Here is a 576,716-nt window from a genome sequence, read left to right as displayed (position 1 = left end):
GGGACTGGAACCTAGGTCTGTCTACACTGAAGTTTGTCTCTTTCCTTTTGTAACTTTGTCTTGGTTGCCCTCTCCCTGATCTACAGTGTATGTTTTTCCTATTTCCATCTCTTTACATCTGAAAAAAGGCGAAGTAAAGGAGAGTTGATAGCAGTAAAAAGAATCACTTACCAAGGTAAAGAACTTGTTCAACTAATGGGAACAGAAGGAATCAGAAGGACCTAGGCTGACCTCAGCCTGTCTTCTCCTTAAGGACCCCAGGGTGAATGAATGGTGTCCTGGAACAAAGACACTGACTCCCACTTCCCACAGTGCTCCATGCTATGCTCTTAAAGATAGCGTACCAGCAAATGGGGCTGCAAACTGGCCCAGCCTCCCTCAGATTAGCCTCAGATCTTACAGCAAATGGAACTCAAAGGCCCCAAGAGAGATATTAGGTACTCAGCTGCACACTGAATCTACACCACTCACACTCAGGTGTTCTGGTGAGGATGGGCACCTTGACAGACCTGTGAGTCACTCATTGACTGCTTGCTGGGGATCTATTAAGGAGGAAACACTGTACTATGAAGGGAAATCCAATAGAAAGCTTATCATTGACCATTTTATAAAATAGTGAGGCAGATGGATCATGTGCATAATGAATTGTATTAAAGATAGAAAATAAGTTCCTAAGAGAAATACAGGTAAAGTACAACTTGTGGCCAAAGAAGGGAAATATTACTTCCAAACCACGGCAGGAAAAAAAGCTTTCTTAAAAACATAGAATTTAAACTGGAATAGAGAGAATTTGGAACTGTAGAGAAAGTTATAAAGGACAGGTCATGGGACCATACCAATAGAAGCTACCAGCTAGGAATGTGATGCAGTGTGTGTGTGTGTGTGTGCGCGTGTGTGCGTGTGTGTGTGTGTGTGTGTGTGTGTGATCTGAAGAGAAACCTAAACATGAAGTAGTTATGGTAAAGAGCTAAAAGTCTGAGCTATCTAAAACATTGCAAATGGGATGGCTAGGAGAAGAAGATGTTTTTGGAAAAGCCCTCCAATCTCTTTCTCTCTTTCTAAGACCACTCCTGTCTCCTCATCTTTCCTTATTCAGAGTAGATTGGGTTCAACCCTTGATGGCTCTTACATGCCAGGCTAAAAACTGTGGGCCATAGGCACTGGAATTGGGGAGATTATGAAATATACTGTTTGTGTTTGCTTTTTGACCAGGCATGAGAAACCCAGAGCTATTCTTTAAGAAGAATAATCTAATAGCAGTATTTGAAGAAATTAGAACACTAGAGAGACAGCAAATCAAGGCAAAGTTGTCATGATCATGAATACTATTAGGTTTTTTTTTGAAATTGTGAAGTTTTTCCACTCACCAGAATATCTATTAAAACCTATTTATGATACCATTCTCTGTCTCATTTACACAATTGACATTTCAAAGACACAAATTTTATCATCAGCTTTTGTAAACCTCATGGCCTTATTTCTTTAAAAAAAAGATACAAAAGGACAAATGACACTATGAACTGAAAAAATATGTAAGTAATAAAATATAGACTTCAGTAGTACAGAGAAAGAAATATACTTTGGCAAAGTTTTTAACTACCTAGGCACTTGTTAAAATACAGATTATCAGGCTCATGAGAGCTAGGTCAGCAAGCTTTTCTGTAAAGGGACAGAAAGTAAATAATTTAGGCTTTGTAGGACACTTGGTCTCTGTCAAAAATACTAAACTCTGCTCTTGTAGCAAAGAAGCAGCCACATAAAAGTCATAAAAGAAAAGGTATGGTTATGTTATGAGAAAACTTTATTTATATAAACGGGACACGGGCATTCAATAGCAGCAAAAATTAGGGGCTGAAAATTTGATGAGTGATGGGATGTTTACCTAATCTTAAAGTATATTCCCATAAATATATATTAAATGCTTACTAATTAATACGTACTTAATAGGTATTAATTAACGTCACCAATAGAGAAACCTAGAAGACACAATGTTAGCCATGTGGTAAAAATGAACATCACCAGAAATAGTATGCTACTTGAAATAATATACTAAAGAGAGCACAGCATCATTTCTGTGATATCCCTGCAAAAGATACAGAACCTGAATCTATTCAGGAGAAAATGTCTGTCAAACACGAACTGAAGGATGTTCTACAGAGTAACTCTTATGGACTCTTCAAACATTTCAATGTCATTAAAAGAGAAGGAAACTGAAGAACTTATCTGATCGAAAGAGACTAAAGTGATATGGCAAGTAAATATAATTCATGATCCTGGACCTTTCAAAGGACATTATTGGGAGAATCAGCAAAATCTGATTAAGATCAGTAGATTAGATAGTAACATGGTATCAGTGTGAATTTTCTGATTTTTATGGTTGTACTATGGTTATATAAGAGAATGTTCTTGTTTTTAGAAAATGCACACTGAAGCATTAAGGTGTAATGGGGCTTAATATCTCTAACTCTCTTGAATGGTTGAGAAAAAAATAAAATGTATAAATGCAGGGAGTGAGAGAACAACACAATATGGTAAAATATTAGTAATTGCAGTATCTGGTTATAGAGTATAAAAGAATTCTTGAAACTATCAGCTTCAGGTTATTCAAAATAAAAAGTTAAAAAATGTTTGGCTATCAGCTTCAGGTTATTCAAAGTAAAAAGTTAAAAAATGTTTGGCTGTAATACATCAACTAAAGACAGAAAAAAAAAAAATGCCCAAATCCCTGGGAACAGATGAAAGAAAGAAATTTTAAAGCAATGAGAGAGTGATATGACCAATTCATACACTGGGCAGATCATCAATTCATCAGAAATTTCCATCTGACTTTGAACAGAAGCTTCCCAATTTCCAACAACATGTGATTCAATTAAGGAAAAAACAAAATTGAACCTTGTCAAACAGAAAATGCTAATGAAACCATGATATACTTCAACATGGCTCAAAATAACTTCATCAATGTTAAAGGAGCTAAACAATCAAAATTACAAGCAAGAGTTATAAAAAGTAGCATATGACTGTGAGGTCATGTGTATTGGAATGTCCTAGAGTTGCCATTATATTTAAATTTAAACTAAAAAGTATTTACCTAAGAAGGGGGCAAATCTAGGTATTATTCAACTCCAAATTTACGCAATTTGTAGATCCCTCTCTAGAAAAAAGAATACAAAATTATGTACAACAATTAATATGTATTAAGAAAGACAAAATAAATTAGCGTAAACTACAAATCTTAAGAAGCTGAGAAGTATAAAAAACAGTTTTATAAATTAGATGCTTGGCCTGGCTTTTTAATACTTTTCCCTATATTTTGTGGCTACATATCTTTACCTTTCCGTATGACAAAATTCTGCATTATCATAATCTATACAGAGAAAGGAACGGGCTGTGCTAGTGAGAAGCCCTAAAATTGAAACTTTATTAACTACAAGTGAATCTGTCACTGCCCCTGGATAAAATGTTTCTCAGAGATGTTACTATGCTTGCAGAGAACATTGAAGGATGACCTCTGAGCTTACGAAAGGCCTAGATAAGTTAGAAATCCAGGAGCTATACTGAACCATCCAAGTATGTTGACCCTTCAAGCATTTTATGAATACATAAAGGTGAATAGCTAAAGAATAAGCTTTTGAAACCTGATGGGACTTGGTTACTATTTACGTACAAGAGTGACACAGATAAAAGTCTATTGCTAACTAAGTTTAGAAAAGTTCCTTCAACAAGAATAAATAAAAATTCTGAGCAATAAGAAGGCCTGGGGTTGGGGGGAGGTACATAAAATATTGATACATCTTACAATCAAGGGCTTCTTGGATTCATTTGGGAGCTTATTTTGTTCCCTTGCTTATTATGAGCAATTCTAGCTCACAATTCAAGGAATTTAGGACAACTAAAACAAAGCATTTATAACAAATGAAAATGTACAGTGATTTAAAACCTCTCTAGGTTAGGGGCTGGGTTGGGACCTATTAGGAGATTTAGGATCTGGTCTAAGTAGGGTCCCAGCAGTGGGATGGCATTCAAAAGCAAGCAGGAGCAGAAGGAGCCAGAGAATGACTTGATCTGAAGCCCTGTGAAAGGTACAAAGTGAGAAAGCTAATTCCAGAGCAGGAGGAAGAAGGTCAAGAGTGAAGTCACGCAGAACTTGGGGGACTGCCAGGAACAGGACTTAGAGCCCCAGTGTTGCCCTGGTTAAAGTCCCACGTAGCTCAGCCTTCCTGTCCTGGTTCCTGAGAGAGCCCAGGAACACAGCTAGAAATCATCTGCCATATCTGAAGCAGTTGAAAGAATTGCACCTGTTTAATCACAAAAGGCAAAGCTAAAGAAGAGCTTGAATTATTCTCAGATTAAAGAGCTGCTGCCATGCAGAAAAAGGAGCAAATTTATCCCATATTTCCATGGAAAAACTAAAATCAGCATGTGAAATTTACCAGGAGACAGATTTTGAGTCCTTAAAGCAGGAACTTGGCTGGAATTATTTGCCTTTGTTCACCTAGAAGAGTGCCTGGAACATCCTAAATTACCAATGCTATTTGTTAAATTGATTAATGCAAATAAGAAATAATTGTTCAACAATTACAGTAATTTGATTATGGAGTAGAATCTGATGATTCTTTCTGAGCTTTGGGTATTTTATCAGGGATTTTACCACAATGACAATCTTCGACATAAAATTGAACATGCACTAGGCACTATTCAAAGTGTCTTACACATATTATAACATTTAATTCTCACAGCCACCCTTGAAGCCAGTTGTACTATTAATCCCATTTTACAGATGAGGCAACTGAGACACAGAGAGATTATAGTACTTGTTCAAAGTCATGCAACAGAGTCAGGATTTGAACTCAGGGGACCTGGTTCTTGCCTCTCTGTCTTATTGCATCCTGTTATCCCATCTGACAGAGAAGAGCTGGAATTGAGTCCAATATCACATGAGAGGTTAACTGAGTGTTCTCTTCCTACATGCTATGATTCTCAGACCATGCTGGATATCAGTTTTTGCTAATGTCAGATCATCCACCTCATTTTTGGCTAGCTTAATCTATATTAGCAAGACTGAATATTTAGACATATTAAACAAAACACCCATAAGATGCCACAACACAGGATGCATGACACTACGTATATAAAACAATAAATCCTTTATGACCATAAAAATATTGAATAAAAACTAAAATATATTTTGATTTTGGGGGGGCTCTCCTCCAGGTCTTCAACTTTATCAAAAAGTAGCATTTACTTGCTTTCTTCAGTTTCCAAGAACTTGGAGAGTTCAGTGGCGCCAGCACAACCCCCATTAAAAATGCTCACTCAGCCTCGTCCAGATGCCTAGCAACCTTCTGTTTATTCCACTACAGTCAATTCAAAGTCACGAGAATGACACAGGTGATAAACTGCAGGAGCACAGGTGATGTGTGCAGTGAGGGAGCCTGACTGAGAATGCATGCCCAATGAAGAAAAATCACTCTGAAGGGTTCAGGGTCAATAATTATGCTGATAGGGAAATCAGCAAAGAGGCAGGTGTTCTGGATTACAGGACACATTTCTTAGCCAGGAAATTATATTTTAAATGAAGGTAAGAAAACATGCTGCTTTGAGGTTGCCAGGTAATCCCAGGAAATATAATGTAGGATGTGTTCCCAAGAAAAGGATTAGGATAATAGCAATTATTGTGCACCTATGAGGTATTGTAGACTGTACCAGACATGTCATCATTATTATCTAATTTAATTTCCCCAAAGCCCAAGATCAGATAGTAAATGGCAGAGTTACAATTTGAACTCAGTTCCTTAGGATTCCAAATCTGCTCTCCTCCTACTATACTAGGCTGCTCAATATATTGAGCAATATCTTGACAAATTTGCTTTAAGAAAGCATTCTGTTTTTTTTCCCAGGGTCTAATGCTACATAAGATATCTGAAGTGGCTCTCTTATGAGATCGTGCAGCCAAATTAGTTTGTGGAAATGTTAAAGAATAAGCATTATGGGTTATAAGCAGCTTCTTGATGGTACCAAAGCTGCAAGTGTCCCTGGACTTTTCAAGAAGAAAGTTGTGGCCAACCAGCATACTTAAGCTAGAAATGTTGGAGATAGTGCTTAGTTCTCATCAGCTCTGCTATAGTATCTACCTCGCAGATTGAGATGTGGGCCTTTATAGACTGAAAACTGCATCTCTCCAGAAATGAATTCCCGATTATGTGATGAAAGAACCCAACCAGGAAACACAACCACAACAGAGAACCTCAGGCAAATATACCCATGAAGACAGAACTGAGGGGAACTAAGACTGCCATAGAAGGCCAACTTTAGCTAATGCAACCTCTGATGGAAGGAGAGTGAAAATTTTGGATATTAGACCATTAGGGAGAAACAAAAGTTACATATTAAGAAAAGAAGATTCCAAAGATACACACTAGCTGTCTTCAGAGTTCTCTGTAGCTATGGAAATAAAGCAGGGAGCAGATATTAGATGTGTTAGAGATTCATCTTTCAGGCCACCAAAGAAATAACTTCCTAATAATCAGAGCCAACTGAAAATGGAATCAGTTGTGTGAAGAAGTTGGAAGATTCCTGTTAATGAAGGTGTCATCTCTCTCTTGGTTAAAATGAGAGAGAGAACAAAAAAGAAATAACTTAGCCAAATTGCCATTGCCATGGGTACTATGATGATGTCACATACTTCTTGTGTTTATGATTCTCTCCAGTGCCTAGCTTTCTCTTTAAAAAAAAAAAAAAAAAAAAAAGACCTACAACAATAGCTCCATGTTCGGAAAATTATCTTTCCTGACTTTTCTGTTAGTAGAATGCAGTAAGGATACTGTTCACAGTAACTGCCCCAACTAAGATCGGACCATGCTTCTTTCCAGTCACCCTATTTGGCTCCCATACTCATCACTCTCCGTGGCATGTTAGTTTTACCAGCATGTCTGTGGCTCACCCAGAAATGCAACCCAATGGATTTTGTTGTTCTATAACAGCAGTGGGAGAATCAAGTGTAGACAGCAAAAGTTAGAACACAGATCATGATAAAATATCCCCCTTACCAATTATACATTGTTCTGTTTGGACCAATATTTCCCCTCATCCCTGAATTTACCCATTGTCAGTTTCCAGATAATACTTTTCTTTGCTTTTCAGATTTACTTTAAGTGCATACGTCAATATTCTTGGGCTAGCTCCTCTGGCATCCATTGCTGACTCTTGTTGCATTACCACTTTTGTATTCAAGGAACCATGGAATTTCAGACCTGGAAGAGAACCTAGAGATCATTTACACCAAATGCCTAATTTTATGGATGGGAAAACTGAAGCTTCTAGAGCTGATATGATTTGCCCAAGGTCATAGGATTAGCAGCATAACTGGAACCACTGTTTTAATGGTGTTGACCTGACTTCCCTGTTATAGGGATGTTGTCCATTTTCAGGTACTGGGCACTAACGACATCTAAGCTACCCTTACACCTGCCATATGATCATTTCCTCTATTGAAGTCCCAAGCAACCAGGATCTGGCTGGTTCATCTCTTAACACAGTAGGAAAAAATATATATATATAGACCTTTCTTCATCAAATACAATTGCTCCTTTTGGTTGTGAGATCATTGTACAGAGGTACCAGTTCAATAAGAAAGCTTGTTTTGCTTTTGCATACTAAGATTAACATGTGTGTATATGTGTGTGTGTTAAAGGAGAGATTTAAACAAAAAGTAATATGAATGAAAAATCATGTAAAATAAAGCAACATTAATCATAAAAGGAAGACATTTTTCTTCCCAGCCACCACCTAAATCAAATATTTTGAGTTTTTATTTATTAAAAATTTCATATAGATTTGAACAAAAGTGATATATTTTCTAAATTCTGAAAAAGAACAAATCTCGGATATCAAAAATCTCAAGCCAAATCTGTGCCATACATTTTTGTCTTTAATTTTGAGTTCCTAATCAGTACTAAATTGCTACAGATGGCACAGATATTGTCATCCTATAAACATCAGTTCATCTAGAGACCAACCAGCCCACAGCCCATCTGGAGGAAGAAAATAAACCAATATCCACTGAGTACCAACTATATGCTAGCCTCTTCCATATACATTATCTCATGGTAATCCCCACAACAGTCCTGCCAGGTAGATATTGTTATTCCATTTGTTTTCAATAGAAAGAGGAAACTGAGCTCATATACTTTGCAAATAGTAGAGCTAGAGTTTGAGTGTAGATCTAAGTGATCTCTTTTTTTCTCTACATCATGCCATGTGTTACCCTCAAAGATCACCAACATACCACAGGAAATTTGCGGAGCAGAAATGTGTCAGTCATTAGAAAGTGAGACAAAACAAGGAAAGGACACTGTGGAAACTGAGAAGACTGTCCTAATGGTTTGTGAGTCTAAGCAGAAGAAGCATCTCCCATGGTATGGAGGAGCTCCATCTTATTACTACATGGACTGCAAAATGTGGCTTTGGTTGTAAGGTGATTGGATATCCTAAGTTCCCTGGCTTAATCATTACACATTGCATAAATATATCAGAATATCACATGTACCCTCAAGTATGTACTAGATAGATAGATACATAGATGATACATAGATTTTAGATAATACAAAAAAATTTTCAAAAGCATGTTCTCAAAATACGGTTTTTAGTGACTAACAGTCCACGTGAATAACTGTACCATAATTTTAACCATTCCTCTTGGCTGGATCTTTGGGTTTTGTTTTAGGTTTTTTTGTGTTTGTTTTTGTTTTTTTGTTGTTTTTGAGACAGAGTCTCACTCTGTCGCCCAGGCTGGAGTGCAGCAGTGCCATCTGATTACAGCCGTGAACCATCAGGCCCAGCCTCTTTGTTTCTATCCCAGTTTCTTCCTACTTTAAATAAATGCTGTTATTAACATCCTTGTATGTAAATCTTCTCTGTAGTACTTTGGGCATTTTTTTTTTACCCCCATCTCAGGTCTACCCTCTTCTCCTAGAGTAAAAAACTGCCTATCTAAGTTTTTTCTGATGGGACAACTTGAACTTATGGGTCACTCAATAGTCCAGGACTGTTAGGAAGAAATATTATGAGGATGGAATAGGAAAAATCTTGAGCAGAGCAGAGATCGGCCTTATAAAAAGTCGCTATGGGAAAAGCATTTGGAGGTCCAGGCACAGAAAGCAAAAAGGGTACAGTAATGTCATTGGTTAAATTCCAGAAACTAAGCACATCAGAGCATTCCAGGTTGTGAGCAAGGCAGAGCCACAGGAAGAGGTTAGGACCGACAGTGGTAATCTTCTAAGTAGAAGATGTGTCCATGCATAGAAGCCAGCCTCAAGCTGGGGCTATGGGAGCTGGCTAACACCAAAGAAGGGACTGGCATGAGCTAGGCTAGATGCAGGGACCTAGCCAGCAGGTTAGTCTGGGAAGGATATATGTATTCTTCCACATATTTCTCTATATATTTGAACAAAAATATGATAACTCTATGCATCATATTCTGTGATTTGATTTTCTCATGTAATGTACTGGAGATGCTTTTCCATGTCAGTATATATAAAGCTAATTTGTTAGTATAACTGATGCACTAATTTTCACAGTATGGCTATAACAATTTACATAACATTTTCCCAACTAATGAGTAATTTGATTTTTTTCATCTTTAAAAAATTCCACTAATACCAGTATTTCTCCTAGTCATCATCTTGCATCAATTTGGCATTGTCGCTCCAAGACAGACATTAAAACATCTGATTTCCCACCCACGTTGGTTGAAAATGATGATGGACCTGATTAATTAACAAAAAATGGAATCTAAGCTGAGGGAAGGAGGAGGAAAGGACACAACGTAAGTGGTCAGGGTGTTTTCATAACCTTCACTGACATATTTATTACACTTAGAAATGGTATGTTTCAGTAGAAAACACAGGTCTGAGGGGACTCAGGAGACCTAGGATTTGGGATTTTGCTATCACTTATTATCTCTTTTGGCCACAATCTCATCTCACTGTCTGTTGAAGGGAACTGGATTAGATGACCTCTAACAGTGGTTATTCTGTGGATTATGTAATGCAGATAGATTAAAATTTAGGTGTTAAAGTGGTGTGTGTGTGTGTGTGTGTGTGTGTGTGTGTATGTATTTGTCTATGAAAAAGAAAGAGAAGAATAATGAGAATATAAAAAGATGAAGAGAAAGAAACAGTAACAAAAAATACTCAGTATCATTTGTATTGAACTTGAGACTACAGTTCTTATGTAATCAATATTTCTAATGCTCAAGGAAATGGGTCTGTAAATAGCCTTTATAGTATATTACATTCAAGCCAGTAACTACTTTCCATCATTTTTTAAATGTTAGCTGGACAACTTAAAGGCACGTAACTTCACACCTATATTTGGATATTGTTAGACTTGCAGATTTTGGCTCCAATTTTATGAGAACTGAGAGATTTAATAATTAGCAATAAAAAACCTACTTTAATCATCATATCCAAAGCTTTCCAATAGAAGAATATGATTAATGAAGAAAATCTAAGTGAAAAGGAGATTGTCACCTAATTCCTTCTTGTTCTGAATAAAGTTTCACTGGTACAAAAACTTGAGACATCAGAAAAAACATTTTTTTTCAAATCCATTGCCTGCAAAATCATTGTTCTTAACCAACACTGCTCCACTGCCCTTTGCTACCATATTGAAGGACTGAGTTTCTCTCTGGTTAATATATTTATAGGTTCAGAGACTTAAGAGCCACCAATGATATGGTTGAAAAACTTGCAAAACTTTTATCATTTATTAAGTTTCCAGAATCAAATGCACACTTCACTGAGGGACTGGCCTGAGCATAAATGCATTTCAGAGCCTTCAGTCTGGCTGTTCACACATCTTATTCTCCCTTATGTACCACTCAAGTCTATACATATTTACCTCCTTTCTTTTTTCCCTTTCTTCTTTCCTCTAGTTGGTGTCTCCTTCCTTCATTCATTCACCATTTCCTCCACCATTTGTTCATTCTGTTTAATTAAATGTCTTTTTAAGGGAGCATCTGCTATAGCCCAGGCCCTGTGTGTATGGTGGGGGGTATGCCAAGATAGATTAAATGATCCTTGCCTTCAGGAGTTCCCAACCCCATCCCCTACCTTTGTTCTACATCGTGTGTGTGTGTGTGTGTGTGTGTGTGTGTGTGTGTGTGTGTGGTGGCTCTTCTTTTTCTTTCCCTCTACTCTGTTGTCTAAGTTTAGTGGGCCCCTAGTCTCTTCCTCAAACCCTTCAAACCCATTTTCAAATCCTCTATAATTTAGTAGCAGACACTAATTTATTTATTGCTTCATGTATTTGTTTCCTATTGCTGTTGTAACAAGTGGCTGAAAACCACACAAATTTATCTTATAGTTCTGCAGGTCAGAAGACTGATGCAGGTCTCACTGGGCTAAAATCAAAGCATGGTAAGGACTTTGATGGGGCCTCTAGAGGAAAATGCGCGTCCTTGCCTTTTCCAGTTCCTAAAAGCTGCCTGCATTCATTGGCTCATGACCCCTTTCTCTGTCTTCATAACCTGCAATGGTACATCAAGTTATCTTTACATTGAATCCTTCACTCGGATACTTCTACCTCCCTCTTTCACCACTTAAGAACCCTCACCATTACCTTGGGCGTATCCAGATAACCCAAGACAATCTCCTTATTTTAAAGGCAGCCATTTAACAAACCTAATTTCATCTGCAGACTTAGCTGCTCTTAGCCATGTAACAGATCATGTTCACAGGGTCTGGGGGTAAAAATTGGGAATTTTAGGGGGCCGTTATTCTGTCTACCACACTTTACCCTAGGAGTTTTTTTTATTATTATACTTTAAGTTTTGGGATACATGTGCAGAACGTGAAGGTTTGTTACATAAGTATACACGTGCCATGGTGGTTTGCTGCACACATCAACTCATCATCTACATTAGGTATTTCTCCTAATGCTATCCCTCCCCTAGCCCCCCACCTGCCAACAGGCCCCATTGTGTGATGTTCCCTCCCTGTGTCCATGTTTTCTCATTGTTCAACTCTCACTTATGAGTGAGAACATGCGGTGTTTGGTTTTGTGTTCCTGTGTTAGTTTGCTGAGAATCATGGCTTCCGATTTCATCCATGTCCCTGCAAAGGACATGAACTCATCCTTTTTTATGGCTGCATAGTATTCCATGGTGCATATATGCCACACTTTCTTTAGCCAGCCTATTATTGATAGGCATTTGGGTTGGTTCCAAGTCTTTGTTATTGTGAATAGTGCTGCAATAAACATACATGTGCAAGTGTCTTTATAGTAGAATGATTTACAATCCTTTGGGTACATACCCAGTAATGGGATGGCTGGGTCAAATGGTATTTCTGGTTCTAGATCCTTGAGGAATTGCCACACTGTCTTCCACAATGGTTGAACTAATAGACACTCCCACCAACAGTGTAAAAGTGATCCTATTTCTCCATGTGCTCTCCAGCATCTATTGTTTCCTGACTTTTTAATGATTACCATTCTAACTGGCATGAGATGGTATCTCACTGTGGTTTTGATTTGCATTTCTTTAATGACCAGTGATGATGGGCTTTTTTTCATATGTTTGTTGGCCACATAAATGTCTTCTTTTGAGAATTGTGTGTTCATATCCTTTGCTCACTTTTTGATGGGTTTTTTTTTTTTGTAAATTTGTTTAAGTTCCTTATAGATTCTGGCTATTAGCCCCTTGTCAGATGGATAGATTGCAAAAATTTTCTCCCATTCTGTAGGTTGCCTGTTCACTCTGAAGAGAGTTTCTTTGGCTGTGCAGAAGCTCTTTAGTTTAATTAGATACCATTTGTCAATTTTGGCTTTTGTTGTCATTGCTTTTGGTGTTTTAGTCACAAAGTTTTTGCCCATGCCTATGTCCTGAAAGGTTTTGCCTAGGTTTTCTTCTAGGGTTTTTATGGTTTTAGGTCTTTACATTTAAGTCTTTAATGCATCTTGAGTTAAATTTTGTATAAGGTGTAAAGAAGGGGTCCACTTTCAGTTTTCTGCATATCCTAGCCAGTTTTCCCAGCACCATTTATTAAATAGGGAATCCTTTCCCCATTTCTTGCTTTTGTCAGGTTTGTCAAAGATCCGATGGTTGTAGATGTTTGGCATTATTTCTGAGGCCTCTGTTCTGTTCCATTGGTCTATATATCTGTTTTGGTACCAGTTTCATGCTGTTTTGGTTACTGTAGCCTTGTAGTATAGTTTGAAGTCAGGTAGCGTGATGCCTCCAGCTTTGTTCTTTTTGCTTAGGATTGTCTTGGCTATATGGGCTCTTTTTTGATTCCATATAAAATTTAAAGTAGTTTTTTCTAATTCTGTGAAGAAAGTCAATGGTATCTTGATGGGGATAGCATTGAATCTATAAATTACTTTGGGCAGTACTTTCATGATATTGATTTTTACTATCAGTGAGCATGGTATGTTTTTCCATTTGTTTGTGTCCTCTCTTATTTCTTTGAGCAGTGGTTTGTAGTTCTCCTTGAAGAGGTCCTTCATATCCATTATAAGTTGTATTCCTAGGTGTTTTATTCTCTTTGTAGCAATTTTGAATGGGAGTTCACTCATGATTTGGCCCTCTGTTTGTCTACTATTGGTGTATAGGAATGCTTGTGATTTTTGCACATTGATTTGGTATCCTGAGACTTTGCTGTAGTTGCTTATCAGCTTAAGGAGATTTAAGGCTGAGATGATGGGGTTTTCTAAATATACAATCATGTCTTCTGCAAACAGAGACAATTTGACTTCCTCTCTTCCCATTTGAATACACTTTATTTCTTTCTCTTGCCTGATTTCCCTGGCCAAAACTTCCAATACTATGTTGAATGTAGTAGTGAGAGAGGGCATCCTTGTCTTGTTCTGGTTTTCAAAGGGAATGCTTCTAGCTTTTGCCCACTCAGTGTGATATTGGCTGTGGGTTTGTCATAAACAGCTCTTATTGAGATACATTCCATCAGTACCTAGTTTATTGAGAGATTTTAGCATGAAAGAGTGTTGAATTTTGTCGAAGGCTTTTTCTGCATCTATTGAGATAATTGTGTGGTTTTATTTCATTGGTTCTGTTTATGTGATGGATTACGTTTATTGATTTGTGTATGTTGAACTAGCCTTGCATCCTAGGGATGAAGCCAACTTGATCATGGTGGATAAGCTTTTTGATGTGCTGCTGGATTTGGTTTGCCAGTATTTTATTGAGGATTTTCACATCAATGTTCATCAGGGATATTGGCCTGAAATTTTCTTTTTTTGTTGTGTCTTTGCCAGGTTTTGGTATCAGGATGATGCTGGCCTCATAAAATTAGTTAGGGAGGAGTCTCTCTTTTTCTATTATTTGGAATAGTTTCAGAAGGAATGGTACCAGCTCCTCTTTTTACCTCTGGTAGAATTCAGCTGTGAATCCGTCTGTTTCTGGGCTTTCTTTGGTTCATAGGCTATTAATTACTGCCTCAATTTCAAAACTTGTTATTGGTCTATTCAGGGATTCGATTTCTTCCTGGTTTAGTCTTGGGAGGGTGTATGTGTCTAGGAATTTATCTATTTCTTCTAGATTTTCTAGTTTATTTGCATAGAGGTGTTTATAGTATTATCTGATGGTAGTTTGTATTTGTGGAATCACTGGTGATATCCCCTTTATCATTTTTTTATTGTGACTATTTGATTCTTCTCTCATTTCTTCTTTATTAGTCTAGCTAGGGGTCTATCTATTTTGTTAATCTTTTCAAAAAAACAGCTCCTGGATTCACTGATTTTTTTGAAGATTTTTTTGCATCTCTGTCTCCTTCAGTTCTGCTCTGATCTTAGTTATTTCTTGTCTTCTGTTAGCTTTTGAATTTGTTTGCTCTTGCTTCTCTAATTTTTTTTTTCTTTTATTGTAATTATTATTATTATTATTATTATTATACTTTAGGTTTTATGGTACATGTGCCCAATGTGCAGGTAAGTTACATATGTATACATGTGCCATGCTGGTGCACTGCACCCACCAACTCGTCATCTAGCATTAGGTATATTTCCCAATGTTATCCCTCCCCCCTCCCCTCAACCCACAACAGTCCCTGAAGTGTGATGTTCCCCTTCCTGTGTCCATGTGTTCTCATTGTTCAATTCCCACCTATGAGTGAGAATATGCGGTGTTTGGTTTTTTGTTCTTGCGATAGTTTACTGAGAATGATGATTTCCAGTTTCATCCATGTCCCTACAAAGGACATGAACTCATCATTTTTTATGGCTGCATAGTATTCCATGGTGTAGATGTGCCACATTTTCTTAATCCAGTCTATCATTGTTGGACATTTGGGTTGGTTCCAAGTCTTTGCTATTGTGAATAATGCGGCAATAAACATACGTGTGCATGTGTCTTTATAGCAGCATGATTTATAGTCCTTTGGGTATATACCCACTCTAATTCTTTTAATTGTGATGTTAAGATGTCGATTTTAGATCTTTTCCGCTTTCTCCTGTGGGTATAAATTTCCTTCTAAACACTGTTTTAGTTGTGTCTGGTATGTTGTGTCTTTGTTCTCATTGGTTTCAAATAACTTATTTCTGCCTTAATTTCATTATTTACCCCGTAGTCATTCAGGAGCAGGTTGATCAGTTTCCATGTAATTGTATGGTTTTTGAGTGAGTTTCTTAATCCTGTGTTCTAATTTGATTGCACTGTGGTCTAAGAGACTGTTTGTTATGATTTCCGTTCTTTTGCATTTGCTGAGGAGTGTTTTATTTCCAATTATGTGGTCAATTTTAGAGTAAGTGTGATGTGGTGCTGAGAAGAATGTATATTCTGTTGATTTGGGGTGGAGAGTTCTGTAGATGTCTATTAGGTCCACTTGGTCCAGAGCTGAGTTCAAGTCCTGAATATCCTTGTTAATTTTCTGTCTCGTTGATCTGTCTAATATTGACAGTGGGGTGTTAAAGTCTCCCACTATTATTGTGTCAGAAACTAAGTCTCTTTGTAGTTCTCTAAGAACTTGCTTTATGAATCTGGGTGCTCCGTAGGAGTGTTTTTAATTCAACAGGTGTCAAAGTCTCAAGCTACTAGGATAAAACTGCCACACTTTGTTATCAGCCAAATGAAAAGGGAGGATATTGGGGGAATTAAAGCTTATCTGAAACTTTGGAATCAGACAAGTCTAAGATTACATTTTAGCTTCTGTCACTTAAGAGTTTTGTGGGCTTGGGAAACCCACTTTTAATTTCCCTGAATCTGTATTTGCTCATCCTTAATTAGGATATCTCTTTCATGGTGTTTTAAATCAGTGATCCCCAACCTTCTTGGCACCAGGACCAGTTTTGTAGAAGACAACTTTTCCACAGATGGGCTCAGGGGATATGGTTTTGGGATGATTCAAGAACATTACATTTATTGTGCACTTTATTTCTATTATTATTACATTGCCATATATAATACAATGATTATACAACTCACCATAATGTAGAATCAATGGAAGCCCTGAACTTGTTTTCTTGCAACTAGAAGGTCCCATCTAAGGGTGATGGGAGACAGTGACAGATCATCAGGCATTAGATTCTCGTAAGGAGCATGTAACCTAGATCCCTTGCATGTGCAGTTCACAATAGGGTTCATGTTCCTATAAGAATCTAATGCTGCCATTGACCTAACAGAAGGTGGAGCTCATGCAGTAATGCGAGTTATGGGGAGCAGCTGTAAATACAGATGAAGCTTGGTTCACTTGCCTGCTGCTCACCTCCTGCTGTGCAGCCCCGTTCCTAGCAGTCCACAGATGTGGGGTTGGGAACCTCTCTTTTAAATAAGTAAATTAAGATCATCTAATCCCAATGAAGGGCCTGGTTCATGGGTGCTTGATGGATGTTAGTTTCCTTCTTCTTTTTAATTCATCAGACGCCCCTCACATAAGTGGACCACTGTAGCTGGTGGCCATTCACATTAATACTGAATCAATTGCAACCAACATGCATTAATTGCAATCAATTGCAATTAATACTGAATCAACTGCAACCAACATGCATTAAGGGCCTACTTTATGTAAGGCCCTGTGTGGGACCCCAGGGTGATATACACGACCATGCCTCCATTCAAGGAGATGTCGACCTTATTAGGGAATCAGTATGTGAACATATGAAAAACTAAATAACAATAAAAGATAGTTTATCAAGACTAAAGTCATAAAACTTACCCTAATTGCCATATGACTCACTGCCCACATTCAAGAGGTAAAGGGTCCTATAAGCTAGATTGAAATGGATGGTTTCATGGAAGCAAAGGATTTGAGAAGGGCTTTGAGAGATGGATTAGATTTAGGCAACCTGTGAGGAGGAAGAGTTGTAGTTTACTCTGAGCAAACTTTTGGATATTTCCCCCCAGTGACCTTCAAACATCTCAGGTACTTTTAAGGGAAGTGTTCTGCTAAAGACAGGCTAAGTCAGCCACGTGAACACACCACTAAACATTGCCATCTCCACCTCCTCCCCTCTGACAGCCTGCCTCCTTGCCAGGCTGCCGCCCTCCTCCTTCCCCTATCTCAACATGAGACAAAACAGCCTTTCTTTCTTTCTGGGATTATTTAGAAGCAGTTTCCCATAATTATAGTAACCTTATCTTCTTTGAATTCACCAAAATTACCCCTTTTCTTTGTATTAGCAGCACTGCTACATGACTGACATTATTTGTAAGCTTTGTGCCATGGTGCAATGTTGTTTTTTTAAAGTGACATCTGCTCAAATAAATTAATGTTCCTATCTAACTGACTCACTTGGTGAGAACATGTCCACATGCCAGTGTGAATGGGTGGGGAGTGGGGGGAAATGCAGGAAGAGGAAAGCATCTGGAAGAATATCTTCTGGTGTTTTAGATTAAGAATAAGACTATTTTATTTCCTACGGAAAAGCAGTGGACATTAGTTGAAGCAACAGCAATGACTAATTGTCTCGTAATGTCTGAAACGTGCCACGTTTCAAGATGAGTGAAGATGGTCATGCTTTTCAAATACATTTTGATGAACTTGGTGATTCTCACCCACATTTCCTTGTTCTCAACAACCTGAAAATTTCTCGGTTCATCTACCCTCCAGCTATGCCCTTCTGAAGTGAACCTCTTTAAGAAAGTGCTGAGATCCCATCTGTGCACGTTCCTGCAATCACAACCTGTGTTTTCACACATCCAGTGGCTTCTGCTCCTGGAAATCCATCCTCAAGTGGCCCTGAGAAGTCAGAGGAGGATGTGGTTCCCTGTCAGGGTCCATTTATTCAACACTTAGTGTATTTACTGAGGTCCTACTATGTGCCAAGCCTTGGGGACACAAAGATGGTCCTACTATGTGCCAAGCCTTGGGGACACAAAGAGTTCTGTCCTCCAAGAGCTCACAGTCTTATATGGCCATGATCAAGAAAAGTACCAGGGCACTATGGGAGACTGACACTCAAAGCAGAGCACAAGGAAGGGGGTAGATAAGGCTTCTCCGAGGAAGTGACACCTGAGTGGGATGTAAAATATTCATTTCTGCTTACAAACTTCAATCATCTCTCAATGGCTGTTTCATAATATCCAAACTCCCTCTTCTGGATCTCCAGGCTCCGTATACGCTGATCCTCTAGACATCCCCACCCCATCTCTCTCCCCACCATCATGAATCATTAGCTCCTGCTGGGAAAGCCTATTCCCTTGCTTCCCCTGCACACCCCTTTATTCTTGACTCGGGGTATTTGCTGTCTTCATTCTTAACTCTGGATCTTTGCTCATGTTTTCTGTCTAAAATGAACCATCCACTACCACCTCCACCGACACCACTAGCAATAAGTATTCAGCTACACATCGGTTTCAGGGACCAGCTTATTTTCTTTACGAAACTTCCTCCGATGACCCCAGTTCTGTACGAAACTTTCTCTATCCACCTCAAACATTTTAGAGCTTCTCTGAATTTCCATAGTACTTAAGCTATAAGTATAACTTAGACAACACATGTAAAATAATAGTTACAAACTCATAAAGCACAATGCGAGCATGAGGTATGGCCATTATCTTAAACTGATAAGGGAAATTTTGATGCCCCTCACCAACACTAAGTGTGTTTTCTTAGGCAAGTAGGTTCTTTAGCTATAAAACCAAGAAAAACATGTTTACATTGCAAAACATATTTACATTACATTATTGTGAAGATTAACCAGATACATTGACATGCATAAAAAATGCCTGGTTTGTCATAGGCAGCTCTTGATGGAATGGTAATAGCAGTAGGAATGTTGTTATTTCTCAAAGAGGATAAAGTATATTTGTTCCTTTTTGTTCAATAGACCAGGTTAGGTGTGTGTATTAAGGCGGTAAGAGGCAGAAAATTTGTCTTATGAAAAAAGTTTATCATGAAGGATAAAAGTAAACATCCTTCAGAGCTCTGCAACTTTTATCTCAAAACTCCAAAGAGAATTATAGTATTGTAATGGTTGATGATTCCCCATTTCCTGTGTCACTGGTTCTTGGCAGGAAGACAATGGCTTGGCCCTGACACTCCCTTCCAGACTATGGGATCATTGTTCTCTAGTAGACAGTGTTTATCAAAAATGGAGGCACTTGCTGGCTGAGGGAAGTAGAGATGAAGGAGAGGGCAGAGTAGCAGCTGCTCTTTTTGGAAGGTAGTGCCATTCTGACCTTAGAATCAAAGGGTTCTCCTGTGTGGAACTTGGATGCTGAGCCATCAGCGAAACTTGAAGAATGGTTGTCAACGTGGGACATTTTACTGCCCCCACAGCCAGGACATTTGACAACGTCTAGAGACATTTCTGGTTGTCATAACTTAGGCAGGATGGGGGGATTCTATTGGCACCTAATGAATAGAGGCCAGGGATGCGCTAAACATCGTACAATGCACAAGACAGCACCTCAACAAAGACGTTTCTGGCCCAAAATATCAATAGTGTTGAGGGTGAGAAATCCTGCGTTAGAAACAGCTGTAACCCACAGTCCTAGGTTCTGCTAATCCTAGCTGAGTGATCAGAGTTCCAAACTGTTTCTCCCCTGTGTCTTCTCAAGACCAGAGTCCAGAATAACCACACTGGAATTAATTAATGGAAATCAGTCAGCAAAACTTGAAGATCTAGTACAAACGTGACTTCCTCTATGAATTCTCCCTAGGTAGACTACCCCTTCCTGTGTCAGCCAGGGTCTGACTGCCTTAACTACTTACAACTGGGGTGTTTTAATATAAAGAACTGATTCCAGGTGATGGAAAAGTTAAACCCAAACAGGATGGTGAAGCAACCTAGAGATTAACAGCCAGCAAGAAGCTATTACCACCCATGGACTGGAAAGAAGGAAGTCAGTGTTATTAGAACCTGTGGCCAGCTGCAGTAGATCCATAAAGTGCAGTCATTACTGCAGCCACTTACGAGACAAGCAGATAGGAAGAAATGCTTCAGCTTCTCCTTTTTCCCATTGGCTGAATCCAAGTAAGGTCACTGACAGGGGATCCTAGGAGATGCAACCTGCAAGATCAGTCCTCAAATGAAACAAGAGGAGCGAAAAAAAAAGAGGAGGAACAGGCCAGGTGCACTGGCTCATGTCTGTAATCCCAGCACTTTAGGAGGCCAAGGCGGGTGGATCACGAGGTCAAGAGATCAAGACCATCCTGGCCAACACGGTGAAACCCCATCTCTAGTAAAAATACAAAAATTAGCTGGGTGTGGTGGCGTGCACCTGTAGTCCCAGCTACTCGGGAGGATGAGGCAGGATAATCACTTGAACCCGGGAGTTGGAGGTTGCAGTGAGCTGAGATCGTGCCACTGCACTCCAGCAAGGAGACTCAAGATCAACACAGTACCCAGTGTACCTTGGATATGCCTCTTCTGCAGCTCTTCTGTGATAATGATGTTGTCTCATCATTATCAGTTAAGTATGATTCCCTTCCCTTTACTCTCCTCCTACTGGTTGAAACACAGATGTGATGGTGGGAGCTGGAACAAACAGCCATGTAGGACCACAAGATAGAAGATGCAGTTTGAGGATGGCAGAGAAGCAGGACTGAAGGGACCTGGGTTCCTGATAATTGCAGAGCTGCAATGCTAGTCATCTAGATTTTTATATGAAAGAGAAATGAACTTTTAATGTGACTAATCGATTTCCATTTTTTTGTTGTTGTTGTTTATTTGAGACAGAATCTCCTTCTGCTGCCCAGACTGGAGTGCAGTGTTGTGATCTCGGCTCACTACAACCTACACCCACCAGGTTCAAGCTATTCTCCTGCCTCAGCCTCCCGAGTAAGTAGGATTACAGGTGTGTGCCACCACACCTGGCTAATTTTTGTGTTTTTTAGTAGAGACAGGGTTTACGCCATGTTGCCCAGGCTGGTCTCAAACTCCTGACCTCAGGTGATCCTTGGTCTCCCAAAGTGTTGGGATTACAGGCATGAGCCACTGCGACCAGCTAATTTCCATTATTACTTTAGTTCCCTCTTTGCATAGCAGCTGAAGCAAAATGCTAAATAACACAAGCCTCTTTCCTCCTGGGTCTTGATGTCTAAAGCATATTAAAGATTCTTTCATCCATTCATTCACAATGTGGAAACTAACAAGAACAGAGACAGTTCCATGGCAACATCACGTTTCAGAGGTGTCTTTTGGGCATGTAAAATGTTGCAGCAACTCTCAAATTACCTTGCTTGAGCAAATATTTAATTTGTACCTTTATATTCAAAAATAAATTTTTAGTAATTAACAGTATCAGTAGGACAAGGGGAAAAAAACGCAAAATGACAAATGAAGTACCTTAGAACAGTGCTTCTTAAACTTTAGGATGGCAACAAAATCACCTGGAAAATTTGTTAAAACACAGACTTCTAGACCCTAAACTCGGAGATTCTGATTCAGTACATTTGGAGTGAGGCCTAAGAATTTGCATTTCTAAGCTCCCAAGTGATGTTGATGTTGCTGATCCCAGGACCACACTTCAAATGCTGTTAGTTTAGAATAGGATGCTGGAAGGATGGAGACAGTCAATGAAAACTGCCCACTGTCTTAGAAACAACCTAGACATTCTGCCTTTTAAAATCATATAAGTGAAACATATAAAAAGCTGAGGTTCCCACATTTCTGGCATGGAAAGGTCATTAAAGAACCAAGAGAAAAACTGACTGCAAGTTAAGGTGGCTTGGATAAACTATCCAGCTGATTTGATAAAAGGGGAATTCACAGATCTACAAGGCCCTTGGGGGTTTCATTGGGTATGGCTGCCTGGCTGCCAGTCTGTGGTCAGTTTAGCCACAGTTTAGCCAGCCACTTCAGCCATGGACACAGACAGTGTTCTCACAATGTGGCAATTGCAGCAGCCTATTCTAGGCAGAGGTGCCAGGGAGGATTTGGGGAGAATTGAGGAGACTTTAGATCCCTTTCAACCCATCACAAATAAGCACACAGTGTAAGTTTTTTAAAAAGCATGCTCACTATTCAAGCATGATTTCAATGCAAGTCTTCTAGCCTGCCACACTCTTCCCACTAAATTACTACCCCTGAGTACTTCCTACACAGAAATGCCGGTGCTGTCAGTGCCAAGGAGCGTGGGTTAAAATCCAGCCTCAGTGATTTTCTGTGAAGTGTGTATGAGATTTCACATAGACAGTAGGGCAGAATAAGTGATTTCACAGGCCTGGAAATAAATTATTGGCTGTCTAAACATAGACACTAAATTTAGATATCGACAGAGCTTAACATAAGACTTCCTTCCTCCTCCTTCCTTTTGCTGTTTCTCCTCCTTCCTCCATTTTCTCTCTTTCTCTGCACATCTCTAACTCCCACCCCCTCGTGCCCACTCCTCTGAACAATCACTGGGCTTTTTGGCACTGCTTGACTTCATCCCGAGCAGTTCCTCGCTCTTCTTTACTAAACTGGCAGAACTACAAAGATGTTGGCAGCATCCTCCTTGCCTGACCAAATCTCTGCTAGGCCTTTCCGTTAATTAACCTAATTGGTCTGTAAGAGCTGTGTCATCTGGGCACCCCAGACCCCTCTCACATTGGCTCTGAGTCTGAATGACCCAATCAGAGGATTCAAACCAGGACGGGCTTCCCTGCCTGCTTTATGTGCGTGCTGGCTACCCGGGCTCTGTTTAGTTCAGAGACTGAGTCTACACAGTGAGGAGTCAACATACAATGCATGAAGATTGATAATTTCTCGTCAACTGCCCCAGAATAAGGCTTTATACATTATCTCAAAAGTTTTCATTCCCTGTCTCTATACCCTCAAAAACAAAACCCATCGTGGAAAACCTGGTCCCTAACTTGGAATTTTGGAATTCTGACATCAGGTTTCTGAAATGACTCTTTTTTTTGGTCCTATGACCTATCTGCCAAACTGTCAAGTTTCTGGGTCTAGAGCTCTCTCAATTCTGCCTTTGGCCTTCCCCTAATCTGCATCATCACTGGTGGGAGTAACACTGTTCTAGGAACACAGAGGTGTCACATGAGTAGGAGATACAATCCTTCCCTGAAAACAGGTATTGAAACTGTCTCAGGTGCTATAAGCAGGGACAAAAGCCAATGTTCTAGCCATCCATCAACCGTGTGGGAGGGTCTAGAACAAACTGAGGAGGAAAGTCCGGGAATGCATTCTAGAATGAACTCTGCCCCTCTGTGTGCATCAGGATTATGAGCCCTTCTGGGGTCAGGGTTACTATTTTAGAAATTTACCTAGATATCTAGTCCTAAATCTCCTGTCATGGGGTGAGAGAGCCAGCATGGGTCTCCCAGCCAAGATCACTTTATTGGGCCTGATTTTGTTCTTTATTTAAAAAAAAAAAAAAAAAAACTAGATTGAAAGCATGCTCGGGCCAGGTGCAGTGCCTCATGCCTGTAATCCCAAAACTTGGGGAAGGTGAGGCAAGAGGATCACTTAAGGCCAGGAGTTCAAGACCACGCTGGGCAACTCCATCTCCACCAAAAAGCAAAACAAAACAAAAATCATAATTGAAGGCATGCTAAAGAGCTATGAAACATTTCACCCAGGTATAGCTAGCTGCTTCTCAAGCCAAGGAGAAGAGGCTATTCCTTAATCTCCTTGCATGGATTCTCACTGAGAAAGTGAGGTACTCACTGAGGTACTCACATAGGTACTTACTGAGAAAAAAAGAAGCAATGAGGGCAAAACATGAAAACTGGAGATTCTGGAAATTTATCAGATCCAAGTCCCTGGGCTTAAAAGCCCTCAACAATATTATCAAAATAATTTTGGTATCCCCGAAAGTAGGCTTTTAGGTAGCACAAAGACACGCACACACACACACACAAACACACACACACACAAGACAATCTGTAATTACTTTGGAGATTTTCATTAATATTTGATTTTCTGAATAATTTTAAAATCTAATACTTCTTTTGTTATTTTCTTAAATATTTTAATTCTTTTCTTTTTTTTCTTTTTTTTTTTTTCAGAGACAGTATCTCACTCTGTCACCCAGGCTGAAGTGCAGTGGTGCGATTATAGCTCACTGCAGCCTCAAATTCTTGGGCTCAAGCAACCCTTCTGTGTCAGCCTCCTGAGTAGCTAAGACTACACTTGCATGTCACCATGCCTGGCTAAGAAATCTAGTATTTCTTAAGCGTTTTACTTCAACTTACAAATTTTGTTATTCTAGTTATGAATCTAGAAAACTTGAGCACCATTTTTAAGAAAGAAATTTGTTGATTAAATACTCATGAACATTAAAATGCATCAATCAATTTAATCTATTTTATTTGCTTTGTAAGTAATTATCTGACTAATAGAATCTTACCAAATATTTAGACAGCTTTTATAAATACAATAAATAAGACTGAAAACAATGGTGAATCTTATATTCTCTTAGCATTACCATGTTGTTTCTAAACATAGTTAATTTCCCTTCTACTTTTCATATTAAAAAAATCACACATCTCAATCAATCATTCAGTTTAAATTTGAATCATAAGTCTTAGCTGCTGGTGTTTCAGCTATCTATTGCTATGAAACAAACTACCCCAGAATTTGGTGGCTTAGAATAACCATCATCTTACTTCCTCTTAGAGTCTGTGGGTTGACTGGGTTTGATTGGGCAGTTCTCATTCAGTTGCAGTCATGCAGGACCTGGGGCTGGCACCACCTGGAGGCTTGACTGGAGTGTGCTGGGACAGCTGGGCCTCTCTCTCACCAAGCAGCCCCAAGTGTCCCTTCTCCAAGTGGCATCTCCACATGGACTCTCCAGCAGGACAGCCAGACTACTTACATGACGCCACATGACTTTCAAAAGTGAGAGTTCCACAGTAGACACTGGGGACTACAAGAGGGGAGAGAGAGGGATGGGGGGAAGGGCTGAAAAATTGCCTGTCAGGTACTATGTTCACTACCTGGGTGACAAGTTCAATCGTACCCCAAGCCTCAGTACCACACAATATAACCTTGTGCAGCAAACCTGCACATGTACCCCCTGAATCTAAAATAAAAGTTGAAGATAAAAGAGAGAGAGCGAGAGACCCAATGGAGAAAAAGGAGAAGCTACCAGTCCTCTTAAAGTTTAGGGCTAGAACTGGCACAGAGCCACTTCCACCCTGTTCTATTGGCTAACATGAGTACAGACCAGCCCGAATTCAATGAGGGGACCGAACAAAAGTGTAAATATTGAGAAGCGTGGTTCATTGGATGACTCTCCTTAGAGACTAGTTACCACAGTTAGATAATCCAGTATGCCAAAATTTCTGAAAGCTTACAAATATCGTAAATACCAAAATATATATATATATACATACATACAGGTATTTGTGATATTTTATTTATATATTATATATAAAGTTCTTGTGACAAGGACTGCTCTTGCTCACCAATATCTGTGTTCTCCTCTTCTTCCCAGGCACACAGCAATACCACATTTTCCAGCCTCCCTTGAAGTTAGGTGTGGCCATGTCAACGAGTTTTGGTCAGTGGAATATGTGTGGAAGTGTCATGCCTCGCTCCCAGGCCTGGTCTATCTGAGTGCCCTGCTATATTTAGTATCCATCTTTGATTGTTGCCTGAAGCAGTATTCACTATGATGGTTACAAAATGATGGATTTTCAACTCTGACATTTCCTCCACACTTACTAGTCAGTACTTGGCTTTACTATAGGCAAGAGCCCTCTCTTCTCACCCATTTATGTGTTTGTTTATCTATTGATTAACAATATGAGCTCATTGCTGTTCTTAATTCTTTTGGTGTTTAAATTGTCTCAGACTTTGGTGAATGAGAGCCCCTTTTTGATGGATATTGTGTCTTTTTTTCTTTCTTTTTAAAGAACTTTCCTACTTTCTAACATAAAAAAATACTCCAGACTTATTCTCTACCTACCCTGTCCCAGATCTAGAATTTTTCCTTTCTCCAAGAAGCTCTGATTCCTTTCATGGGCAAATGCTATTTAGAAACCAAGGTCTAGATGCTAGCCGAGCTCATTGTTATTGGGGTGTTTTTGCTTTTAGGAGACAAAGTTAGGAAATACATGAATGTTTATACACGCACACATGCAAACATATGTACATGAACAAGTGTACATATATACACACACGTACATTTACCCAGACAATATACACAGTTTAGAAATCACAAGTTTGCACAGATAACATTAAATGCAATCCATCCCCACAGGGGATGGATTTCCTACACCATTTCATGTACATCCATTCACCACAGTGAATAACTGGGTCCCAACAAGATATGTGCATTTATTCATTTGCTTAATCCTATAATACATCTAAAGTAGTTTCAGAATTTCCTTGTTCATACAAGCACAAAAAGAAAGCCTACTCAAAAAAGTTCAGGGTTTGTTTGCTGCTCTCCTCCTCCTAAGACTTAGGGTATGTCGTCAAATATCATGTTCTTAAGGTTCTTAAGGTTCTTAAGTTAGCCAGCTTGCTCCCATTTTTCATTCTCTGTGGTTATGCAATTCATTCAAAATATCTTAGGGTTCATATGTTTTCATTGGTTTTCAGCATTAGGTTCTTTTCTCCTCCCATCCTTGTTGATTTAATTATATGTTTTTTAAAGAGGTAGAACATACACATGTGTCTAAAAAACAAAACTGTACAGAAAGATGTTCTTAGAAAACGCCACTCTCTTCCATGTCCCTTCCTCTGCATTTCCCTTCCAACACCCTTTGTAGGTAGCTAACTTCATTGTTTTCTGGTTTATCCTCCCTGTGTTTCTTTTTGTAAAGATAAATATATGCATATGTTTTCAAAATTTATTCTTTCTTACACAAAGGGCAATATATCATATATATATTCTTTTACATATATATATGCTTTATATATATACTTTGCTTTTTTTAACTTCACATATCTTTTGGTAATCACTCCATATCAATTCATAGAGACCTTTCTCATTGTTTTCATGATTATATAGCACTATACTATGTGAATGCACCACAGTTTACTCAACTAACCTCCTATGCTTGTACATTTAGGTAATACACAAAACATTTTCAGTATAAATAACGCTGTAATAAACTTTTGCATTTTTTTAATGTTACAGGCATATCTTTAAAGTAGACTCTCTAGGGTCAAAGGGTAAATGCATCAACAAAGTCACCTCCATAAATGTTGTACCATTTTACATTTTTATCAGCAATGTATAAAAATGCCTGCTTCCACAGCCTGCTAACACAGTGTATTGTCAAGCTTATAAATTTTTGCCAGTCTTAATGGGTAGAAAATAGTATCTCATCCTCCAGTTTCATCCATGTTGTTGTAACTGGCATTATACTCCATGAAATAAGCCAGATACAGAAAGAATAAGACTGCATGATCTCACATGTGAAATCTGAAAAAAAAAAAAAGTCAAATACATAGAAACAGAGTAGAACAGTGGTTACCAGGGATGGGGAGAAGGAAGAAATGGGGAGATGTAGGACAAAGGGCACAAACTTGTCCTTGTGTAAGATAAGTCTAGAGATGTAATGTGTAGCAGGAGGACTACAGTTATTAATATTGTATTATATATTGAAGATGTGCCAAGAGAATGGATTTTAAGTGTGCTTACCACAAAAAAAATCTGTTAAATTGCTTACCTATAATAATCATTTTACCATGGATATTTACATCAAACATTTCATAGTACACCTTAAATTTATGTAATAAAATATATTATATAAATATGTACATATATAAATACATATAATGATAATGCATTAAAAGGAAAATAGTATCACATCTATATATGTAGTATAATTTTTCTCAGAGCAAAAAGACACAACTAACAAAAGAAACGGGAATATGACCTCAGTGACCTGAGGTTCACAAGCAAACTAGAAAACTCTCAACTCAAAAAGAGTGATTATCAACCAGTGATTTCAGCTGAGGAGTGAATTCTAGAACTGCCCATATCCAGAGCAATGCCTCTTTGCAAGCTTTGCTGAGTCCTATTTATAATGCACTCTGCCAACTGAGGCGATCTAATCCATTTGCCTCAAATGGGGTTGTTTACACAACTAGACTCCCAAATTTCTGTCTATGTCTTTATTTAATTATTTAATAATCAATTTCAACCTTATTGCCTGATTAAGGTGGGAAAATATTCCATATGCCAGCCCAGGTAGATTTGCCACTCAATTGACTCAGTTAATATATTGATCACTTGACTCTATTAGAATTATTTGCATATTCCTCTTCTCTAGAAGGACATATTTTGTATAGTTATGTAAATGGCTAACTGTATTTGTATCTATTTCATACCTATATCTGGTTCTACAGTCATATCTTCTAAGGTCATTCTATGTAAGACTCCAGCCTATCTTTCAAGTCTTTTCCCCCACTTCTTCCACAGAGTCAACACTCTAGATCATGGATTTTCAATGGCTTTTATAGTAGAAAATTGTTTCAAATGAAATTCAATATGTATAAAAGATGTATACAAAGAAAGGGTAAATTAGGGTATGGTCACTTGCTGCATAAAAGATTTCAAAACAATATTCTTTTATTCCAAATATCAAAAAATTCTTGAGGAAAGAAACACTTTCATATTCCTACAGAACTTACCATGGTAAGTCTAGTTATTTTGTATCATACTGTAAATTTTTTTCAACTATCTGTGATTTGTATCTACAGATTTCAAGATTCTTGAATGCAGAAACTCTGTGTGTGTGTGTGTGTGTGTGTGTGTGTGTGTGTGATGAAATAGTGACAGAATCCCCAAACAGAAGTCTCCCTAGGCAGGGCTCCTATTACTGCTTACCTTGGCTCCCCTTCCACTGCCAGCATGCTGAACCAATAGGATTACAGTGAGAATCCTATCCTGGAATAAATATCCTCTTAGGCTGACAACTCTATCTCCCCTTCTCATCTTTCTCAGCAAGTTACATAGTTCCAACCTTTCTACAGAAGTTCAACTTCCCCAGTCTGGTGAAGTGCTCAGCTAGTTTTTGCTGAGAGGGGCAGGTCTCATAGGTAACCTGATAATTAATTAATTAAGCAAATAAGATCCACTGAATGAATAGGCAAATGAATGAAGACCAAAGCTGCTTTTTCTAGACCTTCTGTCGCCTTTGTTTCCCACATCACCAATCTGGACAAGGACAGGCCAAGTCTTATTTTTGTTTCTTTTAGTGCATGGTCTTAGAGGCTTTGACCATATAGTCTATGTCACGCCTTCAACATGGTCAAAATTCAGCCGATAATGGTGATGTTTGTTTCATTTCCAATATAGCACCCACATCCTGCAGATGCTATTTACTCTTCTAAGCAGCATCCTGAAACACTGAAGATGCTGTAGCAGATGCTCCATGTGTAGCTTCACCTAACTGTGCCAGAGTTTCAGCTTTCACATTGGAAATAAAAGTATGCACAAGGGTGGTAGGTGGGAGTGAGGCCCAGAGGGGGAAGGAGACAGAGGCAGGGAGAAGGAAGGATGTTGTCCTCGGCCTCGCTTTGAGGAGATACAGGGCTTTACAAGAGCTCACTGACATAAAGAATTGAGCTAAATGTTGCCAAAACTAGGCTGCCTGCAAATGCCAAATAATAAGAATCCTTTATCAGGAACACTAGGAACCTTTTCAGGAGAGAATCATAAAGAATTCCGGGAAGCACATATTCAAAGCCTGTTTCCTAGGCAGCTGAAGCCACCCACCTTCTCTTGCACAAATGGAGCCAAATTCAGTTCTCAAATGTGCCATTTGCCTTGGCTTTCAAAACAATCCTAGGAGTTCAGCTGGTTTCTTTTGCTTGCTGAAAGAAGCTTGTAAGAGAAGGGTTTAATGCTGCTCTCTATCTGGCCATTGGAAATCCTTTCATTCCCAGCCCATCCTGACTCCTAAGCACCCTACCTCAGCCTCAGTCCCATCTTTGCAGTAGCCTTGAGCTGAGTTTTCATTCTAGTCACTGTGGAAATGCAACAGAGCAGTTAATCTTCTTGCAGTCCTTTGAAGTCTTGGGGAGGAACAGAACAAATCATCTATTGCCGTCTCGCTGTCTTCTGGGGCCCTGAAGGTAGCTTTAATATTTGGCTTTAGTTGGAATATGGGACTGGGAGACAGATCTTGGGGAGAAAATGAGAGTTTGTTTAAATAAATTATAGTACAACTATGTGATAAAATAACTACATAGCCATTAAGAAACATGTATAAAAGTACCTAATTATATGGGGGAAAGTTCAGGATAATGTATTAAATGGGGGAAACAAAGCAAGTTTTAAAAGAGAATGGTCTGAGGAAAGTGAAAATGTATGTATCTAGAAGGAAAAAATCACTAAATTTCAATTGTGGCTACATCTGGGTATACAACTGTGGATAGTTTTTAATTCCTTCTTTTTCTTTCCTTTCAAATTTTCTATGAGGAACACATATTCAACTTTAATCATAGAAAGGATATTTATATAGAATGAAACAAAAATAATAAAGGAAATATAATGTACAAATTGGGCAAAAGTCATGCCAGGTTATGACCAGAGAATTTTCCCTCACATCACTAAGTCATTTCTCTTCCTTCCCCTTCTAGCACCTGTAGTCTCATCTTTACAAGTCAACATTGTTTTGTACATCATCCTACATCTCTGATAGCTCACTGAAAGCATGTTCTGTTTCCCCAGGACTGCCTTTTATTTTTCTCTTGCACACAAACCCCCACCTTCAATGACTAAGTGTACAGCTATACACATGGCAGGTATAAGGTTTAATGGTAAATTTAACAAAGCCAGAGTCACTGTGAGAAGGAAAGGAATGTTAAAAGGTACTAGGAAAGTGGTCAGTCAAGTGGCCTAAGATGAAGGTGATAGAGAGATAAAGAGACAGACAGAAAGATATAGACAGATAGATAGACAGATAGATAGATAGATGATAGATAGATAGATAGATAGATAGATAGATAGATAGATAGATAGATAAGCAATTTTTCATCCCGATGCTTTGTATTCCCTAGAAGGAAGGTGAGGGGATCTTCTGAACAATGTTTTAATCTGAAAAAATTATCCCTCTCTCTCAAACACACACACACACACACACACACACACACACACACACACACACAGTCTGTTTCACATTAAGATCTGTAGCACCCAGCATAGAACTTGGTGGTGCTCAATAACTACTCCCTGAATGAACAACAAAAAAATGCCCACTCTCCATTGCATGGTGCCACCCCTTAAATCACAGACCCTCTTTCAGATTAGGGAACACACTAAGCAGGCAGACTAAAGCATCTACAAAATCATGAAATTCAGAGCCTCCACTAGGAGAAAGGAGTTCATCAGAAGTTTATGCAGCCAGGGAGGAGAGGACAGGCTAGTCGATTAAAAAGCATTCCAAGGTCTCATGGCTTCCCAGAAGGCCTGGCAAAGAGCACTGGGTAAGTGTACAACCAAACCCAGTCCTGTCCTGCTAGGACTGGAATGCCTTGCAGGGTGGGGATCCTGAGAAAGGTTAAGAGCAAGCCTTGGCGAATTGACAGTCCACCAGCCAGATGGGTTTTTGCTTTGGCTTTGTTTGACTTGACTTTGAGTGTGTAGTGTTTTATAAACATTTCATTTTAAATATCTGATTTTCAGTGGTGCAGGTGTGCTCCAGTTCACCCTATCCCACATCCTCCCAGTCTTCCTCCTAGCAGTTTCTCCAATTTACATTACCCGACAGATTTTGGGTTTATAACCTGTGCTTGGAATGAAGCCATGGGGAACAATGCCTCTACTACTGGAGAGAAGAAAATAAAAATATTAATTATAGTAGCAAACATCCAGTAAGTGCTTACAGTGTGCCAGGTACCATCCTAAGGGCTTTATATGCAGGTATCATCTAACCTTCAACACAGGCTGACACTGTTGGGATTCTGTTCAGGTCCATTTAGACCCTGCTTATGAGTTCTGTGTATTCCTCTCCAGCAAATGTGTGCTTATGTGTTTAAATAGGGGACTTACAACTCTTTGCAGTGGATTGACTCAGGGCTACTGGGGCCTAGTAATTTACATTTTCCCCATCCCTTCCCAGCAATGATAATTGGCCACAGGATTACTTATACTCAAAGCTCCCCCACAGGATCAGGCTGGGACTTCCTTACAAAACACATGTGCCCGACTACTTCCCTTTTTCTGTCATACCTGATTATTTTCATCCTACATATGAAGCAAGTGAAGCCCAAATTAATTTGCCTCAATGTACAAAATGGCAAGTTGCAGAGCCCAGGGCTATCGTCAGAGGGATTTCTAAAAGTGTGTTAAAACGCAAGATGAAAGAAATTAATGTGAAAAAGAACACAAGGCCTAGACTCTTCCTTTTGACACAGGATACCTAGATCATTCGTACAGTAGTAGTGATAGCTTGTTAACGTTGTGTCTGTCTGCCTCTGTCTTCGTCTCTTTGTCCTTCCCTTCATCCCATCTAAGAGCTCTTCACTTGGAAAAACTGTGGCCATAGAAAAGGGTTTCGTTGAGGAATGAGGTATTTTCCTTGTGTAAAGAGGCTGACGTACACACTGATAGAAGCCACTGATTGTAGATACCTTGGTCTACACAGCCAACAGTTGATCCACCATGTCACCATATTGACAAATAAAGCACTGTACAGCTTAGCTAGCTGTTTTTGTATTGTTGCCATATATTTGAACCAAATTGCATAAATGCTGAGTCATATGTTCATACATTCAAAAAATATTTATTGAGATCTACTCTATACAAAGCACTGTGTTAAGATGGGATACAGTTACAAACCAGACAGAACTTTGCAAAGTTAGTCCACAGAGAGATTATTCCTTGGGGAAACGCCATAAGTACATGTGAAGTAGAGACACTCACCTTTTTCATGCTCTGTGATAACAGCAAGACAAGGTCCTTCTCAGGCTGCACTGCAGGTCTGTCCTCTGAGGACCCTCAGGCTCCATGCTTTTTCTTTATTTAAATTTAAATTTTTTTCTTTTTATATTGAGTCAGGGTCTCACTATGTTGCCCAGGCTGCTCTTCAACTCCTGGCCTCAGGCAATCCTCCTGCCTCAGCCTCCCAAAGTGCTAGGATTACAGGTGTGAGTCACTGCACCTGGCCTCCATGCTGTAATATTCTCAAAAGGCCACACAAAACACAACTGAGGTCAAACCACAACCATGTTCCTTTGCATCTTCCTTAAGTTAGTGACTTATTTTCTTTGTTGACACTGGGACCTTATCATTGTAGTAGGTACAAGTATGATTCAGATGATTAGCTAAATTCCTAAAAGACAAAGACTCCACTAAGAGGTCACCAAAGGCTGAGTGCAGTGGCCCATGCCTGTAATGCCAGCATTCTGGGAGGCTGAGGCAGGAGAATTGCTTGAACCCAGGAGTCTGAGACCAGCCTGGGCAACATAGCGAGACTGTGTCTCTGCAAAAATATTTTTTTAAATTAGCCAGGCACAGTGGCACATGCCTATAGTCCTAGCTACTTGGGAGGCTGAGGTGGGAGTCCTAGCTACTTGCGCCTAGGAGTTTGTGACTGCAGTGAGCTATAATCGCACCTGTGACTCCAGGCTGGGAGAAAGAACAAAACCCTATCTAAAAAAAAAAAAAAAAGAAGAAGATCACCAAAAGAAGTCATGATAAAACTGAAAAAAATAATATGGTTTCTCCTGTGTTTACAGTTTACTGAAGGGATCTTGAGTCCTTTTTTTCCTCTTTCTAAGAACAATGATACATCTTGAATCCTTCATAGTTATCTTTTTCACTGATGTTTTAAACACAAATACAATACAATCTAATAATAATAATATTGAAAATCTGCTGTCTTCAAGATACTTTTTACTGTGACATGCATTCTTATTTAAACAGTAATTACTTACAAATAATAAATCACATAATTTAATTTTTTCAATTTACTCTATATAAATACAGTAAGGAAGATATTATTGTCATGACCTTACAGATGAGAAAATTGGAGTTTAGAGCTTTTAAGTTACATATCCAAAGTCATATGGTCTTATTTGTTTCTGCTATGCAAAGCCAGTGATTGATAACTTTATTTGAATGGAAATTTTAGTTTGCTTTCACTTTTCTTACTTTCATATGTATCCCAGAAGGTATTTCCATCCAATGTCTATGTTTATTTTATTCTGCCTCAATTAAAAGAAAAATCAAAGAAGATCTACTTTGTTTTTTATTTTTGTTCTCTTAGTATATAAGATTATCTTGAAATTTGGTTATAAGGACTATAACATTTTAATACTTTCCACTCTCCTTCTGTAATTAGACAATTATAGAAAATAGCCCTTTGTTCCTGTTTCATTGGTCAGTAAATTATTTTAATAATTAATTGATTTTGCTCTTTAGTTGCATTAGTTACAATATAATGTTGAACAAATTTTATGGCCAAAGTATCTGGTGGGCAATTTAGGTCAATCTGTTTACTACTACATGAGCTGTTTACATGAGCTTGTAAGCTCTATAGTTGCAAAAAGTGCCTCTATTTAGTGTTATGAATTTAAGTGTAGTGCCTGGCACAAAGTAGGTGTGACCTCGAGGGTGTCAAAATCCGGAGTGAAAAAGGTAAACGGTGAAAGAAGTGAAGAAGGCTGGCACAGAAAACCAAAGGAACTATAAGTGAAATTAGCTAAAAAGGCTTAGTTGAGATAAAGGTTAAAATTACTGGCCTTTGAAAGAGAAATTCTACACTTTGACTTCAAAACTTCACAGGCTTTCCCTTTTTTTAATGCCTCTCTGCTGTATCAGATCATCTCCTTGCTTATGACAACTTACGAGTGACAATGATGGAGAAGTCCTAGGTGGTGTGCTAATATCTAGTTGGCTTTATGCCAGCCTTTAAATAACCCCTTTCCTATAGGATTATATTGCTGTTGATAAATGGAATTAAGTTAGGATAGAAGTGGAAATTGTTAATGGATGTAAAGGAGATCTGCAGAGGAGATCTTCCCAGTTCAAGGCTAGGTATCTTTCTTTCACAGCAACAACAAAATCAGTTATTGGTGATGTTTACAGAAACCCAGTCAATGAAACATGGGGCTTGGTGCTTCATAAGTTTTTTGTTTGTTTGTTTGTTTTTGCAGTAGCCCTCTGAGGTTCTTATGAAAACCATGAACACTCTCCAAAAGAAAAAAAAGATATGCTTTTATATATATCCATCCTTGTTTTCAATTTTCTTCTGGCTCTCCTACTCCCTGATGGAACCATGGACATTGGATCTATGGACCTAGAGTAAGAATTTCTGTCTGGATAGTTTATAATGCCTCTTCTAGATCTAATATTCTATTTGTCTATTTGTCTATTTGTCTATGAGTTGTATTCAGATTCCAAGTTTTTTTGTTGTTGGTTTGTTTTTTGTTTTTTGAGACAGGATCTTGCTCTGTCACCCAGGCTGGAGTGCTGTGATACAATCTTAGCTCCCTGCAGCCTCAACCTCCCGGGCTCAAGAGATCCTTCTACCTCAGCCTCCCAAGTACTACAGGCATGTACCAGGGACTACAGGCATGTACCACCATACCCGGCTAATTTTTGTATTTTTTGTAGAGATGAGGTTTTGCCATGAAGCCCAGGTTGGTCTCAAACTCCTAGGCTCAAGCGATCTGCCTGTCTTGGCCTCCCAAAATGCTGGGATTACAGTCATGAGCCACCACGCCTGGCCCAACACTGCCAAATTTTGTCCACATTATCTGGGTTAAGTTTCTCAACCTGTCCAAGCTCCTGGCTTTTCATTGTAATTGTGAGGATTAAATGAAGTCATGTGTATAAAAAGCCTTACCTCCTCCCCTTTGTCTCTGTAGTAGGCCAAATAATGCTCCCCTTCCCAAAGATGTCCACACCAATCCCTGGGTCTTATAAATATGTTAAATTGTGTGGCAAAAGAGACTTTGCAGGTATAATGAAGGTTACAGATCTTACGAAAGGGAGATGATCCTGGATTATCTGGTGGGCCCAGTCTAATTATGTGAGTCCTTGAAAGCAGAGAAATTTTTCCAGCTGGAGTCAGAGAGAAGTGGCGAAAGAAGCAGCGGGAGAAATGAGGCAGAGGAGAGGGCAGGGAGATGTGGAGCGTGAGGATGCAATCAGCATTGCTGACTTTGAGGATGGATAAAAGGAGCCACAATCCCGAGAAGGCAGGTGGCCTCGATGCTGAGAATGACTCAGCCAATAGACAGCAAGGAAACAGAGATTTCAGTCCTACAACTGCAAAAACCTGGATTCTGCCAGCAATCGGAGTGAGCCTGGAAGTGGATTCTCCTAAATAGCCTTCAGTAAGGAAAGCAGCTCTGCTGACATCTCAGTTTTGGTATGGTGAAACCCTGGGCAGGACTCAGCCAAATCACTGAGACTTTTGATTTACAGAACTGTGAGACAATTAATGTGTGTTGTTTTAAACCGTAAGTTTTTGGTCATTTGTTATGCCAGCAATAGAAAAAAAATACCCCTACGTTTCCCTATTCTCATGACAACCTACTCTCCCAAGGATGGATCGGTTAGTTCTCCCATAAAGTGAATTTCAGCTGAGATGTTGCTGTGCCCAGGTTTTTTGTTGTGATTTTTTTTAACCTCAAATTATATTTGCTCTTCTACTTACAAGTGAAAGAAACTTTAGGCAGCAACAATCAGAAGGGAGAGGGTGTTTTGAAAAGATGGTGTATTTTTCCTGGCATTTCTAAAGTTATACCATAGCAGAAGCTGCAAGTCCAGTTGATCTTTTCACAAGTAAGCCTCTGTATGTTGGTCAGCACCCTGTCCTGCCTACCAAAACAAAACCCTTCTTTGTTTAGACCTCCAACTCTCAATTAACTTTTCTCATCAGTCCTACGTAGCCCCCACACCTGGGCTAATTAAAGGATTTCTCTGGGGACATGGACTCAGAATTCTGCTTGGTTTCCATAGATAAAGGATAGCTCTCAGGAAGCCAGGTGGATAACTGGAGGAGGACACACAGAACCTTCAGTAAATATTCTGCTGTGATGGAATCAGAGTTGCCTTGCAATTCCTTCAAACATCGTCATTGCTGAGAGCTGAGAGTTGATGCTGCAGTAGGATTTTATCAAGTTGCTCCTTTGAAGAGAGTGAGCCCGTTTTTCAACCTGCCTGTATGGCCAATAGGCTGTACTGTTCCATCCATTTCCACAGGAAACCGGGTGATATGATTTGGCTCTGTGTCCCCACCCAAATCTCATCTTGAATTGTAATCCCTATAATCCCCACATGTTGAGGGAAGAACCCAATGGGAGGTTATTCGACCATGGGAGTGGTTTCCCCCATGCTGTTCTCATAATAGTGGGTTAGTTCTCACAAGATCTAATGGTTTTATAAAAGGCTCTTCCTGCTTCACTCCTCACTCTTCTCTCACCTGCCGCCTTGTGAAGAAGGTGCCTACTTCCCCTTCCGTAAATTTCCTGAGGCCGCCTCAGCCATGTGGAACTGTGAGTCTATTAAACCTCTTTTCTTTACAAATTACCCAGTCTCAGGTAGTATCTTTACAGCTGTGTGAAAATGAATACATCAGATGACTTGGCTTGGACCCGTGGGGCATCATATCTGGGGAAGCAGATATCTGATGCACTGGTCTGGATGGTCCCACACAGCACAATAGCCAAGATATGAATGAGTAGACACCAAGTGGAATAAGCTCCTGAGTCTGAGCAGAGGCCCTAGGGCTCATCAGAAAATATGATCACAGGGTCATGGGGTGGCATCATGTGACCGACCAACTCTGTACCAGAATTTTGAAGCAACATAGGAAAGAGAAGCTTGAATCTTTCCAGCTTCTGTAGCTGTTGTCAAAGGGACTTGATGCAAAGCACAGGACAGCATTTTTACTATGTGCATTTCAGAAGATTTTCCGAATAACAGAACTGAAACTTCTCTGTCTCACGCTCAGGAGATTGGCCTGGCTTTTCCTGTTGGCTGAATTTCCACTGGCCTCTTTGATCTCCGGTTGTTCAATATGCCCTCGTGCTCTGCATTTCCAGGCTCACCATAGCTTTCTCTCATCTTTCTTCTTCCTGTCACAGCCAAGCTTTAGATGGTCTGGATTATAAATCCCAACTCATTAGATGGCCTACCAAAGATAGGAATTTGCCTTTCATTACAGTGTCCTGTATTATTTTTTATTGTTTACTCTGTAAAAAGGTATATCCAGATATGTGAATGTTGTGGACATAGCTATTCGTCTAAGGTTTTGAATCAGGACCATGGAAGCAGAAGGATCCTCAGGATAGAGAGAGAACAGGAAACAAAGTTTGGAATAAAAAATTATGGATTTAAATCCCTGACCACTCCACAGTAGCCTTGAATAACTATGAAATTTCTCTTTGCTCATCTTTTTGACTATAAAATAGGAGTAATTAGACTGATTTATTGTGAAGACTCATTGGAAATCCATGTTCTTACAACAGCCTCCAAGCCTTCTGGCTCTCTCACCCCACTTCCTCCCTATCTTATCTTCTACCTCTCTCTCCTTGTGCTCCTCCTGCTCCAGTCACACTGTCCTGTTAGATATTCCTCAAATATACCCAGAACTATCTCCCAAGGACATATGCACTCTCTTCTCTCTCCTTGAAAAGCTCTGTCCTCAGATAACCACATGGTTTGCTCTCCCATGTCCTTGGGTGAGCTGCTCAAGTCAGAGACCTACCCTCATCACCTATATTATTTAAAGCAATATCACACTGCCACTTCTACACCTCCCAACCCTGGTACTTCATAGCCCTCTTGAGTACTTTATGTTTGTCCACTGCTCTTATCACCACCTGACATATTACTTATTTATTTTGCATATTGCTCTCCATTAAGAGTTGAGTTTGACTGTTTTGTTCACTGTTGTATCTGTTGCAATTCTATGAAGCATGTTTAAAGCATTTTAGGTGCTCAAAAAATAAATCCAGAAAGAGTGACTGAGAGAACATGTATAAAGTGCTAATAATGCCCATTACAGGAATTGCATTTAAGAAACTGCTAATGACAATATATCTGAGGGGTAGTTGTCTGAAATAAACTCTTTTTTAGAGGATTTTCTTGGTGATTTAAAATTTGAACTTACTTTATTTGATGACTAAAAATGTATACTTCACTTTGAAGCTTTGAAAGGAAGAAATAATTTGCATCTAGGGGACTAGACTTAAATCTCCTTAGAAATAGCTAACTACTGCTCTGGTGGGTGACTCAAGAATGGTTCTGTGATCCAAAATGCTGATTTCTCTCTGAAGAGGTGACAAAACAGGAAGTTAGAAAGGAGGGAGATATTTAGCTCCCTGAAGAAGTGGTGGCAATGGCATGGACTTTGGCATCAAGAGATCTGAATTCAGATCCTGATTCTACCACTTAATAGCTAAGGGACTTTGAATAAAATTTACTCTTGCTGAGTCCGGCCGTCTCTTCTTTTCAAATGATGGTAAGAATAGCTATTGTCTCACAGTGTTTCTGCTTCATATGCAATGTCTCATGTATGAGAAATAAGGCCATGCATATAAAAATGTTTTACAAACTATTAATCACTATGCAAGGATTGGCTATTGTTATTGTTTAGTGGGACTTTCAGGCTCTACAGGTTGTCTTGACCTCAAACAAATGCCACTTAGTCATTTGTACAAGATTTTGACTTTGAAGTGTTAAATTCTGTTTGGTGAATTTCTTCCCAGCCTGTGACTTTCTTTGCTTTGAGCTTTGATAGCTGTCTAGCACATTCACTTTTATATTCCGATGATACTTTTCTTCAAGAAACTCGAGATGCTTTGTAGACGATTATCTCATTCATTCTTGCAATTTGAAAAGAAAGAATAAAATTATTTTGAGTCTAGCAAAATGGAGAAAAGCAGGATCACAAAACCCAAGCTGGCTGGGCACAGTGGCTCACGCCTGTAATCTCAGCACTTTGGCAGGACAAAGCAGGAGAACTGCTTGTGCTCAAGAGTTCAAGACCAGCCTGGGCAACATAGTGAGACTCCACCTCTACAAAAAAATTTTAAGATAGCCAAGTATGGTGGCATGTGTCTATAGTCCTAGCTACTTGGGAGGCTGAAGCAGGAGGATCACTTGAACCTAGAAGTTCAAAATTACAGTGAGCTATGATCATGCCACTGACTCCAGCCTGGGTAACAGAGTAAGAGCATCTCAAAGCAAAAAAAAAAAAAAAAAAAAAGAATCACAGGCTAATTTCTCATCTATGCATTGACTCCCATTTCCATGGAAGGAGGGCTTTGCACCCTCTATCTGGCCTGTGCCCATCTCTACCAGGTATATCAGGGTTTTATCCAAGACATGAGGGAAGGAGAGAAGGGCTTTTACAGAATCTTGTGATAGAACAGGGAACTTTAAACCACAGTAGAGAGGAAATGTGGTGGTTCAACTCTTGCTGATTATGATTGTTAAACAAAAATTATAAAAAGCCACTGTTTTGGGCTAAGGTGATTTTTAAACAAAAATTACAGGAAGCCACTGTTGGCCGGGTGTGATGGCTCACACCTGTAATCCCAGCACTTTGGGAGGCCAAAGTGGGCGGATTATGAGGTCAGGAGATTGAGACCATTCTGGCCAACATGATGAAACCCCGTCTCTACCAAAAACACAAAAATTAGCTGGGCATAGCGGCGCATGCCTGTAATCTCAGCTACTCGGGAGGCTGAGGCAGGAGAATTGCTTGAACCCGGGAGGTGGAGTTTGCAGTGAGCCAAGACTGTGCCACTGTACTCCAGCCTGGCGACAGAGCTAGACTCCGTCTCCGTTTTGGGCTAAACTTCTGTACTAGGCCCTAACAGACCATACTAAAAATCAAAATGGAGTCACCCATGCTAAAGTTCCATGTCACCAAACTGAAACTAAGTTGTTCTCTGAGCTTCTGAGAAATCAGGAGGGAAAGATAACAGCCCATTTTCCAAACAGTCATGATAATGAATTACCTGTTTTAATCCTTTCAACAAAAAGTAACCAGAATAACCTGGCATTAACCAATCAGTTATCTTTCTATTGTTCTGTCTCCCTGTTCCTGCCTTACTAAGAAATGACCAATCTGCTTTTAAATCTTTGTTTCTGCTTTCTTCAGCCCTTTCTGTCTATAAAACCAACCCCTTCTGTTCAACTCACTGGGACACTTACTCTATTTTATGGAATGAAGTGTTACCCAATTCAATTGAGATCTTGAAACAAAATTTGTTTGATTTCTCTTTTGATATGCCTTTTCAATGGGTACTGGGGGACAGGAAGGCACTTTGGAAACGTGAATGCTTTGCACTTTCTAAGTTGCTGTCTGAGACCCAGAAACAGATTGGTGGGGAAGTGGTTCAGCAAAAATTGGCCTAAGCGTGAGTTTCTCTAAAAATGGAACTTCAGGAAAGCCCAAAATTCAGAAAGGGCAGGACTCATGAGGAAGCCATTGCTTCCCGTAAATGCTGGATTGTGTTTTTCCTTAAACATTTACTTGTGTTCTTTTCTGATTTTTTATTTTTTTTTACCTTGGCTCTCATCCACCAAATGGATAGAAGTACAGGCTTCATCAAGGGCCCAGCGGCCAGAGGAACAATAGTGATTCTATCCATGTCAATGTCCATGCCCTTGGATGTCACTTAACCTTTCTCTGGCTATTCTTCCCGGTCTTTGAAATGGACACAACATTACTTGGCCTTCTGTAAATCATGGTATTAATATGAGAACAGAGCAAAATTGTATGTAATCCATATGTAAGCTGGATTCACACTATTCTTAAACTATCAAATGAAATTGCCTCAAAATCCCTATTACATGTGTTGAGAAACTTGGTCTTCCTTAGGATTTTTATATTTCTTAGAGAAATTTTTCCTAGTCAACCTGGCTCTGAATTTCTATCTCTGCCAAACTACTTCATTTTATAGATCACCTGGCCACCCATACATGTCACTTTTCTGTACTAGTTTATAACTTTGTGAGACAGCATCCCAATTACTTCCAGAAAACTGCCAACCCAAGTATATGCTTGTATAAGACTTTCATTGAAGGTTTAAAAAATGGAAGGTTTTAATATGGCAGCTTTGCAGAAAATAAAAAAGAAGAAGTACGCATGAGGGTACTTAAGTCCTCAGGCCAATCCTCCTCCAGAAATTTCTCACTGGTCTCCACAGCCAGGTTTCTCAGCCTCTATCTTATCTTCTCCACAGATTTCTGTTAACTTCTTATGCATAGGTGTTTAGCTATCAGTGTTGACCTCTGGACCTCATCTTCCTCCCCAGTATGGTCTATAAGGTCATTTTGCAAGACAAAAGGCTATGGCCTCCAGAGAAATGTTATACTGCTAAGGCAGGAGGCAAGGGCAGCTATCACCGGTTATCTTTTCTAATAAAACTTTTTATATTCTTTGCACCATATTTGAAAACTCTGTATTCTTAGCAAGAAAGTGTTCTTCATTGAGTTATTGTTAGAGTGAAATCTGACATCCAACACATGCTTTTGTGAAAATGTTATCAGTTGCTATTCTACACATCTAAACTTCATTAATAACTGATTTTTGAAAGAATAATAGCAAAATATTATGAAATTCTGAAGCCCCTCATTTTGACAGGTTCATTGGAGCCCATTGTAGTACATGTCAATGGGAACAAGGTGTGAAATGGACCTTCAGGGAGAGGTAAGGCAATAGTTTTCTAACATTCTTCTTTTTTTTTCTTGCAATCTATTCTCCACAGGACAGATGAAGTAACCTTTGATAAATGCAAATCAGGCCATGTCATTCCTTTGCTTGAAACCCTTTGGTGGTTCCTCATGTATTTATGGGCCAGTCTTCCTTCTTGTTCAGGTAGGATGGATTCTCGGTTCCTCCAACACACCAAGATCTTTCCCACACCAGCACCTTTGCCACCACCCGTCCCCGTCTCCATTGCCTGGAACAAAATTGCCCCTGCTCTGAACATAGCAGAATTTCCCTTGCTCTTGGCATATCTGGATCCTTCTCACCCTTTTGACCTCAGTGTAAGTATAAGCATCGCTTCCAGCTGAAGACGTTCTCTTACAGGCTCTATCCACACACATGCTCCTAGCATTCTTCATCTCCTCCTCCTTTTCCCCCTTTGTATCACTTACCACAATCTGTGATTATTTTATTATTTGCTTGCTTGCCTCTTTTCTGTCTACTCCACTAGATCATGAGTCTGCAAACTTTTTCTTTAAAGAGCCAGATAGTAAATATTTTAGGTTTATGCCATACGGTTTCTGTTGCAACTACTCAACTCTGCCACTGCAGCATAAAATCAACTGTAGACAATACATAAACAAATTAGTGTGGCTGTGTTCCAATAAAACTTTATTAATGGACACTAAAATTTGAGTTTCATACACTTTGCATGTGTCATAAAATATTATTATTCTTTCAATTTTTTATTATGTTTTAAAATTTAAAAACCAATTTTATCTTGCAGGTCGTGCAAAAACAGATGGCAGACTAAATTTGGCCCATGGGCTATAGTTTAATTACCCTTGCAATAGATTGTAAGCTCCAGAAGGACAGGCATGAAATCTTTTGATTAACCACTGAGTCTCTAATATCCAGCACAATATTTGGCACAAAATATTTTTTGGTACTCAAAAAATATGTATTAAAGGAATAGGGCAATGATACCAAATTCAAAACAAAAGACTGATAGGAAGTATGAACTGGTAGAAAGGCCAAAGGAAAAACAAAGATAATAGTAAAAATGTGATCACAGAAAACCTTCTAGGCAAAAATTGAATATAGGCCTCTAAATGTCCTGTCCAAAACCCACGCCCAAATAAATATGTGCTCTCCCTAGGTAGCTTGCCATCCTCTGTAATACTGTGACAGTCCAGTAGACTCAAAGGAGAGGTCAGCATATATTAGTCCCTATGAGGTTTAAACATATATGATGGAATGTGGTGGATTTCATTATTTTTATGCTTTTGAGACTGGAAAATATTTGGTTTGTTAGTGATGGAGGCAGCTGTTGTTATATATAATCCAGTGGGTCCTTTAAGATTTGGGTAGTCCAGGTTATATAAGAAAAAAATTTTAAAGTGTAGCTATTAAATGACAATCATCTAAGTTGGTTTAAGAAGTTAACGATTCAAAATGTGAATAACTTAAGATCTGTTTTCCAAAATAACTGTACAAATTTTAATTTAAGCAGCAGTGAGAATAGTGATATCAGTGTCACCTGCAGAATTTGTGTTTGTGTGGGTGCGTGTTGCATCCTAATAGACCAAAAAAAAAAAAAAAACTTCTGCAACTTTGTTCTGAAGTTGACTTTTTATTCAAATTTTTATCATTTTTTTTGTTCGTCGTGTCCTTGGCCCCTCCATCTCTTGAGGGTTTTTTTTTTCATTAATTTGTATGAGGCTGTAATATTTTTAATATTTAGGAAGAACTTCTACTTTCCTGACCTAATGTTTTGATGAAGGGAATTCTCTTAGAGAAAAGATTCTTCATCTGAAGTCCATTGGGCATTGAGTCTGGGGATAAAAATGGCAGGAGCAAGTGTCTTTGAACTTTAATAGGAAAATTTATACCTTTATTTCTACTAACTGTATTAGTCTATTCTCATGTTGCTATAAAGAACTATCTGAGACTTGGTAATTTATAAGACAAGAGGTTTAACGGACTTAGGTTTAATTCCGTAGGCTCTACAGGAAGCGTGGCTGGAGAGGTCTCAGGAAACTTACAATCATAGCAGAAGGCAAAGAAGGAGGTATGTCTTACATGGCAAGTGCAGGAGGAAGAGAGAGAGAGTAAAGGGGGAAGTGCTACACACTTTCAAACAACAAAATCTCATGAGAACTCACTATCATAAGTACAGCAAGGGGGAAATCTGCCCCCATAATCCAACTACCTCCCACCAGGTCCCTTCCCCAACGTTGAAGATTACAATTCAGTGTTAGATTTGAGTAGGGACACAGAGCCAAACCATATCGCTAACCTTTACCTGAAGTTAGGATTTCTCCAACTCTAATGTAGGTAACTAACCACATCGATTTAGCAGTACCTGTAACTCTGCCATCAAGAGAAACCATAGATATTTTTATATCACATTACATATATTGAAATATGTTATGCTACCCAAAATTTCAAAATTATAGTAATTATTGAATCTGCCACTAGAGAATGATGACCTAATTAATTTAATGGGCTAATTAAGAACGATATATTTTACTAAACCACAAAAAATTTTGAATTTCAGTGCACTTGGCTTCCTTTGCAATTCTATGTATTTTATTGACTGAATTTGCAAATGTAATTTTGAGAAGGGGATCCATAGGCTTCACCAAACTGCCAGTGTGGTCCATGGCACCAAAAAGTTAAGAATTCCTGCCCTGGAATAACACTCATGGCTTCTTTCCACCCCTTCTCTTGATCTTTTTTTTTTTTTTTTTTTTTGTGGGAAAAGAACAAACTCATCTAATTCATAAGGAGTTAGAGAAGAAGAAGCAGAGAGCTTTGTACTCATCAGAATCAGAAACACAGAAGAGGCATAAACGCAGGCTAAGATGTGTAGGCAGGATCTGGCATTGCTCTGAGCATGCCTTTTACCAAGGAGTCTGTACTAGCTTTGGCCTTCCATCACACTGCCACCACAGAACTCATATTAGAGGACACACAGAAGAGGTATCACTGATATCACTTCATGCTGCACTGACTCTACCTGTGAGGAGCTTGGTATAATGGCCAGTTTTTCCCTCATCCATCTGTCCAATATCTGAAAAGAAGCTTCAGCCAGGTCTCCTCTGCCTCCCCAGGAACACAACCCACAATTCCAATGCCCTACCTCTCCCTGAAGGTGCAGGCTTGCTCAGAGTCACACACAGGGCCCCATAATTAAGGTCTCTGCCTTCAAGTGACACACACACTGAGAGACCAAAATTCCTGCTGTCACAGCCTCCATTTGAGTCCCAGCTCAGACTTCCCACTGCCTTCTTCTGCTTGTATCCGCCACCTCCTGGTCTGCTTTTCTCTGGGCAAAGGACCATCGCTTTCATTGTAACTGATTCTGGGTTCTGGGTTCTGGGTTCATCAAATGACCTCCATTCACCACAGTTAGCTCCCTTTCATCTGCTTCTTGTTTTTTATGTTTGCATTTTATTTCCATCACCCGATTTTATTTTTTACAAGTTCTTCATTGTGGATCTTTCTAAGCTGAGAATAACCTGAGTCTTGTCAGCCCCAGCATGTTCCCGAAAATAAATTCAGGACGTTATTCCCTGACCTTTGTAAGAAGGACCCCAGAGGAGTGCAAATGTTACCCTCTTTCGATTTCTCCAGATGCTTAGCAGATGGACCCCACCTGGAGGTTGGAAGTAGGGAAAACCTTTCTAAAAGCTTCTCTTAATTGAACCAGGTCTTGTCTGGAACTTTGAGAGTATTCTTGCATCTGCTGTAAATATTGTGGGCAAAGATACTGAAGCCAAACTCTTTTCCCACTCACTTTTTCCCTAAGTGCTTGACACCTGGCACCTACTCTAGACTGTTTGCATGCCTCTCCCATCCTTGCAAGGGGACACTTACAGATAACAACGTAGACTATGGCCAGTGGTGCATGCAACCGGAGTTATTTGAGAATCCCCTGCCACAGCACTCCCATCAAGTCTCAAAAATGAACACAATGCTGTGCCAACCTCTCGCATCATCTGGGGAATCTCCTGGCTTTGACACCCAGACCCAACCCCTCACACACAGTTTTCCTCAATCTCTGCTAGTGATGGTTGAGCCCCAGATGCTACCATTGATCACTTCCCCATTCATCCACTCTCCAACTCTGGGCAGCCTCATTCGTTCCAGTTCACCTCAGTTAAGAGAGACAACAAACACCACATTGACAGAATGAAGGATAAAAATCATATGATTATCCCAACAGATGCAGAAAAATAATTTGACAAAATTCAACATACTTTCATTATAAACATTCTCAATAAAGTAGGTATAGAAGGAATGTACTTCAACAGAATAAAGGTCATATATCATAAGCCCACAGCCAATATCATACTTAGCAAACAAAAGCTGAAAGCTTTTCTTCTAAGCTCAGGGGACAAGAGCACCTACTTTCACCACTTCTATTTAATAGTACTAGAAGTCCTAGCCAGAGCAATTAGACAAGGGAAGGAAATAAAAGGCCTCCAAATTCTAAAGGAAAATGTAAGATTGTCTGTTTGCAGATGACACAATCTTATACATAGAAAACTCTAAAGACCCCATCAAAAAATTGTTAGAACTAATAAATAAATTCAATATAGTTGCAGGATATAAAACCAACATACAAAAATCAGTTGTGTTTCTATATGCTAAAGACAAACTATCTGAAAAGTAATAAAGAATCCCATCTTAAAATATAGAAAAGTAAAGAACAATCTCATTTAAAAATACAGGAAAATTAAGAAAACAATCCCATTTAAAATAGCATCCAAAACAATAAACTACTTAGGAATAAATTTAACCGAAGAGGTAAAAGACCTGTACGCTAAAAACTATTAATATAAGACATTGATGAAAGAAATTGAAGACACAAATAAATGGAAAGATATCCTATGGAAGAATTAATATTGTTAAAATATCCAAAGTGATCTGCAGATTTGATGCAATTCCTATCAAAATTCCAGTAACTGTTTTTTTTTTTTTTTTTTTAGAGACAGGATCTCACTCTGTCACCCAAGCTGGCGTGCAGTGGTGCAATCTCAGCTCACTGCGACCTCTGCCTCCTGGATTCAAGCAATTCTCCTGCCTGAACCTTCCAAGTAACTGGGACTACAGGCATGCACTACCACACCTGGCTATTTTTTGTATTTCTAGTAGAGACCGGGTTTCACCATGTTGGCCAGGCTGGTCTTGAACTCATGGTCTCAAGTGATCCACCTGCCTCAGCCTCCCAAAGTGCTGGGATTACAGGCATGAGCCACTGCATCTCACCACCAATAACATTTTTAACAAAAATTTTCAAAAATTCTAAAATTTGTATAGAATCACAAAAGACCCTGAATAGCTGAAGCAATCTTGAGAAAAAAAAACACTGAAGGTATACACTTATTTCAAAATATATTACAAAGCTGTAGTACTCAAAACAGCATGATAAGGGCATAAAAACAGACATATAGATCAATGAAACAAAATAGAGAGCCCAGAAATAAATCCTCACATATATGGTCAAGTAATATTTGACAAATGTGCTAAGAATACACAAGCGGGAAAAGACAGTCTCTTCAATAAATCGTGTTTGGAAAATAGGACATCTACATGCAAATGAATAAAATTGGACCCCTATCTTACATCACACACTAAAATTAACTCAAAATCAATTAAAGACTTAAATATAACACCTGAAACCATAAAACACCTAGAAGAAAACAAGGAAAAATCTCCTTGACATTTGTCTTGACAATTTTTTTTAGATATGACACCAAAATCATAAGCCCCAACTGCAAAAATAAACAAGTGGGACTGTATCAAGCAGTCCCAAGTTTAATACAGCAAAGGAAACAATCACCAAAATGAAAGGTAACCTCAAGATTGGGAGAAAATATTTACAAACCATATGCCTGATAAGGGGTTAATATCCAAAATAAATGAGGAACTCATGCAACTCAGCAAAAACAAAACAAAACAAAAACAAACACAAATATTCCAATTAAAAACTAGGCAAAGAAACTGAATAGAAATTTCACTAAAGAAGACATAGAAATGGTGAACAGGTATATGAAAATATGCTTAACATCACCAATCATCAGAGAGAAATGCAAATCAAAACTTCAATGAGATATCACTTCACACCTATTAGAATGGCTGTTATCAAAATGACAAGAGATAACAAGTGTTGGTGAGGAAGTGGAGAAAAGGGAACCCTTGTGTGCCGTTGGTGGGAATGTAAATTGGTACACTGATTATGAAAAAACAGGATTAAGGTTCCTCAAAATATTAGAAATAGAACTATCATATGATCCAACAATCTCACTTCTGGGTGTATATCAGAAGGAAACAAAGTCAGTATCTCAAAGATATATCTGCATTCCATGTTCATTGCAGCATTATTTGCAATAGTCAAGACATGGAAACAACCTAAGTATCTGTCAACAGATGAATGGATGTGTTAATTAACCTGATTGTGGTCATCATTTTGCAATGTATATGTATATCAGATCATCACATTGTACTCCTTAAAAATATACAATTTTTTTTGTCAGTTTACCTCAATAAAGCTGGAGAAAAAAGACCAGCCAAAGGAAACTCCCCTTGATCCAAGCTGCAGCTTGAGAAAGCACCTTGTCCCTGCCGTAGCAGCATGTGCCAGATGAACAGTCTTGGAGCAGAGTTTTGGGGTGTAGCATCTTTTCCTCCAGGAGCCCTTTTCCTCCACAGCACTGCCATCTCTGAATGCTTAGTGCCTAGCACTGCCCTGGAACTCAGAAGACTCAAAAGAAGGAACAGGGAATATACCTAGACTTTAACCTTGTTGATACTATAGTACCTGTCCTGAGTAGTACATTGTAGAGGCCAGCCTGACTAACTGGAAGTCAAAGGAGAAATACCAAGAAGAGGAATGGCCTAGAAAGCCTGTTATTTGAGAAACTGTTGAAGTCTAATTTAGCATGGAATGGCCCAATTTGAGAAAAAAGAATATTAAATGGGACATGACAGTTGTTTTCAAGTACTTCAGGATGGCCATATGGAGGACAATCAGACTTACTTTGGATAATTCCAAGTGTGTGTGCAGCAGAGAGAAATAGGACCAATAAGTAAAAGTTATAGGGAGATAATAATCAGCTTAATATAGAAGAATTTTTCATTGAAGATTGAGCGGTTCGAAATGGACCATGCTGGATTAAGAGGTAGTGAGTATCCCACCACTGGAGATGTTCAAATATACAATAAAACCTGCTCGACAGAGAATTTCTACATTGACTAGTATAATGGAGCAGATAATCTCTGAAGTTCCCATGAACTCTAATATTTTATGATCATCATATCAAGGAGGAGAGGAGAAAATGGAAAGTGACGTTCCATACCATTGTTACTTATTGAACTTCTACTGTGTACTATGATACTGTAGTTTTTAGGCCGGGTGCTGTGCAAAGTTTTGGAGCTGCCAAGAAGGGTATGATAAGATGTCCTGACTCACTGACTCATCCATTCATGTAATAGATGTAATTGTATATGAAAAGCAGATAGCAAAGTAGACAGCATAATTATTTCTACCTGAGTAGGTTGGTGAGGACTTTAAAGTTAACACCAAGGTAGGCTTTCTAGAAAAACAAGTCTTTGCCAGGAAGCCATTCTAGACAGAGGGGTTTCCCAAGCAAGGCACCAGAAGAGACAAGAAAGGTCTTATTTCATGTGCAGGCGTGTCCTCCTACACATACAGAAAATGCCAGTGTGACAAATACACACTCATCACTGGCAAACTAGGTCAAGCAGCAAATGAGACTCAAGCAGCAAAAATACGCAATGGCAGCGTGAGGAGAGATGACACAGTAAATAGTAAAGAGGAGGGTTTCTCACGTGGGGCCCGCCAAAGGGAGCCTAGGACTTCTGGGAACACTCTCACCTCTTGTCTCCTTCAGCAGCCCCTGTTCCAAGTTCTTTCAGGACTGAGTCTTCATTCTTCTCTAATATTACCCCAGCTCTCCTTGATAAGACTTGATGAGAGCAGAAACCTTTAACTTTTTTCATGTGAATCACCATACAGCAGACTAGGGGAGAAGAGGGAAGTAGGGAGGGGACATCTAAACAGGGACTCTATGCTAGAAGCAGCACTTAGAATATTCCACATGCTATCACAGGCCAATACACGGAAGGTCAGGCAGGCTTTCACTGCCTCTCTTTGAATTTGTTCAATGATTTTTTTGTTTTTCTTATTTGGTTTTTACTCTATTTGCTCCTTACTGAGGACTCTAAGTGAACCCTGTCTTTTCTATCCAACCTCACATATAATTATTGAGTACTTATTCTGCACATTTTTCTACAAAACTTTATCTGTACTTCTCCCCTGTCACTTATTTATTCATCCCACAAATAATCATTGAGCACATAAAATGCACCAATCACTGTTTAAGATTTTTTATTATTATTATACTTTAAGCTCTGGGATACATGTGCAGAATATGCAGGTTTGTTACATAGGTATACACGTGCCATGCTGGTTTGCTGCACCCATCAACCCATCATCTACATTAGGTATTTCTCCTAATGCTATCCCTCCCTTAGCCCCCCAGCCCCCAACGGGCCCCAGTGCATGATGTTCCCTTCCCTGTGTCCCTGTGTTCTTATTGTTCAACTCCCACATATGAGTGAGTACATGCGGTGTTTGGTTTTTCTGTTCCTGTGTTAGTTTGCTGAGAATGATGGTTTCCAGCTTCACCCATGTCCCTGCAAAGGACATTAACTCATCCTTTTTATGGCTGCATAATATTCCATGGTGCATATGTGCCACATTTTCTTTATCCAGTCTATCATTGATGGGCAATTGGGTTGGTTCCAAGTCTTTGCTATTATGAATAGTGCTGCTATAAACATACGTGTGTATGTGTCTTTATAGCAGAATGATTTATAATCCTTTGGGTATGTACCCAGTAATGGGATTGCTGGGTCAAATGATATTCCTATTTCTAGATCCTTGAGGAATTGCCACACTGTCTTCCACAATGGTTGAACTAATTACACTCCCACCAACAGTATAAAAGTGTTCCTATTTCTCCACATCCTCTCCAGCATCTGCTGTTTCCTGACTTTTTAATGATTGCCATTCTAACTGGCATGAGATGATATCTCATTGTGGTTTTGATTTGCATTTCTTTCATGACCAGTGATGATGAGCTTTTTTTCATATGTTTGTTGGCTGCGTAAATGCCTTCTTTTGAGAAGTGTCTGTTCATATCCTTCACCCACTTTTTGATGGGGTTGTTTTTTTCTTGTAAATTTGTTTAACTTCCTTGTAGATTCTGGATATTAGCCCTTTGTCAGATGGATAGATTTCAAAAATTTTCTCTCATTCTGTAGGTTGCCCATTCACTCTGATGATAGTTTCTTTTGCTGTGCAGAAGCTCTTTAGCTTAATTAGATCCCATTTGTCCATTTTGGCTTTTGTTGCCATTGCTTTCAGTGTTTTAGTCATGAAGTCTTTGCCCATGCCTGCGTCCTGAATGGTATTGCCTAGGTTTTCTTCTGGAGTTTTTATGGTTTTAGGTCTTCTGTTTAAATCTTTAATCCATCTTGAGTTAATTTTTGTATAAGGTGTAATGAAGGGGTCTAGTTTCAGTTTTCTGCATATGGCTAGCCAGTTTTCCCAACACCGTTTATTAAATAGGGAATCCTTTTGCCATTGCTTGTTTTTGTCAGGTTTGTCAAAGATCAGGTGGTTGTAGATGTGTGGCGTTATTTCTGAGGCCTCTATTCTGTTCCATTGGTCTATATCTCTGTTTTGGTGCCAGTACCATGCTGTTTTGGTTACTGTAGCCTTGTAGTGTAGTTTGAAGTCAGGTAGTGTGATGCCTCCAGCTTTGTTCTTTTTGCTTAGGATTGTCTTGGCTATATGGGCTTTCTTTCTGTTCCATATGAAATTTAAAGTAGTTTTTTTTAATTCTGTGAAGAAGTCAATGGTAGCTTGATGGGGATAGCATTGAATCTATAAATTACTTTGGGTAGTATGGCCATTTTCACACTATTGATTCTTCTTATCCATGACCATGGAATGTTTTTCCATCTGTTTTGTCCTCTCTGATTTCCTTGAGCAGTGGTTTGTAGTTCTCCTTGAAGAGGTCCTTCACTTCCCTTGTAAGTTGTATTCCTAGGTATTTTATTCTCTTTGTAGCAATTGTGAATGGGAGTTCATTCATGATTTGGCTGTCTATTATTGGTGTATAGGAATGCTTTTGATATTTGCACATTGATTTTATATCCTGAGACTGCTGAAGTTGCTTATCAGCTTAAAGAGATTTTGGGCTGAGAAAATGGGGTTTTCTAAATATGCAATCATGTCATCTGCAAACAGAGACAATTTGACTTCCTCTCTTCCTATTTGAATACCCTTTATTTCTTGCTCTTGCCTGATTGCCCTGGCCAGAACTTCCAATACCATGTTGAATAGAAGTGATTAGAGAGGGCATCCTTGTCCTATGCCAGTTTTCAAAGGGAAGGCTTCCAGCTTTTGCCCATTCAGTATGATATTGGCTGTGGGTTTGTAATAAATAGCTTTTATTATTTTGAGATACGTTCCATTAATACCAGTTATTGAGAGTTTTTCACTTGAAGGGTTTGGATTACATTTACTGATTTGCGTATGTTGGACCAGCCTTGCATCCCAGGGATGAAGCCAACTTGATCGAGTTGGATAAGCTTTTTGATATGCTGTTGGATTCGGTTTGCCAGTATTTTATTGAGGATTTTCACATTGACGTTCATCAGGAAAATTGGCCTGAACTTTTCTTTTTTTGTTGTGTCTCTGCCAAGTTTTGGTATCAGGATGATGCTGGTTTCATAAAATAAGTTAGGGAGGAGTCCCTCTTTTTCTGTTGTTTGGAATAGTTTCAGAAGGAATGGTACCAGCTCCTCTTTGTACCACTGGTAGAATTCCACTGTGAATCCATCTGGTCCTGGGCTTTTTCTGGTTGGTAGGCTATTAATTACTGCCTCAATTTCAGAACTTGTTATTGGTCTATTCAGGGATTTGACTTCTTCCTGGTTTAGTTTTGGAACAGTGTATGTGTCCAGGAATTTATCCATTTCTTCTAGATTTTCTAGTTTATTTGCGTAGAGATGTTTATATTATTCTCTGATGGTAGTTTGTATTTCTTTGGGATCAGTGGTGATATCACCTTTATCATTTTTTTATTGTGTCTATTTGATTCTTCTCTCTTTTCTTCTTTATTAGTCTGGATAGCAGTCTATTTTGTTAATCTTTCCAAAAAACCAGATCCTGGATTCATTAATTTTTTGAAGGGTTTTTCATGTCTCTATCTCCTTCACAGTTCTGCTCTGATCTTAGTTTTTTTTTTTTTTTTTTTTTGTCTTCTGCTAGCTTTTGAAGTTGTTTGCTCTTACTTCTCTAGGTCTTGTAATTGTAATGTTAGGGTGTCAATTTTAGATCTTTCCGGCTTTCTCCTGTGGGCATTTAGTGCTATAAATTTTTCTCTAAACACTGCTTTAGCTGTGTCCCAGAGATTCTCATACATTGTGTCTTTGTTCTCACTGGTTTCAAATAACTTATTTATTTCTGCCTTAATTTCATTATTTACCCAGTAGTCATTCAGGAGCAGGTTGTTCAGTTTCCATGTAGTTGTGTGGTTTTAAGTGAGTTTCTTAATCCTGAGTTCTAATTTGATTGCACTGTGGTCTGAGAGACTGTTTGTTATGATTTCTGTTCTTTTGCATTTGCTGAGGAGTGTTTTACTTCCAATTATGTGGTCAATTTTAGAATAAGTGTGATGTGGTGCTACGAAGAATGTATATTCTGTTGATTTGGGGTGGAGAGTTCTGTAGATGTCTATTAGGTCCACTTGGTCCAGAGCTGAGTTCAAGTCCTGAATATCCTTGTTAATTTTCTGTCTCGTTGATCTGTCTAATATTGACAAAAGGGTGTTAAAGTCTACCACTATTATTGTTTGGGAGTCTAAGTCTCTTTGTAGGTCTCTATATTAGGATAGTTAGATCTTCTTGTTGAATTTATCCCTTTGCCATTATGTAGTGTCCTTCTTTGTCTTTTTTGATCTTTGTTGGCTTGAAGTCTGTTTTATCAGACACTAGGATTGCAACCCCTGGCTTTTGCTTTTTTTTTTTTTTTTTTTCTTTCCATTGTTTGGTAAATCTTCCTCCATCTCTTTATTTTGAGCACATGTGCATCTTTGCATGTGACATGGGACTCCTGAATACAGCACACTGATGGGTCTTGACTCTATCCAATTTGCCAGTCTGTGTCTTAATTGGGGCATTTAGCCCGTTTGCATTTAAGGTTAATATTGTTATGTGTGAATTTTATCCTGTCATTATGATGCTAGCTGCTTTTTTTGCTCATTAGTTGATGCAGTTTCTTCACAGTGTCGATTGTCTTGACAATTTGGTATGTTTTTGCAGTGGCTGGTACCAAGTTTTTTATTTCCTTATTTAGTGCTTCCTTCAGGAGCTCTTGTAAGGCAGGCCTGGTGGAGAGAAAATCTCTCCACATTGCTTGTCTGTAAAGAATTTTATTTCTCCTTCGCTTATGAAGCTTAGTTTGGCTGGATATGAAATTCTGGGTTGAAAATACTTTAAGAATGTTGAATATTGGCCCCCACTCTCTTTTAACTTATAGGGTTTCTGCAGAGAGATCCACTCTTAGTCCGATGGGCTTCCCTTTGTGGGTAACTCGACCTTTCTCTCTGGCTGCCCTTAACATTTTTTTCTTCATTTCAGCCTTGGCGAATCTGAAGATTATGTGTCTTGGGGTTGAACTTCTTGAGCAATGTCTTTGTGGTGTTCTCTGTATTTCCTGCATTTGAATGTTGGCCTGTCTTGCTAGGTTGGGGAAGTTCTGGATAATATCCTGAAGAGTGTTTTCCAACTTGGTTCCATTTTCCCCGTCATTTTCAGGTACACCAATCAAACATAGGTTTGGTCTTTTCACATGCTCCCATATTTCTTGGAGGCTTTGTTCATTCCTTTTCATTCTTTTTTCTCTAATCTTGTCTTCACGCTTTATTTCATTAAGTTGATCTCAATCTCTGATATCCTTTCTTCCGCTTGATCGATTTGGCTACTGATAGTTGTGTATGCTTCACAAAGTTCTCGTGCTGTGTTTTTCAGCTCCATCAGGTCATTTATGTTCTTCTCTAAACTGGTTATTCTAGCCAGCAATTCCTCTAACCTTTTTTCAAGGTTCTTAGCTTCCTTGAATTGGGTTAGAACATGCTTCTTTAGCTGTGGAGTTTGTTATTACCCACCTTCTGAAGCCTACTTCTGTCAATTCATCAAACTTATTCTCAGTCCAGTTTTGTTCCCTTGCTGGCGAGGAGTTATGATCCTTTGGAGGAGAAGAGGCATTCTGGTTTTTCGAATTGTCAGCGCTGGCTTTTCCTCATCTTCATGGATTTATCTAGCTTTGGTCATTTATGCTGATGACTTTTGGATGGGGTTTTTGTGTGAACATCCTTTTTGTTGATGTTGATGCTATTCCTTTCTGTTTGTTAGTTTTCCTTCTAACAGGCCCCTCTGCTGCAGGTCTGCTGGAGTTTGCAGGAGGTCCACTCCAGACCCTGTTTGCTTGGGTATCACCAGCAGAGGCTGCAGAACAGCAAATATTGCTGCCTGTTCCTTCCTCTAGAAGCTTCATCTCAGAGGGGCGCCCGCCAGATGCCAGCCAGAGCTCTCCTGTATGAGGTGTCTGTCAACCCCTGCTGGGAGCTGTCTCCCAGTCAGGAGGCATGGGGGTCAGGGACCCACTTGAGGAGGCAGTCTGTGCCTTAGCAGAGCTTGAGCACTGTGCTGGGAGATTTGCTGCTGTGTTCAGAGCCAGCAGGCAGGAACGTTTAATTCTGCTGAAGCTGCACCCACAGCTGCCCCTTCCCCCACGTGCTCTATCCCAGGGAGATGGGAGTTTTATCTATAAGCGCCTAACTGGGGCTGCTGGCTTTCTTTCAGAGATGCACTGCCCAGAGAGGAGGAATATAGAGAGGCAGTCTCGCCACAGTGACTTTAGAGCTGTGGTGGGCTCGGCCCAGTTTGAAATTCCCAGAGGCTTTGTTTACACTGTGAGGGGAAAACTGCCTACTCAAGCCTCAGTAATGGCAAACGCCCCTCCCCGCACCAAGCTCCAGCATCTCAGGTCGACTTCAGACTGCTGTGCTGGCAATGAGAATTTCAAGCCAGTGGATCTTAGCTTGCTGGGCTCCGTGGGGGTGGGATCCACTGAGCTAGACCACTTGGCTGCCTGGCTTCAGCCCGCTTTCCAGGGGAGTGAATGGTTCTATCTCACATTCTAAGCATGACCAGTGTATGAAAAAAAAAAAACTCCTGCAGCTAGCGCAGTGTCTGCCCAAACAGCCGCCCAGTTTTGCGCTTGAAACCCATGGCGCTGGTTGTGTAGGCAACCAAGGGAATCTCCTGGTCTGCGGGTTGCGAAGACCATGGGAAAAGCATAGTATCTGGGCCAGAATGCACTGTTCCTCATGGCACAGTCCCTCACGGCTTCCCTTGGCTAGGGGAGGGAGTTGCCCCACCCCTTGCACTTCCCGGGTGAGGCAACACCCCACCCTGCTTTGGCTTGCCCTCCGTGGGCTTCACCCACTGTCTAACCAGTCCCATTGAGATGAACCAGGTACCTCAGTTGGAAATGCAGAAATCACCCGCCTTCTGCGTTGATCTCATTGGGAGCTGCAGACCAGAGCTGTTCCTATTCAGCCATCTTGCCAGCCACCCCCAAGTCTTCAAGAATTAATGACATAACAATGAGCAAAACACACAAAACTCTCACTTTTCTTGGGAACTTCTCTTCTATGTTCCCTCCCCCACTTTCCCTGGCCCCCAGCCTTGAGTGCAATACCGCACACACACAGAGAGTAAGAATCCTTCTTTAAAACAGCATTCTCTAAGCGGATCTGTTTCCTGATTTACCCACTCTGGATAAAATCTTGACTATAATTCTCAGTTGGAGCCCAACAGACCCAGAAAGCTATTTATAATTACATCTGAAGAGTACTTTCACTGAGGACTTTATGGAAATAGCAACTGAGGGTGGTTGAACTTTTTAGTATCATATTGCAATTTATTGAAAATTAAAAATTTTAGACTGTTTCTGTAATTGCTATAATTTCTGATTTTGAGTGTCTTCATCAATTGATTTCTAAAGATACTTCTCTTCCCTCAACTCAAAGCCAGCCTCCACTTAATGGCCAGACAGAAATGGCTTTGGGTCGACTTTAGTTGGAACGTGACAGCTTCCTGCCTCTCTCTGGGACTCCGACTGCTCTCTTAACCTCTCTGTGTCTCAATTTCTCATCTGTAAAAGAATGTCATAATAGTGACTACATCATAGGATTATAGTGATGGTCAAATAAATTAAACTTGCAAAGTGCCTTCAAGAGAAATAAGTTTAATATTAGTGTTGACTAACGTTCACTGTTGCTATTGCCCTCTTATCTCTTTCCTATTCTATGGTTTTACTTTGTCAAATCAAAGAGACTTAACTATAGTAGATACCCACTAAATAACGTACAGAATGAATTAACAAATTGGTATATGAGACAGGAGCACTGCCATCAAGAAGTTCACAACCTGTAGGAGAGGCAGACAGATGCTCAGCCCATAAGGAGTCAATCTGTAAACCACACCACAATGACAGAAAATGCTTGGGCTGGGATTCATTCTTCTGGGAAAGATTACAGAAGCTACCACAGAGCAGTGACAGCCATTCAAAAATCTGTACTGTCTGACTCCCCGTTGGAGTCTGCCTCCCGGTAGACCATATTTGTTCAATGTCTGTTCAGAAAAGATGATGACTCTTATGAGGGGAAAGGCAGAGATGGATTTATAGAGCCCAAGCCTCAAACCAGAAGATCCCAAACAATACTTTTCTTCTCTAAACTCTGCCACTAACCAAATTCGCCCCATCCCAAGAAGACCATCTGTTGTTACTGAAGCATGATTCACAAGAGTCACCCCTTCCCCAAGCCACATTCCAAAGTAACCCTTCAAACTATACTTTGCACTCTCTCTGCTTAAATGCTGGTAAATACAACCCTCCTAGACTTGTTCCATACCCAGCTGTGTTTAAGGCTCCCTATCAGTTGGTGCCTCCCAGAGATCCCCCTCCCCTATGCATACCACTTAATCTCACTCTTGTGGAGAGGGATGCCCATGTCTAGGGACCATGTTGGGGGATAATTGATGACTATGGGCACTTCCTGGGTAAATACACAGTATATGACTGAGTGATGGAGCTTACAAATAAGATGAGGTTTTAGGAACTAGGAGAAAACACCACCTCTATCTCATGTAGAACAAAGTTATTTGTGATTTGGATTTAGTTCACAATCAACCAGCTATCAGAAGTAGATGGGGGTACAGTTAGAGAGTAAGGAAGAACAGTGGCTCCCAAACACTGGTCCATGCAACAGTCACCAATGGGCTGTAGAAGACTCACCTGGGAGCTTGTTACAAATAAAGATTTCTGGACCCTCCACTCCCAAAGATTCAGATTCAGAACATCTAGAAATCAGTATAATTAACAAGGCTCCAAAGAGATCTTTCCATGTAGTCAGATTTGGTGGCCACCAGGACAGAGACATCTGTACACAGACATCAAGGCAGCCCTGACCAAGGCAAATTCATCAGTCTTCTCTGGGCCTGGCCCTGGGATGGACAGTCTATAATTTTCCCTGGCCTTGGCAGCAAGCAGTGCATCAGTGACCAGGAGCAGGACCCTTTGTGCACTCATTTGAAGGCAAAGTATCACACCATTTGATTGTTTTCAGCAGCATTGCTCCTGAGAGCTAGGAGGCCGTGCCCAACCTTTTTTGATCTGACACTTAGATTTTTCACTGCTGCCTTTCACAGAGCTGAGCAAAAGTTGCAAAGGCATAAGGTAAATATGTCTTATTACAGGAGCAAATGTAGAAATGGTTTCTAGATAGAGTGTGAGGGGTATCCAGAGTTCAAAGAGCATTTGAAGGTCACAGCTTGAAAAAGCCTGTGATTCAAATCCCTCCTCCAAACGTTCTTCTGTGTTAAAACTTTTCATCATCCTCCCTTCTTGTTCACTCTCAGGTGCTAAGATAAGAAAGCAGGCTGGCTAAAGATGAAGGATAGTGTGGGGAAATGCTATATTTGTGGATCCAGCTAGAGGGAAAATGTAGAGTCTCTCTACCTTTCTTTTTGACTTTGCCTTCCCTGCTTCCCTTTGTATGGCATGTTCTCACTAGGGGCCCAAAGTAATGAATGCATGGAAGGGTGCGCGGGCGGGAAAGCAGAGCAGTGTAATGGGAGAAAAAGGATATGAAGGCGAGAGGGACAGGTTGCAATTTTAAATAGAGTAGTCTTACTCATAATGTGACATTTTAGCAAAGACCCCAAACAAATCTTGCAGATCTCCAGAGAAAAAGTGTTCCAGGAAGAAGAAAGCACAAGTGCAGAGGCTCTGAGGAGGCAACTAAGGGGAACAAGGATTCCAGGATGGCTAGATTGTAGTAAGCCAGGGTGCTGATTATGACGAGCCTTGGGCATGCTCTAAGGACTCCAACTTCATTGGGACAGTTTTTGAAACAAATTTTAACATAATCATTCTATGCTTTAGTAGATCACTCTAGCTGCTGTAGTGAGAGAAGAGACTGAAGGGAGGCCTGAGTAGAAGCACGGCAAACAGTTGAGGGCCATTGAGACCATCCTAGTAAGACAGGATGGTAATTACACTGTGTGATGACAGTGGCCATGGTGAGAAATTGCAGAATTTTGGATATATTTTGAAGTTACAGTCAACAAGCGTTACTGACAAATTGGCAGTGAGGTATCAGAAAAAAAAAAAAAAGAGTCAAGGATAAATTGTGGTCTCAGAAATGGCTGGAAGGATTTCCCATTATCTGAGATGGAAAAGACAGAAATAGGCAGATTTGAGGAGAAATATCAGGAATTCAGCTTTATATGTGTTAATCTTGAAATACCTATTAGTCATCCTAGTGGAGATGTTTAATCTGCCAACTGATGTGTAATGCACTCAGACTACTGCCTGAAAGGCAATATTTGCTATTACTATGAAGATTCAAAAATTCAAATTCTTTCATTTTTCTGTTCTGTTTTCCATACCTTGTGGATACCACCCAAGAAACATCACTTGAAAATATTTCCAATCCCCACTTCTTTCCCTTGGGGACTACATTAGTTCAAGTTCATGTCCTCTTAAATACTTGTCTCCTAATAGGTTTCCCTATCTGTCCCTCTTCCACCACCCTCTCACTTCTTTCAAGAACCTCAAAGCACTTCTCTCATCATTTATCCCTTTTGTTCATAAGCCTACAAAGTTACCTCATTTTGCTTAATAAATGCAGGGGACAATGTCTTCAAATAAGTATTCAAAATCCTCCACAACTGAGTGGTAACCTTCCTTGACATCCTAATTAACATTCCTACATACATGTAGAATCCAGTCCAAACCAACCTTCTCTGAGTTCCTTTCAACATGCTTGTATTGTCTACTGTGTGAGGAGAGTGCAATCTCTAGAGACTAGCCAAGCCTGTGGGCCTGTACAAATGGGAAGTTCATTCTCAAAACACAGCTGCCATTCTGTAGATTCTGCACTGTACCATCTCCCAGCACATGCCCTGGTCTTCAGGACCTTCTCCAGTTCACTCTTACTGATGAGACTTCCCTCATTCTCTTTCTTTCCCTCCTATGGCTCCACTTTCACTCCAGGTTCCCTCTCTACCATGCTGTAGACCTGGAAATACAACTTATGTCCCGTCTGTAAAGTTAACCACCAAAGAGTAGTTATGGAAGCCTTTGCCCTGTGCTGCCCATGCTGAGAACAGAGATGTGTATTTGAGTGCAGTTGGGGGTGAGTGAGTGTGGGATGGGGCAAGAAAAAGGGTGAGATATTGATCCTGTTGTTAAGAAACTTACAGTTTAGTTCAGAAAATCAGATTAGCATTGTAGTAAGTTTACACAGTAAAAATTGTATAAATTGAGTCTGATTTTGTGGTACATGTTTTACATGATTTTATTGATTTATTCGTCAATAAATATTTACAGAATACCTCCTGTGTTTCAGAAACAAAAAGCCCTCCCCTCATGGGGCTTACATTCCAGTCAAGGGAGACAATAAGTAGACACAAAACAATATATAGCATGGCAGACTGTGCAAAGTGCTTAGAGAAAAATTAAGCAGGGAAAGGGATAGGGAATATGGTGGTGGCTCAATTTTAAATTGAATGGTCAGGACATGAGATTAATAAAGTCTTCACTGGGAAGAGAAAACTGGAGAAAATGAGCTGTGAAAGATGGAAAAGAAGAAGTGATTGGGACAGACATTACAAACCAAGCTAAGCTGGGTTGTCAGTTGCCTAGAAATGGCAGCACAAAGAAAGGTGAAGTGAAAAATTATTTTCAGACAGAGATAATCACCAGGATATCACTATGGAAGATGGAAAATTGGAAGAAGCCACTCATTTAAGGGGAAAATGACAAATGTAACTGGGAATGATTGAGTTTTCAGGTGTTGGTGAATCTTCTAGAGATCAAATTGCCGAGTAGGAAAAAAGGAGACATGAGCTTGGGGCTCAGAGGAATTGCTCAGAACAACAGATACAGATGTAAGAGCTATCACGTGAAGATGATCAACAAAGCACTGAGATTCTTGAAACCAGGAATAAAAATGACAATATTTTGTAAAATCATCACAGACATTTGTTGGTAGTAGGAGAAAAAGCAACAAATAAAGTAAAACAGAAAAGTTCCCCTTCATGTTGTAGAAAAAGAAATAAGGTGAGGGAATGTGCTACCCACCTGAGGAACTACACTTTTCCCACAGATTTTTGCAACTGCCGATCAGAAGAGTCCTTCATGAGCCCACATCACAGGGCCTTGGGTCCCAAGAACAAAGCTGTGCAGAACCATGGCAGCCACTCAGGTCAGCAGCCACTCAGGCAGGCACTGAGCTGCAGGAGTTTTTGCATACTGTGGAGGCTTCCAGAACTCCAATGAGGCAGGAGATCCATCCATTCCCATGGAAAGGAGGCTGGAGCCAGGAAGCCAAGCGGCCTCATTCAGCAGGTCCCACTCCCACAGAACCTCACAAGCTAAGACCCACTGGCTTGAAATCCCCACTGGCCAGCACAGCAGCTTGGAGTCTGCCTAAGACGACAGAGTTCCCAGGAAGAGGGGTGACCACCATTACTTCAGCTCTAGTTGGCAGTTTTCCCCTGTCAGTGCTAGGGAGACTAGGTGGTCTGAACTGGGCAGAATTCCCCACAGCATAGCACAGCAGCTGTGGCAGATTGTGGCTAGACTGCTTCTTTAGGTGGGACCCAGATCTATCCCTCCTCATCAGGCAGGGTCTCCCTGCAGAAATTTCAGCAACTCCATCCAAGGGTTTACAGACAGAACTCTCATCTGCCTGGGACAGAGCACCCAGGAGGAGGGGCAGCTGTGGTCTCAGGTTCAGGGGACTTAATCTTTCCTGCCTGCTGGCTCTGAAGAGTCTGAGCAATCTGAACAAGGGGGAATTCCCCTAGCACAGTGCACTTGCTCTGCTAAGGGGCAGCTAGACTGCTTCCTTAAGCGGGTCCCTGATCCTGTGCCTCCTGACTGGGTGAGACTTCCCAACAGGAGTTGCCAGACACCTCACACAGGAGAGTTCTGGATGGCATCAGGTCAGTGCCCGTCTGGGATGAAGCTTCCAGAGGAAGGAGCAGGCAGCAATCTCTGCTGTTCTGCAGCCTCCACTGGTGATAGCCAGGCAAAGAGGGTCTGGAGCGGACCCCCAGAAAACTGCAGCAGACCTGGAGAAGAGGGGCCTGACTGTCAGAAGAAAAACAAACAAACAGAAAGCAACAACAACATCAACAAAAAAGGACCCATAAAAACCCCATCCAAAGGTCAACAGCCTCAAAGATCAAAGGCAGATAAATCCAGGAAGTTGAGGAAAAACCAACGCAAAAATGCTGAAAATTCCAAAAGCCAGAATGCTTCTTCTCCTCCATTTGATTGCAACACCTCTCCAGCAAGGGCACAGAACTGGGCTGAAGCTGAGATGGATGAACTGACAGAAGTAGGCTTCAAAAAGTGGGTAATAACAAACTTCACTGAGCTAAAGAATTATGTTCTAACCCAAAGCAAAGAAGCGAAGAACCATTATAAAGACTACAGTACCTGTTAACTAGAATAACCAGTTTAGAGAGATATAAATGACTTGATGGAGCTGAAAAACATAGCACAAGAACTTCGTGATGCAAACACAAGTATCAATAGCTGAATTGAACAAGCAGAAGAAAGAATATCAAAGCTTGAAGACTATCTTGCTGAATTAAGTCAGGCAAACAAGATTACAGAAAAAAGAATGAAAAGGAATGAACAAAACCTCTGAGAACTATGGGACTATGTAAAAAGACCAAACCTATGACTGCTTGGAGTACCTGAAAGAGATGGGAAGAATGGAACCAAGCTGGAAAACACACTTCAGGATATCATCCTGGATAACTTCCCCAACCTAGCAAAATAGGCCAACATTCAAATCCAGGAAATCTAGAGAACCCCAATAAGATACTCCACAAGCAGATCAACCCTAAGACACATAATCATCAGATTTTCCAAGGTTGAAATGATGGAAAAATGTTAAGGGCAGCCAAAGAGAAAGGCCAGGTCACTTACAAAGGGAAGCCCATCACACTAGCAGCAGATGTCTCAGCAGAAACCCTACAAGCCAGAAGAGACTGGGGGCCAATTTTCAACCTTCCTAAAGAAAAGAATTTCCAATCCAGAATTTCATATCTGGCCAAACAAAGCTGAATAAGTGAAGGAGAAATAATTTTTTTTTTCAGACAAGAAAATGCTGAGGGATTTCATTACCACCAGGCCTGTTTTGCAAGAGCTCCTAAAGGAAGCACTAAATATGGAAAGGAAAAATCATTACCAACCACTACAAAAACACTGAAGTATATAGACTAATGATACTATGAGGCAACTATGTTACAGCCTGCAAAATTTTAACAGCCAGCATCATGATGACAAGATCAAGTTTACACATAACAATATTAACCCTAAATGCAAATGTGCTAAATGCCCCAATTAAAAGACACAGAATGGCAAGCTGGATAAAGAACCATTGGTGTGCTATAGTCAAAAGACACATCTCACATGCAAAGACACACATAGGCTCGAAATAAAGGGATGGAGGAAAATTTGCCAAGCAATGGAAAGCAGAGAAAATCAGGGGATACAATCCTAGTTTCTGACAAAATAGACTTTAAACTAACAAAGGTCAAAAAAGACAAAGAAGGGCATTACATAATGGTACAAGGGTTCAATTAAACAAGAAGAGCTAACTATCCTAAATATATATGCACCCAATACAGGATCACCCAGATTCATAAAACAAGTTCTTAAAGACCTACAAACAGACTTAGATCCCCACACAATAATAATGAGAAACTTTAATACCCTACTGTCAATATTAGACAAATCATTGAGACAGATTCGGGACTTGAACTTAGCTCTGGGTCAAGTGGACCTGATAGATATCTACAGAACTCTCTACCCCAAAACAACAGAGTATACATTTTTCTTGGTGTCACATGGCACTTACTCTAAAATTGATCACATAATTGGAAGTAAAACACTCCTCAGCAAATGTAAAAGAACTGAAATCATAACAAATAGTCTTTCAGACCACAGTGCAAACAAATTAGAACTCAAGATTAAGAAACTCACTCAAAACCACACAACTACATGGAAATTGAAAAATCTACTCCTGAATGACTTCTGGGTAAATAACTAAATTAAGGTAGAAATCAAGAAGTTCTTTGAAACTAATGAGAACAAAGAGACAACGTAGCAGAGTCTCTGGGATGCAGCGAAAGCAGTGTTAAGAGAGAGAGTTGTAGCAGTAAATGTCTGCATCAAAAACCTAGAAAGATCTCAAATCAACATCCTAACATCACAACTAAAAGAACTAGAAAACCAAGGGCAAACAAACCCCAGAGCTAGCAGACAAGAAATAACCAAGCTCAGAGCAGAACTGAAAGAGACAGAGACACGAAAAACCCTTCAAAAACTCAATGAATCCATGAGCTGGTTTTTTGAAAAACAAACAAACAAAAAAACAGTAAAATAAATAGACTGCTAGCTAGACTAATAAAGAAGAAAAGAGAGAAGATTCAATAAACCACAATCAGAAATGATAAAGAGAATACTACCACTGACCCCACAGAAATAGAAACAACCATCAGAAAATACAATAACCATATCTATGCAAATAAAATAGAAAATCTAGAAGAAATGAATAAATTCCTGGACACACACACCCTACCAAGACCGAACAAGGAAGAAGTTGAATCCCTGAATAGACCAATAACAAGTTCTGAAATTGAGGTAGTAATAAATAGCCTACCAACCAAAAAAAAAGCCCAGGACCAGATGGATTTACAGCTGAATTCTACCAGAGGTACAAAGAGGAGATGGTGACACTTCTTCTGAAACTATTTCAAACAATTGAAAAAAACAGACTCCTCCCAAACTCATTTTATGAGGCCAGCATCATTCTGATAACAAAACCTGGCAGAAATACAACAAAAAAATAAAACTTTAGGCCAACATGCATGATGAACATTGATGCAAAAATCCTCAATGAAATACTGGTAAACCAAATCTAGCAGGACACCAAAAAGCTTATCTACCATAATCAAGTTGGCTTCATCCCTGGAATGCAAGGCTGGTTCAACATATGCCAATCAATAAATGTAATTTATCACATAAACAAAACTAAAGACAAAAACCACATGATTATCTCAGTAGACACAGAAAAGGCCTTAATATAATTCAATATCCCTTCATGTTAAAAACTCTCAATAAATTAGGTGTTGAAAGAGCATACCTCAAAATAGTCAGAGCCATTTATGACAAACCCACAGCCAATATCATATTAAATTGGCAAAAGCTGGAAGCAGTCTCCTTGAAAACTGGCATAAGACAAGGAAGCCCTGTCTCACCACTCTTATTCAACATAGTATTGCAAGTTCTGGCCAGGGCAATCAGGCAAGAGAAAAAAATAAAGTGTATTCAAATTGGAAAAGAGGAAGTCAAATTGTCTTTGTTTGCAGATGACATGATCCTGTATCTAGAAAACCCCACTGACTCATCCCAAAAGCTTCTTAAGCTAATAAGCAACTTCAGCAAAGTCTCAGGATACAAAATCAATGTGCAGAAATGAATAAAATACCTAGGAGTACAGCTAACAAGGGAAGTGAAGGACCTCTTCAAGGAGAACTACAAACCACTGCTCAAGGAAATCAGAGAGGACACAAACAGATGGAAAAATATTCGGTGCTCATGAATAGGAAAAGTCAATATCTTGAAAATGGCCATAGTGCCCTAAGAAGTTTATAGATTGAATGCTATTCCCATTAAACCGCCATTGGCATTCTTCACAGAATAAGAAAAAAAATTATTTTGAAATTCACATGGAACCAAAAAAAGAGCCTGTATAGCCAGGACAACCCTAAGCAAAAAGAACAAAGCTGGAGGCATCACACTACCTGACTTCAAACTATACTACAAGGCTACAGTAACCAAAACAGCATGGTACTGGTACAAAAACAGACAAACAGACACATAGACCAATGGAACAGGATACAGATCTCAGAAATAAAACTCCTCATCTACAACCATCTGATCTTTGACAAACCTGACAAAAACAAGTGACAGGCAAAGGATTCCCTATTTAATAAATGGTGCTGGGAGAACTGGCTAGCCATATGCAGAAAATTGAAACTGGATCTCTTCCTTATACCTTATACAAAAATTAACTCAAGATGGATTAAAGACTTAAATGTAAAAGCCAAAACTATAAAAATCCTAGAAGAAAATCTAGACAATACCATTCAGGACATAGGCATGGCAAAGATTTTATAATAAAATCACCAAAAGCAATTGTAACAAAAGCAAAAATTGACAAGTGGGATCTAATTAACTAAGGAGCTTCTGCACAGCAAAAGAAACTATCGTCAGAGTGAATAGACAACCTACAGAATGGGAGAGAAATTTTGCAATCTATCCATCTGACAAAGGTCTAATATCTGAATCTAAAAGGAACTTAAGCAAATTTACAAGAAAAAACAAACGACCCCATTAAAAAGTGGGCAAAGGACATGAACAGACATTTCTCAAAAGAAGACATACATGTGGCCAACAAACATGAAAAAAAGCTCAACATCACTGATCATTAGAGAAATGCAAATCAAAACTACAATGAGATACCATCTCATTCCAGTCAGAATGGCAATTATTAAAAAGTCAAGAAACAACAGACGCTGGTGAGGCTGTGGAGAAATAGGAATGTGTTTACACTGTTGGTGGGAATGTACATTAGTTCAACCATTGTGGAAGATAGTGTGGTGATTCCTCAAAGATTGAGAAGCAGAAATACTATTTGACCCAGCAATCCCATTACTGGGTATATATCCAAAGGAATATAAATCATTCTATTACAAAGATACATGCACATGTATGTTCATTGCAGCACTATTCACAATAGCAGAGAAATGGAATCAACCCAATTGCCCATCAATGATTGACTGGATTTTTAAAAATGTGGTACATATATACCGTGGAATACTATGCAGCCATAAAAAGGAATGAGATAATGTTCTTTGCAGGAGCATGGATGAAGCTGGAAGCCATCATCCTCAGCAAACTAACACAGGAACAGAAAACCAAACACCACATGTTCTCACATATAAGTGGGAGCTGAACAATAAAAACACATGAACACAGAAAGGGGAACAACACACACTAGGGCCTGTTGGGGGAGGGGAGTGGGGAGAGCATCAGGAAAAATAGCTAATGCTTGCTGGGCTTAATACCTATGGGATGGGTTGATAGGTGCTGCAAACCACCATGGCACATATTTACCTATGTAACATATTTACCTATGTAACAAACCTGCACATCCTGCACATGTACCCCAGAACTTAAAATAAAAAATAATTTTAAAAAGAAAAAAATAAATAGTGCAAAAACAAAAGTCAAGAAAGAAGGGATGAGGTTGAAAAGGGGGAGGACTAAAAATCTGAATAATATGTGAAAGTATTTTGTAAACTGTTAAAAGGCTGCAAATGGAAGTTGGCACCTGGTGATGATGATCATCATTAATTATAACACTAGGAATAAGGCATTGGATTTGTCGTTAAAGAATTTTTAGTGATCTCTGAAAGACTTATTTTTGTACATGGTAGAAACAGAAGTCTTATATAAGGATTAGAGGAAAAGTGTGTGTGAATAGGTAGAGAAAATTGATGCAGACTATTTGTTGTAAACATGTGGCAATGATGAGGACATTAGAGGACAATAAAAATGAGCAAATACTTTATAATAAATAGTAATGACCCATTTGTGCATGACAGAGGACATAAAACAGAAGGAGAAAAAGGCTAAAGGAGTCCCCAAGCTAGTTAAGCCTTTAGATCTAAGTTCCAAGTTATAGAAAATGCAGGCGAGTGAGCATCTATTAAACCACACCAATAGGAAGCAATCAGAAAAATTCAAATTACTGGACATTTTACAGAACACTGACATGCTTTCTTCAACAAGTCAATAGCATGACAGGAAAAAAAACTGCAGAATTGTATTTGTTTAGATAAGAAAGAATGAATATAGTGACATAACAACCAAATGTATTATTTAAACCATATTTGAATCCTAATTGAATCATAAAAAGACATTTTTGAGATGATGATAGAATTTGCTTTAAAATAAGGTTGAGCATCCTAAACCAAAAATCCAAAATCATAAATGTTCCAAAATCCAAAATGTTTTATGAGATAGTAACACCTTTTCTTTTTGATGGTTCAATGTCACAAACTTTGTTTCGTGCACAAAATCATTTAAAATTTTGTATAAAATTGCCTTCAGGCTATGTGTGTAAGGTAAATATGAAACAAATGAATTTTGTGTTTAGACTTGATGTCTCCTTACATATATGCAAATATTCCAAAATCGAGAAAAATCCAAAATCAGAAACACTTTTGGTCTCAAGCATTTTGGGCAAGGGATACTCAAACTGTCCTAATACAAAAAGAAGAAAGGAGAAGGAAGAAGGAAGAAGAAGAAGAAAGCAGAAGAAGAAATAAAAATGTGATAAAGTGTAGAAAAATGATAATTTGGGAGGATTATTATGCTGTTCTCTCTACTTCCGCATATGTTTGAAAGCTCTTATAATAAACATTTTAAACAAAAGTATAGAGCAAGATTAAGTTACTGAGAAAGCACAATACCAGAGAGGAAGAACAGAGAGTAGCTTTGGGACACGCATGAAAGAACATATGAAAAGACTGTGTGTTCAGGGATGGAGTAAGAAATCTAGAAGAAATAAGGCCTTGTTTGGTGACTATAAAAGTTGCAGCAAAGGAGGGGGTGAAGTTGTCTCCCGACAGTGGAAGAAATAGTAAGTTGGGGCTGGGGTTTGAAGAGAGAAAGAAAATTTGGTATGATCGTGGCAGATAACACCAGAGAATAGATAGTGGAAGAAAATCACGACTCAGAAGCAGCAAGATTGCATGGTTTTACAGAAGCCTTGGTCAGAAATTCTGAGCTCTCACCAACTTCCTAAGACCGGTATTGTTTCTGGCCATAAAGGCCAAACCTCCTTTGGGCAATGGGTGGCTTTTTCTGTTCCTATCTACCAAGGTCCTTCAGATTTTTTCTTCCCAGGCAGACTCTATCTAAAACCCCATTGTAGTCCTCTGCCACAAGCACCCAGAACTCAAAGGAATAGTGCCTCATACACTATGGAAATTTCTCAAGACCCTTGAGTGATTACAGTAGTCCAAGAAGTGCTCACCCTACAGTGATCTTCACTATTCAGAGAAATTTAAAACTCCATCCTCCTTACCCTTGAGGAGGATTTTGAGGCGAGACGACTGGGGAGGGGCACACAGGCTGAGGGGTTTCCCCTGGGGGAAGGAGGAGATGCAGGGCAAGAAGAGAAGAAGTCCTGGCACCCTGCACTTGAGGGCCTGGCACACAGCCATCCAGGGAAACTGCCATTTCCCTGTTTCTGTTCGTTGCTCCATGGCCCCTGGCATCATGGAAATTTCCAGCACTTGTGGAAATTCTCCAGGAATGCGAAACTGCAAAAGTTCTATCTATGCTGAGCCAAGGGACACTTTCTAGCTATCTGAAGAATTTGCTAATTAAATGACTAATGTCAACTAGATTCCCAGGGAATAATTTATATACATATGAGGGGAAAAAGCCACTCTTAACACACCACAGCATCTAAAAGACTTTGCATTGTGCCTAGCACACAGCAAGTGCTCAAAAATATTAGTCCTCTTGTACTCTGAATTTAGTGACTGAAAGGGGTCATGGGTGGAGCTTCTGGAGGTCTGGGAGTATCCTGCCCCTTGACTTGGGTTCTGGTTATATAGGTGTGTTCAGTTTGTAAAAAATCATCAAGCCATATACACATACTCTCCACATTATTCCTTACTTACGTTATGTTTAAATCAAAACTTGCCAAAAACTTTTTTTAATGTTGCTTGTTACAAGTGAATGTTCTAGTCATTAGATTAGGGCCACCTCTACTTTAGTTAACTAAACCATTTACTTGCATGACTTAAATTATAATGTCTTTTCAAATATTGAGTAATTTGAAATTCCTCTCACTGTAGATATGTTCACAGAATTAGAATTGATGAAGGTTCTCCAAGCTTAAAACAATGTATATTTGTTGAAATGTTGAATGAATGACTCTTCTCTTTTCCACATTTCTCTTTGTAGCCAATATTTTTCAGGAACTCCTTTAGCAAGTAAGTGTAGAAAGAAAGGCAAGAAAGAAAAGGCACTACTATATGTTATAACAATACCTTATATTTCTCTTCTTATAATATATCATAAATTTAATCATATAATTATTTGTCAAATTTGTGTAAGTATTTGCTCAACATCTGTCTCTCTTGTTAGATTGTATGTATCATGAAAGCCAGGGACATGCTCTTATATTCATCATTATATTCCCAGCACCTAGCAAGGTGACAAGTGTTGCATGAGTAGATAAATAAATGAATAATTGAGTGGATTAATGAATGAGAAATCTAATGTTAGTTTCAGTTGGGTGAAAACTTAAAGGATACATTGAATAAACCCTGGATAAGACATAAACCTGTACCCCTACTGTCATAAAGAATCAATGAGAATACAGAGGGAAAAAAAGTCTTTCAAGGAGGCACTCAAGTTCTTTATTGTATAAATTGTTCAAATAAATGTCAGGTTGGTTTGTCCTTATTTTTATTGTATAGGACTTTTTAATGTGACTACTTGAAACACTGGTTTCCCTCATTTTAAGTGTATTAGAGAATCTTCACATTTATACAAAAGAAACCTTATGATAAGGTCATAAAGGACCCAAGGGAATAATAAATGAAATATAAAGTCAAAGTTGTCTTACTAATAATAGAAAAAAAAAAAAACAAGAAATAGCCTGTGCCAAGGAGAGAGAAAGTACACTGGTAAGCACAAAAAAAAGAGAGGAGAAAAACATTATGTCAAATGATTCAGGCACCAGGAAAGAAAACATTTTAATAAGAGATGAAAGAGCTGGGAGGAAAAATTATGCCTTTAGCTGCTTGGATATGAGTGTGGGGTTAGAGGGACTAAGGGGTCTAGCTAGAAAGATATTCCCATGGGCAGAGCTGGGCAAAGGCAGATCTTGAAGAAGAAGGAGTCTGCCTTAGACTCTCCCCGGTGTTCCCAGACAAGGCTTCTTTGTCCATTTCAGGACATGCTTACAGCATCCTCACCCACACGAAATGCCTACTGTCCTCTCGCTGCCGGCTCTCTGCCCTGACCTCCCCACAGAGCTGAACAGAGTTGTATTTTAATCAGCCCTCCTCCCTAGGTAATATATGTTACTTCTGGGCTTTTTCTCCTTTCAGTCCTCTGTCAAAACAGTACAACCCTATATCCAAGCTCTGCTCTCCCCTTAAAATTTATTTCATAGTATTCATTCTATTAAATAACAACTTTATTGATATATAATTCACATACAATGCCATTCACCCATGTAAAGTGTACAATTCAATAGTTTTTAGTATATTCACAGAATTATGCAATCATCACCACAATCAATTTAGAACATTTTCATCATCCCGAAAAGAAACTCCATACCCATTAGCAGTCATCCGCAACCCTCAGGCCTAGGCAACCACTACTCTACTTTCTGCCTCTATTGATTTTGCCTCTCATGGACATTTCATAGGACTGGAATCATACAACATGTAGTCTTTTATGGTTGGCCTCTTTCACTTAGTGTAATGTTTTCAAGGTTCATTCATGTTGTACCACATATCTGTATTTCTGAATTATATTCTATTGTATGAAGATACTACATTTTATTTAGCAGTTCATTCGATGGTAGCCATTTGATTTATTTCCACTTTTTGACCATTGGGAATAATGCTGCTATGATCATTCATATAGTGTTCTCTTATAGGATGCTAAAACTGGAATGAAGCTTAGCAGTCGTCAGCTCTACTCCCTTTGCAACTCATGACTTTCTTCTACTACATCCCTAAATGTTTATGTTTAGCCTCATTTGAACAACTCCAAAAACAGAAAATAAACTATTGCCCGAAGAATTCTATTCCAGGATTAGACTTTCATGGTAATCAAAACATTTTTTTCCTTAGGTTCCGTCTGCCTCCAACTTCCTAGCTTAGACTCTAGCTTAGTCTTTGGGGGCCAGAGCAGTTTACTTCCTTTCCCATACAACATCACAGAATATTTTAATCTATTATTTTCCCCTTGACTTTTTACTAGGCTCTCCACTAAGAAGACTAGACTACATGATTTGAGATTGGTTTCCACTTTAAAATTCTGCGAAGGTGACCACCACATATGTTTTGAAATTTATCCACATGATGAATTGGACATGTGTTGGTTGTTACCCCAGCATACCCATATTTTCCTTTGGGAAATACCTATACAGTTTGGCTTACATGGAACCCACTCTCAGCTCTAGGAATGAACCCCAAATGGCTTCTTAATTAAGTCAATCAGTAAATCTTATTTCCCATGGCTCTAATGATGGTTCAGAGGGAGGAGGAGAAACATATGACTTAAGCCAATCCAATATGAGTGAATGTTGCCACTTTTGCTGTAAATAATGGGACACAGACTGTGCTCTTCTGTGCTTGATGGTGTGAGGATATGAAATTTGGGAAAACTGTCAGAGAACCTGTGTGAAACTTGAACCTGAGGATAAGACTCACACAAGTGGAAACAGAGTGGAGAAATGTATCCTGGTGATATCATTTGGGTTCTGAATCAGGACATACCTGCAGCAATAGTTACCTCAGGAACTCTTCAATTTCTCGAGCCAATAATACCTTTTTATAAAACCTGTGTAGCCTGCTTGGGTCAGGTTTTTGTCACTTGTGACTAAAAAAATTCCTGATGCTTATATCTTGGTTGAGGATTTATCCTACTCATTCTACTACATGTTAAAGTGTGATAACCAAAATTGATTGTAGTCCTCCAGGAACTTAATACTGCCCCATAGAGCAAGTTCTCTTCTTCTTTACTTTAGTAACCCACATCACACTGTTGACTGATATTGCACTCTGATCAGTGCCTTACACATAGTAGATGCTAAATAAATGGCAACGGTTGTAATTCTCTACCCCTTTTCCTGAACCGAAAAAGAGAGTTCCAATATGCCTGTTCAGAGACAAGAGCTGAAATATTGGGCTCTGTCTGAGGTATTATATGATAATCAGGAGTACAGTCAAAAGAGATAGTCCAAGGTGAGTAAAGGGTCACATGACACAGCAAGGGGATGATGTAGAAAGAAGGTGTTAGCATAAGACTGAACCCTATTTTCTGCACCATATTATAACCAGTAACTATAATTGATCACTTAGTACACTCAATTTTGTGCCATCACTACTTCAATTCTAGATGTCTGGTATTTAAGTCCCAGGTTGAACCTCACTGAACTGATGGTTTCCTCTGATGTTATTAATGTATCTAGAAGGAGGACACTTCCACAGCTTTTTTCCAACTCCAACTCAAATCCAGCATCTAATGAACATGGCTTTCTACCACTTATTGCAAGTGCCGCTGACACTGCTTTTTTTGTAATCCATCTGCTGCTCTCCTGCATGTTTGTTTCTTGGTATTTTTCTATAATTATTCATTGCCTCATACTACTAAGTGAACTTTTTTCTCCATCTCCTCAAGAAATCCAAGACTTTATTTTTGTCAATTGCACTTTACGTACTGTGTTAATCTGTACCAGGTAAAGGTTTCCCAGTTTTACACTTAGCTATTGGCTGGGGTTAGCCTGGGATTTTTTTCCTACCCTTCTAGGTAAAGACAGGTTCTCAAACCTAAGCTTTCTTTGAGGTCTCTTGCTCCTATAGATGGTTTCAGGCTCCCTGATTCTCCAAGTCAGTAGTCTTCAAACTGGAGAATACATTCACATATTTAAGGAGTTTCCAGGAAGCACATACTAGTGAGTAGTTTACAAAATCAATTTCTAGAAATTCAACTCCTGTCCAAACTCTTCCCTGAATTGCTTTGGATGCTAACATGGCTGCTCATGCTAGCTTTTTCTTTACTAACAATCATCTTTGTCCAATTTAATGAAGGAAAAACTCACCTCCTACTCATTCTAAAACTTTCTTCAATGCATCACCTGAGGGTGTTAAAAAAAAAAAAAAAAAACCCTCTAGGGCACCAAAAGGGACAATTTAAAAATATTGTTTCTGTGACAAGAAAGTGAGTAGCTCTAATGACCTAGAGTAAAAAAATAATGAATCAGGTGATTTCAAATTCTTTGCTCCCTACAAAATTGAAGATGTTAGTTGAGAAATATTTAAAAATCATTTCTGATGAGTAATAACTACTAACTGCCACTGATATAACTCCCTTTCAGTTCCATCTACTTATTTATATGAATGAAGTTTCTCAGTATTTACACCTATAAAAAATAAAAACATTAGCTTACATTATAAGTAATATTCATCCAAGAATATATAAATACATTTAAACAATAAAATAATCTCATCTATCTCATTAAGATATGAATTTACATAAAATTTTACTCTGTTGATATTCATCAAAGTATGTAATACATTTATATTGTTTTAGCCAATTGCATAGTAATACTATAGAGAATGGTTGTTCAATTTAAAATAGATTTTTAACTAAAATCTAAAATAGATTTTTAGTTCAGGAGTCAGTCAGAGATGTGAGTAGATAGTGTTTGGGGATCCCCTCTCTGGTTATTTCCCTTTCAGAATTTTTTCACTATCTTTAGCGTTTATGGTTTCCTGACTTCACTTTTTTACTCCTCAGTCCTGAAAGATTGCATGTTGGTCATATGTGCTGCTGGTACATGGGCACTGGACTTAGTCCCAGTCAAAAGCCCTGAGACAGGAACTTATTTGTTCCTGTCTTATAGAACATATTTGTTCTATAGTCTTCCCTCTCCAAGCACATCTGAACACCAGAGTCTGTATGCTCCTTATGGCCAGGTTTTGCAGTGGTTTTCTGCATGGATAGAAGAAGTGTGGGGTGGTCATTCAGTAGGGTTTTAGTTCATCATACCTGGAAGCAGAGCCCAATTTTGTTTTAGAATGTCAGCATTTATGATAGGCTGGGAATTATGTCTTCTGCCATCATTTAGACTAACGAAGAAAAGGTTTAGATATCAATTTTGTAATGTATATAAAGGTACTTTTTGTTCAGAATTACCTGAGGCGTATTATATCAGAAACCTCTTAAGGGCCATTTCAGATCCTCTCAGCCTCTCTCAACTCTTGGTCCAGCTACCATTACCAGCTCTGCATGTGTTCTGACCAATTTCATACAGGTGAAATCTGACAGTGTTTCATTGTGTGACTGTAACCAAGTGCCTCTTGCATCCCATCTTATTGACAACAAGGCATGGGAATGTCGTAGGACCCAAGATGGAGCCCACATATGCATGATCCAGATTTGGGGGAAGTTAATTCTCTGTAGGATGAAACTTTGACAGATTTGAAATGGAAGCCAGTAAATAAAGTTACTTTCTCCCCTGAGAACAACTGTCCTACAGTGCAGTCATCTGACTTTGCAGAGCCAGTCCAACAGAAGCAAGCAAGCAATTGTCGTTAGTAGAAGCCATCTGAATAATGTGTGTTTCCCCTCTTCCCTGGCTCACACTTTTTTTCCAACACTCTTTTTTCCTCAGGATGACAATTGATATAGTAGCAGTACAGAAGCCCTTTGCCTCAGGTTCTGTTTTCTGGGGCACCCAGGTAAAAAGAGAAGTACAAGAATTCCACTGCTGTCCTATGGACACAGGTTCAATAACCCACTTATCACATCTGATTCCTTGTCTGCTGACCTCTCCTGGGCACTGTGACCCATGGTAATTTAACCAGCCCAGGCTTGCACTTCTGTCGAAACTCACTCAAGTTTCAATGATCCACTTTGTTCATCAGGAGGGATTTGATATCCAGCCTGTGACTTTGCAGGAAACAGAATATATTCCAGGCCCAGAATTGCTAGAAGGACTACTCCCTAAAGAAACAGCAGACCTTGGAACTCTGATGCTTCAGTCTTTCTTTTTTTCTCCTTTTCAAAAATGTTCCACTTCTATCTTACTTGTGGGGAAAAGAATAAAGCAACTCTGGTAAACCAAAAAAGGCAGCTGGCATTCAAACTACACCTTCCATCAGACAAGCTCTTCTTAATACTTCAGCAATTTTCTGTTCTTGATCGTGTGAGTTTAATAGCTATGTTCAGCTATCATGTTGATGGGACAAAGAAAAGGACTAGAACCAGTGAGTGAACACTAAGCAGAAGCAAACTGTACCCCAATATAAAGAAAAACTTCCTAACAATTGGTGGAGTTAAACTAGTAGAGCAGAGAGAATGACTGCCCTACAGGAGAGTAAAAGCCCTGTCTCTGGAGGTCTCAGTGCAGAGGCTATATAACCACCTGTTTGAAACATTGATGTTCAAGTTTGAGCCCCTAGCAATTCTAATTCAATAGTTTGAAATTGCCTGAGAATTTGCATTTCAGCAAGTTTCCAGGTGATGCTAACAATGCTGGTTCAAGGACCACACTTTGAGAACTACTGTTGGGATGTTCTGTAAGGTAACCCCCAAACTGAGAGACAGGAGAGAGTAGCCATTAAGACAAAAAGCTTTAAAGTCAAATTAGACCTGGGTTTGAATCTCAGTTTGGCCATGTACTAGCTGTGGAAATTTAGGCATGCTATTAACCCTCCCTAAGCCTGCTTCCTCATCTGTATAATTTGAATATAGACACAACTTACTTCATATGGGAATGATGTGGGGAACAAATATACCCAAATCAAGGTAGCCATTAATATTATCCTTCATCACCTGCAAGGAGCCATAATGTGCCCTCATACATGGCAATCATTATCTAATTACCATCACCCTAGGAATAAAGGACCTTTCCTTTTCAGGGTAAGAACACCCATATCCAAAGTAGAAACAGGACCACCAATCCACAGCAAGAATCTATACCACATATGCCAGGAAATAATATTGGGCAGCATTACTTTCCCAGAAACATTATATTAGCAAGTACACATCACCACAATTAAACTAACTTTCTGGAGAACCATGGCTTCTTCTTTGCTAGCAAATACCATAATCAAAAATCACCTCTCTACTCAAGAAAGTCAATATTAGCCACTAAAAAGGAATCATTGTAACCAAACGGGGTTTTCTTAAAAAAAAAAAAAAATTAGGTACTATATCAAGATACCGCACAAACCAAAATTTTCCTTTGCAGGGGAATAATTCAATGAAATCATTCTACATTTGACATCACTGGGCATTCCAGGCAGTCCTGGGAGCCTAAACGCATCTCTTTTCACTGTAGAGGAAAACTTCAAAAAATCGAATTTTTCAATCATATTCTTTAAGTGTCTTTGTCTACTGAATTTCCGTGCCAGTCTTTCGAAGAAGGAGAAGTGAATTGGAGATTCATTCCCTACACAAGTGTCTCATCAACAGCGTGAAGGCAATCCCCTGTGGACGCAAAGCAGTCATTTGACTCACATTCTAGGTTTCAATAAACCAGAGCATTTGGAGAGGTAAGTCCTCAAGGGACATAGAAAACAAAAATGAAAAGCCAAAGCTGGCTCCATAAAAAATAAGACCGAGCAATACAGGTCAACTCTTACCTTACAGTTTCTTGCTGAAGCACACAGACTGGAATTCCTCTCTTCCATGGAGCCCTCCCCATTCCTGTGGGGTTCTGGTGGCTGAGAGAAGCCTTCTCCAAGACATTATCTCCATGGAGATGGAGAAGGTCCTGGGAACTACTAATGCCTGAGAGACTGACTCCTACTACTTTCAAGGGCAGTTCGGCCAAGAACAGGGAAATCCGGCATCCATTGATCAAACACTGCTTGTGCACTAACCATTTGTCAGACATGATGGCAGGAACCTGTGATCTGAGGAGGAAACAGTCCCTGGCCCTGCCTTCGGGAGGCCCAACTACGCGTAGAAGCTTCTAAAGCACATTTGGTTCCCAGAGGCATCAGTTAGGGAGATGGAGGGTTCTGTGTGTCTTTTTAGGAGAAGATATTGGGAAGCCTGAGAGGCGACCTCCCAGGCTCCACAGAGCTCTCTCACTGATTTCCAGCACAACAGAGGTAAAAACAGCAGCAATAGCCACTCCAGTTTCTCTCTTAGGGCCTTGAAGAACAACAGCTACCTGGAGATTTCTCTTCAGGTGGCACCTAAGGTGGAGCCGCCCAGCCCTGCACATCCTAGGGAGGTAGTTACCTAGGAGACAGCATGAAAGGGGCCAGGAAATTGGGTCTTTTATAACCTGTGGGTATTTCACTTCACAAAACTTAGAGGCCGGGGGAGCAAGTGAACATAATATCTCACATATATCTAACACTGTATACTTTACCAAAGGCCTCCATGCCCAACTAAAGAAATATTTATGACGCATTTAACAGAAGTCAAGCAATGTGCTGGCACTTTCGGATCTATTACTTTGTTGTAAATTTGATACTCACCCTGTTGGCTAATTATTATCAGAACTGAATCAGAGAAATTATGAGTTTGATACAAGTTCAAATTTCTCAAAAGTGGCAGCAGAATTATTCCGGCTCTATTAAATCTCCTTTGTTCATTGTGTTGCCTCCAAGCCCTTTGCCCACAGGCAGCCTCAGAGGGGAACATCGCTTTAGAGTAAATGCCATTAATAGTTTGAATCTCATACTACAGCCTGAAGAAACAGTGAGGGGAGCGAACACTGACTAAGCACCTGCTGTGTGCTGAGCCCTTTCATATACTACCTGCCATGGGCTGAACTGTGAGCCCTCCATCTGTGTACGTGGACGCTCTGATGCCCAGTAACTGGGAATGTGACTGTATTTGGAGATGGGGCCTTTAAAGAAGTGATTAAGTAAAATGCAGCCATATGGGTGGGCCCTAATCCAATATGACTGGTGTCCTTATAAGATTAGGACATAGACAACACACAGTCCGAGGAGCGGCCATGTGAGGACACAGCGAGAAAGTGGACTTATGCAACCTGAGGAGAGAGGCCTCAGAAGACATCACACCTGCCAACACTTTGTTTCTTGGGCTCCCAGCCCCCAGAACTATGAGAATATAAATTTCTGTTGCTGAAGCCACCCAGTCTGTGGTATTTTGTTATGGTAGCCCTGGCAAATGAATATATTACCTCATTTTATTTTTATAGTATCTCTATAAAAATAGGTATAATGTCCATGTTCAAGATGATTGACCAGAAGCTTAAAAAGGTAAAGTAACTTTACAAAGGTCACACAGCCAGCAAACAGGAAAGCCAAAACCTAATTCTAAATTCTCTTCTTTTTTTACACCCTACCTGGCCTCTCAGACCACACTCCATTCTAGCCCAGAAACTTCCCTTGTGCCTTATTCCAAAACCCCTGGCATAGACATTCCCCTGACAATGTCAACATTCCCAGAGAGCATATCACACAGGAGCCTGTGCCGAGAATTTCAAAGACTCTAGACTGGGCAGGCTGTTTGAGTAAGATGAGGTGCCATGCTAACTGCAATATTTCTAGAAAGGCAAGGAGGAGACAGACTTCTCAGCCCTTCTTTGAACCACAGGCTTTTAAGTTAAGGAATTTCTCACATGTCTTTCTTCTGAGGAGAGTTTACCACATTTTCTGGGTTCATAAGACTCAACTGATAATTGTGATTTTTAGCTGGAAAATCTCCCAGATAACTCTTTGCATATCTGCTTGCTACCTAATCAACATTAGTATGGCTGCTGAAAATACTCAATTTGCAAGCTACATGATCCAAATGTGCAAAATAATAACGATAATAACTTTCTTTACTCTTCTGTAACTCAACTTCTGTTTTATGCACCAATTCTGCCTATTGGCAGAAACTTGATCACGTCCCTTGAGGTAAAAACACTGGTCACTTCAAATTTAAACATGGTCATTTCCATATTCCGCTCCCCCATCTTCCTCACCCTTAGGTGGCATCTACATTCTAGGGGTCTGCATGGCATGATGGCCTGGGACACGTGGGGCCTCTGCTTGTTGGCAGCCATCCATGCTACCCTCATTCCTTCATGGACACCTGTCCCCACCAGCACTTGCTGGAAAATCTGAGACTCTTGGTTTTCAGCCCTGGGTGCATCTGGATCTCTCTGTTTCTGCCTCATCCAGGTTTCAAAGTATACAGCCCATCACTTGTTTAACTTTGAGCCCCTCTTAACCACCCAGGAGATTATTTGGGCCCTTCCTCCTGATGCGCCATGGAAACAGGAGGAGGGACTCAGAAGGGCTGTATCAGCCCAGCTACCAAGAGCCATGCAGCCCTCTCTCTCCCTCTACTCTACCTCCGGAGGCATGGTGGCCATCTCCTACAGCAAAAGGTGGCCTTGGCTCTCAGATTCCTAGCGCTTCACGTTGTTTCATCCCAGAGTGAGAGGCCAGACACAGAGGCCCCTTCCACAGCCACCGAACTTGGCTCTGGGGTCTCCTGTTCCCATCTAACTAACTCTCCTCTCTCCCAACCCAGCCACTCCGAACTAGTCTCTGAGGGAGCAGGGCTTTTGCTGGCTCAGCATTTCTCTAACAATCTGTGGGTTTCAAACAGATTATTAAAAGGGATTTGACTCTTGCAAATCAAAACCTCAGCTCTTAAGATAACTGTTTCTGCTTCAAGTTTAAGAATATCTAAGCCCTGATTCCTACCTCAGAAATGGACATAATTATACCTACTTTACAGGAAAATTATAAGAATAAAGCAATCTATTTTGGAATATGAAACCCAGGAATGTAACTCATTATTATCAATAGTTGGACACCTCAACTGATACAATCTCACTCAACTGTTGAAATCTCACCTGATACAATCAGGTTATTAAATGAATAGAGGGTAAGTTCAAGGATGGCAAGGAATTGCAAAAAGAGAAAAATGCTCAATTATTTTCTCTAAATCGTATCCTCACTCTATTAGATTTCTCTGTCACTTGTGGAATGGGAGATTATTTTCAGCCGTCTTCCTGCTAAACCAGATACCTGCTTAGAGTGCAACACCTTTGTTTAACAGTTGCACACTTTGCCCAGAGACCCACAGGTCTCCCTTGATTCATTCAGGTTTCTGTTCAAATGTTCCTGCTCAAATGTTCCTGTTTCAGTGAGGCCATCCCTGATCCCCTCTCCCAAAAAGCAATGGACTTTGACTGCTTTGCTCAATGTCAAATATTCAGTGACTGGAACAGTGCCCTGCATGCAACAGACGCTCTATAAGCATTAATTAAAGGAAGAAAGTAGGAAGAAGAGGAGGAAGAGAAAAGCCAGGCTGGCTATCACCCTGACTTCCTGGCATCTCAAACCTCAGAATGCACTAGCTAAGGGACCCACAGAGTCTTGAAAGGGTGCTTCCCAAAATTCCTGTGTCCTTCTTCTCCCTTTCTCCTACTCCTGCTGCGAACAGCACAGTTCTGAAAACAGCAGCCATGGCCCGTCCCTAAATGGCTTTCTCAGAGCATTTCAGCCTACAGAGACAGCCTGGTGCTCTCTATACTTCTCAACCCAGAGGTCACTGGGCAGGATTACCCCAAACCTGTCTCTCTTCTGCCTCCCCAGAATAAAGCAAACAGAAACATGTGGAGCCAGGAACTGGGGTCATCGAGGGATGCAACATTTTACTTTCTCGTGGCAGGCTGCTCTCCACCTTGAAGTCTGCATGCTGGCCCAGAGCCACAGGAAGTAAAGCACCGCACTTGACCATGCAGGGACAGCCAACTGCCCTGCCAAGAGGCCAGCTCGTCCCGGGGCTCCCTTGCACACCAGACTCCAGCTACTGCCACACATCCTTTCATCTTCCATTCTCTCTGGGCTTTTGTACACATGGACTCATCTCCCTAGCATGTGCTTGCCAACCTCATTTTCCTGGTCAACTTTTCCTCCCTTTCAGGACTCAACCCAAATATCAAACTTCCTGGACACCCACCTCCTCCTTAGTCTGAACTGGTCCTCTATCCTCTCGTAACCCCTGTGTTCTGCTATATCCTTAGTTATCACTGTGCACTGTAACTGTAACCTGCCTCCCCCACTTGCAAATGAGGCTATTGAAAAATAAAAGCTATGTCTTATTTCTTGTGTATCTCCTGTCCCTAACCCCAAGTCTGACACACAAAGACACAGTGCAATGAATGTCTGGTCATTCATTTATTCATTCCACAAATATTGGACCAGGCACTGTACTTGGTGCTGAGGGTGCAAGAGCAAAAAGGGCTGAGAGTATGAATCTGTCGCCTCAAGGAGTCTGTATCCTAATAGGGGTGAGACAGACAATACCAAGTAGATAATTATAATTATAGATTTATATTATTATAGATTATTGAGTCATTATAGACCATGATCTATTAGTAGTAGATAAATAATTGTAGATTAATATTTGAGAGTGCTCACTCTGTGCCAGAATATCAGGTCCACACCCACACCCACACATGTACACAAAGTACAAGTGCTTACACACCCATTTATTAGATTATATTGGACAAACAAGACAAGCTTTGGCTGATTCTCAACCTTGCCCAGGGCACAGTGTGTTAGACTCTCAGTTGAAGAAAATAAACAGGGTTCTTTCATCGACATCAACAGAAGGATCTTACTTTAGGAAGGGGATCAGGAGAGGCATGAAAGAATGAACAAGTGAGTGAATGAGATTACAAACACAACGTAGCTGGGTCCAGAATGCAGACGGTCGCTAGAAGCCCCTTTATCTTGGGAGAGTTTCTGACACCTCAGGATCCAATTGGCAGTTGGGATTTAAGACTGGCTCTATACGCAGATGACAGGGCAGATTCATTTGCCCAAAGCTCCCCTTTCCAATGCTTATCTTCAGGGTCAGTGAGAGAGAGAGGATTGGGATTCTGGAAACACAGTCAGAATAAAATGCAGCCATTCCTGAGAGCTCACTGTGTTGAAGCCCTGAGGCTGGCCTTGGGGACACCATTAAAAGACCTATGGAGCTCTCATTCAACCCCACCCCTGTCCTACCTGGGGGAGGCACAGGTGTAAACATCTAATGAGGCAATAGGAGAAGCGCCGTCACGGGGGTGTGTGCAACGGGCAGCAGATCACAGAGGACAGGCAGGTTCTTTCTGCTGGGATGGAGAGGGCAGTGAGCAGGGGGAGACAGGGAAAGCTTCTGAAATTTATTCTGAACTGGGCCTTGACTGGAAGATGAACAGAAAAGACAGTGAACAAGAATATTTCAAGCAGAGAAAAGAGCATGAAGAAAAGCAAGCAAGGATGGAAGCACAAGGGGTGATGAGTGATGCTGAGTGGTGGTGGAGGAAGGTAGAAGGAGAGGATGGGTCTCAAGGTTTGCTAAGGCCACATACCCTCTGATTCTAAAATGCAGCTTGCAAAGGGTCAGGAAACTCAGACTCAAATTCAGAGACAGTATCTGCAAGAAATGCCTAGTAAAATTCCCTGCCCTGGAAGGTGGGGCAGGGACAACAGGGCAGCCCCTACTCCCAGGGCAGTCCCAGCCTTAAAGAATACAGCCATCTGGGGTGAGGGGAATACTGGGAATTCAAAGAAAGGAAATAGGGAAATGGAGTTGGTTTCTGCTTTATTCAGACCAACAAGAAAGGAGAGTCACCCCAAGTTCAGGCCTCAGGTGCCATGATGCCCATCCACTGATGCACCTTCTCACAGATAGCACTGTTCAGGGGTGGGAGTACCGGGCAAATGAGAGCTCCCAGGTGAGGACCCTTCAGCAGCTCCCCCAGGTGCCGTCCTGCCCCCTGGAGCTTATGAAATGTGCCACACCTCCTGCAACAGGTGCAGGAAACCGCCAAACAGAGCATTTAGAAGCAACGGCACTTCCCGGGCCTCCTAAGAACCCAGTCCGCACCCAACAGGGTGGCATCTGTGCTTTCCAGGGGAGGGAGAAATTGTCTGCAATCATCCTTCCAGGTGTTCTGCCACAAAGACCTCCTTGTGAGACATCCAAAAGGCCAAATCTATAACCTACCTTAAAGGGAAATCATGATAAATACAGGCAACACAGCAAATACAAGACGATTTCCTAATAATAAAAAATAATACCCAAAATGCACTGAGTGCTTTCTCTGTGCCAGAGTGTAAGTGCACACATGCATATGCTCGGACACCAAGTATAAATGCTGATATGCCAGCTTGTTAGGTTATACTGGACAAAGCTTTGACTGTTTCTCAATCTTGCCCAAGATACATTCCCACTGGGAATTCTGACTTCTGTATCTTTGTGTGAGGGACATCTGGGGAAAGCCTCCCTTCCTGCAGGATTAAGGTTCCTCACCTGTAAGATATGTTAACTGTTTTCTTAAAAAGTCTCAAGTCTGCCAAATGGAGGACACACAGAGTTTCTCAGAGTAAGTGCTCAGGAGAAGGTGTGGAGGAGTGTCTATGCAACAGAGCACACCTGCTTCCCAGTAGCTCATTAGCTCACCCACACCCAGGTCACAGGGAAGGTAGAGGACAGGTGCTCATGGGGCTCCCTGCCCTGCTCTGCCAGTGCCTTGGGCTCCTTGATCTGCTTCCTCGGGGAATTTCCCATGTCATAAATCTGCACCCTTCCCTCTCCCCACCACCCCATCCATCCTCTGAGTTGAGCTCTCCATATCCTTGTAGTCCAGCTTCGGTGTCTCAGATCCCCCCAGGTGTGTTCTGAACTGCATTCTCTGATCAGAACTCAGCTCTCTGAGCACCTAGGCTCAACTCATTGCCTTTGGCTCCTCCTGCATATCCCAGCACCACTTTGGAATGGGCTGGGTGGGACAGATAGCAAGGGAAAGAGGAAATAAAAAACAGAGAAAGAAGAAAAGAGAGACAAATAATGAAAGCACAAAAGAGCAGCAAAGAGAAGGGGAGAGAAGAGGAAGAGGAAGAACGCTCAGGCAGTCAAAAGATGAAGAGCCGGGGACAGAGAGTAAGGCCACAGGAGAGTAAGCTGGGAGACCCAGCAGGGTTAGGGAGAGGACTGATTGTCAGAGGCAACTGCAAAAATCTGCATTTGTCCTAGGCTAGTGGTCATCAAACTTGAGTGTAAATAAAAATCACATACTCATGAAAATACAGATTTCTAGCCCATGTTCCAGGGTTCTGATTCTTTAGGTATGTGTGGGGTCCTATAAATCTGTACTTTTTAAAAATAACCAGCCCAGGAGCTTCTGAGGGAGGTGTTGGGAAACACTGATGTCCATTCTCAGGAGGGCACTTTGTGGCACACGAAACTCTGAGGAAATTCTCCTCAGAATTTGATATTTTAAATGCTCGACTTTGGAACTCAACTGTCTTGGACCATGCAAGCAACAGGTGGGCTCCAGGAGTGGCCCCATTCTGCTCTCCAGGTAACTGCCTGAATCTGGGAGGATGGCAGGTGCTCTCTGATGGACAATTCTCTCCTCTGGGGTGTGGAAAGTTAGAATAGAGGGTCTCCAAGGACCTTTTCATCTTGAAGAAACCCACCAGTCTCCTGAAATGTGATGCCCATCTTGATCTAACTAGATAGACACTTATATTCTGAGGCCAAAACTTGACCAAATGTTCATTCTCCAGCCATAGGTGTTAGACAATACAAGTGCCTTTTTTAAAAAAGAAATATTAAGGCTGGGCATACTGGCTCATGTCATCCCAGCATGTTGGGAGGCCAAGACAAGAGGATCACTTGAAGTCAGGAGTTCCAGACTAACTTGGGCAACATAGTGAGACACCATCTCTTAAAAAAAAATAAAATTAAATAAATAAATAAATAAATAAATAAATAAATAAAAATTAAATTAGCCAGGCATTCTGACACATACCTGAAGTCCCAGCTACTCAGGAGGCTGAAGCAGAAGTATCTCTTGAGCCCAGGAGTTCCAGGCTTCAGTGAGCTATGACTGTGCCACTGCACTCCAGTCCGGGTGACAGAGTGAAACCTTGCCTCTAAAAAAAATTAATAAATACACACAAAAAAGTAAGAACTGATTTTGTTTTTATGACCTCCTTTAAATTTAAGTTAATGCCAACATGCTTAATTATATGTATAGTATTTTACAATTTTCCTCAAGTATTTCTAATTCCTTACAAGGATGACTATTTTGTGTTTTAAAGTATTTTTTTAAGAGAAGGTGACCAAGTGTGTGTTATAGTTTGGTTATCTTAATGGGTTGGTGAGTATAGTGTGTTTGATATAAATAAGTTAACTCTTAGAATGCCAAGGTTTTTTTAAAACTTTTATTTTAAAATAAAAAGAGTACAAATGCTGGTGTGTTACATAGGGAAACTTGTGTCATAGGGGTTTGTTGTGCAGCTTTTTCATCACCCAGGTATTAAGCCTAGTACCCCTTAGATATTTTTCTTAATCCTCTCCCTCCTCCTACCCTTCGCCCTCCAAAAGTCCCCAGTGTCTTTCTTCCCCCTTATGTGTCCGTGTGTTCTCACCATTTCGCTCCTACTTATAAGTGAGGACATGCAGTATTTGGTTTTCTGTTCCTATGTCAGTTTGCTAAGGATAATGGCCTCCAGCTCCATCCGTGTTCCTGCAAAGGACATGATCTCATTCCTTTTCATAAATGCCAAAGCTTTCATTCCATCATCTTCTGATAGATACCTTCTAAATTATGATGCTCACATTTCTGCCTCGGGAAAGGGGACTTACTAGATTAACTCCTCTGCCTTATTTGTAAAGCCCAACATTAATCATATAATAGCTGATTTCTCTTCTGCAGCATCACTTCCAGCTGCCCCATGAATAAATCTTCCACTTCATTTATTCTTCCCTCTGTACCTTTGCCATTGGACCTTCAATCTTCTGGAATGCCTTCCTTGCCATTCAGCCCACCTAAAACTCCCTGTCCATCAAAAGTCCCAAGAGCCAATAACATCTCTCTAATCTCTATGTCCCATATGCAGCCCTTAGTAAGCATTCAGCAAATATTTGTTGAATGAATGAATAATTCTCTGTTCCCCCCCACACAGGTTGGATTTTCCTTCTTATAATTTGAAACCCCTTTTATAGTAATATTAATATTTTATCTCTCATACTACATTTTTCTCAATGAATTATTATACCCATGTCACATTGCAACTTGAAAAAAAACAAAAGGAAACAAAATGGCCAGGCGTGGTAGCTCACACCTGTAATCCAAGCATTTTAGGAGGCCGAGTCAGGCAGATCACTTGAGATCAGGAGTTCGAGACCAGCCTGGCCAACGTGGCGAAACCCTGTCTCTACTAAAAAATACCAAAAAAAAAAAAAAAAATTAGCCAGGTGTGGTGGTGTGCACCTGTAATCCCAGCTATTCAGGAGGCTGAGGCAAGAGAATTGCTTGAACCCAGGGGACAGAGGTTGCAGTGAGCCAAGACCATGCCACTGCACTCCAGCCTGGGCCACAGACTGAGACTCTGTCTCAAAAATAAATAAATAGATATTATTGTTTCTGGTGAATCCTGGGATACTTGAAGGGATAACCTTTGCCTGCAGATCAATCCTAAAATCCATGAGAAGTCCTTGGCCTGATTTCCAAGCTCACCTACAATCTGCATCTACTCTGCATGCCCAATCCTTTCTCCCACTAGTTCCCAACACATTTGGTCTGCCACTTCTACACTGACCCTTCAACCATTCATGTGTCACCCTCAGGGCTACCTCTTTGCTTTGCTCACACCAGTCGCCCATATCCAAAGTACCCTTTCACCTCCCTCACACCTCTTTAAATCCCACTCAGCAAAAAAGGTTGATGATGCATCCCATGATTTCCATAAGGTTCACCCTCACTGCTATAATTCACATTGAGCTCCCCCTTCTCCAAATTCTTACAGCATAATCACTGTGTCACATAATTTTCTGTATCCTATATTGTGGTGCTTAATTTATACCTAATTTTCATATATTGGTTTTTATATCTGTTAGTCTTTTTCCTACGAATGGATTACACAGTTTGAAGGAAACATCTCGGTATAGAACAAGCTGTGTGTCTGCTTCACCCAGAGCCCCCTTTTAAAAGGAATTAGACCAAATAAGCAGCCACATTGTGTTCCTGTATTTATTCACTGGGGCTGCCATAACAAAATGCCACAGACTACAGGGCTTAAACAATATAAATGTATTTCTCACAGCTCTGGAGGCTGGAAGTCCAAGATCAAGGTGTCAGCAGGCCTGGTTTCTCCTGAGGTCTCTGTGCTTGGCTTGCAGGTGGCCATTGCCTTGCTGTGTTTTCACACTGTCTTTCCTCTGTGTGCCCTGCTATCTCTTTTTGCATCCACATTTTCTCTTCTTATAAGGACACCAGGCAGAATGGGATTAGGACCCATGCTCACAACCTCACTTTAACCTTATCACATTTTTCAAGGCCATATCTCCAGATACAGTCACATTCTGAAGTACTGAGATTTAGGGCTCCAGCATATAAATTTTGACAGGATACAATTGAGCCCAAAACAGCTTCAATCACCTCTATCACAGATTAGAATGGAGCAGATGCCTGATCCATAGGCATGAGTTAGCTATTAGCCCAATCCATCGGTTAGCTAGTAGTTCATCAAGTGGCTTAATATGAAAACTCTGTCCAGTGGGGGACCATTGTAAATACATAGGAGAAACATATTCTTTCCTGAGAACTTGAAGTGGAAAATATGCCTGCTGGCCACAGGAGGAAAAGCTGAAATATGAATGCTGTATATTCTTAGTCTCTTCCCTCCCATTTGTACCATACCCTGATATTTAGCACAGTGTTTGATATATACTCTGAGTCTGGCTTTGGAGTAGATTCATTCTACCAGCAGTGTTACATTTTCAAGAACTTTTTTTCCTCAGGCAATATCTGGTATTCGGCCTCATTCCCTCAACACCTAATCCCTCACTTCCAGTTTACTAAAAATGAAGGATTTCGGCTGGGCATGGTGGCTCACACCTGTAATCCCAGTACTTTTGGAGGCCAAGGCAGGCAGATTGCTTGAGCTCAGGAGTTCGAGACCAGCCTGGGCAATATGGCAAAATCCCATTTCTACCAAAAAATACAAAAATTCTGTATGGTGACATGCACCTGTGGTCCCAACTACTTGGAAGGCTGAGGTGTGAGGATCACCTGAGCGTGGGAGGTTGAGGCTACAGTGAGCCAAGATTGCACCACTGCACTCCAGCCTGGGTGACAGGGTAAGACCCTATCTCAAAAAAAGAAAGAAAGACAGAGAGAGAGAGGGGGAAGGAGGGGAAGGAAGGAAGGAGAAGAGGAGGAGGAGGAAGATGGAAGGAAGGAGAGAGAAAGAGGGAAGGAAGGAAGGGAGAAAGAAAAAAGAAAGAAAGGAAGGAAGGAAGAAGAAGAGGAGGAAGAGGAAGGAAGGAGAGAGAGGGAAGGAAGGAAGGAGAGAGAGGGAAGGAAGGAAGGGAGAGAGAGAGAAAGAAAGAAAGAAAGAGAGAGAGAGAGGGAGGGAGGGGAAGGAAGGAGAAGAGGAGGAGGAGGAAGGAAGGAGAGAGAGAGGAGGAAGGAAGGAGAGAGAGAGAAGGAAGGAAGGGAGAAAGAAAAGAAAGGAAGGAAGGAAGGAGAAGAGGAGGAGGAGGAAGGAAGGAGAGAGAGAGAGGGGAGGAAGGAAGGAAGAGAAAGAAAGAAAAGGAGGAGGAGGAAGAAGGATCTCCCACATCTACCTTCAAAAATGCCTTCTATTTGGAGGCAATGGAAATAACAAGAATAACTGTAGAAAAAACATCTATATGTTCCCAGTGAGATGCAAACTGTATTCAATGTTCCAGTCCCTATTGCTGTCATACAAACTACTCAACACTTAAGACAAAAACAAACCAATTTTTTTTTACTATACCCACATAATATGTGGGTCAGGAATTCAGAAAAGGACAGCTTATCTCTGTGGTATAATCTGAGCTGTCAGCTGGGAAGACTTGAAGCCTGGGGGTGACTTGACAACAGGAGATTGGAATCTTCCGAAGAGTCACTCACATGTCTGGTGGTCAATACTGACTGTTGGCTGGGTCTTCAGCTGGGGCAATCAACTGGGACACCAGTTGCAGCTGAGTGGTTTTCTCAACAAGCTCCCTGTCTATAGTAACACAGGGGGAGTCCAAAGGTCTCAGACTTTCATTTGTACTGTTTCTGTTCCTTTCTGTGCAAGCTAATATGATTCTTTTAAAAACTTTGTGAACTCTTGGCATATTAACTTATAATTTATTCCATTAGACAAAGAGTCACAGCAGCAAACCTCTCTGAGCTAAGTCTTTCTCCACCTTGGGCTCCCTGTAAGGCTGTTATGGAACAGTGACCTTAAGATTCCTATAAGCCCTATTGTTAAATAGAGAGGGAGGCAAGCTCCCAATTGCCTCTCTGTAGTGAAAATAGAGTGAATCCTGGAGGAACACTGAGGCAGGGAAGCTGAACCTGGCATTTTCATTCAAAGTCAAAAGCTACAAGGAGGGTTGCAAGTGGTGCCTCTACCGGCAGAAGTCAAAGTCAAGCCCTCTCTGGAGGAAGGGTCACCAAGTCAGACCCGTAGGACTCACATCTCTTTAAGCTCAAGTGATGAACCAGTGAAGATGATCAAGCACACAAGAAGTCAAACCACTAGTGACAACAGATTTAGACACCCAAGAATTGCAAATTATGGAATTGTCAGATTTAAAAAAAAAATTGTTACGAATGAAATCTTTAATGAAATAAAATATTTGCTGCAATAGCAAAAATGAGCATACAAGAAACCACCAACAGTGAACAATCTTAAAATACTACTCCAACTCCTGACCTCAAGTGATCTGCCCACCTCAGGCTCTCAAAGTGCTGAGATTACAGGCATGAGCCACCGTGCCTGGCCAGCCTAGTCAACGTAGTGAAACCCCATCTCCACTAAAAATACAAAAATTAGCTGGGTGTGGTGGTGCGTGCCTGTAGTCCCAGCTACTCGGGAAGCTGAGGCAGGAGAATCGCTTGAACCTGGGAGGAAGAGGTTGCAGTAAGCCGAGATAACGCCATTGCACTCCAGCCTCGGAAACAGAGCAAGACTCCATCTCAAAAAAAAAAACCAAAAAAACCAAAAAAAAAAACTACTCCCCAAGTTGCTTATTAACTTTAAAAAGGAGTGAACAAAAGGTATCTCCAAATGGAGAAATCTGGTGGAACTGACCTCACTTTGTGATCAAAGTGAACATCAGTGTTATAACTCTGTGCTATGTTGTGCCTCCTGTGGTGACGCACGGAGAGGGGCACAGTATCCTATATGGAGTATTCCTGCCCCAAATGTTTAATTGGAATCCAAGCATGAGGAAACACTTAGATTAATCCAAATTGAGGGACATTTTACGAAACAGTTCAAGAGTGGCTTGAACTCTTCAAAAATGTCAAGGTGAGGCTGGGCAGGGTGGCTCACACCTGTAAACCCAGCACTTCAGGAGGCTGAAGCAGGTGGATCACCTGAAGTCAGGAGTTCGAGACCAGCCTGGCCAACATGATGAAATCCTGTCTCTGCTAAAACTATAAAAATTAGCCGGTCATGATGGCGTGCACCTGTAGTCCCATCTAGTCAGGAGGCTGAGGCAGAAGAATCACTTGAACCAAGGAAGTGGAGGTTGCAGTGAGCCAAGATCAGGCCACTGCATTCCAGCCTGGGCGACAGAGCGAGACTCCATTGCAAAAGATTAAAAAAAAAAAATGTTAAGGTGATAAGAAATTTGTTTTTAAAGAGGGGCTCAGGACTATTCCAGATTTTTTTTTTTTTTTTTTTTTTTTTTTGAGACAGAGTCTCGCTCTGTTGCCAGGCTGGAGTGCAGTGGCGCGATCTCCGCTCACTGCGACCTCCGCCTCCCGGATTCAAGCTATTCTCCTGCCTCAGGCTCCCGAATAGCTGGGACTACAGGCGCCCGCCACCACACCTGGCTGATTTTTGTATTTTTAGTAGAGAAGGGGTTTCACCATATTGGCCAGGATGATCTTGATCTCTTGACCTTGTGATCTGCCCGCCTCAGCCTCCCAAAGTACTGGGATTACAAGCATGAGCCACGGCGCCATGCCTTGTTCTAGATTTGTAAAAACTAAACAAATAGAACAGCTAATGGAATGAGTGATTATTGATTCTATCCTGGATTGAAAAAATAAGAAAAAACATTTTTAAAAATATTACTGTTGGGACAATTGGGAGACATCAGAATTTGGCCTATACATCAGATAATATTATGTTTTCAATGTTAGATTTCCTGAATGTGATACTTGTATTGTTGCTATGTTGGAGAATGTCCTTGTTCTTAGAAGACATGTGTTAAGATATTTAGGGTAACAGTAATTGAATTCTCTGTGAAATGAATTCTTAAATGGCTTACCAAAAAAATATTTGTGTGAACACGCAAGTGTGTAGAGAGAAAGAGAAACAGCAAATGTGGCAAAATGTTAACAATTAGTAAATCTAGATAAAGGGTAAATGAACATCGTTGTGCTATGCTTGTAACTTTTCTGTAGGTCTGAATTTTTTTAAAGACACAAAAGGTTGGGGAAATATTAACCACTACAAAGAAAAAGTAGAGTGTATCCAGTTAACTATTAGTATCAACACTCCCACAGATAGGTTCATTCCTTTCTGCAGGCCAAGGCAGAGCTCAGCCACTCCAGACAAGGCACAGAGAGGTGAGGTCACTTTGCCAAGGTCACAAACACCATCACCACATTGCCAGAACTTCCCTGCCCGCATGAAAATATCTCCTTGACCTTGGCTGAATTGGAAAATTTAAATAAAGGATTCTGCTCCCTTTTATATCATTAACTAATCTGTTGTACAGATTAAAAGATTAGAACACATAAAAACATAAAACGAAATAAATTTAGGCATGCTAGAGCAGAGAGATTCAAGTTGATGCTCTCTGGCATTTTTCTTTCATTCCTTTGATGTTGTTTTAAAACTGTTTGGCCAAAGAGAAGGAGACAGGGTAAGAAAAGAAATTAGTGCTGCTATGAATAACTGCAATCAACCACCAATTTAGGGAGTCACTGGAGCAGAACACCTCTCAGATGTCAGTGTTTCTCAGCTACACATTGTCCTTTCCTTCGATTATCACTGGCATGTCACCATATTCTGCAAATCTCAGCACCACCGCACCTCCGGCTCACTGGTCACTCATGCTTAAAAGCATGGGGCTGGGGGAGTAGACTGGGGGGACAGCCTCAGTCAGACCACTATGGAGCCAAAAGAGTGTGTAGGGCTCTGTAGTTCTACTGGCTTAAAAGAATTATATGTACTTGCATGGCCTTGAGGAGAGACAGGACTGTTGGAGACAGATAAGATTATTTTCTTTCTCCCTCTCTCCAGTGAACCAAACACAATTCCCATTCTGGCTTCCCAGACTCAGGGCTCATGTTTGAGCTTTTCTCTTCTCACTTCTCTTGGTCAGAGGTGATCACTTTTACAGCTCATGACATATGTGTGATTTTATGTACAATACCTTAAATAGCACTTTTAGAAAATCTGTTTTCTGGCTGGGGACGGTGGCTCATGCCTGTAATCCCAGCACTTTGGGAGGCTGAGACAGGTGGATCACTTGAAGTCAGGAGTTTGAGACCAGCCTGGCCAACATGGTGAAACCTCGTCTGTACTAAAAATACAAAAATTAGCCAGGCATGGGGGCTCACGTCTGTAATCCCAGCTGCTTGGGAGGCTGAAGCAGGAGAATCACTTGAACCTGGGAGGCGGAGGTTGCAGTAAGCTGAGATTGCGCCACTGCGTTCCAGCCTAGGTGACAGAGCAAGACGAAAGAAAGAAAGAAAGAAGGAAGGAAGGAAGGAAGGAAGGAAGGAAACAAAGAAAGAAACAAAGAAAAGAAAGAAAGAAAGAAAGAAAGAGAAAGAAAAAGAAAGGAACGAAGGAAGGAAGAAAGATCTGTTTTCTGGTTAGCCTAAAATGGCTTGTTCTGGAGGAGATACTGACTGTCCTTAGAAACAAAGCCTGCTACATGCTGAGATTTTGTAACTCCAGGTTCTTCTCAGAAGCAAGTTGTAGACTGCAAAGGGTTGCATGACTATTGTCAGGACCCCCCTTTAAGGAAAACCATACTGCAGGGAGGACTGTGGGACAGTGAGTGTTAATGAAGGGCCTAGAAAGCTGAACTGGTAGAGAGATTCTTGACTGATAAGAGATGATGGGGTTTTGTGTGTTGACACAGAGATACTACGGTACTTCTCTTTCTGCTTCTGTCTCCGGGAGATAAGTTAGTCATAAAAATGACCCAAAAAAGCATTCTACTCATCTCTTCCCACCTCTTCCCTGCACAATCATCCCTCTGGTAGCACAGGAGCTAAAACCAAGTCACAGCTACCACAATAAAAGGGACTTGAGCGCTCAGTGAATGCATAGCCGAACTCTGGCTAAGGTTAACTTGTTTTCATTCACCAAGTCAGATTAAGAGGAAAAATAAATCAAAGTTATCCTTATAATCACATATCAATTCTAAAAATAATTGTATTTTCACCTCCTACAGTGTGCTAGGTAGGTTTGGAGATGCAAAAATAAATAGCCCACAGCCCCTTCTCTCAAGTCGCTTGTAGTAGAATAGAGATGAGCCTCCCTGAAACCAGTGTAGTAGAACCACTAGAACAGGAGAGAAAGACATTCCAGGAAAGACAGGAGAAATCATGAGGCAGCATCCAGCAAACATGGGAAGAGAGAGGGTCTGTACCCAGGGACTGGAAAAGGGACATCTCTTCCACAGAGACACAAGGGAAAGAGGAGACAGTAGATCATTTTCACGGTGCAACAAGGTCACCACCATTATAACTCCTAGTTTGTAATGAAACTAATTTGAGCCATGATGGATTTATCACCAGCTTTGTCCCCAAAAGCTTCTAAAATCGATGGCTTACATTAAAGAAAAAAGGAAGAGAAATAATTTAGAATCATTAGATTAAGGATTTGTAGGGCAAGTACTTAATTATAGCTAAGTGTAATTTCCTTAAGCAAGTCATCCTCTCTTAGTTATACTATTACACTTATATTATTCTCAAGTCTGGTGATTAATACTGAACTTAACATTTTTAATAAAAGTTTCAGTATTATTTATGTTAAGTGAAATAAGCCAGGTACAGAAGACAAATGCTGCATGATGTCACCTACATGTAGAACCTAAAAAAGTTGAACTCAAAGGAGCAGGGGTAAAATGGTGGTTACCAGAGGCAGGGGGCTGTGGAATTGGGGAGATATTGGCCAAAGGATACAGAATTTCAGTTAGATAGAAGAAATAAGTTCAAGAGATCTACTGGACACCGTGGTGACTATAGTTAAAAACAATACAGTATATATGGGAAAGTTGCTAATAGAGTAGATTTTAAGTGTTTTCAACACAAAACAATAAGTATGTGAGGTGATGGATATGTTAAATAGCTTGATTGAACCATTTCACAATGCATACATATATCAAAACATCATGTAGTACCCCAAAAATATATGGACACCATTGTTATTTGTCAATTAAGAAATAAATTAAAATTTCAATTTTTTTAAAAAAATAACTGTTTATATAACAATATAAGGCAACAAGTTAGTTATTCCCAAAATAGAAACATAAAGATAAAATCTGGAGAATAAAGAAACACAATCATCCGGGTCAAATTTCTTCTGTGATGACCTATACTAAGTTTAACCACAATTCAGTGAACCTGATCTTCTCTCAGGCCTAAGTTGTACGTTGATCCTGAGTCCAATCCTAGAGTCAGAAATTCTGCAACCCTCATAAGACATCAAAGTTAGAGATGGCTTTGCCTCAAGCATTACACAGCCTTTCACCAGTCAGCCAGTTACATTACCTATTAGCCGCTTACCCTTGTTATAATTACAATGCCAGTCAATTTCCGGACTATCAGTATTAGAAAAAGCTCCTCCTCGTGGTTCAAGCTGTAGAGAAAATGCAAAGACTGTGGAGTCAGCAGGCAGCACCTCTCCCTGATTGTCTCACCAGTGAGAAAGAGATTACTTGTGGTAACTAAATTTATGTCTTATGTCTTATTCCTGACTTCTCCTTCCTTCCCAGATTGCTATTTCAGTAACTTCTTGTCCTTTTTCAAGTATCTTAAGTGGTCTTTGATCTTTTTAGTCTATTAACATTTAAAAAATTCAATTTAAACATTAGCCAATATTTGACAAAAACTTTTAAAATGAAATTACAGATTCCCCACCAAGATCTCCTTTCTTCCCCATATTCTCTGAGTATCAGGAGATCTTAACAAACAGAATGCTGGGTGTTCCATGGGTGATTCTGGGCAAGCAACTTCTATCTCTGGCATTTCAACAGTGGTGTCTACTCAGGAGCTTCTCCACTACTGAGTAGGTTATGTTTCAAAAAGCTGTAATAGGTCCATTTTTTCAAAAGTCTATAGTGAAGCTAAATAAATAACCAGCATTACAGACAGTATAGCACTCTTACGTGCAGCCTCTGGAGTCCAATTTCCTGGGTTGAAATCCCAGCTCTGCCACTTATCACCTGTGACCTGGGTATGTAATCTCTGTTCCTGTTTTCCCATTTTTAAGATGGGGAAGGAGATAATAATATCTCTCTGTTGTGAAAATAAAATTAGTCCCTATATTTAGAACAGTGCCTGACACATAAAAAGTGTTCAATAATTGTCAACACTATTAGCTAGTGACAAAAACTGAAATTTCCCCAGAGAACTATAGATATTGACGGCATTAGTTTCAACTCTTCTTTTTTATTTCAATTCTCTTAAAAATATGTTCTTATTTTGTCTTTCTTATTTTTACTACATATAAAATTTGTAACAAGCTAGGTCTTACACAATTATAGATATTTTCATAAATCTCTTTTAGTTAGGATCCTGATATCTAGACAATGAGAGTATCTTTTCAGTAAACTGAAATGCCTGTAATATCAAAATATATTAAATATGACAGTTTTTTTAGCTTATTCTTTTTGTCTTACTTTGCTTTTCAAAAAAAGCAAAACTCAGCAAACTTACCTTAGACTATGAATGAGGACAACTCTAAAATGACCTAAGGTGACTACTAATACCACCTGTTGGTGGGGGCAGAGTTAATATGCTTTAGCTTTGGGGCATAGCTTTGTCATCTGAGAAAATTATAAGTTGAAAGGTCATTAAGTAAAGGATATTCTATACTAAAATAAGAAGTTGAAAAATACATATTTCCCTTTAAAAATACATTTATTCTGTGTATCATCAGTTCCCAGAGGAATGCTTGGCAAATAAATAGATGTACAATTAATGGCTATTGTTGAATGAGCAAAGGCCGAGGACTTTGGTAAACACTCCACGTATATTTTCTCTGACACCTACAACAAACAAAAAAAATGGGTAGTGTGATTTTCTACACTCTAGAGATAAGGAAACCAAAATTATGACTGGTTAAACATTGTTCATGTGGCCATCCGATTCCAAAGCCCTCCTTTTCTGTAACTCAAGGTCTGGAATTCACTTGAGGAATCATGCTGAGTATAGGAGATAGGTCAGATAGCAGAGGGCTCCGGGCTGGAACTCCCCTGGAGTGAAACTCCAGGGCTGCTGTGAGTTCACAGAATGAAGCTGAAGCACAAGACGCCACATATTAGTGGAGTGAGAGGAAGAACACAAATCTGCAGGCTAATCTGAGAAGAGATCTGGAAGGACTGCCAGGAGGGAAGGAATCCAGCCAAGATTCGTTTACCTCTGGACCAAGAAGGCACAGCCTCCTTTCTTTGCTTTCCATAGTTTCATTATTTATTTTCTTTTTTCTTTCTTCTTTCTTTCCTTCTTTCCTTCTTTCTTTCTTTCTCTTCTTCTTCTTGTTCCTCCTCCTCCTCCTCCTCCTCCTCCTCCTCCTCCTTCTTCTTCTCCTTCTTCCTCTCTCTCCCTCTCTCTTTCTTCCAACAAGATCTGGCTGTATCACCCATTTCAGTGGCACCATCTCAGCGCACTGTAGCCTGGACCTCCCTGGCTCCTCCCACCTCAAGCTCCCAAGTAGCGGGGACAACAGGAATACAACACCATGCCTGGCTAATATATATATATATTGTAGAGACAGGGTTTCGCCATGTTGCCCAAGCTGGTCTTGAACTTGTGAGCTCAATTGAGCCACCTGCCTCAGCCTCCCAAAGTGCTGGGATTACAGTTGTGAGCCACCCTGCCCAGCCTTTGTATTTCCTCATTAATTTCTCTTAATTTTTCTGATTATAAAAGGAATAAATTCTCAATTAAAACAAAATTCAGGCAACTCAGAAAGGTACTTTTAAAATATAAAATTTTCTAATCCCACCACATAGAGTTAACACTGTGCTGTATATCCTTCCAGATTTTTTTTCTGTGTGTGATTATATCTGATCTTTCTTAAATGCACAGAGTAGAGCCCCTTTTGAAAGCCCAAGGATGCACCTCCACAGACCTGCCTCCATTTGCCCTAACAGCACAACAAAACTTCAAACCTGTTGCCTGATGCTCACAGCCTCAATGTTTATTTGTAAATTGAGAATAAGATCAGCACCATCTATCACCCCTACTTTATTAAAAGTTAGGCATTTGTATTTAAAATAAAATTACCTATATCCTTGGACTTTGGAGGATATTCTCTATTTCAAAATTAAAGTGCACAACTCTTACTACAGTTCTCCCCTTCTGGCATCTGCATAGAAATTATAAAAAGTAAAGCTGCAAAATGAATATTTATACTTATTTTGAAATTCTATTTCAGGCCAGCCATAGTGGCTCATGCCTGTAATTCCAGTACTTTGGGAGGCCAATGTGGGCAGATCTCTTGGGCCCGGGAGTTCAAGACCAGCCTGGGCAACATGGCAAAACCCTGTCTCTACTAAAAATATAAAAATTAGCTGGGTGTGGTGGCAGGCACCTGTAGTCCCAACTACTTGGGAAGCTGAGGTGGGAGAACCGCTTGAACCCAAGAGGTGGAGGTTGCAGTGAGCCAAGATCGTGGCACTGCACTCCAGCCTGGGTGACAGAGCAAGACTCTGTCTCAAAAAAATAATAAAATAAAATAAAAAATACATTTTAAATACTCACCTGAAAACATACAAGCCCATGACTTATTCAAGGCACACTGATAAAGGCCTCATGTAAAATGCTGGCTGTTGGAGATCCATATAGGGCTTTATTTTAATGCGAGGGGCTTTCTACAGTACCCAGTAGATATCAAATCAATCTTCAGACAAATAAAATAAGTAATTGTAATTTTTTTCAACTTTGTTGAAGAAAACATCTTCTTTGTTTTCCTCTGGCTGTTCTCTTTAATTACAGTGTTTTTGTTGAACCACAACAGGTGTTGCTTGTAAATGTAATATCACGCCCAGGGGAGGAATGGTAAAGGCTGGCCTGAGGAAGCTGACCAGCCTTCTCAAGATGGCCGCTCTAGAGGAAGCATGTCAGCCCATGACAGACAAGAGGCAGGCAACTTGTTGTGCAGCTACTCATTTCCAAAAGGTGGAGTATTTATGATCCCAAGTTCTAGATTCCTGGATCAACTGCTAACTAGCTTGTAACTTTATGTTTCTATAAAATAGGGATAATAATAGCACCCACCGCTGTGTGGTGGCAAGCATTAAATCAGCCAATTCTTAAAAACTTAGAATGGTGGCCAGATGTGGTCAATATTCAGCAGATGTTAGGTAGGACAGTCATAAAGTAATTTTCCTCACTTTGTTTTCATTGAATGCTGTATGTACCAAGCACTGCAGGGAACACAAAAAGAAGGTTCCTGCCCTTTATTGGGCATTATCAAACATTGGGATAGGTTCCTTATTTACATTGTGTTATTTAATCCTTACAACAACTTGATGAGGAGGTACTCTTAATCCCATTTTTCAAATAAGGAAACTGAGACTCAGATAGATGACTCTTGTTCAATGTCACCCCACCTAGAAAGTCCTTTCTCTAGAGAAAAAAGGAAAGGGTGCTGTCTTAGTCAGTTTGGGCTGCCGTAATAGAATACCGTAGACTGGGTGGCTTCTAAACAACATCAATTTATTTCTCACAGTTCTGGAGCCTGGGAAGTTCAAAATCAAGACTCCAGCAGTTTGTGTGTCTGGTGAAGGCTTGCTTCTTCATTCATAGATGGCACCTTCTCATTGTGTCCTCACGTGGGAGAAGGGGAAAGGGATCTAGCTGGGGTCTCTTTTTTAAGAGCACTAATCCCATGAGGGTGAGGGCTCTACCCTCATCATCTAATCACCTCTCAAAGGCCCTACCTCTGAATACCATCACATTGGGGATTAAATTTTAGCATATGAATTTTAGGGGGGACACAAGCATTCAGTCTATAGCAGGTACACACACATTTATTAAGTGCCTCACTAACTATATACTTAACCTAACACATGTAAACCAAATAAATTCTACATAAATATTTACGATAGCCAATGTTGGTGAGGGTGTGCAGAAAGTCACTCTCACATAATTAGTAATAGCTATCAAAAACATGTAATGTGTATGCCTTTTAACCCAGCAGCTTTAGTAGTAGGAATTAACCCATCTATTGAGACAAGTGTGCCCAGAGAAAAATATCATGATATTCACTACCACATTGTTTTCAACATCAAAATATAATACAAACATAAAAATCTAGCATGTAACCAGACAAATTATGCTGAGATACAGTATAGCCCATAAGGAATGAAGTAGATAAATAGGAAAAGGTATTCAAGTGTCAGTTCTGACGTCAAAGAACAAAAAAAATCATAGGCAAAGAGGGAACCGAGGGTGGCTTCTAAGAGAAATGAAACTAGATTTGAGTCTGAAATGAAAAATCAAACTGTTTTGGCCAGGCTGAGGAGAAGAGGAAGGCCCTCTATGATGGAGCAGCCATCGACCATTGACCAGGAAATGATGTTGTGCAGTGGAAAGACCACTGGTTGTGGATTCTGAACCTAAACCCCTGGCTCTAGAGTGACCTGAGGCAGAGCCTCCCAGCCCTTTTATGTGGAAGTACCCAGATTAGCAGTGAAGAGAGCTGCATTCCCCACGACAACAAAAAGTGGCCTAATGGGAGTGAGGTTTATTTTAAAGTCTCAAATTTCCCTACCTCTGACTTTGGCTAATGGACAGTATGTTGTTTCATTGAGACTGACAAATTAGGAATGTTGAAATGAATTAAAGAGATGTGGTACAGCATATCAGGTTCAATTTCTTTTTTTGTTTCTCAGAGACCTGGTTTTTCAAGGACCTGGTCTCACATAATAATGTGGGTATAAATAGTGGAAACTAGAAACTAAGAATCCAGAGCTATTTTAGCAGATAGTTTAACCTGTTTGTCAAAGCCAATGATTTTTCTTTATTTTTACTTCTTTACATATTTTTTTGTGAGGTAACTAATTTTTCAAAAAGTAAACTGCGGCCATAGGCCTGTGGGTACTACTCAGGAAGGACCACCGCTTCTCTGATTTATCTGATCTACGTTGGGATTCTGTGTATAATATTATTTGAAAAAAAATCCATGGCTTAATAGAAAAAGATTTAAAATCACAGCTCGAGAAGCTAGCTAGTAAACTACAGGCAAGATTCTACACCTTAAATAGTAGTATCCAGATTCATTTGAACATTTGAGGTTCTAAAGGAGCTTTTCCTCCCAAAATTAACTGCTACTGACAAAAACACAAAATACACATTTGCAACTAATGAATAAATTATGTCACATTTATTAGTAAATAATTTTCTAAGTGAATATTGGCACTGACCTCTGCTTCCAAAAATGGCAGCAAAGAAGCAAGCTGGCTTTACTCATCCCCACAGAAAACCAAAAACAAATACACAGCACTAAGAGTATCACCAGAAATATCCCAGAACTCAAATATGAAGAAGAGACAGTTCCCAGGGCCACAGAGAAGTGGAAAAAACTGAGCAGACAGTAAGAGAATCAGACTTCCACATTCATGATGCCATTCCTCCCATTCTATTCCCAATTCTACCATCAAGCACACAGAAAATTCTCTACTAACTCACTGTTTCTACACTGTAAAAAGTGAGATCAAGGTGAATAACCAGCCTCCTCACCGTCTTGGGTTCCCTGGCAGGAGACCCATAGCTGCCTTAACCCATGGGAAGCATTGTTAGTGCCTGAAGGAATAAATATCCCTGAGGACAATCAGAGGCAGAGACAATGGGGGAAGGTGGAACTATCATCCCCAGTCCCGGAAACTCTACTGTGTAACTCAGCCAAAGGAAAAGCCAAATCAGAGTGACTGTGCAGCAGCACAATGCTGTAGAAGATTCATCTTATAGGTCCCCTGGGCACTAACCCCAAGCCAGTCTTGCCACAATGCTGGGATATCCCCATTTGGATTGTCCCAATTCAGGAAGAATAGTGCTCCAATCATTTACTTGAGCCGAGATAAACTTGGAGTTAAGACATCAACTAGAGCTGAAATCTGACCTAATGGTAAAGATTTGCTAAGCAAAATATGCAATAAAAACCAATACAGCCCAGACAGAGAAAACTGGAATAAGTAACTAAACCTTTCAATGCAAACACAAAGATGTATACCCATAAGGAACAACAACAAACAGGGCACCATGACATCCTCTAAAGGAAAAAACAAAAATTCAATGGCTAACCCTAATGAGATGGCAATTTGTGAGCTCTCTGACCAAGAATTCAAAATAGCAGGTCTAAGGAAACTCAGTGATCTCCAAGAAAATGCAGAAAAGCAATTCAGAAATTTATCAGAGAAATTTAACAAAGAGATTGAAATAATAACAAGTCAAACAGAAATCTTGGAACTGAGAAATACATTTATTGAACTAAAGAACTCATTAGAGGCTCTCAACAGAAAAGCAGACCAAGCAGAGGAAAAAATCAGTAAACTGAAAGACCACCTATTTGAAAATACACAATCAGAGGAGAAAAAAGAAAAAAGAATGAAGACTACCTATAAGATATAGAAAATCTCCTCAAAAAACCAAATCTAAGAATTATTGGTGTTCAAGAAGGAACTAAGCAAGAGCAAGGACTAGAACATTTATTCAAAAAAAGAATAACAAAAAACTTCCCCCAAACTTTGTTTGTATCTTTCTAGATACAAATATCCAGGCACAAGAAGGTCTGAGAATACAGATTCAAACCAAAGAAGACTACCCCAAGGCATGTAATAATTAAACTCTCAAAGGTCAAAGACAAAGAGGATTCTAAAAGCAGCAAGAAAAAAGAAGCAAGTTACATACAAGGAGCTCCAGTTTTTCCAGCAACAGACTTCTCAATAGAAACCATACAGGCTAGTAGGGAGTGAAACAACATTTTCAAAATGCTGAAATAAAAGAACTGCTTTACAATAATACTGTACTCAGCAAAGTTATCCTTCAAATATGAAAGGAGAGAAAGTCTTTCCCAGACAAATAAAAGCTAAGAAAATTCACTACCACCAGACTCAAAGTAAAAGAAATGCTAAAAGGAGTTCTTCACTTTTCAAGGTATAAAACCCACAGGTAAAATTAAGTACATGGACAAACCCATAATACTTTATTACTGTAATTATGGTGTACAATCCACTCATAACTCTAGTGTTAAGCCCAAAAGACAAATCTACCAGAACAATAATTGCTACAACTCGTTAACAAATAAGTAATATAAAAATATGTAAATTGAGACAACCAAAAGTCAAAATATGGGAGGATGGAGTTAAAGTGTAGAATTTTTGTGTGCTTGTCTTGCCTTTGTTTGTTTCTATTCTTGTATTTGTGATCTAATAAGTTGATATGTCTTTAAAATAACTTGTTATATCTATAACATGTTTATGTAAACCTCATGGTAATCACAATGCAAAAACCTATAATAGATTCACTAAAAATAAAAAGCAATGAATTAAAACATGCTACCAGAGAAAATCATTTAACCACAAAGGAAGACAGTAAGAAAGGAAGAGAGGACTTACAAAACAATCAGTAAACAAGAAACAAAATGGCAGTAGTAAGTCCTTACTTATCAATAATGACACTGAATGTAAATGGACTCAATTCTCTGATTAAAAGGCACAGAATGGCTGAATGGATGAAGAAACAAGACATAACTATATGCTGCCCTACAAGAGATCCATTTCACTCATAAAGGCACACATAGACTAAAAGTGAAGGGGTGGAAAATATTATATGCAATTGGAAACCGAAAAAAAAAAAAAGCAGGAGTAGGAATACTTATATCAGATAAAATATACTACAAATCAAAAACTGTAAAAAGAGTCAAAGAAGGTCATTGTATAATGATAAAGGGATCAATTCAGCAAGTGGATGAAACAATTATAAATATCTGTGCACCTAGCACCAGAACTCCCAAGTATATAAAGCAAGCATTGATAAATTTAAAGGGAGAAATAGATTGCAAGACCATAATAGTAGGGGACTTTAACAGCCCACTCTCAGTAATGGCCATATCATCCAGACAGAAAATCAACAAACACTCAATTTAAACTACACACTAGACCTAATAGGCCTAACTGACATTTATAGATCATTTAACTCAACTGTTGAAGAATACACATTCTTTTCATTAGCACATGGAACATTCTCCAGAATAGACCATATCTTAGGCCACAACACAAGTCTGAACAAATGTTTTAAAAAGTAGAAATCATATCAAGTATCTTTTCTGACCACAATGGAATAAAACAAAAAAATCAATAACAAGAAAAACCTCAGAAACTTCATAAACACATGGAAATTTACCAACATGCTCTTGAATGACCAATGAATGGGTCAATGAAGGAATTAAGAAGAATTTTTTTTAATTCTTAAATGAAAACAGAAATATAACATAACAAAATCTATGTGATACAGCAAAAACAGTACTGAGAGAGGAGTTTATGGCAATAAATGCTTTTATCAAAAAGGTACAAAGACTATAAATAAACAACCTCAAGAAACTAGAAAAGCAGGAACAAACCAAATCCAAAATTAGTGGAAGGAAAGAAGTGATCAAGATCACAGCAGAAATAAATGAAATTGAGACCAAAAAAATATAGAAAATAAACAAAACAAAAAATTGGTTTTTTGAAAAGAAAAGCAAAATGGACAAACCTTTGGCTACACACACAAAAAAAGAAGGCTCAGATAAAAAACATCAGAAATTAAAAAGGAGACATAACAACTGAGATCACAGAAATACAAAGAATCATTACAGACTATTATGAACAATGCTGCACCAACAAATTAACAAACATAGAAGAAACAGATAAATTCCTGGACACATACAACCTACCAAGATTGAAATAGGAATAAATAGAAAACCACAACAAATGAATAATAATTAATGAGATCAAAGCCTTAAGGAAAAGGTTCCTATCAAAGAAAAGCCCAGGAACTGATGGCTTTACTGCTGAATTCTGCCAAACATGTAAAGGAGAACTAATATCAATTCTACTCAAACTCTTCAAAAAGGCTGAAGAGGAAAGAATACTTCTGATATCATTCTATGACGTCAGCATTACACTGATACAAAAACCATACAAGGACACAACAACAACAAAAAAAACTACAGGTCAATATTACTGATGAATATACATGCAAAACTTTTCAACAAAATACTAGCAAACCAAATTGAACAACACTAAAAAAACCATTGACCACAATCAAGTGGGATTCTTCCCAGGGATGCAAGAATGGTTCAGCATATACCAACAAATAAACATAATATATCACACTAACAGAACCAAGAACAAAAACTACATGATTATTCCCATAGATGCTAAAAAAGCATTTGATAAAATTTAACATTATTTTATCATAAAGACCCTCATCAAACTGGATATAGAAGGAACAAACCTCAAAATAATAAATGTGGCTTACAACAAACCCATAGCTAACTTACTTACTGAATGGGGAAAAATGAGAGTTTTCCTCTAACTTCTGGAACAAGAAAAAGATGACCACTTTCACCACTTTTATTCAATATAGTACTAAAAGTTATGGCTGGAGCAAACAGCCAAGAGAAGGAAATAAAGGGCAACCAAATTGGAAAGTAAGAAATCAAATTAGCCTCATATAAGATGAGATGATCTTATACTTAGAAAAACCTAAAGACTCCACCAAAAAAAAAAAAAAAAACTTGTTAGAACAGATAAAGAAATTCAGTAAAGTTGCAGAATGAAAAATCAACATACAAAAATCAGTGGCATGTATATACACCAATATTAAACAGTCTGAAAAAGAAATCAAGAAAACAATCCCATTTATAATAGCTTAAAGAATGTAAAATATCCGGGAATCAATTTAACCAAAGAAATGAAAGCTCTATACAAGAAAAACTGTAAAACACTGATGAAACAAATTGAAGAGGACACAAAAAAATGAAATATCTTTCCACGTCCATGTATTAGAAAAATTAATACTGTTAAAATGACAATACTACCCAAAGCAATTTACAGATTCAATGCAATCTCTATCAAAATATCAATGACATTCTTTACAGAAATAGAAAAAAGAAATCTTAACATTTATATGAAACCACCACAGAAGACCCCAAATAACCAAAGCAATTCTGAACAAAAAGAATAAAGCTGGAGGCATCACACTACTTGACTTCAAAATGTACTATAAAGCTATAGTAACCAAATCAGGGTGGTACTGGCATAAAAACAGACAGACCAGTGGAACAGAATAGAGAACCCAGACATAAATCTACACATTTACAGCCAACTCCATTTCAGCAAAAGTGTCAAGAACACGCTATGAGGAAAAGAACAGTCTCTTCAATAAATGGTTCTGGGAAAACTAGATAACTGTATGCAGAAAAATGAAACTAGACCCCCTATCTCTCACCTTAAACAAATAACAAATAAAAATAGATTAGCCTTAAATCCATGACCTGAAATTATAAAACTACTAGAAGAAAACATTGGAAAAGCTTTTTCCAGGACATTGGTCTGGGCAAAGACTTTTTGTGGAAGACCTCAAAAGCTCAAGCAACCAAAGCAAAAATTGACAAATGGGGTTACATCAAGCTAAAATGCTTCTGCACAGCAAAGGAAACAATTAGCAAAGTGAAAAGACAACTCACAGAATGGGTGAAAACATTTACAAACTACCCATCTGACAAAAGTTTAATAATCAGAATATATAAGAAACTCAAACAACTCAACAGCAAAAAAAAAGAGAGTCCAATTTTAAAATGGGCAAAAAGTCTGAATAGACATTTCTCAAAAGAAGACATACAAATGGCCAACAGGTATATGAAAAAAGGATCAACATCACTAATCATCAGAGAAATGCAAATCAAAACTACAATGAGATGTCATCTCACCCCAGCAAAAAATGGCTTCTATCAAGACAGGCAATAACACATGCTGGTGAGGATGCAGAGAAAGGGGAACCTTCCTACACCGTTGGTGGAAACGTAAATTAGTACAGCCACTATGAAGAAGTATGGAGCTTCCTCAAAAAACCAAAAATAGAATTACCATGTGATCCAGCAATTTCACTTCTCAGTATATATCCAAAAGAAAGGAAATCAATATATCAGAACAACCCCTGCACTCTCATGTTTATTGCAACACTATTCAAATAGTCAAAATATGGAATCAATGTAAGTGCCCATCAATGGATGAATGGATAAATAAAATGTGGCATATGTAAGCAATGGAATGTTATTCAGCCATAAAAAAATATCCTGTCATGTTTTTGCAGCAACATGGATGGATATGGAGGTCATCATATTAAGTGAAATATGCCAAGCACAGAAAGACAAAAAATCACGTGTTCTCAGTCACATGTGTGAGCTAAAAACTAGATCTCATGAAGATAGAGAGTAGATTGGTGGTTGCAGAGGCAGGAAAGAGTGGAGTGGGGGAGAGAGGATGAAAAGAAGTTTATTAGTAGGTATAAATATATACAGTTTGATAGAAGAAATAAGACCTAGTGTTAAATAAATCAGTGGGTGACTATAGTTTACAATATGCTATTGTGTATTTGCAAATAGCAAGAAGAGAAGAATTTGAATCATTCTAGCATAAAGAAAAGGCAAACAGATAAGGTGATAGATATTCCAAGGACACTGATTTGATCTTTACAAATTACATGAATGTATTTAATTATCACATGTACCCTGAAACCATGTTCATCTATTAGGCATCAATAAAAATTTAAAATGGAAAATTTTTAAAATTAGCTCTAAAATGCATAAGAAGAAATCTAAGTCAAGGTATCTCCCCTTGTTGAGCCCACATCTGGGAGGCAGCACGAAGAAATGAAATGAACAGGAACAACAATGGAAAGAGAACAGGCTCTGGAATCAAGCAGGCCTTGATGTGACAGGCAATGGGAACTTAGACCATCACATAAGTGTCAAACACTGAGCTTTCTCAACTGCAAGACACAGGAAACAATATCTACTTCATGGGTCTATTGTAAGCATTGGCCATGATATATTTATAGTGTCTGGCACAGAGTAGGTACCAAAATTTGGTAGTTATTAATAGACAATTCACTTAACTCTGAGCTTAGTTTTATTATGCATAACAGGAAGGCAATAATTCCTATGACAGAATAGATACAAAAAGGATTTCTGAGCTTTAAAATTATCTGAAGAGTCAATATTGTTATCAATAATTGGGAAGTCAATATATATAGATACAGAGCATTAGCTAATACATAGATTACATAAAAGTGTATGATTTCTATCTCTGAAAATATCGTAAACCAGGGCTGCAGGGGAGAGGGGAAGGGGCAGGTTGCAGTATTAAAAATAGTGGTCAGACAAGCACATGTATGTTAACGGCAGCACTATTCACAATAGCAAAGAAATGGAATCAATCTAGGTGCCCATCAATGATGGACTGGATTAAAAAAAAAATGTGGTACATATACACCATGGAATACTATGTAGCCATAAAAAAGAATGAAATCATATCCTTGGCAGCAACATGGATGCAGCTAGAGGCCATTACCCTAAGCAAATTAACACAAGAACAGAAAACCAAATACCACATGTTCTCATTTATAAATGGGAGCTACACATTGAGTACATATGGACACAAAGAAGAAAACAATAGACCCTGGGGCCTACTTGTGGGTGGAGGGTAGGAGGAGGGTGAGGATTGAAAAACTACCTATCAGATACTATGCTGATAGCCTGGTTGACAAAATTATCTGTACACAAAACCCCTGTGACATACAATTTGCCCATGTAACAAACATGCACATGTACCCCCTGAACCTAAAATACAAGTTGGAAAGAAAAAAGAATAGTAGTCAGAATGGGTCTCATTAAGAAGGCAAGACTTGAGCACAGACTTGTGGGAGGTGAGAGAATATCTGTGGGAGGGGCCCCCTGAAAGAGGGAGAGGTTAGAGCCAAGGCCCTACAATGGGAGCGGGCCTGAGTGTTGAGGAGTGGCTCCAGGCCAGTGTGGCTAGAGCAGCACAAAGTGTAAGGAAGAGTGGTGGGCAAAAACTCAAAGAGGAAACAGCAGTCAGGAGATGCACGGCCCTAGCGCGCAATGCTAGGGCTTTGACTTTTACTCTCAGTGAAAACTATGACAGGGTTTTAAGCAGAGGAATAACATGACCTGACTTACGTTTTAGAAGAATTACTTTGAGAATAAAATTTCCAGTGGCAAGTAGAGAAGCAGGCTAACCTGAGCAAAAGCTACTACAGGGATCCAGGTGGCAGATAGTGGCTGAAAGCCAAATTAGAAAGAGTTTAAGAGAAAAAAATGGCACAACTAAGAGATTAGCACAACTCTTGACTACAAAGCTGCAAACACAAAATTCAGTGCAGGGCCTGGGAGTGCTCATGGGAGTGAGGGGCCCTGATGCTTAAGCTCTGTCAGCATCCGTGCACACCCACCTCTGTACAAGCCAAGGACCCTGGCCTGGTCAGTTGGGTGGATGGTGAGGTGCTTACCAAGTTGGGTACCCAGGAGGAGATGAGAGTTTTCAAGCAGGAAGAAGACAGATCATGCATTTCATTGTGAGATTTTTGAGATTCAGAGGTCAGTGCAACATCTAAGTGAAAATGGTCAGGCTCTTTCTGCTCCTAATGATACTGCCAAAAGCTACCAGGATGACCTTTCTAAAAGGCATATCTGATCAAGTCACTTTCCTGCTTAAAAACCTCAGTGCTTCCCTTTGCCCATATTCCTTTAAAAAGAAACAGTTTCTCACAGTCTAGCCCTGGCCTGTCTTTCCAACTATGTCTTCCTCCATTCCATCCCTGGCACACTCTTCCCTCTGACTTACAACTTCCTCTGTCTACAGTGTCCTTCTCTAACTACTAAACTCCTCCTCTCCCTACACTGCCCTGATCTAATAACTTCTGTGAAACCATGTCCCCTCCTGCACCTTCTTCAAGGCAGGACTAACCACTTCCTCTCTGCTGACTCAAAGCCCTCTGTACACAGTTCCATGAAATCTGCACCCAGAAATATGAACCCATAAGCCTGAGAGGCAGGGTTGACAGTGGAACAATTATGGGTTTTAGAATTAGATTAACCTGGGTTAAAACACACACATTTGCTTGCTGCATATAACTTTAAGCATGTTATTTAATTTCTCTAAGCTCAACTTCTTATAAAGGTAATGCCTATTTTGTAGAATTGGTGTCAAGATTAAATGAGAAAATTTAAGTAAATCACCCCAGATAGGACCTGGCACACAATAGGTCTCCAAAAATTATCATTTCCCTCCAGACCCTGTTCCTCTTGGGCAGAAAATATGTTTAATTTATATTCTATATGTCCCATTGTCACTGGTCACCCAGCACATAATAGGTGCTTGATAGACGTTAACCTGAAGGAATGGACCCTGTCTTCTCAGAAACATTTACATATACATTTTAGAAGTACATGGGTTCAGAGGTTAGGATAGAAATTCTAAAGTGGACCTTGGCATGTAAATCCCCTTGGGTCTAATATCAAACCAACTGCTTCCCCTTGGCAGCAGCAGCAGAGCCCTTCTGCGTCTCTGGGGAGAATTCAGCCGTCCAATCTGTGAAGATTTCCCTCATTGCTCTTCAGAGCTTCCGTTACATCGTGCTCTTCTCACTTCCTTCTCAGCTGTGCTCCCACTCCTCAGCCTTGTTTGTTCTGTTTTCCTCCGCCATTTTTCACCACACACCATATGGCCTTTCCTTGCCTGCCTTAAGCTTGGAACTTCACAGCCTTCTCCAGGCTTCCCCAGGGCAACCTGGGCCCTCTGGGCCTGCTGACCACCCCCTTTAACTAGCAGCCCTGCCCTGACGCCTACTTTGAAACCCAACACTGTTCCTAAGGAGACGCAGGACACAGAGCCTTTTAGTAAATTCACTTCAGGGGCTGGTTCTGCCAGTTAACTATGAGCCTAGAGTGTTTTGAACAGGTGGTGATCTTCCAAACACAATATGATCATTTGTTTAATCTTAGAATCGTGAGAGGCTAGTAGGGCAGATACAGAAAAACACAATTTTACCTATTTTTTTCAACCTCCTCCAGCATCCAGTGAGGCAGCCTCCTGGTGCAGAGGATTCTGTACAAACTCTGGAGTCTCGTGGACACAAGTTTGTGTCCCAGCTCTGCGTCTCCCTAGTGGTATTGTATGTATGCTTCTCAAGTTCTCTAAATCTTAGTTTCTTCATTTGTGAAACTAAGATAACAATACCTGTCACACAGAGTTATTAGTTGATATCATGCGTTTATTTGTTATCTAGCAATGCATAACAAATCAGCCCAAAACTTAGTGCCTTGCAAGAGCAATGTTGTTTATTAGCTCTTGTGGGTTTTGTAGGCCAGGAATTTGAGAGCAGTGGAGCTCAGCTAGTCTGACTCGGGGTCTCCCAGCAGATTGAGGCAGACTGGTCAGCTGGCTAGAGCTGGGGTCAATTTCAAGGCTTCTTCATTCACAGGTCTTGTTCCCATGCTGGGAAGACAAATAGCTGGAGCAGGGGCTGGAGCAGCTGTGGCTCCCAAGGCACCTCCCTCTATCCCTTTGGGACCCACCACATGGTCCTTCTGCATGGTCCCTTCAAGGTCTCCAGATTTTTTTTATGAGGTAGCTCAGGGCTCCAAAGGCATGTGTCTCACTTGAGAGAGAAACAGGTGAAACCATATCCTCTTTTCTGGCCTGGCTGGAAAGTCACACAGTGGCATCACTTCCATTGCCTTCTATTTATTAGAAGCAAATCACTACCACCAGACTGTATTCTAGGGGAGCAGAATTAGACCACTCCTTTTTTTTGAAAGAGTGCCGAAAATTTGTGAGCATCCTTTAAAACCACCACAGTATGTGTAATGCCCAGTCCTCAATAAGTAGCAGCAATTTTTTTTATGTATCAGGTGAGTTGAAAAATAAGACCAAAAAATGCCTCTGTGCCCTGTCATTCCAATCTTCACTCTCCACAAACACACTCACCATGAAACAAGGTGAAAGCACTTAGCAATGTAGGCAAAAGGTAAAAAGGAAGCATAAAAAGGGGAGGCAAAAATAATGATCATTGACATTTATTGATCACTTTCTCTGTGGCAAGCCCAGTGTTATATGCATTACATACATTATCTATTTTAATCCTCAGAACAATCCCAGGGGTTTATCATTAACCCCCTTTTATGGAGGAGAATTCTAGAGTCTACCAATATTACATGCATTGTCCAGGATTAGACAGTTTAGTAAAGACATAACAAGGAGTGGAACACAGGCGAGCTGACTCCAGAGCCCTTGTGCCCAACCACTGTGCACACTACTGAGATCATTTCAGCTGAGATAAGCAGCTGGGAAACCTTTGGCTTAACTTTTCCCTCCCTTGGAAACTCCAATTTGAGAGGCAGGGTATCTGAGGGAGCAGGTGGAATAGAACCCAATAATTCAAAAATTCTTGAGTCTGGAAAGACAAATGCCAGGTTGTTGTTGATGAGAAGAGAGCACAAGAAGTAAAGGACTTCCAGACAGCCAGGTAGCAGGGAGGCTGGGATGCCTGGCCCCACTCGGCCACTTACTGGGCTCTCCCCACATGCTTAACAGAGAAGGCCTTGAACAGTCTAACAAGGGTCTCTTCCACCACCACTGTGCCAGCTTAGCTATCTCAAGTTTGTGCAGTTTGGCACCGCCTCCTACTTCTCCTCCTACCAGGAATAATTCAGGGGATTCCCCACAGCCTCTCCTTCAGGATGTGGAAACCACCCCACTTTGAGTTGACAGGTGTCCTGAAACTTTGCTGGGTGATTAAACAGGAAGAGATTGTTGAACAGGGACTGAGGAAAATCTTGTCATCAGATTCAGTCTTCCTGGTAAGGCCTTGGGTGAGGCACTAAGGGGATGGAGCACAGTTTTCTCCAGGGCCCATAAGAGCATCATGTGGCCCAGACCCTGGACCCAGGCCCATGGAGGTTCTGGCATAGGTAGGGATGAGCTGTGGTCTCACTCGGGGCTCCTGAGAACTAGAGCAATGCCTCTTGCAGTTGGCCACACTTAGGTCCCCACCACTGCCTCCTCCAGCATTTCATTCCTTGTATGCCTTCTGAGATCCACTCCTGGGTGTCCAGGGCCCTCTCTTCATTTGTTCCTTTCCATCCCTGTTGTCTGAACTTGTTTTAGACTATAGTTGCCCTCAAAGTACTTTCTTCTCTCCTATTCTAGGATAGCCTTCCAAGTATCCTTAATTCAATCTATTCAAAGTCCATCATTCAAAAAATATTTGTGAAGCACATACTATGTGCCAGACATGGTTCTAAGTCCTAGGGATTCTACAAGAAACAGGATAGGCAAAGTCCCTGGCTTCCCTGAGCTTATAGTCCAGAGAGCCTTAACAAAAGGAGAATTCAGATTTCACCAAAAAATAGCCTAGGTGGGTGGGGGCAACACAAGAAAAACATTTGAAATAATGTCAGTAATTTTCCTTTTACATCTAACTGAAACTGCAGCCTGCCAGAGTTTGTGAAGCATGATGGAAGTGAGACGCCATCTCTGGCACTGAACGACAGCCTGCAGTAAGTCACTTGGCCTCTCAGCCATCCTACAAGGGCCACCTGCACAGCCTGGAAATTCACCCATACAGACCTTACCTGTGGCAAGAATGTGGTCTGTGCCTGGCTTCTGTCATCACTCCCTGCCTGGACTTTCCAGACAGAGGATTTGTGGGAGGGGAAAGTTGCTACAATCCACCCAAGATACTTCCTCTTGCCTTGACCTCTCCCTGGTTTGCAACAGTGATCTCATGGCCCTTTGCAAGCTCTGTCCACAGATTGCTTCTAGAAGCAGGTGCTTGGCTGGTTGGTATCATATGGGGCACAAGCCTTGCCAGGGGTTGGCGTAGGCTCACTTTAAATTGAAAATGTACATGGTAGGAAGTGCCAAATAATTGAACTGTTAAGTAGATAAAAGAGGAGTTTTACATTAAGAACAAGATATTTTAAAAACTAGAATGAAAATTTCACATGAATTTCAAAGTTTAAGAACATAAAAAGTCAAATAAATTTCAGCTTTTTGACTGGCAGCTTTAGGCTTTGCCCCCCGCCCCACCCCACCCCACCCCAACCAATTCTACAGGGAATTTACTTTCCCTCTCCTCTGCCCTACATTGTAGATTGGTTTGGAAAGTTCTGGTAAGAGACCTACACTCCGATGGTGCCCTTGCCTTTACGATAACCTCTCCCAAATGCTCTCTAAGAAGGAAGAGGCAGATGGGAGGGAAAGAGGCAGCTTCGCTCAGCTGTTAGCATGCTCTTGTAGCAGCAAACCCAACTAGAAGTGGCCCTGAGCAACAAGGACAAATTATTCTCTCTCACAATAAGAGCTTCCAAAGTAAAGAAGCTCCAAGGTTGCTTAAATGAGAAGCTCAAAAATGTCATCAAGGACCAAGATTCTTTCCATTTTCTCTCTCTGCCATTCTCAGCTTGTTGATATTTGTTTTTGTAGTATCCAGACAGTCAAGCATCAAATACACACACAATGATAAGGGGGGCAGAAAAAGAGGGAGCACTCCTACCTTGAATCCTTTTTAAAAAATGAGAAGAACTTTTCCAGTAGGTTCTGCCACCCTAGCAGATTTCCCTTCGTATCTCACTGGATGGAATCATAGCACAAAATTACATGCAGGAGGAATAGAATTTTTGTAATTGGCTCATCTAATCCAGATTCTTCCACCTCCTAGAAGTGCCTTTCCCTGAAGAGTGTGGCCACTGATACCTGAGCCAAATCAGGGTTCAGTTAGTAAGGCAGAGTGCAGTGAATGGCTGTCGGCAGCCACGCAGCCACCAGAGTGTGACCTCAACACCTCCATCATCCCCCACCCACCATCACAAAGAAATCTATGAGAAAGCAGGGTGATTAATGGGGGAGAAACAAATGTCAAGTGGTTTCTGTTCCTGAGATGAAAGAGCTTTGTTATGCTTTTCTTTTTAATCATCTGGTTTATGCAACACTTCATTAGCCAAATCCATTAAGTTGCTTTCCAAATTTGGAAAAGTTTTGTCAGCTTGGAAGAAAGAAGCAAACCGAGTTCTGCTGAAGCCTGACCTCTTCCACTGAGCAGGTTATGGATATGCCACCCCACTGAGTGGCTGGGCACACACTTGTATGCCAGGGTCACTGGCAAGTGTAATCAGAAGAACGGAACATAAAGGCTGGGTCTTAGTGCTCATCCACTCTCCTGAATGCTATGCATCTCATTACACAGAGAAGCTCCTGGAATTGCTGACAGGAAAGGGCTTGCCCGTGGTCAGGCAGCAGAATGGCAGAGGCAAGAAGGGAAACCCATGTAGTGTTCATCTGTTTTCACAAAGGCTCTTAGCTCCAGCTTGGGCCCACCTGGCCAAAAAGCCTTCTTACAATTCTACAAATACCTTCAAATAACAAGAGTCCCATATAGCATACCACAAGAATAGGAAACGAAGCTGAGAGGCAGATGTGGGGAAGGGAATTGGGGTGACCTTCCTGAAATATAAACATTCCCAAAACCTACAGAAAGTGGGCATATCTAATGTCGGAGTTGAATAGAAGGAGCCAGTTCATCTTCTTTAGCTGAAGTGGATAAGTTGCAAGACACCAAAGGAAGGAAAGAAGTGAAAAGAGCATTTAATGATCCAGTTAAAAATAAATATGATACTAGATCCTAACAGACAAATGTGAGTTTAACTACAAAAAAAAGAAAAGGCCTTTGTTCTTGCTTCACATTCTCCATAGATCTAGACAAAGCTGCCCAAATATCTCACAGGCTCTAAAAACTTCCCTTCAGAAGTCCTACTTTTTATTATATCAAGCATATTAAGATACAGACATATCACACATTTAAAATAATTGATATACAACAGAATAAGAGTTGTGTTCAATTTCTTTTCTAATTGAAAATAAATATTTCATAGACATTAACTTAAACATTCATTTCTTTTTTTATATTGCAGTTTTCTGTACATTTTGTGTTTACATTTTCGCCATGTCTCACATGTCGCAAATATTTTAACAGACCCTTGAAAAGATATAAACCCTAGACCCTATGCTTACTGCATCAAATGGATAAAATGAGAAACCATGGATCTTTAGACCCTGTAACTCCACAGAGGGACTGGTGGGAGTTGAATTGAGCCAGGCACTCTTAACATCTGTCACTTACCTTAGCAGTATGCCTAACTGGACTGATTTGCATCTATGTAATACTTTGTAGCTTACCCAGATCTTTTGTGTATTTGACTTCATTTGATTCTCTTCAACAGCTTAGGATATAGACACTAAATTAGTTGTATTGATAAGAAAATTTTCATTTACAGTGATTAACTTGTTCAGCGTCATGCAACTAGTAAGTGAAGAAACCCAAGTTTAGAGGTCTTACCGCTCTAAATAATCATCTGCCTTGGATCACAACAAACTGCCTTCAACTCTTTGTTGACAAACATCTCCTGAGTTTTCTCCTTTGTGACTGAGAAGGAATGAGCCATCTCAAGGTCTGAACCCTTTGGATAAGTTGCACTGGAGGAGGAAGCTGGAAGGAGAGATGTCACAATGCCTGGGATAACAAGAAGCCCACTAAGGGATAAAGGAGGATTCTGTCTTGGTTCATTTGAGCTGCTGTAACAAAATACTATAGGTTGGGTATAAACAATACAAATTTATTTATCTTGGTTCTGGAAGCTGAGAAGTCCGGAATCAAGACACAGCAGCATTAGTGACTGGTGAGGGCTGCTCTCTGCTCCCATGATGGTGCCTTGTTGCTACAAACTCCAGTAGGGAGGAACACTGTGTCCTCACATGGCCAAAGGGTAAGAGCATGCACCTTTCAAACTTTGGCCCTCTCTTAAGGGTGCTAATTGCATTCATGAGGGCAGAGCCCTTGTGACAATTACTTCCCAAAGGCCATAACTCTTAATATTATTGTATTGGGGATTAAATTTCAAAGTGAATTTTGGAAGGGACACCATGAAATAACAGTAACTCCAAATATAAACCAAAGAAAACACCTTCTTCTGGGTGGTATTTTTAACATGCCACTAGCTGAGTGGTTAGAAATACAACTCAACACTCTGACTCAAGGCTTGAACCCCAGGAAGGATGAAGTCATTTAAGAGGGCTGATCTAAGACAGCACTTGAGGTAATCAACCTGTTTTCTGTAATGGCTATGTTGACTCCAAAAAGCTGTAAGGCCTGTGTCTGTGACAGTGTCTTGTCACATAATAACCACCCCATCCAATGTCTGTGGAACAAAAAACTGAATCATGGGTGAATAAAATAGGGGCCTTCTCCCAGTTCATCAATTCCACTCCCAGATGCTGCCATTACCTACAATACCAACCATTCCAGTGCCCAGTCTAGTGAAAACAAAACCAGAGAAAAATGAAAATCTATTGTGCATGGCAGAGGCTGGGGAAGGATTTTTGGCACAGCTATATCTAGGAACACACCACTAGACTTTTCTTTAACTAAAGACATGACTGTACCCTATATAATCTCTAACAAGATAGTTGCGATCTTTCTGACAGACCTTTCTGACTCCACTAAAAGGAGTTTGAGACCCTTACTTCCAGGAGAATTGGGGTCGACTAGGTGGAATGGGACCTTATTGGCTGGCATTCATCAAGTCCAACCTGTTCATTCCAATAGAATAAAATTGAACGTCCTGCTCTAAGGGAGGAAACCACCCCTCATATTGTCTTATGCCCAATTTCTGCCTCCAAAGAAAGAAAAAGTGAAAACTAAATGGCAGAAATGAAATCCACAAGCAGACAGCCTGGTGCCACACCCTGGGCCTCGTAGTTAAAGATTGACCCCTGACCTAATCAGTTACGTTATCTATAGATTACAGACATTGTATAGAAAAGCACTGTGAAAATCCCTATCCTGTTTTGTTTCGATCTAATTATCGGTGCATGCAGCCCCCAGTCACGTACCCCCTGCTTGCTCAATCAATCATGACCCTCTCACGCGCACCCCCTTAGAGTTGTGAGCCCTTAAAAGGGACAGGAATTGCTCACTCAGGGAGCTCGGCTCTTGAGACACGAGTCTTGCCGATGCCCCCGGCCAAATAAACCCCTTCCTTCTTTAACTTGGTGTCTGAGGAGTTTTGTCTGAGGAGTTTTGTCTGCGGCTGGTCCTGCTACAGCTCAAGATGAAAGGCTCAGACTCTGAATTCTGCCATGCCAGCCTACAATCTCAGAGGCATTTAAGCCTGAGCACCTAGGATTTCTCTACATAAGTTCTGTGGAACCCTGTTTTCCTTCCTATTCCATGCTTTGTATCAAAAAGGGGAAGTATGACATGGGGATAGGCCCCACCCATGGTAATTTCAAAGTCTGGGAAATTACCATGGTATCCAGGGGTCCCAGTGTTTACACAAGTTTACTGCCAATGATAGAAGCATAGGAGAGCAGGAACAAGCCATCCTGGCTGGCTGTTCTATTCAGGTGCCTAGAATAATCCTGTGGGAAGAAATAACACTGTGTAAGCAGAATCTCATCATTCTTGCTCACCTCTTTGCTTGGCCAACCCTCATTAATGACTCCTAAGTTATCCCTCCAATCCTCATCCCTTGATCAGATTGAATTCTGGGTGTGATGTGCCAATTAGAAATCCAAAGCGGAGGTTATATGCACTTCGAGTGATTGTGCTGGTGTACTCTTTCTACCAACCCTACTATATTTTAAAGTCCTTGAGGGCAGAGGCCATCCACATGTCTTTGAAGCCACCACATCTATCACGGTGTTAGGCATGGAATATATACTCAATAAAGATGTACTTATTTTGACCCTGTGTCACTTTGGTTATATCACTGAGGAAGTTGGATGGGAAACTGAGTCAAATCTGAAAGTTTTACAATTACCTCAATCAGAACTTCCTTTTAAAACATTGGTTCATCAAGTTCTCTTTTGAAGGGCAATTTATTATATTAATAGTGCTAATCTTGATATTGTAAATCACGTACTTGACATAGCATTGTTTATAGTCAGGCACACTTCTTTCAAAAGCCTGGTGATATCATAGGAAACCAATTATTCCTCCCTTATCACTCCACATGCAAGCATTCTTTCCTGCACTCTAGAAATGATATTACATAGTTTTTAGTAAATGGTAGCAGAGTGGGGGAGCTGCCATTTCGAGGCTGACTTCCCACCACATTTGGAATAACATCCAAAGTCCAAATCCTTTCCACAGCCCCTGCCAACCTCTCCAACCTCTCCAATCTCATTTTCTTTTCTTTTTTTTTTTCCTTTTTTTTTTGTTACAGGGTCTCACTCTGTCACCCAGGCTGGAGTGCAGCAGCAAGATCATAGCTCACTGCAACCTCAACTTCCCAAGCTCAAGCAGTCCTCCTGCCTCATCTCAACCTCCCAAGCAGCTGAGACTATAGGCATGTGCTACCATGGCCAGCTAATTTTTGTATTTTTTGTAGAAATGGGGTTTCAATATGATGCCCAAGCTGGTCTCGAACTCCTGGACTCAAGGGATCTTTCTGCCTCAGCTTCCCAAAGTGCTGGGATTACAGGTGTGAGCCACCACACCCAGCCCCAATCTCATTTTCTAATTCTCTCCTTCCCCTCAATATTCCAGCCACATGACCTGTCTTTTAATTCTTTGAACACTCAAGTCTCTTCTTACCACAGTGTCTCAAAGTACAGTGTATACCTCTCCTAGAAAGATTTTTCACAACTGATTCCTTGATCCTCAGGTCTTGTTTTAATGTGACCTCCTTCCTTGACCACAAAAGTACAGTAGGTTAGCCCCTCCACCCTTTGCCTCTTATTATCCAGTTTTTATCCTTTGAAGTACTTATTCAAATTTATAATTGAATATTTTGTCACCTTCTCTGTCTTTTTCAGACTCTAAACTCCTGAGAGCAGAGATGTTTATCTTGTTCATGACAGCGTCTCTAGTGTCTATCACAGAGCATAGCACCAAGTAGGACCTCAATAAACATTTTGTGTTTTTTTGACACAGCATCTCATCCATCGTCCATGCTGGAGTCCAGTGGCACAATCTCGGCTCACTGCAACCTCCACCTCCCAGGTTCAAGCAATTCTCATGCCTCAGCCTCCTGAGTAGCAGTTAATAAATATTTTTTTTAATGAATGAACAAATGCTTTAAGAGAGATTTATCTTTTGCTCTCTGACTTTCTTTCCTATTTGCCCATTTTAGATTCTTCCTGGAGACTGAGGAGCATCGTCTTCTATTCAAAAGATTCTTCTAGGAAATATAGATAAATTAGTTTGGTGGGGGTAGTGGGAAGGTTGTTGGGTAGTTAATTGGCTCCTACCTACAGGATAAGGTATGAAATATACCAAGAATGAAGAAAAATGTGTAGAATGCAGATTGGAGGTCATGGTGAATTCAAGAACTCACTTCCAGGGAATAGAAATCTATCCTTACAATGTAAAGGAACTACTCATTTTGGAGCTGTCCATAGCCTTGTAGATGAAAGATTATAACCCCTATCAAATGTAGGTCATATGCCATCCCAGGGTAAGACTTATCATGGGTTGTATCATTTTGAAAAGATTACTTAGGACTTGCCTAGCAGAAGAGAGTTCCTGGGTCCCTCAGGAGGAGAATATGATGCAGACCAGGAACTGCCTTCCCCATACTCCTCAGTCTATCTGAGCCCAAAGCGGGGTACCAAGGAGCCCCCTCTGGCATTCAGTGGGTGTTGCTGATGATGACCTTTCTTAGATAGCATGACTGGGGAGATTGGCCTCCTAGTCTGATTTAACTTTCCATGGAATTCTAACATGGTTGTATTCACTAACTTTCCACGAAATCCTAACACAAGGTGTTCCACTACGAAATGTACCAAAGAAACCTCGGCTCAGCACATGGGACAGAAGAAAGCTGCCACCCTACCACAATTTACTTTCCCTCTAAGATTCCTATTTTCTTTTTCTTTCTTTCTTTCTTTCTTTCTTTCTTTCTTTCTTTCTTTCTTTCTTTCTTTCTTTCTTTCTTTCTTTCTCTTTTTCTCTTTCTTTCTCTTTCTTTCCTTCTCTTTCTTTCTTTCTTTTTTTTTTTTTTTTAAATTTGAGACCGGGTCTGCTCAGTCACCCAGGCTGGAGTTCGGTGATGTCATCAGAGCTCACTGCAGTCTCGAACTCCTGCGCTCAAGTCATCTACCCACCTCAGCCTCCCAAGTAGCTGGGTCTACAGTTGCTCACCACCATACCCGGCTACTTTTTTCTCTTTGAAATGAGGTTCTAGGCATGTTGCCCAGGCTGGCCTCAAGCTCAGATTCCTATTCTCGATGGTTTTAGGCACTGCATAATTGTCTGGCAGTGATATCACTGGGCTCTGTGGTTTCTAGCAGTGCTGAGGGAATATTCACGCAACTTAACCCACTCCCTGCTCCATATCACTGTCCCATAGTAGGCTAGCAATTCATTGTTATCACAGATCTTCTGCCTAAAGATCCTAGCTCTTCCATATCTAGACCTATTACAGGTAAGATTGACGAATAAATTCTTCATTAATCTCTTACCTGTCATACTAACCTGTGATCTTGTGGAAATTACTCCAACTCTAGATGCTTCAGTCTCCTTATCTGTAAAATAGGGATAACATTAGCATCTACCTCACAGGATTAGTTACTAAATGAGCTATTATATAGAAAGCATATAGGTGTGTTTAATAATAATTAGTCCTCAATAAATGTCAGCTAATTACAACTAGTAGTATTGTATCATTTTTTCACAGTGAGCTCCTAGAAGGGAAAGAATTGAATTCATCCATTCCTATGTCTTAGGGGCCTGATTCACACTTGACAGACTGAAGGGCTCAACATATATAAGTTGAATTGAATTAAACTCCTCTGACATTTATTGTCTGCTCCATTCATATGCTGCTTGTCACCTAGTTGCTTTCTCTGACTTTTAGTGTGCAAATCATATAACTCCAACTGAGCTATTGTTTCCTAGAAGTACACGATAGCTCATTCACCTCTGTATGTCTTACACCAACTGGCTCATAGTAGGTGCTTAGTTACTCTTCACAGCCTTAAACTGACTACAATTCTGAATCCTGATAACAAGGATTCTATCATATAGAATATGTGTAAGAGCAGCTGGCATACATGCATTTTTACTCCAATAATACTATAACTTAGCAGTGGGAGGAGATGTCTAAAGCATCAAGGCACCAAATTGGGACTGACATACAGTGGTGGGGTTGGGGAGGGATTGCCTAAAGGCTGGACTGTACAGTAGACTGTATGTTCCTTGTGGGCAAAGACCACGTTTCCTTCTTTCTCAAGCATCTTGCCTGACATACTCTATGCACTCAATGACTGTCAGTCCAATTAATCAATTTATTCGTGTTTGAAATCCCAACACAGGCAGCTCTCATTGCTCCCTAGTATCAGATGTGTGCTTGCCAGCATGCCCCTACACCTGGGTACAGTGCTCATTTCTCACCCTACTCTCAGTATTACACACTCTCCATCCCTGGCTAGTGTCACACGCATCCATGTGAAGAGACCACCAAACAGGCTTTGTGTGAGCAACAAGGCTGTTTATTTCACCTGGGTGCAGTGGGGGCTGAGTCCGAAAAGAGAGTCAGCAAAGGGTGGTGGGATTATCATTAGTTCTTACAGGTTTTGGGATGGGCGGTGGAGTGAGGAGCAATGTTTTGCGGGTAGGGGGGTGGATCTCAAAGTACATTCTCAAGAGTGGGGAGAATTACAAAGAACCTTCTTAAGGGTGGGGGAGATTACAAAGTACATTGATCAGTTAGGGTGGCAGAAACAAATCACAATGGTCATCAGTTAAGGCTATTTCCACTTCTTTTGTGGATCTTCAGTTGCTTCAAGCCATCTGGATGTATACGTGCAGGTCACAGGGGATATGATGCCTTAGCTTGGGCTCAGAGGCCTGACACCTAGATCCTTACCTCAATCTCAAGTTGGCAAGGTGAGTGTCACACTTTGACATCATGTTTGTGCAAAAATTGCTACAATCAACTAATGCCTACCTGGCTTGAATCTCTTCTTGGTATCCAGAAAATCATCAACAATGAATCCTGTCTCCTGTCACATGGGAAGAGATCTTTCTTTGCTACCTATTGATTGTATTCTCTTTTTGAACCAGCTCAATCTTAGGAAATAGTTTTCTCATCAGTAGCAGGTTTTTGAAGAACATTAGCAGAGAAGCTTCTTCAGGAGACAGACCAGCCAGAACTGCTAGTCAAATATGGCTGCCTTCTTTCTTTTTTCATATGTGAGAAAGGAAGTTTTTTGACTTGGTGCTATGGTTTGGATGTTTGTTGCTTCCAAACGTCATATTAAAATTTGAACATCAGTATTAGAAGTGGGGCCTAATGGAAGGTGTTTTGGTCATGGGGGTGGATCCCTCATGAATAGAGCAATGCCCTCCCTAGGAGACGAGTGAGTTCTCACTCTATTAGTTCTCATGAGAGCTGGTTGTTAAAAAGAGCCTGGCACCACCAACCTTTCTTTTGCTTCCTCTCTCACCATGTGATTTCTGCACATGCTGGCTCCCTTTCACTTTCCACCATGAGTGGAAGCCCCCTGGGGCCCTCACTAGATGCAAATGCCCAATCTTGAGCTCTATAGCCATCAGAATTGTGATCCAAATAATTTTTTCTTTATAATTTTCTTTATAATTTCTTTATAATTCTTTATAATTTTCTTTATAATTTCTTTATAATTCTTTATTATAATTCTTTATAATCATTATAATTCTTTATTTATTATAATTCTTTATAATTATTTATAATTTCTTTATAATTTTCTTTATAATTTTTTCTTTATAAACTACCTAGTTTCTGATATTCCTTTACAGCAACACAAAATGGACCAAGACACTCAGCTTCCCAGGCAACATCAACTTTCCAAAGTCTGTGTAAGACAATTTGGGTAGCAAATGATAGAAGATCTAACCAAGAGTAGCTTAAACAATAAGGACATTTATTATTGTGCATAACATGAAGTGTGGAGGTAGAGCAATTTCAAAGTGGATTAATTCACTGACACAGATACAGTATGAATCTAGCTCGGCTATTCTGCAGTTTTCCCCCACAATCTCAAGATCTGCTGTGGGTCAGTTCTCACATGCTATCAACAATCTTCAGAGGCAGAAAAAGAGAATGTCCCAATCTTGTGTCCCTCTACCAGATGTCCCCTTATATTTCCTTGTCAAGAATCAGCATAGTCTATCCCTAATTAAACAATCACCAGACAAGGAAAGGCCACCATAAATTGGCCTAAACCAATGAAGATTCACCTTCTATGGCTGGGTAGAGACTAAATTCTTAAAAAGAACATGACCTCTCAGAGGAGGGTTACTAAAATCAGGGTTTTGATAGCAAGGTAAAAAGGGGGAAACAACTCCCTGATGGGCAACCAACAGTGTCTGCAGCAGAGAAGGTTGGACCTCTAAGTAGTAGGTAATGAGTAAAATTACTCCAATTTTATGCTTAGGAGAATCAAGCCAATGTAAGACAAGGACCCTTCTTACTCAGAGCTACAATCTGGTTTCAGAGATAAAGCCTTTTCAGAAGCATTAGCTCAAGATGATTTTACAATCATTACCCATATAGGCTGCAATAGAAGCAAGGCACTACCAAAATCTTCTAGTATAGCAAATGTTAAAGTAGGCTCACTAATGCAAAGCAAACAAAATCTTCTTGTAATGCTAGGTCACAAGGTTTGTACACATCCTAATCCAGATAAATATCAAGAGTGAAATGGTAATATTTGGCCTCAGTTTCAGTCTCTATTACAAAATTGACCAATGCCTTCCTCTGGAGAGTACAGTATTTTTTTTTATGGACCAAAACACACAATTCACAACTTCCCTGGAGACTCTGCTAAGGTTTTATAAAGATTTAGTTTTTTCTTTCTTTTTTTTTTTTAACTTGAAAACATCTAATTCCTTGTGAAAGAAATAGAAAAATAGGTAGGAGAACTGTTTGACCCTGAAGACATGCCAATAAGTTTCCTTCACCAAGATTTATATTAAACACAAAATTTGATGATCAAATTGTTGCCACACTTGTGACTCATTATTCATTTACTTAACCTTAGGTTGGCCATTCTCTCTCCCATTCATGCTCTCTGAGGTCTGGCAGGACCAGAGGTGCTAAAAGCTCAGGTCTCCACTGCTTAGTAGTCTCAGAATGGCCAAAAGGGAGTCATTTGGGCTGAATTATGTTCCCCCTAAGAGTCACCTGCTAATGATCTAACCACTGGGACCTCAGAATGTGGCTGTATTTGGAGCTAGGGTCCTTTAAAAGGTGATTGAGTTAAAATGAGGTCATTAGGGTGGGCCCTAATCCATTTTGACTATTGTCCTTATAAGAAGAGGAAATTTGGACACAAAAAGAGATACCAGGGGCACACAAAAGAGAGACAATCTGAGGACATAGCAAGAAGGCAATGATCTGCAAGTCAAGAAGAGACGCCTCAGGAGAAACCAAACCTGAAGACACCTTGATCTTGGACTTCCAGCCTGCAATACTGTAAGACAATAAATTCCTGTTGTTTAAGCCAACCAGGCTGTGTATTTTGTTATGGCAGCTCCAGAAAATGAACACAGGGAGCAAAGGGGCATAACCTCAGGGAGCGTCCTTTGATTTCTCTACTCCTCCACCCCAGGCAGTCCTCGCCATTCAGTCCTACCTTTACACTGCAGCTGGCCTTCCGCCAGCTGCGGGGCCCTCCGCCCATGATGAATGCAAACTGACACTCAGATTTCTCAGCGATGAACACTGAACACTGTCCACATTACGAAATCTCTTCCTTCCCTGACTATGCTTCTCTCCAGAGAAGACTAGGGTGTGTCCTGGAGTAAGGCCACAGATGCAAATTTTCCCTAGAAGAGCCTGGAAAAGAAGCAGTAAGTCACGGAGCTGCAGTTAAGTTACAAGAAAACTCACCTGAAAAAACAGCCAGGAGTTTTCACAGGGCAGGCCAATTACGTAAAGCACGTCTCCACTGTGTGTTGTCTTAAGATAATGAGGCTCCTGCCCATCAGCAAGAGCTGGCTGGAAGCAGAGGGATCAGGTAAGTAAATGTTCAGGAGGACTGAGTTTCAAATGTGGGTCCCTGCCAGACAGGGATTGTATGTCCTCAAGTAGATGTCCCTCCCTGTGACCCACAATATCAGCAGCATGTGGCCCTTTTCCAGGGAAGAAAAGTGGAAATACCCACTTATAGTTAGGAACTGGGGATTACTATGAGAGAAGGGAGGAAGAAACACAGTGTCTAAAAATTAGCAGACTACCAAACTTAAAAGTCCTGCTCCATCATTTATTTACTAACTATACAGCTTGAACACATTTTTCAACATCTCTAAACCACCGTCCACTCATTTTAAAAAATGGGAATACTAGTAACTATCTCAAACTGTTGGGTGGAATTAAATAAGAAATTATGGTAAAACTAGCAGATTATAGGGTATATAGGCAAGTGAATAGCAGCAGCAACAACAGCAATAGGGTTGGTAGTTATTAATAAAACGAATGACCAAGCAGGATTTAGCATTTCAAGAGCTCTGACACAGGGCTGAGCTCTGCACTTCTTGGTGATAACAGAAGTAGAAAGGAGGAAGTCGAGATGTGGGTGAGGAAGCTGGGCCAGGTCAGAAGGTCCTTCCGGAGTGGAGGAATGTTGAGTGGAGCCAGGGTTAGATAAGATCTTGAGATAGAGGGAGAGGTTGTAGGGAAACCTTCCTGTGGTATGGAAGTTTCTCTCCTCTTTTAGCTTAGTATGTTAATGAAATGAGTTAATGCTCTGCCCACTAGAAACAGTCAAGTTACTTTATCTCAGAAATAGTCTCCCCCAGGAACTATCACACTTAGAATCATAACAACAAAACTACCTCAGACACATCCCAGGGCAATAGTCCAAGGGACAGAACTCTCAAAAGTACTAGAGCCTGCTATTTTGAGTAGATTGAAAAGAGCCCCTCTAAATGAGGTCAACAATCAGGCCCTGTGTCTCAGAGCTCTTCTAGCCAAGAAAGTCCACCTGGAAAGCAAGCAACCCAGAGAAACCAAGCCACCCAGACACACACTGACCAGCCCAGCATCAGCAGTGTGCTTGGTTGCTTCTCAGACTGAAAGCTGGACTAGGGAGACAAATGCTAGAAAATGAAGCATAAAGCATGAAGGGTATTTTTTTCTCCATTAACAGAATATTCACACGGTCCCTAGTGTCTACAAAAGTTAGCAGCTGTCAGTAAAGAAATGATTATCCAACAAAAAAAAAAATTACAGTGAAACCGTTTACTAGGGAAAAAATTCAAATTTGAACCTCATTATAAATCTGTATAAAATTATCTCCATATGGATTAAGGATTTAATATTTCTATAAAGGAAGAAAAGGAAGAGGAGGAGGAGGAAAAGGAAGAGGAGGGGCAGGAGGAGGGAGGGGGCATAAACAAGCTAGAAGAAAATATAAGTGTACATTTAACCTATCTTGGGGTGCTGTGGCAATTTTAAAATATGGCCACAGATTCCGTGCTATACCTCCCATGACACCCACTTGAATGTGAGTAGGCTTGAGACTGCATTCAAAAACAGAGTAGCTGATGTCCAAGGCTTTGTTATAAAAGGGCTTACAGCTTCCTCTTTGTTTCCTAGAACACTTGCTTTTGGAGCCCTGGGCTGCCATGTAAAGGTGCTAACTACCCCGAGATCACTGGATGAGCTGCATGCAAGCACTCTGTAGGGCATCTCTGCTGAGCCTAGCCTTCCAGCCATTCTCACCAAGTCACCAGACACATGACCTACACCATCTTGGACTCTCCAAATCAGCCCATCCACCAGCTAATTAACATTGAATGACTTCTGTCAACACCATGCATAATGCAGAAAACCCACCAGCTGAGCCCTGCCCAAATCCTTGACCTAAAAAAAATTATAAAATACAATAAAACAGTTGTTGTTTTAAGCTATTAAGTTTTGAGGTCACTCGATATGCAGTGACAGATAAAACTGGACTGGCAGGGAAGGACCTTGTAAGCACAAAAGTTCATTAGGAATCCAAGGAAAGAATAATAGATTTGAAATTGTAAACTGCTCTATTTCAAAAGTAATCATCACATACAAAATTAAAAGACAGTGACAAACTTGAAAAACATCCTTGTAACACATTTAACAAACAAGAAGAAAAGCACAATAGGAAAAAAAAAGTACAAATAACAAAAAGCAGTTATCAGAAAAAAATTAAGATGAAAAGAGAAATGCTATTTAATTTTTAGTGGCAATTACTGGTAAAATAAATATAAGTTAGATAATATGATACCTATTTGGCTTCAAATTTGTGAAGATTTTTTTAAATGATAACACTCAATACCTGCAAGACTGCAGTGTAGCAGGGATTTACATACCACTGATGGGAATGTGAATTGGTAATCTTTCTGGAGAATAATCCAATTATATAAATCAAAAGCCTTAAATGCCTTTTGCTCAAGTAATCCCAGTTCTAAAAATTAATGAGACATGTGGCCAAATATTTCTTACATTCTCATCACAGCACTATGTATGATACTGAGAAGTCATAAACAACAAAACATTTAACAGTAGAACTGTTGCTAAATTTCACATAATGAAATACAACGAAGCTATCAAAAGTCACACTCTCTCCAAAATATGCATTGCCAGGGGAATACATTTATGATATAATTAAAGTCGAATAAAGTAGTTAAAAGTATGCAAAAAGAATAGCCACAGTGTCATTTACATACATGATAGACAGACTTAAAAAATGAATGGAAGGAGCACACTAAAATATTAACAGTAGTCTCTGGAAAAACGGTTTAAGTATTATTTCCTTCTTTCTCTTTGTCTGTGTTTTCCTAATTTTCCAACAGGAAACCATATTAATTTTATAATCAGAAAAGCACTTTTCTTTTAAGTAAATATTTTTTTTTTTTAGTTTCACAGTACTCCAACAAACTTGAACACAGCATTTCAAGCACTAAAGTTTTCCCAGAAGCCAGGAGTGCTCCCTCAAGAGACCTGCTGTGATCTGTTTTAGAAGTGTCTGACTTCTAAGCCATGCCGCATGGATCCCCAAGCTCCAACATTATCTCTATTATCTCTCCCTTTTTCCCACCATACCTCCTGACCACATCACCACACACAAGTAAAGATTCTTATTCCTTCAATGCCCTCCTGTTAGCATAGAAATCACAAAAAGTCACCCTTAGGCCAAATGGGGTCTATAGATCTCTTTTCTTTGATGCCCCTTTCCAAAGTGTGTTGATTTTCTTTTTACTAGCTGTCAGTATTAAAAAATGAAGGGAGATTTTCGCCTCCAAGAAGATGGAATAGACATACTTTTTCCCTATTCCTCTCACTGAGGGCAACAAAAAATCCTAGACATTATTTATAAAATATAAATGGCTCCAAAATGTAAAGAGAAGAAGCCAGATTAGATAGAGACTTAGGACCTGAGAAACAGCAAATTAGTGAGTTCCATGGGTTTTCTTTTTGACTCATACATCCCAGACTTAGAACTGAAGAAGCCCGCAACCCAGAAACACCAACAGGAGCAGACAAAAATAGTGCCAAGAAAAGTGTGCTATCCCTAGCCAGAAAAACAGGGAAAAAGCAACCTAGCAAAACAGAAAACTTTCAGACAATAACTGCTCTACTCCAACCAAACACTAGATGAGTGCTGGGGGGAAATGTGGCCCCACTTCACCCACAACAGCAAAGCCCACTACAGAACTTCAACTTCCACCATCAGGAGGCTATATCACAAGGCACTCCAACCACCTCACCGGGGTGGTGTCAGTGAAAGCCAAGGAACGAGCCAGGACTTTCATCTACTATGACCAGTAGGCAGCTCTAACCTTCCCCAACGTGGGGAGCCTGGAGTCTCACCACTATGCAGCAGTGATGAGGCACATCTCTCATTCTCCAATAGGAAGGTGTGAGAGGAGGCCTCATAGAGTATAAGAACTTTCACTCCTAGCCAGCAGTAATGAAGACGCCCCAACCACTGAAATCCCCATCCCACCAGCAGTAATAAGGAGTTTTTTGAACCCTCACCACCTGTCAACAGAGGCCAAGTGGTAAGCCTGGACTTCTACCACAACCTGAAAGTTATAAGGTGGCAGGCCCCTCTTACCCTGCTGGAATGGTGTCAGAGGAGACTAGCTAAAAGAGTAGATTTACAGAACATTTAGAGCCTAATAACATAAATGTAAAATGTACAGGTTTCAATAAAAAGTCAGTCATCATCCCAAGAACCAGGAAGCTGCTCTCAAACTGAATGAAATAAGTCCTACAATAGGTGCCAACACTGAGATAACAGAGATAGTAAATTTATCTAACAGAGATTTTAAAGCAGCCCATGATGAAAATGCTTCAACAAGCAGTTATAAACCTGCTTGAAACAAATAGAAAAATTGCCTCAGCAAATAAATGTAAAATATCAGCAGGGAAATAGAAGATGTAAAAAAAAAAAAAAAAAAAAAAAAAAAAGAACCAAGTGGAAAATTTAAAACTAAAAGATTGTTTTGTTTTGAGACAGGATCTCACTTTGTTGACCAGGCTGGAGTGCAGAGGTGTGATCACAGCTTACTACAGCCTTGACCTCCTGGGCTCAAATGATCCTCTGCCTCAGCCTCTAGAGTAGCTGGGACTACAGGTATGTGCCACCATGCCTGGCTGATTTTTTTATTTTTTTTCTTTTGCAGAGATGGGGAATCTCACTGTGTTGACCAGGCTGGTTTCCAACTCCTGGCCTCAAGCCATTTCCCACACCTCGGCCTCCCAAAGTGCTTGGATTACAGGTGTGAGCCACTTTGTCCAGCCCAGAACTAAAAGGTATTAGCTTTTAAATCAAAATTTGAAAGCTCAATATATGGACTTCTATTAGTTCCTATTGCCACTGTGACAAATTATCACAAATACAGTCAGTTAAAACAATACAAATTTATTATCTTATAGCTCTGGAGGTCAGAATTCTGAAATGGGTTTTGCTGGGCTAAAATCAAGATGAGTCAGGACTGTGTTACCTTATAGAAGCTCTAGGGAAGAATCTGTTTCCTTGTCTTTTCTAGTTTCCTGAAGCTACTTGCCTTCCTTGGCTTGTGAGTTCCTTCCATCTTCAAAGCCAGTAATGACCTGTCATGTTTTCTCGCATTGTATCACTCTGACAAAGATTGTCCTGCCCCTCACACTCACTTATAAAGAACTTTGTAATTATATTTGGCTCACCAGGATAATCTTTCCATCTCAAGAGTCTTAATTTAATCACACCTATGAAGTCCTTTTTTCCACGAAAGGTCACATATTCATATGTTCCAGGGTAAGGATGTAGACATCTTTGGGAGGCCATTATTCTACCTACAATAGTCTGCTCCCAGAGATTCATGTCTGTTCCACAAGTAAAATACATTTGCCACATCCCAAGGTCCCCAAAAGTCTCAATCCATTACAGCATCAACTCAAAGTTCAAATTCTCATCTAAATCTCACCAGCTTAGAAGCCCCAAATATCTTCTTCTATGTCATTTAAATATATATGGGTAGGACTCTGAGTATGATCAGCTTGGAGTAAAATTCCTCTGCATCTAGGATCTATAAAACTGAAAACAAAAACAGGGCCAGGTGCAGAGGCTCATACCTGTAATCTCAACACTTTGGGAGGCCATGGCAGAAGGATCTCTTGAGCTCAAGAGTTTGAGGCTACAGTGAGATATGATCCCACCACTGTACCCCATCCTAGGTGACACAGTGAGACCCCATCTCTAAAAAACAAAACAAAAAAAATTATCTCTTTTCAAAATACAATAATGGGATGATGGGACTGCCATAATATACCAATTGTAGAGATTTCCATTTGAAAGGAAAAATGAAAGAAAGGAGTCAGAAGTCCCAAATAACTTTTGGGGCTTGTTATTGCTGGGAATTTTGGGAAATGCAGCTAGGCAAATTTTTAGGTTTCAAGGCCTCTGTGACTCAAGGCTCTATACTCTGAGCTCACAGTTCCACTCTTGGAGTCATCCTTTCTTTTCCATGAAAGGCAGTGCTTGTTTGCAGCTGCATAGTTCTATCAGCCTATTTCTTATCTGTAGAATTTTAGGGATTGGACAGCCCTATAGATCTTAAGAAAATTGAATTGGTAACCTTTTTAAAAAGAAAAAAATTTCCAAGCACATATGGTATCACTGGAGAATTGTATCAAACATTTAAAGAACTAAAAACTAATCTGTACAATCTCTCCCAGAAAATAGAAGAGGAGGGAATATTTTCCAATTTATTTTATGTACCTAGTTTTGCCTAGACACAAAAACCAGACAGAGACAGTACAAAAGAAAGAAAGAAAGCTATAGACAAATATCCCTCAGAAATATAGATGCCAAAATCCCTAACGAAATATTAGCAAATAGAATTAACAATATATGAAAAGGAATTATAAACTATGACCAAGTGAAGTTTTTTCCAGAGATGCAAGCCTGCCTAGTTTATTATTTGAATATTAATCAATGAAATCCACCATACTAACAGGCTATGATAAAACCTCAAAAGAAAATAGCAATAGAGGGTAACTTCCCCAACTTGATAAAGAGCATCTACAAAAAAACTGTAGCTAATGTTTTACCTAATGGTGAGAGACTGAGTACTTTCCCCCTAAGATGAAGAACAAGTCAGGAAGTTCACTCTCACAACACTTATTCAGCTTGGTACTAAATATTCTAGCCATCGTAATAAGGCAAGAAAATGAAATAAAAGACATGCAAATCAGAAAGAAAGAAAGAAAGAAAACTATATCTTTTAGAAGAGGACATGATTGTCTATGGCCATACCACCCTGAATGTTTGATCTCAGAAGCTAAAGCGGGTTGTGCCTGGTTAGTACTTGGAAAGGAGTCAAGGACATGATTGTCATAGAAAATCCCAAGAAGTCTAAAAACAAATATGTCAGAACTATGAGTGAGTTTGGCAAGGTCTCAGGATTCAAAATAAACATGCAAAAACCAATTGTATTTCTAGACACTAACAATAAGCATGTGGACTCTAAAATTAAAAGTATAATATCATTTACAATTGCACAAAAAATGAAATAGATAAAACTCTAAGAAAACATCTATAGGAATTGTATTTGGAAAACTACACAATGGTGATAAAAACCTAATAAATGGAAAGAAGACCTAAATAAATGGAATTGGCAAAAGGATAGACTCACATATTAATGAAACAGAATGGAGAACCCAGGAGACCCACTCAAATATGCCCAGTATATTTTTGATAAATGTGCTAAAGCAATTCAGTGGAGGAAAGACTTTCAACAAGTGATTCTGAAGTAAATAAACGTCTGTAAGCAAAAAAGATGACTCTCTGCCTAGGTCTCATACCTTATATAAAAATTTGCTCAAATGGATCATGAACTTAAATGTAAAATGTAAAACTATAAAACTATTAAAAACATAGAAAATCTTCAGAAATTAAGACTTGGTGAAAAGTTTTAGACTTGATAACAAAAGCCAAAAAAAGGAAAAGTTAATAAACTCACTTCATCACAATTTTTTTTTAATTTGCTTTCCTATAAACTCTGTTAAGGGAATAAAAAGACAAGTTACAGAATGGTAGAAAAAATTTACAAATCACACATCTGACCAAAGATGAGCACCTAGAATACATTTTAAAAACTCTCAAAGCTTAAAATAATTCAATTAGAAATGGCTCACACGTGTAATCCCAGTACTTTGGGAGGCCGAGGTGGGTGGATTACTTGAGCCCAGGAGTTTGAGACCAGCCTGAGTAACATGGCAAAACGCTGTCTCTACAAAAAATTCAAAAAACAAAAATCAACCATGCATGGTGGCACATCCCTATAGTCCCAGCTACTCGGGAGGCTGAGGTGGGAGAATCATCTGAGCCCAGGAGATCAAGACTGCAGTGAGCCATGATCATGCCACTGCACTCCAGTCTGAGCACTGGAGTAAGACCCTGCCTCAAAAAACAAACAAACAAACAAACAAACAAACAAAAAAACAAACAAACAGTTTTCTCCTACTATACTCTCAACACTTATCACTTCTGGTTATCAAGATGTGGGGGGTACATTTTCTCCACACACCAAGCAATTCTCCACTCCTATGATTCAATTCAATTCTGACCACGATCTACCTGGACATAACATCAGATTCCACAAGTTAAAGACTAGGTCCTACAGGACTGCCCACATTTCAGATGCCAATTGCTAGTCCAAGGTTGTTTATCTGTGCTTCTGACTGACCGATTATAAATCAGAGGTTCCCACAACCTCCCTGCAGATTCCATCATTTGCTAAAATGGCCCACAAAACTCAGGGAGATCCTTTACTTACATTTACCCAGGGATTATAAAAGGATACAATTGAGGAACAGCCAGATGGAAGAGATGCATAGAGCAGGATATGGGGCAAGGAGCATGGAGCTTCTAAGCCCTCTCTGGGCATGCCACCCTCCTGGTACCCCCACATGTTCAGCAAACTAGAAATTCTGTGAAGTCTGTCCTTTTTGGTATTATGGAATTTCATTATGAAGACATGATTAATTAAATCCTTCACCATTGGTGATAAACTCAACCTTCAGCTCCTTTCCTTTCCTCAGAAGTTGAGAGGATGGGGCTAAAAGTTCCAATCCTCTAATCACAGGGTTAGTTTCCCTGGCACCCAGCTCCCATCCTAAGGCTATCAAGAGCCCCTAGCCATCAGCTATCTTATTAGCATACAACAAGACACATCACTTTGGAGAGTCCAAGCATTTTAGGAGCTGTGTGCCAGGAAAGGAGGAGAAAGATCAAATTCATATTTCTTATTGTAAATCACAATGTCAAACTTACTATTGGGGGAAACTGGGTAAGGGTATAAGGCACCTCTCTGTGTTACTTCTTACAACTGCATGTGAATCTACAATCTTCTCAAAATAAAAAAGTTTAATTTAAAAAAGTTTAATGTGATTTCACATAAAAATCTAGATTTCTACCTTCTCTGAAAAAAATTGCAAGATCTGACCCACTTCCAAATATGGCTAAAACATGCTGGAGAGGAGCAGCAGCTGTACCTCAAGCCTGCGCCAGTTATCCCATTTGCCAGGTAATCCCAGTCCTCACCATCTCCTATTGTCTATCAGCTAGGCCCAGGTTTCTTTGCTATCTATCATGCAGCTTGCCCTGCTATTTCTCTTACATCCACTCAGATTGCCCTCCCTGGACCCCATGGGCATTTGAGTTTTCCACTTTTGTAGAGTCAGATTTCTTATACCAGTAAAGCAGAGCTAAGTCATGCTGAGGTGTTAGCTCATAGAAACATCTTAACACCTTATGTCTAAAAATGCGCACCTGAGACATACTAGAGTGGAAATCCTTACAATTCAGAAAGAACTAAGTTATAATCATGGTTTTCCCACCTAACTTGAGCAAACTACTTGAATTTCCACACTTTAACTTATAAAATGGTAACAATAATACATAACTCAATCCATCCAAAACACCCACCACCATAGACAAGGTGCTCATTAACATGTTTTCCTCACAAGGGCAGGATGCCTCTCTCTTATTGCTGTGATTTCCTCCTTAATAACCAACACCTTATGTTAAAAGAAGTTGGCTCCCACTGGAGTTTTACACATACATTTACCATTGACTGGGAACTAAGGTGCCACTTCGCTAAGCATCTCTCTAGAACTATCTCACAATCCTCACAATAATTCTACAAAGCAGTCACTCAAGTGTATCATGCCCATTTTACAAATGAGAAATTTGAGGCATAGAATTATTTGGTTATTTGAGCTTCAGCCAATAAGTCTGAGTCTAGAACCTGTGCATTTAATTACTTTTCCACCACCTCGCATAGTTTCAGGCTTTGGCCAAGCTCGGTAGAGCAACAGACTTTCCAGACTGTCTCCAGGGACCAAACTTTGCCTTCTGTATCTCTTTGCCTATTACTAAGGTAAGGTCAGGAATGATAACTTCCTAGTCAGCCTCATGTTACTGCCTTGGGAAGACTTTGAGAATGGCCATCTCTGTTTCACCTTCTTCCCCTGGCACATGAAATGTCTTTTGGGATGAGTGTGTGACTCAGGGAACTGCAGGCTGCACTATGTTTGAAGATTTTCAGATACCATGTGCCAATCACAGAGTATTATTATTGAGGATATTTTCCTATACAGTTGTTTTGGCATCTTCTTCACAAGCCAATGATCTTTTATTGGCACTAACTTATGTTGGCAAAAGAAAGAGGACAAAAAACACGAGAAACAGGCTGAGTGAAATACCAGCTCTCCCCTGAGGACTGGTTGCTGGCTGAGCTGCCCAAGCCTGTCACTCACCAGAGATGAAGATACTCAAGAAAAACAAGATACTCCCTGCTTCTTGACAGAGTGTCCAGGACCTTCCCAGGAAATGAAACCAGAGAAATATCTTAGGCTTACTTCTCAGTGGTTAAAAGCTGGGACTCTTCAGGAAGACAAAGCTGGATTTGATTCCTGGCTCCTCTACATCTTGGCTGTGTGAACTTGGGCAAGGTTCATAATCTCTCTTGCTAAGCCTTCCCTTTCATTTTGTAAAATGGAAGTGATAATCATAATAGTGCCTTCATTACAGGGTCTTTGTAGGAAATAAATGAAGTGATGCAGAAAGGTGCTTACTACAGTGCCTCATACACAGTAAGCACTTGATAAATGCTGGTGTATTATATTAGTGGTGGGATTTGAAATAAGCCTGGGGTAAAAAGAGGGTGGTGGTGCTGCTGCTGCTGGTGGCGGTGGTGGTGATGGCAGTGGTGGTGGTGATGGTGGTGGTGATATTTTAGCAATTCTCAACAAAAAGGCAGGAAGAAAAGATTAAACTTCAAAGAATACTCTAGGGAAGCTCACATCCCACAAAAGCTGTATTCCTGAGAGATTATCTGGATTTAAATACTTAAAAATTAAACCTTGTTTTTCTATTAGATTCCTTTATAATTCCAGAAACATTTTCTGTTTGATTTTGATAAATTTAACTCTTTAAACAATGTCCTTTTGTCACCTCTTTCTAGCTTTATGTCCTTAGGCAACATTATTCACTTTCTTTTTTTTTTTTTCTTTGAGATGGATTCTCACTCTGTCACCCAGGCTGGAGTGCAGTGGCTCAACCTTGGCTCACTGAAGCCTCCACCTCCCGGGTTCAAGTGATTCTCCCACTTCGCCTCCTGAGTAGCTGGGACCACAGCTGTGCGCCTCCAGACCCAACTAATTTTTTTTTTTTTTTTTTTTTTTTTTGTATTTTTGAGTAGAGATGGAGTGCGTAGCCTGGTCTTGAATTCCCAGCATCAAGTGATCCGCCCGCCTTGGCCTCCCAAAGTGCTGGGATTATAGCCCGCGCCCAGCCTATACACTAATTAAAATATCAATTTTCTTCATCTGTAACATTAAGCTCTGGAATCACCTGAGATAATGTCCATGCAAGTGCTCTGTAAATGTGTAATAGCCCCCTATAGAAATGGTAAATTACGGCCAGGCGCTGTGGCTCACACCTGTAATCCCAGCACTTTGGGAAGCCAATGTGGCCGGATCACGAGGTCAAGAGATCGAGACCATCCTGGCCAACATGGTGAAACCCTGTCTCTACTAAGAATACAAAACTTAGCTGGGAGTGATGGCACACACCTGTAGTCCCAGCTACTCAGGAGGCTGAGGCAGGAGAATCACTTGAACCCGGGAGGCAGAGGTTGCAGTGAGCCAAGATCTTGCCACTGCACTCCAGCCTGGCACAGAGAGAGACTCCATCTCAAAAAAAAAAAAAAAATAGAAATGGTAAATTACAATGGGTCCAGTGCTACTCTCAGCTGGGCTCCTAACTTAAGACATTCATAAAGTAAAATATACTTTCAAATGGAAAATAACAACAGCTTAGTTTGCCCTATTAAGTTTGACTTTTGTATAATATATTTTCCTAAAGAAGACAAAACTGTGGAGAAAACCGTGCTTAATGAAGTACAAGCAATATGAAGAAAATATTGAAAAACTTGATTAAACTTGATTAATATCTTTTTTTATTTTTTTTGGGAGATGGAGTCTCATTCTCTCACCCAGGAGGGAGTGCAGTGCTGCAATCTCAGCTCACTGCAACCTTTGCCTCCTGGGTCAAGGGGTTCTCCCACCTCAGCTTCCTGAGTAGCTGAACTACAGGCGCACACCACCACACCCAGCTAACTTTTTTTCCTTTTGCATTTTTAGTAGAGACGGGGTTTCCTCATGTTGCCCAGGCTGGTCTCAAACTTCTGACCTCAAGTGATCCGCCCACCTAAGCCTCCCAAAGTGCTGGGATTACAAACATGAGACACTATGTCCAGCCTGAAAAACTTGATTAACATCTTAGGGAGGTGATATAATTCTTTTGTCATAGAATTTTGTCAGAGAAAGGCAGAGCAATGGGTGTAGAACAGAAAAGTTTTCTACCAAGTTATCACAGAATCAATCTCTTCAGTCTCTCCCAGATTCCAGACAGCTGGCCAAATATTACCAAATTAATTGTGCTAACACACTGGTTTTCATCTTATTGCTCCCCTACTCAAGAATTCCCAGGGATCCCTAATTATCCATGTGGAAAGCTCCAGTTCCACAGCCTGGCCTTTAAGTGTCTTACTTTACCATACACCCCCAACTCCCCTTCTCTTCCTGGGCCCTGCCTCTCTCTGTAATGTGCATTATCCACTTCACCCCAGCTTTATTGTCTCCTGATCAGTGTGCACTTCTCTCCTATCACAACATTTGCTCACCTGTTTGTTTTTTCCTCTACTCTTTCACCTATTTTATTCCTACATACCCCCATTAATTTTCTTCCTTTTGCATGTCTACATTGTCTTCGTTTTCTGCAATATTTGTTATTTAAATCCTAGTTGTTCCTAAAGTCCACCTCCCAATATTCCTTCCCCAAAAGCCCTGGCTGGTGTGGATCACTCAGTGCTGGGATTACCCCTGCATCTACTGGAGCTCTTAGCTTTCCTGTGGGAGGATCTGTCTCCACGGCCAGATTGTTCCTGCTCTAGGGCCAGGGCTAGCCCTTTTATTTCTTATGCATTGTGTTTTGTTTGTCCACGGCCAGATCGTTCCTGCTCTAGGGCCAGGGCTAGCCCTTTTATTTCTTGTGCATTGAGTTTTGTTTGTTCTGTGATCCTTTCCAGAAAGGCTTGAGGGCAACTTACAACAAACACACACACACACACACACATGCACACACACAAGCACACAGGCACGAATGGCAAAATATAAATAATAATACATAGAAGAGGAGGACAAAGAAGGTAATTAAGACTCTAACTTCCTCCAGTTTCTGTCAACCACAGGTACTCTATCTAAAGACACTCAAACTACAAAGAGTCAGTGTCCTAATATCCACATGAGCACCTTGTTACTGAAACCTTAGCAAGGAAAGAACAGGAAGAAAACCAAACACAAGTGAAAAGAACAGAAGTTGCAACAGAAAGAATCCCAGGCTTTGAATTTCTCATTCATTCATTTATCCCTTTATGCAATAGAAGTTTTTAAAGCATCTATTGTATACAATGTACTGGCTATATAACTAGTTCTATAACTTAAGTAAGTATCTAAGCCTCATTTGTTAAATAATAACAATTAAAAATTAAAAAGGGGGACAAACTTATGTTCTTTCCCTAATGAATGCACAATAAATTTAGAAGAAAACATTATTTCCATAGATGACACTGAAAGCCAGGACGGGTCCATGTCCTGAAATCTAAAACTAGTTTGGAAATTAAACACTAATTCTAAAAGAGATCTAGTGTTTTCGGACTTTTTAAATATTTCATGTGTGGCTTTTCTTGGACATTTCCATTTATGAAGAGAATGAGATAAATCTGATCATCACTAAATGCATAAAAATTAGTCAACCTCACTGGTAATCAAGTAATCAAAAATTTAGTACCATTTTGAAGATAATGTAAAACCACAATGAAGGCCAGGCACGGTGGCTCACACTTGTAATCTCAGCACTTTGGGAGGCCAAGGCAGGCAAATCACTTGAGGCCAGGAGTTTGAGACCAGCATGATCCACATGGTGAAACCCCGCCTCTACTAAAAATAGAAAAAATGAGCTGGGTATGGTGGCGCACACCTGTAATCCCCGTTACTTGGGAGGTTGAGAGTTTCTTGAATCCAGGAGGAGGAGGTTGCAGTGAGCTGAGATTAAACCACTGCACTCCAGCCTGGGCAACAGAGCAAGACTCTGTCTCAAAAAAAAAAAAAAAAAAAAAAAAAACCCTCACACAATGAAATCCTACTACATACCCACTAGAATGTCTAAAATGAAAAAGATTTACAACGTGTATATTGGAGAGGATGTACAATAAATGGGACTCTGACCAGTGTGGAAATTGGTATAACCACTTTATTTTGCTTTGTTTTATATTTTTTTAGATGGAGTCTCACTCTGTTGCCCAGGCTGGAGTGCAATGGCATGGTCTCAGCTCACTACAACCTCCACCTCCCAGGTTCAAGTAATTCTCCTGCCTCAGCTTCCCAAGTAGTTGGGATTACAGGTGCCCGCCACCATACCTGGCTAATTTTTGTATTTTTAGTAGAGATAGGGTTTCACCAGGTTGGGCAGGCTGGTCTCAAACTCCTGACTTCAAGTGATCCACCCACCTCAGCCTCCCAAAGTGCTGAGATTACAGGCCTGGCCAACATGGTGAAAGCCCGTCTCTGTTAAATAAAAGTACAAAAAAATTAGCCAGGCATGGTGGTACATGCCTGTAATCCCAGCTGCTCAGGAAGCTGAGGCAGGAGAATTGCTTGAATATGGGAGGTTGAGGTTGCAGTGAGGCAAAACCATGCCGCTGTACTCCAGCCTGGGTGACAGAGCAAGACTCCATCTCAAAAAAAAAAAAAAGTTAAAATGCACATCTACCCTGTGACCCAGGAATTCCAGTCCTAGCTATTTATCAAATATATATATATATATATATATATGTCTACAAAAAGCCTTGTTCAAGAATGTTCGTAGCAGCTTTACTCATCATAGCTAAAATTGGAAATAATCCAGATATTCAACAACAGGGTGAACGAACAATTATATAGTCATACAATAGAGTAATAGCAATAAAAATGTAACAAATTCCTGATATCTGGAATAACTTGGGTAAGTCTCAAAAAGATTATATTGAATGAAAACATATATGGTTGCATTCATATGAAATTCTAGAATCTACAGTGATAGAAATAATCAGTGACTGCTTCTGGAGTGGAGAGTGAGAGGCGTTGATTGGGAAGAGCCAAGGAAACTTTCATGGATGACTGAAATGCCCTGTGTCTGGACATGCATTCATCAAAACCCACTTAAAATTTGACCATTTTACTGTATTCAATTACATCGCAGTAAGACAAGCTTTAAGAGATAATGCTGAGGGCAATTTGGAAGATGAGCATGCTTTAAAACTGAATTGTGGTGATGGTTATACAACTGTATGCATTTATTAGAAATTATTGAATTGTTCATTTGCAATGAGTGAATTTTATAATTCGTCAATTGTATCTCAAAAGTAAAAAGATAATGCACATGGCTATTGGAATGTGGAGAAAGATAATCACTCACAGATTCTGGGTACAACTCTTTTTCAGGGAAGTTTGATGATGGGTATCAAGCGTTTTAAAGTAAGTATTGCTTCTGGCCAAGCAATTCCACTTCAGAAATTTACCATAAGAAAATAATCAAGGACATGCACAAAGATTTAGTTTTAAAGATGTACATTGAATTGTAGTGTTGTTTTTAATAGATAAAAACTGAAAGCACCTTAATGTCTACCAATTGCATTAGTGAAATAAATGTGTATGAATGTCTGCATAAATTATAGCTATTAAAATATTATAAGTTAATATTTATCAACATGAAAACTATTCATAACATATTAATAGAAAAAAGCAGGTTGAAGAAAATATGTAGAAAATAATACGTTAGCATTATTATATGTTATGTAGTACTTTTAGTATTACATAATAGTGTTCTCATATATATAGTTCTGTGAGGATATGTAACAAGGTGGTAAATGTAGTTATCTCTGGGTGGTAGAATTGGGGAGTAATTTTTTACTCTTTCACAATAATTACATGTGCCTTTTACAAAACATATATATGTTATTTTTAATCCTCAAAATAATACTTAAAATGACTTAATAATGGGAAAAGACAGAGATCACCAGAACTGTGGTTCATGTGTGGTAAATATGGGATAAAGAGGATCATATACTACATGACCCTAATGAGTTCTAAAAATTTCATACAACAGATGTATGTAAAGTGAATTGCATTTTTCCATCATGCTAATGAAAAAATCTGCAAGAAAGCAAAGAATCATTTGAGAATGGGAATAACTAGTGCCTTGAGTTTCTTCTTGGAAGTTCACAGCATTTCAACTTTTAGATTTCCTGAAACCAGAAAACAACCAACTAATTATTTTTTTGTAATATCCTGATCAAAGCATTAATCTCAATCGTATTAAGAAAGACCTTGGTTTTTGTTGTATTTTTACTTTCCCCATTTGCAGGGTACAGTCACCTTCTCCACGATTTTGGGAAAAGACTGAAAGGGAAGAATTCACATTTTTAAACAATTTGAATTGTTAAATAAAAATTAGAGAAGACCATTGTTTTGGACTAAGCTCCTGCACTAGGCCTCAACAGACCAAACGAAAAATCAAAATGGAGTCACCCATGCTAAAATTCCACATCATAAATCTAAAGGCTGTTACTGCCCTTCCAAGAAATCAGAAGAGTTAACACCAATTTCCCAAACTGGCCAGTTTCAATCTTCAATTGGCATGATAATAAAGTTACCTGTAGTTTAATCCTTACACAAAAAGGTAGCCTGAAGTAACGTTATGTTAACTAATCAGTTATCTTTCTATTTTTCTGTCTTCTTGTCTCTGCCTTATAACGAAACTTTGAAATGACCAATCTATTTTTTGTTCTTTGTTTCTGCTTTCTTCAGTCCTTTCTCTCTCTAAAACCAGGCTCCTCTGCTGCACTCATGAGAATACATTCTATTTTATGGAAAAAAGTCTTGCCTGATTCTAGAATTGCCGTAAAGCCAATTGAGATCTTTAATTTGTTGCAATTTTGTCTTTTAACAGGTAAATTTCTATAACTAATGACACTTGTATAAAGCCGCCTCTAACAAACTCTGATGAAGAAAGAAAGCAATCTCCATGTCCAAAAGAAAAGCAAAGAAAGCAGGCACGTCTGGGTAAAGTTTACCACTGAGAGCATCCTTCCAGGAGACTCACATGAAATAACATCTAGAGTGTACCATTCTCCAGGGAGTTTGAGCTCTAGACAGTAGTCACTTTGGCCCATTTCAGCCCCATCTGAAGAGACTAAAACTCAAGCACGGAGAGGGTGACTTGCCCAAAGTCATACGGAAAATCAGCAGTGAGGCTTTGATTAGAATCCATTGTCTTCCAAAGTGTCAGAGTCTCTAGTAAATAAAGGAGACACTGTATAATAAAAAGACCACTGGACAGGAAGTCAGGAAACCCAGGTCTTGAGGTTGGCTTTGTTACTTAATCAGCCATGTGTCCTTGGGCAGACACCTATCCTTTCAGGAACTATGCCTTCTTACCTGTAACATGAGCAGATTCCAGTTGAAAACAATTAAGGGCTTCTCCAGATCAAACAGCCCATGGTTCTAAGAAGACCACATCCTTCCCTTCCGTTTCCCTTCAGGTGGAGTGCTAGAAGGCATTCTTTAAAAAAATATATATTTAATCTTAACTTCTAATTGATATGGGACAGGTAGACATTCTTGCCACCCTACCCTCCCTCCATCCATGGTTCCCCTGGGCACACCTGTTCTGTGATCTCCAAGCTATGCAAGAATAAAGGAATGTCCCATTAGCCACCCAAGCAAGTGCTGAAATGCTTCCCTTGTTGTTGCTACTGTTTAGCTAGATCCAAGTTAATCTTTTTTTCTTTTTTTCCTGCACAACTGGATTAACTAGGCACACATCTGTCTGTAGATAGAATGATATTGAATACACTTTGCAGAGTAAACAGAAGCCTAAGTTTTCTTAAACAGACAAGTGCCTGTGGATGTGTGAAGCCAACAAGAGTGATTTTCTCAGGCAGCCTGCCTCTTCCTGAAGCTGGGGCTGCCCAGGTCCCAACCAGGAGAGGAGGAAGAGCTTGGGCATAGAGAGAGAAGTCTTGCCACATTCAGCCAGACCAAATTGCAATCCAGTGAAAGGAGAGACAGAGGGAACTAGGTTGTGCTATTAATTCAATTTTCAACTTCAGCTAATTTTATTGGCCTGACAAGGTAGACACATTGCCAAAATCAACAGTAGATCTGTATGCCTAAGGCTGGTTTTGGTGCTAATGGAGGCTTTTATGCCAAACAGTCTGTCCTCTGAATGTTTCCCAATGTCCTTCTTGGTCTCCAGCTGCCACATGTTATAGTTATGATTTTGCTATTGAAGGGCATAGGATTAAATTTTAAGTCCCCAACTGAACTTTTGATAAGGTCTTCTCTCCTGAAAGCCCTTTTCACTGTTTGGAAAAACCTTGTGAACTATTGTATTTTCATTTTATTTAGCATATAATGTACAATGATAAAAATAAACGAATGTTTTCAAATAGGATATTGTTAAAATAGTTCACTTCCTAGGCACGTTTTAAAAGTAAAAAAAAAAGCCACTAAAAAAACTATCTAAAATTTTCTTAACAAAAAATCTTGCTGCAATATTTACACTTCAAGTAAACATCTAGTTAAGCTATTAATACCTAGGATCTTTCCATTAATACAAAGCACTTCCAGCCTTTGGAGAAACAGGGGAATTACTGTTTTATGGTTGGACAAGGTTTTGTTTCATAATCTTAGGGGCACAGAGATGCACCACATTACTATCACCAAGAGCCCAGTCTGAGCTGCTAGACCAAGAAGCACATGTAGACAGTGGATAAAATTAGATCATAGTTGGGTGCCTGTAACTCCAACTACTTGAGGGGCTAAGGTGGAAGGATCACTTGAGCCCAGGAGTTGGAGACCAGCTGCCTGGGCAACATAGGGAGACACTGTCTCAATAATAATAATAATAAGATCTTGAGCAAGTCATGCCTGTGACTAGTAAGCGTGTGATAATGGCTAAGCTTAATGTTTAAACAAATATTGTTTTAAAGGGGGTGAAAGTGGAAATATAACATGTATTTCAGATACACTACAGGTATGGCATTAGTATTGGCATAAGTCTACCACTTTGGGTTTTTTGTTTGTTTGTTTGTTTGGTTGGTCGGTTGGTTGGTTTGGGGGGGTTGGTTTGCTTGTTTGTTTTTGTTTTTGACACAGGGTCACTCTCTGTGGCCCAGCTGGAGTACATGGTGCAATCATAGCTCACTGTAGCCTCAGGCTCCTAGGCCCAAGTGATCCTTCTACCTCAGCTTCCTGAGTAGCTGGGACCACAGATATATGCCACCATCTTCTGCTAGGTTTTTTTTTTATTTTATTTTTTGTAGAGACAAGGTCTTGCTATGTTGCCCCATCTGGTCTCAAACTCCTGGGCTCAAGCATTCCTCCCACCTCAGCCTCCCAGCCTACCATTTTGGAGCACAGAACCTATGGATAAAGTATCACCCACACCTAATGGCAGCATGCACTAATAATAGAGTTATTTTTCTGTGAGATTCCTGTAGTAAATGACTGACTGAATGCATTTGTACCTACAAAATCTACAATATTTAAGCTACCTGGAACATACTAGATTCACAGCTAGTAATTCTATTTTACAAAAACTGAGATCCGGATATTTTTGTTTTCATGTTTTGCTTAAGCTCAAAATGTAACAGTGTAGGCTATACTAGAATTCAGGTCTCTTGATTCTCAGAACAGTTCATGTTCCATCATGCCAGGATCCCACCGCACACTTAGATTCTGTACTTTGCCCTCATCACGTTTATATAAAACTTAAAATGCAAGTCTATAAAGAGGCCAATGTCTACCAACAATAAATCAACCTGTAAATCTTACCTATTTTTCAATTTCTCCACAGCAATTTACTTCTTCATTCTAATAGTCTTTCTGAGGAACAGTGGTGGGTTTTTTTTCTTTTCTTTTTTTTTTTTTTTTTTGGTTAAAGATATTCTGCAATTTAACTTAAAGGCCAAGGAGGAACAAACACCTTCTTTATCTTGTAGGTTTAATAAGCATTCCCAAAGGAAAGTCATTGTTATTACTAACAAACACAACATCAGCTTTTTGAGACAGAAGATATTTATATATCTATCCAATATCAGATAAGATTTTGTTAATATAGTTCACTTCCTAGGCAGGTTTTAGAATTAAAATGTCACTCTATAAACCACCTAAAATTTCTTTATCAAAAAGTCTTGCAATAATGTTTTAGATAGACATAGATGTAGATATTTTCCTTCTTGCCTTACAAAGATTGGAGTCATTCTTCAAAAGTTATACTTTTCAAAGTGACTCTGCATAGCTGGTGAAAATGGAATAGGAGAACAGACTTGCTGGAGAGTAAATGACACAAACAATCAAGCTCTGGGCTTTTTACTCTTTTTTTTTTTTAACTGCCTTTTTTAAAACTTGACATAGTTATTTTGAGATCCATCCATGTTGTTGCATATATCATGGATATTTTCTTTTAAACTCACTTTTTTTCTTTTTTCTTTTTTCTGCAGCCAGTTTGAGAGCAACCAGCCAAGGTCTACACTCAGGGGTGCTGGGGAATTCCAGATGCTCCTCAGCATCTCATTCACAAAGGCTCTGAGCAGCTCTGAGACAGGGCTCCTTTAAAGGACGTTTTCCCTTCCAGTCAAAGGTTTTGCAGAAGTAACAAGTTCCCCGAGTCAACATTTTGAATATGTCTGTACACTTCAGGTGTTTTTACGTTTGGAGTCTTTGCTAGTTTTAACAGTGTCCACATTAAGGAACTGGGATGAAATCGAGGAAGATTAATCAGCTGGGATCTCCATTTCCTAAAACATCGGGAGCTGTTAGCCGGAAGAACAGCACATTGTACTTTGATCAGGAAATTAAAATATTCTCCTAAGAAAATCCAAATGTAAAACATGTTCCAAACTGAATTCCAGTTGCAGAAATATTTTTGGCAAGTAAACAGCAGGGGGCTGAGAGCCTGGTCTGTGCCAGCCTTGCTGACTCCACCAACCGGGGTAGAAATATCTGACCTATGGGTAAGCAAAAGCCCATGCAAGGAAGGGAAATGTTTGCTGGCTGGGCCCTCCAGCCTGCTCCCTAGACTCCAAGGCATAGAGTATTGCGACACTGAAAGGTGAATATTGGAGACAGGCAGCTGGGGGAGAGGGAAAAGAGGTATTAGACACTAAGGCCATATACCAGCTACTTCCTAGGCCCAGTGAATCTGAAGGGGGTACAGTGGGAGAATAAGCCTGGGCCAGCCAGAGCTGTGCTAAGGGCCACTCCGATCCAGCCTTTAGAGGAGCCCTGTCTTAGAGCTGCTCAGAGCCTTTGTGAATGAGATGCTGAGGAGCATCTGGAATTCCCCAGCACCCCTGAGTGTAGGGCTTGGCTGGTTGCTCTCAACCTGGCTACAGTAAAAAAAGAAAAAAAAAATGATTTTAAAAGAAAATACCCATGATATATGCAACAACACAGATGGATCTCAAAAGTAATTATGTCAAGTAAAAAAAAAGGCAGATTTTTTAATGAGTACATACTCATGATTACATTAAGGTAAAACTCTAGACAATGCAAATTAACCTATAGTGACAGAGAGCAGATCACTGGTTGCTGGGGAGTATGAGGTCAGAGGAAAGGATTACAAAGGGACACAAAACTTTGGAAATTTTTGGGTGTGATGGATATGTTTACTATCTTGATTATGGTAATGCTTTCATGGGTGGTTTACATACATCAAACTTACCAAATTGCATACTTTAAATATGTGCAATTTCTTGTATGTCAATTATACCATAATGAAAAAGATCCCTATATAAACCTCACTCCCAGAGATTCTGATTCAGTTGGTCCAGGGTGGGATCTTGGCATCAAAATATTTAAAAATCTCCTGAAATCATAGCCCAGGTGCCAAGGGATGTGCCTGTAGTCTCAGCTACTTGGGAGGCTGATGTGGAAGGATCACTTGAGCCCAGGAGTTCAAGACTAGCCTGGATAACACAGTGAGATCCCATTGCTATGAAAAAAAAAAAAATTCACCAAATAATTAAGAATGTGCAGCCAGGGTTAAGGTATAGAATCTTGCACGCCACAGTAAGGACTTTGTTAATGATCTGCAATAAGATTGAAAGCCAGTTAACATTGCAAGAAATTCAAATCAAAACTTTCCTGCCAGCCCCAGTGCCTTTTGAGAATATGGGCCCCTTATAGGCAAGCAGTTACAAATGAAACTTTTATGAACTCTGATCAAGAGTCTGCAGGACCATTTCTACAATGAAGTATATCATACAGTTCTGAAATAAGTGGAAGTTTACGTTATTCCACATGTTTCAATTATCTTATTATGTTTATTGGTGGCATTTGTGGTGGGTGGTTTCTTTTATGTTCTGGGGAAACCTATCACATTTGGACATGGGTCTGTAGGTTTACTGCCAGGTAGGAAACTGGCTTTCAGTTGTCAACCCAATCAAGATTACTACTTTGCCCACTGTCTTTAGGTTTAAGAAGCTCACAGATTGTGTGTGTAGCAATATCTACCACCCTCACATTCTCCTCAGACTTCTTCATGGACTCCTCAGTCAATCTACTTTCCTCTACAGATCATAACCCTCAGTTCCAGGAACAACTTGAATTACAAGATTCATTCTTTATGGAAGCAGTAAGTGGCTTCTAATCCTAATATACATTCATTAGGAATGAGGCAGCAGACCAGTTTTCAGAACTGTTTTGTGCCAGAATGGTTGTTCATTCATGTGGTGGCCTAGGCTTTGGAGACCAGTGGATCCAAATTAAAATCCCAGCTCTTCTACTAAATAGCTCTGCAACTTTTTGCAAATTACTGAACCTGTCTGAGCTTCAGTTTCTTAATTTATAACATGGAAATACAGCTCCCTTACAGAATTGAAGTAAGAGTTAAATGAGACATCCCTTCATTTATTTGTTTTCAAATATGCATAGTGAGAAAAAGAAAGCAGCCCCTGACATCTGGGAGCTGCCTTGGTACCGCTGCTAGGACCTGGTGTTGCTACCAGCTAGCCCAGCACTCATAGAGAGGTTCTGGTGTTCTGTTAAACAGAAACAACTTCACACGACAGAGGAAACTCTGTGACCATAATGGAGCAAGACAAAAACAAGAACACTCCTCTGATCTTATATAAACAGACAAAAATGTGAACATTATTCAAATCTCAAAAATGACTAAACATTCCCCTAGTCTGATAATATGAGTGACTGCTACTTCTTTGGCAATCATAGCTTTAGCCTCATTCTAGTCTTCACTCCTTATAGTCTTCACTCTTCATACTCAATTATTCCTGCTTTCTGATAGCATCCAATCCAGAGCAGTGCCTGCTTCTTTAAACCCTACTCAAAATAACCTAAGACAAGCCCAATCCTTTACTAAGTCCTTCTGCCCCCTTTTTACTGAGATACCCCGTGGTTGTCCATGGTGTGCATTCTGCCTCGTTGCAATGAGTAATAGGGCCAAGTTGTTCAATGACAGCTGTGCTCCTGGTTATCTTTAACTGGAGGGTCAAGTGACAATAATGTCTGTCCTTTGCCAAGAAAGATGCTGAATTCTGGGCTTACAACTCCAAACAAATCATCTTTGCCCTGCCCTCAGGAAGCTCACAGTCTAATGGAGGAGACCTTGGAGCAGCAAGCAGAATGACCTCAAGAGTCATGACGAGTCAGACAAAACCCAACAGAGTATCATGTGTAATAGCCCTAAGACGTGTATGATCCTAAGAATATAAGAGAATAGGAAACCCCATCAAGGTCAAATGTATTTATTATTAACAAGAAGATAATGTATATAAATCTTACAATTCCATCAAGTTTAAGTTAGAGTTACTTGTAAATATATTGACAAATCTTAAGGGACAAGGAAATACAAAATCCAGTGAAGTGATTAATAAGAATGGGAACTACAGGCTTCCTCTGAGTAAACAAAGAATCAGATGGAATGACAAAGGCTCTGGGAGACCAGCCTCTTTAGTGTGAAAGCCTATGACTCTATAAGCATTAAATAAGGCTAAGTCCCATCATGGTCACCAAGAAGACCATCTTCTGGGCAAAACTAACTTCATTTACCTGTGATGGCAAATGCCTTCCTTAGGTAGGTTATGTGTTTCCTAACACCAGGAAGATTGAGAATTAAGTATGGAAAGATTTCAGAGACACAAACCATAGTATTGATAATTTTGTATTAAAGAATAAAATTGTGTATAGTTGCTATTCTGTGTATTTGCAATTTTTAATAGAATCAGACCTATTAGAATGATAGCCTTGTAAGACCCATTTAAAATACAATTGAGTAATTGATGTGAAATTTTATGGTTTTGAGTTCTTAAGTTTACTGGAACATACAAGAGAACCTTAGGATCCTATATTTATACATTTAAGAGCTTAAATTATATGAGTATTAAAGTACTCCAAAAAGTTTAGTTTGTTAATACAGACAAATGTATACAGGGAAAGAAAAAGATGGCGATTATAACTAATAATCATAGCTTAAATTATTTGAAAGTAATTAACTTTATTCATAGGCCCTTTAGAAATGATTGCTAAACTCTGCTAGACTAAAAAATAAAATAGTAACAAACCTGCGCATGTACCCCTGAACTTAAAAGTTGGGAAAAATATAAAATAAAATAATTACACATATAAGTTGAACCCAAATAAACTATGTTTTTAATCCTAACTTTAAGAATCAGAATATTAATTTTTAATTCAGAAGTAAACCTTTAAATGCTGTTTCCAACAAACCTCCAAAAGCCACTTTCAGTGACATCTGAAAGTGTCACTCCTATCAAAATAAGTAATTTCCATAGTGTGTGATAAGTGCTGTAATGAGGGAAAGATAAAATACTATATAGGAAGAAGTGGGAGAGATGGAATTTCAGAGTGTCTAAGAGGGACCTTAAGGAGGAGGACTGGGAAGGCCAAGAAAAAGGTGTGAAGATTAAGGGAGGGAGGGAACAGCCAAAAGGAGTTCATTCCTTTACAAATTCTGAGTATGTGCCAGGCACAAAACCAGGGGTTGGGTCTCCTTCCTGCTTGGAGCTCAAGGCCAGGAGGTAAGAGGGAGCTTGGCATCTTGGAGGAAGAGAAAGAACTTCAGTCTGAGTGCAGCCTACCCTGGGAGGGTCAGAGGAAGAGCCCACTCACTCCCCCTGGGTGGGTGAGCCTCCAGGCGCTGGTGGATGTAGGTTAACTACTAAGATGGTGCAGAAACCAGAAGGCCCTCCAACAACTGCTCCTCCCCCTTCAGGATGTTCTTTGCTTAATTTATTTTTGCTTTGGAGGTCAGAAGCCTATTTGTAAAGCATTTAAACTTTGCTGGGACTCAGCTACTCAAACTATCAGCCCTTTAGTCCAATATCCCTGAAGCCTAAACAGGCAAGAAGCTCATCTTTGACTTCAGCCTGAGGTCATGGGCTGCAGGAACTGGTGGGATTTGTTTATCAAGACCACTGAAGACCTGCAGGAGGAAGGATCTTATCTCAGTGTTGCCATGGGGACTGCTGGCTGGATTGACTGAATGCTCTGCAGAAAATGACTCTTTTTTAGAAGAGAAAATAGTTGCTATTTTCCAAAGGCTAAATGTGGAGTGAGGTGGCAGTGAGGGGGAAAACAGAAGGCCTGTGAGGGTAAGAAGTGGGGACCAAGGCCAACTCTGGCTAAAGAAGAATGGGGACAGGCTGCTCCAGGACTCAAGAGCTTGAGATTCATGCTAACCCACTCCCAGAGTTCAGGCCTCCATCAGAGGACATGGCTCTATTCATACAAGAATTTTATACAGAAAATAGTAGATCTGAGATTTGCAAAACTCATTTTCAATTTCAAAGCTACAGCCTTCAAATAACTCCAAGTCACATCACATGTCTAATAGTTGTCTCAGAAAGAAGTACCCAAAAGGCATTTCCTCCAAAGGTCCTTCAGAAACTGAAATGGGCTCTATTTGAAGAAAACCATTTCCATCAATGTGCGCAGAGCCTCTGTATGAGTGTGCAGCACAGCTGAGCCTGTCATCCCTTGGAACACAGTCTGGGATTGCCTGGTGGCTATCTGGCTATAAGGACTTTGGACATTATCCCCAACTCACCATGGAAGAATTATCCCTGTGTTTCCCACCAACAATACTGAGCCAAACTGATTTTGATGTCCCCGGAGTTATCGGATCACCTAGATGACACTGAACAGAGCAAGATGACTAGGAGACAGCAGCTCAGCCCTGACATCTGCTCAAGGCCAGCAGCAAAAGTTCCAGGAGTTATATGAGCCACTAGGTCCATCCAATCTACCATCTGTCACTGGCTTACCTTGCCACCTTGGGTCACTGACTTCCCCACTCTGTGCCATCTGTGAAATGTGCATAATAGCACACCAAGTCCTTCTGTACCTCCTCCCTCTTCTCCTGTTCTCCCTCCCTCCCTGCTTCCCTCTCTCACTTCCTCCTCCCTCCCTCCTCCCTCCTTCTCTCCCTTTCTTTCTCTCTCTCTATCTCTCTTCCTCTCCCCCTCTCTCTCCTTCTCTCTCTTTCCTATAGAAGAGAGACGATGTGTTTGTAAAGTGCTTTGAGCTCCTTGGAGATAGAGAGTCTATAAATATAAGCTGTTATCACTGTTACCATGGAAACACACACAGACAACTGTGCTCTGTTTCTGCATTTGCTGAGCATAATTCTGGCTTTCTTGCCCTGCTGGCTGTTAAACAATCAATGGTTTTACAAAGCTCAACAGCCAGGTAATAGGTGGAGCCTCAAGGCTGAACTTGTTTGCTATTCAACTCTTCTTCATGTGAATTTTCAAAAACTGTGTTTCTGTTTGCTAAGGTAGAGGATCGTATAAGATTGGCCAGAGCCAGCTGTTAAACCAGGGATGCAAATAATGACAGGCATAGGTATGCCACCCAACCCAGGACCCTGATCTGTAAAAAGGGAGAATTCCAATGAGCTGCAGAAATAATATTCTACCCATTTCCTAAATTTACTCCAACTCCTAACTCCTCAACTTTACAACCAGAGCTGGCAAAACTTGGAATAAAGAGAGTTATGAGTCTGCACCCTTCTGCCAATTTGTGACCATCTGAAAAGCAGGGGCTATGTCTTTTTCATTATCGTCTCCACAGGGCCTGCACATAGCAGATGCTGTGCAGAGGCCTGTGGGAAAAAAAAAAATGAATAAGCGAGTTATAAATGGCTGTTGTTTTCTATTACACAGGTAAAAGTGTTGTTGAGTGAGATATGCCGTTAAATGTTGGCTTGGGTCTCGGGATCTCAGAGCACCTCAGTTTTGGCATGGCCAATCTGCTTCCTTCACCCTACCATCATAGTGAGAACAACGATATCACTTCACTTTTGTTTTATGGGTGGTCCTGGGAAAGTTGCTGTATAACTGAAAGCCCCATATAGAATGATGTAACCTAGTTGTTAACCAAAAAACTGAAAGATCCAGTGCAAAAAGTGAAGGTGTGAAAACCATAGGAAAAGTCTTATTCCTCTCAGGCAATGCTGCGATTTCAGGGGTAAGTTTTCCAGGCCTCAGTTAGGAATGCAGTGAAATGGGAATGGGTTTTGGACTCAAACACATCAGAACTCAGTGTGTGAGCGCTGCCACTTACTGACCTTCCTGAGCCTCCCTTCTCCCATTTGTAAAATCAGAATAATAGCACTCTCTCACAGGTTTGAGGTGGCAGTTAAACAAAATTAGTATATAAACCCATAGCTCAGTGGCTGGCATCAGTCAATGATTTATGCATGATCATTCCATTCCATTAGTTTGCCAATATGTATGAATATCCATTTATTTTGAATACTTCACTTACTAGTTTATTCTAAAGGCCTGGCAGATGTTTCAGGTCCCACTAAGATGAGGGTATGTGATGTCTCTGTCTTTGGAAAGGTGGATTGGAGGACGTGAAAGGGAGAGAGAAAATGCTCAAACACAGACAAGTAGTCGGTACCTGCAGAGTCCAGTGCAAAATGAAAATGCAGGGCACTTGCTAAAAAATTTATTAAGAATTTCAAGAAGGTGACAATTAAGCATTAATCCAAGCAGGGGGTTCCACTAAGCTAAGGACACCATGTAACTGCATAGATTGCACACCGATGAAGTCAGCCCTAGAGCCAGGGCAGAGGTAAACTGGTTTCCAGACTTGGTACAGAAGATATACTGATGAAGTAAGTACAGTGAGTGATGCAGTTTCATGGTGTTACCCAAATGCTGGTTTTGTCATCAGGTAGCTCTAATACGATCACAGAGGACAGAGGTATTTTTTCTACAAAATACTTGAATACATGGGATTCATATTCTAAGCTAAACCTGACTGATAGTAAAGGTCATTTCAGGAGGAAAACACTTACAAAAACAAGCAAACTCCTATAGGAGTGGTTATTATTGCATAAAACACATAATAATTCTGTTCAGAGATTCAAATTGTTCCTGTATCATTGTTCATAGACAATACAGGGGAGAGGTCAAATTACAAAGCGTACAAAGCATTTATCTACTTACACAATTGCTATTTATTAAACCCCCTACTGTATACAAGGAATGGTGCCAGGTCATGTAAGGGAAACAGAAAAAGATATCTTCAGCCATAATGTGATCTCTAACGTTCCTTTCAGGTCTAGCAATTTAGGATTCCTTGATGAAGACATAAGGCCTACCTTTAAGAAACTTAAGTTTAGTGCAGTAGCAGAAACTGAAATGGGCCAGGCACAGTGGCTCATGCCTGTAATGCCAGCGCTTTGGAAGGCCAAGGTGGGCGGATCACTTGAGGCCAGGAGTTTGAGACCAGCCTGGCCAACATGGCAAAACACCGTCTCTACAAAAAATACAAAAATTGGCGTGGTGTGGTGGCAGACACCTGTAATCCCAGCTACTTGGGAGGCTGTGGAACAAGAATTGCTTGAACCCAGGAGGAGGAGGTCGCAGTGAGCTGAAATAGCACCACTGCACTCCAAAACAAAAAAATTAAAATGAAATTGCTCTGCATGGGGTGCTTATAACTGATTGCATAAATAAGCATATAAATAATTATTATTTGTATTATTATATAATAATATATTAATATAAATATATATTTATATTATTTTAATTATTATTTTATATAAATAATTTATATAAAAATCCTACGATAAAAAGGAAATCTAGGCAAAAGACCATATAAAAATCTAGATTTCTACTAAGCTCTTCAAACACTGAGAACACTGTTTTTTTGTTGTTGTTTTTTTTAATCTGATAGTAAAACTAAGTCACAGAATAGACAATGGGTTCTTCTGGAGGCCAACAATAAAGCTGTGGCAAAACATAGTCCCCTGTTGATAAATTACTGAATTTATTCACAGTGGTTCTCCATCCCCCTCTCCATCCTTGGTCCACTAATAAAGAATGTGCTTTAAATAAGCTATATGCCTCCCCTTTTTTCCAAGGTATAACAATTAATGGCATTAGTAAAAGACTCTACATAAATGTGTTGATGCCAATTTTGGAGCACAGGCTTTAGAAGTCAGACAACCTTGATTAGATTTTGAGTGTACCACTTATTAGGTATTAGTAACTTGGGCAAATTGCATAATCTTCCATTTTCTCATAAATTGCAATATTAATTCCTCTCCAGTTTTGTCTCGTTTTGTTTTGAGGATTAAAAGCATCTAGCTGTGGCTGGCACACAGCGACCATTCACCTGGTAATGTGCTCACTCCCTCCCCCCATCTTCTTACCTTCCTTCTATAAGACCTACTGTAAACAGAATGTCATGGGGCTGTAATGTATTTCACTGAAAATTGTGGAGTACCAAGATACAGTCCATGGAAGAGTAAACCAACCAGAGACAGAGTCAGGAAACCCAGGATGAGTAAGATCAAGACAGAGCTGATTAAGGATAAACGTTGACTTTATTTTCAACTTTGAATGTGCTAAATCCCACCATTGTGGGTTTCTCCTGATTCCCCTTAGTTTATTATAATCCCTCACTGAATGTACCATGAGCAATCCTGGCATTTGATCTGATCCAGGCATTTGAACAGCAGAATCAAAACGGTCAACTTAAAAAGAGGAAGGGAGATAAACAAGGCTGGAGAAAGAAGAGACCTAAGAGTTCTACCTGTTTTTGTTTTTGTTTTTCCAGGAAATTGAATTGGCAATTGTAAATGACAGATTGAACCTAAAGGAAGAAGAGAGATGTTATTTCTCTCACGGTCTATTATACTGGAATGCAGACAGAGAGCTGCTGCTGCAACATGGCCAAAGGACCCTGCCTGGGTGCTATTTGCAGGACACCAAAAGCCCCTAATAAACTAAACGGACCTAAAATTCCCCATTATTAGTTTCACATTAAATAAGGCACTGATCCCCAAGGAGTCCCTAGTGCCTGTGCACACAACAGAACACAGAATTTTGAGGGAATGAGCATGGGACATGGGAGTTCTGATGGCAGGGACCTCACTGGCTGAAAATGCAGAAAGAGGTCGAAAGCTGCCAAAGACAAGTTAACACACTCCAAGGCTTTGTCTGGCCTGGGCTTGGGGCTCCCACGGAGGTTACAGAGTGTCCAAGACAGCTCAGAACTGCCGTGTGGGGGAAATTCTCAGCCAACCTCATCTTATGACCATCCTTGTAGTCAGGACTGCACAATCCTTCTCATCTTGTGCTTGTTTTGAGCCTACCACCCATCAAAATTCTGTTTATTTCAACCTTTACTAAGATAGGAGGGATTTGAGGTACACTGTTCTAATCCGCAGCATTTCGTTACGAAGAACAGGTTCCCATTCAGGCTAATTCTAGAAAAGAGGGTTTTAATGTCGGGATACAGAAATCTCACAGGAATCCAAAGATAGGGCTGCTTGGTACAGTGGGTCCCGTGAGAAGAGGAACTGAGAAGATGTTCAGAACTCTGGCAGAAGCTGCTTAGCAGTCTTCCAGTGTTCATTCTTCTTTTCTTCTTAGTAATAGAACCCTGTGTGCTTTATGTGGGCACGTGGCTGCCGGTTGCACACTACAGTCCCCAGCCTGCCTTGCAGCGAGGTATGACTATGTGAGTAATGAGGTATAAATGGAAGTGAGATGTACAAATTTGGCATCATCTTCTTAAAGACAAAGCCATTTGTCCTGGATTTTCTCCTTGCAGTAAGACAGAATGCAGATGCAATGTTGACTCAGGCTCAGTCAAGCAAAGGAGGACACCACCACTGGGGATGCGAGAGTAACAAGACAGGAGAGCAGGCTCTCTCAATACCCACACAGCAGAGCCACCATTCCAGCCTGGATTATTCACTGCCAGGCTGTTACAAAAGAAAGAAATAACTGCTATTTTCTTTGATTCCCTGTATTTTTGGGTCTCTATTACAGCAGCTTGGCTTACATCTTGCCTGACACAAGAATTGAGGGCTAGCTTATAGATGGAGCTTCCCTTGAGTCAGTGTTCACTCCAGTCCACTCTGCTATAGCTGGGTGGAAGGGGCACCATAGTAAAAACAGCAGTTTAGGTAATGCTTCTGGCACATGTCTATAGATCATATCATGAGGCCAGTTCACTGAAGAAGCATTTGAATCTGTCAGGTTCCTGAAAATCCTCTACCAGGAGTACATTAGCTCTGTAAGCATCATATTCTAAAATCCTCAATGATTATGTTTTCTCAGTGCAAGTCATCAATTCTCCAGCATCCAGTGCTCAGATCATGTCTAATTACAGCCCTGGGGAGTTTTATATATACCTGTAGTTCTGGTTCTCAAATTCTGGTGCACATTGGAATCAACCGACCCCCACCCCTAGAATTTTTCACTCAGTAGTTCTAGAATGGGGCCAGAGAATTTACATTTCTGCTAAGTTCCCAGGTCATGCTGATGCTGCTGGTCTGGGGACCACACTGTAAGACCCACTTATACACTGCATGTACTACTGCCCCATGTGATGTAGGGAACGCACACAGCTGCCACTGGCATAGTATACAACATCTTAAAGCCAGATGCTAATAGGAACACCAGACATTCTACTATTTTAGAATATTCAAAATACAAGTCTGCATCTCCAGTCTGTGACTTGGTAACTAAACAAAAATGTAATTTATTTAACAAATATTGTAAGTACTTATTCTGTGTCAGGCACTGGAAGCCAGCCATGACGAAACAGACAAAAATATCAGACACTATTCCGCTTAAATTCAAAAGGGAAAAGCTATCATGTATTGATTTCTATTAGGTCTTAAGGCCTTAATTCTCTCAAGTTCCCACAATGAAAATAAAATACAGATGGCGTTATTTCCGTTTCCAAGATGAGAACGTGGAGCCTCATATAGTTAGGTAATTTTCACAGTTTCAGATGGCTGTGTCTTGGAAACCCATGCACTTTCTACAGCACCACAATGAAATATATCTGGCTAACTCTACAAAAGGGCTCTTAGATAAAATCCCCTATATTTTGTCATCAAAAAATTTCTTTTTTTACTACCATAACCCAGAAACATCCCTGAAAAGTTGAGGACCTTGAAGTGTAAGGTATCAAGTGCTGTGATGGGAGGATCATAGATTTCAAGAAGGGAACAGTTTATACCTCTTGCCAACAACCCACTTTCTAAACCATCTGGCCAGGTAAGTTACTGCTGGTTTCAATAAACTTTCGGGGTTCAGAAGAAGTTTACTTTGAATATCAACCTTACATTAAACTAGCAAGTCCCCTGGTTAAAACTGGAGATTCCTCCTTCAATGATTTTTTCAACATATATTTCTTGAAACTTTTATGTTCCAGGCACTGTGCTGGAAACTGTGGATAATTCACAGGTAAAATAATACTTCGTCTCTTTTTTTAAGGAATTCACAGTTTGAATATAGACCTTCTTCTTAGTTGTTCTCCAGGTACTGTGCTTGAGTCCTTCTTAGGGATATTTTCTTATGTTTTGAATACTTCATGGTTTGAATTTTTAATCTTTATTCATAACCCCAATTCATACATCAGCTCATCCTGTTTTCTTTTTAGTGGGGCTATTAATATATAAGAGTTGGATATTTGGCAAGATAGCATAATGAATTATTTTTAAAAGAGAAATGACAGTGATTATTCAAAATCTTGTTAAAATACTAAAAAGAGGAGGTAAAACCCGGCGCAATGGGAGAAAGGACAAAATCCTTGGAAGGTAAAGAATCTATGATCCTTAAAGAAAGATAGGAAGCTGCCCTCAAGATGAGACAGAGAAGGAAAGAATCTTAGAAGAGGAAGAAGAGGCCTTTGGTGTTGAGTTTAAAAAGCAACTGGGGTGGGCAGAAAGAAAGAAAGACCAAAATGTTCAGTATAACTCTTGTCTTAAAGGACTTTCACACCATTAGTTGTTAAATTGTATGTTTAGAACTCACTCAGCGTGGTTGGCCACGTGGATTTTTAACTTCAGAACAATTATACTCCAATTATTTTAATTTTAAAGAAACAAGGATTAAAGTGCATCAGCTCACTTTAATAGGTGACCATATGTGTGATTAAATTTGGAGGCTGGAAATCAGACTTAAGGTTGTGGAGGACTTAGGTTTTGCTTCAGAAGCCCCACAACAAGGATTTCCTGTCACTACTTTACCTAAGAGAGGAGGTTGGTTGTGGGGAGGGCAGATAGTGAGCTACCAGGTGATAATCAAGTCTTGGTTTATTTCTTTAAAATTGTCTGTGCACAGGTGCTACCGTGAACACACATTGTTTCATTCCACATAATCTGGACTCCCTAAGCTCAATTAACAGCTGTCTCCAAATTTTCCTTGGCATTTTCAGGTCTCAAAGAGGAAGTTGTTTTATAAGTTTCTTCTCTCTAAATGTAAGCAGACTGAGGTAGCTCTTAAATACAACGGTCTTATCCTGAAGGCTCATTCCTCTGCGCATCATGGGCCTCTTAATATCTATACTGTACTGTCTTCCCAACTGCAATGGTCTTCTCAAATACTGTGGTGTGTGCAAATTACCTGGGAAGCTTATTCATATGAGGATCCCAGGTACCTCCTCAGATACGTTAATTCAATAGGGTTGGGATAAAGTCCAGGAATCTGCATGTTAATGGAGCTAAGCAGGTAAATCTAATATAGACAGTTCACTTCAACATATTGATAAACTCTATAATTGTATTAGGGTTGGAGACAAATGTGCAGGTGCAGTGACTTCATGGATTCACCTAAATTCACTGAGTGCATACTATGTACCCATCACTGTGCTAGACACAGGGGATACCAAGGTGGCAAAAGCTAGTGCTCATAAAATTAAAGTCTCATCAAATAATCACATGAATGAAAAATTATTATCTGTGACAAATGGCACAAGGAAGAGTTATACAATGACAGGAAAACCTGTGGCTAAGGCATTTTTTTTTCTTAGAAGTCAAGGAAGTCTCCCCTAAAGACTCCAAGAAGGGAAAGATAAACATTCCAGATACAGAGGAAATAGCATGCGCAAAGGTCTTGTGGCCATGGAGAGTTTACAGAGTCAGAGAAGCAACCTAGTGTCCTCAATAATGTGTAGTCCAATGCTGGTCAACTCTAATACAAGCTTCCAAGTGTCGCTGTGATATTCCATCCTTCTGGAAGGCTAGTGAAATTGAAGGACTAGTGATCTGCTGAAAGTAGCTATTAATTTACAGCTAAATGGGAACTGCACTAAGCCCTACTGTCAGTTAACATGCTGAAACTGGCACCCAGCTGGCATGCTGGGGCTGAGTAACCACACCCTGCCCAGCTGCAACTTGTACTAAGAATGGACAATAGCTGTCTAAATCCCACAAGCCCCCAAAGAGGCTGACAGATATTGCAGCTATGATTGCAACAGGAAGTAGAGAAGGGTGGTGGGTGGGCAGAATATTAACAGAGCCAGCCCTTGCCAACTGGGCAACATCACAGACTGTGCCATGGCAAGGCATGCATCTGCTTCTGTGCACTCTTTAAAAGATTTTTCTCCAGCTCTATGCCCCTGTCATTTCCACAGCCACGTCTCCTGACCCCAGTGGCCTGAACTCTTCTAATGGTTTGCCCTTCGAATGGCTTATCTTTCTTACCACAAAAGAAAGAGATTTGATCTTCTCATTGGAGAATAAAATATGAGACAATGGGCCCCCTCCCAGGATTCGTCTTTGAAAAAGGCTTTGTCAATACTGACACAAAAAAGCACATCCATATGTGTCAAGTTTCTCTGCATCACTGTGGCAGAGGCAGTGACAGAACCTCTAATTTTTAACAGGGGACAAGTGCCCTGAGTAAAGACTGTATTTCCGAGCATCCCATATGGCTAAGTGTTGTCCTGAGGCCAAATTCTGACCAATGATATAGGAGCAGACGTGTAGGACATCTAGGATGGATGTTTCCTTGAAGGGAGGTTGGCACTTCTGTTTTTGCCCTCCTCCACCCTGGATGTGATGACTGGTGTCCATGAATGCAAGGACCATGTAGAAGGGATGTAAAAAGATGAGCTAGAAGGGGCCTGGCTCCCTGAGGACTTACTGGAATAAAGCCATCATCCCAGTCCTGGACTACCTACCTCTGGATTTGTAAGTCAGAGGGAAATAGAATCCCATGATGTTGAAGCTGCTGTTATTTTGGGTGTCTGTTACAGCCAAACCTAACCCTAACTGATAAAGCTATCATGGGGATTTTTTTTTTTCTCTTTTTCTTTTTTGATGGAGGATCACAGTGAAGTTTTTTCTTGGAGTCCCTCAAATGTAGGCAATGATATTCTCCATCTTCATGTGTGGCTGTGTGGTTTAACCCAAGCAGAATCATGAGATGGAAAATGAACATGGACTGGAAGAATGAGGCCTCAGTCAGAGACCAGCCCTGCCCTAAGCTCACCAGCCATTTTTCCACTCTAAGTTTTCACTTTCTCATATGAAAAATCGCCTCTAAGTTCTCATACAAATCTGATAGTTTCTAAGACTTGGCATGCTCAGTTTCACCCAACCCCTGCACCAATCTGCCAATGAAGGGAAATTATTATTAGGATGAAGTGTTTGCATCTCACCAACAGGTTACATTTTTAAAATCCATATGTTACCTGTTCGGAACTTGCAACACATTTTTCTATAGGTCGATAACATACATGAAGGTTAGCTTTGCAAGCACACTCCCAAAAGATATTTAATTAACTCACAGTTAAACTATAGTGCTGGGAGGTTCACAAAACCAAAAAAAATAATAAATTGTAAAAGGTTGACATTGGGGAGTAAAGTGCTCAATTTCAAATTGGAGGAAGGGGTAGAAGCATCTTTTCTTCCACCCATGGCAGAGAAGGAAGCTGTGTTTGGTACTGAGAACAATACCTGTATTCCGTGTCCTGGAGGCAAGAATAATCATTTCCAAGTAACTGCACTTTTTTCCCATCAGGGGTAGAAAGAGTAGGCCTGTGTGAGGACTGAGGGGAAGGGCATGGCAGGCAGAGGGGAAGCCCTGTGTTTTGGAGGTGAGAACAACATTGTTCTCACCTCTAAGTAACAACACTTCCATTTCATATCTAGATGTGTATGAAAGCTAAGAAAATGGGAGTCTTGATATGTTTCAAATATCCTATGAGACCACTGCCTGGTTTCCTTGAGTCTAATTCTAATTTCATTTGAAATATTGTCCTGTAGGTGAAAGGCCATTTTCTGAGCACGTCCAAGTTTCCTTAAGCAAACATTATGCAGAAGCCATGGGAGAAGCAAAAGGAGGAAGACTGCTGTCTTTTAGGACAATGGTGTTTTACAGTTACGCTTGACTTTTCCCATTGGCCATCGCGGCATAGAGCCGAGCGTCACCCACTTCAACCCAGGAGGGCAGCAGTGGAGAAACAGTGAGGAGGGAACCTGATTTCCTATGCTAGAGGAACTTGTATCTTTCCTTCCTACCCCTTATGAATGGGGGAGTGATAGGCATGAAGTCACAGTTCCCTGATGAACTTAGATCTGTTTCGCTCCAGTTCTTCTTTTAGAAAGGCCCATCTATGGATAAAGACAATGTGGCACATATACACCATGGAATACTATGCAGCCATAAAAAAGAATGAGTTCATGTCCTTTGCAGGGACATGAATGCAGCTGGAAACCATCATTTTCAGCAAACTAACACAGGAACAGAAAACCAAACACTGCATGTTCTCACTCATAAGTGGGAGTTGAACAATAAGAACACATGGACACAGGGAGGGGAACATCACACACTGGGGCCTGTCCTGGCATGGGGGGCTAGGGGAGGGATAGCATTAGGAAAAATACCTAATGAAGATGACAGGTTGGTGGGTGCAGCAAACCACCATGGCACATGTATACCTGTGTAACAAACCTGCACGTTCTGCACATGTATCCCAGAACTTGAGTATAATTTAAAAAAAAAAAAAAAAAAAAAAAAGGTCAGTTTAGGGAGTGTATACTCAGGGCAACTTGAATCTATGCTCCCAGGTAAACATTTAAAAAAGAAAAGAAAGGAAGGAAGAGAAAAAAAAAAGGGCAGTCTTGACCCTGCACTTATAAGTCTTATCTTTTCCCTGTTAAAAAAAAAACTAGGCCTGGTGCAGTGGTTCACACCTATAATCCCACCACTTTGGGAGGCTGAGCTGGGAGCATCAATTGAGCCCATGAATTTGAGACCAACCTGGGGAAAATAGTGAGACCTCATCTCCACAAAAAATAGAAAAATTGGCTGGGTGTGGTGGCGTGTGCCTGTGGTCCCAGCTACTCTAGAGGCTGAGTTGGGAGAGTCACTTGAGCCCAGGAGGTTGAGGCTGCAGTGACCCATGATCACACTACTATACTCCAGCCTGGGCAATAGAGATCCTGTCTCAAAAACAACAAAACAACAGCAAAAACAAACCCCCTTTGTCCCAATCAAAGGAGTTCTCTCATCCTACCCTAATGAAATGTATCCTGTGTTTCTGTGCATTTGCACATGCTTCCCCTCTGCTCATGCCTTTCCTCTCACTTCTTCACACAGGCTAATTCTTCCTTGTCCAAATGTCCCCATCTTTCGGAAGTCATCCCAACTCTCAGGAGGAATAAGTCTTATGTGCTCTCCTAGCACCCTAAGCAAATTTCATGCTGTCCCCACGTCAGAATAAACTGCTTGACCATCTTGACTCTCCAGTGACAAGCACATTGTGAGGTCCATCAATATTCAGTAAATTAGCAAACAAATGTTCCTTCCTGCCTGGTATTATCTCAGGCACCATCAATATTTCTGTACAGGATTTACCTCTTGCACAAAGGGTATCTCTTCTCTAAATTCCCATTGTATCTCTTGTTTGTGGTATTCATTGTGAAACACAATCATTTAGCACTTTGCATTGTTGTTCATTCATTTCTGTGTATTTTGTTCCCCAACCAGAATGTTTGCTGCTAAAATATCCAGACTATATCTCAGATGTCATGTTCTTTGTTATTCCCACAGTTTCTAATATAATACTATACACACAGTAGGCAACTGATGAATGATTGACGGATGAGTGCATGAATCCAAAAAAATGCTTCTTTAAATTGTGACCTCCATGAAGATTTACAAGATCTTGGAGAGATTTTTAACATAAAAAATAAACCAGCCTTTACATGACAGCACCCAGTTGGTGCCATAAGCTATGCTTGCACTTTCTATGGGTATACATTTTCCTCCTGAAGTGGCAGTTATATCTAGTGGATCTGAGCCTGGTCTCTGGAGCTAGACTGCCTGGGTTTGAAGGTGGCCTCCCTTCTTGCTAGCCTTAGTCTATAAAAGACTTGGCTGCTTCATTTGTAAAATGAAGATGATACTAATAGGACCTACCTCATTACGCCGTAAGAAAGATAATATAAAGCAGAAAACAGGGGAGGAGGGAAGGTAATTCACATTAAATACTTGGCGTAGTGTCTGGCTTCCAGTAAGTGTCTGATAAATGCAGTTATCAGTGTGGCTTCTAAGATGATGACAGTAGGTTTAAATGGAACAAGAACTCTTAGAGAAGCCAGGGCTCAATCATACTGGTCTTTTCATTATTCCACTTATTTATGCGGGCAGTGTCCTTGGTGGTATCACTGTAAGGAAAGGTATAGCAATGACTTTTAGAACTAAGAAGTTAAATTCCCCAGTGGGACGCGTCATGCCATGTAACTGGATGGAGGCCCATCAGGTACGCAGGATGCATTTCAGTAACGTCTTAGTAAAAGGAGTGTGCCTTCTGCTGGGATGATTGGGTGCAATGACATGTGCATGATACATATGAAAGACTGAATGTTATCATTTATTCATCAAAAAACATGCTGTTAGCTAGCCAGAATACAGATACTGCAAACAGCCAGTTTGCCTAAAGGATTTGCTCCTTCAGATCATAAAACCTCCTCATTACTCAGTACAGAGATGAGTATAAATTAAGTTGTAAGTTAGTTTATGCAAATTATTTTACATTTTCCTGCCTCCCAGCTCCTCCCAAAAGTAAAATAAATGCAAAACAGTCTTTTTTCATTTCTTCCCTTTGTTTTGATCCCTACAAACTAAGCACAATATTTCTAGAAAGATATGGAAAGGTACAGCGCCCCAGAAATAAGAAAAGTTGGTATATTTTATGGGGTATAAAAGGTTCTTTATTCTGTGTGTTTGTTCGCCTACCTGTCATCCTGCTTATCTGAAAGTGCCTGTCTGCCTTACACCAGGCAACAGCTAAGCAGCCATTTAATCCTGCATGACTCCCTCCTCTGTATCTGGACCACATCGCAGGAAGGAACGTACACCAAGGCAGTCCAGGCTTAGGTTTCCCAGCAACCTGTGACCTGGCTGGAAAATGTGAACTGTGCCAATCCGATTCCCTTTGCCTGGAATCCAGACTAGAAGCAAGGTAAGCCTTGCCAGTTAGCCATGGGAACTGCAGCTGCAGGATCATGAGAAACACAGGACCACAAGAACCTCTGCCAATTGACCTGCATGGAAAACAAAGTTGGGCATTGGGAGAGCTGAAGAAGCAGAGAAAGTCAGGGTTGGTTAGAAGGAAGAAGCAGCATTTAGAGTTCAGTTGAGTCATTTCAGCAGGTAAATGCTAGAACAGCCAGAACCAAGCTCTCTGGACCCTGGCCCAGCACCATCCCAGGACAGTCCTCGTGAGGACAGCATTTACAGTACCTTGTCCTGGAGATCAGGGATGGATGGCCCCCTGCCCTTATTGCTTCATAGGTATCCGTTTCACTTGTGTTAGATTTTGAGGGAGGGGGTATCTCTGTTTTTTGCAAGCACAAGAGATTTTTCTAAAACACTTACTTGGCATCAGTGTTAGAGGGGCGTTGGCTCAAAAAAGCCATGAAGGCATAGCTTTGTGATAACAGTAGTTGGCAAGATGATAATGTCCAGATCATACACAAATATTAGCTCCACTGAACTCTGATCTCCTCAGAACCAGGGTACCTGCTTTAAAGAGGACATGAGCAAATGAGAAATCATGCAGATGAAGGCAGCAAGTATAATGAGAGGGTTGGAAAGTTTCTCACACAAGTACTGAAGAAATAGGAGATTTTTTACTCGAAAAAGTGAAAATTAGGGAGACAAAGGATGTTTCTAATAGATGTAGAGCTGCCACGTGGAAGATACACCAGGGTTGCATTTTGTTCCTCTAAAGGCAAGAACTAGGACTGGACAGAAGTTATAAGGAGCTAGGATTTAGCCCAGAGTTTCCCAACAATGGAATGAGAGCTGCAAGATATGGAGTATACAGCCTCTGGAGGTGTTCAACGAGAGGCCAATTGACCAGCTACCTTGTCCCAGGAGAGGGGAGTTTGTACTAGAGAATATCTGATATTATCTTCAGTGTTAATACACAATGAGTTTATCTACAATGACTATATATTACCTCTAGGCTCTAAACAAACGCTGCTGAAAGAAGCTGAAGATCAAGCAGACCATAAAATAGATATTCCTCCTTATCTCTAGAAGACTCCAAGTGGTCCAGCAAGAGAGGAGTCACGAAATACCTCAGATCCTCTCTCATCTACATTTGTCTCTGGGGCTGTTGAGACCATGCCTCTGCCAGGGGAATGATGTCGTGGGACCTCCTCTTACTGAGATTAGCCTCTCAGAAGGGTGTCTGCTCATTGCCTTTTAAGCAGATGGAAAATTCTGGAAAAGAACTTTATTTTCAAAAGCTTAGAGGAGGTGCTGGTCGGTGCCAATTTTCCAAGGAAAAAAACCAAATTCAACCAATTTACCCCCCCACTGGGGGAGTACAAAAAAGCAGGCAAGCTAAGTCTGAAAGCTCTAACAATGGTTTAGCACCACTTATCCAAGGGCCTTCAGGCCTACCACCTACCAATCATGCAAGTAAGTTCAGATATATTGCAAAGACCAGACACCTCTGTGGTCCTGCTAGAACAAATCAAACAAAAATCATTCTCTGTGTGTCTTCTTTTCTGTGCCTGCCCTGGTCACCTCAACTATCCACATTTAATAATTTGGCAAAGGACATGGCAGGTGGAGAGAAATCCCAGTATTCTCACTATATCAGGGGTGCTTTCTGGACTTCGTCTCAGGAAACAGGAAACAGCATAGCAGAAAACAACTTCTGGGAGTCTGCTAGTCAAGGCCTGGGAGCCAAGGTGATGAGCGGGTAAGCTACCACTCCCACTGATGACAGGAATGGTCCGCTTACCAACATCCCTAGCAAAAAAAGAGTCCTTTTTTGTTATTTCCATACTATGTCCTCACACAAGGATTCGATTCCAGATCCAGTAAAATAGGAAAGTGCCAGAACAGAATGCCTTCAGATGAAAGAAGTGGAGGGATAGGGTCTAAACTGCAGCAGTGCTAAATTATTGTTAGAAACCAGAACCATTTTGGAGAATGATTTGGTTTTCTGTCAAACAGGCCAGGTCCATTGTGCAGCACAGAATGAAGCCCTGGAGCAATCCAGCATCCTTCTGTGATGATAAGGCACTCAGCCCAGCCCCATGTTAGGTGCAACCCAGGTATCTATGCATGTCCTGGCCAATGTGGCAAGTCCAGCAGCATTTCCCAGTGCTCATCCTCTCCCAGCCCTCTTTGTCTTCCTTTGCAGAACTGTGCATTCCACTGCAAACTGAGCCTGCCATTGAGCCATTTTTCTCTGCACTGCACATAGTTTCTGCTGCCAGGATGAGTCACCATGCAACACATACCCTCATCCCCTCCACGCTGTACTTAAAATACTCTAGGGCTGGCCAAACAGAACCCCACTGTGAGTGAGCACGTGTGTGAAGGTGGGATTGGCAGCTCAGCCCTGCGGAGCCCTCTGCAGAGCAGTCTGCATTGTTTGGCAGAGAGATTCAGAGAGCCAATATTTGGGGAGGGGCAGAGAGGGGAAGGTCTGTTTTTCAAATCTGGTTCGACCTCATGCAGCCTGCCAAGTTGCACCCTCTCTTTTGCAGGCACCCTCACTTTAGCTTCTCTGAACAGAAGGATCTTACTGCTAGGGGTTGATTTGTCCTGCCTCTTCTCCCAGCCCAGCTTCTGACTGGCCACCTTGCTACAAACAGGACTGCTCTGTCCTGCTTTTACCTGCCAGCCTGTCTGCCTCCAGCGTAGATTTTTCTTCAATCGCAACAGCACCTATTCATCTCCTGAGTTAGAACTTGTCATCCTCACTGGGACGGAGGTCTCTCACTGCTTTCCTGCCATTCCTGCTCTCCGCTTCCCCTCATCCACCCACACACAGAGCACTAACCTTGGGCAGAACCAATCACAGGACTCCAGAACCATGCCTCTTCCCCAGCCTGCACTGAAAAAAGGGATTAAAAATTGTTGTCTTCCTCCTGAGCCTTTAAACTGAACTGAATAATTTCTTTCTCCTTTCTGCAGAGAAACACTGGATTTCCATAGGCATTGATTGAAAAGTTGTCTTAGTTCCCCATGGTCCACACCCTCTTCCACGCCCAGCCACACACTCCACCTGCCGAGGCACCCCTCTCATTGGAGAACCACACATGTTCCGCTTTCAACCTGCTGCTACAGCACCCTTCACAGAAGGGGCCTTGGAACAAAAGCCCAGCTCAGCACAGCCCAACGGGACATAACGTACTTGAGTTATTCATTACTTGAGTTGGAGGAGGTCACAGAGCAGGAAGCGCACTGGAAAGCAAGGGGAAAGGTGGCAGAGAGGGTGGGGAATGCGTCAGGGTCACCTTCTAGGGGCTGATGGGAACTCAGAGTCCTGGTACGGGGTGGGTATCAGAGTGGGAAGGTGACAAAGTCATAGCAACAGCCCCAAGGTTAGCCAAGGTCAGATGGAAACAGCTGATTATAATTAAGCCAGCTACTTAGTAGCTCTTGCCATGCCTCAGGCACTGTGCTTAACACTTTCCCATATCTCTCCTTTTATCCTTGCAATAATGTATCACTTCAATTTTATGACTGAGGGAACAGCCCTGGAGAGAACAAGTGACTTGCCCAAGGTCACCCAGCTAGCATGCATGTTCTGAAGCTGGGAATGTGAATGTAGGTCTTTACCAGCTTGTTCTGTGTGATGAAGTGGTTAGATGGGTGGTACAATTCCAGATGGTCTAGAGTGGCTGGGCAAGTGGATTCTGAGATGAGCTACTGAGATAAATCTGGATCCTATAGGGCTGAGATCATGTTCTCCAGCAGCAGTCCCAGGTCTGGGTGGAAACCTGGAGGTTTTCAGGAAGCCTGGAGGAGGCTGGCTTAGGATGAGCTGCTGCATTGGCTATGCAGACGTGACCCTCAGGACTTTATCTGAACCTGTGAAGAGTTTCCATGCAGGGAAGGGGGGATGAGTAGAGCTAGGGACCTAAAATTTGAGAGGGGAAGATATTCCCCAGTGGAAGACAGTAAATCAAAGACTAGAGACCAAGAATCAGTCTACTGGGTGTTTGCTACACCTCTGAAGAGCTAAGGTAGGACACTTCTTTTAGGAGAAAAGAAAATCTGTCACTGGAGACTCTCTTTACATATTTTGTCTTACCATATGCTTCTTTTGGAAGGGGGGTTGGGAATCAAGGTACAGGAACGGAGTGGGCACAAGTAAGGGCACCACGACCTCCCAGAACCACCTCATCCCTTCCCATGCTACCCTTCCCCCACTCAACTCTTTTTGCTGATTCTGCCTACAGGTTTTCCCTCCTGCTACAGTAATGGACACTCAACAACACATACCCTTCCCAGCAACCTGTCCTGCTGGAAAACTACTCGATAAGGTAACTTCTGCCTGAAGGGGACCAGGGTCATCATACCCGCAAGTGCAGCCTCTTCCCGCAGCTCTCATACTACCAAGCTGGGGTTTTTCCAACATAAACATTACAGGGGCTAAACGAGAGGTGGCTTCCTTTCTCAATAAGCTGTTCTCTCTCTCGGTTGCCCTTGACAGAGCCCTGCAGCCTCCCCCACTGGGGCTTGGTGGATAGGTGGTCGCTTCTCCCCCGAATTTCAGGAATGTTCTGGTTTGCACAGGTCCTGCAGGCGAGCTTGGAGAATGATTAGAAAAATGCTCATTCTTAATCAGTTCGGGCTTGTCTTTATGCCGGCGAGGTTGACCTTGGGGACAGAAGGGTGGCCAGGACAAGGACAAGCATCCTGGTATTGGGGAATTCTCTGATATGGGGCTGGGACGTCAAGATGGGCCATGACGGCCCCTGGGGATGGGGCTTCTCTGCAGTGGAAGCAGAAGCATCCCGGTGTTTTCTGCTGTGTCACTGCCCTCAGAGGGATGTATAAAGCTGCTTGGGGGCTCATAGGAGGGGGATGAAACCAAGAGTTTGGCTTTCCAGCAACAGCGGACAAAGGGTGGGAAGGGGTACTCTATGCCCCAGGTCTGCAACATCTTGCCCTAGCGCTAGGTTTTCTCAACGGTCCTTTGGCTCCAAGAATTTTACAGCAGAACAAAGGGATCGATACCCCCAAGGGGGCATAAAAGCATGCCAATGAGAATACCCGCCGCCGACCTGGCACCAAGAAAGTCCTCGGTGGATGGGTCACGTGCAGATATTGTTGCCTGGGGTCTAGACTGGCGTGAGTCTCAACCGGTTTCTACGGGACAACTCACTGCGGGCTACCCCTCCCGAGCCCTAGCTCCGGGCTACCGCCCTGGGTGGGTTTGGCAATTGTCCTGCTCGAGGTGGTTCAGGCCGCCCACAAGGGGCACAGCCAGGCAGTCAGGAACAGGGGCTGTCGGCTGGGCTGGCCTGCAAAGAAGAGGGAAGGGCCGGAACTGCAACCGCAGTGGCGGGGACTGCGAGGGGGCGGCAGGTGCAGGAGCGGGAGGCGGGGCGGAGCTGGGCAGAGTCCTCGCCGGTCCGGCGTCCCGGAGTGACCTTCCCCCACTCTGCCAGCGCCCAGGAGGGGTGGACCCACAGCCCAGGGAGGCAGAAAGCGCGGGCGGGCAGGCGTGGGGGCTGGGCCGGGACTGCCGGGCTGGTGTCCTCGAGGCTCCGGGCGACCCAGGTGCGGACCCCACCCCCGCCACGGAAGGGGCGGTTCACGCCCAGCCGGGAGCTGGGAGGGGGCTGCGCGGCGCTGCCTGTGCGTCCCTCACCGCCGCCCCCGCCTCCTCCGCGCCCCGCGCCCCGCGCCCAGCTCTCCAGTCGGCCCCTCTAGCCCTGGCGGCTCCTTTGTGCCGGCCCCGAGCCCGCCCCCTCGGGCCGAGTCCCCGCCCCTCGCGCTGGCGATTGGCCACCCGGGCTGCTAGAGGGCGGGGCGCACGGCCGCCCGGGCGCGGTATATAGTAAAGGTAGGGCGGGCGCAGCCAATTCCTCGGCTCGTGGCGGGCGTGCCGGTGGCGCCCCGCAGTCCGCTTGTCTGTCCTTCCCTCTCTGAGTCTCCTGCCCCGGGCCTGTCTCTGTAGAGGTCAAGGGAGGCGGGGGCCCAGCACACGTCCCCAGCGGCAGCGGGAGGGGCAGCTGCGGGTTTGCGGAGCCCCCGACCCCCCAAGGGCTAGAGGAGCGCTCGGCGGACCAAAGAAAGCCCGCGAGCGGCTGCGCGCCCACCAATAGGTGCGGGGCTCGGAGCCGCGCAGCCTGCGCCGTCCCTCCCTCCGCCCCCGCCCCGCCGCCGCCGCCTCCCCCTCCTCCTGCTCCTGCCTTGGCTCCTCTGCCGCGCGTCTCGCACTCCGAGAGCCGCAGCGGCAGCGGCGCGTCCTGCCTGCGGAGAGCCAGGCCGGAGAAGCCGAGCGGCGCAGAGTACGCCAGGGCGCGCGCCGCAGCCACCCACCCTCCGGACCGCGGCAGCTGCTGACCCGCCATCGCCATGGCCCGCGGGAAAGCCAAGGAGGAGGGCAGTTGGAAGAAATTCATCTGGAACTCAGAGAAGAAGGAGTTTTTGGGCAGGACCGGTGGCAGTTGGTGTAAGTACGGGGTCCGCAGCTCCCGGCCGCCGCGTCTGATCTTTCCCGGGCGGCGCATCCCCTGCGCAGGCTCCGCGGCCGGTTCCGCACCCGCCGCGCTGGCCGGGGTGGCGGGGGCGAGGGTGGTGGACGCTGCTGGGTCGCGCCGGCCTGGGTTTGCAGTCCTGTGTGGAATGCGGAGTCCCCAGAGTGGGGCGCAGAGTCGGGGCTGCAACACGACAGGCGGAAGGTTATGCATATCGTAGCGATCTTGGCTTGGTAATTGGCAGTCTTTCCCACCGTGCATCGGTTGAGCCCTTTTCTTCTGGGAATGGTCAGGCTCTGCGAGACTACATTTGTCTCTCCCGTGTCCTGAGTCCTTAAAAAAAAAAAATGAGATCTAGGGTCTTGAGAGAACCTCGTGAGGTAATGGGATCTAATGCAGACGAGGTTGTGTGTTACAGCATCTTTCTTCTAGTCTAAATACGTACCTCAAAAGAGAGGAAGGAGAAGGATGGAGAGGATACATCCACACTGTAGTATTTCACAGCGATGGCTAAGGGTTTCCCTCCATGACCTCCCCTGGAGTCATCACCACCCAGAAATGGTTCAGTAAGCTCCATTTCAGGACTCCGATTCTTAGCTTTGGCCCGAAACCTGGCAAAGTGGTTGTTTTCAAGGTCTACACGGACAGTTGTGGATCAGTCAGTAGGTTGGGCTGATTATGGTGAAGGGAATATAAACGCAGAGCAGCTGATCTTAAAATATTTTGTGCAGCCTGTTGCTTGGTTGGATAGACTTTTTTCCATCGAAAATTAGATTCCTTGTTTTCAGCCTCTCCGGAAGAGTGACTTTTTTTTTTTTTTTAAAAAAAAGGTCATTTTGAAGGGCAGAGTTGTAGGCGAATCTATAAGAGTCGTGACTGCGTGAGGGAAGGAGGGAGGGAACTCCCCCTGCTGCATCACTGCCCCCTCCTCCTCCAACATCATCATCATCATCATCATCATGACCATCACCACCAGCACCACTAGCACCACCACTGCAGTCATTCAGGGAGTCCTGAACAGAGGCCGATTGGTGTTCCTGGTTGGGAGGATCTGTGGGAATCGGCAGGAGAATGAGTCAGGGAAATAGTGCTTAGCTGACATTTTGAAATGGAAGAAGCTGGAATATATGAATTTTTGTAAAGAAAAAAAAATGCAGCCTGTGAGTCTCTCTTGATTGAAAATTAAAGGGTTAATAATGCATCACACTTCAAGGTTAGTCAAGGTGAAGCCTCTTCCCAAGGTGTTACTGGGAAGCATAGGTATCCCTGAGCCATGGAAAATGTAGTTCTTTAATGGCTTTTAGCTTTTGTTTTATATTTTATTTTTGTGAGACTGTTCTTCATTGAGATTATTGTCATAGTGCCTCAGGCATAAAGGTAGTTTCCTGTGTTTTACTGTGGAAAGGAAAACCTGAAGAACTGTGGGGTGTGTGTAGAATGAACAGCTCCCTGGCAACTCCTTGTAACTTGAGGGAGGCCTGGAAGGTGCACTGCGGTATGGGCACCCTTCTCCCCAGGTTAGCTGGGGCTTCCTTCTCTGGTGGTCTGACCCTGCTGCGTCACAGGGGCAGGGGCTGCATTGACTCTAGGCACATTGTGAAATTTGCCTTCTTGTCTTTTTCCCCTTAGTATAATATGTATCTCTCCTCATTCCAGTTTCATGCTTCTTAGAATAGTACTTGCTTTAGAGGGTAAGGCAGTATGGACTGACTCATTCTTTAAGCCGACATTTAATGGGCAGCACCTCCATGAGAGAGAGAAAGACCGTGTGTGTCAATTTTTATGTCTTGGTTTCCTATCCAGCAAGCTATCAATATGCTGATTTGTGAATGTAGACCGCAGGACTGCTGTACTTGCCTCCTCTTGGCTTCCATGTTCCACGGTACAGGTGCTGGGCTAAAAATCCCCTTTTTGTTTTGTGCTAATATGTCTGCCCCTTTCTGGCAGTGTAAAAACTGTCAGAGCCTCTCTTAGGTAGAAAAGGCGGCAGCAATTACCGTCTCCTACGGAGAAAATGCCCCTTTTTCAGCACTGGGCCCAACATGGATGCCCTTGGGGCGAGGGCAGGATGCCCTTGGCTCGGTTTTGCTTATAGGTAGCTTTTCACCAAGATGGACGCAGGAGACTCGCCTGTCACCTGCTGGAGAAATCACAGCATGCAAATCACTTTGTGCCTTCTACCTTTTTATTAGATTAATACAGACATTGGTAGGTTTTATATTTACAGCTAGGCCTGGATGCCTGCCTGTGACCTTTTGAAGGGTACACACTGTTTGTTTGTTTGTTTGTTTGTTTTTCCAAAAAAATCCCTGTATTACTTTTTTTAAAGGAAGAAAAATTGCGTGAAAGGGAGTTGCCTCTGAAGCCTCTCCGCTCCCCTCACAGTGCCACCCCAGATAGTTGGTGTGACTTGTCTAGCCTTTTTTTTGGCTAGTGGGGAGCCCCTGGTGGCCTGTGTCTGAGTGAGCCACTGCGTAGGCCCCTCTAGTCCTGAGTGCTCCACTCTCTCCCAGTGACCTCACGGCAGTAACTAGGGAGATTTTATCAAGTAACATCTCAGAGCAAAATGGGAAAATTCCTCACTTTTCTTAGGATATCGTGTGGGCAGAATAGAAAGGCTGTCTGTTTCTGAGCTTAATCAGCGTACTTGCAAAATGACTTGTTTTTCCATTGCTCTTATTTGTATTTTAAACTGTAGCCTCAATTATGTACCCTTTTATGTTGTTAGACTTAGGCATCTGGAGTCCAGGGAATGAGTATAGAGATATTTCAGTTGTTCCAAGGGGCACATGTAGGTAAGCTAAGAGCACCAAGATGAGGTGGGGGTGGAGGGCAACAAGAGGAAACTTGAATCAGGGCTACGACAGCTGTCTTGCTGACTGTTACACCAACTCTTGCACCTCTTAGGAGCATTCACTGGAAAAATTTTCCAGATCTCTTGACGTCACAGCGTTGCCATTTGCCTACTGCTGCTTGGATACAGAATGCAGCACTTAACTCTTGTCCTGCGGGGAGGGAGTGATTGAGTTGGGTGCTGTAGTTCTGGATTACACAACCTTTTCTTTCTTCCTTACCTTTGCTTCTGTCTTTGCCTTTTTCCTTGTTATTTGCTTTTGATAGAGGAGAAAAAGGATTATGGTTAAGCATTTTGCTCTGGTTTTGTGTGTTTTGCTTGTTTTAACAGCTCTGTAGCCTGATTTCCCTTAACTATTTAGTGCCTGATAGGAAAGTTGGGCTTTTAAATGTATGGACAGGGCAACAAGGCTAATTCCTGCAGTTGTGTACCCACTCCCTCCCTGGCCCCCTCCTACCACATATACTTCTTTTCAATAATACTGTTTTTCAGTGGCTTTTCCCCAAGTACCCTGGCATTTAATGCATGAGATCTGGACCTTTTTAGCAGTAACCTAAGGCTCCTTTGTGCAGTCATGCTTCTGACTTGATAACCTTACAGTTCACTTGTTCCCTGTTTTGCATTCACATTGAGTTGTTTGGCTGGCACAGGGCTGCCAGGCAATGCCTAGTACAGCCTGTTACTATGCGGCTAATCAGGGAGATAATCCTTGTAAACCAGTAACCGATAGCCACCCTCATTCCCATCTATGTGTTGAGTCTTCTTTTTTTTTTTTGCTTTTGCAGCTATTTCAGCCTCCATCCTGTTATCTTGTTAACTATGAGAAAAAGAAAAAGCAGCCCAGCAAGTCAGTCATTATTCTTGTTCCAGTTCCAGAAGATGGAATTAAAATGTGCTGGTCATTTTCGCTATAGAATTTTCTTTTTTTCCCCTTGTCTTGTCCTCCGAGGGGAAGGAGTGTGCTTTGTTGATAATACAAACCAAAGGGAGAGTGATAGTAAGAAAAACAGGAGGATATCATCACTGGGTTTCTCAGCATTCATTGCTCTGCCATAGCAAAATAACCCTCAGGCATCTGAGCATTTGGAGAAGCAGCAGAGCTTGGATTGTAGTATTTAAATGTCAAGGGATATGCAAGCAAAGAAAATATAGGTCTCTAAGGGAGTATACTGTCATATTTTAAATTCATTGCATAAGCATCCAAACATAGCTCTAGATTTTATAGATTTTATTGGTGATCTTCATGTTTTTTTAATAATTTTGAGAATAAAAAATATGGATACTTTTTTTAAAATTTAGGGAATACAAAATATAAGGATCCTAGTTCTAGCTGAACATTCCTCCTACCCTTAACCACCTCCCATATACACTGCAAGTGGAGGGCTGCCCAGCCTCTCGATTTTTACCCTGTGTCAGTGGGGTGAGGTGCACTCTTGACGTTGGACAAGGAAGAAATCATGGGGCTGGGGGAACCAGGAAGGAAGTTTGTTCATCCGTGGGAAGATTAAACTTTCATTCTGAGCATATGACTGCATCACAGCTTTTTGTTTCTGTTCTTCTTGCAGTTAAGATCCTTCTATTCTACGTAATATTTTATGGCTGCCTGGCTGGCATCTTCATCGGAACCATCCAAGTGATGCTGCTCACCATCAGTGAATTTAAGCCCACATATCAGGACCGAGTGGCCCCGCCAGGTAAAATCCACATGAATAGCTTCATTTCTTTCAGAGATAGCATGGGTGTCACTTTTTCTATTGAGAAAAAATTCTTTGGAAAATTACTCTATAATGTAGTTTTAAAGCAACCATGAAAAGGGAAAAGAGAAACTTCTCTCGGCTGCGGCCAGATGTCCTACCCGCATTGCAGGCAGAGCTCTCACGGGTTGCAGACATCTTATTTGCCCAGTTCTAGAGTGAGGGTGAAGAGTCCCAGTTCTTGGCCCAGGCTGCTACCCACCAGCTATGTGACTGTGAACAGACTGAGTTCTGATGGGGGCCCATGTCTTCTCATTTTTCATATTCTAGGGTTTGGTTAGTGGGATCCTTTCCAGACCTTTTCAACTCTAACAGACATTTTTTTACTTCTTGAGGGGGGCTATGACTCAGATAAATCCTTTTAAAAAAGTCACTTGGGCTCCTGTTTTAAAAGGTGAACTTATTTTTAGAGATGATAAGAAGCTGTGGAATGGGCAGCTACTCACAGGGAGAGGAGCCATGACTTTAGGGGTCTATTGTCCCACCTGCTGTTAATTTGCAGTTTGACCTTGAACAAAGTCACTCTTACTTCTCAATATTTATACCCATTGATTTAATAAGCATCTCATTTGCCAGCTTTCTGGTCCCACTTTGTAGTTTAATTAACTGTCTCCTTTAGCTCTTAAAAACTTGGGTGAACAAAAAGATTATCATAAGAAAATGCAAACTGCCACACGAGTCCCTGCTGTGACTTGGGTGCCATCAGTGTAGAGCTATGCGTGTCCACACCAGTCGTGAAAGGCCCACTGCCATCATGCCTGATGCTGATAGGACAAGGCAGTGGAATAGCCACAAATGTGAATTTACCATCTGGCTGTTGTAAAAATCATTGTCTGGAGGACCTAGAGAGAAAGTGTTGCATAACTTCCGGGTTCTCACTTATGAATGACCTTGAGGCTGCTGCTGAGGGGTGGCAATGACTTGTCCCTTCTCTGCTTTCCCTTGGCAAAGGTTTAGTAACAGCTGTATTTAGGTGACAATCTTCAGATGATCTACGTGGCCCTGAGCAGCCTAGATCAAGGGCCACTGCCTGCCACAGACTTTTCATGCCCACCTCCTTGAATGTGGGAAGGATTCACAGAGGAAGATCTTCAAAATACGGAGGTGACAAGCATTGTTGTGTAGCCCTAAGTCAAATAGTTCTCCACTGTGAGAAAAACTCAAAATATTTCCAGATAAATTTAGATCTGAGGGATTGGGGAAGTGGAAAAAAAAAATCACGTAAGTAAATAACATGACTTAAACCTGCTTAATAATCCAGTTTCCAGCAACTGTTTTCCACAAGAGGTGGGTCTGTGGAAAGGTTGAAGCAAGAATTCTGGAGTATGCAGAGAAGCTGAAACATGTTTTACGTTGGGTTCGGTGATAGGGAAGCATTGTGTCTTTTCATGTCCTCTTCTACTAGAACTCTTGTGGTACCATTAGTCGTAATTTTAATTGGTGCAGATATTTTGTTTTTGTTCTTTGTTTTGCCATTTAAAAGTTATTCTTCCATCATGATGTGATTTTATGATTTTTTTTTTTTTGAGACAGAGTTTTGCTCTGTCACCTAGGCTGGAGTGCAGTGGCGCAATCTCGGCTCATTGCAGTCTCCGCCTCTCAGGTTCAAGCGATTCTCCTGTCTCAGCCTCCCAAATAGCTGGGATTACAGGCATGCACCACCATGCCTGGCTAATTTTTGTATTTTTAGTAGAGACAAGGTTTCACCATGTTGGCCAGGCTGGTCTCGAGCTCGTGACCTCAGGTGATCCACCCACTTCGGCCTCCCAAAGTGCTGGGAGGTGTGAGCATGAGCCACCATGCCTGGCCTGCTGCTGTTTTATAATTCTTATACTCGAAGCCAAATACGACTACAAAGTCAAATATTTTCTTCAGGAAATTTCCTAGATTAAAAAAAAAATGGTCCTTGACTATATAAACTTTGAGGAGTCAGCCTTTAATAAAACTAAAAATTCTCTTTGTGCCCTTTGCAGAAAGGAAAATTTAACTTTGGAAAAGAAATAGCCAAAGTGCCTGACCTTGTAAGGACTTGGAAATGACCTTGCCTGTAAATCAACTGGCTGAAGTGCTCAGTCCTTTCCAACACCCTCTCACTGTGCCTCCCTTCCCTTCCTTCCATCCCCTTCCTAAAAGACATGTTCTTAGTACCTATATTTAGTGTGCTCACAGCAGTTGGACTGACCTGACAAACCCTGACTTCTCCAAAGGAATGCTGGTGGCTCATCTTGGAAAAATGCATTCCTGTCCTGTGGTCTGAGTCACAGGAAAAGTCCTCAGTCCTCCATCTTCCTTGTTCTTTGGCCTGGTAATTTCTGTCTCTTCTTTTCCTCATCCCTTCCCCCATCACCTTTCAAGAGAGTCTAGGCCAGGCCTCTCCTCTTCACCTGCCTTACTCTGTGGGGTTTTTCGGGGGCCTTTACCAAGGGAGATGACATTCATATGAAAATGACAGTAACTTTGATCAGGCCAGGCCAGCAGAGTGCCGAACCTTGATCAAGCCTGGCCAGCAGAGTGCCGGCTGCCGCAAAGTGCAGCCCTTGGGCCACCCCTTATGGCCCTGTGTTGTTGCCTGAGGGATCCTAACTGGACCCTCCTTGGCATTTTTCAGAGTACATATTAGAAGTTTGTATTTTGCATAGGAAGTAACTCCTTAAGTATGCAGACAAACAATGTGTTTAAGAATACCCTGACAATTTTTTGGCTTCACATTAGTATTTTTAAAGCCTCCATTTTCATGTTAGTTAAAGAGGGAAAACTGTAAATTTGAGTTAGATACACCTAGTGGGTGTGAAAGTTTGCATGTGATTTAAAGATAAAAGGACTTACTAATAATATTATCAGCTGAATTTGAGGCATGAATGCAAATCCAGCCTGACTGGGTATTGACTGCCCTTTGTACACCGGAATACCTTGTAGTTGGATCTCTTCTCAATAACGTGTGAATGTGGCCATATCAAGCAGTGGCAATTGTGCAGTGAGTGTATTTGGGCCTGTATGGCGATAATATTGGATAAACTGAGAGGCCAAACATGAAATCTCAGAGGAGAAACTAAACTACAGAATGGAAGTGAAATGTAAGAAAAAATGGTGAACGTGTACAGCTTCTTGGCCCTGAACAATGGTGGCCGTTTAATGCACGTGATATTCCTTACAAAGTCGTGTTGCAGCCGGTGTGATAGCTCATGCCTGTAATCCCAGCACTTTGAGAGACTGAGGCAGGAGGATCCTTTGAAGGCAGGGGTTCAAGACCAGCCTGGGCAACATAGCAAGACCCCATATCCACACACACACAAAATTTTTTTTTAAGTCTCCTATTAAAAAAAAGGGGTGGGGCCAGGTGTGGTGACTCACGTCTGTAATCCCAGCACTTCCGAGGTGGGCGGATCATGAGGTCAGGAGATCGAGACCATTCTGGCTAACACAGTGAAACCCCGTCTCTACTAAAAAATACAAAAAATTAGCCTGTAGTAGTGGCGGGCGCCTGTAGTCCCAGCTACTCAGAAGGCTGAGGCAGGAGAATGGCGTGAACCCGGGAGGCGGAGCTTGCAGTGAGCCGAAATTGTGCCATTGCACTCCAGCCTGGGTGACAGAGCGAAGACTCCATCTCAAAAAAAAAAAAAAGAAAAGAAAAAAAGGGGGATGGGGAATCATATGCTCTGTGAGAACTAAATGAGATGATAAACATATATAAAGCAAATAGTACTTTATGGTGGCAAAACCAATGGTATGAAATGTAGGGTAGCTGTTGAGAGTAACTTCTGTTTTTTTCTTTCTTTTTTTTTTTTTCGAGAGGGAGTGTTGTTCTGTCACCCAGCCTGGAGTGCAGTGGCATGATCTTGGCTCACTGCAACCTCCACCCCCTGGGTTCAAGCGATTCTCCTGCCTCAGCCTGCCGAGTAGCTGGGGCTACAGGTGCGCGCCACCATGCCCAGCTAATTTTTGTATTTTTAGTAGAGACGGGGTTTCACCATGTTGGTCAGGTTGGTGTCAAACTCCTGACCTCTGGTGATCCACCCGCCTCGGCCTCCCAAAGTGCTGGGATTACAGGCGTGAGCCACCACACCTGGTCCAGGGTTTTTATAGCCCTATCTTTCTACTAGAAGCAGCAGTCTCTTCTTTTTGGACACTGAATTTCCAGATATGACAGGGATGCTTTGCACACCTAGATTTTCATGGAGTGAATAAAACCTTAGCTTTCCATGAAAATGTTTAAGAGACATTTGGGAAACATGTTTTTACAAATTTTAAAGTGAATTTAAATGGCATTGTATTTGTTGTGCAGTCTCTCCCTTTAACAAACCCACGCTTGTTGGGTTAGCCCCTGCCAAGCTTTTCTCCAGAGGAGACCCTCTTAGGCAGTCCTGCAGTGCTGCTCTGCAGCATCACTTCTCATCTATTGATGCAGTTGGATCTGGGGAGAGACGCAGCAATTAGCTGTGCTGGAGAGGGCTGAGCAGGCACAGGCACGCACACCCACATGCATGCCCACGGACATGCAAGCGTGCACACACACGCACGCTCATGGATATACACCCACACTCAGGCTTACCAAGCCCTGGCCCTGATTTGACCCTGATTGCCTTGCTGCCTGCCCAGTGGTGTAATGGAAAAGTCTCTTCTTCACATCCGCCGTTGCCCTTCCCCCACTCCAGGCTCACTTAGCAACAGTGGAGTGAAATGAAGGTCACTGTGTGTCAATCGGTGGGTCCGGGAGATTCCCAGCTGGCTTGCTTCCTGGTAGGCAGGTATGAATGTATGCTGCTGTTCTCTCTTTTCAGGTTGTGGGTGGCTGTTTGTTTAGCTCTGAAGTATAGACGGCTCAGTGCTAGCAGACACATTTTCAAAGGGTCATATTCTTGGCTTGTTGGTAGCCAGAATCGGGCAGGAGAAGTGGGGTGGATGCAGACCACACTGGCACCACCAGCAGTTTCAGTTTCATCTTGATTGTAAAGAGGAAATATCTAATCTTAAAACTCATTAGGGGCCTGGCACAGTGGCTCATACCTGTATTCCCAGCACTTTGGGAGGCCGAGGCAGGCGGATCACCTGAGGTCAGGATTTTGAGACCAGCCTGGCCAACATGGTGAAACCCCGTCTCTACTAAAAATACAAAACTTAGCTGGGCGTGATGGCAGGCGCTTCTAATCCCAGTTACTTGGGAGGCTGAGGCAGGAGAATCACTTGAACCCAGAAGGCGGAGGTTGCAGTGAGCCAAGATCGTGCCACTGCACTCCAGCCTGGGCAACGAGAGCAAGACTCCATCTAAAAAAACAAAACAAACAAAAAACCCATTAGGGTTCAAGCCATTATCATTCAATCTCAGCTTGATTAAGTAAAATTCGTGAGAAGTCATTATGTCAGTCTCAGGATACCTAATTTTTTCCCCCCCGCAAACTACCTCATACCTGTATTACTATCTCTCACTCACATTTCAAAGGAGAAATAAGGGGAAATTAGAAACATTTGGCTTCCTTATACTTTGGAGGGATTGTTAGTGCAAAGTGCCAGTAAGGTGTTTCCAGTTAGAATACACTGCTTTGTAATCTCTCAGCTGACAACGATGTATCTGTATACACCCAGCTGTCTCTCACTTTCCCTCTTCTCCTCCCTTCCCACCCTCAAATGGATCGTGCCTACCTGGTCCCAGAATTTGTGGATGAATTAGCATTGGTGGCAATTAGATTTCCAAAAGCTACTGCCCAGCCTTATGACTTGGTAAAGGGTTTGTTGGGGGGAACTCTGTTTGGCTTCAACAACTCAACTACCCAGGTGGTGATTTCTTTATTTCTAAAGACAAGGGTACAACTACTAAGTCATCTTTTGGGTACACAGGAAACCTAATGATTTACTTTAAAATGTTCTTGGAGCCACAGAAAAACAGATCTTACATTGTATGCCCATTGTATGATGAGTAAGCAGAACAGAGACCTGATAAGTAGGAAGGACCAGGTAACAAATCTGTGGGAGTGATGGTGGGGGAAAAAAAAAAAGCCGGATTTGTGAAGCTTCATTTAAGGATTTTTTGCTGCATTCACCCAAGGGTCATAGAAAGTGGTGTGGAAAGAGCAGTAGCCTGACAGGTCCACTTCTACCATAAAATCTGATGGGGTTATTGGACTGGTTGCTCTTAACTGTTGGTCAGTGCTCTCATGCTAGTAATCTGATGACCAGCTGGTCTGTCGGATGTAGTCAAGACTAGTGAGAAGCTGGGGAGATGAAGGGAACAGGGATGTATCATCCAGCTTTTTTCCACATACATGCATGAGTAGATCTTATCAAATGTCATGTAGAATGCAGTGTCTTACTTCAGGATGTTATTTAACAAATGTTATGTTTTATATCTAGATAAGTCAAATATACTATATGTACTTGCTCTTCAGTTTGGCCTTGAGCATAATTAATGTAAAATACTAGGATTTATCTATTTGTTTATATTATTCTTTTATAAAAGTGGCACCTTTCCTTTATTGTATTAAGAATAAGCACAATTATGAGCTATACAAAATACCAAGGATTTGCCCCTGTGGAATATGCATTTTTAAAGATAGGTCATCTGAACTAAATAACTCCCTGCTTGCCTGAAAGTGAATATACAGCCACAGGAAGAAGAGGACGGATCAGAGAAGAGCCTAAATCAGAGTTCATGGCATTTAGCTTAGACAGGAAGAATGATTTCTTTACCCTAAGTGTTGGTAAACATCCAGATTGGCTGTAGAGACAGTCCAGGGATTCATTTTTCTAAGACTTTGTAAAGGGAGCAGATTCTGAGTGTCGGGAGGGTGTGAATGTGACCCTGCCTGCAGGCAGGGAGATTTATTCTTTGCTAATCTCAGAGCCTGAGTCTGGGAGCCGGAGGCAGAAGGTGAGTCAAAGGTGGCTAGTTTCCAGAAAGTGCAAAGGCGCCTTTTTTCCTGTGCCTCTCCCCTTACTTTGCTAGGTAAGTTGATACCAACCCACAGATGTAAAACAAAAATAAACACAAAACAAAATCCAGAAATATCTTAGGTCCTACAGAGTGGCACTTAAAGGAGAAATTTCTATCTCATATATGTGCGTATGCATACATATGTGTGTGTTTATGTGTACATGTGTGAGTATGTATGAATTCATACCTCTATTTTTTTTTAAATTGGAAATTACTTTTCAACTCGGAATGTATAGGAGACGCATGATTTGTGCATGGCTACATTCGAAAGCATTTCTTTGCTTCCTGTGCCGTTCTCAGTCATATGGGTACCTTCCTGGAGGTTTCCATGGGAAATGATTCCTGTTTAGAGGTTTGATCTACTGATTCATCAGATGTATTAAATGACAGGTGCAAGCAGCTGTGCATTTGAATAACTTACAAGGTTGAAATGGCTACATTCTAGTTTAAATACTTTAAACTTACATGTAGATTGAGAAATGATGAACTTGCTACATTATAAACCTAATTAGAAACAAAATCCTTTCCCTCAAGCCTTTTCCCCCTTGTCTCTCCACACTTACTAAAGCTAAACATGGAGGATCTTCCTTATTTCTCAAGAGATGGGGACCAAAGACAGGTAAATATGTCTTTGAAAAGCAAGTGGGAAGCCAAAAGTTTTTAAATCTAAATCTTCTGTAAAGTTGAAATACTCATTGAAAACCAAATATTAAAATTTTACATACCCAGATTATGATTTCTGCCTCTTCAAGTGGCTTTATTAAGTAATGATATATAGCTTAAGGCAAATGATCCTATCAGAACAAAGCTGTCTCTAGAGCTCGGGGTGGTTAATGTAAATTCAAGTTTAGAAGACCGGAGAGGGAAAAGGTTAGATTTGTTTCCTGGAATATAACTTGAAATTGCATGCCAGCGATTGGGTGTTCTGTTGTCTTTGGCCCTCTGGGAATTACCACTGCAAACAGAGCTCATCCTTGTCCAGAGTCATAACTAACAACTTTAAGAAGTGGGCAGTAGAAAGAGGGGCATGATGGGAGAAAGTGTCTGGTCTAGTGTGAAATATGACTCATGAGAACTCCAGTCAGCAAGGTGAGATTTGTGCAGCCCTTGGAGAATGTCATGGTTGGAGAATTTGGGTGTGGCCTCAAAATACAGATGCTCTTCGATTTAGGATGGGGTTATGTTCCAATAACCCATTGTAAGTCGAAAATACCGTGAGTCAAAAATGCATTTACTAACCCTGCTAAACCCACTGTGAAGTTGAAAAATCGTAAGGCAAACATTGTAAGTTGGGAACTGTCTGTAATAATTACCAAATCCAATCCCATTGCTTTCTATCTCTTCTTAACAGTCTGATAATTCTTAAGTAAATGATTTAAAGGATTTGGACATCCTTTCAAAGGTCTTTCATCTTTCTCTTGTGAGTATCTAGTTGCTTTAGATAAATAACTTGAGAAGAGGAATGTTTCTAATGTTTGGAGAAGACCTCATCAAAAACTGTCCTAATTAAGACTACCCAGAACAGAACAGACCCGGGGGCTGATCTGTGGTGATTTCCAGGATAAGTTCTCAGGCCATCAGGCTTCGGATAAAGAAAAGAGAGGAGGCAGAGATAGTGGGTGATGGAGTGAGAGAGAGACCGTGCGGAAATGTGAGGAAAGAGAGCAGAAGAGCTACTAAGGAGGCAGCGGCCACTTGACTGTGGTGTGGCCTTCTGGACATTTGTTTCTGTATGTAGTAAGTATGTGTGAGCTGATTGCATGACCTAAACCCAGACCGTCTGTTTTTTTACTGGAAGTGACGTTTGGATCAAAAGCTCTGTGTCTTAAAAGGATGGTCATTAAGGCTTATGTTAGTTACTACCATCTAAGACCCCTCAGACTCCAGAGGGAAACATGAGCTCACAAAAGAGAGTAAGACATGACTGAGCTTTCTGGGGTTTATCTGTCATTCCTCGGCTCCTTCTACCAAGGTTCTCTGTTACTTAAAATGGAAAGGACAGGGCAGAGTCTTTGGCCTAAGGTCTAATCCAGCTGGGCAAGTCACAGGGTTCTAAGACTCCGTGCTTAGCTATCTATGTTTCACCCCTTGCTTTCTTGGTTTCACTAGTTTCTGATGCTTCTGTAAGAGCAAAGTCAAGATTCTTCAAGCAGCCTGCATCTATGTTTCCCTCACAAAGTAATTATAAACTTGACTGGCTTAGATCATCAGCTATGCTTACTGAAAAATTTGGGCTTTCAGGTTGAAAGGGATGTGATTCCATTACTTGGTTTTCATTATTTCTTATTTGCCCCATCTAGAGAGACATGAGGCCAACTGTGTATATAACTCTCTTCTGGGCCAGTAGTACCACTTCATGTAACAGTAATACCTATTATTTTCACAAATGTGATCTTAGATTTTTTTTTCTTTCTCTTTTTCTTTTCTTTTTTTTTCTTTTTTTTTTTTTGAGACAGAGTCTCACTCTGTCACTCTGTTGCCCAGGCTGGAGTGCAGTGGTGCTATCTCAGCCCACTGCGACCTCTGCCTCTTGGGCTCAAGCGATTCTTGTGCCTCAGCCTCCCAGGTAGCTGGAATTACAGGCATGTGCTACTATGCCTGGCTAATTTTGTGTTTTTAGTAGAGATGGGGTTTCACCATGTTGGCCAGGCTGGTCTCGAACTCCTGGCCTCAAGTGATCCACCCAACTCATCCTCCCAAAGTTCTGGGATTACAGGCATTAGCCACCATTCCCGGCCATATCCTAGATAATTAACAACAGAGGCACTTACAAGAAAGATTTGTCATAGGTCTATGAGTAAACATGAACTTAGTTTTGGTCATAGCACCTAGGCTCCTGGGGAATGCACTAGCCTTATCATTTTGTTAGTAAAGAGCCCAGAGGACTGAGTGAGAGTTGCTGATGTTTTGAGTCTGACACATGTCCCCTGGTCACTTTTAATAGTGGAGAACGTGGACTTGACATCATGAAGGAATGAAAAGCGCTCAGCATAATACCTCCTCCTGTTCTTACTCTCCTTTTTTTGTGTGGGAGAATCTGAGAAATGGCATCACCATTCCTCATACTCATATCAAAGTAATGGAACCTTGAGCAGCCACTGGAAGAGAGAATGCAGGCAGCCAGAAAGTGAGAGGCAAACCACTGGAGAGGCTCACTGAAGCCAGGCGAGGGAGAACAAGGATGTTTGTGACACTCGCTTCGCAATCCAGGTTTTACCATGTTTACTCTCAACATGACCTTCTAGGGTCACTCCTCCTTTCAGCTTATTAGGTGAGACCCTCCAAATCTCAGTATCAGGCTTGTTTATATTTTGGCTTTTGCTGCATCCGGCCCTCTGCTGATGGACTGCAGCTTGCATAATTGTTGTTTATCACACCAATGTCCCTACGGTCCCCTGGCTGTGGTTCTTCCCCCCACCTTCCCTGAAGGTCAGATGAGATCCCTCCTTGGTTTCTGACATTTGATCTCCTTCATTTGTGTAGCCATCCACCACCCTCCTGCCTTGTCTTTCCCAAGCCTGGAAACACTGTTTAACCTTGTGTACATGAGTCCATTTCTGTTCCTGACCCCCAAACACCACACAGAATACTTGGAGGAGGTTCCTGCAGACCTCCTGCCCGAGCGATGCACAGGCATTTGTCTCTCTCTCTGGCTGCCTATGCACTGGCTCTTCGGGTGGCCCCTCAGCATGACCATCCCTCAAGGCTCCATTCCCTCCTGACTCCAGGATTCTCCCATTCTAAATTTTGTTGAGCCTCTGGCTTTGGGTCTGCTGGTGTACTTCCCCCAGGTCCAGGCAAGTCACCTTGACTTAAGTGTCTTATATACAACTCAAACCAGGAGTGACCCTTCCTACCCGACTTCCCCATTTCACTGGGTAACTCTGTTTACCATTGCTGTCTCAAGCATTAACTATCTGTGGAAGCTTCTGCTCACCTTTATTTTTGCAGGTATCTCTTCTCTTTACAATACTGCTGTTTTGCACCATAAATGATCACAATGCCAATTTTAACATAGAAAAAGATTGTTCAGGGTATATTTAAATTGCTTTAGAAATACTAAAAATTATGGCTTGTAGGCATTTTTACAAAATTTTAAACTGTAATCTGTGTTTATTTTAAACTGAAGATTTTTATGAGCAAATTCTACTTCCCGTTTGATTCATTTCTATCACTGTTGAAATTTTTGTCCCCCAAAATTCTTCAGGTTCTACATCATCCTTTTCAGGATGATTTTTTTTTTTTTAATTGCGATAGGGTCTTGCTAGGTTGCCTTGGCTGGTCTTGAACTCCTGGGCTCAAGCGATCCTTCCATCTCGGCCTCCCAAAGTGCTGTGATTACAGGCATGAGCCACTGCACCTGGCCTGAAGATGATTGTTAATGTCCTTAAGTCCTTTGCCCTGGGCACCCCTGTACCTTGCTCCAGTGATTACTTGTCTTCCTCACTATCCCTTCCATTCCTCTAGGGAACTACATGTGTGAAAAAGCATATCTATACAACCCCCTGAGCCCACCTCGTTATGTAACCACTTTTAAAGCATCCTCAATTACTAGAAAGAATAGCATTTAGTCGAACCTTACTGATGCCTGCTTCTCAAGCCCTACAAATGGTGCTGCACTCTAGTTATCACTTCCACATTCGTTAACGTCGTTGTCTTCATATCTGAGTCACTGTTGCCATTCTCAGATTATAATTTCCTAGAGAAGCAGTTCTAAGCCAAGGGTGTTTAAAGATCTTTTCGTACTTATTAAACAGATTCTCAAATCTCTTTCTTAGAGATTAGGATTTTGTAGGTCTGGAGGGGAGTCTCTGAGACTGCATGTTTGACAAGCCCCTAAATGATGGTGACATAGGCGCTATCCTGACCTGCTGGGAGGTGGGGGTGGGAAGCCAGGGTAGAGTCACTTACCAAGGATTGTGATGATGTACCCCCTTATGGGCCCCACACAGAGAGGGGAGATCTGGGAGTGAGGATTAGAATCAGGTTGCCAGATTTAATAAATAAAAATACAGGGTGCCCACTTAAGTTTGAATTTCAGATAAACTATATATCTATCTCTCTCTCCATATATATTTATATCTCTATCTATCTATATATATAGATTTTTTTTTTTTTTTTTTTTTGAGATAGAGTCTCACTCTGTCACCCAGACTGGAGTGCAGTGGCACGATCTTGGCTCACTGCAACCTCCGCCTCCCGGGTTCAAGTGATTGTCCTGCCTCAGCCTCCTGAGTAGCTGGAATTACGGGTGTGTGTCACCACGCCTGGCTAATTTTTGTATTTTTAGTAGAGACGGAGTTTCACCATGTTGGCCAGGCTGGTCTCAAACTCTGGATCTGAGGTGATCCACCCATCTTGGCATCCCAAAGTGTTGGGATTATAGGCGTGAGCCACCATGCCCGGCCTCAGATAAACAATAATTTTTAAATGTAAGTGTGTCCCACATAGCATTTGGGACATACTTATATTAAAAAAAAAAAGTTCTTTGCTTATCTAAAATGCAAATGTAACCGGGCATCTTTTATTTGGCAGTCCTACAATAAAATGCAGTTGTGATGGACTTTTCCAACCATTGCTCCTGAGTAGTGCTGTGTAGTGTGGTTCACATACCCATCTAGGAAGTCTCATGAAGGCAGAGGCTTTTGGATATTAAAGAATGTAACAGATTTTTAGAAATTGCAAACCCAAGGCATATGGATTTTGAATTTTATCTGACCGGCACCGACATGCTGAGACTTTCGGATTGGAAAGCATTTGTGGTTACTGTATGTATGTCCCAAATTCTTCCCGTTTAGGTTAAAAGATCCAAAGAAATATCTTGGTTAGGTAGGCTTGAGTCTAGAGAATTTGGAATGGTTATACATTTACTGACAATAAGGATTATAAAAGAAGACCTGTGTGTCCAAGGCTTACATGCAATTAGGGAGGGCAAAGCCACCTGCACACAATGCTAGCCAGCAGGGTATTTTAAAAAACTGTGCACGTTGGGGTACTAGAAACATAATGAGCTTTGGAGTACAGCACACCTGGGTTGGAATTCTGGTTCTACCACTTTCTGTGCAGCCTTGGCCCAGGTACTTAACCTTTCAGTGCAAGCAGTGTTGTCATTCATAAAATGGAGGTGATGCCTACCATGAAGTGTTGCTATGGAAATTAACTGATCTGTGATATTAAAGCATAGTCATTGGTACCTGGGGTTACCTAATCTAAATGCCAGAGGAGTGATTTCACAAGGGAGGCAAGACCCTTTCTTTTTAGCCAAGTGGAGTTAGCAAAGTATGTTTTGTATGTGGAAAGTCTACTTTTGAATTGTTTTGGTTTCTGCCTTCATACTAATGATTTTCTCTTTGCCTGGTCTAGGATTAACACAGATTCCTCAGATCCAGAAGACTGAAATTTCCTTTCGTCCTAATGATCCCAAGAGCTATGAGGCATATGTGCTAAACATAGTTAGGTTCCTGGAAAAGTACAAAGATTCAGCCCAGAGGGATGACATGATTTTTGAAGATTGTGGCGGTAAGTAGACTGATTGTATATGTTTGTGGCTAGTTTTCTTTCTCTTTAATTCTTATTTCCTACTTCTATTTTTTGTTTAATGATCGAGAGATAATCCTGAAATAATGAAAGATTGAACTCTGGCCATATTTAGAGACTTTTTTAAAAAAAAGCAGGAAGACACAATGAAAAACAGTATAGCCTCAAGTATGACTGCTTTCTGCATTGGAAAGGTGTCTTACTTTAAAACACTCCTAGGCACTATTTTTACTATTCAGACCCAAGACAGCAATTATGGTTTTCTTTCTCTTACATCCATTGAAAAGTACAGCTACTTATTTCCTTATCTTCCCCCAAAAAGTTCTCCCTATAGAAGAGTGCACAGGGCCTTCTCTCATCAGAAAGACCTTTTGGTGTGATTAGCTATCACTGCACTGGCATTCATGAAGGAGGATGTATGGTCAGGGTATACTTTTATTGATCCTGGCTGGGATAGATAATGAAATATGTGTTAGGCAGCTGATCGTTTTGGATAAGGAAATGACTTATGAAGGGTAAAGAGAGGCTGTTAGTTTTGTTAAGTCATTGACATGAATACATGTCCTCCCTCTTACTACCTGGACTGTGAATTTTCCAGTCCACGTTCTCATTCTTTCACAAAAAAAAAAACTCGCTGGGTGCAGTGGCTCATGCCTGTAATCCTTGCACTTTGGGAGGCTGAGGAGGGAGGATTGCTTGAGCCTAGGAGTTCGAGACCAACCTGGGCAACACAGTGAGACCCCATCTCTACAAAAAATAAGACGAGTTAGCTGGGTGTGGTGGTGTATGCCTGTGGTCCCAGCTACTTAGGAGGCTGAAGTGGGAGGATCACTTGAGCCTGGGAGGTCGAGGCTGCAATAAGCCACGATCACGCCACAGCACTCCAGCCTGGGCACCAGTGAGAGACCCTGTCTCAAAAAAGTTAAAATTAAAACAAACAAACAAACATAAAACATCTCTCTGAGTTTTACTAGGTAATATCATCCCTTCTGATTCAATTCAAGCATTTACCAACTCCAGTTCTTTATAAGGCAGGCTGTGGCTTGGTCAGAGTATGGGGCGAATTGCCATTTTAAGTTATTTTGGAAATATTTAGTAATTTAAAAGAACATTTTCAGTGTGAATTTTTCTCATTAGAATTTTAATGAGGTTTTCATCTTACTTTGCAGTAATTAAAAGGCCTGAGGGATAATCACGGTGAATCACTTCAAGGAGATAGCCTAAATTCAGACTCTTCACTATTTGAAGGGAAAATAGTTAATTTGTGAACTTAAAAACTATACATAAATTATGGTATTTGCATTATTTTCCTCCAGCATGCTATACATTAACTTTGAATTCTGTATTCACTTGGTCTTTTTCTGGCTTTTATATGAGGATTGAATTAAAAATGCCAGAATAAAATTTCTCAGTCCAGCAAATGCTTAATGCATAGCTTTAAAAGGCAGAAACTCAAATCAAAAAAGCCTGAGCAATATAGCAAGACCTTGGTCTCTGCAAAATTAAAAAAAACTAGCCACAGGGTGGCACACGCCTGTAGTCCCAGCTACTCAGGATGCTAAGGTGGGAGGATCTTTAGAGCCCAGGAGGTTGAGGTGCAGTGGGCCATGATCATGCTGCCACACTCCAACCTAGACCACGGAGTGAGACGCTGTCTCAAAAAAATCCTTAAGTGGTGGTTGAAAAGGAAAATACCAGTTCCTTCTTAAAAATTCTGACCAAAAAAAAAAACTTAGTTCTGAAAATTATTGACAGTCCTTTTGTATTCTGATTATAATATCCTTGTTACTGAGCTAAGCCAGTGTTGACAGTGTGAATGATGCTGCTCGTGCAGTGTGATCCGTCTCCTTTCAGTCTTCTAAATGGCTGAGTAATCCATTATTTAAAAGAAGGGAAATATTGCCAGAGACTAAATATTATGTGCTGATCAAGTACTATGAAGCTTTGGTGTAGGGCCATATACCAGCTATTCCTTTTGGTAAAATATCTTTTAATATGAGTGAAGAGGTCAGAGATGGTTTTCCTGGAGATCTTACTTAATTCAGATCATGCATTAAATGCAGAATAGCATACTCTCAGAATAGTTAACTATGACAAGGAAGAAAGTTTCTTTTTCTTAGAACTGCTAAGGGAATTGCTGGTACAATATAAAAGTTGTGTTTTTATTTTTAGATGTGCCCAGTGAACCGAAAGAACGAGGAGACTTTAATCATGAACGAGGAGAGCGAAAGGTCTGCAGATTCAAGCTTGAGTGGCTGGGAAATTGCTCTGGATTAAATGATGAAACTTATGGCTACAAAGAGGGCAAACCATGCATTATTATAAAGCTCAACCGAGTTCTAGGCTTCAAACCTAAGGCAAGTAATATTTTAAATGATAGAATTTAGATGAGTCATTTACACTAAGTACTTAATTGATCTGAGAAGACAATGTAAGATAGTTTTAAAGTATACTCAGTGCTGACTTTGAAACCTAGCCGGTAGAATAACACCAAAAACTTCTGTATCCACCCTGCAATTCTTTTAGTTAGGGCATTAATCTCATTTTCTAAAGTTAAAGGAATTCTGAGAGGCAAAGCTGCATTCTGAAGTGAGTCTGTGGCCCTTTTCTTAATACTCCTGCTCAGTATCCAGATAACAGTTTCTATAACATAAACTCTTTAAAAAAGTAAAAATAGAAAAATATATTTTTTCCCTGGTGGTCTAGTGGTTAGAGAAAAAAAAAAAGTTTTTTTATTTTTTTACTTCATAAAGAATGGATTTAAAAAAAAAAAAATTTAAAACCACCTGCATGTATAGTATGGTTTTGGTCCTCCTGAAGCCACAAGAACATTTCAAAAAAATTGATAATCCGAAAAAATATTTTTTCTGAATTTTATTGCGAAAGTAGAAGTTTAACATCATCTAGGCTGAACTTTGCTAGCCATGCTGTTGGCTTTTTGTATTACTGCAACTTATAATGGGTAAACATTACTCTGGATCACTGAAAAATGAGCAAATTGCCATTGCTCACCATTTGGTGAGATTATATTCTCCATAAGAATGGAAAATTTATTGTTGTTGTCTGCTTTTGTAAAACTGGTCATTTCATCCTCTCCTCCAGATCATGAATTAATGCTGTCCTTTCCCCTTAAGCCTGGCTTCTTCTGGCAGGTTTCCCCCTAATCACCCATATATGAGCATTGGCATTATGAGTGTTGTTTCTAATTTTGATAGAAATTGACTGCAGTATATTCAGTTATGTGAACAAACTCATTTCATTTCTGAAATCTGGCTCTTTTGTTCATTAGTTTTCTATTGAATGCTATTAATTTATTTCTACAATGCTTGTTACCCATGAATAATATTTTCAAAAGAAAATCAACATAGAGATAAAAAGTTTTGTTAACTGAAGGATGCATCAAAGTTCCTTTATTGGCATCAGAGGCAAAAATGAGTAGGTGGGGATGGATGGTTGCCTGGCTGGCTAGTTTGATGGATTGCTGGCAGAAATTAATGTACGTCTCAACAGGATTTTAAGCTTCTTTCCACATAGACAGGATATAATGGAAGAAAAACAGTGAGAACCATTATGCCAAAATGTATTTGATATTCATACTGCTAGGGAATACTTCACTGAGATCAATCAGCTATTTAGCAGCAAAAGAAATTGTTGTGGCATGGCCAAGAGAAGACTCATCCCATACTTTCTAAGTACTTTGCATTTGACATTACTCATTGTAGACATTGAGTGACATTTGGACCCCGCAGAGGCAGTCTAGTCTATTGTGATTGATTTCTTCCCACATCTTTAGAGTTACTTGGTTCAGTGATAAATTCAGCTACTCTTTCTTTTCAGTCCTTTTTTTCTTTTTTCTTTGGTCTCTACTTGGTTATCCATTGCCACTGCCTAATTCATCACCTTCACCCAAATCTCCAACTATTTTGGAGTTATTTTTGTCAGAGATCAGAGTATCCCAGCATCTCACTATCCTCACCGTTTGAGGATAGATTCTGGCAACTTCCTTTATCAGTAAGCATTTTCTCTACCTATTTTTAAAGACAAATAAATTGCTGGCAGAAACGTCCAAAAGAGTCAAATCTAGATGATCATTTTCTTGCATCCAAAACAGAGTAGTACCAAAATAGTAGTTCCTTCCTGATGTGGAACTAATATTTCATCTGACTTTGATTAGACTCTGTATGTGTTACATCTCACATCAAGACTCACTTGCTGTGCTGATCTGAGTAAGCAAGTGACTGTCTTCCAGCGATGTATGTTCATCACACTTCTGAGATAGATTTGAGCCATGGGTGTAGAAGAGAGGCTCTGGAGATTTCATGACAGCAGTAATTTTCAGACTGTCCTCTGGGTCCCTTCAGTGGATTCACCCCTTCAAGACAACCCTTCCTCTTAGGGCAGTGACACCTCTACCTTTTTTACATATTGGACTTTCCTAAGAAAATTGCAAAGAAACGCTCCTTAAATGGCAGTCTACCCGACTGGAGATTAAAACAACAAAAAAGGAAAGCCTACTTGAAGTCATGCTTGAGGGAAAAGGATGACATTATTTATTCATGACTCAGGAGGAAAGCCCACGCTTTATAAAAACAGAAATGTCAGTCATCTTTCTCATGTAATCTAATCTTAGCAAATAATGAGCATTATATTTTGGGTTGACTTAGTTTTCAGTGTCTTTAAGCAAAGCTTATAATGGGCTTCTATTAAAAGTTCCATTTAGTACTGGGTTGCATCACAGCTTAATTGTAGTCGTTATAAACTTGGGCACTTATTTTCATTTCAACAAAATCACAAACATGACTTTAAATTGGTTACGGGAGTCATTCATTCTGCTGTCCTGATGTATTTTGTTATTTTGGTTGACTTACTGTGACCGGTGTGTACTTGTTTGGACTACAGAGTAGTTTTATTTTTCAGAAACTTAAGAAATCATTTACAATCTACTGATCATAATGGTTTTTATTTTTAGCCTCCCAAGAATGAGTCCTTGGAGACTTACCCAGTAATGAAGTATAACCCAAATGTCCTTCCCGTTCAGTGCACTGGCAAGGTAAAGACAAATTTAGGGTTACTGGGGTGGTGGAAGGGTAGGCAGGGGAAGAGGGGAGAATGAAGCAGACTGTTTAAGTGACAGGTAAAATTTTAATAGAAAAAATAAGAAACATTGCTTTCAAGTATAAGTCTCAGTGAGATGAATTGTAGCTATACTAGGTAAAACTTTTATTTAAAAGAACAGAAAGATGTAATCAGAGTAAGACTCATGTCAGTTTCTCCATTGGCATAAGAAACTCAAATATCTGAATTTAATACATTGGGATATTTGCTTACAGAACTGAGAGGTGAATTAACTCACAGAAGTACTTCTTTCTGGCCCACAGCATGTATTAAAAATTTGGGGCCAACATTAAAAAAATTAATGTCACATAAAAATTTGTGGTTTGGGCTTCTCTTTGAAAAATATTGAAATATCGCCGGGTGCGGTGGCTCACGCCTGTAATCCCAGCACTTTGGGAGGCCGAGACAGGCAGATAATGAGGTCAAGAGTTTGAGACCAGCCTGGCCAACATGGTGAAACCCTGTCTGTACTACACATACAAAAATTAGCTGGGCATGGCGGCGTGCGCCTGTAGTCCCACCTGTAGTCCCAGCTACTTGAGAGCCTGAGGCAGAAGAATCGCTTGAACCCAGGAGGCGGAGGTTGCCGTGAGCCGAGATCACGCCATTGCACTCCAACCTGGGGACAGAGCGAGACTCTATCTCAAAAAAAAAAAAAAGAAAAATTGAAAGACTAAGGTCACAATTAGTGCATGTTTCCTTTAGATCCAAAAACTAATGGACAGTTTAGAGAGAAAGGCAGAACAAAGAAAGGGAGTTCCCAGACAGTGCTAGCACCAAGAAAGGAAATGGAGATTGATTTCTCAACAAGAAAATGAGAGGCAAGTAGTAAACTTTGGAGATAATATCACTAGAAAGATCATCTGCTGGGCCAACAGCAAGGTGTTTCTGACTTTCAATGTTGGCCTTGTTTCTAGGAGGCTGTGTTGGCTTGAAGAATGCTTATTTGGCATTTGACTCAGCTTCCCCATCCATTTGCACATTGAGAATAGTCTCTTCTTAAGACCATTTCTCAAGGCTGCAATGGAATAGACTGAGTAGATGTTCTTTCCTCTCTCAGTAGTTTGCAAACTACTGTGTAGATTGAGTCTTGTTTTTGAGTACACATAGTGATGCATGATGTGAGCCATTAAAATTTCATTTCATTCTGGATTTCAGCGAGATGAAGATAAGGATAAAATTGGAAATGTGGAGTATTTTGGACTGGGCAACTCCCCTGGTTTTCCTCTGCAGTATTATCCCTACTATGGCAAACTCCTGCAGCCCAAATACCTGCAGCCCCTGCTGGCCGTACAGTTCACCAATCTTACCATGGACACTGAAATTCGCATAGAGTGTAAGGCGTATGGTGAGAACATTGGGTACAGTGAGAAAGACCGTTTTCAGGGACGTTTTGATGTAAAAATTGAAGTTAAGAGCTGATCACAAGCACAAATCTTTCCCACTAGCCATTTAATAAGTTAAAAAAAAGATACAAAAACAAAAACCTACTAGTCTTGAACAAACTGTCATACGTATGGGACCTACACTTAATCTATATGCTTTACACTAGCTTTCTGCATTTAATAGGTTAGAATGTAAATTAAAGTGTAGCAATAGCAACAAAATATTTATTCTACTGTAAATGACAAAAGAAAAAGAAAAATTGAGCCTTGGGACGTGCCCATTTTTACTGTAAATTATGATTCCATAACTGACTTGTAGTAAGCAGTGTTTCTGGCCCCGAAGTATTGCTGCCTTGTGTATTTTATTTAGTGTACAGTACTACAGGTGCATACTCTGGTCATTTTTCAAGCCATGTTTTATCGTATCTGTTTTCTACTTTATGTGAGCAAGGTTTGCTGTCCAAGGTGTAAATATTCAACGGGAATAAAACTGGCATGGTACTTTTTTCTTTTCTTTTTTTTTTTTTTTTTTTTTTTTGGCTCTTTCAAAGATAATGGCCCATCGATGAGCATTTTTAACATACTCCATAGTCTTTTCCTGTGGTGTTAGGTCTTTTATTTTTATTTTTTTCCTGGGGGCTGGGGTGGGGGTTTGTCATGGGGGAACTGCCCTTTAAATTTTAAGTGACACTACAGAAAAACACAAAAAGGTGATGGGTTGTGTTGTGCTTGTATTGAATGCTGTCTTGACATCTCTTCCCTTGTCCTCCGGTATGTTCTAAAGCTGTGTCTGAGATCTGGATCTGCCCATCACTTTGGCTAGTGACAGGGCTAATTAATTTGCTTTATACATTTTCTTTTACTTTCCTTTTTTCCTTTCTGGAGGCATCACATGCTGGTGCTGTGTCTTTATGAATGTTTTAACCATTTTCATGGTGGAAGAATTTTATATTTATGCAGTTGTACAATTTTATTTTTTTCTGCAAGAAAAAGTGTAATGTATGAAATAAACCAAAGTCACTTGTTTGAAAATAAATCTTTATTTTGAACTTTATAAAAAGCAATGCAGTACCCCATAGACTGGTGTTAAATGTTGTCTACAGTGCAAAATCCATGTTCTAACATATGTAATAATTGCCAGGAGTACAGTGCTCTTGTTGATCTTGTATTCAGTCAGGTTAAAACAATGGACAATAAAAGAATGAACACATTCCTCATGTGTGTGATTCACTCTTGTCTAAATGTCCCAGCCTGTGACTTCTTTACTTTCCATACCACTAATTATCCAAGATCTTGAAGAAGTATTGAACCTGAAACGGACAAACACATAATTTCTTAGTTCAGACAAATTTTGGTCTTTTCCACTTAACAGAGTCCAAGAGGTTGGTCAGGACTCCAGACACTGGCATACCCCTTCCCAAAGACATTAAGTTAAGTTAATCAATCAGAGGCAGAGAATCGATGAAGCTCCAGTTTGAAGTTCCATTTAAAAACTATCTTGCAGTGCTACTTCACTCAGTTTAGAAAACATGAAGTGTTGGTTCCTGCTTCACTAGACATCATATGTGTTAAAAAAAAAAAAAAAAAGTTGTTAACACTTCAGTTTTTAAAAAATGAGGTTAGGTTTGAGGTTCAGTAAATTAATTAAGGTTCATACCTTGCTTTTTGGTTCAGGGATTGGCCTAAGACCTTATTTAGCTGTATTTAAAAATTAGCCTTACTGTGAAAGAAGATAAAAATCAGCTTTCCAAAAAACATTTTCCAGCTATAATTAAAGATTTAGTATCACTTAACCAACATGGGAAATGCCCACACTAAAATGAGGGCATTGTATTTCTGAAATGGAAACCTTTCACAAAGCCTGTGCAGGCAGAGGAGCTCACACACATCCTTGACGTGGCACTGTGTCTTCAGGGGTGCTGCCCTCTTACAGAGAGACAGACCCGGAGGCCATGGCCGTTTTGGGGAGAAATGCCAGAAACAGCTTCAGTTCCCACCTATTGCTCCATATTTATAATCACACTAATCTATTTCTCTTGTTTTGCTATTTCTAGAGCAACAAATTGTGTGATGTGAAATTAGTACCAGAGGAACAATGACTCCACTTAACAAAAAAATAGCAAGGGAACAAAGAAAAATGGCACAACTGCTTAACTTTAATTGTTGAAGTCCTTAGGAGACTTCAGTAGTTGAAATGACACAGAAAAATCCTCAAACTAACATACCTACATGAAACTGAGTTTCTCAAAGTAACCCACATTTATGGAAATAGAAGTTTGTCTTGCAGAAATGTCAGCTCATTTTGTAAGGTGTATGTGATATTTAAATTTGTGATGCTTGTGAATAAGGGGAATGGGGCTTTAGGTCTGAGGAAAGGGGAGCATTCATTCAAATTAGAGGGTATTTTGCATTTTTAAGGCTGCTATGAGGTCACGACCTTGGTGAGACATACTTAACCTGTTTTCATATGTATTGTGTACCTTCTGTTCTAAGCCATTGTGTGTGTCTGTAACTTTCTCCAAGATTCTCTCCAAATCTTGCTTCTCTTAATTTCTCCAGATTGTGCCAACCTATTTCCCACTCCTGATCTTTAGCGTTATATCACCACTAGGAGACTGGGGAATGTGGTTTGTGTTCTTAGACTCAACAGATACCTACCATATGCCAAGCACTCTTCTAACAGCTAGTGAGAGATCTATCAGTGAACAAAACAGACAAAACTCCATCTTTTTTCCTCTGCTGCTCATATTCTAGTGTTAACCATTTGCATATTTCTTAGACTCTTCAATACATTATTTCTTTTTAATCAGTTTATTCTGACCCTTAGTAGATGACATATTTCATGGGTGTAGGGACAGTGCCATCTATCTCCCTTGGGGTGTTCTTACATTCAAGAAGTGGGTTTTCACACAAGTCCTGTCAAATACTTAATTCCTTATACAATATAAAGGGATTGAGTTTTTCAAAGATAGGCTGACTGCTTGGAATGAAAAGCATTTAAATATTGAAGAGAGAAAAAGGATTCTCTTTTCAACCCTTCATATTCTCAGAAGGAAAACTGAAATACCGAGTTAGTATGTCCTCAACCCTGGTTAATTTCCCTTGCAAATAAAGAGGGACAGGCCTTGGTCTCAGAAGCCTTGCCATGAGATGTTACCTAGCTAGGATTTTTAAACTGGTTTTCATTGTATTTTATTACCTTCAATTAAGAATAGTTTAAAACAAGTAGTTTTCCATTTATAGCAGTAAAATAAATTTGTTCAAGTATAGCACTGAATGGATTTAAAGAAAAATAGTAAAATTTCAGGTGGTAAATATGATGAAAAGCATGGAAGTGATAAATGGTTGACTAAAATTTAGGACTCTGCTTGAGAGTATAGCATTTTAGGCCAGGCACAGTGGCTCATGCCTGTAATCCTAACACTTTGAGAGTCTGAGGTTGGAGGATCACTTGAGCCCAGGAGTTCAAGATCAGGCTAGACAACATAAGGAGACCCCGTCTCTACAAAAAAAAAAAAAAAACTAGCCGGGAATGGTGGTACACGCCTGTGATCTCAGCTACTTGGAGGTCTGAGGTGGGAGGACAGCTTGAGTCCAGGAGGTTCAAGGCTTCAAGGCCTTTGGTAAGCCTGGGCAACACAGTGAGACCCTGTCTCGAAAAACAAAAACAAAAAACCCAACCAAAAGCAGCATTACACAGAACCTATCTACTTTAGAACAACAGCATGCCCTGTCTGCTCCAGCTACACCTAATACCAGAGGGAACTGCTCCAACTCCAAATTAAAAACATTATCAGTGATCAGAAACAAAAGTTCCGTTATGAGAATCTTTCAAAGCTCAGTAATAGCTTAAACTCCTGGCTTCTTAAAGGATTAGAAACACTTTGATATCTGTGTATATTTGGCTCACAGAGGAGAACCAAATGACATTACCTTGAAAATCTAGGACTAAGGGACCTTATGAATACAGAGGGAAACTATCCAAGGAAGAGTCAATAGCAGTTTTAATTGAGTGAGTAAAGTGGTCTTGGTTTCAAATTCAACTGAGAAAACATGACTTTCTCCTTTTTTCTTTAAGAGGGGGCTACTGTTAACCACACATGTTATCTGTAGTCCCCTGGGCTCTACACCGAGAAAGATGATCAAGAAATAGATAAGCCTGTTATTCTTCCAACTGATGGTTCCAATGAGCACCCATATCCTAGTCATGTGAAACAAAGGGGTGAAACCAAGACAGGTATCTTGGTTCATGCTTTAATTTTCTATTTTTCTCCAAGAGACTTTCAGCATCAGTCCTTTCTGAGGGATTAAGTATCTTACTAAGGTGCTGACTCTTATTGACTACAGAATTCAGCTCTTTCATTTAGTCACAAAGGGATCCTAGACCCTAAGTGAATGCCCATATTGTAATAAAGCTGTAACACACTTATCTGTAGCCAGCTTTATCACAAAGCCTTTAAAAAACTTGGATTTCATAAAATCATAGGCGGCCTCTAGGGCTATCTTTTCCAAGGAGACACATATATTCTCCCTTAGTGTTGACCCTATACAGACCAGGCAGGAGGTGACATGGGTTAATTTAAAACTCAGCCAGCCACAGTGCCTGATATAGTGGCTGATATCATTACTTGGTCTGTCTTTTGGAGTGCTTCAAGGAGTATGGAACAGTCCTGCAGGAATAGGACATAGGATCCTTTCCTTTTGATGAGGAGCAGGGGTTCTGAAATAACCAGCAGGTAAAGATTAGGCCTTGGGGAGGTTCTGATGAGTCTGCTTTGGAGCCTCTAGACAGCAAGAGAATAGTGTAATAGTATACTACTACTCAGGTTATACTGCAGAAAATGAAACATAATAGTTGGAGAAGTCCATGCCTACCATAAACCTTTGAAACCTTTGCCTAGAGCAGGCCTTTCTTTTCTTTCATTTGCAAATTTCTCCTGAGCCACCTACTATGTACTCAGCACTGACTATGAAATGTTGGGGTGGGGTAGAGGTAGGGGGTCACACGGGAGTGTCCAAACACACTAGGTCCTCATGAAATTTTTACTTTTGTACTTCTAAACGTCTTACATGGTCTAAACTATTCTCATCGATACCACTTCCGTCCCCTCCTCCTTCTGCCATTCATTTAACATATTCAACATATCCAATGGATAATGATAGTTGACTACCTATAAGATTAAGTTGAAGGCTCGTTCTGTCTTTATCACTATTAAATTTAAATAAGAACAATAGCTTACATTTATTTACTACATAGTCTAATCTCACATATAAATCTCACATATAAATTAGACTACTGCATAGTCTAATCTCACATATAAATCTCACTTCCTTCCCAATAGCTTTGTGAAGCTTGTTATTCTTTCATTAGCGTATCAGACACTTTAGAGATGGAGATGGAATGCAGGCATCTATTTTCCAATGGTTTTTAATGTTGGTTGACTATCAGAAATGCCTGTGGAGTTATATTTTCTTTTAAATAAGAGTACAGATGTGCTTGAACACTTAGAGAATCTATCACACAGTTGTGGAATTCCAGCACCAAATTAGAATATGTGTGCCTGTGTTATTATACTAGAGTTTTGGATAAAATCTAGTCAGTTTGATTGAAGTGCAATTTTGTTAGTGTTCCAATAATATGATACTGAGTTTTAAATATATCAGTGTATTTAGTAGATGACCAACTTTCAACTCACTTGGGCCCCTTACAGCCAAGGTTGGCTGCATGGGCCTGCAGTCTGTGCATGGGGCCACATGCCTAGAAGAGCCTTGTGTTTGGTTTAATGCTCTGCTGCTGCTGTCTTGAAATTCTTAATAAATTTTGAAAAAAAAGCCCCAACATTTTTATTCTGCACCGGTTCTGCTTAAAGCCAAGGGCCTCTACTGTAGGGTTGCTTTAGCATGGTTGTCCTAATGGCTGAATGAAAAATGTGGTTGAAAAGGCTGCTTTTAAAATAAGCGATGAACAGATCGATGGCTGAGAGGCAGGTTGGGGAAGGTGCAGGGTGAGGCAGATTATGGAAGGTGTGAGCTGGCAGACTCAGCAGGCATGGAACAGTGGCCCTGGTATGGCGCTCTGCAGCCTTGGGCAGGGGTGAGGAGGGGAGGGCTTATGCTGTGGGGATGGCAAGAGGCAACTACCAGTAGGGGATGCGCATGTGAGCCTTGAATGAACCTTTGCTGGGCTCCCTTTCCTTTTTTGTCTTCCCTCTCCAAGGCACTACTTACTTTCAGCTCCCAAAATATGGGGCTCAGAAGTGGACAATAGTGAGGAAAGGAGTGGTAACTGAAAGAAGTCTAGGGTTCTCTGGGTGGAAAGACTCAGAGGAAACATTCAAACCTTGATAGAAAGGAGATGAAAAATCTATCCTGGCCTATTGTTGTAGTTACAGAGCCCCAAAAGCCCTTGGGCTGCAGATGTACCCCCCACAAATCTATTTACAGTCTAATTAAAAAATTAAGTTGAACTTAGTCATAACAGTATCTTCTTCAGATATGCTTATCTTCTCCATAGGTTTAGTTGACATATTTGAAATGTTTTAAGACTAAATGAGCCGGGTGCAGTGGCTCATGCCTGTAATCCCAGCACTTTGGGAGGCCTAGGCGGGTGGATCACCTGAGGTCAGGAGTTTGAGACCAGCCTGGCCAACATGGCAAAACCTCGTTTCTACTAAAAATACAAAAATTAGCTGGGCGTGGTACTGCACGCTTGTAATCCCAGCTACTAGGGAGGCTGAGGCAGGAGAATTGCTTGTACCCTGGGGGTAGAGGTTGCAGTGAGCCGAGATTGCGCTACTGCACTCCAGCCTGGGTGACAGAGCGAGACTCCTTCTCAAAAAAATAAATAAAAATAAAAAAAAAAAGACTAAATGAAAATGTCACATTAAAATGACTATACATTTTTCTAATTCTGGAAACCCAATGTCTTCAGAGTTCTCTTTTAAAAACCTCAAGGCCAGGTGCAGTGGCTCATGCCTGTAATCCCAGCATTTTGGGAGGCCAAGGCAGGAGGATCACTTGAGCCCAGGAGTTCGAAACTAGCCTGGACAACATAGAAAGACTCTGTCTCTACAAAAAAATTAACAACAAAAAAAATTAGCTGGGTGTCGTGGTGCACACCTGTAGTCCCAGCTGCTTGGGAGGCTGAGGTAAGGGGATCACTTGAGCCTGGGAAGTCGAGGATGTAGTGAGCTAAGATCATGCCAGTACACTCCAGCCTAGGTGACAGAGCAAGACCCAGTCTCTAAAATATATATAGATATGTATATATGAAATTAAAAACTCAAAAGATAAAAACCTCTTGATTCCTCTGACTGCCACCCACTAAGAAGAACAATTCCCTTTTAAAAGCTGGAAGGTAATTATATCTCAGCCCAGAGTAGAGTGGTGCTGACTTTTCTCTTTATGGAAAATATTTACCTTCTTTGCTAATATAACTAAAGGCTACAACTTTCCATAAATTCATCGTAAAATTGTGTTTCATGACTCATCATTATCTAGCCCCTTTTGCCTTGAAGATGGTTTTGGTTGTAAGTGGTATCTCCCCAGTCTCTCAAAATATGAACAGATGTTTGTTGCTTCTGTTCCCTTCTCCTCTCTACCTGCAATAATTAAAAAGGTATTCTCTGAGAGTGTTCTCATCTCAGTGTGAACTTAGTCATAACAGTAACTTCTTAGTCATAACAGTATCTTCTTAGTCATAACAGTATCTTCTTCAGATATGCTTATCGGTCAATTTTTCCATATTTATATTTTGAATTTTACTCTTAAAAAATGAAGTTCTTGCTACATACCAAATGCTTTAACAGATTATTGTGTGTAATCCTTACAACCACCTTTATGACGTTGGTATTATTAGTCCCATTTTCAGTTCATGAGACTCAAGTTTTTTGAGCTAATAATTTGCCTAAAGACATATCACTCTGTTAAATGTCTCTGGTTCAGCCTGTGCTGGTTCAGAGCTCACACTAGGGATGTAGCCTGGCTGTCGGAATTTGACTCCTAGCCCTGCCATCTCCTGGCCAGATAACCTTGAGCAAGTTACTTAACTTCTTTGTTCCTCAGATTCCACATCTATAATGTAACAATACCTACTATGTAGGTTTGTTTTGAAGTTTAAATGAGGAGTTATATGGAAGACATTTAAAATAGTGTCCAGCATAAATATTGCATAATAAATATCATTATTATTGGTTTCCAAATACTCTCCTAATGTTATGGCCCATCCTGCTGTATGTCACTGAACCCAAGTATTTCTGAATAACTCCATCAAGTGCTGACAGCCAGAACTGTCAATTCCTGCTTATCAGATGATAGCATACATAATTATTCAAGTCGTGAACAGCAGAGGCAGACTAAGAATACTTTGAAGACTAAGATAGTAAACAGACGTGAGAACCAAATGCAATATGTGATCCCTGATTGGATCCTGAACCAGAAACTATTTTTTTTCTTTTGCCACAGAAGACATTTGTGGGTAAAAAATGAAGGTCCGTACATTGATAATAGTATTGTATTAATGTTAACTTCTTGATTCACAATCACTTTCTGTGGTGACTGCAGATAATATCAGTGTTTTTAGGAAATATACACTGAAGTATTGAGAGATAAAGGGGAATTATATCTATAATATACTGTTAAATATTAATTACAAATAATTAAATTCATATGTACAGAAAGACAGAAGAAAGGATGATTAACATGGTAAAATATTAACATTTGGCAAATATAGGTAAAGGGCTTGTGGAAAGTATTTTTTTTTAAACTTTTCTATAAGTCTGAAATTATTTCAAAATGGAATGATAAAAATATTAATCAGTAGAAAGAACAGAAAGAGTACTAGATTTGGAGTTGGAAGAATTGAGTTTGATTCTAGCCACTATTTCCTGGTGCTCTTAGGCAAATCATTTAGACTCTCTGAGCCTGTTTCCTAATCTAAAAATTGAAGATAATAAAACCTATCTCATTGGATTTAGTGGGCATGTAAGTTTCTGGGTGGATTTATAAAGTTGTAGCACATTATACAAATAATACTTTTTTAAAAAGGACATATGGCCTCATGTTCCCACTCTGAAACTAGTAGCCCAGGATGGGCTCTGCTACAAATCAGCTACAGTAAAGCTTAAGGGATGGGTTTTCTCAGTTATGAATGCCAAGCAAGCAGAGGGGAAAAACTCAGGTGACCTTGACACTTCCTCTTAGAAATTCATTTTTGTGGCTCCCAGAGAAGAAAAGATTTTGACAGGGAATAGTCTATCCTTAAAAAAAAAAAAAAAAGATTTCAAATAAAAGAAATTGTAGATATAATGACCAGTTCTCAAGATTGGTGATTTTCAACTTGGTTGTACATCACAATCACCCTATGGATCTTTAAAGAACCAAAAAGTAGATGCTTACACCCCCACCCTGGGGAGTCTGATTCATTAGTTCTTGGGTAGGTCCTAGATGTCCACATTTTCAAAGAGCTTCACAGACACTTCTGATGTCCACTGGGGTTGAAAGCCACTGCCCTAGTATTGTTTATAACGACTAAATAAGATCCTTTACGCATAGTGCTCAATAAACATTAACCCTAATCTCATATTTTCCTTTCTCTGTGTCTCAGAGGAATGACAAACTGAAATTAGAAATGCAGATCTTGTTGACAAATGATTTACAATAAAGTTTCTGGATGAAAAAAAAAAAAGAAAAGAAAACTACTGTCCTAGATAGTTAGTCAAAGTAGGTGCCTCAGAAATCAGAGCCCAAACCAAGCCCATCTGATATCATTATATGTGATATGGGGAAAGAATAAAACCCCCCACTTAACTTGGCATTTAGTAGTATCCACAGTACCTTGGAGGCACTTAACATGGATAATGTGCCAAGGAGACAGGTAGGCCTCAAAAGATGAAGTGGGGAATATGGGCAGAAAAGCAGAGTAAACTTCAACAGGATTATCTAGGGTATTGATAAGGAAATAAATCAAAGCAGCCTTACAAGATGAGTTTTATAAACAATAAACAGTGATTCAGGAAAGGGATCTTGGAGTATGTCCTCATCATTCCCTGAATACTTGGGCCAAGACGGCTGTCTAGGAGGCCATCAATGCTGAGGTGCTGAGTGTCCTCATAAAGGATGTTGTCAATTAAACCCAAGGAATTACAGTACTCTTTACAAGAAAAACAAACCACAGAATATTTTATTTCTTGGGAAGTTCCTATTGCTATACTTCATACACATTTCAGTTAGAAAAGCTCCAAGACAAAAATAATAGAGTTAGAAAATAGAAACAAAAATTTTTTAGAAGATGGAATGCCTTTTTTTTTTTATAAGGACAGATGAGAAAAGTAAAAAAGCTCTTAGATTGGATAAAAGCTGAGAGAATACATAATCAGAATTCATGAGATAATGAAGGGAATAGCTGGGATGGACTTTGTCTCAAAATTGGAAAGAAATTGTGAAAGCAAATGCTGAGGTAATTTAAGATTTAAGAGAAAATTACTTCATATATTGCTTCATTTAATTTTTACTGTGAAATGTCATTACTTCTACTCTTCAAGTGGATAAAATGAGTCTGAGAAAGGTAATTTTTCCTAAGTCACAAAGGTGGTAGGAGGAGAAGCTGGGGATTTGAACTCAGTCCACCTCTCCAGAGTCTGTGTCCAGAATCACTACACTCCTGGACCTCCCTTATACTTTAGATTTTCGAGAAGGCTAAGGAAAGCCTATATGGCATAGTAAGATTCAAGTTCAACTTTAAACTTTTGATTTACCTTTGAACTCAAGTTCAAATCAAGTAAAAATCATTAAGAGCTCAGCTAACTTATCTTTCTATTCATCACTTCTGTATGCTCACAGCCTTTGGACTGATTTTGAAATAGAAATGCTAGTCTTGCAATATTTTCAGCTAAGCCAGAATAAGATGGATTGTTTTCCTAGGAATTAATTTCTCCATTTCTAGTCTTCAAGTTTTAGTAAAACGATGCTTGATGACTTACAGCAATAAATTCTTAACTGGTAATCAAAAAAGAATAAACTGTACTTCTGTTCATAAATAGAGGAAAGAAAAAGAAGCACCTGCAATTTGATAATTATAATAATTCATTATACTGCTTACAAAGGATATAGAGACAGTATGGCAAACTAGAAAAACCCAGGATTACTAGTTAGGAGAGTAATGTTCTATACACTAAGCCATGCAATTTTAGGTGAGCCACTTTCCTTTTCTGGGCAACACTTTCCTCAATGGTAAAACCAAGGTGTCGGATTAGAATTTGATTTCCTCAAAACCTAGAATCATGGAATGTTAGTGCAGGAAAGGGGTTTAGAGGACGGCCTTTCAATCTTTGTCACCTCATGGTGCACCTAGAAAATGCTCATTCTTGGATGGCATCCTGGAGCCGGCACAGGAAGTGGTTAAGGATTGGAGCTGCTGCCTCCAGGTCTCAGAGTATCAATTATTCAGCTCATTTGTGGGGAAGTCCAAGCTTTGAGAATTACAAGTTCAGCCTCATCATTTTCCACATGGAGAAACTAATGCCTAGACACATTTTATGAATTTATAACAACCCATAAATTAAAGTACATGATATCAATGTATTTTCAGTTGTTACACTATTATTTAAAAAATCTATCCCAACCTGACCCCCTTCATTCCATTTTCCACATGGTAACTGGAGAGACCTCTTAAAAACTGCAAACCTGATTATGTCAATGCCCATTCCCCTCAAGGGTTGCCTCCTGATGTTTTGAGGATAAAGATCCATATTCTTAAAATAGCCCACAAAGCCCTGCATGGCCCAATCTCTATTTCTCTAGTGTCATCTCATGCTATTTTTTATTTTCATTTTATATTTCTTCTTTCCTTTTCTAAAACACACCAACCAATTCCCCGCATAAGGGCTTTAGCAAGTGCTATTTTCTTGGCCTGGAGTCATTTACCTTCTTCCTCAGCTGACACTCATTTCAGGCCTCAGTTCAAATGCCATTTGCTAAAGAAAACCTTTCTTAATCCCCCATCTACACCAGGTTCCCCGATTACCACTCATCCTGTCTTTTACTACACAGCAATAATCAGAGTTTGTACTTGTCCATTTCTTTTTGTGATTATCTGATTAATGTCTGCCTTCCTCATTACACTATGAGCCCTGAATGGAATGTGTGTCTGAATAGGAGTTCTTGTTCATTACTGTCTCCTCAGTGCTTACCAGTTTCTGGTGTACAGGAAAAGTTCAGTGAAATGTTCAATGAATGAATTTATGGTTTAGTTTTGGCTACAGAAGTCTTCCTGGCAACTTCAATTCATTGCACTGACAGCTCTGTACATCACATTTCTTGTAATATGAAACATGGATATGGTAATGCCTTACTTCACTCTAATTAGTGAACAGTATGGGCATTTACTTAAACTTTTCACTGCAAATATTCTTAACAATTTTTTTTATTGTGGACAACTTTGAGATCTAAGAAGCTACGGACCATCTCCCCCCCCAGAATGAATACATCCACAACACTTTGCAAACAATTTCAGCCAGTCAGTCCATGGACTAACCCTATGAATAAATTTCAAACTCCTAAATTTGGCATAAAATAATCATACGACTTGAGACTTAGCTACCTTTCCATGCTCATCTGCAATTCTCTAATGTCTTTTTAAACTCTGCTATATCAAATTCCATGTAGTTTCCCTACATGGAATTAGGGATTGCTCCTGTGAGTAGCTACTACACTCTAGCCTGGGCAACATAGTGACACTCCATCTCGGGAAACAAAGACAAAAACAAAAAAACAAGGTAAAGAGCTAAGAGAATGGATACATAATATCCCTCAAATGAGAAGACAAACTGGAATACCAGCAAATAAAATTGAATACTTGCAATGTGCAATTATCCACAAAGGCCATTACAAGAGAATATATTATACAACATACACACTATTTCTTCAGCCTAGAATACTATTGTATGTTTTGTTTTTTTAACCTATCTTCCAATACTTGGCGCAGATTTCATATCTAACAGGAGGCTCATCTGATTCTTGCGCTGAAACCCAGTAAGGATCAACCTCCTAGCATTTACTTCCTGATAGGGGCTTTCATGAAACCCAGGAAGGATCAATCTCCTAGCATTTACTTTCTGATGTCAATTTTGATAACAATTTTTCCTGGAGAACGTTAAATTCTTTGAGAATGAGGACTGTGTCTTATTTAGCCGCAGTGCCTAGAACAGTAAATGGCACAAACAGGCCTTCAATAAATGTATGTTAACCTGAGAAGGACCAAAATTATCAATGGTAGAAGAAGCCAGGCACTGTGGCCTGCACCTGCCGTCCCAATTACTGGAAGCTAAAGCAGGAGGATTGCTTGAGCAATTTGTTTATTATACAACAAAGTTATTTTTACCCCAGTAAAATGACTAAAAATTGCGTTAGCCTAAGGTATCAATGTCAGTATCGGTTTCTGTTACAGAAAATCATCATGTAAACACTAGAATAATGAATTCTTTATTAAAACAATCTGAAGGCAATACTCAGAAAATGTACCATTATGATGACTTTATGGAAAGATTCAAAGCTATGCTGTGTGCTACTATTGTATAATGTTTTATAATTCTCTCTGCCTTGTGAATAGTAAGCAGCAGATTTTAGCTCTCAGATGGTGATTGTAGAGTAACCAACAAGTTAATGGGTAATGAGAAAAGTGGAGAACTTTGCACGGAAAGATATGTCCACTGATATTCCAAGCAAAGAAATTATTTTTGCTGTTTTAAACTTGCGGTTTTTATTCATTTACTCAACAGATTAAGCTATTTCTAACTCTAAGGTTGGTACCAAAAGGGACCAGTATTTATCATTAGAAGAATTACCATTCATTACACAATGGAATAGAAGCATAATGCATAATGGACTTTCACAGTGTGATTGGGTAGAATCCAACGAGACGGCTAATTCACACAATTCTGTTTCACTTACTCTGGTGCTCTTCTCTCTTATGCCAGATTCATTTGTTGTCATAAGGCCAGTTATAGCAGCACAGTGGGAGGCGGGGTGGAGGTGAGGACAGAAGCATTATCAGAAGCTTCCATGGAGGCACAGTTTTTAAAACTACCCACCGAGAATCCATAGGTAGCCTCATTGTAGCCTCATTCCAGCCCCTACTCTTGCTCAGACCATAGTGGTAATGACAGAATGGGAGATATCACTCACTGATAGAGTAGACTATTCTGTAAGATGACAAGGTCAGTAAAAGCAGTAAATAAGGGTGTGCTTACAACAAAGATGGAATTCACAATGTATGTTGACCCGAATTTAAAGACAAGAAATAGAATTATGGAGGAAAATCGAATTGTTATAACCCCTAGAAACAAAAACAGCATCCAGCACAATTGTGAGTGCACAGTGCATAGCACAAGAGATGTGAGCTAAATGTGGTATGAGAGTATAGTGGGCCTGAAGGAGAAAGTAAAAAGTGGAGAGATACAGCATTTCATATTATTTTTATTGATTCAGAGGGTACATGTGTAGGTCTGTTACATGGATATACTGTGTGATGGTGAGGTTTGGGCTTCTAGCATACCTGTAACCATAATAGTGAAGATTGTACTCAATAGGCAATTTTTCAATCTTCATCCTCTTCTCACTCTCCCCGCTTCTGGAGTCCCCAGTGTCTATTATTTCCCTATGTATGTCCATGTGTAACCATTGTTTGGCTCCCACTTACAAGTGAGAACACAGCATTTAATATTATCGGAGGGGGAAAAGATCCCATACTACACATTTGTCTCAAATAATAAATACATCTGTGGTTTTTCAAAGAATAAGCCCTAATTTCCAAGGCAGACTTCCTAGTCCATAGCTATACCATGAGATGGAAATTTAGATGCTACAGTGATTTGGGGTGATTCACACAGGCATTCTGTATAAATTAAGCAAAAATGAATGTATTTATCAATAATTACAGATAAACTCACCAAAAGTACAGCCAAAGCCCTTTGGAGTATGACATAATTTTGCAATAAAATCAGGTGGTGCACCTAAGGGACACACTATAACATATATACTCTTTAAATCCCAGTGACTTCTTCCCAGGGGTTAAATCAGAGGAGTCGTATCAAATCCAAGAAATATCATCTTCAAATGTATTTCAAAAGTCTCAAATGATTAAACCCAATGACCTTTTAATAAATGTAAAATAAATACACAAGGATATCAGCTCTAGGTCTGCCTTACTCCTTCCCTTCCTTCCACAGCCATTTGTCAATAATCAACTAAGTTACTGATAAACAGAGGCTAGGTTCTTGGGATACAAAGGTAAGACATGGCCCCTGCCCTCAAGGAGTTCACACTAAGGGGAGAACTACACAGAAACAAATAATTATTTTACAATACACCAACTATGTTAACAGAAGTATGTATAAGGACACTGGGGACAAAAAGGAGAAAGTACTTGTGATTTTGTTCCTCATATGACACATTATTATTAAATGGGAGATGAGAATTATGTACTTGGTCATTCAACAAATACTGACTATGCCCCTCTCATGGGTAAGCACAGTGAAATCACAGTGAGATCAGAATAATCCTTTGGAATTCCAGGGGCACGCGACCTTCTCTCATCCCCCTCAAGAACTCAAAGGCCTCTTGCTGCTGACAGTGCAGCAGCCTGACAGTTAAGAATTTTTTAAGGAATAAACAACTTTATATATTTAATCTAAAACTGAGTTGGACAAGTTTGTGAATAAAAATATCAGTTAATAAGGATAAAACATAAGTAAATATCTAATCATTCTAATTACTTTTGAGGGAGGCCAAATATTCTGACTCTATTTCCTATTATATCTTCCTTCATGCTTAGTTTTTCCACTCTCACTCCCCATCCTATCATGAACTCTAGAGAAATAATACTTGTTACATTTAAGATCATACAGAAAGGCAGTGAGGTTAGAGAGTGTAAATTCTGGACCCAGATTGCCTGGGTTCATGTCTGTGCTCTGTTATGTTCTAGCTGTGTGGCTCTGGGGAAGTTGCTTAACTCTTTTATGTTTCAGTTACTCATCTGTAAATGGAGTCATCAATTAATGCATATAAAACACTTAGACCAATGCTTGGCATATGGCCAGGACTCCCTACAAGCTAGTTAATATTCCTACCATATACATAAAAATAAAAAATCAATAAGCAATGATAAGAAAGTTAATGCAAATAAATTTCATAGCAGAGCTATCTTTTAAACTTCATCAAGAGCATGACTGTATCAAATTCCTAACTATATCAAGTAAGCATTTGCCCAATATGAGATTTAAAAGTAACGACTATAGTAGTTTGTATTTCATCTATGCTTAAGAAAAGAAAGTGTGACTTTGCTGTGGATAAGATACTTTCAAGATGTTGTCTTATTGCTATCTTTGTGGCTAAATTAACGTTCAGATTAAAGGTGAGAAGGATATAGCGATTGTTATAACTTTTTTCACAATTATCTCACAGAAAATTGCTCACACAATATTAGCATCTACATGGTAGTGGAGGTATTTGATATTTGAAGACAAAATTTCTTTCAAGTTTCTTTTATTTTATTATTTTTTTGAGACAGAGTCTCGCTCTGTTGCCCAGGCTAGAGTGCAGTGTTTTGATCTCTGCTCACTGCAACCTCCGCCTCCCGGGTTTAAGCAATTCTCCTACCTCAGCCTCCTGAGTAACTGGGACTACAGGTGCACATTACCACACCTGGCTAATTTTTGTATTTTTTGTAGAGCCAAGATTTTGCCACGTTGGCCAGACTGGTCTCGAACTCCTGACCTCAAGTGATCCACCTGCCTTGGCCTCCCCAAGTGCTAGGATTACAGGTGTGAACCACTGCGCCTGGCCTCATTTCTTTAAAAGCTTTCCATAACCTGCAAAACCTTCTCAATACATGTGCTCTTGAAAACAGAGCCTAATATTTTCCTGTTAGACTAGTCTTCTGTTTCCTCTTAAAACAGGAAAGCCCATAACTGTCTAAAGGACAAAGAACAGTAGTAGGTTTAACAATTTTCACCCTAAAGCCAAAGTGGGAGTAGCTGTAATATTTTATGAATGAAAAACAGGATGAATTCGATTAGGGCAACCATGTTTTAGACTCCTTTCTAAGTCACCTCCTAGACTTTTTAATCAGTCACCTAAGAGTTACTTATTAACTCAAAAACTGCTTAGTCACTGACTGAAAAATGAGGCAGGGAGCAGACCAAAGTCAAGAGTTCAGGGTCAAACTGCAGAGAGCAAAGCACAATGAGTGGATTGGTTTCATCTTTCTCCTCAGTTTTCCAGAACCAGGAAAATGAAGGGACTGGACAGTGTTGGTGGTAATGTGAACACAATACCAGCTGTTTTAGGTGAAGAGACACAAAAGTCACAGGTTAAAAAGGGCACTTTGTCTCCCTTACTTGATATGTGGATCAAAGCCATGTACCCATACATGTATTGTCCTTGGCATCTTTTCTCAGTTTTCTCTTTCACAAGATGCCCATGCACACAATATATTCTATACCAATGCTCTTCTGGAAGTTCTTTCAACTTCAAGATTACTAGAAATAAGAGCACTAGTAAGCATATCTATTTGTTAGTTTTAAGTAATATTTAACTGGCAGGGCGCAGTGGCTGACGCCTGTAATCCTACTTTGGGAGGCTGAGGTGGGTGGATGACCTGAGGTCAGGAGTTTGAGACCAGCCTGGCTAACATGGTGAAACCCTGTCTCTACCAAAAACACAAACAATAGCCGGGTGTGGTGGTGCATACCTGTAGTCCCAGCTACTCGGGAGGCCGAGGCAGAAGATTTGCTTGAACCTGGGAGGCGGAGGTTGCAATGAGCCAAGATCCTGCCACTGCACTCCAGCCTGGGTGACAGAGTGAGACTCTGTCTCAAAAATAATAAAAAAATAAAATAAATAATATTTAACTAAGAGAGGTTAATATTTTAGTTACACATTTCTCTCTACTGCTAGAGGATTATATTTGGTTATTACAGTATTTCCCCCTTATCCCTAGGGGATACATCCCAAACCCCCAGGGGATACCTGAAACCACATATAGTACCAAACCCTACATATACTATGTTTTTTCTTATACAAACATACCTATGATAAAGTTGAATTTATAAATTATGCACAGTTAAGGGATCAAAAACGTAACTAATAATACAATAGAACAGTTATAACAATATGCTGTAATTAAAGTTATGTTGTGAATGTGGTCTTTCTCTTAAAACATCTTAAGTATTGTATTCATCCTTCTTGTGATGAAGAAGGGTCAAAGCAGAACAGCATGAGATTGCATCATGCTACTCAGAATGGTGTGCAATTTAAAACTTACGAATTGCTTACTTCTGGAATATTCCATTAAGTATTTTTGAACTACAGTTGATTGAGAGTAACTGGGACCAATGGAAAGCAAAACTGCGGATAAGGGGAGATTACTGTGATACTGACTTATTGAATTCGGGTTATACAGTTCTGATATGAGCCAGTCTTTTAACATCTTTCTAGTTTATGACTTTGGGTCCCTTCATGATTCTTAATCACTTTCATTCAATTATAAAATACTTATTTTATTAGCTGGGCATGGTGGTGCATGCTTGTAGTCCCAGCTACTTGGAGGCTGACAGTGGAGGACTGCCTGAGCACAGGAATTCAAGGCTGCGTTGAGCTATGATTGCACCACTGTACTCTAGCCTGGGTGACAGAATGAGACTCTGTCTCTAGTTTACAATACGTATATATATTGTCTCTAATTTACTCTGTATGTCTATATGTGTGTGTGTGCATATTAAGCCCATAACAAATATTTTTGTGCTCTATAAGACAGCTGAGAAAAATATATTTAAGAGTCTAAGGGCAAGCTAGTCTATCTGTATACTTGTTATAAAAAAGGTAAGGTGTATTGTAAATACGTTGCAATTAATGGACAAATAGTTGCTAGTATCTCTCTGGATTTCAAGGGCCCTTGCTAACCTCTTAATTTCTCCATTATGATAAAAGATCAAGAATTGGCCAAACTCATTTAATATGTTAACATTACTGAAGATCATCATAGTAAAGGCCTACAAAATAGAGACAAGCATTGCTTAGTGGTGATGGAACAAGATTTTGATTTTATTTGTTTTTAATAAACAGTAGGCAAAGGGATATTTTGGTTGTCTAGAAAAAACATGTATTCTCACTTCCTTCCTACTAACCAGCTACCTTTTGCCTCTCAAACTTCAGCTACAAAAGGGAATCATCCATGAGTTTAATTGTACTGCCAGGTGACAGACAAGACGGTTTATATGATGAGAAGAGAGGCTGGAAAAAAAAAAAAAAAAAAAAAAGAGGAGCAAGTTCAGATAGGTACGGTACAGAGGCTAGCACCTGGGTACTGACCTTTGAATTTCTTGCAAGGCAATATAATTTGCTCTTCAAACATAAAAGGCTACACTAAAAGAATAAAAGCCTTTTCTCCGCTATGTTCCTGTAAAACTTTATTTATGGACACTGAAATTTGCATATCACATACTTTCCATGTGTCACAAAATATTATTCTACTTTTGATGTTTTTCAACCATTTAAACATGTGAAAGCCATTCTTAGCTCATGGGCTGCACAAAAACAGGCAGCAAGGGATGGGCCCTTAGACTAACGTTGGCTGACTGCTGGATTGGAGCATTACAGCTTGGGTATGAGTCCCACCCCAGGGTTTCCAGGAGAGAGGGCCCAGGCTGATGCCATCTCCACCCCCATTGCTCTAGGTGGGAAGGCAGAGCTGGTGCTGTATGAGGTGTGGCTGCAGATCCTGGGCCAGCCCTTCACCAAGGCCTTGGAAGATAAAACCAGTCCTGAGTCCCAGGTGCTTCAGGGGCAGCTGATGAAATGAGTGAAGTGGCAGGATGGAGTGGGAGATCAGGGAAGAGGCCTCGAGGGGACGGAGGATGACTGGACAAGGCTTTGGTAGAACTGTGACCCTCTTCACCCTCTGCTGCCTCCCCAGCTGACCACCATCCTCAGACCTCTACAGAACTTGACCTACTGGTGGTGGAGGGATTCCAATGAATCCAGGGTGGCCCTGGGTGACCCAGGGCTCAGAGCTGGACTTGGTTGAGGGCAGGAGGCTGGAAGAGATGACGTCCGCTAGTCCCCCCAGGCTGTCCAGCCCCCTGAAGCCTGTGATGATCCTTCCACCAGGCCAGACCCACTGACTGCCAGAGTGGGTGCCACCTTCTTCAGGGCTGTGCCAGCCCAGGCCCTTGGGTAGGAATGTGTGCACCAGTGTCTGGACACCCTGTGGGAGGCAGAGGGTCTCTTGGTAGAGATGGTCATTCCAGACCTCGGTCAGTATCTCCTTCCCTCTGCAGACCCCCTCCCTCTGCCTGTGTCCTCTGTCCATCTGTCTCCTCCCTCGGGTTCATTGCCCCTACATGACCTGATCTGAAGCCTGCCTCCTCAGCCTACCTTGCGTCCTCATGGGAGCCCTCTCATGATAAATTTTCAATTTATCTTTAAAAATACATTATTTGAAACCAGATTTGTTAAAGCCCATAATCAGTTGAAAAGAAAAAAAAAATCCAGATTTGTGTGGGTTTTGTATTTGGTAAAAAGATAATTAAATAGGTTGTGACAGTGAAATTGGAGTTTTAACTTAGCTGGGATATCATTTATAAAAGAGCCTAACAGGCCTGACACGAAACAGGCCTGCCATAGAAGTTATAGCCTTTCCTTTGACTCTACTATATTTATTTTCTAATGGACAAGTTAAGTATAGAATGGTAAAGATAATAATTTAAAAAGATAATAATAATAACCAATATTTAATTGAATACTTCCTATTCTTATTGATTTACCTATATCACCTAATCTATTTCTTGCTGCTGCTCTCTGAGGTAAGTACTATTATTATCCCCACCATAAAGATGAGGCAATTCAGGCACAAGAGTTTAACCTGCTTGCTTGGACAGCTAGTAAGTGGCAGAGCTAGAATTCAAACCCAAGTAGTCTGATTCCATATGCATTTGCTGTATTGAAAGTACTTAACCCAGTCTGGGCACAAAGTGAGTGCTTTCTATGATCATCATTGCTTTTATTATTACTGGATTTAAGAAAACTATATTGAATGCCTACCCACTGGAGAATTGAGGAATGAACAAAACACACAAGTACACTGTTCTCATGGATCATAGAGGTCAGGGGAGGAGATAGATACTATTCAAAGAATTACACCTTGATAGTAGAAATAGATCACTTGAAGGAGAAGAAAATTTCTGAATGGTCTTATTTTAGACTACCAGGTCCTTAAGACTTGTTACTGGATGATCAGAGTATATGCTTCCATTACTCCTATTATCTACTCATCTTAAACTCTGCTGCTTGGTTAAAGTTTTGGAACCTTTATCAAGTCACTGCCCTGTTCAAAAACCTTTGATGGCTTCCAGTTTTCTAGAGCCTAAGTAGCCACTGTGTGTCATACATACCAAGAAACTCTCATCCCGCATTTACAGCAAACATCAGTAATCCATCATGGTGATTTTTTTTCTATTTGGTTGTAGTTTTATTAATAAATCAAAAACTGGCACTTGAATTGAAACACTTTTGTCATCCTTGACCTAGTTTGCTGTATAGAAACATTGGTTTTGGACTTAGACAAACTTGGGTTCAAATTTCAGCTCTCTGCCACTCATTGGTGGTGTGATCCTGGCCAAGTCATTTCACCTATGGGAGCTTCACTCTCTTAGCATATAAAATGGAGATAATACAAACTATTCAATAGAGTTTTTAGGTAATGCAGGTAAACAATTTGGCATAGTACCTGGTATATATTGCTTAGTAAATTAATTATTTTTATCACCATTATCATAATGTTCATTATTGCCATCAGAAAGCTTTCCAAAGTCTCCACAATCTAGCTCTAATTTACATTTCCAAATTTATCTCCCATACTCTACCAAAGGAACCCTCCACTTCAACCAGAGGAACTCAATGTCTCCTAAAACTAGCCTGCCATGTTCTTTTTCTGTGTGTATAAAAATCTGCCTTATTCTTCAAATGCCATTTCATTAAATTCATGAAATTTATTTCATGAAATTTCCCTGACCCCCTTCGGCCACAGTCATACTGCTCTCCATTGAACTCTCATACTTACTGTTTCTAACACTTCATCATACACTATCTGGCAACATTCTCTTATGCTGGTGTTTAATTTTATCTTACAATTTAATTTTACATGTCTTTTTATCTTTTCCATCTAAACTCTCTACTTTTCTTTTTCTTTGAGACAAAGTTTCATTCTGTCACCCAAGCTGGAGTACAGTGATGTGATCATGGCTCACTGCAATCTCGAACCTCCCAGCCTCAAGAGATCCTCCCACCTCAGCCTCCTGACTAGCTGAGACTTTAAACACCTGCCACCATGCTCAGCTAATTTTTTTTTTTTTTGGTGGAGAATTCTCCCTCTGTTGCCCAGACTGGTCTTGAACTCCTGGGCTCAAGTGATCTTCTTGCCTTGGTCTCTCAAAGTGTTGGAATTACAGGTGTGAGCTATTGTGCCCAGCCAAATAGGGATAATCACGTTTTATTTTTTGAAACAGAATCTCACTCTGTCACCCAGCTGGAGTACAGTGGCATGATCATAACTCATGGCAACTTTGACCTCCCAGGCTCAAGCAATCTTCCTGCCTCAGCCTTTGGAGTAGCTGAGACCACAGGTATATGCCACTACACCTGGCTAATTTTTGTATTTCTTTAGAGACTGGGTCTTGTCATGTTGCCCAGGCTGGTCTCAAACTCCTGGGCTCAAGTGTTCCTCTCACCTCAGCCTCCGAAAGTGTTGGGATTACAGGTATGAGCCACTGTGCTGGGCAGTGTATCTTCAAAACAGCACCTGGTGAAATGACTGCACATTCATATCAATGAATGAATGAAATTAAAATAATACGTGGTAGTTAACTTAAAATTAAGCCATGGATTAAGGAGATAAAATTAATTTTTAATTCGTCATGTTACATTGAAGAACTCAATATTATTAAAAAATCTCTGGCTTTTTATTTTGAATTTGAAAATCAGAGGCCGAGCATGGTGGCTCACGCCTGTAATCCCAGCACTTTGGGAGGCCGAGGTGAGCGAATCAGGAGTTCAAGACCAGCCTGGCCAATATGGTGAAACACCGTCTCTACTAAAAATACGAAAATTAGCTGGGCATGGTGGCGTGCACCTGCAGTCCCAGCTACTCAGGAGGCTGAGGCAGAAGAATTGCTTGAACCTGGGAAGTGGAGGTTGCAGTGAGCTGAGATCAAGCCAGTGCACTCCAGTCTGGGTGACAGAGCAAGACTCTGTCTAAAAAAAAAAAAAAAAAAATCATAATTTTCTACCTTTTTCCATTAGTCCTAGTTAAATAAATATTTTTAAAAATATTTGTGCTTATGTATAAGTGTTAAAGAATACTCTATTTCTCCAAATAATTATAAAGAATTTTTTTCTTTATTTTTAAAATATGTTTTTAAAATTAGTATAATTTCAAAAAAAATTTTTTTTTTAAGATAGAGACAGGGTCTTGCTGTGTCATCCAGGCTGGTCTCGAACTCCTTGGCTCAAGCAATCCTTCTGCCTCAGTCTCCCAAAGTGCTGGGATTACCACAGCACCTGGCCCAATTTTCTTTAACATAGATAAAATCACCACTCGCGGGACTCAACTAGTTTACATTCCTCTTTGACCTATGAAATGTGATATACATTTTCCACATCAAGTTTGAATAAAATTATCAATCAAAGACTCCATAAGCATGTGTAACTTAGCCCAGTTGCTCCCAATCACCAGATGGTGAGGGTCTAGGATGACATTTCACTGCTTTCTGGCAAAACGGGAAAAATGAGGGCAACAAAGCAGTGATGAAGCAAGGGTTGGCAGGAGTAGTCCACCCTGGGAAAAGGGCAGTATTTTCTCACTGACATTGCTTGGAACTGCCTGTTTATGGTGATAATGAAAAGCCGACAAACTATTAGTGGATTCTATTACTGTTTTAAAATGATCTACAGAAGATGCAATGCTGTTTTGCCTGTGCCTGAAGTGGACTGCTTCGACCATCATGCCTTTGGCATGCCATAGCAATAAAGTGAGCTTCAGGTAAAGCTGAATTTATTCAGTTGAAGAGACAGTCCATTATTCTATGATAAAATGCTGTTGGTGATTAAATGTCCTTTTAAAACAAAACGATGATGATGGGAAACAAATTTTTCTAATGTCTTCATTTGTTAAATTTTAAAAACTTTATCATTATGTCTATCCCCAAAGTGGGTTTTGTTACTGTTTAGTTTTTTTTTTTTTTTGAAATGTTCCAGGTCTGTGAAATCCCAGATCTGACAACAGCTTGACAAAAATTAATCAAGAGAACAACTTGACTTAATGGAGAGTGCACAGTGTTTTTTGGCTTAGAACAGTGGCTCTCCAAGTGTGGTACTCTAAACCAATAGCATCCAGCACTAACTGGGAACTTGTTAGAATGCAAATTCTCAGGCTCTATCTCAGGTCTACTGAACTAGACACTGTGGAGTAGAGCCCAGCAATCCGTATTTTTAAAAAGCCAGGCCAGGCATGGTGGCTCACACCTGTAATTTCCAACACTTTGAGAGACCAAGGTGGGACGATTGCTTGAGCCCAGGAGTTCTAGAGCAGCCTGGGCAACACAGGGGAACCCTGTCTCTACCAAAAAAAAAAAAAAAAAAATTAGTGGGGCATGACGGTGCATACCTGTGATCCTAGCTGCTAGGGAGGCTGAGGAGGGATCACTTGAGCCTTGGAGGTCAAGGTTGCAGTGAGCTGTGATCATGCCACTACATTCCAGCCTGGGTGACAGAGTGAGACTCTGTCTCAAAAAAATTTAAAAAAAAAATTAAAAAGCCATCCAGGGAATTGTGCTACTGTTTGAGAACCATTTCCCAGGGAATAGGTAGAGAAGATGCAAAAAAGTGCTGAGACAGAATGCCTGGAGATTCTTAAATGCCCCCTATAAGGTCACTTTTAGTCCAACGATTGTGTCTATTTATTTTATATGGATTTTCCATAGTTATTAATTAACCAATTTATCCAAAATAAATTAATCTAAAATAATCCTAGAGTCTTCGGCAAATGATTTTATAAGTGCCTATATAAAGTGGGATAAATCATATTAAATATAGTCCTTAAGTCATTAAGCTTGTTACTTTTCAGATTCAGAAGGGAGCCTATCCGAAGAAAGGTGGAGCTGGCACTGTACTTGAGAAACAGAAAGACCTATGAACCTGTAACTCCCTTTGAATCTAGCAATGAACATATGCCCCACTATGACGGGATATAGGAGGGAATGTGATATTGCTCCTTATCCAAGATTCTTTTATCTAAGAAAACAACCAACGCTGATGAAATACTAACTGGGCAATAAAGACTTACAATTTGATAGCTTAAGGCCTCTTATATTTTCATGATGTTTTTACGATGAATGTAGAGACTTCTGAAATATCAGGTTTGAGAAGGAAGAAAAGAATCCATGCAAACTATTCGCTTTCCACATGCACATATTTCAGGTTTTACTTGAATAAACAGCAATGAAAGAAGATGCTGGTGGAAGTGGCCTTTTTAATTGATACATAATAATTGTTCACATTTTTGGGATGCTGTAGTGGACTTTTCTGGCAACTGGCAGGTGGAGGGAAGGGTGAGATGTGTACTTGAAAGCAGGGCTCACTCTCATCAGGTCATTGAGACATTTCAGCCATATAAAAAGAGAGAGGGTATGGAGGTCCACTGTCCCCATTCATGATATATTCCCACATGCATTTACTCAACAGACTAAAAGCCTGCAGCTGGAGATACAAAAGTCCCTGATAAGCCCAGGCCCTCAAAGCACTTCCACAACCCACAGGGAGAACGATAAGAGTTGGTCCCCTGCACACCTCTGAGCCACATGACCATGCCAAATGGTGAGTGCAGATTTGATGAACCTGCAGATAACTATTTTAAGCTGCAAGAAACCCAGGGCCTCTGTCCTTGTAACCCTCAGCATCCATGCAATACATGCATACCGCATATCTCAGGTCTCTCCTCCCTGGGAGGGCAAATGGCAGCCTCAACATTGAGACTTCCCCCAAAAAATCTTGGTAATTAATCAGGTCATGGCTGGCTCCTTCCAGAGAAGCCAAAGATTCCCCCATTCAGAGACTGGAACTCCCTTGGAAGTGTAACAACCCTTGGCTACAGTTAAATCCATCTAGAGAAGCTATTGATCCCTTCAAAGTTAAGAGGCTGCTGCTGCTTCCAACTGTCAGTTAAGTCCTGAAAGCAAAACAATCCCTTTGCTGGCCTGCTCACAGGGTCTAGGCTTTCCTCAAAAGCAGAACCAAAGCTGACTTCTAAAAAGTCTGGTGTATGTCTTCTTTTGAGAAGTGTCTGTTCATGTCCTTTGCCCACTTTTTGATGTAGGTTTTTTTTTTTTTGGTAAATTTTTTTAAGTTTTTTATAAATGCTGGATATTAGACCTTTGTCAGATGCATAGTTTGCCCAAATTTTCTCCCATTCTGTAAGTTGTCTGTTTACTATGTTGATAGGTTCTTTTATAAGTTTTTAAAAAGTCTGGTGTGCCCTTACTCACTGGGATAGTGGTTTCTAAATGCTAGTTTAACTATCAGCCATATCAGAATATCAGAATCACCTGCAACATTAAATACAGTAGTGCCCCCTTATAAGTGGGGAATATGTTCCAGTTCCCCCAGTGGATGCCTGAAACTGTGGATAGTACCGAACTCTATCTATACTATGTTTTTCCATATATATGAGAGACAAAGTTTAATTTATAAATTAGGCACAGTAAGAGATTAACAATAAAATAGCATAATTATTACAATATACTGTAATATTTCATCATACTACTCAGAATGGCATACAATTTAAAACTTTTTATTTTTTAATTTTTGCAACCCTGCTCTTTAAGGTACCATACAATTTAAAACTTATAAATTGTTTATTTCTGGAATTTTCCATTTTATATTTTTGGGCCATGGTTGACCACGGGTAACTGAAACTGTGGAAAGTGAAACCATGAATAACGGGGCTCTACTCTATAGATATAAGAAGCTCATACCAGACCTCCTTAACCAGAATCTTCTATAATAGGGCTCTAGGCTTACATAGTTAAAAAAAACTCTATAGGTGACTTTAATGCATGCCATTGATTGGGAACCACTGCACTAGGACGGTAGTTCTCAAATTTCACGGGCATCAGAAGCACCTGGAGGGCTTGTTAAAGCGCAGATTCCTGGGTCAAATCCCCAGAGTTGCTAAGCAGCTGGCCTACGGTGGACCTCGAGAATTTCATATCCCCTAAGTTCTCAGGTGATGCAGCTGTTCTAGAGCAGGGGAGGACACGTAAAAACCGCACTAGGGATCAGCTGGGGCCAGTTCTATTGGAAGCCTGTTTACTAGCTAAATGCCTCTTGACCACCTGGAGAAGACACTGCTTTTTACCTATCCAACATTCATTTTCCCTTTCTTCCTTCTAACAGTATCTTGATTTTTGCTAGTGGGAGCAATGTTCCCAACTAACAGAACTACATTTACTCACTTCCTTTCTAAACAGGGGCGGCCACAGTACTAAATCCCAGCAACAAGAAAAATCATAACCAGAAGCTGTTGGGTGGGGGCTCTGGTTTTTGGAAAAGCTTAAAGGTGGGCAAGGGAGAAGTGTTAGCTCAGCTGGCATTCTTCGCCTTTTGCCCTCACTCTTCTTTCTTTATGCCTGGAAAAAAGAAGTGATAACTCAAGTTCTGACAACCATTCTGTGGCAACAAGGCAAAAAGCACATACTAAAGATGATGACAGTACCAAGGAGGAGGAGACTGGGTGACTGATGGTATTATGGAACTGCCATACCAGTCCCACATGCCTACCTTCAGATCTCAAATTATGGGGCAGAAAAATAAAAGTTCTCATTTTTAAAGATGATTTTAGGGTCTCTATTTACTAGTGACCAGAAAATTAATTATTAATTTGTCACACCCCAACCCACCAACATGGAGGCCATTATATTCACCTCTTTTCTCCCATCCTGCTATTCTCACATGGCTCTGAGATTCTTCTTCCTTTCCCCAATCTCTAACTACTCCTATTGCTTTCTGCAGAACTTCAGTGCCACTGTAAACTCCCTTGAAACCTGAATCTCTTCATAGGCCTCTTAGCCTTAAATGAAACTTGGATATTCCCTAAGGGCATCAATTCCTTGGAGTCCTCAGGAGAAGAATCTCTGGCCAGGAGGGTAGGACTAGTTCTATCCTTTGTCCCAGTGCTACTTTAAGACCTCCTCCCCTTATATATGAACTCCTGACTTTTTGAGGCTTATGCCATCTGGCTAGATCTTTTCTCCTTGTTGCTGTCACACCTTTGGTTCACAAACTTCCCTCGTTTGTGAAAGACTTCAGACTTTAAGGGTCACCATTTTCCTCCCCACCCTACCTCCTAACCATGATCCTAGGTGATTTCAATGCCACTCAACATGAAAGCTTCTCTCAGTTCCTAGACTTACATATCTCTAGTGACTGATACCGATCTCCACTCCACACTGGCTACCTCCTTCCATGGCCACACCCTGAACCATATCATCCATTACCATGGAAAGCTCCACTTCTGAAGTGTACCGTGACACAGCTCTTTCCCTGTTATTCCTGGGGTCTCTGTAGGTACCTTAGAAAAGCATTCGGTCCCTTGGCCCATCTACTTTCTCCCTTTCTTCAAGCACCTCCTGCCATCACATCTTTCCTTGTTTATAACTTCAACTACAGTTGCTAATATCCTCAATTATCTTTCCTCATCGTACCCTCCTGTAAAAACCTCACCCCTGGGCCAAACTGTTCACCAGAAAATAATAACACCGTAATACATGTAATCTCCTAAATCAACTGAATTGTAAATACAACCCATAAATATATATTCTGTCATCAGCACTTTCTCCATGGCCACTTCAAACTTTGTCTACTATCTCTTATTCAAGACTCCTGGTGCCAGATGTTTTGGAATTTGCAATAATAATCTGGAATATACAGTATATATTATATAATACTCTAAGGGGTCTGGGAAGTCACTCATCATCAAATACATTAATATTTTTACAGCAGTGTGAAGAGTCACACTAAATAGGTTAAATAAAAATGATACACATTAAATGTTTTGTCCAGCTACTGAAACAAAACTGTTTAATGATACACAACTTGATATAAGATCAGGTTAGGTTTTACCATTAAACTTACAAAAAAACTTTGGTTTTCAGACATTTTTAGATTTTTAGATTTTGGTATCACAGAAAAAGATGGTACTATCATGTTTGCTTGGAGATAGGCATTAATCTGGATTCATTCCCACAGGCTACCTTTCACATCCAATTAGTCTCTGAGGCTGTCTGTTCTACCCCACTAAATGTCTTTTGAAGCTCACTGCTTCTGGCTATCCCTTCTGCCACAGCAATTCAGGAAACCAGAATTTTCTCCTGAATTACTTAATAGACTTCTACCTAGTCTCTGTCCCCCTAGACTCCATCCACTTGTTTCCCTGCCCGACCCCAGGGCCCTTTCATCTGTTCTCTACACTGCAGCCAGAGTGACCTCTATAACACAGATATGATTGTGCTATTCCCCTGGGTAAAACATTTATTTGGATCCCTAATGGCCTCAAGATGAAGTTCAATTGTCTTAATATGACTTTACAAGGCCCCTGCTGACGTTTCCAGCTTTATCTCTTGCCATTTTCTACCTCCTGGTCAAAGCCCCAGTCTTACTGCACTATTTTTAGATCTCTAAGAGAAAGCTGTTTGCTTTTGTATTTGTACAAGTTGTTCCCTCTTTGACAATGTACTACTAAAAATCACAACTCTTCTTCTTTCAAGATAGAAGCTAAAACTAAAGATAAATTATGAGTGTCAGTATGTGCAGAGGCCTGCGTTAATCATGGCCAAGGAATTGGGGCCTGTCCAATCATCTTAGTCACCCTGCACCTATGTTTATTTCTGATTAATCCTTGATTCACTATTTTTTCCCCCAGAGTGTACCAGAATAAGAATCCATGCAGAAATAATTATGTATCCAAATTCAGATTTGATCAACTACTTATGAAACTGACTTTGCAAAGATTATGACAGTGAGAGGAGTCTAGCATAGCTGACTCCATCTTGCTTCTGGCCTCACAGACTGGCTGTCTTCACTCATTCCTCGGTGTCAGCCAAGCTCACCATGAGAAGAACTTAGTCTATAGTTTAACCTGAAAACAAGAACTAACCCCTTCCTGGCTCAGGAACTGAAAACTGTCTTTGTAAAACTAATGAAAAGCCACAATATTAATATTATGGGAGGGGCCTGAATGCTGCTAAAATGTAGACGTAGGTTCTATAATACTTTACTGCTCAGGGGTCATGTGGTCCAGAGGTCACAAGATTTGTGATCTCCCCAGTTGATCCCGTAGGTAACATCACTGTTATAAAACCTAAGATTGGTCTTTTGAGATGTTTTTTAGATGTGCATTCTGGCAACCGATGGACCTCACCTTGACCCTGACTTATGACTCAACTGATCCTGTGGCCCCACCCAGAGGTAGGCTCAGCACAAGAGGACCATTTTCTACATCTCTATGATTTCATCCCCAGTCAGTCAGCAGTACATACTTCCTAGCCCTTGCCCACCAAATTGTCCATAAAAACCTTAACCTTTGATCCTTTGGGGAGACTGATTTGAGTAATAATTCCATCTCTTATGTGGGCGGCCTCTTGTCAATTAAAATGGTAACTTCAATACCACAGTCTTGGTGAACTGATTTTCTCTGTGCAGGGGACAGGAAGAACCTGTTGGACAATTACACTTATACATACAATTAAATATTTTATATGCTTCTTAAAATCTTATAATCACAAAAGTGGTATCACCAAGTTACAGAACATTTAGACAAAAAAACAGGAAAGACCCATGTTTTCATCATCCTATATTTGCTATACATATACATAACTGTCTCCTGGAAGGTAAGCTCTGTGAAGATAAGAGCCACATGTTTACTGCTGTGTTCTCAGTGAAGTGTTTTAATGTTTAAAAAATATAAATACAGGCCAGGCATGGTGACTCTCACCTATAATCCCAGAACGTTGGGAGGCTGAGGCTGGAGAATTGCTCAAACCCAGGAGTTCAAGACCAGCCTGGGCAACATGATGAGACCGCATCTTTACAAAAAAAAAAATTATCTGGGCATGGTCGCACAGCCTATAGTCCTAGCCTCTCAGGAGGCTGAGGCAGGAGGATTGCTTGAGCCCAGGAGGTGAAAGCTGCAGTGAGCCATGATCATGACATTGCAATCCAGCCCAGGAGACAAGGTGAGACCTTGTCTCAAAATAATAATAATAATAAAGTACCTAAATGAATGATTGACCTATCATTTTGGTATACAAAATTAAAATTCAAACATACTTGAATTTTCTACCATATACCCATTCAGCAACATTGAGATTCTCAATTTTAGTACATGCAAAGTTTTGGGTGTTCCCGTAAGAGAAAATCAGAAAAAGAAGGTCCTTCGAAAAGACCACAGGTTTAGAGGTAAAGTGAAAGGCAAAGAAGTAGATATTATTTTCCCCACATACAATGATTCCCAAAGATGTTTTTCAACGAATCCTGGGGAAAGATAAGGAAGCAAGGAGAATGTAAAACTGCCTCTCAGAAGTATCATTGGTGACACGAGGTGACAACTAACACTGGAGGCGTACACGAGGTTGAGTCATAACATCACAAAGGCATCATTCATTTTCATAGACAAGGGGGAGCCAACAAATGACTTCTCGTATGAGTAATGTATGCCATACAGCAAAATAAATTTGCCAGTATCTTGTTAGAACTGTAGGTGGAAGCCATCTAGAAAAATTTCTGATGAGCAAAGGGATAAATGGATCAATCAAATTAGAATCTCTACTTGTTATCTTTAAAGGTGTTAAGGTCATGAAAGTCAAGGAAAAATTCAGAAACTGATCTAGATTGAAAGAGACTAAGGAGAAAACTAAATGCAATGCATGGTCCTGACCTGGATCCTTTTGCTAGCAAAGAACCTTATGGAGACAACTGGTGAAATCTGAATGGAGTCTAAGGATTAGATGGTAGTAATAAATGAATGTTGATTTCCTTATTTGGATGCTTGTAATGTGATTATGTAAAAAAAAAAAATGCCCTTTTATGTTAAAAATACACACTAAAGGATTCAGAAGTACGCACATAATGTTGATGACTTACTCTCAAATGTTCATAAAAAATTTATTGTACCATACCTGCAACTTTTGTAAAAGTTTAAAGTTGTTTAAAAAAATTAGAATCTTGGCCAGGTGTGGTAGCTTACGTCTGTAATCCCAGCACTTTGGGAGGCCAAGGCAGGCAGATCACAAGGTCAGGCAATCAAGACCATCCTGGCTAACACGGCAAAACCCTGTCTCTACTAAAAACACAAAAAATTAGCTGGGCATGGTGGCATGCACCTGTAGTCCCAGCTACTTGGGAGGCTGAGGCAGGAGAATAGCTTGAACCCGGGAAGCAGAGGTTGCAGTTAGTCGAGATTGCACCACTGCACTCCAGCCTGGGCAACAGAGCGAGACTGTGTCTCAAAAAAAAAAAAAAAAAAAAATTAGCATCTCTGGGGATGAGTCTAGACGTCAGTATTTAAAAAACTGGCTAGGTGATTCTGATGTGCAGCCAAGGCTAGGAAACACTGTTATAGAGTCTTCTCTATAAAGTGTGACATACTTTTTCACTGAGTGCAAAAAATATAATTTATTTAACTAAACTCTTCCTTCCTTTCTTTCAAAAATCACTTATTGAAGAGCTTTTATATGCCAGGCAAGAAAAAATCTCTTCCCTACTATGTGTACTCACAGTCTCACATAAGGAAACAGACACTGCGCTGTAATAGTAATAATAACTACTATCCTTTGTTGAACAATTACTATTTGCTAGGCACAATGATATTTGATACGGCAGGTACTGTTATCTTCATTTTACAGAGTGAGGAAACCTACGCATAGTGAGATGAGTAACTTGCCCAGGAGGAGTACAGAGCTATTTTGACTCTTGGCTACACCACTATAGTATAGGAAGGCAAAGTGCTATGAAAACACACATACGGACTGATGCAGACTATGGGTGCCATGGAAGGTTTCTTAGAGGAGGGAAGGTGGGATGTATCTGTAAACATGCATATTATTTCCATTGTTAATGATCACAAATACTCCTTCCATGAACATCTGTGCAGATAACTTTCCATTTTGTAGTCCTGCTGCCACTCTCTTCCTTTGCTTAGATTCTACGAAGTAGAATTCTGGGACAAAAGTTATAGAAATACTCCAAGGCTTGCCAAAATTGACAAATGGGATCTAATTAAACTCAAGAGCTTCTGCACAGCAAAAGAAACTACCATCAGAGCGAACAGGCAACCTACAAAATAGGAGAAACTTTTCACAACCTACTCATCTGACAAAGGGCTAATATCCAGAATCTACAATGAACTCAGATTTACAAGAAAAAAACAAACAACCCCATCAAAAAGTGGGCGAAGGACATGAACAGACACTTCTCAAAAGAAGACATTTATGTAGCCAAAAAACACATGAAAAAATGCTCACTATCACTGGCCATCAGAGAAATACAAATCAAAACCACAGTGAGATACCATCTCACACCAGTCAGAATGGCAATCATTAAAAAGTCAGGAAACAACAGGTACTGGAGAGGATGTGGAGAAATAGGAACACTTTTACACTGTTGGTGGGACTGTAAACTAGTTCAACCATTGTGGAAGTCAGTGTGGCGATTCCTCAGGGATCTAGAACTAGAAATACCATTTGACCCAGCCATCCCATTACTGGGTATATACCCAAAGGACTATAAATCATGCTGCTATAAAGACACATGCACATGTATGTTTATTGTGGCACTATTCACAATAGCAAAGACTTGGAACCAACCAAAATGTCCAACAATGATAGACTGGATTAAGAAAATGTGGCACATATACACCATGGAATACTATGCAGCCATAAAAAATGATGAGTTCATGTCCTTTGTAGGGACATGGATGAAATTGGAAATCATCATTCTCAGTAAACTATCACAAGGACAAAAAACGAAACACCACATGTTCTCACTCATAGGTGGGAATTGAACATTGAGAACACATGGACACGGGAAGGGGAACATCACACTCTGGGGACTGTTGTGGGGTAGGGGGAGGGGGGAGGGATAGCATTAGGAGATATACCTAATGCTAAATGATGAGTTAATGGGTGCAGCACACCAGCATGGCACATGTATACATACGTAACTAACCTGCACATTGTGCACATGTACCCTAAAACTTAAAGTATAAGAATCATAAAATAAAAAAAAAAGAAATATTCCAAGGCTTTCAATATGTTTTGCTCATAGTTGTCACCAGCTATATGAGGGTATCTACTTTACTGTATCATTGCCAGCAGTGGGCATTATTACTTCAAAAATTCTTTGCTATTAATAGAAAACTAGTATTTGATTACTCAGCTGAAGATTTTACCATCAATGCTATCTTTAACACACAAATTTAAGATCATTGTAGTTACAACCAGCAGAGTATTAGAGAACATTAACAGTGACAGAACATTCTAGAATGTCTCATATTATAAATACCATAATTTATTCCTATAATCACAAAATTCACTGGGTCAGAATTAGCAATATTCAAAGAAAACAAATTTCTGTATTCATGCTAAGATCTTTGACCTCTCAAACTTACTATGAGTTCTAGGAGAACAGTAGAAATGAATTGTTTGATCCTACCACAATCCAGCAAGTAAAACATGTTCTATAATTGTTTGCTATAAAAATAAATAAATAAATAAATACATACATACATACATAAATACATAAATAAAATAATGGATAATGACAAAATATAAACTGAAGCCATACTTTTTGAGCTCTACACCCATGATACATAGCTCAGTAAACATCACATTAGGGAAAGATTAAAGAGAAGTAGCATGTTCCCCTCTTTGTCTTCTTGCCATATAAATAGGATAACAATATATTCCAGTTTGCATGTGACAGTTCTGGTTTATGCCTCTTGTCTGAACATCTTTTCTGATTAGAGCTGCCTTTCAAAGGGTGTTTAATTGGGCAATAAATTTTATGGTCACTCTGCATCTAAAGGATGTCCCCCTAATGAAGAGCTGATCTTAGGAACAAAGTGCTCACTGATCAGACAACTTGTCTTGTGTCACTCGGATTTTCACTTTGAAGACCTATAGCCAGATACCTCATTTGGCCTTTATGTATTTTCATAATATTTTATCATCTGAAGCCAAATAATAATCTGAAAGTAGTTAATTGATAAGGGCATCCTTGACTATATCAGCACTCTTTATTTCATTTTACTGATAAAAGAAGTGAGGCATGGAAAGAAAATGTGACTTATTCAAGTTCATATCAAGTAAAATAATCAGCCATATAAGAGGAAGCTACTGATGCTCTAACTTCTGATTTTTGATTAATTCTCTAAACCACAGTCATTAATGTACAATGAAATCTCCAGTGAAGTTAGATCAGAAAAATTGCAATCATTTAGTAAATGGCTTTGCAAACTACAGGCAGTAATAATCTATTTCAAACGATATGAGCAAAATCATAGGCATACCTTAGATAATACTTTTTCCTTTTTCTTTTTTTTTCCTCAGGCCCTCTTGGATAATATTTTTAATGGGTATAAATTTCATGGTTAATAACATTTCAGTCTCATTAAGTAAAAGTCTCTGTTCAAACCTAGTTGATAGGTCCAAGCTATCAGAAGGTGAGGAAATATTTATTTATAAAAAAGTTAAAATTTAAAATAAACATTTAATCTTTTTGGTTATTAAAAAATAAAGCTAGGTACATTTTTACATTTCACAAGTATGTCTAAATTTCATACAAAGATGCATAATAGATAAGGTTTTACAAATATCTTGGATTATACCAGAAAATCTTAATGGAGCTAACAAAGTCACTTTCTATAACAACAACGAAGAAACTTATGGTGATAAATTGAATAGACTATTGCTAAGAACTATATGAAAAAAAGTGACTCTACTGCTTGCATAAAAGGAGAGGCATACCACATATGAAGTTGGAGAAACTCACTATTACAGATATGACATTTCCATATAATTTATAAACATATTGTAACGTCACTCAAGGTCCCATTTGCATTTTGTAGGGGTGGAGTAAAGACCTCGGTAAAAAGTCATTTGAAGTTCATTCAGAGGTTGGCCAGGCATGGTGGCTCATGCCTGTAATCCCAGGACTTTGCGAGGCTGAGGTGGGTGGATCACCTGAGGTCAGGAGACAGCCTGGCCAACATGGCGAAACTTCATCTCTACTAGAAATACAAAAAATTAGCTGGGCATGGTGGCATGCACCTGTAATCCCAGCTATGCAGGAGGCTGAGGCTGGAGAAATGCTTGAACTCAGGAGGCGGAGGTTGCAGTGAGCCGAGATCGTGCCACTGCACTACAGCCTGGGCGACAGAGTGAGACTCCCTCTCAATAAATAAATAAATAAATAAATAAATAAAAAGTTCATTTGGAGGAATACATTTTAGGGACTAACCAAGAACACTTTTGTAAAGTATAAATAAGCTACAATAATAAAAACAGTATTTTGCTGGTACACATCAATGGAATAAAATAGGAAGTTCAGAAACAGGCAAGGATGTATATAAGTATTCAATAAATGAGAAAGAATAATGAAAGGATGGATGGATTTAGCCACTTAAATAAAATAAATTGTTTATTATTAATAAACAATATTGTGATAGCTGGCTAAATCCATACCTCACACTTTATGTCTAATAAATTCCAGGTGGATTGAACATTTCAATATATGAAAATGAAAACAAAATATTTGGGGAAGGCTTTTCTATGTACAATTTCCAGGACATAATTTTTTTTTTAAAAGACTAATAGATTTGATCACATAAAACATAATACTCATTAAAATAAATGTGTATTAAGGATATCAACCATTTTTCTTCATTTATAGTATAATCACTTAAATTATTTCTTTTTAAATTTCATTTAGCTTATTTTGACACAAAAATTTTAAAATCTATAAGAAGTTAAAAAAATAAAATTTTTATTTACAGTTTCCTTCTTGGATTTTGGCCTAGAAATGACTTTCTTAACCCTAAACCAGACCCATTTTCACTTATATTTCCTCAGAATTTTTTGTTTCATATTTTACGTTAATTTAAAAGATGAGAGATCAAATATGACTCTGTTTCATATTAGCTGTCTGGTTTGGGGATGTTACTTAACCTCTCTGAGTCTCAATTTCAGTTTCCTAAAAAAACAGATATAATGAATACCAGCCTATTGGAGTTGCTATGGCAATGAAAAGAAATCATTTATACAACGCATGTGTCATAGTAGAATCTGGTTAATAAAGGTGATCAAAATGTTAGCTATCACTTTGAGTGCTATTGTTATAATTGGTAGCTAGTCGGGTATGAGCGGGGCAGGAAAGGGCTCCCATACCTCACACCAGCAGTGTCGGGAGACCATCAGGTGATGGTCAGGTGGTTGTTAACTGTCTCGCTGAAGTAATAATTGGTCACAGCTGGCGCCAGGGAAAGGCGGTCTCCTAGTAGATAGAAAACACCTAAAACTGGTGACGAGCGGCTTCTCAATAAGATCTCAGGAGTTGGGCAAGTGGTCAGAAGTAATGCAAGACCCTGGAGGTATGCCATCATATAAAAACCCCAAGTCAAAAGGTCAAGCCATACACTGGTCTTTCAAGTCACCTGCTTGGCCCTCTTCCAAGTGTATTTTCCTTTCTTTTGTTCCTGCTGTAAAGCTTTTAAGTAAACTTTCACTCCTGCTCTAAAACTTGCCTCAGTCTTTCCTTCTGCCTTATGCTTCCTCAGTTGAATTCTTTCTTCTGAAGAGGGAGGTACTGAGGTTGCTGTAGACCCATATGAATTTGCCATGGGTAACACTATCACACTGTATATTAGACCCCTTCCTCACCTTTTTAGAGGCAAAGTCTCGCTATGATGTCCAGGGTGGAGTGCAGGGGCTATTCACAAATGCAATCATAGCACACTGTGGCCTTGAACTCCTGGCCTCAAGCAATCCTCCCACTTAAGCCTCCCAAGTAGCTGGGACTCCAGGTGCATGCCAGTGAGCCTGGCTGGACTTCTTAATTTCATTGGAAAACAGTTGACCCTTAAACCGTGTGGAGGTATGGGGTACCTATCCCCTGCACAGTGGAAAAATCTACATATAACTTTTGATTCCCCAAAAGCTTAACTACTAATGCTGTTGACCGGGAGCTTCATCGATAACAAAAAGCCGATTAACACGTAAATAGACTAGTATCTATATATATGTTATGCATTCATAATATACATTTTTTTCTATTTTTTTGATATTTCTAGGCTACAAAGTTCACCCAAGAGTTTTTTCAAATTGTCACAAATCTCCAAAAAACTTTCTAATATATTTATTGAACAAATGAATACATAAGTGGACCAGCACAGTTCAAACATTTTTCAAGAGTCAACTGTATGTATTTTCATGACTAGCAATTTATGGTGATGGTATAGTCACCTGATATAAAAACAAATTTCACACAATTTAATTATTTTAAAATCATAACGTACGCCAACCAGAAAAAAAAATCTAAATTCTTTGAAAGCTATGCAGCATGCTACAATTTGGTCTTTCAAAGTTGCAGTCCAAAATCATCAGATGGCCAAGTAAGAGAGTCATCCAAGGGGAACATTACATACCAGGACTTGTCAGGGGGTGGGGGAGATAGGGGAGGGATAACATTAGGAGAAATACCTAATGTAGGTGATGGGTTGATGGGTGCAGCAAACCACGAGGGCACGTGTATACCTATGTAACAAAACTGCACTTTCTGGACATGTAACCTAGAACTTAAAGTATAATAATAAAACAAAAAGTTTTCTTACACATCAGAACTCCTGAGATAATTTATGAGCTTGCAATATAAATAGGATGTTTACCTTCTTTATCTTACCTCTAATAGGCCATCCTCTGGCAGATCAGTACAGTGAACAGCATTCTGGATCTTAGTTTTACCAAAGATTGCTCTGAGAGTTCCAGGGCGTAAATGCCGGGCAATTTCCTATTAAATATACATTCACATATAGATTAAAGTTAGCCATATGGTATAAAAAAGAAAAACACTAGCTATATGAAACACTAACTTATTTATGAAATACATGTTATATATAGACAGTGCTTATAAGGGTTTTTCTGTGGCCCAATGTAAAGTCTGCTTTCATCTACATTGGGGAAAAATAATAATTGCATTTCTTTTTATCAATAGATTATGGGAATCACACAAAATGTGAAGCTAGTTCATTACTATGAAAGACTTGTATTTTATAAAGACAGTAGAGATCTTAACAACTTTGATTTAAAATGAACCAATTTGATGCTATTGATTTCAAAAGCTTTTAAAAAAATGTTAGTTGTATCAACTTAGTGGTAGTTCATCTTTAAGAGAAAAAATATGGTCACAAATAGCCCTGAATTTAACGAGGGTTAGACAGAGGCAAGGGAATGATAATGATGTCCAAAAAAATTTTAATTGAGAGAGACAGGAAAAGAGGACCTAGGGGATAGAGGTAATTGACAATGAAAAGGTGGATCAATGAATTTGAGCTCCTAGTGGTATGGGATAATCATTGAGATCAGTATGTTAGAGGAAGAGAGATGGAAAGTTAAAAGATACTCAAGACTGAGATTACTGTGGGTGGGAGGAGAGGGGGCTATAGTGATTGATAATGATCAGTTTTAAGGCATAACCATAGCTAAGGTTAGTCTGAGGGCAAGAATATTAGAAGGAAGAAGAACAACAGATTGAGAGGCCAAGGTCGTAAGTGGATCACCTCTATGAAAGTGGAAATCAGAAAGAATCATGACAGGTGTAGCTTAGGGTGCAAAGATTCTGAGCAGCATTCACGTTTGTGGTTCCGTCACTTAAGGATGTTTTAAAGGCATGCATTTATTTAATTACTTAAGTTTTATTTGCCAGGTTTCCATCAAATGTCAGCTATAAATGTATTATGTTTAGGAAAAACATTTTGATAAAGTAGAAAATAAGGATGTCTTTATATTTTATTTCATATTTATTACTTTCATTCTGTTCTCCATAATTTTTCTAGCAAGTGAGTATCCAATATTAAAAACCTACTCAGCTGGGCATAGTGGCCCACGCCTGTAATCCCGACACTTTGAGGCAGAGGTGAGTGAATCATTTGTGGTCAGGAGTTCGAGACCTGCCTGGCTAACATGGTGAAGCCCTGTCTCAACATGGTGAAACCATGTCTCTACAAAAATTAGCTGGGCATGGTGGTGCATGCCTGTAATCCCAGATATTCAGGAGGCTCAGGCAGGAGAATCACCTGAACCTGGGAGATGGAGGTTGCAGTGAGCCGAGACTATGCATTGCACTCCAGCCTGGGCGACAGATCAGACTCTATCTCAGAAAACAAACAGAAGCCTTACTCTGCTTATATAGTGGGAAGCTGTCATTTTGTGACATAAGATGTAATTTATGAAATTTTGAAAAGTGAGTACTAATGTTCTTTTTCTTATTTCCGGTCAGGGAAAAAAACACTTTTAAATTACTCAGTTTCAGTAAACTGTTTTATTAGAACCTATTTGCTCTCAAATTTTGTTTGATGGCCAGGCACATGCCTATAATCGGCACTTTGGGAGGAGTTTGAGAGCAGCCTCAGCAACACAGAGAGCCCCTGTCGCTACAAAAAATACAAAAATTAGCCGGGTGTAGTGGTGCACGCCTGTAGTCCCAGCTACTTGGGAGGCTGTGTGGGAGGATGGCTTGAGCCTGTGAGGTCGAGGCTACAGTGAGCCAAGATGACACCACTACACTCCAGCCTGGGTTGTCAGACAGAGCAGGACCCTGTCTCAAAAAAAGAAAATTTTATTTAACTTGCGCTACATTCATTAAAAGATTACTTTCATATAAGTGTCGGCTACATGCACAGCACTTGAAATCTGAAGAGGCTCGTGTGTGTTGGCCTAGCGCAGTGGCTCATGCCTGTAATCTCAGCACTTTGGGAGGCCGAGGCGGGTGGATTACCTGAGGTCAGGAGTTAGAGACCAGCCTGATCAACATGGTGAAACCCTGTTTCTACTAAAAATACAAAAATTAGCAGGGCATGGTGGCGCGTGCCTGTAGTCTCAGCTACTTGGGGGGCTGAGGCACAAGAATGGCTTGAACCTGGGGGTGTGGAGGTTGCAGTGAGCCGAGATCGCACCACTGCACTCCAGCCTGGGTGAAAGAGCGAGATTCCGTCTCAAAAACAACAACAACAAAAATGGTTGGTAATTCCTGGCTGTTTTTTTTTATGAGTTCTCTATTTGCTTGTCATAGATGCCAGGGACATGCTGCTAGATGAGGTACTCTGGTTGCCTTCCTTTCAGAAGGGGGTGCTACCATTTTTCCTGAGTGTTATTAGCTGCCTTCCCATTGCTCTGCCTCTTTAGCTCAAGCCCCACATTCAGTGCCTTAGGCTGTGGCTAAAAGTATCAACTGCCTTCTGCTCAACGTAAGCAAGCAAATGTGAAGGCGCTGATTTACTCTGCTGCTCTTCATGCAGCCCTCCAACTAACCACCCTGCTTATGGCCCCAATGCCCTTCCTCAGCCTTGCATCCATATGTCTGATGTGCAGCCCACCCAGTACCCCTACCCCTTCTGGAGAAGTTCTCTCCTGCATGTTTTAGAGTGTTGGTTTTCCTCAACAATACAATCTTATCTGCTTTGAGTCTTTTGAAGTTTATGGCCTGTAACAAAACTAAAAACAAACAAAAAAAAAACAAACCCACAAACACAAAAACATACGTGTGTGTGTGTGTGTGTGTGTGTGTGTGTGTGTACTCTTCCTTGTTTTCCAGCATCACTGGAGATTTACTCTTTAAAACAACACACAGTGAAACAGTATCTCCTGTAAATTCCTGTAAAGACTTGGTAAGCAAGGGGATGATGGGCACATATGGTCTTCTGCCATCTTCATGACACTTCATCTTACTGACATTCTCTATTTCTCCAACACAACAAACCATCTTTAATTCATTTTGCATGCTGCTATAATTTTGTACCTAAATGCCAATATAATCATGTTATTTACTTGCTCAAAAAATCTTTGAAGGCTCATAATTGCCTATGGCCAAATGTCTAAACTCCTCAGTGTGGCATTCAAGGTCCTTCCCACTCTTGCCTAAATCTACTTCACTCACACCTGCCTTGAAAGCTTACACATCCCAGTGAAAACACTGTTTCCTCTATAAAAGCAAATTAAGCCTTCCCAATCAGAGTAATCCTTGCTTCTTCAATGTTCCTACAGTAGTTTACACTTCCAATATAGGCCTTCTTGACTTGCAATTTATATAGTTGTTTTGTGAGCCTATTTTAGTAAGATCCCATTAGATTTCAATCCCTGAACACAATATAAAACTTCCCTTATATTCTGTATCTTACTAATGAACACACAGTAAATGTTTGGTAAATATTTGTTGACTGACATAAAATGACAGTACTTCTAATTCAGTGTCAGGATGGAGTAGCAAATAAGAGTGGGGGCTGTGGAAAAAGGCTCTCTGGATTTGAATTTTGCCTCTGCCACTTAACAGTTGTGTGACCACACCACATTATTTAACCTCTCTGTGCCTGCTTTAATGTTCTTATTTGTAAGACAAGGATAAAACAGAATCTGTCTTAAGGAGATTAAGACAATTCTTAAAGAGACAGAAAGGTATATTTTGACAAATATCAAAGATAATCTAACCAAATATTATATTATCTTTAAATAAATATATAACATCTCAAGAGTTGTAATCATCATAGTTTTAGAATAAAGGTATAAGTTTAGATTAGATCATAAGCTAATTATGACCTATTATTATCCATTAATAAACCTCAGAAAACATGAAGTATTTTTACTGATATAAAATGTTTTATTTAGGCAAATGATAACAATGAAACTTAAAGATATAAAACAATAGGTATTTTCTTCATAGCTGCTCTTAAAATCTAGGCTTTCATGTTAGATCCTCTTTAAAAAAGGTATTGATAAATTAATTTTAGTTTTGATTAGTATAAAATATCACATATGCTTATAAAGTAAAAAATACTGAAATACTAAAAAATACAAAAATATTAAAAAATACTAAAAGTGAGAGTGAAATAATAACAGCCCTTCCCCCCTCCATTTCCTGATGGATTGCCCCTAATTTTTTCTAAGAGATTTACATTCCTCTTGCTGCTTAAAGTCTGGTGAAGACCATACTACCACGCATAGTTCCCCTCCCTTCAAGGAGCAGAAACAATTATGAGATCATAAAAGCAACACAAAGTACCAACATATAATTTCATCTAATACCATAAATAATTCTTAAAAAGTTATTGCAGTATTTATAAATAACAGGTTATGCTGAGAAAATCAGACTCATTAAAGAGCAATACTTATTTGTACTTGGAGGGTCAGCAGTCTTTCAAATTCCACAAAATTCCAGGCATATTCATCCTCCCCTAAAACCTTGCATGCTGAGTCCCATCAAGTCAAATTCTTGGCTATGTTACAGCTCATCATAAGTACTAAAAATTCTGCTCAGGTAATCCTGCTGTGGGAGGAAGAATTTTGACTTATAGAATGACCTCTAAATCTAAGATATCAAAAAAATGCACCAAATATAGAATAGTGATTGGCAAAATACTGAAAATAAAGAAGGGAATATATATTTAATTATTCTATGGCTGTGTTATTGTAAAGAATGTCACTGTTTATTGAATAGGTCTATCAGATTGATAAAATGTGTCTGGACAAAGAATAACTTACTTTCATAATAAAGCCACTCAGTTTCAGTTCTCCACAATACAGAAGAGACATGTAAGAATTGAAAATGCCCTTCTATTTAAGAAAAAAATTAAACTAGAAAAAGATTTATGAAATTTACTAATTGCAGAAAAAGATCAACTATAGAATATATTCAGATACAGTCATGCATTGCTTAACAACAGAGATATATTCTAAGAAATGCATCATTAGGTGATTTCCTCATTGTGTGAACATCATAGAGTGTACTTACACAAACCTAGATGATATAGCCTACTACACATCTAGGCTATATAATTTGCTACTAGGCTATAAACTTGTATAGCATGTTTCTATACTGAAAATTGTAGGCAACTGTAACACAATGATAAATATTTGTGTATCTACACATATCTAAACAGAAAAGGCACAGTAAAAATATGGTAAGAAATAATGTAGACCTATAGAGGGCACTTACCATGAATGGAGCTTGTAGGACTGGCAGTTGCTCTAGGTGAGTCAGTGAGTGAGTGGTGAGTGAGTGTGAGGGCCTAGGACATTACTGTACACTACTGCAGACTTTATAAAACACTGTACACTTGGGCTACACTAAATTTATAAAAAATTTTTTATTTCTTCAATAGTAAATTAACCTTAGCTTACTGTAACTATTTCACTTTATAAACTTCTAAGTATTTTTTAACTTTTTTTGACTCTTTTGCAATAACACAGCTTAAAACACAAACACATTGTACAGCTGTACAAAAATCTTTTCTTTACATCATTATTCTGTAAGCTTTTTCGATTTTTTAAGTTTTTTTCTTTTGAAAACTTTTTGTTAAAAAGGAAGACACAAACACACTCATTAGCCTAGGCTTACGCAGGGTCAGAATCATCAAAATCACCGTCTTCCACCTCCATATCTTGTCCCACTGGAAGGTCTTTAGGGACAATAACACACATAGAGCTGTCATCTCCTCTGATAAAATGCCTTGTTCTGGAATACCTCCTGAAGGACCTGCCTCAGGCTCTTTTATAGTTAACCTTTTTTTTAATAAGTAGAAAAAGTATACTCTAAAACAATGATAAAAAGTATAGTAACCAGTAACATAGTCATTTATTATCATTACCAAGTATTATGTACTATACATAATTGTATACAGTATACTTTAATACAAGTGGCAGCATAGTAGGTTTATTTATGCCAACATCACCACAAACATGTGAGTAATGCATTGTGTGACTATGCCACAACAGGAATTTTTCAGCTCCATTATAATCTTGTGGGATCAGCATCCTATATGCAGTCAGGTGTTGATGGAAATGTCATTATGCAGTGCATGACTGTAATGAGTAGCATATGGTGGTGTATCACGAGGTCACTAGTCTCATTCCAGGAAAATCTAAGTACAAGGAAAAAATATTCTCTAGACTACAGGATAACTATGTTGGCAGTGATATAAATATGTGGATAAACATTAAAAGAGGAGCTAGTATAGCTCAAGTCCTAGTAACCCTAAAACAGCTGTGAAACAATGTTACAATCATTGTCCTCCTTTCACAGGCAATAAGGGTAATAAAACTTAATATCAAATGCCAGTGACGGGACCACCATAACTAAAACAGCAAATATTCTCATTTCTATCCATTACTAGTATTCTTCTGCAACAAGTCTTGTAATACTAAACAGCACATGCTAAGTGCTCTCTTGACTCCTCTGGCACTTCAAAAATATCTTACCAAAACTGACTCATCAAACAGCTTTTCCCAGTAGTATGCAACTTTGTACTAATACAGTTATGCAGTTTTATATTCCTGGGAGATAAGCAATGTCAGATGAATTCAAACTAAAATGAGATAATGAAAGATGCGGAAGGAATTGGAAGTAGAAAAGGAAGCCAGGGAGAGACCCAGAGGCTACTTTCTGCTAAGTCTAAGGATCCTTCTAGAACCTATGCATAGGCTTTAGAAAGAGTAACTGCAAAATTAAACTCAACTACTTATTTATATAATACTAATCTCATTGAATGAGCCACCTGCAGGTTCACGGTAAATACACTTATTGGCACTGGAAAATACATAAATTGTTTGTATATGAGGAATCATTAAAACATCAGGCTTGTGGGCTCTGACAGGCTTCACATCTCACTTTTCATTAGATAAAAAATAGCTGTAATGTAAATTTATAGAACCTGAAGAGGGTCACAATTAAATGTTATTTCAGGTGAAATATTTAGATAATTCAATCCTGTCTTTTTCACTAGGTTTCAATAGACCACATGGCATCGTAACTATTGCCTCTTACTGATCTGTTTGCTGTTTCAGCCAACAATAGGAACCGGCTGAAGTGAAAATGAAGTCTTATTTGACACAGGTGTTACTTTTAAAAGTAAAATTATGATCTCTTGGTTCTCCTTTTTTTGAAAGAATTGGGCATTCTGCAGAAGGATGAGCTCAACTAAAAAAAAGAGTCAGAAAAACCTCTTAACTCACTTTTATATAAATTACTTAGTATTTTAGCAAAAACTATAAAGATTCACATATATAAGTAAAATTTCAGAACATAAACATTAGCATAGAGGGTTAGGGTTTTTTGGTAAATATTTTCCTATTTCTTTTTGTTTTTCTAAATACATTTTAAGACATTTAACCTTTGATGTATACTCACATTACTACTAAAAAATTTAAGAGGCATTCTTTTTTCTTTTTTAACACCATGGACCTGAAGGCAAGAGAGGAATTCTTAATATCTCCCCACAAAAGAATTGCAAGAGAGGCATTCTTATTATCTCCCCGAAAAAGAATCGTTCCACATTCTACTCCATCCCTATAACATAATTACTATCCAGTCTTGCTTTACTATTTTAAAGAATCCTACAATTCAATGCTCAGAAACTTCCCCAAAGGAATAAAATAATGAAATAGCTGCGACCCACTCTTGGCACTTCTAACACCTAATTCTTGCCAAGTCCTGTCAATACAACTACTAATATATAGCCTGTATCAGTCGGCTTCTATATCCAATCTAGCACCATATTCTCCTGCCTAGAATATTGGGCTTTTAGATTTTACACTTGCTGGTCTATCTGGTTTCCTAGATACCTCTACTCCTAGTAAACATATTTTCCAAAAAGCAGTTAGAATAAGCTTTAAAAAAACATAAGCTGAATCATACCACTTTCCTGCCGAAGAATCTCTGATGCTTTCATTAAGAGAAAATGCAAAATTCTTGGGCTGGGTGTGGTGGCTCATCCCTATAACCCCAGCAAATTTGGGAGGCTAAGGTGGAAGGATCATTTGAGGCCAGGTGTTCAAGATCAACCTGGCCAACACAGCAAGACCCTATGTCTTAAAGAAAAAATTCTCAACATAACCTATAGTCCTGCATGCTCTGGCTCCTGCTTACCTCTCCAACCTCACCTGAAATGAACTAGTCACATCAACCCCTTTCAACTTTTCAAACTAGTCACATCAACCCCTTCCAACTTTTCAAAGGCACCAAGCTCTTTCCTACCTCAAGCATGAAAACACAGAGTATTTCCCTTGGCTCAGCAATTCTCCTCTTTTTTTTTTTGAGACGGAGTCTAGCTCTGTCGCCCAGGCTGGAGTGCAGTGGCACGATATCGGCTCACTGCAAGCTCCGCCTCCTGGGTTCACACCATTCTCCTGCCTCAGCCTACAGGCGTCCACCACCATACCCGGCTAATTTTTTTTTTTTGTATTTTTAGTAGAGACGAGGTTTCACTGTGTTAGCCAGGATGGTCTTGATCTCCTAACCTCATGATCTGCCTGCCTCGGCCTCCCAAAGTGCTGGGATTACAGGCGTGAGCCACCGTGCCCGGCCTCTCCTCTTTCTTAATAATTACCTTACAAATGGCTTACAATAAGCAACAGAAATCAGATGTGATCGATTCTACAGAGTGACTCTCTCAACTCTTTATTCTATCCTCCTCCTAGATGGAAATTAGAAATCTAAAAACTACATTCCCCAGACACATTTTTGGCTAGAGTTCTTGTGATGTGGAAGTCCTAAATGAGATTTGGAAGACAGGACAAAGCAGAAGCTATCTTCCTGCTAATGTTGCTACAGGCAGACAAGGTAGGAGATACAAGTGTTTGAGTTGTGGCAGACTCAATGCCTAAGTCACTGCCATGGTAGTAGCAGTGGAGGCAGCAGCAACTTCAGGATTCTAGGTATGGGAAGGTACTCTTGAAATCAATAGCTCCAGTGGCAACTCCTGACTTAAGGCCCTGCAACACTTAAGAAACTTAAGTTCGTAAATAGCTACTTCCTTGAATTGAACTCCTTTAAAAAACATCCCTAAGCTGGTTTCTGTTTCTTGAGCTGAACTCTCAGTGATATTCTGAGGCTCCATCTTTCTTCCTCATCTCTACAGAAAGCTGTTTTCCCTGTTCCCACTTAGTAAGTACCTTTTTGCCATCTGGTTTTCAGCTTTACTGCTCTATTGAAATTGCTCCCTCCAAAGTCACCTATAATCAATTAGACTTCTAGCTGAAACCTCTTCTTTTTTTTTTTGAGACAGAGTCTTGCTCTGTCACCCAGGCTGGAGTGCAGTGGCACAATCTCAGCTCACTGCAACCTCCACCTCGTGAGTTGAAACAATTCTCCTGCCTCAGTCTCCTGAGTAGCTGGGATTACAGGCATGTGCCACCACACCTGGCTAATTTTTGTATTTTTAGTAGAGATGGGGTTTCACCATGTTGGCCAAACTGGTCTCAAACTCCTGACTTCAGATAATCTGCCCACCTCGGCCTCCCAAAGTGCTGGGATTACAGGTGTGAGCCACCGTGCCTGGCCTAAAACCTCTTGTATAGCAGTGAAGTTATAAAAGTACCATCGGAAATAATGGATCTAATACATGTGGCCAACAAACATATGAAATAAGGCTCAGCATCACTGATCATTAGAGAAATGCAAATCAAAACCACAATGTGATACCATCTCACACCAGTATGGCTATTATTAAAAAGTCAAAAAACAACAGATGCTGGTGAGGTTGCAGAGAAATAGGAATGCTTTTACACTGTTGGTGGGAATGTAAATTAGTTCAACCATTGTGGAAGACAGTGTGGTGATTCCTCAAAGACCTAGAGGCAGAAATACCGTTTGACCCAGCAATCCCATTACTGGGTATATACTCAAAGGAATAAAAACTGTTCTATTATAAAGACATATGCACCTGTATGTTCATTGCAACACTATTCACAATAGCAAAGACATGGAATCAACCTAAATGCCCATCAATGATAGACTGGATAAAGAAAATGTGGTGCATATACACCATGGAATACTATGCAGCCATAAAAAGGAACAAGATCATGTCCGTTGCAGAAACATGGATGGAGCTGGAGGCCATTATCCTTAGCAAACTAATGCAGGAACAGAAAACCAAATACCTGCATGTTCTCATTTATAAGTGAGAGCTAAATGATGAAAACACAGGACACATGGAGGGGAGGAGGGGAGCAACACACACTGGGGCCTGTCAGAGGACCAGGGGTGGGAGGAGGGAGAAGATCAGGAAGAATAGCTAGTGGATGTTGGATTTAATACCTGGGTGGTGGGATGATCTGTGCAGCAAACCACCATGGAACACATTTACCCATGTAACATGAACATGTACCCCTGAACTTAAAAGTTGGAAAAAAAAAAAAGCCATGTCAGTCAAAGAAAGAAACAGTGGGACTAACAAACTGATCTTAGTACAGGTATATCCAATTTATAAAATAACACAGAGATTTTATAAAATTTAGGTTTATTTGTCCTAGAGTAGCAACATTAGTCTCAGCAGTTAGTAGAAAGATTTTGGTGCCTTTAAAGGCCTAGCTTCAGCGTTATCTGGCTGAATTAATTAAGATAATGCCCATAAAATGTCTTATGGTGTCTGGCCAAACTGGAGGCATTTAGTAGATATAATCATTGTCTTCATAATATTATAAATAAACTCATAGCTAACAATGAGGCACTTATATAGTACTTGTGTTTTTAAAAGCATGTACTATTTCACAGGAATCCCACAAATCCCCTTGTCAGCATAATTGCTGACAAGGAAGACAGTTTTTGCCTTTTACAGATATGGATAACTTGGTTCTACAGACAGTCTCAGACCTCCTATCCAGCACTGAAGAAAGAGTATATCCAAAGATCCAACCACTTGGGGCAAACTCTCTTTAAAGGTTAATTTCCTAAACTGCCGCATGTCTTCTATGATTCCCTTTAAAGTTGCAGTAAGCAGCTAAGATTCCAGACCAAGGTGAGCATTTTTTGAAACCATCTAATCTTCTCCTATAATTACCAATAGCAATGTTGTCCAAAAGAAATGTAATGTGAGCCACCTATGTAATTTAAAATTGTCTAGTGGCCACATTAATAAGTAAAATTAATTTTAATAAAATAATTTATTTAACCCTATATATTCAAAATACTATTTCAGTAGGTAATTAATAAAAATTATTAGTGAGCTTTTTTACATTCTTAATTTATGCTAAATTTTCAAGTCCTGGGTGTGTATTTTGTGTATAATACATCTCAATTAGAACCAGCCATGTTTCAGGTGCTGGAGAGCTACATGTGGCTAATGGCCATCATATTGGACAGTAGGGACCTACAGAATAGTAGCTCTCTCCCAGGACCGAGGTTTAACTTCTCAGCAACATTCTACGTTAAGGGCTGAGCCAAGACTAATAATATCTGCAATATTAATCTCTCTTATGCTAATGGAAACCTTGAACATAAGCCTGAGGGCAGTCAATCTAACCATGTTTCTCATGCTGCCATCCTATGCTATAATCCTATCTATCTATCTATCTATCTATCTATCATTTATCTACCTACCTATCTATAATTTATCATGTCTGTTGCCCACTTATCCTCCACAGCTGGCATTGCCAATGTTCACCATTATCCTCAAGGCTCCATGCTCAATTACATGTTTTCTCTCAGCAATTTTGTTTCCTGCTTCACAGAAAAAAAATTAAGACTGATATCAAGAGATTCAGCTTCCTCAAATTCCTACACACACACACACACACACACACACACACACACACGTTATCCTTCCCTTCCCTCTTTCCATTCAGTGCCAAAGAAAGTGCCATTTCTTCTTCTTTTGATAATTAACCCTCCCATCTCTTTGCAACTCTAGGTCAGGAAACTTCCTTCATTATAATTACCTTTCGCCTGTGTTTTCAACCTTTCTCTTTTCAATAGTTTATTTTATGCATCCTATCAAAATGCTCATGTCTCTCCCATCACTTAACAAATAGACAACTTTAATTACTGTCCTACCTCTTCCCCTCCTTTTTAGAAGTCTTAATAAGCTCCACTTTCATTTACTCTTCAGCCTTTTGCCTCACAACACTATCTAAACCGCTTTGGCAAAGGACACTGATATTCTTCTAATTGCCCATAGATTCTCTCAATTTGTGACTTGTCTTAAGCATTTACTACTCTGGACCATTCCATTATTCCTGAAGCTCTCCATTTACTCAGCCCACATGATACCATAATCCAGGATCTCCTCCTGACTGTTCCTCTCAGGCTCCTTTATTTCCACCTTCCTACTGCCTAGGGTCCACTCCATATTCTCCTCTTATCTTCTGGCTCTCCCTGGGCAATTTCATTCACTACTGTCATATCTCTTTAGACGACTCTTTAACAACTGCCCAGTTCTCTTTCCTGAGTTGCAGGCTGGACTATACAACTGCCTAATGCTCACTGCAGCCTTGAACTCCTGGGCTCAAGTGATCTTCCTGCCTCAGCTTCCAGAGTAGCTCGGACTACAGGCGCATGCCACCACAACTAGCTAGTTAAAACAAAAACAAAAACAAAAACAAAAAAAACACTTCTCTGTAGAGATAAAGTCTTGCTGTATTAACCAGGCTAGTCTTGAAGTCCTGGCCTCAAGAGATCTCCTGCCTTGGCCTCCCAAAGTGCTGGGATTACAGGCATGAGCTATAATGTGCCTGGCCCCCACAGGGCTCTTATACTCAGCTTGTGCAAAACTAACCTCATTGTCTTCCTCCCAAAACTCCCCCTCTTCCTAAATTCCCTCTCTTCATAAATGGCACCACTCTTATACCAAGTTGCCTAGGTCAACAGCTTGGGAGTCATCCCAAGACTCCTCTCTCTCCCTTTTGGGCCCCCCATCTAATTTGTTACCAAGTCACATAGATTCTATTTCTTTAGCATAGCATTCTTTCCTTACTTTCCAAGTCTACTCCTACTATCACAGTTCACCTTCGCATCTTGTTTAGGTTTTAGTGGTCTGCTAACAGGCTGCATTACCTCTACCATTAAAAATGTACTGTTTGTTTACCCTTCTGTCTTAACTCCTTAAAGACAAGGACTACAACCTTTTTATATCCAACACACAGAATCTTCATGAAAGATTCATTGAATAAAATATTAATGATTTAGTGGATAAGCGAATGGATGAATGGAATGACTAACATGCCCAAATTTATATACCCCATTAACTTTGTTAATGATAGGGTAGAGAAACTAGGCCTCTTGGTTACCAATAGTCTGGGCTCCTTAGGCTATATTAGATCCTTCAGAAGTGCCTATTTTAAGGAACCCCGAAGAACATCCTTTTGAAATCTAAGTAACCACCATTTAATTTATCTATTTTGTGAGGTGGTGGTTTTGTATATCAGATTTTCTCAAACTAGGACACACCTGTCTGAGAATAGAAATGAGAACCCTAAGCTCTAATCCATAGCTCTGAAAGTAACTTGCTCTGTGACCTTGATTGAGAATAATATTACTGTTTCATCACAGATATAAAATGCCATGTGACAAATATGTGGAATTGGACTGATCCACTAGAATAGCATTAAGTTTATAGGTGCATGCTCATAAATGACTTCTCCAGTAGAGATATTAAGACTATTCCCCAAAGAACTACTTAATCTTCTGGTGAATATCCATGGCATAGAAAAGACCAGTTCACTCTAAACATGAGAGATCACATACAATAAATAATCTTTCATCTTATTTGTTAGACTTGTCTATTACTATTATATATTTTAAATATATACACCTCTATAAGCAATAACTCACATCTTTATATATGATCTTGAGGCAAGACTCCCATTTATAAAGAAAAGAATAAACTCTGTTCACTATACTTGCAAATCAAGTATATTTTCTTGGTTATACAAGTATATTATCTTGGTTATATATTTCTTAAGAAAAGCCCTGGCTGGGCACAGTGGCTCATGCCTGTAATCCCGGCACTTTGGGAGGCCGAGGCGGGTGGATCACGAGGTCAGGAGATTGAGACCATCCTGGCTAACATGGTGAGACCCCGTCTCTACTGAAAATACAAAAAAATTAGCCGGGCGTGTTGGCGGGCGCCTGTAGTCCCAGCTACTCGGGAGGCTGAGGCAGGAGAATGGCATGAACCCAGGAGGTGGAGCTTGCAGTGAGCCGAGATCACGCCACTGTGCTCCAGCCTAGACGACAGAGTGAGACTCCATCTCAAAAAAAAAAAAAAAAGCCTTATGTGTACAGATTATACTGTATTATCCTATTAATGAGAACATTTAATAAATCAGAATATGCCATTTCTTAGATAATGTAAAGTTATTGCCTCCTGAAAGTATATTGTTTTACTTCCCTAGTACTTTATTGTAAAAAGATATTTTTTTTCTCATGGTCTAATTATAATAGCTTTTTTGAAAAGAAAAACTTTTTATTAGGAGTTATATTCTAAAAGGTAACGTTAACTTTATCCTCCCCCAAAATTCATTTTTCTCTTCCTAATAGAATTGTAAACTGTGACTATGATCTTGAAACACAATTAACATTGTTTTTTTTAAAAAAATTCCATTTCCTTAGTCATTCTCTTCTAGGCTATCTGATCTCTGCTTTTCCCTGCAAACATAGTGTTCAGAATGTATTATAAAAAGGCAATTTTCTCTTATACTATTGAAATGAAGCAATCTTTTAAAAAATAAATAACTTTGAACTTCAACTAGTCTGTATAGTTGAGTATTTTAGAAAGTCACAGGAAAAGTAATTTCAAATAAAGATGTTCTTTGAAACCAACGAGAACCAAGACACAACATACCAGAATCTCTGGGATGCATTCAAAGCAGTGTGTAGAGGGAAATTGATAGCACTAAATGCCCACAAGAGAAAGCAGGAAAGATCCAAAATTGACACCCTAACATCACAATTAAAAGAACTAGAAAAGCAAGAGCAAACACATTCAAAAGCTAGCAGAAGGCAAGAAATAACTAAAATCAGAGCAGAACTGAAGGAAATAGAGACACAAAAAACCCTTCAAAAAATCAATGAATCCAGGAGCTGGTTTTTTGAAAGGATCAACAAAATTGATAGACCACTAGCAAGATTAATAAAGAAAAAAAGAGAGAAGAATCAAATAGATGCAATAAAAAACGATAAAGGGGATATCACCACCGATCCCACAGAAATACAAACTACCATCAGAGAATATTACAAACACCTCTACGCAAATAAACTAGAAAATCTAGAAGAAATGGATAAATTCCTCCACACATACACCCTCCCAAGACTAAACCAGGAAGAAGTTGAATCTCTGAATAGACCAATAACAGGAGCTGAAATTGTGGCAATAATCAATAGCTTACCAACCAAAAAAAGTCCAGGACCAGATGGGTTCACAGCCGAATTCTACCAGAGGTACAAGGAGGAGCTGGTACCATTCCTTCTGAAACTATTCCAATCAATAGAAAAAGAGGGAATCCTCCCTAACTCATTTTATGAGGCCAGCATCATCCTGATACTAAAGCCTGGCAGAGACACAACAAAAAAAGAGAATTTTAGACCAATATCCTTGATGAACAATGATGCAAAAATCCTCAATAAAATACTGGCAAACAGAATCCAGCAGCACATCAAAAAGCTTATCCACCATGATCAAGTGGGCTTCATCCCTGGGATGCAAGGCTGGTTCAATATACGCAAATCAATAAATGTAATCCAGCATATAAACAGAACCAAAGACAAAAACCACATGATTATCTCAATAGATGCAGAAAAGGCCTTTGACAAAATTCAACAACCCTTCATGCTAAAAACTCTCCATAAATTAGGTATTGATGGGTCGTATCTCAAAATAATAAGAGCTATTTATGACAAACCCACAGCCAATATCATACTGAATGGGCAAAAACTGGAAGCATTCCCTTTGAAAACTGGCACAAGACAGGGATGCCCTCTCTCACCACTTCTATTCAACATAGTGTTGGAAGTTCTGGCCAGGGCAATTAGGCAAGAGAAGGAAATCAAGGGTATTCAATTAGGAAAAGAGGAAGTCAAATTGTCCCTGTTTGCAGATGACATGATAGTATATCTAGAAAACCCCATTGTCTCAGCCCCAAATCTCCTTAAGCTGATAAGCAACTTCAGCAAAGTCTCAGGATACAAAATCAATGTACAAAAATCACAAGCATTCTTATACATCAATAACAGACAAACAGAGAGCCAAATCATGAGTGAACTCCCATTCACAATTGCTTCAAAGAGAATAAAATACCTAGGAATCCAACTTACTAGGGATGTGAAGGACCTCTTCAAGGAGAACTATAAACCACTGCTCAAGGAAATAAAAGAGGATACAAACAAATAGAAGAACATTCCATGCTCATGGGTAGGAAGAATCAATATCATGAAAATGGCCATCCTTCCCAAGGTAATTTACAGATTCAATGCCATCCCCATCAAGTTACCAATGACTTTCTTCACAGAATTGGAAAAAACTACTTTAAAGTTCATATGGAACCAAAAAAGAGCCTGCATCACCAAGTCAATCCTAAGCCAAAAGAACAAAGCTGGAGGCATCACACTACCTGACTTCAAACTATACTACAAGGCTACAGTAACGAAAACAGCATGGTACTGGTACCAAAACAGAGATATAGATCAATGGAACAGAACAGAGCCGTCAGAAATAATGCCACATATCTACAACTATCTGATCTTTGACAAATCTGAGAAAAACAAGAAATGGGGAAAGGATTCCCTATTTAATAAATGGTGCTGGGAAAACTGGCTAGCCATATGTAGAAAGCTGAAACTGGATCCCTTCCTTACACCTTATACAAAAATCAATTCAAGATGGATTAAAGACTTAAATGTTAGACCTAAAACCATAAAAACCCTAGAAGAAAACCTAGGCATTACCATTCAGGACATAGGCATGGGCAAGGACTTCATGTCGAAAACACCAAAAGCAATGGCAACAAAAGCCAAAATTGACAAATGGGATCTAATTAAACTAAAGAGCTTCTGCACAGCAAAGGAAACTACCATCAGAGTGAACAGGCAACCTACAAAATGGGAGAAAATTTTCGCAACCTACTCATCTGACAAAGGGCTAATATCCAGAATCTACAATGAACTCCAACAAATTTACAAGAAAAAAACAAACAACCCCATCAAAAAGTGGGCGAAGGACATGAACAGACACTTCTCAAAAGAAGACATTTATGCAGCCAAAAAACACATGAAAAAATGCTCACCATCACTGGCCATCAGAGAAATGCAAATCAAAACCACAATGAGATACCATCTCACACCAGTTAGAATGGCAATCATTAAAAAGTCAGGAAACAACAGGTGCTGGAGAGGATGTGGAGAAATAGGAACACTTTTACACTGTTGGTGGGACTGTAAACTAGTTCAACCCTTGTGAAAGTCAGTGTGGCGATTCCTCAGGGATCTAGAACTAGAAATTCCATTTGACCCAGCCATCCCGTTACTGGGTATATACCCAAAGGACTATAAATCACGCTGCTATAAAGACACATGCACACGTATGTTTATTGCAGCATTATTCACAATAGCAAAGACTTGGAACCAACCCAAATGTCCAACAATGATAGACTGGATTAAGAAAATGTGGCACATATACACCATGGAATACCATGCAGCCATAAAAAATGATGAGTTCATGTCCTTTGTAGGGACATGGATGAAATTGGAAATCATCATTCTCAGTAAACTATCGCAAGAACAAAAAACCAAACACCACATATTCTCACTCATAGGTGGGAATTGAACAATGAGAACACATGGACACAGGAAGGGGAACATCACACTTCGGGGACTGTTGTGGGGTGGGGGGAGGGGGGAGGGATAGCATTGGGAGATATACCTAATGCTAGATGACGAGTTGGTGGGTGCAGCGCACCAGCATGGCACATGTATACATATGTAACTTACCTGCATGTTGCGCACATGTACCATAGAGCCTAAAGTATAATAATGATAATAATAATAATAATAATAATAAAGAAAAAAAACAAACAAACATAAAAAGAGAAAAAAAAAAAAAAGAAAAGTAATTTCATTTGATAGTAACTGGAATGAATGCTGTGCATCTCTAATCCTGGTCTTTTGATAGTACCTCAAACACAACCTGTCCCAAATCAAAACAATTATTTTCCCCTATGATCCCTCCCTCTGCCTCTCCCTCTCAACTCAGTTTTTCTTCTTCAGTTTCTAGTTGTATCACTATTATCAAATGTTCAGGCTACATAATGTAGGGCTATTTCCAACCATTTCATCCATTCCCAAAACCAATTGGTCATTACCTAATTTGCTGATCTCATTTGTTAATCTGTCCCTCCATGTATTCAATAAATATTTATTGATACCTATAATTTGTGAGGTACTGGGCTAGAAATAAGGAAATAAAAATAAGATGGTATTTTTATTCTAAACGGCCAGTCTTATAAGAAGTCAGACATGTTAATAGTCGGTGATGTGCTAGTAACTGTTCAAGAGTTTTCAAAAAACAAACAACAATAAAAAACGGATTTGTATTGTTTGCTCATTTTCATGGTGTAAATATTCCTACCACGACAGAATATAGAATTGGAAAGTGATACTAACAGCTGGATCTTGCAAGCTGATGCAAGCTGACTCCAACACACCACTCTAAAAGCACTCACAGTGTAACAAGAGCTCTACTAGAGATATATGCAAAGTGCTATAAGGGGAGCACAAAAGAGGGAATTCTAGGGTACCCATGCAACGTTTCACAGGATCCTCTTGGTTCTGTGAACTTCTTTCCATTCTTCATAGCTACTACTTTAGTTCAGCAAAATGCAATGAGAGTCAGCATAATACAATTTCTTCCTGACTCAAACACCTCTGATGGCCCTCCACTGTTTATAAGTCCAACAATTAATAAGTCCAAAATAAGACACGACAATTCAAGGAACTTTTTCATCTTGCCTTGAGCTACTCTTTCAGCCTCATCATTCCTTCATACACTTCTACATGATTTATGCTTTAGAAAATATTTAGAAGTGAAAAAGGCAGATGAAATTTGACCCAGGATAAAAAAGAGAACATACGTATTTGTCATAACAGTAAACCTCTTTACAAAACTTCCATTGAGTCCTGTGTATTTTCTCTGTGATACTCAAAATCCCTGTCAAACAGAATGGGGTGAAGCTTATTAATACTTTTACACCTTGCCATTATGTGTTTGTGCTGTGCTTTCCCTTAGCTTGTTTTTCCTCTTCTTTTCTGGTCAATGAAACTCTAAGCCTCTAGAAAAATTGTCACTTCTATGAAGCATTTCTCAATCCATAGCTAGAGTTAATAAATCTCTGTGCTACAAAGGGTATTTAGCACAGTCATTTATATCATAACTAAAATTTTATGTTGTCTGTCCCTCTGTAAGAGCACAGATCAGAACTGTATTGTTCCCTGCTATACCCAGATGCCAAGAACAGTGCCAAGTATGTAATAGGTGTCGAATTGTTCAATTAATATTTATTTAGCATGCAAAAACTTAATTGCGAATGTCTCTTCCTAGAGTTGATAAATACATTAGAATTAGAGATTGTGTCTTACTCATCTTAGTATCCCTTACAGCATTCAGTACCTCTGACACAAGGAAGTACTTAATATATCATGTTTGCATTGGACTGAATCTTCTCTAGGCCTTTCAATTTTCTGAGTATTCAAAAACTATACACCAGTATTTATAAAATACATGTATTTTAAAAAATATATAAGTAGAAATGCACCAAACAGACTGAATTGCAAAATGGGTAAAGAAGAACTCTAGGCAATACAGGAAGACCAACCAGAATTTACAGTGGGGAATTGTAATAAAATTAGGGTATTTCTACTGCAAAAGGGAAGAGATGTGGCTGCTTCTCTAATTGTTGCTTATAAATGGTATTTCATTAGGTTGAGAATTGAAACCTGAGACTCACACAAATAACAAAACAGCACCACAGACAGGACTGCAGGCTCTACACACTATTTTGCAACTCACTTGGACAGGCTTCATAGGAACACACAGCCTAAGGATCTGAATATTGCTCTGAGGGGTTTGACTATGTACAATACATTTCATACTTAAGATTCATTTAAAAACCTCAATTTCAGAACTTGTTATTGGTCTATTCAGGGATTCAACTTCTTCCTGGTTTAGTCTTGGGAGGGTGTATGTGTCTAGGAATTTATCCATTTCCTCTAGATTTTCTAGTTTATTTGCATAGAGATGTTTACAGTATTCTCTGATGGTAGTTTGTATTTCTGTGGGATCAGTAGGTGATATCCTCTTTATCATTTTTTCTTGTGTCTATTTGATTCTTCTTTTTTTCTTTATTAGTCTGGCTAGTGGTCTATCTATTTTGTTAATCTTCCCAAAAACCAGCTCCTGGATTCATTGATTTTTTGAAGGGTTTTTCGTGTCTCTGTCTCCTTCAGTTCTGCTCTGATCTTAGTTATTTCTTGTCTTCTGCTAGGTTCTGAATTTGTTTGCTCTTGCTTCTCTAGTTTTTTTTTTTTTTTTTTTTTTTTGTGATGAGGGGTTAATATATATATATATATATATATATTTTTTTTTTTTTTAAGACCAGAGAGAATCAATTTTTATGTTAACTTTAAAAAAGCATACATACATATGTATACATGTGCCATGCTGGTGCGCTGCACCCACCAACTCGTCATCTAGCATTAGGTATATCTCCCAATGCTATCCCTCCCCCCTCCCCGCACCCCACAACAGTCCCCAGAGTGTGATGTTCCCCTTCCTGTGTCCATGTGTTCTCATTGTTCAATTCCCACCTATGAGTGAGAATATGCGGTGTTTGGTTTTTTGTTCTTGCGATAGTTTACTGAGAATGATGATTTCCAATTTCATCCATGTCCCTACAAAGGACATGAACTCATCATTTTTTATGGCTGCATAGTATTCCATGGTGTATATGTGCCACATTTTCTTAATCCAGTCTATCATTATTGGACATTTGGGTTGGTTCCAAGTCTTTGCTATTGTGAATAATGCCGCAATAAACATACGTGTGCATGTGTCTTTATAGCAGCATGATTTATAGTCCTTTGGGTATATACCCAGTAATGGGATGGCTGGGTCGAATGGAATTTCTAGTTCTAGATCCCTGAGGAATCGCCACACTGACTTCCACAAGGGTTGAACTAGTTTACACTCCCACCAACAGTGTAAAAGTCTTCCTATTTCTCCACATCCTCTCCAGCACCTGTTGTTTCCTGACTTTTTAATGATTGCCATTCTAACTGGTGTGAGATGGTATCTCATTGTGGTTTTGATTTGCATTTCTCTGATGGCCAGTGATGGTGAGCATTTTTTCATGTGTTTTTTGGCTGCATAAATGTCTTCTTTTGAGAAGTGTCTGTTCATGTCCTTCGCCCACTTTTTGATGGGGTTGTTTGTTTTTTTCTTGTAAATTTGTTGGAGTTCATTGTAGATTCTGGATATTAGCCCTTTGTCAGATGAGTAGGTTGCGAAAATTTTCTCCCATTTTGTAGGTTGCCTGTTCACTCTGATGGTGGTTTCTTTTGCTGTGCAGAAGCTCTTTAGTTTAATTAGATCCCATTTGTCAATTTTGGCTTTTGTTGCCATTGCTTTTGGTGTTTTAGACATGAAGTCCTTGCCCATGCCTATGTCCTGAATGGTAATGCCTAGGTTTTCTTCTAGGGTTTTTATGGTTTTAGGTCTAACATTTAAGTCTTTAATCCATCTTGAATTGATTTTTGTATAAGGTGTAAGGAAGGGATCCAGTTTCAGCTTTCTACATATGGCTAGCCAGTTTTCCCAGCACCATTTATTAAATAGGGAATCCTTTCCCCATTTCTTGTTTTTGTCAGGTTTGTCAAAGATCAGATACTTGTAGATATGTGGCATTATTTCTGACGGCTCTGTTCTGTTCCATTGATCTATATCTCTGTTTTGGTACCAGTACCATGCTGTTTTGGTTACTGTAGCCTTGTAGTATAGTTTGAAGTCAGGTAGTGTGATGCCTCCAGCTTTGTTTTTTTGGCTTAGGATTGACTTGGCGATGCGGGCTCTTTTTTGGTTCCATATGAACTTTAAAGTAGTTTTTTCCAATTCTGAGAAGAAAGTCATTGGTAGCTTGATGGGGATGGCATTGAATCTGTAAATTACCTTGGGAAGGATGGCCATTTTCATGATATTGATTCTTCCTACCCATGAGCATGGAATGTTCTTCCATTTGTTTGTATCCTCTTTTATTTCATTGAGCAGTGGTTTGTAGTTCTCCTTGAAGAGGTCTTTCACATCCCTTGTAAGTTGGATTCCTAGGTATTTTATTCTCTTTGAAGCAATTGTGAATGGGAGTTCACTCATGATTTGGCTCTCTGTTTGTCTGTTATTGATGTATAAGAATGCTTGTGATTTTTGCACGTTGATTTTGTATCCTGAGACTTTGCTGAAGTTGCTTATCAGCTTAAGGAGATTTTGGGCTGAGACAATGGGGTTTTCTAGATATACTATCATGTCATCTGCAAACAGGGACAATTTGATTTCCTCTTTTCCTAATTGAATACCCTTGATTTCCTTCTCCTGCCTAATTGCCCTGGCCAGAACTTCCAACACTATGTTGAATAGAAGTGGTGAGAGAGGGCATCCCTGTCTTGTGCCAGTTTTCAAAGGGAATGCTTCCAGTTTTTGCCCATTCAGTATGATATTGGCTGTGGGTTTGTCATAAATAGCTCTTATTATTTTGAGATACGTCCCATCAATTCCTAATTTATTGAGAGTTTTTAGCATGAAGGGTTGTTGAATTTTGTCAAAGGCCTTTTCTGCATCTATTGAGATAATCATGTGGTTTTTGTCTTTGGTTCTGTTTATATGCTGGATTACATTTATTGATTTGCGTATATTGAACCAGCCTTGCATCCCAGGGATGAAGCCCACTTGATCATGGTGGATAAGCTTTTTGATGTGCTGCTGGATTCTGTTTGCCAGTATTTTATTGAGGATTTTTGCATCAATGTTCATCAAGGATATTGGTCTAAAATTCTCTTTTTTTGTTGTGTCTCTGCCAGGCTTTGGTATCAGGATGATGCTGGCCTCATAAAATGAGTTAGGGAGGATTCCCTCTTTTTCTATTGATTGGAATAGTTTCAGAAGGAATGGTACCAGCTCCTCCTTGTACCTCTGGTAGAATTCGGCTGTGAATCCATCTGGACCTGGACTTTTTTTGGTTGGTAAGCTATTGATTATTGCCACAATTTCAGCTCCTGTTATTGGTCTATTCAGAGATTCAACTTCTTCCTGGTTTAGTCTTGTGAGGGTGTATGTGTCGAGGAATTTATCCATTTCTTCTAGATTTTCTAGTTTATTTGCATAGAGGTGTTTGTAATATTCTCTGATGGTAGTTTGTATTTCTGTGGGATCGGTGATGATATCCCCTTTATCATTTTTTATTGCATCTATTTGATTCTTCTCTCTTTTTTTCTTTATTAATCTTGCTAGCGGTCTATCAATTTTGTTGATCCTTTCAAAAAACCAGCTCCTGGATTCATTGATTTTTTGAAGGGTTTTTCGTGTCTCTGTCTCCTTCAGTTCTGCTCTGATCTTAGTTATTTCTTGTCTTCTGCTAGGTTCTGAATTTGTTTGCTCTTGCTTCTCTAGTTTTTTAAATTGTGATGTTAGGGTGTCAATTTTAGATCTTTGCAGCTTTCTGATGTGGGCATTTAGTGCCATAAATTTCCCTCTAAACACTGCTTTAGCTGTGTCCAAGAGATTCTGGTATGCTGTCTCTTTGTTCTCATTGGTTTCAAAGAACTTATTTATCTTATTTATTTCTACCTTAATTTGTTATTTACCCAGTAATGATTCAGGAGCAGGTTGCTCAGTCTCCATGTAGTTGTGCAGTTTTGAGTGAGTTTCTTAATCCTGAGTTCTAATTTGACGGCACTGTGGTCTGAGAGACTGTTTGTTATGATTTCTGTTCTTTTGCATTTGCTGAGGAGTGTTTTACTTCTAATTATGTGGTCAATTTTAGAATAAGTGTGATGTGGTGCTGAGAAGAATGTATATACTGTTGATTTGGGGTGGAGAGTTCTGTAGATGTCTATTAGGTCTGCTTGGTCCAGAGCTGAGTTCAAGTCCTGAATATCCTTGTTAATTTTCTGTCTCGCTGATCTGTCTAATATTGACAGCAGGGTGTTAAAGTCTCCCATTATTATTGTGTGGGAGTCTAAGTCTCTTTGTAGGTCTCTAAGAGCTTGCTTTATGAATCTTGGTGCTCCTGTATTGGGTGCATATATATTTAGGATAGTTAGCTCTTCTGGTCGCATTGATCCCTTTACCATTATGTAATGCCCTTCTTTGTCTTTTTTGATCTTTGTTGGTTTAAAGTCTGTTTTATCAGAGACTAGGATTGCAACCCCTGCTTTTTTATTTTTTTCTTTCCATTTGCTTGGTAAATATTCCTCCATCCCTTTATTTTGAGCCTATGTGTGTCTTTGCATGTGAGATGGGTCTCCTGAATACAGCACACTGGTGGGTCTTTACCCAATTTGCCAGTCTGTGTCTCTTAATTGGGGCATTTAGCCCATTTACATTTAAGGTTAATATTATTATGTGTGAATTTGATCCCGTCATTATCTAGCTGGTTTTTTTTACCTGTTAGTTGATGCAGCTTTTTCATAGTGTCAATGTTCTTTACAATTTGGTATGTTTTTGCAGTGGGTGGTACTGGTTTTTCCTTTCCATATTTAGTGCTTTCTTCAGGAGCTCTTGTAAGGCAGGCCTGGTGGTGACAAAATCTCTCAGCATTTGCTTGTCTGAAAAGGATTTTACTTCTCCTTCGCTTATGAAGCTTAGTTTGGCTGGATATGAAATCCTGGGTTGAAAACTCTTTTCTTTAAAAATGTTGAATACTGGCCCCCACTCTCTTCTGGCTTGTAGGGTTTCTGCAGAGAGATCTGCTGTTAGCCTGATAGGCTTCCCTTTGTGGGTAACCCGACCTTTCTCTCCAGCTGCCCTTAAGGTATATTTTATATGAAGTTCATCTTGGACAGTACATCAGAAAATAACAAGCTTCAAAGAGAAATGTCTATGAGTATTTTACTGATGGTTTTTGTTTTGCTTCGCTGTGTGGGTGTTTTATTTTATGGCATGCGGCAAGCATCTGATCACACCTGCTTGTTTATTTTATAAATTTCAGGCTAAAGCTGTACAATCATGATCTATACTACAGAGCTTTGGAAACTTGATTGTTCAATCACGTCTATGCAGCACATTATTGGGAATGAATTCAGGTACTGCCCATGGGTACTCCCTCATTACGGGTATCCATCCATTCAACTGAATGTCCATGCTATTCTCAATCTCCACAAGGAGCACACCTGGTTTGGCTAAGAGGTGAAGCACACTGTTCTGCACTTGCATGTGGACATACAATAACCACATTCCAGCTATTCTGCAGAAAGTTTAACTCTGAACCTATTGTCATTCAGTATTAATCAAAACCTTGACTTAAAGAACAGGTATAGAGGATTGCTTAAGGGAACACAACAAACACATCTTTTCCTTTAAAATTCTATTCCTATATTGCACCAGCTGGGGAATCAGATCATTTTGACTTCTCATATAATTGTTACACACTGAGGGGATACCATAAGCATCTTAAAAGGAATATTCTAAGAAACTGGTAGTTATTGAGGACAGTGAATGCTGGATCACATAGTGTCTTCATCTGAGATCCATGAGAGAATTTTCTATTAGGTATCAGGAAAAGTTGGGCTTTTTGTGACCAACTCATTTGCTTATGTCATGGACACTGCCAGTCATATAATTTGATTGGGTGGAAGTCTAAAAGCTGAGTAATAATGTGGCTACCCATAACAAAAGTACAGGATTTCATGGCATGCATTTTATTGTTTAGAGCCTTATTTGCTCTCTGTCCTGATTTCCTCATTCACTTTATCTTATTATATTGCATAAATTTTATAAACGGCCTTACATTTTTACTAAAAAAGGAAGTTTAAAATAAATAAATGAACACAACAGTGACAATGTTGTAAACTTTTACAAAAATGTAGAGTTAACTTATACATCTTAACAGGTATTTTAACTATTATAGTGTTAGGTAACTACAGATACTTTTTGTTACAGGCACTCTTAAACAATGAATGTTTAATAATCACAAAATCACTATTTTTGCATTATTTCAATTTGCTATTTAAACTTATAAAATACTTGTAAAAATTTTTGCTTTATTCAATAAACTGTATCAATGCAAGTCCTACTTTAAAATCAGTGCTGTGGGCTCATGTAATTCATTTATTTTAAAAATATAATCATTTTTCTATTGAATTCAGCTTTTACAACAGGATAAAAAGCAAGTTTTGAAATACAACAAATTAATATACTATCAAGATTTGTTAGCCCTGGTACTCCTTAGACTAATATAGATAGAAAGAGTTAACCAGTTTTTCTTTTCTTATATTATTTTTGATTGGCCTGACTCTGAGTACAGTATGCTTAACAAATAAAATTCTCTGCATAAGAAACAAAGACTTAAAAAGACAAATTACTGTTTTGGCAAATATTCATTCTCAATTAAAATTCATGTGAGTTGCTTTATGTGCTGTTTGTACAACTAATGTCTCAAATGTGATGTGACCATAACAGAACTATGGCAGTGTAAGCTGGTAAGTCAAGTTGATAAATGCTGTTCATTGCAATGCCTACTGTTTATGAGCTCCTCAGGCTAATTCGTGTTCCAAATATTAAGTAGCTCTTTTGTATATTAATGTATGTCAGGAGCCAACAAAAGTTTTGCTATTGAGAGAAAATAATTTTCAAAAGAAACTATGAAATAATGTAAGTCAAAGTTCTATTAAACTACTTCTGTCGTTTTAGAAAGGGCAAGATGAAACAAATTATAAATGAACATCTTTTATCCTCTGACCTAGCAATTTTACCTCTAGAAATTAGTTCCAAGGTAAAAACTTGTACAAACATTTATGTATAAGTCTGGTCTCTGCAATATCCTCTTATATAAAAATTAGAAAAAAATTAACAGTAGGGGAAGGTTAGTTAATCCATATGCTGGAACACCATGCAGCTGTTAACAACCATGTTATGGAAATATATTTAATGATATTAGAGAAGACCACAATATATTTTTTAATTTAAAAAGGATGTTACAAAGTAGTAATGATTATATAATCTTAATTTTATTTTTATAATATATAAAAAAGACAATGGTTTGAGGTCAGGTCAAAATGTTTATTTTACAGTGTTTATTTCTGAGAAGTAGGCAAACAAGAACAGTTTTAAAATTTTTAGTCTATTAGGTCTTGACTCTTTTCCATAATTTTTCTTCTTTTTTTTTTGGAGGTGGAATAGGGGTAATAAACATGGACTACTTTAGTAATTAGGAAGAAAACAATGAAAGTGTTATTTTTATAACTTATATTTAAAAATGTTTTATTTTAATACTCGCAGAACAGAGATGTCTTCTTTAGTTTGCCTAAATTCACTTGTGAGAAATTGGAGATTTGGGGGTCTGGGGAGAGAGGTAATATAAAAAAAGTGTAGGTTGACTCATACTAAAATAAATATGGCACTTATCACAGGAAGGAAGCAAGTGAACTGTTTCTAAGAAAACAACCAGAAAAATGGTGAAGTGCTATTTAGACACTTCAGTGTTTGCAATCAAGGTTTGAAGTCAGCATAATTTCCCAGGATTACCCTTAATGTGTTTTCTATTTGGGGATATAAAGGGAATCAACAATGCACTCTTCCTCTGCAATAAGGAGCATGGGTTTGTTGGTTGCCATTAAAGCTTGAGGACTCAGACTCATTGCTTGTTGATAACTATTATTGCTCTATTTTTGAGTTCCATCAAACAAGAGAAAAAAAGTCTTTACAGAGTTTATACTGGGTATATGCGTAATTCTTGACCCTGAAATGTGATACCTATAGAATCTAAGAGTTTACTGGGAAAACCATCTGCTCCTCAAAGCTAGGTGTCCCAAATAAGAGAACAGTTAGAAAAAGATTGTATTATTTACGTGACTAGAAATGTGTTATAAAGACTTTTGCTTTTCAGCCTGAATCTAGTGAAGACAGAAGTAGAAGTTATTCACATATAATCTCATCCAGTCGGGTATTAATGAAAATGGATAAGCTAAAGTCCATTCCTATTGATCAGATGGAGAAATCAGAGAAAATGACATCTAACATCTTCAATCATTCAGCTTATTTTTTCAATCAATATCTCAGTTCATTTCTTAGTGCTATTTGCATATTACATAAAAATGCAGCATTTAACAAATTTAAATCTCTTATCCTTTTTCTGAAAAAAAAAAAAAAATGGCATCATCAATAAACATTTGCTGAAGGTTTGCCAGACACTGGTCACTCAGAATGTGGTCTGTGGTCCAGCTGCATCACATCACATGGGAGTCTGTCATAAATGTAGAATCTCAGGCCCCACCCCAGACCAGCTGAATCACAATTTTCAATTCAACAAGATCCCTAGGTGTTTTCTATGCACAGTACATGGATGTCTGAGAAGCACTGTTTTAAGAGCATTTTTCAAGTATTGGAGATACCAAAAAGGTGTAATGAGACTCCTCTAGTTAGTTCCTAGACTAGGAAGTAAATATACATAAAAGATAAACTATAGAAGAGGCATATGCCAACTGCCAGGTGAGAGGTGTAGACAATTAACGTCATAGGAGTTTGAAGGAAGGCAAAAGTCACTCAAGATTGGGGCAGTTGGAGACATCTTAAAGGAAAGACAGTATAGTTGCCCCTCTGTATCCACAGATTCTGTATCCGTGAACGCAAACAATCTGGGATCAAAAAATATTTCGAAAAAAAATTGCACCTGTACAGAACATGTACAAACTTTTTACTTATTATTCCCTGAACAATATAGTATAACAAAATTTACATAGCATTTACATTGTATTAGGTATAAGTAAACCAGAGATGATAAAGGAAGATGTGCATAGATTATATGCAATTACTACACTATTTTATATCAGGGACTTGAGCATCTCAGATTTTGGTATCTGAGGGGTCCTGGAACCAATCTCCCTCAAATACCGAGGAGTACTTTACTTGGAAAATAAGAAAAAAGGGAGTATGGTATACTCAACCCTCCTTTGCATAAGTTTACTCTGTAACAGTTCTGTAAATTTTATATACCTAGAGCTCTCGGTATGGTTATTGTGCTGAGAAAAACTATTTGGTCTGAACAACTTAGTTATGGTAACTTGAAAACAGTATGCACGATGTACAAATATACAACCTTCTGTGAATAAGGCCAGGCTGTTTTCCCCAAACTGTGTGTATTTCATTTTTTACAACAAATATATTAAATTTAGGATTTATTTAGAATGCAGGAAAACTCCTTTTTGAAGCACTCCTGAAGGGAATTCTTTTGGAAAATATAGAAATCTTTTATAATATGAATAGTCAATTACTGAAATATATATATCGTGAGTTAATATTTTCATTATATTTCAATTAAGTGCTTTTAAAAAGATCATGCTTGGCCAGATGCAGTAGTTCATACCTGTAATCCCAACATTTTGGAGGCTGAGGCAGGAGGATCACTTAAGGCCAAGAGACCTTAAGAGACCAGCCTGGGCAATACAGTGAGACCCCATCTCCATGAATAATAATAATAATAAAGATCATGCTTGTACATACTTACCATATGGAGGCTAATGGTTATTGTTTTGCTACAGTGTCACTAAACAAAAATCAATATACAAAGGTGAAAGGGTGGCACATGTCTGCTGATTACATTTAAGGGCCCCCAAAGTCTCTCTTTTTGTCCTTCCAAGTGGTAGGATTGTTTCACTGGGATATAAATAAAACGCCTTAGTAACTACATCCTGAGAACACCATGGCTCAGTACTATTCATGCCAACCTAACTGATCCTGAACTGAAACATGGCACTGGTGTCAGTGGCTTTTGCTTATTGATGGATTTGTAAGGTGGCAGGCTCTTTCATGTCCAAAAGCGGTAGTTTCCCAGGGTCTCAAGAAGATTTAAAAATATTTTCCTTCCATCACAACACAAAGCCTACTGACTTTAAGTAATGCTGCTGAGGGTTAACATTTGAAACTGACAAGCAGCACATGTGCATTACGGAGATAAGGCCTGGCACAAGTTGCTGCGGCCTCCTGAGATTTTGAAATGCTAGCAGCTCCAGCTGGTGGCTATGCTCCATTCCTAATGTGCACTTTTTAGGGAAACTTGAGCCCCTCCTTCTGACCGTGATAGGGACATGTCTGATTGGAATAGGATTATTTTTTAACATATTCAGAACAACGAACATATTTATTCTAAGAATAAAAAGAGAGTGGAAAGAAATAAAAGAGGTAAAATGTTAAGCTGAGATCTTAAAGAAAACAGTATCACTTGTTAAAAAAAGAAAAATAGTGAATGCAGCCAAAGAGCAGTTAAAAAAAATCACTAGGGAAGAATAGTTTTAAAAAGAAAAAATGAAGGAACTGAAAGGCACTTTTTATGAGAACCATTCAGATAAACATACTGAAAAATAGGGAGGCAAAAAAGACTGATACAAGGAGTAGGGAAATGAAAATGAGTTAAGGAATGGGGAAACAAAAACCAGTTGAATTCCAAAATGAAATAAAAACATAGAGATTAAAAAAAGAAAAAGTACACTATGGAAGAAGATAGCTATCAAAATTTCTCAATTCCTACATTCACACATGGAATGGAAGGCAAGGGACAAGAAGGTGGGTTTGGAAGTAGACAGGGTGACATAGTTCTGTTTAAATAATATTTATAGGAGGCCACTGGTCTGGACTGAACTCCTTCCTGCAAGAGGCCCAACAGACCAAACCAAAATGGAGTCACAGATGGTAAAGTTCCATGTTACCAAGCCAAAACTCAGTTTATCTGACCTTCTGAGAGATCAGGAGAGTGAGAGGTAATAGCAAAATCTTCAAGTTTTAGCTGGCATGATGAGAAAATCCTCTCTGCTTTAACCTTTACAAGAAAATTAATTTTGAAATAACCAACCCACTTTTTGTTTTCTGTTTCTGCTTTCCTCAGTCCTTTTGTGACTATAAAACCAACTGCTCAGCTTATTGGAGCACTCATTCTGTTTTACGGAATGAGGTGTTGCCCAATTCTAGTATCACAAATAAAAGTCAATTAAGATCTTTAAACCAAATTTGTTGTCATTTTGTCTTTTGACAATTCTTAGCTGTAATAGAAGATGCTAAGGCCAGAGAAGGAGGCAAAGTGAAAACTAAATTCAAAATGTTAGGGGCAGAGTCAGAAAAAGTACCTAATCCAAAAGGACACTTAGGCAAATATCCTCAAAGAGTTAAAATTAAATGGGTGACAGTTTCATGATTGGTTACTGAAGTTAACTGGAATATCATATAACTAATCTTTCGAGGTAGGTTTTTAGAATGTTACCACTCTCATCTACAACATATATATTAGTACTATTATCACAGACAGAAATCATGAAGGACAGACCAGAGACTAACTCAGCAGGAGAATTATATTCTTAAATGCTTTACGGGCATTCAAAACATGTTTCTTGCATTATATGTAATTATAATTTGGAAATATATTCTCGACATTTTAAAACACAAACAATTCAAGATGGAACCAGGTAGAACAGAGTTAAGATTCTGGCTTTACTTTTTAATAAGAATATGTCTTTTGGAAACAATAAAAAGATACTTTTAAAATTCTTTAATTTTATTTTAGAGACAAGAATCTTGCTCTGTCACCCAGGCTTCAGTGCAGTGGCACAATCATAGCTCACTGCAGCCTTGAACTCCTGAGCTCAAGGGATCCTCCCACCTCAGCTTCCTGAGTCGCTGGGACTACAGGCATGTGCCACCACACCTGGATTATTTATTTATTTACTTACTTATTTTTGTATTTATTTTTCCCAGCTGGTTTTGAATTCCTGGCCTCAAGTGATCCTCCCATCTCAGCCTTCCAAAGTACTGGGATTACAGGCATGAGCCACTATGTCTGGTCAAAGGATACTTTTTTAAAAAGGTTTTAAAATTAGGTTCTTTGAACCTCATTTCTCCAACTGTAAGCTGAACATCAGAAAATTTATCTTGAAGGGAATTGAGGATTAGAGCAAATCGTTATCAAGTTTCTGGGTCATTAACTGGATATAGCAGTCATAACAAATAGTTCATGAGATGTGTATTTAAACAATACAGAATGGACATTTAATTCATCTTTTACTAACACTCATTCTTTCCAAAATATATACTGAGTTCTTACTATGTACCAGACACTTTTCTGAATATATCAGTGAAAAACCAAAAATCCTTTCCTTCCAAGAGCTTGCATGCTAGTGAAAGGAAACAAAAAATAAATCGGTTCAACAGTAAATGGTATAGTATGTTTAGAAGCTAATACTTACTTGTTACAGAAGAAGGTAAAACCAAATACAGTAGGATAAGTAATTGAGTGTTAGGCTGTTACAGCTATAAATGTGGGTGGGAAAAGGTAGGCTTTGATCTCTTTGAGAATGAGACATTCAAGCACAAATACTACTAAGCACAAATAACTAAGGTAACTAAGTACCAATTTGGATTTCTGCAAATAAATTGTGGATGATATATGGAAGGTGTTTCATTGTTGTTACTGTTATCCAAAGGCATAAGAAAGCTAAATTTGCTGGAAGAATCTTATCTTGAAATGTTCTTACAACTATATTCTATTTCCATGCTATTCTTAACTTCTCTTTGGCCTATCACAGAACAGTATTTGTTTAAAGCGCAACCATTTCTTTTGACCATGTAGCAGCAGCACTCATTAAGGCCATGTTCAAGGTTATCAGTCTTCAGACAGGCTTCCTTCTCAAAGCACTCCCCATCTCTCATATTGCTTCCTTATTCTCACAGTACTTATTTTACTCATTTGTTGTCTGTCTTCCTATTAGAACAAAAACTTTGTGAGAAAAGGGATTTTTTTTTTGTGCCATTACTGCAGTATCCCCATGCTTGGCATTGTCTGACACATAAAAAGCACTTGATACATGGTTGAATAAATAAAAGCAGTAAGTAAGAATTATTTTTAGAAAAGAACCACAGTGTAGAAAATCATTAGGATACTTTCACAATTAATAAAGGCTTGAAATTTAGAGATTTAATATTTGCAACTTCAACTACTTAACAGAAATTCTAAAGGTATGTGATGTGCACTAATTTGTAATACTGCAGAGGCTGGTGAGTGGGAGCAAATCACTTAGCTAGTGAGTGCATCCTACCAAGTCACTCACATAACATGAGGCTCTGTCATTCTCTACCGATGACTGAGCATATTGCTACGCAGCAAGTTATTTGCTAGAATGGTATGAAAACTGGAGATTCAAGATCCCAGGATGCAGTCCTCTTGTATATAAAAGCCTTTGACATACTTGTTATAATTAGAGAAAATATTTTATATAATAAGATGCTGATTCCTAATCTAACAGTATAGAGGTAGCCTGATAGAGTAGCCAGAGTACAGAAGAGGATTAGGAAATTTGTGCAGATTTGTCTTAAGCTGAGTGAGTGACCTAGACAGATCATTTCATGTTTTCATGCTTCTGTTTTTTCATAGATAAAATGGAGTCACAATAATATAAGTAAATAAGAGTATCTATATTTCACCAAATTAGCCTTAGGACCAAAATGAAATGTTCTGTATTTAACTGTTTTATAAATTGAAAAAGATTTTTGGAAAAATATAATACTTGTCAAAGTAAAAACTATGCTTTTAGATTTTATCGATAAAAATTTCAGGTTTATAAAATTTATTTATGAAATTTCTATTCATATTCATATTTAAGTGTGTAATTCTGGATGATTCATTTCTGATGTCTAGTTAGCTCTATAATCATGACTAAAAACTGTGCATTAATTAAAAACTACTCTGTGTATGTGTGTATTCTTAGATGTCAACATTCTCTAGGAGAAAAATAAGACAAAACAAGAAAATACCTAAAAATCAAATGTACACATGGCACAAAGATAGACATATGGATTAATGAAATAGAATTGAGAGCTCAGAAATAAACATATACATCTACTTTCAACTGATTTTCAACAAAGTTGCCAAGGCCAACCAATGGGGGAAATAATAATCTTTTCAACAAATAATGTTTCAACAGCTGGATAGCAATGTGCAAAAAAATGAAGTTCAATCCTTCCCTCACACCATATACAAAAATTCACTCAAAATGAATAAAAGGCCTAAAAGCAGGACCTACAATTTTAAAACTCTTAGAAGACAACATAGGAGTAAAACCTTTATAATCCTGGATTGGGCAAAGGATTCTCGGATATGACACCAAAAGTATAAGCAACAAAAGCAAAAAATAGATAAATTAGACTTAATCTAAGTTAAAAAAACTTCCTGCTTCAAAGGACACCAACAAGAAAAGTAAAATACAGCCCACAGAATGGGAGAAAATATTTGCAAATTATATCTCTGATAAGGGACTTTTATTTATAACATATAACTCTTACAAGTCAATAATAAAAATGACCTAATTTAAAAATAGGCAAAGAACTGAATAGGTATTTCTCCACGGAAGATATACAAATGGCCAATAAGCACATAAAAAGATACTCGATATCACTAGTCAATAGGGAAATGCAAATTAAAACCACAATGAGACATCACTTCACACCCACTGAGATGGCTAGAATTAAAAAGTCATACTAACATATACTGGTGAGGATATGGAGAAATGAGAACCCTCAAATACTGCTAGTGGTAATGTAAAATGGTAAATGGTGCAGCCATTTTAGAAAACACTCTGCTAGTTTTTTAAATGATTAAACACAGTTACCATATAACCCAGCAATACTACCACTAAGAATATATTCAAGATAATTGAAAACATATATTCCCACAAAAACTTGTACACAGTGTTTACAGCAGCATTAGTCATAATAGCCAAAAGATAGAAACAACCCAAACGTCTATCATTTGATGAAAAAATAAACAAAATTTGGTATATCCATACAATGGATTATGATTTAGCCATAAAAAGTAATAAAGTACTGAATGCATGATACAATGCGGATGAACCTTAAAAATATTATGCTACATGAAAAAGGCCAGTCATGAAAGACCACATATTATATGATCTCATTCACATGAAATGTCCAGAACAGGAAAATCTACAGAGATAGAAAGTAGATTAGTGATTGCCTAGGGCTGAGGATGAGGTGGGAAGTAGGCAAATGATAGCCAAAAGTATGGGGCTTGTTTTTGAAGTGATGAAAATATTCTAAAATTGTGGTGATGGAAACCACTGAGCTATATGTTTTTAAACAAGTGAATCATATTGGTATGTGAATTATACCTCAATAAAGCTGTTAAAAATCACATGTACAGACCTTGCTCAATTTTTACACAAAGATTTTCTTATTTTCCTTTTTAAAAAGACTTCTCTGAAAGAGTTAATTTACCAGACAGGCTACCTAGGTAATTATAAAACAAAAAAGATGTTCTTTCATTGACTTATATTTCGATTTCATAAAATATGACTAATAATAATAATAATACTTGAACTTAAAGCCACATGTGTCTACATCATATTACGTCTATTTTTCATTTATCAAAAATAATACCACTGAACCCTGAAACCTTGGCCAGCATCATACTGTAAGAGTGCAGAGTATCATTTAATAGTGATAATTATAATAACCTCTATTACAAGAGTGACAACAATGTTAGCTAACATATATTAAGCATTCACTGCGTTCTAGAAAGTTTACATAAATTATCTCACTTATTCTTTACAATAATAATTCCATGAGGTAGATATCATTATTATTACAATTTTACAAATAAAGAAATTGAGGTTTTCGAAGGATACCACACTTGCCAAGAGCAAAGCTACTGAGTGGTGGAGGTAGGATTCGAACGTAGATAGATAACAGAACCCAGGGTCTTTATTATTATTATTGTTATTATTATTATTATTATTATTATTATTATTTTAAAATTGAGATGGAGCCTCACTATGTTGCCCAAGCTGGTCTCAAACTCCTGGGCTCAAGTGATCCTCCCACCTCAGCCTCCCAAGTAGCTGAGACTAAAGGTGTATTTCACCATGCCCAAGAGCACCCAGGGTCTTAACCACTTTGCTATACTTCTTGATTCCTATTGTCTATGAAAATAAAAATCATGTACCGCATTTCCCAGAGCTGTAACTTTCAAAACTGCACATTATACCTCTAAGCCATATAAAGGTAAAAGGAAAAGGTATAATTCACCAAAAGTACTAAAAGCTTTAGTCAGCCAAAATTAATAATTTTAGAGTTGGAAGGAGAAGCATAAATCATGTAGTTTGATGACAACTTAGTGCAAATGATAAAACTGAAAGACTTTGGCCTAACTCTTCAGGTTTTAGGAAATAAAGGAAATTCAATGATGATGAGTTTTCCACAGGTATGACTGATATAGAACTTACTAATTCATTATTAATTCATTCACTTATTCATTAGTTATTTTTCATCTCAGTCAATAAACATATACTGAAAGTCAACTACACACCAAGCACCCTGCTAGGCTACAAACTCTGGAAAGTAAAAAATGAGTATGACGGTCCCATTCCCCAAGGGGCTTATAGTCTGGACTTGTGGGGGTGGGGGAAAAGGTATAAAATAAGAATTACTATATAACATGATAAGCAGTACTCAATAAACATGGCAGGGAGTTATTCTGTTGGAAACATCAGGGAGGGCTTTACCAAGAATATCATTAAATTAAGAGATAAGCGATTATTTCCAGGAAGATATCTTCCCTCCAGGAAGAGGGTAGGGGAATTTAGCATTGAGTGGTTGGAAATTCAATTCATTTAGAATTGCTTGGAGCATAGCCAGTGAGGGTAAGAGACTGTGTTAAGCACACCTTTTTATTCTGATGTTTTAACATCTGGGGCCTTATAGACCCTGAGGAGACTGTCCCTCCCAAGGCCAGCCATCTTCTAGAGATAACAAAGGGCTCCCCTGTGAGATTGTCTTTCATATGCAAACCAACCAGGTCAGACCCCATCCACTCCAACCTCCTCTATCAGGCTCTTACAATCTGGATCAATATTCCCCTGCCCTAATTTCCTCAGGGACAGGGTCAGACAACTTAGAACAGCCCTCTACACCCCACATCCACTGAAATTATTCGAACTAGCCAATCCTGAACTTGTTTGCCCTTCCTCACCCATTCCTTCCCAAGGAAATCAAAATAGAAGCTCTTGCCCATATTTCCCCCTATTTTTCTGTTTTCTGACCCACCCTCATGTTTCCCTGTGTGGCCCTGCATGTGCAGTGTGCACTCTCCTCTTGGGGATTGTAACTATCTTTTCAATGGCAATCATCTGATGCATTGGCCTCACCATCCCTGAATGATAATAAAACTGACATTATAAACAAAGATTCAAGCCTGGGTGCCATGGCTCACATCTGTAATCCCAGCACTTCGGAAGGCTGAGACAGGAGGATCCCTTGAACTCAGGAGTTTGAGACCAGCCTGGGCAACACAGGGAGACCCTATCGCTACAAACATTTAAAACATGGGCCAGGTGTGGCGGCACACACTTGTAGTCCCAGATACTTGGCAGGCTGAGGCAGGAGGATCACCTGAGTCTAGGAGGTAAAGGCTGTAGCAAGCTATGATAATATCACGACACTCCAGTCTGGGTGACAGAGCAAGACTGTCTTAATAAATAAATAAATAAATAAATAAATAAATAAAACAAAGATTCAGTAAATTCTGCTACATAGACAGAAAGGGGCAAGTCCATGTAAATAAAGTGTTGTCTGAGGAGTTTTAACTACTCAGTAGACATTGGAAGCCACAGAACAGTGTCAAACAGGGGCATAATATGACTAAATTTACATTTTAAAAAGATTACTCAGGCAGCAGTGTGGTTACAGAATTGCAGTGAAGTAATTCTGAAGGTATGGAGACTAGTTAGGAGGTTACAGTATAAAACAGTCAGGAAGTGATAAAAATCTCAATTAAGGTAGGGGAACTGGAAATGGACAGAAAGGAATATTTGAGATGGTGAGAAGGTATCTTGAAGAACTTGATTGACTATGATGGGTTGGGGAAAGGCAAAAGTAAAGACACACTTCAAGGTTTCTGGCTTAGCTGACTGTGGCTGGTAATGAATTTATGGAGATAAGAAAAGAAGCACAGAAGCAAGTTTGCAAGGAAGGAGAATGGGATCTGCTTGCCTGTAGGATTGTTCTTGTAGAGATACTAATAGCCAGTTAAAAACATGGATCTGGTGCTCAGGAGGTGTTCTTAGACTGGAAACAAGATTTGAGAGTTACCAGCCTACTGGTGGTGGTTAAGGTCATAAAAGTGGATAGAATTACCAAAGGAAGACATGCAGAAAAATATCAAAGTTCAGGTTGAAAACAGAATTCCAAGAAACACCACAACTTAAAAGGCAGGTAGGGAAATGGTGTTTGCAAAAGAAAATGGAGGTGGTAAGATAATCTGGGGAGTCTGGCAGCAGCATCAGCAACAATGGCATAATCATCACCATCATCACAGATGGCTAATATTTCTTCAGCATTACTATGTTTCCCACATTATGCCACGTGTTTTACATGTATAGTTCATTTGCTGCACATAGTAACTGATAGTTTGGATATTTGTTCCTGCCCAAATCTCATGTTGAATTGTAATCTCCAATGCTGGAGGTGAGGTCTGGTAGGAGGTGTTTGAATCATGGGGGCAGATCCCTCATGAATGGCTTGGGCCATCCCTTTGGTGATAAATGAGCTCTCGCTCTGAGTTCAAAGGCGATCTGGTGGTTTAACAGTGTATGGCACCCCCCTCCCTGCCACCAACTCCTTTGCTTGCTCCTGCTTTTGCCATGTGACATGCCTGCTCTTGCTTTGCCTTCTGACATAACAGTAAGCTTCCTGATGCCCCCCTATAAAACCATGAGCCAATTAAATCTCTTATTTATAAATTACCCAGTCTCACGTATTTCTTTATAGCAATGTAAGAACAGCCTAACACAGTAACTCAGTGAGGTTTAAGAGATGATGACATAGGCCTACAGAAGTTAAGTAAGGCCTATAAAATTGTTCTCCTTTGCGATCTCTCTAAAGCTTGGCTTCTTAAACTGCTATAATATGTCCAGTGAAGAATGATGAGGTTCATAACTTTGAAAAGGAGAGCTTATTTCTCATTAAGGGTTGTAGTCTGAAGGGTGGCCATTCCAACAGGCTAGGAAGCATAATCTCTGGCCAGAAGCCAGAAACAGGCAATTGGAGGGAGGGGTAAAGGGAACAGAAATTTATGCTAAGCAGTTTGGCTAAGTATAAATATTCAATGGGTTATGGGAGGAGCTATGAATATTCATGAAGGAAAGGCATGGGTATGCACAGTAGGCCAATGTGTACAAAACATGTGTCTCATTGAGAGAAGAGAAAGGAAGAAGCCGGTCGGTCAGGCAGGCAGGCAGGCAGGCAGGGTAGGTCCTCAGTTGAATCCTTTCAAACAAAAGAACAGCATGCAGGCACAGATAAGGGAACTGCACAGGGTGGCTTGCCTAAGACATGCCCAAAGCCCTACAGATAAGAAAGGCTACACAAGTGATATGCCCAGTCAGGCCTGCAATGGAAAATTCCATCCACTGACACATGTGCAGTAAGGGGAACAAAGAAATATGGAGTAACTCAAGCTAAAGCCTGCATGCACATTAGGAGGATGGGCTGGAGCTACCAGAAATTCATGCTTTATGCAAATGAGATACCCAGCCCTCAGTGTTTTCTTATAAAAGTCTTTGTATTCAACTGTAAAAATGGTAACCCTCTTCCAGGCCCTCTCTCCGTGTCGGAGAGCTTTCTTCTTTTGCTTATTAAACTTTCACTCCAACCTCACTCTTTGTGTCCATGTTCCTTAATTCTCTTGGTGGTGAGACAAAGAATTCTGGGTGATACCTCACAATGACAGACTGCTACATTGTGGTGCACTGGTGAGACTGCAACACCATGTTCACTCTAGGGTGAAAATTTAACATTTAAATGTATTACAATTAGGCCTTATAAATCAAAAGGTAAAGCAGAGGACATAAAAGCCCTCTGTGCTCAGTTTCTGTAGAATGGCCAGAACCACTCTGTGGTTAGTGGTCTCTAATCAGGAAGGAATGCTGGTGGGTTGCCCTGTCAAAACCACAAAAGGGAGGGCAGCAATGGTTGATATGGTTCTTATCAGCAGTGGAGCAAGTTTTTCAAAAGGGCTAGTTTCTCCTTAACCCTTAGGGAAGGCTAATGATGGTTAGCGAAGGAGTGGGTATAATGAGATGTGTCTGATCCCGCATCCCCTCATGGCTGGGAACTCGTTTATTTTTGTGTTTTGTTTCTGAAACAGGGTCTTGCTCTGTCACCCAGGCTGGAGTGCAGTGGTTTGATCAAAGCTCAGTGCAGCCTTGACCTCTTGGACTCAAGTGATCTTCCTGCCTCAGTCTCCCAAGTAGCTGGGACTACAGGTATGCACCACCATGCCTGGTTAATTTTTTATTTTTTGTAAAGACAAGATTTCACAATGTTGCCCAGTTTTGTCTTGAACTCCTGGCTTCAAGCAGTCCTCCCATCTTAGCATCCCAAAGTGCTGGGATTGCAGGAGTGAGTCACCACACCAGGCCAGGGAACTTAGTTTTTAAGGTTTCTTTGGGGTCCCCTTGTCCAAGGGGGGATCTGTTCAGTCGGTAGGGAGCTTGGGATTTTAATTTTATTTCTCAAATGCCTCAGTACTAGCTGTCTCTCCTAAACTTTCACTCAATCCATACTAGATATTGTCACATAACTCTTACTTTGATTATATGACAGTGCTACTTTGTCAGTAACCTTCAATGGTTTTTCATGTTTATTAAATAACAAAATTGCCAGCCTTGGACTCATTATGATGCTAATATCTCTCTAGCTTTATTATCTACTATTATACTATATCCAGTGCTTCAAACTAAATTACTCAGCCTTGCAATCTCTATGCCTATGTGACATAATCTCTCATTTTAAAAGTACAGATTCCCATTTCAGATTATAGAAATTCTAAGTATTCCACAGGGTTCACCTTTCAGATGTCACACTCTCTCTGAAACCTTACACACTTACTCCAGAGATGTAAGCACTTTCCTTGAAAATCTTATTCACAACTTGTACCTCTCTTAAAGCATTTATCTTACTGTCAGATTTATTTTGCCATTGTCTGTAAACTTATCTTTTCTTACAACAGTTTGCAAGCAAAATCTAGTAATGCCTTGACTACCACTATATTTCAATAAATAATTACTGACTCAATTTTATTCAATTTTGAACTCTATCAAAGCTCTCAAATTTGATGTCTGTGTTCTTTGGGCAAGCTTACTATCTTTACAGATGGTGTAATTCCATTGGAAGTTTCTTTTCTTTCTTAAAGGTCATAAAACAAGGATGGCCCAACATCTCATACTGAAAACAGTTTTTCATCTCATTTTTTGATCAACTATAAGATTATTCTATAAGACCGAAGCAGGAAGCCTATAAATATATATTTACTATTGTCACACTAATAATTAGTCTAGCAAAATAGTGTGCTTATGTTATTGTTCTTTAGGATAAACTGACAATGTAATGTTGTAGTTTACTTAAAAAACAATACTATTATAACCACACTTTTAGTTTTTTCATTTACTAATTCACTACTTTCTATCATCAGAGTCAGTGTCCATTGTTTTCCCATGATCTTATGTAATTTGAGCTTTAGCACCATCATCACATATATGTATGAAAAGAATAAGGTTCCAGATCTAAAGGCAACATCTGGTGCTTCCTTTCCTCACTCTCCTAAAATCAAGACATAGGAACAAGATTCCCCAAAACTCATTCAAGTCTTCCCATCTTGCCCATTATGTGTCAAATAGCTGTGTGGTACCCTCACAGCATGTATCCTAGGCTCTGAGAAAAGTAAGAAAAATCCATATTTATGGAATATTCTAATAAGTTTGCCCATATTAGCTGATATAATCCTCACATCAGGCTTATGCTTTTTCCGTTTTATTGGTAAAGAAACAGATTATATTTTACAGATGAAGAATCTCAGGCAGTCTGGCTCTAGAGCCCACTGCAAAGCACCACATGTCAAGTACTGGCATTCAGTATTCATTCTTCCTGCTTCTGCTCCGGCCCCACTTTGTCTATTCACCTCATGGAAGCCAGCAAAATTGTGTTAAAACATGTTAGGTTATGTTGGTCCTCTGCTCAAACTCTGCAATGGTCCCCTTCTTACTCAGAGTAAAAGCTAAAGTATTTTCAGCAGCTTTCCATGCTCTATGTGATCTTCTTTCCCATCCTGTATCTCTTCGCCCTCACCTCACACATTCACTCCACTCTGGCCACACTGGCCTCCTGACTTCTTCCAATATACTAAGCATACTCCAGCTTTGGCACTTGCTGTTCCTCCAGCCTGGATTAATAGGTGACTCTCACCTTCACCTCCTTCAAGTCTGTATCCAATGTTAACTTTTCAGTGCAGCCTTCTCTGTCCATTCTACTTAAAAACTACAAATCCCTCTCTTTTCTGGAAAACCGTATTTCCCTTCCTTGCTTTATTTTCCCCTACACACTTACCATCATACTATATATTTTACTTATTTATTCCGCTCCTGATCTGCTTCCCCCACTAGAACGTCCTCTGTGAAGACAGATTTTATTGTTTGTTCTTTTGCCGCTGTATATCTAGTGTATCTAGAATAGTACTTAGTATGTAGTAAGTCCCCAGAAAATACATGATGAATTAACTAATTAATTAATTCAAATATCTATATGGAAGTTGGAGCTGATGTTGAGAGACTGAAAAAGAATGGATGGCTACAAGTCTTACAAGGAGGAATACCTCAGAGGCCTGGAACACGGAGGGTAGGGAGGATTAATACTAGGACAAGGAATAAAGAGGAAGAAGCTGTCTTGGGTTAATGCTTGGTCTTCAACTCCAGGGATTCTTATTTGACCTGTGTGTGTCTTCCTTTAGGACTAGGGTTCATAATTTTGTTTTATGCAAAGACAAAGTTAAGAACCTCTTTTGGCAGCCTGATGAAGCCTATGAACCCTTCTCAAAGCAATGTTTTTAAATGCATAAAATACATAGGATTGCAGGAAATTAATTATTCTAAAATAAAATTATCAAAATATTTTATATTTTGTGATATAATATAATGTGCATATTTATCAAAATGTAGCAGCTGATTTAATAACTTGTAATTTTAAATAGTAATGACTGTAAATGATGTTTTAAGATACATAAAACTGTAATGCAATGTGAAAATGTCTGCAATTTCTGGTGGTTGCTAAGTTAACTACTATATTAACTTACATAGCTATAACAGTGATTTGTTGTTTATATTTATGAAATTCTAATATTCAGTCAGATATTAGTGAAAATAAATACATGATTATTTTTTTCTCATCCAAGTTCACAAACCCCTTGTCTTAGTCCATTTGCACTGCTATAAAGAAATAGCTCAGGATAAGTAATTTATAAAGAAAAGAGGTTTATTTGGCTCATGGTTCTGCAGGCTATACCAGAAGCATGGTACCAGCATCTGCTTCTGATGAGGGCCTCAGGCTATTTCCACTCATGGTGGAAGGTGAAGGGGAAGTGGCATGCAGAGACCACAGGGTAAGGGTGGAAGCAAGAGGAAGAAGGGAAAGATGCCAGGCTCTTTTTAACAACCAGCTCTCAAGGAAACTAACACAGTGAGAACTCACTCATTACCCTGAGCATGGCACCAAGCCATTCATGAGGGATCTGCCCCCAGGACCCAAACGCCTCCCACTAGGCCCTATCTCCAACGCTGAGAATCACATTTCAATATGAGATTTGGGGGAGTCAAGCAAACCAAACTAGAGCACCCCTGAATTCTATTCCCGAAAGCCATAGGGGTCTGTAGACATCAGGATAAGAGCCTTGCTCTAAGATTAGTCTCAGAGTATACCCAAGGGGGAAGAGGATCAAAATTAACTACACCTTCACTATCACAGAAGCAGAAGGAAAAAAACAGACAGCAAAGAAAAACAAAACAAAATGATTTTTTCCAAATTCCTTTAACTAAAGACAAAGACAATCTTTTTCACCTTATAACTAGAAAATAATCTGAAAAATGCAAGTATTTATGAGTTTTGGTGTATCAGGATGAATAAGTTTTAATAACAGGACAATGTTACTTTCTAACATTGATGAGAAATTCAAAAGCAGGAAAGCATAGAAGCCTCCAAATCAGTGCAAAGATCTGATGCGGTGGGGAAGGCAGGGTGGTGGAGTGAATAGGCTGGAAATAAAGAAAACAAAATAATGAAGGCTAGATTTATGTAGTCCTGTTTATCTTTTTCTCTTCCCTAAAAAGTAAAAGCTATGTTTCAAAGTTCTTTATGTTCTCTTCAAGGTCCCTGAAAGCAGCTTAGCAAGAATTATGGTCAGGAATTTCTCCTTATCCTGGTTGTCATCTGTAACTTTTGGCAACAAAATTGGAAAATACTTCATACCAGATGCCCTCTTTTGGAGATTCACAATGCATGTCAGCATTTGAAATGTGCTAGAGTCCTTTAGTACACAAATCTGCTTAACTTCATTTAAACCAGTATTTCTCAATCTTTTTTGATCATAAATTTTTTTCCATTTAATATATGTCTATTATTGCAATTATAAGACTTTATTGCAATTATTGACAATACAATTCTTTTCTTCAACTAGGACATAAATTCCTCTGGCTCAGCAAAGGTGTCTTGTTCATGTTTTCATTGCTAGTACTAAGAAGTATTAATACTTCATATGCGCTTTGAAAGTTTGTAAATGTTTGGTTGGTTAATGGTTGGTGGGTTGGCTGACTGAATAAATGAATAAATCAGAGACAAAAATACTTCAGGCCAACTTTACTGTGTATATTATCTCTGTAACATGTCAGGAACCTTTAGAAGCCTTTTGAAGTAAGTTTAACAGTGAAAAGGATAACAAAGAAAAAATGGCTGTTATCAGTTAACTCCCCAGTGGAAATCTACATACATACTTATATTTAAACCAAAATAACAGTAAAACTTTACTGAAGAAAAGAAAGGTATATTTCTATTCTAATCATTTCTGTAGCTCTGAAAGTAGAGATTATGGTGTTAATAATTCAAAGAGCCATTTCATTTGCATTCTGGGTAGTAGTAAGTGCAACATCTCAGCAAGTGTCACAATTCCTAGCAGTAAATTATATTAATTAGTAGGAAGGCTTAAAGGCCAAAACTGGAAATAATCCCAAACAGTCTCTAAATGTTACCTTTAATTGCTTAGATCAAGTTTATGGGTGATAATAAAGTAATACAAAGATCCATAGATTTACAGGTTTGGAAAAATACATATATATTGGTTGGATCTCGATCCTGTAAGGTTATAAAGAATGTGTTTCCATAGTCCACCTGTTTTTAGATTTTAGTAAATTAATTCCACCCACACATGAATCTCCACAGCAGAACTAATAAGAAAGCAACATCTGCTGGTTATAGCAGGGTGAAATATAGCATTTTTTATTTTTAAAAAACTTGAGTTTTTAAAAAATCTACAAAATTAAAATTAACACTGAAAGAGCAGCATAAGACCTCATTAGTGCCACACCACTACTTTAAGAACAAAACCAGGCATACTCAAGACCTTTTTCATCAAAGACTAGGGGGTTGCAAATTTACTAAAATCTAATAGATGCCAAAGTTAAAATAGTTTAAATTCAAGATTGCATGCATTTTTGCTATTTCTACCTCCTGCTTTTGAGAGTAAAAGCTATTTATATGTACGTAATATTTAAATCTCTGGAAAAGCTCCAGAGAAACATTGAAACAATGATTAAAGGCTTTGGTGTTTTAATTACTGTTTCTATATATATTCCAAAATAAAACAGACATTTCTATCAAGAATTTCTTCATCTATAGTAAATAAAGTGTCTACTTGCTCGTGCCCATGTCCAAATTACCAAGTTCTTCCAGTTCGCCTTCCAAAATATATTTCAAATCTTCCACTGTTACCATCCAACCCCAAGGTCCCATTATTTCTAGTCCGATTTCCTTTATTTTCCTCCAACAAATTTTCCACATCATAGCCACAGAGCTTTTTAAAAATACAAATTAGATGTCATTAATTCTTTATTTAAATTTTCCATGGAGCTTCCTGTTGCACTTAGAGTAAATATAAACTAGTTAATGTGGCCTTCATACTCTGGCCTAAACGATCTCTTTAGTTACCTTGTAGGCTACTTTCCTCTTTGCATTGTAGGCTAGAGCCAAACTAGACTTCCTTGAATTCCTAGAATATGCTAGGTTCTCCCCAGATTTAGGGCCTCTACAGGTTTCAGAATAAATGAAAACCTTTCAGGAATTCCTCTACTTCAACTAAGCTAGAGCCTCCTGCTATTAATATAATTTCTTGCACAATTATCAGATTCTTCTAAAAGACTTAGCATAGTTGTAATATATACAACTATGTAATCATTTGTTTAATAACAATATTCCTCATTAGACTATAAATTCCATGTGGACAGAGCCAATGTCTATCATGCTCAGTCCTGAATATCCAACACCCACAGTGTATTTAATAATTTTAGTCAAATAAAACAGAGTAAATCCCAATCTAACAAAAATGGAGGTAAAAAGGCAAAAATCCCTTAAAGTGAAATTTATTTCTAGTTTACCCAAGTCTGTATACCATAGGGAATCTCTGAGAGTTTTATTCCTAAGACTTTTCTATATTCTCCACTACACTAGAAGATATGCCTGAATATATGAACGTATTGTTGATATTATTCTAATTATTGCTTGAGACTGAAGCCTCCATTCCAGAAATGTTATGTGTCAACCTAGAACCTAGAGAGTATCCCAATGCTTGGTTCCTAACTGAGGTAATAGTAAACATTATTGTGACAAAATAATTCTGTATCACATGTGTTGGTGCCCCGTGGGGGTTGGAACATTGGTATTCATCTAGAAACTATGTTCTAAGTTTGTTGTTTAGATAGTCTTTCTGTGGTAGTTTCAGATGCTCTAGAACAAATCATTCTAATATTTAAATACACATGCACACACACACACACACACGCACACACAGACACACACACTCTATCAGAATAAAGGAGTACACTGTAAATGCAATGTGCCAAAACAAGGACAATATGTTACTACAAAATGACAGTTACTACAAATTTGCCAGTTACGTCATAATCACAAATAAAATGGGGAGAAAAGAAAGCAGGAGATGGGGAGGAGGTTGTGTAATCAGGGGCAATATAATACCTCTAGAGAATCACACACTGAACAATTATCAGCTACGCTGCCCCAAACATTCTCTCCTGTTTCTGCTTCATTCCCCTGGCCTCGTCGGGGCTTCCTTCCCCTTTGCTTGCAGGCCACATTAAGTAAGACTTTTAGGTATATTCCAGGTCACGGGACTGTCATATTCCTACCCTAGTCTACTGAATCCCTCATATAGATCATAAGTTCTTTTTTTTTTTTTAATTTTTCTTTTGCAAGCTCCAGTTCAGCTCCAGATCATTAGTTCTTTCAAATCAAAGAACATATCTCATGTTTTCCCTTTCTTTTTTAAATTCCAGTTTATCAAAGCATAATGTTTTGCTTGGAAGACTGCATGAGAGGATACAATTACCATATTTGGTGAACTATATGATGGAGTAATGTTTAAAATAAATCTGGAAACATAATAAACATTTTTGTAAAATAATTTACCACAGCACTATTTATCATGTGTCTGTTAAAAATGCTGTTTAAATAGTTTTATAGGGGAAAACATTATTTTGTTCCTATATATACAGTACGTCATACCTAGGAGGCTGAGATAGTATAAAGTTCTTTTTGCCTTTAATCCAATCAGTTAATGTTTCCCTGGGTTTTGACTTTCTATCCATAATACAAGTAATCATGATATAGGTAATATAAGGTAAAAACTGTCATCTATCTTGTTGCTTTTGGATCAGCTTACAGCTAAATCACCTGGAAAAAATACTATGCAATCTCTACTTTTAAAACTTAACAGAGAATACTTTTCTATTTAATTTTCAAAAGTTATTAGATTTGCACATGTTTTATGCCCTGGTAATATTGTGATAGGGTCATGAACATGTAATAAAACAATATGATATAATGGTTAAAGGCATGAAGTTGAGAGCAACAATGTGAAGATTTGAATCCCAGTTATGATACTTAATGGCAGGAACAAGCAGAAAAGAGAAAAATCTTCATTTAAAAAATTTAGTTAAAAAATCCACACATTACAAGAAAAGGATATATAAAATTCCAAACCTCTGACTTGTAAATTTGAATTACATCTTCTGCTTTTTCAGGAAAAGATTGCTGTTGATTCAATACTATTATATTTGAATAAAATTTTAATTTTCATAGAAAAATATGACACAATATTGTTTTATTCAGTAGTTTAATGTCAACTGCTGTTTGTTACTCTCTTATTAGGTTGCAATGTTTCTTCTTTTTATATTCAAAAGAGAGTAATTATTTTCAACAAATTTGGGGATTGAGCATTATTTAACACCAAAGCAAAATAAACCCAAGACACACAGTTATTCTGAAATCTAAGCATTTTCCAGTATGTAATTTTTACTAATTGTATTAAACCCCTTTCAGCCATCTCCTCTTCAAGAGAAATTCTTTTCTTTAGCCAGAATATTTTATTAAATGAAAATATTTATTTTAAAAATTAATTGCTATTTACTTTGCTATTTACTTAATAAATTTGTTTTACTTAATAACTTTACTTAATAAATTATTTAATAAATCACTATTAAATACTTTTTTAAAAGTCATTTAAATTCATTGTTAAAAAACATAGAAAATATAGTCAATCCCCACTGTTCGTGGATTCCATGTTTGTGAATTTACCTAGTCACTGAAATTTATTTGTAACCCCAAAATCAATATTAATAGCACATGTACGGCCGTTGGTAGACATGTGCAGAGCAGCAAAAATCTGAGTCACTCAAATGAGTACAAGTTCCCAAATGAGGGTGAACAAGGTGACACTCTCTGCCTTCTTATTTTAACTCTCACACTTCACACTTTAAATGTCTTTTTTTTTTTTTTTAAAGTCAAGGTCTTGTTCTGTTGCCCTAACTGGAGTGTAGTGGTACCATTATGGCTCACTGCAGCCTTTAAGTCCTGGGCTCAAGCAATTCTTCCATCTTAGCCTCTTGAGTACTGAGTAGCTAGGACTACAGGCACAGGCCATCATGCTCAGCTAAGGTTTTTTTGTTTTTGTTTTCCTTTTAAATATTTTTAGAGACAGGGTCTCACTATGTTACACAAGTTGGTCTCAAACTCCTGGCCTCAAGTGATCCTCCCGCCTCATCCTCCCAAGTTGCTGGGATTATAGGTGTGAGCCACTATACCTGGCTACAGGTGTCCTTTTTGCAGTGTACTTGGTGTTATATTTTTTGCATTTTTGTATTTACTGTTGGTGACTTTACTATTTAACAGTCCCCGACCATAGTGCCAAAGAGCTGTCAAGAGTCCTAAGTATAACAATGCTGTGATGTGCCTTATAAAGAAAATATATATGTAATGTAGGCATCATTCAGGCATGAGTTACAGTGATGCTGGCCATGAGTTCAATGTTACTAGATCAACAATATTTAGTAAGTATAGTGTCTTTAAACAGAAATACACACAAAACAAGGTTATATATTGATCATTAATACATATGTTGTAACCACAGTCTCACAGGACCCTAACCTTGTATTTCTCCTAGGAACAATAGTTCAGTATTCACCAAGTCAGTGTTCATGGTAACTTTACAGAACATAACTACTGTAAATAATGAGAATGAACTGCATAGGAATAAAAAAAAAATTTCACCCATAGTACTACAACCTAGAGTACCTCTTCCACCACATGGTTGCCAATGCTGGATTTTATCTATTTTTTTAAATTTTGCCAACCTTACTGGTTTAAAAAGTTGTATTATTCTCCTTTAATATGCATTTCCCTGATCAATAAGGCTGAACATATATGAAATAGGCATCTTTCCTGTGTATCACTCCCCATTAACTTCTTCTCTTTTTTGTCTTTCTCAAGTACAGAATTATAACCAACTCATCTTTAAACATGGCAAATGCTGAAGGAAGAGAACAAGAACTGAAAAATTTTCCTGGTCTTTAGCTGGTTGATTGTCCAAAGAGATTTGGGTCAGTGTTTAGCTCTGGCCAAAAGAGACCCATCCTGGTCAGACAGCATTTGAGCTGTCTCATAAAAACAATAATCTTGGGAAAAAAATAAAAATAAAATAAATAAATAAATATATATATTATTTTATTTTTATTTTTGTATATATATATATATATATATACACACACATACACATACACACACATACAGGGTGTAAGCTTGTTGAGCTAATTTCCAGTTAATAGATGCTCCAGATTACCCAGTGCTATACATTCATTCTCTTTGTAATACATATTGATTGGTGGTAATGAGCCCACAGATGTCCACAGCAGTAAGCTTTCTAGTATGTACAAGCATATCTTTTGAAGATCTATACAGTTAATTATACTGATCTCGGAATTTCAAAAGTGAATTATGAGAAAGGAAAACCTTAGTCCTCTTCAGGCTTTGTAGTTTAGGGGACAAACCAAGTATAAAGAATGAGAAAGCGCTTTTCAAGGTAAAACGTAGGAAGACATGTTAGAAGCAAGTGGTTTGAAAAGGGAGCTTATATCATGGATTAAAATTACATGAGTAGACATCCTAGAAAAAAGTCTCAATATTGATCTCCATTGTTAGCCCCTTTGAAAAGACTGGTCTTTCCTTTCCTAACCTGCTCTCTGAGCCTGCTGAAGAAAAGAAGGGAACAGCCTACAGAACCTGTGTGGCTCTTCTGAGTCCCCTGGGTTCCTTTATTGATTTCAAAACCATGAAGGCTTTTGTTTGAATTTTTGCCATTTCAAAAAATGATAATAGGTCCAAGTTAAATTCTCATAAGAACATCAAAGATTTTCTAACTAGAAGACACTAAACATCTGGTATAATTTGCTCCTTAGGATAACTTTATTTAAAAAGAGAGGAAAGAGAAAAGAAAAAGGCTTTGTAACTTTCTCCAGGACCATGTCAAGAAACAAAGGTATTGATAATGCAGGATATTTTCTTGGTCCCTTCATGAGACTCATGACAGGGGTGCCCCATTTACTCAGCCTGCCATGCTCAATGCCTTGTGGGAGTGGATGCGTAGGTGAGCAAATACAGGAACCAGCTGGCCACTTTGGCACCAGCAGAAGCAAACTCCATGCAGGCCCTGTGGCAGCATCCAAGTGGGGGTGCCTGCAATGCCAAGACCCCAGAGGGCATGTTACAATGCTCTCTTAGCTCCACCACCTGTGGACAGCAGTGTGTTACCAGCTCAGTGGGTGCTTTGCCTTGTGTGGGGCAGCTGCCCTCTGCCAGTGAGGGCAAAGGGCCAGTGTGACAGCCTTTTTGGGTATTCACACTTGGTGGGCCCCGAATTCTTGTCTGGTGCCCAAGAAGAATGAGGTCACACAAATGAATTGAAGGATGGTGAATGCAGATAATTTCACTGAGCAATGAAAGTGGCTCTCAGTGGAGAGGGGAACTGGAGGGGAAGGGAAGGGCAGATCTCTCCCCTGAAGTCAGGCTGCCTCTCTCCCTCTCTCCTTGAAGTCAAGTTGCCTCTTTCTGACATCCAGCCATCATCTCTGGAGTCAACTCACCTCTTCTAGGCATCCAGCTGCTTCTCCCCTCTACTGGCTGGGTCTGGGGTCTTTATAGGCACAGGATGGGGGGCACGGTAAGCCATAGGTAGTTTTGAAAAAGGCAACATTCAATTTGTAAAAAGACATTATTCAGAAAGAACAAATCAGGAAAGACCAAACAAACAGGGATAGACGTTCTCACTTTGGGCCACGGGTTTCAGGTTTTTTGGCTTGAAGGTGAGGCTTCACCAAGGACTCACCCCTGTCTGCCTAGAGTTTCTCTGCCTCCTACCTCTATTATTATTTATTTTGTTGTAAAGAGAAGTGACAGGTACTAATGTCAAAATGAAACAAACAAAAAAAAAGAGAGGTGACTTATTTTTTCAAGGTTGCTAAATACTAGCTTAGCATCTTATTTGAGCTTTAGAAAGCAAGGCCCACCTGGGAAGCAAGAAAACAGTTAGTTTTAAAGGTAGGCTAAGGCAGATGAATGGATAAGTGATGAATGCTTAAAGAAAATGTGGTATACATATACAAGAGAATATTATTAAATCATAAAAAGAAGGAAATTCTGCCATTTGTGACAATATGAACATGGAGGGCATTATGCTAAGTGAAATAAGTCAGAGAAAGACAAGTACTAAATGATCTCACCTAGTGTGCAATCTAACCAAGTCAAATTCATAGAAATTGAGAGTCGAATAGTAGTTGCCAGGGCTTGGCAGATGGAGGAAATGGAGAGATGATGGTCAAGGGTATAAACTTTCAGGTATAAGATAAAAAAGTTCTAAGTTCTGGGAATCTAAAGTAGAGCATACATACTGTACCTGAAATTTGCTAAAAGAGTTGTGATATTGTGAAATATACATTTGATCTTTGTCCAAACACATTTGGTCTTAGTCCTGGGATACAACTCCTAGAATCTTTGGAATCTTCAAAGTGATAAGTACCTTTTTGTATGCTAATGAGTTGACTGATGGCTGACACCACCCAGGTAGCTTCAGAATGAGAGCTGTTCACCAGAAAGATCAATGTATGCTCAGAAGGGACTTTCAGCTCTACTTCCTAACTTTTGGGGAGGGAAGATAAGCTGAAGGTTAAAGTCAATCATCAGTGGCCAATAATTTAACCAACCATGACTATGTAATGAGACCTTCATAAAAATACAAAAGGACAGGGTTCAGAGAGTTTCCAGATAGCTGAGCACATGAAAGTCCCTAAAGGGTGGTGCACCCAGAGACAGCATGGAAGCTCCACACCTCTTCTTATACATTTCCTTTGCATCTTTCCATCTATATCCTTTGTAATATCCTTTATAATAAAGCAGTAAATGTTAAGTGTTTCCCTCAGTTCTGTGAGTTGCTCTAGCAAATTAATCAAACTCAAAGTGGGGGTTGTGGAAACTCCAATTTATTTATAGCAAGTCAGTAGAAGCACAAGCAAAATAATCTGGGAATTGCAATTAGCACACGAAGTGGGGGCAGTCTTGTGGGATTGAACCCTCAACCTATGGGATCTGACATTATCTCTAGGTAGATAACGTAAGAATTGAATTGAATTGAATTAGAGGGCACCTAGCTAGTGTCTGTTGAAGAGTCCGCTACAGAATTGATTGGTTGTTGGTAGGGAAAAATCCCCACACACTTCTTGGTGACCAAAAGTCACAGAAGTCTTTTCTGTTGATTGTTGTGGTATAAAAGCAGAAGAATAACAGGTTTTTTTTGTTTTTGTTTTTGTAGAGAGTAGCTCTTCAATGTCCTCACCACATACACAAAAGTTGTAACTATGTGAGGTGATGGATGTACTAAATAACTTGACTGTGATAATCCTTTCACAATATTTATGTATATCAAATCATTTGTACACCTTAAATTTTTATAGTTATATTTGTCAATTTTGTCAATAAAGTTGAAAATAATAATAAACCAGAGAGAAATATATGCAAAGAAATCAAAACTAAGCAATATTATACTTTATTGTTTATTCTGACAACAAACCCAAGTATAGCACTCCAATAATAACAAACAATGGAGAAGACTTCTATATTCCTAAGCAATGTCTCTTGAAATGGTCTTGACTTTCACTGTCCAATATGGTAGCCACATGTGGCTATTAAGCATTTGATATTTGGCTAGTTAAAATTGGGATGCACTCCAAGTGTAAAATGCATGACAGATTTAAAAGATTTAGTGCAAAAAAAGGAAAAAGATTATAAAACATTCCATTAATGATTTTTGTATTGATTATATCCTTAAAATATTTTGGATATATTAAACTAACTATATTGTTAAAATTAATGCCATCTGTTTCTCTTTGATGTGGCTACTAGAAAATTTCAAATGTATTACATTATATGTAGCTTGTATTACATTCGTATTGGACAGTGCTGACTGAAAACTATCCAAATTGTAAAATCTGTTCTACTTGCAGCCCCCCTTCCATTGTATTCCTTTAGTCTCAGAACTTAACACAACAGTAGGATAGAAAGTCGCATAAGAAAAAAGTCAAAGAAAGGAAAAGTATTTACCCCATTGCCTTCTCCCCTTTGATATATTTAGGAAAACAAGACTGTTAGGTACATTTGAATCAATTGAATGGTGTAGCCTTTTTGTGCTGGTTGCGGCTTCACTGTTTACTTCCTCACCTGCCACAGCTTAAAGCAGCCCTATAAGCTGCACTATGTTTTTCAATACGATGCCATTCCTTCCTCTAGGCACCAGCAGTAGTGGTATATATGTTACAGGTTTATACTTTCCTTTTCTACCCACACCGCCACCACCCAAAGCTTTAATATGTACTAAATTTCCTAAAGTTTTGGGATATAGAGGATTTATGCCCCAGAAACAGAAATATATCAGACTTAAATTTTAGAAATTATGTTCTGAAAATCCCTTCACCCACCCAGCTGCTAAATTCTCTTTCCCCAGGCTCCAGCCTCTGCTGGTGGCTTAACTGCTCTTTTCCCTTTTATTTCTTAGGTAGAACAGTTTAGCTACACTTTCAGTTTCTTATCTTAGTACAACTTATTCCCCTAGAGACTCACCTACTTCCCTCTGTACTCTAAATGACTTTGTCTACATTTCTCTACACAAAACTTTTCCTGCTTGAAAAGAACTACTAGACCAGGTGCAGTGACTCATGCTTGTAATCCCAGCACTCCGGATATTGAGGCAGGAAGATCACTTGAACTCAGGAGTTTGAGACCAGCCTGGGCAACATGGTGGTACCTCCTCTCTACAAAATATTTTAAAAATTAGCCAGGCATGTAGCACATGCCTATAGTCCCAGCTACTCGGGATGCTGAGGTGGGAGGATTGCTTGAGATGGGGAGATTCAGGCTGCCACTGCACTCCAGCCTGGGTGATAAAGCAAAACCCTGTCTCAAAAAAACAGAAAAACAAACAAACAAAGCAAAGCAAAGAAAAAATAATAGTATTTCCTGTTAAGGCATTTTAAAATTTTTTCCAATTTTGAATTTTTTTTTTTTTTTTTTTTTTTAAGTAATATACCCCAATGCCAATCAATGCAGCCTGCCAAAAGTCTTCATATACAGTAGCCCTGGGAAAGAGGAAAAATCTTTTGCAGAGAATACCCGTTCCCATTAGAAGTAATCTCAGCGTTTATCATTAATTCCACTGGAAGTAGGAAAAAACAATAAAAATAAGAGACTAAGATTTCAGATGACGTGAGATACCACTTTTGAATGCAACTCCATCCTTAAGATAAATGCCCTGGATCTTAAATACAACTTTTTCTCCTATAAGGGTGAAACTTCTTGCCAAAGATCCAGACTTCCCTTAGGGAAACTTGAAGGCACATGGGAGGAGCTTTAATTTCCCATAAGTAGGAGCTCTTCATTTCTCTGGAACTTTCCTTCTTTGCCAAGCCAAATTTAACTCCTTCTTTAAATTATAGCTCCAGGCATCATTTCCTCAGGGTAGCCTTTTCTGAATAGCCTATTCCCTAGGCCTCAGTCCCACCCCACTCAACACGGACTGGGTTGGGTTCTTTCGGAGTAAAGTCAGTCCTCCATATCCATGAGTTCTGCATCTGCAAAGTCAACCAACTATGGATCAAAAATATTTGGAAAAATAAAAGTTGCAAAAAGCAAAACTTGAATTTGCCATGTGCTAAGTACTACATTGAATCCACACAAATTAAGTGATGTGTAGGCATTGTATTAGGTAGTAATAGTAATCTGGATGTGAATAGGTTACATGCAAATACTATACCATTTTATATAAGTGACTTAACTATGCTCAGATTTTGGTGTCTGAGGGGGTACTGGAACCAAGCCCCCAAGATACCAGATGATGGCTGTATTTCCTTAGCATTCTGTACTTCTCACTGGGATAGCCTTCATCATATCTTATTATAATTATTATGACTTGAGATAGGATCTCACTGTGTTGCCCAGGCTAGTCTCGAGCTCCTGAGCTCAAGTGATCCTTACACCTCAGCATCTGAAGTAGCTGGGACTATAGGTATGTGTCACTGTACCCAGCCTACAATACATTATTGCAATTTATTTGTCTGATTCTCCCAGTATACTGAGAGCTTCTTAAGGGTCTCAACTCATCTTTGAATCCCCAATAAATAAACATGATATCAGGTTCACAGCAAGTCTTTAATAAATGCCTGAATTTATGAATAGATAATGACAGTTGAAATAAATAAATATTTACTCTAAATCTCCTATTCTGAAATGCATTCCAATATACCTTACATGATGAAGAAGCTACAGAAACTTGATGGAAGGAAGGCTAAAGAGAACTTCCAGGACAGCTTTTCCTCATTTTTTTTTATCATTTTGGTTTGCCTCCTTCATGAAAGATTTTCACAAATCATGAGTTTGAATATGGACTTACATTTCAGTTACGCATGTTTTCCCCAACCTCTATACTTTAGCTTTCAACCCCATATGTTGTTTTGAGAAATGGGCCTGTACTTAATACCCCTACCTGTAAATAATTCCAATGAAAGGATAACTTAAACTTAATATAACATCTATTTAAAAATTCTAAGTGAATATAAATAAACTTTATTACAGTTCAATTTTAAGAGGTATACAATTAAAAGGTAAATTATTTAGAGTGATTAACCATCCCACTTTTCCTGGGATTGGGAGATTTCTCAGGATGCTGGTCTTTCAGTGTGAAACCTGTGACAGTCCTGGCCAAATTGGGAATGGTGTTGGTCACTCCAACTAACATATGACATTGAGATGAGGGTTTTCTTTCTTCTTCTCGGTTAGACAAATGTTTCTTCATTAAACACATGATCATTTTCTCCAGGATTATTTGGTAATCACTGAATCACTTAATAGGTATTACAAGTTATTGCATGCAAATCACTTCAAAGAAAATAAATTACTAACACATAATATTTTTATATATACTCACTGTACTTGGATTACTTTCAATTTTCTTATGTTAAAATGCATTTAAACCACTTAATACTTTCCTGAAAATGTATTTTAAAATTATTTTTACATTTGCTAAAGTTAACAAAATGCTTATAAAATAAATTAAGTTGATTACCTAAGAAAAATGTTTCTTTTACTATAAACTAGTAATAGAAATGCTTGGCACATGTTAATCTGTGGATATGCCTGTTATCTCTGGTTAGGTATAAATGCCTTCTCTAAGTGTTGTTATGTACTAAATTGACAGGCAGGAATATGAATTCACCTTCCATTTTCTCATCAATAGAGTGAGATAAAATCATAACAGAGTAGAGAGAATTCTGTTTTATTCCATTTCTAACCCGCAGAACTAAGGATTCTTCCATTTTTCTTTTTCTATTTCATCAATTTAACCTTCATCTACTCATCCACTTGAGATAAAGAGAAAAAAAGGTAAACACATGGTAAATAACACCCGACTATTTCTCACCATGTCTAGTACCACCATCCTGGTCCAACTCACCATCATCTTGTACCTGGATTATAACTTCCACTCTTGTCTTTATTCTCAATACACTAGTAACAATGATTCTTTTAAAGTCAAATTATGTCACTCTTCTCTCCAAACTCTTCAATAACTTATGGTCCCAGTTAGAGTAAAAGCTAAAGTCATTATGAGGGCCTATGAGATCTGCCCTGTCCCTCATCTCTCTGACCTTATCTTCTACCTTGCTCATTACATGGTGTTCCCAGATTACCTCAAGCAAGCTCCTCTCCCAAGGCCTTTGCACTGGCTGTTCCTTCTGCCTAGGATGCTCTTCACTGAGAAACCGGCATGGCAGACTTTTTCAAGAGCTTTACATGTATATAAATATATGTATATATGTTTACATATATTTATATGTATTCAAGTCTTTATATGTATACAAATATATGGAAATATATTTGTATACATATATACTGTGTGCCAGGTAGTATATGTGCCAGTAGAATATATAAATATATTTACATATATTTATATACACATAAACTTGAACACACATGCGCATACACCCAAATTTTTTTGAGACAGGGTCTCACTCTGTCGGTCAGGCTGGAGTGCAGTGGTGCGATCATGGCTCACTGCAGCCTTAACCTATTACAGGCATGTGCCACCATGCCTGGCAACTTCTGTATTTTTTGTAGAGATGAGGTTTTACCTCGTTGCCCAGTCTGGTTTGTTGTTGTTGTTTGTTTGTTTTATTTTCTATTTTTTATTTTTTTAAATTGAGATAGGGTCTTGAATATTGACCAGGCTAGTCTTGAACTCCTGGCCTCAAACAATCCTCCCACCTCAACCTTCCAAAGTGCTGGGATTACAAGCATGAGCCACTGTCCCTAGCTAAATCTTTTATTAAATATCACTTTCTTAGTGAGCCCTTCTCTGATGACTCCAACTTATAATCAAATCCTATCTACACTTCCTTAACTCAGGTCGCTTCCTTTCTTCATTTTCCATCATATGAAATACTATGTATTCTATTTTTTATTTGTTTATTATCTGTCTCCAACTAGAATGTAAGCTTGGTGCCCTGTGAGGAGATTTTATCTCTCTGTCTCTCTCACTTTCTCATTTGTTTTGTTCACTGGTGCATCCTTGGTGCCTAGAATACTGCCTGGCACACAGTAGGCACTCAAACATTTATGAATGCATGAATGATTGAAGGGCAACTATGAAGTCCTGTAAGTCAGCTTTTCTTAGCTTCCTGGAAACTAAAATTCCAAAATTGAAATTTTCTTTTAAAAATAATGAAATCTGTTTAAAAAGTAAAGGAAAAGGAAAAAACCCCAAGGGAATGGTAATATATTGATTCTGAATAGTAATTTGTGTCTCAGTGTGACCAAATTGACCAGACCTGCTTAGAGACTTTGTTCTGTTAAGACAGTAGAGGAACCCGGGGCTGAGATCTCAGGACTATGGCAAGGAGAGGAAGGAGCTAAACAATATAATCTATTTCTTTCACATTTTCAGTGGAGCTGGCCTTGACTTCACAGACAATGACATTTTATTTGTTTACTTATTTTTGAGTTGTAAAAACTTGACATTTTAAGTTTTATTTTGAAAGAATTGTAAATTTATAGAAAAGTTACTAATAGACTACATATAATTTGTTTTTGCTATGAATCGTTCAAAAATAAGTTGCTAACCTGATGCTCCATTACCTCCAAATATTTTAGTTTATATTTCTTACCAACAACTACAGCCTCCTATACAACCACAATACAGTCTTCATACTTAGACCCTGGTGAAGTTTCACTAATTATCTCAATAATGTCACTTATGGCCAAAGTATTCTGACTTGGAATCACATGCTGCATTTAGATATCATGTCTCTTCAGTGTTTTTCAGTCCCGAACAGTTCCTCAATCTTTGTTCAACTTTGTGACCTTTATATTTCTAAAGATTAGAGGCCATGGGCATGTCATATTTCTGTATAATTGAATTCAGTTATAAATATTTGGCAGGAATATCACAGAAATAATGTTATATTCTTTTTATTTCATCCTATCTTGTGGTATATGATTTGATTTTCCTCCAATCTATGATATTCACTTTGATCACTATTTTTTTTAATATTTCTTACTGTCTGCCAGCCTATGTTAACATTATTAACTACAATGTTAAGGGTTTTTTTGTAATTAATAAATATTTTGTGGGAAGGGATTTTGAAACTATGTATATCCCATTTTAAACAAAATTTTGATTAATTAATTACTATTTGTCTAAAGTCTTGGTTTCCTATTTTAGTAACAGTGAATAGATTCTAACGTATTGCTATCATTATTTACTTTGATGCTCAAATTGGTTTCGATTCAACTAGTGGAACCCCTTCAAGCTGGCTTCTGTGTCCTATTGACATGTCACCATTACTCTGGCATAATAAGATTTTCCAAGATCATATTGTATTTTCCTTCCCCCAGTTCTGGAATTTGCCATTTCACTTCTCTGAGGATCTTCATTTCCTAGAGTGAAGAATGGTATTTAGAAGTCAAGATCTGGAAACTAGGTATGTTCTTTGCTATGGAATATGTGTACGGGAATACATGCATATATATATATATAGAGAGAGAGATGTATTTTTCTGAGTGTGTACACATACACACATTTATATCTTTTATTTCTACATTTAATCCGTGTATATTGAAAGCCATGCCTTCATATTATATCTCCAATTCCAATTTGAACACAAAGTTCATTGCAGTTTTCTCATTTTCTGTATTTGTATATCTCTCCTCTGAGAGAAATCTGGCTCCTATTGTCTTTAATTCATCTAGTTATTTGATGAATTCTACCACATATAACCAACCTCCCATATCTGTCATCACCTATTCCCCATGAAGATGTTCTTCTCATCTCACACAGCCTTCAATATCCTGACCCAGGTGATGCCTCTCACCTGGATGCCTTGGTCATGCCAATCAGGCTCTGACACACCAGGCCAGATCTCCCTTCTGTATCAATGCCCATCTGGCACTGGGCTGCCTCCAAGTGTGAATGCTCTCTTCACCTCACTCAGGTTCTGACTCCCCATGCCAGGCTGCTCCCCAGGATCACAGGCCTTCCTCTCTGTGCAGAAGATCGGGCACCCTATGCCAGGCCATTCCTTCTACAGGGAAATCATGCTTACCCCACCTGGGCTCTAAAACCCCATACTAGGTTGTCTTTCCAAGTCTGAACCTTCCTCATCTTACGCTAAGCTGTCTTCAGGTGTGGATGCTCTCTTCTTCTGAGATTTCCTGTTTAACAGATTTTGGATATTCATATATGTGTATATGTGTATATATGAATATATACATATATACACACATTTATACATATATATTTAACAGATCTGTAATATTTTACATATCATGTCATACTACAATATGAGTGGTGAAAATAAAGCAAATTCAAAAGTCTGGAGGAAATCCTGGACTTTTTTTTTTTTTAATAGGACCATATTCTATTTTGAAAAATCTATTCATTTGTCCAGTACATGACTCTAGACGTATTCTTCCATTCATTTGTTCCACCATCAACTATTTGTCAAGTGCTTTCCACATTCTAGGTACTCTGCTACATGCTAGAAATACTAAGATGAATAAAACATGATCTTAGGGAACAACTTCAGGAAGTAGACACACAGTAAATAAGTAAGTACAGTAAAATTTAACAGGTGATATAAACATAGTATATATAGGGTAAAATGAGGCCACAAAAGAGGAAGTAGCCATTCTGTCTGAGGGTGGTGGGACCAATATTTAATTCTCAGGTGCTTGGGCAAAGTTTCAATAGCTGAGGAAGTTTCTCTGTCAATAAGACAATAAGAGAAGGATATAGAAACAGAAGAAAGAATGAAGAAAGACACTGGTTTATTAAGGAAGAATAAACAGTTTGATATACATATATAATTTTTTTTTTCTTTAGACAGAGTATCACTTTGTTGCCCAAGCTGGAGTGCAGTGGTGCAATCTCAGCTCACTGCAACCTCCACCTCCTGGGTTCAAGCAATTCTCCTGCCTCTGCCTCCTGAGTAGCTAGGATTACAGGCGCCCGCCACCACGCCCAGCTAATTTTTATACTTTTAGCAGAGATGGGGTTTTGCCGCATTGGCCAAGCTGATCTTGAACTCCTGACCTCAAGTGATCCGCCTACCTCAGCCTTCCAAAGTGCTGGGATTACAGGTGGAACCACCCTGCCCGGCCCAGTTTGACATTAGTGGAGGGTAAAGTGCAAATGCAGAGGACAGAGGAAAGGCACAAAATGCGGCAAGAAATGAGGCTAGAAGTAGGAATGGCTGTTTCATGGACGACTTTGAAAGCCTTCCTATGGAAGGTAATAGGGAGCCACTGCAGGGCTTTAAGCAGATATTTTAAATAAATTATAGAAATGCAGTCTTATCAGTCCACACAATATATTTTATTAAAACTTAATCTCATTATTACTTTGTAGATAGTAAATAGAAATTGCAAGTCTAATATTTCCCCCCTCCCTAATGAATTGTCTTGTGCACCCTCTCCTCTTTGGACACCACTTCTAGAGAGACTGAAAGAAATTTTGTTAATACATAATGAGTATTCCTTCCAGCTATAAGAACTGGAAGGGGAAGAATATGCCAAAAGCACAGACATCAATGATGAAATGATGTCAATCTGCAACATATACAGTTACAAACTGATTTAATGGTCACTGTTAGGCTGAACTTTCTTTTGAATCAATTTATAAAATAGCTGTATATCTTAGAAAATAATTTTTAAGAAGCAGGACCCATTTTGATAGAAAAAATATTTAAATAATAAGTTAGTACCAGATGTTAGGTGTATATATATATACATATAATATATATACATATATTTTATATATATATAAAATATATATATACATATAATATATATACATATATTTTATATATATATAAAATATATATATTTGTATATATATATAAAATATATATATTTGTATATATAATATATGTATATATATTATATATATATATAATATAGCCAGTTTATTCATTAATTCATCAAATATTTATTGCATGGCCATTAGGTACCTGGCCATCTTCCAAGCACTAATTATATTTGCACATCTTGTCACCAAGGGTCTTTCTTTAGATATGGGAATGACTACGCAATGAAGAAATGAATTTCTAAATTATTTTAAGATAATATAATACATGAATAGACTGGCACATCTGCACTTTAAGGTGAGATTACTATTTAATTATCAATTCTATCTCTTCCTAGAGCTAGATCATACATTCTTCAAAAAACAAACCTGTATTGGTTTGATCACTGATATAAACCTAGTAGCACCTAGCAGTTACCGGCATGCAGTAAGCATTCAATATCCATTTCTTGGTGAGGTGGAGAGAAAAGGGAGAAAGAAAAGAATGGAGAAAAGGAATCAAATGGATTTTGAAATTCTGAGACCAAAGGGAAAGAGCCGTTTTACTGTCCTCAAAACATAGTTTGACTGTCACTACTATAGTATTTCTTCTGATTTGAAAACACCCATCAAAGGCATACAGTCCTGCCTGACATCCTGGATCTCCACTTAGAAACAGAATATAACTCAGGAGTCTGAGACACAAGATAATGAGTTCTTATAAGTATATGCCTCCTCATTCGAAAGTTCATTAAGTTTCAGGTTTTAAGATTAAAAGTATTTTTCTTATTATAAAAGTAATATAAGTACTTTAAGAAATTTTGCAAAATATAGGAAAACAGAACTGAAACTTTATCATATTTCCACTTCCTAAAGTTAACCACTGTTAACATTTTACACTTTAAATCAGTTCCAAATTTTAAAATCCCTGTGGTGCAACTTTCTATAATGCTATGAGGAACTTATAAACAACTAAAATGAACCAAAAAACACAGTAGAGTAATGCCATCCATACTTAATGAGACAAGATTCAGGGCCCTGAAAGAGTTTCAAGATTGAGCTATCATGAGGTTACGAGGTCCTTAAGGAAATATAACATATTCTAGTCATCTTTTTTATGCCCCAGCAATAGGACCCAGGAGTGAGCCTTGTACATACTATTCACTCAGTAAATGTTCCTTGAATAAATACCTAGAAAAAATATGGGAATTAGCATTGTTTTCTTTTCCGGACTCTTCCTTCTATGATCGTGAACCTGCTCACTCCCCAGCTCCTCCCCAATGACCCCATCCTTTATCATTCCTTGCGCTGAACATTAGTTCCAGCAGTAATAAAGAGCTTGCTGTAGCCCCAAAGTGTTGTTTTAGGCATTCAAAACTTTAACCACATCATTTGCCACCTTCATCACTAAGCTAAGTTCTAATTCCTTACAATTCAGCTCAGAAGCCATGTCTCCCCTGACATTTATCACATATCTTAGTCCATTTTCTTTTGCTACAATATCTGAGACTAGGCAATTTATGGACAAAATAAATGTATTTCTGCTGGGTGAGAGCATTTGAAAATATTTTTTAAAAGTTATTTCTGTAAGAAATAACTGTAAGTTCTGGAGGCTGGAAGGTCTGAGAGCATGGCACTAGCATTTGGTGAAGGTCTTACTGTGTCATAACATGATGCATGATATCACATGATGATAGGGCAAGAGTGGGCATGTCAGCTCAGGTCTCTTCCTCTTCTCATAAAGCCTCTAGTCTCACCATGGGGGCCTCACCATGATGACCTTATCTAATCCTATTACCTCCCAAAGGCCCCTCTTCCAAATACCATCAACATATACACATGGGGATTAAGTTTCCAACACATGAACTTTTCGGGGACACATTCAAACCATTGTGTCACATATTCTCAGGCTGAGCTAAGTGCTATAATTCTGGGTTCCTGGAGTACCTGCAAATATCTAACAATGCAATTGCCATATTGCATGGAAATTAGCCACTTACAGTTGTTTACTCACAGGCTAAGATCTTTGAGGCTTATATTATATACAACTTTATTACACAATATATACATATTAACAAAAATAAAGAGAGAAAAAATATATAATTATGTGTGTATACACACACACACACACACACACACACACACATATATACGTGTAATTTTATAGCAATAGGGTCTCACTATATTGCCAGGGCAGGTCTCCAACTCCTGGCCTCAAGCAATCCTCCTGCCTTATCCTCCCAAAATGCTGGGATTACAGGTGTGTGCCACCATGCCCAGCCTGGGCTTCTATATATTCACAAATACTGACATGGGCTCAATAAATATTTATTGAATAAATGAGAAAACAAAACAATGAATCATCTTATTTCTTTCCTTTTTTGTTTTAGTTTTTATCTCTTTAATTTATTTCTGCTTTTTAGGTCAAGCTGATCACTCACAGTTTTACTTACCTTAAAAAAAAGTACAAAAACCCCTCTTGCCCATCAAACAGAAATCAGAAATTTAAAATGTCAAAAATGGCAAAAACTGTTACCTTTACTCATCTAGCCAAAAAGCAATCCCTTCCTAATTTATTATCATTAATTTTCAATAAACAGCATCATTACCAATTTCTCTCAATGTCCTTTGCAACAGAGTCACCTTGTAATCATTACTCTATCACAACCACATGTATTATTTAAGTATCTATTCTTTCTCTCTGAAAAGATATAAAGGAGGTCCTGCCGACTTTCTCTATTGACGTCATCAGGTCTGTCTCTTTCTATTTCTAGAGCCTCTGACTTTAATCTCTTCCAATTTAGTTTGATCTAGTTGCATCAAAGTAACAATTCAGTATAGTCAAAATTAAGTTGCATACAAGGAATTCCGATTTCCTATGATATGGGATTCAAATTAAATAGAATTACAATTTTTATCCTGGCTTCTAAGGCTAAAATCACACCCATCTCTACCAGAATTCTCTACCATATTTCCTCTATCTAAGAAAATCTATTTCCTTGTGCTTCCAGCTATGTATTTCCCACTGAAGTCAAGAAAATATTCTTGCTGTATACCACAGTAAATTTGCAAATTCCTTCATTGGTGTTTTTGTACATGCTTTAGATCTTTTCTCATTCTCTTTGTGCCCTAATTTGTCTTTCAAACCCCTGCTTATATCTCTCTTCCTTTAAGTTTTCTTAACTACTTTCAGGTCATATTAACTGCTCTGTTGCTACACAATCCAACATTTGGATTTTACTGAAATAACAATATTCTTATTTGTATGTGGCACTGTAAGTGTTCTAAAAGATCTTTATGTATATACTTTTAGATCACTGACAACAGGAGTATTGTTCTCCCCTACTGGGCTTAATCTAGCAGTACTTTGATACAAGATGATTTCTTAATAGATGCTGTGGATTTATTGTCTTACATCTAAGGATGTTCAATAAATGGCCGGGCACGGCGGCTCACGCCTGTAATCTCAACACTTTGGGAGGCTGAGACAGGCTGATCACCTGAGGTCAGGAGTTCAAGACCAGCCTGGCCAACAGGATAAAACCCCGTCTCTACTAAAAATACAAAAAATTAGCCAGGCGTGGTGGCACACACCTGCAGTCCCAGCTACTCAGATGGCTGAGGCAGGAGAATCACTAGAGCCCGGGAGGTGGAGGTTGCAGTGAGCCGAGATTGCACCGCTGCACTCTAGACTGGGCAACAGAGTGAGACTCCATCTAAAAAAAAAAAAGTTAAAAATAATAAATAATGCCCTGAATAAAATTAAATTGAATTGGGTGCTCATCTTCAATAAACTACTTATAAATAATAGTAAAATACAGGAAACAGTACATTTACATTAAGGTTAGTGTTTAAATCAGTAATACTTCCCATAATCCTATCAAGTTTCTAATATTTGCATAGAGCTTTATCATAGTGTTCTAATGCTACTTCTACTTTTCACCCCCCTATACCTATACACACATACATACATGCACTGTTAAATGTCCAAGAAAAAGTAGTTTGCTTTAGGAAGAAAACCCAAAGCAAATTGAAAGGTATACTAGTGAATACCAAATTTCACATAAGTCCCGTTGCCCATATTTATTTATGTATTGGTATGTTGCCACTGTATTATAAGAGCTTTATTTATGGCCCCCCTATGTCAAAGGATATATAATACCTTAGATAATTTCTATTATGTAGCTTGCAAAACGTATTTACCTGGACAATTTAGCAAGAAGAAAGAAAAAAAGAAAATGCGATAGTAAATGCTTCTGCCTATTCTATATTGTCACTAAGTTAACAAAAAAAATTATCTTTCTTGGAATGTTATGTAAAAATAAATTTTGTGAAGTGCCATTTTGAATGAAAACTTTGTATATTATATTCACTTTTATATTATTTACTTAAAGGAACAAACGAAAAATTTTAAACCTGTTAAAATAGTGAATAGATAACACAAACTAGGCTAATATTTTAAACAATAACTTACAGGATCAGCAGGTCCACAAAATTCTCGAAATGTCTTTGTAGCATTATTCTGTTGAATCTCCATTGCTACACAAGGGCCAGAATACATTTCTGTCACCATGTCCTGTGATATGTAATATAAAAGAATGAAAAGAATTTAACAATTTTTAACCCTCCTCTTTTAATTGTGTCACTGTTCCACTAATGTCCTTAAAGTCATCTGTGACTTCTTCCCCACTTATATCCCACACATCAAGCAGTTGTCCATTTTTCCTTGAAGAATATTTTTTAGATATGCTCTCTCTTCTCCATTTCTATCACATTTTAATGTAATGCTTTATCATCCAACACTTTCATTATTTGGAATGATCTTCTAGTATATCTTCCTTGCAAAGGCCTTCTTGAGATACAATGTTGTTGAAGTCACATTACTAAATATATATATATAAATTTCAAAGGTTTCATCCCAAAAAAACTTTTAAAAATCATAATGCATTCTAGCAACAAGAAATAATAGGACCAGATTTACGCTCCCATATTAAACATCTAGAAACTAGACAAAATATACGAAACAATAGTTTTCATACACTGGGTGATGGGCAGCACAGGTCTATGACCCCTGAAAGTATGGAAACAGATGAGGTGAGCTGTAGAATTGCTCTGTCTTACTGTCTAGAGGCAGTTTCCAGACTGGTAGACCAGGTAGAGGAAACACAACACAGCCCAACGTTCTATGAGTTGAAAAGACAAAGATTGGACTTCGGGGAGGCCCATGCAGCCTTATTTTCAGGGAAGAATACTGGAGAGATGAGGGGAGTATGCAGAAAATAAGCTACAGGATCTGCAGAGGAGCTCCCATGAGTCTTTGGCTACTAATCTGTCACATGTGTAGAGGAAACTACTTGAGGTTTGGGAAAGAATTGCCAGAAAGTAGACCAAACAACTCAGAGACAGCACAAGGCTGAGAAGAGTTTATGTTTCTACCAGCCAAAGTGAAAGGCCTTTTTATATGATACATGGAGCATCAGGGAGAGTCCTCAGAAGGGTACTGCACCATAGTAGTTGGCCTAAATTAGCCCTAGATTACAAGATGCTCTATACCCATCCTACAAAGACTAAAAGCAAGACTCAAAAGTTTCAAATTGATTCCAAGTGATTTAACTAGGTGCCAGACCAAAATTGAGCACTCTTTACAAATCTACCATGTAACAATGTAAATTTTACAATATACAGTATCCAATAAAAAAATTACCAGGCAGGCAAATATGTAGGAAAATACTAACCATTACCAGAAGAAAACTCAATAAATAGACCCAGCAATTAAATAAATGACATAAAAAGGATATTAAAACAGCTATTATAAGCTCCACATTCTCAAATTATACAAGGAAATATAAACTTGATGAGGAGAAAATAAAAAAAAATATTTAAAAGATCCAAATAGAACGTCTAGAGATATAATCTAAGACATCTAAATTTAAAAATACACTGAATGGGGTGAACAGGATAAGACATTGCAGAAGAGCAATAAATTTGAAGACATTCAATAGAAACTATTCAAAAATAAGCATGGAGAGAAAGAAAAATGAAGAAGAAGAAAAAAGCCCTGCTGTGCAACCATGTCAAGCTATTATATGTGTAATTAGAATCTCAGAAGAGAAGAAAAGGTGATAAACATAAAATATATTTTTTAAAATAAGTGCTAAAAACTTTCCAAATTTGCTGAAACCCATAAACCTATAGATCCAACAGAACCCAAGGATAATAAATGTTAAGAGAAGTACACTAGGATGCATAATAATAAAATTAGCTAAAAACAAAAACAAAAAGCTTTATAAGCAGCCAGGGGGTTGGGGGGGTGGGGGGAAGAACATTATATAACAGTGGGAAAAAGATAAGGATGACAACAACGATGACCAAAAAATGTAAATCTGTATTTTATACCCAGGTGAGAAAATATTTTTCAAAAATGAAGAAAAAAGGAAGATGTTTTAAGACGAAAAAGACCTGATACAATTCACCATCAGAATCATCATATCATAAGAAATATTAAAGGAAGTTCTTTAGGCAGAAGGAAAAAAATACCAGACAAAAATATAAATCTATACAAAGCAACAGTAAACATGTCGAGTATAAACATAAAATGCATTTTTATTTTTTAGTTGGTTTCTTTTTCTTTTTTTTCCTTTTTCCTTTCTGTTGTTTTCTTTTCTTTTTTTTTTTTTTTTTTTTTTGAGACAGAGTTTTGCTGTTGCCTAGCTGGAGCACAGTGGCATGATCTTGGCTCACTGCAACCTCAGCCTCCAGGGTTCAAGCTATTTTCATGCCTCAGCCTCCTGAGTAGCTGGGACTACAGGCGCCCACCACCACATCTAGCTAATTTTGGTATTTTTAGTTGCTTTCAAACATAATTGTTCAAAGCAAATGCAGTGTATTGTTGGGTTTATAGCATATATAGATGTAAAATGTATGAGAACAACAGCACACAGAATAATAGGGGAAAAATATAAGTATAGTGTTTTAAGATTCTTAGCTCTCCATATAAAGCAGTATAATGAAAAACATGATCCAAGAAAAATGCCTTTCACAGTGTCTAGAACACTCAAAAAATATTTTTTTCACCCTCTTGAATAGGAAAGAATACTTTAGGCAGAAGTGAAAATGGATATAAAGACTTTGAGGCAGAAGTACAGTAGGGATATAAGAAGATCAGCTTAGAGGCTAGGAGCTGAGTGAGACTATGGGAAAGTAGTAAGAGATGATGAGGCCAGACCATGTAGGGTCATGTAAACCATTTTCATGACTTTGGAGGATTTATGAGACACAACATCAAAGTAAAATAATTTATTACAGAATATATTTGAATATTGATCCAAAAGCAGTCATCTTAGCTAATATAAACTACAGAAGCTAAAAGAGGAGGAAAAGGACTTCATAATTTATACGGTACTCATAACTCTACTCATTAGAGTTCCTGAGTGTATCCCCCAAAGCCATTTTGCTATTTCACAAAAGTCATATGTAATTGATTTTTTATGGATAATTATATTGAGTCTGATTTTCTGCCTCATGATATTGAAGTACTGCCTACACATAAATGTCAAAGCCAAATTTTCAGAAGGAGCAGAAGGCATGAACAAGTTTTCCAAAAACAGAAGAATAAATTTTGTCTGCTCTTCTCCCTCCCTTCCTTGTTTCCTTCCTTTCCCTCTCCCTCCTTTCTTTCCTTTGTTTCTTTCTTTCTTCTTTTTCTCTCTCCCTCCTTCCTTTTTTCTTTCTTTGTCTCTCTCTCTCACTCATTCTCTTTCAGTGTTGATTACAGATACCACTGAAAATAGACACACAAGGCTGTCAAAATGTATAAAATGGAAAGGAAAAAAAATGTTAAACAAAAAACTTCATCAAAAGCATAACATGTTCCTTCAGAAATTGACTCAGAATTTTTAAGTCACCCTAGTTTTTAATTAAGTCACAAATTTTTTAAACAAAAAAAGAACCTTTCTGTTTCCTTTACAGCCTTTTGACTGCTGTCCTTAGGTAGCTATGTGTAGGATCATTTGATTTCATGTCTGTCTCTCCAGAGCATAAGCTCCATAAATGCAGGCAGTATGTTTTTTGTTCATCACTGATTATTTGGCTTATAGAAGATATTCAATACATATAATAAGTGTGGATCATAGTAACAGCATGAGATAGGAATTATCACCTTTTTATGACTGTACATGTTGAAGCAGAAAATATAGGTGTAAATGATCAACATGGAATCTACTACCAAAGAATTATATCAGACTAAATAATAATAAAAACAACAATAATAGCAGGTAATATTTACTGAGTACTTTTAATATGTGAGACAGTTTTACATAATTTATTTCATTTAATTCTCACAACAATCTCATAAGGTAGGTAACAGCATTATTCCCATTTTATAAATGGGTTAATCAAGGTTTAAAGAAAGTAAATAAATTGTCGATGGTCATATAACTAGAAGATTTAAGATCTGAACCTATTGTATCTGACTCTACAGAGGGGGAAGAAAAAAGAAGAGAATTGAGTTTAGGAAGCTGCAGGCTGGTTGCAATGAATTTTGGGAGATATGAAAGGTATATAGTTTGAAGAATGTAATGTGGAAGAAATTGACTGGTTAACATCAGGTTACCTCAGGTTACTTTTTGTTGTATGGATGAAAGGCAGAGAAAACTTCATTATTATACCAAACAAAATTAGCCTGTTTGGGAAATTTGGCTCGCTCTCTCCTGATTTCTCAGAAGGTCAGATAACAACCTAGGTTGTTGACACAGAACTTTAGTATGAATGACTCTGTATTGATTTTCAGTCTGGCCATTTGGGACCTAGTACGGGAGCTTAGTCCAAAACACTGCATCCTATACTTTTTATTTAACAGTACAAATGTTTTACATTTACTTTTATACTTACATGATATTCGGTCACTACTCCTTTATAAACTTCATAGAATTCTTCAACATTAACCCGATCCATATTGAACTATATTAAAAAATAAAACAAAACAAAACCATAAACCAACAAACAAAAGGAAAATAAATAAGCCACACTTAGCACTTAACACTTGTAATCTCTTCTTTACTCTAAAACATAAACTTTACATAGATTACTCTTTGAAGAAAAAGTGTTATTAAAGATCAGCTCATCAAGAATAATAATGGATAACAGCATCATTCTAGGTTCTGTACATGCATCATCTCATTTAGCCCTCACAACCACCTTACTGCATAGGTAGTATTAATAGCTCCAACTTACAGATGAGACTACTAAGACTCAGAGGAGTCATACCACCTCCTCAAACTGGCATCCTATCTCAAGCAGTCTGACCCCATTGATCATACTTTTACCTACTACACTATACCTCTCTCTGAATAAAACCTCATTCTTGATACAAAAGAAGATTTATATGCAATATTAATTATACTATTGATAGATTAGTGGCACAAGAAAGAAATATTACTAAAGAAAAGTAGTTCAGACTTTTAGAGGAGACGGAAAACAAGCTTTCGGAAAAACCCCTAGTTAGCCTGGTTTGTGATAAAGCACTTATACAAGTCATGTGGACTTCCTGCTACTCTTCAAAAAGAACTGTGAGTAAAAGTATGCTTACAAAGTAAGTCTAGAAGGAATTATTCTTATCAAGGCTGAATTTAAATTTAGTTAGGAATAAAATTTCATTAAATTCTAAGGTTCTCAAAAACTAAGACCTTATTTTTTTTAAAAATAGCCTCAGAATTCCCAATTTTATTTTCCCTCCATTTTGCTTGTTTATTATTGCCAGGATTGAAGACCCACTGAGAAATTTCTGCCAATAAGGACAATCATTTAAGTTAGGAAGATTTATTTTTATGGGCAACATTACTACTATAGGGAGGAAATTCTGTTGGATTTCAGTGTTTTATCCAACATTCACATATGTTTTGTTAAATGCAACAAAATACTAACACAAGATACCATTTATTAAATACTTAGAATTTGAGCCAGAAATGATTATTTTATTTAATCTGCTGAGTAACCCATTTAGGCAAATAATAATGCTTTCATTGCCTAGATGAGAAAACTGAGAATAAGAATGCTTGACATTTGGCCAAGGCCACATGCCTAGAAAGCAGCTGACCCAAGATTCAGAAATAGATCTTTCTGACTCCAAAAGTCCATGATTGTGCTTGCTACTACACTACCATGCCTTCCCTATAGGCTCAATTAATCATTTTTAAAATTATTTTTTTCATTGAGTACAAACTATACCCAATCACCAATCACTATGCTAAGCTGCAGATCTAGAATTAGGTCAGTGTTTAAAACTAACATTTCTATATTTTTTAAAATAGGCTTACATGTCATCCTACAATCTTGTTAATATATCACCAAGCTAATACTTTTAGAAAGTTTTGGCTGACAATTACTTTATAATTCTAGATAAGATTCTTCCAATATCAACTTTCTCATTAGTCTTTAAGTTTTTCTCAATGACTTTGTAAACTATTTCCCCTTTTTTTTTTTTTGGCTTATTGGCACAAAATAGAACTCCAGTTTGTGTCCTGGTCCTTGATTTTGGGTAATCTTAAGACTTCGTAGAAAGCTGTTTCTTTTCAGAAAAAGAAAATACAAATAATACCGGTAAGAAAATTCTCAGCTTCAAAATGGCTATTTTGGTATTTCACTATCAAAAAAGCATAAACTTGCTGGGCTTCAAGCAATTTTGGTAAAAACCAAATTGTTTATCTGATTTATATAATAATCTGTTGCCCAATTTCTAGTCGAATGTACTGATGAGTACAGCACAAAGGTATGACCTCTACCAAAGTGGGTGTTGTTTCTCACTGAAAGGTTTCCTAGGAATGTATGAGCAACGCAACTTTGAACAAGCGTGGGCTCTGAAGGTGCAGCGGTACAAGTGCCAACAGAGTTGCTAGAATACACTAACTCCAAAGACGGTCTTGAGAGAAAGTCCAAAAACCAGCAAAAGGCACTGGTTAGGGAACAAAAATCTGAACTGATTCTCTTCTTTCATTATCTGTTTAGTTAAGACTCCAGAAGACAGAAAACTCATCATAATTTCTACTTTTTGTTTATAAGAACAAAATACAGTTTTTGGTCCTTATTTATTTTGCAACTAAAGTTTTCAGAATCATATAAACTTACCTTATAAGCTTAAATTAGGTGTATCATTGAATATTACTTCTCTCAGTAAAATATTATACGGGAAAAATCATTTCAAAAACCATTTTTTGACTATAGGAAGGTTACTGAGTTCAGTAAGTATGTCTTTTATTTTTAATGTGGTTCACGAGTACACAGGGAACATTCAATGTAAAGCATTTTATAACTATTTTTGAAAAAAAATCCTCACAAATATTATGGTTCATTGTAAACTACCTACCATCTGCATAGCTGAGATTTCAAAACCTGCATCTCGGATAGCCATCAGGATCTTTCCCAACAGTCCTGAAAATGAAGGACAATGAGTGCAAAAATACAAAATTTTAAGACATTTTAGTTTCTTAGAAATGCAAATTTTTTACAGCAAAGTACTTTTTGTTTATACTCTATATTAAAAAAACACATATTTTGCAAGAGAAACTAAATTAAATCCCTAATACTGAGCATTAAATCTAATCATTTGATTTCCTTAGTAAGTGCTTCAAGAATATCAACAATGGTTCTGAGGATTATGCAAAAAACTTTTAAGATAATATTTTGCCTTTAAAGCCCCTGAAGTCTAGTGATATAGAGAACATAAAAATCAAACAATTATAAATGGCATTATTTAATACAAAGAAATGAAATGCCAAAGTACCAGATACCGAAGGAATTCAAACAAGAGTTCAAAGAAGGAGAAAAATCAAATTGTAACTGAAGAGATAGGAAGAAGCTTCAAGGGGAAATGAAAAGCATGAATGGTCCTTAAAGGCTGTGGACAGACAGGCTTATACAGGGACAGGAGAAAAGGCACACATCTGGGAAAGTGTGAGCATATTTAAAAGACAGTAAGACGACAGAAAAGAAAAACAAATTAAAAAGGAAAAGAGATTCAATTCAAATCGATAAAGGCCTTGGATACCAACATGAGGAATACAGTCTTTATCCTACAGATGAGTGATTTTTATATTGGAGTCTATAGTCTCTGGGGAAATGGGGCTGACTTTGAGATTCCATTTGTTTCCTATAAAAGTCTAAGTTTCTTTTTTTCAAGTCAACTAAAACTCTGTCTTTTACACATACATGCACAAAGGCACATACACACACACACACACACACACACACACACACACCCCCATATTCTGGATCATCTGGATCTTACCAAGTGACCCTAAATCACCATGTACTATTAGTGTCTGAATGTGCATTTGTATTTACTATCTTACTATAGCCAAGTAGTGCTATTTTAATTGTAGCAGGCTGAGGGGTGAGAAAAAGCTAGAGGTGGATCTGTTTCTCAAATGATACATCTGTACCAAATGAAGGCCAAATGATATCATAGCATGCTGTAGAAACAAAGGTTTCTCAGAAGCTCGAAGACAGAAAAGTGGTGGATTAATTGAGTCATCACAGTAGAACAGGCTCATGCCTAACTCAAAGTCTGTACTATATTCACGCTAAGCTTGTTTTTATGGCAAATAACATCCTCTGTCACATTAATGCTATTAAGTTAAATTTTGTTTTATATTTTCCTTGCTATGAATTTGCAAATTATTTTAGCTATGCAGTTGTATGTGCAAAAGTTTGTATTTAGTTTTATATTTGGACATATTTAAGTTGTATTACTAAAAATTAAAATAATTTATGTCAACACTGAGAGTCCATGAGAATAGTTTTCCTTCAAAAAGAAACACTGCCAAAAGAAATGAGGAGTCACTAAAAATGTTGAGTGAGAAAATACAAAATAAAAGTAGTATTTTAGGAAGGTCACTAATGCAATAGTGATGAGCAAGCTGGTCTGAAGAAAAGAATAAGTAGTGGAAAGCATAGCAAAAGCTTTTGAAATCATTTAGAATGCTGGCTGGAAAAAAATTGGCCATGATATATTTAAATATTTTATCTCTTATTTTGAACTTCAAAGCGTGGATGGCAGCAGTAGAGAAAGGAGGTAATGAATATAAGATATTTTCAAATAAGAAGCAATAGGATTAAACTGGATACAGAGTATGAAGATGAAAGAAGGATAAAAGACGATTTCAAGATTTTGAATCCACGTGAACGGAAGAATGACAGTACTTTTAAGAAGAAAACAAATAATGATGAAACCAAATTAATAAGGGGAAAGACACTGAATTATTTTGGACATAGAAACCCAAAACATACTATATAGCATTTATAGAGCAGGAAACTGATCAGATCTTGAGGATGCGGCATATCCAATGGCTGAATGAGTAAAATAAACTCCCTACACAAAATTAGTGATATGGGATTGCATACCAACAGATAGAGTTATAAAGACAGAATAAGAGGTACAGAGAGGTTAGAACTGAAATGATGCCAAGAGGCATTTGGAGACAGTACTTTATACAAAGAGCTGGAGAAGAATACATATTCAAGGCAAAAGGAACATTAAGCAAAGGTAAAGAGATGTAAAACACCATAGTTCCAGAATAAAAGTATCTTCATCTTACTGAATAATAGAGTGGAAAGGAAATGAGACAGAAGAGAAGGGAGCAGAGGTGGCAGAAGCCATGATAGAAGGACTTATGGACCATATACAGAGGTTTGGATTTTATCCTGTAGGCCAGAAGTTCTCAAACATTTTGGTCACATAGACCCTTTAGCTCTTAGATAGTACTGAAGACCTTTATATAGGTTATCTCTATCAATATTTATTATAATATAAGTTAAAGTGTGTTTATTCTCCTTTACTTGACAAGTGGTAGTTTCTTAGCCTTTATATAGGTTATCTCTATCCATATTTTAATATGAATTAAAACAAAATTTTAAAATATTTAAATATAACAAAAATCCTTTAAATGTTAACATAAGTAACATTTTGTGAGGAAAAAAAATGATAGTTTTTTTTTACTTTGATCTAAGCCAAAAGGCCAGGAAGAGATTATAGTATTTTTTTTAATTAGTGAGACGAGAGATATTATTTTACATTTTTTAAAAATCTCTTTAATGTCTCATTTAATAAAAGGCAGCTGGACTCTCACACTTCAGCTTTCAATCTGTTGCCATATGTTGTTTCGGTTGGAGTATGTTTAGTTGAAAAATAGTGGAATATTTTAATAATCTTTTACAATAACTGTGTATATTCTCCTTTACTTGATAAGTGGTAGTTTCTTAAAAGTTTGTTGCAATGTATAATCTAAAACTTTTATCAATAAACTTTTTTTTACCCTGTTACATTAAAATCCACTGGTCTATCTTGTATGTACTTCGAATGAAACTATATGACTCAGACATGATTTTTAACATCACACATTAATCATTTGGCAAATACCAGCTCACTGAGTTATGCAGATTTTCCAAATGCTGATTCATTTCATTATACATCAAAAATCAATTAAAAATTTGTTAATATCATCACCAATTTCATCAGAATAGTCTTTCTATTCTGTTATACAATGTATTGGGAAGTTGTCAAACTGAAAGTGGTGAATACAGTTTTCCAAGGTTCTAAGTTTAGTTTTCCTTTGTAGTTTATCTTCACTTGGATTTTATCTTTGGCAAAGGCTATTGTCAGTTGTTTTCTTTGATATGATAGGCTTACTTAATTTGAAAGACAATGCCTGCCAAATATCCAAGTCTGAATAAGCACAATTTGTCTGTCAGTCATTCTTTCAAGTAAAAATGGTATTCCATAAAAGAAAAAGCATCTAATTGAGCTGACACTGCAAACAATTGTGAATAGGATTACTCACAAATGCTTTTCCTTAAAACCATTATAGGGAGCTTTATGTGTACTTCACATTACTTTACACAGAGTATTAAAAAGACCTATATTTGAGGATCAAAAAGTAACAAAATTATTTTTACTGCATCTAAGATATTCTTAACTAAGTATGGCTTTTTTTTCCCCCTGCAGATGCATGATGGTTAAAAATACAGTAACTACTAGCACAGTTTGATGCCACTGCCTTGATTCATTCTAAGGCAGTGGCAGTTTTACTCACCATTGCTTTTGTACCATCAGTGCAAATGACAACACATTAAAAAAGGCAATTAAGTATGAAATCAGCTTTGGTCTTGCAGATCTATAAAAGGGTCTCATTAATGATAATAAAAAAATACATGATTACATATTAACCCTAATCTAAATATGAAATTTAATCTAATCTAAATATTAAACACTATGCTTTGATCAATATGAAATTTATAATCTATATCTATTACAAATTCTAAGAATAAATAGGACAAGTTCACACGATATATAGGAAGATGCTCACCACAGAATTATTAGTAATAAAAAAATTTTAAGTTCTAAATAATAAAAAACAGGAAAAAGTTAGATAAAGATGAATAAGTTCCTACAACTAACTTTTTACTCAGACTTTAAAAATCACATTTTCAAATATTATTTAATTGCATAGAAAAAAACTCAAAGTACAATGTTAGTGCAATTCAAAATTGTATACATAGGATAATTCCCAATTCACTTTATAAAACTAGTATTATCCTGATATTGAAATCATATGAAGACAGTACAAAAAACAAAACTACACTCCAATAGCCCTTATAAATATAAATATAAAAATTCTTTTTTAATAATTTTAAAACAATAATTTATTTACTTAATTTGAGAAAGGGTCTTACTATGTTGACCAGACTGGTCTTGAACTCCTAGGCTCAAACAATATTCCTGCCTCAGCCTCCTAAATATCTGGGATTACAGGCACATACCACTGTATCTGGCTAAACATAAAAATTATTTCCAAATATTAAAATTTTAGAAATTTTATAATTTCCAATAAATTTTAAATTTTATAAATTTAGCAACATATACAAAGAATTATACACCATGACCAAGAGAGGTTAATTTCAGGTATGCAAGCCTGGTACATTATTCAAACTATCAACCAATATATTAACAGGCTAAGGAAGAAAAATCACATGAACACATCAATATATGTTGATCTATCTATAGATACATATCTGCATATTTTGATACAGAAAAAAACATTTGAAAAAATACAACACTCATAAATAAACAAAACTGTAAGAAAAAAATAGGAATAGAGGGTAACTTCCCCATCTTCATAAACAGCATCTACAGAAACCTACAACTAACATAATAGTGAAAGACTGAATGCTTTCTATGCAAGACAGTAAACAAGGCAAGAACGTCCATTCTCATTGCTCTGATTCAATATGATGCTGGAAAATTCAAGTCAGTGCAACCAGACAAGAAAAGGAGATAAAAAGTATACAGACAAGAAAGGCAGAAATATAACTGTCTCTATTTGCATATGACATGGCTGTCTATATAGAAAATCCCAAATAGCCTAAAAAAAAATCTAGAACTAATTATTTCAGCAAGGTTGAAAGATACCAGGTAAACATACTAGATCAGTTGTATTTCTACACACTGGCAATAAATACTTGAACACTGAAACTAAAAATATAATAGCATTTATAATCACTCAAAAAGAAAATAAAATTGGGTGTGAATCTAACCAAAAATGTATAGAACTTGTGTATGAAAACTACAAAATGCTGGATGAAAGAGCTAAATAAATGAAGAGCATACAGTGTTCAGGGAATACTTAACACAATAAAGATGTCAATTCTCCCTAAATTGACAAATAAGTTTAACAAAATTGTTATCAAAATACCAGCAAGTTTTTTTTGTAGCAATAGATAAGATTATTCTAAAATTATATGGTAAGATAAAGGAACTAGCATAACTAAAACAATTTCAAAAAAGAAAAATGTGAGGTAATCAGTCTACTCAATTTCATGGTTTATTATTAACCACAATAACCAAAAGATGGTGTAGTATTGTCAGTGATAGAGATCAATGGAACAGAACAAAAAAAACCCAAAATAGAACCACACAAATATGTCCAACTGATTTTTTACAAAAGTGCAAAAGCAATTCAAATTAGAGAGACAACTTTTCAACAAACTCAGTAAAGTTAGGAAATAAAGTCTCCAAGAAAAAAGAGTTACTTCCCAGAAGGAAGTCTACACAATGAAAGGATAACACAAATTTGGGGAAACAGCTAGTTTTTTCTCATCTATACATTGTGAAAGCTAGTCACATATTACACATAATCCTCACAACGCTGCTATGGACTGAATATTTGTGACCCTCTGAAATTAAGACCCTAACTCCCAATGTGATAAAGGTAGGGCCTTTGTGGGGAAGAGGTGATTAGATAGCAAGAACAAAACCCATGTGAATGGGATTAGTGCCCTTATAAAAGAAGCTCCAGAGAGTTCTCTTGCCTCTTTTACCATGTAAAGACACAGTGAGAAGGTGTCATCTATGAAGAAAACCATGGGCCCTGACCTGAAACTGAAACTGCGGGACCTGATCTTGGACTTCTCACTATGGAGAACTGTGGGAACTACATGTTTGTTGTTTAAGACATCCAGTCGATGGTATTTATATTATAGCAGCTCAGATGAACTAAGATAATGCCTATGAGGAAAGTACTATTATAATCTTCATTTTACAGACGTTGAGTATCTATACTCAAGGATTAAACAATATGCCTTAATAGCTAGTAAGTGATAGAACTGAATTTTAAACCCAGTTTTGCTTGCCCCAGAGCCTTATATTATAATAAAATAAATAATCAAAATATTTAGTTGGCATATATATGTATCTCAATTAAATAAATAATTTATGTATACACAAAAATATACATATGTGTATATATGTATATATACAGCTATGAAACATCTTTTTGATCTTCTAAATATATACTACAAAATCTTTAACAGAGATGGATATACAATGTATATCTAGTAAATTCTGAATTGTTCAGAGGATCATCACTTAATTTAACTTACTGATTATTCAGACTAAGATTTCTTTCCTTCTTACCATTCTGATGCTTATCAATTTGGCAGAAAAAGGAGGAAAAAAAAAGATCACTTTATTGTTTATTAATAGAAAACTATTAATTCTATTGTCTATTAATAGAAAACTGCTTAATAGAGAGAACATCATTAAAAATTAAGTTGTTGGCTGGGTGCGGAGGCTCACGCCTGTAATCCCAGCACTTTGGGAGGCCAAGGCGGGAGCATGATAAGATCAGGAGATCGAGACCATCCTGGCTAACACGGTGAAACCTCATCTCTACTAAACAAAATACAAAAAATTAGCTGGGCATGGTGGCGGGCGCCGGTAGTCCCAGCTACTTGGGAGGCTGAGGAAGGAGGATGGCATGAATCTGGGAGGCGGAGCTTTCAGTGAGCCGAGATTGCGCCACTGCACTCCAGCCTGGACCACAGACCGAGACTCCACCTCAAAAAAAAAAAAAAAAAAGTTTAAGTTGTTAAAAGTAGATGCATAGTATTCTTCAAAATTCGAACAAAATTGGTTTTCATAGTTAATAATCTAATAGTTTTATTTTGTCACATGTATCTATATCAAAAATATTTCTTGTGAAAATAACTTAATCTGATGTTAAGGTCTTTCCTGGCATCAATATTTTCCCCTGATATCACAATATCTACCGGCTGGGTATGGTGGCTCATGCCTGTAATCCTAGCACTTTGGGAGGACAAGGTGGGTGGATCACTTGAGGTCCTGAGTTCAAGCCCAGCCTGGCCAACATGGAGAAACCCTATCTCTACTAAAAATACAAAAATTAGCCAGACGTGGTGCCACATGCCTGTAATCCCAGCTACCTGGTAGGCTGAGGTACAAGAATTGCTTGAACCCAGGAGGCAGAGCTTACAGTGAGCCAAGATTATGCCACTGTCCTCCAGTCTGGGTGACAGAACAAGATTCTGTCTCAGAACAACAACAAAAATAAAACAAATAAACAGAAAATCATAGTATCTATCATCTATAGTACACCTCACAGCAATCTTGCAGCCAATGAGCCCCTTACACTGTAGAAACTCTTGAAAAATATCGTTACCATGAATGTTAAACTTACTGGATGTAACAGCAAGATACAGATGACAACAAAACCCTACTCACGAGCATGAGAGTCCATGAAAAGGATACTTTGGTGAGCAAAACAACTTACGAAACTGAAATTTAAGGAAGCGACCAGGCTGTTGTACAAGATAATTCATTATCACCTGTATGCTTTGATTCACAATCCATATAATAAACAGGGGTGGCGGGAAATAAAACGAAAGGATTTTTAAAAATGAAAAAATGTCAACAAGGAAATCTTGCAATTTATTTTGGAAAGAAACTGAAAGAAAAGTTTTAATCGTTATGTAGCCAAGAATACACGAACTAATAAAACTGATGCCTAAAATAGACATGTTTAATATTAATAACCATAACCAATTTAAATCAAATTGGAAGGATATGATTTCCTTTAAAATTTAAATCTAGTGAAATAAAATTCAAAGCCATTTTAACTAAAAAAAGACGTGTATCTTTAAAATATGATTAGTGTAAAGCCAAATCAAAAAACTAGAGATTATGAGAGTTTAATGTTCAATGCTAACGTATAAAAGAAATCACAAGTTTTACTAAAGTCAACAGAAGGAGTTTAATACCAATCTTGGCAAACATGCGTAACAAATAACCTTAGGCATAAAAACCAGTGGAAAAGCTTTCTGTCTCCTAGAAAGCAATATGTTACTAGGCAATACCACTTCACTGATAATCTTCCTGTAATTTTTAATGGAAACACTCAGATTGGTTTCAGCTACAAATGTCTATGGTTTTCTGCCTTGCAATAAGGAAAAATATTGTAAAATTATATTAAATCAATTGCAGACAAGAGTCTGGATTCCAGACCATCCTGGGCAACATGGTAAAACTTCATGTCTACAAAAAATATGAAAAAAAAAATTAGCCAGGTATGATGGTGTGTGCCTGTAGTCCCAGATACTCAGGAGGCTAAGGTGGGAGGATCACTAGGGCTCAGGAGGCCAAGGTTGCAGTGAGCTGAGACGGCACAACTGCAATCCAGCCTGGGTGACAGAGCGAGACCGTGTCTCAAAAAAGTAAAAACAAATCAAAATAAATAAGAGTTTGGATTCCACAGAACTGTTAAATTGGGAACCAGTAAGGCACTTAGGTCTTAATGGATCTCAAATTAATCCATCAGTTGATCATAAAACCCACATTAGTAGAAAGTAGCTTTTAAAAGATAGATTTAATTCACCCAATAGATATCTGATCCTCCACTAACACCACATACCCAAATCTGAAATTCACATTTTTCCTTACCAATTTCCTAACAAGAACAAGCTGTACATTCCTTACAAGGTAGTAAAAAGAGTAACCAATAGAACTTTATTTATTTTATTTGTATTTTTTTTTTAGAGGTGGGGCCTTGCTATGTTACTCAAGCTGGACTTGAACTCCTGGGCTTAAGTGATTCTCCTACCTCAGCCTCCCAAGCAGCTAGGACTACAGGCATGTGCCACCATGCCCAGCTAATTATTAAAAATTATTTGTAGAGACAGGGTCTCACCATGTTGCCCAGACTGGTATCAAATTCCTGGCCTGAAGTGATCTTTCCACCTCAGCCTCCCAAAGTGCTGGGATTACAGGCATGAGCCACTGCAACTGGTCCAGTATAACAACAGCTTTGTAGATATACCTACAATATGGTGACTTTGTGTACTGAAATTCATCAAGATGCAATTAAGTGAGTAGAAAATAATAAAAACAGGCTCCATACCATCATAGGGACAGCAGAGAAGACCTGTGGGAATGAAGACTTCCAGAAAAGAGTAGTCAAGGGTTCCTCCTCACTGTGAAGAAAGACAGGCTCAGCATGCAAAGGAAGCTAAGAACAGCTATACCTTGGTTGAAATAAGATCACAGGTTTAAAACAAGGACAGTCTAAGAAAAACAAAATAAAGTAGGGTACTGAGTAGATAGGCTGGAAACTGAAAACTGTGTAAGATTGGGTAAATAGATCATATGAAGTCTAAAGTCAAAGCCAGGCAAATACAGAAAAGTTAACCACACAATCACAAAGTAAAATTAAGTTTCTACAGCACAGGGTACTGCCAGCTTTGGGTAGAGTGAGCTGCTTCCTAATCTTAAGAGGCCAGTCTCTATGTGGTTGGAGTAAGCAAATGTCCCATTAGAAGCCAACTCCATGTTTCTAGGAGATTTTAATAAATGTTATTATGCAGGGGCTATTCTCATTATATGAAAATCTCAGTTTTAAAAATTTTTTTATTTCAATAGTTTTTGGGGTACAAGTGGTTTTGGTCACACGGATGAATTATATAGTGGTGAAGTCTGAGATTTTAGTGCACCCATCATCCAAGTAGTGTACATTGTACCCAATATGTAGTTTTTTAATCCCTCACCCCCCTCAATCCTCCCTCTTCTGAGTCGCCAAAGTCCATCATATAATTCTGTATGCCTTTGCATACCCATGTCTTGGTTCCCACTTATAAGTGAGAACATACGGTTTTTGGTTTTTCCATTCCTGAGTGCTTCACTTAGAATAATGGCTTCTAGCTCCATCCAAGTTACTGCAAAACACATTATTTCATTATTTTTATGGCTGAGTAGTATTGCATGGTGTATATATATCACATTTTCTTTATCCACTCATTGGTTCATGGACACTTAGGTTGGTTCCACATGTTTGCAACTGTGAATTGTGCTGCAATAAACATATGCGTGCAAGCGTCTTTAATATAATGACTTATTTTCCTTTGGGTAGATACTGAGTAGTGGGATTGCTGAATCAAATGACAGATCTACTTTTAGTTCTTTAAGAAATCTCCATATTGTTTTACATACAGTTTGTACTAATTTACATTCCTACCAGCAGTGTACAGGTGTTCCCTTTTCACCACATCTATGCCAACTTCTATTATTTTTTGACTTTTTAATAATGGCTATTTTTGCAGGAGTAACGCAGTATCTCATTGTATTTTTAATTTGCATATTCCTGATCATCAGTGATGTTTAGCATTTTTCATATGTTCTTTACCATTTTTATATCCTCTTTTGAGAAATGTCTATTCATGTTATTTGCCCACATTTTGATGGGATTTTTTTTTCTTGTTGATGTACTTGAGTACATTGTAGATTCTAGATATTAGTCCTTTGTTAGATGCATAGTTTGCAAATATTTTCTCCCACTCTGTGGGTTGTCCATTTATTCTGATGGTTATTTCTTTTAATGTACAGAAGTTTCTTTTATTTAATTAGGTCCCATTTATTTATTTTTATTTTAGTTGCATTTGCTTTTGGGGTCCTACTCACGAATTATTTGCCTAAGCCAATGTCCGGAATAGTTTTTCCTAGGTTATCTTCTATAATTTTTATAGTTTCATATCTTAGATTTACATCTTTGAACCATCTTGAGATGATTTTGGTATAAGGTAAGGGATAAGCATCCAGTTTCATTCTTCTACATGTGGTTATCCTGTTTTCCCAGCATTATTTATTAAATAAGTTGTCCTTTCCTCAGCCTATGTTTCTCTATGCTTTGTCGAAGATCAGTTGGTTGTAAGTATTTGGCTTTATTTCTGGGTTCTCTATTCTGTTCCACTGGTCTATGTGCCTACTTTTATACTAGCACTATTTTTGTAATTACAGCCTTGTGGCATAATTTAACATCTGGTAATGTGATGCCTCTACATCTGTTTTTTGTTTGTTTGTTTGTTTTTTGCATAGGATTGCTTCGGCTATTCAGGTTCTTTTTCTGGTTTCATATGAATTTTAGAATTGTTTTTTCTAATTCTGTGAAAAATGATGTTGGTATTTTGATAGGAATTGCACTGAATCAGCGGATTGCTTTGAGTAGTATGGTCATTTTCATGATATTGATTCTTCCAATCCATGAGCATGGGATGTGTTTCCATTTGTTTGTGTCATCTATGATTTCTATTAGCAGTGTTTTGTAGTTCTCCTTGTAGAGATCTTTTACCTCCTTGGTTAAATATATTCCTAGGTAATTTAATTTTTTCCAGCTGTTGTGAAAAGGACTGAGTTCTTGATTTGATTCTCAGCATGGTCATTGTTGGTGTACAGCACTGCTACTGACTTGTGTATATTGATTTTGTGACCTGAGACTACAGAATTCATTTATCAAATCCAGGAGTCTTTTGGAGGAGTATTTAGGGTTTTCTAGGTATACAGTCATATTACTCGTGAACAGCAATAGCTTGATGTCCTCTTTTTCAATTTGGATGCCCTTTGTTTCTTATTCTTGCCTGATTGCTCTGGTTAGGACTTCCAGCACTATGCTGAATAGAAGTGGTGGTGAAAGTGGCATCCTTGTCTTGTTCCAGTTCTCAAGGGGAATAGTTTCAACTTTTCCCCATTTATTATGATGTTAGCTGTGGGTCTGTCATATATGGCTTTTATTAGTTTTAGGTAAAGTCCCTTTTATATCTGTTTGTTGAGATTTTTTATACGGGGATGCTGGATTTTATGAAATGCTTTTTCTGCATCTATTCAGATGATCATATAGTCTTTCTTTTTAATTCCTTTTATCGGATGTATCCCATTTATTAACTTGCATATTTTAAACCATCCCTGCATCCCTCGAATGAAACCTGCTTGGTCATGGTGTATTATCTTTTTGATGTGTTGCTTGAATTAGCTAGTATTTTGTTGAGGATTTTTGCATCTATGTTCATCAGGGATATTGGTCTGTAGTTTTCTTTTTTTCTTATGTCTTTTCCTGGTTGTGGTATCAGAGTGATACTGGCTTCATAGAATGAGTTAGGGAGGATCCCTCTTTCTTAATCTTTTGGAATAGTTACAGTAGGATTGGTCCCAGTTCTCTGAATGTCTGGTAGGATTCAGTTGTGAATCCATCTGGCCCTGGGCTATTTTTTTTTCTTGGCAATTGTTTTGATTAGTGATTCAATCTCACTGCTTGTTCTTGGTCTGTTCGGGGTTTCTATTTCTTCCTGGCTTAATCTAGGAGTGTTTATATTTCCTGGAATTTATCCATTTCCTCTAGATTTTTCAGTTTGTGTGCATAGAGGTGTTCACAGTGGTCTCAAATGATCTTTTTTATTTCTGTGGGGTTGGTTGTAAAGTCTCCAGTTTCATTTCTAATTGAACTTACTTTAACCTCTCCTGGTTAATCTAGCTAATGGTCTATCAACTTTGTTTATCTTTTTGAAAAACCAACTTTTTGTGTCATTGATCTTTGGTATTTTTGTTGTTGTTACTGCTGTTTCAAATTCATTTAGATCTGCTCTGATCTTTGTTATTTCTTTTCTTCTGCTAGCTTTGGGTTTAGTTTGTTCTTTCTCTAGCTCCTTGAGGTATGATGTTAGGTTGTCAATTTATCATCTTTCAGATTTTTTAATGTAGGTATTTAGCACTATAAATTTTCCTTTTAGTACTGCTTTTACTATATTCCAGAGATTTTGATAACTTGTGTCAATATTATCATTCATTTCAAAGAATTTTTTAAATTCCATCTTGATTTCATTGTTAACTCAAAAATCATCCAGGAGCAGATTGTTTAATTTCTATGTATTTGTATAGTTTTGAGGGTTACTTTTGGAGTTGATTTGTAGTTTTATTCCACTGTGGTCTGAGAAGATATCTGATATAATTTCAATTTTTAAAAATTTACGGAGACTTGTTTTGTGGCCTATCATATGGTCTATTGTGGAGAATGTTCTATGTGCTGATTAAAAGAATGTATAATCTGCAGTTATTGGGTAGAATGTTCAGCAAATATTTGTCAGGTCCATTTGTTCTAGAGTGCACTTTAGGTCCATTATTTCTTTGTTGACCTTCTGTCTTGATGATCTGTCTAGTGTTGTTGGTGGCCTGTTGCAGTCTCATAATATTATTATGTCATGTCTATCTCATGTCTTAGGTCTAATAGTAATTGTTTTATGAATCTGGGAGCTCCAGTGTTAAGTGTATATAAATTTAGGATTATAATATCTTCTTGTTGGATTGATCCTTTTATCATCATATAATGACCTTCTTTGTCTTTTTTTACTGTTGTTGCTTTAAAATCTGTTTTATCTGATATAAGACTACCTACTCCTGCTCACTTTTGGTTTCCATTTGTATGGAATATCTTTTTCCACTCCTATACCTTGAGTTTATATGAATCTTTATGTATTAGGTGAGTCTCTTGAAGACAGTATATATTTGGTTTGTGATTTTTAAAATCCATTCTGCCAATCTGTATCATTTAAGTGGAGAATTTAAGCAATTTATATTCAACATTAATATTGAGATGTGAGGTAGTGTTCCAGTTATCCTGTTACTTGTTACCTAGATACTCTGGTTTCTTTATTGTTATTGTTTTATAGACCCCATGAGTTTTATGCTTTCAAAAGGTTCTATTCTGGTTCATAATGGCCTTTTTGTTTTAAGGTTTATAACTCCTTTTAGCATTTTCAATAGGGCTGGTCTAGTAGTAACGAATTCTCTCAGCATTTGTTTCTCTGAAAATGACTTTAATTCTCCTTCATTTATGAAACTTAGTTTTGTTCTGGATACAAAATTCTTGACTGACAGTTATTCTCTTTAAGAAGGCTAAAGATAGAACTTCAATCCCTTCTGGCTTAAAAGGTTTCTGCTGAGGAAATCTCTTAGTTTTTTAAGCAAACACAATGAAAAAAGACTGAAATGATAATTCAAAACCATGGATCCATTAACTTTAACATGAACAACACAAAGTAAATAAATGTTGTTCCTTACCGATAATTAGTTCTAGTGTTTGTTTCTATTTTAAAGAGACATATAGTGTTTGTTTCTATTTTAAAGAGACATATAGGCCTGGCACAGTGGTTCATACCTGTAATTCCAACACTTTGAGGGGCCAAGTCAGGAGGACTCCTTGAGTCTAGGAGTTTGTGGCCAGCCTGGGAAACATAGTGAGACCCCGTCTCTACAAAAAATAAGAAATTAGCTAGGTGTTATGGCACGTGTCTGTAGTGCCAGCTGCTCTGCCTGGGAGGCTGAGGTGGAAGGATCACTTGACTGCAGGAGGTTGAGGTTGAGGTTGCAGTGAGCTATGATCAGGTCACTGCACTCAGCCTGGATAACAGAGTAAGACCTAAGACCTTGTCTCAAAAAAAAAAAAAATATATATATATATATATATAGACACACACACACACATATCTTCTCATTCTCGAAGTTAGCCTTTGCACAACATTTTTTTTAGTAAACAGGGACATTGATTTTTACTTATTCTAACTTTCCAAAGTCACAGTTAAGGAAATTCACAAATTTAGGCATCTTATTATAAGAACACTGTTTCTTTTGTTTGTTTTAAATGGCTCTGATTCCCTCAGCACTGGCAAGGCTTATATTGCCATTCACAGATAGGCTTAAAAATAGACTAATGCCACAACATGGGTCACAAAGTATATAATTCTTGCTCCTTTTCTGTTGTAAGCATATACTATATACACTGAATATGGGCCTCCATTTTCTTCTGCTATTCCTCAGCATGGTTCTATAGATAGGTACAGCTTTGCTATCTAGTGGTTCTGAAAGTGTGGTCCATGCATAAATATCTTTAGCATGACCTGGGAACTTGTTACAAATGCAAATTCTTTGGCTCTAAACCAGATATTCCAAATCAGATACTTTGGCATTAGGGCCCAGGAATCTATATTTAATCCAAGTGACCCTGATGCACACTAACGTTTCAGAACCATTACAGCGAGTAAGGTCTCTGAGAACAACAAAGCATCACAACAACTACTCTTTTGGCCATGGAAAAGGTGATATAGTTTGAAAATTTTTATATTTTAAATTGTAAAATATTGAATACATTTTACATTGTAAAATATAAAATATACTTTAATGGCAAAATATATAACAGATATGCTCAGATTAAATAATTTTAAAGTGAACATCTGCGGTTATCATCACCCACATCAAAAGCCCACCCTCGAAGCCCTCTATATATGCCTCCCAATCATGACCCTTTCTCCTCTTAGGGGAGACAACTACCTGACTTTGGAATAACCTTTTCTTTATAGTTGACCACCTACATATGAATTCTTGAAATATATGGTTGATTTTTGCCTATATTTGAACTTTATGTGATTAGAGTAATACAGCACATATGCTTCATGTCTTTCTTATTTTCCTTAAGTTCATTACTATGAAATTCATTCATTTTGTTGTGTTTCCTTCTATTTGACAGGGAAGGAAGAAAATGCAACAATGTAAACAGAATCTCTGGATGGTAGGAGTAAGTGATTTTAAAATAGACATTTGTCTGTATTTCTAAATTTTTCTACTAAGATGAATTCCTGAGTAAAACTTAGCATTTCCCACCTCTGTATCAAATAATTTGAGATGCATGTTTTGAATCACATGAACAGATTAAATAAAAATCTATGATCCAAAGCCAAACCTTGTTTCATTTATGAAACTTTCATTTCATATATGAAACTTCATATTCTGATTGAGCCCAATACTTAAATAAGATTTGGCTTAAAGATTTTCTGACCCCAAATTCAGGATATTCTGAAGAATAGCTTTTAAAAACAGAGAAGAAAGTCTGTGGCACAGACCTGTAACCACAATTTCAAGAGTAATTTTTAAACACACTAGAGTCATGTTAGTTCTTTCCAATCTGCTTAAATTGAAATCCTTAACATTATCCTAAGAGACTACCCTCCCTTTGATAACAAGGCTGTTCTTCAATAACCACCATGAAACTGCTCTGGTGAAATAACGGATGAGTAAACCACTTCCTATTTTGCACACATAGAAGTCACAGCATGAATGCTAAGTGTCAAAAGAGACATGTAGTAGATGTAAGTTGGTGATAGGTTAGAAAAGAACTAATAACTAAAATAAGTTAGAACTTTGAACCATAGGTTTTCTAGAGTAAGTAAGATGTGTGAATATATAGAAAAGCAAAGAAGGGTACCATTTATTAATCCATTCAAAAATCAATTACACTGACCATGTCCCTTCAATATTTTTCATGTCAACTTCTCCCATGTTTTAACTTATTATTTGGAAACCCAAGATTTTCATAGACTTTTCTGAAAGATACTACCTTTTCTTTAGAAATTTTCCCTCTTTCTTCCTCCTAAGAATCAATTATAAATATGTTGCCAGAATTTCAGCATTTATAATCTGCCATGTAACTTGAATCATCTTTTAAAGTCTTATAAAATGAGATTGTGCTACTTTGGGTTTTCATGTTTTAAAACATATCTTGATAAAGTAACATCATGTGTCCTGAATCCTAGATCACAGATTCATAAAGACTGGCCCAGCTCCTGGGTAGAAGAAAAAAAAAAAAAGCCTGAAAAGTAGAACCACAGCATGGTAGGAGGAAACTCTTGTCTTCCTTTTGTCATTGTGCAATTACACAGATGTTTAATCTGCAGAGGAAAGGGTTAGGAGGAGACATAGAAAACCAGTACCAGAGGATCCTCCAAAGCAGAGGAGTGGGCACATTCTATCTTTGCTACAAATTCTTTTTTAAGGTATGTTCTCCTCAGGTCTAGATCATGTGTAGCTATGCTCAGCATTAGTTATCATGAGTTCTAAAATGGCATGGTCCTCTAACAGACAAGTGACTGAAAAACAGGCAAGAGGAGTGGCACTGTCATCAAAATTCTGCGTAAAGCTTACATTAATGTTGTTCCTCCTAGAAGTATCTGTGCATACATAGAACCTACTGGGTCAACAAATGAATATTCCAAAGGCATGTGTGTCAGGTTGCCCCAGTAATATCATTCCCTGAATGGTGACTCTGAATCTTAAAATAGAAAAAAAAAAAAGTGAAAAATAGGAATTATCTAAATTTCTTTTATAAATGTTTACTGAAACAAAACACTGAAATTAAATATTATTCAAAATAAAAAACTGAAAAGGTATAAAGAAATTTAAATAATTAAGCTTATAAGTGATATTTATTGTTTGTGGTATTTATAGTTCTGAAGTTATTAAAGCTTAAAATTGTGCTATGACTTTTGAGAAAACCCCATGTCACATTTTTGCCAGTGCTATTTTTTCCCATGAAACTGGGTTTCATTCCAATCTCACTAGAGAAAGATCAATCTAAGCACTGTCTAGCAACAGATCAAGATTTACTGTTATTTTCATTAAACAACTGCTGTAAAGAAGTAAACGTGCATTAGAGAAGCTACTTGTGTAAAGCAGAGTGTCCCAATTACTCACATTTTCCATTACTCCAAAAAATTCTCACCAACCTAAAATCCGGCACAGGGATCTGAGTTATAAGAACAACTGAAAATCAAAAGGTGACTCTTCCCTAACCATCTCCTTGGTTGCTATTGACCTGCCATAGTGAACAAACTAGGAATCTTCAATCATGTATCAACTTTTATAAGGCTTGACTCTGATGACGGCAGATTACTAGAGGAAATGCAAGATGTTCCCTGTCCAAAATTTCTCATAAGTGGCTCTTGTACTGGGTGTTTATCAGGAAAACCCAGGGATTCTTTTAAAAATGCATATTCTTGGGCTCTACTCCAGATATACTGAAAAAAGATTCTAAAATTAGGGTCCATGAATAAGAATTTTAAACAGTCTCCCCAAGTGGTTCTGTTGCACACTAAAGTTTGAGAAGCACTATCTAGCATCTTAGTGTCACAATACTACTGGTTCAGGTTCTAGTCTCACATCCCAACCACGTGAAAGACTTAAGATGCCTTATACCACTTGAGGTAGAATGATACATTGGTGGTCCAGTGAACCATGATTCCTGGTATTCATGCACTTGTAGAGTCTCCTCCTATACTGACTCTGGACCTGGCCATGTGACTTTCTTTAGCTGTGATGCAAACAGAGACATGCTGAGCACTTATCCATTGAGGATTATCTTGGAATGTTACTCTTAGAAGCCAGAAACCATCCGGTAAAGAAGCTCAGGCTATACTACTGAATGATGAGAGGCCACACAGAAAGAGTCTTTTGAGAATGAGATTCAGTCTTGTACACTCCAGCTCCAGTACAGCTCCCAGATGAATGAAGCCACATGAATGACTTACGGCATAGCACAGAAGAATCATCAATTGATAACCCACAGAATTGTGAAAAATAATACATCATTTTTTTCCCTTTTTCTTTCTAGCCTCTATTTCTTAATGATGAGATAAATCATCGTTTTTAAGAAACTAAGTTTTTGACTGGATATCTGGGGGCAGGGCTAAGATGATAAAGTGGAAGTAGTTCATGTGTGCCACTCCCGTGGGGAGAAAACAAAAGTGCTAGTGAACACAGGTTCTGAAGGCTGATCATCTGAGAAACCATGATGAGATACATCAAGGCAGCAGGGGAACACAGAGAAAAAAGAGGGGCAAAGCTGGGCACCAGTCTGTCTAGGCTCAGTGCAGAGCCAGGAGAACCTCTTCAACACGGGAAAGAGTGAGTGAGTGACAGCTCCCAGGGGGACTCACCCTTACCACAGGGACCCATGCAAGACTGAGAAGGAGAGAATCAACCTGGCCTCCCCACAAGTCCCCAATATACTTCTAGATTGAGGCAGTGAACCACTCAGATGTTCTGCGGAGGCAACTCCCATGTCCCCCCAGGAAGCAGACAGAAAGTAGATTAGGGCAACTTGGCTAGGATAGGGCTTGTCACTCAACTGCAGCCCCAGACTGAGGGAGCCCCTTGGACCAGAATAACCAACAAAAGAAATGCAGACACAAAGGCAGTAATAACTGGGGCCTCCTGCAAGACCCAGGAGCAGACTAGAATTGAAGCCAGACAACCAAACCCACCTTATACCACAATCAAACCCCCAAGGGCATCAAATTAAAAAAAAAAAAGCAAAACAATCCATCCAGAAGACAGAAACTTCAAAAACTGAAGGAATATCAGCCCACACAAATGAGAAAGAACCAGTACAAGAACTCTTACAATGGAAAAAGCTGAAGTGCCTTCTTTCTTCCAAACAACCACACTAGTTCTCCAGTTAAGGGTTCTTAACTGGGCTGAGATGGCTGAAATGACAGAAATAGAATTCAGAATGTGGATAGGAATGAAGATCATCAAGATTCAGAAGAATGTTGAAATCCAATCCAAGGAAGCTAAGAATCACAATAAAACAATGCAGGAGATGAAAGTCAAAATAGCTCATATAGAAAATAATACAACCAATCTGATAGAGCTGAAAAACACACTACAAGAATTTCATAATGCAACCACAAATATTAACAGCAGAATAGACCAAGTGGAGAAAAGAATCTCAGAGACTGAAGACTGGCTTTCTGAAATAATACAGTCAGACAGGAAGAAAACAGAACTTTTAAAAGGAATGAATAAAACCTCTGAGAAATATGAAATTATGTAAAAGACCAAATCTATGACTCTCCGGCATACCTGAAAGAAATGGGAAGAAAGAAAACAAGTTGAAAAACATATTTCAGGATATCATCCATGAGAATTTCCTCAACCTAGCTAGAGAGGCCAACACTGAAATTCAGGAAATGTGGAGAACCACCACAAGATACTTCAAGATCACCCCCAAGAAACATAATCATCAAATTTTCCAAGTTCAAAATGAAAGAAAAAATGTTAAAAGCAGCTAGAGAGAAAGGACAGGTCACCTAAAAAGAGAAGCCCATCAGAATAACAGTGTACCTATCAGGAGAAACCCTACAAGCCAGAAGAGACTGAGGGCCTATATTCAACATTCTTTAAGAAAAGGAATTCCAACCAATAATTTCATATCCAGTCAAACTAAGCTTCAAAAGCAAAGGAAAAATAAGATCCTTTCAGACAAGAAAATGCTGAGGGAATTCATTAATGCTAGACCTGCCTTACAAGAGCTCCTGAGAGGAGCACTAGATATGGAAAGGGAAGACCATTACCAGCCACTACAAAACACACTTAAGTACACAGACAAGTGATACTATGAAGCAACCACACAAAGAAGTCTGCATAATTGCCAGCTAAGAACACAATGACAGGATCAAATTCACACATATCAATACTAACCTTGAATATAAATGGGCTAAATGCCCCAACTATAAGGCACAGAGTAGCAAGCTGGATAAAGATTCAAGATACATGGTATGCCGTCTTCAGGTGACCTGTCTCACATGCAATGGCACCCACAGGCTCGAAACAGAAATAGAGACAAATCTACCAAGCAAACGGAAAACAGAAAAAAGCAGAAGTTGCAAGCCTAATTTCAGACCAAACAATCTTTAAGCCAAATAGATTTTTAAAAGCCAGAGAATGGCATTACATAATGGTAGAGGGTCCAATTCAACAATTCTTAAATCCTAAAAATTTAGGATTCAACTATCCTAAATCTATATGCACCCAATACAGGTGCACCCAGATTCATAAAACAAGTTCTTAGAGACCTATGAAGAGACTTAGATTCATACACAATAATAGTGGGAGACATCAACAGCCTACTGACAGTATTAGATCATTGAGGCAGAAAATTAATAGTTTCAGGATCTGAACTAAACTCTTGACCAAATGGATCTAATAGACATCTACAGAACTCATCACCCTAAGAAGACAGAATATATATTCTTTTCATTACCACATGTATTAGTCCATACTCATGCTGCTAATAAAGACATACCTGAGACCCGGTAATTTATAAAGGAAAGAAGTTTAATTGACTCACAGTTCAGCATGGCTGGGGAGGCCTCAGGAAACTTACAATCATGGCAGAAGGGGAAGCAAACACGTCCTTCTTCACATGGTGGCAACAAAGACAAGTGCAGAGTAAAAGGGGGAAAAGCCCCTTATAAAACCATCAGATCTCGTGAGAACTCACTAATTATCATGAGAACAGCAGTGTGGGGGTAACTGCTACCAAGATTCAAATACCTCCTACCAGGTCCCTCCCATGACACGTCAGAATTATAGGAACCACAATTCAAGATGAGATTTGATTGGGGACACAGCCAAACCATATCACCACATGATACATACTCTAAAATCAACCACGGAATCAGACATAAGACAACCCTCAGCAAACTCAAGAAAACTGAAATCATAACCAACCATACTCTTCTGTGCAATTAAAACAGAAATCAAGGCCATGAAAATTGCTCAAAGCCATACAATTGCATGGAAATTAAACAATCTTCTCCTGAATGACTCTTAGGTAAATAATGAAATTAAGGCAGAAATCAAGAAGTTCTTTGAAATGAATGAGAACAAAGACACAACAAATCGGTATCTCTGGGACACAGCTAAGGCAGTGTTAAGAGGGAAATTATAGCACTAAACAGCCACATCAAAAAGTTGGAAAGATCTCAAGTTAACAATCAAATATCACAACTAGTAGAACTTGAGAACCAAGAACCAACCAACCCCAAAGCTAGCAGAAGACAAGAAATAACCAAAATCAGAGCTAAAATGGAGGAGATAGACAAAAAATCATACAAAAGGTCAATGAATCCAGGAGTTGTTTTTTCAAAAAAAAAATGAGATAAATTGACAGCTAGACTAATAAAGAAAAAAGATACAAATAAACACAATCAGAAATGACAAAGGAGACATTACCACTGACCCCACAGAAATACAAAGAACCATCAGAGACTACTATGAACACCATCATGCACATAAGCTAGAAAATCTAAAATAAATGAATAATTCCTGGACACATACATCCTCCCAACACTGAACCAAGAAGAAATTGAATCCTCAAACAGACCAATAATGACCTCTGAAACTGAATCAGTAAAAGCCTACCAATCAAAAAAAAGGCCCAGGACCAGATGGATTCATAGACATATTCTACCAGATGTACAAAGAAGAGCTAGGATCATTCCCACAGAAGCTATTCCAAAAAATTGAGAAGGAGGGAATCTTCCTCAACTCATTCTATGAGGCCATCATCATCCTGATACCAAAATCTGACAGAGACACAACAAAAAAAGAAAACTTCAGGCCAATGTCCTTGATGTACATCTATATAAAAATTTTCAACAAAATATTAGCAAGCCAAATCCAGCAGCACATCAAAAAGCTAATCCACCATGATCAAGTAGGCTTTATCCCTGGGATACAAGGTTAGTTCAACATACACAAATCAATAAATGTGACTCATCACATAAACAGAACTAAAGACAGAAACCACAGATGCAGAAAAAGCCTTTGATAAAATTCAGCATCCCTTCATGTTAAAAACCCTCAAATAAACTAGGCATTGAAGTAACATACTTCAAAATAATAATAATAATCAATGACAAACCCACAGTCAACATCATGCTGAATGAGCAGAGGCTGAAAGCATTCTCCTTGAAAACCAGAACAAGACAAGGATGCCCTCTATCACCAAATCTATTGAACATAGTATTGCAAGTCCTGGCCAGAGCAATCAGGCAAGAGAAAGATATAAGAGGCATCCAAATGGAGAGAAAGGAAGTCAACCTAGCCCTGTTTGAAGATGACATGATTCTATATCTAAAAAACGCCATTAGTCTCTGCCCAAAAGCTTCTTGAGATGATAAGCAACTTCAGGAAAGTTTCGGGATACAAAATCTATTTATAAAAATCAGGGCCAGGTGCGGTGGCTCACACCTGTAATCCCAGGACTTTGGGAGGCCGAGATGGGTGGATCACTTGAGGTCAGGAGATCGAGACCAGCCTGGCAAACATAGTGAAACTCTGTCTCTACTAATAATATAAAAATTAGCTGAGCGTGGTGGTGCGTGCCTGTAATCCCAGCTACTCGGGAGGCTGAGGCACAAGAATCGCTTGAACGTGGGAGGTGGAGGTTGCCGTGAGCCGAGATCATGCCACTGCACTCCAGCCTGGGCGACAAAGTGAAACTGTCTCAAAAAACAAACAAACAAACAAAAACAATTTATAAAAATCAGTAGCATTCTTATACAGCACCCAAGCTGAGAGCCAAATCAGGAATACAATCCCATTTACAATTGCCAAAAAAAGAGTAAAATATCTAGGAATACAGCTAACCAAGGAGGTTAAAGATCTCTATAATGAAAATTACAAAACACTGCTCAAAGAAATCAGAGATAACACAAACAAATGTAAGAACATTCCATCCTCTTAGATGGGAAGAATCAATATCATTAAAATGGTCATACTGCCTAAAGCAATTTACAGATTCAATGCTATTCCTTTCCATGTACCAGTGACATTCTTCACAAACTGGAAAAAAACTATTTTAATGTTCATATTGAACCAAAAAAGAGCCTGAATTGCCAAGGGAACCCTAAGTAAAAAGATCAAAGCTGGAGGAAGCATATTGTCCAACTTCACACTGTAGTACAAGGCTACAGTAACCAAAAACAACATGGTACTGGTAGAAAAACAGACACACAGACCAATGGAGCAGGATAGAGAGCCCAGATATAAAGCCACACACCTACAACCCTCTGATCTTTGACAAAGCTGACAAAAACAAGCAATGGGGAAAGGACTCCCTATTCAATAAATGATTCTGGGATAACGGGCTAGCTATATGCAGAAGACTAAAACTGGACCCCTTCCTTACACCATATACAAAAATCAACTCAAGATGGATGAAAGACCTAAATGTAAAACCTAAAACTATAAAAACCCTAAAAGATAACCTAGGAAATATCATTTTGGACATAGGAACTGGCAAAGATTTTATGACAAAAATGCCAAAAGCAATTGCAACAAAAGCAAACATTGATAAATCAAAAATAAGCTAAAGAGCTACTGCATAGCAAAAGAAACTATGAACAGAGTAAACAGACAACCTACAGAATGAGAGAAAATATTTGCTAACTATATGTCTGACAGAGATCTAATATCCAGAATCTATGAGGAACTTAAACAAATTTACAAGAGAAAAATAAGAACAACCCCATAACACAGTGGGCAAAGGACATGAACAGACAATTTTCAAAAGAAGACACACATGCAGCCAACAACCATGAAAAAAAGCTCAATATCACTGATAATTAGAGAAATGCAAATCAAAACCACAGTGAGATACCATCTCACACCAGTCAGAATGGCTATTACTAAAAAGTCAAAAAACAACAGATGCTGGCTAGGTGGTGGAGAAAAAGGAACACTTATATACCTGTTGGGGGAAGTGTAAATTAGTTCAGATATTGTGGAAGACAGTGTGGCAAATGCTCAAAGACCTAAAGCCAGAAATACCATTTGACACAGCAATCCCATTACTGGGTACATACCCAGAGGAATATAAATCATTCTACCATAAACGCATGCAAATGTTCATTGAAGCACTATTCACAATAGTAAAGACATAAAAGCAACCTAAATGCCCATCACTGGTAGACTGGATAAAGAAAACATGGTACATATACACCATGGAATACTCTGCAGCCATTAAAAAAAAAAAAATGAGATCATGTCCTTTACAGGAACATGAATGGAACTGGAGGCCATTATCCTTAGCAAACTAATGAAGGAACAGGAAACCAAATACCACATGTTCTCACTTACAAGTGGAAGCTAAATAATGAAAAGACATGGACAGAAGTTGAAAAACAGACACTGGGGCTTTCTTAAGGGTGGAGGATGGGAGAAGGGATAGGTTTGGAAGAAAAAAAATACCTACAGAGTACTATACTTGGTACTGGGGTGACGAAATAATCCGTTAACTAAACCCGAGTCAAGAGTTTACCTACATAACAAAACTGCACACGTACCCCTGAACCTAAAATAAAAGTTTAAATATTTTTAAGAGTTAAATTAAATTTAAAAAATATTTTAGGATAGTTTGTTATACAGCAATAATAACTAAATTTCACTATTTGTAAATGATTTTTCTTAATACATACTTACCTCTTCAGGGTCATTAAATGCAATCCTTCCTCAAAATTAGGATTCTTTTGTAGGGACTAACAGAACTCTTGAGATTCCTTCTAAATCAATAAATCCCCAGTTTTATTTAAAGTCCCTAAAACTTATAGATCCATAGGATATTTTCACTGCCTATAATTTTATGTTTCAAAAATGTATGCTAAGCTTTGTGCATTCAAAGTCAGGGTCCTAACATGTAGTTCAGTGTACTTGGTGCAATTGATAAAATTCCAACTGTTTACTTTTTCAGATAGAGCAGAAAACATTCACAAAACTCCACAATTGTGACATTCTAAGCAAAACTGGGCCCACTTCTGGAATTTTTGTTAAAACTGAGTTAAATATACAATGTTTAGCTCTCTTTATACCAAAAAATGTCATGCCTCTTTCACAGCATCCTAGAGGATGAACTGCATGAAGGAAATCAAATATGAAAAAGCTGAGCACTTAACTGATTCAATCGGCCCAAATTTAGGAGGTTGTATGCATCTACCAGGGTTCTTGGCTTACGCAGCACCAAAGCTACCATTACAGTGGATAGTAAAACTCTGAAAGAGGCTCTGAGTAAGAATAACCCAATTTCTAAAAGTGAGGACATGATAAATAAGACCTAGCGCCTACCAGTCCCATTTTAATTCTTATACCAGAGCCAATTCTGATGTTAAATTTACAAATTGGTCAATATTCTAATAAATAATTTGCTTCCTAGTAAATTAAATGCAGACAACCACAAAATAGTATCTAAACTTTCTTTGAAATATTCTCCATGAAAATACAATTAATTTTTACAACCAAAACACAACATCAAGGTACAGAATACAATTTCCAATTTATTTCTTTTTCTCTCTCTCTCTCTCTTTTTAATATAGACAGGGTCTTGCTATGCTGGCCTGGCTGATTTCAAACCCCTGACCTCAAGCAATCCTCCTACCTCGGCCTCCTAGAGTACTGGGATTACAGGCATGAGCCACCATGCCTGGCCAAAATTTTCTTTTATAAGAATTTTCTACACAGTTTCACAGAATAATAGAATATATGGGTTTAAATGCTCAGATAAAACTTTTAAACAATCTTAACTCATTTTACTGATGAAACTAAACTTCAAAAAGGACTGTGTTATAAACAATGCAGTAAAATTGTTTAATGCATAAATCTGTCATAAGGAAAATTTCTAACAAAATTTCAGGGTTCTACTACTCAATAAAAAGGCTAAATTGTTTCGCCATTACAAGTATAAAAGCCCCTCTCCCAGATTTGGCTACCTCCTCTTGCCCAGTGTCAACCATAATAGGCAATCAAAAAATAGCTACTGAATCAATCAGATGTAAGCAATAAACCTACTTCATGCACTTAAATCGGACCTAGGCTTTAACTGGGGAAAAAAATTAAAGCACTTTATTCCTTTAACAATGACAACATTTTTCTCCCTGTAGATGATGAACGTAAATGTTGGATTTTTGTTAGCATTATAAAACTATTACTTTGTTACAAGACAGTCATTCAACTTTGCTTAAAAATTAAAAGATAATGGTATTAGTGGCAGCAGTAGTAGTAGTAATAGAGTAGTAATCATAATACTAAAAATGTATAACACTTATACAGCACTAAACTACGTGCTGGGAACTGTCTAGAGCACCTTCCATACACTAATGCACTTAATCCTTAGTTACCCCATGAAAAATGTATAGAATTATTCTCATTTTAGAAATAAGGAAACAAGGTAGAAAGAGATGAAGTAATTAAGCCAATATCCATGGCTAGTAAGTGGCAGAGCCAGAATTCAAACCTAAACAGCCTGATTTCAGAGTAAAAGTAATTTATTTTATTGATGGAATTAATAACTACCTATAAATAATACTGAGAACATAATATACATATTGCATAATTTTAAAGTAAAAAGAACACAAGAACATTCACCTTGTTTTTCTTCCCTTTTAAAACCTGAGTCCTAAAATGACAATATATTTTAATCTGCATATCTAAAAAGACCACAAATGCCTCAAATATACCTTATTTTTCCCACTATTTATCTCACAGACCAAGAACTCTTTATGTTCTAGCTCTCTTAGAAACGAAAAGTGAAACCACTGCATCCACATAGATTAACTACAGGTCTATGAACTAAGGCCACCTACATACACATGACTACTACTTGTGCCAAGAAGTTTCTTGCCCACAAATATAAGGCAGTAAATCAGTAAATAACTTCATTGTTGGCTTCAGGAACTTCCCAAAAATCCATTTACCCCAACAATAGAGTACTCAAACAGTCCCCTTTCACAGTATTCCCTCTACTGCTCAAACAACTCATTTATCAAACAACTGTGTATTTACAAGACTTGGTTAAGATCCTTAGCCCGCTGTTGCTACAAACCTTCAACCATTATTATATCATGAATGTTGCCCAGTCTCAATCAGACGACTGCATTGAAAGCTCTTAAACGTCTCAAGGTTTTGCAATATCTACCCCTGAACTCTCCCTTGCAGAGTCTACTAAGCCTTGATCAAGGTTGTGCTTGCCCTTTATCGTATTAAGCAATAAACTTTGCTTTGCTTCATCAACAGGATATTCTGGCCTTTTTTTGGGAAGTCAGCAGTCAACAGAAGGGACAATCCTATTCCATTTCAGCTGCTCTCTTATCAGCAACTCCTTTTTTAAAATAAAAATCTTTAAAAATAAAAATAAAAATCTTCTTTCATGCCTATACTAGATTACAGGTAAAATTAAATATATTAATACCAGGAGATGGGATTATTATAGAAACAGATAAACATAAACCAGCAAATGAAAGGGGGCCATGTGAACCTAATAATAAATTCAATATGCGACTTCAAACTATATTTCATTAAAATGACAGTTTAATCTGAATTGGGTTAATTACCTACTTCAAAATGGTCTTAAATTATTCCAAAAATACAGGTTTAGAAATAAAAGGAAAGAAAAGCCTTGGGTTGCCAAAGTTTATTCTGCCATCTCAGTAGATTTTTACAAAAATTTCTTTGCCTTAATTAAGTTATATGACCTAATGTTATATATCAAATATAAATATATAAAATATAAATAGCTCTAAAAACCATTAAATCCTGTATAAACAGAAAAATAATATATTAAAATTATTAATAGTTATTTTGATATCAACTTTCACTTACATACATTATTTTTTGGTTTTAGTTATATGTGCAATTATTTTTATTCTTCAACTTTTATTTTAACTTCTGGGGTACATGTGCACAACATGCAGGTTTGTTACATAGGTAAATGTGTGCCATGGTGGTTTGCTGCACATATCAACTCATTATCTAGGTATTAACCCCAGCATCCACTAGCTATTCTTTCTGATGCTCTCCCTCCCCCCGCCCCCCATGACAGGCCGCAGTATGTGTTGTTCCCTGACCATGTGTCCATGTATTCCTATCGTTCAGCTGCCACTTGTAAGTGAAAACATGCAGTGTTTGGTTTTCTGTTCCTGAGTTAGTTTGCTGAAGATAATGGCTTCCAGCTCCATCCATGTCCCTGCAAAGGATATGATCTTGTTCCTTTTTATGGCTACATAGTACTCTATCATGTATATGTACCACATTTTCTATATCCAGTCTATCATTGATGGGCATTTGGGTTGACTCCACGTCTTTGCTATTGTGAACCGTGCTGCAATGAACATACACGTGCATGTATTTTTATAATAGAATGATTTATATTCCTTTGCGTATATACACAGTAATGGGATTGCTGGGTCAAGTGGTATTTCTGCCTCTAGATCTTTGAGGAATCACCACACTGTCATCCACAATGAAGGAACTAATTTTCCACTCCCAGTAACAGAGTAAAAGTGTTCCTTTTTCTCCACAGCCTCACCAGTAATGGTTGTTTCTTGACTTTTCAATGATCACCATTCTGACTGGTGTGAGATGGTATCTCATTGTGGTTTTGACTTGCATTTCTTTAATGATCAGTGATGTTGAGCTTTTTTAAAAATTATTATACTTTAAGTTCTAAGTTACATGCGCAGAATGTGCAGTTTTGTTACATAGGTATACACGTGCCCTGCTGGTTTGCTGCACCCATCAACCTATCACCTATATTAGGTATTTCTCCTAATGTCATCCCTCCCCTAGCCTCCCACCCCCGACAGGCCCCAGTGTGTGATGTTCCCTTCCCTGTGTCCATGTGTTTTCATTGTTCAACTCAGACTTATGAGTGAGAACATGCAGTGTTTAGTTTTCTGATCTTGTGATAGTGTGCTGAGAATGACAGTTTCCAGCTTCATCCATGTCCATGCAAAGGACATGAACTCATCATTTTTTATGGCTACATAGTATTCCATGGTGTACATGTGCCACATTTTCTTAATTCAGTCTATCATTGATGGGCATTTGGCTTGGTTCCAAGTCTTTGCTATTGTGAATAGTGCTGCATTAACATACGTGTGAATCTGTCTTTACAGCAGAATGATTTATAACCCTTTGGGTATATGCCTAGTAATGGGATTGCTGGGTCAAATGGTATTTCCAATTCTAGATCCTTGAGGAATCGCCACACTGTCTTCCACGATGGTTGAACTAATTTATACTCCCACCAACAGTGTAAAAGCATTCCCATTTTTCCACAACCTCTCTAGCATCTGTCATGTCCTGATTTTTTAATAATCACCATTCTAACTGGCGTGAGATGGTATCTCATTGTAATTTTGATTTGCATTTCTCTAATGACCAGGGATGAGGAGCATTGTTTCATATGTCTGTTGGCTGCATAAATGTCTTCTTTTGAGAAGTGTCTGTTCATATTCTTTGCCCATTTTTTGATGGGGTTGTTTGTTTTTTTCTTGTAAGTTTGTTTACATTCTTTGTAGATTCTAGATATTAGCCCTTTGTCAGATGGATAGATTGCAAAAATTTTCTCCTATTCTGTAGGTTGCCTGTTCACTCTGATGATAGTTTCTTTTGCTGTGCAGAAACTCTTTAGTTTAATTAGATCCCATTTGTCAATTATGGCTTTTGTTGCCATTGCTTTTGGTGTTTTAGACATGAAGTCTTTGACCATTCCTATGTCCTGAATGGTATTGCCAAGGATTTCTTCTAAGATTTTTATGGTCCTAGGTCTTATTAAAGTCTTTGATCCATCTTGAGTTGATTTTTGTAAAAGGTGTAAGGAAGGGGTCCAGTTTCAGTTTTCTGCATATGGCTAGCCAGTTTTCCCAACACCATTTATTAAATAGCGAATCTTTTCCCCATTGTTTGTGTGTGTCAGGTTTGTCAAAGATCAGATTGTTGTAGCTGTGTGGTGTTATTTCTGAGGCCTACATTCTGTTCCATTGGTCTATATATCTGTTTTGGTGTCAGTACAATGCTGTTTTGGTTACTGTAGCCTTGCAGTATAGTTAGAAGTCAGGTAGCATAACGCCTCCAGCTTTGTTCTTCATGCCCAAGATTGTCTTGGCTACATGGGCTCATTTTTGGTTCCATATGAAGTTTAAAGTAGTTTATTCCAATTCTGTGAAGAAAGTCAATGGTAGCTTGATGGGGATAGCATTGAATCTATAAATTACTTTGAGCAATATGGCCATTTTCATGATACTGATTCTTCCTATCCATGAGCATGGAATGTTTTCCCATTTGTTTGTGTCCTCTCTTATTTCCTTGAGCAGTGGTTTGTAGTTCTCCTTGAAGGGGTCCTTCATGTCCCTTTTAAGTTGTATTCCTAGGTATTTTATTCTCTTAGTAGCAACTGTGAATGGGAGTTGATGCACGATTTGGCTCTCTGTTTGTCTGTTATTGGGGTATAAGAATGCTTGTAATTTTTGCACATTGATTTTGTATCCTGAGACTTTGCTGAAGTTGCTTATCAGCTTAAGGAGGTTTTGGGCTAAGACAATGGGTTTTTCTAAATATACAATAATGTCATCTGTAAACAGACACAATTTGACTTCCTCTCTTCCTATCTGAATACCCTTTATTGCTTTCTCTTGCCTTATTGCCCTGGCCAGAACATCTAATACCATGTTGAACAGGAGTGGTGAGAGAGGGCATCCTTGTCTTGTGCCGGTTTTCAAAGGGAATGCTTCAAGTTTTTGCCCATTCAGTATGATATTGGCTGTGGGTTTGTCATAAACAGCTCTTATTATTTTGAGATATGTTCCATCAATACCTAGTTTATTGAGAGTTTTTAGCATGAAGGGGTGCTGAATTTTATTGAAGGCCTTTTCTGCATCTATTGAGGTAAGCATGTGTTTTTTGTCATTGGTTTTGTTTATGTGATGAATTATGTTTATTGATTTGTGTATGTTGAACCAGCCTTGCATTCCAGCGATGAAGCCTCTTGATTGTGGTGGATAAGCTTTTTGATGTGCTGCTGGATTCAGTCTGCCAGTATTTTATTGCGGATTTTCGCATAGATGTTCATCAGAGATATTGGCCTGAAATTTTCTTTTTTTGTTGTGTCTCTTCCAGGTTTTGGTATCAGGATGATGCTGGCCTCATAAAATGAGTTAGGAAGGATTCCCTCTTTTTCTATTGTTTGGAACAGTTTCAGAAGGAATGGTACCAGCTCCTCTTTGTACCTCTGGTAGAATTTGGCTGTGAATCTGTCTGGTCCTGGACTTTTTTTGTTTGGTAGGTTATTAATTATTGCCTCAATTTCAGAACCTGTTATTGGTCTGTTCAGGGGTTCTACTTCTTCCTGGCTTAGACTTGGGAGGGTGTATGTGTCCAGGAATTTATCCATTTCTTCTAGATTTTCTAGTTTATTTGCGTAGAGGTGTTTAAAATATTCTCTGATGGTAGTTTGTGTTTCTACGGGATCAGTGGTGATATCCTCTATATCATTTTTTATTAAATCTATTTGATTCTTCTCTCTTTTCTTCTTTATTAGTCTGGCTAGCAGTCTATCTATTTTGTCGATGTTTTTCAAAAAACCAGCTCCTGGATTCATTGATTTTTTGAAGCGTTTTTTTGTGTCTCTATCTCCTTCAGTTCTGCTCTGATCTTAGTTATTTCATGTCTTCTGCTAGCTTTTGAATTTGTTTGCTGTTGCTTCTCTAGTTCTTTTAATTTTGATGTTAGGGTGTCAATTTTAGATCTTTCCTGCTTTCTCTTGTGTGCATTTAGTGCTATAATTTTCCCTCTAAACACTACTTTAAATGTGTCCCAGAGATTCTGGTATGATGTATCTTCGTTCTCATTGGTTTCAAAGAACATCTTTATTTCTGCCTTCATTTTGTTATTTATCCAGTAGTCATTCAGGAGCAGGTTGTTCAGTTTCCATGTATTTTGTGCAGTTTTGAGTGAGTTTATTAATCCTGAGTTCTAATTTGATTGCACTGTGGTCTGAGAGACTGTTTGTTATAATTTCCATCTTTTGCACTTGGTCAGGAGTGTTTTACTTCCAATTGTGTGGTCAATTTTAGAATAAGTGTGATAAGGTGCTGAGAAGAATGTATATTCTGTTGATTTGAGGTGGAGAGTTCTGTGGAGGTCTATTAGGTCTGCTTGGTTCAGAGCTGAGTTCAAGTCCTGAATATCCTTGTTATTTTTCTATCTCGTTGATCTGTCTAATATTGACAGTGGGGTGTTAAATTCTCCCACTATTATTGTGTGGGAGTCTAAGTCACTTTGTAGGCCTCTAAGCATGTGCTTAATGAATCTGGGTGCTCTTGTATTGGGTGCATACATATTTAGGATAGTTAGTACTTCTTGCTGCATTGTTCCCTTTACCATTAATGTAATGCCCTTCTTTGTTGCTTTTGATCTTTGTTGGTTTAAAGTCTGTTTTATCAGAGATTCGGATTACAACTCCAGCTTTTTTTGCTTTCCATTTGCTTGGTAAATATTCCTCCATCCCTTTACTTTGAGCCTATGTATGTCTTTGCAAGTGAGATGGGTCTCCTGAATACAGCACACTGATGGGTCTTGACTCTTTATCCAATTTGCCAGTCTGTGTCTTTTAACTGGGGCATTTAGCTTGTTTACATTTAAGGTTAATACTGTTATTTGTGAATCTGATCCTGTCATTATGATGTTAGCTGGTTGTTTTGCCTGTTAGTTAATGCAGTTTCTTCATAGTGTCGATGTTCTTCACAATTTGGTATGTTTTTGCAGTGGCTGATACCGGTTGTTCCTTTTCATGTTTAGTGCTTCTTTCAGGAGCTCTCGTAAGGCAGGTCTGGTGGTGACAAAATCCCTCAGCATTTGCTTGTCTGTAAAGGATTTTATTTCTCCTTCACTTATGAAGCTTAGTTTGGCTGGATATGAAATTCTGGGTTGAAAATTCTTTTCTTTAAGAATGTTGAATATTGGCCCCCACTCTCTTCTGGCTTGTAGGGTTTCTGCAAAGATATCTGCTGTTAGTCTGATGGGCTTCCCTTTGTGGGTAAACCAACCTTTCTCTCTGGCTGCCCTTAACATTTTTTTGTTCATTTCAACCCTGGTGAATCTAACGATTATGTGTCTTGGGGTTGCTCTTCCCGAGGAGTATCTTTGTGGTATTCTCTGTATTTCCTGAATTTGAATGTTGGTCTGTCTTGCTAGTTTGGGGAAGTTCTCCTGGATAATATCCTGAAGAGTGTTTTCCAACTTGGTCCCATTCTCCCCGTCACTTTCAGGTACACCAATCAAACGCAGATTTGTCTTTTCACATAATCCCATATTTCTTGGAGGCTTTGTTCATTTCTTTTTATTCTTTTTTCTCTAATCTGGTCTTCTCTTTGTATTTCATTAAGTTGATCTTCAGTCACTGACATCCTTTCTTCCACTTGATCGATTTGACTATTGATACTTGTGTATTCTTCACAAAGTTTTGTGCTGTGCTTTTCAGCTCCAACAGGTCATTCATGTTCTTCTCTGCATTGGTTATTCTAGTTAGCAATTCGACTTGAGCTTTTTTTCATGTGTTTGTTGGGTGCATGAATGTCTTCTTTTGAGAAGGGTCTGTCCATGTCCTTTGCTCACTTTTTAATGAGGTTGTTTTTTCTTGTAAATTTAAGTCACTTGTAGATTCCAGGTATTAAACCTTTGTGAGATGGATAGATTGCAAAAATTTTCTCTCATTCTGTAGGTTGTCTGTTCACTCTGATGATAGCTCATTTTGCTGTACAGAAGCTCTTTAGTTTAATTAGATCCAATCTGGCAATTTTTGTTTTTGTTGCAATTGCTTTTCACGTTTTGTTCATGAAATTGTTGCCCATGCCTATGTCCTGAATGGTATTGACTAGATTTTCTACTAGGGTTTTTATAGTTTTGGGTTTTACATTTAAGTCTTTAATTCATCTTGAGTTAATTTTTGTATACAGTGTAAGGAAGGGGTCCCGTGTCAATTTTCTCTATGTGGCTATCAGTTCTCCCAGCTATATGTGCAATTATTAAGGTATACAACTAGTATTTATTCTTGTACCACTTTATTTTATTTCACTCTCCTTGCAACATATTTTTCCTTGAAAAGGATTAGATCAGATAAATTGAATAAAACATTTTAGGGTGTAAAGGATAAGCTTTTTAAAAAGTTGATGCCTATAAACAAGAACTTTTTCAAAATGTGAGTGTACTATGTGTGTGCATGTATATATGTATATGTACATAAATATACATGGGTGTATGTATGAGCATGTGTGTGTACAGGTTGAATATTCCTTACAGAAATGCTTGTGACAAGCAGTGTTTTGGATTTCAATTTTTTTTTGGATTTTGAAATATCTGTAGATATGTATTTGTGGAGCATCCCTAATTCAAAAATCCAATAAACATAAACCAGTGGTTGAAAATGCTACAATGACCATTTCCTCTGAGCTTCATGTCTGTGCTCAAAAAATTTTGGAGTTTGGAGTAATTTGGGTTTCAGATTTTTGGATTAGGGATACCACACCTGTGTAGACACTCACATACACACACACAATCTCCCCAGCTAAGAAAAATGAGTGAAACATAAAATCCAAGGTTTTTTCCATAAATTTTCAACACTAGCCATTTCAAATATTACTATCACTTCCTATAGAATTGTTACTAATCCATCTTGAATTGATTTTTGTATAAGGTGTAAGGAAGGGATCCAGTTTCAGCTTTCTACATATGGCTAGCCAGTTTTCCCAGCACCATTTATTAAATAGGGAATCCTTTCCCCATTTCTTGTTTTTGTCAGGTTTGTCAAAGATCAGATACTTGTAGATAGTGGCATTATTTCTGACGGCTCTGTTCTGTTCCATTGATCTATATCTCTGTTTTGGTACCAGTACCATGCTGTTTTGGTTACTGTAGCCTTGTAGTATAGTTTGAAGTCAGGTAGTGTGATGCCTCCAGCTTTGTTCTTTTGGCTTAGGATTGACTTGGCGATGCGGGCTCTTTTTTGGTTCCATATGAACTTTAAAGTAGTTTTTTCCAATTCTGTGAAGAAAGTCATTGGTAGCTTGATGGGGATGGCATTGAATCTGTAAATTACCTTGGGAAGGATGGCCATTTTCATATTGATTCTTCCTACCCATGAGCATGGAATGTTCTTCCATTTGTTTGTATCCTCTTTTATTTCCTTGAGCAGTGGTTTGTAGTTCTCCTTGAAGAGGTCTTTCACATCCCTTGTAAGTTGGATTCCTAGGTATTTTATTCTCTTTGAAGCAATTGTGAATGGGAGTTCACTCATGATTTGGCTCTCTGTTAGTCTGTTATTGATGTATAAGAATGCTTGTGATTTTTGCACATTGATTTTGTATCCTGAGACTTTGCTGAAGTTGCTTATCAGCTTAAGGAGATTTTGGGCTGAGACAATGGGGTTTTCTAGATATACTATCATGTCATCTGCAAACAGGGACAATTTGACTTCCTCTTTTCCTAATTGAATACCCTTGATTTCCTTCTCCTGCCTAATTGCCCTGGCCAGACCTTATACAAAAATCAATTCAAGATGGATTAAAGACTTAAATGTTAGACCTAAAACCATAAAAACCCTAGAAGAAAACCTAGGCATTACCATTCAGGACATAGGCATGGGCAAGGACTTCATGTCTAAAACACCAAAAGCAATGGCAACAAAAGCCAAAATTGACAAATGGGATCTAATTAAACTCAAGAGCTTCTGCACAGCAAAAGAAACTACCATCAGAGTGAACAGGCAACCTACAAAATGGGAGAACATTTTCGCAACCTACTCATCTGACAAAGGGCTAATATCCAGAATCTACAATGAACTCCAACAAATTTACAAGAAAAAAACAAACAACCCCATCAAAAAGTGGGCGAAGGACATGAACAGACACTTCTCAAAAGAAGACATTTATGCAGCCAAAAGACACATGAAAAAATGCTCACCATCACTGGCCATCAGAGAAATGCAAATCAAAACCACAATGAGATACCATCTCACATCAGTTAGAATGGCAATCATTAAAAAGTCAGGAAACAACAGGTGCTGGAGAGGATGTGGAGAAATAGGAACACTTTTACACTGTTGGTGGGACTGTAAACTAGTTCAACCCTTGTGGAAGTCAGTGTGGCGATTTCTCAGGGATCTAGAACTAGAAATTCCATTCGACCCAGCCATCCCATTACTGGGTATATACCCAAAGGACTATAAATCATGCTGCTATAAAGACACATGCACACGTATGTTTATTGCGGCATTATTCACAATAGGAAAGACTTGGAACCAACCCAAATGTCCAACAATGATAGACTGGATTAAGAAAATGTGGCACATATATACCATGGAATACTATGCAGCCATAAAAAATGATGAGTTCATGTCCTTTGTAGGGACATGGATGAAATTGGAAATCATCATTCTCAGTAAACTATCGCAAGAACAAAAAACCAAACACCGCATATTGTCACTCATAGGTGGGAATTGAACAATGAGAACACATGGACACAGGAAGGGGAACATCACACTTCGGGGACTGTTGTGGGGTGGGGGGAGGGGGGAGGGATAGCATTGGGAGATATACCTAATGCTGGATGACGAGTTGGTGGGTGCAGCGCACCAGCATGGCACATGTATACATATGTAACTTACCTGCACATTGCGCACATGTACCATGAAACCTAAAGTATAATAATAATAATAATAAAAGAAAAAAAATAAATAAATAAAATAAATAAATAAATAAAAACAAACAAACAAAAAAAAGAATTGTTACTAATCATATGCCATGTGACGTTTTTGTGGCTATTGCTATTGGGGCAATAGAGTATAGAGGGAACAGAATGGAGATTAAAAACAAACAAACAAACAGGGTTTGCATCCTCAATTTCCATTCCAAATTAGGAGAAACAACTTAATCTCATGGAACCTTAGCTTGCCTATCTGGAAAAGAGCAACAAATTTACCTACTTGACATACTTGTTGTGAAGATTAAAGATAATGTATAAGGAACCAGTCTGCTCCCTGGCACATAGTGGTATATTCTCCATAAGTGTTTGTTACCCATGCTGCATGTTAGTTCCTTATAATCATGGTCCTAAGGATTTACAATATACTAAAATACTTCCTAAATAATTAAAGAAGTATTAATTATGCAGCAAGATCTTTAAGGCTCATATCCTTCCAACAAGTAACTCTATTTCTAGGAAACTAGCCAGAGGAAAAGATTAGAGTTATCATCAAATATTTGTGTATAAAGATATTCTTCAAAGTTTTAATTTTAATATCAAAACACTGAAAACAACCTAAGTATCCAAATACCATACTACATCTATACAATTGCTGTTAAATATTAAAGAATCTATTAAAATATTAATGAGGACTTAACAGCAGCCAGAAATGCTCACAAAAATTATATTTAAACAACAGCCTATAGACCTAAATCTCAACCATTACACTCATGTGTAGCAGTGTACACACATGCACATACAAATGCAGAAAGAAATGATTTAGAGGAAATGCATCAAAACATTAACAATGACTATCTTCAGGTGATGGGAATTCAGTAATTTTTTACTTCATTTTTAATGGTTTTTTATTTCCAATTTTCTACTACATACATGGAATACTTGGATACTTAGGAGACATAAAATTTTAAAATCCATTCACTTCTGTATATTATTTAGTATATTCTAGTTTTTTAAGGGTGATCTTTTTAACCATAGCCCATCTTACTTCCAAAAAGATTTGAGATACCTAACAAAAATATATATACCAGACTAAAATAAATAAAATAAAGAAATTGAGACAAAAATAAGAAAAGAACTTGCAAACTCTTTCTCTCTATATATGTATATATGCAAACATGTATATACATACATATGTCAAAGAACTGTTTCAGATACAGAGAACTGAAGGAAATTTCTCCAGCCTTCTCAGGAAGGGTATACTGGAGGTATGGCAGACATTGTTTTAATTTGTACAACAGGAGTGCTATTGGCTGGGCACAGTGGCTCATGCCTGTAATCCCAGCACTTTGGGAGGCAGAGGTGGGTGGATTATCTGAGGTCAGGAGTTCGAGACCAGCTTGACCAATATGGTCAAGTAGAAACCCTGTCTCTACTAAAAATACAAAAATTAGCCAGGCATGGTGGCATGTGCCTGTACTCCCAGCTACTCAGGAGGCTGAGGTTGCAGTAACTCGAGATCATGCCACTGCACTCCAGCTTGGACAACAGAACTAGACTCTGTCTCAAAAAAAAAAAAAAAAGTGCTATTTAAGTAAATTAACTGAATCACAGTTTGTGATTAGAAAGAGAGGAGTCAGACTAAAAGTCAATTAACCAAGATCTGTAGCAGTATGACTGAGCCTGAGCATGATCAGCAACTCAAAGACCACCTCCTAAAAATGCACAAAGAAAAAGACAAATAGAGATTTAGACAGATTTTCCCTTATATTTTGTCACCTTTATTCAAGTGCCTTCAAAGAAAAAAAATGGAAATACTGAAAGTATACTTTAATTTCTATACATAAAGTACATCAAGAAAATAAACATTGCTCTCCTATTAACAAAATGTATTGAATATAGTGTATTCAACACAGCACTTACCTTCACTGACAGCATGAGGTTTAACAATGCAACAGGTACAATTGGTAAATTTAGCAGTGTTTGCCGGCCCACAACCTCCACTTGAAGGAAAAAACAACTCCATCTCCTAAAGACAGAGAGAAATGATTTTGACAAATGTGATCTCTTATCTTGAACTTACAAGATATTTCTGTTGGGGAGGAGAATCATGCAATTACTTTTAGAGCTTCATCGTATAAATTTTCTGTTTCAGATTTTCTAAAAATGAGTTTTACAAAGACACACTGATTAAATTAACCCTGTTTCAAGACTTAGAACCAGAAGAGCATATAAAGAAGTATCAATCAAAGCAATGAGAATATGTGTCATTTTGTTCCAGGAATATAGTGAACAAAGATTTAATAAATTTTGAATATTGGAAATACCAATATAAAGTTCTTATTCTCCCCAAAGCATTAGTTAATTAGACACAAATTAATTTTAAATTTTTCATTAAAATATGTAAAATAGAATTTAAAACTAGGAAATTTTATAGGAACAGAGATTAATATCAGGAATCTGAGAACTACAGCTACTTAAAACTAACTATAGGCCTAGTATAAAATAAAATCAAATGAACCATGTTTTATAAACAGATTCAGGCTGTGTTATTCGCTTTGCATGTGGTTCACTAAAATGGCAACACAACAATTTGAACTAGCCACAAAGATGGTCACACTAATCAGTTCTTTTAATTACTTAGATGCTTTCCTGTCTCTAAGCTTTCACTGCTATTATTTCTACTATTCCCTATAAAACCCTCTGACTCAAGCTCCAAAGAATCTTTCCAATGTGTAAAGAGCCACCTCAAATACCACTTACCACTAGGAGGCATTTCCTGATGCCTCCTTCCACCAACCTTTGCTCCCCCAAAGTTATGGTTATTTGGGTACTTACCTTCCATCAAATCATAAATTTGAAAAAGAGGGAACTAAGTTGTATAGCTCTGTAGGACCCACAGCACCTAAAACAATGTCTGGCTCAATGCAAATAGCCCTTGGTATACACAAGGGATTGGTACTCAAATCCCTGTGTGTACTCAAATCCATGCATGCTCAAGTCCTGCAGTCAGCCCTGTGGAATCTGTTTATAGGAAAAGTCAAATCTCTGTAGATGTGAGTTTCACATCCTGCAAATACTGTATTTTCAATCCTTCTGTTGAAAAAAATCCACATATAAGTAGACTCGTGCAGTTCAAACGTGTGTTGTTTATGGGTCAACTGTGTTTATTTTTCATTAAATTTAAAATGAAAAGATTATAGAATGTGTTAATATGCCACATTGATGAGCATTTTTTTAAACACAAGGATGATGAGGAATTATTTAAATAGTAGTGTATACACTTGAGCATTTCCAGTGGTAAGACACTAGAATAAAAAGTGTTCTATTCCTAAGATATCAAGTGCCTTTCTATCATATTGCTGCCATTATTTATTATTCTTTTTAATCAATAACAACAGCAACTACCCCTTTTAGTCCTATAACAGATGCTTTGATTGCATGGTCCGAGAGAACCTTTATGGTACAGATGAAAATTCAAATACCTACAGGGACCTGGCAGATGATCAATGAAGGAATGAAGTAGAAGTGGTGTGACAAGAGAATATGATAGAGTAGCAAACTAGAAAGGGCATGTCCTTTCGAGAGTTCCCATTAGTCTGTTCCCTTCACAACAAAATTCAAAAGAAATATCTTTCTTTTCCATTTCCATTTTTACTTCCTCTCCTATAGTCTCTTTTAAACCCATAACCAATTAGGTTTTCATTCCACCAAAGCTGCTCATTAAAATCCCTTACTACCTCCATGTTGCTAAGTCCACTGGTTAATTACTCTCAGCCCTCACCTTACCTGATCAAACAGTATTTGACACAGTTTGTCACATCCTACACTCTGGAATGTTTTCATTACTTGCCTTTCTTCCTACCTCACTGGCTACTCCCTCTCAGTCTCCTTTGATGGTTTTCTCCTATCTAGCTGACCTCTATGTGTTGGAGAGCGCCAGGGCTTAGTCCATCTTCGTTACTTGTTCACTAGCAGTTTCTCAATGAATATTTGGGAATGACTGAAATTCAGCAGCTAATAAATTCTGCATGTGCTAAACAAAATAAATATATCCACAGTGTACAAATGAGAAAAATGAGACTCAGAAAGCTTAAGTAATAAGCCCTTACAAGTTAGCAAGTGGCAAAGCCAGGATTCAAATCCAAGTGACTGTAGCTCCAAAAACCATGTACTTTTTCTATTATCTGTCTTTCCAAAGTAAAAAGCAGTGCTACATTGTTCTATCTCTAGTTTAACAAATTATTTAACAATTAATTCACCAATTATTTTTGTCTCAACTTTCCTTTGATTTCTTTTCTCGCTCAATTTTTAAAAATAAAAATGCCAGCTTTCCAAGTACCCAGATTTTCAAGTACCATATTTACCTATGCTGAATAAATATTTATTTATAAAGCATGAAGATTTTACATAAATGTATCTTCTTAGTGAAACGTGAATAAGAGCGCTTTTAGTAGGTCATTGTTATGGCAATTAATTCAAAGTCTTTATAAAACAAAGTCACAAAAATAATATCCATGCTCCTTTGGGATTTGAGGGGCTAAAATATTTTGTATAAAGATCCTGTTCTTCCAAAGATTCCTGCTATTACTCTTGGTCTTTTACATTTTTCTAAATTCCCTAGTAGGAAAGAATAAATATTTATAGCTTTACAAAAAATTAAAAATTCAGACTGAATTTGAAAGCTTTAGGTATATAATTTTTTAATTTTTTAAACAAATTATAAAGTATATAGTTGTACTACTTCATAAATTTTCACCCTGATAGGATTTCCTGGTAATTTCACTAAAGCATTTGTAATTAATCTATACTAATAATTTTATTATGATAATAAAAGTATGGCTAAATGGTGGTCAGTTAAAAGTTTCTCCAAAACTTTTTACTTGTAATAGTAATTTAAAATGAATATCATTTCTGTAAATGTCCCAAATTAAAACAGTATAGATCAATGGAAGAGAACAGAGGCCTCAGAAGTAACGGCACACATCTCCAACCATCTGATTTTTGACAAACCTGACAACAAGCAATGGTGAAAGGATTCCCTATTTAATAAATGCTATTGGGAAAACTGGCTAGCCATATGCAGAAAACAGAAACTGGACCCCTTCCTTTCATCTTATACCAAAATTAACTCAAGATGGACAAAGACATAAACGTAAGACCTAAAACCATAAAAACTCTAGAAAACTTCAGCAATACCATTCAGGATATAGGCATAGGCAAAGACTTCACGACTAAAAGACCAAAAGCAATGGCAACAAAAGCCAAAATTGACAAATGCGATCTAATTAAACTAAAAAGCTTCTGCACAGCAAAAGAGAAATTATCATCAGAGTGAACAGGCAACCTATAGAATGGGAGAAAATTTTTGCAATCTATTCATCTGACAAAGGGCTACTGTCCAGAATCTACAAGGAACTTAAACACATTTACAAGAAAAAACAAACAGCCCCATCAAAAAGTAGGCAAAGTATATGAACAGACACTTCTTAAAAGAAGACATTTATGCAGCCAACATATGAAAAAAAAGCTCATCCTGGGCATTAGAGAAACGCAAATCAAAACCACAATGAGATACCATCTCATTCCAGTTAGAATGATGATCACTAAAAAATCAGGAAACAACAGATGCTGGAGAGGATGTGGAGAAATAGAAACACTTTTACACTGTTGGTGAGAGTGTAAATTAGTTCAACCTTTGTGGAAGACAGTGTGGTAATTCCTCAAGGATCTAGAACCAGAAATAGCATTTGACCCAGCAATCCCATTTCTGGATATACACCCAAAGGATTATAAACCATTCTATTGTAAAGACACATGCACACGTGTGTCTTTATTGCAGCACTATTCACAATAGCAAAGACTTGGAACCAACCCAAATGCCCATCAGTGATAGACTGGATAAAGAAAATGTGGCACATGTACAGCATAGAATACTATGCAGCCATAAAAATGGATGAGTTCATGTCCTTTGCATGGACATGGATGAAGCTGGAAACCATCATTCTCAGAAACTAACACAGGAAGAGAAAACCAAACACTGCATATTCTCACTCACAAGTGGGAGTTGAACAATGAGAACACAAGGAGGGGAACATCACACACCATGGCATGTTGGGGGGTTGGGGGCTAGGGGAGGGATAGCATTGGGAGAAATACCTAATGTAGATGATGGGTTGATCGGTGCAGCAAACCACCATGGCACGTGTATACCTACACAATAAACCTGCACGTTATGCACATGTATCCCAGAACTTAAAATATAATAATAATAATAATAAAAAGAAATAGACACAGCCACTTCAACCTTTGGCAACCACAACCCTGATCAATCAGCAGACATCAACATCAAAGTAAGATCAGCAAAAAGATTATGACTCGCTGAAGGCTCAGATGATTGTTAGCATGCATTTTTTAGCAATGAAGTATTTTCAATTGATATATTCATAGTTTTTTTTAGACATAATGCTATTGCATTTAGTAGCCTACAGTATAAACATAACTTTTATATACCAGTAAACCAAAAAGTTCATGGGACTCCGTATATAGCCATATTCACTCCACTGTGGTGGTCTGAACCAAATCTACATTATCTCTGAGGTATGCTTGTAGATGAATAGAACAGAACAAATCGCTGAAATTGACCCAGATATATATATTCAATACATTTTCAACAAAGGTACAAAAGCAATTAATTAAAGAAATAAGGTCTTTTCAGCATAATGCTGGAAGAATATATGTCTAAAGAATAACAAATTGTGATCATACCTTGTACCATACATAAAAATTAACTCAAAATGCATCATAAAGTATAAAAACTAAAACTATAACACTTCTAGAAGCAAATAAAGAATGAAATATTGGTGACCTTAGGTGTGGGAACAGTTTGTTAGACTTGACACCTAAAGCACAATACATTAAAGAACAACTGATACTGGACTTCATCAGAAGTAAAAATTGCTCATCCAAAGATATTGTTAAAGAGAATGAAAATGCAAATCACATATCATGAGAAAATACTTGCAAATCATATCTCTGGATAAAGAATTTGTGTGCATAATATAAAGAACTCTGAGCTGAGTGTTAAAAGACAAATAAAAATTACCTGGGCAAAGGCAGAATTGGAATTCCAAGGCAGAGGGGTAGAATGAGTAAAAGCAACAGAGCAAGAATCCCACAGTATACAGAAGGAGAGGCAGGATACAAGGCTGGAGGAGGGGCTGGGAGACAGATCACTGGAACGCCTTGGAAACCATGTCAAGGAGCTTGAACTTGATTCTGGGAATAATGGAGTACTTTAAAATATTTTTAATAGTCATGAGATTGATGGATTAATATTTTTAGATAACTCGTTCTGAAGCCTATGTGGAAGATACATTTGAGGTAGAAAAGTATATTCCAGGACTCTTGCAGCAGCCCAGGTCAGAACTAGAAGAGTGATGGTAGGAATAGAGAGAAAGGGAATAATTCAAGAAAATGTTCAGAAGGAAAAACCTACAAGACCTTTTGCTGATTCTATTAGGGGGATAAACAGGGCAGAAGAAAGAATACTCCCAAATTTATTTCCTAGAGATGTACAAAATACACAAGGAATACTTGGGCAAATTATAATCAGTGCAGGCTGGGCATGGTGGCTTATGCCTGTAATTCTAGCATTTTGGGAGGCCAAGAAGGAAGATCACTTGAGACCAGGAGTTTGAGACCAGACTGGGCAACATAACGAGACCCTGTCTTTAGAAAAAACAAAAAAAATAGCTGGACATGGTGGTACTTGCCTGCAGTCCTAGCTACTTGGGAGGCTGAGGCAAGTGGATGGCTTGAGCCCATGAGTTCAAAGTTATAGAGAACTATTATCACAACAACCACTGTACTCCAGCTTGGGCAGCAGAGTGAGACTCGTCTCCAAAAAAAAAAAAAAAAAAAAAATTTAATTTACATTTTTCCATATAAAATTACCTCACACAATTTATTGACTAATCAATCTATCCCTTGTCCACTGATTTATAATGGCACCAACTTCTCATTATATGTGGGTCATCTCTTGAGCACTCTAGACTGTTATGCTGATATACTTACCTACTCCCATGCTAATACCACAGTTTTTCCTACTAAAGCTTTATAAAAAGTCGTGATATCCCTTAAAATAAGTCCCACCCTATCATCACCACATCTTTTTCTCCCTCTTCAAAACCGTCTTAACTGTTTTGGGCCCTTGGCTGTTTTATAAGTTTGTTAAACTTCAGGAAAATCTGTGCTAAGATTTTGAATGAAATTACACAATTTATAGATCAACTTGGAAAGAACTGATATCTTCAGGATACTGACTCTTCCCATTCATAAACATGGCATATATCTTCATTTATTTATGTCTTTTCTTATTGTCTACAATAAATATTTATAATTTTCTCCATAAAGATCTCCCACATCTTTTGACCAATTTATTCTAGGTGTTATAGACTTTTTTTTAACCACATGAAAGGAAATCTCTTCTAAAATTACATTTTCTAACTGGTTATTTCAAGTATATCAAGATTACTATTGATTTTTGTATATTAATATTACATCCAGTACAAATTACAGATACAGGTTTGGGGAGCACCATGCAAGTAAAATATTAATAATAAAAGATAACATCCATTCATTAAATACTATGTTCTAGGTACTATACTAAGCACTGAAATAATTTCATTTAATCCTCAAAGACCACTATAATTCAGGTTCAATCATTATCTTATTTTACAGACTAGGGAACTGAAAATTAGAGCAAGAAAAGCAGTAAACCAAGAAAATAAGCCTGCACAATACCAGTGTCTGAAAGGACAAGTGAAGGAAGAAAAACCAATTAGTAAGACACAAGTCATGGTCTCCAAAGACAATATTTTCAGGAATGATGAAAATAATGCTAAATTTTAACAATTGCTCACAAATGAGTAGTCAAAGATAGCTGAGGAATGAAAATAATGAGTATAAGTCTAGGTTTTGGTAAAATCTAGAAAGATGGAATGAAAAATTAGACAATAACTAATAGGAACTCAAGGTAAAGAAGAGGCTGTTTGGGGCTGCATAAGTTTCGGGCTGTGATGTTTTTCAATTTTTTAAGACCTATGGTCTTTGCTTCTTCACATAAGCTCTATTTTCCAGCTACAATATTTTTCCTTAATTCCTAGAGCCACCTAACGTAATGTCAACAACACTCACTCTTCCCCAGACAAGGGTAAAAAAAATATATACCCTAAAGCGTTCATACAAATAATAGGATATTTCAGGGACTAACAGCAGAAAGAGGTTAAAAGAATTAAATGCACAAAATATAAACAAATATGTTTAAGACATTTCTTTAGGTGAAATGGCAATGGTAGCTGCTTTGGATTGGATGTTTGTTCCTTCCAAATCTCATGTTGAAATTTGATCCCCAATGTTAGAGATGGGGCCTAATGGGAGGTTTGGATAGTAGGGGTAAATCCCATGAATAGACTAATGCCCTCCCTCCAAGGTGAGTGAATTTTCCCTCTATTAGTTCCCCTGAAAGCTGGTTGTTAAAAATAGCCTGACACCTCTCCCAGTGGCTTGCTTCTTCTTTTACCATGTGATCTGTGCACACGCAGGCTCCCTTTTACCTTCCACCATGAGTGGAAGCTGCCTGACACCCTCACGAGATGCAGATGCCCAATCTTGATGTCCCAGCCATCAGGACTATGAGCCAAATAAACCTTTTTCCTTTATAAATGACCCAGCCTCAGGTATTCCTTCACAGCAACACAAAATGGACTAAGACAGTAGTTAACTTAACAAAAGTTGCTCCACTACAAGATAGACTAAAATCTAACAAGTATATTTATGCTCAAATTTATTAAATGATCTAGTAGAAGTAAAAAAGAAATGGATGGCATAAGGTGGTAATAGGGTGAAACAGGCAGGAAACATCAGTAAACATGGTAGTGACTTTCAGTTCAGCCTCAATTATTTCCTTCATTAATTAGATATGTTTATTATTTTTATAATGCTTTAAAATATGACTGGAAATTTAACTATACAAAATAATACCACATTTACAGTAAATGTCTACTACTAAGATATGGTCAAAGACTATAATTGCTCTCTTGCAGGTATCTTTAACTTCCTTAACACTTTCGTCACATTTGTTTCACAAAACCACAGCCATGGTTAAAGCCAGCTCTCCACCTACTCCTTACCTTCAGCCATGCAGTTGAACAGGCTGGAGTACCACACTCACAATTCATGGCCATGAACACTAGATGGGCCATTAATTCAGTATAGCAATCACACACCACAGTTCCCTGATCTATTCCTTTTCCAGATGACCATTTCACATATTCTTCTCTCCCTTCAGACCAACCAATACCTTATCCCTCATCCTCACTTTCAGCTGTTTTGATCTTGCTTCCTACTTAAGAATCAGCATCTGTGTTCACATATTCTCCCTTCCCATCTGTGGCTATAGACGAGTACCTGAGATGCACACCTGCCTAATCTCTCCACCTGGGTTCTAATTTCCATTTCCTTTTGCCTAATGAAATTGCTCCAACAAGTCTCCCTCTTTTTCCTACATCATCAATTTTTTACCTAATACCTCTCCTCTTAAAAAAAAATTGATCCTGCTTTTCTTGACAGCTACCACCTCATCTCTTTGCAGGAAAACTCCTCAAAAAAACTCCTCAAAAAAAAAAGTTGTCTATATTCACTAACTCCAATTCCTGTCCCACAATTTTCTTTTAAGTCTACTCCACACAGGGTTTTGCCTCCACCTCCCCATCAACATTCACCTTACAAAGTTCACCAATGATATCCACATTGCAAAATTTAACAGTCCATTCTCAGTCCTCTTCTTACTTGCCTTATTTGACACCACTGGTCATTCTCTCATTTTAGAACATTTGATTCACTTGGCCTCTAGGACATAATTATCTCTCAGTTTTTCCTCTTACCTCTCTGGTGGCTCCTCCTCAACCTCCTTTGCTGCCTTCTTCTCCTTGACCTTTTATCAAGATGTAGCTTCATCTTTGGTGCTCTTTACTTCTCTATCTATACCTTCTCCTTGGTAATCTCAACCAGTCTCCTGGCTTTAAATACCATTTATGTGCTGATAACTCTAAGCTGTCATACTAATTTTTTTCATTCGTCAGTCTAATTGGAAAACTAACAAACAGGTTAAGTTTATAAATGTCCAAATGTAACTCCTGATTGTCCGTTCATTCTGACTCTAGCCACAGTTTTCCTCATTTTAGTTTACGTAAATTCTATCCTTCTGTTAATCAGGCTAAGAACTTTGGAGTAATCCTTGGTATCTTTTTCTCATACTCTACATTCAATCTAGCAGAAAATCTTGTTTATTTGACCTTCAATCATTAATATATATTTTAAAATATATTTGTATACTTCTTTCATTATTACCACCTGGGTCCAAGCCATCATCTCGCTGGGTTATTCCAACAGACTCCTGATTAGGCTCCCTGTTGCTGTTTTTGCCCTCTATAGTCATTCATTTTTTTTTTTTTTCCCGGGATGGAGTCTCACTCTGTCACCCAGGCTAGAGCACAGTGGCATGATCTCAGTTCACTGCAACCTCCACCTCCCTGGTTCAAGCAATTCTCCTACCTCAGCCTCTAGAGCAGCTGGGATTACAGGTAGGTGCCACCACACCCAGCTAATTTTTGTATTTTTTTGTAGAAACAGGGTTTTACCATGTTGGCCAGGCTGGTCTCGAACTCCTGGCCTCAAATGATCTGCCCACCTCGGCCTCCCAAAGTGCTGAGATTACAGGCGTGAGCCACCGCTCCCGGCCTCTATAGTCATTCTTAATGCAACAGCCAGAATTATCCTTTTAAATGGCAAGTGGAACATATCAGTCCTTTGCTCAAAACCCTAAAATGGCTCTCTATTTTTTCAGAGAAAAATCTGAAAGTACTACTATGGCCTAAAAGACCATATAATCTTTCCCCTAATTACCTCTGTAACCTCATCCCCCTCTTCCTCCCTCTCTCATTCCTATCCAACCACGCTGTCCTCTTTGCTGTTAGTTGACTATTCCAGACAGAAATATGCTATTCAAGGAATAGCAAGATGGTTAGTGTGCCTGGAACACAATGATTAAGATAGAGATAGATCAAAGATACAGTTAGAGATAGATATGGGCCAGACTAGATAAAGCATTGGAGGCTACAATAAGGACTTTAGATTTTATTCTAGAAGAGACAGAAATTCACCGAAGGGTTTTCAGCAGGTGAATGTTAATCTGATTTGTCCTTAAAAGATCACCGGGCATAGTTGATTTTACTTGGGCAAGGTAAAATTTTCATTAATTGAGTGTAAGAAAAGAGGAAAAAAGAATTTGGAGGCTATTGTAGCAGTTCTGGCAAAATATAATAGTGATTTAGACCACGACGATCAGATTCAGGGTTTATTTTGAAAGAGCTGAAGGGACTTGCTGATGAAATGGTAAGAAAAAGAAAGAAATCAATTATAAAACTGTCTAATATTGTTTCATTGCAAACACGACCAGATTAAAAACTACCTTAAGTGAGACACTTCTCACAATGCTAAAAATAAACTTAACACTTCATTAATTCGACCTCAGCATAAATCCAATATAATGCTTTATTTATATGGATTTAAAAATAAGGAGTAGAGAAACTTTCATAAACACTAGCTATATATAGGAAAATAATAGGATGTTAAGCTTGAAAGCACAGTGTTAGGTCTGAATCAAAAGGTAATATCTCAAATTATATCTTCTTTTTAATATCTACTAGCCATAAACTGGTATTCTTACATGAATTCAATAATTCAAATATTTAGGAACCTCAGTAGTTTAAGTCTTTGGAACAAGAAACAGGATGAGAAGTGTTTTAATTGGAGAAAACTTACGCTGATCATGATCAGGTTACCAGTTCACAAAGGAGATATACTGAAACACTGTTTGATACTAGGAAAAATGTCAAAGGTTTTCTCTACTACTAGATCAGCGGCATAAATCCACCCTAAGTCACCAGTGATAGAAATGCTTTACTTTGATATAAAACATTTAACAGAACTAGAAGAGAATTAAAATATTTTTAAAACACCTTACTCTGGCCGCAGAAGCAAAAGAATCAGGGCCATGCGCTGCATTTCTTATGCCATCTGTTCCAAAGAGGGCTCTAATGCTTTCAGGAGCATCTGTGCGTGCCACTCCAGAGTTTGCAGGTCCCAGCAGTCTTTTCCATTCACATATAGCATCATCTCTTAAAATCTCCATGGCAATAATAGGACCAGTTGTAATAAACTGGATCAGCTCACTACAAAACAGATGGAAGATTAGTTTGCTTCTTTTTTCTGTCAACTAGGTATCTGTCTTAATGACAGGATATATTTAAATTGGATTATTTCAACATAGACATGAATATTATAATCTTAGAACCATTGAGCATAGTTAATTTTACATGGGCAGGAGAAATTTTTCATAAATTGAGTGTCTTGCAGTGGCTCGACTCACTTCAAATCACTAATAATGTCAAATTACTATTACCAGAAAAATCACTGTTCTGTTGAATTAAGACTATTTCATGACTTAAAATGCATATTGTTGACCTATGCTTTTCCCAGTGCTCTAACAGGTACAGAGGATTCTCCTTTTTATTTACATGTGTTTATCACTGCAGTCAAGTACAATTTCACAATATATAAATGGATGACAGGGATAGGTGCCTTGTAATATATTTTTAGTAAGAATTTATTTATTTTTGTGTAAAACTATTAGAATTCAAAGACTGACAAAGAACTCTCTCAATCAATAAACACTGAGTTGGTTTGGTGATAAAAAAAAAAAAAATCCCCAGCAGGCTTCAAGAAATATCCTTTTATTAGTGTAAAAACTACTCTGGGTTATTTCTGTATTAAATTATTAAAGTGTACGCATAGGTTCTTGATTAAAAATCCAGCACTGAGTCACAGTCCCCCAAGGTATAAAAAACAATACTTCATTTTATTTTCTACTTTTATATGTGTACAGGATGCAATGACAAGTTTAACTATGAAATAAGTGACATCCTCCCTCTGACTGTATTAAGCAGGGACATAGTACTTTTTAGAGTAAGCCCATGGTTTTCTCTCATCCAAAGTAGAGAGAAGAGATCCTCCTGGAGAAAGGAGCATGGTGTGACAGGCTCTTTTGTGCCCACTAACTTATGACTATTTTTTACATACTTCCTTCCACCCTGCATGTTATATGTCAACTCCCCTCAGTACTTCCTTTTTAAAACACTCCCATTCATTTTGAAGAATATTTCTAAGAAATACCATGTACAAAAAAGTATTCTTATCTTCTATCCTAAGAGGTCTATAATACCTCTTCATACATTTTCTGCCAGACCTTTGCTGCCAAAACAAACAAAACCCCCAAGACCAACCATTAGATTTAAAAAACCCAAATCAAAGGAACAAACCATGTTTATTCACTCAATAAGCATTTAATAATTGCCTATAACATATCAGCATCTGTGCCACAAAAAAAGATCCCCTCTTCAAGACACTTACAATCTAACGCCCTATTAATACAAAATTCTCAAAACACACAATCGAATAAGCCTATGAATATGGCATGTAACAATATAGGGAATGATGTGCCTGATCATAGATACTGCTTCATGAAAATCTAATTACTTCATCTAGTCTTTTGTTACATCATTCTCATTAACAGGCAACTAGTTAATTCATTCCTTTAATAAAATTTACTGCATGCAAATCACATATAAATCATTAGACTAGGAGTTGTAATTCAATGCTATAAACATATACAAAGTTTATACCAAAAGATAATTTCCACCAATTTTCTAGAAAAGTGTATATAGCTATTCTAACAAGACTTAGGAATATTTTATAATGCTTGATTTGAAATAATCTATAGCATAATAATTTTCTCATATAAAACTTTTTTTAAAAACCCACTACTCAGTGCAGGATATCAAATAACATGTCTACTGTGGCCATTTAGTTTGGCTGATATAACATTCTTTCTTATTAGAAGTGTAAACACTCTTTGGCAACAGTAATAGTAATATGAGCATGCAAAATATTCACTTTAATTACATATCAAATATTTAGAATATATAAAGTGTAACATATATTATCTGTTCTATGTCAAGGAACAAAACATATATCAAACTATTTAGTTAAAATAGAAAGGTTCCATGAACATTGCTTTATGTATACAAACTACCAAAATAGTTTAAAAGTACAACAGACTACAGTAACCAAAATATCATGGTACTGGTACAAAAATAGACACATAGATCACTGGAACATAATGGAGAACCCAGAAATAAAGCCACACATCTACAGCCATCTGAACTTTGACAAAGTCAACAAAAATAAGCAATGGGGAAAGGAATCTCTATTCAATAAATGGTGCTGGGATACCTGTCTAACCATAAGCAGAAGAAAGAAACTGGCCCCTTAACTTTAACCATACACAAAACTTTACTCAAGATGGATTAAAGATTTAAAAGTAAGACCTCAAACTATAAGAATCCTAGAAGAAAACCTAGGAAACACCATTCTGGACATTGGCCTGGGAAAAGAATTTATGACTAAGTCCTCAAAAGTAATGGCAACAAAAACAAAAATTGACGAGTGGGACCAAAGAGCTTCTGCACAGAAAGCTTCTGCACTAGCAACAGAGTAAAAAGACAATCTACAGAATGGGAGAAAATATTCACAAACTATGCATTCAACAAAGGACGAATATGCAGAATCTCTAACGACCTTAAATAATCAAACAAGCATGAAACAACCCCACTAAAAAAAGAGCAAAAGACATAAATACACACTTCTCAAAAGAACATACAAGCAGCCAATAGCATATGAAAAAACACTCAATATCACTAATCATCAGAGAAATGCAAATCAAAACCACAATGAGATACCATTTCACACCAGTCACAATGGCTACTATTAAAAAGTCAAAAAATAACATGCTGGCAAGACTGTAGAGAAAAGAGAATGCTTATACACTGTTGGTGGGAATATTAATTATTCCAGCCATTGTGGAAAGCAGTGTGGATATTTCTCAAAGAACTTAAAACAGAGCTACCATTTAACCTAGCAATTCCATTACTGGGTATATACCCAGAGGAAAAGAAATTCTGCCAAAAAGACACATGCCCTCATACACTCATTGCTGTGCTATTCACAATAGCAAATACATGGAAACAACTCGAGTGCCAATCAGTGGTAGATTGGATAAAGAAAATGTGGTATGTATATATATAACACAGGATTCTACACAGCCATAAAAAAATAAAATCATGTCCTTGGCAATAATATGGACACAGTTGGAGGCCATAATCCTAAGCAAATTAATCCACAAACAGAAAACCAAATGCTGCATGTTCTCACTTACAAGTAGGAGCTAAACATTAAACATACATCAACACAAATATGGGGATAATAGACACTGTGGACTACTAGAGGAGAGAAGGCAGGTGGTTTGAAAAACTACCTGTTGGGTACTATACTCACTACCTGGATGATGGGATCCATACTTCAAACCTCAGCATCACACAATATTCCCATGTAACAAATCTGCATGTGTACCCCCTGTATCTAAAATAGAAGCTGAATTAAAAAAAAAAAAAAGTCAAAAAACAACAGATGCTGGCAAGTCTGTAGAGAAAGGGAACACTTATACACTGTTGATGGAAATACAAATTAGCACCTCAACCACTGTAGACAACAGTTTGGAGTTTTTTCAAAGGACTTAAAACAGAACTACCATTTGAACCTTAAATCCCATTACTGGGATTTTTCCAAAAGAAAACAAATCTTTCTACCAAAAAGATACATACACTTGGCTGTTCATTGCAGCACTATACACAATAGCAAAGACATGGAATCAACCCAGGCGCCCATCAGTGGTGAACTGGATAAAAAAAAATGTGGTACATATACACCATGGAATACCATGCTGCAGTAAAAAAGAATGAAATCATGGCCTCTGCAACAACATGAATGGAGATGGAGGCCATTATCCTAAGCAAATTAACGCAGAACAGAAAACCAAATACCACATGTCCTTACTTATAAGTGGGAACTAAATAATGGCTACTCATGGACAATAATATCTATTGATGGCAACAACAGACACTGGGGACTATTAGAGTGGGAGACAGGGAAGGGAACAAGGGTTGAAAAACTAACTATTGGGTATTATGCTCAGTACCTGGGTAATGGGATCAATTGTACCCCAAACCTCAGCATCACACAATATACCCAGGTAACAAACCTGCACATGTACCCCCTGAATCTAAAGTAAAAGTTGACATAAAAAATAAAAATTAAAAAAATTAAAAGCCCCACAAACACAAAAGCATAATACAAATATTGAACATCAAATATAATTATCACTCCATTTTTAATCAACCAAAAATTTTAAAAGTTATCCTTCTTGTAATGTTAACAAATCTTTCTATTTGCAACTGATTAAACTTTAAGATTTTTAATGATAAAATACAGGAATTCTTACTTAAAAAGACAGAGAATGTAATTCTTAGAATTCTGTGCAGTTGCAAGATGTTGCTATGGCCCTTTTGACAGATTATTCTCATGTAATAAATTTTACAAATGTAACTCCATAGTTTTCTAGGATATCCTCCTTTACATACCACTAATCCCCAAATTAAGAACCTACTTGAAAAAGGGTCTTGATTGGTGATCTACATGAAAATCCAATGCTTCTTTCCTATAAAATAATCAAAATGACAATAGTTAAGAATTATAAATCACTTATTATTTTAGCTTAAATTAATAAAATAAAGATAAAATCCTCTCAATTTATACTAATTTATATTTTAATTAATAATTTTTCACCAAATATTCTGTCAAAGCCTCTCTTTTAAAATATTTTGTAAGTATGAGTAATATCGATGTAAATAAAAATTAATGTAGGAGGCAATATTTACTTTTCTACTTATGTTATATATCATCTATCTTCTTCTTTTTCTTTTTTTTAGATTGAGTCACCCAGGCCAGAGTGCAGTGGCACAATCTTGGTGCTCGCTACAACCTCCACCTCCTGGGTTCAAGAAGTTCTCCTGTTTTAGCCTCCCAAGTCGCTGGAATTACAGGCATGTGCCACAATGCCCAGCTAATTTTTGTACTTTTACTAGAGATGGGGTTTCACCATGCTGGCCAGGCTGGTCTCAAACTCCTGACCTCAGGTGATCCACCCAACTCAGCCTCTCAAAGTTCTGGTATTACAGGCATGAGCCACCGCACCTGGCCTAATCTATCTTTTTACACAGCATCCTGAACATTCTAGAAACAAAGGTTAACATTTGACCAATGAGAATATTTGTTCTTTAAAGTCTAAATAAGTTGCATCAAAAAAATGCAAAGCCATCTTCTAATTAAAAACTTGTCACTTTTTTCCACAGGCTTTAAACTTAAGAGTTTAGGCTAGAATTTTAATTTAATGTTTATAGCTTTTTTTCTTAGCTAGGTCTCTCCAAAGGAAAGACTACAGTCATGTTTTTAAAAGCTGCCTGAGAAATTATGTATCTTAATTTGTTTTTATTTTATTGGTTACTAATGCTTTAACTGACATCACTAAAAAAGGGGAGAATATGGAAATATTCAGAATTCAGAGTTTATTAATTGTAACAGGGATTTACTTTTTACATTTATATTACCATTAAAGAATATCTACAGAGGCAATAAAAGAATGCACTTTAAACTGATTAGCTAAAAACTCTAAAAAACTTTTTTTAAAAGCAAACCAGATGACTCTCCTAACACTGTGTAGTTTTCTTAAAGGCTTTGAACTGGGTTCACAGTATGTGACAAATATATGTAAACATTAACTACTTTTAAAACTGGAAAGTGTTCCCTAGCAAAGAATCAACCTTTCAGGCTTGAGAATTAATTTGATATGCAATGCTTTTAAGATTTTATCAGCATATTACAAAATGAATTTACATAACAAGTTATATCACGCATACTCTCATTCTAACCAAATGTACTTAAACATTCATTTGGCTATGAAGAGATTATGAAATATGTAATGCCAATATAGAGAATAAAATTCATCCCAAGACATGGAAAGGAGAAAAAAATCAAATTTTTCTAGAGCCAATTATAGCCATAATTAAATTATTCTATTTATTCTTTACAACAATATATTGAAATAGGTGTGATCACCTTCATTTTACATTGGAAAAGAATAAAGTTCAGCATGGTTACATAAGTTGTCCAGTTCACAAAGCTAGTAAGGACAAGACAAGAAGATCTGAACCCAAAGCTCTCTGATTACAAATTTCTGACTGCTTATGCTCTTGCTACTACTAACTGCAGAACAACATTCTAGAAGGTAAAGAGAAAAACTCACAAAAAAAGAGATATGTATATATTGCATTACAGCCTAAAATGGGGTAAAACTGAATGACTGAAAAACTCACATGGAGAGTAAATTAGAAGAGTTAGCAGAAGAATACTAAAACAACCAATTCTAAACTTTTCAAACACAAAAAAACTGAACTACAAGAAAAGAAAAAGCAATCATAATCTTTAACATCATTGAAAAGAAAAACTTCAATCCATTACGAAAAATGTTTCATTGTTTTCATCCAACATGTCCCTGATTCCATAGTTATCTCCATTCAAAATCTAAAATTGAAACCACGATGAGATTTCATAAATTTTTTCCCATCATTCTTATCTAATTCTTTGCTTAAAAGGTTTAGGAGATAGGTATTAACAAGTGAATCACTATCTAGAGAAGTTTTTTGTTATTGTTTTGTTATGTTTTGTTGTGTTTTTATAAGGAAACTAACCATTCTTTCACAAGGATCTATCCATTAACCCTTTCAATAAATATTTACTTAATACCTACCTTGATTGAGGCACTGATCCAAGAACTAGAAATACAAAGTCATACAGAACTCAGCAGCTATCTTCTGGATATTGTCATCATTGACATTTGAACAAAAAATTTTAGAAAAGATGCATACATTGTGAGAAATTCCTCCAGGTGAGTTTCTCTCTTCTAACTTGTCTTATTGGGTATGCCAAGAATGCAAGGACCTGACTGATCTTCATCAGTGTCATTTCTCAGGATTGTGTTTGCAACAAGCAACCTTGAGGGATAAGGTAAAGCCTCTCTTCAGTATAAAGAGTAGACTTGTTTATTGCTTGCTAAAGGCACAGTTGGTAACCCAAGCTCACTCCTCCTCAGTTGTGATGCCACCCTCTAGATACACAGTATACACCTGGGCCTAGGTCATTTTATTCCTATAGGATATGGAAGCAAGGAGAACCAATATAAACACAATGCTCATGCTGCTTGCTCTACCATTATAAAGTCTTTTGTCACTGACCCAGAAGTCTCATGTCATCTGCTAACATCCATGGAAGAGTTACAGGTAACTTCCTAGCTTATAAATTGGATGAAATCCCAAGCTCAACATACTAATAAAAATATATGAAGTGATATGAATGATTAGATAAGCAGTTAAGTTTTCTTGGGAATTAGTTTCCATCAGACATTTGAGTTGGTTCTGAACGATGAATAGGAATGGACGAGACAGAAGACAAGGCAGAGCATTCAAGACAGTACAATATTATGTACAAGAAAAATGAGATGCAATAAAGCACAACATGTTCAGGGAACTGAAACCTAAGTATCCTCTTAGAGCTATTATAGTAGGTGAGTACAGATGACTAAGAGTCTTGTATACTCTATCAAAGAGCTTGTCTGCTTGTTCATATTTTCCTGCATATGGGAAACCACTGATGGATTTAAGGAAGGGAATGGTAACATGTTCAAATTTTCATTTTTATAAGGTTCATTCTAATGGCAATAAGAAAATGGCATGGAGCAATCTTGAGGTAGGAAATGAGCCATCAAGGAATAGAAGGTAGTAAGTCAAGAAGTAGACAAATCAGTCAGTAGCCTATGTTGATACTTTGAAAGCCTGAATATGAGCCTATAAAATGCCTAAACTAAGGGGCTGCAATAGGAATTATAAGGAAAGAATTGCTCCCAGATATACAGAAAGCAGAAGTAAAAATATTTATGTATCAGGTAGGTATGAGGAATGGGGGAGCGGCAAGATGAATCTAGGATCACTTTCAGATTGACAGTTGTAGAGAGAAGTCAAGGCTGAAGATGTATTTGGAATTCATCTATAAGTAAGTGGTAGGTGATAATATGGACATGGATGAGACTACTCAAGTAAAGTTGTAAAGAAAATAACATACAACAAGCTGGATGCAGTGGCTCATGCCTGTAATTCTAGCACTTTGGGAGTACAAGGCAGGAGACTCACTTGAGGCCAGTTCGAGACTAGCCTGGGCAACAAAGCGAGACCACATTTCTTAAAAAAACAAAAAGCAAGGATCTGGAGGAATATCTAATTGAAATCACAGTGACTGTCACTGAGATGGGAAAGCAAATAGAGTAGAGCCCTGGATGATCACTCACAGAGATGTTGAAGTCATCCCAACTGTCAGGAGACACTGGAATAGAAGGAGACTATAAACAAAGTGCCCAAGTCTTTAACAAATGTGGAGTTTGTGAACTGTAGAATGGAAATGAGGCTCAGTGGATGGTAAAACAACGAAATAACATGAATTTCCAAGGATGAAGAAGAGTAGAGATTTTTAGGAGAGAGCTAAAACACGCTATATCATGACCCTGTGACACAAGAAACATTTCTGAGTGAGAAGCCTATAGGGCTAAAAGGAAAGGGATGTCCCTGGAGAAGGGTCAGATTTCAACTAAACTAAAAATGTGCGGGCAAAGATACACTCTGTTAAGACACTAGGGACTTAGGGATATTTGTTCACAGTGAAACTTGATTTCCAGAGGGGCCAGTGAAAATGGTTTGGTAAGAGATTTGTGTTCAGAAGACTATGAGAAAAGGAAGTGCATAACTACAAATGAATAGGTGTGTCAACAAGTAATTAGAAGGGCTTGCATCTGTGGTACTCCAAAGAATGAAGTATTTCAAAAGGCATGGGCGGAATTAACAAGACTTAAGGTGTCAAAGAAACTAGCAAATGTACACCCTATGGTGCTCTTGAAGTGTTCACTGGTTTTAGCATCTTTCTTCATGTGCTATAGGGCCATTATGATAAACAAGTAGCATCTTTACCACAGGAAGTTAGATACCAAGTCATCAGACACTAGAAGTATAGAGACACTAAACTCTTGTAACCCGCACAACAACTTTATGAGATAGGTACTATTATAAATCCCATTTTAAGCTGGGCGTGGTGGCTCATGCCTGTAATCCCAGCACTTTGGGAGGCTGAGGCGGGTGGATCATTTGAGGTCAGGAGTTCAAGACTAGCCTGGCCAACATGGTGAAACCCTGTCTCTACTAAAAATACAAAAATTACCCAGGCATGGTGGCATGCGCCTGTAGTCCCAGCTACTTAGGAGGCCAAGGCAGGAGAATTGCTTGAACCTGGGAGGTGGAGGTTGCAGTAAGCCGAAATCATGTCACTACACTCCAACCTGGGCAACAGAGCAAGACTCCATCTCAAAAAAAAAAAAAAAAAAAAATCTCACTTTGCAAACAAAGAAATAAACACAGTGGTCAATTGTTCAGTCACACACCTAGTAAGCAGCACAGTTACAAGCAATCTGGTCTAAATACTGTGCTCTGAAATGTAAGCCTCCTGTCTCTCTAGAAAATATGTAAACTAGGAAATCATACGTAAGGGAAAAATTCCAATTAAACATGTCATTGTCAGGGTAAAATGGAGGGTGTTGTCTTAAAGTTTCTCAGAATCAGATGTACTGAAGCTGACTTGAATGTCTACTGCTCCCCATTGTCCCTGCTCTCACAGAAACAAAAATGCAACTGACCCACGGAATAAATCCAGAAATGAATGATCTATTGAAGCATTAAGAAGAAACCTGACCAAAAACAAACAAAAACTAATGGAGAAACATAAGAACACTATTGGAGCCTGATCTGCCTAACTGCTACATTCCTGTCCCTAGAGACACTCTGTGTTACACTCAGCCAACCAGAGGGTGATCCCAGGAAACAAAGGCCTCTGTCCTATACTCATCTCCCTTCTTCATCTTCCAGAATGTTTCAGTCTTTGCTTTGTCTACTTGGTAGGAAATTTTTTTAAAACAAATGTCCAATATCATGGAAAAATCATTAGTTTTTTTTCTACAGGATCTCTAAAAAAACTGTAAGAGAAGGTTTTCCCTATCCTTTGTTTGTACGTTGTTAATATTCTCCTTGCCATTCTCATGGGGTTAGAGTTACTTACTTCATGATAGAAAGGGATAAGTAGAATGTATAAGTCTTATTTTCACTAAATAACTTAGGAAATATCTGGTCAAACAGGTTGGATTGCTTGTTAGATAGGTATATTTACCTATCTAGGTAAAAAGTAAATAGGTATATTTGCCTATTATTTATAATAAAAAGAGCTAAATGTAAACATTTCCAAATGCATCATCTTTGGAAATCTCAACAGTAAATCCTCTTGTCAAATAAAAATAATCAGACATCATTTCCTCTATTAATTTTATACAGTGTGTTATCCTTATATATTAAGAAAAGATTATAATTATCAAGCATTGGTATTATAAAAGCATATGGGGTTTTGAAAGACAATAATAATTAAATGAGGCATGCATAATTTGACAACTCCTAATTACTTAGACTTCAGTGGTTATTTATGCATCTGATTACTTGGTGTCTTATTGTTCTTTTCTTTCTTCTTTTTCTTTTTGTTGCCTGGTGTAATGCCTACATGACAGCTGAATTTCTACCCTGTCCTAACTTTGCTTATCTTTAAGAAAGAGGACTTCTGCAATAAAAGGTTCCCTTTACAACCAGACCAGTTGAGACTGGTTAGAACCAAGATATGCAACCAAATGACATCAAAAAGACCTCGGACTTCATTATAATCTCATTTTCATACTATATGGCACTCCCACCAGCACCATGACAGCTGAAAATCGCCATGACAATGACCGGAAGAGGCCATAAAAAGACAAAAAGGAAAGCAGCACTGCAATTCACCATCAATTGTGAAACTGGTGGAAGTTCACCACCAATTTCCAGAAAAGACATGCATATTGCTCCTCTTGCTTTTCATGTCCTTTATTAGAGAAATCCTTTATTTTAACCCCCTCACCCCTCACTAGTTGAGAAGTTGATTTGTGAGCCACGCTCCTGTTTCTCAATTCCACAGACACTGAATAAAGCCTGCACTGCTTGATACTCACTTTCGGTTTTGTATATGGGCTTCATGACACTGAATAGGAAAAGATCAAATCTTTTAGGGGGCCAGCTTTGTCAGTAACATTCTAGATGAACTCCTGTCAGTTCCCATTTTGGTAAGGTTACTATTCTATTCTTTGTCATTCAATAGGAGATTTTTAAATTTTAAACAATGATAAGAAAGATAGAAAATGATTTTTTAAAAAGGAATCAGACATTACATAACTGAAAATGATAAAAAAAATTACCTTGAAAGCATCATCATTTTGAGTTTGGTTATAGTAAATCCAGCTTTGTTTATTATTTCAATTATTTCTCCAGCCTTTGATACTGCATCTGGTTTAATTAGGGCTAGCGTTCTATTAGGAAACAAAAAATAAGTTTGCAAATAAAAATAGTTCAACAGTTTTTATTTATAATTCCCAAGCAGCAGTATTCTCAACAATCATCCTAGATCATCAAAATTTGAAATTAATTGTATAGAAAAGTATATTAAAGACATCCCTTAAAAACTTACACAAAGTAAGCTTAGTATTTTTCCCGTGAACATCAAAATTAGATACTAAACTTGGGGGACGGAGGAAGCTTAGGAAAAAAAGCACTAAAATTGTTATTTTTAATATATCCAAATGAGAAAACACAGCCATTTAGAATCTCCATTTCTTAGAATACATTTTATACAAAGGACTAATCTCTAAAACATTGCATTAAATATATTATGAGCTTGGTTTTTGGTCTCTTAGACTTCAACATATGTACGCTATATAGTCAGTTCAACATTGATTTGGAAATAATTATAATTCTTCTACTGACTCTTTATTCATAACATGGGTGACTGCGTGAAGAATCAAATGTCTTCTTATACAACAATGTATGTGAATACGTAACAACATGCTAACTTTTAAAATCATGTTCTTCTCCAGGAGGATACATCAGAACAATGCACTCTCCCCCTCTGAAGATTCAGAATTAAGAGAAATTTGGAGATGAAGATCACCTGAGTGTCCTCATTTTACTAATGAGGAAACTAGGCCTACCAAGGTAACATGACAAAGGTTACACAGCTGGTCAGCAGCATTTTCAGGACAAAACACCCAGCTTACCAGACTCCTAGGTCTGTCCTTCCACATCACAAATAATGTTACTATTAATATTATTAAAAAGGGGCATCATCACCAAATCCTCAAGAATACTATTTGCAAATGCAACATAAAAACTATATTAGCTGGAGTAATTCTGCTTTTGTGATAAAGAATTGCTGCTAATTTCCCCTCTGCATTTCCAATTGTTCTTATAACACTGGCATTAATTCATGGAATCCATAAAAGGAGAAAGGTTGGTCTTTTCATTGTTGGATTTTTTTCACCAATAAGACAAACTTAGCTCAGGGTAAAAGTCAAATATCCTGGCCCGGCGCGGTGGCTCACGCCTGTAATCCCAGCACTTTGGGAGGCCGAGGCGGGCGGATCATGAGGTCAGGAGATCGAGACCATCCTGGCTAAATGGTGAAACCCCGTCTCTACTAAAAATACAAAAAAATTAGCCAGGTGAGGTGGCAGGCACCTATAGTCCCAGCTACTCAGGAGGCTGAGGCAGGAGAATGATGTGAACCCGGGGGGCGGAGCCTGCAGTGAGCCGAGATAGTGCCACTGCACTCCAGCCTGGGCAACAGCGAGACTCCATCTCAAAAAAAAAAAAATTCAAATATCCTTACTTAAATTGGATATAGCTTATGGCTGAGTTTTAAAACTGTAATAACAAAAGAAATTGTTCATCTTAGTGTGTTTATTACAAATTATACCAGATAATGTTTTTGTTTATTTTAAAGCAGATGAGACAGTTATATTACTTTATATTGTCTGGCTTCATTGAAAACACACTTAAAACTCTTCACTTTTTAATTCATATTATTTAAATATTTTAAGCCAGACTAACCTCTGGAAGAACATTTCACTGACCATGGCTCTTAAAGAAAAAATAAAACATGGCAGTAGTCATCAATGTCTATAAAAAAGAAGCAATGTGAAAAGTCTAAAATTGACAAACAGCTTAAAATGTAATCTGATTTTCTCTTAAATGCCTACAAGAGACAAAGGATTGACTATGTGATAAATAACTCTAAATAAATTCCTCTGTCACGTGTTTGCTGCTTAATTTTTTAGTAAGTAATAGTAAATTGTATTTTGGAGGGAAAATAAGAGAGAGATCAGGCATCATATGTGTTAATTTAAAAATAAAGATAGCACATGAAGAAACAATAGGGTGACAAAGATATATCAGTAGTATCTCTGTTATCTGTAACTGCATAACAAACCATCCAAATATGTAGTGGCGCAAAACAACAATTTCTCAAGGTTCTGTAGGTAGGCTGTGCAGTGGTTTCACCTAGGATCATTCACACAGCTGTATTCAGCTAGTGGGCCAGCTGGGGGCTGTGCTCAGCTAAGACAACTAGGCTTTTCTTTCCTGTGGTCCTTAAGGAGGCTAGACCAGGCCTCTTCAAATACCACCACACATCAACCAATGTACAGGCAATTATCAAGTGTCCCCTTGAGTCATGTTTGCTGACATCTCTTTGGCCAATGCAAGTCATGTGGTCAAGCTCAGAGTCATTGTGAGAAGAAACCACAACGTATGATTCACTGAGAGCCACCAGTGTAACAATCTACCACTTAGTAATCCTCTTGCCTGCACTGAGGCAAGCACTGTAAGATGCAGCATGAGATATTCTCAAAAGAAAACAAAAAATTATAAAAACCACTATTTAAGATTAAAACTTCTTAGCAATACATGGTAACTACTTCTTGTGAAAAAACAGTTTGGCCAGCCTTCACGAACCCAGAATATAGATTTCCAGAAAATAACAATGCTCACAGAGCTATGCAATAAAGGTCTTCATATATCATCAGGTTCTGAGCAAAAATTGCAGCAAATATATTTCTGAGAAAGATGACTGATTGCAGTACAATAAATGCCCCAGATAGTACAGTGCTGTTGCTATGTAATAAAGTCTTAGATAGTACAGTGCTATTAAACATCTTAGATAGTGCAGTGCTATGGACTCTTTAAATGCCATTGACCAAAAAGAATAAACATGTAAACTTTAATCTATACGGGATTCACATTTGTCTTAAGTAAATATTCTGTTCTAAACCTATTCTAAAAGTAAACCTATTCTAAACATCAAGGCTAAATTTTTTGTTTTTCTCATACTTCCTTTACAAGCATAAAGTGTGTATCTGCCCCACGGATAAAGGAAAACTGTCTCAAATGAGGCACCTGTAATTTGGTGGAAAATTCAGTGATCAAGACTTTTGCTTGGCAACAACAGCAAAATTATTCAGAACAATTCTTCCACCAAAAACTAAAAAAGATGATATTTTTAAAAATCTTTTAAAAATTAAAGATAAATTGACTAGATCATAAATAATTACTGGGACAAAAGTGAAAAAAAAAACAAAAGAATGAAAAGTAAGAATGAAAGTTGTTTTTGACTTGACAGCATTGCCTATCTGGAAAATCTGAACTTTGATTTGCAATACATCACTGGGAAAGGGTAACAGAACCCAAGAGATGATCCTTCCTAAAACAATTTGGAAGGCAACACCACCCCCACTTAGGGTGAATCAGAAACAACCAGGTCTTGAATGGCAATACAAGTTCACATCGTCTAAGCAGTCTCAAAACTTACAATTTTTGAACTACCAGTCATACAGACTGCTAATGCCTATGGGAAAAAGACAGAAGCAAAGACAACTAATTCCCTCCTAGTAGGAAAGTAATGTCATCCTGTACCTCAAATAATTCATATGAAAATGCGTATCTCACATATATTATTTACATATATGCAATACACCCACACATACACACATGGCAATCATACAGAAAGATAATCACACAGACATATACACACATACAGGGAAAAGGCCAACATGAGGGAAAACCAGGAGAAACAACAGAAAAGAGAGAGACCCACAAATACTTCAGATACCAGGATAATCAGAAAAAAACTGTAAAATATCCCTGCAAACTATGGTTGAAGGACTAAAAGACAAACTACAAAACATTATCAGGTAATAGAAAACTGTAAGCTACAAAACTGAATAAGTAGATCTGAAAAAGAATATATTAGAATATCTTGTGATGAAAATACAATAATGAAAATGAGAACCAAATAAAGCGTTTGACAGAAGAAAGCAAATTCAGAATGAAGCACAGAGAAACAAAAAGATATAACAGAGATAAGAAAATAGTTTCATGAATGTAAGTGAAATAAAGACATTTTCAGATGAGTGCAAACTGAAAGAGTTTTCTATTAGTAAACACACTCAAAAGGAAATTATTTTTTTAAAATGTAATTTAAGCAAAGGTAAAATAATCCCAAACAGAATGTTTGAGATAAAAGAAAGGATAAAAAGCAAAAAGTGAAGAAACCTAAATGAATACTCATTACATAAAACAATAACAGTAAATCATTAGGTTCGTGGAAAAAAAACAAAAAAAATACACAACAAAAACAGCATATAATTCAGCAAAAATCCCAACAAAAATTGAGTTAAAGTCTTCTGAGATTCTTAGATTTTAAAGAAGGAAGGTGAAAATATTAGATTTAAGCTTTACCAAGTTAAGTACATATGTTGTAGTTTATAGTGTAAATACTAACTGTATATAGAAAAAAAATAGATGAAAAAATCCTTAAGCAATCCAAACAATCAAAAATAAGATAATAAAACAGGCAGGAGAAGAAAGCTCAGGATAAGATGTCAGAGTTAAAGCCAAGTATATTAGTAGTTACGTTACAAATAAGTGCTCTACAGTAGATGCAGGTTATAAAATTGTATTTATAAAAAAATTTTTTTAAAAAGATAATCTGATTGGATTTTAAAGTCTAGATGACAGGTTGAAAGGTGCAGCAAACCACCATGGCACATGTATACCTATGTAATAAACCTGTACATTCTGCACACGTATCCCGGAACTTAAAGTAAAGAAAAAAAAAGATATAAAAAACAAACAAACAAAAAAACTAATGAAAGGCACACTTAGAATAGAATACTGAAAATCTAAAGTAAAAAGAAGGGAAAAGGTATACCATGCGAATGTTAACTAAAAGAAAGCCAGTGCAGCTATAGTAATATCAGAGAAAGTACAGTTTAAAGTAAAAGGCATTGCTAGAGATGAAGACGGTCTCTTCATAGTAATAAAAGATTCAATTTACCAAGAAGATATAACAATTTAAATCACCTAGTAACATACCCTTAAAATTATAATATAAAGACTAACATAACTACAAGAAGAAATAGACAAATGATAATTACATTAGAAAATTTTAATAAAACCTCGGCAATTTATAGAATAAGCTGCCCAAAAATTAGTAAATATGTGAAAGATTTGAACATCACAATTCACAGACTTCACCTAATGAATAAATATATAAAACTATACAAAACAACTGCAGACTAAACATTCTTTTCTTTTCTTTCTTTTTTTTTTTTTCTGTTTTTTTGAGATGGAGTCTCGCTGTGTCACCCAGGCTGAAGTGCAGTGGCGCCATCTCAGCTCACTACAACCTCCACCTCCCGGGTTCAAGCATTTCTCCCACTCAGCCTCCCGAGCAGCTGGGACTACAGGCACACGCCTCCACGGCCGGCTAATTTTTGTAATTTTTTAGTAGTGACAAGGTTTCACCACATTGGCCAGGCTGGTCTCCAACTCCTGACCTCAATTGATCCACCTGCCTCAGCCTCCCAAAGTGCTGGGATTACAAGCGTGAGCCACCACACCTGGCCTAAACATTCTTTTCTAACACACATAGATCATTAATAATTGACTATTCTAAGCCAGAGGCAAATCTTAACCAGTTTGAAAGGCAAAAATCATGAAGAATATGTCCTCTAAACACATGCAATTCAGCTAGATTCCAATACAAAAAGAGAATAAACAAATCTCCATATGTTTGGAAATAAACATAATTCTAAATAAATAATAAACCAAAGAAGACAACACAAAGAAAGTAAAAAATGTTTCAAACTGAATAAAAATTACATATCAAAAATAATAGGATATGGTTATAAGCAGTTAGAAGGAAATTTATACCCTTAATTGCATATATTAAAAATATTAAAAATTGATAGAATATATAATTCTGTAACTACTAATAGCAGAAAAGGGGAATAAAGAAAATTGGTCAATAACCATCAACTTAGAATTGTGCGTCTAGCAATAGTATCATTAAAGAAAGAGGGTAAAATAAAAAACATGTGCAGATTAAAAAAAAACAGGTAGTTTACAATGAAGAAATGAAGAATAACAAGAAGAGAAAATATTCTAAAAGGACAGGTTGATATGCAAGAAAAATTGGTGAACAAATGTTTAGGTAAATCTAAGCAAATGTTGTTTCTATCAAAATAAATAAATAAATAAAAGAATGTCTAACATGCAGGCAAAAAAACTGAATGTCCAAATACAACAATAATAACAAAACTATGTAAGATTTAAGAGAGAAGATTAGAGCTAAAGTGTCCTAAACTTGTTGTATGACTTGGGAGACAGCCATATTATTATAGAACTTTAAGTTAAATATATGAAAAAATTTCAAGCCTAACCAATAAAGAACAAGTATAAAAATCACATAACCTCTAAAGCAACAGAGAATATAGTAGGCAGAATAATACTACCCCTCAAAGATGTCCACATTATAATCTCCAGAACTTATAAATATGTGACCTCACCTGCCAAAAAGGACTTTGCAGATGTGATTAAGATTACAGGCCTTGAGATAGTAGAGATTATTCTGGATTATTCCCATGGGCCCAATCTCATCACATGAGTCCCTAAAATCAGAGACTCTTTCCTAGCTTTAGAGAACCAGAGAGATGTCAGTGTGAGGAGGACTCAAGCCTGCTATTGGTGGCTTTGAAGATGGAGAAAGGTGGCTCCAAACCAAGGAATGTGGATGGTTTCAAGATGTTGGAATGTGCAAGGAAACTGATTCTTTCCTAGAGCCTCAAGAGAAATGCAGCCTTATCAACACCTGATCTTTACCTGATGAGATCTGATTGGACTTCTGACAGAACTCTGAGATCATAAATTTGTATTGTTTAAGTGACTAACTTGGTGGTAATTTGTTATAACTTCAACAGAAAACCATATAATAGAAAAAAAAACTGAAGAGAGGAAGAAAAATTTCTTCAACTAATCCAAAGAAAAGGCAAGAAGAAAAAATAGAAAAACAGGAAAACAGTAAAATAGAAATATATACAAAAATACCAATAATCACAGCTTATTTAAATGTACATGTATTAACTTTACCAATGAAAATGTAAGTGTTCCAGATTAAATAAAAAAAAAACTATATGCTATTTACAAGATACGTAAGACATGTCTAAAGCATAACAGGGCAAGTATAAAAGAGATGGCAAAAAGATATTAATTAACCCAAATACACTATCAATCAAACCCTTTCTAAGGAAAGATGGCTCAAGCTGGAGCTGAAAAAGAAATTCAACTCTAATCTGTTAACTGACCAACGACCATATGACTGAGAATTGTAGAATGGAAAGGCAGAATTCTTATTTTACAGAAAAAAATATCAATTTCTCCTTGGGAATTTAATAATGAGAAGGCATTTTTCATTGTATTATTTGGAAGGCAGTTACACTGTTGTTGGGTCTATCGTATAATCAATAGCATGCCATCTTAGACAATGATACTATAGATAAGTAAAGATGAGAAAAAGATTGGGGATGAGTTTTTAGCAAGGCCTCTGTTACTGAACTAAGGTATTCCTCTAACGCATTAGGGTGCCTTTCAGCAGCCAAAACTCAACTGCTCACCACTGGTCCTAGGACAATATACAAACAACAGTAATTGGTATTGAGGGAATGGTTTCCCAAAGGTGACAGCAAGACTAAACTAATATTCGTCTGGTCTGTTCCCCGAGAAGTAGCCATAGTCTACCAGAGCATGGCAGCCAATTGGCTTAAAGGTATAAAACTCAGAAAACAACTAGAAATGTGTCCCTTGCTCCTCAAGAGTAAAGTAACTTCTATCCCTGTTCCCATGAGAAAGTGCTCTCTCTCTCTACTTCTTCCATTCGCTTCTCCATGTCTGGCCATATTTAAGGGTTTCTGGTTATATGTGGCCCTACCTCTTTTTTCTCTGACCTGCAGGCCCTCAAGTAGGGGATAGTGTACAAGTAAGGGATAGCGTATCGTTCTGCTTTCACATGTTAAGCACATTGGAGTCAGAGTCCAGCACCTGCAGTGGAAGCCTGTTTCTCTCTAGTGCTCGCTCTCCTGTGCTCCATGGGCTGGAGGGCAGGATGAGAACCCTGGGCAAGTATGCCCTTAGTTTGTTCTGTAGATCCAACTTTTCCTCAGGCAGGCCTCAAGTTCCAGATCAGTGTAAGGGATAGAGGAAATAGGAATAGAAAGAAAGCCTCAAACATTCTCAAACACAGCTTTCACAAGACAGCCTAAGTAAAATTAATACTTAATATTTTGATCTACATCTGTCTCCTGTGTTAGTTCTTCATCAGTTAGTAATTTGGAGGGAAGAATGGAGACTAATGGAGCTCAAGAGATGAGAAGAAGCTGTTTTAAGGAGGAATGTAAAAGATAAAAAAGAGAAGAGAAATAAGAGAGATTTATGAAGGAGACAAGTAAATTGGTAAGATTAGGTCCTCATGTGGATTTAAGGATAAAATACATATGGAACTCAAGGACAGCCACCAATTTTGTAAGTATGTGATTAGGTGAATGTTGTGTTAGTGCATACAGAAGTAGGTTTTTCAATGAAAGAGAATTAATTTAATTTTGAATTTGTCAATTAATTCAATTTTGGATTTTTAAGTTCCTGTGAAAAAACTACATGGAAACGTTCAGGAAAAAGCTTAAACATATGGTTTTACAGCTGGGGTGATGACATAAATTTGGAAAGCAACACATTGTTGAAGTCATGGAGTACATAGAATCCCCTGGGAGAGTATATAGAATGAGGAAAAAAAGGGCCATGAACAGAACCCTGGGGAATACCAGGAGTCTTTTTTGCCTCTGAGAAGGAATGACTCTGAGAAAAAATAGCCAGAGAGATACAGATGGAAGCAGTGGTGGGGGTGGGGGTGGTCAAGTGCCATAACAACCAGGGGAAGACAGAATAATAATTTTTAAAGTATTCTAAACTTAATTTATTCCAGTTGGGATGGAAGAACAGAAGAGGTACATTTTTTGCATTTATTAAAATTAAATTTTAATTAAAATTAAAATTTTTAATTTAATTTTAATTAAAATTAAAATGTCTTTTATGTCATTCATACATTATGATATCCCAATACTGTAATCCTGCTAAACTATATAATACCTGAACCCTGAAGTTGTTTCAAACTTGATATAGCCAAGATTTTATGACATTTCCTTCCAGTGAAATTTCTTCAAACATATATCTGATGATACTGCCAAATCTTCACATAGAAAAAATGTATAGTTCATATGAGTCAAATTCTAATATTAGAAAATGTATGTTCATCCATAAGAATTGTTAAACTACATAAGTCTAGAAAATATATAAAGTATTATTTCAGTACCTTTTAAAAAATTATCAATTAAGCAAATGCTTGGAATTTTGGGGCTGTATTTAAAAATTCAAAAGGTGATTTAGTTCAAAAGGTTATTTATGTCAATCTCCCTACCTCCAGGGAGAAGTATTCTTAAGCCCCTTCCAAGCACAGGTCTCACCTAAAATATGGCTTGTTTTTTTATCCACATACCATTTCAGTACATCTCCAAGAGGACAGGAAAATGCATATTGTGACTGAGTTCCTGCTGTGATGGAGCCTCAAATAACTTGGGCTTAGACCTTGGGATCAAAGATTATACACACAGTTGACTTTATAATTTTTCTTCTGAAAAACAGCAGGATCTTCCTTTCACTGAAAGTTAATAGATGGGCACAAGAATTTCATGTATTTAACATCTACTATAATGTTGTTCACCCAACCTACTGATGCCTTTCTCCCTTTAATTTGATTAGACGGCTTGCTTTCTGGCTGAGATTCAAAAAGAATGAGGATTGCTGAATGTAAATACGTGTCTCAGTACTTAATGGATTTTTAAATAGGATACTAGCATTATTTTTCATCGATTTTTATAAACTTCTTACTAAAGATATAAGCTATCAAAGTAAACATTTAATACCTCACTTATCACATGGGGAATAGCTGTCTATTCATATAAAATTCCTCTATCATTCGTACACATGCATACGTATACATATTGACTCATCATATGAAAACTTTAATTATTTCTGGTTTGAGGTAATAAATTTTTAGAAAGACACAAATTGTATTGTGTCTCTACATCTAAACAACAGAATCATAAGGCATCAATTAATTACTAGCTAAAATTAAAATCAAAGACTGACTCATTGACAACTTGTAACCTTTATCCATTTGATTAGAGGAGCTTTATAAAGAGAAGATAAAAATGTGAATCAAATGTCAGATTTCTACAGTCAAAAGGAATTGGAAAGCTGAAGCTAGTTGATGAGATAAGCTGAATTATATTAAATTATCTGGATAACTGCTCCCCAATTAGCTGATAGGCTCCATGGGGATCAATTTCACTCATCCTCCTCACTACAGGCTTTACTATAGAAAGAAAAGAGTTGAAAATGTAATTGGCTCATAAATTTTTCTCAACACTATACAAAACTGAGAACTAGACTAAAGCAGTTGTTACACAGAAGGTGTTTCTGTGGAACGCTGATAGACATACACATGTATTTCCATATGCTTACTTTTTGCCATTTAAATAAAACAATACATTTTTGAAACTCTTCAGTTTGGAAGAAGTTTATTTAAATCACCCAAATGGTTGTTGGATTTACTAACCCATATGCAATTAAGAAAGAATAAGAAGACAAAATGGTGAATCAATTTGAGTCAGTAAAATATATACTACATATATTTTCATTAACTATATAAAGCCCATATTTTCATTAACTATATAAAGCCCAAATACTTCAAATTTGTTTTTATATTAAAATAGAATTCTTCTGTTCATCCTGATTTAAAATCAGTCCCATTCAACAGTATTTGCCAGCATATTAATTAGAGGTTTAGTAGAAAGAGAATGAATTTTAGGGAAAAACAAAACACGGTTTTCTGGTTTCCCTTTACTTTCTAGCTGTGTTACTGTGGACAAGTTACTTACTCATTCTATAAAATAGATTTAACAACATTCACTTCAGTCAAATCACAGTTAAAATATATAAATTATAAATTTTATGGTTGTTATTTTATTTTTCTTAGGTCAGACTGTTAACCCTGACTCCCTAACTCACTTATTTTGCTAGTTTAAATAAAAATTTAAAGTAGTCTTCCAGCCTGGGCAAGATGGCCAAACTCCATCTCTAGCAAAATACTAAAAAATTAGCCAGGAATAGTGGTACATGGCTGTAGTTCCAGCTGCCTGGGAGGCTTAGATGGGAGGATCACTTGAGCATGGGAAGTCAAGGGTGCAGTGGGCAATGATCATGCCACTTCACTTCAGCCTGGGTGACAGAGCCAGACCCCGCCTCAAAAATAATTAAATAAAATAAAGTAGTCTTGAACTGAGGTGTATGTAAAGCGCATTTCATAGTGTCTGGTATATAGTATGTGCTCCATAAATGAATGCTACACATATTTATTAGTTTTAAATAAAGGAATTATGGTTGGCATTTCTTTAATCCCATAGACTTTTACATAAGATCTCATAACCTTAAAAGATTCCTATTTATTTATCTAATACCTGAAATTTCTGTCCTATTTCAAAGAGAGTCTTTGGTCTTCCTTTTTAATGAGGCATTCACCACCCCTCTGATCCATCACCATTTGTGTACTAACACCCACACTGAGAATCCAATCACCTCAAGAGCTATAAAGTGCTTATATAGAAAGACTATGGAAGTCACAGAAAGAGATATCATGTTACTATAAGAGTGACTCAGATGTTAGGCAATCAGCTAGTCATTTGAGTTGTAGATCTCAAAAAATAGTTTGATTGATTTGTTTTCCCTATTGAATTAAATCATTTTTGGAGCCTTTTATACATATAGCCTTAACTTCTACAAATAATCCCTATTTTAATTACAGCACCAATCACTCTACAGGAAAAAAAAATCTCCCCAAACCATACAAAATATAAGCTACAGAAATTAGAGTCAAGAAAGATGACAAAGGTATTAAAATTTCATTTCAAATATAATTAATTCTAGTCTCAGAAAGTTGAAATTCATAAATGTAGAGATTGAAAATTAAAATGTCATCTTGCTAATACTGAAAATCAGTATTCAGAAGGAAAACATCAAAAATCCTTGTTTTCTATAAGTCTAATTTTCATCTGTATCTACAAGTTCTTTCTCTTTTCCATTTTTTTTCTTAGCCCCTTTTACAGATGACTGTATATCTTCTAAATCAAAACTGAGAAAAAGAATGATGAATGCAGCTTTGACAAACAATAGAGAGAAGAATAGGGACACATGTGGAGGCACCATGTCACAGTTTCTCTCACAGAAAGAGCCACATGCAGTGGGAGGAAGATAGGGAGGCGGGGATGCCAGCCAGTGGGAAACTCTTCCTTTAGACATACGGTACCTCCAGACATTTCGATGACAGAAATTTATTCATTCATATATTTAACAAACTTTTGTGGGTCACACTCTGTGAATAATTTACTGTTTGAGGTATCACTACAACAGTTTTTAGGGATACAGTTATGAATAAGATAGATCAGTCTCCCTGTATCACAATTTCTTTATATGGTTTCTTTTTTTTTCCTTTTTACAACACTCACATTGTCATTTTTCAATTGATCCGCTGGTCAACATTTATTAGATATAAATAAATAAATATATATATATATATATATCTGTTAACAAAACTTGAGAATAGGCAGCATTAGTTACAAACAATCTAGGCAAAAACTTACTGGTCAACGAGATCAAAGATCATCATTTGAAAACAGGGAGAAAATGAAAAAAGGAAAGAATAGATCATAGATTTTAAATTGTGATTCATTAATTCATTCAGCTAATTCAGAGAAGGTGCTTGCAATGTGGATGGAGATGTGCTAAGTGCCACAGGAGACATAAACATGAATTAAGTCAGATGAGACATGCACAACTATGGTATTATCAATTTTTTTTAAATTGAAAAAAAGAAAAAGACAGAATGAAGACAACCATTTCCCAGGTCCTATCCATCCTCATAAGGTTACATACTCCCAGTCTTGATTCAGATTGACTTTGAACCCAAAGTTAGAGAATGTAAAAAGATTATATAATTGTTTCTTACTTTTCTTTCCTACTGCCCAGCTGGCGAGCTGTATATTGATCCCCATAGTCAATTAATACCAATTGTCGAGAAAAGACATTCACTTTGTTGCCTATAAATAAATCTTCCAAGTGCAGGTTATCATATTTGGTCCGCTTTAAAAAGGTGCGATGATTCTTTACATCATGCTAGAACCAGACACAACAGTATAACAAACAAACAAAAATAGTTATGAATAAGGAAAGTTAATCTTATCATAAGGTAGAAATAATTCTTAGTTCTGTCTTATCAAAGATAGGTTATATTCTGTTTCTTTTTTATTACAAATATAAATCGTAATTTTTAATAACTTCCATATTTCCTAATCCAATCTGGTAATAACATAAAAGCTTCTTATTACAAATTTAATACTCTTAAAAACCTGAATAGAAAGATTTGTTTATTACCAAATCATTTCAGTAAAGTAGTCCTTACAAAATGCTAAAGAAAGAGTCATACACCCAAATTTCTGCTTTCTTGTGCCACAAAATCCCAATACCAAAAAGATCTACTTGTTAAAATTGTGTTGCCAGTGAAGGAACAAAAAGAAACAGAAGCCTCTTAGCTTGAGCCTCTTCAATTTGACTTTTTGTAGCAATAACAGCTTTCAATAATGAGGACGTATTTATGACCATGATAATCCTTATCTATAATCACTTATTGTTTATTTCTTATCCAAAGCATGAATAATCCCATTTCAGTCTTTTTTTTTTTTTTTGAGACAGAGTCTCATGCTGTTGCTCAAGCAGGAGTGCAGTGGTGTGATCTCAGCTCACTGCAACCTCCACCTCCTGAGTTCAAGCTATTCTCCTGCCTCAGCCTCCCGAGTAGCTGGGATTACGGGCATGTGCCACCACGCCTGGCTAATTTTTTGTATCTTTAGTAGAGATGGGTTTTCACCATGTTGGCCAGGCTAATCTTGAACTCCTGACCTCAAGTAATCTGCCCGCCTCGGCCTCCCAAAGTGCTGGGATTACAGGCATAAGCCACTGTGCCCAGCCCCCACTTCAGTCTTCTAACAAAAGAAATTCCTATTTTTGACATTAAAAATAAAGGCACAAGTTAACTTCTTATATTGGAATTATAATGAATACATTTAAAAAGAATTTCCATATATATATATACACACACACATACATATAAATGTGTTTTTAAAAAGCAATTATATAAAAGGCAATGGTTCCCATGTTCACCTCCTTTGCCAACAATCAAGCAAAGAAAGGCTTATTTACCATTTCAACAGATCCATCCCCTGGGTAAAATAAAAGCTCATAACGTCGAAGAAGTGAAGCATTTGGATCATACCACTCTGCAATGAAAACGAATCTTTCACTATGATTCTGCAAAGAAAGACAGAAGAATTTTAACACTAACATATAAAGAACAAGCACTCTTCTATAAGTCACACAAAATGAAAGCAAGAATTACCAATATGCAAGAAACAACCTTACTTCTACCTATTATATTGAATGTTTCTGCTTTTCAATAAAATATCAGTTATCAACACACCCTCAGAAATATTTCCTTTTAATTTCTCACTAAATACCCTTAGATATCTCAAAGATGACTTATGGATTGCTTTTTACTTTACAGCCATCTAATCATCCTGAGTAAATTAACATTTTCTGAGAACGTGAACTCCTGATTTTACTATTGTAACAATTCAGTCCTTCTGAAAGCAAGTTTACATACAGACTATCAATAAACTAACATAAGAATAAATTTCTGAGGATAGCTCTCAATTATATGAAGTTTTGACTTCCCTAAATTTGAGAATCTAGTAGTATCGAATATTACCATTAAAATTATAGAAAACATCTTTTTTTCCTTAGTAATTTTATATGATAGTATCTTTTTATAGAAATAGAGAATGTGTTAGTCTAGGACCTCTGAAAATGAATGTGAAGACAAGATTGAACATACAAGAATTTCATTAAGGAAAATTCCCGTAATACAAAATGATGAGGGAGCCAAGGAAGACTAGAAAAGCCGACAAAAGCAATATAAGTTTGACACAGAGTGGTGGAGAGATGCAAGGAAGGTTAAGTGGAATCATCCCACATTGCTACACCCTCTAAGGAAGGTTCAGCAAGCCCATCGGGAAGTGCTAGAGCCAGGTGACTCCCAAGAACAGGGAGGGGCCAGCTTTAGTATCCCTGCTCCTCTCAATCACTGGCTGGGAGCAGCCTTTGGGAAGCAAGTGCTCAGCACAAAAGCAGCAGCGGATTTCAGAGAACAGCAACCGGGACCCTTGGTCACTTAGGTTGCCTGTAGTTGGAGGTCTGTGAAGTACATTCTTAGGGCTACCACAGAGAGCAAAAAATGAAAAAAAATAAGTCAAAGATGGGTCCTTTTCCCTTGACTATTGAGCAGGATTTCCCATTATATATGTTAGTAAAAATACCCTCGCCCCAAAGATCTTCATAATAATAAACAAATAAAAGCATAGGGAAGAAGGGAATCTAGGAGTTTTATTGCTAATTCTGGATTTGCCATTTGATGTTCTGGTTAGGGAAAATTTGGGGGTTCTTTTTAAGTTAATAATTGACTTATAAATTCTAATGGTAGAAGTTGTATGTCTAATTATGTTTATAATATATTCATAAACTATAATGTAGATAAGTAGTTTTTAAGACACTTTTATTTTTCCCACAATCATCCAAAGACATATTTAAACCATGCTGATTACTCAAGAGAAAATAAATGTAAAATAAGAGACATACTATAACATTTGTAAAAGCCTTCCATCATATATATTTTTCATATTGATTATAACAATACAGCTTTTTTGAGTTTAGGTTTCACTGTGCATTCTAGGATTGTACTCACCTACAAACAAAAATTTAAATATTAGTAGATTATTAAAATTTTTACTATCCATAATAAAATATTTATTTAAATACATAATTGAAATGTTGCCTTCACTAAAATAAATATAAAATAGAAGAAATGACACATCTAACTAAAGCAAATGAAAACTCAACGAAACCTGGTACTTCCATTTATCCATGTAGCCTATCCACAAAACCTGCCAACCACACTCTTTAATTCTGAATTGGGCAGCAGAATTTTGCACTATACTCTATCCAGAAAACGGTTTTAATGCAAAGAAAATAAACTGAGGAACTATTGCTTCTGGCTATGACAAAGTAGCTCATAGCAAACCAATGCTACTTCTAAGAACAACTAGAAAAGTAGGATATCAAAGATTTGGAGAGCTTTTAAGACAGCCAGGATATGAGGATCCAAGATCCAGAAAGACAGGAAGCCCATTGAAATGAAACCAACATTCATTGCATTGTTTTTACTCATAAGACACGTGCTGAGTCTCAAGTCAAGTAGACAAGTGACTGAGAAGCCTAAGAAGCTGGTAGAGGGAGCCCACCAAGGGGCAGAGAAACAGGTACAAAAGTGAGCTGAAACCTGTGCTTGCTCAGTAGAGCTTTTGGAAATGAACTCCTAAGCCAGTGCTGTTTCCTCTGTGGGAAAAGGTTTATTACTCCAAGTACAAATTATATTCAAACTTGATTTAAACTTAACTTTCTGGTTTACCTTTACAGTAAAAACTGTGTTTACTTCCTAGAGTTAAAAGATATATCTAGAGATATAACAGTGGTATATCTGGACTTGGGATAAAACATCACAGTCAGGTTGGCCTTTCAGCTACCTGCCTGACACATGCACACACACACACCATCCAGACCAAAGCCACATTTAAAATTTAAAGAAAATTTACTTTTCAGCTTCGCCGAGCCAAATCTAGAAAAAAAGAGGAACTTGGTTGCCTTCCTCAAATGATATTAAAACTATATATCATTTTGTTTTAACTCTTCACTTTATGGATAAAGAAACTGAGCTCTAGATAATATAAATGACTAGCATAAGGTCACAGAGCTGGTTAATAACTGAGCCAAAACTGGAAACTACATTTCCTATGACTCAGATATTTCCATATCACTAGCCTTCCAGGAGAAAGAAACTTCTTCTTCCAAGAAAGTTTCTTCTTCCAAGAGAGAGAAACTAACACTTTAGTAGCACACAGATACACTTTGAGTTGTTTGTCACAGATGCTCTGATGAGAATGCCACAACCTAATGATTACATAGACAATCATTAGTTCCTTCTTCCTTGAAGATTCCAACTTCTATCAAAAGTACTTTACGAGGAGCATTTAAAGATTACACTGCATCAAAAAGAGACTTTCTTAAAGAAGCCAAATCATTTTTCCTCTTTTGAACATTTTAAACATAAGTTATACATAATAAAAGAGTTGATCTCTCAAACATAATCACACTTTGTTCCAGAAATCTTAAAGTCTTAAAGGAAAATGTGTATTATTATACCCAGAAGTCTTGAAGTGACTTGAACTGGACAATGTGGTATTATTATACCCAGAAGCCTTAGTATCTTAAAGTCTTAAGGTCTCTGTCTATACAAAGAGAACTTTCCTAGAGCACCAGTCTTACTCGATGGCAAGTAACGTAAACAATTTTTACATTGTAACATGCATATATGTGTATATAAATATATGTTACTGAGTGGAATGTAAAATTCATATAAGTTTTGTAACATAAAATAGGTGATTTTATGGAAATTTTGACCAATATTGGAATTGCAAGTGAAATTATATTTGAAGATTAACCAAGTCTTTGGAGAAATAAATGACACCACCACCTCTCTCTGCTACTGTTTAAAGGAAGGTCCAGCTTTACAATGGATCATATGAAATTAACAATCTTTTCCATACAGATATACTTTAAAAAATCCAATCTCTCAGTTCAATAGTGAGTTTAAGCTTATGTTACCAAGCAAAATTGTACCTTGGCCTCACATATTTCAATAATACTGATCAGAAAGCTATTCCATTCCTGATGATACTATGATCATCAATCAACAAATACCAACTGGGCCTGGTACTACTAGCATGCTGAGTGCAACGAGCACACCAATCTGATAAGTCTGCTGCTGCTGGTGCTACTGCTGCTATCATTTGCTGGCAGCCTACAGCAAGAGACATGGCCCTGAAATGTGTTGCTTAAAGAGAAGATCCAGGAAACTATAAAGGGTTTTTTTGGGGGGGAATTATGGAGGAATATTTGTGAGAGTCCAAAAGACCTGGGCAAGACTTAATCTCTCTCTCATTTTCCCCATTTGAAAAATGGAAACAGTACTTTCCTCATAAGGTAGTTTTGGGGATTAAATGACTTAGTTTACATGAAGCACTTAGGATTTCTGTTGCCTATGTCTCCCAAAGCAATGATGGTGGTTTATGGGTCCACCTGTGACTTTAGAGCTGCATTGCACACACTCATCTCCCTCACTGATGACATATAAGAAGAGCAACCCTGGATTTGTGATGATGCAGCCTCAGCTGCAACTAATCCTAGGTAAATAGTTTTTTAAAGGTCTTTGCAGAAAAAATCAGTATGAAGGAAAAAGGCATTTATGATGGACAGAAAAATGACTAAAATTATATTTATAAATGAAAATAAAAATTATTGAACATATAATACTAAGTAAATTTTTTTGTAAAGGATATATAATATTAATAAATCAGAGCCAAAGTACAATTCTTACCTTTTGGGGAGTTCAAACAGTTATAGGTCTGTTTTTGTCAATAAAAATTTTAGTAACAATTTTCTTTTTAAATTTTATAACACTATCTGTTACACATTCATCATTAGTTTTATAATGGACTTAGGGTGCCCCTTAAAGCAGATATAGCTTAGATCATAATACCCAAGTCTTTCCAAATACAGGGAAAGCCTTCCTAAGAAGGATGGGTACAAACATGCCAAGATTGCAGACTACAGTAAATACCTAACTTTTCAATGCCCAGACACAGATGAACATCCACAAGTATCAAGATCATCCAGGAAAATATGAACTTACCAAATAAACCAAATAAGGCACAAGGGACCAATCCTGAAGAAACAGAGATATGTGACCTTTCAGACAGAGTATTCAAAATAGCTCTGCTATAAGTTTCAAAATCAACCCTGGCTAGGGGCCTGAAGCAAACCAGTTTAGTGCTAACAAAAAAAAAAATCTGATCTACTTTCTTTTCACTTTACCTTCTCTCCCACATATTCCTTATTTATCACTCTACCGCTCCAAGCTTCAACTTCTTTGTTCCTAAATATTCTATGAAAAAGTTCAAAACACTTTTTCTTCTGGATAAGTAATATTTGTGTTTTCTTAATGTCATGCTGTGGTTTGAATTTTCAAATTTCATGAAAATTTGTATTTCCTGAAAAAAAAAAAAAAAAAAAAAAAAGCTCTGCTAAGGAAACCCAAGAAATTCAAGATAACACAGAGAAGAAATTCAGAATTCCATCAGATAAATTTAACAATGAGATTGAAATAAATTCTGGAGCTGAAAAATGCAAAAAGCATACTGAAGAAGGTATCAGAGTCCTTTAATAGCAGAATTGATCAAGCAGAAGAAAGAATTAGTGAGCTTGAAGACAGGTTATTTGAAAATACACAGAGGAGACAAAAAAAGAATAAAAAGCAATCAAGCACACCTATAGGATCTAGGAAATAGGCTGGAAAGGGCAAATCTAAGTTATTGGCCTTAAAGAAGAAGTAGAGAAAGAGACAGGGGTAGAAAGTTTATCCAAAGCGCTAATAACAGAGACCTTCCCAAACCTAGAGAAAGATATCAATATCCAAATGCAAGACAGTTATAGAAAACATCAAACAGATTTAATCCAAAGAAGACCACCTCAAGGCATCTAATAATCTAACTCTCAAAGGTCAAGGATAAAGAAAGAATTCTAAAGGCAGCAAGAGTAAAGAAGCAAATAAACAATGGAGCTCCAATACATCTAGCAGCAGATTTTTCAATGGGAACCTTACAGGCCGGGAGAGAGTGGCATTACATATTTAAAGTGGTGAAGGAAAAAAAGACTTTTACCCTATAATAGTATATTTAGTTAAAATATCCTTCAAACATCAAGGAGAAATAAAGACTTTCCCAGACAAACAGAAGCTGAGAAATTTCATCAACACCAGACCTGTTCTACGAGAAATATTAAAGAGAGTACTTCAATCAGAAAGAAAAAGACATTAATGAGCAACAAATAATCACCTGAAGGTACAAAACTCACTGGTAATAGTAAGTACACAGAAAAACACAAGATATTATAACACTGTAACTGTGGCGTATAGAGAAATGCAAATCAAAACCACGATGTAGTACCATCTCGCACCAGTCAGAATGGCTATTAAGAAGTCAAAATGGCTGGGCATGGTGGCTCACACCTGTAATCCCAGCACTTTGGGAGGTTGAGGCAGAAGGATCACGAGGTCAGGAGTTCAAGATCAGCCTGGCCAACATAGTGAAACCCCATCTCTACTAAAAATACAAAAATTAGCCAGGCATGGTGGCAGGTGCCTGTAGTCCCAGCTACTTGAGAGTCTGAAGCAGGAGAATTGTTTGAACCCGGGAGGAGGAGATTGCAGTGAGCCGAGATCAAGCCACTGCACTCCAGCCTGGTGACAGAGCAAGACTCTGTCTCTAAATAAATAAATAAATAAAATCCATTACAAATAATACTGGAGAAATTCAAAAAATCTTTAGTGGCTACTACAAGCAACTATATGCCAATAAACTGAAAACTCTAGAAGAAACAGAAAAATAACTAGATACATACAAGCTACCGAGATTGAACCAGGAAGAAATTCAAAACCTAAAGAGACCAATAACAAGTAATGAGATCAAAGCCATAATAAAGTCTCCCAGTAAAGAAAAGTCCAAAAAATAGAGGAGGAGGGACTACTTCCAAACTCATTCTATGAGGCCAGTATTACCCTGATACCAAAACCAGATAATGACACATCAAAATAAATAAATAAATAAAACTACAGGTCAATATCTCTGATAAATACTGATGCAAAACTTGTCAACAAAATACTAGCAAACTGAATTCAGCAATACATTAGAAAGATCATTCATTATGACCAAGTGGGATATATCCCTGGGATGCAAGGATGGTTCAACATAAGCAAATCAATCAATGTGATATGTCATATTAAAAGAATGAAAGATAAAAACCATACAATCATTTCCATTGATGTTGTAAAAGCATTTGATAAAACTCAACGTACCCTCATGAAGAAAACTCTCAAAAAACTGAATATAGAAGTAACATACCTCAACATAATAAAAGCATATTTGACACATATGACAGACCCACAGCTAGTATCATACTGAATGGGGAAAAACTAAAAGCCTTTCCTCTGAGATCTGAAACATGACGAGGGTGCCCATTATCACTACTGTTGTTCAACATAATAATAGGAGTCCTAGCTAGAACAATCAGACAAGAGAAAGATATAAAGGGCATCCAAATTGGAAAGGAAGAAGTCAAATTATCCTTGTTTACAGATGATATGATTTTATATTTGGAAAAACCTAAAGACTCCACTGAAAGACTCTTAGAACTGATAAATTCAGTAAAGTTGCAGGTATGAAATCATACAAATATCAGTGGTATTTCTATATGCCAACAGTGAACAATCTTAAAAAGAAATTTTAAAAAGTTATCCCATTTACAATAGCCACAAATAAAATAAAATACCTAAGAGTTAACAAAAGAAATGAAGTGAAGATCTCTACAATGAAAACTATGAAACACTGATGAAATAATTTGAAAAAGACACCAAAAAAATGGGAAGCTATTCCATGTTCATGGAATTTGAAGAATTAATATTGTTAAAATGTCCACACTACCTAAAGCAATCTACAGATTCAATGCAATCCCCATCAAAATACCAATGTCGTTCTTCAAAGAATAGAAATAGAAAAAACAATTCTAGAATTTATACGGAACCACAAAAAACTCAGAATAGCCAAAACCATCCTAAGCAAAGAGAACAAAAGTGAAAAAATCACGTTAACTGACTTCAAATTATACTACAGAGCTATAGTAACCCAAACATCATGGTACTGACATAAAAACAGACACATAGACCAATGGAACAGAATAGAGAACCCAGAAAAAATCCACACACCTACAGTGAACCCATTTTCAACAAAAGTGCAAACAAGATAAACTGGGGAAAAGACAGCCTCTTTAATAAATGGTGCTGGGAAAACTAGATAGCTATATGCAGAAGAATGAAACTAGACCCTCTATCTCCAGCCATATACAAAAATAAAATAAAAATAGATTAAAGTCTTAAATCTAAGACTTCAAACTATGAAACTACTACAAGGAAACATGGGAGAAAATCTCTAGGACATTGGTCTGGGCAAAAATTTCTTGAGCAACACCCCACAAACATAGGCAACCAAAGCAAAAACGGACAAACGGGATCACATCAAGTTAAAAACCTTCCGCACAGCAAATAAAACAATCAACAAAGTGAAGAGACAATTTACAGAATGGGAGAAAATATTTGCAAACTACCAATCTGACAATGGATTAATAACCAGAACACCTAAGGAGCTCAAACAACTCTACCGGAAGAAATCTAATAATCTGGCTACAAAATGGGCAAAAGATCTGAATAGATATTTCTTAAGACATACAAATGGAAAACAGGCATATGAAAAGGTGTTCAACATCACTGATCATCAGAGAAATGTCATCAAAACTACAATGAGATATCATCTTATCCCAGTTAAAATGGCTCTTATCCAAAAGACAGGCAATAAAAAATGCTGGTGAGGATGTGGAGCACAGGGGACCCTTGTACACTGTTGTTAGGAATGTAAATTAGCACAACCACTATGGGGAACAGTTTGAAGGATTCTCACAGAACTAAAAATTGGGCAACCATATTATCCAGCAATCCCACTGCAGGGTATATACCCAAATAAAAGGGAATCAGTATATTGAAGAGATATCTGCACGCCTATGTTTGTTGCAGCACTGTTTACAATAGCTAAGATTTGAAAGCAACCTAAATGTCCATCAACAGATGAACAGATAAAGAAAATGTGGTACATATACACAATGAAGTACCATTAAGCCATAAAAAAAATGAGATCCAGTCATTTGCAACAACAGGGATGGAACTGGAGATCATTATGTTAAGTGAAATAAGCTAGGCACAGAAAGACAAACATCACATGTTCTCACTTATCTGTGGGTTCTAAAAAATGAAAAAAAATTGAACTCATCGACATAGAGAGTAGAAAGATGGTTATCAGAAGTTGGGAAGAGTAGTGGGAGGCTGTAGGGAAGGTAGGGGTGAATAACAGGTACAAAAGATAAAAACAAAAAGAATGACTAATACCTAATATTTGATAGCACAGTAGGGTGACTGTAGCCAATAATAACTTAATTGTACATTTTAAAATAAAGAGTGTAACTGCATTGTTTGTAACAAAAAGATATCAAAAGGATAAATGTATCAAAAGGATAAATGCTTGAGGGGACAGAACACATTCACCATGATGTGCTTATTTCACATTGCAGGCCTGTATCAAACTATCTCATGAACCCCATAAATATATATATCTACTATGTACCCATAAACATTTAATTTAAAAAAAAAAAGAAATTTGCCAAGATCACACAGCTTATAAACAGAGGTGAACCCAGGCAGCTCGACTCCAGATCTTCTGCTCTTAGCCACTCTCCTTAACTGTGGCAAGAAGGGATGGAAACTCCCTTCTGAGAGACACTAGACTAAGCAGCCTACATAAACTGCAGTGTTTGCTCGATTTCTAGAAACAGCAACTACATTCTTTCAATTTAACCCCCTACTAAGACAAATCAGGTTTTAAAAACCAACACAACCACAACAATAAAAATCAGGCCATACTTATCAGACTTGTAATTCTAACAATGCACTGAAAAAAATGTACATTGCATTTTTGTAATGCTGTATTTTAGGAAAAATTACTTCACAATAGGCAGCAAAATATTTTTGTTTATACAAAAGTGCTCCCTTCTTTAAATCATACTAAATGGATTACATAATGCATGATGGAGAAATGTCTTAAACTAACTAGAAGTCTTATTTTCATGATTTGCATGTTGAAGGGTCAGTAACTAGTCTCAATCTATTCCAAGCCAAGTATCTGCTTCTGTTTGACTTCAAAGACATTCTGGAGTAAATTATGTAGATGATAAAGGTTACAGTTCAACAAGCTTGTAAAGTTTAGTCTGAGTCTCCATGAACCCACATTCACCTGGAATGACATTATAATAGAAATCAACAGCATCAGTAACCAAAACAGCATGGTATGGGTAGCAAAACAGACACATAGACCAACGGAGCAGAATAGAGACCTCACAAATAATACCACACATCTACAACCATCTCATCTTTGACAAACCTGACAAAAACAAGCAATGGGGAAAGGATCTCCTATTCAGTAAATGGTGCTGGGAAAACCGACTAGCCATATGCAGAAAAATGAAACTGGACCCCTTCCTTACACCTTATAGAAAAATTAACTCAAGATGGATTAAAGACTTAAATGTAAAACCCAAAACCATAAAAACCCTGGAGGAAAACCTAGGCAATAACATTCAGGACATAGGCATGGGCAAAGACTTCATGACAAAAACGACAAATGCAATGGCAACAAAAGCAAAAATTGACAAATAGGATCTAATTAATTAAACTAAAGAGCTTCTGCACAGCAAAACAAACTATCATCAGAGTGAACAAGCAACCTATAGAATGGGAGAAAATTTTTGCAATCTACCCATCTGAAAAGGTCTAATATCCAGAATTTACAAGGAACTTAAACATATTTATAAGAAAAAATAAACAACCCCATCCAAAAGTGTGCAACGGATATGAACAGACACTTCTCAAAAGAAGACACTTATGTGGCCAACAAACATGAAAAAAAGCTCAACATCACTGATCATCAGAGAAATGCAAATCAAAACCACAATGAGATACCATCTCACACCAGTTAGAATGACGATTAAAAAGTAGGAAACAAGGTGCTGGCGAGGCTGTGGAGAAATAGGAACGCTTTTACGTGTTGGTGGGAATGTAAATTAGTTCAGCCATTGTGGAAGACAGTATGGCGATTCCTCAAGGATCTAGAACCAGAAATACCATTTGACCCAGCAATCCCATTACTAGGTATATACCCAAAGGAATATAAATCATTCTACTATAAAGACACATGCACACGTATGTTTTCTGCAGCACTATTTACAATAGCAAAGACATGGAACCAACCCAAATGCCCATCAGTGATAGACTGGATAAAGAAAATGTGGTACATATACACCATGGAGTACTATGCAGCCATAACAAGGAATGAGATCATGTCCTTTGCAGGGACATGGATGAAGCTGGAAGCCATCATCTTCAGCAAACTAGCACAGGAACAGAAAACCAAATACTACATGTTCTCACTCATAAGTGGGAGTTGAACAATGAGAACACATAGACACAAAGAGGGAAACAACACATACCAGGGCCTGCTGCGGGGTGGGGGATGAGGGGAGGGAACTTAGGGGACAAGTCAATAGGTGCAGCAAATCACCATGGCACACGTGTACCTATGTAACAAACCTGCACGTTCTACACATGTATCCTGATTTTTTTAGAAGAAATATATATATATTTTATATATATTAAATATATATAGATATATATAATATATCTATATATATTTTATATATATTAAATATATAGATATATATAATATATCTATATATATTAAATATATATAGAGATATATATCTATATATTAAATATATATAGATATATATAATATATATTATATATTTATATGTATAATATATATTATATGTATTATATTATTCATATATATATTATATTATCCCATTGCCACAGGCTAGATTTTAAGCACTAACTTGTTTTGTACCTATCCTTTATCAAATAGTCTTCCTCCAGGGCTTCCTTCAAAGACCAAGAAATTTTCTTACATTGAATAGCGTCAAATATTAACCTTACTTTAGTGTGACCATAACCAGTTTTGAGCCTGTCCAGGTTGTTCACAGAGACCTATTCCTTCTTCATAAATGTATCTTGTAAAGACAGACAGAAGGCAAATTCAAGTAAAAAGGGTCTTCATGTGTGAAGAATCTAATTTGTCAACTCCAACTTAGCATTTCTCATTAATAAAGGAAAACAAATTACAACAGAAGGAAAAGTTAGGTGAATTATTAAATTTAGTCAGCTATCCTATTTCACTTAAATTCTTTAAACACAAAGTATACCGTTGCAATCACTTTTTGCTTTTAAAAAATTACAGTTTAAAATTTCTTTTGAAAAAATATTTTCAACAGAATTCCACATATTTCCAAGATTGTGTTTTTTAATGTTACTTCAAGACAATATCTCAAAAATAGAATGCATTGTTTTTGTCTTTACAGAAAAAAGTCAATGATGCAATCAACAGAACACAAACGCCTGTATTTCCCCAACTGTGATGTTTAAGACGCACTTTCAACTTAACTCCTGCTAAATTTTGTTAGTGAAAAATGCCAGAAAAGAACCATTTCCACAGTATGAGTATAAAGCAGGAAGCTGGTCAAACAAGATGGAATCGTTTAAAAAGGCACACATCCAGTTTCAGGGGAGAAACAGCTTTTTAAACTTCTTCACCTTGGGCCCCATAATCTTGAAAATTTTTGCTCTCTGACTTCTGCAGATCACTGCCCAGTGAAAAAACAATGCCACACACCATCTATCAAGGGAAATCTCTCTGAAAAGCAAGGTTGAACCTTTCTTTAGACATCTCAAAGAAAACACAGTTATTATGAAGTCTTCCCAGACCAACCCCAGCCAATGGATATTTCTGTTACTTGGAATTTGATTTTCACAGAATTTCAGAGATCAAAGGAACATTAACAATGAGGAAACAGAAGCTCAGAGAAGTTAAGTGACTTGGCAAAAATGATGTTGACTTGTTAGGTGGCATAGTTTAACAAGGACCCTTGTTTCTTCACGGGCAGACTGATGTTCCCACAGTAGAACACTGGGTTGTCATCTAATTTTGTATTATACAATACAAATTATCTCTCTAATAAAATTATGAAATTCTCAAAGACAGAAGCTGTAAGATTTATTTCTCTTGAAACTTCAAGGTCGCTCTCCTAGTTCTGGGACCATAAAATACTCAAATAAATATTTACCAAAATAAAGATCTAAAGGAGTAAATAAATGTGCACAGCAATAGATCTTGACAAAATGGCAAAAATCCACTCTTCCATATTCAAAAAACTCCCCCCCAAACTCTAATATTTGTTTGTAAGTCTGTTTACTTATATTTCCAGAAAGATTCTCGAAGAGGACATCTTTTCTTACTTTTTTGGATAAGTATGGGCTTCTCTGACTACCATCTTAAAAGAATATACTTGATAAAGTATTAAGTAACTCCAGGACATGAGTTACCCATGAGAGATCACTTGCCAACAATTAACTGATCTGCAATACTCCAAAAAGAGAGATGGCTCTTAATCAATAAATAAATTCTGGGTCTAATTATAGTGGCATGAAAATATTTAAGCAATTATAAACTACTCACTTAATATTCAGTTAGAATGACATTATTATTGAGCTAGAAATCAAATGATAACACAGAAAATAACAATATAAATGCTAACCTTGAGTTTTTCCAAAAAAACAACTGTTGTCAAGGTCACAAACACACTGAGCCAAGTCTTGTTATTCCTTTATCCCATAGCTATTGTACTACTGGGCCTGAAAGTGGATGTGCTAGACATTTTCCATTTGTCATTTTCCATTTGTCTCTCCAGACCTTCACTCTGCTCTTCTCCATCCTGTTCTAAGCCTGGTCAGCTGACCTCTATGAACTTCATCAAAGGACCCCCTTGCCCTTGGACTTTTACATGGGTTTGGCCAGTAAAAGCTAGTGGCTACAAATCAAAGGAAGAACAGAGAGGCCAAGATATTTATTCTACTTCCTCCTCCTTGCTAGATCACATTGGTTAAGTTTCTCCTCTGCAATGAAGACCACAGCTCATGTCAGACAGCCTTTCCATTACAGCTGCTCTCTGGTAGTTCTCTCCGTTTTCCCTGATAGGTCAAGAAGTAGTAAAGGCTCCCTGTTGTCACTAACCCCGACTTCTGCTTCCTGCACCACCCCTTGTTAGTTTCTCTTACTCTGCCCATACCTTTGTAACTAGTCCCTTCAGTAAACTGTTCAGTTATCCCATTTGAGTATTGAGATGGTTTGGCTCTGGGTCCCCAGCCAAATCTCCTCTTGAATTATAATCCCCATGTGTCAAGAGAGGGGCCTGATGGAAGGTGATTGGATTACAGGGACAGTTTCCCCTATGCTGTTCTTGTGATAGCGAGTTCTCACGAGATGTGACGGTTTTAAAAGTGGCAGTTTCCCCTGCACATTCTCTCTCTCCTGCCACCTTGTGAGAAAGGTGCCTGCTTCCCTTTTGCTTACTGCCATGATTGTTAACTTTCCTGAGGCCTCCACAGCCATGCAGAACTGTGAGTCAGTTAAACCTCTTTCCTTCAAAAATTACCCAGTTTCAGGTATTCTTTATAGCAGTGTGAAAATGGACTAATTCAGAGAATTTGTACCAGCAGAGTGGGGTACTGCTATAAAAATAACCTGACAATGTGGAAGCATCTTTGAAACTGGGTAACAGGCAGGGGTTGGAAAAGTTTGGAAGGCTCAGAAGAAAAGAAGATATGGGAAAGTTGTGGACTTCCTAAAGAATTGTTGAATGGTTTTGACCAAAATGCTGACAGTGATATGGACAATGAAGTCCAGGCTGAGGTGGTCTCAGATGAAGATGAGGAACTTAGTGGGAACTGGAGTGAAGGTCACTCATGCTACGCTTTAGCAAAGAGACTGGCGGCATTTTGCCTCTGCCCTAGAGATCTGTGGAGCTTTGAACTCGAAAGATGATTTAGGGTATCTGGCAGAAGAAATTTCTAAGCAGAAAAGCATTCAAGAGCTGACCTGGCATTTTCTGAAAGCATTCAGTCAGATATGTTCACAGAGATGGTTTGAGATTGATACTTATGTTTAAAAAAGAAGCAGCGAATAAAGGTTTGGAAAACTTGCAGCCTGGCCCTGTGGTAGAAAAGAAAAACCCATTTTCTAGGGAGGAATTCAAGCTGGCTGAAGAAATTTGCATAAAAAATGAGGAATGGAATGCTAATACCAAGACAATGGGGAAAATGCCTCCAGACCATGTCAGAGATCTTCCTGGCAGCCCCTCCTATCACAGACCTGGAAGCCTAGGAAAGAAAAATGGTTTTGTGGGCTGGGCCTGGGGCCCCACTGCTCTGTGTGGCCCTGGGGCATGACACCCTAAGTCTCAGTCACTCCAGCTCAAGCCGAGGCTAAAAGGGGCCAAGATACAGCTCAGGGCATTGCTTTAAAGCGTGCAAGCCCCAAGCCTTGGCAGCCGACACATGGTGTTGGGCTTGCAGGTATGCAGAAGACAAGAGCTGAGCTTTGGGAGCCTCCACCTAGATTTCAGAGGATGTATGAAAATACCTGGATGTCCAGGCAAAAGTCTGCTGCTGGGGCATAGCCCTCATGGAGAGCCTCTAATAGGGCAATGCAGAGGGAAAATGGGGGGTCAGGGTGCCCACACAGAGTCCCCACTGGGGCACTGCCTGGTGGGGCTGTGAGAAGAGGGCCAACGTCCTCCAGACCCCAGAATGGTAGATCCACTCACAGCTTGCACCATGTGCCTGGAAAAGCCAGGGGCACTCGATGCCAGCCTTTGAAAGCAGCCATGGGGACTGTCCCCTACAGATCCACAGGGAAGGAGCTGCCAATGCCCTGGGAGCTCACCTCTTCCATCAGCATGCCCTGGGTGTGAGACATGGAATCAGAGGAGACCATTCTGGAGCTTTAATGAATTAAAAAAAATTTTTTTAACAAGTACCCTGCCAGGTTTTGGACTTGCATAGGGCCTGTGGCCTCTTTGGTTTGGCCAATTTCTCGCATTTGGAATGGGAACATTTACCCAATGCCTGTGCCCCCACTGTATCTTAGAAGTAACTAACTTCCTTTTGATTTTATAGGCTCACAGGTAGAAGAGACTTGCTTGTCTCAGATGAGACTTTGGACTTGGACTCTTGAGTTAATGCTGGAATGAGTTAAGGCTTTGGGGGACTGTTGGAAAGGCATGATTGGTTTTGAAATTTGAAAAGGACATGAGATTTGGGAGGGGCCAGGGGTGGAATAATATGGTTTGGCTCTGTATCCCCACCTAAATCTCATTTTGAATTGTAATCCCCACATGTTGAGGCAGGGACCCAGTGGGAGGTGACTGGATCACGGGGGCAGTTTCCCCCATGCTGTTCTCATGATAGTGAGGGAGTGCTCATGAGATCTAATGGTTTTAAAAGTGGAAGCTTCCCCTGCACATTCTCTCTCTCCTGCCACCTTGTGAAAAAGATGCCTGCTTCCCCTTTGCCTTCTGGCATGATTGTAAGTGTCCTGAGGCCTCCCTAGCCATGTGGAACTGTGAGTCAATTAAACTTCTTTTCTTTATAAATTATCCAGTCTCACGTAGTACCTTTATAGCAGTGTGAACATGAACTAATACAAGTATATATATACAGATATATATATACTTGTATTAGTACATATACACATATATATATACTTGTATTAGTGTATATATACACATATATGTATATATACACTTATATATATACACATATGTATATATACACTTATATATATACACATATGTATATATACACATATATATATACACATATGTATATATACACTTATATATATACACATATGTATATATACACATATATATATACCTGTGTGTGTATATATATACATATATACACACATATATACACATATATACACACATATATATACACATATATATACACACACATATATATACATATATACACACATATATATACACATATATATACACACATATATATATACATATATATCCACACATATATATATACACACACATATATATACCTGTGTCCAGCTAGGACTCAGAATGATCCTTTGGGATAGAGGTCCTTCCTGTCTCATGTTGCCAGTTCCACACAATTTTTTGTTGGGGAGGGAATGGCAATCTTTGGTCACTTGTGTTTTGGTGTCATATCTAAGAAGGCTTTGCCTGACCCAAGGATACAGAGATATATATATTTCTATAGTTTCTTCTCAGAGCTTTATAGTTATAGCCCTTACATTTAGGAATTTTGAATTCCTTTTCATGCATGATGTGAGATTAGTTGAAATTGCTCTTTCTACATGTAGATATATAATTGCCCTAGCACCATCTGTTGAAAAGACTACTCCTCATTGAATGGTATTGACATTTTTGTCAAAAATCAATTTACCATGAAGGGTTTATTTCTAGACTCTCAATTCTGTTCCACTAATCTATATGTCTATCCCTATGCTATGCCATTACATTGTCTCTTTTTTTTTTTTTTGAGATGGAGTTTCGCTCTTGTTGCCCAGGCTGGAGTGCAATGGCATGATCTTGGTTCACTGCAACCTCTGCCTCCCTGGTTCAAGCAATTCTCCTGCCTCAGCTTCCCGAGTAGCTGGGACTACAGGCACATGCCACCATGCCTGGCTATTTTTTTTGTATTTTTATAACAGACAGGGTTTCACCATGTTGGCCAGGCTGGTCTCAAACTCCTGACCTCAAGTGATCCTCCTGCCTCGACCTCCCAAAGTGCTGGGATTATAGGCATGAGCCACTGCACTTGGGCCACACTGTTTTGATTACTGTAGCTTTATAGTAAGTTTTGAAACCAGAAAGTATTAGTCTTCCAGTTTTGTTGTTCTTGTTTAAAACATCTTGGCTAATCTGGGCCCTTCACATTTCCATATCAAATTTAGGATCAGCTCGTCAATTTCTGCAAAAATGCCCACAGGGATTTTGATAGGAATTGCACTAAATCTATCTACTAATTTAGAAAGAATTGCCACCTTAACCATATTAAGTCTTCTAATCCATGAAGGTTGAATGTTTCCATTTATTTAGGTCTTTAATTTTACTCAGCAATGTTTTGTAGTTTTCAGTGTACAATTCTTTCAGTTATTACTGAGTATTCTTTTGGTGTCATTGTAAGTGGAGTTAATTTCTTAATCTCTTTTTCAGAGTGTTCATTATAGTATATAGAAATATAATTAATTTTTGTGAAATCAATTGGTCTTGTATTCTGCAACTTTGATGAACATATTAGTGGTAGTAACTTTTCTGTGGAATCCTTAGGATTTTCTATATATAGGGTCACATCCTCTGTGCATAAAGGCAGTTTTATCCTCTCCAGTCTAGATGTCTTTCAATTATTTCTTGCCTGACTGTACCAGCTAGAACTTCCATTCCAGTGTTGTACAAAATTGTGAGAGCAGACATCCTAGCCTTGTTCCCAATCTCAGGAAGCAAGCATTCACACTTACCATTTAAATATGTTGCTAGCTGCAGCTTTTTCATGAATCCCCTTAGGTTAAAGTTCATTTCTACTTCTAATTTGTTGAGAATTTTTATTATGAATGATATTGGATTTTGCGAAGTGTTTTTCTGTGTCTAACGATGATTATATGTGTTTTATCCTTTATTTCACTAATTTTTTTGTGTTATATTCATTGATTTTTGGATGTGAAATCTTTTTGGCATAAATCCCACTGGATTATGGTATATAATCCATTCTATGTGTTGCTAATATTGCTGATGTTTTACTGAAGATTTTTTCACCTCTATTCATGATGTTGGTCTGCAGTTTTCTTTTCTTGCAATATCTTCATCTGGCTTTGGTATAGGACAATACTGGCCTTGCTGAGTGAGTTGTACTTCCTCCTCTATTTTCCAGAAAAGTCTGTGAAAGATTGCTATTATTTATTATTTAAATGTTGAATAGAATTCATGAGAGTAGTCATCTGGGTATGAGCTTTGTAGAATGATTTTTAGTTACTAATTCAATTGCTTTATTTAGTATAACTCTATTCAGATTCTCTATTTCTTCTTGAGTTTTAGTAGTTATGTCTTTCAATGATTTTTCTCATTTCCTCTAAGTTGTCTAATTTAATGGGATAAAGTTGTTCATAGTATTCCCTTATAATCCTTTTAATTTCTGTAGGGATAGGAGCAATGTCTCCTCTTTCATTCCCAATTTTGATAATTTGTATCTTCAGTCTTTTTTTTTGGTCAGTCTAACTAAAGTTTTGCCTATGTTAATTGTTTCCAATAACTAATTTTTAGTTTCATTGATTTTCTCCATTTTCTATTTTACTGTTTTCTACTCCAATACTTATTTCCTTTCTTTTCTATTTCTTTTAGGTTTAATTTGTTCTTATTTTTCTTTTTCTGTTCTCTTTTTATTTTCTAGTAGAAATGGGGGGTCTCACTATGTTGTCTAGGCTAGTTTCAAACTCCTGGCCTCAAGTGATTCTCTCACTTTGCCTCCCTAAATGCTGGGATTACATGAGTGAACCATCACACTCTGCCTTTTTTTGTTTTTTGTTTTAAGGTAGAACCTTAAGTTGCTGATTTGAAATCTCTCTTCTATTCCAGTACAGCATTTCTCCTTGGTTTCTTGATATTAGAGTGTCAGAATACTCTACAACTTGGTCTTTGGACCCTTAATCTTTAGCTACACTCACTCTGTTATCATCTTGTCTAGTCTCATGGCTTTAAATATAATCTATATATTGACAGTGCTCAGGCCAGACCACTCCCTCTAAATTTTAGTTGCATATATCTATCCAACTGCCTTTTATCTTAGATGTTAGACAGCTCTAGTTTAACAAGCACCAAGTTGAAATCCTGCTCCCAGCCCCCTAACACAAATTGGCTTCTTCACCAGTCTTCCGCATCTTAGTTAACAGCAACGCTATCCTTACCATTGCTCAGGACAAAATCCTAGGGTCATCTTTTAACTCTATCCTTGACTCATTTTCTCTCAGACCATAGATCCAATTCATCAGGAAATCCTATTAGATCTACCTGCAAAACATATACACATTCTAGTCACTTTACTACCTCCACTGCAAACCCCCTACTCCAAGCCACCATACTCCCTCACCTAGATTATAGCCTCATAACTAACCTCTCTACTTCCATCTTTGCCCCCTACATCTTCTCTCAAAAAAATACAGCCAGAGAGGATTCTGTAAAAATATAAATTGTATCACCTCATTCCTCTGCTTAAAATTTGTCAACTCAGCCTATGAGAATAATGTCAACCCACTTTCAATAGCCCACAAAGCCCTCCAGTGATCCATCTGACTTCATCTCCCACAACTGTCACTCTTGCTTACTTTGCCTTAGCCACACTGTTTCTTGAACATATGGCATGCTCCCACCTAAAAAAGTCTGTCCACTGACTGTCTTATTTCCTGGAATACTTTTTCCCCAATATTTACATGGCTTATCCTTTCTCACCCTCAAGACTTTGCTCAGGTATCATCATCTTCTCCACATGACTAACTCTGGCCACTTCCCTTTAAATTATATTCAACACCAATATCAGTACCCCCAACATTCATTACCCTGCTCATTTTTTTCCTGTAGCACTTATTTACCTTCAAATATAATGTATACTATACTTCATATGTTTATTGCTTATTGCATATATGTCCCAAAAGAATGCAAGCCCTTTTAGGGCAGAGACTTTTGTCTGTTTTATTTATGGATGCATCCCAAGGGACTAGGTATATGCATTGCATATATCAGATATCTATTAAGTATTTGTTGAATGAATAAATTTAAAAAGCAGAACTCTACTAGCTATCATCAATTGAAATGTTAGTTATGCCTTAAAAGTTGAATTTATTCATGCCTTCATTCATTCAACAAATACTGAATAGCTTCTCTTTGCCAGGCACTGCAATGGACACTGGGGATATTCAAGACAGAAGACAGAAAAGGCCCTGTTGATGTGGAGCTTACTTATTAATTTTCTGTCTCTCCTTATAGAATGTAAAAATAAAAAATATATATAATTCTTGTAATAATATGTGTTATAGCCAGGCATCATAGCTCATGCCTGTAATTGCAGCTACTCAGGAGGCTGAGGAAGGAAGATCGCTTGAGCCCAGGAGTTGGAGTTATGACCGTACCACTGCGCTCCAGCCTGAGCGACACAGTGAGACCCCATCTCTAAAAATGTAAGTAAATAAATAAATTGTGTTACAAAAACAATAGGATAAATAAGTAAACATGCCAATTATTAGGGGTAGTGAGCTAGGGAGTACCCCTTCAACTAGAATAACAACTACACTTGATCTGAGATGTCAAAACAGGATGAGGAAAAGCCAGTCATGCAGAAACCTGGTGTAAAAAAATATTCCAGGTAGACAAAAAGTATAAAGCTTTGGGAGGAAGATGGACCTTGGCAAGTTTAACAAACAACAAAGCCAGTATGATTTGAAAGTAGAGTATGAGGAGAAGATACAGTGGGACGGCATCCTGTGGCATCTATCCATTGTAGAGACCCTAAACCCACCCTGACATTTGTAATAAATTAGATGCATCCTGGAATGGTACTTTTATATCACCTTCTCTCTCCCGTGCTCCCTCCTCTCGTATTCTTTTTTCTTTCAAGAATGAGAGCCAATGGCATAGACAGGCAGTGTCATTGCTAAGAAATCTGAAAAGACTATTCTTTAGTCCATCTAGTACTCCTGTGCAAACAGAAAAAGTTGTGCCTTCCTCAGAACATTTTACTGCCACCTGTTAGAAAAATACGTAATAAATATCAGCAACTCACTCATAATTGTACAATGTCCTATATGTAGTATGTGGCAGCCCTGGTTGCAGAGATAGAGAAAAGTAGCTCTATGCAAAATATGCAAACCAAAATGGTTCCATTTTTTCCTGTATGTCATATACCAAATGCTGCAGATGCTAAATATACATATAGATTTACATGCATTGCAAATTACTACTATTCTGCATTAGCTACAGTTGGCTACTGATTCTGATAGCATTTTCCTCATGAGAAAAAGAATGAGTCTTTTTGAATATTAGTCAATGGAGAAAATACTGTGTTTACAGTAAAGTGATACAGATTTAAGTGGCTGTAACCACTGATGTAGCTTTATAAAAGTGGTAAAAGTCTTAAATACATCCACAAGTGTTAGAAGTAGTGATCATCAGACAGTCTATCTGAAGAAAATATTAAGACAGTGTTTTCTCTGGAATGCATTTGCCTATATTACCTCATGTAATTCAAACATTATTTTTATTTTATAGTTTCCTGTTTACGTTTTTAAAAATAAGTCAAAGGATATTTTGGTAAAGTAACAGATTCCAAAAAAAAGCAAAAAAAAAAAAAAACCCACATTTTCAAGCTTAATCCCAAAGAAGACCATTAGTTTCATCATTTAGGCTAAAGTTTTCTAATTTAGGAAAGAAAAATGTGTGTCTTTGACTTTATGAGAAATAATCTGTGATACTGTGTACATCTGTGATTTCTAGATGAATAGCATTCGAATGCCACTTCAATATGATTAAAATCAGTAACCAACTAAAAAAATCCATAAAGGATAGCTTGTTCTGAAAGTGTCCAATGATGGAAGAGTGCCACCTAGTGTTCAACGTAGATTCAACATATCCTGCCCAAAAAGCCATTTCAAAAAGCCATTTCACAAATACCCTCAATTTTAGCCCTGTAGTTATTCATTAAACCATAGTAATTTTGCAGAGCCCTAGTCAAGTATCAAAATATGAATTGTGAATTCCTGAAAAAAATGTATATCACCTATATCCACTAGAAACTGAGTTTTCGAAAAGGAAGTTAAATTTCTATAGCTACATAAAAGCAAAAAAAGAGTTACTCAAAAAAAAAAATTTAAACATCGTGACCCTAAGTAGTAGGCTAGAAAGCACATGAGGTTCTAGGCTAAATAGATTCAAATTAGGGCCCTACCGCTTTCTAGCAGCATAATCTTGGGTATTTTAAAAAACTGAGGTTTCCTTATGTGAAAAGAATATACAGTAGGCATTCAATAAGTGATAAACTATTAAGAAAAAGAGATTTCCCATTCTTTTTTTAAGAATAAGTTACTAAGTTTCTTTTTTTAAAGAAAAGTGAGAGCAAGTTTATTAAGAAAGTAAAGGAATAAAAGAATGCCTACTCCATAGGAAGAGCAGCCTCTCTTTGTTTTTAATATATCCCCTTCAGTCACCAGGACTTTAGGAGACATTTTAATGAAAGGATAGCTTGTGCCAGGTCAACAATTTCATTTCTCTCTAATTCCTTGCATAAAAGAGGACCCAATCTGGGGTGGGGGGGGGTTATCCTTTGCCCAGTCAGCCCTAAATAAGTTTAAAGTTTTTAAATTTATTGATGAAATTATCAGATTCAAACAACCACTCTTATGGAATATGAGTGACATTCAGTGAATTCTCTTCCATTGCTTTCTAACATCTAATAAATTCCCTTCGCTTGTTTTCTAACATCTAACAAATTACATAACAGTATCTTAAACAATTAAAAACAATAATTTTAAAAATGCTATTAAATCATTTCAATAATATCTTTCTCATGACATTTTTAAAAAAGGTTTAATCCACGATGTATGTCTATTTAGTGTATGTGTGTGTTGTGTGTGTAACAGAACCTCTTTTTTTAAAACCTTGGATTCATTTTATCAAGCTCCTTACAAATTTTCCAAAATTAAGTCTCTTTTTAGCCTAATCCTGTCTTTAAGGCTACAGATTTCTCATTTGTATTAGTAAGAATGTAACTGTATAAAAGGAACAGTATCTCAAAAGCTCAGTGTATTAATTAGGATAGTTTTCTAAGCAAACTATTACTGAAGGACTACAAGAGAGAGTAAGAAATAAGCCCTACCTCCGCGGTGGCTCATGCCTGTAATCCCAGCACTTTGGGAGGCCAAGGCAGGTGGATTGCCTGAGGACAGGAGTTCAAGACCAGCCTGGCCAACATAGTGACACCCTGCCTCTACTAAAAGTACAAAAACATAGCTGAGTGTAGTGGTGGGTGTCTGTAATCCCAGCTACTCAGGAGGCTGAGGCAGGAGAATCACTTGAACCTGGAAGGTGGAGGTTGCAGTGAGCCAAGATCGTGCCAAGAAAGAAAGAAAGGAAAGGAAGGAAGGGAAGGAAGGAAGGAAAGAAAGAAAGGAAGAAAGGAAAGAAAGGAAGAAAGAAAGAAAGAAAGAGAGAAAGAGCCCTGCTCTCAAGGAGCTCACTCTCCTCAGTACATTACTGAGTCCCAACTCAGAGAGCCAGACAGCAGGATATAGAAGTATTAATAAATTCCCAATGCATGTCTTTGAAAGTAGGTGGACCCATTCTCCACCAGCACTGCCTTCCCAGAAGACTATAGCCTGTGCAAAAGGCAGAGGGGATCTTGAAGAAAGCAGGAGTGATAGGGGCAGAGATGCCTCTGCTTCTGCTTGGCCCTGGATGTTTCTCTCTTTTGTCTCCTAGATTTTGGAAGTCTGTCCCTCTCCCTCTTTATTAGTCCTGGATTTCTTTCTCTCCCTCTCTCTAGCTTCACATTGTATATCTTTCTTTCCTAGAGAAATAGAAGGATATTTAACAAAAGAGGGAAACAAAGAAAAATAAGACAAACATAAAAGAGATTAAAAATACAGAAGTGATGTGAGCACTTACTGATATGGTATTAACTAAATAAACTTTGTAATTTCTTTCCTTCGTTTGGAAATTAGAATTACTTCAGTGTGGAATAGTCATATACACATACAGACATGCACATCATATGTAAATGGGATCATCACACTGAGGTAGAAGACATGTGGGCCTTTCAGAATGTCCCAACTAGTTTCTTTAGCTATAAAATTTGGGAATAAAACTAGATCAATAGTTCACAAACATTTTCCTGTTCCCTTTTCTTTTTTTTTCTCTTTTTTTTTCTTTTTTCTTTTTCCCCTATTTTTTAACCTATAGTAAGAACCACAGTTTCCATTGGGACCAATACACACCCACACCCACATCCACCCACAACCACACACACACATGCCCTACAACTGGAAAAAAGTTCTCAAAAACAATTCTTATTCTCAATATGTGAAATGTACTGATATTTTTATACCTTTTTTTAAAAGCTGTCTATTACTTACAATTTAGTGCCTACAATCCAGTGATACATCATAACCTCAATTTCATAATCACTGATGTTAACAAAAATGAAAGGTCTCTTTCAGATCTAAGACTTTATGACTTGAATGACCAGTGGGTCAATGAAGAAATTAAAAAGAAAATTGCAAATTTTCTTGATACAAATGATAATGGAAACACAATATACTATCAGCTATGGAATGGTACTAGCTAGGGAATTCAGTGAAAGCAGTATTAAGAGGGAAATTTATAGCTCTAAGTGCCTACATAAAAAAAAAAAGAGAGAAAAACTTCAAATAAATAGCCTAATGATGAACCTTAGAAAATTACAAAACCTGGAGCAAACTGAAACCAAAATTAGAAGAAAAGAAATAATAAGATCATGGCAGAAATAAATGAATTTGAAATGAAAAAAATACAAAAGATCAATGAAACAAAAAGTTGGTTCCTTGAAAAGATAAACACAATTGATAATCCTTTAGTCAGAGTAAGAAAAATAGAGAGAAGGCCCAAACAAATAAAATCAGAGATGAAAAAGGAAACTGTAAATGATACTATAGAAATTCAAAAGATCATTCATGGCTACTATGAGCATCTATATGCCAATAAATTTAAAAATCTGTAAAAAATCAAAAACTTCCTAGACACATAAAACCTACCAAGATTGAACTGGGAAGAAATCCAAAACATGAAAACACCAATAATGAGTAACAAGATCAAAGCCATAATAAAAAAGTCTTTGAATAAAGAAAAGCCCAGGACCTGATGGCTTCACTGCTGAATTCTACCAAACATATAAAGAACTAATACCTGACTTTTAATGATTGCCATTCTAACTGGTGTGAGATGGTATCTCATTGTGGTTTTGATTTGCATTTCTCTGATGGCCAGTGATGGTGAGCATTTTTTCATGTGTTTTTTGGCTGCATAAATGTCTTCTTTTGAGAAGTGTCTGTTCATGTCCTTCGCCCACTTTTTGATGGGGTTGTTTGTTTTTTTCTTGTAAATTTGTTGGAGTTCATTGTAGATTCTGGATATTAGCCCTTTGTCAGATGAGTAGGTTGCGAAAATTTTCTCCCATTTTGTAGGTTGCCTGTTCACTCTGATGGTAGTTTCTTTTGCTGTGCAGAAGCTCTTGAGTTTAATTAGATCCCATTTGTCAATTTTGGCTTTTGTGGCCATTGCTTTTGGTGTTTTAGACATGAAGTCCTTGCCCATGCCTATGTCCTGAATGGTAATGCCTAGGTTTTCTTCTAGGGTTTTTATGGTTTTAGGTCTAACATTTAAGTCTTTAATCCATCTTGAATTGATTTTTGTATAAGGTGTAAGGAAGGGATCCAGTTTCAGCTTTCTACATATGGCTAGCCAGTTTTCCCAGCACCATTTATTAAATAGGGAATCCTTTCCCCATTTCTTGTTTTTGTCAGGTTTGTCAAAGATCAGATACTTGTAGATATGCGGCATTATTTCTGACGGCTCTGTTCTGTTCCATTGATCTATATCTCTGTTTTGGTACCAGTACCATGCTGTTTTGGTTACTGTAGCCTTGTAGTATAGTTTGAAGTCAGGTAGTGTGATGCCTCCAGCTTTGTTCTTTTGGCTTAGGATTGACTTGGCGATGCGGGCTCTTTTTTGGTCCCATATGAACTTTAAAGTAGTTTTTTCCAATTCTGTGAAGAAAGTCATTGGTAGCTTGATGGGGATGGCATTGAATCTGTAAATTACCTTGGGAAGGATGGCCATTTTCATGATATTGATTCTTCCTACCCATGAGCATGGAATGTTCTTCCATTTGTTTGTATCCTCTTTTATTTCCTTGAGCAGTGGTTTGTAGTTCTCCTTGAAGAGGTCTTTCACATCCCTTGTAAGTTGGATTCCTAGGTATTTTATTCTCTTTGAAGCAATTGTGAATGGGAGTTCACTCATGATTTGGCTCTCTGTTTGTCTGTTATTGATGTATAAGAATGCTTGTGATTTTTGCACATTGATTTTGTATCCTGAGACTTTGCTGAAGTTGCTTATCAGCTTAAGGAGATTTTGGGCTGGGACAATGGGGTTTTCTAGATATACTATCATGTCATCTGCAAACAGGGACAATTTGATTTCCTCTTTTCCTAATTGAATACCCTTGATTTCCTTCTCCTGCCTAATTGCCCTGGCCAGAACTTCCAACACTATGTTGAATAGAAGTGGTGAGAGAGGGCATCCCTGTCTTGTGCCAGTTTTCAAAGGGAATGCTTCCAGTTTTTGCCCATTCAGTATGATATTGGCGGTGGGTTTGTCATAAATAGCTCTTATTATTTTGAGATACGTCCCATCAATTCCTAATTTATTGAGAGTTTTTAGCATGAAGGGTTGTTGAATTTTGTCAAAGGCCTTTTCTGCATCTATTGAGATAATCATGTGGTTTTTGTCTTTGGTTCTGTTTATATGCTGGATTACATTTATTGATTTGCGTATATTGAACCAGCCTTGCATCCCAGGGATGAAGCCCACTTGATCATGGTGGATAAGCTTTTTGATGTGCTGCTGGATTCTGTTTGATAGACTGGATTAAGAAAATGTGGCACATATACACCATGGAATACTATGCAGCCATAAAAAATGATGAGTTCACGTCCTTTGTAGGGACATGGATGAAATTGGAAATCATCATTCTCAGTAAACTATCGCAAGAACAAAAAACCAAACATCGCATATTCTCACTCATAGGTGGGAATTGAACAATGAGAACACATGGACACAGGAAGGGGAACATCACACTCTGGGGACTGTTGTGGGGTGGGGGGAGGGGGGAGGGATAGCATTGGGAGATATACCTAATGCTAGATGACGAGTTGGTGGGTGCAGCGCACCAGCATGGCACATGTATACATATGTAACTTACCTGCACATTGCGCACATGTACCATAAAACCTAAAGTATAATAATAATAATAATAATAATAATAATAAAAGAAAAAAAAAAAAAGAACTAATACCAATCCTATTCAAACTATTCCAAAAAAATAGAGGAAGAGGTAATATTTCCAAGCTCATTCTATGAGCTCAGTATTACCCTGATACCAAAATCAGACAACAGCACATCAAAAAAAAAAAAGAAAGAAAGAAAAAGAAAACTACAGGACAGTATCTCTAATATTGATGCAAAAATCTTCAAAAATACTAGAAAACTGAATTCAGTAACATGTCAAAAATATTATTCATCATGACGAAGTGAGATTTATCCCTGAGATGCAGGGATGGTACAACACATGCAAATCAATCAATGTGATACATCATATCAACAGAATGTAGAACAGAAACCATACGATCATTTCCACTGATGCTGAAAAAGCATTTGAAAAAATTCAACATCCCTTCTTGTTAAAAACATCAAAACATTGGATATAGAAGGAACATACCTCAACATAATAAAAGCCACATATGACAGCCCCACAGCTAGTATCATAACAAAAGGGGAAAAACTGAAAGCATTTCCTCTCAGATCTGGAACATGACAAGGTTACACACTTTCACCACTGTTATTCAACATAGGAGGTCCTAGCTATGGCAATCAGATGAGAGAAAGGGCATCCAAATCGGAAAGGAAGAAGTCAAAGCATCTTTGTTTGCAGAAGATATGAGCTTACCTTTGGAAAAACCTAAAGACTCCACCAAAAGACTCTTAGAACTGATAAATCCAGTAAAGTTGCAGGATACAAAATCATACAAATATCAGTAGCATTTCTATATGCCAACAGTGAACAATCTGGAAAAAACTTTTTTAAGTTATCCTATTTACAACAGTCACGAACAAAATAAAATACATAAGAATCAGCAAAAGAAGTGAAAGATTTATACAATGAAAACTTTAAAACACAGATAAAAGAAATTGAAAAAGCCACTAAAAAACTGAAAGATTCCATGTTTATGGAAAGAATCAATATTGTTAAAATGTCCATACTACCTAAAGCAATCTACAGATTCAATGCAATCACTATCAAAATATCAATGACATTCTTCAAAGGGTAGAAATAGAAAAAACAATCCTAAAATTTATAAAAGACTCAGAATAGCCAAAACCATCCTAAGCAAAAAGATGAAAACAAAAAATCACATTATCTGACTTCAAATTATACTACAGAGCTATAGTAACCAAAACAGCATGGTCCTGGCATAAAAACAGACACATAGATCAATGGAACAGAATAGAGAACACTGAAACAAATCCATACATCTACAATGAACTCATTTTCAACAAAGTTTCCAAGAACATATATTGGAGAAGACAGCCTCTTCAATAAATGGTACTGGAAAAACTGGGTATTTATATGCAGAAGAATGGAACCAGACCTTTTCTCTGGCCATATACAAAAATAAAATCAAAATGGATTTGGATTAAAGACTTAAATTTAAGACCTCTAACTATGAAACTACTACAAGAAAACATCGAGGAAAATTCCCAAGACATTGGTCTGGGCAAAAATTTCTTGAACAACACCGCACAGGCACAGGCAACCAAAGCAATAATGGATAAATTGGGGCACATCAAGTTAAAAAGCTTCTGCATAGCAAAGGAAACAATCAACAAAGTCAAGAGACAACCCACAGAATGGGACAAAATATTTGCAAACTAACCATCTAACAAGACATTAATAATCAGAATACACAAGCAGTTCAAACAACTCTGCAGGAAAAAAATCTAATAATCTGATTAAAAATTGGGCAAAAGATCTCAATACACATTTCTCAAAAGAAGACAACCAGTGGCAAACAGGGATATGAAAAGTTGCTCAATATCATTGATCATGAGAAAAATGCAAATCAAAACTACAATGAGGTATCACCTCACCCCATTTTAAAAAAGTTTTATCCAAAGGACAGGCAGTAACAAATGCTGGCAAGCATGTGGAGAAAAGGGAACACTCATACATACATTGTTGGTGGGAATGTAAATTAGTACAACCACTATGGAGAACAGTTTAAAGCTTCTTCAAAAAACTAAAAATAGAGCTACTTTATAATCCAACAATCCCACTACCGGGTCTATACCCAAAAGAAATCAGTACAACAAAGAGATATCTGCACTCCCATGTTTATTGCAGCACTATTGACCACAGTCAAAATTGGGAAGCAACCTAAGTGTCCATCAAAAGAATGGATAAAGAAAATATGGTACATATACCAAATAAAGTCCTATTCAGCCATAAAAAAAAATGTGATTCCGTCATTTGCAACAACATAATGGAATTAAAGGTCATTATGTTAAGTGAAATAAGCCAGGCACAGAAACACAAACATTGCATGTTCCCCCTTACTCGTGAGATGTGAAAATCACAACAATTGAACTCATGGAGATAGAGAGTAGAAGGCTGGGAAAGGTAGTAGGGGGTTGTGGAGGTGAGGATGGTTAATGGGTACCAAAAAAATAGAAAGAGTGAGTAAGACCTAGTATTCAATAGCATAACAGGGTGACTATAGTCAATAATAATTTAATTATACATTTTAAAATAACTAGAAGAGTATAACTTGATTGTTAACACAAAGGATAAATACTTCAGGAAATGAATACCAAATTTTCCATAATATGTTTATTATGCATTGCATGCCTGTACCAAAATATCTCATGTACATACTTATATATTAAAGTATTAAATATATACTTATGTATTTATAAATATTATATATAGTGGGTATATATAAATATATACATATATATACACACATACACACACCTAGTATACTATGGGTGTGTATATATATGTTACATACATATATATAGGTGTGTGCACATAATATATCTATTATATATAATGGATATAATATTTATGTATTATATATAATACATAATACATATATTATATAATATATAATATAATATATAATTATAAATATAATTATATATAATAATAAATATATAAAATAAATATAACAATATATATTATATATTATATCTATTATGTATTATATATTATATATTTTATATATAATTATATATAATATATTATAGATATAATATATATTACATATTATATTATATATTATATCTATTATATATTATGTATTTATACATAATATATATTATATATATTAGATATGTATTATACACACACACACACATATACCTGCTATGTACTCACAAAAATTTTGTTTAATTTTGTTTAAAAAAGACTGATTTCACACCACATAAGCCTTGTATGATCTGGTCTCAGGCTACCTCTTTATCTCATCTGCCTCACCTGCCTCTGCCACCCTCTCCCTCAGCTTCTCTGCTCCAGTTACACTGGCCTTCTTGCTGGTTACTAAATAAACCAAGCAGGCTCCCACCTCAGGGTCTTTGGATGTACTATTTCCTCTACCTAGACAGCTCTAGGGCTAGGATTCCCAGGGCTCTCCACATCATCACTTCATTCAGGTCTCTACTCATATGTCAGCAATGTAAGGAGGCTTCTCTGACCAGCCAACTAAATACCAACTTCTTCACTCTCTGTCTTGTTTGATTTTTTTTCCATAACACTTATCAAAACCTCAAATTATACTACATATTTGTTTATTCTGCATCTCCCCAGAAATTTTAGCTCCATAAGGGTGGGACTTTGTCACTGATTGCTCAGAACAGTGCCTGGCACTCAAGAGAAACTTAAAAATAATTGTTGAGTGAATGAAGCTGGAGCTCTCTCTCAGAATAAAAGAGTCCACTGTTTTTGACCCAGAATTCTAGACTTTTCTCTAGAGGTAAACAGCCCTTGATCAAAACTGCTTGTCCACTCCTGGTCTCTACCAAGTAACTAGCAGGGAAATTCAGTGGAAAGTTACCTTCCTTTCTTTTCAACTATCTTTTCAGAGGATTATCTTTCTTCCTTGGATGTTTGTGCCTTTCTGCTCCCTGATGATATTGATATCTCTTCTCTGTAAATACAATACCTACTTTCAAGGACACTATCAATTAGTTAAGAATCCCAAATGCCTTTAAAAATAGAAAACATTCTCTAAGTGTCAGGCACTATCGTTAAAATAGCAGATTTGCAAAGCTTTTGTCAGGTGCTAAAGTGAAAAAAGAAGGTGAAGCCAGCAGGGGGACAGAGAGCAACTGGAGGTGTTACTTTAGAAAGGTGGACAAGGAAGTCTTCTCTGATGAGGCGTCATTTGACCATAGGTCTGAAAAAAAGTGGAGGAGCATTTCAGGCAAATGGAATAGCAAGTGCGGCTGAAGTGTATGTAAAACTGGGAAAAAAAAGGTGTAAACTTTGAAAATGTGTATCTCAAAAGGCTAAACCAAAAAGAATTGCTTAAAAATTATATGAATAAGAACTACCTCAAATACTTCTGAATAGTCACCAACTCTGTGTATCTTATGTCCTCTCAAAACTCACCCAAAGTTCATATCTGGGTCAATGAACAAAAATGTTTTAAAGAATGTGGGGTAGAGGGAAGCATCTGTTAAGCACTTAATTGTACAGGACACTAGGCTGAACCCTGAACAATGAACCATAATGACGGAGTTGCCTACTTCATTTCCAAATGCCTTCCAGTAAATTTAGGGAATCAATGTTGGCATTAATTTGCATAAGTTTAATTTTGGATTTATACATATTCACATGTTAAAGAAAACCTGAAGCTCAGTGAATGAAAAATAGCAGAGAAAAAGCAGTAAAGTCAACTAATCTTCTTTTTAATTAGCATTCTTTCAGTCATTAGTCTCTCTTCTGTGTTCCCACATTCAGTAGGTCTCTGTCTTAACGCTTGGAAATAACAAGAGCAGTAGCAACAGTAATAACAGCTAACATTTATTGGATGCTTACAGTGTATAAAGCATTGGGCTAAACAGTTTATCATTTAATTATAATAATATCCCTATAAGGGAACTATTATTATTATTATTATTATCCTCATTTTACAAATGAAGAAATTGAATTTCTCTTCATTGTAAGTTAATTGAAATTAACTTACAATGTAATACTAACATTGTAAGTTAGTATTACAATGTTACAGTGTATCATGTATTTATTTTCTCTTTTTTCTCTTTCTCCAAGACTGTGAGCTTTTTAAGAAAGAAATCTAGTCTTGTTCATCTTTGTATCTCATATATATAGCATGTTGCAAGAACCCAAGAGTGGGCAGAAAGATGAGTTCAAGAGCCTCTGCTCTATATCTGAATGTAAATGCTTATTATGTCAAGTTTGATTCTAAAAGTGTTCTAATAATGCATGCCACAACCTAGGTGTTAAGGGTATTGGGAGACAAGATAAAATCATAAGGCCAATATTAATTTTTATGTGGAAATGCTAGAAAAAAGTGATCATATTATTATAGAAGCCATTCTTTCTTTGCATAAAAACTTGAAAATTTTTAATTATGAAAACTTTTCAGATATCTAAGATAGACAGATATTCACCTTTTAGAGATTTCAGTGCATGCAGTAAAATCCAACAAGGTACCTAAAAAGCAATATGGTTTAACATAAATGATAAAACTGTACTTGCCACTAGATGAAGGGATTTTCAGTTTTTCCAGAGCCGAATTTCTGAGTCTAAGTGGCAAGAAACAGACTGGGTCTGAATGGTTTCATTGTACTTTCACAGTCAAATTACTGAATAATAAAATCTCATATGACCAGCAATAAATGTTCCCAGCTAATCCATTTAAATTGAGTAGATATTCAGGGATCTCACACCTAATACCTGCTAAATACATATCACACATGTTTAGCTGCCCCTACCCACAAAAGTATATGACCATTATCGAAACTGGTCTCAAGACCAATCTCTGCCATTTCCCTCCCTTTTACCAGCTTCTTCTTGTTTCCATTAGGAAAATGAATCTATAAGAGAAATTTAGGAAGAGGGAATTTAATATATAAAAGTAAATTTTTCAATAGCCACAAAATTGCATAACACCATTAACCTCAAATATTTATTTTTGAAGGTTGATATTTTAATCTCTTCCATTTTCCTCAACTATCTTCTCATTAGGCAGCAATCTGGTTAATATGAAAATAATACATTTCATATGTATATTACAGTTTATAAATTACTTTCATATTAACTTATTTGATCTTCACAAAAAATGCTTTAAGGTAATCTAAACAGAAAGTATTATTTTGATTTTATGGATGAGAAAATAACTATCCAAAAAGATTACATAACACACAGCTCATAAGTGCTTAAGCCAGGACTGGAATAAAGATTCAAATTTTAGATTTCTAGCTCTACATCAGTTTATTTGTACTTCAACAAGCTACATCTTGAAAATAAGAACACAAGAGAGGACTGAAAAATCTGTCTACAAATAATAGTTTAAAAAAGGCCAACTTAATATTCTTCACTACAGTCAGACAATAAACCTTGAATTTTAACAATTTATAATAGATGTAAAACAATAATTACAAAGAAATATCGTAGGTAAGTATTAAGAGTGCCTTTCATCTATAGAACATACAGTAATTTATATTTCTCTCAATATTCTGAGCAAAGCAGGTGACAGTTTTATTAAAAGTTCAAATCTATTGTTAGACATATGTATATAATGTATAGAAATACCAGTTTAGAGTTTAGAAGAAACAGGCACCATGGTACACTGCTAGCAGAGTATTCATTGGCAAAGCTATTTTGGGAGTAGTCTGCCAATGTATATTGAAAGCCTAAAAATGCACATGACCTCTCACACCTAGTTATTCCCTTTTTAATTTATTGTAAGGAAATAATTATGGATGTCTATAAAAATGTGTTCACAAAAATATGTTATTGTGTTAACAGAACAAATTAATAAATGGATTGGTTAAATCAGAGTAAATGAAAGAATAAAACGTAGAGTTGTCCCTCAGTATTTGCAGGGGATTGGTTCCAGGACTCCTACAGATACCAGAATCCTTAGACACTCAAGTCCCTTACATACAATGACATAGCATTTGCATATAACCTATGCATATCCTCCAGTATATTTTAATTCATCTCTAAATTACTTACAACACCTAATACAATGCAAATGCTATGAAAATACTTGTTATAGTGCCTTGTTTTTATTTGTATTTTTTATCATTGTATTGTTATTTTTTTTTTCAAGTATTTTCAATCCTCAATTGGTTGAATCTGGATGCAGAACCCATGGCTATCGAGGGCTGGCTGCAGTTCTTAAAACTGATCTGGAAAAATGCACAAGATATGTTAAGTGGGATAAAACAGATTTCTAAACAATGAATATAATAGAATCATATTTTAAAGGATATGTATCTCTGTGTGTGTGTGTGAATATATGTATGAGTATATATGTGACCAGGATATTACACAAAAATATTAATAGCGATTGTATACAGGCAGTGTTATTAAAGATAAATGTAATTTTATTACTTTTACTTCTGTATTTTCTCATTTCTAAAAATGACTAAGTAGTTTTCCTATATTTCTACAACAGAATAAGTTAAATATCTTTATAAATATATATAAAACATATATAGCATATATATTTATCATGTAAATATTGAAACTACAGAAAACAAAGGATACAAGTTAAATTTACATTTATCAGAGAGCTCTAGAGCCATTATGTGTGCATATGAAGATACATTTTAAAGATTATAGAAATATGAAGAAGGCACAGCACATATGATGAGTCAGGAGAGAGAACAATAGCAACTTATTAAGGCAAAGTGTCTAGTATCAGAAAATAAATGTGAATTAAGCAGTACATTTTAATAGCTACAGTTTCTCACATCTAATTAACAGAAAGTTTTAAAATATTGACAACTTTGGAAGTGAAGAAGTTTAGGCAGTTTTTGAAAAAAAAAAGTGAATACAAAGTTCATTGGGAATGCTGGAGATATTTCTGGAAAGTCAGATACTTCAATCATATGCTATAGCACCATCAAGAAAGGTACTAGGTGAAGATCACAGCAGCAAAAATAATTCCCATGTTGAAACTATAATGCATAACCATCTGGAATGTGTAGCTCTGCTCGCCACACCTTAGAGTAGATATTATAGAAAACAAAAATAAATCCAGAAATGGGAACATAAATTATGAAATGGCAACTATAAGGGATGAAATTAGGAGTCTCTGAAGTTCAAAGACAAGAAAGAGAAGCTCAGAAAAATATTTCTCAAAGTTTATAAGATCATAAATTTTACATATAAGATAAAAATAAGCACCAAGAGACCAAATTAATATGGCAAAAGTTTAAGGCAAATCCAGGAAAATAAAATATTTTGATGGAATAGGTAAAATATATAAGATGTATAATACCACTGCATTTAGAATAAAATCCAAAATCCTTCCCAAGTTCCATAAGTCTCAGTATTCCTGGCTCCTTCCCGCCTCTCAGATCTCTTCTCCTCCAACTGTCCTCTCATGCCCTAGGCCCCAGCCACACTAGCTCCCTCTTGTTCCTCTAATGCACCTCTGTGCTCACTATTGACTCTGCCTGGAATGCTCTTCTCCTAGGTTTCCACCTGGCAAGCTCCTTTTTATCACTGAGATCTCAGCTTAAAAGTCACATCCTCATGAGGACCTTCCTTGATTGTCCTACTCAAGGCTACTCGCTCTTGGAACCAACCAATATTGCATTACTTAGTTTAATTTTCCTCACAGTACTTATCACCATATGAGGTGATCATTCATTTATTTATTCATGTAAACTGGTTTTCTCCCAAACTTTTTTTAAGGAAAAAAAGAATTTTCTCCTTTTTTAAAGGAAAAAAAGAAAGAGTTTTATCATCAAGGAAATTTTCCCTCACCACCCCAGGCTAGTTCAGATCACTCTATTTTATTACTAATTTCCACCTCACCTTGTCATTTTTCTTTTGTAAACCCAACTTACACTTGTAATTTGTTTTCCAATATCTGTTTTTCTCCATAAATTCCATGAGGTAGGGGCCACTGTGTGCTATCTTGTTAATCAATGTATAGCCACCAGTTACCAGCATATGGAAAGTACTCAATAAATACTTTCTTGAATAGAAGAATAACTGGTGAATAAGAAAGAATTGCAAATAAAAAGGCAGAAAAAGGAAGGCAAAAATAAATAAAAAGCTACATGAAAAAAAATTATGGCATTATATTAACCACTTACTATTCAGTTCTCCAAATACCACTGTTTCCTACTAAACAAGAATATAACAGGCTCTAAATTGCATTTGTAATACAATATATAGGAAAATAAACTTTTAAGAGTTTCATATCTGCAATTTATGCCCTATACTTGCTGATTCATTTTTTGTAAATAAAATCCTGTGGATCTTTGGAACTGCAATTCTTCCAAATCAGCAATTCAAGTAACAAAAGGAATTCTGGATGAATAAAAAGCAGATACTGGCTGGGTGCCGTGCTTCATGCCTATAATCCTAGCACTTTGGGAGGTCGAGGTGGGCGGATGACCTGAGGTCAGCAGTTTGAGACCAGCCTGGCCAAAATGGCGAAACCCCATCTCTACTAAAAATAGAAAAGTTAGCCAGGCGTAGTGGCATGCGCCAGTAGTCCCAGCTACTCGGGAGGCTGGGGCACAAGAATCGTTTGAACCCAGGAGGCAGAGGTTGCAGTGAGCCAAAATCACGCCACTGCACTCCACAGCTGGGTCAGCAGAGCAAAACTCTGTCTAACAAAAAAAAAAAAAGCGGGTGCTAAAAACAAAACCAGAAAAACTATTAGGAGAAACATTATAAAGTTGGAAACTGAAAAGCATTTCATTTCATGGAATAAAATTTTGTTCTTCAGTAATCATGAAACTGTCTTTGAAAGCTCTGTTAAAAACAACTTTGACTCATACCTGTAATCCTAGCACTTGGGGAGGCCGAGGCAAGTGAATCACTTGAGGTCAGGGGTTCGAGACCAGCCTGGCCAACATGGTGAAACCCCGTCTCCACTAAAAACACAAAAATTAGCCAGGTATGGTGGCACACGCCTGTAATCCAAGCTACTCACAAGGCAGAGGCAGGAGAATTGCTTGAACCCAAGAGGTAGAGGTTGCAGTGACCCGAGATCACACCACTGCACTCCAGCCAGGGCGACAGAGTGAGACTCTGTCTCAAAAATAAATAAATACATAAACAAACAACTTTGAGACATTTTACTTCAAAGGTTTAGATTAGTTCTTATGGAACATAGCTAATAATCTTTAAAGTCCTTATACTAACAGTTCATCTGGAGTAATGATATTCCAATAAATGCTATATTTTAGAAGATATATAACATTAATATCTTTGTTAGTCAAATGTATCTTAGAATTACCTTCTCTATCCTCTTTATAATACATAAAAGTAAAGAAATTGATGAGTCCAGTATACTCTTCATCTTAAACGACATGTATAAGAAACATGCTAAACTACAGTTCCCTATCTCTGCTTCACAATATAAAGGTGATTCTGGAATTTGGAAGCCACAACTTTAACAAACTAGATGAAGACAGAAGCTGATTAGATAAACTGCAGTGGTCAGGAAGCCTCACCAACAGAGCAAACAACCTCCATCTTCAGCTGCTTATTGAGAGGCCATAATCCTTTGCTACAATACATACAACAGTGGCTAGACTGAACACAGAGAAGGGACATCTGTTCCTTAGACCTGTTCTTTCTCATAAACGATTGATGGCAAATATGTAGGAGAGTGATCTGGATGCAGAAAGAAACTTGAAAATTTTACTCTAGCCAATTTTAGGCTTTCGTTAATTCAAAGCTGTATCTGCCACACAACAAGAACATTTTCACTAGATCAAAAGAGGAATCAGAATATCTGCAGGCCTTGAGATTTCAACTATTTTGCCTTTTAAACAATATATTAGCTGAATGTGGTAGCTAACATAAACATAATCCCAGCACTTTGAGAGGCCAAGGTGGGAGGATCACTTGAGCCCAGGGGTCCAAGACCAGGCTGGGCAACACAGTGAGACCCTGTCTCTACAAAAAAAAATTAAAATTAGCTGGGCATCGTGGCACACACCTATTATCCTAGCTACTCAGAAGGCTGAGGCTGGAGGATCACTTGAACTTGGGAGGTTGAGGCTGCAGCGAGCCGTGATCTCACCACTGCATTCCTGCTGGGTGACAGGGCAATATCCTGTCTCAAAAAAAATAAATAAAAATAAAATAATAAAGCAAAACAAAGTATATATTGTTCAGAGTACACTGTGTCTTGAACTTTGTGGATCAGGACTCACAGTAAGAAATATATTTTACATCAGAATCCAGTACACATCCAATACATATACAATTAAACAAAAGTTCATGAACGTTACCCTTACAACATGTAGTGAATATGTTAAGTTACTATTTTATGTCCTTTTTTTAATGCTGGCTACATACCACAAATTTGAGTAATGAGTAACCAGGTACAGTTTGAGAAACACTGCTGTATGTAGGTCTGGCCTCTGCCTACCTCCCTAACCACATTTCATGGTATTTTGTACCATATTTTCCCTACTGCAGCCACCCCTGCACCATCCCACCACCCAGTTTCTATTATTTTATTACATTGAACCATAAGTTCCTAAAATATACCAATCTCTTTTCTGCCTCAGGGTATTTGATCTTGTTGTTAGCATGGCCTGGACTCCTCCAGATCACTGCACTTTGTATTATATTATTCAGATCTCAATATAAAAGTTCTTTCCACAGAGAGGCCTGCATTGATCACCTAATTTGAAAGAGCCCCAGCCTGCAATCCCGGCAGGAGGAGTGGGAACAGGAGTTCATTCATTGCCCTTAGCATTTCTGGGAAGTCTGATAACATAATGTAAGACAGGCAAAAAAAAAACAAAAATAAAAACAAAAACAGTATTGAGCAAATGTCACTTTCTACCTCCCTATGCCATTGCACAGGTCATAGAATTCTAACTGTTGAAATTCTATTCCATTTTCTTCATGACAACTTTTCTGACTCTGATTGAGAAGCAGGGACTCAATTGTACAATTTGCTCCCAATTACTTTGTATTCTCTCAGACCACTTACCACATTCTTTCTTATTTTGTATTCATTCCGCAAACATTTGAGTGCCTAATATGATTTAGGCAATACTGTGAACAAAATAAACATCAATTCCTCTAATAGTCCACATTTTAGTAAGAGTGACAAATCTATAAACAAATAATTTCAACTGAATGAGGCAAGTACAATAGGAGAGATGTATACTACATAAAATGGTGACAAAAAAGAATGAACAATCAACCTTTTTCTTTTTTTTTTTTCTTGATTTCACAGTGTGGAGGAGAAAGCTCTGATTATCTGCACAGATTTTAAATTTGTATCTATTTATACTTTTTTAGAGACAAGGTCTCGCTGTGTTGCTCAGGCTGGCCTTGAATTCTTGGCCTCAAGCAATCCTCTGGCCTTAGCCTCTTCAATAGCTGGGACTACACACATGTGCCACCACACCTGACTCGACTCAACCCTCTTTGAGTAGGGAAGGAAGGCATCACAGAAGAGACACCTACACTGGGTCTGGAAGTGAGCCCACCTTTGCAAAAATTATAACAGTGAGAGAAATCTAACCTAACTGACTCCATATTGCTTCTAACCTCACAAAGCTAACTGTCCTTGCTCATACCTGGGCATAGGCAAGCTAACTATGAGAGAAATTTATAGTTTAACTTTGAAGCAAGGATGGTAATAGTCCCTTCCAAAACTGACCCCCTGTAGGGACTAAAACTGCCTTTGTAAGACTAATAGAAGGCTGCAGGGTTAGGATTATGGGAGGGACCTAAAATCTGCTAAGATATAGGCATCGGTAAGCAATAACCAGCTACTGTTCCTCGCTTTTCTGTAATTTCTTGCTATTCAGAAGTCATGTAGCCAGAGGTCACCAGATTTGTAACTTCACCAATTGCTCCTTTAGATAACATCACTATTGTAAAACCTAAGATTGGTCTTGAGATATTTTTCAGGCTTCTGCATTCTGGCAAACCTCCTGATGCCACCCAGATATATGACTCATACGAAGAAACTGACTCTGCTAGTCCTATGATTCTCACCTAGACAACTGACTCAGCACAGGAAGACAGTTTGGAAACACCTATAAATTCATCCCCAACCAATCAGCAGCGCCCACTCCCTACCACCCTGCCCACAAAATTGTCCTTAAAAACCACAACCTCCAAGCTGTCCGGGAGGTAGATTTTAGAAATATCTCCCATCCTTACACTCAGCTGCCTTGCCTCCATTAAACTCTTTCTCTGCTGCAACTCCTGCATTCTCAATGTTTGGCCTTTCTGGGAAGTGTGCAAGAAGAACACGTTGGCCTGTAATAGGAGAATAAATAAGAGTTTGGCAAGCAACAAGAGGGTGCAGGTATTCTGTGCAGAAGGAATTGCAAGTGCAAAGTAGAAAGAGGAGGCATACTACCAGTTTGAAGTTGCTTGGTATGTTCAATGAAAAGCAAGTAGCTAAAAGGCAAGATAATTAAAAAAAAAAAAAAAAAAGTACGGAAAGGGAAAGGCAAAAGCTAGACAGAAAAGTGCTTGTTCATGGAGGAACTTGTGTGCCATTCCAGACATGTTACTGTAGGAAATAGGGAATCTAGAGTTTTAAGGAGGTGAGTAAATCAACAGGTTGGGTTTTTAAAAATTCCTTCTTGTGGCAGAGAAAATAATAGATTGGAAAATTTCCAGACCAGACTGTAAAAGTCACTATTAAAATAATCACGAAATGAGGAGGTGACAAACTAAAATTTGATCTAGTGAACAACTGAATATGGGAGAAATAGAAGAGGGAGGAATATAGGATAACTCTGATTTCTAGTTTAGGTTATAATATAGTAGTAGCATTATTTAACTTGGTGAAAATAGGAGAAACCAGGAGGAAAGATAGCAAGTTCAGTTTTGGTCATATTAAGTTTGAGGGACCTTTGAGACAGATGTGTCCAGGAAGCAACTGAGTTAGGCATTAGTAGATCTGAGAGGAAAATTGAAATTTAGAAGCAAAATCAAAGGTGTTAGTAGAATCCATATGAGTAGACAAAATCACCCAAGGAAAATGTCTAGACTAAGAAATGAAAGTAATTAAGGAGTTAATTCCAAAGAATGACATTCAAAAACCAGGCACAGCCAGTGAAAGGAATTAATGACTATGAACCTCAGTTGTCGCAAAGAGACTAAGTAATATAAATTTTGAGAAGTAATTACTGTATTTGGCATTTAAAAGGCCATTAGGAACTTAAGCAAGAACAACTTTCTTGAAGCCATTAAAGAAGCCAGACAAAAGACTTTTGTCTGTTTGATGTAAGTAAAAATAATATCCTTTCAAGAAGTTTACTGATAGGAGGACTAGGAAATAACTGGATAAACACAGGATGGAGGACATGGTTTTGCTTTATTTAATTTTCATAAGATGTGTGACTTGAGCACTGAAAAGAAGAAACTGGAGAGGAAGAGGCTGAAAGCACAGGAAAGAAAAAAGACAACTGGAAGCGAAATGTAACAGATGGAAGCAAATGAGATCAAGAGCAAAGATGGATGGATTATCCTTTAATATCCCTTTCTCTACACTAGAAATACAAGACTGACTAAAGGCTCAGCAAAAATATAGATCAATGTGTAGGCTGGGGGCATGAGGTTGAAGAAATGGCCTGTTATACTCCATCATTTTTAGAAAGGAGAAATGAGGAGGGCAAAAGACAGGGTTTGTAAAGGGAAGGTTTGAAAATGTCTTTACAGAAAATGGGTCAGGGGAAAACTGGGGTAACCAAAAGGATTGCTGAGTAGTATGAAGAAACAAGGGGTGGTGGGTGAGGGCTCTGTTTCTAAATTCATAGCTATAACTATCTAAAGATCTTTCTGTCCCTCCAGTCCGTTATCCATAAGTGCTTAAAAGATATGGTAGTTAAGTGAATTAACTAGAACCCTCTCAAACATGGGGGTGAATTAAAATAACCTATAGGTTTATTTAAAATGCAAATACCGAGCTCCATTCCTTTCATTCAGAATTTCCAGGGGTGAAGCCCAGTGAATTCCAGAAGCTCTCCAAGCAATCCCAGGAGAAATTTCTGTTAAAAAAAAGAAGAAAGAAAAGAAAAGAGAAAAGAAAAGCAAGCACAGACCTAGAAGGTAACCAACTGGACAGAAGAGAGCTGATCCAACATACACCTGTTAATGGCCCTCGTGGGGGCGTGGGGCAGTGCTCTGCCACTCAGAAAAGCAAAAAGACTCCAAGATCTAGGGAGATTCAGATCAGTGTTGAGACAGTTACATACACACCACCCCATACTCTTAATAAAGCGCGTTAATGTGAATCTGTGAGCGTGAAAAATGCCATGATGAACAATGCAAACACATAATGTTTGTTCAAAACAGGTTATTAGACTCGATGCCTTACCCTAAATTTTCTGTTTCATTACTCTAGACAGTAGCATCAGTGGAATTCAGGGTGCTGTAAGAAACACGGAGAGCGAGGAGACTGCAGGAACAGCCCGTGGGAAGGGGGAAAAAGATAATGGGGAGAAGGTCGGGAGGACAGGACAACTTTAAGTGCCCATCCGCCCGAAGACTTGGAAAGCTAAGTAAGTAGGACCCCAGAGCCGTTCTTCTGGCATACCCTGGCACTCACCATTGTCTCAGGATCTCAGCACTAGAAAATAGGTACCGTTGAGACAGGAAGACACCACCACCACCACCATCATCCGGTTACTCAGGCAACAGAGCCCCGCCCACTGTCGCACGGTGCGTGGGACGCCACCGCCCCACCTCTTCGTCCTTAGTGGCTGGGAGTAATCTCAGCTGCGTTCATCCAATCGACAGACCCGCCCCGCCACGCTGTCGCCTGGGGCTACGAGACGCCATTGTTCTGTTTCCGGCAGTTTTACTTCCGTTTGTTTAACAGCTGGCCCGGAAGTTTAAGTGAATATGCGGCTTGGGCTCCAAAAGTTGCTCTACGGTATTTTATTTTAAAGTAGAAATCTGTCCGCTTTTCACTTACGGAGGCCTTACAGTGTGTGTTCTGTGTTACTTCAGTTTATACGCACTGCAGAATTTGTTTACCCTGCTCTTTTGGAAACGTATTCCGGAAGCGAAACCCTGAGTAATCGGAAGTGGTTAGGAGTGAGAGAGCCGCTGGATATGTGGAGGGCCTGAGCGGATCGGCTTCGGAATGGAAGAGGTCTGTGAGAAGTTAACCTGGTGATACCGATCCGAAGAGCCTATCAAGTGAAGCCCCCCTGAAATACGGAGAATAAGAATCTTAGAGGTAAATCCGAGGACAAGCAGGTATAACTAATAATGTTGGAAAGGGACGGAGGTCTGGCTGGAGCTCGGTGGTCAGTAGCTTTGGATTTAGGGAAAGATTGTTGTTCCGGGAAGGCTTTTTCGGACAGGGATGAAACTTAGGTTTCGACTTCCCCGGACAGCAAAGTTGACAGGCTTGTCGCTTCCCGGCCTATCGCTTTCATACCTGCTCACTCCCCCTACTTACTTTTTCACTCCCTCCGCTTCTTTTGGCATTTGCCAGCAGGCACTCGCTGTGCCTGTACGTTTCGCAGAGCAGCTATCAAGGGCAGCTTCACGGATCGTTACTCTTACGAAGGGTTTTTGGATACCTCTTTTCGGAGCAGTAGAGTGTTTAAGTGTAGAAAAGTTTGTGACTGTTAAGAAAGTTAGTCGTCGGGTTCACTAATTGAACTGAGTTGTATCTAGTACTGAGAGCGATCTTTTTTTGTAGTGAAACCAGTTGTCATCTAGTGTACAGTTTGTCATATTTATATCATTGCAGTAGCATCACCTTCTTATATGTTCTCTGGTAAATCTGAGTCTGTACTGTAAGGCAGTGTATACATTTCTGAAAGCATGGGCTCGATGTATGTTTCTCTTTTTACTTTTGGAGCTACACATTTTAATTTTAACTTTTTATTACCAAAAAAGTATAAATTGTGTTATCTTGAGTAATATTTTTTGTCGTTTGTTAAGCATCTAAACAGAAGCTCCTTTTTGATATGTGTGTGTGTGTATACAAATTGTGTCAGTATGTCTCCTAAGAAAGTAATTACTTTAAAATTCCTCTTGTCATATGGATGACACAAAACCACCACAGTAACTTCATTCCCTTTGCTTGGCTAAAATTCAGGACATACTTCTGACAATTTAGAGTGTATTGGTGAGGATGGTGAAAAGGAGTATTTAGAAGTAAAACCACCCCTAATTTTTTTTTTTTTTTGAGACTTTTAGTAGACATAACAATGCCTTCTGTGAGAATGGGATATAACGGACATTTCCCTTTCTAAATGCATGCATACTAAATACAGAAGCAATTAAAATATCATAACTTTTAAATTAGAGGTACTCTATGTGTTTATATGACGTTTTTAAATTATTTCATATGCATACATTTCTAGGTTGTACAGTAGAAGTCTTGGAGTGCATTTTCAGTGGTTAAGGTGAAAAAATGACTACTAAAAATTTAGAAACCAAAGGTAAGTGGCTTTTTTATAATTGTTTTTAAAACATGACATTTATGACGATGTGAAGGAACGTTTGAGCCAGATAACTAGATCTCATGGACCCCCTTGGGAATCATTTGTTATTTCAGATCCCTGTATGTTTATTTTGTAGTGCAGTGTTTATATTTCAGTACTTTACATGTACAAGTGAAATTTAACATCATTAGTTAGAATTTATTAGGTGACTACTCTTAAACATTTAATGTTAATACAAAGTTTTTAACAGCTATATTCCCTATACACTAGAAGATTAAGATTTAAATAAGAATACACATTTTAAAGATTTAAGTAGATAGGCAAAGCAACTAGGATACATCAAAGATCTCTTTCATGTTGTATTAGTTTGCTGGGGTTGCTGTAACAAAGTACCACACACTGCATGGCTTGAACAACAAAATGTATTCTCTCAGTTCTGGAGGCTAGAAGTCCAAGATGAAAATGTCAACAAGGCTATGCTCCTTCAGAAGGCATTAGAGACACTCTCCTAGCTTCCAGTGGCTTACTGGCAGTCTTTGGTGCTCCTTGTCTTGTAGACGTACCACCCTTATCTCTGCCTTTGTATTCACATGGCATTCTCCCTATGTGCATGTTTCTGTGTCTAAATTTACCCTTTTTATAAAGACAGCAGTCATATTGAAAAAAGGAACCCAGCCTACTCCTGTATGATTTCATCTTAACTAATTACATCTGCAGTGATCCTGTTTCCAAATGAAGTCTCATTCTGAGGTAGTGGGAGTTAGTACTTCAACATATAAAGATTTGGGGGACACAATTCAACCCCTAAATTGCTAAATACAGTAGTCACTTTTTAGTCCTAGCTGATTTGTCCTCTCTAATATTTAATACTGTTGACCATTCCCAGCCTTTTGAGATACTTTCTTTTGATGACTTCCATGACATCACTTTTATTTTCAGCCTACTCTGTAGCCTTTCACTGTCCAATGCGGTAATTACATGTGGCTATTTGAATTTAAATTAATATTTTTTAAAAATTAAAAATTCAGTTTCTCAATGACACTTGCCAAACTTCAAGTGGTCAGTAGGCAAATATGACTAGTGGCTATTTCAATTATTGAAGAAAATTCTGTTGGACAGCACTGCTGTAGCTGTATATCCTCTGTTTCTTTTTCAGCCTCCTCTCCTTCTCATTTATCTTTTAATTATCAATGCTTTCCACCACTGTTTCTTTTCTACTCTCATGACTTCAGTAATTATCTATATAAATGACTTCCAAATCTATCTATATCCCTAATCTCCTTCCTTATGATTCATACCCTTATAGACTTCTGCCTACTGGCCATCTTCACATAGCTATAGGCAACAATTTTAACATGTCCCATAGTGAACTTCTCCTGACCCAGCTTATTCTTTGGATGGGGTGAGTTCCGCATGCTAGAACCATCAGTGAAAGATGGAAAACTGTTTTCTAGATGCCAGTTTTTCAGCAAGCTGACCTCCAGCCGCAAACCCTCTCTAAAAGCAGGTTGAAATAAGTTTAGGACACAAGGAGGAAAGATCATGCTAATAAATATTTAATTGAATTTAATTCAGCTGTGCAACAGCATTTCCTAAGTCACCAGAAGGCTTTTATACCATTAGATAAGCAAGTCAGAGACTGTAATGAAAGTGATAAACTGGGGATTAATGGGAAATAAGAGCAGTTAAATAATTAATGTGAAAGCAACCAACATGGTGCTTGTCAAAAAGCAAAAACTAAATACAATATTATGATTAGTCATTAAAAGTACTGGCAAGTCCTCTGTGAAATTAAATTACTTTTTAATATTTATTATTTGTTTTTAATGAGGATTAGAGTTATAAGGCACTTTAACAAACATTATTTTATGTGATCTTAATTATCCAGTAAGGAAAATAATTCTGTTAGCCATATTTCTATTTAATCTGTCATCTGATGTTAGTGAACAAAAGTTACTTGTATTGCATGGCCTGTGAAAAGGTGTACTTGGTTGACATTTGTCAGTTGTCTGTACTTCCTGTAACTGCCTCAGGAGATAAGTACAGTTGTTTGGTATAGCAACAGAACTTCCTCTCAGAAGACATTTGAGCAGCACTGTCATCAGAAGAGGGTTGTATCATGGCTGCTAGGGCTGTTTCTGAAAGGGAAACATACAGTAAATAGTAACAATTAGAAACTTAAATTAAAATCCAAAGCTTTTCTTGGATGTGGGATTAAAATTGAAAATAAAGCTATTAAAGTCAAATAGTTTAGTAATAGTAGACCAAGTAGAAAGGTCTGAGACATTTAAATATTTTTGATTTCATAAAATAGTCTTAACACTAGTTCTGTAGAATAATAGGTATTAGGTAAAAAAGATATTCCATGAGAGATAAATTTGAGAAATGCTGTATTAAAAGAGAGGCTATACTATAGGACCTCTCAGAGTCCTATAGTATAACTTTAATACTAATGTACACTGAAACTCCGTAGAGATGCAGTATGCAACATTGCCCACACTTACTTGACCAGGGAACTCTATCCATAGAGCCTGTGGTAAGAAGAATGCTTAGATTCCACTTCAGTAAATCTTAACGTAACTCTTAAGTCCATTGTATGTAACTTATTTTACTAATTTAATAATAACTAACTAAACTTTATTAGGTGGTATGGGTGACATTTAAAAAGACTCGATTTAAAATTACCACATGACAATCCCTAATTTGTTTAACTGTATCATAGCTGAATTTGTATATGTTCTGGAAAGTCTTTCAGACTATAACCAAGTTAGGAATTAATGATTTAGGGTAGAGAAAAAAAAAAAAGCGGTTTTTAAATGGGTTAGTTTTTGGATGTTAAAAATGAAACACTCTAGGTAGTGTATTAACAGATTAATAAACTTCAGTAAGCATTTATTCATTTTCTCTGTGACAAGGACCATTTTATTAGTTCATGATACAAAGATTAGGAGGCAGTGCATACCCTGAAGAGCTCCCAACAGTCTAGTCTACAAGAGAAACAAATGATTTTTAAAATATATACTACCATATTTGCATTACTCTGAAAGCACCAAGGGATGGGAGGAGGATGAGGTTAAGTGCTTTGTCCAAGGTCACACAATACATGGCAGTAGGGACTTAGGTTATTTTAACTCAGGTTCTAGTGAGTTAGATTTCTTTTCACTACCCCATTCTGCTAACTTAGAATACCTCTCATCATAGATTGAAGTTTTATGAATAAAAGAGAAATATTTGTTCAATGACAGACAATAAATTTTTTTTTGCCTCAATATTCTAGAGCAAAGGTTGGCAAATTGTGGCCCTCAGCCTCCTGAGAATATTTGCAATCAGTTTGATAATAGTGGACATTAACACTATTTAAGCCAAACATTATCCTGAATTAAAAAAATTCTGTTCTTCCCATTATTAGACCTGTTATCAAAAAACTGTTTTCAATTATTGTTGTTATAGTTTGAATTTCGTCAATAAATTTTTTTTCTCTTATTAAATACTTACATGGCATCCTCAATTTTACCTTTTGGTTCACAAAGCCTAAAATGTTTACTCTCTGGTCCTTTACAGAAAAAGTTTGCCACCTCCCATTCTAGAATGTTAGACTAGTGACCTTCTTTGTTCTTTCCCTGCATTTCACCAATCCTGGTAGGCAATACGAATGAGCAAACCTTAGATATGTTTTAATTCATTGATAATTGATCACAGGTGGAAGTAATGATGATGAATAATTTAACGATTGTTTTGTTGGTTCCCTTCAAATAGTGGGGAAGAGTAAGGATTGGTGTTTTTCTTGACTTAAGCATTACTCATAATTATGGAGCTGTTACCATAGGTCCTTGTCTTCCCACTTGAGATAAAGCAATTATTCGTAAATGTGTCCTGGATTGTGCCTACGGCATATGTAATAAAGGTTTCTAGGTATGTCACAAGGAAAAATAGAATTATGAAAGTTACCAGGTGAGAAAATGTTAAGCCCTGGCTCTTACGGCCTGCTTACCTATGCACATTAGCTAGAATCATAGTTATTACTGAGAGTGAGCTCTCACGTAATATATAATACAACTTTGATATTCATAAATGCTTGAGTAAGTAGAACAGTTTAAATGAAATTAAGAGTAAATTGGGGTGGAAACAAGTTGGTTGAACTTCTTGATTTTCCAACAAGATATTTTGTTCAAAAAGAGATTTCTGTTAAATACCTATTAATGATTCTTTGCCTTTGAAATTTAACTTTAATCATTTTGTAATTTGTTCTTGAATCTCTGTTACTTAAAATTCCAACTCAAAAATGTTACAGCTTGCCTAGAAATTTTATTTGACCATAATGGAAGTATCACACCTGTTTTTTGTTTCCTCAGCCTCAGTGGGCCTGAACCATGGCTCTAGTGTGTATTTTTATTGTTGATGGTTTTTATTAATTTATAGTTAATACATGATTCTGTGTTACTTCTTAAATGCCAGAATGTCTTATTGACAAAATTAGACAAGTTAGTTAAGTTTAGACAAACTTAAAATCAGATTTTAAGAATACAGGTGGCTGGGTGTGATGGCTCACGTCTGTAATCCAAGCACTTTGGGAGGCTGAGGCCAGAGAATTGTTTGAGCCTAGGAGTTCAGGACCATTCTGGACAACATAATGAAACCCTGTCTATACAAAAAAATATATATATATGTGTGTATATATATATACGAAAAATTATTTGGTCATGGTGGCACATGCCTGTAGTCCCAGCTACTTGGGAGGCTGAGGTGGGAGGATCACCTGAGCCCAAGAGGTCAAGGCTGCAGTAAGCTGTTTTTAAATGATTCAGTGGAAGTTCTCCTTGTCAGTGCTACCATGTTTTGTTTTAACTAATTTACCAAACCCAGCACGTTAGGCCTTTATTTCACTTTCTGAAGTATTCCTTTATCTTTTTAAAAGTAGAGTCAGTCCCAAGGCCCAAGGGATGTTTAAACTTAGTTTACATTTCATATAGAAATGACACTATTTTATTCTAATGTAAAATGTTTTGTAAAATAGAACACATTAATTATACCTCAGATGTGTTTCCACCTCCTGTCTAATTAATATAACTTGAGGTTCCCAGAACATTTCTACATGGGAAAAATTTGAAAAAAGTAAATCTGTTAATTGAATAAGTAGTCCTATAGTCTAGCAATATAACTTTAAGATTTACATAAGAGAATGAAAGTCAGAATTGTATTTTATGGCATTAAATAAATTAACTTTATTTCTCTCCATATCAACATCCAAAGTTTATTAGGAATTTATTTAAAGAATAATAAAAGCAATAGGACCTAACATTTAATGAGTGCTTACTGTGTCAAATACCATTCTAAACAGTTTACATGTATTCTCATTTATTTTTAAGTGCCATATAAATCATAGGTATTGAGCATGCAAATAAATAAATAAATAGTAAGAATATTAGGCATAGATCCACAGATACACTGGTAGAGTGATTTTGGAAGGCATTTTGGCCGTACAGATCTTCACCAAACCCATTAATTTTATGCTTGGGAATGTATTTGAAAAAATAACTCAGAAGTTAAGAAAAATATGTAGGCATAAAAGTGTTCAATAAAGCCTTATTTATTATAGTGAAAAATTGTAAAGAGTCTAAATATTCAACAGTAGAATAATAAGAAAGTAAATGCTATATTAACTTGAAGGGAATATATTCTAGCCATAAAATAAAAAATATGTTAAGCTTACAAAATGTATTACTATTACAAGTATAAAAGGAATTCTGTTTTAAGTCTTTGTTTTAGGAGATTACATTACACACACATGCACATGCACACACACACACACACATATAATATATATATTATATAATATATGGTTTGGCTGGACAGTGATGAATTCACTGAAGACCAATCAGTAGTTCATGATAGTCCTTAATGTTTCTATAGACATAAAATTTCTATTGAAATATTTTTATACCACTTACCTGCACACTTATTATATATTATCCTGTAATACATTTTATCTTTTTATATATGTGTTTTGTCCCCTAAATTAGATAGTAAATTTCTTAAGCATAGTGGTCTTACCTCATAGAATGTCTAGCCTACATTAGGTACCCAGCACCATGTTTGCTGCCCGTGACCACTCAGAATTCATCATTATAACCATTGTCACTGATCTGTGTGCTCGACTTTTGTCCCTCCCCTTGTTAACATTCATTTATTGTTTATTTTATATATATATATATATATATATATATACACACACACACTACATTCAAGGCATTTTATTGGGAATACAGTGTGCTCAAAATAAATTGAAAGCCACTAGAGGGAATGAGAGAACAATAAAATAATTTGGGTATGATATGGTAAAAGTGAGGTATAAGGATGTTTAATCCGACAATCCAGTGTAGTTTCACTTGTGTAAGCAGGACATAAACCGTTAGGCCTAAGAATAGGATTGAATCTTTTCTTAATAAATTTTTCAGTGTAACATATATGTTGCTTCCTCTTACTCCAAGAGTTCACGAAACAGATGAATCTCTTATGATGTAGATGGTTTCAAATATGCAAATATATAGCTGACATTTATTTTTGACTAACATTATTGAATGTCTACAGTATGCCAAGCATTTGATCTTATTACATTTCTTCTTACCAAAATTCTATAGCAAAGTTGTTATGATCTCCAGTTTGCAAATTAGGATATAGAGATTCATGGAAGATTAAGTTATTTACCCAGGGTTATACTAGAAAGTAAAAGTTAGAACCAAATATTCTGATTCCAAATCTCTTGTCTACTGAAGGAAAGTTTAAACATGTGTCTTTTGTTGACACATGACTGTTTTGAAAATTATTTTTTCTCTGGTTTTTTTTGCATTCTTTTTAGTGCCAGTAATTTTGAATATAGGGTGTAGCATGTCTTAGCATTTTCTTGGCATTTCTTTTTGGTAAGTCGTTTCTGTTTTGTTTCCTTTTTGTTAGTCACCGTTACTTCATCCCCAATCCGAGGAGCAGGAGATGGAATGGAAACTGAGGAACCACCTAAATCTGTTGAAATTACTTCTGGAGTCCAATCTAGAAAGCATCATAGTCTTCAGAGTCCATGGAAGAAAGCAGTTCCATCAGAGAGCCCAGGAGTTCTTCAGCTAGGGAAAATGCTCACTGAAAAAGCAATGGAAGTTAAAGCTGTAAGAATATTAGTTCCCAAAGCTGCTATAACTCATGATATCCCCAACAAAAATACAAAGGTTAAGTCTCTGGGACATCATAAAGGAGAATTCCTTGGTCAGTCAGAGGGAGTTATAGAACCTAATAAGGAACTCTCAGAGGTAAAGAATGTATTGGAAAAGCTCAAGAATTCTGAAAGAAGGTTACTACAGGACAAAGAAGGTCTTTCAAACCAGCTCCGTGTACAGACAGAGGTAAGAAGAGCCTTAATTGATAAAATGAGTACTACTCTTTACGTCTGGACCTTTTAAACCTGCATGTTAGAAAATTACATTTCTTTATGGGAATGTCATTCATCCTAGCTTGTCATTTCTCTAAAATGCTTCCTCTTAAATTTCTCATTCTTTCTCAGTTCTCTAGGGATACTTTATATTGGGAACTTATACTCTAAACCTCATTGAAGATGGAGGTGTGAGGTGCTTTGGACAAGACCACCAATAAGTTGTAAAAGTAGGTTACAATTATAAACTGCCAGACCAAAGATTGACCAAATCAGGCATAGTAATTGACCAGCAGTCCTTGTTTTAAGGATCCGTAAATTCCAAGTATTTTTGCCTGTGTATACGGGATACTTGGAATAAAGAGAATGGTGGTATAACTTACTGTGTCTTCATTGTAAATGAAAAAAATCTGTAGCCCTTAAGTGTGTTGCTTTGATCTTTGCATCTTAGTAAAAATTACCTTGCCCCTTCCCTTGTTTCTCTATTAGACCATGCATCTTTCGGCTAGATACAAGTCTTCATAAGTGAGACCATGGTTAGTGGTTTTTATACAAATATATTTTTAAATAACTAATTTCTCGTTACAAAATGTAGCACAAATTTCTGTGTAAAAATTTTAGAAAATACAGAAAAACACAATGAAAATAGAGCCACCTGAATCATTTCATCCAGCTATACGTGCATAACCATATACATTGAGTTCATTTAGTGTCACAACCCACTTTTTTCAGTTATTAATGTTCTGCCATGTCACAGAATATTCTATTACAGTGTCATTATTAATAGCAACAGTGTTCTTCAATAGCTATACCATATACCAATACCTGTTATTGGATATCTGTTTTAATTTTTTGCCCTTTTCAATAATGATGTAAAGAACATACTTAGAAACATACTGGATTACTTACTTTGCTTTATTTTTTAAAAGTAAATTCTTAGGATGCAATAGAGTAACTTATAAATGTTTAATAAAAAACATTAAACATTCTCTGTCATATTTTTTATCAAAATGTATTGGTTTTATTTTAATTTTTTTGGTTTTGTTTTAATTTTTTTCCTTTAAGTGTTGACTGGAAGCAATTTGTTATTTTCATAATTATTTTTACTCTTATTACAAGAGGTTCAGTTTATTACCACATGGACTGTGGATATAGATGTAGAGAGAGATGGTTTGTATATCGTGTAGAACTTAAATATTTAATTTTACTTTTTGATAGAAACTTTAAGTCACGGAGGTCCAAAATTACACAGAAACACAGTCCCTTTTTGTTAATTTTGTTACATTAAAGTTAGTGATATTACTTTGAGCTTGTTGTATTGATTACGTTCTCTTCTAGGTAAATCGTGAGTTAAAAAAGTTACTGGTGGCTTCTGTTGGGGATGATCTTCAGTATCACTTTGAACGTCTAGCCCGTGAGAAAAATCAGCTTATTTTAGAAAATGAAGCCCTAGGTCGAAACACAGCTCAGCTTTCTGAACAGTTAGAACGTATGTCAATACAGTGTGATGTATGGCGAAGTAAATTCCTTGCAAGCAGGTATTTTCTACAGCAAATAGTATTTCATTTCCTAGTTTTTGCTCCATCAGGTTTTTGATCTATAACACAAGAAAGTAGACTGTAGTGTGAAAATTTCTGACTAAGGTCATCAAAGTACTTCATTTAAGATGTGGACTCTGTCTCCTCTGGATAGTCACACAGTCTCCCTAAATGAAGAAGTGATATAAGGATCATCCCTTATTCCTGAGTTCTAGTTTACTGTATAGTAAAAATACAATGTTTAAGACCGAAACAAAACTGTAAACTCAGACATCTAGTAAACATTAAAATCACAAAAAGTCAAACTAAATTATTTTTCCCCATTCAAATATTTGGACTCCCCAAGATAATATTATTCATTCTAAATGCTCTTTTCTCATAGTTCTTTTAACTATATAATAAAGCTTCCCAACCTTTTTCTCTCTATGCCCAAATAGAAAATTATAACATTTTTACGACATACTGGATGAGGCTACTCTCATATGGCAGCAAAAACCCTGGGGTCCTCATCCAGGCCTCTCGACACACTGGTGGTTGGGAAACTCTGCTATATAGTATGATTCTTTGTCTGTTTATCCCCCTCGCTGCCTCAACTTATAGTTACCAGATAACAAGATCTGGATGTTATCCATCTGTGTATTTCTGGAACTTAGCAAAATACTTATAGAGTATGTTTAATAACTGTTGGTTTAAATTGAATCATCTGGAGATTTCTCACAAAACAACCAAAGGTTTACAGGTTGTATTTGAAGAACCATTGATTGTGATGAATACATTTTTAGGAAAATGTTTTTTCATGTCTTACTATCTCTGACACTTTGTAGTAGTAGTTCACTCTCTTAACAGTCTTTTATTTATCTCCTAATTGTGCTAGTTCATTATGCTATTTGGAAAAATGAACTATTTGTTCACTTAGAATGAAAGTTAATTGAGTTAATTCTTATTGAACATTTTAAGAGGCAAATCATGCATATATTATACAAATTATTGCAATATGCAACTTCTTAACATCCTGATCAACACCAATAGTAACATTTCATTAAATTTTTAAATAAAAATTAAATATGACTTTATTGTTATTTTAATTGATGTAATCTTCTAATGTCAAAATTGTTTTCATTTTGAGGAATTTGGTAGTAACTGCAGTCTCAGACTTAAATTTTAATTTTAAATTTTTCAGCCAATTAACTGTACTTGAACATTTTGCTTCAATTCCATCAATAGAAAACAGGTTAAATAATATTTTGTGTATCCAATCAGTAGAAAACATGAAGCTAATTTTTGAAAAAAGGGAATGAGGTAGCTGTATATGTGCTAATATGGATAAGTCTCTAAGATAAATTATTAAATGAAAAACTAAGATTTAGAAAAGTTTGTATTCGGTATCTGTTTTTGTAAATAAAGTGGATAAATTTATTTTTAACACATATGTATATGTTGAAATATACATAAATTTTTTTTGAGAAGTGTAAAAAAACTGTTGACTGCATATAAAAGAAGGATAGGGATGCTGGGCATGAGGAAAGACTTTATTTAAGTCTTTTTGTATTAATATTTTTCTGAGGGCAAAGGTAATTGAGTGGTAAGAAGATAATTTAGTTTTGTTTGCCTCTTTAAGTTTTTCTGTATTTAAAAACATTTAATAATTTTTTCTTTCAAATTTTGGTCAATCTAGAGTATGATTGAGATGTACTCCAAAAGTCATTATATAGGAAAGTTGAATAAATTTTGCATTTGTCATTGTCTAAATGAATATTTTAACTGAATCCCTTTAATGAACTCTAAGCTCATAAACATTTTTAATGTTCTTTAGCCAAAGTTTAAAAACTGTGAAGTAACTATACTATGTTAAATCTTTGTTAGCTTCTGAAAGTGACAGTCACAAAGTAGTATATTCAATTTTTTACACTGTATTATTGTCAGCAAATTTATATGTAAGATTTTAATCTTTTTCAGGGTAATGGCAGATGAGTTAACCAACTCAAGAGCAGTTTTACAGCGTCAAAACCGTGATGCACACGGGGCTATACAAGATCTCCTAAGTGAACGGGAACAGTTTCGTCAAGAAATGATAGCTACCCAGAAGTATGGCACTTGTTTACATTCTGAACTCTTCTGCTTTCTCCTGCAAATTAAGTTATTGTATTGTAGTTTTGTTTTTTTGTTTGTTTGTTTTTGTTTTGGGTGTGTCTACATTTGATAACTTACTGAGCATATACTTTTAGTAGCATTTTAAAATAGATGCTCTGGGAGGGAAGAGGACTAAAAAAAATAGAAGGCCTGCTTTTCACATTCTTAATTGGGGAAATAATTAGTTATATCTGTAGTAGAAGGATTCTCTGGATTTAAAAGCAATTGCTGGTTATGGTTGTAGTCGTACAGTTTTTGGTAGAAGCCAAGGAGTGTACCTGTCTCTCCTGTGGAAAGAGGTCTTTTTGAAGACTTCCTACAGTATTAGAGCTTGTTTTCATGTCCATATACTCCAGAACTATCAAAATTGATGGTCTTCCTTAAAAGCCTTTTGCATTTTTATATAGTTGATTTATTATAGATAGAATCAGTAAGTGTCAAAGAGCAAATTATAGGGGAAATTAGAAGAATTAAAACACAAGAAACGTCTAACCAGTTTAATCAGGAAAAAAAGAGAAGATATACATTACCAGTATCAGGAATGAAGAGGGGGTACAATATAGACTCTATACACATAAAAAAGATAATACAGAAATGTTATGAACAAATCCATGTCAATAAATTCAGTAATTTAGATGAAATGGACAAACTCCATGAAAGACAAACTACCAAAGGTTACTCAAGAACAAATAGGTAACCTGAATAGCCCTAACCTATTAAAGCAAATATAATTTATAGTTAAAATTTAAATATTTTCCAGTAAAGGAAATTCCAGGTCTAGATGGATTCACTGATGAATGCTAGTAAACATCTAAGGAAGACATAAAACCAAATTTACAAAAATTATTCTAGAAAACAGAAGAGAAGGAAACAATTTCCAACTCATTTCACGAGGCCAGCATTGTCTTGATACCAGAACCAGAACCATTAGCCAAAAACCACCAACTAATATCTCTAATGAACATAAATGCAAAAATCCTTAACAGAATTTCAGTGAATCAAATCCAACAATACAGAAAAAGTTTTATACGTTATGACCAAGTAAAGTGAATCCCAGGAACTGTAGATTGGTTTAGCATTCAAGAATCAATTAATGTAACTCACCAAAAAAGAAAAACCGTATGAATATCCCCATAGTTGCATAAATTATGTAAGTAGTTCCTATACTAAAAAGTGAGAACGAAGAAAAGTACTATTTGTTAAATGATTTTCAGACAACAACCTTGTAGATTAACATATGCTTTCTGTATTCTAACTTACTTGACTAAGACATCCGAATTTATGGAACTCTGAGAGAAAAAAGGATCAGAGAAAGATGTTATATAATTTCAGAAATATTTTTATTACCTATTATTAATTTTTACATTTTGCTCTCTTACTAATGTCCAGTGTTCATGTGTGTTCTATGCAGATTATTGGAAGAGCTCTTAGTCTCCTTGCAATGGGGAAGAGAGCAAACTTACTCCCCTAGTGTACAACCCCACAGCACAGCAGAGCTAGCATTAACAAATCACAAGTTGGCAAAGGCAGTAAATTCTCATCTTCTGGGAAATGTTGGCATTAACAATCAAAAAAAGATTCCATCAACAGTTGAATTCTGCAGCACCCCAGCTGAGAAAATGGCTGAAACGGTAAAATATTTTCTTTTGTGATCTGTGGAACTTCTAAGACTGTCCTCTTACTGAAAGGTGACATATCATGGAAAGCGTTTGGCATTAGGAATTAGGAAATGTGGGATCTAAACCACTCATGCTATTGAGTGTGTTATCTTGGAGAAAATTATTTCCTCTTCTGAGCTTTAATATTTTCTAACACTACTGTTCTATTTTTAAGGACAAAAAAAGTAATTGTTTTGAAAGAGGTCCTATGTTTTAGCTATTGAGTCACTGATAATCCTTTTCATGAGTTCATTTTGACATAAAAACCACTGCATAGAATTTTTAATGTAGATTAAATTAGTAGATTCATAGATTAGATTACTTCTGATCTAAGAAATTGCTTAATTTACACATATAGATGGAAATGTATCAAATACTACAGTACAGATAGTATAGTCGTGGATGAATTCAGGGTTCATGCAGCTGGCTTGTCAAATACTCATCTCACATTTCTGTGACAACAATCAAGTTCACCTTAGTTACAACTCCCATGTCCCCATCTGGGTCCCTGCCAGTCGCCATAACTCTTGCACTATTAAAATCTTCAACTCAACATCTCTCTGTCTCTGATCTGTGATCTCAACTTTTTTTCTTTCCAACTCTGATTCTTCATTCTGACTCCCTGGATGTGAACACGTCTTTGATCACATAATTGTTTTTATTCCCTTGGTCCCTATATTTTTTTCCTGTATCTCATCAGCTCACTCTTTTAGTTTCTCTTCCCACCTAGCTTGCCTAGACTCTATTCGTAAGTGCCTTACTGCCTTATCTCCCTCTCCGAGTATGCTGCAAACCCCAGTCCTGTGTCAGTTCAGCTGTTTGCCTTTTTGTTTCAGTACCCATCAAATACTACCTCACATTCAGCAGAGGACTTTCCTTCCTAATCCACAGAAGAAAAAGGGGACAGAGGCAGAAAACTGCCTGAAGGTCTCATTTGATATCTAGAAGCTTATCTGTATGGCAGCATACATTTCTCTCAGAGGAAAAGGTGTCCTTCCTCTTCTCCTAAGCATACCTCCCCTCTAGGCCCTGGCTTCCCCCTCAACAGTTATTCCTTCTGTCTATTGGCTCTTTCCTTTTGGCTTAAGAACATGTCTAAGCATCATTCATCTAAAAAAGAAAAATCTTCCCTCTATTGTAAGATGTCTGGATATGGCTTTATCACCTTCCTTTCACATCTAAGAATCTTGGACAAGTTGTCCAGACATGTTTGTACTTAAACACCATCCATTCCTCAATTCCTACTGTCACTTAAATCTGTAGACTTCCTGCCCCACTTCTCAGTAAGTACTCTTAAAAAGGTCATGAACATTTACTATCATATCATACTGTATCGAGCATTCCTTCCTGGAAACTCCCTTGACCTTTGTAACATCACTCTTTCTTGGCCCTGATGCTACCTCTCTGAGCTCTTCTTCATAGACTTTTTTCCTCCTTTAGATGTCGATGTTTCATAGGAATCTGTGTTCCCCTTTTCAAAATCTCTTCGTTTCCTAAACACCATACTCTTGCAACGATTCACCACTTTTGTGACCATTGTTTCTAAGTTTTTGAGGGGGAGGGGCATCCTCTTCCTGTGACCCCTCTTGAGCTTTCTTTACATAACATACTTTCTCTATTCTCTTGGTGTTATTCTGTTTACCATAGCTTTATGCTTGTGACTTTTCCATCTCAGACTTTTTTCTGAGTCTGAGAGATTTATATCCAGCCAGCCAGGCATTTCCATCTACTTGTTCCACAGATGGCTAAAAATATAACCTGTTTTCTCCTTGCTTTTGCATTTGTACAGCCCCCCTCCCCTAAAAATCTCCTCCTTTTCCTGTATTCCCTGTCTTGATGAATTATACCTACTCTATAGTGCTGTTTTCAGATTTCCATAAAAAACACATATAAAGCCTATAGCAGTTTCCAACATATTGTAATTTCTAAATAAATGGTAGCTATCATTTTTACTATTTCCTTCATTCCCCTAGTCCTATTGATTTTACAGATCTTACCAGTTTTTTTCTTATTTATCCCCTCCCAAGATCAAACACCTGACTTCCAGCCTAGCCCACTGCAGTTGCCCCCTCACTGATATCCCTGCCCTCCTTCTTAGCTGCTCCTGCCCACCCACTACTGCCAGAGAGTTATTTCAGAAGGCCAATTCAGTCATCAAGCAGTTCCCAGTCTCCCTCATTATTGAATCAGAATTCATTCATATTGTATAGAAGGCTTTTTATAATCTTTCTTCCATCTCCCCTTCTCAAGAATCATTTCTGAAGTGTCACTACCCACTGCACTTCACATTCCAGCAGGGTTTAACCACTTTTCATGATGCACATAGGCCATTGTATCTCATGCCTCTGTACATACCTTTTCTTGTCTGGACTTCCCTCCCCACATCTCTTTTGTTGCCCAACCTCTATACCACCTTTAAGAACCTGCCTTCTCTGAATCTTGCTGGCAATCTGAAGTGTTCCTTCTCCATCCTTCCATTGTACTTTGCACTTACATCTATAACTGCTCTTTACCGTATTAAATTATAATAGTTTTATTTTCCATCCCTCTCCCAAACTGTAAACTCCTAAAGGGCTGGGGACTTTGTGTTTTTATGTTTCATCAAGGTCTGGCATAATCCCTTGTACATACTAAGTGCTCAGCTATTTACTGAATGAGTCAGTACCTAAAATTAATCATTTTTATCCAAAACTTTGTTTCTCCTTTTCTATTCTCTTTGTTGGGAAATTGTGTCACTGCCTACTTAGTTGCTGCCAGTAGCATTTGGTATAGTTGACCACTCCCTCTTTTCTTGAACTACTCTTTCCGAGGTTTATATAACCTTATACCTTACAGGCTTTTCTCTTTTATCCAACCATTTTATTTCACTATACAATGTTAGGTATCCTCAGGGCTTGATTTAGATCCCCTTCTTCTCCCAGTCCTTTATCCACCACATTCTCCTATTTAACAAAACTGACAGCTCTTCTTCCTTAGTGTCTCTTAAACTTTTCAGGCCCATTGCTTCAAGGTGCCGTCATTTCTTAGCTAGATTATTACAATAACCTCCCTTTTTCTGTTCTTATGTCTGCTTATGCATACTGCTTCCCCCATCCCCCACACTGTATAGAATGATCTCTCTGAAAGGCACTCTGCATAAAATCCTTCCCCATCACTTTCAGGCTAAAATACAGAAACCTTTCTGTTCATATTAGTGGGTCAGTCTCCTGCTCCTGAATTCCCTTAGCATTTTGTTTCTCTCTATAAAGACCTATAATGTAATAACATCTTTATAGTATTTGAGAACTTATTTTCTCTTCTAAATTTATAAGCAATGTTAAGGTAAGCCCTTCATCTTTGCTTATCCTCTAATACCAAACAAACTTCCATAAAAATAGAAGGATCTCAAAAACTAAATTGAAAAAGCAGTCTAGTTGAAAAACAGAGGTGCTAAAGTAAGTTGATGGCTCTTAAATGATGCCAGGACATTCTTAGAATAGTGATGGCTCTTTGGGTTTGGTGGTAACTTAGAAGGGAAAAAAAAAATCTGCAGGACCACATGACCGCTAGGGAAACAGGCATCACCAACCATTCCAGAAAGCTGCTTTGAACAAGCCTTATATAAAAACAGAGAAAGCACTTTTCCCAATTCATTTCACAATTCTTTCCAATTGCAGTGCTTGCTACCTTTGTACCATAACCCAAACACATCATGTGGTGATGATTGGGAAAATAGGAACATGAGAATCAAGAGCTGTGAGCCAGGCACGTTATCCCTGCCCTTAACTGGAGAATTTTTTTCAGCTCAAGAGTTCCTGTTTTGGGTCTCAGTAAAGGAGACAGATTAGGAAAAATCAGAGCAGAAGAAGAATTAGGAGAGCATTGTGTTGTGGAACCCAGGAAACAAAAAGTGGCTGTAATCATAAAATACTGCATATAAATTAGAAAAAGAGAAATGAAAAGCCATTGATACTACAAATAAAAAGTTATCAAGGATTTCGAAATATCATTTCCATAGAAGGATAAAAACAAAATCCTGATTCTGAGCAGTTGAATGAAAGATTGAAGAGGGGCAGTAGTAAGTCCATTTTGGTTAAGGAAAAAAAAATTGACATCACTTAATGATATAATTGATATATAAAAAAACTGACCTCTTGGGGGGCCAAGGTAGGCGGATCACAAGGTCAGAAGATCGAGACCATCCTGGCTAACACAGTGAAACCCCATCTCTACTAAAAATACAAAAAATTAGCCGGGCATGGTGGCAGGCACCTGTAGTCCCAGCTACTCTGGAGGCTGAGGCAGGAGAATGGCGTGAACCCGGGAGGCAGAGCTTTCAGTGAGCCGAGATCGCACCACTGCACTCCAGCCTGGGCCACAGAGTGAGACTCCATCTCAAAAAAAAAGACATCACTTAATGATATAACCTCATTTTCTTCTATGTTTTCCTGCTTTCCTACCAATATCTGTAAAACATTAACATCATCATTTAAAAAAATATGTAACCTAGATAATATAGTAATTAGACATCATTGTTAAATTTACAGCTTAAGGAAATAAGTTGTCTTTTCAATCAGAGTAGTCATTCAGTTTTTTTAGTAATAGTTACATATTAATGAAGTGGAACTTTATAGGTAGGTATACTTCAATGAAATCATAGGCTTTTACCATCTATATTGCATACTTCTGACATTATATCTTATTTTCCTTAGGTTCTAAGAATTTTAGATCCAGTTACCTGCACAGAGAGTTCACCTGATGATCCATTTTTTGAGTCTTCACCAACCACCTTACTTGCTACAAAGAAAAATATTGGACGATTTCATCCCTATACTAGATATGAAAATATAACTTTCAATTGCTGCAATCACTGCCAGGGAGAACTGATTGCCCTTTAACAGTCAATATGTTGGAGGCATGCTAAGGTACTTGCTTATTACCCAAGAGTCATTATTATTTGGGAGCTGGGGTTCTTACAGTGCTAGAAATAATATCACTTCCTATTTACATAATGTATACACCCAAAGATATTTTATGTACTAGACTCCAGATTACCCTTTCTTAATAAATATCTCAGGGTAAGGAAAGAAAGAAACTGTATAGATATATTTAAAATAGAGAATACTTTCCAAGCAATACATGATACTTTTCCTAAAAGACTCTAAAAGAAAAAGATTCTGTAACTGTCTTTTAAGCACCAAATTATTGTTTATCTTGCTGGATATTTTATATGAACAGTGTTAATTTAGATGCACTAAAGCAAAGGTAGGCAAACTACAACCATGAGTCAAATATGGCCACATCCATTCATTTGCTATTGTCTAAGTTGGTTTTGCACTACAACTGCAGAGTTGAATAGATGCAGCAGATCCTTTACAGAAAAAGTTTTCTGACCTCAACTCTAAAGTAATTGTAGTAGGGAGCTGGAGGACTTTCTTTCCCTTTATGGTAATTTTTTGAGCTACAAAAGAGCCTTGCAGAAATGGGTGAAGGGATTAATCTTTTAAAAATAAATGCTATAAATTAGGAAAATAAAAAATATTTTAGAGCCAAGTTAACAAGTACTTCAGCAAAACATGCTAGTTTTATGCAGGGGATTCTGTATTCCAAATGGACACAATCTGACATATATAAAAGAAACAGATTCTTAACTATTGACTCTTATTTAGCAAACGCAACAGACAAGAATATCCAACTTGATATTTATAAAAGGTAGACTTTTTCCAAAAGTGTATAAGCTCAAAGAAAAAATGCAGTCTGTCAATTAATATATATTATGTAATATATATTATTGTGTATTTATGATTAGCCATCATAAATGTCCATTGCTTGGCCTTTAAGAATAATCACAAAATATTTATATTAAGTTATACAAATTTGTTGCAGAAGTGCCTGTCAGAGAAATCTTCAAAAGACAAACCTGGTCAAATAATAATAATTGTAATGTCAATGATTTTTTTTGTCTGACTCATCTGAGTTATATTTAGTTTTCAAGTGGCAATAAATTTATCTACCTTCTTTATTGTGACTATTCCTTTTTTCCCCCAGAATTAGTGCTTTGGTTTAGTTCTTTGTCTAGCTTAACTACTTCTAATTGATTTTTCAACCTTTTCTTTTAGGTTTACTTACTATAAAAGTCTCAGAAGAAAGCATAAGGGGAAAGCTTTGTGACATTGTATTTGGCAGTGATTTCTTGAATATGACAATAGAAGCACAGGCAACAAAAGAAAAAATAGATAAATTGAATTTCATCATAATTTCAAATTTTTGTGCATCAAAAGATGCAGTGAAAAGGCAACACAGAGAATGGGAGAAAATATTTGCAAATCATATATCTGATAACCATCTAGTGTCCAGAATATATAAAGCACTCCTACAACTCAACCACCAAAAAACAACCCAATAAAAATTAGCAAAGGGGCTGAGCATGGTGGCTCATGCCTGTAATCCTAGCACTTTGGGAGGCTGAGGCAGTTGGATCACCTGAGGCTAGGAGTTCAAGACCAGCCGAGCCAAGATGGCGAAACCCCATCTCTACTAAGAATACAAAAAATTGGCCTGGTGCAGTGGCTCATGCCTGTAATCCCAGCACTTTGGGAGGCCAAGGTGGGCAGATCACCTGAGGTTAGGAGTTCAAGATCAGCCTGGCCAAGATGGTGAAACCCCATCTCTACTAAAAATACAAAACATTAGTTGGGCATGGTGGCGGGCACCTGTACTCCCAGCTGCTTGGGAGGCTGAAGCAGAGAATTGCTTGAATCTGGGAGGCAGAGGTTGTAGTGAGCCGCGATCACGCCACTGCACTCCAGCCTGGGCGACAGAGCAAAACTCTGTCTCAAAAAAAAAAAAAAAAATTAGCCATATGTGGTAGTGGACGCCTGTATTCCCCGCTACTGGAGAGGGCGAGGCAGGCGAATTGCTTGAACCCGGGAGGTGGAGGCTGCAGTGAGCCGAGATCGCGCCATTGCACTCCAGCCTGGGCAACAAGCGAAACTTCATCTCAAAAAAAAACAAAAACAAAAAAAATTAGCAAAGGACCTGAATAGACATTTCTCCAGAAAGGATATATAGATGGCCAATAAGCACATCAAAAGATGCTCAACATAACTACTCATTAAGGAAATGCAAATTAATACCACTTACATCCATTAGGATGGCAGTTATCAAAAAAGCAAATTATAAATCTCAAAGATGTGGAGAAATTGGAACATTTATGCATTGTTTGTGGGAATGTAAAATGTTGAAAACAATGTGGCAGATCCTCAAAATATTAAACATGCAGTTACCATATGGCCTAGCAATTCTGCTTCTAGGTAGATTCCCAAAAGAAAGCAGAAACTGGAATAAATATTTGTACAACAGTGTTCACAGCTGCATTATTCACAATAGCCAAAAGGTGGTGTAACCCAGTGTCCATTGATGGATGAATAGATGAACAAAATCTGGTATATACATGTGAAGAAATACTATTCAGCCTTAAGGAATGAAATTTGATCCTACAATGTAGATGAACCTTTAGAATATTATACTAAGTGAAATAAGTCAGACACAAAAAGTCAAATGTCAAATGATTCCATTTATATGAGTTCCTAGAAGAGACATTTGTAGAGACGGAAAGCAGAATAGTGGTTATCAGGGACTGGAGAGAGTGTAGAATGGGGAGTTTTTATTTAGTGGGTATAGAATTAGAGATTGGGATGACAAAAAAGTTCTGGAGATAAACAGTGATGATAGTTGTACAACAATGTCAGTCTACTTAATGCTACTGCATTGTACATTTAAAAAATATTTAAAATGGTAAATTTTACACATGTTACAATTAAAAAACAAAAAAAAATTACACTTTTGTAACCACAAACTAGTGGCACACTTCTGCAACTGTTGGTTTAACAGTGTCAATAACAATAATAAAGATAAGAGTTAGTGAGCTAAATTTAAAAAATAAAAAAGATCTCAAATCAGCAATCTAACATAACACCTTAAGGAAATAAAAAAAGAAGAACAAACTAAACCCAATGTGAGAAGAAGGAAGGAAATTAAGATTAGAGTGCAGAAGACAAATAAATTAGAGAATAGAAAAGAGAGATAATCAAAGAAGTCAAAAGTTAGTTCTTTAAAAAGAAAGACCAAATTGACAAATCTGTAGCCATACTGACTAAGAAAAATAAAACAGGTAAAACTAAAATCAGAAATGAAAGTGGGGACATTATTAGTCACCTTACATAAAGAAAAACTGTATACCAATAAACTAGGTAAAGTAGTTTACAGACAAATTCCTAGAAAGACATGTACTAGTCCACTCTCATGGTGCTACAAAGAAACCTGAGTAATTTATAAAGGAAAGAGGTTTTCGAAAAGGGAGAATTATTCTGAGGCTAGACCATGTGATGCTTTTACAGTGCACTTAAAAAAATTTTTTTTCCACACAAGAGATTTCCAAGTGTCTAAATTACACTTTTTCTTAAAAAACCCAAAGTAGCTTTTGTTGCAATAGCTATTAATGAAAACAGAATTCAGTCAACCGAGAAGAAAAAAACTTTTGCTCAAAAAGACAAGGTCCTAAGAGAGAAATAAACAAAAACATAAAGGCCTTTTAAATACAAGCATGCACACATGCACACATACATTTACATATCTTGGATGTTAGCTTTTAATTAAGCTGACTTAACCATTGAGCTCCTAAAAATTATATTTTCCTTCCCAGAGGAGGCCTCTCAGCAGGAATGGACCCAATACCTCCCATTTTTAAGTTTACATGGTATCAAAAGGAGTAAGACAGATACACAAACAAGTGGAGACAAATTTTGGACAACACAAGGGGAAGTGCACTCGGGCAAAATAGATTCAAAACCTGATCTCAATCAAAATGCAAAGCGGGTGTATAACCAAGCCTTATTGCTTCCCGTGGCAGTGCCGGACAAATGGCTTAACAAGCATAGATGGGAAAACAATAGGCTCCCAGCATACCATCCAGTTAACTCACCCTTTGAGTTCGTCCGCTCCTGATCTCCATTCTAACCCAGTAGTGTAAGGGATGTGCACTTTTGAGCACAGGACAGCCTTCAAGGGGGTCCCTGGGAAAATCTCACCTGCAGCTGCTGGGATCCCCCTAAAGACTGTCTCCTTGCAAGCCACTGGCCACTGAATGCAGCACCATTCCAGTCTCTCCTGGCTGGCACGCCAAATTTTGTTCCCAGACCAAACTGAGGTTCGGGCTGCTGTTTCTCATGGCCCAATAACGAGATGCAAATGAACTGGGGAGGAAGGGAGTTTTCATTTCTGCAACCGGTTACAGGGAGAAGGCCTGGAAATTATCGCCAGACTAATTCAAAATTACAAAGTTTTCCAGAGCTTATATACTTTCTAAGCTATATGTCCATGTGTAAGTGTGCATTCATCTAAGGATGTAAGTGATTAACTTCTTTTAATCTATAAGGTCTGAGTCCTGAAGGCCTTCCTCTGGAGCCTGGGTAAATTTACTTAATCTAAATGGGTCCAGGTGCTGGGGCAGTTACCCTTGTCTCCTGCTAAATCATGGAGGTTTGGGGAGTTCCTTCAGACCCCCAATCAACTTGTTTGTGGAGGCCTGGGGAGTTTCTTCAGACCCACAATAAAACTTGTTCAATCCTAAATGGGCCCTGTTAAGAATTCCTTTATTATTTTGTCATGCTTTAAGGCCCAGGAAAGGCCTAGGCAAAACTCTTGATGGGCTTTTGTGACATCCCAGCCTTTGTATAAGGAGACTGGCTTTTAATATTTAACTTAACCCTTCAGTCAGTAGTGAAACAGTTGTTACGGAGGCCTGCATTAGTGAGACCCGGCCTGCCACAATCCTGTGTTCATGTATTGAAAGACTATATTATTAAGATGGCAGTACTACCCAAAGCAGTCTACAGATTCACTGAGAGCCCTATCAAAATTCCAACAGCCCTTTTGTAAAAATGGAAAAGCTGACCATCAAACTCATATGGAATTGTAAATGCCGTGAATAGCCAAAACAATGCGGGAAAGGCCAAAGTTGGAGGACTGACACTTCCCAATTTCAAAACTTACTATAAAGCTACAGTGATCTAAACAGTGGGCTGTTGGCACAAGTACAGATGATACTAACATACAGATCAATAGAATAGAATTGAGGCTTCAGAAATAAACCCTACATCTATGGCCAACTGACTTTCAACAAATGATACTGCAATAACTGAATGTACACATGCAAAAAAAAGTTGAACCTCTATGTGATATTGCGATAGAAGAAATACATATTTTGGTCTCGTACCAGTTTCCTGGCACATAGCTCCTAAAACCCTTGCAACATCCCAAGTCCCCAAGCTGTATCTTTGTATGCTAATGAAATAATGACTAATGTCTGGGGGATCTGGATGGGGTGTAGTTGCTAGGAGGAACCAACCAAGTAATTAGAGAGTAGACCTCCAGGGGAGGGGGAAGTCCTGAAGGTTAAGTTTATTACCAGTAGCCAATGATTTAATCAGTCATGCCTTCATAATGAAGCCCCTCACTCCATAAAAACCCAAAAGGTTTAGACAGCTTTCTAGGTTGCTGAACATGTGCAGGTACTGAGAGCATGGAAGCTCCACGGCCCTTCCTCCATACCTTGCCCCATGAATCTCTTCAATCTGGCTATTCCTGAGTTGTATCCTTTTAAAAAGAGAAACATAAGTGTTTCTCTGAGTTCTGTGAGCCATTCTAGCAAAGTACTGTGGGAACTGTAACCGGGGGACCTATTATTTGCAGTTGATGTCTGAAGTGGGGGGCAGTTTCATGGGACTGAGCCTGGGTGTAGGGTCTGCATTAACTCTGGTTAGTGTCAGAATTGAATTGTAGAATACCTACTTGGTGTCTGCAGAGAACGGGGAATTGCTTGGTCTTGGGGAAAACAACCTAAACATCTGGTGTCAGAAGCGATGTACTGAGTATTGAGAGTATACAAGGAAAAAGTTTGTTTTTTCTTACTCTACCTCTCACCATATATAAAAATTAAGTAAAAATGAATCAAACTGGCCGGGTGCAGCAACTTATGCCTGTAATCCCAGCACTTTGGGAGGCTGAGGCAGGTGGATCAGCTGAGGTCAGGAGTTTGAGACCAGCCTGACCAACATGGCGAAACCCCGTCTCTACTAAAAATAAAAAAAAATTAGCTGGGCATGGTGGCGGGTGCCTGTAATCCCAGCTACTCAGCAAGCTGAGGCAGGAGAACCGCTTGAACCCGGGAGGTGGAGGTTGCAGTGAGCCGAGATGTGCCACAGCACTCCAGCCTGGGTGACTGTGAGACTGTCTAAGGAAAAAAAAAAAAAACTTTGTCTCTTTTTTTTGAGATAGGGTCTCACTCTGTCACCCAGGCTGGAGTGCAGTGATGCAATCTTGGCTCACTGCAACCTCCACTTCTGGGGTTCAAGTGATTCTCGTGCCTCAGCCTCCTGAGTAGCTGGGACTACAGATGCGTGGCACCATGCCCAACTAATTTTTGTATTTTTAGTAGAGACAGGGTTTCGCCATGTTGGCCAGGCCGGTCTCAAACTCCTGGCCTCAAGTGAGCCTCCTGCCTCGACCTCCCAAAGTGCTAGGATTACAGGCATGAGCCACCGCACCCAGCCAGAACTTTGTCTTTTAAACTTTGCCAGAATGCTTACAGTGACTGTCCATTCTCCATCACACTTGTATGCTTACCTTTGTCCTCCACCCCTTACATGCTCTTACATGTATCAGAAGTACTATTCCTCTACACACTGGATTCTTGTATACTCTTAAATATCACATATTCTACCAAGGAATGTAATCTTTATAATATAACTGAGAGAAAGGATTTTGCAACCATACAGATCAGTCTATGTGAACAAAATGTTCATGTCTATATAGTTTCCTCCTCTGTAGAACAACACTAATAGGGTTGTCATATGATTACATTATTTATATAAAGCATTTATAATACATTTTAAAATGTTTTAAGCTCTCAATAAAAGTTGGCTAATTTTGTAACATACCTACCTAAAATAGTATTACACATAATTGCTATTTTATCATTTCAAGTTTTATTTCAGATTCAGGGATACATATGTGCGTTAGTTACATGGGTACGTTGCATGTTGCTGAGGGTCCGGGTATGATTGGTCCTATCACCCAGGTAGAGAACATAGTACCCAATAGTTAGTTTTTCAAGCCTTGCTCCCTTCCCTCCCCCCCTAGATTCCCCAGTGTCTACTGGGGACATCTTTATGTCCATGAGTACACAATGTTTAGCTCTCACATATAGGGTGTATTTTTTAAGGTACTAACGGGTGGAATTAGGCCTACCCTATTGCTTAGCTTGCCATGATTATTCAAATCCAAAGTTGACATAAATAGGACTTTAAGGCCTTGAACCAGGCTTGTTTAAGGAGTCACTCCTTCAGCCTTATGAAATGTTCCATTGTAATTTTTTAACAATAATAGGAAGTATGAATAGAAATCTGTACCTTTCTTGTGTTTTCAGCTAGAAACGTTAATAAAATAATTTAGAAGTAGAAGGACATAGAATTCATTTGTTGTTCCATTTGTTGCACAGACTAAGAGATGGCACAACACATTACAACACTGTGAGAAAAAAATTTATTTTGTTCTACTATTAAAAAAACAAATTCACTGTCAATAAAAGATAAATACCATTTCCATAATTTAGAATACAACCAAAGTACACAGACCATAAGAAATTATATCCAAAATTTTGATAGCAGCTGCCCACTGAAATATTTAATAGAAACTTTCAGTTATAATGATCAGTAAAACGAAAAGGTTTGGCTTCTGACATATATAGGTGGTGCTGTAACTGTTTAGAACGCTTAGCTTCTAGTCGGAGCTGTCTAGTTCTCTCTCTGACAGCTTGTTGCTCTGCCATTTTTTCTATCCGTTTCCTTCTTAACCATCTGTAGAAAGAGGCATAATCAGATTTGGTGAGTATCAACCCGAATACACCCTTCATGCTATAAAGTTACTACTATAGACAAAATAAATGGACATTTCTTTACAATGAAATACTGTCACAACACAAATTTTTAAGTATTAACTGAAAAATGTAAAGATTACACCCAAGGCTCATACAAGAAAGGACCGTTAGATTTGGGTCAAATGTTTGAAATTGTCTGTCTTATGATGAAACTGCCAACTTAATTGGTTTTTTAATAATAAACAATATTTTATGTGTGCTGTAGATCCTATTCTTTTTTTAGAAACAGGATTTCTTACTATTTGGTAGATTTCAAATAACTTACTCTTTGTAACTAGCTGTATTCTAAAATATTACTTAGCTAGGTTAAGAATACTATCATGCAGAAATGCTGCCTTACTCTTCTTATAGGTAAATTATAGAGCTTTTAAGTCCACAAAATAGTTCTTAAAATGAAAAGTAAGCCAAACATGAAAACATCAAAAGCAGGAAAGGAAAAGTCCACATTCTAACAAATTCAAGTCTTAAACCTTGTTTAAATAATAGCAAAAATAACTGCATATACATATATACCTGGTATGTAAGTGTGTATGTGGTATGTGTGTGTGTGTGTGTGTGTGCATGCAAATACATACACCTGGGTTCTTTTTTCAGAAATCTAAACAATTAAATAACTGTATTAGAAAAAAAGAAACTTACTAAATATCATAATCTGATGATAGTGTGGTCCTGAATTGGCTACTAGTTTAAGCAAATAAATTGTAAGTCATTTATGGGTCAGTTGGGGAATAAATGGATATGGGCTGGATATTTGGTAATATCATTAATGAAAAGCAGATTGCAGAATAACATATACAGTATGATCTCAGTATTTTGAAATTGTAAATACATGTACAGAGAAATACTTAGTATGCACACTGGTGTTAATAGTCACAATTTCTGGGTGATGAAAATGTAACTTGAAACCGCTCCATTTCTACAATGCACACTTACTGTTTCTGTTATAATAAAAGGGTATGTTAGAAAAAGAAAAAGGAGGCTGGGCATGGTGGCTCACGCCTCTAATCTCAGCACTTTGGGAGGCCAAGGTGGGCGGATCACTTGAAGTCTGGAGTTTGAGACCAGCCTGAACAACATGGTAAGACCCCATCTCTACCAAAAAAATACAAAAATTAGCCAGGTGTGGTGGTGCACACCTGTGGTCCCAGCTACTCGGGAGGCTGAGGTGGGAAAATCACTTGAACCCGGGAGGGTGAGATTGCAGTGAGCTGAGATCATGCCACTGCACTCCAGCCTGGGTGACAGGAAAAGAAAAAGAAAAAGGAAGGAAGAGAAAAAGAAAAGAAGGAAAGAGCAAAAGAGACGAAAGAAGGAAATGAACTTCAAACAACTGGACTAAATATTCACATTTTGTCCCCCAACTCTCCCCACACTTGCTAGCAAAAATATGAAGCCACATCTGTATTGTCAGAATTAGGCAATGCAGTGTCTTACCCAAATAACTAAAAAATATCAGGTTTGCCTTAAATTACCAAAATATGTACCCAAATCTCTTTTGGTCTATACAGATTTTCCTCCTTAGTCCACCTGCCTTTCTTTTACTGGTAAATGCAACTTTTATTGGTTCCATTTATTGGTAAATATAGTGCATTTATTGGTTGCATTTATTGGTAAATTCAGTTTTTCTGAGGGCTATGTAGGAGAAGCTGTAACCAATCTTTGACTCATTTCTCACAGAAATAAGTAAACAATAAATAATAAGGTATCAAAGGCTATCACACTGGTGCCATAAGAAATAATTTAAGTATTGAAAAGTATCTTGAAGAAAAATTGGTATGCATATATATATATAACTCCACATATATAATATATATAATGGAGTTAAAGAATTATACGTTTTTAAAAGCATGAATTTAAAATTGAATAGGTACGTGCTGTAAGAGAAAACATTTTGAGGGTTTTTTTTTTCAATCTTAATTGATCATATAACTTTTAAAATGAACATGAGGAAGGAGGAGGGGGGAAATGCCCTGCCTTTAACTTACTGTTTAAAGGCCCTTTCCCGGCCTTCTGTTCCTTTAAGGAAGAATAAACACTCCTCTTGCTTTCTTAGTTCTTCTGTCTGTCTTTCTTTCATCTGCTCTTCGTGCTTTTTTTTAAGCCATAATCGAAAAGCTTGTTGTGGATCTCTGTTTTCCTGCTGATTAGAAAAACAAGCTTTACTTAGTTTAGATAAACAAGAACTACGTTTTGAAGCCCTGCTTATAGGATCCTACAAGAATACATTTCCTACTCTTCAATTTTTCATAATAATGCCAGCCTCATTACCTGCATTCCTAGTATCCAAACCAAATACATCACGCTTAAGTTTTAAGAATATCTTTCAGCAGTTACTTAACTGCTAAGCCCATTTTTCAAAACTGTAGTTCCTATTGTAAAGGGTAGCCATAAGGATTTTCAGTCATAAGAATTTTCTTATAAAGACAGCAGCCATGATAATTTTAACGTAAGAAAAAGCTAGTAGGAGTGGCTTATTTCGTGGTCCTTCAAAGTTCATGATGGATATTCTCTTCAGGGAATTTTCAAAAGTTGAAAGAGCTCAGATTTGGTACTCTTTACCCTTGAGAAAAGTGTCACCTCATGTGGATTCCTGGCTAGAATGCAAAGGAAAAGATACATTCATTTAATGCTTCCCCCAAATATAAGCTTTATGATCGAGCTTATATCTTGCATTTCCCTCATCTGTTTCCTATATCTTGCATTTTTTCCCTTGTTTGTAACCCACATTGCCAAATATGCTCTAGTCTAATTTAGAAGATTATTCAGGATCTTTGATGCACAACTGAACTTTGTGGAGAGGACCCCTGGATCTAAAGAATCATTGCCAAACACCTGGAAGTCTGGGAATTGCTAGAGATGACATAAAAATGTTCAATCGGGAGTTATAGATCAAAAGAATTCAGATACAAAGTAACAGATAGGAGGAATAAGTTCTGGTGTTCTATTACACAGTAGAGTGACTACAGTTAACAATAATGCATATTTCAAAATAATGAGGAGAGGATTTTTGAATGTTCTCATCATAAAGAAATGACAAGTGTTTGAGGTAATATGCTAATTACACAATGTGTACATGTATCAAAACATCACACTGTACTCCATAAATATGTGAAATTATTTGTCAATTAAATACAATTTTAAAGTTAAAATATTTTTAAAGAGTCAAGGATTCAGGGAGCAACACGCTACATGGGTATCCCCATTCTTTTGTTCTTTCAACAGATATTCATAGTATTTACTACATAGCAGGCACTAAAGTACTGGGTTGCAGTAATAAAATTAAGGTTTCCTCTCTCACACATTCTGTACTGTACAATACAGTAGCCACAAGTCATAAGTAGCTATTTAAATAAAATTTAAAATTCAGTTTCTCAGTCATACTAGCTACATTTCAAGTGCTTAACACACATGGCTAGCAGCTACTCAAATGGACAGTGCAAATACAGAAAATTTCCATCATCCCAGAAAGTTCTGTTGGGCAGTGTTCTGCACAGACAGGATAAAAATAAGTGACTGACTGATTGATTGACTGATCTGTCTAATTCAAAAGAAAATATGGGAAGGAGGGTAATAAAGGCAGCAGTGAGGAGAAAGGATGGTATTTAAATAGAAAGTGAGGGAGGAAGTTATGGGATATCTGGAGAAAAGCCAGTGGTAACAGTAAGAGCAAAGGAGCTAAGAAGGGCTTGTGTTTGGCATGATCAATAAATAACAAAGAAGTCAAAGTGAAGCTGTAGCAAAGTAGCTGAAGAGTGGAAGATGAAGTCAGGGAAGCAGCAGGGATCAGGTAATGTATAACCTTGCTGGCCATGGTAGGAACTTTGGATTTCATTTTGAGATGAGAAGCCATTGGGGGTTTCTGAGCATAAGTGACACAGTTTATTCACCATTTTAGAAATATCATTCTGGCTGCTATGTGGAAAACAGACTGAATGAGGGAGAGGCAAGGTAGAAGGGGGCTGGGTTATTAGGCTTTTGTAACAGTCCAGCCAACAGAAGAAAATAATGGTTTAGATTAGGGTAGTGGGACTCTGTATATGCACTGAAGATAGACCCAACATAGTTTGCTCAAAAATTGAATGGATAGTTTTATGTCATGCTTTAAATGATTATTTTTAAAATTATTCCAGGTTTATTAGTATAATAAAAATTGAAGAAAATATATTTTTAAAACAGGTAAATTACAGCAGAACTGTCATCAAAATGATAAGACTGCACTGGTATGCAAAGATGTCACTGCATAAGATCATAGCAAATAACTCAAATAGTGGAGGGAACCAAAATAAAAAATTAGAGGAAAATAAAAAATTATAAAGATAAAATATGAATTATACAAACAATTAGTAATGGATTAAATTATCTGACTATAAAAAAGGATAAATGACTGAATTGGAGACTTTTGCATCCATCCATAAGGGAGTCATTGGTATCAGATTTACCCTTCTGCTCTAATTAGCCATAAAGCTAGACAAAATGTATGCAGCAGCTTGATTACTGAGAGTAAGAAAAAACATGATATAACCCCCATATTCACCCTGGCTCTGTACTTGGTGACACGTTCCAGACAACAGTATAGGAAGGAGGAGCCATAGCATCAAGCAGTCACTAGTCTCACTGGGCTCATGAAACAGAGATAGGAGTCTGGGGCTGCTGAGACAGCTGAATTTCCAGGGCAGGGTACTAGAAATGAAGCAGTCATGTGGAGGGATGCTCCAAGAGTCTGTGTGCAGGTTTCCCTTGGGTCTTGGCAAGGCCTGGGCTGCACATGTGTAGAGTGAGGCTCTGTAAAGTCTAACAGAGAGTAGCTGCTGTTAATGAAGAAGATAATAAAGGTTGCATAGTTTTGGAGACATTGGAGTTCCAATCCAACTATAGTGGGAAAACTTCATTGCTTACCTTGGTCAACCACTTACAACCCTGAAAAGGCCATGCTTTGGAAGTAAGGGTCATGTCCTGGAGTAAGGACCATGCTCTAGCACTAAGGACAAAAGCAAAATAAACCCATCCTAACAAAGCATAAAACAAAGTCTGACAGGATCAAGAGGATTCCTTACCAATCTAACTGCCTCCAAGAAAAAAATTCAATACCCTTTAAAGGAAAACAGTGTATTCTATATTTCCTTACAACTTTTATATTGGGTAAAGATCCACAGTCTATTAACCAATTAAAAAAAAATCACTGGATATCTAAAGAAACAAGAAAACGTGACCCATAATCCAGAGAAAGAGGCCTTCAACAGATTGATCCTAAGATGACATAGATATTGACATTTAGATACAAACAGGTCTAATATTTAAGAAATGAAAAGATGAATATAAAAAGGTCTAATATGTAAGAAATGAAAAGCTGAATATAATGAATAAACAGAGAATCTCAGTAAAGAAATGGAAACTTCAAAAAAATAAACTGATAGGAGGATCCAAGATGGCCAAATAGGAACAGCTCCAGTCTACAGCTCCCAGTGTGAGTGATGCAAAAGACGGGTGATTTCTGCATTTCCAACTGAGGTACCAGGTTCATCTCACTGGGGCTTGTCAGACAGTGGGTGCAGCCCACAGAGCACGGCGGGGCATCGCCTCACCCAGGAAGCGCAAGGGGTCGGGGAATTCCCTTTACTAGCCAAGGGAAGCTATGACAGATGGTACCTGGAAAATTGGGACACTCCCACCCTAATACTGCACTTTTCCAACGGCCTTAGCAAACGGCACACCAGAAGATTATATCCCGCACCTGGCTCAGAGGGTCCCACGCCCACAGAGCCTCGCTCACTGCTAACACAGCAGTCTGAAATCAAACTGCAAGGCCACAGTGAGGCTAGGTGAGGGATGTCCGCCATTGCTGAGGCTTAAGTAGGTAAACAAAGCAGCTGGGAAGCTCGAACTGAGTGGAGCCGACCACAGCTCAAGGAGGCCTGCCTGCCTCTGTAGACTCCACCTCTGGGGGCAGGGCATAGCTGAACAAAAGGCAGCAGAAACTTCTGCAGACTTAAACATCCCTGTCTGACAACTTTGAAGAGAGTAGTGGTTTTCCCAGCACGGAGTTTGAGATCTGAGAAAGGACAGACTGCCTCCTCAAGTGGGTCCCTGACGCCTGAGTAGGCTAACTGGGAGATACCTCCCAGTAGGGGCTGACTGACACCTCATACAGCCGGGTGCCCCTCTGAGACGAAGCTTCCAGAGGAAGGATCAGGCAGCAACATTTGCTGTTCTGCAATATTTGCTGTTCTGCAGCCTCCACTGGTGAGACCCAAGCAAACCAGGGTCTGGAGTGGACCTCCAGCAAACTCCAGTAGACCCGCAGGTGAGGGTCCTAACTGTTAGAAGGAAAACTAACAAACAGAAAGGACACCCACAACAAAACCCCATCTATACATCACCATCATCAAAGACCAAAGGTAGATAAAACCACAAAGATGGGAAGAAACCAGAGCAGAAAAGCTGAAAATTCTAAAAATCAGAGGGCCTCTTCTCCTCCAAAGGAACGCAGCTCCTCCCCAGCAATGGAACAAAGCTGGATGGAGAATGACTTTGATGAGTTGAGAGAAGAAGGCTTCAGACAATCAGTAATAACAAACTTCTCCGAGCTAAAGGAGGATGTTCAAACCCATCGCAAAGAAGCTAAAAACCTTGAAAAAAAAGATTAGATGAATGGCTGACTAGAATAAACAGTGTAGAGAAGACCTTAAATGACCTGATGGAGCTGAAAACCATGGCACAAGAACTACGCGACACATGCACAAGCTTCAGTAGCCAATTTGATCAAGTGGAAGAAAGGGTATCTGTGATTGAACATCAAATGAATGAAATGAAGCGAGAAGAGAAGTTTAGAGAAAAAAGAGTAAAAAGAAACGAATAAAGCCTCCAAGAAATATGGGACTATGTGAAAAGACCAAATCTACGTCTGATTGGTGTACCTGAAAGTGACGGGGAGAATGGAACCAAGTTAGAAAACACTCTTCTGGATATGATCCAGGAGAACTTCCCCAAGCTACCAAGGCAGGCCAACATTCAAATTCAGGAAATACAGCAAACGCCACAAAGATACTCCTCGAGAAGAGCAACTCCAAGACACATAATTGTCAGATTCACTAAAGTTGAAATGAAGGAAAAAATGTTAAGGGCAGCCAGAGAGAAGGGTCGGGTTACCCACACACGGAAGCCAATCAGACTAACAGCAGATCTCTCAGAAGAAATGCTACAAGCCAGAAGAGAGTGGGGGCCAATATTTAACATTCTTAAAGAAAAGAATTTTCAACCCAGAATTTCATATCCAGCCAAACTGAGCTTCATAAGTGAAGGAGAAATAAAATCCTTTACAAACAAACAAACAAATGCTGAGAGATTTTGTCACTACCAGGCCTGCCTTACAAGAGATCCTGAAGGAAGCACTAAACATGGAAAGGAACAATCAGTATCAGCCACTGCAAAAACATGCCAAATTGTAAAGACCATCGATGCTAGGAAGAAACTGCATCAATTAACAGGCAAAATAACCAGCTAACATCATAATGACAGGATCAAATTCACACATAACAATATTAACCTGAAATGTAAATGGGCTAAATGCTCCAATTAAAAGACACAGACTGGCAAATCAGATAAAGAATCAAGACCCATCAGTGTGCTGTATTTAGGAGACCCATCACACGTGCAGAGACACACATAGGCTGAAAATAAAGGGATGGAGGAAGATCTACCAAGCAAATGGAAAACAAAAAAAGCAGAGATTGCAATCCTAGTCTCTGAAAAAACAGACTTTAAACCAACAAAGATCAAAATAGACAAAAAAGGCCATTATATAATGGTAAAGGGATCAATCCAATAAGAAGAGCGAACTATCCTAAATATATATGCACCCAGTACAGGAGCACCAAGATTCATAAAGCAAGCCCTTAGAGACCTATAAAGAGACTCAGACTCCCACACAATAATAATGGGAGACTTTAACACCCCACTGTCAACATTAGACAGATCAACAAGACAGAAAGTTAACAAGGATATCCAGGAATTGAACTCAGCTCTGCACCAAGCGGACCTAATAGACATCTACAGAACTCTCCACCCCAAATCAACAGAATATACATTCTTCTCAGCACCACATCGCACTTATTCCAAAATTGACCACATAGGTGAAAGTAAAGCACTCCTCAGCAAATGTAAAAACACAGAAATTATAACAAACTGTCTCTCAGACCACAGTGCAATCAAACTAGAACTCAGGCTTAAGAAACTCACTCAAAACTGCTCAACTACATGGAAACTGAACAACCTGCTCCTGAATGACTACTGGGTACATAACGAAATAAAGGCAGAAATAAAGATGTTCTTTGAAACCAATGAGAACAAAGACACAACATACCAGAATCTCTGGGACACATTTAAAGCAGTGTGTAGAAGGAAATTTATAGCACTAAATGCCCACAAGAGAAAGAAGGAAAGATCTAAAATTGACACCCTAACATCAGAATTAAAAGAACTGGAGAAGCAAAAGCAAACACATTCAAAAGCTAGCAGAAGGCAAGAAATAACTAAGATCAGAGCAGAACTGAAGGAGATAGAGACAAAAGAAACTCTTCAAAAAAATCAATGAATCCACGAGCTGGTTTTTTGAAAAGATCAACAAAATCGATAGACCGCTACCAAGACTAATAAAGAAGAAAAGAGAGAAGAATCAAATAGACGCAATAAAAAATGATAAAGGGGATATCACCACTGATCCCACAGAAATACAAACTACCATCAGAGAATGCTATAAACATCTCTACGCAAATAAACTAGAAAATCTAGAAGAAATGGATAAATTCCTGGACACATACACCCTCCCAAGATTAAAGCAGGAAGAAGTTGAATCCCTGAATAGACCAATAACAGGCTCTGAAACTGAGGCAATAATTAATAGCCTACCAACCAAAAAAAGTCCAGGAACAGACAGATTCACAGCTGAATTCTACCAGAGGTACAAAGAGGAGCACGTACCATTCCTTCTGAAACTATTCCAATCATCAGAAAAAGGGGGAATGCTCCCTAACTCATTTTATGAGGCCAGCATCATCCTGATACCAAAGCCTGGCAGAGACACAACAAAAAAAGAGAATTTTTGACCAATATCCCTGATGAACATCGATGCAAAAATCCTCAATAAAATACTGGCAAACTGAATCCAGCAGCACATCCAAAAGCTTATCCACCATGATCAAGTGGGCTTCATCCCTGGGATGCAAGGCTGGTTCAACATATGCAAATCAATAAATGCAATCCATCATCTAAACAGAACCAAAGACAAAAACCACATGATTATCTCAATAGATGCAGAAAAGGCCTTCGAAAAAATTCAACAGCTCTTCATCCTAAAAACTCTCAGTGAACTAAGTATTGATGGGACGTATCTCAAGATAATGAGAGCTATTTATGACAAATACACAGCCAATATCATAGTGAATGGGCAAAACTGGAAGCATTCCCTTTGAAAACTGGCACAAGACAGGAATGACCTCTCTCACCACTCCTATTCAACATAGTGTTGGAAGCTCTGGCCAGGGCAATCAGGCAGGAGAAAGAAATAAAGGGTATTCAATTAGGAAAAGAGGAAGTCAAATTGTCCCTGTTTGCAGATGACATGATTGTATATTTAGAAAGCCCATTGTCTCAGCCCAAAATCTCCTTAAGCTGATAAGCAACTTCAGCAAAATCTCAGGATACAAAATCAATGTGCAAAAATCACAAGCATTCTTATACACCAATAACACACAAACAGAGAGCCAAATCATGAGTGAACTCCCATTCACTATTGCTTCAAAGAGAATAAAATACCTAGGAGTCCAACTTACAAGGGATGTGAAGGACCTCTTCAAGAACTACAAACCACTGCTCAACGAAATGAAAGAGGACACAAACAAATGGAAGAACATTCCATGCTCATGGATAGTAAGAATCAATATCGTGAAATGGCCATACTGCCCAAGGTAATTTATAGATTCAATGCCATCCCCATCAAGCTACCAATGACTTTCTTCACAGAACTGGAAAAAACTACTTTAAAGTTCATATGGAACCAAAAAAAAAAAAAGCCCACATTGCCAAGACAATCCTAAGCAAAAAGAACAAAGCTGGAGGCATCACGCTACCTGACTGCAAACTATACTGCAAGGATACAGCAACCAAAACAGCATGGTACTGGTACCAAAAGAGAGATATAGACCAATAGAACAGAACAGAGCCCTCAGATATAATACCACACATCTACAACCATCTGATCTTTGACAAACCTGACAAAAACAAGAAATGACGGAAGGATTCCCTGTTTAATAAATGGTGCTGGGAAAACTGGCTAGCCATATGTAGAAAGCTGAAACTGGATCCCTTCCTTACACCTTATACGAAAATTAATTCAAGATGGATTAAAGACTTAAATGTTAGACCTAATATCATAAAAACCCTAGAAGAAAAACTAGGAAATACCATTCAGGCCATAGGCATGGGCAAGGACTTCATGACTAAAACACCAAAAGCAATGGCAACAAAAGCCAAAATTGACAAATGGGATCTAATTAAACTAAAGAGCTTCTGCATAGCAAAATAAACTACCATCAGAGTGAACAGGCAACCTACAGAATGGGAGAAAATTTTTACAATCTACCCATCTGACAAAGGGCTAATATCCAGAATCTACAAAGAGCTTAAACAAATTTACAAGAAAAAAACAACCCCATCAAAAAGTGAGTGAAGGATATGAACAGACACTTCTCAAAAGAAGACATTTATGCAGTCAAGAGGCACATGAAAAAATGCTCATCATCACTGGCCATCAGAGAAATGCAAATCAAAACCACAACAAGATACCATCTCACACCAGTTAAAATGGCAATCATTAAAAAGTCAGGAAACAACAGGTTGCTGGAGAGGATGTGGAGAAATAGGAACTCTTTTACACTGTTGGTGGGACTGTAAACTAGTTCAACCACTGTGGAAGACAGTGTGGCGATTCCTCAAGGATCTAGAACTAGAAATACCATTTGACCCAGCCATCCCATTACTGGGTATATACCCAAAGGATAAGTCATGCTGCTATAAAGGCACATGCACATGTATGTTTATTGCAGCACTATTCACAATAGCAAAGACTGGGAACCAATCCAAATGTCCAACAATGATAGACTGGATTAAGAAAATGTGGCACATATACACCATGGAATACTATGCAGCCATAAAAAAGGATGAGTTCACGTCCTTTGTAGGGACATGGACGAAGCTGGAAACCATCATTCTGAGCAAACTATCGCAAGGACAGAAAACCAAACACTGCATGTTCTCACTCACAGGTGGGCACTGAACAATGAGAACACTTAGACACAGGGTGGGGAACATCACACACCGGGGCCTGTCGTGGAGTGGAGAGATAGCATTAGGAGATATACCTAATGTAAAGGACGAGTTTACGGGTACAGCACACCAACATGGCACATGTATACATATGTAACAAGCCTGCACACTGTGGCACATGTACCCTAGAACTTAAAGCATAATAAAAAAGAAAAAGAAAAAAAAAAACACCACAAAAAAATAAAAAAAAAATAAACCAACAAACACAACCTAAATTCCCTGAATGGGCTTAACAATGGAATGAACATTGCAGAAGTACTGATGCCTCAAGATGGATCAATAGAAATGATGTAAACTGAACAAAGGAAAAAAATTTTCAGTAAACAGAAGTTTAGTAACATGAGATAATAGCAAGTCTTCTAACATATGTAAAATTGGATTTCCAGAAGGAGAAGAGAAAAAAGATGAGGCAGAAAAAAAAAAAAAAAAAAAAACCCTTTGAAGAAATAGTGGCTGAGAATTTCCCAAATCTGGTACAAAACATGAACATAAAGATCCAAGAAGCTCAGCAAAACCCAAGTTAGGTAAATTCAAAGAAAATCACACACGTAATACACTTCTAAAAACCAAAGCCAGGAAAATTTTAAAGAAGCCAGAGGAAAAAAATTTATTATATACACAAGAACAATGATAAGAATGATAGCCGACCTCTGAATAGAAACAATGGACATTGTAAAACAATTGAACATCATCTTTAAAATGCTGCAGGGGAAAAATACCTGTCAGCCTCAAATTCTATACCAAGTAAAAGGAAAAAAAATTCTTTGGTGATTTTCCACACATTCAGTATATATATATTATAATCAGAGCAATGCTTTTAAAAAAGCATGCAGAGGCATACTTAAAAAGTATGTAAGAAAATAAAAAGGACTGTTTTTTAAACACTTAATTATAAGGCAGAAAAGGATGAGTAATTGAACAAATAGATAACAAATATCAAGATGACAGATTTAAAAACTATCAGATCAATAATTATAATTAAATACAGGGGTGGCTGGCAAGATGGCCAAATAGGAACAGCTCTGATCTGCACCTCCCAGTGAGACCAACACAGAAGGCAGGCGATTTCTGCATTTCTAACTGAGGTACTCGGCTCATCTCACTGGGACTGGTTAAACAGTGGGTGCAGCCCACAGAGGGCGAGCCAAGGCAGGGTGAAGCATCACCTCACCTGGGAAGCTCAAGGGGTCAGGGAACTCCCTCCCCTAGCCAAGGGAAGCTGTGAGGGACTGTGCTATGAGGAACAGTACATTATGGCCCAAATACCACACCTTTCCCAGGGTCTTCACAACCAGGAGACCAGGAGATTCCCTTGAATGCCTATATCACCAGGGCCCTGGGTTTCAAGCACAAAACTGGGCAGCCGTTTGGGAAGACACCAAGCTAGCTGCAGGAGTTTTTCATCATACTGGAATGCCAGTGAGAGAGAACCATTCACTCCCCTGGAAAGGGGGCTAAAGCCAGGGAGCCAAGTGATCTAGCTCAGCAGATCTCACCCCCACAAAGCCCAGCAAGCTAAGATCCACTGGCTTGAAATTCTCACTGCCAGCACAGCAGTCTGAAGTTGACCTGGGACGCTCAAGCTTCACGTGGGAAGGGGTGTCCACCATTATTGAGGCTTGAGTAGGCAGTTTTCCCCTCACAGCCAGAAGTTGGAACTGGGCAGAGCCCACCACAGCTCGGCAAAGCCAGACTGTCTCTCTAGATTACTCCTCTCTGGGCAGGGCATCTCTAAAAGAAAGGCAGCAGCCCCAGTCAGGGGCTTATAGATAAAACTCCCATCACCCTGGGACAGAGCACCTGGGGGAAGGGGTGGCTGCGGGCGCAGCTTCAGCAGACTTAAATGTCCCTGCCTGCCAGCTCTGAAGAGAGCAGCAGATTTCCCAGCACAGCGCTTGAGCTCTGCTAAGGGACAGACTGCCTCCTCCAGTGGGTCCCTAACCCCCGTGCCTCCTGACTGGGAGACACCTCCCAGCAGGGGTCGAGAGACACCTCACACAGGAGAGCTCTGGCGGGTGCCCCTCTGGGACAAAGCTTCCAGAGGAAGGAACAGGAAGCAATCTTTGCTGTTCTGCAGCCTCCGCTGGTGATACCCAAGCAAACAAGGTCTGGAGTGGACCTCCAGCAAACTCCAGCAGAGTTGAAGCAGAGGGGCCTGACTGTTAGAAGGAGAACTAACAAACAGAAAGGAATCGCATCAACATCAACAAAAAGGATATCCACACGAAAACCCCATCCAAAGGTCACCAACATCAAAGACCAAAGGTAGATAAATCCATAAAGATGAGGAAAGCCCAGCGCAAAAAGGCTGAAAATTCCAAAAACCAGAATGCCTCTTCTCCTCCAAAGGATCACAACTCCTCACCAGCAAGGGAACAAAAACGGACAGAGAATGAATTTGATGAATTGACGGAAGTAGGCTTCAGAAGGTGGGTAATAACAAACTCCTCTGAGCTAAAGGAGCATGTTCTAACACAATGCAAGGAAGCTAAGAACCTTCAAAAAAGGTTAGACGAGTTGCTAACTAGAATAACCAGTTTAGAGAAGAACATAAATGACCTGATGGAGCTGAAAAACACAGCACGAGAACTTCGTGAAACATACACAACTATCAATAGCCAAATCGATGAAGCGGAAGAAATGATATCAGAGACTGAAGATCAACATAATGAAATAAAGTGTGAAGACAAGATCAGAGAAAAAAGAATGAAAAGGAACAAACTTGGCCTCCAAGAAACATGGAACTATGTGAAAAGACCAAACCTACATTTGATTGGTGTACCTGAAAGTGACAGAGAGAATGGAACCAAGTTGGAAAACACTCTTCAGGATATTACCCAGGAGAACTTCCCCAACCTACCAAGACAGGTAAACATTCAAATTCAGGAAATACAGAGAACACCACAAAGATACTCCTCAAGAAGAACAACACCAAGACACATAATCACCAGATTCACCAAGTTTGAAATGAAGAAAAAAATGTTAAGGGCAGCCAGAGAGAAAGGTCGGGTTACTTACAAAGGGAAGCTCATCAGACTAACAGCAGATCTCTCTACAGAAACCCTACAAGCCAGAAGAGAGTGGGGGGCCAATATTCAACATTCTTAAAGAATTTTCAACCCAGAATTTCATATCCAGCCAAACTAAGCTTCATAAGCGAAGGAGAAATAAAATTCTTTACAGACAAGCAAATGCTGAGGGATTTTGTCACCACCAGGCCTGCCCTGCAAGAGCTCCTGAAGGAAGGACTAAATATGTAAAGGAAAAACAGGTACCAACCACTGCAGAAACATGCCAATTGTAAAGACCACTGACACTATGAAGAAACTGCATCAACTAACAGGCAAAATAACCAGCTAGTGTCATAATGACAGGATGAAATTCACACATAACAATATTGACCTTTAGTGTAAATGGGGTAAATGCCCCATTTAAGAGACACAGACTGGCAAATCGGATAGAGTCAAGACCCATAGGTGTGCTGTATTCAGGAGACACATCTCATGTGCAGAGACACACATAGGCTCAAAATAAAGGGATGCAGGAATATTTAACAAGCAAATGGAAAGCAAAAAAAAAAAAAAAAAAAGCAGGGGTTGCAATACTAGTCTCTGATAAAACAGACTTTAAACCAACAAAGATCAAAACAGACAAAGAAGGGCATTACATAATGGTAAAGGGATCAATGCAACAAGAAGAGCTAACTATCCTAAATATATATGCACCCAATACAGGAGCACCCAGATGCATAAAGCAAGCCCTCAGAGACCTACAAAGAGACTTAGACTCCCACACAATAATAGTGGGAGACTTTAACACCCTGCTGTCAATATTAGACAGATCAACAAGACAGAAAATTAACAAGGATATTAAGGACTTGAACTCAGCTCTGGACCAAGCAGACCTAATAGACATCCATAGAACTCTCCACCTTAAATCAACAGAATATACGTTCTTCTCAGCATCACATTGCACTTATTCTAAAATTGACCATATATTGGAAGTAAAACACTCCTCAGCAAATGCAAAAGAATGCAAATCATAACAAACAGTCTCTAAGACCACAGTGCAATCAAATTAGAACTCAGGATTAAGAAACTCACTCAAAACCACACAACTACATGGAAACTGAACAACCTGCTCCTGAATGACTACTGGGTAAATAACGAAATTAAGGGAGAAATAAATAAGTTCTTTGAAACCCATGAGAACAAAGACACAACATACCAGAATCTATGGGACACAGCTAAAGCAGTGTTTAAAGGGAAATTTATAGCACTAAATGCCCACAGGAGAAAGCAGGAAACATCTAAAATCAACATTTTAACATCACAATTAAAAGAACTACAGAAGCTAGAGCAAACACATTCAAAAGCTAGCAGAAAGCAAGAAATAACTAAGATCAGAGCAGAAATGAAGGAGATAGACAAATGAAAACCGCTTCAAAAAATCAATTAATCCAGGAGCTGGTTTTCTGAAAAGATTAACAAAATACATAGACCGCTATCCAGACTAATAAAGAAGAAAAGAGAGAAGAATCAAATAGACACAATAAAAAAATGATAAAGGGGATATCACCACTGATCCCACAGAAATACAAACTACCACCATATAATACTATAAACACCTCTATGCAAATAAACTAGAAAGTCTAGAAGAAATGGATAAATTCCTGGACACATACATCCTCCCAAGACTAAACCAGAAATAAGTCAAATCCCTGTATAGACCAATAACAAGTTCTGAAATTGAGGCAGTAATTAATAGCCTACCATCCAAAAAAAGCCGAGGACCAGACAGATTCACAGCTGAATTCTATCAGCAGTACAAAGAGGAGCCAGTATCATTACTTCTGAAACTATTCCAAACAACAGAAAAAGAGGGACTCCTACCTAACTTATTTTATGAGGCCAGCATCATCCTGATACCAAACCCTGGCAGAGACACAAGAAAAGAAAATTTCAAGCCAATATCCCTGATGAACATCGATGTGAAAATTCACAATAAAATACCAGCAAACTGAATCCAGCAGCACATGAAAAAGTTCAACATCAAGTCGGCTTCATCCCTGGGATGCAAGGCTGGTTCAACATATGCAAATCGATAAACATAATCCATCATATAAACAGAAACAATGACAAAAACCACACGATTATCTCAATAGTTGCAGAAAAGGCCTTCGATAAAATTCAACAGCACTTCATGCTAACAACTCTAAATAAACTAGGTATTGATGGCACGTATCTCAAAATAATAAGAGCTATTTATGACAAATCTATAGCCAATATCATACTGAATGGGCAAAAGCTGGAAGCATTCCCTTTGATAACTGGCACAAGACAAGGATGCCCTCCTCTCACCACTCCTATTCAACATAGTATTGGAAGTTCTGGCCAGGGCAATCAGGCAAGAGAAAGAAATACAGGGTATTCAAATAGGAAGAGAGGAAGTCAAATTGATTGTTTGCAGATGATATTACTGTATGTTTAGAAAACCCCATCATCTTAGCCCAAAATCTCCTTAAGCTGATAAGCAACTTCAGCAAAGTCTCAGGATACAAAATCAATGTGCAAAAATAACAAGCATTACTATATAGCAGTAGTACAAACAGAGAGCCAAATCATGAGTGAATTCCCATTCACATTGCTACAAAGAGAATAAAATACCTAGCAATACAATTTACAAGGGATGTGAAGGACCTCTTCAAGGAGAATTACAAACCACCGCTCAAGGAAATAAGAGATGACACAAACAAACGGAAAAACATTCCATGCTCATGGACAGGAAGAATCAATATTAGGAAAATGGCCATACTGCCCAATGTAATTTACTGATTCAATGCTATCCCCATCAAGCTACCATTGACGTTCTTCACAGAATTAGAAAAAAACGTCTTTAGAGTTCATATGGACAAAAAAAGAGCCTGCATAGCCAAGATAATCCAAAGCAAAAAGAACAAAGCTGGAGGCATCATGGACCTGACTTCAAACTATACTACAAGGATACAGTAACCCAAACAGCATGGTACTGGTACCAAAACAGATATATAGACCAGTGGAACAGAACAGAGCACTCAGAAATAATGCCACACATCTACAACCACCTGATCTTCGACAAACCTGACAAAAACAAGAAATGGGGAAAGGATTCCCTATTTAATAAATGGTGCTGGGAAAACTGGCTAGCCATATGCAGAAAACTGAAACTGTACCCCTTCCTTACACCTTATACAAAAATTAACTCAAGATGGATTAAAGACTTAAACATAAGACCTAAAACCATAAAAACCCTAGAAGAAAACCTAGGCAATACCATTCAGGACACAGGCATGGGCAAAGACTTTATGACTAAAACACCAACAGCAATGGCAAAATTGACAAATGGGATCTAATTAAACTAAAGAGCTTCTGCACAGCAAAAGAAACTATCATCAGAGTGAACAGGCAACCTACAGAATGGGAGAAAATTTTTGCTGTCTATCCACTAGACAAAGAGCTAATATCCAGAATCTACGAGGAACTTAAATTTACAAGAAAAAAACAAACGACCCCATCAAAAAGTGGGCAAAGGATATGAACAGACAATTCTCTAAGAAGACATTTATGCAGCCAATAGACATATGAAAGAAAGCTCATCATCATTGGTATTAGAGAAATGCAAATCAAAACCACAATGAGATACCATCTCACGCCAGTTAGAATGGCAATCATTAAAAAGTCAGGAAACAATAGATGCTGGAGAGGATGTGGAGAAATAGGAATTCTTTTACAGTGTTGGTGGGAGTGTAAATTAGTTCAACCACTGTGGAAGACAGTGTGGTGATTCCTCAAGGCTCTAGAACCAGAAATACCATTTGACCCAGCAATCCCATTACTGGGTATACACCCAAAGGATTATGAATTATTCTACTATAAAGACACATGCACATGTATGTTTATTGAGGCACTATTCACAATAACAAAGACTTGGAACCAACCCAAATGCCCATAAATGATAGACTGGAGAAATAAAATGTGGCAGTTATATACCATGGAATAGTATGCAGCTATAAAAAAGGATGAGTTCATGTCCTTTGCAGGCACATCGATGAAGCTGGAAGCCATCATTCTCAACAAACTAACACAGTAATAGAAAACCAAACACTGCATGTTCTCACTCATAAGTGGAAGTTGAACAATGAGAACACATGGACACAGGGAGGGGAACATCACACACTGGGGCCTGTCGGGGGCTGGGGGGCTAGTGGAGGGATAGCATTAGGAGAAATACCTAATGTAGATGACGGGTTGATGGGTACAGCAAATCACCATGGCACATGTCTACCTATGTAACAAACCTGCACTTTCTGCACACGTATCCCAGAACTTAAAGTATAATTTAAAAAAAATAATTAAATACAAGTGAATACTAAGTAAAAGGAGTGGACTGCTGGACTGGAAGATTCAAATATATAACGTCTGCACAAGCCACTTTAAATATAAAGCCACAGATACACTGAAAGTAAAATATGAAAAAAGTTATACCATGCAAATGGTAAGCATAAGAACACTGATGTGGCTACACTAACCTCAGACAAAACAGACTTCAGGATATGAGGGACATTTCATAATGGGAAAAGGTCATTATCAGGAAGACATAAAGTCCTAAATGTATACCCACAACACTTTAAAATACATGAAGCAAAACTCAACAGAACCAAAGGAGAAATAGGCAAGGGCACAATGATAGATGAAATTATTAACACTATTTTCTCAGTAATTCATAGGAAAAATGGGGGAAGACAATAAGCATGCAGAAGATCTTAACAACACTATCAACCAACTAGACTATACTGACATTAATACAACACTACATCCAATGCAGAATACACAAGGTATACAAGTACCCATGGACGGTTAACATAGATAGACTATATATATACATACATTTTCATGTGTGTGTATACATATATATCACTGGGCAAGAGACGCAAATTTCAAAACAATGATGGAAAGACATTTTTAGCTATTTTTCCTAAAAATGGCAATAAAAATTACATCACCTAAGATCTTTTATTCATCTAATGTAAAAAAAAAAGGTCATTCCACAATCTATAAATGCTAAAGATATTTTCTGGAAACTATGACTCACATTATACACAATGTCCCACAGAAATAATCAACATAATGCACTTATTATAGCAATGTATTAATAAGCCAAATTAATCAACTACCAAATTGCGCTACATTTCGGCTTCAGTAGAGACAAAGTTCATAAAAATACTTCAGAATACTATTAGTTTGTGATACTATTTCTCATTAAAATATATTTTTGAGACAGACTTGAAATGTAGCAAAAAAAACTACATATTCAAAATAAATATTCAAAGGGAAATATATAACCATGATGTCTTCTACATAAAATTTTTTGAAATAAATTATGTTCAATATGACTCATGTTTTCTGAGAATACAATCCAAGATTACTATTTATTATGTACAAATATAGCACAATTATGTCCAAATATTGCATGATAGAACATACTGTACATTTATTTTTGCAAATACCCCATTTAAAAAATTATAATAACTCGGAATGCCATGAAGCCTGAAGGCCCATCATCGTCCAAGAAGCTATCAGCAGTATGGCCATAGCTGTGTTTTCCGTGGTCACTGACTAAAACATAAACTCCTCTTGTCTTCTATACCTTTAATCACTACAGCAATATGCTGTGCTGCTTCTTCACCCAATCCCAAATTCCTCCTGTCCTTCATAACCCTTGTTAGTTCTCTGTAATTCCTATTCAATGATATAAAAACTCCCAAATAACATCCATCCTCCCAAGTCACTGAAAGGGATCTGGCCCTAAATTTCCTATCTTATGCAAATTCTGATTCTCCCCTAAGCCACATCTTCTCTGAAACAAAGGCTGCATTTTCTGCCATACTTCAAGTACTTCGGTGGTCAGACAAATAAATTAATATTCTCTTCATTCCCCCATATGTCTTCTGAATTGTATTTCTGTTTTCCTGAGAATAACCCATTTTCCATTGATATTTGTATCATTTGGCTCTATTAAAGATAGTTATGTAATCACCTCTGTTCACTCCTGACTCAATATTCCGCTCCATCCCAGTCCCAAGGTATATTTATAACTACATAGAAGAGCCATTGAACATCCACCCCCAAAGACCTTTGATTCTCTCATCTTCTACATCTTTCTCCAGTACACTTGCCACGTATTTCTATGGCCATATCCTCATCGCACAAGCTACTCCAGAGCTGAAATCGCTAATTTCCTATCCCCAGTCCCAACTTTTCTCCTGAAAACTGGATAAATTTCTCCAACTAATCTTCAATATCTTCACCTGGGTATTTTGTGCGTACCTGAAACTCAACAATTTAAATTGGTCACCCCTCCCACGAGGAGTTCAGTAGGCTTAACTAGATTCCAGCCAAGAAGCTGTAAGAATCGTGTTCTAGGGTTGGGACGCTAAGCCCCAGTGGCCTGGATTTTCTAGTGGGATCTTCTGATCCATGGGTTGCACAGTTCTGTGGAAAAAGCAGTTTCCCCTTCTGGGTAGCGTGCTCATTCACTGCCTCCCTTTGCTGGGGGTAGGGGGTTCTCCTTTCCCGTGTAGCTCTCAGGTGGGCCACGCACTACACTGCTCTTCCTTCTGTCCATGGGTCACATCAGCCTTCTAGTCAAGTTTGATGACAGAACTTGGATACCTTGGTTGCCAGCGAAGGATTCACACGTTTATTACGTTTTTTTTCCGATGGGAGCCTCCGAGCCCCACTGCTTCTAGTCAGCCATCTTGGCCCCGTCACTCCTATTATTTTTACCTCGTTTCCTTTTCTTAATGAATTGGATTGAAACACCAGAATACAGTTATTTAATATAGAACACCTTACACGTTTCTGATTATAACAGGTATGCCTAGAGTATTTCTCCATTATAGTGTTTATAATCCTCATTTTATTAGGAATTTTTAAAAAGAAATTATACCTTTGCTATATCTTTCAAGATAATATTCTTTTATCTACTTCTTGATGTGATGAATGATATTAGTAGATCTGTTATTACTGATCCATAATTTCCTTCCTAAATCTTACTCAGTATATTATTATTTTACTATATGGTACCAGTCAAATTTCTCCATATTTTCTCTTTTAGTTTATGTTTTTTCTGCCTTGCCTGTGAAAGTACTGCCCATCCCAAGATTTTAAAAAGCTAAAAACTTCCACAAATGGCATAATAAACACTGTAACAAAAAATATATTGTCAGACTAGGAAAATATATAACATATATAATAGACAAACAATCAAAATCTTTCATATACCACTTCGATAATAAAAACCAAACTAAAAAAGGAAAAAGATTATGAACAGGAAATTCACAGAAGAATACACACGCTATATAAATAGAAAAACCAATTGTTTTTCCTTCTCATTCACACTCAACACAGAATACTTCACCTCTGGTTACCAAAATGGGGGAGGGTTGCCACTTCCCACACTGACAAATTTAACACCAGCTGGGTATCCTATAATTTAATCCAATTCTGATAATATATCCCTGGAGTTAGCATCAGATCCCATGGGTTAAGGGCTCAATCCCTCAAGATTGCCTCCACTTCGGATATCAATCAAAAGCCTAGATTGTGACCAGCGCTTCTGTCTGACCAGCTATATATTGCCAGGGTGGGGAGTGGTGGGAACATGACCCTCTCCTCAGGTTTGATTAATTTGCTAGAGCAACACACATAACTCGGGGAAACACATTTACAAGTTTATTAATAAAGAATATAATAAAAGACACAAATGAAGAGCTACACAAGGCAAAGTATTCAGGAAGGGGTGTGAAGCCTCCATGCCGTCTTGGGGGCACGCCACCCTCCCAGCACATTTCCCATACCCTAGAAGCTCTCTGAACCCTGCAGCTTGGGGATTTTTATAAAGGCTTCATCACATAGTTATTGAGATTATTAACTCAATCTGTAGCCCTTTCCCCCTTCCTAGAAGAAAGGAGTTAGAACTGAAAGTTCCGAGCTTCTAATCATGGCTTAGTCTTTCTGGAAGCCAGCCCCTATCCAGGAGCCCACCAAGAGTCATCTTATTAGAACAAAGAGAGTCCTATCACCTAAGAAGTTCCAAGGAATTAGCAGCTCTTTGTCAGAAGCCAGGATAAAAGCTCAGTTATTAGAACAAGAGATACATGTAGAACCCCTATCACTCAAGAAATTAAAAAGGTTTTAGGAGCTGTGTGCCAAAAACTAGGGGTAGAGACCTATATCTATCTCTTATTATTTCTCAAACATGCTCATATACAAGCATGTATATTATTAATTTGAAGGAAAAATAAGATGATAACCCACATACAGTGTTAGTGATTCACTCTCACACACCGTTGGAGGAACGGGTATAGCATTTACTCTCACACACTGTTGGAGGGACTATAAATTCATATTATCTTTTGGGAGGTTACTTTTGCATCTTTAACCAAACATTTCACTCTAAGCCTTCAAAAATTATAAATTCGCCTCTGAAGAACTTCTCCTATAGATTACTGATGTTCCCATAGAATGTACCTCTTCACTACAGCGCTGTTAACTAGCGCAACATTGGAACCAACCTAAATATCTACAAATGAAGAATGGCTTAATAAATTAACACTGTAATACCACGCAGCTATTTGAAAAAGAGAGATTTAAATGTAACGGCCTAGAAAGAGTTCCATGATGAAGTGAAAAAAAACTGAATAAAACTTTTGACATATAAATATATAAATATAAAGAAGATATAAAAGGATTTGTACCATGCTGTTAAAAGTGGTCATCACTAGAGATGAGCCTGGAAGAGCTTAGGGTTGAATTTTCTTTTTTTCTTTTTTTTTTAATTTTATTATTATTATACTTTCAGCTTTACATATATATCCTTTTTTAGTAAGGATATGGATGATTTTTAAATTTTCTCTTGGATTTTCTGTTTTAGTTTTTTTTAATTCTTTTAAATTAAATAATTTGGTGTCTTTAATTTGCTAAAGATTTACGTAATATTTCTATATGTCTGGTCTTAAGTGAGACCAGTCTCTAGGGTTTTGTGGGTGTGTGTGTGTGCATCTTTGCCCTGTTTGAATACCACAGTTACACCTTGAAAAAATGAATTGATTGTTTTCAGTTTTCTGTTCCATCAAAGTCTGAACAAAATAGGAATCATTTTATTTTCACAAGACCTCTTAGAACTTAATTGTAGTTATCTGCATGTTGCATCTTTTGCAAGGGTAGTTCTTGAACAACTTTTCTACTTCTTCCATAGGCTGTTAGTCTGATATCCAGACTCCCTTCTGTAAATAAGTTCAGCTTTCATATCTGTATGAACTTATTTTTCAGAGAAGTTTTACTTACTCTACTGTTCATGTCTTCAATTTCCTTTGCTCGCTGAATTCTCCTCATTTCTAAGACCTGCTCTCTTTTCTTTTGCAACCATGCTTTAAATACTATGTCATTCTCTCTCTTTTTTTCTTTCTCTTCTTCTATTTTTCGTCGCTCTTCCTAGTAAAAGAATATGAAAAGACATTAATGGAAGATTAATAAAATTGTTTGAGTTATCATAGTAAAGAGATATATTTTGAGATCTGAAATTAGGACTCCCTGATCCTAAAACTTTCCATCAGAAAATTGGTCCTTCTAGGCCAGACGCGGTGGCTCATGCCTGTAATCCCAGCACTTTGGGGGGCCGAGGCACGCAGATCACTTGAGGTCAGGAGTTCGAGACCAGACTGGCCAACATGGTGAAAACCCGTCTCTACCCAAAATACAAAAATTAGCTGGGCTAATTTAACAAGTTCATAATAAACTTTTCTTCAAATAATGGAATTCTAAGTGTTTTCCTTACATTTTGACAATATAGCAAGACTTTCTAATTCCTTTTGATTGAACAGAAGGGAGGCAGGAAAGGAAAAATTCTACCAAACAGCATAAAATATATTTAAGAATATCTATATACTATTTCCTGAGCCCTAAAGTAGCCTATATTATAGGAAATATAAATGAATTTATTAAGAATTAAATTTTACATTATTTATACATTTCCATTTCACACAAAGGACTTTGGATGCCCTGCATGAATACAGTATGACAAAAGATGATTATCTTTCCAAGGGGAACATTCAGGTATGTTACACAGAAGCTATCAGCAAAAGCACTTATAATGGAGTTGCCAAAGAGAACACTGAAATGATGCACTTAGGTTAGAAAGACAGAGTATAGCAGCCCAACCCAGAAAATATGGGCATAAAAAAGCAAAGCCTTCCCCTGAAACCAACTAAAACATGTTAAAAGCCTTAGTACTTGAAGACCATGCCTTGAGCCAAGTTAGTTATAGGATACAACAAAAGTGTATTTCAGAACAAAGAGTGTGTGACATTCAGAAAAGAGAATCAAAATGAAAACAGAATTATCCATCCTTCACACCAGTTAAAGACTAACATCAGTTCATTAACAAAAAGGCAGTGACAACTATATAAAATCACCTGTATAACTTTTGTAAAAATATACACACATACCTACACATTTGTGTATAGCAAACATATAGATGTCATTCTCAAAAAATTATTTTGTATTGTCACCAAATTCCTATACTTTTAATTGTTGTTTTACACCTGAATCAAGTAAACTTAGTTTGACTATTAGAGGTATTAGTGACCAAGTGAACGAAGCTCTATAAGCATGCACCCTTTTAGGTTCTTATCTGAGTGTGCTAGAGGTTATAATTCTTACGAAGTCATTTTTCACTTTTTTTTTTTTTTTGCTAATGCCAATTCCTGATTTAAATGCCAGATATTTCCCTGATAATTTCCCGTATAAAGTAGATAACACACCATTTCTCAAGGGTGCCAGAGAACTGGAAATTTTTATTCCAGTTTGCTACTGACAAGTACAGATATACCTTGGTAAAGTTATTTAAACTTTCTAAGGTTTTCTTATCTGCAAAATGATCTGTAAGGTCACTTCTCACGTATTATCTGCTGAGCTTTGTATTTAGAATTAGACATTTTGTATGGCTCAGCTTAATACCATTAGGTTTCCAGTAAAACAAAGAATTGGAGCACTGACATAAGTAATTCTGAGAAAAGTCACCAGTTTAAGTCCTGGAATTTTCAATTATAAGATACATAGAGTTTCACATAAGAACAAATATGAAAAACAAAAAAATTAATTTGGGATTCTATATGGCATTTTGGAGACATTTCATTAAGAATATTAGGCTATATTCTTAATCTGAAACTAAAATCCTGGAAATAAAAGAATTGTAAGCATAGAACAAAATATGAAACACATGCAAATAAAAGAATTATAGTCCAAGTCTTCCTGTTGCCTCCTAAACCTCTACACTTTATGCCTTCATTTTTCCCTCTGACATTTTATTTTTACCTATCATATCAAGATTACTTTCAGCAGTCACTTAACGTCTCATGAGTCTCACCTTTAAAATGAAAGGATCAGATGAAGTCATCACTGAGATCTCCGCTAACACAGATCAGTCTACTATTCTTTGTGATCCTTACAAGGACCAAAGTAATCACTGTGCTCATTCCATAAATACACATTCTTAACACTTCATCAATCTAACAATAGATAAATAAAGCAATCAAAAAAAGTCTCCAATGGTTTGAACAACTGTTTTAATTCCCATTGCATTTATAAAACAGTAAAACATACTCTAGTTTTAATATAATGCCCACTTAGGTTCTCACCTCTCTTTTCAGTTTTTCTCTCTTTTGTTCTAGTTGTTTTTGTAGTTCTTTCTGTCGAGGGGAAAGACAGTATGTTGAAGTCACCGGTGAGATATGTGCAGACTGTGCCCTGTGATTAGAGTTCCCATTCCCTTTACTTTGATCTGAGATGACAGCAGAGCTTGGACAAGTCTTGCGGTTGAGTGGTGGCTGAGGGATATAAGCCAGCGGCTTTCCTGTTGATGAGTGAGTGACAGCGTGAATCTTTGCTGCAGAATCTTCTTTCTTGGTGCCACTGACAGAGGAGTTGGAAGATCTGGGTAACAACTGCTGAGGGTCATTTTCTGTACTATTTGCATTATTAATGGGAGGCAAAAACCCCTGACTGGCAATGTCTTGTAAATTCAGAAGTTCAAATTTTCCATCTCTCTCTACCAGTATTGTCCTATCCTTGTTTTCTTCACAGCTTACATTAGTAAGTGACAGGAGCACATTTTCTTGTCCAAAATCATTGGAAATACATAACTGTGACAGTTTCCCAAACATATTCCTTTCGTTTTCAAAATAATTTTTAGAAGTAGTAGTGTCTTCTAGTGGAGGAACTTCCAAATCCACTAACTTGTCCTTGAACTTAAGTTTTCGCTCCCTTTTATCATTCACCGGTTCTTGATTCTGTAGAAGCTTGTTAGCTTGTACAATTTTCTCCATAATATATCTCCTTACTTCCTCATCCTCTTCCTCCTCCAAGTCTTTCTGGCTTTCTAGTCTGGATTCCTGGAAAGAGTTTTCACTATCTGAATCTGATATGGGATCCAAAGGTTGAATACCTGGTACAGAAATGATGTCATTTTTTCTTGGTGAGACCTCATCCTGCAAAGACTTGTCAGGATCAGAATGCTGTTTGGTGTGCTCTATTACTGTCTCATTCTCTTTTAAGTCTTGGTTAATATTCTCTTCCTTCTCACAAGCCATCTAAAAACAAGATATTTTTCAGTCAAAATTGAGATTCTTCATTTATAAGTAGACATACAAAATGGGATTTTTCCTGTTCATATAATTTATTTTATGAATGGGAAAATTTAAGTGTTTATTGCTCATAATTTGCTCATAACATTCTAATTCATACTTATGAGTATCCAAGGGAAATAATGTGACAGCAATGCAGGAAAAATTCAACTTTAAATTTGAATTTGATGTAGCTAAGTGCTACATTGATTTTTAAACATTTTTATGCTAATGTATCAAAATGTAACTACAAATAACAATATTAATATTCCTTCCCCTATAAAATTTTCCTCTCTTTACATTTTCAGAAAAACAATTTTCAAAAATGTTTCCTCCTTGTAATATTTGCATTCCTCAATCAAACATCTTTCTCCCCAGACCATTGCAAGGGCGAATTATTTGGTCAAGTCCTAATCACTTGAGGTTCTTTTAATCTTTTCAGACTATTATTATCACTATAATCTAAATTCCAGGTCAATTTTTACCTCTAGATCAGATTTCCCTTCTTCAACTATACTCAGAGATTTCAGAAATCCATGCTAATCACCATCAGATAACTTGGCCTTACATTAAAAAAAATTAATTCCACATGAACCATAAACCAGTATCAGTGCAGCACAAAACTCCACTCCACTTCTGCTGTATCTAACTAAAAGCTTATATATATATTAAAAAAGATATATAAATGTATATAAATATTATATATATATATATTTTTCTCTTTGTCAAAGTTCTCTCCCTCCTAAAGCAGTTCTATGGGAGCTACTACATGCTTCTCTCTTCAACCCCTTAAAATCACTTTCCTCCTTCATTTGCTCATAGGTCATCCTGTGTGATAGTGAAGGTCATCTTGTCTGATAGTCAGATGTCTAATAAGCAAATAAACCTGGCCCATTTAAATGACTGCCAAATAACTATGATTTAACAAAGATCTCTGTATCACAAGTGTTCATTTTAGCCTTATTTGTTTCTCTAGTTGATTCTTTTTTATTTTTCCAATATCATGAGGATGGCAGATCTCTGGTTCATTCTTATAGTCTCTGTTTCTGAACTCTCCTTTAGCTTTTCTTGTCTTTTGAAAACCCACATTTTACAAAAAAATCTTCCCCCGACCCTCTTATGTGCCTCTAGCTCAGTCATCCCCTTTTCTCAAAAGCCTCAAAAGAGGTTATTATAATCATCCACTGGAATGTGTAAGATTCATAACGGCACTTTTATTTTATCCCTGCTATATATATCCCTAGCACCTAGAACAGCCTCTGATATGATAGGTGATCATTAATACTTGTTGAATTAGAAAATGAAACAATAAATCATCCCTATTACCTCTCTAATTCTATCACACTGTGCTTTGGATCTCACACCCTTCCAGTCTTGAGAAATTGGTTCAACCTTACCACTCTGGGTATCTGCCTCTATTCATTCTGCTTATTTTTCTGTTAGGATGCATAAAACTCCCATTTAAAAGCCATCTTAGAAAAATCTTCACTTTTGACTCTGTTTCCATCTTCAAATATTGTGTATCCCATTTGTCTTTTCCATTATATAAGAAAGCAAAATGGAACTAAGAGATCTGTAATATAAAACCTGCATTTCCTCATAGTCTTTTCCTTAACACCTTTAAAACTGGCTTCTGCCATAACTCTGATCATTATCCCTCTGATGTCACCTATTTTCCCAGTGTTATTCCTTTTCCTACTTATTGACACTAACTTATGTATATACATATATATACACACATACATATGCATATATACATATATATGTTTTACAGAAATACATATACACATTATACACATGTAAAGAGAGAGAGAAATAACCTACCTTGATGCAGGAACTGGTTAATTTTCCTGGAGTTCCTTTCTTCATCTCTGATAAATAGTATATGACCATGCTTAATGCATCCACTTCTCCTAGGAGTATTCCTGTGACTCAGACTTTGACCCTTTACTTTGTTCTCTATATTCATTGCCAAGAAGAGCTAATTCAGTCTTAAAGTTTTAAATATTAGCTAAAAGGTCATGTGTTTAGAGGATTTGCTTTATTTTTCATTTATTTTAATAGCATAACCCCATGATTTTACCCAAGTTCACAGAAAGTAGGAATTAACTGTATTTTTTACTTTCGATGCAATAAATCATGATTTTACTATTTATTTATATTATTTAAATTATAATTTTATAATGGTCATTTTAGCTTATTAAATGCTAGTGTAATAACTGTTCTCTCACTAACCTGCCCTATGCCTTAGGATACAACATTTAAGCAATCTATGCCTCATTTTTCTTATCTTTAAGATGAGGATAATAGTAATTTGCCCAATGTAGATCAAAGAAATTTTGTGATGTTTAGATGAGATAATAATGTGAAAACCTTAAAGAATTGCAAAGCACTTTGTAATATAATTATTATGAATGCTGTTGGCAATATATACCTCTATTATGCTGGCATCACTTTTTTCATTTTCATTAATTAACCACTCCAGGTCCTTTTCAAAGTCATCTTCATATTCTTCACTTTTCTTTGAATCAGTATCTTTATTTTCATTCATTTTCTGTTTGTGAAGGAAATATGCTATAAGATTTTAAAAGATAAGGTATATGTTATGCCTGCTCTAGAGGAGGAATGGAGTATGGAGATTAATGCTGTAGGTAAGCTAATTAACACAGAGAAACACAAAATGGAATGTTCAAAATGAACATGCACTTGAATACACCATAAAAGAGAGATCTGCAATGGCAAGACATTTCCATAGGTAAACATTCCTAAGAACTCTCCCACTTTCCCCCAATTCCCCAAATAGTTATTGATGTTGGTTCCTTTTCCCTCTCAAGATAAAGTTAATTTTCGGTACACTTTAGGTACGCTGAATTAATAAATAATCCAGAAGCTATTTTAGCCATTAGCTTCGCTTTGTTCTCCCCAAACCTTTGGCCAGACTAAGTTGTTACTGAATAATAACTGTTATTCAACTTAATTATTATTCAAAAATAACTGTTAATTGTTCAACTGGATAATCATTATTTTTTTCTAAACTATTCATTGGACTATAATTCCTTCCAGATATTTATTTCTTTTAAACTAAAAATACAAAATAGATTTGCTAAAGGACTCAAAAGTAAGCCCTTCAATAATTTCTAAATCAGGTTGAGCGCAAATTTTGAAGCAATCTGGAGAAACCAAATCAACACTTCAGGGTGAGTTTCTCTTCCTAACTGCAAGACAAGCTAAATTGCTAAAGTTATTATGTCTAACTACCTACGAATTAAAAGCAAGGGCACCATGAATGATACAGAATAAAACTCACTGTAATCCAAAATACTTACAGTAAAAATAGTACTTTTCACAGTCACAATGCCTTGGAATAACCAGTTTTTTTTTCAGAGCAGGGATCTTGAAATTTATTATTTTAAGATGTTTGAGTTACATAAACATTATAAGAATATTTCTTTGGAACTCTTCAGTGCTTTCCCTTATTTTATGATAAACATAGTTCTGAACTTATAAATAAATGGTTGCCTGAAGACTTTAGTAGATACGTTTTATTGTTTACAGAGAATACCACCCACATGAAAACTAAAATTTAAAATGAAAACATAAGATCTGTATAATAAATTAAAAACACAGTAATTAAAAATTTAACAGGTTAGGGGTCTTTAAGTCATACTATTATGCCATAATTCAAAGGAAAAAAAAGCCATAGTTAAGGTAACTCTGAGAAGTAAATTAAGTCGCATCAAATCTGAAGTGCAATTCTTTTCCTGTAACTTAAAAAAAAAAACCCTCATGACTGGTTCTCAAGTAAACAAAGAACATAAATTAAAAACTCTGGTTATCAAATCCCTTAAGCTTTTTTCAAATGCGTCACAGGATATTCAACCCCTTCAATTCTTTTAATCTTCATCTCCAGGGTACTGTCCATATGGTACACAATCAACAAGCTAGAACAAAAATACATCTTACACAAACAAAATCACTTAACACTTCCTACTTTATGCTTGTGAGTTTCACACATTTAAATTTCAACATTTATCATCAGTAAAAATCTAGGTAAGTGGCTTAGACCAGCTCTACCCTCTTAGTAGGGAACTGTAGTAAGAGACGGAAATCAATTCCTTCCTCCCTGAGTGTCTGGTAAATCCCATGTGGATAGGTTAACTGCCGATCTTTCAGTAGGAGTCTTAAACCAAGTCCATATGTATACATAATTTTGATAACTTTCTTCCAAAATTCAGGATATTCAAAAATAGTTTAAATAATTGAGTCCCGTCTTACAGCGTTTTAAACATATGCTTGCTTAAAAATCTAAGAACTGAAAGCATGTCAAAGAGAATGCCTTTTAATATAAAGTACTTAAGCAAAAACTAATCCATACATCATGAAACCATCTGGCCCATTATTCCTGTGTATCCTGCCAAGACTGTGATCCTATAAGTAAGTTTTTAAAAAATCATAAACTGTCACAAAGTATGATGATAAATATTTTATGAACTTTAGGTGATAATTTAAATCTGTATTCAGGATCCCAAGGTACCACCAACGAAATGAATACCATTGCCTCATGGAAGCTACAATTTCGGGAGTGACTTTTTCTCCCAGGGACAAAATTATTACTTTCCACGTTCAATAACTTTGAGAGGGGAAAGAATATGACAAAAACTTAGTCTAAGCTACGCTCAGACGAGTTTCCTTCATACATAGTGAAGCAAGGTGTTACCAGACTTCCCCACCAGTGCCGGACTTGGTGGACCTCGGACTCCAGAGGATAAGGCGCCACCAGAAAGCTTCTTTCCTCACTACCTACCTTCCCTCCCAGCTATACCAGACGTTTATACCTTTACCTTCTATCCCACCATTAATATCTCCGCATCGTCCTTCCCTTCTCTCCCTCTATATCCCTCCTGCCTGTGTAAAATGCGGCGGCTGGGATCACAGAGATGGCTGGGGGAGTTCTTCTCTCCTCCTCTTTCTAAGCTCTTCACATCGAGGCAAAGAAGACCCCGGCACCTGCCTCCGCGGCAGCCAGGACCACACTGCCATGGCAACAGCGTGCCTCTGCGTCCTCCATCCGGGCCTCTCTAACTACGAGAGCGACAAAAACCCGCGCAGGCGCACGCGATATCCTCAGAACACCGACCCCTCCCGGCACCCATACCGGTGCTTGCAAAGGGTACAGTGAAGCTGAGGTTTCTAAGGGGACGACTGAGGAATCCACGCCATCACTAACGTTATCAGAGACTCGCAAAGTGCCGCTGTGTTGGTTGTGAAATTTCCCTCTTGTAGCTGTCTCTCGTCAGATTTAGAATTTCTTAGGACAACTTCTAAAACTATATTTCTCTATGTTATGTGCTTCGTAGTTAACGTAAAAAAGTAGTTTTTAGTTTTCATTAGTAGATAAGCAAATTGCTAATTAGTTATCATATTTTTGACCCTCAGCTTCTTTTTTTCCTAATCAAAACCCAAACTTTACCCAAGAGAGTTGCCAAAGAAAACAGGATTTTTGCTCCAGCTTTGAGGCATGTCAAAATGGTCAACTACAATTTTCTCAAATTCTGCTTATCTTTATGTATAAAGGCAAAGCAAGATGAATTTAGATTGTGGTGAAAGTTGAGAAGATTTTAACAACTATCCATTCCCAGCCAGAAATAAATAAGAACTGGGAGAAGTAAAAATATTTCCTCGGTACAATCCAGTGTGTTCGGATTATTTTTAAATTGTTTATTATTAGGATTTCTATCACTTGATATGATGGAGAGTACCTTTTCTCCAAGAGAGGCAATGTAAAATTAAATTTTTAGATATTCTTCAAGTTATAGACTTAAGGTTTTTTAAAATGGAAGGTTAAAATGAATTGTAATATTGAGTGCACTTCCTAGATGTGGTGTAGTTTTAATGACCTAGTGTTGCTACTGCTTCAGCACTTGAAAAAAGACGCCCCCAAAAAAGGTTATTCACTGCTAAAGGTTGAAGGAATTTTAGTCAAATCTCCTTTAACGGATGTAGAGTTGTAGAGTTACTTACCAAAGCTGGAAGTAGACCCTAGGTTTCAGAACTCCTAGGTTAATAGTTTTTTCCTCTGACCATCCCCCTAAGTTTGTATTTTTCAAATAATGGGTGATAGCAGCTTTTTTTTTTAAGTTTCAGTAGGTTTTGGGGGAACAGGTGGTGTTTGGTTACATGGATAAGTTCTTTAGTGGTGATTTCTGAGATTTTGGTGCACCCATCACCTGAGCAGTGTACACTGTACCCAATATGTAGAGTTTTTTTGTTTGTTTGTTTGTTTTGTTTTTGAGACAGAGTCTTGCTCTGTCACCCAGGCTGGAGTGAAGTGGCATGATCTGGGCTCACTTCAACCTCCATCTCCCAGGTTCAAGCGATTCTTGTGCCTTAGCCCCCAGAGTAGCTGAAACTACAGGCATGCCACCACGCCTGGCTAACTTTTTGTATTTTTAGTAGAGATGGGGTTTCACCATGTTGCCCAAGCTGATCTCCAGCAACTGAGCTCAGGCAGTCCGCCCACCTGGGCCTCCTAACCAATATGTAGTTTTTTATCCCTCATCCTGCTCCCACCCTTTCTCCCAAGTCCCCAAAGTCCACTGTATCATCCTTATGCTTTTGCATCCTCATAGCTTAGCTCCCACTTATAAGTGAGAACATATGATGTTTGGTTTTCCATTCCTGAGTTACTTCACTTAGAATAATGATGAAGTAACCTCCATTTCCATCCAGGTCGCTACAATGCCATAATTTGATTCCTTCGTATGACTGAGTAGTATTCCATGGTATGTATATGTACCACATTTTCTTTATCCACTGGTTGGTTGATGGGCATTTGGTTTGGTTCTTTATTTTTGTAATTGCGAATTGTACCGCAATAAACGTGTGCAAGTGTCTTTTTCACATAATGACTTCTTTTCCTCTGGGTAGATACCCGGTAGTGGGATTGCTGCATCAAATGGTAGATCTACTTTTAGTTCTTTAAAGAATCTCCACACTGTTTTCCATTGCGATTGTACTAGTTTACATTCCCACCACCAGTGTAAAAGTGTTCCCTGTTCACCACATCCATGCCAACATCTGTTGTTTTTTTTATTTTTTGCTTATGACCATTCTTGCAGGAGTAAGGTGGTATGGTATTGAGGTTTTGATTTGCATTTCCCTGATCATTGGTGATGTTGAGCATTTTTTCATCTCTTTATTGGCCATTTGAATATCTTATTTTGAGAATTGTCTGTTCATGTCCTTAGCCCACTTTTTGATGAGATTATTTGTTTTTTCCTTGCTGATTTGTTTGAGTTCCTTGAAGACTGTGGATATTAGTCCTTAGTTAGATACATAGATTGTGAAGATTTTCTCCCATTCTGTGGGTTGTCTGTTTACTCTGCTGATTATTTCTTTTGCTATACAGAAGCTTTTTAGTTTAATTAAGTCCCATCTACTTACCTTTGTTTTTGTTGCGTTTGCTTTTAGATTCTTGGTCATGAAGTCTTTGCCAAAGCCAATGTCTAGAAGGGTTTTTCCAATGTTGTCTTCTAGAATTTTTATGGTTTCAGGTCTTAGATTTAAGTATTTGATCCATCTTGAGTTGATTTTTGTATAAGGTGAGAGATGAGGATCCAGTTTCATTTTTCTACATGTTGCTTGCCAATTATCCCAGCACCATTTGTTGAATAGGGTGTCCTTTCCTCAATTTATATTTTTGTGTGCTTTGTCAGAGATCAGTTAGCTTCATTTCTGGGTTCTCTATTCTGTTTCATTAGTCTATGTGCCTGTTTTTATGCCAGTACCATGATGTTTTAGTGACTGTAGCCTTGTAGTATAGTTTGAAGTTGGGTAATGTAATGCCTCCAGATTTGTTCTTCTTGCTTAGTTTTCCTTTGGCTCTGCAGGCTCCTTTTTGGTTTTATATGAATTTTAGGGTTGTTTTTTCTAGTTCTGTGAAGAATGATAATGGTATTTTGATGGGAATTGCATTGAGTTTGTAGATTGCTTTTGGCAGTATAGTCATTTTCACAATAGTGATTCTACCCATCTGTGAGCATGGGATTTGCTTCCATTTGTTTGTGTCATCTATGATTTCTTTCATCAGTGTTTTTTAGTTTTCCTTGTAGAGATCTTTCACCTCCTTGGTTAGGTATATTCCTAAGTATTTTATTTTTTGCAGCTATTGTAAATGGGGTTGAGTTCTTGATTTGATTCTCATCTTGGTTGTTGTTGGTATATAGCAGTGCTACTGTTACGGTGGAGGGTGTCCATGTTCTTGGCATTTTGAACAAAGAATTGGAAAAAACACACAAATAAAGCAAGGAAAGAATGAGGCAACAAAAGCAGAGATTTTTATTGAAAATGAAAGTACACTCCACAGTGTGGCAACGGGCATGAGCAGTGGCTCAAGGGCTCCAGATACAGAATCTTCTTGGGTCCAAATATCCCCTAGAGGTTTCCCATTGGACACTTTACATTGGTTCACCCCATGTAAATGAAGTGGTAGCCCACAATCAGTCTGATTGGTTGTGGAAAGCAACCAATCAGAGGTTGAAGTGAAGTTACAAAGTTACACTCCTATGCAAACATTACACTCCTATGCTCTTTGCAGCCAATCAGGTGTACTTTCAATTTCCCATCTGCAGAAAAGGGGATTTGCCAAGGAAGTAGCCTCTGGTCCTTTTGTTACTTAGGCATGGCAAGTTAGGGTTTTCCTTTCAACTGCATTCTAGGAAGTCAGTGTGAAATGGCCTTAGGTTCCCTGCCTCCAGACCCTATTCTCCTGCCTCACTACAGATTTGTGTACATTGATTTTATATCCTGAAACTTTACTGAATTAATTTATCAGTTCTAGAATCTTTTGGGATGGTTTTCTAGTATATGATTATGTCACTGGCAAACAGCAACAGTTTTGATTTCCTCTTTACCCATGTGGATGCCCTTTATTTCTTTCTCTTGCCTGGTTGGGATATAGCAGCATGCTTGGTAGCCAAAAGTGGAAATGACTCAAATGTCCATCAAATGATGAATGGATAAATGTTATATATCTATACAATGGAATATTATTCTGCAATAAAAATAAATGAACTACTGCTGGAGGATTCTAAAAAGATGGTGGAATAGGAAGCACCAGGAATCTATCTCCCCACCTAGAAAAACAATTGCACTGTCAAAACCTATCTCTTGTAAGTATTTTGGAACTGTGGAGTCTATTAAAGGCTTGCAACTTTCAAGGGAAGGCTTGGACGGAAAACTGAATTTATTTTGGTGAATTTCAGCTCTTAGTTCAGTATCAACTACCCAACCCCACACCCCAGCTCCCTAGCAGGCTGTCTGCATTACTTGCAGGAGCAGCTTGCACATAGTTCATGAGAGTCAGTGAGCAGTAAGGACCCTGTCCTCCTATTTATGAGGGTCTATGTTCTGATAATTGATTACTGCTTCTGATCAAGGAGATGCAAACACAGAGGTAGCCACTATTGTTGTTGCACCTTCCCTCACCATTGTAAGCTTTTACTCCTCCAGCTGAAGCAACTTCCAGGGAATTTTCCTTGTTTTCTTCCTTTTGGAAAACAAACATTAAAGACTAAGACATGAAAAAGCAACTACATTTACAGAGAAAAGTATAAAGTTAAATTGAACACCCAGAGAAAGGCATAAACTCAGAAAAAAACCTGAGAAGACCTTAAATCATAAAGATGCTCAAATAACGAAGGAAAGATGTGGAGAAAGTGAAGAAAATAATATATAAACAAAATGGAAATGTCAATAAATTGAAAACTAAAAAAGAAATCGAAGAAATTCTAGAGCTGAAAAGTACAACTGAAATGAAAATCTTACTATTGGGATTCAAAAGCAGATTTGGGCAGGCAGAAGAAAGAATCAGTGAACTTAAAGATAAGACAATTGAAATTGTTGTATCTGAGAAACAAAAAAATTAAAAAGTTAAAAGTGAACAGAGCCTAGGGGACCTGTAGAACACCATCAAATGGACCACAGTATGCATTGTGGGAGTCCTTGAGAAAAGAGAAAGAAGTAGTGTGATAATTTGAAGAAATAATGGCTGAAAACTTCCCAAGTTTAATAAAGGATATGAATATGACCATCACAGAAGCTCAATGTACTCCAAGTAGGATGAATTCAAACAAACCTCCACTGAAGCATATTATCCATCAAACTATCAAAAGACAAGAAAGAAGCAACTCTTCACATGCAAGGGATTTGCAAAAATCCTCTACAAAATACCCGATTTCAGCAGCATATTACAAAGATACTGCACCATGGCCAAAAGGGATTTATTCCTAGAATGTAAGGATGGTTTAACATACAAAAATTGATGCAGTATGCTACATTAACAGAAGGAAGGAGAAAAACTGAATGATCATTTTAATTGATGCAGAAAAACATTAAATTCAGCACTCTTTCATGATTAAAAAAACAGACAAACTTGGAATAGAAGGATACTGCCTCAACTTAATAAAAGGCATATATGAAAAACCCGCACCAAACATCATGCTCAATTCTGAAAGACTGAAAGCTTTTCATCTAAGATCAGGTATAAGATGAGGATGCTGGCTTTCACTACTGCTATTAAACATAGTACTGGAAGTACAAGCCAGAGGAATTAGGCAAGAAAAAGAAATATAAGGCAGCCAGATTAGAAAGGAAGAAGTGAAATTATCTCTGTTTGCAAATGATAGGTCTTATACATAGAAAACCCTCAAGATATCATTTTTAAAACTATTAGAATTAATACATTCAGCAAAAATTGCAAGAGACAAAGTCAGCACATAAAGTCAGTTGTATTTCTATACACTAATGATGAACAATCTAAAAGGAAATTAAGAAAACAATTCAATTTACAATAGTATCAAAAAGAATAAAATACTTAAGAATTAACTAAATAGGTGAAAGATGCATACAATGCAAACCATAAAACAGATAAATGGAAAGCTATCCCATGTTAATGGATTGGAGGACAATATTATTAAGATGTCAGTATTACCCAAAGTAGATATGCAGATTCAGTGTAATACCTATAAAAATCTCAGAAAAGCAGAAATAAAGAAATCCATTCTAAAATTTGTATGTAATTTCAAGGAACCCCAAAAGCCAAAATAGTCTTGAAAAAGAACAAAGTTGGAGCACTAATACTTCCTGATTTCAAAACTTACTATAAAGCTAAAATAATATAAACTATGTGGTACTGCATAAAGACAGCTTTATAAACCAATGGAATCAAATTTAGAGGTCATAAATAAACTTTCACATATATGGTCAAATGATTTTTCACAAGGGTTTTATGAAACTCAGTGGGGAAAGGCTATCATCTTTCAACAAATGGTTCTGGGAAAACTGGATATCCACATGCAAATAAATGAGGTTGGACCCTTACCTCATACCACATTCAAAAATAAAATGGATCAAAGATGTAAATGTAAGAAATAAAACTATGAACTCTTATAAGGAAACAGAGCAATAGCTTTGCCACATTGGATTTGACAATAATTTCTTAGATATGACACCAAAAGCACATGCAAAAGTAAACAAATTGGACTGCACAAATATTAAGTACTATTGCATTTTAAATACTTTTGCTCACTAGACATTATCAGCAGAATGAAAAGGCAACCTATGAAATGGGAGAAAATATTTGCAAATGATATATCTAATGTTCATAGGTATCCAAGGTATTAATATCCATAACAAACAGAGACCTTCTAAACTCAACAATTATAAAAACAATCCAATTCAAAAAATGGACAAAGAACTTGATTAGACATTTCTCTGAAAATACATGAATTGCCAAGAAACACATGAAAAGATGCTAAATATCACTAATTATTAGAGACATGCAAATCAAAACCACTATGAGATACCACCCTCATTAGGAAGATTACTATTAAGACAAAATAAATATTGGCAAGGATGTGGAGAAACTGAAACCCTTATGCACTGTTAGTGTGAATGTAAAATGGTACAACTGCTATGGAAAACAGTATGGCAATTCCTCAAAAAATTAAAAATTGAATTACCATATGATCCAGCAATCCCATTTCCCAGCATATACCCAAAATAACTGCAAGCAGGATCTTGAAAAAATACTCGTACACTCTTGTTCATAGAAGCATTCTTCACAATTGCTAAAATGTTGAAGCAACCCAAGTGACCATTGACAGATGAATGGATAAGCAAATGTAGTATATATACACGATGGAATATTATTCAGCCTTTAAAAGGAAGGAAATTCTATCATATGCTACAATGGGATGAACTTTTGAAGACATTATGCTAGGTAAAATAATAATAAAACCATGTATGAAAAACCCACAGCAAACATCATATTCAATAGTGAAGGACTGAAAGCTTTTCATCTAAAATCAGGTACAAAGCAAGGATGCCTGCTTTCACTACTGCTATTAAACAAAATACTGGACGTCCTAGCCAGAGCAATTAGGCAAGAAAAAGTCATAAAAACACAGTATTGTGTCATTCCACTTATATGAAGTGCCCAGAACAGTCAAAATCTTAGAGACAGAAAGTAGAATCGTGTTTTCCAGAGCCTGTTAAGGCAGGGGAAATGAGAGGTTATTGTTTAATGGGTACAAGGTGTCAGTTTTAAAAAATAAAGTGTTCTGGAGATGGATGGTAATTATGTTTGCATAGCAATGTGAATGTGTTTAATATCATGGTAATGTACACTTAAAAATGGTTAAGATAATAAGTTTTATGATAGGTGTTTTTTTACCACAATAAAAAGTTTTAGACAAAAAAAGGAATGAAGTACATAGATGCTACAACATTGATTAACCTTGAAAACATAAATATTATGTTATGAAAGAAGCCAGACACAAAAGATCACATATTGTATAATTCCATTAATATGAAATGTCCAGAATAGGTAAATCTATAGAGACTGAAAATGAACTAGTGTTTTCCTAGGGCTGGAAGAAAGGAGTTGTTGAGGGGAAATGGGTGGGTGACCACTAAAAGTTGAATTGTATGGTATTAGTATATGAATTATATGTCAACAATAAAGATGTTACAAGAAGTATTAATGGAATGGTGGGCAAACCATAACTGTGGAGTTGAACATGTAAGAAAAATGGGTTTTCCAGGATTGATTGATATATGGCTCATATCTCCTATGTTTAACTAGCCTGTAGAAGATTTTAATTTCTGGGCAATTTCCCCATCAATAACATAGAGATAATAATATTTGCCTTATTTTTGTGAAGATTAAGTGAGGTAATCCATGTAGTTAGCCCAGTGCCTGATGCACACAAAGTGCTTAACAGTGACTGTTACATTACATAGTTTTCCAAAAGGATGAAAGTAGGCTCTGGAGTATCTTTATTGATATTCCAAAATGAAAAAAAGAAAATTTTTAAAATTATGTGTGGAATTCTATAAGAACAATAGTTGCTACATTATCAAACATTTTAACTTATGAAAGGTTTAGACATTAATGTATCAATTTCAAATAAGTGTTAAATATTACAATTATAGAACTCTTGTGCGATATAACTGAGCATTAAAGATGAAATGGATAGTGTAAAAATCATAATAACATCCCCACTTAAATGGAAGTCAGAGTTCCAGTTATCTCAACCACCTAAAACCAAGCTGTAAACAAAAACAAGTGTAAAAGATGTGAAAGCAATAATGCAAAGCTAATACAGTTTGTGAACTAAGCTTGAGCCATTTTTAAGACAGTCTTTCACAGTCCTTTCACTTACTTTAGTCTCATAAACTCAGGTCCCTGAATTCCCAGCCCAGAAATTAGGACGTGATAATTTCAAAAAAGAAAAACAGTTGTGTTGTTAAAAGTAGGTACTCTGACACCAGAAAAAAAAAATGCTTTTAAAGAACTCACAGCTCAGCAGAAATATGCTTAACTATCCCAAAGACAGTATAAGTTTCAGTGTAAACTTTTGTTCACAGATCAGGATTGTATTAGTTTTCACAGTATGTTTGTGGTATTTCAGAGGCTTCCATGCACAGTGAGGAATAGATTTCATCTTATGCCATCTTGCTTTTCTTTTTTAGCAGTCTGGCTCTGTCACCCAAGCTGGAGTGCTGTGGCACAGTCATGGCTCACTGAAACCTCTGCCTCCCAGGTTCAAGTGATTCTCAAAGGTTGACAGACTGACATGCACAAAACAAAAAATAAAAAGAATGAAAAGCAAAGACGACCTAGACTAAAAGAAAATTTTTTTGTCTCTTCTAACAGCGAGCAGAGACAAACATTAAATTGCAATATGGTACAGTCATTCACCATCTGTAATTCACAATCTATAGTGACAATCTTGAGCTTCTAAAAAAGGTTGATTTCATTATTACCTCTTTAATAAGGCAGAGCACTATCAGTTTTCAATAATTTCATTCAATTTAGCCTGTTGAGCTCCTTAACTTCTGGGCCCACTGGGAGGTGAATAATTCATAACTTCTACATGAAAGAGCTCACAGACTGAAAAAGGAAATAGGCTTAAACAAAGGGAGCACAGTGTGACACACAAGGTACAGATTTAGCTTGAAAAATGGAGGAATTAATTAGGAGGAGAGTGACAATAAAATGATTTCTACAAAGTGTGGCATCAGAGCTTTTTTTTTTTTTTTGGCGGGAGGGAGACCTGAGTTTTATCATTACTCAAATCAGTCTCCCCAAGCATTCAGGGATCAGAGTTTTTAAGGATAATTTGGTGGGTGGGGGTAAGCTAGTGAGCCAGGAATGCTGATTGGTTAGGTCAGAGATGTAATCATAGGGAGTCAAAGGTGTCTCCTTGCACTGAGTTCCTGCGTGGGGGCCACAAGATCAGATGAGCCAGTTTATTGATCTGGCTGGTGCCAGATGATCCATCAAGTGCAGGGTCTGCAAAATGTCTCAGGTACTGATCTTAGGGACAGTGTATCCTTAAATATTGTAGCCTCTAGCTGCATGACTCCTAAACCATAATTTCTAATCCTGTGGCTAATGTTAGTCCTACAAAGGCAGTCTAGCACCCAGGCAAGAAGGAAATTTGTTTTGGGAAAGGGATAAACTATAAATTAAGTTCCTCCCAAAGTTAGTTCAGCCTATGCCCAGGAATGAACAAGGACAGCTTGGAGGTTAGAAACAAGGTGGAGTTGGTTAGGTCACATCTCTTTCACTGTCTCAGTTACAATTTTGCAGTGGCAGTTTCAATCCCTCCCTTTGGGTTTATAACATGTTAATCTTAACGTGTTGGCTAATGAAGATGGAAAAGGGGTGAAGACCATTCTAACTTCTTCCTGCTGATCAGGGGCATAGTGGTGGTAGGTGTTGACCCAAGGAGAGAGGAGTGGAACCACTTTGCAACTGTCTGAGCATACTCATGCAGACCTGGCTGTGGTTCCAAGGCTTGCATGGCAAAGGCATTAGTATTGTCATCTATAGTTTTAGTACCACATTTAAAGGAACAGTGTACTATAAGGTAAATACTGAGTACTAGGGTAAGTAGTGCAATGCCCAGTTTTAAAAGTAAACATTTGCAAGATAATGTTTAGGGCTAACTATGACGTGAACCCCAAAATTCCTGTCCTCTGGAGACCAAAAGAAAGTATTTCCACATGGTCGCAAGGTTAAGCTCTTAAGGATACAAAACTAAATAGAGAAAATTCATCTGGTATTGGTTTCGTGGACCTGCAGCAAAGTTTGTACCTCACCAGCCTGCCAGGCTGGCTTGAAAAGCAGGCTTGTAGGTGTCCTAAACCCATGTTCTATCCTGTGATATCCCTCTCTCCATTATAGAAAGACAAATTTTAGCACAAAGTGTACCAGATTTGCTACAGCCTAAGACTAGCCTCACAAATCCTTTTTTTTAAAAAAAATATATATTAATCAAACCCTTGCAGAGGAGACAACCAGTTACACTTACATTTACAAACACACCCACAAACAGACTCACACAGAGAGACCAGAAACTTGTGTGGTAAGAATTTCTTACCCTTTCTGCCAGCATACTAGGTTTTCAGGTTCCCTTTCTCTGCAGCTTCCATAAGAATGGAGCAGTTTTTGATGACCCTGCTTGCTGTGCCATAGCTGTGTGGGTCAAGCCACTTAACAAAAGAAAATCATCCTTTTCTGTTTTATGAAGCCATAGGCAAAAGATTCTCAATTTTGCAAGTTGCTGCCCAATGGCCTGCATGGGCAACTGAATTAACATTTTTCATCCCAGCAAAATACATGTAACAAAACAGACACTAGTCACCTTGTTCAGCACCCAATATCAACCTGACAAAACTCAAATTTTCTCCTGTTGCTCCCTGTTGTCTTTGATCCACTCCAGATGGGAAGGGATCACCTCCAGATGGTAATTCACATTGGAGTCTCTGGTCAAGGTGAAGAGTGAATAGTCACCCTGAGACAGGCCTGTTGAGCTTTCTTTAGGGCTCACCAAATGTGACCAGACAAATAAGGGGGGTTTCTGAGTTAAGTCTGCTGGACTTCCGTAAGCAATTTATTCAGAGGTGCCCTTCACATATACAAAAACACACAAAGATGAGACGGACAGAAGGATTCCAAATCTGATCCCTAACCAACAACTCCAAGAGTATCCCTTCCAAACTATCCTCCTATTCTGCATCTGAGAAATCTCCCTGAAATCTTCCTGATTCAGAAGTCTCCTTAACCAAGACTCTTCCTACTAGTTAGGGAGAGCCAACTGAGACCCCCCCAGGAGCTGAACTGAGACAGACACCCCACAATGGGGCTACATCCAAACCAAGACCCCCAAAGGAGCTGAACTGAGACAGACACCCCATGGTAGAGCTACAGACACCCTGCATTGGGGCTATGGACAGACACCCCACCATGGGGCTACAAGACCAGCTGGGAGAAGGAAGAAGGTGTTTGCAGCTCCTAGGATACTCACCAACCCAGACACCCCACAGTGGGGCTACAGACAGACACCCTACCATAGGGCTACAGACACCCACCATGGGGCTACAGACAGACACCCTGTGATAGGGCTACTGTTAGGAGACGTCTCCCCAGAACTATTTCTCTATTGCAACTAAATCCATGCATATTATGAAATGGGAGAGTTCCCTGACCCCCTCCCTCGTGGAACTTGCGACAGGGGTGTGGCTCGTTTGCTCGGCCACTGCGCTCAAATACCTTACAGGATGGGGAGCATGCAGACAGGCCAGTGCAGGAGCCACAGTGAGCATGTTTGGTCTCAGGACCCACAGTAGCATCTAGGGGTGTGTTACAATTAATGCTCTTTTAGCAGTTGCCATCCACAGACAGCTAAGTGTTACATCAGCTCAGTGGAGTCAGGGTGACAGCCTTTTACACCCTGCCCTCTTGGTATCTGGGTCCTTGTCCCACATCCAGGAAGAATCAGGTCACATGGACTTAAAGGATAGTGAATGTGGGGATTTTATTGAGTGATGGAGGTGGTTCTCAGAGGGATAGGTGGGAAGCTGGAAAGGGGATAGAGTGATAAGATGATCTTTCCCTGAAGTTCAGCCATCCCATCTCCTCTCTGACCATCCCCAGCCGAACTCCTCTCAACGTTCAGATGCTCCTTCTCTTCTCCGCTGCTGCTCCACTCTGCTACTCTTCTGATTGTGGATCCTGGGGTTTTGGCTTTTTATGGGTACAGGATAGGGGCATGGTGAGCAAGAGTGGTCTTGGAAAAGGCAACATTGGGATGTGAAAACAGGAATGCCTGTTCCCATTTAGAGCCGCGGGTTCCCAGTCTTGAGGGTGGGGCCTTTTCCGGGGAACTGCTCTCTTCTATCCACTATTTCCTTGCCTCCTGTCCATATCAGTTGGGTTGGCAGCACCCCACCAGTAGAGAGAGTACAAGAGTCAGCCCCCAGTCCAAGAGAACTGGGCCCACTTGGGCTGACCTCTGGATCCATCGCTGGAGGCAGATACCAAACCACAGGCAGGTAGCCACAAGGGCAATCCCAGAGGAGCCCCCAAATTTGTAACTGCCCAGTGGGTTCACCTTGCCCACTGCCTAGACAGAGCCTGATTTATCAAGACAGGAGAATTCCAATAGAGAAAGAGTAATTCACACAGAGCCAGCTGTACGGGAGACTGGAGTTTTATTATCACTCAAATCAGCTTCCCAGAGCTGAGTTTTGAAGAATAAAATGAATGGTGCAAAAACGATAAGGCATTGTACATAGAGATGATAGCATTTGCCAAGACATAGAGGCATCAACTAGTTTACTCCAGGATCTTTAGGTAATTCAGAATTGCTGGCTTAAAACATGCAAGATGGGGCCAGGCACAGTGGCTCACACCTGTAATCCCAGCACTTTCGGACATTGAGGTAGGCAGATTACTTGAGGCCAGGAATTCAAGACCAGCTTGGCCAACATGGCAAAACCCCATCTCTACTAAAAATACAAAAACGAAACAAAACAAAACAAAAAAATAGCCAGGCATGGTGGAGCACACCTGTAATCCCAGCTACTTGGGAAGCTGAGGTACGAGAATCACTTGAACCCAGGAGGCAGGAGGCTACAGTGAGTCATGATCATGCCACTGCACTCCAGCCCAGGCGACAGAGCAAGACTGTCTTTAAAAAAAAAAAAAAGGCAAGATGAGGTATGGCGTAACATGAAATCTATTTCTTATTGCCCATGGTAGCCTCTGAAATACTACAAACATACTGTGAAAACTAATGCAATTCTGATCTGTGAACAAAAGTTTCCATTAAAACTAATACTAACCTTGGGCTAGTTAAGCATATTTCTGCTAAACTGTGAATTCTTTAAAAGCAGCAACTGCATTTTAGGCATTTCTGTACACTTAGTAGTATATGTATTTAAGTCTTTAATGAATATTTATTGAGTTCACGTAACTGAACTCATGAACTAATAATTTGTGAATAACTTATGTGCTTTATGCTATTAAGTTCATCACTTTTCCTGATACTTAATCGGGAAAATGGAAATTACTGAAGAAATTAGTGTTTTTGATCAGGGAAGAGAGAGGAATAAATTTCTAAAATGGGGCATTTTGGGAAAGTGCAGAACTCTAGTAAATTAGGATAATCAGAGGCACCATGAAAACACAGAACTTGCATGTAGGTGAGGAAGGAATGATGAGGGGATGTTAATGACATACTTTGCAATTTTATAGAACACAGCAGTTCTGGGTACCCTCTCCCTCTCCCTACACATTCCATTTAACGTCTTCTTCCTTCTCCCCTCTAAAGTGAGTACCCTCTGGCTATCGATAACTGTACAAGGGAAGAAAATTAAGAACATGTGAGAACAGGGTGATTTAGCAAGAAGTAGATACATGAAGCAAAGAAAGCTGGTTCTTATTCAAGGACTTTTCCTTTGATGGGCTTTATGCTTTTTAAACTCTGACGATACTAGATATCAATAGATGACTGTATTTCAACTATAGGCATTGAAAAATGTATTTAGAATTTATGACTCATCAAGGACTATGAGATTTTACAAATATAAGATCAATATATGTAAACAGTGCCATGTGTCTTCCCTCTCCACTGTTTAATACTAGTTACATGTATAAATTTTAAATGTGCATAGTCTGAAATATGATCCCAGAAATAGATAATACTTCCCAATTATCTGTCATCATTTACTATACTATGTATAGAAATAAATAAGTAAACAATATGAGGAAGAGAACCGTATAAAGTTGAGCAGCTCTCTACGTTTTGAATAAATGATTTCACTTAGAAAAGCCAATATTTATTTAATGTAGGTAACCAAGAAGAAAATTTAAATAAGTTGAGTGCCAAGAATTGAGAACATGTGACCATGCACATCTCCTATAAAACTGTTCAAAGTAACACACTTTATAAAAAATGTTCATATAAAAAATGTTCAGATTCTACATAGAGTCATGAAATTTTAAATCACTTAAAAATAGTTATTCAGCACATATGTGCAAAACACTGTTTTTATATATTTGGAATATATCAGCAAACTAATATATTCCTTAGAAGTCAATTACTTCAACCACCTAGAACCCAGTTGCAAAAAAAAGTACAACTTGAAAACAATAATATGAAGCCATTAAAAAGTTTTGTGAGTTAAGTTTGAGCAATTTTTGTGAAAATCTCTCACAGTCCTTTGATTTACTTTATTCTAATAAGCTCAGATCTCTGAATTTCTAGTCCAGAAAGTAGAATGTGATAACTTGAAAGGAAGGGAAAGAAAAGAGATGAGATGTTATAAGTAGGTTACTTTTCTGAATTTTACACCTGTACATGCTATTGTTAATGCACATTCATTTATAGAACACAAAGACTTTATAATTGTAATGTTTAACACACATATATTTGAAATGGATACACTGACATTGAGATATTTTGTAAATTAAAAAACTGATAATGTGAGAAATATTTTCTTTAAGGAATCAAAAATTCTTTCTCTTTAATGGAGAGAGAGGACAATAAATAATAAACATAATAAGTCATATGATAGAAGATGACAAACAATATGCAAAACATAAAGCAAAATAGAATCAGAAGTGTCAGGGTGTGTTCTGGTAGTGAGATTGAACTTTTAAATATTGTAGTCAGGTTAAAGGTTATTGAGGTAACAGTTGAGACTTTCATTATAGTTATATACAGATTTGACATATAATGAAATCTACCTATATACAAATATATAGAGAGACATATATGTGTCTATATGTGTATTATATATCAGATATACCACATATCTGGATACCATTATAATGAAAATATGCCTAACTATCAAAAAACTCAAGACTTTCTTTTTGTTATTCACTCTCATGTGTCATACCAAAGGCTGGAGACCTTGAGTTTGCCTTTAACCCTGAGCAGCAGGACAAAACCACTTCTAGCTTGTATTCCAGAAATACATTTCTTAAAACAAGTGCTCTAAGGAAAAAAGCATTTGCAATGTAATTATTTTCATTTGTTTAGTAGATTTTTACAGCACTTATTTCATGTGTTCAGCACCTTTGAGCATGTGTCCATTTGCCATAAGGCAAAAGTTTAAAGGGATTTCCTGCAGTGATGCTTTTGTTTTCTCAGTATGTGATTAGAAGTCCTGTGATTAACCTTAACTGAAGAAGGATTTAATAGGAATAAATTATGGAAAAGAAATGAAATGAATCAGAATTTAGCTTTTGAGAAATCAACAAACATAATCTACTTTTTAAATTATCAATAAGAAAACCCTCTGTTTATAAGTGGTGCCTCATTGGCTAATAATTACTCCTTGAAAACATCTACCCATATCATTGAATCTAAGTGCCATTTACTAAGATGTCTTATAGTTTTAGCTTTTCTCAGTGCGGATTAATAGTAGAAGCTGTACTTCATCCAGACAAAAATATTTAACATCAAAAGCAAAAATTATGAAATAAGGAAGCTAAACACCAAGGCTCCATTTAAGGTGTACAAATAGTATTGATGATCAGCGATAAGAATAATCATCTTCTGTTCATGTGCTGTGCTAAAGCAAATAATAACTGACTCACATAACACAAGGAAAATGCTCTTCAGTTTGCTCTGTTGTTATAAAAGTGCTTTTAAATCTCTCATATTCATATTCACTTATATTCTTTACTGTTAATATCACTTCACAGAAAGACTAAAAGTACATTTTGGTTTATTAACAGTAATAGACATAGTTATAAAATTTGCCTGTGGTTAAATTTATACTCAACTTATTCTCAAACAGATCTGAGGCTGCTTGCAATAACATTGATATGAGTGGTAAATACAGACGAAGAGGAAGTCAATATGCTAACCCTAAGTTTGCTCAGTTTCTGAAGATACCTTTATGGCAAAAAGCCAGGCCAGTAAACAGATCAAGCAAAAGTGCCAACACCCTTCATTGGGAAAACTTCCTCTCTTGAACTTTTCAATCAGGATAGTGCTTTTTTATTTGACACCTATGACGGTGTAGAGCTTCAGGTTTTAAGCAGCCAATTTTAAAAAGAAAATACAGTACTACAATACCTAGCTCTTGTGTGAGGAAGAAGAAATCATGGGTGTTCCTCAGGAAATACTTGTTATCCTTGCATTAATTTTTAAAGTAATTTCTCAGGTGGCATTTTTATCAGGGGTAGTGAGTGATGTAAGTGACAGGGCCTTCAGTAGCATTTTTACAGCAAAGTCCAGACATGTTCCTAATAGTTGTTTCCTACAATGACCTTAAACTTTTTTAAAAGCATAACTATAAATCTCAGTAAAGATGATTCTGCATTGTCACATTTTCTTGGTAATAGTTTGACAAACTACACTTCAAAAACCACATGCTTTTAAAAATTGGGATTTTTTAAAATTTGAATTCTTCCAAATATTTTATCTTCACCTTTGCCTCTTGAATGCCTCATGCCTTGTAGTGACAATCCAAAAGCAGTGGTGGCTACATATTTTTCTTCTCTGGCCTTGGCACATTTCTTAAGCTAATTACAAAACTTAGATATGCAAGAGTACCTTCAGCATTAGCAAATAATGAGCACATCTTGTCTCTGGATCCAGATGCCAAGAGAGACTATCTCTCAAGATTACAGATTGTCACAATTGAGAGGTTCGTGTCAGCAACCAGAATACTCTCAAAAATGTAAATCAGATTATATCTCTCCATGACTTTCCAATGCTATTAGAATAAAATACAAACTCATTACCTTACTTCCAAGGTCCTACATAATCAGGCCCCTTCTCACCCTGTGATCTCACCTCGTACCGCTTTCCAGTTCATTCATTATGCACCAATCATCCTAGCCATGTTCTTCCTCAAGTATAACAAGGTCTTTCCCATGTTTGATACTTTCTCCTGCCTGGAACGATCTGCAGATATTTTCATTGCCGGCTCCTTCCTATCATTCAGATGAGAGTGGATATTTTTATCTTGTTGCTCATCTTAGGGGGAACAAAATGCCCAGTTTCTCATCATTCACTATGATTTTAGGTGTAGCGTTTTTGTAGATGCTCTTTAGAAAGTTTGAGGAAATTCCCCTTTATTCCTCGTTTGCTGAGAGATTTTGTCATGAATGAGTGTTGGGTTTTGTCAAATGCTTTTTCTACATCTATTAAAATGATCACATTATTTTTTCTTCTTTAGCCTGTGGATGTCATTGATTACATTTATTGATTTTGAAATGTTGAACTACCTTGCCTACCTGGAATAAATCTCATTTCGTAGTGGCATATAATCCTTTTTATACATTGGTGGATTTGATTCACTAATCTTGTTGAGGAGTTTTGCATCAATGTTCATGAGAGATCTGAGTCTGTAGTTTTTCTTTCTTATAATGTCTGTTTTTGGCATTAGGATAATGATGTCCTTATACAATGAGTCAGGAAGTGTTCCCTTTGCTTCTATTTTCTAGAAGAGATTGTGGAGAATTGGTACCATTTCTTGCTTAAATATTTGGCACATTTCACCAGTGAAACAATCTGGGCTTAGTGCTTTCTTTCTTAATTAGTGACACTATTTTTTTAATAGATATAGGTCTATTCAGATTGTTTTTCAAGGAGGTAGTGCATTTTATCTAAGTTATCAAATCTATGTGCATAGAGCTGTTCATATTACTTCCTTATTATCTTAAAACATTCATGGGACCAATAGTCATGAGTCCTCTTTCATTTCTGATACTGGTAATTTGTGTTTTCTCTCTTTTGTCCTTGGTTGGTTTGGCTTGAAGTTTATTGATTTTATTGATCTTTTCAAAGAACCAGCTGTTTGGTGTCATTGATTTTCTCTATTGTTTTCCTGTTATCAATTTCGTTGATTTCTCCTCTAATTTTTATGTTTCTTTTCTTCTGCTTACTTTAGGTTTAAATTGACCTTCTTAGGCCGGGTGTGGTGGCTCACACCTATAATCCCAGCACTTTGGGAGGCCGAGGCAGGTGGATCATGAGGTCAAGAGATCAAGACCATCTTGGCCAACATCATGAAACCTCATCTCTACTAAAAATACAAAAATTAGCTGGGCATGGTGGTGCATGCCTGTAGTCCCAGCTACTTGGGAGGCTGAGACAGGAGAACTGCTTGAACCCAGGAGGCAGAGATTGTAGTGAGGCGAGATGGCACCACTGCACTCCAGCCTGATGACAAAGCAAGACTCTGTCTCAAAAAAAAAAAAAATAAGTAAGTAAATAAATTGTCCTTCTTCATTTAGCTTCCTAAAATGAAAGCTTAGATTACTGGCTTTGAGTATTTCTGCTTTGCTAATAAACAGTCATCCCTCCATATACCCATGGGTTCTGCATCTGCAGATTCAGCCAAACGCAGGTCAAAAATGTTTGAAAAAGTAAAACCAATAAAAATAATACAAATTAAAAACCAATACTCTATAACAACTATTTACATAGCATTTACAGTGTATTAGATATTATAAGTAATCTAGAGATGATTTAAAGTATACAGAAGAATGTATGTAAGTTATATGCAAATATGACACCATTTTATAAAAGGAACTTGAACATCTGCAGATTTTGGTCTCTCTGCAGGAGGCCCTGGAACCAATCCCCATGGATACTGAGAAATGACCATATGTACTTAATGTTATAAATTTCCCTCTAAACATTGCTTTTGTTGCATCCCACGAATTTTGATAAGTTGCATTTTCATTTATTTTGAATATTTTCTAATTTATCTTCAGACTTTTTATTTGATACATGTTATTTAGAAGTATATTGCTTAATCTCCAAATATTTGGAGACTTTCGAGCAATCTTTTTGTCACTTATTTCTAGTTTAATTCCTGTATAGTCTGTGAACATAATTTGTGTAATCTCTATACTCTTAAAAGTTGTTTTTGGTTTATTTTTTTTGAGACAGTCTTGCTCTGTCACCTAGGCTGGAGTACAGTGATGCAATCTTGGCTCACTGCAACCTCTGCCTCCCAGGTTCAAGAAATTCTCCTGCCTTAGCCTCCCGAGTAGCTGGAATTACAGGTACCCACCATCACACCCAGATAATTTTTGAAATTTTAGTAGAGACGAGGTTTCGCCTTGATGGCCAGATTGGTCTCGAACTCCTTACCTCAGGTGATCCACCCGCCTCAGCCTCCCAAAATGCTGGGATTACGATGTAGGAATGAGCCACGGTGCCCGGCCTGTAAAGTTGTATTTTGCAGCTCAAATGTAACCTATTTTAATACATATCTATTCAAGCTTGAGAAGAATGTGTATTCTGCCATTGTTGAAGTATTTTATAAATTTCAATTACATCAAGTTCATCTAGATCAAATTGATAGTACTATTCAGGTCAACTATATCCTTGCTGACTTTCTGCCTGTTTGACTTACGAATTACTTACTGAAAGGTGTTGAAGTTTGTAACTATGTTTTTTTTCTTTTTTTTTTGAGACGGAGACTTGCCTATTTGTCTCATGTAATTTAACCCTTTGTTGTTAGATGCATGCTAAGGATTGTTATATCTTCTTGGAGAATTCATTTCCTTATTATGTAATGCCTCTCTACCTTGATCATTTTCCTTGTTCTGAATTTTGTATTGTCTGAAATCAATACAGCTACTTCATCTTTCTTTTGTTAAGTGTTAGCATGGTGTATCTTTTTCCATCCCTTTAATGTATATATGTCTTCATATTTAAAGTGGGCTTTTTGTAACATTGTTACTTTTTTCATATCTTTTTCTGCCTTGTCTTGTTTTTGAACATTTTATACTATCCATTTTATCTTCTCTCTTAGAGACAGCAATTACTCCTCTTTTTGAAAAAAGTTAGTTGCTCTAGAGTTTGCAATATATATTTTTAACAAACTTAAAACTAACTGAAAACTAACTTCAAATAACAGTATACTCTTTCCTAATAACAGAGTTGTCCCAGTTCTTATTTTCTGACCCTTATGACATCATTATCATCCACTCCACTTATCCATATGCTAGATATTGTTTCTATTATTACTTTAAACAGTTTGAAGTTTAGTGTTAAGAATAAGAAAAATAAAATATTTTATTTTATCTTCATTTATTCCTTCTCTAACATTCCTTTTTTAAATATAAAACTAAGTTTCTGACCTATGTCATTTTCCTTCTCCCTGAAGAACTTCTTTTAATATTTCTTACAGGGTAGATCTGCTTGCAATGAATTCCTGAGTTTTTGTTTTTCTGAGAAGGTAATTTTTCTTCACTTGTGAGGGATAATTTCACTGGATGTAGAATTATAGGTTACAGGGTGTTTTTTTTTTTTTTACAATACTTTAAATATCTCACTCTATTTTATTCTTTTTTGTGTGGTTTCTGACAAGAAATCTGCTGCAATTCTTGTCCTTAATCTCCCATCTGGCTGCTTTCAATATATTTTTGCCTTTGGTTTTTTGAAATTTGAATATGATATGCCCTGGTGTAGATTTTTCGTAATTATCCTGCTTAGTGTTCTCTGAGCTTTCTGGATCTGTTGTTTCCTGTCTATAATTAATTCTGAAATGTTCTTGTGCCATTATTAATTCAAATGTTTCTTCTGTCCCATTCACTCCTTCTTCTCTTTTGGTATTTCAACAATGTGTATGTTACACCTTTTGAAATTGTTCCACAGTTCTTGGGTGTTCTGTTCCTTTTTTAAATTCACTTATCTGTTTTATTTCAGTTAGGGAGTTTTCTGTTTCCTTATCTTCTAGCTTAGTGGATTTTTTCTTCTGTTATGCCATGTGTAGTGATGATCCCATCAAAGGCATTCTTCACTTTTAAGATAGTGTCTCTGATTTTTAGCATTTCCCTTTGATTCTTTCTTAGAGTTTCCATTTCTCTGCTTACATTCCCCTTCTGTTCATGCATATTGTCTATATTTTTCCACTAGAACCCTTAAATATTAACCATAACTTCCTGGTTTGATAATTCCAATGTCTGTGTCATATCTGAGTTTGATTCTTATGCTTGCTTTATCTCTTCAGACTGTTTTTGCTTGTCTTTTAGCATATCTTGTAAATTTTTGTTGAAAGCTAGACATGATCAGATAATAGGAACTGAGGTAAATAGGCCTTAAGTGTGAGGTTTTGTTTTAATATGGCTAGGAGGTGGGTTGTATTTGATATTTGCTGAAGTTGCACATGCCATAAGCTTCCAATTTCTCTAGTATCCGTTTTCCTTCCTATAGTATTTGGGCCTCCCTGTATTAGTCAGTGTTCACTAGAGGGACAGGACTAATAGGATAGATGTATATATGAAAGTTAGTTTATTAAAGAGTATTGGCTCACACAATCACAAGGTGAAGTCCCACAACAGGCCATCTGCAAACTGAGGAGCAAGGAAGCCAGTTCGAGTCCCAAAACCTCAAAAGTAGGGAAGCCAACATCAGCCTTCAGTCTGTGGCCAAAGGCCTAAGAGCCCCTGGCAAACCGATGGTGTAGGTGCAAGAATCCAAAAGCTGAAGAACTTGGAGTCTGATGTTTGAGGGCAGGAAGCATCCAACATGGGAGAAAGATGGAGGCTGGAAGACTCAGCCAGTCTGGTCTTTCCACCTTCTTCTGCCTGCTTTTATTCTAGCTGCGATAGCAGCTGAGATTGTGCCCACCCAGATTGAGTGTGGGTCTGCCTCTCCCAGTCCTCTGACTCCAGTGTTAATTTCCTTTGGCTGCACCCTCACAGATACACCCAGGATCAATACTTTGCATCCTTCAGTCCAATCAAGTTGACACTCAATATTAACCATCACACTTCCTAAGGACTCCTCTTCAAGAGAGTCTGTGTTTTTCAGCTCCTTCAGCTACAATTCAGTTATGACAATAGAGCCCGATTGATATGGGGGTGAAGTATGAAGAGAATCATTCATTCTAGAATCTTATGATTAAATTTCAATTTTTTAGTTGGCCTGTGTCCCTGGGCTGTGACTTTTACAAGTGTTTCTTAGGTTCTCCCTCCATCCCAGTAGGTGAAACAGAAAGGCTCAAGAGGAAGCTAGAGTTGAAGAAACTGTCCTTCCCCTACAGAGGATAAGGCCGTGATAATGTATTTTTCCCTGGAGTAGGCCTTTGTTATGAGAATGTTCTAGGCCTACTTTTATAATGGTTACTTTCCCCCTCTATCTACAGAACATTTTCATGTCTCCCAACTGAAACTATGCACACTAAACACAAATTTCCCATTTTCCCTTCCCTTCAGCCCCTGGAAACCACCATCCTGCCTTCTAACAATGTAGTCTTTTGCATTTGCCATAATGTTTTTGAGGTTTCTCCGTGTTATGGTATGTATCAGTATTTCATTCCTTTTTATCACAGAATAGAATTCATCGTATAGATGTACCACATTTTATTTATCTACTCAGTAGCTGATAGACATTTAGGTTGTTTCTACCTTTGACTATTATAAATATTATTGCTATAAGAATGTGCATACAAGTCTTTGTGTCAACCTATGTGTTTATTTATATTGGTTAGATTTCTGTGCATAGAATTGTTGGTTTGTACGTAATTTTTAAGAAGCTAACAATCTGTTTTCAAAAGTAGCTGTACCATGTTATGTTCCCACCAGCAATGTATGAGAATTCCAGTTTCTCTACAGCTGTTAATACTTGGTATTTTCTGCTTTTTTTGTTACAACCATTCTAGTGAATGTATACTGCTATCTCACTGGCATTAATTTGCATTTCCTGAATGACAAATACTGTTAAGAACTTTTCATATTCAGATTGAACACCTCTTATCCAAAATGCTAGGAACCTAAGTATTTTGGATTTTTATTTTTCTCAGGTTTTTAAATGTTTGCAGAATACATACCACATAAGTATTCCTAATCCAAAAATCTGAAATCCAAAATGCTCCAATGAGCATTTCCTTTTCATACAGTTGTTGCTGGGCAGAATGAGTGGGGGAACATTACAGATGTGGAAGTCCAATTCTCTTGCCATCTGCTTGTAGTTTTTTTCCAAAGAAGTTTGTTTCTTTATGGCCCTAAGATCTGTCTCATCCTCATATATGAGTTCTGGACTGTTGATGGGGAAAATCACAGCTCTGTATATTTTTGGTTTTCTATGGGGACAGTGGAACCAGCTTGCTTCTGTACCGCCACTTTAAAACCAGATGTCTGCCAAAAAATTTTTATTTCAATGGTAATAATTAGCATAAAATTTGCTTTTAGGACCATTGTAAGCCACAAAAATAACTATAGTAGCACAATTTGTAAATGGGGTTGATAGGGAGTGGCACATAAATAGAAATCCTAAAGGCTGAACATGTAAAATCACAACTACTTTTATGCCTGTCTTTATCTGGTCTAACATGGCAGTAAATCAAATATGTTTTGACAAAGTGACAGCAAAGTGTTATAATGATTGCCACTCCCTTTTTTCTTCTTTTTGAGGAAGCAGGAAAATGTAGAGCAGAACAAAGAGTTCTGTTTCAGACTCTACCCCTTTCCCTGGTTCCAGGCTAAACAATACCCAGGTAACAAGCATAAATAAATAACATCACAAAGAATTACACAATACCCAAGCTGACGCAATTAAAAAAAAAAGATGACATGAAAATTGTAGAGAAATTTTGTCAAGATAATGTGCCAATAGGGTAAGGAGTGAATGAAAGGACAGAGGAGTCAAAGATGACTTATGGCTTTTAGCTTGTGCAAATGAAAGAACGGCAGTTTACTGAGATCCAAGAGAACCAGAGTGGGTGACCAGAACTCAATAAGTTGTTTTTTGACTATGTTATGATTAATTAAGCAATCAAGTAAATATGGAACTACGTAGTTGAATATGTAAGTTTAGAATTCAGATAATAAAGGACCAGATATATATAAATTTGAAAGTGATCAGCGTAGACATGCTTCATAAAGCCATGGGGCAGGGTGAAGACAGAGAGGAAACGTAGATGAGAAGAAAAAAAAAAAGAGAGATTGGAGAACTTAGCTTCAGGATTACACCTTAGGTTACACTTAAGTTTAGCTGTCAGGAAGAAGAGGAAGAACCAGCAAAGGAGATCCAGGAGTAACCAGTGAGGTAAAGAAAAAGAACCAGAAAGAGGTATGTTCCAGAAGCCACAGGAAGAACATGTTTCAATAAAAAATGCTCAGCTATATCAAACCTGCTGTTGACAGGTGAAATACAAAGAGGATTAGGAATCACTGTTTTGACAGTAGTTTAAGTGGAATGATGGGGATTCTAAACTAAATAGGAGAAGAGAAAGTAGACAGCAGTACTGACAGTTCTTTTCAAGGAGTTTTACTCTAAAGGGGAAAAAAGAAATGGGGCAGGAGGTAGAATGGCACAGGAATTCAAGTAGAGGAGGATTTATCATGAAGCTAATGAAGTCTAAGTTTCAGGGCTTCTCACCTGTGCAGGCCACTTCTATGGCCCTGGGAGGGGTCCTAACAATGTATTTATGTGATATGTGAAAATAAGTTTTTAAAAAAATTTCCAAAAGTATAACATTTTAACTGAAATAAGCCATTTTCTCCTTCCATTCCAACTTCTCTCCATCAAACATTCCCTCTTTGGTTGGCTGCAGACACTTGTGGATTCTGACTAAATGAGAGTTAAATTAGTAATATATTTAACTTGCATTTATGTTTTGTTTTAATTTTGAACAAAACATTATTTTCAAGTATAACAAAAATAATTAAATTGAATTAAAAATTATTTTCCTTTTTCTCTTAAATCGTGAAGAACTGGAATGACAAAATATGACCCATTCAAGTCTAAAGCACTATGAAAAGTACCAAGAAGTATACATTTCTAGTCATTAATTTATGAACTAATATAGTTATTTTTGGCTTTAGTCTACTTGTTTTTTTCATTTTTTGAAGAAATATGTAATCATTGTGAAGCGAAATAGACTTGAGAAAGAATTGAAACGACAAAAAAAAGAAATGCTATGAGACAGGAAGATGAATCAGCAAAATATGCACTCTTTTACAGTAGATACCTACTATATCCAAGAACAAAACCTCTTTATTACACAGGGTAAAACAGAATTCAAAAGGACATTGTGTTTCTATTGGAATTCTTTAGACTTTTCTGAAATGTGAAGACAGCCATAATTTGGTCAATATTAATCTGAAACAGCAGCAAGTCATCATGTCTGAAAAATATTGTAGGACACTACAGTGTAACTACATCTTGATGCACACTAAATAGTAAAGTATGTGAAACTTCTCTTTATTTCCCAAGACCCCCTAGATGATTTTATATAAGCTGCTAGATTTTCATACAACCCTTTCCTAGTCTAATATACAAATACATGGTCATTCAGTCTCTCCTAGAAGAATGTGAATGACACAGAATCTGCCACTCTAATGGGGAGGCCATATTTTTTGGTTTATTCTGCTTCATAATACAGCAAGGACCTCCCTGACTACAAACATGGATCAGAGCCTCTCATCTTGGAAATATTGCCCCCATGTTCACTTTTCTTCTCGTTTTTGCTCTTTGCTCTCATCCTTCCTCAACGATTATCCACACTTCTCACTTTTCATTCTCTACACATCTACACATAATTCTTTTTTTTTTTTTGGCATTAACAATAGGCATTTAAAAGAGCATAAAGTGAATGTCCCTCCCTACCAGTGGGCATCAGAGAGAAAATGTGTTCCTGGGATCACAATTGCCACAATAATTTCAAGACTATTAAGACACTTGCATAACTGACAAATCCCAGTTAAATGAATTTTGAAATTACCTCCACCTTACTTGTGGTGGGCTTCTTTTCAAAGGGACACCAGATGCTGCCATCTGTATGACACATGTGGATTCTCAACAGTCTTAATCAACTTGTTGCTTTTGATGTCCCCTCCTTCTTCGGGACCAAATAGATGCATTCTTGAAACAATTTTAAACCAAGAACTGACTTTTTCCCATTTTTAGAATGTACTCATTATAAAACAAGGCTATTTTTGCAGTAGTCAGACAAATGCACAGCCTCCTTCTTTTAGATGTATTTTTTAAACACTTCATGTTTTTAATAAGGAAAAAATGAAATCTATATTTCAATACTATTGGAATATATATAGGCAACATGGGTGGAATGGATATTCCTTGCCTTATTATGCCATGGAATAAAAATACTCCCACTCATTTTCCCTCTTTAAATAATGTAAAGTTCTATATAGATAATTCAACAAAAACTATTTGCCAACTCAAAAAAGATTTTACAAAAGATATAATATCTTAATAGTGTGGTGTTTCATTCATATATTTTGCAGACCTGCTCAATTAATTGAAGTTTATATTGGGGGATTAATCAGACATAAGGAAGAAATAAAAAACTTACAATGAAGGGAGGCAATTATTAAATTGCTTCTGCTCAGCAGAAAATGTTTTCTTCAGGGTCTCAACCATGAATGCCTAAATTCTGGGCAGGGAAAGCAGGAGTATAATAGAAATACTAATCAAAATTCACAGGACGTTCACACTGCTTTTTCTTTTAAAAAATGTTGTATTTGATACATACAAAAGAATATATTGGCATATAAATTTAAAAGTATAAAATAATAAAACTTTCCTATCAAATTAAAAACATTACCAATGTTCATGATCTACCTAATCCATCTCCCTGTCTTACCAAAAAAGGTAACCACTATCACAAATTTTAAGTATATTATTAGATGCCTTTAAAGAAAAAGTTTTATCAGTTATGTGTGTTATTCTTAACCAATATGTTGTTTGATTTACATGCTTGATTTTGAGCTTTATTTTTGAAATGGTACAATATAACATAGATAGACACATACTTGTTTTTTTCTCAACAGTTTATTCTCTAAAATTTATAAATGCTACTGTATGCAATTATATTCATTTGCTTTTTGCCACTGTATAACATTCCACTATCACAATATACCAAATTTTTTCTATTCATTTTCCTATTGACTAAATGAGAGTTAAATTAGTAATATATTTAATTTGCATTTATGTTTTGTTTTAATTTTCCTGTCTATTGACAGGAAAATGAATATTTGGGTTATTTCAAGGCTTGTATGTTTTCATTTAAATTTTTTCTTTCATAATTGAGATTTTATTCAATCAGTACATAGCCATTATGGATAATTTGTAAACAAGTCCTAATGTAAGTTTTCTAAAGTATTATTCCATTCTTTTCTAAACAGTAATTGTAGTGACTTTCCAACTTAAAGCTAGAGGCAAACTTTCCTTAAGAAAATATATCAGGCACTAATAACTTCAAATATTGATAAACTGTTAGGTTTAAAGCCCCACTAATTAACAATTTAGTATCATACTGCTATACTTCAACATTTCCAAACTTTAACAATTCTGATATATGGAGAGCCAAAATTAGGGAGCTGTTTTCTTCAGGAGCAATTCTATTTTTTTAAAGCAAGAACATGGAGATAGGCTTTAAGTAATTTAAAATATTAAGATATATTAGTGGATAATTGTGACTCCTAATGGCCATTTTGTTAAATTCATAAGATACAAAAACCGCCCTCCCTAGCAGCCAATACAGATAACACCCAAGACAGTCAAATCCTCCATTATGTTGACATCTTCACATTTTAGGTTGTACAGAAAAATTACAAGCATATCATTTCTTTTTATAAAGAAAGTACATACATGCAGGTGTGTACGCACACACATGCACACTTGCTTGCGTACACACACACACACAAAACTTCCTTCTAAAATATGTCTTTTTAGAGCTATTTAAAAAATCTTTTATTTACAACATAGGTAATAAAAATATTTATCCAGATTATATTGAAGAAGATACAGGAACCATAAGACTTGGTAACTATATTAATCAGATTTGATTTTTTTCTCTCCTTCTTAATTAGAGACTAGACCCTCCTCAGTTTTAGTTTCTCTACTTTCTGCAGGAAAGTTGTCTTTAGTTTCTTAGATGGCCATTTCAGCCTGTTTGCATTTTGCTCCCCATTTTCCTTTGCAATTTTTTGGCTGAAGATTTATCCTTTCTTCCTCCCTTTTTGGCTTAATTTCAATTTTTGTAGGAAGTGGCTAGGAACCTTGCCGACCTATTCAAGAGCTCCTCCTTAACTCTCACTTAGCTAAAGTGATCATCATCTTGAGTTTCCTGGCAGTGGTTTGTGGTGGGGAGCACGGATGCACTGTGCAACCCTTCACAAAGTCAGGTTGCATTGTTGCTGTATCTAAGTATGTTGCATAAGCCCAATTTATATATGCTTCATGTATAGTATTTTAAAATATAAACCACAAAATAAATAATCATTATTAATTAGTAAAGCTAATGACTGTTTGGTGCTGAGGTTTCAATGTTCCCTCCAAAACCCATATTGAAAGTTAATCCCCAATGTGGCAGTTATTGAGAGATGGGGCCTGCACTCATTAAAAAATGTATCCATTAACAGATTAATGAATTATCATGGGAGGGGAAATGGTGGCTTTATAATAAAAGAGAGATCTCAGTTAGCACATTATCATGCTCAGTCCTCTTGCTATGTGATACCCTGCACTGCCTTGGAACTCTGAACTCTGAACTCTGTAGAGTCCCCACTGGAAAGAAGGCTTTCACCACATGCGGTCAACCTTGGACTTCCCAGCCTCCAGAATGGTGAGAAATAAATCCCTTTTCTTTATAAATTACCCAGTTTTAGGTATTCTGTTATAAACAAAAGAAACTGGACTCAGACATCTAGATTTATCTAAATGCTTATCCGTTTCTCTCATACTCACTTCTTGTATGTGAGACCTTCCTATTAGGGTCTTGTTCCTTTCTCCTGGATAATCCATTGCTGGCATGGACTTTTTCCATTTTTAAAATTGGTGACTGTTTTTACTCTAGTTCTTAACAGATCACTCTTTTGGGCACACAATTTTAGGTAGGAAGTTATTTTCCTTCAGTAATTTTATTACTGTTGCCTTCTAGCTTCCATTGTTGCTCTTGAGAAATGGCTGTTAGGTAACTGATTCTTTTTTTATATGATGTCTTTTCTCTCTGGCTGCTTTTATGATCTCCTTGTCCTAAGTTAATTGTAATTTAACTATTATGTGTCTAGTAGTTTTTAGATATCTGGCTTGGGATACACTGTGATTCCTGCATCTGTGGATTCATGTTTTTCATCAGTTTTGCTAAATTCTCATTCTTAACATAGAATATTGCTTCTCCTCCATTCTATCTATTCATTCCTTCTGAGGCTATGATATAAGATCTTCTCATTCTGTTCACCATATATCTTAACCTCTTCTTATATTTTTTAATCTCCTGTCTCATTGCTACATACAGTAAGTCCTCACTTAACATCATTAACAGGTTCTTGGAAACTGCAACTTTAAGAAAAATGATGTACTGTATAATCAAACCAATTTTACCATAGGCTAATTGATACAAACAACAGTTAAGTTCCTATAGCATACAGTACATCATTTCACTTAAAGATGCAGTTTCTAAGAACCTATCCACGACATTGAGGAATTACTATACTAGGTAATTTCTTCAGTTTTACTTTCCACTTCACTAATTTTATCTTTAACTGTATTTAATCTGCTGTTTAACCTAGCCATTGAGCTTTTTAAAGTGTTTTAGTGCTAAATTTAATAAACATACAAAAAAGAACATAAATATATAATTATATAGCAAATATACATGTACCATATTCCAAGTCAACAACACAAGTACCATGGAAATCTGTGTGCCCCTTCTTAAGTATACCTTTCTTCATCTTTCTAGAAATAAACATTTGCTAGACTTTTATGATAATTGTTTTATATTTTTGCCACCTATATATATTTAAACAATAGTTTGAACAAATTGTATTGATAGATTCTTTCGTGTCTTAGTTCTTTTGTGTCTTTCTGTTTTATTTAAGATTGACTAAAATTATTGCTTGTGGTTCTGGTTTATTCATTTTCATTCCTGTATAGTCATATTTTAAGTACTCACTAGTCACAAGTATCTAGTGGCTACCATATTGAAAAGTGCTGCTCCAACCAAAGGCTGGGGTAAAACTAATTTTTGTTTCTGTTTTTGTTTTTGTTTTACCATTTAAAAGTACGGCCAAAATCGCAATTACTTTTGCACCAACCTATAAATATAACTAGGAGGTGAATTGCTGGGTCATAGGAAATGCATATATTTGACTTTAAAGCATAATGCCAAAATGTTATTCAAAGGGATTGTACCAATTTACATTCCCACCAGCAATTTATGAGATCTTATCCATGGAATTTTAACTTCAACATTTCTGGTTTTTTAAATGTTTACCAGTTTCTTATAAAAGATATAAATGAACAATTTGATAAAAAGGCACACGGGAAATCTAGAAGGGTCCTGAGTGCAGGAGCTTCTGTCCCCTTGGAGTTGGGGTAGGCACTCTATTGGCACAGAGATGTGTTCACCAATTTGGAAGCTTCCCAACATTTCTATTTTTAAATTCTAAAATATCTCTTTAGGTTATTTTTCAAGTCAGTCTTGTCATATTGTTACTTTCTTGGTACTTGCTTATTTCTGTGATTTCATCTTTTATATCTAACTTTTATACATATTTATTTTATATTGTATATCTCTTATAATTCCAATATCTGAAATCATTAGACTCTTAATCTGTTTGTTGTTCCACTGACTCTTACTTGTGGTTGCTTATTTATGTCTTTGGTGATTTTTTAATAGTCTTTAACTTTTAATAATTAATTTCTAATAGTAAATATTTTACATATTTATTTGATCTGAAAGTAATAGTCCACCAAACGTCCTGTTAACTTCTTATACTCTACTGTGGTTTCTTGGGGGTTGTAAGAGGATAAAAATCATGCATATGGGATTGGAGTTGGCAAATATTAAAATAATTATTCATTCTCATTTGTATAGCAGTGAGTAAAAAATAAAATAAAAAGGGCAATAATTATTTATTATGCTTTTTTATTTCTTCAAATTTCCTACCATAAACACATAATGCTTTTAAAACTATGAAATAATAAAATAATCATGGAACCAGAATATTTGCCAAACACAAAATCAATTAGCAAAATTTTATTTGCATTATGAAATAGGATTTTAGGTCACTTCCTAAGAGGCTAGTTATTCAAAATTAAGGTGTCCCCTTCTTTGTGCTTTCCTATTCCACACTGTGGATAACTCTATCAATGCAGAGGTTTAAGAGGAAATGATTTCTCGAGATGATTTTTAAAATACTGCTTCTGATAGAAGCTAGGGATTTCTACCCATCTGGGAGCACCTTAGCCCCGGTCCAGAATCCCTGGCTCAATGCTGGAATCCTTTCATCATTGGACAGAACCATGTCTTGTTATTAAAATGGACATAGAGACATGACTTATGGGTAAGCATATTTAGGTATGGTATTTATACCTAAGGAAAGGAGCCCAAAATGCAGAGAAAATAGCAGGGTGAGGAGCACAGAATAAAAAACTATAACTGGGAATTAATTACAAGGGTTGGAGAGAAAAACAGACCTTCAGGCCTATTGTTGGTTACTTGGATAATTTCCCACTATGGCTATTCTCTGGGATATGGCCTTTTACTCAGTCAAGCATAAGACACAAGCAGGAATTTCCAGGTAGCTGTTTTCTCCAAGTGCTCGATCCTAGAGATTAGTACTGACCTGGAATTTAAGGTCCATCTTTGTCAACCCTCCCAGAACATCAGAAGTCTTCCATGGTTTTTGGCATCCTGTGGGGAATAATGGTCAAGTTATGCAGTTTGAAATTAGGAAAAAAAAAAAAATGGAAGAGGCGGAGGGGAGGCAGGAGCAGATAGAACTATATGAAACAGATGAGCAAACTTAGAGGTTTTAAATATTTAAATATTAAATAGTTTTTGTTAACATTTCAGCATTTGGGACAGCACTTGGGTCTGTGATTCCTCTGAAAGACTTTTCTGAAGGGTAAGATATTCCTTTGGAAAGGGTTGTTACCCCCTTTTATTCACTTATTTTAAAGGAAGACAATTCGATAACAAACTATTTCAGTGGGTGATTTGTAGCGGTCAGTACCGTTTACTGAACACGTTTAAAACGTCACAGACAGCAGCCAACGCTCTTCCCAATACCTGATGTGTGAATTTCCTTCATCTTGCGGTTTGGCGTGGGTTTTGGAGGAGGAGTTTCAGAAAACGGTCAACATCGGCACAGTTAGGGCTTTATAAACAGGCTATCCAGAGTTCGACTCCTCTTCCTGCACTGGCTAGTCTTGAGAGCCTCTTCCCGGGAAAAACCCAGGTGGAAACACCATCCGAGGGGAGTGAGCCGCAGAATCAGGTAGGGGCGGGAGCGCCGGCGGCCGGCGAGATGGTAATGCGCAGGCACAGGGAGGGGCGCGCGGAGAAGGGGTAGGTACGCAGGGCTTGCAGCAGGCCAGGCAACCTGCTTCCAGTCTTCAGCCGCCCGCCCAGAAGGAAGGAGTCGCTGGCCAGGAGATCGGGCTCCAGGTTTTCTGTCTCACTCCACGCGCACAAATTGGACCCCAAGACACCTCACTCTTTTGCCACTTACCCACCCATTGTGGGACATACTCAGCACACCCATCTGACGGCTGCTTTTACCCTGCCTGGCATTCTTTTCTGAGCTCTGCTTTCTGAGCAAGGCCTACTCCCCCAACCCTTCCCCACTGCGGTTAATATCTTACAAACTTGACAGTGGAACTGGGGCCAAAGTGACTATTAATTTGCCGGGTAGGGTGGGTATCACAATCCCGGTTTATCTGCTTCATAGATGTGTAACCTTGGCAGGTTATTTAAACTTTCTAAGCTACTTTTTGAAACGTAAACACACATTGTAGAATGTTAATTTAGCAACCTCAAATCAGTCCTGTTTTCGTTATTTCCACTGCCTTAAGTCATAAAAGGGCTTCCTTACCTACTACACCCAGCCAATTGCAATGGCAATTCAGCTAGCAATTTTAGGTAGTATCTTCCCATATAATTCATCATATACACCTCTGCCAGATTAAATTTCTTAAAAATAAGCTTAGTCATTACTCCCCATCCCCATCTCCAATTAATAATCATTACAAAATGACTCACGCTGTCTTCCCAACTCTATCTCATCCTACTCTTCTACACATATTCCTTGTTGACTGTACCCATCTCCTGCACTTTCTGGCATTCATATCTTCACTTGTGGCCCTTTCTCCACTACACAGTTCCCCTTTCCACATTTCTGTTAAAATCCTACCCGTCCTGCATGGTCAACTTAAATGCCATCTTCTTCAGGAAGCCACTCCTGATTTTCCGTGTCCTCCTTCTCGCTTCCAGACCTTCCAGACCGAAGCCTTTTGTTATGATACCTATCTTGTATTGCAGTTGTGTACCTCTGTTATCCTTTCTACTTATCTTTTCCAATTATACATTTTAGGGTCCTCGAGGGAAAGAACCACGACTTTTTCATCTCTGTATCCTCACAGGTGCTTTCCAAAATATGAACTAAAAATAAGGGGAGGATTTAGAAAGCTTCTGATCATTTTCATTTTGATTGAAACATTCAAAGTTTCTTTTGAGAGTGCAATGTTGAAATTGGTAGCTACAAATTAGTTGTAAATGGAGAGCAAAGGGAAGGAAACTCATTTCTTAAACCCCTGCTCAGTACCTGCAATGTGACAGGTGCTTTCACTTATGTTTGCTCATTTCTTCACAATTCTGTGAGGTATCATACCATTTACAGATGAGAAAACAGGCTCAATAGAGTGACTTTGCTAACATATCACAGCTTTGAGTTGCAAACCTAACATTTTGAACCCCCTTCTGTAGTATTACTTACGAAAAAAGTAGAGGAATTAGTATTCCTACAAGGTCCTTTTCAAGAATCAAAGGAGATGATGTTAATAAATGCCCTTCCTAAAGTATGTTAAATATAAGGTATTAATTATGGGGAATATGACATAATAGGTAAAACAAATAGATATCATACCATTTCTATCATTTAAGCACAATAGTACCTTGAATAAGGCATCCAGTGGACTAGACATCAACAGGCATTTTAATCTTAATATTTTACTATTTTACACTGATGTGCCTTTTTTATTTTTTATTTTTTTGAGACAGTCTCTCTATCCCACGCAGGAGTGCGGTGGTATGGTATCAGCACACTGCAACCTCCGCCTCCCAGGTTCAAGCGATTCTCTCAGCCTCCCAAATAGCTGGGCTAATTTTTGTATTTTTTCTAGAGACGGGGTTTCGCCATGTTGGTCAGGCTGGTCTCGACCTCCCGCCCTCAGGTGACCCACCCGCCTTGGCCTCCCAAAGTGCTGAGATTCCATGAGCCACTGCGCTCAGTCTGATGTGCTTTTTAAAAATGACAACTCCAATTTTGTAGGCTGCATTTAAAAATACAGTAAGAATAAGGCTGGGCAAGGTGGCTCATGCCTGTAATCCCAATAATTTGGGAGGCGAAGGTGGGAGGATCGCTTGAGGTCAGGAGTTCAAGACCAGCCTGGACAACATAGTGAGACTCCCATCTCTACAAAATAACAATTCACTGGGTGTGTTGGTACCCGCCTGTGATTTCCAGCTACTTGGGAGGCTGAGGCAGGAAGACTGCTTGAGCCCAGGAGTTCAAGGCTGCAGTGAGCTGTGGCTGTGCCACTGTACTCCAGCCTAGGAACTCTGACTCTTTAAAATAAAAATTTAAAAAGATGAGCATTTAACTATTATATTGGCAGGTGGCTGAGTCCATCACATACCATTTATATAATTAAATGTTCACATGACACCAGAATCTGTTTTGCAACAAAAAACAAAAATAAGACATGGTCCCTGCTCTGAAGGCTTCCAATCTGAAAGGTAATAAGACACAGGCAATGAAACTATAGGGCTATAAAACTATATTTAAAAAAATGTTTGGCTGGGCGCAGTGGCTCACGCCTGTAATCCCAGCACTTTGGGAGGCCGAGGCGGGTGGATCACGAGGTCAGGAGATCGAGACCATCCTAACACCGTGAAGCCCCATCTCTACTAAAAGTACAAAACATTAGCCGGGCGTGGTGGCAGGTTCCTGTAGTCCCAGCTACTCGGGAGGCTGAGGCAGGAGAATGGCGTGAACCCAGGAGGCGGAGTTTGCAGTGCGCCGAGATTGCCACTGCACTGCAGCCTGGGCAACAGTGCAAGACTCCGTCTCAAAAAAAAAAAAAATTTTTTTTGCATGAAAAATTTCCAGGACTTTGGTGATAAGCAGCGAAATCAATGCCTTAAGTAGATTTTGAAATGGTATATTAAAAAATGGTACTCATTTGGATACTGTAAGAAAATACTGATTAGGTTTCTGGGATATAATGGACAAATGATTCTCAACTCATGGCAAGAAGATTCCTCCCTGGGTATTAGAATAATTTGAGGTGGAACAAAGAGGCTATGAAGTTTCAGAACAAGGTGGTATTTTCTGCTCTTGCTTTAATTTCCTTTATTTTAAAAATTCAGTTAACATCAAAGAGAGTCTTTTTTTTTTTTTTAAGGAAGAATGCTTTAAAAAGAGATAAGAGCAGTGCCAACATGAAAACCAAAAAAAAACAAAAAACAAAAAACAGTGCAATGGGGTGCCAAAAAAAAAGGCGGAAAACATCTGAAATAAGGGGGAAGAGTCAAAGGTAAAAATCACAAAGCAATGGAATAATTAACAAGATAACAAAAGGTTAACTAGGCAAGTTAGACCAGGGGAAGACTTAATATGAAATTTGTCCTAGGATAAATTATTAAAATATTTAAAGATATAATCTAAAGCTCCTACTGAAATAGAAGATAAATTTAAAACAATTTTGATTAAAAAGAGAAAATATACTGTAAAATATTTATTTAATAAAAATAATTTTATAATCTATACAGAATTGAATAAAAAGTACAACAAATTATTTTCACTTATTTGCAAAACTGCATACAGTATAACTTGCACATTGAGTTCAGCATTCTACAAATATGGCCACATACCAAGATGTGAACATATTCTTGTCTTATAAAAGAAAAGGCTCAGGTTGTATGCCACAAACTTTGAATTAAATTCCAGGGAAATATTGCTTTGGTAACGTGAACAATTTGTACCACATTCCATTAAAAAAAGATTTAATAAAATCCCTCAAACAGCACTTTTCTACTTGTTTCGGAGTACACAATTCCCAAATTAGCACAAACAAAACAAAGCAAAAAAAGAAAGAATATAAAATGAAGGTTGCTACTTTTATGATATCACTTCCCTTTCCCTTCCTTAGCTAGTGTTCTTTTCCTTTCCCTTAATAGTAAAGGACGGTGAATAGAAAATGACCTATTCTTATCCCCATCCATTTGCTTCTAGGATTCCTGCTTAAACCAAATGAGTATGTCAACTTTGCAATCTTGACACACTATTATTAACACTGTTCAGCTGTGTCATTCTAAAAAAGTTAATACCGCAGTTAAAAGCACCTATCTAGATTCTTTTCAAGATAAGGCAACAAAGTCAGCTTTAAAATAGTTTTCATGTCTGACATATACTAGCAGCCCCTTGGTAGACTGATTTCAGAATTAAATGCATATAGAACATTTTTTCAAGTAACTTGGTAATGAAATCACTAGCAAGTTTAAGCAAATATTCAAGATGATCTACCTTTAGAAACAAAGGCAGATTTAAGGTAAAAAATGCAGGAATCACATCTATCCTCGTTCCTGTCCCATTGAAATAATTGAAAAGAGGCTCAGCTTATGAAAAAGGCCTTGGACTAATGCAATTCCTATTGACATCTTTACTTGGATAAGAAAAACAAATTAATATAAAAACTATAAATAGGGATGAAATTATTAAAAAAAGATTTTTCATTTTATTTTAGAAATAAAAGGGAATGCAAATACAAATGGCCTAGTTACATCTTTAGCCCATATATGAACTTTTAATCTTGGAATTAATAGTCCTTCATATTGAAGATTTAAAGACAAGCAAGTGTACATTAAGCTTTCTTAAGTCTCTTCATTTAGCAGGCTTCAAAACTTGCCTTATTTTCTAACTAAATGAGCTTCTCTGGGAAGCATATGAATAATGCAAAAACGTACTTCTAAACAAATTTTACAGAAATACATAATCATCACGATGGGAACCAAGAACATTCATACGATGAATTTTTTTAAAATAACTTAAAATTAGAAATGATACATACACCTTAAAATACAGAACACTAAACCAGAACAAATATTGCCAGTGATAGAATAACTATGTAGAAAGACCAATGCACATGAGTAACACACAAATAAGAATTAAATTGAATAGAGGCAGATGCTGTTAGAACATATTTCCATCCATCATGACTTGCAACATTTTGTGGCCTCTGTGAAGCCCTGGTCCCACCAGGCCAAGCATCTGGCTAAGTACCAGAGATATAGACATTTGCGACCTATAAAACACCAAACTCACTTGCTAATAAAGTATACAACACCATGTGCTGCTTTGATTGCTCTTGACTGGTTTTTAAAATCAAGTTCACTTTTGAATCAGGAAAAAAGTCATCTTTAAATTAGCTCTCATAAATAATCCATGAAATAAACTTTACTTCTGGCTCCTCTGAATAGTATCATGTTATTCCCGGAACACAAGGTATTAGTCAAGTGGCTGCTTTGAAGTCAAGAAATGCACATTCATAAATATATGTTTACACTTTAAAAAATCAAATACATCCAGGCAGTTGCTGTGCAGAGTTCTTGCCATAAGAAGAAGCCCTTCAGCAGTGTATTATGCAGTGGTTACTTGAGAACTTGATTCTGGATCTTCCAGCTTTCTACATTTCTTCATAACACTGACTGCACCACTGGCCAGGAAAACCACAGCGATGAGTGCAAAATAACTGGCATAGATCAAAAACTAGAAGGGGGAAAAGCAGTTTATTGAATTATCAATGACAAGAGGATTACTCTACAATAAAGTATATTCAGAATTTGTCCATAAAGCCTCAAAAAATATTGCATACTTACACCATGTGCCAGACCCTGAAGACACAAAGCAGCATCACAGCACGGTGGTACTAAATAAAGCCTGACTGCCTGAGTGTGAATCCTGACTTCATCCCTTACAAGCTGCGTGAACCTGATTGAGATACTTCATCTCTGAGCCCTTCTTCACTTACAAAATGGAATTCATAATAGTTCTCACTTTACAGCGATGTTAGTACCAATCAGTGAGATCATAAATGCTTATCAGCACAATGCTAATGCTGTTAGTATTACTTTTATTGTTGTTGCTGTTATTGTTATAATTCAGTCCTGGTCTCTGCCTTCAAGCTGATAGGTGGGTACAAATAGGCCAAATTCTGAAGATCAAGAACTTCTCTATTTTTCCCCAGAAGAGGGCAGCAGCAGGTCAACTATATTCCATTACAGGATTACTTAATATAAGAATTCTTCCCTAAGACAATTTTCTAAGTTCTGGGGTACATGTGCAGAATGTGCAGATTTGTTATACAGGTATACGTGTGCCATGGTGGTTTGCTGCACCTATCAACCCATCATCTAGGTTTTAAGCCCCGCATACAATAGGTATTTGTCCTAATGCTCTCCCTCCCCTTGCCCCCCACCCCCCTGACAGGCCCCGATGTGTGATGTTCCCCTCCCTGTGTCCATGTGTTCTCATTGTTCAACACCGACTTACGAGTGAGAACATGCAGTGTTTGGTTTTCTGTTCCTGTGTTAGTTTGCGGAGGATGATGCCCTAAGCCAAATTTTAATGTGACTATATGGTTTATTAACATCATCATCATCATCATCTTCTTAAAATAACATACTAAATACTTACAAACTGGTTCAAAAGTACAATGAGAGTATGACCTTAAGTCACTGTGCCAGTTTCAATGTTGGCTACACTTCTGCAGGAAGCCATTAATCAATCATGGCAGTTAGGGTTTCAGCACCACCCATAAAATCCTATTATTCCACATGTTTAAATCCACCATTTCTATAAGAATCTGCTGACAAATTTCCACTTCCAATGACAGCCATGTTTCCCTCAACTGTAATAGTCCTGGGAACTCTCCCTTATACAGGGAGGATGGCAAGCACTTAAGTTTCTCTCCTACTTTCCATCCTGAAATAAGTTTTGGGGTTAGATGTTGGTTTAACTCCAAGCTCTGGAACACTATTAGTGATGGTATGGACAAGTCACTTAACATCTCTCAGACTCATCTTCTTCATGTCTAATACAGCAACCCTGCAAATCCTATAGCACTTGACACATAGAGGCACTCAATGCACATTGTCTATTATTACTATTTCTCTCTTAGATCGCTTTAGTAAAAACAAAGTTAATTACGGCTAATACGTTGGGAAGAAATCATTTGGGTTGGGATGGGGGTGGGAGTAAGTACTTTTTGATTTATTCAGTTGCCCATTTTGCCAAAGTACAAAACAAGATGTACTTAAAACTCACAATGCATGAAGGCATATACAACTGTACAATTCCTGAACGTAAAAAGTATTCACATTGTTGTTGGGTGTTGGTGCAAGTTTCTCAATAGGTCATATGTTACAAATCATAATGCTATTCATCAACAGCAAGGCATTACCATGGTATTTGGGTGAGGGGTGTTTTAAATAAAGAAGGGAGGAGACTTAAAGAGTTGTGAGATGAAGCAGGGAATCTCAAACACGGGATACAGTATTCCAAGCATAGATTTAAATATAGAGGGAAATAATGGATGAGGAAGCAAAAGGTCTTGGCCTGTAAGGAATCAATATTACCTCTCAGCTGAAACAGCCCCACTGGGCTGATGATTTACACTCAGAAATGTTCTAAAACCTGACAATCCTAACACCCTCCAAGGAGAAAAGAACTAAGGATAGGGGAGAAGATGTTGAATGAAGGAAGGAGGGTATGCTTTACTTTACATCTGTTCCCTATTGTTTGGATTTGTTTTCATTAAGCATACATATACTTCTGTCACCCTGATCAAGTTACACATACTACCTTCGATGCCAAAGGAGAGATCTTACCTGAGTGGTAATTTCTAATCCAAGGCCACTGGCATCTACCACAATTAGAGTGAGCAGCGTCTGCAGTGCCAGGGCAATGAAGGTATTTACACCAAATACTAGGGCATAGCGTTCCATGCTGAGGTTTGCAGCAATTTGAAAACTTGAAAAAAAAATAAAAGAGTGAATAAGAATTACTTCCGGAGTACTTATAATATTTATTCTAAATAAAAGTAAACATTTATCTTTAAACATGAAGAGTCCTTCTTTCTACTGTCAATTGCCTTTCCAACCAAATGAAAACATTTTGCAACTAAATGATATAAATCTCATGCAAACATCTGAAAACAGGAGGAACATACAAACATGGGAATAAACAAAACTTGCCTAAATGCTTCCTCAGGAGAAAAACTGATAATGCACATATAATACAATGCTTCCTCCCATTTGCCTCATTTAACTAGAAACTTTAATATTTTGGTTTGTAAAGAAACCAAAAAATTTATCCTGTTACAATTTTTCCTAAGGCTTCTATGAGCCAAAATACATACGTTGCTATCGTGATGAGTAACATGTAGATGATTCTGAAGACAACATAGGATGCATAGCACACCCAAATGTTACCCACAGTGTCCATGATATACACTGCAGCAGCAATCAGGAGAGAAAAGAGAGATAATGTCATTTCTCCCCAAGTTGACCAGGATATTTTTATATAACCAACTGCAAACACAGCAACAGCACCTACAGAATAAACAAAAAAAAATCCAGTTATTTTGCTACACAAATGCTATTGCAATAAATTAAAAACTCAGCTTAGATTATTAAATTTTAAAATCTGCAAACTTATAAATAGGATAGCTCAAGATTATGGAGGGCCTTGAAACTCACATAGAAATTTCTGAACTTGATGGAATCAATAAAATGGAGCCACTGAGATGACAGACTGAATTAGGATAGGTGGCAATGAAATGAAAATGCAGGACAAAGACACAGGGACATTGCTAAGGAAAAAAAATGCTGCAGCTGAAGCAGAGGCAAGAGTCAAAAAGAACCAAAGCTTCTAATTTGGCATCATGGCAGGACGAGTCATCTCTCCTTCAAACCAAGGAGCATTCTAGAACATGGCAAAAGGGCTTCTCTGCCTTTTGGTAAAACAGTGATGATGGTAAGGATAGCTAAAATCTATGAAGTGTTTTCTGAGGGCCAAGACAGATAATAAGTGTTTACAAAAATCATATAACACCATCCAACAACCTCAGGAGGTAGGTCAACAAATTAGAAATGAACAACAGAGTAAGATGGTCAAATACACAGGCTCTGAAGCCATCCTGCCTGGGTTCAAATCTTGACTTTACTACTTACCATCTACATGACCTTGAGCAAGTTATTAACCTACCAGTCCCAAGTTTCCATTGCAAAATGTGGATAAATTCTACCTATCTCAGGAATTCTGAGGATTGAGTTAATGTATATAATGTCCTTAGAACAGCACCTAGCACATATTAACATTCAACAAATATTAGATACTATTGTTATAAACTATTATATATTGCTATTCAAAATTTCACATCAAGTGACAAAACTACCCAGTAAATACAGAGATAATGGAAACTTGGATAAACAATCTTGAAAATTATTATATTAGGTTTCCTCAAAGCTTATAAAAAAATTCCAGTTTGTTAGTCATAGTCCTGCTCCACTTGAGTACTTCTAAGTTGTCCTCCTAAATTGTAAAATCAAGCTCAAAATAAGTAAATCATTTTTTGAGGCTATTTCAAATTTGGGAGGGGTGAGTGAATCTGATTATGGCTGGCTTAACTACCAGAGGAATCCCCTCCCCACCACCACCCTCTATTATCCTGCATTGCTTACCCAGTAAGGTTGAAACGGCCTCCACACCACCATTATAGATAGCAGCATGGCGAGAAGGCATCACTTTCTCCCATAGGCCCTGTGTGTAGTTCACAACTTGAAAATAGCCACAGGTAGAGAGGGCCCACCACACAGACCAGCAGAGAAGAGGGCGAGAGGAGTAGCACATCAGGAAATCATTCCATAGTACTTTCAATACAAGGAGACGGTCTGGCTTGGGTTCCTACATAGCAAAAGGGAACAATGCTCAAACTCTGATGAAGGCAATTATATAGAAAGCAATTTACAGGCCCAATTACTTACCTAACAGACTTTTTTCCTTGTGAAAACTAACTGCTTACTTCATAAACTTATTAACAATTACATTTATCCCCTCTGGCGAAAAATATGTTCTCATAGGATTTTTGCTTTAAATGCACTATAGCATTAACACAGCTGTATGTAATCAACCCAGCAAAAGATGTACTGTTTACAAAATGAAGATGATGAAAAGAGACTGCAGGCTTCAGCCAATGGGAGTCTATAATCTACATCTCCCATAAACTGGCAAACAACATAACAAGAATAATAATAAGCAACAGACTAGCAACCCTAATAAATCACTATTCAGTTACGGCCTCCTATCCTTATAATTGACAGATTGATCCAACAGTTAAGATAGAAATATTGGAAAGAAGTAGACCAAAATATTAGCAGTTCTCTCTAGATGGTGGGTTCTTAGTGATTTAAATTTTCTTCCTTAAACTTTTTATATTACTTAATATTTAAACAATGAGAAATAGTATTATAATAAAGTAGTAAATACAGCTACTGGGCTTATAATGGAGTGAAGCAAGACATTACTGAGCTATGCACTATCCCAAAAAGTCAATATGAGATGTCAGACACTCTGTAAGATATCTCTGATTTCAACTGTATGAAAGGACTAATCTACCAAAGGTTACTGTAATCCCCGGGCCTTGCTCAGAACATGGGAAGGCCGGGTGTAGTGGCTCACGTCTATAATCTCAGCACTTTGGGAGGCCAAGACAGAAGGATTGCTTGAGCCCAGGAGTTCAAGATCAGCCTGAGCATGAAAGTGAGATCCTATCTCTACCAAAAAAAAAAAAAAAACAGAACACAGAAAATTTTACTTTTGTGGCTAACATGGAAAGGCAAAATGAGAGTCATGGAAAGATGAGTATGATATACCATTGAGTAAAATAACAGCAAGTTACAAGACTACATGTAGATCACAATTTCATTTACTATAAAATGTATATATACATATGTATATATGAAAAGAGATGTTTGAAAAGAAGTTCACTCATCTTTGGGTGGTAGTAGTTCAGGTGATTTTTGATTTTTTATATAGCTTTCTGTAACATTTAATTTAAAAAAATAAGTAGATGCCAGGCACAGTGGCTCACACCTGGAATCATCACACTTCAGGAGGCCGTGGCAGGAGAACTGCTTGCACCCAGAAGTTCAACATCAAGCTGGGCAACACAGTAAGATCCCGTCTCCACAAACACACACACACACACACAATTTAATTAGCTGAGTGTGGTGGTGTACACACGTAGTCCCTGCTACTCAGGAGACTGAGGTGGGAGGATCACTTGAACCTAGAAGATCAAGGCTGTAGTGAGCCGTGATCACACCACTGCACTCCAGCCTGGGCGATAGAGACAGACTCTGTCTCAAAAAACAAAAAAACAAATGTGTGTGTGTGTGTGTGTGTGTATATATATACACACACACACACCCCCCCCCATATATATACACACACACACACACCATATATATCATTTTTATAAAATTAATACAGATATTTTCTCCTCTTATATACAGTAACAGTGACCATCAACATTAGTTAAATAAAGGCCATTTTCTCCCTCAGAGGCTAGAAAACCTCACTGGACTGAGAATCTGAGTTTCATCATTCTTTTACCTTCTCATACCGTCCCAAAGCAACCCCAGTGTGGTGCTTCCTTCTTTGTGCTGTTTAGCCCAGAGGGGGATATCCTTCAAGTACCATTACTACAGCCCCTTTCCAAAATTCAGGGAGGACTACTGAGGTTAACCAAGATAACTCAGAGAAAGAATTACTGACACTTGAAAATTCTACTTGATGAATCTGCATATGATAACCACCTAGAAGTACAAAATACTGCTGTTACAAGATTGATTTCTTGGCACTGTATATGAGAGCAAACCTTGTGAATTTAAACAAATCACAAGACAACTGTTAATCATATATAATGTGAATTTGCTAAGAGTGAGTGAATGGTACCAAGAATATTTTCATAAGTCTTCATTCAAGATCCACCAGCTTTATTGAACTACATCAGAATTTTACTATTTAGCTTCAGCTGCTTAACCAATATAACTTGGAAAACAACTGTGATATCTAAAACTTTCAAGGATGCTGGAAGGATTATAAGAAAAGAAAGTATATTCCTGGAAGAATGGAACTATTAAAAGGATTCACAAGTTTCTATTAGAAATCCTACCATAAACTGATAAGAAACCCTTAGTTTTCTCATCTGGAAAATGAAAATGATAACAATAAAACCTATCCACAAAAGATTATAAAGAGTTAAACTAGATAATGCATGTATTTATTATAGAGGTGCTCAATTGTTATTTTTATTGCATAGCTTTAAAAGTCATGGCATACATAAAACAATGCCCAGTATAAGGCATTTGAGAACTTTAGATCTATTACATAATAATGAATTCTGCACACAGAAGTTAATAACTACTCAATCTATTATCTGGCCATGCCAAAAAGAAAAGATGGCAGGTCCTGTTTATAAAATCAGCACCTCTTGCTATAATCTGCAGGCTTCCTTCTATGCTGTTTTCTAGGCTTCAAATGTTAAGCTTATATGAATCACACTTTATAAAGAAGCATTTGACATATTACCTTTTATGTTTCTTGTTAAATTACATCTACAAACAAAGGTTTATTTCTATTACATCAAAACTCTGAGTTGCTCATAGTTAATCATGCATGCTCTAATTTAATAAGTGGCCTTCACTGTGTTCCATGGAGCTTTAAGAGTTTCATGTGGGGTGAATAACAGGATCAAGTACGTAAAATTATCAGACCTGCATTCCTGTTTCAATCAGAAAGGCTCAATTTTTATTTACTTATCATAACGGGCATCTAGTTTCAGATTTCATTTGAACATAAGATTTTGACGCTGTTTTATAAATTTAAAAATCTTTAACAATTACTTCCCTCTGTCAGGGAATGGAAGTTTCTACTGTAGTGGTGGTTTTTGGAGTCAACTAGATATGGGTGGAAATTTTGTTTTTTTGAGACAGAGTCTCTGTTGCCCAGGCTAGAGTACAGTGGCACTATCTCAGCTCACTGCAACCTCTGCCTCCCGGGTTAAAGCAACTCTCCTGCCTCAGCCTCCCAAGTAGCTGGGATTACAGGCATGCACCACCACGCCCAGCTAGTTTTTGTATTTTTTTTTTTTTTTTTTTTTTTAGCAGACATGGTGTTTCACTATGTTGGCAAGGCTCGTCTCGAACTCCTGACCTCAAGTGATCTGCCTGCCTTGCCCACCCAAAGTGCTGGGATTACAGGTGTGAGTCACCATGCCCGGCCTGAGTTGGAAATTTTTAAAGTGCCACTTCCTATGTGCCTTTGCGCAAGTCAGTTAACTAAATTTAGTTTCCTCTTCTGTAAAATAAGCAAATATATACATTATTGAGTTTTAATAAGAATCAAATAATATACTGACTCTAAAGTTCTTAGCACAGTATCTGATACCCAGGTCAAAATAAATGGGAGGTCAAAATAAAATAATGATGATGATGATAAAGATGACTAGGGGTGATTAATTCAAAGAGAAAAGGAAAGATTGCTCTATTTACAACCTCACAAATACATGACTATCAACCATAGAAGTACAAAGCTGTTCTGGATTATTCATGTGTAATGATAATGATAATAGTAATAACAGCAATTACCATTTATCAGAAACCTATTATGTAAACTCATTTGAAAGCTTTAAATACTCAAAATAACCCTATAAGGTAGATATGTACATAAGGAAACTAAATCTCACAGAATTAAGTAACTTGCACAAGTATTAGAACTAGGGTTTGGACTTCACTTTCTTCAAAACTCACTACACCCTGCTGCTAGAAATGACATTATTTAATACCAAAGTGGAAGCATTAATTTCGCTGTCATTGTTTATAGACCTTAGACATGCAGACACAGAAAGAACACTTAGTAGTAGTAAAAGATATCAAACTACAAACAACAGCATGGCTATATTAAGAGAATCATTTACTAGGTATTAATTACATGTCAGAACCTATGCTAAAGAAGTGGTTTAATTTATGTCATTTCTAATAGAGGAAGAACTCAAATTAAATTATGTTCACCAACCAGCCAACTACATAATGAATCCAGCTCTGCTTGTGAAAGAAAGTCACCAGCTTTGGTTCTTCTTTCTGCAAGGTCAGCACCCTTTGCCCCAATGCAACAGACTCTCTTTAAAAATAACTCACAAATACTCTAAGGTAACTTGTAGAGTGAGCTATCACTTAGACTCCTCCTACTTCATTTTCTCTTTCTATAAAAATCAAGATAAAACCACCTATCTACCTACTCTTCAATAATTACCACAATTATAATTTATGGTTTAATTACAGGTCTTGTCAACTTAAAATAGCTCTGTGATCCCTAATATCCATATTCTGAATTTCCTTCAAGCTTGCCAAAGAAAAACAGTAGCATTTTAGGGCCAGTCAGTGCCAATACCAAGGAGCACTGCCCATCTGCTACGGTATCAGTAGCAGAGCCTAGGATATCAGGGAACTGACTTGAATCCTAATTCTGAAAACAGTGTAACTGACATGATGGTTCTGACATTGTTACCCTAGTTAAAAGACTTCACGGAGAAAGGTTTAGAGAGAACTGGATCTTATATACACTTTAAAATTATGTTCAAGAGTATATTTGTACAATTCTGCATAAGTTGCTAATCTCTGATCCTAATCCTTATCTCTAAAACGACAGTCTTGATGAAATCTAATCTCTTTTTTAAATGCTCTGATTTTTCTATGACTTGTGATTAGAGTCATTTCTAACTCTAAAGTTCTATAATTCTTCAGTATATAAAATACTGACACACTGTGTATCTATAAACAAGTATTTCAAGTTGATCTAGAACAGAGTTTTTAAAACTATAGGTCACCACCCATAAGCTGGTAATAAAATTGATTTAGAGGACAGTTGAACTGAATTTAAAAAAAAAATACTGTTGTAAAACTTGTTTCTGTTATATATAAAATATATACATACCTATGTATGTACAGGTTTTCTATGTAAAATGTGTTTTCTATGTTTCTTATTTATATTCAAAAAAGTTTGAAACTCACTGTCTATAAAAATCTTTAGAACTATGGTCAATATGTTAATATCTAAAATATATATTTATATACATATTATACGTACATATGTTAATTTTAGCTAAAGCCACTGTAACACATTCAAAACAGATAAAGAAGGGTCTTTATTTTTGTTCCACTTCATAAAATCTATGAAATGATTACACACCTCCTTCCCTCCCCCATCAACCCTCTGTTGACTCTCTAATATCACCTAACAAACTATGAAAAAATCAGCATTTCATTGCCACTTAATCCTTGGTCATTCTGACAAAAACTGCTCACAGGTGCCCTGGTAATCAAGGTGAGTTTCATGATGAGGGTTGTCCAGGCTCTACAAGTCTACCCAGGCTCTTTGGGATGATAACCTAAATTTCAAGTAGTAATTTGAGAGCTGAAGAATGGGGATAGAGAAATGAGAGTAATTTTCAATGAGGACATTAGATGCCACATTTAAACAATTCAGTTAACTCTCAGTAGAGAATGAAAGACTTTATTCATAATGGTTCTTTATTATCAGCCAGCCTACAAAGCTTATGGAGCTCAGTCCGACTGAGGCCACCTACAAAGCTGGAATGTTAATAGGCTTATTTCCAAACATGTCCCAGGAAAACTAAGACTACAGTGTGGCTGGAATTAACTTTGTTCCTCACAGCTTATAACCTAATAGAAACAAAAAAAACTTGTATATTTAAAAAAAAAAAAGGGTGGGTGTCTAGGGAAAGGAATTCATCTTCCTGGCTAGACAGAACAGATAGATAAATTATTTTAATGCCATACCTCTCTCTTCCAAGAGACAGCTTCATAACACTTTTAATATTTATTCCATCACCACCTCAAACTGTCCTCTTGTGATCTCTTCATCTGTATTATTCATTACTACTTCACTTCAGCAAATTGTCATTTGAAAAATAAATAACAGATATCTCTTCTAGCACAGAAGAGGAAAATAACTTCTTACCCTTAAATACTGTGGGCTTCATGACTGGGTGCGGTGGCTCACGCCTGTAATCCCAGCACTTTGGGAGGCTGAGGCGGGTGGACTGCTTGAGGTCAGGAGTTCGAGACCAGCCTGGCCCACATGATGAAACCCCGTCTCTACTAAAATACAAAAATTAGCTGGGTGTGGTGGCGAGCGCTCGTAATCCCAGCTACAAGGGAGAGGATGAGGCAGGAGAACTGCTTGAACTCTGGAGGCGGAGGTTGCAGTGAATCGAGATCGCACCACTGTTCTCCAGCCTCGGCAACAGAGCAAGACTCCATCTCAAAAATAATAATAATAATAATAATAATAATAATAATTTGGGCTTCAATTCAGAAACTAGAAGTAGATACTTAATCATTTATTAGAATCATTTCATCTATTCATTTAGCAAAAATTTTCTGAGTGCTTTATTTATATGCCAAACACTCAAAAGATGAAGACACAGCCCTTGCAATCCATGACATCTCTGACATGAACAATATAATGCTGTATCAGCCTGACTTTGGAGGTCATGCACTCCAGGAAAAAATAAATGTGTCATCCCTAATATACATAAACCATAGCTTGAATGAATGAATGAATGAATAAAGCAATAAACCAACTCAGGATAAAACATGAATTCAAATACATACAAGATCTACCAAGAGGGAGTTTGCTGTTTTTTTCACCACTGGTCCAGCCCCCATAGTAGCAATTACAAGATATTTAAGGCTGAGCTTACCCGTTCCTCCACAGGAGGCTCCTCCATATTTAGAGGGATTTTTGACTCAATGTCCTCCCAGCCAGGAAGGTGGTTAGAAGCTGGGGTGTCAGTAACAATGCCACCATTTTGTACCTTGATGCCATTCACTCTCTGGCAGGTAGAAGGAATGTGGTGAAAGAAGAGGCTCTTCTGTGGCATAGGTAAAAACCAGGCCACAGCAAAAGCCACTGAAACACAGGTAAGAGAGATGACATTTAGGCTGAACAGCGACCAGCCTGCCACTGAGACAAGGATTTGCCCTAGGACAGAGCCCACTGTAAAGCCCACCAAAGTGGCACTTCGACAGTAACTTGTGACTTTCTGGTACATGCCCAGGTCTACCACACTGTAGATATAAGAGTAATAGGCAATTTCAGTGGCTGTGGCGATGCCATAAAAAAATTCTAGAAATTGAATGGCCAACAGTCCCTGGGCATAGAGCAGCATAAACCATGTAACAATAAGGCTGAACCCCTGTAGTAGAACAACAGGTTTATAACGGAGGTAGTCTGTGGCAAGGAACACAGGAAACAGTAGCACCAGGTAAGAGTAAGTCCATACTGGATAAATTTCATTGAAGACCTGGTAGAAAGAGAAAAAAAAAAAAAAAAAAAAAACCATTAGTGATGAAAGGACCTGGAATACTCATAAAGAATTTATTCTTAAAAAACAACCTACAGATACCTCAAAGATCTCATCCTTATGAATCAAAGAAACCTTGACAACAAAAGTTCAGATAATTGTTTGAAAATATCTTTTCTCTTTTTTTTGTTTGAGATGGAGTCTCGCTCTGCGCCGAGGCTGGAGTGCAGTGGTACGATCTTGGCTCACTGCAACCTCCGCCTCCCGGGTTCAAGTGATTCTCCTGCCTCAGCCTCCCCAATAGCTGAGATTACAGGCACCCACCATCACGCCCGGCTAATTTTTGTATTTTTAGTAGAGTGGGATTTCACCACGTTGGCCAGGCTGGTCTCAAACTTCTGACCTCAAATGAGGAGCCTCCCAAAGCGCCAGGATTACAGGGGTGAGCCACCTCGCCCAGCCTGAAATACCTTTTCCTATCCCCAATACCATCATCTTTTTCCTAATAAATTCTTCCCATTAATCAAGGCCTAGTTCAAAGACTTCCTTATTCAGAAAGACTTTGCGGAAGCCAAAAGTACCTGTATTACAACACTCAAACCCTTTTTTTTTTTTTTTTGGGTTTTGTTTTTTGTTTTTTTGAGACAGGGTCTCCCTCTGTCACCTAGGCTGGAGTGCAGTGGCAGAATCATGGTTCACTGCAACCTCCACCTCAGGTGAGGCTCAGGTGATCCTTCCACCTCAGCCTCCCGAGTAGCTGGGACTACAGGCCTGTACTACCACACCCAGCTAATTTTTTTTTTTTTTTTTTTTTGGTAGAGATAGGGTTTCACTACGTTACCCAGGCTGGTCTCAAACTCCTGGGCTCAAAGCAATCCACCAGCCTCAGCCTCCCAAAGTGCTGGGATTACAGACATGTGAGCCATCTGGCCTAGCCTCAAACTCTCCTGATACTGATCTATATGCATCAGTTTCCCCAATTAATTCATAATACTGGCTCTTCACCATGGCTGCAACTCCTAAGAAGCTTTTAAAAATTTGTTAGCCAAGCGTGGGTGGCACATGCCTATGGCTGCTACTCAGGAGGCTGAGGTGGGAGAATTGCTTGAGCCCAGGAGTTTGGGGCTGCAGTGACTTATGATCACACCACTATACTCCAGCCTGTATGACAGAGCAAGACTCTGTCTCTTTAAAAAAAAAAAAAAATGCCCAGCCACAGATATTTTCTAAAAACTTCCCAATAGATTTTTAAATGAGCCAGAGTTGAGAACAACTGCCTTATAGGCTTTTTAAGGATAGACCCCTACATTCACTTGTATAACCTTCTAAAAGCCAGCATACTGTTTGGAAGATACTATTCAATAAATGCTTCGAAAACTGAATCACTGTCAATTCTTACTTCTAGACACAAGATAGGGATCCTTTATCCTACTGTTTCATTAAGCTTCTCTGACTTTTAAGTTTTGTTTCTTTTGGGGCAGAGGAACAAATAAAGATGGTCAATCTGTCCTACAGTCTTGACAGAATTAACTCTCTCTAGATGGCAGGATTATAGGCAACTTTTATGTCCTTCTTTTTGCTTGTTTTTAAAATAGAATAAAAATAGAAGTTTTTGCTGTTTTCTTTCTAATGCATATTTTAAAATTGGGATATAGTAGAAATGATCTTTAAAATAAACTTTAAACCAGAAAGACCCCAGCAGGAATTTCAGTTCTATCACTTGCTGTGTGATTGCAGACAACGTTCTTTTAGTTCCCCTTAGCCTTAATCTCTATTATCAGTAAAGGGGGGTTGTTTGTTGCAAAAATTAAATGAGACACAACATGTAAATTACTTACTCCACCTGATTTATTCACAAAGTCTGAAGACTAGAGGACAAGCTGACAAGGACATCTGGGGCAGTATGAATTAACTAAATTAATTGAACTATCATTCCCATTCTTCCAACAACAATCACTGTAGGTGATTTTTCCTTCCTTTTGTCAGTGGCCTCAACTTTTAAGTGCTTTTTGCAAGGTAGTTTTGGTAAAAGGCTGAATACTTTGTGATGGAGCAACCTAATCCCAGACTTTTACATTCTGAGACCAATAGTAACTTTCTTTTTATCTTTCCTGTACATCTCAGTTCACTCAAGTCTAATATGAGCTAAGGTTCTAAGGTTTTAGAGAAACAATAAACAATTGTTGCAAAATCTCTTGCCAGTGCAGAGCACAGCTATACAAGTAAAACATAATCCCCATTTTCTGAAATACATTCCAGACAAAAGTGATCTGTTTAATGGCCTCACCTTCATGAATTTTGGTCTAATTTGTGTTGGCAAATCAGTTAGCAAGCTCCACTTGATCAGGAAATTTTGTTGCACCTGACTATGTGCCTAAATGAATAATCAAGAACTGTAGAAATGATTCTTATTCAAAACTGTGGAAATTTTAGCAAATGAGGAACAAAGTGCCCTTAGCTGCATTAGACAACTCTAAGTAGAAAACCAAAGCAGGTAAGGGTAATCTTGCGATTTCACAGTTGTGTTCTAATTAACAACTTGTCATTCCTTTGTGGCCTATACTTTTACAGATACTCACTGTCAGCTTTCTTTTTTTTTTTTGAGACGAAGTTTCACTCTCGTCACCCAGGCTGGAGTGCAATGGCGTGATCTCGGCTCACTGCAACCTCTGCCTTCCGGGTTCAAGCGATTCTCCTGCCTCAGCCTCCCAAGTAGCTGGAATTACAGGTGCCTGCCACCATGCCAGGCCAATTTTTTGTGTTTTTGGGAGAGACAGGGTTTCAATATGTTGGCCAGGCTGGTCTCGAACTCCTGACCTCATGATCCGCCCGCCTCGGCCTCCCAAAGTGCTGTGAGCCACCGCGCCCAGCCTGTCCATTTTCTAAAGTTTGCAACTGCTTCCTGTTTGACTAAGTGTCACCTTCACAATTTCCCCAACATAGCACCATGAAGTACTAGCCATCAAACGTTTCCTTTAAAAATGTCCTCTACTGCTCCCTTCAATAGTTCATCTTCCTTTGTTTTGGGATTTTGGATGACCTCTTCACTCCAATAATATTGTCTGTGCTTAGACATGTTACATAACTTTTAACAATAGTTGTCCCAAAATGATTAACTACTAAGTTTTCATTGTCTAAGTTTCATCCTTTAAATTATCAGTTTAAAGTATCTTTACTCATGAGTCTAATTCTACTAATACAAAACTACAATTTAGATAATGAAGATGAAGGAAAGTAACACTGCCAGCCTTGCAATAACAACTAAAGACAAAAAGAAAGGCAAATAGGGGAGAGGGGGAAGACCAGATAGGTTTTCTTTAACTTATTCTAAATAAGAAACTTGCATTTTCTCCTTTAAGAGACATCAACCCAGGATGAATGCCCCTCTCACACTATTATCAGCATCATAATAACAAACCTCTACTGCTGTGCTACACACCATGCTAAGCACTTTATCTAAATTCTCTCTATTTAATCCAAACCACAAACCTAAGGTAAATGCTTCTATCATCTCTATTTTACAAACAAGGAAACTTGGCCTTAAAGAAAGGTTAAGTGAATTGTCCCAAGTTATCACAGGATTGGCAGAAGGATCTGAATTCATACATTCTGAATCTGCCACACTAAAATGCCTGGTTTCTTCAATCAGAAAACTGCTATTAATCATCTACTATCTTCCAAGGTTAATTCTAATGCCTGCAGAAGCTTTTCCAATCTGCATTGAGGTGCTTTTACAGGGCATTCATGAAGAGATAAAGACTACAGTCTCCAGCACTTAACTAATGGATCTCCAAAGCAGATCCTTTGGAAACTCTTTCAGTGTTTCCAATGACAGCAAAAAATGCTTCCTTGATATTTTGAATCTTGAAGGGAAACATCCTACAGGCAAAAATGTACCAATTACAGACTCTTATTAATTGTCTATACTCCAACTTCTCACTTCAGGTAACATCTGCCATGTGAGCAAAGGGAATTGATTTTATTATGACCAAGGTGCCTTTCACAACTCTTTGGATCAGCGCTTGTGCTTTCTTGAGCTACAAAGTCAAGGGAAAATAGATGTTCGTTTTTAAGTTCTAATTTAGATTTAGACTTTAAATTAGAATCAAGTTTCAATTAAACAACTAATAGGCAGTTATTTTCACAACATTGTTTTTAACCAGCATGGAGGTGACAAAAAGAATAAAATGGCCTGGTGCAGTGGCTCATGCCTGTAATTCCAGCACTTTGGGAAGCCGAGGTGGGTAGATTACCTGAGGTCAGGCGTTCGAGACCAGCCTGGCCAACATGGCAAAACCCGGTCTCTACTAAAAATACAAAAAAAAAAAGCCAGGCGTGGTGGCGCGTGCCTGTAGTCCCAGCTACTCAGGAGGCTGAGGCAGGAGAATCACTTGAATCCGGGAGGCAGAGGTTGCAGTGAGCCGAGATCACACCATTGCACTCCAGCCTGGGCAACAAGAGCGAAACTCTATCTCAAAAAAAAAAAAAAAAAAAAAAAAAGAAGAGTAAAATAAGGCTAGGCACTGTAGCTCATGCCTGTAATCCTAGCACTTTGGGAGGCCAAGTTGGACAGATCACTTAAGGCCAGGGGTTCAAAACCAGCCTGGCCAACATGGCAAAACCCCGACTCTACTAAAAATATAAAAAATTAGCTGGGTGTAGTGGCACAAGCCTATAATCCTGGCTACTCAGGAAACTGAGGCATGAGAATCACTTAAACCTGGGAGGTAGACGTTGCAGTGAGCCGAGATCGCACCACTGCACTCCAGCCTGGGCAACAGAGCAAGACTGTCCCTAAATAAATAAACTGAGATCCTCAGCTCTCCAGGAGTATTGAACCTAGTGAGGAATATATAATATATGCAGTATTTATAATGGAAATAGGAAATATAGGGTTGTTTCTTCAAAATGGACCTTGAAGGATGAGAAACCTAAAGGCTAACATAGATATCAACAGATATATACGGTAAGATTATTCCAAGAAGAGAATAAGTCTTTGAGTACATGTCAACAGATGACAGACTGTGGATATGCTGGACTTAAGACTATTAGATTAATATGAATGGAGCTTGGTTATGTGGAAGTGGTAAGGGGAAGAAGGTTTGTAGTAGGATATGAGGCTGTCAAGGAGGTAAAAACCAAACTTTGTGAGGCTCTGAATATTAGGCAAAATAGGTGGAATGTTTAAAAAAAATCTAAGAAAGGTAGTAAATGTCTGTCAAAACACATGCTACAATGATGAAAGGATAAAAAAGTTTTTAGAGATAAAGATCTGTTTTACTGAAAGTCTGGCCTTCAACTACTAACATACAGTCAAATTTTAGCCTGCTTAAAACTTATAAACTGGTATTTGTTTTAAAGTTAATGCTTTTCCTGAAATCTAAGAAAAAAACCTTTGAGAGTAGAGAGAAGAAATCTTTTTCTCCTCTCCTTTTGTTTTAGGATTTAGTTAACAATAGCTCTATTCAAACCAACTTGGCCCTTCTGCAGTCTTCTAAGAGCAAACACAAACTTTAATACAAATGTCGCTGAATATGACTTAGCATTAGCTTTGCTTAAAAATCATGTAATGTTTTTTATTTAACTGTCCATGGCAAAAAGCAAGCATTCAGTAAGTAATGAATAAGTTGTTCTATTTATTTCAATTATTAGTTATACAAAAAACGTAGGGTTTGCCACAAAGTAAGCAGAGGAGAAATCAGCCATGATTTGGTGGTCCTCTGAGAAGACACCCCTTCCCCAGACTACTCGATTTCTCTTCAAATCTCACCCTTTTCCTCAACTAATTTGCAATATGAGAAGTACACTTATGTTTTTGTTACACAATCAGCAAATAGTTACTACGCCTGGCAACTCTGCTTTATTTCTGTGCCCCCTGAACATACTTCACTCACCTTGAAAAGCTTTCTGATAGGACAGAGCACATGATCTTGGTAGCACATCACACAGCAACCTTCTACCCAGAGCACATGACGAAACAGATCAGCTTTCAAATATCAACACTGGGAACATATTTCTCTCCCTGTGTTTCACTATCAGGAAAGGCGCACAAACTGCAGATCACGTGGCAGTTCACATAAAACTTTAATGGTCAGCTGTTCACAGCAGTATCAATTCTGCCTCAGTGGCCACACCTCAGATTCAGTGGTTGTTTTGGGTCTCCAGAATCATACTTTCTCATATCAGTGCACTAATTTTCTTGTAAAATCATTCTGTCACGAAAGTTGGCTGTTTTGACATTATTGCTTTAAATTAGTATTAAAACTCAAATAGGTTATGAATCACTGTTACGGTCGCTTATGTACTGATCCACAAGACTGAGAAACGGCCCAGCCACTCCATCCCACAACTGGCAGGTCAATAGGGTAATTTAAGGCCAGGCAAAAAGTCAGTGATACTTGCTAGAAGTGAACAAATGTCAGACTCTCAAGTGAAACCCTCAGTACAGAAGTCAATACTGATTCTTAATTCTCTCTCAAGTGCCCCTGAAAATGACGGAGCACTGAAACAAACAAACTGCAAACAGCAAATTATGAGTAACTATATCCCGCCAGTGTCCAAATGATTCTGGCAGTGCCATCTCTTGTTCTGACCTGTTTTGCAGGGTTACTGAGTTGCTACTCAAAAGAAGTGACTGACTACTACCCACATAGAGAAGAGTAAGGTTTAAATGGGAGGAGTATTTTACAGCACCTGGGGCAAGGAGGCAGTGGGGGAAGGAACAGGTGTAGGAAAAAAGAAACAGCTCTCAAGTGGCCCCCTGGCTGACAGTAGGAAAAAGAACATGAGACCTCAGCTTTCACCCTTTGTTGTATTCAAGGAAGAGGGCATCGAATCGGCTTTATTTCGGTTTTGTGGAAGTACTTTAGCTTTAATTTCTTTCTCAGTTTATATATTGTCTTTCTTCTGCAAAAATCAAGTGCTCGTTTTGACCATGCACTTAAATAGGTCAGCACATTTCTAAAGTACACTATGTGCTTCTGAAGTACTTTATCTGTAAGCCCTCATCTAGGGAAAATCAATCAGCAAGAAACTCTTGATGATGGACTACGTGCTCTCAATTACCCTGAACATCACAGAAGCCTTCAAAGACACCGCCTTGCATCTGAGAAGCAAAACTAACATCTGTGAAGCAACAATTCGCAATACAAGAAAAACTATAATTAAAAGTCAATTATGTTACACTATCTGCCTTTATCCCTGGAAGTTGGTCTTAAGGTAGAGAGAGGCAGGATATCCTTGGACACAACCTCACCCAATTAAAAATCAAGACAAATTAAGATGTTCTGTACTTCTGTCCTGTCCTTACTTGATTAAGCCCATCCATCCTGCCAAATGCAAACAAAGTAAGATATGGACAGGAAGCAGGTGAAGGAGGTAGAGGGAAGATCCCTTCAGAAAAGCAGTGGTTGCCTACTTTCAGTCAATGAATATTTACTAAGCCATGTCCAAAGTACACTTTGCTGTTTTCACTTCTTTGTCAAAATATTGCCCCCTCGTCCCCAGCAGTAACTGCTGGACCAGTCTGGGCAGTCACGCTAAGCCACATTACAACGCGATCAGCATACTGCCTGACGCACAAGGCACGGGGCCTCTGGACGCGTGTTCTGAGCCCTTCGCAGGAGACTCACCCTACATAGCCGAAGAAAACAGAAAATCATGAACACAAAGAAGAGCACGAAGCCGACCTCCAACTGGAAAAATCAGAAATCTCTGCCGAGAATGGCTCGAGCGCTTTTCTCGGTCCTCTCTTCCTCCGCCGCCCACCCGCAGGCCGGTCGCCCGCCCTTCCCGCGCCCCGCGTCCGCCGCGCGTACCTCCCTCTCGGTCAGGTTCTTGTCCGGCCCCAGCAGGTACGGGGTCAGGAAGGGCTCGGACGGCCTGAGGCTGGCGAAGAAGCCGTAGGCGCAGAGCAGCGCGGTGGGCAAGAACCAGCACTCGCGACGGACCCGAGCGGTCCGCAGGAGCACAGTGGCCGCCGCCGCCGCCGCCCGCCGAGACACCGGGGCGGGCACATCCATCCGGGGCGCGAGGGGAGGGGACCCGGCCCGGCCCCTTCCTTCTCCTCCTCCGCCAACTGGAGTGAGGGTCAGGCACTTGTAACCGCGAGTGACGCCTTCCCCCTGTAAGGCCAGGACGTTCTGAACTCGCCGCCGCCTCCGGCGACAAGACCCCCAGCTTTAGCCTACAGACGCCTCTAGGGTCTCCGCCGGATCGCCCAGCTTAAGGGAGACCCGTCCTAAGGCCCACCCTCTGCCACCGCCTCCACTCCGGGAACCAATCACAGCGGACGCCGGGAATACTTGGCTTCTCTCCCATTGGTTGTGGGTCACACGACGTGAACTGGGGCGGCGGCAGCACGCCAGACCTCTGACGTCCCAGAGCTCAAGCGCAGAGGACATGTGGAACTCCAGTCCAAAAGCGGCGGCTTGCGGCGGACCTCTCTCTAGTCAGGCGGCCAGTTAGCGTTCGTGTCACACCTGCTGTCGGCTCCGCTCATCTGTGGGGAATGCGTCCTGTGGGCCTCGTCCTCCGCTGGAAGAAACGCGCTGTTCTCCCCAACCACCGTTTATCATTCTTATTTACCGTCTCTCCAATGTCCTCCATTCAGGTTCTGCTCCTGAGAGACTTAGTGACTGAGGCCGGGCAAAGATTTCACCTTGGGGAGGGGGAATGTTAAACCTTTCCTCCAGCAGCTTTCGTGTTTTAAATTGTATTCATCCGCCATGGAAAGACATCAGAAGCCCAGGATCTAAGAGACAGACTGAAATGAAGAAAGTAGATAATATTGTGAGAATAATGAACAAGCTGGTCACTGAACAGCGGAACCGTAATGGAGTCCCAATTAAAGGGTTTTAACTTTATTTCATCACTTTTTGCAAGCATGATACAAAGAAAACAAACCCCTAACTACGCTACGGTTTATAGTTAAAAGGAAGGTGGAAGATCCTGAGTCATTACAGCAATCACGAAACATGATGGATTTCTTCATTTAAAAACAAAAAAGAGGTCTTGGCATAGTTTTCAAGGGCAAAGCATGACAACACTCTCCAGTGCTTCCTTTCATCCCCCTCTGTGTGCCTTTTTCTGCCTGACTCACAGCCTGGCTCAATCCTAATCTTTCTACTGCAAAGATGCAGCATTTAAAGCAATTTTTCCTGTGCAGTATTTGTAGAATGATAGATCCTGCCAGAAGCTCTTGGAAACATTTTGGAACTATCTTGCTTTTCTGTATGTTATCATCCATCTAGCACAGTTTTCCTCCTGTGGTAGCAAATGACACTTTTTTCAAGCATCAGCAGCAGAAATGAGTCTACCAGATGGAATAAGATACTAGTAAAGGGAAAGATTTGTTTCTAAGACTGCACAAATGAATGCACCCAAATCTGCGAGTTGATTAATCTGTGAAGAAATACAATTGGCAGTATTTACATATCTCAATGAGTCTCAAAGTGTGGTCGAGGAAGCCCTGGGGGTCCTTGGGACCCTTTCAGAGGTTCCACGAGTTCAAAACTATTTTCATAACCATGCTAACTCTTTATTTCCTTTTCCACTCCAGAGGCTATATAATGTCTGATGACATCATCACTTTATAGGATGAGAGAATACGTGCTTGTATATTCTTGTGTTTGTAAGACTTTCCAGGTTTAATTTATTATCATATGGCAATTATCAATCGGTATAACCCACGAAACCCAACAGATTTTTGGGGCACCTCAGTAACAAGGGTCCTAAGACCAAAATGTTTGAGGACTGCTAATCGATATTATTCAATTGTCTAGTCCCCTAAACTCCAACCCTTCTTATCAGGACTACAGAGAGAAAACAGGTGGTCTTCTTGACAATTGCTTTGTATTTACATTCAGTGCTTTAGTAGAAGAGAAGAAAGAAAGAGAAAGCAAGCCAGAGAGGCCTCGGAAAGAGAAGCCTACTTATTAAAAATAGCTTTCTGGCTGGTCATGGTGGCTCACTCCTGTAATCCCAGCACTTTGGGAGGCCGAGGCGGGCGGATCACTTGAGGTCAGGAGTCTCAGACCAGCCTGGCCAACATGGCGAAAACACGTCTCTACTAAAAATGCAAAAATTAGCCAGGCATAGTGGCACGCCTGTAGTTCCAGCTACTTGGGAGGCAGAGGCAGGAGAACCACTTGAACCCAGGAGGCGGAGGTTGCAGTGAGCGGAGAGCGAGACTCGCAAGTACTCGTCTCAAAAAACAAAACAACAATAACAAAAACAGCTTTCCATCCCTTCCCTGAGGCTTGGGGACCTGAACCACGTTAATCTGTAAATCACTGCTTCTGTGACTTTTCTTTGGTATAAATCACATAGGCAATGAGGTTGGGTATAAACAGTAATTGTCCTTGAATTGGGTAGATGTTTTCTTATTATTTTTGTCTAAGAGGTCATTGCGATAGGCAGAATTCTAAGAATGATCCCCAGTGACGCTTGCCCTTGTATAACCCCCACCCATTTGAGTGTGAGGTGGAACCTATGAATTTGATGAGGCAATACTCCTGTTATTATGTTACATTTTATGACAGATGTGAGATTTTCCAGGTGGGCCCAATCTAATCACAAGAGCCCTTTAAAAGCCGAGATTTTCCTTCTGCTAATAGCAGAAGAGGAAGTCAGAGAGATTTGAAGGATGAGAAGAATTTGACGTGCTACTGTTGGAGGGGGCTACATGCCAAGAAATGTGGGCATCCTATAACAACTGAAACTGGCTCCTGGCTGACAGCCAGCAGAGAATCAGGATATCAGTCCCAGAATCATAAGGAACTGAATTCTGCTAAAAACCTAAATGAGCTTGGAAGTGGGATTCTTCCGAGAAGAGCCCAGCCGGGTCAGCATCTTAATTTTGGCCTGCGAAAACGTAAGCAGAGAATCCACAAGCAGAGAATCCACTCAAGCCCACCTGGATCTACAGAACTGTGAGCTAAGCTGATGTGGTAATATTTTAAAGCTGCTAAATTTTTGTTCATTTGTTGTGCAGCAATAGGAATCTAACACAAAGGTAAATAGAATATATGTTTTAAATCGAGGCAATATTCACATAACATAAAATTAACCATTAATTAAGTGCACAACTCAGTGGCATTACTACATTCATAATATTGTGAAACCATCACTTCTGTCTAATTCCAAGACATTTTCACCACCCTATAGGAAACTGATACCCATTAAGCGGTCACTCCCTGTTCCCTCCTCCCCTTAGTCTCTGGCAAACACTAATATGCTTTCTGCCTATGGATTTGTCTATTCTGGAGGTTATATACAATTTGTGGCGTTTTGTGTCTAGCTTCTTTCCCTTAGTTTAATGTTTTAAAGATTCATCCACATTGTAGCATGTGTCAGTACTTCGTTCCTTTTTACGGCTAAGTAATATGTGTATATACAACATTTTGTTTATCCATCAATTGATAACATTTGGATTATTTTTACTTTTGTCTATTGTGAATAGTGCTGCTATGAACATTTGTATGCAAGTGTGTATTTGAATATTTATTTTTATTTCTTTGGGGTATATACCTAGGAGTAGAATTGTTGTGTCATTTGGTAATTCTGTGTTTATCTGAGAAACTGCCAAACTGTTTTCCACAGGCTGCATGATTTCACACTCTCATAAGTAATGTACAAAGTTTCCAATTTCTCCACATCCTTGCCAACACTTATTTTCCTTTTTATAGTAGCCATCCTGGTGGGTGTGAAGTGGTATCTCATTGTGGGTTTGATTTGTACTTCTCTAATGACTGATGTTGAGCATCTTCTCATGTATTTGTTGGCCAATCATATAACTACTTTGGAGAAATGCCTATTCAAGTCCTTTGCCCCTCTTTGATTCAGTTGTTTGTCTTTTTGTTGTTGAGTTAGAAGAGTTCTTTATAAATTCTAGGTACTAGACCTTTGTCAGATATGATTTGCAAATATATTTTCTTCCATTCAATAGGGGTAAATAGAATATTGAGAGACTTTTTATATAGTAATATAAAAAAGCATGAAGGGATGTGTTTTGCAAAAAGTAAGATTACACAGTATCATACAACTATGGTATACACTCTGGCTCTTGGTTTTCTCACTAAGGAATAACTCATGAAGAACATTCCATGTGTTAAGGTATACCTCTAATTCTTTCTAATGCCTACATAATATCCTATTGCATGGGTGTGCTATTCAGCCCCTACTTATGGTTATTCATTCTGTTTCTAGTTTTTGGCCACTGCCAACAATGCTGCAGTTAACATCCTTGTACAATATATGTTTATGTATTTTAAATTTCAGTTTAAAAGGATTTATTCCGAGGAGTAGTATTTCCGGTTTAAAGAGTATATGTGTTTTTAATTTTAATAGATATTGCTCAATTGTTTTACATTAATAACTTACATTTTTACTAGCAATATATGAAAACATTCTTTCTGCACTGCATCCTTGATTACAGTTAGAATCAAACTTTACAATTTTTGCTTATCTAATAGGTATAAATCAGTGGTTCTCAATCGGTAATGATTTTATCCCACAGGGGACATTTGGCAATGTTTGGAGGCATTTTTGTTTGTCACAATGGGGGGGCGGGGTGGCAGGGCGAGTGGTGCTACTAGCTTCTGTGGGCAGAACCAGGGATTCTGTTAAATATCCTGCAATATACTCGGGGCATCACCCACAACAAAGAGTTGTCCATCCCAGAATGCCACTAGTGAGAAAGATAAGAAACCATGGTATAAAGATACCTCATTGTGGCTGGGTGCGGTGGCTCATGCCTGTAATCCCAGCACTTTGGGAGGCCAAGGTGGGCGGATCACAAGGTCAAGAGATCAAGACCATCCTGGCCAACATGGTGAAACCCTGTCTCTACTAAAAATACAAAAATTAGCTGGGTGTGGTGGCGGATGCCTGTAGTCCCATCTACTCGGGAGCCTGAGGCAGGAGAATCACTTGAACCCGGGAGGCAGAGGTTGCAGTGAGCAGAGATCGACGCGACTGCACTCCAGCCTGAGACTGGACTCCATCTCAAAAAAAAAAAAAAAAAAAAAAAAAAAAGATACCTCATTGTATCTTCAATGTATCTTCAATTTGAAAATCTTTATGAATGAATTTGAGCACTTTTTTCCATATGTTTGTCAGCTACTTGGATTTACCCTTGTGCAAATAGCCTATCCATATTATTTGCCCATTTTTTCTTTTGGTGGCTTATCCCTCTCATTAATTTATTTTAAAAAGCTTTTTATATTTTTTAATCATTTATTTTTCCTATTCGAAAACATTTATTTTTCAAATATACTTTTTATTGACTTTTGTAGTATCTTTGCTAGATGGTAAAATATTATTGTAGACATTAAAACAAGGTCTGAAAAAATGGTCGGACATACTGTGTCTTTGGATGAGAAAAGAAGCATCATAAAAATGTCCTTTTCCTAAAGTTAGTCTGTAACTTTAACACAATTCCAACTGGATGTACAAGTCAGACGTTTTTAATCTATGGACTAGTGCAGGCTAGAAAGGAGCATTGATTCATACCTATTGTGTGACATGTAGAATTTTAGAGCAAAAAGAAGCATTAAGATCAGTCTGTCCATTGCATTACTTTTCTGAGGAAGACACTAAGTTACAGAGGAGTTAAGGGACATATGATATGCTAAAATTGGAAACATTCTGGTTGGCCCAATTTGAACTTTGTTCTAGAAATGATGGAATTCAATAAAAATAATTATAATCATAAACTATTAATTTTGGAAAAAAACATTGAAGTTGAGACCAAGAAATGTAAATCAGCTTACCAGAATAACCTAGAGAGTTAGCAGCAAATTCTAAATAGTCTTTGGTCATGCAGACTTACAGTTCAATACTATTCCTCCATGCCATGTAACCTCTTAAGTGCTTACCTAGTTAATGTTTCTTTACTTTCAATATACTGGTACCACACAGCAGTTCTCCTGGAAAAACAGAGTATTGAAATGCCTTTCAAAGATATTTACTAGAACTTGGATTCTTACTTCATCCCTGTAAGCATGATAGGTACAAATACACATTTTTTCTCAATTTGTAGGTGGGAACACTGAGGGACAAAGAATCTTAGTCCTTCTAGGTCACATTTATTTCCTCAACATGAGTATATTGACAGCCTGTTGTTCAACGCCTTGCACTTGCTACTACAGCAAAGAAAAGACAGTCCCCAACCTCAGAGAGCTCACATGGTGAATCAGTGTTGAATCAGTCACCCAAGAACCACTCCAGGCTATGCCCCTGAAATGCTCCTAAACTGATGACTTATTTCACAAACAGAACCAAGTTCTGTTCTGACAATAATCACAGACTAAATGACTTGCCATGCCATCCAGTAAAATGCCAGTTCAGCTCACAAGTGACTCTCTTCTTTGTTTCTTAAATGCTTGACCCAGAATTTTACATGTAGTCATCAAGACATCGCCCCACAGCTGAGCTGTGTCATGAAGCAGCCAGCCCATCTAAAAGGCTGCCTACTCATCAGCCTTCTCAGCCTGTGTGGGCTGGGAATGTGGTGCCATGCAGGGGAGGCATTGCCACCCTTGCATGGTACCACATACCCTTTGGGAAAGCACTCTGTGCCTGCCCCATAAACACTCTGTGGCACCATTCCTGCCTCCTGACTCTGCCTGTCTTCTGCTATCCTTTGATGTGTAAATTGGAAAGCTGTCATCACCTATTGATCTCAAAAATGTCATCCTGTGTGAAAAGTTAGTGCACTCTGGAAGAACAAACTGGTTATTAACCATAATTCAGTTATTATTAAACCACTGTCTTCATCCTCTGACTTGCATTTATTTGATCGTAGTTTCTTGCCTCTAGTCTCACCCTAGCGCAGGCCAATCTTTATACCACAGTAAGAAGAATCTGCCTCAAATCTGATATTACCCTTGCCCTGATCTCTGATTGTTTAGGAATCTCTGGTGCTTAATAAATAAAGTAGAAAATTCTTATTTCTGACTTCTGCTAACTGCTTCAATCTCATTTTCTACTAATCTCCTTTAATGCTCACCAGTTTCTCAAATTGTCATTCAGATGTCTTATCTCCTTCACCACTACCACCCTAGTTCAGGCCATCATTATTTATCTTCTGAGCTGCTACCCTAGCTCCTAACCCATTTCTCTGACCACAGCCTTCCCCTACTAGTCTATTTGCCCAGCAGGTGGATTGACCTCCCTAAAGCCTAAATTGAATTATGCCACTCTTCTGCTCAGATTCCTCCAGTGGCTTCCCATCAAATTTTGAATTAAATCCTTAGTTTTTACTGTGGTCTGTAAGGCCCTACCTGATAAACTCACTCCATCTCAGTATATCTCTAATCTCATCTCCTATGACTGTCCACCTTCCCACTCTGGGCTAGTCACGCTGGCTTCTTCGTTGTTTCTTGTATATACTAAGCACACTTCCACATCAGGACCTTGGCCCTTGCTATTCTGTCTGTCTAGAACAGTCTCTTTTTAGATATTAGTATGATGCCCTCCCTCACTACTTTCAGGTTTCTGCATAATTACCACCTTCTTCTACTTAAAATAGCACACATTCCCATCCTGGCCACCTTCTATTCTTCTACCCTGCTTTCTTCATCTTAGCACTTGTCCCCACTTGCTATATTACATATTTATTTATTTTGCCTGTTTCTGAGAATAAGCACTACAATAAGAGCTCCATAAAAGCAATGGCTTTGTTTTTGTTTACTGTTCTAGAACAGTGCTTGACAACATACTCATACTTGATACATATTTGTTGAATGAATGAAGTAAGTGTCAATTCCTCTCTGCATACTGCTCTGATGCCTCTTGGGCAATTGCTCTGTTTTCTGTTCCCTTGGAACTATGTATATACCTCTACTATAGCTATCACATTTTATTGTAACTTTTTTTCCTCACCAGTCTATAGAATCCTTAAAAGCAGATGTCTTATCATATCCTTCCTAACACAAATTTAGTGAAAATGAGTAGAGTGAATGAAGGTAGAAGAAGAATAGCAATACAGCCACTCTGCAGATTTGAGGATGGACATGTTTGAGCCCTCATTAATCCCATCTTCAGGAGGCTATATTGGTACTATATGTGGCATTTATTTCAATAGAGATGCTCAAGGCAAAAACGATATTTTACTGGTCTACAAGTTTCCAAATTTCCCTTAGGAAAATACTTGGGTATTATCCCGTAAACTACTTGAGTGGCTGAAGCTTTAAAAACAAGCGTCCTGGCTAACACGGAGCAACCCCGTCTCTACTAAAAATACAAAAAATTAGCCAGGCGTAGTGGCGGTGCCTGTAGTCCCAGTTAATCGGGAGTCTGAGGCAGGAGAATGGCGTGAACCCGGGAGGCGGAGCTTGCAGTGAGCCGAGATTGTGCTACTGCACTCCAGCCTGGGCGACAGACCCGGACTCCGTCTCAAAAAAAAAAAAAAAAAAACCAAGCTAATATGTAACAGTTCTGTCATAAGGCCATATCACAAACAGTGATAACATGTGGAATTCAATAAGAAAATGAAATAGATATTCATAGAAAAAAGACTTTAACACATTATCCACCCGGATACCATGAGTTCTATGGACCTCCCTCATACAGACTCTAGGAGCCAATCTAGGGGAAATTTTGTTGTGATTCAAAAATGGCACTGGATTAGGAATTGAGAACCCTAAATTCTCACTCAGATTTTTCTATAAATAGGCTACATGACTTCAGATAAATGGCTGCATGTTGCATCTGAGGTTCCTCTAACATGGGTGTTAGGAGTAGAAGATCTCCATAAGCCTTCTAGCTATAAAGTTCACTGACTCTATTGATTTAGCTGGGAGACTGTACCTAAGTAACAGGAACAGACTGAGTACTGCAAAAGGAATGTATTCTCTCTCAACATCAATGACCTTGAATGTGAGAGTGATTACAGAGTTTTGACACCTAGCAGTACCTGGACCCAGGTCTCAAATCCTGTTTGTACTCCTGCTCCTGTAGACACAACTGCTTTTCCCAAACTTGCAGAAACTGGACTCCCATTAAGATGGAAGAAGGTGCCGGCCGCGGTGGCTCACGCCTTTAATCCCAGCACTTTGGGAGGCCGAGACGGGCAGATCACGAGTCAAGAGATCAAGACCATCCTGGTCAACATGGTGAAACCCTGTCTCTCCTAAAAATACAAAAATTAGCTGGGCGTGGTGGCACGTGCCTGTAGCCCCAGGTACTCGGGAGGCGGAGGCAGGAGAATCGCTTGAACCTGGGAGGCGGAGGTTGCAGTGAGCCGAGATCTCGCCGCTGCACTCCAGCCTGGCGACAAGTGAGACTCCGTCTCAAAAAAAAAAAAAAAAAAAAGATGGAAGAGGGAAAGGGTTTGAGGCACTAGCTGGATTTGAGAGATGTGTTTAGCTGAGGTCTTAGGAAGGAGACTGCAAACTTGCCAGCATTGTAGTCATTGGCTAAGCTCTGCTGTTGGATTTTTCTCTGAGAATGAGAATGAATGTGGCCCAGCATTCAGGGTGTGTCCTTTGGGAGTTCCCATGGGGCTTCCGGAGATTGCCAGAGGCACACTGGGAGCAAACAGTCACAGTTACCTATGAGGTGGCAGTTTTGGAAGCCCTGTCTGTGACTCAAAGCAGCCTCCTTGTTTCCTCACATCAGACAGACTTCCATTAAGAATGGGGTTCATGTGAGACCAGAAGGGGCTGGACTATATATTTAGCCAAGACAGGTGGTGAAATAATTTATTTTCTGATATACTTTATCTTTCTTAGAGAATGTATCAGAACTTTTTTGGGAAGAGTGATGAGTCTTGATTTGTAAAAGCATGTCACCTCTTACAGTAATCTCCAAAGCAGCATTTACAATCACATGTGAATGAGTCATAAACTAAGAAATGTTGAATGATCTGAAATAAGGGTATGTTGATTTCTCTCATCAAATATTCATTTATGGCGACATAACATACTCAAGGCACAGATATTAAGTGCTTTGAAATTCTCAAAGCCACAAAGACAGGCCATATCTATGAATGTTTCTGGTATGTCACTCTCCTCCCTCCTTCCCTCTTAATGATGTATAAATGCGTTCAAACACACAATCACACATTTATTTTATCTCCTCTCAGTTATGTGTTCTCTATGTGGTTTGGTGAGATATTTTAAAATACTCTTCAATGGAAAATTAAAGGTTCAAAAAATTTTATGTAAAATTCTCCCAGATAGAAGAGATTAGTAAAGAAATATTCTTTCCAAGTCTCAATCTGAATACAATACTGTCCAGGTTCTCATAACTGCAAATTCCCATTATGCTGTTCAGCTTTTGTCTGCTTCTCAATTCTGATTTTCAAGATGAGGATTCTTGGCTGGAATATTTGCTAACAGTGAGAAGACATCTTCAGTTCTTGGTGAGGCATTCAGGTATTACAGAACATGACTATTTAAGCTGTGTGTGTGCATGCTTGTCACATCCTGCCTGGTAAACAATTTCTGGTTTTTATATACATGACTTCCTCTCCCACTAACTGTAGGGATTTTTGTGATTAGAAACTAAGTGTGGTCTTTATCTTTCCTGGTGTCTCCTGTGATGTTTTAAATATAAGAGTTGTCCAGTAAGTGTTTGGTGGACACATTTCTGAGTCCTCATGAATTATACTTTCAACCTTAACTAATGCTTTTTTGCAGCTCATTTACAGGTATTATAACATTCCGTTTAGCTATAGATGAAGCATTCCATCCTTATAGTTATCCAAGTTCTTCTATTGTGGTGTAGAGATCTTTAGGTGAAACCATCTTTAGAGTCTGTCATGAACCACAGGGTGAAAAAGACCTATCTGTATTACAGTATGAATATCCTCTCAGGAGAGGTCTACATTCATGCTTTTGCGTATAACTCATATCAATTTAATTTCTAACCTCTTCTTCTTTAGCTTTCCATTGGCATTCCATAGCAGAAGCTCTTCCTAATTTGAAATACAAGAGAAGATCTACAGATTCAAGACTTTGTGTCTGGGAGGTCCACCAAGAACTCTGAACCTCAGTTCTTTATTCTCCAAAGGATACTTTGATATGTCCCCATCAGTGAGGACAGGGACTTTGTACAAGAAAGAGAAATTAATGAAACTTGTGAGCATCTGAGTATTCTGATATCTTACCTCCCCACTCGCACCCTATCTAAAACCTCATCACCTGGCTTAGCATATAAAGAGCTTAATGGTGGGATACATCAGGCTCACCTAGGTTTAGGACCTAGCCACCATTATAACTTTTGGCAACCTAGGACAAGGTATCATTCCCTTCTAAGGCTCAGTTTTCTCATGTAAAATGGAGAAAATAATATCCACTTCTTAGGGTAGTTGGGAGGATTAAATAAGATTATATATGATAAATGTTCTGCATAGTACCTAGCACAAAATTAATCTTTAAAAAAAGGAGATCTATTATTATCTAAGTACCATAGTGGGCCAGCTTCCAAGTACTTAGGAAAGATCCTTGCACAAAGTAGGAGCTCTTTAAATACTTGTACAGGCAGCAAATGCCAGTTACATTTTCAAATTTAGCTTTTGTTTATTTTGTCAGAGACTAGAGCATATTCATGAGTAGAGGAAAAAGAAGAGATCCAGAGTATACAAAATTTTCTTTAAACAACTTTATTGAGGTATAATTTTTGTCCAATATCACCCATTTTAAGTATATATTAAATATATATTTGATAAGTTTTGACAAACATATGTAATCACACATATGAAACAAGTCCCTGAGGTATGGAGGTACTGGGATCCAAAACTAAAATGTAAGGTGTGACCTAAGAAGGGAAAATTCACCCTGTCAGGTGGTCGAACCAGAACGACTCCATTTTGAGTGAGGGCTAGGAATATGAGGCTGAGACTTGCTGGGCTGCATTCTAAAAAAGTTAGGCAATCTTAGCTTTTAGATGTTTACGGTTAAGGGGACAAATTAATAATGTTTACTAAACACACCCAGATTTAGGAGTGTCCAGGTATCCCGAGATCTGGAGAATAAAGGCATTCCTAATTTTGCTTTAAAGGCAGTAATATCAATTCTTGCAAAATATAGTAATTAAGAAAATTCATCCTTTATCACAAACCCTCATAGCAGAACACATCTCCCCATATAATACAAGCATTGTACCTAGGGAGAGTGCGTTCCTCCTCTTACTTTCAGGAATGTCCTACTCTGTCTATAGAATAGCTGTTCTTCCACCACTTTACTTTCTTAATAAACTTGCTTTCGCTTTGCACTGAGGACTCACCCTGAATTCTTTCTTGCACAAGATCCAAGAACCCTTTCTTGGGGTCTGGATTGGGACCCCTTTCCTGTAACGGCCTCAGGCTCCCCAGGGAAGGAGTTAAGGTCGATGAAAATGTAGATAAATAGGCACTAGGAGGGGGTAGGAGATGACATTGAAAACATTCCCTAATGTTATCTATTTTTCCTATGTGATAAGAGGCAAGGTACTTGCTGAAAAAAAGGTAAACAAGGATGAGACAGGTTCTACCTTAGAATATGAAAGTTTAAATAGGGTATGTGGCGAGCGAGTGACAAGGAATGTATATAGAAATTGCCCAGCTAGGTCTGCGTGTATGTTACAGCCTGGGTGTAGCATGAAGAGTGTGAGCGCTAGACTAATTCAAGGTTGGGGGCTTCTCAGGGGATAAGAATGAGGAGCAGAAGGCCAGAGACAAGAGTTTTTCCCAGGGTTTGTAAGTATTGTTGATGAACCATGGGTATATGCTGCTTAGAGAAGGAAGGGAAGCCATGAGGGGCCCCAGAGGTGTGATGTAATGAAGGGATTGAGAGAGCTGGATATCTCCATGAAATGTGAGAGTGAGTGGGGTGGGAGTTCACATGAGCTGAGATGCACAGGGAGTTTCTTGCTAATTGGATTTAACATTCCATGGAGAACATATTCTGAAGGGTGATGTATTAGTTTTCACACTGCTATAAAGATACTACTGAAGACTGAGTAACTTTTAAAGGAAGGATATTTAATTGACCCATTGCACATGGCTGGGGAGGCCTCAGGAAACTTACAATCATGGCAGAAGGGGAAGCAGCACATCTCACATGGCAGCAGGTGAGAGCGAGAGAAGTCCAGGGGAAACTGCCATTTATAAAACCATCAGATCTTGTGAGAACCCTCTCACTATCATGAGAATAGCACTGGGGAAAATCACCCATATGATTCAATCACCTCCCACCAGGCCTCTCCCTCAATAGCTGGGGAATATAATTCAAGATGAGATTTGGGTGGGTACACAAAGCCTAATCATATCAGATAACAAAGTTCATGTTGTGCTCATAGAAATCGGCTCTTCACATACAGTGGAATGCGAAGTTAATTTGTTAACAATGGATAAAAAAGAAAGAATAATTTTGACAACACTAGGCTTTTTTTTTTTTTTTTTTTTTTTTTTGAGATGGAGTTTCTCTCTGTCGCCCAGGCTAGAGTGAAGTGGTGCAATCTCTGCTCACTGCAACCTCCGCCCCCAGGGTTCAAGCGATTCTCCTGCTGCCTCAGCCTCCTGAGTAGCTGGGATTATAGGTGCCTGCCACCATGCCTGGCTAATTTTTGTATTTTTTAGTAGAGATGGGGTTTCACAATGTTGGCCAGGCTGGTCTCGAACTCCTGACTTCAGGTGATCCACTGCCTCGGCCTCCCAAAGTGCTAGGATTACAGACATGAGCCACAATGTCTGGCCCAACACTGGGCTTTTAAAAAGCACTGCCAGTGTTTCAGTGGGTAGTGTTCTTACCCATAGTCTTGGGAGACAGCTATTACATTGCATACTGCTTAATTCATTAGCAAATCCTATTGACTTTGCCTTCAAAATATGGCCGGAATTCCACCACTCTCACCATTTTTATTGCTACCACCGTTTAGATGAATATCTGAATTGCAGCTAAATTGGACTTCCTGCTAACATCCTTGATCCCCTATAGTCTCTTCTTGTTACAGCTGTCACAAAGATTCTTTTAAAGCACAAGTCAGATGATATTCTTCTCTGTTCAATACTGTCCAATAACTTCCCATCTCATTCAGCAAATGAGCCCAAGGGCTGCTAGACCTAAATAGCCACTCTATTCCCCACCCTCCATCTCTCTCCACATTTCCCCACCCATTTTATTCTTTGATCTCAACTTCTGCTCTCCCCTTGCTCATTTGGCTTCAGCCACCTGGTTCTCCTTGCCAATCCTGGATCACTCCCTGCATGTTTTTACTACAAAATGTGTATTCATGGTTCTTTCTGCTAAGTGTTTTTTTTTCCTATATGTCTGTGGTGTTTACTTCCTCACTTCCTCTGCTCTTTGCTCAAACATCAAGCTACGGCCTCCCCTGACCATCCTTTTTTTTTGAGACGGAGTCTCGCTCTTTCGCCCAGGCTGGAGTGCAGTGGCGCAATCTTGGCTCACTGCAAGCTCCGCCTCCCAGGTTCATGCCATTCTCCTGCCTCTGCCTCCTGAGTAGCTGGGACCACAGGCGCCCACCACCACGTCCAGCTAATTTTTTGTATTTTTAGTAGAGATGGGGTTTCACCGTGTTAGCCAGGATGATCTCGATCCCCTGACCTTGTGAACCACCCGCCTAGGCCTCCCAAAGTGCTGGGATTACAGGCATGAGCCACCGCGCCCGGCCCCCTGACCATCCTTTTTAATGTTAACTTCCTCCCCACTACAAACATTCAGCTCCCGCTATTGATTTATTTTTGCCATAGGACTTATTATCTAATATCTTATATATTTTTATTATGGTTTATTGTCTCTTTCTTTCAACTTGTGAATAAACTCCATTCAAGTAGGAATTTTGTCTGTTTTGTTATCTTCAGTACCTGAACAGTACTTAGCACTTAATAGGCAATCAATAAATGAATTGACTGTAAGGATATTTGTCCAGACTCAGAAGATTAACAAGGATATCCAGGACCTGAACTCAGCTCTGCAACAAGCAGACCTAATAGACATCTACAGAACTTTCCACCCCAAATCAACAGAATATACATTCTTTTCAGCACCACTTCGCATTATTCTAAAATTGACCACATAATTGGAAGTAAAGCACTCCTCAGCAAATGTAAAAGAACAGAAATCACAACAAACTGTCTCTCAGACCACAGTGCAATCAAATTAGAATTCAGGATTAAGAAACTCACTCAAAACCACACAACTACATGGAAACTGAACAACTTGCTCCTGAATGACTGCTGGGTAAATAACAAAATGAAGGCAGAAATAAAGATATTCTTTGACACCAATGAGAACAAAGACACAACATACCAGAATCTCTGAGACACATTTAAAGCAGTGTTTAGAGTGAAATTTATAGCACTAAATGCCCACAAGAGAAAGAGGAAAGATCTAAAATCGACACCCTAACATCACAATTAAAAGAACTGGAGAAGCAAGAGCAAACACATTCAAAAGCTAGCAGAAGGCAAGAAATAACTCAGATCAGAGCAGAACTGAAAGAGATAGAGACACAAAAAACCCTTCAAAAAATCAATGAATCTAGGAGATGGTTTTTTGAAAAGATCAACAAAATTAATAGACCACTAGCAAGACTAATAAAGAAGAAAAGAGAAGAATCAAATAGACACAATAAAAATGATAAAGGAGATATCACCACTGATCCCACAGAAATACAAACTACCATCAGAGAATGCTATAAACACCTCTACGCAAATAAACTAGAAATCTAGAAGAAATGGATAAATTCCTGGACACATACACCCTCCCAAGACTAAACCAGGAAGAAGTTGAATCTCTGAATAGACCAATAACAGGCTCTGAAATTGAGGCAATAATTAATAACCTGCCAACCAAAAAATGTCCAGAACCAGACAGATTCACAGCCAAATTCACCAGAGGTACAAGGAGGAGCTGGTACCACACCTTCTGAAACTATTCCAATCAATAGAAAAAGAGAGAATCCTCCCTAACTCATCTTATGAGACCAACATCATCCTGACACCAAAGCCTGGCAGAGACACAACAAAAAAAGAGAATTTTAGACCAATATCCCTGATGAATGTCGATGTGAAAATCCTCAGTAAAATACTGGCAAACTGAATCCAGCAGCACATCGAAAAGCTTATCCACCACAATCAAGTCGGCTTCATCCTTGGGATGCAAGGCTGGTTCAACATACGCAAGTCAATAAACGTAATCCATCACATAAACAGAACCAATGACAAAAAGCACATGATTATCTCAATAGAGTCAGAAAAGGCCTTTGAAAAAATTCAACAGCTCTTCATGCTAAAAACTCTGGATAAACTAGGTATTGGTGGAATGTATCTCAAAATAATAAGAGCTATTTATGACAAACCCACAGCCAATTTCATAATGAATGGGCAAAAACTGGAAGCATTCCCTTTGAAAACTGGCACAAGACAGGGATGCCCTCTCTCACCACTCCTATTCAACATAGTGTTTGAAGTTCTGGCCAGGGCAATCAGGCAAGAGAAAGAAATAAAGGGTATTCGATTAGGAAATGAGGAAGTCAAATTGTCCCTGTTTGCAGATGGCATGATTTTATATTTAGGAAACCCCATTGTCTCAGCCCAAAACCTCCTTAAGCTGATAAGGAACTTCAGCAAAGTCTCAGGATACAAAATCAATGTGCAAAAATCACAAGAATTCCTATACACCATTAACAGACAAACAGAGAGACAAATCATGAGTGAACTCCCATTCACAATTGCTACAAAGAGAATAAAATACCTAGGAATCCAACTTACAAGGGATGTGAAGGATCTCTTCAAGTAGACCTACAAACCACTGCTCAAGGAAATAAAAGAGGACACAAACAAATGGAAGAAAATTCCATGCTCATGGATAGGAAAAATCAATATCGTGAAAATGGCCATACTGCCCAAAGTAATTTATAGATTCAATGCCATCCCCATCAAGCTACCAATGACTTTCTTCACAGAATTGGAAAAAACTACTTTAAAGTTCATATGGAACCAAAAAAGAGCCCACATTGCCAAGACAATCCTAAGCAAAAAGAACAAAGCTGGAGGCATCATGCTACCTGACTTCAAACTATACTACAAGGTTACAGTAACCAAAACAGCATGGTGCTGGTACCAAAACAGATATATATAGACCAATGGAACAGAACAGAGGCCTCAGAAATTACACCAAACATCTACAACCATCTGATCTTTGACAAACCTGACAAAAAAAAAGCAATGGGGAAAGGATTCCCTATTTAACAAATGGTGCTGGGAAAACTGACTAGCCATATATAGAAAGCTGAAACTAGATCCCATCCTTACACCTTATACAAAAATTAATTCAAGATGAATTAAAGACTTAAATGATAGACCTAAAACCATAAAAAGCCTAGAAGAAAACCTAGGCAATACCATTCAGGACATAGGCGTGGGCAAAGACTTCATGACTAAAACACCAAAAGCAATGGCAACAAAAGCAAAAATAGACAAATTAAACTTATTTGATCTAAAATTAGATCAAAATTAGTTTGATCTAATTAAACTAAAGAGCTTCTGCACAGCAAAAGAAACTACCATCAGCGTGAACAGGCAACCTACAGAATGGGGGAAAATTTTTGCAATCTATCCATCTGACAAAGGGCTAATATCCAGAATCTACAAAGAACTCAAACAAATTTACAAGAAAAACACAACCCCATCAAAAAGTTGGCAAAGGATATGAGCAGACACTTCTCAAAAGAAGACATCTGTGCAGCCAACAGATACTTGAAAAAATGCTCATCATCACTGGTCATCAGAGAAATGCAAATCAAAACCACAATGAGATACCATCTCACACCAGTTAGAATGGCAATCATTAAAAAGTCAGGAAACAACAGATGCGGGAGAAGATGTGGAGAAATAGGAACTCTTTTACGCTGTTGGTGGAAGTGTAAATTAGTTCAACCATTGTGGAAGACACTGGTAATTCCTCAAAGATCTGGAACTAGAATTACCATTTGACCCAGCGATCCCATTACTGGGTATATACCCAAAGGATTATAAATCATGCTACTATGAAGACACATGCACACATATGTTTATTGCGGCACTATTCACAATAGCAAAGACTTAGAACCAACGAGATGTCCATCAGTGATACACTGGATTAAGAAAATGTGGCACATATACACCATGGAATACTATGCAGCCATAAAAAGGATGAGTTCATGTCCTTTGCAGGGACATGGATGAAGCTGGAAACCATCATTCTCAGCAAACTCTCACAAGGACAGAAAACCAAACACTGCATGTTCTCACTCATAGGTGGGAACTGAACAATGAGATCACTTGGACACAGAGTGGGGACCGTCACACACGGGGGCCTGTCGGGGGGTGGGGTGGCTGGGGCAGGGATAGCATTAGGAGAAATACCTAATGTAAATGATGAGTTGATTGGTGCAGCAAACCAACATGGCATATGTATACCTATGTATCAAACCTGCACTTTGTGCACATGTACCCTAGAACTTAAAGTATAATAATAATAAAAAAATTTGTCTTGACTATAAAGCAAAATTTTAATTGAATGTAGGCTTAGATACTAAGAAAAAGGATAACAAGCCATGATAAAAAAAAGAAAAAAGATAATTTCCTCTGGGGAAAAAAGAAAGAAAATGAAAAAAAGAAGAGAGGAAGAACTAAAGCTGCTGCTGTTTAATTATTAATTAACTATTAGCTCCTTAATAGTTCAAAAACTGAGACAGGTCAAAGGTCAGAGAAAGAAAATAAACAAGTAAGATACGGATTTAAGAAATCATTGGGAGGCCTGGTATTCTAAGTACATATTCTAGGAAAAGCTGTAATCTAATTTAACATCCCTCCACATCTGTGAAAATTTAAGTTGTAAGGAACTGCAGAATGTCATTAGAAAGGGTGTTTAAAAAGCATGGCATTAGGTTAAATAGGCCAGTATGCTAAAGGGAGCTAAACAGGATGACAAGATGTGTTTTAGCAAAATAGTTCATGAAAATGATTACTTCAAAAGAAGCTTTCTTATACTATAAACACCTGTATGCAAATAAACTAGAAAATCTAGAAGAAATGGATAAATTCCTGGACACATACATCTTCCCAAAATTAAACCAGGAAGAAGTCAAATCCCTGAATAGGCCAATAACAAGTTCTGAAATTGAGGCAGTAATTAATAGCCTACCAACCAAAAAAAGCCCAGGACCAGACTGATTCACAGCAGAATTCTACTAGAGATACAAAGAGGAGCTGGTACCGTTCCTTCTGAAACTCTTCCAAACAATAGAAAAAGAGGGATTCCTCCCTAACACAATTTATGAGGCCAGCATCATCCCGATACCAAAACCTGGCAGAGACACAACAAAAAAAGAAAATTTCAGGCCGGTATCCAAAATCCTCAATAAAATGCTGTCAAACCGAGTCCAGTAGCAGATCAAAAAGCTTATCTACCACAATCAAGTTGACTTCATCTCTCGGATGGAAGGCTGGGTTCAACATGCGCAAATCAATAAATGTTATCCATCACATGAACAGAACCAATGACAAAAACCACATGATTACCTCAATAGATGCAGAAAAGGCCTTCAATAATATTCAACAGCCCTTCATGTTAAAAAGTCTCAATAAACTAGGTATTGATGGAACATATCTCAAAATAATAAGAGCTATTTATGACAAATCCGTAGCCAATATCATACTGAATGGGCAAAAGCTAGAAGCATTCCTTTTGACATCTGGCACAAGACAAGGATGACCTCTCTCACCGCTCCTATTCAACATAGTATTGGAAGTTCTGGCCAGGGCAATCAAGCAAAAGAAAGAAATAAAGGGTATTTAAATAGGAAGAGAGGAAGTCAAATCGTCTCTGTTTGCAGATGACATGATTGAATATTTAGAAAACCCCATAGTCTCAGCCCCAAAATCTCCTTATGCTGATAAGCAATTTCAGCAAAGTCTCAGGATACAAAATTGATGTGCAAAAATAACAAGCATTCCTATACGCCAATAATAGACAAGCAGAGTCTATTATGAACTCCCATTCACAATTGCTACAAAGAATAAAATACCTCGGAATACAACTTAGAAGGGACGTAAAGGACCTCTTCAAGGAGAACTACAAACCACTGCTCAAGGAAATAAGAAAGGACACAAACAAATGGAAAAACATTCCATGCTCATGGATAGGAACAATCAATATCGTGAAAATGGTCATACTGCCCAAGGTAATGTATAGATTCAATGTTATTCCCATCAAGCTACCATTGACTTTCTTCTCAGAATTAGAAAAACTACTTCAAATTTCATATGGAACAAAAAGCCTGTATAGCCAAGAGACTTCTAAGCAAAAAGAACAAAACTGGAGGCATCACGCTACCTGACTCCAAATTATACCACAAGCCTACAGTAACCAAAACAGCATGGTACTGGTACCAAAACAGATATATAGACCAATGGAACAGAACGGAGACCTCAGAAATAACACCACACATCTACAACCATCTGATCTTCGACAAACCTGCCAAAAACAAGAAATGGGGGAAAGGATTCCCTATTTAATAAATGGCGCTGGGAAAACTGGCTAGCCATATGTGGAAAACAGAAACTGGACCCCTTCCTTACATCTGATACAAAAATTAACTCAAGATGAATTAAATACTTAAATGTTAAACCCAAAACCATAAAAACCCTAGAAGAAAACCTAGACAATACTATTCAGGACATAGGCATGAGCAAAGAATTCATGACTAAAATGACAAAAGCAACTGCAACAAAAGGCAAAATTGACAAATGAGATCGAATTAAGCTAAAGAGCTTCTGCACAGCAAAAGAAACTATCAGGGTAAACAGGCAACCTCAGAATGGGAGAAAATTTTTGCAATCTACCCATCTGACAAAGGTCTAATATCCAGAATCTACAAGGAACTTAAATTTACAAGAAAAAAACAACCCCATCAAAACATGGGCGAAGGATATGAACAGATACTTCTCAAAAGAAGACATTTACGCAGCCAACAAACATATGGAAAAAAAGCTCATCATCACTGGTTATTAGAGAAATGCAAATCAAAACCACAACGAGATACCATCTCATACCAGTTAGAATGGTGATTATTAAAAAGTCAGGAAACAATAGATGCTGGCAAGGCCATGGAGAAATAGGAATGCTTTTACACTGTGGGTAGGGGTGTAAATTAGTTCCACCATTGTGGAAGACAATGTGGTGATTCCTCAAGGATATAGAATCAGAAATACCATTGGACCCAGCAATCCCATTACTGGGTATATACCCAAAGGAATATAAATCATTCTACTATAAAGACACATGCATATGTATGTTTATTGCATCACTATTTACAATAGCAAAGACTTGGAACCAACACAAATGCCCATCAATGATAGACTGGATAAAGAAAATATGGCACATATGCACCATGGAATACTATGCAGACATAAAAAAGAATGAGTTCATGTCCTTTGCAGGGACACGGATGAAGCTGGAAGCCATCATTCTCAGCAAACTAACATAGGAACAGAAGACCAAACACCCCATGTTCTCACTCATAAGTGGGAGTTGAATAATAACGCATAGACACAGGGAGGGGAACATCACACACCAAGTCCTGTTAGGGGTTCGGGGGGCAAGCGGAGGGAGAGCATTAGTACAAATACCTAATACATGCGGGGCTTAAAACCTTGATGACGGGTTGATAGGTGCAGCAAACCACCATGGCACATTTATGCCTTTGTAACAAACCTGCACATGTATCCCAGAACTTAAAGTAAAATAAAATAAAAAAGAAGTTATCTTAGTATAAAAAAGGAGAAAAAGTTGTGTTTTTTTGTGAGTGTCGAAAAAGCATAATGAGTAAAGTATTAGGGAAATGAGTGCATTGAGGAGGAGGATGGGGAAAGGTAGTTAAATATAAACCTGGTTTTATTTGCAAAGCTTTAATCTTGATAAATGGGACCTTCTTAAAGCAAATATCTTATATAGGGAGCTCATATTTGTGTTTCAAAATCTAGGTTATAGTCCAAACGATTTCAAATCTGAGAGAAACTTTTTTTAGAGTCCATTGTACTTAGTGTTAATATGACAACAAACCACAAAATATTAAGAAGCCAGTAATTATGAAGAAAATAATAGGTAATTACTCAAACCAAGACTTAATAACTGAAAATGTGTAAATAAGTTTGTTAGATCTTTGAGGGCTCTGCCAGGGACTATTCTTTGCAGTAACTAAAACTTCCTTTTCTATAAATGATTAACAAGAAATATTTGTTTAATTGACTTGAAAAACTCCAAGCATGCTATGTTCACTTTTAAGAAAGATGATTATTAGAAAGTTAATTTATGCTAAATGAAGTATAAATAAGAACTAGATTATACACATGTTGGAATGTTGATATCTTTGCCATCTATTCTGTGAACTGGATTAAGGTGTTCTACCCCCAAAACAGAAAGATGCTGTTTTCCAAAATAGCAGGAAAGAAATTAGATTAATAAAAATAATTGTCTCTATTTACGTTTTTTTCCATTAATTGTTCTGAAACATTTGGCTTCTATTGCCATTTGCTTATGATAGAATCTGGTGCAAGAACATAACAATTTTGTAAAAATGCAGTTGTTGCACCTTGCAGAGTACACAACCTTGAGCTCATTGTCACAGAGTAGCTAACAAAATCATGCCTTAGAGAAACAGTATTTATGATATGAGCCTTTGCCTGAAGGAAAATGATTTTTAGAGGCTGTAAAATCTACCTTTGGCTTAAGCCAGACCAGCAAAGAGCCCCTGCACATGGACCACACAGCAGTGGCCTCTGAAGACTTGTTTTTACTGAACTGTGCTTTGGTGGGAGGTCCTCAGCACCTTCTGCACACAAAGCAGCCTATCTAATTTGCTCTTGTTAAAGGCATTCTGCTCATTACATAGCGACCTCTTTCTGTGGACCTTCGGGAGAAGCTTATTTTTAACTTCAGTCTCAATAAAAGTGTGCTCCTTTTGTACATTTTTTGGGGACACCATATTGTATAACTGATAAGGTTTTTTTGTACATTAGCTGTTTAAAAAGTTCACTTAAACCCAAGTTCACCCATAGCAAGGTTGATAGCTTTATGATATGCATTTTCCTGTTAGCTTTTTTCTGCTTCCTGTTTATGTTTCTACCTCCACTTTTGCTTTCTTCCCTACTTCTAACATATGTCATCTAGTAGTATTTTTTGTTTTTTTTAAGCAACCTTAAGTCTTGGGGGGACAAGATGAGAGAGAAATATATTCATTCACACCTCCATAAAAATATGTTGTATTTAGTCATTTGGGTTTTATTTTCTGCTAAGAACATGGTGTTTCACAATTATTTTGCCACCTGAAGAAATACGATAACTTTTTATTTAAAATTCTAGCTGCTAGGAGTGCAGAGAAGATTCTTCATAATGCTGGCAATATCAAACCACACTATCATCACCAGCCAATAATTTTTAATGACCTACTTTATCAGTTTTCACAATATCTACTATAACCTAGCATGCTGACTGTTCTTTCTAATTTATTTTCTGGCACAATTTATTTACCTCTCCCATTTAAACTCCTTCATTGGCAACTAATTGATTTTTTTCTTGTGGAGAAAATTTTTACTTGATTTTATTTAAATCTTCCAATTTGTGGATAGTTTGATAATTTCTGAATTCTATACTAGGCCTATGGGCTCAGGATGTAAACTAATGCCAATAGTCTCTATGCCTGAGAAAAACATAATTAGGTCAGTTAAACCCACTGAAAAAAGTCCATGCAAGCTGTTCAATTATTTGTTTAGCCTGAATAATTAAAGCTTGACCTCTATGTGAATGTCTTCAGAACTCTGGCTAAGTACAGTTGAACCAGACATGCCACCTACTGGGAAGAGCATCAAGTATGGGTAGAAAATAGAGCTGCAATAAAAAGTAATGAGCAGTGGATGGTGGTGATGGCTGCACAACAATGAGAATGTACTTAATGCCGCTGAATTGTACACTTAAAGAGTAACTTTTATGTGTATTTTACCACAATTTCTAAAAAAGTAATAAGCAGTATTAAAAAGTGTTAAAGAATAGTAGAAATTAATATTAGTAATTAATACCATTATATTCATAGTATATCATATTTTCATTAAAATGCTAATAATAAATACTGATACAATGCTTACTATGTACCAATACTATTCCAATCATAGAATTATAGCCTTTGTCACTATTTCTCCCAGTCTATTCATAAAAGAAAAGCTTTTTAAACATTTTTACTTGTCATATCTGTAAACAAGGTTGCCACATTCCAGACTTTCAGAAAGTCTTTTTAATCAGCAGGAAGGAACTTCAATACAAGGTGGAGATAACTAAGACGGTAAAGCCATTACCAAATTTCCTGTCAATAAAAAGCAGGTGGGGTATGAAATTAACTGCACACCATTCCTAAGACATTAAGAAGCTTCTTCTAAGTGTAAAACATGAAAGTACAGATGAGTTAGAAGTGGTTTAGATGTGGACCAGTGGTAAAAATAAAACCATCACATAAGAACTTTGAACTCTTGTCATTGTCCAAACATCCTCAATGATCATCTCATCTCTCCATTAGTCAATTTCTCACATACGACATACTTTTACCCGTCTTCTCCCCACTCCAGTGTCATTCTCCTATCACCCTAAGCAAGTCAGAATCCTGTTCCTCATGGGCGTCTTCTGTAACATTTCCAAAGGTGACCCACTTTTAATCTGGTCACTACCATCTGTAATTCACGATTTGGAGATTAGGGATATGTATTGTATCTGTTTTTGTCTCTTTCTCCACCCTCACATCATCAGTTCTACCCAGGTAACTGATTTCTTTTGACCTTGCACATACACTGGATTTATGGGCATGGTAGAGGAGATGGAGGGAGGTGGATAAGTCATTATTAGACTGTATAGAGAGGGTAGGGAAAATGAGTAGGTATGTCAGAGAAAGCTTAACTGGGCCCTGAATTTGAGCATAAAGCTCTTATTCATCCTGGTTTTTATTGTTCCTTATCCCAGTCATCTCTTCTTTGGAGTTCTGCACGGGTTGCCTTCATACACATCTAATATCAAATCACCTAGGTTAAACCATCTCCAAAAGTTTTCACAGTCTGATTCCATCCCACAAGGGCTACTCATCTAATTGTCTTTTTCTTTACTACTCAGGGTGTAATCTGTTAGGCTTAATAGGCTCATAGTGTCCATTTGCTTCTTATGTTTGTCTTCTCTATGCAACTAGATGATGTATTTGAATAAGCCAGAGAAGTGTCTTTTATTTCCTTTATATACTCTCCCCTACAATGCCTGTCATAGTGGTTTGTTGTGCAGATAGAATGAGCTCAATGCTTTTTAAAAAATTAAAATGATGGTACATGTAGAGAGGTTAATATCAAGTTTTCTTTACATGTACCAAATGCAAAATACATGTATATGTTTTGGTGGGGACAGTTCATACAAGCCAGAGATAATAAAATCTTAAAGCTCTGTAGTCTCTCCCAACAATTGAAGTACTTGGATATGAAAAACCTTGTTATCTGGGCATTGACCATGTAAATACTATTCCACACATAATCATTTTGTCTTTGTCCACAGCTTTCCCTATCTCTAGGCTATGAGAATATACGAACTTGGGAGAATTAGGCATTCAGAATTTTCCATAAAATACTTCTCCATTAGGAAAAATAAAACAAGAAAAATGCTAACATGGAGCTATCAGATATTTTTAAGTATGTGTTAGGCCCACTGCACTGGGGCATATGCCAATATTTTGTAAAACCAAAATTCCCTGCCTAGTAAATTGTTCCTTCCCGGTCTCTCCAGAGAAGTAAATGGTGAAATATTCATGGCTCTTGGGAACATCCAAGCTATTTGGCAAGAGCTTTTCCCTGGGTTTGCCAAAATGGCCCTGAACTCAAAATATGGTGTTTATTCAAAATGATTATAAAAATGGCATGAAGTTTGTTATTTCTTTTAATAACTTGAAAGAATTCTGGAGAAATAATTTCATGTTTGTTCTAGTCCTTTCATATTTTTGATACATTCACAGCTATTCTTTCCCAGCTTGCAATTAGAATGACTAATAATGTTTAGAATTTTATCTGTTGGTTTCTCTTAAGTCATGATTCTACCGTGAGTCATTTAACTTCTTTCCATAGCACCCAGTTATAACAAACAGTGGATTATGTCACTGGAGATATACTATGTAGCCAAACTTGTAATTTCATCTAAGTGAGTTCAGAGAGAGAAATAAAAAGTGGAAATTCTTTTTTATTTCAAAATAAGAGGGGTTTTAATATTTCTACACAGCATCAGATAATAGCTCAAACATATTATTGATCCCCAAACAAGTATTTTCCAGATCAATTAATAGTCATTATCAATTAATATTCATGTCTACCTGTCTGAGCAATGGATTAGAAACATTATAATTTTCATTTATGGAAGAGAAACCAGATTAAAAGTCTAGGGATGGATATTTGGTTTCTGGTTTCAGTTCTGACACTAACAAGGAATATCCTTGGGTAAGTTGTTTAATCTTTGGGGCCTTATTTTTCTCAAGTAGAGAATGACGAAGCTGGATCTCATGCTCCATTCCCATCTTTTCCCTACCCCCCATTATTTCGTAAGATTTTCTTGCCCCTATTATGCCTTAGTAAATTCTAGATCAAGAGAGATCCTGCCCAATTTCAGAGTAGAGAAGCCCAGGACTAGCTGCTTAATTTGTGGGGCTCATTGAAAAATGGAAATGTTTAATTCCTTCTTAAAAAATAAAGGATTTCAAGATGGTAACTGCAAGGCATTAAATTAAGCATGTTGTCCTTCTGAGCATGGGACCCTTTGCAACTGAACAGATCACACACATCCATGAGGCTGGCCCTATAGAAAACAAAGAAATGTTTCCCCTACCTTCCAACATTCTCTTTTGCTCTTAACAGAATGGAAATCTTAGAAATGTTGATGGGACAATGACATGAATCATGAAAAGAAAGGAATAGTGGGAATACAAATATTAGAAAGCCAGTGTTTTGTGGATGTTCGAAACTCTAATATACATTCATAGGGCTACCCCACTGGTATGGGCAACGGGTAACTCTGGTAGTTTCTAAAGATGCTCCCAGTGAATTATGCCTCCTGGTATGTGGTCCTTATGCAGTTCCCTTCTACATTGAATCTAGACTGGCCTGTAATTTGTGTTCACAACAAATAGAATGCA

The 576,716-nt window shown here is 38.1% G+C and overlaps 5 protein-coding genes across 13 annotated transcripts; 2 read left to right on the top strand and 3 right to left on the bottom strand.

Moving 5' to 3' along the window:
- The first annotated feature begins 174,148 nt into the window (after window positions 1–174,148).
- ATP1B1 (ATPase Na+/K+ transporting subunit beta 1) lies at window positions 174,149–200,080 on the top strand. The gene is given in 6 exon segments (NM_001132587.1): window positions 174,149–174,275; window positions 178,720–178,848; window positions 192,197–192,352; window positions 194,543–194,727; window positions 197,340–197,420; window positions 198,644–200,080. Coding segments are annotated over 6 exon segments (912 nt in total). The 5' UTR covers window positions 174,149–174,178; the 3' UTR covers window positions 198,908–200,080.
- On the bottom strand, window positions 199,892–431,677 carry NME7 (NME/NM23 family member 7). 6 transcript variants are annotated; one of them, XM_054525729.2, is made up of 14 exons: window positions 431,540–431,671; window positions 407,828–407,930; window positions 388,254–388,361; window positions 387,004–387,170; window positions 373,919–374,029; window positions 367,109–367,159; window positions 362,513–362,720; window positions 351,349–351,454; window positions 311,986–312,050; window positions 309,516–309,584; window positions 305,101–305,202; window positions 237,925–238,032; window positions 216,617–216,734; window positions 199,892–200,180 (listed from the first exon to the last, which is right to left on the bottom strand). In XM_054525729.2, exons 2-14 carry the CDS (start codon window positions 407,828–407,830, stop codon window positions 200,152–200,154), a joined length of 1,245 nt encoding a protein of 414 aa, XP_054381704.1. In that variant the 5' UTR covers window positions 407,831–407,930; window positions 431,540–431,671; the 3' UTR covers window positions 199,892–200,151. The 6 variants fall into 6 exon arrangements, with proteins under 6 accessions (XP_054381704.1, XP_054381703.1, XP_054381714.1 ...); XM_054525728.2 differs by lacking the exon at window positions 407,828–407,930 and having other exon boundaries at window positions 431,540–431,677; XM_054525739.2 differs by lacking the exon at window positions 216,617–216,734.
- Window positions 431,678–431,827: 150 nt separating this feature from the next.
- Window positions 431,828–452,376, top strand: BLZF1 (basic leucine zipper nuclear factor 1). Of its 3 annotated transcripts, XM_024241022.3 has the most exons (8): window positions 432,026–432,175; window positions 433,317–433,394; window positions 440,349–440,788; window positions 442,153–442,352; window positions 444,309–444,437; window positions 445,894–446,113; window positions 450,832–451,044; window positions 452,239–452,376. In XM_024241022.3, exons 2-7 carry the CDS (start codon window positions 433,367–433,369, stop codon window positions 451,015–451,017), a joined length of 1,203 nt encoding a protein of 400 aa, XP_024096790.1. In that variant the 5' UTR covers window positions 432,026–432,175; window positions 433,317–433,366; the 3' UTR covers window positions 451,018–451,044; window positions 452,239–452,376.
- Window positions 452,377–458,708: 6,332 nt separating this feature from the next.
- CCDC181 (coiled-coil domain containing 181) lies at window positions 458,709–491,296 on the bottom strand (the record flags this gene model as incomplete). The annotated part of the gene is given in 6 exon segments (NM_001134215.1): window positions 458,709–459,036; window positions 461,102–461,256; window positions 482,882–483,028; window positions 485,233–486,183; window positions 488,651–488,770; window positions 491,058–491,296. Coding segments are annotated over 5 exon segments (1,530 nt in total). The 3' UTR covers window positions 458,709–458,876.
- A 36,507-nt stretch (window positions 491,297–527,803) lies between these two features.
- On the bottom strand, window positions 527,804–549,788 carry SLC19A2 (solute carrier family 19 member 2). Of its 2 annotated transcripts, XM_002809817.5 has the most exons (6): window positions 549,347–549,788; window positions 540,927–541,529; window positions 533,821–534,043; window positions 532,497–532,689; window positions 531,967–532,108; window positions 527,804–529,846 (listed from the first exon to the last, which is right to left on the bottom strand). In XM_002809817.5, exons 1-6 carry the CDS (start codon window positions 549,548–549,550, stop codon window positions 529,718–529,720), a joined length of 1,494 nt encoding a protein of 497 aa, XP_002809863.1. In that variant the 5' UTR covers window positions 549,551–549,788; the 3' UTR covers window positions 527,804–529,717. The 2 variants fall into 2 exon arrangements, with proteins under 2 accessions (XP_002809863.1, XP_054381699.1); XM_054525724.2 differs by lacking the exon at window positions 540,927–541,529 and having other exon boundaries at window positions 549,347–549,784.
- Window positions 549,789–576,716: the final 26,928 nt, after the last annotated feature.

This window comes from Pongo abelii, chromosome 1 (assembly GCF_028885655.2).
Source record: "Pongo abelii isolate AG06213 chromosome 1, NHGRI_mPonAbe1-v2.0_pri, whole genome shotgun sequence".
Taxonomy (NCBI): domain Eukaryota; kingdom Metazoa; phylum Chordata; class Mammalia; order Primates; family Hominidae; genus Pongo; species Pongo abelii.
The sequence above is the reverse complement of the archived record's forward strand: the minus strand, read 5'-3'. Positions and strand labels throughout refer to the sequence as shown.

Excerpts from the sequence above, each read along its gene's own strand:
- NME7 (XM_054525728.2), bottom strand. Across the intron at positions 387,171-388,253 it reads GGGATGGATCTGTTGAAATG|CATGATGTAAAGAATCATCG; the intron begins GTAAATAAGCCT and ends GTCTGGTTCTAG. Across the intron at positions 362,721-367,108 it reads CAATCAAGACCCTTTTTCAA|TGAGCTGATCCAGTTTATTA; the intron begins GTAGGTTCTTAA and ends TCTGTTTTGTAG.
- BLZF1 (XM_024241022.3), top strand. The coding sequence starts at position 433,367 with ATGACTACTAAAAATTTAGAAACCAAAG. Across the intron at positions 433,395-440,348 it reads TAAAAATTTAGAAACCAAAG|TCACCGTTACTTCATCCCCA; the intron begins GTAAGTGGCTTT and ends CCTTTTTGTTAG. Across the intron at positions 444,438-445,893 it reads GAAATGATAGCTACCCAGAA|ATTATTGGAAGAGCTCTTAG; the intron begins GTATGGCACTTG and ends TGTTCTATGCAG.
- SLC19A2 (XM_002809817.5), bottom strand. The coding sequence starts at position 549,550 with ATGGATGTGCCCGCCCCGGTGTCTCGGCGGGCGGCGGCGGCGGCGGCC. Across the intron at positions 534,044-540,926 it reads AGCCTCCTGTGGAGGAACGG|GAACCCAAGCCAGACCGTCT; the intron begins GTAAGCTCAGCC and ends TTTGCTATGTAG. Across the intron at positions 532,690-533,820 it reads GGCCGTTTCAACCTTACTGG|GTGCTGTTGCTGTGTTTGCA; the intron begins GTAAGCAATGCA and ends TTTATTCTGTAG.